General features: G+C 44.4%; 2 protein-coding genes and 1 long non-coding RNA gene across 4 annotated transcripts; 2 read left to right on the forward strand and 1 right to left on the reverse strand.

Moving 5' to 3' along the window:
* Window positions 1-654: 654 nt before the first annotated feature.
* On the forward strand, window positions 655-17768 carry LOC120879260 (Golgi phosphoprotein 3-like). Its single transcript, XM_040262209.1, has 2 exons — window positions 655-769; window positions 17228-17768. The coding sequence occupies exons 1-2, from the start codon at window positions 655-657 to the stop codon at window positions 17650-17652; spliced, it is 540 nt and encodes a 179-aa protein (XP_040118143.1). The 3' UTR covers window positions 17653-17768.
* A 125192-nt stretch (window positions 17769-142960) lies between these two features.
* On the forward strand, window positions 142961-470338 carry PDZD2 (PDZ domain containing 2). Of its 2 annotated transcripts, XM_040262279.1 has the most exons (25): window positions 142961-143097; window positions 197668-198507; window positions 365937-366435; window positions 376845-376987; window positions 379849-379981; window positions 385256-385405; window positions 413423-413534; window positions 422223-422368; window positions 426052-426171; window positions 427146-427260; window positions 430186-430259; window positions 430414-430636; window positions 431426-431543; window positions 433176-433308; window positions 438202-438283; window positions 439725-439759; window positions 440941-441091; window positions 442352-443157; window positions 447683-447827; window positions 450972-454944; window positions 455739-455856; window positions 459094-459195; window positions 460220-460490; window positions 462232-462366; window positions 467493-470338. In XM_040262279.1, exons 2-25 carry the CDS (start codon window positions 198032-198034, stop codon window positions 467672-467674), a joined length of 8442 nt encoding a protein of 2813 aa, XP_040118213.1. In that variant the 5' UTR covers window positions 142961-143097; window positions 197668-198031; the 3' UTR covers window positions 467675-470338. The 2 variants fall into 2 exon arrangements, with proteins under 2 accessions (XP_040118213.1, XP_040118215.1); XM_040262281.1 differs by lacking the exons at window positions 142961-143097; window positions 197668-198507 and adding an exon at window positions 248761-248875.
* On the reverse strand, window positions 360186-378680 carry LOC120879312. Its single transcript, XR_005724755.1, has 3 exons — window positions 378603-378680; window positions 370840-370844; window positions 360186-360197 (listed from the first exon to the last, which is right to left on the reverse strand). It is a non-coding gene; the product is annotated as an uncharacterized LOC120879312 (long non-coding RNA).
* Window positions 470339-482121: the final 11783 nt, after the last annotated feature.

The raw sequence follows: 482121 nt of genomic DNA on the forward strand, positions 1-482121 counted from the left end.
AGGGCATGGCTGGAAGGAACCCTGGTGATTAACTGGAATCAGAGGTATCAGCATTGAAATCATTGTTTTTAATACATATCTAATATGCACGTCATGTTCGACTCTTTGCGACCCCATGGACTGTAGCCTACCAGGCTCCATCCATGGGATTTTCCAGGCAAAAATGCTGGAGTGGTTGTCATTTCCTTCTCCAGAGGATCTTCCCAACCCTGGGATCGAAGCCGGGTCTCCCACATTGCAGGCAGATGCTTTACCATCTGAGCCACCAGGGAAGCCCTTACACAAACAACACACACCCATCCATACATTTAGATGAGTGTGTATCATGTGTGGGTTCGATCCTTGGGTCAGGAATATGCCCTGGAGAAGGAAATGGAAACCCACTCCAATGTTCTTTACTGCAGAATTTCATGGACAGAGGAGCCTGGAGGGCTACAGTCCATGGGTTCTCAAAGACTTGGACACGACTTAGCAACTAAAACACAACAATGTGTGGGTTAGTACACATACATATATCTCCTAGCTCCATCTGCTAAGAAGGCCAAGAAGCAATGGTACTCTCATGACAATAAGCATACCTACTACCTAGATCTTGGATTCAAAACACCATTCCTCAATGAAAGGAACAAGACCTTTGGAAAATACAAGATAAGCATGGAATGGCCTGTTGTACCAGAAAATAAGGAGGTACTTAAGGTACTTGAAAAAAAGATGGGAACATGTCAAAAAGACACAGGAACCAATGTGAAGAAGTTCCCAATGGACAAAGGTGGAGCAGTTTGAGCAACAAAATTTAAAATAATAGTGTTGGATTTGAGCTCAGAATAAAACAAATTTTTATGAATCCATACCAATATAAAAAAAGGAATTGAACAAATACATGAATGGGGGAAACTATATCTCTTCTTACAAAAATGTTCTAATAAACATAGAAGAAATGAGAGAAATTAAAAAATTACCACCAGGCAGATACCATCATAATAAGTATTGCAGGCCTGGTCAACCTGATGGATGTTAAAATCAGCTATGAGTGTTTGGGAAGAAATAAGATATTTCATAGTCTCAAATTATTTCTCTAAGATATTTGTCAATTACATAGGGAAAACACTAATGTTACTGTGGAGAAGCTCTGTAGACACCTTAGCTAAGTGATCACCAGCAATAAATCACATAGAAATGAATGTCTTATTATGAATGAGAGGGACACAATATCACTTCTGGAAGTTCAGTTCAGTTCAGTCACTCAGTCATGTCCGACTATTTGTGACCCCATGGACTGCACCACACCAGGCCTCCCTGTCCATCACCAACTCCCGGAGCTTACTCAAATTCATGTCCATTGAGTTGGTGATGCCATCCAAACATCTCGTCCTCTGTCATCCCCTTCTCCCCCTGCCCTCAATCTTTCCCAGCATCCCAATGAGTCAGTTCTTCGCATCAAGTGGCCAAAGTACTGGAGTTTCAGCTTCAGCATCAGTCCTTCCAGTGAATATTCAGGACTGATTTCCTTTAGGATGGACTAGTTGGATCTCCTTGCAGTCCAAGGGACTCTCAAGAGTCTTCTCCAATGCCACAGTTCAAAAGCATCAATTCTTCAGCACTCAGCTTTCTTTATAGTCCAACTCTCACATCCATACATGACTACTGGAAAAACCATAGCTTTGGCTAGACAGACCTTTGTTGGCAAAGTAATGTCTCTGCTTTTTAATATGCTGTCTAGGTTGGTCATAGCTTTTCTTCGAAGGAGCAAGCGTCTTTTGATTTCATAGCTGCAGTCACCATCTGCAGTGATTTTGGAGCCCCCCAAAATAAAGTTTCTCACTGTTTCCATTGTTTCCCCATCTATTTCCCATGAAGTGATGGGACCAGATGCCATGATGTTAGTTTCCTGAATGTTGAGTTTTAAGCCAGCTTTTTCACTCTCCTCTTTCACTTTCATCAAGGGGCTCTTTAGTTCTTCTTCGCTTTCTGCCATAAGTGGAGTGTCATCTGCGTTATTGATATTTCTCCCAGCAATCTTGAAAATACAACACCTAATCTAATCACAAGAAAACATCAGACAAACCCAAGTTAAAAGACATTCTGCAAATTATCAAGGTCATGAAAGACAAGGAAAGGCTGAGAAACCATCACAGATTGCAGGAAACCAAAGGGAGTGCAATTTAGATCCTGGAATGGATCCTGAAGCAGAAAAAGAACATTAGTGGGAAAATGAGTGAAACTTAAATAAAATCTGTGTTTGGTTAGCAGTATTTACCAGCGCTATTTTTCTGGTTTGGTATTAATAATTGTGTAATGGTTATGGAATTGTAAAAATTATGGGAAGCTGGGAGAAAGCATATGTAAACTATTTGTGCTATTTTTACAACTTTCCTCCAAGTGGAAAATTATTTCAAAAGAATAAGAGGATATAAAGAGCACTGTGCTCAATACTCTACTCCTTTGTAGTTGCTGTATTCAGCCCTGCCAATGCTCTTGCATCTTCCTGCTCTACTTGATGGCATAAAATATTACATGCTGGAAAGTTTTGCAGATTAACCAGTATAGTTTCCACGGCATACTGCCCTCATTTCCCTACTCTCCAATCTCATATGAGTGAATTCACTTTAAAGAATTATAGCAGAATAGACTGTATTGACTCTGCTATTCCTTGAACTGTGTAGCTCACCAGACTCCTCAGTCCATGGAATTCTCCAGGCAAGAATACTGGAGTGGGTTGCCATCTCCTTCTCCAGGGGATCTTCCTGACCCAGCGAACGAACCCAGGTCTCCTGCATTGCAGACAGATTCTTTACCATCTGAGCTACTAGGGAAGTCCAAGACTATACTGAAGTTGCATGTGAAATCTTTGATTACAGTGGAATCATGAAGTATCAGAGGGGGTGAAAATCAGTATTTAAAAATCAATACAAGCTTACAATAGCCAAAAAAATGTTTCTGATTTCAAAACTTATTATACACCTTCAGTTATCTAAACAGTGTGATACTGGCATAAGGAAGGCATATAGATCAAAGGAATAGATTAGAGAATCCCCAAATAAACGCAGTCAGACACGACTGAGCGACTTCACTTTCATTTTCAAATAAACCCAAGCATATCTAGTCAACTGATTTTCAATAGGAGTGCCAAGACCATGGGAAAAGAACAAACTTTTAACAAGTGATACTGAGAAAACTGAATGCTGCTGCTGCTGCTGCTGCTGCTGCTGCTGCTGCTGCGTCGCTTCAGCCGTGTTTGACTCTGCGACCCTATAGACACCAGCCCCATCCCTGGGATTCTCCAGGCAAGAACACCGGAGTGGGTCATTTCCTTCTCCAATGCATGAAAGTGAAAAGTGAAAGTGAAGTCACTCAGTTGTATCCAACTCCTAGCGACCCCATGGACTGTAGCCCACCAGGCTTCTCTGTCCATGGGATTTTCCAGGCAAGAGTCCTGGAGTGGGGTGCCATTGCCTTCTCCAGAGAAAACTGAATATTCATATGCAAAAGAGTGAAGCAGGATCTTTACCTTATACCATACACAAAAACTAGCCCAAAATAGGTCAAAGGCATAAGCTTAAGAGCTGAAACCATAGCACTCTGAAATGAAAACATAGAGGAAAATCTCTTTTGGCTATGACACCAAAAGCATAGGCAACAAAGGGAAAGCAGAAGAACTGGACTTCATTAAAATCAGAGACATTTGGGACTTCCCTGGTGGTCTAGTGGTTAAGACTTCAGGCTTCCAGTGCAGGGGCATGGGTTCAATCCCTGGTCAGGGAACTAAGATCCCACAAGCTGTGAGGCACAGGGAAAAAACAAACCAAAAACCCCAAATCAAAGGCATCTGTACACTAAAGAATATTAGCAAGAAAGTACAAAGACAGTTACAGAATAGGAGAAAATATTTGCAAACCATCTATCTTATAAAAGATGTTAATCCAGAATATATAAATAACTCCAACAATGCAACAGAAAAAAAAAATAGCCAACACTCAATTCGAAAATAGGAAAAGGTCTTGATAAACATTTCTCCAAAGAAGGTATATAACTAGAAAATAAGCACATGAAAAGATGCTCAACATCATTAATCATTAGGAAAATGCAAATGAAAACCACAACGAGATACCACTCGATGCCCATTAGGATGGCTATGATTCAAAAGATAAACAAACAAAAAAGGAAAATAACAAGTGTTGGCAAGGCTTTGGAGAAACTGGAATTTCCATGTATTGCTGTAAAAATGTAAAATGGTTCAGCTGCTGTAGAAAATAGTTTAGTAGTTCCTCAGAAAGTTAAATATAGACTTACCATATGACCCACAATTTCACTCCTATCTATATACCCGAAAAAACAGAAAGCAGGGACTCAGACACTTGTACACGAATATTCATGCCAGCATTATTTACAGTAGTCAAAATGTGGATACAACCCAAATGTCCATCAACAGGCGAATGCATAAACAAGATGTGGTATATACATACAGTGGGATATTAGTCAACCATAAAAAGGAATGAAATTCTGCTGCATGCTATGACACGGATGAACCTTGAAAACACTCTGCTAAGAGAAGTAAGCCAAACACAAAAGGACAACTATTGTGTGATTCTACTTACATGAGATACTTAGGACTGAACCTGGGTCTCCTGCACTGCAGGCAGATTCTTTACTATCTCAGCCACCAGGGAAGCCCTTGGGGTACCTAGAAAAGTCAAATTCAGAGACAGCAAGTGGAATAGAGATTACCAGGGCCTGGGAGGAGGGGGCAATGTGGAGCTGTGGTTTGATGGGCATAGAGTTACTGTTTAGGATGATTTTAAAAGTTCTGGAAATGGATAGTAGTGTTGGTCGTACAACAGTGTGAATGCACTTAATGCATTCACAAAATGGTTAAAATGGAAAATTTTATGATACATATGTATTTTTTCTTTAAGTTTTATTGAGATATAATGCACATATAATAAATGGCACATATTTAAATTTTCAGTTTTTATATGATACATATATTTTAACACAAAAGCTCAATACTGTACATGAAATTCATATGCTATTGTATGGCAAATATACTCAATTAAAAAAAAAATTAAATTACATCCCAAAAAACTCAATAAAGCATTCGAATTGAAATACGGACATATAATCATAGTAATTAACCATCAGAGACATTTAAAAATTTTGTTTACATCCCCTAGAGTTTATATATTCTAGTTAACCAAAGAACATTTTGAGGAACTTATTAGGATAAAGAGGATCTCATAGATATAGTCTGCCTTATCAATAAGTATATATGTTCGTGTATGTATGTTGTGTTGTATGATGAGTAATAGAAAAAGAAGAGGGTGCTACCTCTTCATTTTGAGGAAGGATCATCCCTTTTGCTTGTCCTGGGGAAAAAGGAAATTGATATGACATACTTTTGGGGATGCTGCAGATGATCAAGAAGAAAAGAAGGGAAATCACGTGTTACCAACATTAAAAATGAAGGAAGGGATATCACCACAGAGTCTATATACATTGAAAGGCAAATAAAGGAATGAAGTGAATAACTTTATGCCAATAAACTTGACAAAGTTGGTTAAAAGAAAGAGTTCTTTGAAAAAGACAACTTACCAAAGTAATACAAAAAGAAACAGAAATTTTGTATAACTATTTTTAAAGTTGAATTGATGATCTTTGCCTTCCTGCAAAGAAAACTACAGGTCCAGATGGTTTTCTTCGGGAATTCTATCAAACATTTAAGGAAGAAATTATACTAATCTTACACAAACTCCTTTAGAAAATAGAAAGTGTTCCCAACTCATTTTATGAAGCCAAGATAACACTGCCAAAAACTTGACAGAAATGCTATAAGAAAATTGGAGACCAATCTCTTAAGTTGCAAAAATCTTTCAGGAAGATATTAGCAAGTCAAAGCAGCAACGATTAAGTAGGTGTATTCTAGGAATGCAAGGTGGCCTTAATATTTGAAAATCAATTGGTGTTATCTGACAACTTAATAGAAATAAGGAGAAAAACTGTAAGATCATACCAATAAATGCAAAGCTGCCTCATAAAATTCAGTAGTCATCATGATTTTAAGATAAAAACCTCTTTGCAAGTAGGACATAAAAGAGAAATTTTTGTTGAATTTAAAAGGCATCTAGGAAAAGTCTAAAGATGAAATCATACTTAAAGGTGACACATTAAATATTCTTCCCTCAAGATTATGACCAAAGTTAAGATGTTTACTCTCACCACTTTTTTATCAGTATTATACTGGAGGCCCTAGTCAACGTAAAAAGGTAAGAAAAAGATATAAAAGTCATACATATTACAAAGGAAGAAATAAAATCATTACCATTGAAACAAGCATTATAATTCACAAAATACTTAGAAACAAATTGAACAAAAGATACGTAAAACCTCTGCAGTGAAAACTATAACACATTACTGCCAAGACTTGAGCTGCAATTTAATGACTGCTATCTATTAAAATGCTTTGTAAGGAGATTCTGTTCCAGGCATTTTAATGTGTTGAGGAAGTCTTCCTCAAGCTGGACAAAAAGCAATATCCCTGGAAAGATCTGCGTTACTATTACTCAGTCCAACTAATTGTTGGTTAAAATTTTTATAATAGAATAAAAAAGTCTGCAATTAATAACGTTTTTTCCTCTTCCCGCCTGAATAATATTTATGTGCCCTTCTCACAGCACACTATACAAGGCATTCCAGGTGAAGCACTACTGGAAACCCAAACATTGTATCTTGTTGCTTTTCCTTCAGTGTTTCATTAGTATACCCTGCCTACATCATCCTCAACTCTCCATCAACCAGCAACTCTGAAAGCCACTCCAGGAGCAGCTCATTGAAATCTGGTGGATGCAGAGCAGTCTCTCTAGCCCTTGCTGGAAAGTGACCCATAAAAAGTAGGGTGCTCACCTGATCCTGTAACAGAGGTGAGTACATGCAAAGAACCACAATCTACCTCTGGTTTCCATTTTTGAGTTTCCGTGAGCTTAATTCTGACCAGTCTTCAAACAAAACCATTTACCCTGTTAACAAACAAAAGAAACTGTACTTGAATACTTTGTGTAGTATTAAGCAATATTTGGACTTGTCTTTGTCAACTCAAAATTATTTAAAGTTAATTTAAGAACTTTTCATATTTAGTTTGGGTTTTCCTAGCTTTAGATTAGTAAAGCTAATTAGTAAAAAATTCACTGGGGGTGGGGCAGGGTGGTTTCTAAACGCTTGGTTTATATTATAGAAGTTAGCAAAAAGTTTTTTTCTATTCATCAATTCCAAGTTATAAATAAGGGGAAAAGAACAGTTTAATTTAATGTCTTTACCATTCAATTGAAACATAAAAAGAAGCATATTTGCCCACAGAAACAAACAGACTCTGTGGTAGGTGGAATAATACCCCCCTCCCAAAGAGGTGCTCATCATAATCCCCAAAACTTGTGAATATATGTGGCAAGGGAGAAGTAAGTTAGCAGATGGAATTAAGTTTGCTAATTAACTGGTTTTGAGATGGGGCGATTAGCCTGGATTATTCAAAGAGGCCTGTGTAGTAACAAAGGTTCCTATAAGTGAAAGAGGAGAGGCAGTGTCAGAGTGATTTACCAAGAGAAGGCTCAGCTAGACATTACTGACTGTGAGGACATCAGCAGCTAAGGAATTCAGACAGCCTCTGGGAGGTGAAAAGGTAAGAAAACAGATTCTTCTCTAGGATGTTAAAGAAATGCAGCACTGCTGACCCCCTGATGTTAGCCATTGAGATCCATACACTTATGACCTATAGGATTATAAAATGATAAATTTGTGTTGCTTTAAAGCCCCTAAATTTGTGGCAATTTGTTAGAGCTGCAATAGGAAGAAATAGGAAATGAATACACTCTTCACTATTAAATCACATTGTAATTGAGTAGTTTGAACACAAGGTGGCACTAGAGTACCAGATTTATCAAAGAGGTCCTCTCATTTTTGTGGTACTAAGGGCAATGATGCGAAGAGTTGACTCATTGGAAGACTCTGATTCTGGGAGGGATTGGGGGCAGGAGAAGAAGGGGACGACAGAGGATGAGGTGGCTGGATGGCATCACCGACTCGACAGACGTGTTTGAGTGAACTCTGGGAGATGGTAATGGACAGGGAGGCCTGGCATGCTGCAATTCATGGGGTCGCAGAGAGTCGGACACGACTGAGCAACTGAAGTGAACTGAACTGAAGTGCAATGATGACTTTCCTGGTGGCTTGAACAATAAAGAATCTGCCTGAAATACAGGAGACCCGGGTTTGATCCCTGAGTCAGGAAGATCTCCTGGAGAAGGACATGGCAACCCACTCCAGTATTCTCGCCTGAAGAATTCCAAGTCCATGGGGTCGCAATGAGTTGGACATAACTGAGAAATTAACACCCACAAAGGCAGTGACACAATTTTATTCTGATACAGGTTTTTAAATCATCTCGTCATATTTGCACCTAAGTCTTCTTCAGTATTGTTGGCAAGTCCCTTAAATTGGCCTTCATGATTTTTTTTTTTTACTTAATGTGCAGGTGATTTACAACATTGTATTAGTTTCAGGTGTACTGCAAAGTGATTTGGTCATATGTATGTATATATGTCGGAGAAGGCAATGGCATCTCACTCCAGGACTCTTGCCTGGAAAATCCCATGGACGGAGGAGCCTGGTAGGCTGCAGTCCATGGGGTCGCAAAGAGTCGGACACGACTGAGCAACTTCACTTTCACTTTTCACTTTCATGCATTGGAGGAGGAAATGGCAACCCACTCCAGTGTTCTTGCCTGGAGAATCCCAGGGATGGGGGAGCCTGGTGGGCTTCCGTCTATGGGGTCGCACAGAGTCAGATACGACTGAAGCGACTTAGCAGCAGCAGCAGCAGCATGTATGTATGTGGACTTCCCAGATGGCTCAGTGGTAAAGAATCCACCTGCCAAGCAAGAGACATGGGTTTGATCCCTGGATTGGAAAGATCCCCTGGAGAAAGGCATGGCAACCCACTCCAGTGTTCTTGCCTGGAAATCCCATGGACAGAGGAGCCTGGTGGGCTACAGTCCATGGGGTCAAAAAGTTGCTAACTTGTGTTAGCAACTAAACAGCAGCTGCTACTAAGTCACATCAGTCGTGTCCGACTCTGTGTGACCCCATAGACGGCGGCCCACCAGGCTCCAGTCCCTGGGATTCTCCAGGCAAGCATACTGGAGTGGGTTGCCATTTCCTTCTCCAGTGCAGGAAAGTGAAAAGTGAAAGTAAAGTTGCTCAGTCGTGTCCAACTCTTCGCGACACCATGGACTTCAGCCTACCAGGCTCCTCCATCCATGGGATTTCCCAGGCAAGAGTACTGGAGTGGGGTACCATTGCCTTCTCCGTAAACAGCAGCATATATATATATACATATACACATACATATATATATTCTTTTTTATTCTTTTCCATTATAGGTTTTTACAAGATACTGAATATAGTTCCCTGTGCTATAAAATTAATCCCTGCTGTTTTTGATTAATTTTTAATTTGATTTCTGGTAATGATTTTTTTTAATCCAGAAGTATAAACTATAAATGAATTTAAGTGACTATAGTGTGTCACAAGTATGAGGACTTTTTTGTTCTTGGTGCCTTGAACACTGACAGCAGCCCATAGCAGGCGCCCAATAGATATTTGTTAAAAGAAAGAATATCTCATGTCCAATTTGCATATATAAACTGTTTGTCAAGTCTTTTCTCACATTAACCTGAATCATCTGGAACTTGAAGAAAAGCGTTTTGTCCAAGGATTTTAAATTTAGCACCATTCATAGAGTCCCCATTTATTCAAATACACTGACCAGGCATCTTCGTGTGAGAAATGGAACAGCCACGGCTTGTTCTATGGAGCCTGCCCTGCCCTCCACCCAGGTGGATCCAGTTCTAATGAAACACTCCAGGTGCCTCGCCTCCTTCCAGGGTGTGTGGGTGACTTTAGGGGAGTGCATGGTCTGGGTACAGGCTTCCCGGATGGCTCAGCAGCACAGAATCTGCCTGCAATGCAGGAGATGCAAGAGATGTGGGTTCAAGCCCTGGGTAGAAAAGATCCCCTGGAGAAGGAAATGCAAGCCACTCCAGTATTCTTGCCTGGAGAATCCCATGGACAGAAGAGCCTGGCGGGTTACAGTCCAAGGATAGCAAAGAGTCAGACACGACTGAAGCGCCTGAGTATGCACGTGGGTAACTGCGGACCACAGGCAGACCGCTTTGGGAGGCAGGGTTTCCAGGGAGTCTGTTTCTCTGCACTTGGTGGCCCTGAATGCTTTGTGTTGGCTGCTCCTTCTGCCTCAGGGCATTGGGTCTCTCCCTTGGCTTGTCCAGTTCTCCAAGTCAAAGAGAGAAAGTGTCCTTTTTTGGAGAGTTTCTTTCAGTACACTCTGTCCCCAGACACCCTGTAAATTCTGATTCCTCTCTATGCTTGTAGAACTTTGTTCCTCTCGCCCTTTTCATCTTGTTTTATGGTCAGTTGTATAAAAAGGCACTGGCTTGTAACTTCCCTGTGGAAAGAGCATATTTTATTCTTTTTTTGTATCCTTAACCCCCAGCCAATACTAGGAACAAAGTAAATGTTTCCAAAAGGTGGGGAGGCGGAAGACTGTCTCATCACTGGACTCACACTGCAGATGAGCAAAATAACTGCTGCTGATTTCTTAATATTTTTATTAATTAATATGTTAAAATTAATTTTATTGGCCTCTAGTTGATTTACAATGTTGTGTTAGCTTCTGCTTCATAGCAAAGTGAACCAGTTATATATATACATATATCCACTATGTTTTAGATTCTTTTCCCATATAGTCCATTACAGAGTACTGAGTAGAGTTTCCTGTGCTATACAATAGGTCCTTATTAGTTACCTATTTTAGGATTCCTTAATATTTAAGTATGGGTATGTGAACTTATGTTTAACCCAGAAGAAAGAAACAGTCAGGATTACATTCATCATTTGAGTATAATTTCCATTTACAAAATCTTAAGATAATAAATATCGTGAGGCCCAAAATAAATGCTGGTTTTCCTCTTTTAAAAAGATAAGGAATTTGAATGCAGATTGTAATGTTTTTCTTCAAAGAGGAATGATTTGCCATTCTTTAATCTGATAAAGCTCTTTATACTTCAAATACAGGCTCAGGCTTTAAATATTAATAACTTCAGAAAGCAGGAATCAAATCCTCAACTTTTCATGAATTAATTATCACAATTTTAAAACTCTAATTTTATAAAGCAAATCAGAAAGTGCAAAATGGCTTTTCCAAGTAGGGTATTCTTTTTGGTATAATTCATATGATCAAATAAAATTTTATGTATATTAAATTGAGTATTAACACCATAACTGAAAGTTTCCTGTTTCTTGTTATTGAATAATTTTAACTATACATAGTCAGTAAAATGACTATAACTATCATTTTTAATCAACTTTCATTTTTATCAAAGTGCTGTTTGCATAGTATAAAAGCTCAAATATTGCTAAAAGTAACTTTTATAAAACAGCAGTCTCTTTTCTTTACCTTTCTATCCCAATCATCTGCCAAGTAATCAATTTCAACTTTTTAAGCTATTTTCTCTAATTTTACTTTCTTATTTCATTTTTTAAAATTATTTATTTATTTTTGGCTGCGCGGGGGGTTCATGGTTCACGGCTTCTCACTGCGGTGGCTTCTCTTGTTGCAGAGCACAGGCTGCAGGCATGCGGGCTTCAGCGGCTGCAGCTAACGGGCTCAGTAGTTGTGACTCCTGGGTTTAAGAATGTGGGCTCAGTAGTTGCGGTGCATGCACTTAGTTGCTCCTTGGCATGTGGAATATTCTCAGAGCAGAGATTGAACCCGTGTCCCCTACTTTAGCAGGCAGATTCTTATCTACTGCGCCACCAGGGAAGTTCTCTTATTTCTAAATAATATGTATATACTATTACATATATACATATAATATATATGTATACATATAATATACATATATACATGTAATAATATGTAAATCCTTGATTCACCTGAATAGACTCACCTATTGATCTTCCCTGATGGCTCAGACGGTAAAGCATCTGCCTACAAAGCGGGAGACCTGGGTTCAGTCCCTGGGTTGGGAAGATCTCCTGGAGAAGGAAATGGCAACCCACTCCAGTACCCTTGCCTGGAAAATCCAATGGACAGAGAAGCCTGGTAGGCTACAATCCATGGGGTCGCAAAGAGTCAGACACGACTGAGCGACTTCACTCACTCACTCATTGCTTTCCTATTACAGATGACAAGGCTTTCAGCTTATTTATAGCCCCTCTTTCTTATCAACCATCTTCTCAATAAAATTATGTCTTAAATATCTGTTAAGTTGATGTTCAGTGTTTTCATAATTTTGACTACATATATATAGCATGTAGTGTATTTTTGCATCAAGTAGCATGATAATATATCCTTTCTTATATTACTTGTTTTTTTCCTGTAATTAGTAATTGCCTCATTTAAAGACATTTTCTTAATTTTCTTTGAATACCTGACTAAATATTCCCACATCCTCAATAGCCCTGTAAAATGTCTGTCATTGGATTTTAAATAACTATTAAACATTTTAAATAACTATTTAAACATGTTAAATAACTGAAGAACTACATCCCAGGCCCTCAGCCCCTTTCAGTCCAAGATAGTCCTTGTGTCTCCGCCCTCCTGTTACAATCCGGATGCCTCCACCATGGGCCTGTTGCTCTTCCATTTTGTTGGAATTTCCATTCACCATCACCCTGCGGATTCCGTCTGCCTCTCTTAGATCTTGTTTCCTCAATCTCTTGTGTGCCGGTGTCCTCCTTCTAAAGTGAGTCCGTTCATGTGTGTTGTGTGTATAATGTATGAGCTTAGTCGCTCAGTCATGTCTGAAGCTTTACAACCTTATAGACATAGCCTGCCAGCCTCCTCTGTCCATGGGGATTCTCTAGGCAAAAATACAGGAATGGGTTGCCATGCCCTCCTCCAGGTGATTTTCCCAACCCAGGGATCAAACCCAGGTCTCTGGCATTGCAGGCAGATTCTTTATGGTCTGAAACATCCACAAACAGCTTCCTAAGAAAGCTGGTTGGAAAGGACATGTCTGGAGGTCCTCCCTGTCTAAACTGTCTCTTTGCTACCCTCTCACTTGATGGAGAGTCAAATTTTCCCTTGGAAATGTGAAGGTCTAGCTTCATTATCTTCTTCCTTCCATTTGAGAAATATGATGCCATTCTTGGTTTTTGTTTGTTTAAGTTTTGGCTGCAACACAGAACATGGAGGACCTTAGTTCTCTGACCACAGATGAAACCCTCACCCCCTGCAGTGGAAGCACAGAGTCTTAACTGCTGGACCACCAGGGAAGTCCCAGTTTGATGGCATTCTTACTCACACTTTTCTGCTCATTACCACCTCCCCCAACGTCCACCTCCACCCCCAACAGGACTTTTAGAATCTTCTGGTTTTCACTAGTGTTTGAAATTTTTATGATGATGAGTCTTTTGGGTTTTTCTAAAATTGTTCAATGGTTTTTAATTTGTTTTTTGTTCTTTATTCAGTGGGCTCAAATATTCAAAGGACCTTTTATGGAAAAAAAAGGGCTCATATTCTTCAGCTTTGGAAAATTCTCTTATTTTATTAACACTTTTCTTCATCATTCTTTTCTGTTCTCTCTTTCCGGAGCTCCTATTATCTAGTTGTGGTGCCTCCTGGATTGGTCAACTAATTTCTTAAGTTTTTCTCTCTTACTGTCCAATTATTTGCCACTTTGCCCTAAGTTTTGGATTCCCTAGCTACATCCTCTGCTTTTCTAATAGATTTTACATTTCTGCCATCTAATTTTTATTTTCCTAGTATTTTTGTTGTTGTCATTCTCTAAATATTATTCTTGTCAAAACTACCATTTTGTTCCTGTCTTATGAATACAATATTTTCCCTTATTTCTCTGAGAACTGTTAATGCCTCCCCGCCCGCCCCCCCGCCATTTTTGTTCTTCCTCCATAGTTTCAGTGTCCTTTTTCTTTTTTTACTATGCAGGTTTATCAGAGGTGTAATTTGTATGCCATAAAATTCACCCACTGTGTCTAATTCACTGATGTTTAGCATATTTCTTGAGTCAGTCAACCATCACTTCAATCTAATTTCAGAACATTTCCATCACCCTGCAAAGGTCTCTGGTGCCTGCTTGCATCTCCATTCCTAACCCTAACTCAGTCAACCAGTACTCTGGCTTCTGTCTCCATACATTTCCCTTTTCTAGGCCTTCCATACAAATAGAACCACAGTGTATGCCCTTCTGTGTCTGCTTTTTCATGTTACGTGCTGTTTTTGAAGGCCATCTTGTCGCAGCAACAGGAGTTCATTCCTCTTTCTTGTTGCAGACGGATCACATTTTGTTTGGACAATCAGCAGTTGACTAGACATTTGGGTTGTTTCCACTTTGGAGGAATTAGAAACATCTTTTTGTCATTTTAATATTTGATTTTGAACTCTGCATTTCACATTAGAGGATTTTTTTCCCCCAAATGTATGACATTCTCTAGCAGGCTGCTCATACTTAGAAAGGAAGGCCAAAAAAGTTACTTGGAAGCTGTATGTGTACATGGTGTGAGGTGGTAAAGGGCTTTGTTGTAATTCTTTGGGGAAATCCTCATATCAGTGGTTTTCATCCTTTTCTCTTGGGCTGGTGGAATTTTCCAGAAAAGGCTCTGCCAATGTCTTGGCTGGAGGGTATAATTCTAGCTTCCAGTATTCTGAGAGTTGAAAGGAGGGAGAAGGCTGAGATGTCCCAAATTCTAGGACATAACTCTTACTTGATCCCTCTATTATCAGTGGGAGATTCCTGCCTCTTTCCAATTGTGCCTTGTGTCCCTGAGTCCAGAGACCCTCTGTTTTAGTATCTTTTACTGGGGTAACTCCCAGAGTAAAGGAGGAGATCTGGAGATGCTTTTTAAATAGACTTTCAAATAGTTTCTCTATTTTTAGCCTACCATTATCTGCGCCCCCCCCCCCCATTCCCACAGCTATCTGGTGCCAATTTCTGAGCCTCCAGGGTTCTGCTGTATAAAGCAGGCTACCTCCCAGCTTCACCCACTGCAAGTTTAGGATTAACTTTCTTGGACCCGCTAATCCATCTACCACTTTTCCATCTTCTTTGCAGTATCCAGCATTTTACTGCTATTGTGTTCTTTCCTGCTTTCATTATGGGTTTGTGCTTCTATAAAAATCCTTTTACTCTCATTTTCATAGCATTTTCATTGGGAAGAGAGTATTTATTCAACCAGCCATCTTTAATGAGAATCACAATTTAATTCTTTAATGAAAAATGCAACTTCCAATTCCAAATAATTTATGAAAATACCTCACCCTCTAGGAAGTGCTGCACAAGCTTCCACTCCTTAACTGTGCACTGCACATAGCAACTTCTGTCCAAGAGCACAGAGCAGGAAGCAGTGGTGAGGGAGGAAGGGCTTTATAGTGGAGACACCTGATGAACCCTCCCACAGCAAGGTGATCAGGTCTACATCCACAGTGATGAGCCATGCAGATAGTATGTACCCTTCGTGGTCCCACTCCCCTAAACCTGTAACCTCAGTCTAATCATGAGAACACCAGATAAATCCCAACTAAGGGACAATCTGCAAAGTATCTGACCACTGCTTCTCAAGGGGCCTCCCCAGTGGCTCAGCGGTAAAGAATCAGCCTGCAATGCAGGAGCCGCAGGAGCCGAAGGTGTGATCCCTGGATCGAGAAGATCCCCTGGGGGAGGGCATGGCAGCCCACTCCAGTGCTCTTGCCTGGAGAATCGCATGGACAGAGAAGCCTGGTGGGCTATGGTCTGTGGGGTCGTAAAGAGTTGGACTGACACGACTGAGCATGCACGCACTACTTTTCAAAACTGTCAAAGTCATCAAAAGCAAGGGAAGACTGGAGGACTGTCAGTACTAGGTGGAACCTAAGAAACTATGACAAATAAAGGTGATATAGTAACTTGGGTAGGATCCTGGAACACCACCACCACAAAAAGAGCATCAGGCAAAATCCAAGGAAATCTGAATAGTGTATGGACTTTGTGTGTGTTAGTCAATCCGTCGTGTCTGACTCTTTGAGACTCCACTCAAAGGAATCATATTTTATTAATCACCCAAAATATGATTTGGGACTGTAGCCCACCAGGCTCTTCTGTCCATAGAATTCTCCAAGCAGAAATACTGGAGTGGGTTGCCATTTCTTTCTCCAGAGGATCTTCCTGAACCAGGGATCAAAGCTGGGGGTCCTGCATTGCAGGTGGATTCTTTACCATCTGAGCCACCAGAGAACCCACTTTAGGTAATATAGAAAAAAGTAGAAAGTGTTAGCTGCTCAATATTTATGTAGCAATGTTCATTAATTGTGACAAATGTACTAACTATATCAATGGGGACATGTGGAAATTCTTTACTATCTTTGCAACTTTTCTATAGATGTTAAAAGTATTCCTTTAAAAAATTTATTAAATTTATTAGGGGACTTCCCTGGTGGTCCATTGGTTAAGAATCTGCCTTCCAATGCAGGGGACATGGGTTTGATCCCTGGTTGGGGAACTAAGATCCCACACACTATGAGGCAACTAAGCCTTCATGCTACAACTACTGAGCCTGCATGGCACAACTATAGAGAAGCCGGAGCACTGCACTGGAGAAGCCCATGGGCCACAGTGAAGACGCACAACAGCCAAAATTCTTTTAAATTAAAAATTAATGAATCTCTCATTTATACTTTGGGTATTTGTTGACGCCTTTATGCTGACAGAACGGTACCAGAAATTATCATTTTACAATTTGACTCATATCGACCAAAAGTACTAGCAATCTGTTCCAATTCATGTATTCGAATACTTCATTCTCTTTTTCAAATATTTCTTGAGCAAGTACTGTGTTCCAGGAAATAAACCTGGTGCCAAGCCACAGAGATTAATAAAATATGATTCCCATCTCACAAGAAATTTGCTTTCTGGAAACACAGACTGTCCTAGAACACTTCTTATCTTCTTCTCTGCAAGAAACCAGCTACAATGAACACATTTTGCTATCCCTATGGCAACCCACTCTAGCATTCTTGCTGGGATAATCCCATAGACAGAGGAGCCTGGTGGGCTACAGTCCATGGGCACGCGAAGAGTCGGACAAGACTGAGCACACGCACGCCTTACAAGTACAAAGAGAGAATAATAGCTGAAATTCTCCTCTAGCTTTCGAACTCTTTTGTTTAGGCGAGACATGGAATCCATTAAAATTGCATTATCAGTTAAGAAACGTGCGGGAACGATTAGCTAAAAACCTGGTGGAAAAGGGCGTACTGACAACGGAGAAACAGAACTTCCTTCTCTTTGACATGACGACGCACCCCCTCACCAACAACAGCATCAAGCAGCGCCTCATCAAGAAGGTGCAGGAAGCTGTTCTCGACAAGTGGGTGAACGACCCTCACCGCATGGACAAGCGCCTGCTGGCCCTCCTCTACCTGGCCCACGCCTCGGACGTCCTGGAGAACGCGTTCGCGCCCCTGCTGGACGAGCAGTATGACGTAGCCACCAAGCGAGTGCGGCAGCTCCTGGACGTGGACCGGGAGGTGGAGTGTCTGAAGGCCGGGACCAACGAGGTGCTGTGGGCGGTGGTGGCCGCCTTCACCAAGTGACCCTGCCCCAAACCACGCGTCCCCCTGCTCTCACGGGAACCAGTCATTTTTCTTCTATGGACTTCTGGGTTTCTGCAGTTTGTACTTCCCACACTGTAACTGGCTTTTGTTTCCTGAAATGGGGAGGTGGCTTTTCCTGTTGTGGGTGTGTGCATGCAAGAAGCTGCCGGTATGAGAGACCTTTGCGTTAGGTTTAGAAAACAGAAAGTTTGACTGCCTTTTGGCATTTCATTCCTTCTTGAGTTCAAGAGAGTTGCCGTTCTTACTGTTAACAAGTTTTGGATTTTTGTTGTGTTTACTTTCAAACTACCTCCAATTTTTTGTTGTTGCTTTTTGGATTTTGGCTCTTTTTTTCTTTTGCAAATTTTAAAAAATTAAAGTATAGTTGATTTACAGTGTTGTGTTAGTTTCAGGTGTATAGCAAAGTGATTCAGTTGTACATATACATCTATTATTTTCAGATTCTTTTTCCTTATACATTATTACAAAATGTTAAGTATAGTTCCCAGTGCTATACAGTAGGTCCTGGTTGATTGTTGTGTATATAGTAACATTGGAAATAGATGGGGAAACAGTGTCAGACTTTATTTTGGGGGGCTCCAAAATCACTGCAGATGGTGACTGCAGCCATGAAATTAAAAGACGCTTACTCCTTGGAAGAAAAGTTATGAGCGACCTAGATAGCATATTCAAAAGCAGAGACATTGCTTTGTGACTAAGGTCTGTCTAGTCAAGGCTATGGTTTTTCCAGTAGTCATGTATGGATGTGAGAGTTGGTCTGTGAAGAAGGCTGAGCGCTGAAGAATTGATGCTTTTGAACTGTGGTGTTCAAGAAGACTCTTGAGAGTCCCTTGGACTGCAAGGAGATCCAACCAGTCCATTCTGAAGGAGATCAACCCTGGGATTTCTTTGGAAGGAATGATGCTAAAGCTGAAACTCCAGTACTTTGGCCACCTCATGCGAAGAGTTGACTCACTGGAAAAGACTTTGATGCTGGGAGGGATTGGGGGCAGGAGAAGAAGGGGACGACAGAGGATGAGATGGCTGGATGGCATCACTGACTCGATGGCCGTGAGTCTGAGTGAACTCCGGGAGTTGGTGATGGACAGGGAGGCCTGGTGTGCTGCAATTCATGGGGTCGCAGAGTCGGACACGACTGAGCAACTGAACTGATATGTTAATAAAGTGAAACTGAAAGTGAAAGTCGCTCAGTAGTGTCCAACTTTTTGTGACCTCCATGGACTGTACAGTCCATGGAATTCTCCAGGCCAGAATACTGGAGTGGGTAGCCTATCTCTTCCCAGGGATTGAACCCCAGTCTCCTACATTGGAGGCAGATTATTTACCAGCTGAGCCACCAGGGAAGCCCAAGAATACAGGAGTGGCTAGCCTATCCTTTCTCCAGCGGATCTTCCCGACCCAGGAACCAAACCAGGGTCTCTTGCATTGCAGGTGGATTCTTCACCAACTGAGCTACCAGAGAAGTCCCCATATGTTAATAGCAACCTCCTAATTTACCTCTCACTACCCCTTTGGTAACCATAAGTTTGTCTTCTGTGGTTGTGGGTCTGTTTTGTAAAGTAAGTTCATTTGGATGATTTTTTTTCAGATTCCACAAATAAGCAATATGATATTTGTCTTTGTCTGACTTAATCCACTTAGTATGATAATCTCTAGGTCCACCCACGTTGTTGCAATGGTTTTTTTCATTCTTTTTTATGACTGAGTAATATTCCATTGTGTATATGTACCACATCTTCTTTACCCACTCCTCTGTCAGTGGACCTTTAAGGTTGCTTCCATGTCTTGGCTATTGTAAACAGCACTGATATGAACACTGGGGTGCATATATCTTTTCTTTAAACTACCTCCAGCTTCAAAAGCACATCATTAGCATCTCTTGAGTTTGTTTGTCCACAACTACAAGTTCTTCTATATTCTCAACTCACCAAACGTAAAAAGCTGTATGTATGGGGGTATATTTTGGTAAAGTTCAGTCAAGATACATACCTTAACAATTTTTTTGTTGGTATTAAGCTGAGTGAAATGAGTCAGAGGAAGACACATATTGTATGATATCACTTATATATAGAATCTAAAAAAGCCAAACTCATGGGAACAGTGAATAGGTTACCAGGGGCTGAGAGTAGGGGAGATGGGGAGATGTTGGTCAAAGATTGCAAACTACCAGCTATAAGATGAATGAGTTCTGGAGATCTAGTGTACAGCTTGGTGATTATAGTTAATAATATTGTATTATTTACTTGAAAGTTTCTAAGAGAGGAGATCTTAAATGTTCTCACCACGAAACAGAAATGGGGTAACCATGTGATGGAGGTATTATCTATGGCTGTGGTGGTTATCAGGGCTTCCCAGGTGGTGCTAGTGGTAAAGAACCTGCCAATGCAGGAGATGTTAGAGACCCAGGTTCGATCCCTGGCTCAGGAAGATCCCCTGGAGAAGGGGATGGCAACACACTCCAGTATTCTTGCCTGGAGAAACCCCATGGATAGAGGAGCCTGGTGGGCTACAGTCCACAGGGTCACAAAGAGTCAGACAAGACTGAGGCAACGTAGCACACATGCATGGTGGTCATCACTTTGCAGTACTTAAGTGTATCAGATCAATAGGTTGCACACCTTAAACCTCCATACTGTTGTATGTCGATCATGTTTCAAAGAAGTGAGAAAATTTTTGCTTTCTATAATCTTATCTTATATTTGTATATTTTCACTATTAAATCATAAAATTGAATTGCTCCATAAAGTTAACTGGATTATGTACATCTATTGATGCTGTATATAGCGTGGACTTCACCTGAATCACTCCTAGAATTGCTGTATCAATACACAGCTGTTACCATAGCTTTATAATAAATCCCAATATCTGGGAGGACCTGTCCTTCCACAAAATTGCATTGGTGATTCTGAGTCCTTTGCTCTTCCATATAATTTTAGGAACATCTTATCAAGTTTCTCGAGCCATCCTATTGGGATTTTGATTGGTATGACATTGACTGTACAGATTTATTAGAAGGAACTGACATCTTTATGACATTGAGTCTGTCTAGGGACATAGCATAACTTTCTGTGGTAAATTAAATATGACTCCACATTATTTGCAGCTCCTTCTATTAAGAGGTAGAGTCTATTCTGCCACCTCTTGAAACTGGGCTGAATTTGCTCTCTACTCTTATCCAATAGAATGTAGAAGTGACATCTTGCAAGTTTCAGAGCTGGGGACAAATAAAGTGATATGGTGTCTGCCTTCATCTTCTTGGAATGCTGCCTTGAGACCACCATACCATAAAGAAGCCTGGGACAAAAGGGCCTATGGAAGAGAACCTCAGTGTCCCAGCTAAGTTCAGCAGCCCACCAGCTGACCTGCCAGCTGAAAGCAACTGTGCATATGAGCCTCAATGAATGCAGCAGAGAACTGCTCAGCCAACCGAGAGAACTACGTGAGATGGCATTGATTTAAGCTGTTAAGTTTTGGGGTGTTTTATTCAACAACAAAGACAAGTCAGGGCTTCCCAGGTGGCACTAGTGGTAAACAACCCACCTGCCAATCCAGGAGACATAAGAGACGCAGGTTCAATCCCTGAGTCGTGAAGATCCCCTAGAGGAGGGCGTGGCAACTCACTCCAGTATTCTTATCTGGAGAATCCCATGGACAGAGGAGCCTTACAGTCTACGGTCCATAGGGTTGCAAAGAGTTGGACACGACTGAAGCAACTTGGCACACACACATGCAAAGGCTAGTTGAAAGAGAAACTGGTACCTAAAAATGAGGTGCAGTTATAATAAAAACCTAACACGTGTCATGGTCTTAACACTGTGTAGTAGATAAAAACTGGAAAGGTAGTAAGGAGACTATTAGTAGAAGCTGGAAAATCAGTGAGGAAGCTAGTATTTTTTCTTTTATGTTATTTTATTTATGTACTGGCTGTGCTGAATCTTGGTGGCTGCACTCAGGCTTTCTCAAGTTGCGGCGAGTGGGGTCTGCCCTCTAGTCGCAGTGCAGGGGCTTCTTGCTGCCCCGGCTTCTCTTGCTGTGGAGCACGGGCTCTAGCTGCACGCAGGCTTCAGTAGTTGCGGCACTTGGGCTTAGCTGCCCTGTGGTCTGTGGGATCTTCCTGGACCAGGGATCGAACTCGTATCCCCTGTGTTGCCAGGCGGATTCTTAACCACTGGGCCACCAGGGAAGTCCAGGAAACTACTATTGAAGTCTGGAAGGATGGTAAACCATGTCTTGTGCTAGTGGAAAATTGGCAAGACTATTATCAACAAACACCACATAAAGCAGAAGAACCACCTGGTCAACCTGTAGAATCATGAGAAATATTGAATTATTGTTTCGTTAAGACAATAAATTTGGGGGTAGTTTATGCAATAAATAGTTGAATGATAAACTCATGAATCTGGTTGTCTTGAACTGAATTGTGTCCCCTCAGAAATTATATATTTTTGAATGGGACACAGAAAGGCTTCATTTGTGAACAAGTTTGTCAACTTGGCTGTAGAGTGATCAGGTGGGAATAATAAGATCACATCAGGGAAGCCACGAAGGCCAAAATGTGATCTTTTCTCTAGGACTGTTCAATTTCTCCGGGAGAGACTTCTAGTTTCTTGGCCAGGTGGTAGCTATCTTGCTGCAGGTATTCTCAGAGAGGATGACTGGTGGTGGAGACAGAAGGAATAATGATCATCCTTCTTCTGGCTCATCCTGCACAAAGAAGACAAAATGATAAATCCTGATAACAGACTCCGATTTCCCAATTATCTTTTCAGTGCTTTACTGGAAAATATAAACACAGCAAGGATCCCCAGACATCTGTTTTTCCATCAATTCTGTTTTTCAATCCTACATCTCATTTTTGCCTACCAACATACGTCTGATCTTTGGTCTCAAAGTTCTCAAGGGTTCTAGCAGTCAAATCTTCCTTCTTGCCCCAGTCTTTCCTTTCAGTCAGTTCAGTCACTCAGCCATGTCTGACTCTTTGCAACCCCATGGACTGCAGCACACCAGGCTTCCTTGCCCAACACCAACTCCTAGAGCTTGCTCAAACTCATGTCCATCAAGTCGGTGATGCCATCCAACCATCTCATCCTCTGTCATCCCCTTCTCCTCCCACCTTCAATCTTTCCCAGCATCAGGGCCTTTTCCAATGAGTCAGTTCTTCACATCAAGTGGGCAAAGTATTGGAGTTTCAGCTTCAGCATTAGTCCTTTCAATGAATATTCAGTACTGATTTCCTTCAGGATTGACTGGTTGGATCTCCTTGCAGTCCAAGGGAGTCTCAAGAGTCTTCTCCAACACCACAGTTAAAAAGCATCAATTCTTAGGCGCTCAGCTTTCTTTATAGTCCAATTCTCACATCCATACATAACTACCGGAAAAACCATCTTCCTTTGGAGCCCTTTAAAGATATGCCTTTCTGTGCCTTTTGAAATTGCATCTATCTTGTTTTCATCAACTGATGGACTATTTACTTTTTATTTCATTATTTGGGTTTATATATTTTTTCATTCATTAATTGTAACTGTAGATATGTCACAAGAGATTAAAAATAAACAAGTGTGATCAACTCTTTAATGAAAATATGTAAGCACAATTAGATCTTTTTGCAGAGAGTCAAAAGCATCTTAAGATTATGATCAAATTAAAGAGAAATACTTTGCAATAATATAAGAAAGCAAGATTCTCTATCAAATCATATATGCTCAGTTATTAATGCTGGCTTTACCACCTGCTAGTCATATTATCTGGGGCAAATTATTGGATCTCTCAGAATCTCAATTTCCTCTTCTCTAAATGGGATTAATAATACCTTAATTATTTTTAAGCATTATAAGCACACACAATGTGCTTAATAAATCTGTTTCATTTTTGCTTTGAAATGAATAAATAAAATCGGAAATTAGTGAAATGCACATCAAGACTGGTCAAGCAAATTTGAAGAGTAAGTTAGTGATCCTTTTGCTATTTACTATTGTAAACAAAAGAACATTTTCATTTTGAGGGGTTTTAGTCTATTATCCAGTTAAGTCTTATCTTTAAAAACCATACTGCTTGATCTCTTCCTCAAGAATTTTCCCCATCTCTTCTTTCTGTCTCGTAAGTCTTACCTGTTTGAAAAGAAGATGGATGAAATGTGTCACCCATGATCCCAGCAGGAAGCTGACCACCTCAAATAGTTCCAAAGAAGGGACTTTAACAAGGGGACCCTTTCAGGACACAAGCACAGGATATTGAGGCACCCAGAGGCTGGCTTCACACTGGAAAGCCATTACCACATCAAGGACAAGAGGGCCAAAGGGGAGGAATAGAAGGACTGGACCCCCAGGGGAGTCCCAGCAAATGGAGGAACGCAGCAAATGTCTGAGGCTTAGCAAAACAGGAAGGAAGAGACGAAGGAATAACCTGGCACGCCTTTCTTTTCCCATCTTCAGTCCCCCTTGGCTGCTGGAAGCCAGTTGTCAAGGGAGCCGGAGCCATGCCATCTACACGGTTCGGCTTCCTGGGCCCCAGAGCAAGGTGGAGAGTGCAGCTCCAGAGAGCTAAAGGAGAATGATCAGCATGTGAAGATTTTAAGAAATACTTGTTGTATTTATTGTTGTTCAGTCACTGTCATGCCCAATGCTTTGCAACCCATTGCCAGGCCTCCCTGTCCCTCATTATTTCCCAGAGTTTGCCCAAGTTCATGTCCATTGAGTTGGTGATGCTATCCAACCGACTCATCCTCTGCCGCCCTCTTCTCCTTTTGCCTTCAGTCTTTCCCAGGGTCTTTTCCAATGAGTTGGCTTGTTGTATTACTTTGGTGAAAATCAATATGTGTGAAAAGTCTAAACATTCTCAATGATAAGTGGCTAAAACAGGAAACTGCAAGCCATCTTGTAAAAAAATTTTTTTCTTTACATTTGATGCCTGTCATATGTAGAAATAGATGAGGATAGAAATGCAGGCCTTCCCAGTTAGAAAGCAGGATTGTTTCATATTGCATGTTTTGTGCCTTATTAAGGTGTCTCCTAGTTTATCACTTTGATGATGGAACCAACTGCCACTCAGAGGAAAGAGGTGGCAAAATAGCTCTGAACTAGTGGAACCCACCAGGCTAAAGTAACAAGGACAGTTTTCAATGTGTGCAAGAGTGCAATTTCAGAAAATGTCTCAGTCTTGTCACGGATGTCTCTAAGGATTTGTTTAAAAAATTCAAATGCTTCAGGTTTATTTATTTTATGCTGGAAAATCCACTGTGCCTTCAGTTATAAGCTCTAGATGACACTTAGTTTAATATGATCCTCAGAGTGAGAGTATATATTCCTTGCCTTTTACTTAAACCTAATGGTATGCCAGGCAGCTTTCCCTTTTATTAATAATAAAGACTGATCTTAGTATATGATTCAAAATTATGTCCCACTCAGCAAAGCTGTGCCTGACATTTTGGTGCTCTGTGTCCATATAAATACTTATCGAGTCATGTGTATTATTTCAGGTTGATGACTTTTTCTACTAGGAATCAGTGGATAGGATTCAGGGGCCTGTGAAACCCTTCAAATTGATTGCAAAGTGTTTGGCACACATACATTTTTCCAGGAAGAAAAATCTATGGTTTCACAGATTCTCCAAAGCTATGCCTCCCTTTGCCTTCTTAAATTAATTAGCATTCCTCGTCTAGTTTTCATTAACTAATGGCCCATCTACCGCTTATCTCCTCGTTTGGGTTTACAAATGTTCATTTATTAACTATCATGATAGAGGATTCTCAAGAGAGAGAAAAGATACACATGTGTGATCAGCTGCTTTTAAGAACCATGGCTGAACACAAATCTACTAAAAGAGAGACTGAGTGAAAGATGAGACAGCTCTAAAAAAATTTTTTTTCAAAAAGATAGGATTTACAACAAAGACACCCTCTCTGACAGTATTGTTGGCTGGTTTTACGGTGCTTTAGGTGAAGAGTTTGGGATGTAAAAAATAAAAAGTAAGATAGTCTTTCCCTGATTCTAATGATGGGTCCCTGAACAGAATTGGTCTAATGATCCTGGATCCCTTCTCTTTTTGAGACTTTCATCCTATTTATTTCCAAATAAATACAAGATGGTAGGACAATGTTTGTGAGCCTGCCAAAATGACTACAGGCATGGATAAAATAACAGGTAGTCCATGCTAGGAATGGTACGTTGGTATAAAGGAATTATTGTCTGTTTGGGCAAGTGTTACACAGATACGGGGTAAGGAAAGGGTCTCAAACTCAAATGCCTGTTGGGACCTGGGCTTTTATGAGATGGGCAAATAATGCTGAACCAAAGAAGTTATGCTCTCTATCCAAAGGGGGCAGTCTTTAGTCAACTCCACTTTTTTTGGATGAAAAAAAAAAATAGGATTTGTAGAAGTTGGCAACTAATTCAAAACATTTTAAAACACTGTGTGGGATGAACATATGTTTCGAGGGTGTATTTGGCCCAAGGGGTACCGGTTTGGGATCTCTGGTGTAAAATCGTCGTTCCCAAGCCTGGCTGCAGATCAGAATCATCTGTGGAGCTTAAAAAACACAGATGCCCGGTCCCCTCCCCAAACTGGCTGAATCACATCTCTAGGGGTGACGCTGATGTCCAGCCAAGTTTAAGAACCACCAGAGCAAAGAATGGTTTACCATGTTTAAAACTACGAAATTAAAAATCGATCACAATAAAGGGAGTCAGAAGAGAAATGAACAAACTGTCCCCATGGAGAGCAAACATAGTGAAGACTTACAGGAATATAAACGAGTCTCCCATGTTTCAAATATTTTGTCTTCCTGATCTTTTTAGAGAGCTCTGCATTCTAATATAGTAACCACTAGCCATGTGCAGCTGCTTAAATTCAAAGTAAAATCTTGAAAAATGTAAAACTCAGGTCATCCTTAGATGCACTAACCACATTTCAAGTGCTAAGTAGCCACATGTGGCTTGTGACTCCTCGGACAGTACAGATAGAGGAAATTCTCAACGTTGCAGGAACTTCTATTGGACAGCCCAAGTAGAGAGAGTATATATGCAAATTAAGAGAGCTTTGTAGACTTTTTAAGCCATTCATGTGGAATTCTGATATTTCTGCTGCTGCTAAGTCACTTCAGTCGTATCCGACTCTGTGCGACCCCATAGACAGCAGCCCACCAGGCTCCCCCGTCCCTGGGATTCTCCAGGCAAGAATACTGGAGTGGGTTGCCATTTCCTCCTCCAATGCATGAAAGTGAAAAGTGAAAGTGAAGCTGCTCAGTCGTGTCCGACTCTTAGCAACCCCATGGACTGCAGCCTACCAGTCTCCTCTGTCCATGGGATTTTCCAGGCAAGAGTACTGGAGTGGGGTGCCATTGCCTTCTCCTAGGGGGTAGTAATTGTTAGCACAGAAAAAATTTTCTAAATTGTCCACATAGATCTATGCCCTGAAAAAGAGTGATGCGTAACCTAATGCAAATTAATTAGTAGATATTGGAGATATTTTTAAGTGCAGAAGTATTCAATGCAATCATTGGACAAATATTTATTCAGTGCCTTCTATCTGCCAAGCACTCTTTGTGTTTTTAAATTATTCACGGAATGGAGTAAGGTTAAAAAATTGGCTTGGGCAGCTTCCAAGAGCTCGATTCTCAGGTATAAATATCACCTTTAGTTTTCAGTCTATTTTCCCCTTTTAATTCTTGGGTGCTCCCCGTTTGAATGCAATATCTTTCATTAGGTTGAGACATGGTTTTTGGAATATGTAATGGAGCTTAATGATTTAAAAAGAAGAAGATAAAGACAGCGATGGCTAACAGCAGAGCAGTTCCTCTTTGCTGGAAATTGTAGATGTCTGGTGATGGATTTTGATCTGACTGTACTAGGTGGAGATGTGACACTCTGCCCAGTGGTGTGACATCAGAACAACATTCTACACAGTCACTCCACCACAGTCAGTGCATGCTTCTCACTCCTCTTCAAATGGCATACAGTAGGATAAAAATCCAGAGGGACAGACAAGAGAGAAAGAACCCTAAAGTCAAGGGCTTTCAGGCCTTGGAGTTAAATACAAACTTTTAAATTTGTACAGAAACTGGAACTCTTGAGAAACAGAACATCCTAAATAAAGAAGCATATGTTTATGTACAAAAATCATAAAATAACCTAGAGAAAGCATTGTTGGATAATGTTAAGGTAAGACCAGCCTTGAAAGTGAAAAGTAAAAGTGTTGGTTGCTCAGTCATGTCTAACTCTTTGCGACTCCATGGACTGTAGCTTGCCAGGATCCTCTGTCTGCAGAATTCTCCAGGTAAGAATACTGGAATGGATTGCCATTCCCTTCTCCAGGGGATCTTCCTGACCCAGGGATCGAGCCCAGGTCCCCTGTATTGCAGGCAGACTCTTTACCATCTAAGCCACCAGGGAAGCCTTAGCTTAGTGATAAATAATTACTGGATGCAAGATGGGAGTAAATGCGGTCATTCAGAGGGTGGAATGGCTTGGTGCCTAGAAGTCTCTAATCATGAACAGTTAATGAATTCCTCAGGGACATATGTTGGCTTTTAAAATGGTCCAACATGTTAACTTATTTTTTGTCTGTAGCATAAATCTGATTGGGTATTTTATAGTCTCCGTGTGGCTCTTAGGATAATGATAATAAAGGCTGGAGCTGCTTCTGGAATGCAGTAAATACTTGAGTCCTTATCTTGGTAATGGTTACATATCTCTGATAGTGTTAAGGAGTCATGACTAAGGGACTTAATTCTGGGAATTTTGCTGCTGGTCCTCCTTTCAGGACTGCAAACCCTGGTTATCTAATCTTACCTCATAGCATGAACCATCTCCTTTATGAAAATGGCAGCCAGGCCTATTGGTTCAGCATCAGTGAGTGGCTTGAGTCACGTACTCCCCCTCTCTCACACACACGTCTATATTTATAATCCATATGAAAGACAGGCCAGGCTGGGCTAGGTGGTAGGGACAAAATATCGATAAAACACAGAACTTACCCTTGAGGAACTCATATTCTAGAAGGGAAATTCTATGAGTAAACAAATAATCATGGGATGTTGTTGTGTTCAGTCACTCACTGTTGTCCAACTCTTTGCGACCCCATGGACTGCAGCACGCCAGGCTTCCGTATCCTTTACCATCTCCCAGAGATTGCTCAAATTCACATCCATTGAGTCAGTGATGCCATCCAACCATCTTGTCCCCTTCTCCCCCCGCCTTCAATCTTTCCCAGCATCAGGATCTTTTCTATTGAGTCAGCTCTTCTCATCAGGTGGCCCAAGTATTGGAGCTTCAGCTTCAACATCAGTCCTTCCAGTGAAAATTCAGGATTGATTTCCTTTAGGATTGACTGGTTTGATCTCCTTGCAGTCCAGAGTCTTCTCCAACACCATAGTTTAAAAGCATGAATTCTTGGGCACTAAGCCTTCTTTGTGGTCCAACTCTCACATCTATACATAATTACTGGAAAAACCATAGCTTTGACTATACAGACCTTTGTTGGCAAATTAAAGTCTCTGCTTTTTAATACACTGTCTAGGTATGCCATAACTTTTCTTCCAAGGAGCAAGCATTGTTTAATTTCATGGCTGCAGTTACCATCTGAAGTGATTTTGGAGCCCAAGAAAATAAAGTCTGTCACAGTTTCCATTGTTTCCCCATCTATTTGCAATGAAGCAATGGGATCAGATGCCATGATCTTAGTTTTTTGAATGTTGATTTTTAAGCCAGCTTTTTCACTCTCCTTTTTCAATTTCATCAAGTGGCTTTTTAGTTCCTCTTCACTTTCTGCCATAAGGATGGTATCATCTGTATATCTGAGGTGATTGACATTTCTCCTGACAATCTTGATTCCAGCTTGTGCTTCATCCAGCCTGGAATTTTGCATGATATACTCTGCATATAAGTTAAATAAACAAGGTGACAGTATACATCCTTGATGTACTCCTTTCCCAATTTGGAATCAGTCTGTTGTTCCATGTCAAGTTCTAATGGTTGCTTCTTAACCTGCATACCGGTTTCTCAGGAGGCAGGTAAGGTGGTATGGTATTCTCATCTCTTGAAGAATTTTTCACAGTTTGTTGTGATCCACACAGTCAAAGGCTTTAACATAGTCAATGAAGCAGAAGTAGATGTTTTTCTGGAATTCTCTTCATCTTTCTATGATCCAATGGATGTTGGAAATTTGATCTCTGGTTCCTCTGCCTTTTCTAAACCCAGCTTGAACATCTGGAGGTTCTCGGTTCACGTATGTTGAAGCCTAGCTTGGAGAATTCTGAGCATTACTTTGCTAGCATGTGAAATGAATGCAATTATGTGGTAGTTTGAACATTCTCTGGCATTGCCCTCCTTTAGAGTTGGAATGAAAACTCACCTTTTCCAGTCCTGTGGCTACTGCTGACTTTTCCAAATTTGTTGGCATATTGAGTGCAGCACTTTAACAGCATCATCTTTTAGGATTTGAAATAGCTCAACTGGAATTCCATCACCTCCACTAGCTTTGTTCGTAGTGATGCTTCCTAAGGCCCACTTGACTTTGCACTCCAGGATATCTGGCTCTAGGTAAGCGATCACACCAGCATGGTTATCTGGGTCACGAAGATCTTTTTTGTATCTTTCTTCTGTGTATTCTTGCCACCTCTTCTTAATGTCTTCTGCTTCTGTTAGGTCCATACCATTTCTTTCCTTTATTGTGCCCATCTTTGCATGAAATTTTGCCTTGGTATCTCTAATTTTCTTGAAGAGATCTCTAGTCTTTTCCATTCTATTATTTTCCTCTATTTCTTTCCAATGATCACTGAGGAAGGCTTTCTTATCTCTTCTTACTATTCTTTGGAACTCTGCATTCAAATGGGTATATCTTTCCTTTTCTCCTTTGCCTTTAGTTTCTCTTCTTTTCTCAGCTATTTGTAAGGCCTCCTCAGACAACCATTTTGCCTTTTTGCATTTCATTTTCTTGGGGATGGTCTTGATCACTGAGTCCTGTACAATGTCACAAACCTCCATCCATAGTTCTTCAGACACTCTATGTATCAGATCTAATCCCTTGAATCTGTTTGTCACTTTCACTATATAATCATAAGGGATTTGATGTAGGTCGTACCATTCAGGTATGAATGAAAACCACTAGGCTTTCCTACTTTCCCTACTTTCTTCAACTTAGCAGTTTTGCCTACTTTCTTCAAGTTAAGTCTAAATTTGGCAATAAGGAGTTCATGATCTGAGCCACAGCCAGCTCCCGGTCTTGTTTTTGCTGACTATAGAGCTTCTCCATCTTTGGCTGCAAAGAATATAATAGATCTGATTTCAGTGTTGATCATCTGGTGATGTCCATGTGTAGAGTCTTCTCTTGTGTTGTTAGAAGAGGGTGTTTGCTAACCAGTGCATTCTCTTGGCAAAACTCTATTAGTCTTTGCCCTATTTCATTCTGTACTCCAAGGCCAAATTTGCCTTTTATTCCAGGTGTTTCTTGACTTCCTACTTTTGCATTCCAGTCCCCTATAATGAAAAGGACATCTTTGGGGGTTTTAGTTCTGAAAGGTCTTGTATGTCTTCATAGAACTGTTCAGCTTCAGCTTCTTTGGCATTAGTGGTTAGGACATAGATTTAGATTACTGTGATATTGAATGGTTGACCTTGAAAATGAACAGAGATCATTCTGTCATTTTGAGATTGCACCCAAGTGCTGCATTATTGACTATGAGGGCTACTGCATTTCTTCTAAGGAATTCTGGCCCACAGTAGAAGATATAATGGTCATCTGAATTAAATTTGCCCATTCTGTTCCATTTTAGTTCACTGATTCCTAGAATGCAATAACAGAAATATAAAATTGGGGGAATGACATATATACATATAAGAGGAGGTTGTTTAGGGACTGTGGATAATAAGTCCTTTCTTACTTGGTGTTGACTTTATAAAAAAGATGAAGAACAATAAGGATAAAGAAAATGTTGGCGTGTTGCTAGATCCAAGGCTGTGATATTATTGTTTTAATCTTGGTCATCATCCTGTGTTGAAATAGGCCCCTAAACTTCCTACTCCCAGACTGAAACCACCTGAGGAAAAGACCTGAAATGAGGCTGAGAAAGAACTAAGTAGTGGATGGGAAATGAATCTTAATACCTAGATATGTCTGAATATGAAACACTAAGGAGGTGGGTCTATTATTTAGACTGGTTGCAGTAGGCTGCGTGGAGTAGCACATGGCAAAGAAGCACCTCAGCTCAGTGTTGGGAATAGTTCATAGACTAGCCTTTCAACATAGCAAAAGTGGAGCTGACTGGTTAATCATGAGAAGCTGTGATCTAGAAGAGCACAAAGTGCAATAGATCCATCAAATGAAGTTTACACAAATACGTCAAGAAATAGAAGCAAAACCTCGGCTTTGGCTACGTTGCTTTGTGACCTTTTGTATGTTAGGTAGACCTGGTCATAAATGAACAGACATCTCTGTATTGACATTACGAAAAGTGGGGCCATCAGCCCTAACCGCAAAGTATAACTATCAGTTCAGTTCAGTTCAGTCACTCAGTCATGTCCGACTCTTTGCGACCCCATAAATGACAGCACGCCAGGCCTCCCTGTCCATCATCAACTCCCAGAGTTCACTCAGACTCACGTCCATCGAGTCCATGATGCTATCCAGCCATCTCATCCTCAGTCATCCCCTTCTCCTCCTGCCCCCAATCCCTCCCAGCATCAGAGTCTTTTCCAATGAGTCAACTCTTCGCATGAGGTGGCCAAAGTACTGGAGCGTCAGCTTTAGCATCATTCCTTCCAAAGAAATCCCAGGGCTGATCTCCTTCAGAATGGACTGGTTGGATCTCCTTGCAGTCCAAGGGACTCTCAAGAGTCTTCTCCAACACCACAGTTCAAAAGCATCAATTCTTCGGTGCTCAGCCCTCTTCACAGTCCAACTCTCACATCCATACATGACTGCTGGAAAAACCATAGCCTTGACTAGACGGACCTTAGTTGGCAAAGTAATGTCTCTGCTTTTGAATATACTATCTAGGTTGGTCATAACTTTTCTTCCAAAGAGTAAGCATCTTTTAATTTCATGGCTGGAATCACCATCTGCAGTGATTTTGGAGCCCCCAAAAATAAAGTCTGACACTGTTTCCACTGTTTCCGCATCTATTTCCCATGAAGTGATGGGACCAGATGCCATGATCTTCCTTTTTGAATGTTGAGCTTTAAGCCAACTTTTTCACTATCCTCTTTCACTTTCATCAAGAGGCTTTTTAGCTCCTCTTCACTTTCTGCCATAAGGGTGGTGTCATCTGCATATCTGAGGTTATTGATATTTCTCCTGGCAATCTTGATTCCAGCTTGTGTTTCTTCCAGTCCAGCATTTCTCATGATGTACTCTGCACTATAGGGGGGGTAATAAGCTTACACAAATCTTTAATATTTGAAAAGACCGTAAGTCGTTGGATTAATTTTTCTCTGGATGGAAGGCAAGAAGTCTTGCTGGAACTGTTTGTGATCTTGTCCCTGCTCCCATTTCATCTGAATTTACACCCTGCCTAAGATCAAGAGTTCTCAGGTAGAACTGTCCTCCACCTGTAGTACTAGGGTATTAATATCCCAAACTACTCAAGGTGTATGAGTCTTTTGATCTATTTCACTGCTTAGTAGTCAGCCAGCATGCTCTGGCACTGCCTTTAGGCTCGGTTTGTTCTGATTGGCTGGTGCAGTAACTATACCAATTGGAATATTTGGGGTATTTACCTTGCTGCATTACCAAAAGATAGAGCTGTGCCTGAGGTAGAAGTATAAAATAAGGCAGTGGATTTGAATATGCACACTCAAATTTATACTTTCAAACTGGCCAACTCAAACTTGAAAATAGTCTTCTTGGATGATTCCTTTTCAGAACATAATAAAAACAGCATTAAATTTTTCCCTTCAGATATTTGTAGAATATTCATTCAATATGCATACACTCGTTTGGGTGTATAAATGATGGCCTGATTGCTGAGAAATCACTCATGGTGTCTGCAGTTGTGCTTGCATGTTAGATCTCATAGAAGATAGTGGTAAGTTTGTTTTATTAAATAATAAATTACCTTTCTTTTGAGCTATGCCCCTCCCCGCCTTGTCCCATTATGTAACACTGTTGAGTTGCACCTAAATACAAGCAGTAAAACCAAACGAGATGAAATACTGGAAGAGCTGAAAACATGTGATATGGCTTTGGGCTGGGACCCCCATATTTGTGGCTAATAAAAAGAAATGTAAGAAGCTATACTAATTCATTCCATAATGTCAGATCTCTGCTAGTCAGGCAAAAGTGAACACGAAGATCTGCACTCACCTTGCTATCTGTGACAGACAGGGTGACCCCATTTAGGTTAATAGAGGGGCAAGTAAAAGAATATTCAAAATCTTTGTAACTACCCTGAGAAAACCATACTTCAAAAAGACACATGCACCCCAATATTCATTGCAGCACTATTTACAAATAGCCAGGACATGAAGCAATCTGGATGTCTATCAACAGATGAATAGAGAAAGAAGATGTGGTATATATATATATATATATACAAAGGATGATTACGCCACCATAGGAAAGAACAAAATTGGGCCATTTTTATAGATGTGGATGGACTTAGAGATTGTCATACTGAGTAAAGTAAGTCAGAAAGAGTAAAACAAATACTGTATATTAACACATATATATGGAATCAAGAAAAATGGTACCTATTTGCAGGACAGAAATAGAGACGCAGATGCAGAGAACAGGCTTGGGGAAGGAGCAGGTGGGATGAACCGACAGAATAGCATTGACATAAATACACCACCATGTGTAAACCAGACAGCTAGTGGGAAGCTGCTGTATAGCATAAAGAGCTCAGCTCAGGGCTCTGTGATGACCTAGAGGGGCGGGAGGGAGTGGGTGGGAGGGAGACTGAAGGGGAGGGGATGTATGTATATCTATAGCTGATTCACATTGTTGTACAGCAGAAACCAATAACACATTGGAAAGCCATTATCCTCCAATTTAAAAACAGAAACAAGCAAATAAATTAAAAAACCCTTTATAACGAGGCTCCCTCTCTCCGTGGTATTTCTCTTTTTGGAAATATAATGAAAAGCCCTTGTCAGGGACCAGATATGTATTAAAGGACAGGATCTATTCAAGTGATGAATCCAGATTTATTTTATCTGTATAGTCGTACGTGCTTGCTCAGTTGCTTCAGTCATGTCCAACTATTTGTGACCCCATGAACTGTAGCCTGCTGGGCTCCTCTGTCCATGGGATTCTCCAGGCTGAGTACTGGGGTGGGTTGCCATTTCTTCCTCAGGGGATCTTCCTGACCCACAGAGCTTACAATTTTAAAAATATTTTTCCACACACTATCCCAGTATGGGACTCAGAATAGCTTTTACCCTCTTTTTATAGTGAAGAACCCATGACTTAGGGAGGTTGAGGGGTTTGCTCATGACCACACAGTCAGTGAGGGGCTGAGGAAACACCCAGATCCCTCAGCTCTCAGGAGTTCTACCTTGTTCTACAGTTGTGAGCAAAGACTTTGTGGTGGGCACGTCAGGTGGCATAACTGGCTCTGGCTTGGTCTGTGGCCACCTTGGCAACCAACAGGGCCACCCTTTGGTAAGGAAGAGTCCCACTTGTGCAGATGAGGCTATTCCTTATCCTGCTGCAGAATCAGAACTGAGGGTCTTCTTAGTATGCCCCCTAGTTAGAGCCTGGCACATATGAGGCACCCCACAGATATTTGGCTGAAGACCCTGAAATGTCACCAGGGGAAAAAAGAGAGAATTGGCCCAGGTACTCGGCTCATCTACTGGCGCAGGTGACAACTTCCATCTTCAGCTGGTAACACTCTGTTGATTGGCCTGCTTTTGCCAGCTCAGGAGGCTCATTTCTCGAAAAAATGGGCAGGAAAGAGAGTTGTTTTCCGATTTTACTGGAGAGTAATTTCAACTTCTCTAATCACAGCCCAAGCACTGCCAGCCGTGTGGAAAATGAAGGCCATCCACTGAGTAAGTTTTTATTCATTCAGAAGTTTGGCTTTGTTTAGTCAGTCCCAAGGGTCTCATTGCAAATATGAGATGTGAGAGCTCAGCCTCGCCAAGAAGTTACTTGATTTACAGTGACTGTATGTGTGTGTGTGTGAGAGAGAGAGAGAGAGAGAGGGCCTGGGAGAGACAGAGTCAGGGCCTGGGAGTTAGACCTCACTCTGTCTTATGGGAGAACTCGCCCCTGGGGCTGGGACAGTGTCTATAGGACCTACTTAAGCCAGTCTGGCCCATCAGGGAATGTCTCCTTCAGAAAAAGAACCATGGCAGCAGAAAGACTCTCATCCTCCATCACACCAGATTTCTATTTCATTTTCGGCTGTGCCACATGACATGCAGAATCTTAGTTCCCTGACCAGGGTTCGAACCAGTGCCCCCTGCAGTGAAGTGCAGAGTCTTAACCACTGGACCCCCCAAGGAAGTCCCCGGACTTCACTCGTTGACTCGCTGCTCTGCATGTTACCTAGTCTTAGATCAGTAACTGTCATGTCAACTTGATACAACATGCCTGTACCGATGCCCAGCTTCCCCCTGTGTAAGTAGGAAATTACCGTGGAAGAAAAGTTGAAACACAGACCACATTCCAAGTTGCCGGGAGAGCACTGACAAGTCTTTCTCTAGCTTCAAGACAATATTCCCTCCCCACTATTATGCAGCATAGAGGCTCCTTTTTAAATATTATTTTAGGGGACTTTCCTGCAATCCAGTGGTTAGAACTTTACTTTCCAGTGAAGGGGTTTGATCCCTGGTCAGGGAGCTAAGATCTCACACACACAGAATATAAAACAGAAGCTATACTGTGATTAATTCAATAAAGATTTTAAAAATTATTTTAGTTATTGAGGCATCCCAACTTGTATCTTCAGGTTGCAACAAGTCTTAGCAGTTACTACTGGCATAATTGACTTGGGCATTTCCACACTGGTTCCCTTCCTTTTTAAAATGTTTTTTTTGTTTTTACTCCTCAACAGAACTCTTGCATGGAAAGCTCTTGGAAGGACTGCAAGGAAATGGACAAGTGGAGAGAGAAATTATGCTTTTTAAAAAAATTTTCTCACTGTGCTCATTGTAATTTCTGTGTCAGCAGTTTTCCTGTAGGGAGCCTTGATTTTTAATTACTAGAAAAAGCGTAAGCCTCAGCCCACACCTTTGGCCCATGTATGATGCACCGTGGGAATAGCTCATGAAAAGCAGTGTCACTGCACATTGCAAAGCCCACAGCTCCAAGAACAGACAGACCGCCCAGGGCGTCGTGACGTCGCCAAGTGAGACACGGCTTTAGCACGTGGCCACTACAACGTTAGCCCCAGCAGTTGTTCTTGCCTACTTGTGTAACTGCTCTAGGAGGCCACGAGCCTAGGGATGACCAACATCTCTCTCTTTCTCTAGGAAGCTCTCCCAAAACTCGGGCGCATGGAAGCTCAAAGGTTATCTCTTGAGGAGACGGAGAGTAAACTGCCATAGTGCTGCACACCTGAGTCTTGACAGGAGTTGCTGTGGGGAAGGTTCCCATGGCATAGTCGGCCATGCTCTGTGGAGGCATGCGGACACCCCAGGTGCTAGAATCGTCCTTGGAAATCTTTTTTTTTAAATTTAATTATTTACTTATTTAGCTGAACCAGGTTCTAGTTGCAGCATGTGGGATCTTTAGCCATGGTATGAGAACTCTCAGCTTCAGCGTGAAGGACCCAGCTCCCTGACCTGGGATCGAACCCGGGCCCCTTGCATTGGGAGTGCAGAGTCCTAGCTACTGGCCTGCCAGTTAAGTCCCTCGTCCTTGTGTGTCTACCTCACAGGAAAGATACACTGCTCCCCAGTGCCCTGAGCAGTCTGAGAGGCCCCTGTTTCCAGCAGTGAGACTCAAGTGTCAGCGCAAGGGCCTCATGTTTGGGACGGTCAAAACCTCCCACAGTCGGGTGCCACGCTGGCTGGCACCTTGGCCAAGCGTGTTCATAACAAGCCCTTGTTCTGAGCTTGGAAGGTCTGTGGAGTTCTTTGTTTTGAGGGGGCCTCTGAGGAGTTGCCCACACCTAGCAGAATTCCTCAGAGGCTCCGACAAAGAAGAAGAAACTCTGTTGTGTGCCCAGGGTTTGTGGTTTTGGTTTGCTGAACCACCTGGCCTGGCCCAGGTCTTATCTTGCTCCCACCTTCTAGTGCCTGCTCCTCTGGGCCATTCACCTCAGGCACTCTCTTCCCTGCTTCTCTGCCCTTGCCTGCCCTCTCTGCCCAGAGGCGGTCCAGCCTCTCCTGGTTTTGAACTCAGCTCTCCTCCCACCAAGCTCCCTCTGACCCTCTGACTGCAAAGCTTTCACACCTGAAGAGTCTCTGAACACACCTCCCTCCCTGGGCCCGCTTGCTCTAGTATTCCCATCAGAGTCGATCCTCACGAAGGCAGCCCCTCAATTCTACTCTGATGCCTCCCCAGGTGCTGGCAGCTGCCACTTGCTGGCCAGAAAAGGGGACTCAGGGCTCTTGGTTTGCTGTGCCCACCTGTCACTGCCGCCCAGGTAGGCAGGAAAGCATCTTGGCCCAAGATGGACAATGGAAGCTTCCTAAGAATGCCTGTCACCTTTGGCCCAGGGAAGACTGACGTCAGGAAGGCCTGCCTTCCAGTAGCTGGGAGTCCCGGGCTGGGCTGAACCACTAGAGGGATGGAGGCTCACACTGGCGCTACCCCTTCCCACCCCCACCTGGTTCTGGCAGTCCCCGGGTTGGGTGGAGGAGGGATGGATATGTGTGGTGACAGCAGGCCAGATCTTCCTTCCTTTTGGCAGAAGGAGGTGGCTAATTGTGCACAGAGGCATGGGGGACTGCTCCCTGGAAATTGGGGACCGAGGTGACCAAGGACCCAGGCTCAGCAAGGCTGGGAAGTCAATGTCAAGAACAGATTCCAAGAGGGACGGGGATCGGCTGACGAGGGATGACAGCTGAGTGCTGTCGTGGGAGGGGGCGGCTATAGCAAGCAGGGCATGCGAGTGTCCCCTGCACTGGGCAGTCTGAGGAATCACAAGTAGGACACGCAGGAAAAGGAAGCCTCTGAAAGGTCAGTAAACTAGCAGGAGCTACAAGGATGGAGGGGCTAGCCCAAGAAAAGTCCATCGTCACCCCTCCCCCATCCGTCCCACCTTCCCTTCTTGTTCTCGTGGCAGGATCCCTGTGGTTGGGAGGAGAGTGGCCCAACCTGGATTTTAGCCCACTTGAGGCCAACAGGAAGTGACACAACTCTTCTTGCAGAAAAAAAGAAGAGATTGGACCACAAAGAAGTGTTTGACTCCCCTCTGCCCAGTTTTCTGACTTTGGCTTGGCCCCATTGTGCCATCTTTCCCACTGCTGGCACAATAGGTTTCTAGAAGACTGTCCAATTTTCAATTGTTTTAAAGATTATTTCAGGATAAAGATGAATCCGGGGAGTTTCAGGGTGTCCAGTAGCAAAGGCTCCACACTGCCAATGCAGGGAGCCCGAGTTCAATCCCTGGTCAGGGAACTAGATCTCACCTGCAGCAACTAAGAGTTCACATGCCTCAGCTGAAGACCCCTCATGCTGCAACTAAGACCCCTGAGCAGCCAAATAAGAAAACTGAAATTAAAAAGATGAATCTGAATGAACCTGTGTACCCACAGGTGCACCTAGAGAAAGCAAGCATGCCCTGTTTAATGCCCCTGTTTTAAGCTTCTCTCTTAAGCAAACCTTCCAACCTCAGCTGTCATCAGGGCCAGGGTTGGACTGGTAACTTAGCATATTGCATTTTAATAATGACTCCATCAATATCATCAGAGTTTCAGTCGTGTGTGTGTGTCTGTGTGTATCACTCTAAAGCAATACTGTGCTCCAGGATATGAGGAGCCCTTCCGAGAATGTTTTCTTACTCAATCTCTTCCACCCACTCTGCTCTTGCATCTGCTCACTGTAATGTATTAGTCTTAGGTCCATATCTTTTGTTACTGACAGTTTCGAATGTTGGAAGCTCCTTTCTGATGGTCATATCTCCTTTCTTCAGTTTTCATTTTTAAACATCACAGTTCATCATTTTGAACACTAAGCATTTTGAATGACCTTATTACCTATAGGTTTGATTTCTGAGTTAGGGTGCAGTAAACATATTTAAAAGTGAGTGTCATCTTTAACAGGTTTGATGAGTCTTGGAGATTAAGGGTGGCCTGATGCCACACAGACGACACAACCTTTATGGCAGAAAGTGAAGAGGAATTAAAAAGCCTCTTGATGACAGTGAAAGTGGAGAGTGAAAAAGTTGGCTTAAAGCTCAACATTCAAAAAATGAAGATCATGGCATCTGGCCCCATCAATTCATGGGAAATAGATGGGGAAACAGTGGAAACAGTGTCAGACTTTATTTGGGGGGGCTCCAAAATCACTGCAGATGGTGACTGCAGCCATGAAATTAAAAGATGCTTACTCCTTGGAAGAAAAGTTATGACCAACTTAGATAGCATGTTGAAAAGCAGAGACATTACTTGGCCAGCAAAGGTCCAACTAGTCAAGGCTATAGTTTTTCCAGCAGTCATGTATGGATGTGACAGTTGGACTGTGAAGAAAACTGAGCACCAAAGAATTGATGCTTTTGAACTGTGGTGTTGGAGAAGACTCTTGAGAGTCCCTTGGACTGCAAGGAGATCCAACCAGTCCATTCTGAAGGAGATCAACCCTGGGATTTCTTTGGAAGGAATGATGCTGAAGTTGAAACTCCAGTACTTTGGCCACCTCATGCGAAGAGTTGATTCATTGGAAAAGACTCTGATGCTGGGAGGGATTGGTGGCAGGAGGAGAAGAGGATGACAGAGGATAAGATGGCTGGATGGCATCACTGACTCGATGGACGTGAGTCTGAGTGAACTCCGGGAGTTGGTGATGGACAGGGAGGCCTGGAGTGCTGAGATTCATGGGGTCGCAGAGTCGGACACGATTGAGCGACTGAACTGAACTGATGCCACACAGACATGGCTGATGAAGTTCATGTGTTCATTCATGTCCATTTCTTCCTCATCTCCTATTGATTTACAGAGTTGTTCATCCTCAACAAATTCATAGAGAGTGGTAGAAAACATTCTAGAGTGACTTATCCTCACAAAGAGCATGGAACTGGTTTTGAATGACTTAGAGGAAATTTGATCAGGTCATGGGGTGGCTTAGATGGTAAAGAATCTACCTGCAGTGCAGAAGACCTGGGTTTGATCCCTGGGTCAGGAAGATATCCTGGAGAAGGGAAAGGTAACCCACTCCAGTACTCTTTCTTGCCTGGAGAATTCCATGGACAGTGGAGCCTGGCAGGCTCTAGTCCATGGGATTACAAAGAGTCGGACACCACTGAGCAACTAACCCTTTAAACACTTTCAGTGGAAACAAAGATAAGCCCTTCTCCTTGGGATTTGGGCACAGTGCAGCGTGCATGTGCTCCCTGCATGAGACTGGAGCACGGACCATGGAGCATGGCCACAGGGCCAATGACTTGGGTTCAAGGCCTGGATCTCTCACCAATAGGAAGTGTGCATGATCCAAGGATAATTGAGACTGGAATAGACCAAAGTCAAGCCATTTAAAATTAATTAAAGTTTTAAGCAAGGCTTCTTTTTAATATAAAATATGACGATACAAGTTATAAAAGTTTTATCATATCCAATAGAACATAGATTATCGTTGCAGCTATATGTTCATTCTTAGGATGAATGCAAATAAATCTCATGTGGACATTTTGGCATAATTTTAAACTAAAATGATATGTGGCATGATACAACAGCCTTCATTTCATGTGTAATTTAATAGCATTTTTTTTTTGGCAAACATGTTAAGAAAGTTTCACTCATTTTTCCAAGGCTCTCTCATAATTTCTTGACATTTAAATTATTGTTTTTTGAACCCCGCATCCTGTTACAATCCCTGCTGATTTTTCTTCTCCAAATGTTAACTGGTTTACCTAGTTCATCAGTGATTCTTCATGCATTTTCAGCAATACTTCAGTTCTTCCAACAACTTTATAGACTCTTGTATCTTTTGAAATATTTGCAATTGTTTTCAATTGGCATTCTTACTTGCATTGCACTGCATCCTTTCTTTTTTTTTTTATTTTGAATTTTAGGCTTACAGAAAAATTGCAGACACAGTACAGAGTTCCTGGGTACCCATTACGCAGTTTCCCCCTAATGTTAGCAACTTACAAAGCTAGGGTGAATAATCAAAGGCAGAACATCACATTGGCACATGATTGTTAACTAAACTGTAACCCTTATTCAAACTACACCAGTTTTTCCACGCATATTCTGTTTTCTGTGTCAGCATCCAGTTCAGGAGCTCCCACTGCATTTAATGGTTATGCCTACTCAGTACCCCCAGTCTGTGAGCTTCCTCAGCCTTGCCTTGTCATTCATGACCTTGATGTTTTAGAATAGTACTAGCCCGTTATTTTGTATACAGTCTCTCCATTTGGTGTGTTTCTGATGTTTTCTCAGGATTCAGTTGAGGTTATAGATTTTTGGTGAGATCTCAGGAGTCTATGAATCCTGCCTGGGGCTACGTGATATTGATGTGTTCTCTTACTGACGATGTTAACTCTGTTTATTCGTTAAGATGGTGCTACAGGGTTTCTCCACTGTAGAGTCACTGTTACTCCTTAATTAACCAAAATCTTGAGAGACAGAGAGATGTGCAGAACCTGGACTTTTCCTATTTTTCTTCAAATGTTCATTCTCTAATTTTAACATCCATAGATGTATCTTGGATTATTACTTGGCAAGTGGTAATTTTCCTATTTCCCTCATTCCTTCTCCATTTATTAATTGGAATTTGGATTTTGAAGACTTAGTACAAAAAAGGAATATAAAATATCTCATTAACTTTTATATGATTACATGTTGAAATGTCAATTTTAAGATATATTGAGTTAAACAAAACATATTATTAAAATTAGCTTCCCTTGTTTCTTTTTATCTTTTTTTTTTTTTTTGACCACATGATGCAGCTTGCAGGGTCTTAGTTCTAACCAGGGATTGAAGTTGAACCCCCAGAAATGGAAGCTCAGAGTCCTAATTACCTCTTTTTACTTTTTATGATGTGACTACTATTAATAGAAAAACTCAAAATGATATATGTGGATACACCTGTGGCTCATATTACTTTTTTTTATAGGACAGCTCTGCCCTCAGGACTCAGATGGCAAACGCTATGCCTATCTCCTAGGATGACTGCGAGAATTAAATGTGAACGTTAGTTATACAAACTGTTTGGCATAGTGCCGAGCATAAAGTAAGAACTCAATAAAAATTGGCTATTATTACTGAGTTAGGAAAGAACGGTCACTCTTGTGAACTCTTGACTTCTCAGGGGAACACAGACATTTTCCTTAAGAACTTCATTCACTCAGGACTTCCCTAAGAGGAGGATAGCCTGCTGTAGGCATTGAGCTCTCCTCAGACCTGGAGGGTATGTGTTTTAGTTGAGAGCCAGTAGAGAAAACCAAGGCTTGCTTTTAGAAAACTGGGCTGGTCTCTGATTTCTAATAGGAAATCAAAGAAGGTAAGAGAGAGGGAAGAAACCATACTAAGTCAGCCTCTGATATGTATCTGCCTCGTGGGACTGATGCCTAAATGAAAAGACTTTGGTGAATGACGGACTCATATTAGGACTTTAGTCATCAGTGATTGATAATCTGTTTACAAGGCATCTCTTCATTCTCCACTCTCCATCAGTCCTGCAGGTAAGGCCACTTGGTGCTCCCCCTTATTCTTGGGGCATAACTGACAAAGGTGCCAGGCTGACTCTGTGCACCAAAATATGCTTTTCCATTTATTAGCCTCCCAGGTATAGTCTCTTCCTGATGGCAGTTAGGACACAAGCCAAATTCCCTTAATCTAATGACTGGCAGTGCTGGCAAAGATTCTCTGGATCTGTTATTTCAGCCTAGAAGTTATTTGGCCTACAGGCAAAAAAAAATATGAAAAATCATGAGATGATGAGTATTCCACATATGTCTCTGTAAAGATACGTGGATAATTATTGAAACCACTTTATTCAACCACCTTATGTAAGTAGTCTTTACCACATCTTAGGGATGATTCAAAGTCTTTCCTTATAATAAGTTAATCTTCAACCCTGTGAGGTAGATACTGTCATTATCCCTACTTTACAGATAAGGAAATAGAGGCTCAGAGAGGTTAAGTTACTTTCCCAAGATCACACAGCTGGTTAGTGGCTAGAACTGGGATTTTAACCTAGGTAGTCTGGCTCCAGAGTCTGTGCTTTCAACTATGACTCATATTGCCTCCTGCCCCAAAAAGGAAAAAAATCAATAGTAGCTTTGTATTTGAGGTTTTAAAATTAAGGCCTATGGAGATGTTTGCTCACCTTAATGGGTAATTGCTCCCCTTTTCACAAACTGGCAGGACTCCATTTTCCAGAGGAGGAAATTGAGAGGATAGGATGAAGGGTTGTCTGTGCTTTTCCCAAGGCCGGGGCAGTTGTTTTAAAGGACAATTATACACAAAGATGAGAGAAAGCCTTCTAACTGGTTGTCCCTTAAAGAGTGAATTAGTTCAGCTGGGTGGATATGTCTGTGTCTAGTCCTCTGGCTTTCTATATTTTGTGTGCTATCATTTGCTAAAGATATGACAGCGTGCTCTTTGCTTGGGTTTGCAGCTAGGAGATCTATATGTGTTTTCCCACCTCCCCCAGGAATGCAGCCAGAAAAAGTCATGGCATCCAGGAGCCATCTGGGAACGCTTCCCAGCCCTGCTCCACACTGGGGCCCCGAGCCAGCTGCACACACCCACCAGCTCCAGCCTTCACCTGGATTAGACTCACCCCAAAGAGCTCTGTCGCCAAGGATGATTCATCTGGGATCCCGGCTATCCAGATCCCGGCAGGTGGTCCTCTGGGAGGGGAGAGACAGAGATAAAGCTCCGCATTCAGTGTGTAGGGTTCAGAGTTGACCTGCAGCTTTGATTCAGCCACCACCAGGCTCTGGAAGTGTGAATGCATTCCTAACCTTGATTGCTTTCAAACTCCTTTGTCTTACCTGAGAAATGAGGGTAATGGCACCTTAGCTCATATCAGCCAAGCTGGCAGACCTGCTTAGAGGTAGGTGAGAGATCTAGAGAGGCACAGAAGAGCCTTTTGACGTGTTTTCATTACATTTACTTAGATGGTGGAATCATAGGAGTTGAGGTCTTATCAGAAAACAGGCAGCACACTCAAACAAGAATAACCGGGATTTTAATGGATAAAGGCACGGACAAGTTAAGGGAATCCAGAAGGCATAATGAAACATGCCAAGGCCATCAACAGCAGGGAGCTGTAACTATCCCAGGGCAGAGTAAGCATAAGGAAGCTATATCTACAGAGAGAGGGCATGGGATTATATGATAGACTAGAGAAATCCTCTGGTAGGAAGTAAGACTTTAGATAGAGCAGCAGAGTCCTTGTCAGCCTAGAGCCCAAAGGAGAAGCTAGAGGGATTAAAGGTTCCTCGACGTTGTCCTGCCTCCGGTCTCTGGCTGGTAGTACCCACTGTCAAACCCAACCGGAAGGCAGGAGGCAAGGAGCACAATAGGAGGTCAGCCTCCTGAGGCAAGAAGGAAGGGAATGAAAGCGGATCTGGAAAGCAGGCAGGGCTACCCGGTCTGGACAACACACATTAGTATCGCTTTTGGCTTCCAGGATTGGATGTGTTTGTTTTTTAGAGGTCTTGCACTATGAAAAGTCAGATATGCTTGTTATAGACAGCCAAACAGAAGAATGATTGAAGAATGGTTCATGCTACATGTTACAAAAACAATATGCTTTTTAGGTACCTTTCTTGGCCAAATCAAGAAATCCAGCAGCGATTCAAAGTTAGAACGTAATAATACTAAAATATGATCTAACGTTGCCCAGTATCAGGCAATTCTCTAAATGGTCTGTGTATATTACCTCCCAATATTATCAGTGCCACCTTTCTGTGTTATTGCTACCTGTTCATTTATTCAACAAATATTTTCTGAGTACCTGTCTTGTGCCAGGCACTGTGTCAGTAACTGAAGATTACATTTCCAAACAAGATAGATGGATTTTCCACCATGACGCTTGCAGTCTATCTTAAAAAGTAGACATTAAACAATTTCAGAAAGAATTAAAAGCAGCTGAGATAAGTACTTTTAAAAGTATATAGTACCATGACAGATGAAAGTATTTGCAGGGCAGGAATAGACACGCAGATGCAGGGAATGGTTGTGTGGACACGGAGGGTGGCAGAGGGTGGGTGGGGCAAACGTGGAGACTGGGATGGATGGATGTGCACTGCCGTGTATAAAACAGATACCTGGTGGGAAGCTGCTTTAGAGCACAGGAAGCTCAGCTTGGTACTCTATTGTCACCTAGATGAGTGGGAAGTGGGGGAGGTGGTGGGAGGGACGTCCAAGAAGGAGGGGATATATGTATACACCTAGCTGATTCCCTCTGTTGTACAGCAGAAACTAACACATTGCAAAGCAGCTATACCCCAATTTTAAACAAGGTAAGTATTATTGTGAAATGATACCTAACCCAATCTGAGAGAAAGGAAAGGCTTCCTGGAGGAGGCGAGGTCTAAGCAGAGTTATGAAGAATAAGTAGGAATTGGATGAGGGACAAATTGAGGTAGAAAAAGAGCCTCCAAAGCAAAGAAAGCAAAATTTTCTGAATTCCATGGAATGAAAGAGCACGGGTGGAAAGGCACAAGGTGAGGGGAAGGAGCAGACAGGGGCCAAGTAGGCAGGCCAAGGATGCGGCTTGTTATCCCAAGCATGGTCTTCATGCTCTGAAGGGTGGTGGTATAAGCATGGTGGTATAAGCTTTCAGAAAAATGATCAGCTTTCCTGTGGAGCACGATCCTGAGAATAGAGAGCCAGTCTTGGTGCTGGGTTCATTTAGGCGGTTTTCCAATAGAGAGCCTTCTAAACCGAGGGTTGAATTGACAAACTTTCTCTGTAAAGGACCAGAAAGTAAATATTTTCTGCTTTGTGGGCCATATGATTTTTGTGGCAACTACTCAACTCTACTCTTACAATACAATACAAATATGGATAGGTAATCCATAAAAGCTGAGTGTGGTTGTGTTCCAGTAAAACTTAACTGCCAACCCCTGGTAGCTGGGGTTGATGATGAAGATGAAGGTAGATCCTACAGGTACTTGAAAAAGATTGGTAGGATGTACTTTTTGGAGATGAGGGATGAGACTTTTGGTTTGGGCAAGTGGACAGGCTCTGATACTAGAGCCTTGTTTACTGGGATAGCTAAAGAACACATGAGAAATCTGGAGGAAAAGAACTTATATTCACTTGTGCTTACATTGTTTGAGGTATCTCATTGTATGAGACACACAAGTGGAGAGATGCTAATGCCGAGAAGGAAGAAGGGGGTGTTGATTTTAGGAAAGATCTATTAATCTGGAGGTAGGAAGTTAAAGGAGCTCCTGTCTCATAACTTTTATGTTATCTGAGAATTAGAAAGCAAGATCACCTCGAATAAAAAGAGAGTAGGACAAGGATAAGACAAGAGGAATCCGAAATTTGAACATAGTGGAGAAGGTTTGAAATACTGTGTAGGTGAGAGAGTCAGTTGACTAGTGAAATGGTTAAGGAACACTGTTTATAACCAGTTGAGATGGGCCACCAGGAACTTACCATCTACTTGGGTACATTTTTTTCCCATCAGTGATTTAACTGGGTATATTAAGGTATAGGCTCAGGGAGTCCCTTGGACAGCAAGATCAAACCAGTCAATCCTAAAGGAAACCAGTCCTGAATATTCATGCAAAGGACTGATGCTAAAGCCGAAGCTCCAATACTTTGGCCACCTGATGAAAAGAGCCAACTCATTGGAAAAGACCCTGATGCTGGGAAAGATTGAAGGCAGGAGGAGAAGGGGTCAGCTGAGGATGAGATGGTTGGATAGCATCGCCAACTCCATGGACATAAGCAAGCTCCTGGAGATGGTGAAGGACAGGCAAGTCTGGTGTATGTAGTCCATGGCGTCGCCAAGAGTCAGACACGACTGAGTGACTAAACATATAGGCTTAGGAAAGGGCCAGTTTCATCCTGGATTGGGGCTTTCCAGATAGGTGCAACCAAGGCATAAGACAGTTTGGTTAGAAAGTAATGGAAATGGGGACTTCCTTGGTGGTCCAATGGCTAAGACTCCAAGCTCCCAATCCAGGGGGCCGGTGTTCCATCCCTGGTCAGGGAACTAGATCCCACATGCCACAGAGAAGGTTAAAGATCCTGCGGGCTGCTACTAAGATCCAGCACAACCAAATAAATAAATATTAAAAAAAAGGGGATGATGGAAATGATAGGCTGTAAAATAAAAGCATGGGGGTCCCTCACCTTGTTCCTGATCTTGGGTTATAGGTGATGCTTGTTATGACCAAATCAACAGACTTTTCTAGAGAGAGTTGTGAGGGGAAGTTGCATCTTCAGCAAAAGTGAGAGTCTAGGGTTGGGAAAAGCATCTAAGAAGAAATGGGGTAGTGTTGAGGAAATGGGGATACTTGTTGACGAGGGAGTGGGGGTGCTGATTGGCAGTGCAGGGGACAGGCTGGGAAAGGAAACTGCATTGAGCCTGCAGCAGAATATCATGGGGATGAGAGCGTGGCAAACCGCAGAAAACCAAAGACAGCTTCGTGCAGAAGGCACGGCGCTTGCCAGGTCTCCAGCGTCTCTTACAGGCTGTGGAGCACTCAAGCCGCCCAGGACTCAGCTGAGATGTAGAAAATAGAAAGGGGCCGTGGTAGTGCCAAGCTTGCTTCCACTAATCGCCTGTGAAGTGCTGACAGTTGTGCTTGGCAGCATGTGTGTGGTCATCTAGGGGGCGGAGGGCAAGCAGCATTGCATCACAGGGCACGGCGTCTGGGCCAGCTTGCCCAAGGTCACCCTGCGGGCATTGGCAAAGACTAACTGGTCATCAGCACTTGGGCTATTAATTAGGATTGCTCTACTTCTTCTGGCTGAATCAGGGTCCAGATTTTTCTGGTGTTCTCTGCATTGTGTGTGCTGTCAGAGAACCAGGGCCAGGGCTAGGATGAGGCAAGAGAGGTGCTTCGGGCACAGATTAGGAAACCTTTCTTCACTCTCAGTGTCAGGCACCACGCTGCGTGTGCACACCTTCTACAATTCTGAACCTCACCCTGGTTCCTAGCCCAGTAGAAAACTCATATAAAATGCGATCTATGGAAACATTCATTTTGATTTTAGATAAAGGTTTGCCATTGGCGATTCTAAGGAGAAAACTTCGTTTTGGAATGAACTCTGAGTCCTTGTTAGAAAAAAAAAAGCTTGTGCAAAGAAGCAGACTTTGGACAACTTGGCTATGTGACGCTCTGCATTACTATACTTTCTGTGAACTTTTTGATCTCAAGAAAAGCCCTTTCTTGCAGATTCATGCTGCAGATACAATATTGATAAGCCCCCTGACATTCTGACTGATGGTAGATGCCTCAAAAGACTTTAATAAGAAAAACATCATTCTTTAAGGAGCATTTGGAATTTATCATAAGGAATTAATTTATAAGTCTGCTGCCTTCATTGGAGTATATTTCCTCTTCTCTGGCCTGAGACAAAGATATGTTTGCTCTCTTCAATGACAAAGAAACATGGATACTCAAGTCCTAAAGTCAGTTTTCCTATCCTCAGAGCCCATAGTCCTGTGACACAGTGTCTTGATTGCGAAAAACATGTGTTCTATATTATGCAATAGATAGAATTAGCATTTCTGAAATAATGGGCAGAAAAACAGCCACGCCACCAAACCTACAGGATCTTTTTCCACTGCCTTTCCAAAGCACACTGTGCATCCCCATCGGAAGCACTTCTAGGAGAGTCAAGTGGGCAAGTTGATGCCTACGAGTCTCCTTTGGGCTCTAGAATTCTGAGATCTTGTCATCTTGTGTTTGGCCTTCATTCATTCGTGGATTTCTTTTTTCTTTTCCTCTCTTTATTTCCAGATGGTCTGATTGTCTATGTTACCAAAGCAAATTATTTAACCGAAATTTAGGTTGTTTGCTTTGTTGATAAGTATACAGTGAAGTGGAAAAGATGATTCACTTCTCCCTGGATTCATGAGAAATTTTAACAAATTGAGAAAATCGGCATTTAATGTTATTTTAAACAATGTTCTATTAATCAGACATGAGAAGGCACCATGACTTAAATAGAAGCTAACCAAGACTGTGATCCCTGGGGCTCTTTTCAAGCAACAGCCCTCTGAGGAACCTGCTCAGATGGGCCATTCGAAGGAAAGAGTCGCTCAACATTTGCTAAAACCAAGCAAAATGAAGATATTTTTCATATTTTCCAATATGGCGCTAGTGGTAAAGGACCCCCCTGCCGATGCAAGAGACTTAAGAGACACGGGTTCAATCCCTGGGTCGGGAAGATTCCCTAGAGAAGGGCGTGGCATCCCCCTCTAGTATTCTTGCCTGGGGAATTCCATGGACAGAGGAACCTGGTGGGTGATGGTCCATGGCGTTGCAAAGAGTGGATCATGACTCAAGTGACTTAGCACAAGGTCATGTTTGGAATATGTGGTTTTTTCACTGGATCTGGCTTTCTCAAGTTCATTATATCCTATCTTCAAAGGCTCTGCTATTGGGGAACTTCACTGACTGGTTCATTGCTCTTGAACACAGCAGACACACCAAGTGTATTTCTTAGGTCTGGCCCACTAATTCGTACATCAAGAAAATAAGTCATTAATGACGATTTATTGACAGCCTTATCAACCACCCTTGGTGATCCTTGCTGTACAATGAGATGAAATGTAAAGCATCTTATTCATGGACATTCAACTACAGACTGAAATCACCATCCAAAGAGCTGTTGCTCTCACCTTCTCCTATTTGAAAAGATCTTTAAATTTTTTGAAAGTACTTTTGCATCTATGATCTCACTGGGAACTCAAAATCCTAATGAGACCTTCAAAGGCAAGTGTTATTATTCCCATCTTAGAGAAGCTTGTGGGAGGTTACTCCACCCCTCATTGTTAACGTTACTGTGATTGGTCACAGAACATGGGGCTGGCTCTGTTGCTTTCTTAGGCTGGGTATCATTGTGTGTGTGTGCTTAGTCACTCAGTTGTGTCCAACTCTTTGCGACCTCATGAACCGGAGCCCGCCAGGCTCCTCAGTCCATGGGGATTTGCCAGGCAAGGATACTGGAGTGAGTCGCCATGCCACCTGCCTTTTATTTCCGTGTCCATTTTAGCTGTTCCAGTCAAGACAGGTGCTAAGATTAGCAAAAGAGACAGTGAGGCCTAAAGACGTAAAATCAGAAAAATAAAACAAGAAAACAGAAGAGATAGACCAGCAATATATTTATTTTTATAATTGCTTTTTTTTGGCGATTATTAAGTGAAGATATCTGGAAGCAGAAGTATCTGAGGAAGGAGTAAAAATAGCATTTGATTGACTTAGAACGATGCCTTTTCATAAGTAAGCAGAGCAGAACAGAACAAGGAAGGCAATCAGCAGGGGAGTTAGGAGTTCGGAATGAGAATGTGTTGTGTACAAAATGAGAAGCAGGGAAGTATCTTACCTAAATAGTCTACAAATTTAGATACAGAGTGACTTGACTGAATTGCAACAAGGTGGGAACAGGGAAGGGGGAACACAAGCTCCCAACTTCTGGGGGAAAAGTATCTTTTACATCTGTGCCAAGGTGGTAGACACCCTATGCCCAAGAAGAACTTCACATCTTGTCTCTTGTGTTAATCAAAATAAAGTCATTATAAAACAAAACCTATGTATATATGAAACTAAAATAGCTTCTCCTTAGATATGCTGATTGCAAAATACTGGTAACGTTCATCCAAACTTTACCTCTCTCCCTTCCTCTCTTTCTTTTAGTAGCCTTGTTTCCCTGGTGCCCTAAACACGTGATAGAATTCAGCACTGGACAGAATTATTGAATCATCTGTATAAATTGTGAAAGTAACAAGGATATCTGGTCTATACTTGCTAGTGTATAAATTATTTTTTTCCTGCCAAAAACTGTAAAAAATTACCTTGGTAACCAACAGTTACTTAGTATAAATGGAAGCCTGAATCAAAGATATAAAATAACAGATCATTTAACCACCTAAATAAATAGAAGGAGAGATATAACATATTCTGTATTTTCTCCTCCAGGAGAAAATAATAAATTCACCCATGTGGTATGATTATTACAACACTGAAACAACAAAACACAATTGCACAAGTTCTAATGCCGTGTTCATGGGTGCAGGTAAACACCTGATTTTTAATATGCATGGCCTGGGATGAGAGATACTTAAACCTTTCCCCCAAACAAGTATTTTAAAATAGGACGCATCAAACGACAGGCCCATGCTGTGTATTGACTAACCAAAGACTTGGCCTGAGACAGAATAAACATTGCAAATTTTTTCATCTAGGTTTAAAATAAAATCTATCACCACTATGACCAAATACTAGAATGTGATCTAACTTGGCCTCCTTTCCATTTTTAAAGTCTCTCTATATCAGTGTTTCTACAAGTGTCTTCTGGAAGCCACCCGAGTCACAGACACTGGCGAACTGGTTAAAATGCAGTACCCAGCGTACACGGTCTTGGGGGGCGGGGCGGTATCCGGGGTGGGGGGTCGAGGACGAGTCCAGATGCAAATTTTCAAATCTCTTGAGGTGCCTTAAACACATTCCAGATTAAGATCTGCTGAATTAATGTTTTACTATCATGGTTCTTTAAATTTAAGCCCTTCCTTGGCCTTGAGATGGCTCATTCCAAGGTAAGTTCAGAAATGAAAGATTTAGTAGCCAGGAATTTGCAGAAGAAAGGTAAACAGGAAGCTAGACTCTGTTCTGGAGATCAAATGAACCCACAGAGGCTGGGAGGAAACAGGGAATTAAGCTAGTTGTTAACTAAGCCTCCTCCTCCTTCCCCCTGGAAACGTACTACGAAGAACAACGGAAGAGGAGAGATGGAAAGCAATCTTCAAGATTTCATATGAGTTGGTGATGAAACATCCAATTTTATTCTAGCTGCCTGGTGAGGGTAGATTCTTCTTCATAGAGGGGAAAGCTCAGAGGTAAACCAAAGCCGTGATAGCCCATAGGAATCCACTCAGACTCACCCAGAGAATGCTGTATTCTTTTACCTGATCACTGACACGACTGTAGCCCAGGATCATACATTTCCCCCCTTAGGTTATTATTTTAATCTTCGTTTGTCCCTAAACCTTAGCTTTTCTAGATCCAACCTCCTCCTGCCCATCACGTATATTATGAGCAATAAATTAAAATGGCAACTTGGTTAGACGTGCTAATCTGTGACTAAATATTTAACAAGGGCACAGAAAAATTTACATTTTGATCTTCAAACACTGGAAAATAAATGCCCTCAATTGTGAGCTTTCCAAATTGGCAAGACTGCAAGGGCAAAACAAAATTTCCATCCATTTGACTGACCCCTTGAGAGGTGAGCTATTATTAGCAAGCAAGAACTTGCCAGAATCTATCTGGAAAATATCGGACGAAAAGTGATTGAAACGAAAAGCATGTACTTTCAGCTGGTCAGTGGAGCCATGTCTGAATGAGACAGATGATAAAATATTACATATGTATATATAATGTTTATGCCTACACATCATGCATATAATATATCATATAGGTCTATATATCGAATAATTCATTTTAATTCAGCAATATTTGTTGAATGGCTGTTGAGTTGGACACTAAGCAGTGCTAGGTTTGGGGAACACAAACAATGAGATCTACATTCTCTTACCTCCAGGGACTCACAAGTTGGAGAATGTGTGAGAAGGATCACTGATTTCTACAACTTCATGCAACCTGACAAAGGTGATATTAGCCACTTGCAGAAAAGAAGCCTTCCTTGAGAAGATGTTTACCTCTTCAGGAGTTCAGCAGACATAGGAGGTGGGGAGTGTCCTGGCAGAAGAAACAGAATTTACAGGTGAGGAGTACATGGCTGGGATACAGGGGTTGGGAATGAGTTGGGTAAGGGACAGTAGTGCTTATGGTTTGAATGATAAGTTCATGTACATATTGACTTATTCAGCAAACTCTCAATGGTGTTGAAGGAGATAGGCGCTGGGTTCAGAGGCAGAGGAGACATGGCTTGCCCCGTCATGGCTCATGAGATAGGAAGAGAGTGGTGGAATACAGGATGGTGACTTCGAACCAAACAGAAACCTGTTTAATTCTGGATGGATTTTTTTTTTTTTTTGATACCTTTCTAGGTAATAGCTGCCATTTCATCGAGCACATCCCAAATGCTATGCTGAGTTGCTAGCTATCAATATGTTACTGCTGATCCTTTCTAGGTAATAGCTGCCATTTCATCGAGCACCTCCCAAATGCTATGCTGAGTTGCTAGCTATCAATATGTTACTGCTGATCCTTTCAAAACCCCTGCATGAAGGGTAGTTTTTTAATGTACAGACAGAGAAACTCTGGATGCCTAAGACTGCATTGCTTGTAATCCATGAAGCTTGGATTTGTACAGACATTGATCTCACTGACCTGGTAATTATAAATGCTGAAGAACAGCTGAATTCAAGTACTTCCGCCACCCTACACCCTGCCAAATATACCATCTCAAAATGACTTGGGACCACTCTGGCCTCTGAGGCTGCGGGACAGCTCTGCAGAATCCTTGCAGGTGATTTATGTCTGTCTGCTCTTCCAAGAGACCAGAGCTTATTGCCTTGCTGGGCAAAGCGGCAGCGACTCCCTGCCCCACCCATCTGTATCCCCCCAAAGCAAAGATTTCCAATTACTGCTCTGCAGAAAATGTCAAAAGCATTACTCAACTATTCATTATCCCAGGTTTTGTAATTTTTCATATGTTTTTACTCTTATCTGCTAGCACTTGAAAAAGACCAGCGTTTTCCTCTTAAGGGAGCTTAATTTGCAGAGCTATGCAGTCTCCCTATTATGTTCTTATCACCCTCTCCCTGTGGTAGGCAGAATGACAAGGATGACAAAAAAAGAACCAAAAAATATTTGAAGGCCTTCCTGAAAATCCACGAGAATGAGGAATCCAAAAAGGCAGAGGCTTCTGTTCCTGGAGTGACCTGGAACAAGGCCGAGGGCGGCGGGCATTAACCGGCACAATTCACTCAGCAGGGGCTCTTGGCCCTCAACAAGACTACCACCCCGGGGCCACGGGGCTTTGAGGATTTCTTTGAGTGGTTTAACTGGGGGATTAAGCAGCTCTGAGGTGCCAAGAGGTTCCTCTGAAATTCTTGAAATTCTTATTACGAGTGTTAAATTAACTTTGGTATCCCAAAGACCAGAGGCCAAGGGTGGCTTAGTCCTCTCCGCCCCGCCCCCCCCCCCCCCCGTCTCCTTTGGCCTCTCTGCCCCATTTTTATATTATACAGCACTTGGCATTTTTCTCAGTGCCGTGTAAAGTGCTGTGCAAAGGCCACTTCCAGTCCCCTAGCTCCCGCTCTTCCACCTAGATGGCGCCCCAAGCCCCGCCATCTGGAAATTCTGAGCTGCCATCTCGCTCCATCCTTTCCTCCCCAGGATACCCAGATTTCCGAAGCCAGCGCCCGGGGGGGGCTCCGAATTCACCCGCAAGGACTCTGCCCGCGGGAGTGCAGGGCTCGGGGGAATCCCCGCCCACCTGGTCATTCCTGCAGGGGAATCCCCGCCCCCCGTCCCTGTCACTCCAGGAAGGGAGTTCCCGCCCCTCGCATCTACCAGAGGGAGGGAATCCCCGCCCACATCCAGGAGGCTCGGCAGAGCCCCAGCGCCGCGCAGCTGGGAGAGCCGGGCTAGGAGCGGGCTCTCGGCGCCGGTGCGTGCGGCCCGGGGCAGCGGCGCGCGGGAGGTGGCTGCGGCTGGGACTCGCCGGGCCGAGGACTCCCGGGATTGCGCCTCCCGTGGTTGCGGGCGAGCCGCGGCGCGGCGGCTCTCGGCAGGCGCGGCGGTAGCACCGGCGGTGGCAGCGGCGGCGGCAGCGGCGTGGGGACCCATCGGGCGGCGCCTGGGTCCGGACGCGCGAGGAGCAGCCTCCGCCGAGCCGCGTGCAGGTGAGGCGACCGTCCCTCTGCGGCCGGGACGTGAGGCTTCGGGTGGGTGGGGCCGGGGGGGTGAGGCTTGGCACCCCCGAAACCTCGTGCGCCCAGGAAAGTTTAGTGACAATTCCAGGTGCCGGAATCCCAGCCCCAGGGAGGCGGTGAGTAGGGGCGCGGAACCCCGGTCCCACGCTGGGCGGTGCAAACTCCGGGTTCATCCGGCCAGGGGCAGGGAGGACGCGGCTGCGGGAAGAGGGCCCGACGGAACGGTCGGACAGCGGGGACAACCCGAGACGCACTGCCGGCCACATTCAGGACAGGGCCTGAAGCCCCTGCCCCGGCGCGCGCCCAGGATTCCCATCCCCCGGCCATCGCCAGGTTCCCTCCTCTCGGGCGGAGGTATTCAGGTGCTCTGGCCTCAGGTGCTGCCTTGGGGATCAAGGCAGCACCTGAGCACCTCCCGCACCTGAGTACCTCCCGCGCCTACTCATCTCTTGCCCCGTTCCTGCCTGGAGAAGAGACACGCGGCGCCAGGGCAGGGCGCGCGAAGAGCAAGGGCATCTTTGGGAGGTACTGGCGTCTGCCAGAGAGATGGGGAACTGCTGTTGGGAAAATCCTGCTGGGCCTTCTCTCCCCCTGAAGTCCAGGTCTTCCGCAAACCTGGCCTTCTTTCTCTTTTCTCTCTCCCTCCGTCTCTGATGTGCTTTTAGATCTTTGGGCTGGTTGTCTTCCTGCAGTGCTGAATTGGGTGCGGGAGGGTCTAGTGTCCCTGGCTAGAGTTTCCAGAAGCTTGTCCTCAGCAGCCCTGATCTGTGCCAAGACCTTGATAAGGGGACACTGGAGTGTGAAGAGGCCAAGGTCTGGCCCAGGCTGGAATGGCAGGCACGAGGGCATTCCCCAGCTGCAGACGTGCCCTGGGACTGCAGGTGGAGGAGTGCTGGGGAAAGGAGTAGCCTCTTGCAGCTTGCGCAGCCTCTTGCCTATTACCATCTGAGCCACCATGGGATTCCCTGGTGGCTCAGATGGTTAAAAAAAAAAAAAAAATCTGCCTGCAATGCGGAAGACCTGGGTTTGATCCCTGGGTCTGGAAGATCCCCTGGAGAAGGGAATGGCATCCCACTCCAGTATTCTTGCCTGGAGAATTCCATGGACAGAGGAGCCAGGCAGGCTACAGTCCGTGGGGTCGCAAAGAGTCGACTGAGCCTCTCACAGAGGCCAAGTGCTTTGGATGGATGTGTTTTCCTTGACAAGTCATGATGGAGGTGGTTGCAGAAACTCATACTCTGGGTCAGCACCTTCTGTGCCAGTGAGGCCTCCCCAACTCAGTCTGCTCTGAACTTGGGCTCTAGGGACCTGGTTTTCTACCCACACTAGGGTTAGCTTTTCTGGTCTGTGACTTCTGAGTGGGGGTCGAGTAGGAACAGGCTGGCCGATGTGGTGTAAGACGTCTGCTTGTGGGGGCAGAATAGAGTGTCCCAGAACATACCGTTGCCTGGAAGTGGTAGTTTTAGCTTCCTCAATTCCTTCTTCCACTAGAATGGGCCCCAAACCTGCCGCTCCACTAATAACCACAGTGGGGGGCAGGGGCGGAGTGCAGAGCTAGATGTAGGAGTAAGGGAGTGGCAGGTGCTGAGAAAGGAAGAATCTGAATCATGAAAAGTACATAAAATGAAAGTGAAGTCGCTCAGTCGTGTTGGACTCTTTGCAACCCCATGGACTATATAGCCTACCAGGTTCCTCCGTACATGGGATTTTCCAGGCAAGAATACTGGAGTGGGTTGCCATTTCCTTCTCCAGGGGATCTTCCCGAACCAGGGATCGAACCCAGGTCTCCTGCATTGTGGGCAGATGCTTTACCTTCTGAGCCACCAGGGAAGCCCCATGTAAAGTGCATAAATGTACTTTAACATAGTTAGGGCTGCCCTGGCTTAGAGGTAAAAAATCCGCCTGCAGGGCAGGAGACACAGGAGATGTGGCTTCGATCGCTGGTCAAGAAGATCCCCTGGAGGAGGGCATGCCAACCCACTCTAGTGTTCTTGGCTGGAGAATCCCCCATGGACAGAGGAGCCTGGTGGGCTGTGGTCCACGGGGTCACAAAGAGGTGGACATGACTGAAGCGACTGACACTAATATACATAGTTATGAAGTGACTGAATTAACTAACATAGTTAATATGATCCTGGAAAAATACTGAATTCTGCTTTAAATCTCTATCACTGAAATTGATTTTGCATGCACTTAAGTCAGTTTACTATTTAAGGAAACATAATAATTTCTCCATTCAGTTCAGCCATTTTCGGATTACCTGTGGTTTGCTGTGCACAGGGGCTTAGAGGTTCCTGGGGACGTGCGTAGGTGACAGAGGTACCCTCCTTACTGTCAGAGCTTCAATCTGTCAGGAGATGTGAGATGTACACTGAGACCTCTATGCAAACCGGTGTCCATGTGTCATGTATAGACAGCCTATGTTTATTGGGTGAAGGGATGAAGGGATGATCTAATGAACAAAGTGCCTGAAGAATGATCCTGATGGAACATTTTGGGAAGATGGTGGAGAAATAAACCATCTTTGACTGAGGGGATCTGACCACCTTAATGGAGGAGCTATGTGCTCTAGGATGATTAGTCTGCTCTCTTGCAGGAAGAATTGGGACTGGGGAGAAGTGAGAGGTGAGGAGCTGGGTGAGCTTCTGGTAATAAGATGGGGGGCAGAATGTATTGGAGGTCTGAGCTGGTGGGTGGCAGTGGGCTTGGAAGAAAGGAAAAGCTCATCAGAGATGGGCTTGGAGTATGGGCACCACTTAGCCTGGGAGTGAAGAAGAAACAAATGTCACCTGCAGGTGAGGGGCAGAATACACAGTTGGCTGAAGTGGAGGGGTTTAGAGTTTTAACAGTCAGCAAACCGGAAACCTGGAGAAATCCTTTCAGACTTTTCCTTCTTGACTTCTCCCACATTTAATCAGTCTCAAAGGTCTACTGATGGCCTCTACTTGTAATACCCATCCATGGCTCCCAGGACCCGTGGGATGAAGTCCCAGTCCTCTGCCCATCTTCAGATTTCTCTCCTGCCATGTCCCCCGCACGCACACACGCTATAGTGCTCCTGACCTGTCCTCCTCTCAGCCTCTATGCTCCTGTCCTTCTGAGGGGTAGCGGGAAACTGAGGTCCTGGAATATCCTTTCTCCCCTGGTCCTCCTGATGAACAGTTTTTATTTTTCAAGATCCAGCTCCAAGTGTGAATTCTCTGCCTCCCCCCCACCCCCCTAGGAGACGTAAAGCAGTCCCGCCTTTGGTCCATCGCTCTACAGAGCCCCCTTTGCGCATTCATCATGCTGCCTGGGCCTGTTTCTTTGTTTCCTTTTGGCCACACTGCATGGCATGGGGGGTCTTAGTTCCCCAACCAGGGATCGAAACTGCTTTGGAAGCATGGAGTCCTAACCACCAGACCATTAGGGAAGTCCTGGACCTGTTTCTTTAGAACCTTATCTTATTCATGCCCAGAAAAGGCCTCGACCAGTCAGTCACCCACCCAACTTGCTCAGGTTGGACAAGGAGAAAGACAGTCTACACTCCAGATACTGCCCCCCCCCAAATCCATTGTGCCAGCTGATTGTACTCTGGGGTGTTGTCCCAAGCCTGACTTGAAAGTTCCAGAACTAGTGGGCTGCACAAGGTAACAGAGACTGTGCATACTCACTGGCCTAGATCATGTGGGCTCAAGTGACTCAGACTATGGTGGGAGGAGGGGAGGTGTTCCTGTTGGAAGGTGGCCCCAGGTTCCTCTTTCTGCATCTTCCACAAGGAGAAACATCCTAAAGAAGACAGACCCACAAAAGGTCAGGAGCAAGCCCAAGGAGAGGCTGAATCCCATTAACAGGACAGACTTGGAGACTTGACAGGTTTTAACCTCTTTCCTCTGCCCTCAGAAATGTGTCCAAACTACCAAGTAGGATGCTCGGCAGGCAGTCTCCCGAGGAGAGTGGGCGGACAGGTGCAGGCAGGAATGTGTGAGAAGGCCAGCGTCTCAGGAGGGTGATGGAAATCAGCCATCGACAGAGACTGAGAACAGCATATGTGAGGGGTGCCCATGGTAGCCAGCTTGCAAGGGACGAAGGAGGGAGTGGTTGCCAAGACAGTGGAAGTGGGGAGCGTAGACGCTGAATCCAGAAGCATGCCAGTTGAAAATAACAGGAGACTAGTTGGAGGAGGTGCTAAGGTTTAAGGTTTAAGGGAAGATTTATTCAGGAGAGTCCCCAGGCATGTTTAGTAAACAAAAGAGAAGTGGGAGAGAATGGAGTCAAGAAATGGAGTCTTTGGGAAGGAAGAGGCCAGAAGCATCAGGAGCAGGTGCAGAGAAAGAATAGAACTGGCATCTGCCCTCCCTGGAAGGTAGGAGGGGAGCAGAGGTGGGGTGAGATTCTGGAGGCGCCTGCACTGCAGCAAAGGGGAGTGTCAGCCTTGGTAAAAGAGCAGGGATGCCTGCGGAGAGCCAGGAGGGCACTGTGTCAGGCTGCGAGCTTGGGGGACAGGCCACTTTGGCCAGGGGATGAGCCTGGCTCCTGGCGCTGGCAAAGACAGCCCAGAGGGAAAGGTGGGATTGTGGAACTGGGGTCAGAGACCTGGCTGGAACCTCTTGGAGCTGCCATTTCTTCATGTGCAATGTTGGTAGAAGAGCTGTTTTTCAGGGTTATTCTTAGGAGGAGTAAAAAGAGATACTGAGATATGCATGTGTCTCAATGATAACACCTGGGATGTCTTGGGTCCTGATGAGGGTGTGTTGAGAAACGGATAAGCCTCTCGCCAGAGTCAATGACAGCCCAGTTGAATGCAGAGACAGGACTGTTTAGTAGACCCAGCAGGAGCTTTCTTTCTTTCTGAGTGAGAGATGTTATCACGCCCTCTCTGATGCGATGGTGAAGTTGGCAGGGCCCAAAGCAGGGGATTCCTGGAGGGTCTCCCCTCTCCTCAGTGGTTTCTGGAAGGGGCAGTACTTTCAGATTTGCTAATTCCTGCATTCTGGGAAGCTGAGGCCCAGAAAAGCAGAGAACTCGCTCATTTCAGTACAACCAGAGCTAGAATCACATGGGGGCTTCCCTGGTGGCTCAGACGTTAAAGAATCTGCCTGCAATGCAGTAGACCAGGGTTTGATGCATGGGTGGGGAAGATCCCCTGGAGAAGGGAATGGCAACCCACTCCAGTATTCTTGCCTGGAGAATTCCATGGACAGGAGCCTGGTGGGCTGCAGTCTGTAGGGTCGAAAAGATTTACACATGATATAGCAACTAGCAGACTACACAGGGCTAGAATCACAGTCTAAGTTGCTCAGTCTGGGAACCGTCAAATGGCAAGATGCAGGTGAGTGAGGAGGAAGTCACAGTCTCTGTACCCCCTTGGTTTTATTAATGGCTCTGCTGTTATACTTAGAAAGATTAGATAAATATTCTCACTCCTTCAGAAGGAGGGGAGGCTAAGGAGCACTTAACTTGATTTAGGAATTACTCAATAGATGTGTGCCAAATTAAATGATATTTGGGGAAAATGTGCAGAATGCTTTTTAAGGAAAGAGAAGTATAAAAATATGTACTCAGATTATCCTTGATATATTTTTCCAACTGGATAGTCTTGTGTCTAGATTATGTTGTCAATTAGACTTATGCATAGGTTCCACATAAAATGATAGATCCTTTTATGGTATTTAAAACTTCTCCATCCTTGATCTTTATAATAACCATCTTCTAGAAATGGAAAAAAAGGCTGGTCTTGGGAAAGAATACATTTCCCCCTGGGGTTCTGCAGCTCTGGGCAGAGACAGGATTTGAACCAGGTAGGGCATCTGATTTAGACTTGAATGGCCCCTGATTTAAAGAGCTCAGCATTCTATTTACAAATGTGTTCAGGAAAACACTGGGAGCATTTACGGTTTGAGAACTCAATAGTTGAAGAGGCCCTTTGTGGTCTGATAAGGCGGCCGAGTCGAGAGCTGGCTTGTTGAGGCACTAAGTGTGCAGAGAAGACACATTTGTCTTTTAAGTCTTTCCAGCTCCGGGAAGAGGCCTGCCCCTGGCTGGGCCCTCACTCCAATGCCAATAATGTCTTCGCCACCCCACATTCTCACTGGGGCTGGGAAACGGTCCCCATTTTGAGAGCCGCTGGCTCTGGGGTGCACGTACTACCTACACAAATACACTGAGTGAATGGTGACTGGTCTGTTAACTCGCAGAGAATCAGAAACTTCAGAATTAACTCTCTTTATGAAGCAGTCTGATGAAACCAGCAAGCATGGAACATCTGGCTGATTGAGTTATTCTTAGATTATTTGCTTGTAGGTTTTAAAGTGTTTCTGTGGCTCATCGAATACTCTAACATGCAAAGGGGTTTGGGAGAAGCAGGGTTTGGGGAAAAAAAGAGAACTCATTTTGCCCACATCCACGTCGCAGCTTTAGATGAAATAATAGCAGAGAGGGAAAGTTTTGTTGCCTTAAGCAGCCTGAAATGCTTAGCTATCCACATGAGGATTTAAAAAAAAACACATACCCTGAAGGATTTGCAAATCCCTGAAGGAACCTAATCTAATCCCTTGCCATCAGGTGGAAGTAAATTTAACACGTTGCAGAATGGACCCGTGGCGTTTGAGCAGCCTCCTGAAGAGGGGCTTTCGTGGTGTGTGTGTGTGGCCCTTAATAGAATGACGCTCCAGACTGGGGCCCTGGAGGACTTTGGCAGGAGTGGAAGTAGATTTGGATGAGTTACTCATGGTCTCCCTTTTTATTAGCATCTGATACCACTAGCAGTTGGCCTTGCCTGCACTCGACCTTAGCTAACACTGCCACCTTAACTCAATCGTTTGAGTTAAAACACATACGCTCTGGCTTCCAAGGGTTCATCATCCTGCTTTGCTAAACATCAAGATGCACAGATGCAGTGCAGAGAAGATTCCTCCCATACCTAAGAGCCGTGAAATCCAAAGCCCTATCCCAGGCTGAGACCTGCCCACTGCAGGAGTACAAGCTCTGTCGGGAGGAGGCTGGGAGGGAGGCTAATTTTGGATCAGGATGTTCTCAGTAGAGGGTGGGGGCACTAGGCTGCCTGACAGGGCAGGCCTCTGGGCATCTAGAGGAAGGTAGTGGGAAGAGGGACAGTGCCTGGGAGGCTGGCCCCCTGGGGACCCTGTCTGGCTGCTGTCACCCCTGATGAGCTGCTGGGATACCTAGGGAGGGAGATGGAATAAACACCGGCTCTTTTGTCCCTTTCAGCAAAGGTTAGTGCTCTGCATGTGTGCGTGCGTGCATACTAAGTCACTCAGTCATGTCTGACTCTCTGCGACCCTATGGACCCTGCCAGGCTCCTCTATGCTTGGGATTCTCCAGGCAAGAATACTGGAGTGGGTTGCCATGCCCTTCTACAGGAGATCTGTCCAACCCAGAGATCAAACCCCTGTCTCTTTACGTCTCCTGCATTGGCAAGTGGGTTCTTTACCACTAGCGCCCCCTGGGAAACCCCCAGTGCTCTGTGAAAGTGAAAGTCACTCAGTCGTGTCCGACTCTTTGCAACCCCATAGACTATACAGTCCATGGAATTCTCCAGGCCAGAATACTGGAGTGGGTGGATAGCCTTTCCCTTCCCCAGGGGATCTTCCCAACCCAGGGATCGAACCCAAGTCTCCCTCATTGCAGGTGGATTCTTCATCAGCTGAGCCACAAACGAAACCCAAGAATACTAGAGTGGGTAGCATATCGCTTCTCCAGCGGATCTTCCCAACCCAGGAATAGAACAGGGGTCTCCTGCATTGCAGGCAGATTCTTTACCAACTGAGCTATCAAGGAAGCCCTCCAGCGCTCTGTAGATGCCTTCTAATGCGAACTTGCTTGTCCTGTTTATGAATCTTGGGGTGTTGTTGGAATTTCGGTATTCCACAAGACCCTTTCTCTGTGAGCCATGCTGTCTGGGGTTGGTGTAAACAAGTTTGAACACCCTGTAATGCTCTTACCTCTAAAGAATATCAAGTGGTTCCTGACCCTGCTTATATTTGCAATGCAGGTGATCACATATAATTATAAAATCTCTTCTGGTGTTTGAGCATTTCTTTTTTTACACCCACAAAGATGACGATGGAGCCAATTTTAATAAAGCCAGATGTCAACAAACTCTTTATGTCTTGGCATGTTGGCCAGTGGACACATAGAAGGTCTGATTTCAGCTGTCTTTCACTTGGATTCCCCAACCCCTCTTTTTGACACAGTGTATTTTGTAGAGATTGGGGTAAAACTAGGGTGTGCTATATGGGTCTCTTGGTGAAGAAAATTAACTTCTAAGGCTCACACACCGTGCAAAGATTATCACAAAATCACTCAGCATGCAATTTTGGCATCGCTTTCCTCAACTTGTCTGCTGCCCACTCTCCACTCCAGCCCCGCCCTGGTCACCGTTACTCCCAGTATCATTAGGCTGACAGAAGAGACAGCTGTCCCCAGAAAACACGCTCCAAGTGTCCCCATCAGCACGGATTCTCATGACAGAGTAGACAGTGAGATGGCTCGGGGAGTGGAAGGTGCCGGAAAGGATTGCATTAACTCCTCTCTGGATCTGCTACTCGTCTTTCAAAACCTGAGCACATGTGAGGCTGACTGATTTCATTATGGTGATGGCTGGGGAGCAGCATTCAGGCACTGGCACCCAGGAGTCACCCACGGCACCTGAGCACCCTTCTCACCTTCTGGCCCCTCACCTGCTCAGCATCCTGGACACAGTCTATCTCTTGAGGGTCTCGGAAGATGATCGGCCCTTTTCTTCATACTCTTCTCAATCCACACTCCTCAGCGTGTGTGTGTTAGTCGCTCAGTCATGTGTCTGACTCTTTGCGACCCCATAGACTGTGGCCCTCCAGGCTCCTCTGTCCATCGATTTCCCCAGGCAAGAATACGAGTAGGTTGCCATGCCCTCCTCCAGGGGACCTTCCCAACCCAGGGATGGAACCCAGGTCTCCTGCACTGCAGGCGGATCCTTTACCGTCTGAGTCAGCAGGGAAGCCCTCAGGATCCGACATGATATTCAATACATGGGGCTAAATGAACGTTGTTTGAACATTCCCTAGTTGGCAGGCACAGTTCTAGACACTTTTAAACGTATTAATTCATTTCGTTCTCATAACCATCTGATGAGGTTCACGCTGTTATCATCCCCATGTTTGTTTCCTAAGGCTGCTGTGAGAAATGACCACAAACTTGGTGGCTTAGAACAACGGAAGTTGATTCTCTCATAGTTCGGGAGTCAGAAGTCTGGAGTCAGGTGTCAGCAGGGCCATGCTCCCCCTGGAGGCTCTCGGGGCGGAGCCTTCCTGGTCTCTTCAGGCTTCTGGGAGCTGTCAGCACCCCTGTGGCTGGCCCACTCCCGTCTCTATCTCTGTCCACGTCACCTTCTGGGCGGAGCCTTCCTGGTCTCTTCAGGCTTCTGGGAGCTTGCCGGCACCCCTGGGGCTGGCCCACTCCCGTCTCCATCTCTGTCCACGTCACCTTCTGCTCTGTGCGCTTGTGTCTTCTCTTACGTCTGCATGTCTTTGTCTCACATGTCTCCTGTAAAGACACTTGTCACTGGGTTTCGGGCCACCCGGATAATTCAGGATGATCTCAAGATCCTTAATTTAATTATATCTGCAAATAAGGTCATATTCCCAGGCACCAGGACATGAACATGTTCTTTTCAAAGTCACCATTTAACCAACTATGTGCCCTTTTGCAGATGGTGTCTTGTGGTTAGCCCATTCTCCAAGGTTACAGGAGTTTGTGGAACCAGGATTTAAGTAGAGCAGTCTGGCTCTAGAGCCTGTGTTCTTGAGCTGCAAATCTTCCTTGGCTTACAGTATCGTAGCGGTGGTTCAGTCGTGTCCGACTCTTGCGACCCTAGGGACTGTAGCCCACCAGGCTCCTCTGTCCGTGGGATTTCCCAGGCAAGAATACTGGAGTGGCATGCCATTTCCTTCTCCAGGGATTTTCCCGACCCAGGAATTGAACCTGGGTCTCCTGCCTTGCAGGTGGATTCTTTACTCACTGAGCTACAAGGGAAGCCCCTGTAATACAATATGGTTACATACTGTAATAAACTCATCAGAGTAATATTGCAAATTGTAAATATCATAAGTCAAAAATGTATTCAGTGCACCCAACTTACCAAACATCACAGCTTAGCCTAGCATACCTTAAATGTGCTCAGAACACTTGCATTAGCCTAAAGCTGGGCAAAATCATCTAACGCAAAACCTATTTTATTTGAAGTGTTGAACACCTCATGTAATTTATTGAATAGTGTATTGAAAGTAGAATGGTTACAAGGGTACAGAATGGTTGTAAGTATATCGGTTGTTTACCTTGGTGATGGCGTGGCTGACTGGGAGCTGCAGCTCACTGCCAACTGCCCAGCATCTCCAGCGAGTGTCATAGCAAATTATTGTTAGCCCAGGAAAAGATTAAAATTCGAAGTGTGGTTTCCACTGACTGGGTATCACTTTTGTACCATCATAAAGTTGAAAACTAAGATCTGAGATCATGGCATCTGGTCCCATCACTTCATGGCAAATAGATGGGGAAACAGTGGAAACAGTGGCAGACTTTATTTTGGGGGGCTCCAAAATCACTGCAGATTTCATAGCTGGTGATTGCAGCCATGAAATTAAAAGACGCTTACTCCTTGGAAGGAAAGTTATGATCAACCTAGACAGTATATTAAAAAGCAGAGATATTACTTTGCCGACTTTGTCAACAAAGGTCCATCTAGTCAAGGCTATGGTTTTTCCAGTAGTCATGTATGGATGTGAGAGTTGGACTATAAAGAAAGCTGAGCACAGAAGAATCGATGCTTTTGAACAGTGGTGTTGGAGAAGACTCTTAAGAGTCCTTTGGACTGCAAGGGGATCCAACCAGTCCATTCTAAAGGAGATCAAGCCTGAGTGTTCATTGGAAGGACTGATGTTGAAGCTGAAACCCCAATATTTTGGCCACCTGATGCGAAGAGCTGACTCATTTGAAAAGACCCTGATGCTGGGAAAGATTGAAGGCAGGAGGACAAGGGGACGACAGAGGATGAGATGGTTCGATGGCGTCACTGACTCAGTGGACATGAGTTTGAGTAAATTCAGGGAGTTGGTGATGGACAGGGAGGCCTGGTGTGCTGCGGTTCATGGGGTCACAAAGAGTCGGACGTGACTGAGTGACTGAACTGAACTGAAAGTTGAAAAATTGTGAGTTGAACCATCATAAGTTGGGGGACCATCTATCATCTCTGCCTCTCAGTAAATGTGCTCCTCTGATTGTTTATGGTATGAACGGATGGCAGGATGGGTGGATGGGTAAAAAGATGCTGATAATAGTAACTGATCAACACTCTACTTCCCAGTACTTAATGAGAAGTATACCAACATCAACAAATAATCATTTTTTATGCTGTTGCCTCAGGACTCGACCTTGGGTCCTTTTCTCTAGTTATTCTCCCTTCTGGGGAGAGCTCATCTACCATCTGTATGATGTTGCCTCCCAAATGTATGTCTCTAGCTCACTGACTTCCAGACCCACATGCCTACTGCCAGCTTGACATCCCCACATGGGTAGAGAATGGGTGCTTCAGACCTAACAGGACTAAAATGGAAGCCTTGAGATTTTCCCTTCAGGCTAGTTCTTCCCTTCTCCCCTCCTCTCAGTAAACAGCACCACCATCCCCTTGCAGGCTCATTCCCTCAACTACAAACCACCCCTTTTTCTTCTCTCTGCCGTACAGTCAACAGGTCAGTGTGTGAGTCCTGCGGGGCCTTCCTCCAAAATCCACCTCCTGCTCCCACCTTCCATGGCAGGCTCCAACTTGAAGCCAGTGCGCCTTGTTGCTGGAGCCTTGCTGCTGTGGTCCTCTAACTGGGCCTCCCCAGAAGAGGACTCTTGAGCCCCAGTCCTTTCTCCTCAGAGCAGCCAGAAGGGCCTCTCGACACACAAATCAAGTCAAGTCACTCTGTAGCTTCAGTCAGGGGGTTTCTCATTGCCGTTCAAATATAATTCAGGTCCTTTTCTCCTACCTGCCTCTCAGGTGACTTCCTGTCTTCCCACCCAGTGCTCTCACTGTCTGTGCCCAGGCACACTGTCCTTTGTGGAACATAGCAGGCTCTGTCCCAGAGGAGGGCCTTACCCCTTTCTGGAAGCTTCTTCCTCTGAACCTTCAGGGGCCTTCTTCTCTGCAATCATATGATCTAAAATGGCCCCATCCCCCAGGTGCTCTATCATGTTACTCTTATTTCATTAGAGCTGAAGCTTTTCTATTTGCTTATTACTTATCTCACCTGTTGGGATGTAAATTCCATCAAAGCAGGGACATTGCGCTTTTCACTGTGTCTCCAGTGCTGACAACATTGCCTGGTATACAGTAGGCCCTCAGTAAGTAGCTGGTTGTACAAATGGAGCACTTATTATGTTCCAGACACTGATCCCAGTTATCCTTATGTTCCAGATGATGAAAAGTAGGCTTCAGTTCAGTTCAGTTCAGTCGCTCAGTCGTGTCCGACTCTTTGCGACCCCATGAATCGCAGCACGCCAGGCCTCCCTGTTCATCACCATCTCTCGGAGTTCACTCAGACTCACGTCCATCGAGTCCGTGATGCCATCCAGCCATCTCATGCTCTGTCGTCCCCTTCTCCTCCTGCCCCCAATCCCTCCCAGCATCAGAGTCTTTTCCAATGAGTCAACTCTTCGCATGAGGTGGCCAAAGTACTGGCGTTTCAGCTTTAGCATCATTCCTTCCAAAGAAATCTTCTTCAGAATGGACTGGTTGGATCTCCTTGCAGTCCAAGGGACTCTCAAGAGTCTTCTCCAACACCACAGTTCAAAAGCATCAATTCTTCGGTGCTCAGCTTTCTTCACAGTCCAACTCTCACATCCATACATGACCACTGGAAAAACCATAGCCTTGACTAGACGGATCTTAGTCGGCAAAGTAATATCTCTGCTTTTGAATATGCTATCTAGTTGGTCATAACTTTTCTTCCAAGGAATAAGCGTCTTTTAATTTCATGGCTGCAATCACCATCTGCAGTGATTTTGAAGCCCAGAAAAATAAAGTCTGCCACTGTTTCCACTGTTTCCCCATCTATTTCCCATGAAGTGATGGGACCAGATGCCATGATCTTCGTTTTCTGAATGTTGAGCTTTAAGCCAACTTTTTCACTATCCTCTTTTACTTTCATCAAGAGGCTTTTTAGTTTCTCTTTACTTTCTGCCATAAGGGTGGTGTCATCTGCATATCTGAGGTGATTGATATTTCTCCCGGCAATCTTGATTCCAGCTTGTGTTTCTTCCAGCCTGGAGTTGCATATCTGTTAAGAGCTGGAACAAGAATTTGAACCCAAATCTCTCTGTCTCCTAAGCCTGTGTTCTTACCCATTATTCCACCAAGTTTCTGAGAAGCAGGGTCTGCCCAGGATCTCTACAGAACCCTTGAGTTTTCTAATTCATTTTTCTGCTCAGAAACCCAGGACACAGATTGTTAAAACACAGGGAGGAAATATACTTACTTAGATTCTCAATATACTATTTCCCTGAAAAGTTGGCCCTGGGGCTTAAGCTTGAGCAGTTAAGAAGTTCATTTCTTTTTTTTCTCCACTTACGAATTTAGGCTCAAGACATTTTCAGATCCATCTGGAGAATTAATGGTTTAAACCCTCTTCCTTGAATGCTTACAGGAAAGGCAGAGATGACCAGGTTACATCCTGATCGTATTTGTAGGAAAATGCAAAGGTGGAATTTGTTTGCCTTCACAAGAAGCCCTGAGATCATCCTCCTGCTGGTCTTCCTTTCATATACCTATCTGTAGTTTGTTTTTTTTCTGCCTCCCTGTCTCCTCCAGTAGATAAAACCTTAGGATGAGAACATGGACCCTCGTTTTAGATTGCTTGATAGCAAGACCCTCTGCATTGGGTCTTGCTAAAATACTGGTCTATTTCTCTGTCACCAGTTTGGGGCCAGTCATGGAAGAGGCCAAAGGATATATTCTTGCCAGGATGTGGGGCTCAGAGGAACTTCTGCCAATCGTGCAGACTGGGAGAAATGAGAAAGCAGCTATTTATTTCCTTCCCTGCTCTTGGACCTCCTTTTAAAAGTAAGTTCCATCTTGAGAATTACATCAGCATCCTGATAAGTAAACATCAGACAAAAAGCTACTCTTTCAGGCAAATAGTAATTGTGAGAATGGCCAAGACCCACAGATGTAGGTTGGGCTTTTATTTGTAGAGAGGACTATAGTGGCTGATGAGTGCATTTGGCAAATATAGCTGCCTTCCTGCAGGGAAGCAGAACTCTAGCCATTTGATACGGCATGTGCTTTGCCACTGCTGTCATGAGTGGGATTTGTTATGGTAACCAGAACTTCGCCCGGAGGGTTGTGCATGTCAACTGTCACTCATTAGCAGTCTCCTTTATTTTAATCATAAACTGAAGAGGAGCTGCTCACTGTGCTAACAGGCAGATGGGTAGTCACGATGGAGCCCAGGTACAACTGTGTGTGCTCTCTGGAGGTGGAATAGCGCCGCCCACCACAGCTCTCATTTGCTGGATCAAGAAGTGTTCCTGGATTTCCATTGGTTGAAATCCATGCTGGAACCTGCACTCTAGGATAGTTGGTCTTATTATTTTTCCTCTTTCTTAACTGCTACTCCCCATCTTCCTCTTGACCCAGCACATAAACTTTGCTAACTGTGGTCATGCAGAGATAATGTAGGTAGCTTCCCATAAAACCACTGAAAACTATGAAAGCTCAGCGGACATTTGAAGGAGGTAATATGATCAGCGAAGCTCTGTTCTCTCCTAGAGTTTGTACTTCGTCCTCACCACTGCAAATCAACTTTTCCCCCTCTTTTTCATACAACTAGTATTTATTTAGTAATACACATACAGAAAAGATATAAACACTTCATATTCAATGCATGGGGGATAAAAATAAATAAAATTCAGGTTGCTAGAATTACCAATCCCATCAAATTATTTAACTAACTTTTGGGGTGGAGGAGAAGCAATGGAGACAGCATTGCTTCAGGAACATGGTGAGCTTCCTGAACCCTGCTTTTGATGGAGACTTGGAACTGGCTAAGAACCCCTTAGGCATATTTACTCCTGGATATATTTCTAGGCCTATGTAAATCTGGGTGATGTTACGTTATGCCCTATCATCTGTGGCTGGGAATATGAACCACAGTCCAAAGTGTAGCCAGAACCACTTCTTGAGTTGATGTCAGCAGTGGGTCAGAAACTAGACTGGAAAGTTCTTCCAGGCAGAAGCCACGCCCTGTTGGATGCTGTGACTCAGGCCTGTTGTAGATCCTTCATGAAGATTTTTTTTTTAATGAATGAAACTGGTGTCAGATCAGCATGTCTGAGTCGGGAGAAGAATCTGTAATACATATTTCAGGTCATACCCACAGCTAATCCGTGAAGATCCCTGAAGCCTGAAACAGCCCTGCCCTTCAGAAATTTATCACCTAATCGCAGAGCTAGGAAGTCTGAGGCATGCTAGTTATGATTTAAGATGTATGGGAAGATGAATCTTCTGATGTAAGTGCTTGAGAGTTATCTTTCCTTCACAACATTTTTCCAAATAAAGAGATTTCCGCTTTACACACTGATCATTTTAGGTGATTTCGTGAACATTGCACTTGTACAGCCCTGAGACACTTCTTCAGTAAATCACATACAGACCTACTATGTGCTAAACTCTTACATTCTATTAGAGAAGGCAGGCATTCAGTGTGTTTTAAGCTGTGTTCAAGAACAAGTGATTCACCTCCTTGCTGTGCATCCCAAGGTGCTCTTATCAAGGTCGCTAGTGACATCTCCATTGCTAAATCTAAGGGCTAATTCTCAGCCTTCCCCTTCCTCCTTCAAAGCATTTGATGATACATACAGTTCATCCCTGCTTTATCCTTGAAAGGCATCCTTCCCTTGGCTCTCCGCATATCATACTGTACAGACTTTCCTCCTCACTCACCAGCCAGCATTCCTTCCCCATCTTCTTGACTGCCTTCTCTCTTCTCCCTGATCTCTCACTGCTGAAGGGCCTAGCACTCATTACTTGCACTTGTCTTTTCTTTCTGTGATTACTATCTGTGGTGTCAATCATTCTCATGGCATTAAATACCATCCATCAGCCAAGAATCCACACTACTGTATCTCCATCTTATGCCACCTGCATATAGAATTACCTACTTGACACCTCCGATAATAGTCATCTCAGACTTTAACGTCTAAAAGTAAGTTTCTGATTCTCATCCCTTCCCCTTCCAGATACTTTGTCTTCAGTTAGTTCTTCAACGTATACTCAGAATCTGACCATCCCTCATCACCTTTCTTCATCCCTGGTTCCTCATCTCTCAAATGGGCTCTTTTAGGTGCTGCTCAATTTTTACCTCTTCCATTTCACCATATGGCGTATTCTCAACAGAACAGCCAAGTGATTCCAGATTCAAAATACAAATCAGATCAAATTAGTGCTCTGTTCAAACTTCTCAGAGTAAAAGCCAAACTCATTACTTAACCTACCAGGCCCTTCCCTTCCTCCCTGATTCCCTCTCTGCTCAAGCCCCATACCACCCTGGCACACCTCTGCCTCAGGGCCATTGCACCTGCTGTTCCCTCTTTCTGACATGTTTTTCTTTCTCGTCGCTGACTTGCTGCTTCCTTCAGGTCTCGATTCAAATGTCGCCTTCATTGAAGTCTTCGTGCCACCCTGCCCCAGCCTGAGATTTCATATCCCCCTTCTAAGCTTTATTTTCTCCTTCGCACCTTGTCAGTTTTTAAACATATATTTTACTGACTCAATTTGCTTTTCTGCCTGCTCTGCACCGCTGCAATGAAAAATTTATGAGGCTATTTTTCTGAAGGGGGGAGCCTGTGTGATTCACTCATATCTTCAACACTGAGAACAAGGCTTGGCATACAGCAGGCACTCAGGAAGCAATCTGTTGAGAGAATGAGGTAGAACCATGGGTATTTTTCATTTAAATATTGATGCCCGTGAGGACTGTGATATAATTGGTGGGATGAGCACCAGCATTGATATTTTCTGAACCCTCCCCGGGTCATTCCGATGTGGAGCTGGGCATAAGTTGTTCATTCTTAGAAAGTCCATTAGTCTCCAGACTTAAATTTCAAGGGATGATTTTAATGAAGTTTGTGTTATGTGTAAAAATTTCATCAGAGCATCTTCTTAGAGGGAATGTAATGGACATTCATCCCTGTGTGACCTTGCTGACTTTTGCCTGGAGGCACAAACCCCACTCTTGCCGAATTAAGTGTTTTCTGTGTTAATTTCTCCACTGGGCTTTTCTCTTTATACTGTCAGCTATTGCCATCCATGTATCTGTGGGTTCTGTGTCTGCAGATTCAGTCCATAGCTGATGGAAAATTCCAGAAAGCTCCAAAAAGCAAAACTTGAATTTGCCAGTATATACATTGTACTTATAACCATTTATACAGTGTTAGGTATTATAAGTAGTCTAGAGATGATTTGGGCTTCCCTGGTGGCTCAGACAGTAAAGAATCTGCCTGCAATGTGGGAGACCTGGGTTCGATTCCTGGGTTGGGAGGATCCCCTGGAGGAGGGCATGGCTACCCACTCCAGTATTCTTGCTTGGAAAATCCCCATGGACTGAGGAGCCTGGTGGGCTACAGTCCATGGGGTCACAAAGAGTTGGACATGACTGAGCAACTAAGTACACAGCACACAGAGACGAGTTAAAGTATTAAGAAGAATGTGCATGGGCTATATGCAAATCCTATGCCAGTTTATAGAAGGAACTTGAGTATATGCTGATACTGGTATCCTCAGCAATCCTGGAACCACTGCCTCATGAATATATTTGAAAAGTGAGAGGGAATTTGGATCCAGCTTAATTCCTCTTGTCTGCATGGACTATGCATTTATTTCACACTGCCGCACCCATAAAGCCCCACAAACCCTTACCTAAATTCTGTCCATGACGTAAAACACAGGCTAAGTCTCCTTCCCTCTGAAGAGTGTTTCTCCTCACCCCTCAGCTGGCAGTCTCTCCCAGAACATCTGGCGCACAGGCTGCCTGGCATGTTCTCTTGGCATCTAGCACATGCTGCCCTGGTTGGTGAGTCTTTAGGTGAAAGTGTCTTTCTTTGGTTTTAGCCCTCCCAGGCCAGGCTGTAAACTCTCTCAGGCTCTTGGCCATACCTCTCATCTCTTTGTATCCCCAGCACTATCCTTTTTAAAAGTATTGGCAGCTTCTAAGGAGCATTGCCAAGGGGATAGTGTGTCACTCTTGGTGTAACTGGGGACTGTACCCTTCATAAGCACTCTGGCATTTTTTAACTCTGGGTTATGTTGATCTGTGGGCTTCCCAGGTGGTACTAGTGGTAAAGAACCCCCCTGCCAATGCAAGAGACAGAAGAGATGTGAGTTCGATCCCTGGATCAGGAAGATCCTGTGGAGGAGTGTTAGTTGCTAAATCGTGTCCGCCTCTTGGAACCCCATGGACTGTAGCCCACCAGGCTCCTCTGTCCATGGGATTTTCCAGACAAGAATACTGGAGTGAGTTGCCATTTCCTTCTCCAGGGGATCTTCCTGACCCAGGGATTGAACCTGGGTCTCCTGCATTGCAGACAAATTCTTTACCATCTGAGTCACAGGTGCAGTGACCCACTCCAGTATTCTTACTTGGGAAATCCCATGGGCAGAAGAGCCTGGTGGGCTATGGTCCATAGGATTGCAAAGAATTGGACATGACTGAAGTGACTTAGCACAGCACAGCACAGCATACATTATTGGTCTTTATCTTTCTCATCTCATAAACAACTAAATACGAAGCTTGTAAGATTTAGAATCTAGGATTGCAGTACCCTGGTTGAAAATGACATACCCAAGAAAGCTCAGATATAATCACATTTGCCTTTATTTTCAAAATCAGATTCAAGGAAATAAATTTAAGCTAGCTTTTGGGAACTGCTGGCTGGCGGCTCTGAGACAAGGCAGAGGAGGGCATTGTGTAGAGCCCTTCTCCCTCTATTTGAAATGGTGGCTTTTCTATTAGAGTCTCATTCTCAGGCTAACATTCTTCATTTCAGCAGGCTGGGAGATCAGGTAACCCGATCTATGGGAGTAGGAGGAAGGTTTAGAAACTAAGGTCTTAACACTTTTGTGGCCTTTTGAAACCCTAGGATTGGGGAAAAGTGATGTCATGGTGAGACAGGAAATGTTATAAAGCTGTAAAATGTCATAAAGCAATTTCCATCTGGTATTAGGTGTATAAGACACAGCAAAGAAAAGGGCATTGTGTTTTTATCCAGTAGGGATAAGGTTACTAGATTGGCACATCATGGGAAAAGTGTTGACATAATGAATCTGTACTTTTCAACAAGGTGTTTGGAGGGTCCCTGGTGATATCTTTGTGGGCAAGATGGAGGAACATGGACTGGACAGTTGCGCAATGTGGTGATTTGTAGCTGACTGGCTAAATGCCCGTGCAAAGAGGTTGATGGATTGATGTCCATCCAGAGGGAGGGCTCTAGCAGTGAGAGTCTGACACAGTTCTGCCATTGGATTTATCCTGCTGCTGTTCAGTGTTTTTATTGATGACTTGAATAAAGGTGCAGATGACACATTTATCCCATTTGCTCATGACCCAGATCCGGGAAGCACAGTGACCTCGTTTCACACCGGAATCAGAATCTAAAGTGACATATAGGATAGGCCACATTTTGCAAGATCAGCCAAGGGCTCAAGTGAAGGTCCTTCACTGTTGTCTGAAAAGCCAACTGCATTTATTACAGGACAGTCAGGAATCTGCTGTAATAATGATTTTTTTGTAAAAGACTTAGGCAGTTCGTTTGACCGGATGGTCAGTGTGCATCAACACTCTGATGTGACTATATGTAAATCCCAGATGTGAGGGGGCCAGAAACAGTGTGGACCCTCTGCTCTGGTCCCACACATCTAGACTATTGTGTGCTGTTCTGGGCAGCACGTGGTGTAAAGTGACATATTCAGAAGCAAGGGTCCAAGATTCGAAAGTTGGTGAGAGAGATTTTCAGGAAGGATGACGGTGCCTTCCAAGTGCTTTCCCTTTCATCCCATACCCCTGTGGACCATTGCTTCACACACTCCTTTCCCAATACTCTAAACTCTCTATCTCCTTTCCTTTTGCTGTCCTCACCGTCCAAAATCCTCGCACCAAATAAGTTCAGTTAAGTTCAGTCGCTCAGTTGTGTCCGACTCTTTGCCACCCCATGAATCGCAGCACGCCAGGCCTCTCCCTGTCCATCACCAACTCCCGGCGTTCACTCAGACTCACATCCATCGAGTCCGTGATGCCATCCAGCCATCTCATCCTCTGTCATCCCCTTCTCCTCCTGCCCCCAATCCCTCCCAGCATCAGAGTCTTTTCCAGTGAGAAAACTCTTTGCATGAGGTGGCCAAAGTACTGGAGTTTCAGGTTCAGCATCATTCCCTCCAAAGAAATCCCAGGGCTGATCTCCTTCAGAATGGATTGGTTGGATCTCCTTGCAGTCCAAGGGACTCTCAAGAGTCTTCAATCACTGTCAATTTCTGCCCCTGTGTCCTGATTGCTGAGGATTTCTGTGAAAGAAAAAAAACTCCCTATCTGTTTTGATTGGCACAGCTGCAGGATAAGGGCCCCTGAACTCATCGTCCTCCTAGGCCAGCAGGCAGGTGGACAGTCTCACAGGACCCCCATCAGCTTTCCCTCTCATTCCCCCCCACTGCCTGGACTACCCCTCCCCCTCGCACTCCTACCTAGAGACCTTCTCCCTCCCTTCAAGCTGGGGCCCTGAATGTTTTCTTCACAGAGAGAATCCATGAAAATTCCCTCAGTCTTGCTCCCTCGGTTACAATCTGTCCACCTCCGACCTGTGCGCTTTCCTTCTTGCCTGAGAGAATTTCCCTCCTTCTATGGAACCTTTCCCTCAGATTCAGCTTAACGACCATGCTTAATCAGCCTACTCTTTCCCCTCTGTCTTTACCCTCCCCCTGCCTAGAAGCCTTTCCTCTCTGCCATGCCCAAATCTCTCCCCTCTTTAATTAAGTCCTCTCTGCCTTTATATCCTTAACGGCCAAATTACCTGAAGATTTGGTCTGTGTTGGCTGTTTTCACTTCTTTCAGCTCTCATTGATCCCTCAATGGACCATGCAATCTGGTTTCCATTCCCGATGCTCCGTTGAAAGTCCCTGGTGACAACTGATGGGCCTCTGCATCCAGATCCAGTGGAGAGGTTTCAGTGCTTCAGCTGCTTGTCCAGTGTCTCCTTTATGAAGCACTGTTCTCCAACGTCTCTGCTCCCACTCCTTTCGTGGATTCTTCCTGCCTCCTTAACAGATGCCTGGTCTTACTCTTCTTGCTGAGCTGCTCTCCACTGAGTGCTTTCACTTATTCTTGTACCAACTTTGATTCCTCCTTCCTTTTTGGTTGGTTTGTACTTCACCTCTTAGGCAGTGATGTTCTCATTCCTCCTCTGGGCAGTTTCAGCCACATTTTCCACTTCTACCCATCCACTTTCAACCCCTATCTACACATCCCTCCAAAATCTGTACCTTCAGCCTCCAGCCTCCTCCTGAGCTCCATGTCCAGTGCCTACTACTGATCTCAGGTGGCCTCGGCCTGCAACAGTGTGGAGCAGGGCTTGGGTTCCCAACAAGAGATTGAGGCTGAGTCGTGGGAGTGAGCACCAGACCCTAGCCACTAGACCAGTGGTCAGTGACAAGGGCCCTGGCCCTTCAGCTTTGCAGAAAAGAATTCCCACAAAGATGGAAAGTATTTATTCAGAGGAAAAAGAGTACAGCCTGTGTGGATAAACACATGGGCAGACTGGGTGGGGAGAGAGTGGTGAGTCCCTCAGTCACCCCCTCATGGCAGTTTAAATCACGTGTAAGGGACATTTTTTCTGGGTTTCCTTTGGCCAATCATTTTGATTTGGTTCAACCATCCATATTTGGTATATCTCAGGATCCTTCTATGTGTGTGCAGGCATCTCTTAGCCAAGATGAATCATATCACAAAGGCCTGTGGGTAGCTTAGCATCCCCTTTGACCTCCAAGAAGCCTTTCTGCGCATGGAACATGTGTGGTCAGGGAGGTCTCCTGACTTTGAAAATGAGAAATATATGGACTGGACAGGGCCTAGCTGTATCCCTTAACTGGCCTGCTCTTCTCGTCTTGAAGTCTCAGTCCATAGGGAATGAATCTCCAATTGCTTTACCCTGGGGGGAGGGTGGGGGCATCTACCTCCTGCCTCACTTCCACCTCCATCTGGGGACTCTGAGGCACTCCAGAGCATTGCATCCCAGACTGAGCTTGTCACCTCTCCCAAATGAGCCTGCCTCCCCAGCCCATGCCTGTTCCCTGTCTTGGCCAATGGCACCCCCTCAGCCAGCCCTCAGACAAGAAATCCAGACTCACCCTCACCTCTCTGTGTTTCTGTATACTTACACATGAGAGGTTTGCAACTATAATCCATAAGGTGGCCAAACGAATAATGCTAATGGCTTTCCTGGGCAGGACTGCTAAGACTTATTCTCATTTCAGGTCCAGAAGCCAGAACAAAGGCCAAAACATTTGAATTAAGGGACAGAGATCCATGGCAGACATGGATCTTAAGGGAGACAGCTCCATGTTGGGAAAATCTTTTTTAAACTATCATAGCCTCAAAGTGGCATGGGCTGCCTTGAGAGGTGGTAAATTTCTTTCACTGTAGGCACTGTGCGCGAAGGCTGGAGGACTGTTGCAGGGCTGGGCTGGGGGACTTCTAATGCCTCTACCAGCTCTGAGGTTTAATTCAGCAGCTGATATGTTCTTCCTGTCTGCTTTGTCCACATCTTCTCATTTCTGCTTCCTAGTAGATTATTAGCTCCATTTTATGGATGAGGAATCAGAAGCTTGAGGGTCAGGTTATTTCCCAAGGTGATCCAGCTGAGTGATCAGTATCAGGGGCGGGCCTCCAGGGCTGACTCGTGTCCCCACCGCCCACTGTTTGTGTGAAGCTGCCTCCTCCTATTCGGTATTGGAAACAGACGTCAGTAGAGTGTAGTCAGCTCACAGAGCAGTTAGAACTTTGAAGCTAATAGAAAGGAGCTGTTCTTGGATTCAGAACTTAAATACATTTGAAACTTAAATTTTTCTTAAATATGTCCCCATGTTTATATTGGCCTATTAACCTTCCCCTCTGTTTCTCCACATGCTTTATCATTATAATGAGCAATCCTAATAAACAAATTCAATTTTCTTCCTAGGCCACCACTTCCATTTCTTAGAGGCTTTGTTGTTGTTTAGTTGCTAAGTTGTGTCCGGCTCTTTTGTGACCCCCATGGACTGTAGTCCATCAGGTTCCTCTGTCCATGGGATTTTACAGCCCAGAATCCTGGAGTGGGTTGCTATTTCCATCTCCAGGAGATCTTCCTGACTCAGGGATCACACTTTTGAGTCTCTTGCATTGGCAGGCAGATTCTTTACTGCTGAGCCACCAGAGAAGCCCTTTTCCCAGAGTCTTGGGAAGGAGCAAATGAGAAAGGGTAGAATGGCTTGTAATGACATGCAGGTCCCAGATGCAGAGGGTCTGTGTGGCTGCTATAGTCCTGACCTGCTGGGTGACCAGTGCTGAAGAGAAATCCTGCGTTTTCTTTTAGGAACTTGAAAGAAAAGGAGGAGATGCCACATATATGGGGTGGGGAGGGACTGGCTTGAAGTGGAGAAAGATTATAAGCTAATATTTACATTTTCATTTTTGCCTCTAATACCATGTCCTGGAGGGAGACAGAAGTCTGATAAAAAACAGCAGATAAACATCAAAGTGAGAGGCAGTCAGTCTAGGTCAGTACGTGGGCAGGACCTGGGATCAGAGGTGACGGTTGAGTTGAGGATCTAAAATCCAGGCTATAGAGACTCGCTTTGCAGATAACCAGTGAATGGATATTTTTGTGGGCCTCGCTAGCTGCCCTCCGCAGAGCTCTAAGGACCACTCATCCTCTTACACGCTCTAAGGTAGATGATTACTTCTTCATCTTTCACCTGATCCCAATCTTATTGTTTCAGTACTCAGAGTTCTTCATCTATAGGCTGGAGGGTTAGGCAAGGATTGAGGAAATAAAATCCAGCAACAATTCCCAAGCCTAAAGATGGATATAATAACCAATGTCTCTCTCAATGCTTTTTTTTTTTTTTTCAGAGAGATTTTTCAAGTGACAAAATCATAGCTGCTGTCATTGTGAAAGGTGTAAAGCAGGATGGGGAAGGTTGAGTGAAAAGAGTAATTGACCAGCAGCCAACACTCCGCTCTAGTTTAGATACTGCCACTGTCTAGTTCCAGATCCTAGATTCTTCACACTTGGAATGAAGCAATTGCATCTAATGATTCTTAAAGTCCCTTTTATCTCTTAAAGAAGAAAATGTCCTGACATGCAGTCGTAGCTCAGTACTCCACATGTTGCCTGTTACTTGAGAACAATCATCCATTCCTGTCTCTCATCGCTAAAGACCCACTCATGTCTGTAATGCCTTGGAGCTCACGTTCTGTCCTAAACGAATAAACTCCTCTAAAACAAGCTACCCATCAAAAATACCCTTTTCTGTCAGGAATAATTTCGGTGAATATTAAAAAGCTTCCAAGGCATGAAAACTTCAGTTTCCCTTCTACGGACAATTATTTCTTCCATGAACTGTTACAGATCATCTATTTTAATCTCAGATTTTATAAATGGACAAATCCAGGCCCAGAGAGGTGAGGCAGCTTTCTGAGTGTCACACAGCAAAGACCCTCCTGTAGGACATTTCTCTGTACTGCTCAAAATGGAAAGATGCAGGTACTTGGCAATCAGCAGTTAAAAGAAAATTATAGTTTGATTTCCAAGAGAGTTATTTTTAAACAGGAGGCTGTTTCACCTTGGAGCATTGAAAGAAAAATAATAATAAACAAGTGCCCTAGATTTGTCCTTTTAAGCCAACTGAAGGAGTGTGCCCTCTCTGCTCTGTTGAAATTGGCAGGCTGACATCGTGCAGACAGACTGTTCTGGTCTACTTGGTTAGTTGTTATCCCAAACGCAAATCTGACTCACGGGTGAGATCATGAGAAATCTGGACTATTTTTCATGATGACTTTTTCTTTCCTAAGTCTAATTTTCTTTTGCGGTATTTGGCTGTGTAAGATATCCATGGTGGGGAACAGAATCTCAGGAGGGTTGTTCCTAGGATGGTCCTTGCTGTCGTATGAATCACAAGACAGCTGGGGCAGGTTCGGCCATGAACTGTCTGTGGCTTTGGTGTGGACGTTTAGGGGTATGCGCGTGCAGGTATGTGTATGTGTGAGTATGTACACGAGTGTGTGCTGGCCCTATGGCAAAGTAAGATGTTTTCTGTCTTCAGGGATTTGAGGGATTCTGGGAAGGCCCTTCTTGTAATCAAGTGAACGATTAAATAAACATTTTTCACTGAAAGGACGTTTGTTTAATATCCACCTTTTGCTGGGTGCTTATAACAGGGGCCCCTATCACCAAGAGGTGATTGATGCTTTTGAATTGTGGTATTGGAGGAGACTCTTGAGAGTCCCTTGGACTGCAAGGAGATCCAACCAGTCCATCCTAAAGGAAATCAGTCCTGAATATTCATTGGAAGGACTGATGCTGAAGCTGAAGCTCCAATACTTTGGCCACCTTTGCACCAGATGATGCAAAGAACTGACTCATTGGAAAAGACCCTGATGCTGGGAAAGATTAAAAGCAGGAGGAAAAGGGGAAGACAGAGGATGAGATGGTTGGATAGCATCACCAACTTGATGGACATGAGTTTGAGCACGATACGGGAGTTGGTGATGGACAGGGAAGCCTAGTGTGCTGCAGTCCATGGGGTCGCAGAGAGTTGGACACGACTGAGCGACCGAACTGACTGATCACCAAGAGGAGATTACATACAATTAAACAAGTAAATGCTACCTAATCTGTGTATTAGGGTAATGTTGACTGCTGTGACAGTTGAACCCCCAAGTTTTAGTGCTTAAAACATAACACAAAATTATTTCTCTATCACTTAACAGTCTCATGCAAGACTTCTTGGTCAGCAGGCAGCTCTCCTTTACATGGTGAGTCAGGCCTCCGCGCTCTTTCCATCTGGTGTCCTGCAGTTTCCTGGAGCTGAAGTGTACACTCTGCCCCTCACTGGGGGGAGGGGAAAGAGGCAGAAGGTCCATTCCTCTGAAATGTCTTGGTTTGAACGTGGTACACCCCATGGGTGAGAACTAACCACAGGGCCTGTGTGGATGCAGAGGGGGTTGGGATAGGTGGCCGTGATAAGTCTACACCGTGGAAGGGAGCTCTGTGGGATTTCAGCGTTTGGGTGGTATCTCTGCTATTGTCTGATAAGTACTCTATTGGAGGGCGGTGTTTAGGACTACTGCTCCAGCATGGAAGAGGAGCCCCTGACCTGGGATCAGGGTATGGGAAGGAGCCACCACTTATTCCCTCTGTCTCTTCTCTTCCTCCTGAGCCTGGCTCCAGTTCTCAATGGGCCACTCTCTGTGTCTCTCACACCCCTGCACATGTGTATTAGAGTGATGTTAGCCGCTGTGACAATCTTTCCTCTCTCTAGAACTTTTCTCCCACCTCACCTTGCCCCTTCCCCTGACTAACTTAATATTCCATCAGCTTCGCAAGGCATTTCTCCCAAGAAGCCTTTCGTGGACCACCAAATCAAGCTCTGTGTGAAGGCAAAGCTGGGAGATTTTTATTTATTGGGATTTGAGAGCCCCCAGGAAGGCACTCTGGCTAATCGATTGGCTGTTTTATATGGTATAAACTTCAGGAGATCAAGGAGCATTGAGGGAGAAAAGGAGCTAAGAGGACCATGAAATGAGTGTGGAGGGAGTCAGGGACCTTCACAACCTTCCCATCACTTGGATCTGAGAGCTCCAGCTGTTTGCAGGTGCAGAGACAGCAGGGGGCTTCCAGGCCACCTCCATTCAGGAAATTACACTGCTGCTGGTAAGCTTCAGGAGTTGTTTCTCAGGCCTGATTTCTAGAGAATAGGTGAGAAAATTTCCCAAGTGCTGGTTAAGAAGTGGGACACCCAAGTCAGTGAAGCGACCCTCCCTGGGGGAGCATCCTTGTAGCAGCACAAAGAGATGGTTACACCGCCAGCCTGAGTCTCTGAGCAGAGGCCGGAGGGAGTGGAGAACCTTCCTGGGTCGAAGCAATGATGGAATGCATCTTCCTGTTCCAACAGGCCCCGGATCTTATAAAGGAACATGGGGTTTTAATTTTTGGATATAAGAAATGAACATATTTCTCCTGCAGCTGGACTTATCTCCTTGTTCAAAAAATATTTTCATCCTAATTATTTGCAATGATCTCAAGGAAAAGTGCCTCTTGTGATTAACTTGACAGGTTCATACATGCAAGGAGCCTCCTGATCCTACATTTGTGAGGCTAAGCTGGGTGCTTAGGAAACAATCTTGGCAGGATGGTCTAGGAAGGAGACTGTATTAACTCCATGGGCCTTTTCCAGAGCGTTATTTGTTTCTCTGGACTTCCCCACTCCAGCCAGAATCCTCGCTTTTGTGAAGCCCAGGGCTGGATCAATATATTATGGGAGAATAATCCTAGATACAGAAACCGAAGGCAAAGAATCCATGCTGCTGCTGCTGCTAAGTCGTTTCAGTCGTGTTCGACTCTGTGCGACCCCAGAGATGGCAGCCCACCAGGCTCCCTCGTCCCTGGGATTCTCCAGGTAAGAACACTGGAGTGGGTTGCCATTTCCTTCTCCAATGCATAAAAGTGAAAAGGGAAAGTGAAGTCACTCAGTAGTGTCCGACTCCTAGTGACCCCATGGACTGCAGCCCACCAGGCTCCTCCATCCATGGGATTTGCCAGGCAAGAGTACTGGAGTGGGGTACCATTGCCTTCTCCAAAAGAATCCATAGTCTGGAGTAAATCTTTGAGTTGGGGTGGAGCAGAGCATGACTATCAGCTGTTTAGCAACCCTGAGGCTCTCCGCCTCCTAGGTGGTCCATTCTATTTCTTGTGATTTGTCAACTGAGTACAGACCTGCGTTCATTCCCAGAATACTTAACAGAAGCACCTGCTTGGCCCTCTTCTTGGCACCAGGGATGCAGAGATGAGCAAGGCCTTCAAAACCTCTGCCCCACAGAGCACTCACATTTTAGGAGGGGGAGGCCAGGCGCAAAACCAGTAAATGAATGGATATGTAGTATAACTTCAAGGACTATACGCTTCTTGAAGACAAATAGAGCAGGTTAAGCGGCTGGAGAGTGATGGAGGGAGCTTGGTTAGATCATGTGGGTGGGGAAGGCTGCTCTGAGAGTGATGTTTGCACAGAGGCCTGAGAAATGAGTAGAGCCAGGTCCTGATCTGAGGGCAGGGACATCCATGGACCCTGAGGGAGAAAAACCAAGAGAGCTGGTGGCAGTGGGACCGCAGCCAGGACGGGCCACTGCAGATGACCAGCAGGCAGGAGGCAGTGGGGGTGATGCTACTAAAGGAGACTTTCACCTCTCTGCCCAGGAAGGGAAGGGAAGTGTGTTGGGAGAGCAGAGTTCTCCAATGAATTACCTTTTTTTGTTGTTGTTCAGTTGCTAAGTTGTATCCAACTCTTTGCAACCCCATGGGCTGCAGCACACCAGTCTTCCCTGTCCCTCACTGTCTCCCGGAGTTTGCTCCAACTCGTGTCCATGGAGTCGGTGATGCCATCCAGCCATCTCATCCTCTCTCTTCCCCTTCTCCTCCTGCCCTCAGTCTTTCCCAGCAGCAGGGTCCTTTTGATTGCTGAAATCTAAATACAGGCAGATGTCTAGGTGTGGCTTCTAGTCTTTACAGGAATTTGCTTTCTGGTGCAAGGGAAGGAACTGAACTCAGACAACCTTGTTTGGAGAAAGCCGTTTGGAAGCTGCTGGAAATAAAACTGCTCCTTTCTGTCCTCAGGACCCTGCTGCTGCCCACCGCCTGGCAGGCGCTTGCCCTGAGGTAACAGAGGACTTTGGGTCCAATTGGCCTATTGTACGGCCCCTCTGACCACCGCCTGGAAAACCCCTCGGCTCTGTCTAGTTAATGGTGGCCCCGGTGCTAATAAACCCTTTGAACTCTTCGGCAGCGGTTGGGTTTTCCTGACGCATTTGCATGTCAAGATCATTTGGGCTCCGGAGCCTCGGCCTCCTGCTGATCCTAATGTCATAAACGGATGGTAATAACCCGGGAGGGGATTGTGTTCCAGGGTTGCAAGTAGATGAGCTTTAAAAACATCCATCTTATTTGCGGGCAAATATGGCTAATGACAGGCTGGGGAAAACAAAATAATTCAAAATCTGCAGTGAGTGCTTGGTTATTTCCAAAGGGCCTGCTTTTTAATGAAGTGCAGTAAAGAATGAAGGACAAGTGGGGAGAAGTAGTCACAGCCTTTCAGCAGTTTCATGGGGGTTAAGGAGGCTTTTCAAAAATAAAAATAAACACAGGTTATCTGAAGCAAGGGAGTCATGTTCGAGGCCCACTTCCCCCTTGTGGGGCTGGGGCTGGATCTCAGGGCCTTGTAGCTCTGTGGTTCACAGAGGAAAGCAAACCTCTATGACAGGCGTTCTCCCTCAGTGGAGATTTTGCCCCAGCGGACACTTTCCAATATCTGGACACATTTCTGGTTGTCACTGGTGGTGCTGGAGGCATCCAGTAAGTAGCTGTCAGTATGTGTGTGTGCTAGTCGCTCAGTCGTGTCCGACTCTTTGCGACCCCATGGACTGTAGCCTGCCAGACTCCTCTGTCCATGGAATTCTCCAGGAAAGAATACTGGAGTGGGTAGCCATTCCCTTCTCCAGGGGATCTTACCAACCCAGGGACTCGAACCTGGGCCTCCCACATTGCAGGCAGATTCTTTACTGTCTGAGCCACCAGAGATGCTGCTAAATATCCAACGATGCTCAGGACAGCCCCGCAAAGAAGGATTATCCTGCTCACGTGTCCAGGTGCTGAGACTGAACACACGTCTTTCTGCCTGCAGCTCCCGATTCTGTCCTGTCCAACCCCCAGCTGTGAAGTAGCTCTGCCGCCCTTTCCTGGGAGTTACTTTGTCTCCCAGTGAAGGCCTGGAAGGGGCTTAGAAATGATCTAATATGAATCTAAGCTTCACAGGTAGTGCCTTGAGGACTTCAGACAGATTGAGTGACTTCCCTAAATTCACACAATTTGTAACAGAGGTGGGATTAATGAACAGGAAAAATTTCCATTCCTCCTCCAGGAGTTTTTGCAGAAGGAGTTTTTACAGGTTTTTAATATTCTCCTCTTGGATCAGCACTTTTCTCATTCTTAACAGTAACTGTTTGCTGAGTGTCTGCTATGTTCCTGGCACTCTGCAACCATCTGTCACCTGAGTGACAGGAAGCCTGCCTAAAATGGGCAATGCAACTCTGATGAGAGGATTATAGTCCTGAGAACCATGCTTGGAGGGTTTATGCTGGGCAAGGACTATACTAAATCTTTCAATAGACTTTTTATCTCATTAAATTCCATAAGACCACAAAGAGTCGGACATAATTGAAGCGACACAGCACACATGCATAGTCAGAAGACTGTTGTTTTAAACTACTGTTTTAAGAGTTTTAACCAAAACTTTAGGAGAAGAAATGTAGATACATTCTGCTGGATTATATCACCCAGGCCATCAGTGGCAGCCTTGATCATTCCTTGCTTGCTGTTGTCTTTGGACTTTCTAGGCATATGGGTACTTCCATCTAACTTCCATCAATACTTATTTTTGTGAGCATTTACTGTGTTAGGGAGGTGCTAAATAGTGGGGATTCAGTGATCAGAATACTTGTCTTAGTTTGGGTTCTCCCCAAAGCCAACCCTGAGACAAGGATTTGGGTTCAGGGAGTTTATTTGGGTAGGGAAAGGGGAGGTGCGAGAGGAAGGAAGGAAAGCCGATAATGGGTGTGCAGTGTGGTTACATCGGGGCCTCAGTGCCTCTGTGGGTCTCTAAGAGATTGAGCAGAACACCCTGCAGAATGACCAAGTAAATGCCGGGTTCTTTATCCACCGACCTCCATTCCACTCTTACACCTTCATAAACACCCTGGCGCTTCCCTCAGGCAGGGATACAGAAGAACTCCAGGGCAAGTTTGGGACTGTGTGGGTGGCTTCCCTGTTGGTTCAGATGGTAAAGAATTTGCCTGTGATGCAGGAGACCCAGGTTCGATCCCTGGGTCTGGAAGATCCCCTGGAGAAGGGAATGGCTACTCACCCCAGTATTTTTGCCTGGAAAATCCCATGGACAGAGGAGCCTGGCGGGCTGTAGTCCATAGGGTCTCAAAGAGTCAGACATGGCAGAGCAACTAACCCTTTCACTTTCAGATGATCCCCAGGGAGGGTGGGCCAGGGGCTGTGACCACAACATCTGCTCCAGTATAATTCCTGTCCTCAGGAACTCACCCTGCCCTTGGTAGGGGACTTAGAATTCACCGAACAACAGGACTACGGGAAGATGGACACAATGGATGGAGGACGACAAAAAAGAGATGATGACTCCATTGTGGGGAATCAGGGAAGGCTTCCCAGAGGAGGTGACATTGAAGGGCTGAGAGCATATTGGATACAGATCCCTATCCCCAGCATCTTCCTTATTCTCATAGCTCTGGCATAACACGGAAACGCCATTTGAGTGTTGCCTGGCCTTTATTGTTTGAATTCTCCTTTCTGCACCCTGTCATTCCAGGAGGCTCTTGTGCTCAGCATCAGGACCATGGGCCTGGCCCAGCAGTGGCTAGAGCCTATAAGCCATTGTCTTGTGTAGCAAAGAAGCTGGGGCCAGCCCCACTGCCCTCCGCATCCACTAGGGCTGGCCCTTCTTTGCAGTTGTTAATGGCGGGAAATCGTGGACGAGTTGCCACCCTGGCTGAATCTACCTTTCCTGATGGCCGTCCAGAAGGCATGAATCCGTGGCCTTCACTAATACTTCTCAATGCAGAATTTGAGTAGGAAAAAGCTTGCATACAGTTCACGTGAACAGTTTGTTAAAACATGGATACCTGGGCTCCACCCCTGGAGGCTCTGACTCCACAGTTACGGGGTCAGGTCAGAGATTTTACATTTGACAGCCTCCTCCTTTGCTGATGCTTCTAGTCTGCAGTCCATACTTGGAGTAGCCAAGTTCTAAGACCTCCCATCCAACTTTCTCTTGGCCTATTTCACCTAGATCCGGGCTTCTCGGTGCCGGCACTCTTATTTGACGTTTAGGACCAGATAATTCTTTGTTGTGGGGGGTCTGCCTTTTGCATTGTAGAATGTTTAGCAGCATCCCTGGCCTCTAGCCACTGGATACCAGCAGCATTTCTCAGTGAGTGAGTGTTAGTCTCTCAGTCATGTCTGACCCTTTGCGATCCCATGGCCTGTAGCCTACCAGGCTTCTTTGTCCATGGAATTCTCCAGGCAAGATTACTGGGGTGGGTTGTTACTTACTACTCCAGGGGATCTTCCCCACCAGGGATCAAACCCAGGTATCCTACATTGCAGGAGGATTCCTTACCATCTGAGCCACCAGGGAAGCCCAGCATTTCCCAGTAGTAACAACCAGAAATGTCTTCAAACATTACCAAATGACCCCTGGAGGCAAAAATCTCCCCAGCTGGAGAACCACTGATGAAAATGCTCTTAAATACTGCCTCTCACTTCAGTGTACATATAAATTACTGGATCTTATTAAAATGTAGATTCTAATTCAGTAGGTCTGGGGAGAAACCTGAGAGTCAGGATTTCTGTTGAGCTCCTGGGTAATGCTGAAACTTCTAGTTGGGGAACCGTACTTTGAGTAGCAGCAGTCCACACTCAAGTGAGGAAGAGCTTTGGTTGCACCCAAAGGCTCAAAGGTGTTGCTGCAATTGCTTGTGATTGGCCAGTCTCTCTCAGCCCCTTTTACTTCCCCAGGTTGATGAAAGCTGTGGCTGCTGCCTTCCCCTCCCCCACCAATCCCTCCTCCAGCCCAGGGGTCTCTTGTCCTTGTCTGGGAGGAGTTAGCCTTCCTCTTGGCGTGATAGCAGATCTGAGTTTGCCTTTGTTGCATACAAGGGTCTCGCTAAGGCCCTCTCAGTCCTCAAAGGGCCCACTTTGCCCTTTTGAGGTTTTTTTTGGTGGTGTGGGGTCTTCATTGCAGTGCATAGGCTTAATTGACCCACAGAATATGGGATCTTAGTTCGCTGACCAGAGAACAAACCCATACCCCCTGCACTGGAAGGTGGATTCTTAACCGTTGGACCAATGGGGAAGTCCCCAGTCTTTTATTTATTTTTTTTAACTTGAGTTTCAGAGGGGGAAAATAGGAGGGAGCCTGCTTTATGGAAGGTAAGAAGCTCTGGTGTCCTTCAATTTTAGGAGGTTCAGAGGAGATAGTGTCTGGGGACTGGGGCTTAAAGCATGGTTCTCAAAGCCAAAGAAGAAGCTGCAATCATGGAGCAGGGAAGGCCTAAGGCAGATGGGGCTGGGAGAAGGGGGGAGCCGCCCCTTCACATAACGTTGAACCTAGGAATTACTCTGGTGATGAGCCCTTTGTAGACATCAAGAAATGCTGTCACCTTGCCCATTGTTATTTTTAGCCATTGTCTATTTCTTATTGTTGGTAGCAGTAAGAATTCTTAGGAGACCTTTTCTCCATGCTTTACTGAGAAAGTTTGAGATAGTGTAGGGAAAGAAAAGTGGCTGTTGCACTGGGAAAGTCACCCAAAGTCACCCAAAAAAGCCACCCAAGGGATGGAGAAGGAGAAGGGAAGCTGGGAACTGCCATGCTGGTCTCTACATAGGGATGACTGAGATCCCCACAGGGACATCTCAAGTGTCCAGAGCAGCTCCCTGACCTGTGACGGCTGGTTCTGTGAGGACAGGACTGTGCTCCCTTCAGTACAGACTGTTTTGTGGTTGGGAATGAGGGTTCTCCCCAACACATGTATCTATGGGAGAATGCATCCCGAGCTTTAAAAGTGTAAGTTGCTATGCTGAGGACTCCCTCCAGCTGAGCTTGGCATGTTGTATTAGATGGGTTGGTTGGTTGGTTTAGTCTCTCTGTTGTGTCTGACTCTTGCAGGCCCATAGACTATAGCCCGGCAGTCTCCTCTGTCCACCTGATTTCCCAGTCAAGAATACTGGAGTGGGCTGCCATTTCCTTCTCCAGGAGATCTTCCCGACACAGGGATCAAACATGGGGATCGAACCTGGATCTCCTGCATTACAGGCGGTCTCCCGTATTACAGCAGATTCTTTACCGGCTGAGCCACTGGAGAAGCCCTGTGTTAGATGATCCCTACCCAGACAGAAGGCTGTGACACTTGGGTTACCAGCAGGAAGGCTGTGTGCATCAGGCTTATTGTGGAAGGACTTGTGTGGGATAGAGAGAAGGGAGATTAGTTAGAGCTGTGGACTGAGGCTCTAGTCCCTATTGTGATGGTATTCAAGATGGGGCCTTGGAAAGGTAATTAGGTCATCAGGGTGCAGCCCTCAGGATGGGATTAGTGCCCTTAAAAGACCTGAGAGAGCTGGCTTGCTGTCTTCCCCCCACTACTACATGAAAACATAACCAGGAAAAGAATCCTCACCAGGACCCAAATGGGCTGGCCTCTTGACCTTGAAATTCCCAGCCTCCAGACTGTGAGAAATAAATTTCTGTTGTTGAAGCCACCCAGTCTGTGATATTCTGCTCCAGCAGCCCAAGCTGACTAAAACAGTCAAGAAGATGACTTAGACCAACATGCTTTCAGTATCTCTCTGTGAACAAGTGCTGCTCGGTGCTGGAGCCTCTATCAGTCTAGTGAGAAATGGGAAAAACAGATCCAAACAGTGAGTTTTTCTTAAAGCTAAATGTGTTCATTTTAAAAATAGAGCTGTCTGCTCTTCTGTTTACTTTGTGTGTGTGCTAAGTTGCATCAGTTGTGTCTGACTCTTTGTGACCCCATGGACTGTAGCCCACCAAGCTCCTCTGTCCATGGAATGGACAGACTCCAGGCAAGAATACTGGAGTTGGTTGCCATTCCCTTCTCCAGGGGATCTTCCCAACCCAAGGATTGAACCTGAGCCTTTTCCATCTCCTGCATTGGCAAGTGGGTTCTTTACCACTAGAGCCACCTGGATATAAGATTCTATTTTATATCCAGATTCTATTTACTTTAGAAGAGGTTAAATGGTCTTGCTATGAATTAAATTATGTTGTTTCTCAATGATATTTAGTTTCTTTGTTGGCCAAAAAAAGTTGGAAATACTTTAGTTCCAAAAATAATTTGTAAAATTTTTATTGGCCTGTGAAATCCAGATGTCTAGAAGCCACTGGATCAGGCAGTTATACAAGCAAAGGGAAGAGATGATAGCAGTCTGGATGAGGGTGGCGTCTATGGGTGGGGGAGGGAATGGAGGAAGAATGCAAAGAACTTTGTGACTGGCTGGATGCATTGAACGAGGGCAACTTAGAAGGTGATGATGAGACCTTTTAAAGAAATATGGAAGTTGGAGAGGGAATGAGTCTGGGGATGGATGAAACATTGAGCGGTCATCATCATAAAACATTAATGGCTACGATTCATTGAGGGTGCATACTGTGAGCTTTATTTCCATTATTTCATTTAATCAGTGCAGCAGTCCTTTGAGGTTGGTGCTGTTGTGGCCTCAGGATGACGAAGGAGGGTAGAGAGAGAGGTCAAGTGACACTCTCTTCCATCAGAGCTGAGAGGTGTGGAGGATTCAAAGTTGGGACTTCTGGAGTCTAAAGTCCAAGAAGACACCAAATCACCATTCTGTGCTGTACCACTGTCTGTGTGAGACCCTCCATCTGTGTGAGGCCCATCAGTGAGAGTCTCCTTACTTGTGATGATGATTTCATGGATATATGGTGGTTGGTTTTAGTCACTAAGTCGTGTCCAACTCTTGCGACCCCGTGGACTGTAGCCTGCCAGACTCCTCTCTCCATGAGATTCTCCAGGCAAGGGTACTGGAGTAAGTTAAAAGTAATCATTAAAAAATTATATGCTTTAAGTACATGTCGTTTGCTGTGTATCAGTTATACCTCAAAGCTCTTTATAAAAACACATGGGAAAGATGGTGAACAGGCATTCACCCCAAGCCCATTGTATTGGCCTGAGGGTTGGGTTCCCTGGGAGGGTAAAAGCACAGAGGAATTTCCTGCGGGGGATCTCGCGTGGTTGGATAATCTGATGGCAGGGTAGGAAGTGGGCCTGGCTGAGGGAGAAGCTGGGCTGCGACGCAGGTTCAGGCAAGGATATGGGCAGCTCCTGCAAGCTCTGGACAAGCAGGGCCCTTAGAAGTTAGTTGTCCTGAGCTGTGTTCAAGGAGCCAGGCCCGGATGCCCCACACTGGAAGCAGCTGCTGAGGGCAGTGCCTGAGAGCTGTGTGCTGGTGACACCCCCGCTCCGTTGGAGCTTCAACCCTGCATCACAGCGCTCCCTACAGTCTGGGTGCCTTAATCTTGGTTTTGCTTTTTAATTATGTCAAAGGGAGACTTAGCTAGAGGATCCTGCCTTATTAGGTAATTCTTTTTGTTTATTTTTTTTTTTTAAGGCATTGATGGTGTTCAAAAAAATTTAGTCCTGCCAGACTGTTTAAGGGCCAGAGAAATGGGTGAGATGGTGGTCTCTGGCGATAAAACTCCCTCTATCAAACTAACCAAGAGGGGCTCTCCTGTCTTGTGTGGGAGTCATAATGACCCAAGTTGTCTTCCTATGAAAAAGACTTTACAGGTGCTTCTTACTTCCCTTGCCCTTGACTGAAGTATCCATGCCGAACTGGCACAGATTCCCAAGTTTCCTTGTGGAAAGCAAAACATTATTTTTTGCAAAGCAGCTTATGCTTAAAGACATTTCCAGTAGGTTATGCTTTCAAAAGTGTCCCTCTCAAAAGCGGAGGATTTTCAAAAGTAGGTTTTAGGCAGCTGCTCTTTCATCTTGAGAGATGCTGTCTCTGAAAAGCACACTGAGATTCGTCACGTGTGCCTTGGGAGGTATTGTGATCTGATAAGATACTCGTCACTGTATCGTGTGGTAGAGCATTATGTTGGATTGGATAGTATTTTTTGTAGCTAGTGCTTAGGCAGTGCCTACTATGTGCCAGGCATTGTCCCCATGCTTTGTAAATATAAGCTTATTTAGTTTACTCTATGGCGTCCCTATAAAATAGGGCTTCCCCGGTGTTTCATTGGTAAAGAACCTGCCTGCCAATGCAGGAGACATGAGACTTGGGTTTGATCTCTGAGTCAGGAAGATCCCTTGGAGGAGGAAATGGCAACTCACTCCAGCATTCTTGCCTGGAAAATCCCATGGACAGAGGAACCTGGTGTGAATTACAGTCCATGGGGTTGCAACGAGTTGAACACAACTGAGCACACATCCATGAAAAAAAAATCCCTATGAAATAAAATCTTTTTCTAGTTGAGAAAGAGGCTTTGCAGATGGCTCAGAGGTAAAGAACCTACCTGCCAACGCAGAAGACGTAGGTTCAGTCCCTGGGTTGGGAAGATCCCCTGGAGAAGGAACTCGCAACCCACTCCAGTATTCCTGCCTAGGAAGTCCCATGGGCAGAGGAGCCTGGTAGGCTATAGCAAAAGCATCGGACATGACTTAGTGACTAAACAACAACAGCAAATGAGAAAGCAGTTATTTCTGGCCACCAACTAATAGGCTGAAACTTTGGAAATTTTGTGTATTTATGGCTGCTTAATCCATTTTTAGGGCTTCCCAGGTGGCACTAGTAGTAAAGAACTTGCCTGCCAATGCAGAAGACTTAAGAGATATGGGCTCGATCCCTGGGTCAGGAAGATCCCCTGGAGGAGAGCATGGCAACCAGTATTCTCACCTGGAGACTCCCTGGACAGAGGAGCCTGGCAGGCTATAGTTCATAGGGTCTCAGAGAGTCGGACATGACTGAAGCAACTTAGCACGCACCCAATCCATTTTTAATCTACTTCCTTTCAGGAACAAATATTAGATTTTTGAAGTTTCTTCTTTTTAAGTCTCTCAGATCTCATAGTACTGAGACTGTACCAACCATGGATTGTCAATCCACCTTCAAGAGCTCTGTGGAATACCTAAACTTATATAAAAGCACAGGATATGTAGAAATTGATCAAATCCTCAAATATTAGCATCCCCCAAATGTTCAGCTCTACAGGTTTTAAATGTGTCTTCCATCGCATTTTGCTTAGATGTCAGACAGGGAGTGCTTTACACTTATGACATGCTTTGTATTCACAAAATGATTGAGAAAACTTGCCAATCCCCATTCATTCATTCATTCTTTCATTCATCCATTGATGAAGTAGATGTCATGGAAAAGCCGAGCGGAGGGTGTTGAGGCAGTCCAAACTTGAGTTGGAAAAGAATTTCCAGACCCAAGGCATTTCAGAAGGGAATGAATTTATTAAGAACAAAGAGCAGAGATAATGTGGGCACTGTGAGTGCAACGGGCCAACAACTCCTGACAGGCTAGGGAAAGCTGACAGTCTTTTTGGATTAATAGCCAATTGTTACAGCCTCAAGATAAAATTCCTGCTGGAAGGTTAGCATTAGGTGATTGGTTAAGGTGCCTTACAGTGTTTACTGAAGTGGGCATCTTTGCCTAATTTGGAGTCAGGAAGCTTGTTAGTGATGATAAGGGGCATTTGTCAACAAAATCAGGGGCTTTTTGGTTACAAAGGAGCTCCATTAGCTTCAGAGGTCTCCTTGATTCTGGGCTCTGCTTGTGTGGTCTTGGTGGAAGGCTCGCACCTGTGGCATGGGGCAGAGCTCAACAGAGGATGTGTCTGGAGAGGAAAAGACCCTTTGCTGGTTGCCTGACATCAGCATTTGCCTGGACCCTGGGTACAAGTCTGATGGTAACTCTAGCTTCCCTTCACAGCAAAGGCTCTTGTCAGATGGAAGCAGTAGAGCAGGTGTTGAAAATGGGCAAACTTTGGCTTTGTAGACAATGCCGCAGAAAGGCTTCCACCCATCCATCTACTGGGGAAGTTAAACAGAAGAGTGCTGGGTCCAAATACAAACTCTGAGGCTGACTGCAAGTGGGTGGTAGAGTGGGCTGGCTGTGAACTCAGCCTCCTGAGGATCGGGAGGAACTGTGCACTTGAAAACCAATTTTTTTTTTTTTTAACTATTCCCCATTTGTGTCAGCCTCAGGAAGACACAATATTCCCATGCTGCCTGGAACTGACCTCCCTGCTGGTCCCATTTCTGGGACCAGACCCTGGTGTGAATACACATGGGTGGGCAGGAGTGACCCTGTCATTCTGCAGCCTGAGGCTGCCAGGCTTCTCTTCTGGACCTGCAAGCTTAATGTCTCGGCTGCTCTTTGGAAACGCCGTGGGCTCGTCCTTGAAGCCCCTGACTAGGCGCCAGGCCCGGCTGGTTTGTAAATACCTCCTGTTGTGGTGCAGCAGCCTGTTCTTGTCTGGCAGTCTGCTTCCTGCAGTTCACAGAGATTCGCCGTAGCGACTGGCCTGCGCTTCTGTAGCCAACCTCGGCTTCTCTGGCTATAGTTGATGTCAGTTGGGGGAACTGGCCACCTCTGAGCTCCTTCCCGGGATTTCCCCAGTCTTCTTGCCCTCAAGGTCAACACCTGCAAAATAATTACCACTCTACAAGTAAATGGTTTTGCTTTTTCCATGAATGGAGCTGATTGCCACATTATCACTAAATGCTTCTGAATATGGGGCACTTGCCTGGAAAATTGCTTGTTTCCTTCCTTTAACATGTGATAAACATTACAGGTTTAAGACTGTGAGTTTATTGATACCTATAACATCTGTTTATTTTTAATGAGCTTTTTATTCTGGAATAATTTTAGACAAACAGAAACATTGCCCAGATAGTAAGGGTTCCTGTATACCCTTCCTCCTGGTTCCCCATTTGTTAACGCCTTGCATGACTGTGGGCCATTAGTCAGAACCAAGAAGCCGGCGTGGCATGTTTCTGTTAACTAAAACTCACACTTGATTCACGTTTCACTAATGTCCTTTATCTGTTCCAGAAGCCTATCCAGTACGTTTAGTAACACCAATAACATCACAGTATGTCAGGGCATTAAAAAAGCAAAACAGTGAATTGCATTGATTATGGGGTTCTCTTACAGGAAATATAGTGTTCCTCTCTAATCACAACTAAAACTTGACTGTCATGTGTCTGTGAACAGCAGATGGTATCGACTTATTTCACATGTAGTGATCAGAGATTTCCCACAGGAATCATGGTTCTGCTTGGACCTGTATACAGGGATCTCACTTTATTAGGTTTATGACCTCAAGAAACTAAAACTGAACTTTATGTTCCTCATATCATATATATATTATGCATATATTCTATATGTATGTATAATATATGTTGTTGTTTTCAGTTGCTCAGTCATGGCCATCGAGGTGATGTCTGTGCCTTCGTTTGCCACCATAGTGTGGAATAGTAGGATTTGGCCAGCATTCTTCAGTCCCTAAGTCACATTCGCCTCTGCAACCCGATAGACTGCAGCATGCTGGGCTTCCATGTCCTTCACTATCTTTCAGAGTTTGCTCAGACTCATGTCCATTGAGTCAGTGATGCCATCCAACCATTTCATTCTCTGTCATCCCCTTCTCCTCCTATCTTCACTCTTTCCCAGCATCAGGGTCTTATCCAGTGAGTCAGCTCTTCGCATCAAGTGGCCAAAGTATTAGAGCTTCAGCTTCAGCATCAGTCCTTCCAATGAATATTCAGGACTGATTTCCTTTAGGATTGGCCGATTTGATCTCCTTGAAGTCCAAAAGACTCTCAAGAGTCTTCTCCATCACCATAGTTTGAAGGCATCAATTCTTCAGCATTCAATCTTCTATTGTAAAATATGTAAAACGTGCTATATAATGTATATGTAACATATATCTGTATCTATCTGCCTATCAAAACTTGCCTTTCCCACCATCAGTTCAGTTCAGTCGCTCAGTTTTGTCCGACTCTTTGCAACCCCATGAACCGCAGCACGCAAGGCCTCCCTGTCCATCACCAACTCCCAGAGTCTACCTAAACTCATGTCCATTGAGTTGGTGATGCCATCCAACCATCTCATTCTCTGTCATCCCCTTCTCCTTCTGCCCTCAATCTTTCCCAGCATCAGGGTCTTTTCAAATGAGTCAGCTCTTCACATCAGGTGGCCAAAGTATTGGAGTTTCAGCTTTAACATCAGTCCTTCCAATGAACACCCAGGACTGATCTCCTTTAGGATTGACTGGTTTCCCACCATATCATATTACAAAATACAATGTGGGAAGTTTTCAAAACTATAAAACTCTTTTCAAAAGTTAGTCCTTATAATAAAAAGTTTACCTTAAGAAATGTTTGATTAGAAATTATTTTGAAATATTTAGAAGCTAATTTTTAAACAACTGTTTGAATCAAAGAGTGTATTTTTTTTCAGTTCTCCTTTCTGGATGATTTTGACTTCATTAAACTTTGAATCCTTGTTTTCCTACCATGGAACAGTGTGGCCAATCTTGAGTAATTTGGTGTTTGGAAAACTCTCTCTTCCTATAACGTCAGCTTGTGGCTGTTCCCTGTTGCTCTCAAGGCATACAATGTTTTTGATGAATATAGAAACTCCATTTCACAAACCCGGCTCCCCTGAGCTGCAGTTCAGGTCCCGAGAAGGCAATGGTACATTTACAAGAAAGAATGCTGGAGAGGTGCTTACTCCAACTAAATCTATTGGAGTGACATAGTTTAGATTCTTTCACCAGGGGCAGAAAATGCAGAGTATAGGAGTAAAAGAAGGATGTAATCTTTTTGGAACACTGCATGTCTTCTTCTCCCTAAGACCCACAGAGATAATTATATGATTGGAAAATTAGACCCAAGAGGGAAGTTGAAAGGAACTGGGACTGGTTAAACCAGAGGAGGGAAGAATCAGAGGTAGGAGTGATGGGCTAAAGCAGCTGTTCCACATTTCCTGTATGATCGAGGAGGAGGAGGGCAGGGAGAGCTAGCCAGGCTTAGCCACAGGGTGTAGGTTAGCTTTGGCAATGAGAGGGGTCAGTGCTTGAATGGGATATTCTGATAACTGTGGTCACTTAAGTTTGAGTATTTAAGGCCAATGCAAATACATTTATTTCTGCCAAAGTACTAAATTCAGAGGCAGGGCCCTGGGAGGTCTCGGTGCCTTAGTGATAGCCTTGGCTTTCCTGCAGCTCCACTTCCTATCAGTACAATTCTGAAATTTCAGTTCGGTCGCTCAGTTGTGTCCAACTCTCTGTGACCCCATAGACTGCAGCACCCCAGGCTTCCCTGTCTGTCCATCACCAACTCCCGGAGCTTACTCAAACTCATGTCCATCGAGTCAGTGATGACATCCAACCATCTCTTCCTCTGACATCCCCTTCTCCTCCTGCCCCCAATCCCTCCCAGCATCAGGGTCTTTTCCAATGAGTCAGTTCTTCACATCAGGTGACCAAAGTATTGGAGTTTTGGCTTCAGCATCAGTCCTTCCAATGAACACTCAGGACTGATCTCCTCTAGAATGGACTGGTTGGATCTCCTTGCAGTCCAAGGGACTCTCAAGAGTCTTCTCCAACACCACAGTTCAAAGGCATCAATTCTTCCGTGCTCAGCTTTCTTCACAGTCCAACTCTCACATCCATACATGACCACTGGAAAAACCATAGCCTTGACTAGACGGACCTTTGTTGGCAAAGTAACGTCTCTGCTTTTGAATGTGCTATCTAGGTTGGTCATAGCTTTTCTTCCAAGGACCAAGCGTCTTTTAATTTCATGGCTGCAGTTACCATCTGCAGTGATTTTGGAGCCCCCAGATACAAAGTCTCTCACTGTTTCCATTTTTCCCCATCTATTTGACATGAACTGATGGGACTGGATGCCGTGATCTTAGTTTCCTATAAAGGTGTTCACTTGGGAGAGGTATAATGGTACACTCTCACTTTGTGTTGAAAGCAAGGCTTTGTTTCAACAAATAAGCCTAGTACTAACAACACTACTAACTTTGTATTTAAATAAGGTGTGTGATGGTGATGAAATGTAAAAATAAGGACTAATTTGGGTGCCTTCCTTTTCCCTTCAACATTTTCAATAACCATTTAATTGAATTCTGTTTTTTTTTTTTTTTTCTTCTCTATGGTTAAATAGAACTAGCGCAATCTTAATTTTACGGCCCTGTGTGTACACAGCTCAGATATTTGGGGATTTCAGAGCAGCTAAGCCTCAAAGGCACCACAGGTCAATTTCACACAGGCCAAGACACTCCATACCCACCACAAGCTGCCTGATTCCTTTGCCTCCTCTGCTCCTGCCTTTCCCCACCTGCCATCCCTCGTCCGTCAGCTGAAGGAGAGAGACCCCTTGTCCTGATTTTGCATGAGTGTGCGGCTTGCTGCGGGAGTCCCGTGATATTCTCCCATTCTCCAATCAGATGGGAGTCCTTTATCTTCCTCCGGACCTGACCTATGCTCTGACTGTATCTCTTGGAGGTGATCTCCCGCCTGACCCCTGCCATCTGGTGTTTGCCAGCAATTTGCATCAACCCTTAAGTTTTTGCTCATTAAACACCCTCTTTGGCAGCTCTGTAGCTCCCCTGCAACTTTTACAGCTTGGCTTTGGGTACAGGCTGCTTCCAACAGAGCCTGAAGGTACAAAACTTGTTAGATCAGAATGCTTAAAAAAAAAAGACTCGGAAAAGAAGGTCATAAGAGTTTCATGGAAATTTAAATAGATTTATCTACAGTTTTGGAGGGTAGGCTGTGGAACCATATTCTTTGAAGTTTTTTTTTTTTTTTCTAATTATACTTGTTAGGTTGCTTTTTAAAAAATATACACAGAAGTATAAAGAAAACAAAAAGATGACTGATAATTTCACTGTTCAGATCATCTCTTTTGGTGGTTTTTTAATGGAAAACTGTATTCAAACTGCAGGATGATAAAAAACTGAAACTGAAAGCGTTTCTACTTAAACATACACATATTTACACAGAAGGGTAATAAAACACAGAGGTTCTGTACTTGGTTGAATGTGTCTCAGAGATGGTTCGAGGTCAGCACACAAAGGTTTCCTTCACCTTTTGTATCATTTGCAAAATAGTCCATTATATAGACTTATGATCTTTTATTTAACCAGTCCTTTGTTGAGAGACACAGCTTGTTTTTAATTTTGTACTGCAGTGAAGAATCCTTATACACACAATCTCTTCCATGTGTATCTGTTGGATAGATTAATAAAGATAGGATTACTGGAACAAAGAAAACATGCATTTTTTTTTTTTAATGAAGAGAGGTTTTTGGATCCTCAACTTAAAAAAAAAAAATTATCTATGTATTTTCGGCTGCTCTGGGCCTTCCTTGCTGCACATGGGCTTTCTCTAGTTGCCCTGAGCCAAGGCTACTTTCTAGTTGTGGTGTGTGGGCTTCTCATTGTTGTGGCTTTTCTTGTTGCAGAGCCCAGGTTCCAGGGGTGCAGGCTTCAGTAGTTGTGACACACCAGCTCAGTTGACTTCTAGCATGTGGAATCTTCCTGGAACAGGAGCAGGGATTAAATCTGTGTCCCCTGTATTTGTAGGTGGATTCTTAACCTCTGGACCACCAGGGAAGTCTGAAAAGATGTATTTTGAATTTGGTAATCTAGTGCCAAATTGTCCCTAAGAAGGTTGCACAAATTTACCCTCCCAACAAGAGTACAGAGGGGCCACTTTCCATGTAGGCTCATCAATATTAAAAAAAATTTTTTTTCACCCATTTGGAAATTGTTTTGTCCTGAGCTTGAATTTGGAGTTCATTTGGGGTTTTTGTCCCCAAATGCAAGGTCAATAACACTGGTTATCAAACACTGTGTGTCCCCCATAGATCTGAAATGCCGTGCTCAGTGTGTCTTATGCTGATGATGTGCAAATATACATCTCCACCATTGAGCTCCTTCCTTGTGTATCAGCCACCTGCCTACTGCCAACTCTTGTTGGATGTCTGATAGGTGTGTCAAGGGAGAGAGATGATAATAGAGTCTGTGATTTACTGCCATCACTGCCAAACCTGCTCCTGCTCATCTGCTCTTTTTCAGCAGTGACAACATCTTCCACCTGGTGACTCAGACCAGAGAGCCAGCGTGCATAATCCTTGGTTCCTTTCCTTTTTCTCCTCCTTCACTTCTAACCCATCTGCAGACTGGCACTAGGTAAATATCTTGTCCCAAATCAGACCACCATGTCCAACATTTTGATTTAGTGTATGCCAACATCGCCTCTTGGGGAGATCATTGCTGGGGAAAACTGAAATTGCATTTCCATTTCCGTTCTTGTCTTTAGAGAGTCTTCTCTACACAGTGGCCAGAGTAATTTTTTTTAAATTGCTAATCAGATCTTATCTGCAGACTAAACCCTTCTAATGGCTTTGCATCTCAATTAGACTAAAATCCAGCCTCCTCACCAGCCCCTGCAAGATTTATGGAATCTGGCCCCTGGTAGTCTCTTCCTGGCCTCTTTTCCTGTCATCTGTGATCTTCTTTCTGTTTCTTGAACACTTGAAACTCATTTCCACCTGACAGTGTATGCTTTTGCTCTTCTCTTTGCCTGGAATGGGCTTTTCTCAAGCATCTTTGTCATGGTCGATTCCTTAGATCTTAACACAAGTGTATCTCCCTCACAGCCCTTCGTCTCATTGTCTTGCTTTATTTTTCTCTGCAGCACTATCACTATGTGAATTTTCTTATTTGTTGTCTCAAAGAATTTAGTTTAGAATTTTTGTCTGTTCTGTAATTATTCAACATCTTGAATAATTATTCAACATCTTGAATCAGCAGGCAGGCACCTGAGCCAATTTCTGGAGTCTTCTTTTGCACCATTGTTCTGCCTATATGTGCTGCATTGCTCAACTGCTCATTCATTATTGCGACTTCATAATAAGTTTGAGTGCTTCTAAGACCAGGCTTGGGCTTCCCAGGTGGCTCAGTGGGTAAAGAATCTGCCTGCAATGCAGGAGACACAGGTTTGATTTCTGGGTAAGGAAGATCCCCTGGAGGAGGGCATGGCAAACCACTCCAGTATTCTTCCCTGGAGAATCCCATGGACAGAGGAGCCTGGTGGGCTACAGTCCATGGGGTCGCATAGACTCAGACACACCCGAAGCGACTGAGCACACTCTCATGCAAGACCAGGCTTGCTCTGCCCTAACCCCTCAGCCACCCTTATCTTCCATAATTTGCCCAGCTATTATATATTTATTTTCTAAAAGTTCTCCTTATTGCTATTTTAATTGGATTCACATTCTATTTATAGATTAATACAGAGAAAAGCATCAAACCTTTTCATCTAAAAGTAAGCAAGCCTTTTTTTTATAAACTTAAAGATTGCTTCCAGTCCTTCAATAGATTTTTTTTTAACTTTTTCATATGCAGAATTTAAATCATACACAGAAGTAGTGAGAACAGTAAAATGACCCTTCCTGTACCCATCAAACAGCCTCTGTCCCACTCAGCCTGTGGCCCTGTCTCCTCTCCACTCCCACTCCTACCCTGTCTTGTTTTCAAACAAATCAGTGACATCATTATTATCTGTTTCAATGTGTATTTCTAAAAGATGAAGATGCTATTTTAAAATGTAGCCATAATACCATTATTATACTAAAAACTAACAGTTGTTTAAAAGTTGTCTTCTAATAGGTCAGGCGTGTTTCTTATTGAATACCTGTGCTAAGTCACTGCAGACGTGTCTGACTCTGCGACCCCAGGGACTGCAGCCCGCCAGGCTCCTCTGTGCTTGGGATTCTCTAGGCAAGAGTGCTGAAGTGGGTTGCCATGCCCTCCCCCAGGGGATCTCTCCAACCCAGAGATAGGACCCAAGTCTCTTGGGTCTCCTGCAATGGCAGGCAGGTTCTTTACCACTAGCACTACTTATGAAGCCCATTGAATACCTGTATATTTATCTATATCTGTACATGTTATCAAATATCAATATATCAAAAAAATTTTAATCTTTTAAAAATTTTATTTATTTATTTGACTGTATGAGGTCTTAGTCTCCAAATTCAGGATCTTTTGTTACAGCTTGCAGGCACTTCCTTGTGACCTGTGGGGTCTAGAGCATGCAGGCTCAGTAGTCGTTGCACACAGGCTTAGTTGCTCTGTGGCATCTGGGATCTTAATTCCCTGACAGGAGGTGGAATCCTCATCCCCCAGCTTGAAGGGCAGATTCTTAACCACTGGACCACTGGTAAAAGTGAAAATGAAAGTCACTCAATCGTGTCCGACTCTTTGCGACCCCATGGAATATACAATCCATGGAATTCTCCAGGCCAGAATACTGGAGTGGGTAGCCGTTCCCTTCTCCAGGGGATCTTCCCAACCCAGGGATCAAACCCAGGTCTCCCACATTGCAGGCAGATTCTTTACCAGCTGAGCCACAAGGAAAGCCCCTGCACCACCAGGGAAGACCCTAAAAAAAATCTTTTTTAGTTTCTATTAAAAGCGAAGATACTGGATACCTGAAACTAACACAATGTTGTTAAACAACTATGCTCCAATATAAAATAAAAAAATTTTTAATGGAGATATTGATTTCCACTGCATTTTCCAAACTGTTATTTTTGTATATGCTAACACCAACAATTTTCATATATTAACTTTGTAATCTGCTACTTTTTTGGATTTTTGTACTGTTTCTAGACTTTTCTAGTCTTCTCAGGCCTGCTGTTGCAGGGGTCTGGGATTGAGGAATCAAGGTGGTGAGGCACACACACTCAGGATCTTGGCCCATTTACTATGCACAGGGTTGAGGAGTTGGTGCAATGAGGCTGATGGGGACCCAAACCAGGTATTAAATCCCAGAGGGAATTTAATTCATTTGGGAATTCATTTGAGACATAAAAAATAGACAAAATGGTACACTCACACTCACAAATGCACAAGAAGTGCATCAGTAAGTCCAAACAAAGTCACCAAGTTTCAAGAAAGGCTCATGGGGACCTCCCTCGTGGTCCTGTGGCTAAGACTCCGTGCTCTCGTTGCAGGGGGCCCAAGTTTGATCCCTGGTCGGGGAACTAGATCCCACATGTTGCAACTAAGAGTTTGCATGCTGCAACTAAAAGGTCTCGCATTCCACAACTAAGATCTGATGCAGAAAGAAAGAAAGGCTTCTGAGTACAGGAGAGCTCCCAGCAGGATATGGTCCAGGAGATGTGGACCGGGTCTGGCAGGGAAGCACACAGACACATCCAACCTTGGAACTGCACATCCACAGTTCCTTAGGGAATCCTCAGGGCCAGGTGTGATTCAGAACTCAGCTTTTTTGTTTGTTTGTTTTGATCTTTAGAAAAGTCAACTGATGCACATGAAGTGTTACATACTTCTGGAGTAATTAGACCTCACTCGTAATAAAATGAATTGATATTTTGGCAGCAAAATATTGACTATTACAGGAGGAGGATGGAGAAAGACTCTAAATGACCTCAAGACAGTTCAGATCAGGCAACGTTCCTCTGCCAAGAGCCTTACAAAAACTCAAAGCTCTTTGGGGTTGGGAGCTGCAAACAGGAGCTGTGCGCCTGGAGAGCAAAGGCCTTGGAGAGACTAAACAAGTCCACTGGGGAGGCAATAAAGGGATGTGCAGGGCTGGCCTCTTTCCCACTGGATTGGCTGCCATTGAATTAGTTGACCTCCAAGGTCCCATGCTCTGAGAATCTCCAGTTACACATAGAACATGCCAGAACCCTGGACTTGCTGATGATCCATGCTTCTTACAACTCCATGACCTATGGAGTTTCCTATGACCTCCCCCTCCACCCCTTATCCTGCACCACATACACTGTGGCAAAACCCAAGGGATTGAATCTTGAGCCACAGGCGTGCTTTCCCTTCCAGGTGGCTTAGGTTGGGTGCTGGGTGTACAGAGCAGGCCACCAGTGCTGAAAGCTGGGGCACCAAAGTATAGACCAGAAGGTGGTCTTCTTGATCCTGGAAGCTGAGGAGAGGCACTCTAAGGTGGGAATTACCTCCACCCACCACCACTTTCTTTTCACCTCCGTGAAGGTTAAATGGATGTACTGTCAACCAGACTTAATATTTGCTCTTCTTGAGGAAGTGGGGTTTCCTCTGAGCAAGCCGGGAGTAGGGAGCCAGCTCTCCGCCAGTCAGAGCTCCCTGACAGCAGTTTCTTTGAGTTTCTGGGTCTGTGGTAATTAGCATTTCTGGTTACCTGGGCAGCGGCACTGAAAGCCTGGGGGGGTGCCGCTGCTCTGTACACGGCCTGGGAACCAGATGGCCCAGCATCTAGGCTGCAGGATGGGCTTGTCCGGACCCATTTCCAGGTGGAACCATATTCAGCCGAAAGGTATACTGCTGTTCAAGCAAAACCATGGGTCACGCCAGCCAGCCCTTCCCATATATGTGGTGAGTCTGTGGAGACAAGCTAAAGGTATTGGTATGCAATTGAGCCCTCCAACTCCTGCCCCTTTGGACTGGATTCTGAGAGCCTGTTGCGGCTGATTGCATCCTTAGCTTCCTGAAAGGGAGTTCACCCTGACCTCTGAGGTTCTCCTCTCTGTTCCAAGAGAAGGGACTCAGGAGTTTCCTCTGAGGCTCTGCTCTCTGGGGCAGGGAAACTGCTGGCAGGTTAGGACGTTCTCCTTGCCTGCCTTCATCTCTGTTCCCAAGGAGGGCAGGAGTCCTGAGCTGTTTCTCTGCTCTGACAGTCGAGGCTGAGGCGTCTCTTGGTGGGGTCTTGCCTTCCAACTCCTTCCTTAGGAGGGAGAACGGGGAATTCCCACAGGCCCCTTGGAGCTATGTTGGTGCTGGCAAACTCATTGGGATGACACTCAGGTCATTTGAAACGATGTCTCCCCGCCCCAAAGTTAGTCATCCCCCGACTCCTGGAACGGGCCAAGCCCCAGAGATAACTCTGGTAAAAATATCATCGGGGATTGAAACTGTGTTCAGCTCCTTTGTACGGCTTCTGAGGCAGCTGCAAGGAAGGCGCTGTCAGGGCGGTTGTGGTCTCCTAGCTGGAAAGAGCAGGCGGCAGGGGCTGTGTTTCAGCTGGGCCCCAGATGACCCTGGCACGATCCTTAGTATCATGATGCTTCAGTGTGCTCATCTGCTAAATGGAAATAACTCATGGAGCTGCAGCCAGCCCGTGCCCGGGATGTGCTCAGGAGGCGCTGAGGCGGTGGGGATGGCGTGGTGTTGGCATTCTCGTTTCCTGGAACTGTCGTTACAAAGGACCATCCGCTGGGAAACTTCAAACCACAAACACTTGTTTTCTCCCGGTTCTGGAGACCAGATGTCACAAATCAAAGTGTGGGTGGGGCCCTGCCACCTTGGAAGGCCCTGGGGGAGGGGCCTCCCTCGCTCCTTGGAGCTCTGGTGCCTGCCCCGTTCCCTGGCTGTGGCCCCATCGCTCCAGCCTCAGCCTCCACGGTCACCCGGCCCCCTCCGCCCCTCGGTGTCTTCTCTGTGCGTCTCTGGCTCACCTCCCTCTGCCTCTCAGTTGTAAGGATACATGTGGCTTGCATTTAAATCCCACTCAGTTGGTCGGGGTTGAGAGCTTCCTCTTAAGATCCCTAAATAAATCAATCACCTGTGAAAACACACTTTTTTTTTTCCAAATAAGGTAACCATCACAGGTTCCCAGGACTGGGCTGTGGACATAGCGTTTTGGGCGCCACTGTGGAAGAGCCCACTATACTCCGTACTTGTGGTGCTGATGATGGAGACAATGACAAGACAGAGCAGTAGAGAAGAGCTGACTAGTCTAGGTGACCTGAGAGGGGTGACCTGAGGAGGGTGGCCGAGGGTGGCGCCCAAGGAGCCTGGGCTCTGGCTTGACCTGGTCACTGCATCCTAGACTATTCTGTGTCCGGAGCTCTGACACCCTTGTGTCCTTCTGCCCCAGCTTTGCTGGGCTCCTGGGCCAGCTCCCGTGAGCCGGGCGTGGAGGCCTTGTGCCTTTTGTTCCTCAGGCCAGTTGCCTGCCTCATCTTCTGCATCTTGACCTGGCCCGGGCCCTGATCTGCTGAGAGCAGCTGTACAGGATGGATGATGGCTACACCCACTGCCCAGGCCTCTGGGAGGACAAGTGGCGCAGGTCTCGGCTGGGGAAGGCAGTGTCTCTCCCCCTTCATCCCCATCCTCCGCATGGGATGGCACTTCTTCCAGCCGGGCTGCTGCTGTCCTCAGGGCCCTGCTTGGCTTAGGTTTGGTGGCGTGTTGTCTTTTAATTTCAGGATGGGAAGAGGCAGCTTTCGGATCTGGCAGGAACCTCGCTGTGCAGAGTGAAATCCCGGGTGGAGAGGATGCGCTTGACAGGGGCCTGCTGTGCAGTTAATGTGGTTGGACGTGAGGTTTCCAGGCCCTCTGGTGCTCCCAGGGGGCTGAATCTGTAGGTGGGTGCTGGCGGGGGTGGTGAAGAGTGAGGAAAACATTCTTTTCTGTCTCCTTCACTGATGAAGCTTTGGGGCTGGTCGATTTCACCCCCAGCAGGGAGCTCAGAATGAACTGGAGTGGCCCATGTATGGTCAGGGTGGCCGGGATGGAGCTTGAAACTCTCAGCAGAGTTTCTGTACAACTGAGGGAAAGCTGCTCTCCACTCTGCTCGCTCATTCCCCCTACACAGATGAGTGAAGGGACGGGAGTTAGGAGCCTGAGTTCTAGTCCCACTTCTGCTCTTAACGGTTGGAAAACTTGGAGGAAGCCACTTAAACGCTCCAAACGTCTGATTCTTGGAAGGTAAGAGATGAGAACGCTCCAGTTTATAGGTGACTGAAAGGAGCAAAGGAGATCTCACCTGTGAAAGCCCTTTTTGAAGTAGGTCATCACTCTGTCACTGCATCGAACTGAATATTTTTTTTTAATGTCATGTGAGCAATTCCTAAATAATGCCATTGTAACGATGGTAGCATTTTCAGATGTCAAGAGCAAAAACAACGCCTGTAGACTGTGAAGATCCAGAAGTGACATCGAGTGTCTTGGCTGGACATGAACTCTCAGGGGACAGGGTCACATCTTCTGCATTTTGTTTATTTTCAAATCTTGGCCACCCTGCCTGTAGGAGTTGCTCCGTACATGCTGACCGACAGACTCAGTGGTCACCTGGTTCAACCTGCAGCTTCACCTGTGAGGAGCACAAGGCCCAGAGGTGAAACGAGACAGGGCACTCCAGGTATATGCTGCTGGTGGTCCTTTCCTCAAGCACACACACTCTCCCATGGGCTGTGCCCTTAGGCTAGATTGCCTTTATTTTTTTGCATACGTTAGACTCCATTTATTCTTCAGAATCCACCTCAAATGCTGGGTCCTCAGAAAATCAAGCATTTTCTGGCCGCTCAGGCCATTGGTCCCTCCTCCCCAGAGTGAGAAATATAAGAGCACCAAAAAACACAGTCATCAAGATGAATGATATCTTAATCACTGTTTTTTAAAAAATAAATGTAATGCAAAAAAAAGTCTACCTTGAACTAAATGTTAGCATTTGGAAGAATCTGACCCTGCCTTGCATGACCCAGTCTCGTTGATTTCTCCTCACCCCTTTCCATGAATCTGTCTTTATTTAAAATTGTGACATTTTGCTCATCAGGCACTTTTGCACTAATTTTGATTTTGCAAACTACTGCATTGGTTGTGTCTTGATTACTGAGTTTTTTGAAGCCCCTTAAATTTTGTACCTGTTTGCCCTGGTCATTCTTAGCACCCGACAGCTAAGGGGCTCATGTCTTTGCAGGGTCCCTCCCACTGCAGGGCAGGGACAGCATTTTTTATTTGGGTATAAGAGAAAGACCTGATTGGGGCTTGGTTTGCTTCAGCTTCTTTGCTTTCAGCTGAGATCCTGCCCAGTGCCACTTTGAAAGCATTTGGTGAAGGGTATGAACTTCACTGAGGATTTCATGGGGAAGACAGAGGGGCATAATGTCTTCAAAATCCTACTTAGACATCTTTTGATTCTCTTCTTCAGAGTTCTTCTCTCCTGCCAGCTGTCTTGTCTCCACTTGTCCTTCTTTTCATTTCCATATTCCTGAGCAAAACTCCTGCCCAACCACTATTTTCCTTAAAATTTCCTCAAGTGCTGGTGATGATGAAAGATGGAAAGTTGGTCTTATTAATCATACTGCCCCACAGACACAATGCCTGGCGCCCAGAAGAACTCAACTAGTGACTGATGCATGAATGAGTGAGTGAATGAATGAATGCATGAGTTAAGGCATGAACAAAGCCCAGGTGCAGTGAAGGGTTTTTGTTTTTAAACCAGGGGAAGAGTTCTTCCACACCACTCCTTAATTAAGCCCCAAAGACCCGTTACGAGATTTGGCAAGTTGCAGTGGTTCCCAGGTGGCTCAGTGATAAAGAATCCACTTGCCAATACAGGAAATGAAAGTTCGATCCCAAGTTGGGAATGTTCCCTGGAGAAGGAAATGACAACCCACTCTGGTATTCTTGCCTGGGAAATCCCACGGACAGAGAAGCCTGGTGGGCTACAGTCCATGGGGTCACAAAATAGTCAGACACAACTTGACATCTCAACAACAACAATGGTTCTCTCACTGCTTTCTTTCAACAGAGGTGAATTTCCCTGGAAATCTGTTCTATGAAGTGCCTTAGCATCACTCTCTCTCTTCTTCATTACCTGTGTCCTCCCTGGGATCCTCTTAGTCAGGAGCACTGGCCATAGAGACAACTGTGGTTCCCTAAATGAGCCTCGACCTACACTGGGTGAGGTTTTATTCAGGTACCTCTCAAAGGCTACAGCGATTCTGCTTGATGGTCCCAAGGTTCCAAAGTCATTGTAGCATCCTTCGTCCCCAGGCCACAGAGTCATCCTGGATTCCTCTGTCAGAGATTCCAGAACAGGACTGGCTGTTACAGCTTAATTGTGCTCACAGGGGCATAACTCATCTAGGACTCAGGAAACTTAAGTATAACAAGGACATTGTTAATATTTTCAGACAGTAGAAGAAATTCACTATAGAAAAGATTATTAAGATGATTTAAAGTCACCTGGAATCTTGTCCCCAGTGGTTACCACTGTTGACATTTCCTTGTGTTCGTTCAGACTTTCTTTGGTTTCTCTTCTGGCAGGAGGAAGGCAAAGGGATGTTGACATGAAGACCTTGCCAGGTGCCTAGAGTGAGGGGAGGCCTCACTCCAGGTGATTTCTGAGACACATCTGGGAGCTGCAGGACCTTGGACTGCAGCTGGGTTCTGTCTAGCACCTCCCAAGTTCTCAGTCCAGGAATCAAGTCTTTGCCTCCTTCCCTGTTTTTTCAGACGGAGTCTCACCAGCAGGAGCTGCCTGTATGTGTTAGGAACACAGATATTGTTAGGCTCTGACTCCGCTTGGGTAATGTTGATGGGAAGGGGGCTGGGTAAGACCAGATCTAAGTGTCTACCAAGTGCCAACAGTTGTGCGTACATAATTTCATTTACTCCTCACAACAACAGAGCCAACGTGTGTTTGTGCTAAGTTGCTTCAGTCATGTCCGACTCCTTGTGACCCCATGGACTGTAGCCCGCCAGGCTCCTCTGTCCATGGGATTCTCCAGGCAAAAATACTGGAGTGGGTTGCCATGCCCTCCTCCAGGGGATCTTCCCGACCCAGGGATCAAACCCAGATCTCTTACATCTCCTGCATTGGCAGACAGGTTCTTTACCACCAGTGCCACCTGGGAAACCACAGGGGTTATCACTATCCCTGTATGAAAAGAGAAACCCAAGCCTCAGGAGGTCAGGCAAGTGCCCAGGGCTCCACAGGAAATCCACAGGACTCCCTGAAGAGACATATGGCAGCCTGAGGTCACCTGCCTCCCAAGCCCAAGCTGCTTGCCACGTCAGCCTCTCTCCCCACTGTGCTTTTGTGCCAGGGCTGGGCTGGTGGAAAGAGGATCTGTCTCCACTTGGAATAATCTCTGTTCTCTCAGTGGAGAAGATGAGACTTCCAAACACCAGCCTGCTTTGGGCTTTGGTTTTGTGTTGCATGGATGAGGCTGCTGGTTTTCATTTACTCATTCAGCAGATATTTGTAAGTGCCCAGTGTGCCCCAAGCATTGAGCTGCCATCAAGGGTGGAAAGGAATAATAATAGGCTGTGCCTGCTTTCTGTGGATTTATATCTAATAGGGGAGAAAGGCAAGTGAATACCTTTCACTGTGGTAGGAACAGTGGGAGAGAGGGCTTGGGTCAGAAGCATCTCAGCCCCAAACGGCGTTATGAAGACGGGTTGGGGTGGCTGCCCACGGGAAGTCGTTCTTGAGCTGAATTCTGAAGGCATAGAGGTGTGAATCAGCATGAGATCCAGGAAACCACACTGGGTCCATTGTGGCCAAAATGGAGGGTGGAGAGTGGGGGTGAAGAACATAATCTGGGGGCTCAGAAGTGCTGGATCAGAAAGGAAGGTGGGTGATTCTGACTAGTCTGAGTGTAATCCCCACGGATTCTGAGGATCAGCTCTGTGCTTTAGAAGGCCCACACTGTGGCCTCGGGGTGGAGGCTGGCTGGTGGGGGACAGGCTGGACACAGCAGTCTGTGCAGCAGGGAAATGATTTGACCCAAATACTAGCAGGACAGGAGATTGGGGTGGGGGGACAAAATGTGAGAGAGACTGGGAGGAAGACTCCATGCAAGGAGGTCCGGAGACAGAAGGGCATGAAGAAAGCAAAGCTGATTGTCTGGGACCCAGGTGGATGGTGTGGCCTTTTGGGAGATAGAAGGGGGAGGATGCGTTTGGGAGGAGCAGGAGCCAAACAGACAGTCCCCAAAGCCTGGCAATGTAGGATCTGAGGGCCTTGCTTTGGTCGCCTCTTCTTGTTCCCTTCCTGTGTTCCTGCCTCCTTATACCCCTGACCCCAGCCTCCAGCTATCAATCCTAGTTTGTGACCGCCTCTGCCTCTGCATGCTTTATTCAAGCCAGGGTGGCTCCATTCCCTGTAAGACCCTGACAGTATCCCCAACATCCCCGTTTTACAGATGAGGATAGTGAGTCCTCTCCCCTCCAGTGTTTGTGAGTTGTTTCTGTACCAGCCTCCCAGTGAGGAAAGAGTGAAGTCATTGTCTGGCCAAAGGGGAGAAGGGCGAGACAGGGGACTTGACCGAGGTGACCAGCTCATCCTAGTTTGCCATGACTGTCCTACACCCCAGCACTTCCCTGCCACATCCCAGGAAGCCCTTCAGATGTGGGTACACCTGGAGGGTTGATCATCTGGAGTTGGGTGGAGGAAGGGAGGGAATCTTCCCGTCATGTTAGGAGCTAGGCATCCTCTCGGTGGGGGTTCCTGTCCCCTCCCCAGGGCTCTGGGACACAGGAGCCAGGCCACACTCAGGCTGCCTCTGAGACACGTGTGCTTCCTCTTCCTTCTGAGCCCTGAGTCCCCCAGCCTGATTGTACAGACCCAGAACTCAGCACACAGTAGTGTCAGTCTCGCAGTCATGTCTCACTCAGCAGTCCCATAAACTGTAGCCTGCCAAGCTCCTCGGTCCAGGGGATTCTCCCAAGTAAGAATACTGGAGTGGGTAGCCATTCCCTTCTCTGGGGGATCTTCCCGACCCAAGGATCAAACCCGGGTTTCCGACATTGCAGGCAGGTTATTTACTGTCTGAGCCACCAGGGAAGCGCTTAACACAGCACACAGTAGGTCCTCTATAAATAAGTACCCAGTGATTGAAGCCTGGGCTCTATGTGGAAAAGAGGCAGAATTTAGGGTAAGAGCTTTCTCTTGACCAGTCAAACAGCGGACCTCAGGACTACACACAGGTGTCCTTCTGCTCACAATCCCTCTGAAGCCTCCAAGATAAAAGTCTTCTTCCTGCTTTATTTAGAAAAACCGATACCTGTTCTAATCTCCCCAAAGCCCTCACTCTGCTCAGACCAACCGTGCCCAAGGCAGCTTTGATGTCACACATTTGCATCCAGAATGGTAATTCTCACCCTCTCTCCTGTTTGGAAACCGTGGGGATAATGAGCACATGTTTTTCTAATAATGAGAAGATGTGCAGGCATTGACACGTGAGAAGTTTCCAGTCCTAAGTTAATTAGCAAGCTGGGGAGCCCAGATAAATAAAGCTTCCTGTTTCCTTTCCTGGAGTCTAAAATATCTGATCTGGAGGTTCCCTCCCTTCTTCTCCCTCTGCCCCAAGCGCCAGGATTTGAGGGGAAGCATTTAAAAGCCTGGTAATTTGTGTGCATGGAACTGGCTGCTAAGCAGATATATGGCCTGTGTTCTTACAGAAACTCCAACTCATAGATATACAGTCAGTTCTCCGTTATTTGCTGGCCGATTACCTGTCTCTCTCCGTCCCAACCTTGGTTTACATGTTCTTATGAGTTTATATGTTCTTATTGACTTTCTAATGAGCTTTATTGCAGCCTTTCTGGAGCCGAGATTGGAGAGGGTTATGAAACATTACATGTCTGTGCCCTCTGTTGGTTTCATATTATTGTTCAAGCAGTCCCATGAAGGAGGTATCCTTGTTACCCCTGTGGTACAGTTGAGAAAACTAAGATAAGTTAAATTACTAGAGCTGTTAAGTGGACAAACGCATTTAAAGCCAAGTTTCTCTAATGGCAGGGCCCAAGTTCTTCCCCAGTGAGTTCAGCAAATTTGAATCTTCCTTTATTTTAAAATGTTATCTATCTTAGACAGCTTGGGCTGCCATAACAAAATAACATAGATTGGGTGGTTAAACAATGTTTATTTCTAACAGTTCTGGAGGCTGGGTGAAGAAGGGAATGGCAACCCGCTCCAGGATTCTTGCCTGGAGAGTTCCATAGACAGAGGAGCCTGGCAGGCTATAGTTCATGGAGTCGCAAAGAGTTGGACACGATGAGTGACTAACACTTCACTCTGGAGGTTGGAGAGATCAAGACCAAGGTGCCAGCAGCTTTGGTGCCTGGTGAGGGCTCTGTAGTTCACAGATGGCCGTCTTTTTCTTAGTGTCTTCATGTGACCTTTGGTGCATGAGGGGACAGAGAAACCTCATGTCTCTTCCTCCTTTTATGAGGGTATTAATTCTGTCATGAGTGCCCTACCATCATGACCTAATCTAACCCTCACTATCTCCCAAAGGCCCCACCTCCAAACTATTACCTAGGGGGCAAAGGCCTCAAGAAATGGATTTCAAGGGGACACAAACATCCAGTCTGTGAAATGTCTAAACAAAACCCTTACTTGAATGGGGACTTCTTGTTGCCAAGTGTGCATGTAGAGGCTGACTTAGCATCCCAATTTTTTGCCCACCCTGTGGTTTCATCAGCCTTTTCTTCCCTCCCTTTCTCTCAGTTTTCAAAATTCTGCCCTACTCATCTCTCCTCTCTGTGAGAAATAGTAAAACTGGGAATAGTTATTGTCTTTCAGCAGATTGAACAGTCTTCTCAAGAAGCCAAAGAGCAGGCCCAAGAGATGATCTCAAAATTTATTCCAGCCAGAAGATCCTGTGTTGCTTTGTAAAAGTATAATAATAAGAATCTGAGACTTGGAGTTCAATGAGTGTGTTCCCCTGGTTGATGGTGTGTTTACTGAATGTCGGTGGCTGTTGCTAACCATGCTTTGAAACAAGAGACATGTGTTTTTAATAGAATCACAAGTTTTATGCCTTGTTAAAAATACTGACATGGATGTTGGCTGGAGGAATGAGGCGGGATGTTGAAGGGCTGCTATGAATTCTCTTCTCCTGGGCCAGGGGAGGGGGTCTGCAGGAGGACAGCCTGTGCCCTTGCCTTTGCTCTGTTTCAGATGGATTGCCCTTCCCCCTCTCATTCTCTTTTGGAAATGACCACTGGCTACCAGCTGGCCTTCTCAGCTCCACCCATCTGTGAAACAGCAATGGGTTTCATCCTTTCTGAATGGAAGGACGGAGTTCTCGTGTTTACTTCCAGAGAAATTTTGGCTTTAATTGTCAAGAACATCCATTGGATTTTGTGGAAAGCCAAAATTACAGGGTGTTTCAAAAGAAATGTAGCCCTTATTACTTCAAGCATTGCTTTCTGAATGCCAGGAACAGGGGCAAGGGGCTGACCCACACACAGGACAACAGGCAAGCCTCAGGTTCCCCAGTACAACATGTTGCGAGTTGTGTAGTCGTCATGGCTCTTTTGTGATCCCCCAGGACTGCAGCCCGCCAGGCTCCTCTGTCCACGGGATTCTCCAGGCAAAAATACTGGAGTGGGTTGCCATGCCCTCCTCCAGGGAATCTTCCTGATCCAGGGATCGAACTTGTGTCTCCTTCATTGGCAGGTGTTTTTTTTTTTTTTACCACTGAACCACTTGGGAAGCCCTCAATACAACACTGGTCCCTAAAGTGATGCCTTCAAGTCCTTCCTTAACTTCAGTTTTCAACACAACATGGGTTCTTGTTTCCCTGATGGTAAAGAGATATCTGTAAAAAAAAAAAAAAAATGAAGTCAATTTTCAGCAATTATTTCACCATCCATAGATACTGCTCATTTTCTAAGACATTTCTTTTTATCTTTTGTCTTTGTAGATATGTAAATAGGATATTTATAAAACTGAGTCTATATGCTAACAGTTTTGAATACTACTCCTGTGTCCCCCTGCCCCCTACCCAATGGCACATGGTGTGTGTCTTCCCATTTCATTAAAGAGCCTCCTTTAGGTGCATTTTATAAAAGAACGCACAGAACTCCATCCCGTGGGTACATCACAACTGACTTAACCAGTGCTCTTTGTCTCAGCTCTTTTGACTGGCAGATTTTTCCTTCTATAGAAAACACAGTAATGTTCTTGTCCTTTATTCTTAATTACTTGAAATGTTTCTTTTGTTTGAAGTATCACTGCTTTTGTTCCACATTCTATGATGGATGTGTTGTAGCAATGTAAATCAAATTACTTTTTAAATTCATAAAAACTCCCCTTACCCCAATTAAGGAACTGGGTGTTGTTTTGTAAAGAGGGCCAGATTTTAAAAATAAAATAGAGAGTGAAAATGGGAGAGAGAATTCTTGCTCATTACTTCATCTCTTATGTAAACCTAGATTGAGTTGTGTGGATTAAGAACATACATTGAGTTTACAATCTACTCTTCAAGAAGCCCGATATATACATAGGATTGAATGAGAAAATAATCTATGAAAGAATATAACAAGGTGTCAAACTATGCAATGAATGACGATGTACTAAGGGAAATTAGTAAAAGAAGGGAAAATCCTCACATTTTCTGGTGTCATTAATGACTCCTGGAGAGAGAAGAGATTTGAGGTTGGTCTTAAGTATATCTGGGATTTTAAAAGATAGAAAGCTACCTTGTATTGAACCTCTACAAGTGCTTGAGACTTTTCCTATACCATCTAATTTATTCCTTACAATGGCCCTACCTATCTACTGTGAAAAGCAATTTGAGCAAAAAATACACTGTATAAAAAGATTATAGATTTATACAGTATGAGGTTGAGAATATTTGCAAATAGAATATGACTGACATAGACACAGAACAGTAAATATTTTAAAAACAGATGCAATCAGGGCAAAGGGTAAAAATGGACAGGAAGAATGTAAGTTCTACGAAGGAAGGATTCTTTGCCTGTTTTGTTTGCTGACAGGTCCCACAGGACTGGATGAATGACTGTGCGTAGTAGTTGTTTACTAAATATTTGCTGACCTAAGGAATGATTGAAAGGGTTGGCTAGGGTGTTTGCCCTGTGTATGTCTCCACTGATCAGATATAGTTTGGACTCTGAACTTCCTTGCTGACGAAACACTTAGGGTAGGTAACATGTTCAGAAATGACTTCAATTTATAAATAAAGAACAGGTTTAGCAGGTGGTGGGGACAGATTTTGATCAGGTTGTGTTTAGGGAAAGTGGGGGCTCTGTTCCAAGGAGCAGGACAGCCCTGGGCAGCGGTTTAGAGGGATGGCTGGTGAGTGGGAGAAGCATATTTGACATGTATGTAGGCGTGGGGTGAGTGAAGAGGAACCTCCTGACCTGGGCAGGGAGCATTGTGAAGAGCTATGAGACAGAGCCTGGGCAGAAGGCAGATTTACCTAAAAGCAAAATAATCCCACAACCTCTTTCCCACACCTAAATCCTCTTTTATGGACTGAATAATGTCCTTACAAAGTTTGTATGTTGAAGCCCTCACCCCTAATGTGACTATTTGGAGATCGGTTGTTTTTGTTTTGTTTATTATTGTGTTTTTATGCCTTTGGCTGCACTGGGCCTTAGTTGCGGTAGTCAGAATCTTGATTCCCCTGACCAGGGATGGAAACCGGGGCCCCCTGCATTGGGAGCGTGGAGCTAGGGGTCCCCTAAACACTTAGGTAATTAAGTTTAAAATAGGTTATGGGGTGAAGCCTTTACAAGAGAAAAGAGACATTAGGGAGCTCCCTCTCCCCTCTGAGAGTGCACGGAGAAAAGCCCACGTGAAGACCCAGTGAGAGGACAACCGTGTACAAGGCAGGTGTCTCCCTTGATCTCAGCCTTTTAACCTCCAAAACTGAGAAAAAACACATCTGTTGTTTAAGCCACGCAGTCTGGTACTTTGTTATGGTAGCTGGAGCAGACTGGTTAATACATCCACTATAGAAAGACCAACTCACACCAACCTGGAAAAGATGAACGCTGCACAACTGAAAAGGTGAACACTGGGTGTTTTAGTTCCGAGAAACCTAAAATATCCTGGAGGTTTTCATTTTCAGAGGAGAATTGAAATATTGTCAGTGTGTCCCCACATATCTGAGAGCTATCCCACCTCCACTGTGGAAGCAACAGTGGCCCACAGCGGCCCTCATCCTCAGGGGGATGTGACCATATGAGCTGGGTGGCAGGGAAGGGCGTGCTCCTATAGTCTGAACCAACCCAATTCAGTCTCTTCAATTTTGGTCTGGCATTTTTCACCATATCTTTTGCAAACTATTTATCTAAGTCCCTTCACCCACTCTCCCCACCCTCAACTATGGCCCCTTCCTGCTTCACTCTGAGCACAGATATAACTCACCCACAATTATAAATTAAAATTGCACATCGTGGGGTGGATGGTAGGGGACAGCAGGAGTCTCTGCATACCCCTCATTTACAGCATCTAGTCCCAACCATAAATGGCCGTGGGGGACTGGTGTCCCGGGGGAGGGGCCACGTGGCAGGAGCCTGGGTGTATGTTTTTCTCCAGCTCTTCTGGGCCTGGATTATGTTTACTCAACTAACTTCTGTAGCCCCCGAATCTATTTTTACAGCCAAATTGATGGCTCTGTTTTGTCATGAGAGGAAAAGGTGTCTCCAAAAATCGTCATTTATTTGTGAATCTGTGCTGCCGTGTATAGGGTGTGCAGTGATCAACTCCGAAGAGCGAGAGTCCTTCCCCTAGAATTGTGCCCCATGATGGGCCTGAGTCTGGGCTTTCACTTGGGCATCAGGCCAAGGTCACATTAGGGTCACCTACAGCTGAGGCCTAACCTTGTGCTTCCTTGATGAGACATTAAGGAAAGCCCTCAGCATGGATCTTCTCCTTTCAACCTTCATTTTCTGATGTGGGTCCTGATGGCCTGGGCAGTTTTCACCAATTATTGTAAAATGATTATGACAATAAGATATTAGGGGTTCCATGGTATTTTTCCACAAAGCCATAGGAATAATTGAACTAATTTGATTCCATCTTCTAAAATCATGATGTTTTAGGCAGTAAAAGACCTAGGAAAATTTAACTCTTTTAACTACATCACATCATTTCCTTAAAAGCTGGTTAAATATGAGCCACTTTGGGAAGAGTGTGCACAAGGGAACGGCTGCTGTCTTTAGTTCTCTTTGTATCTGGGGAAGGAGATTTGGGGGGAAATCTTGGAGAAGTACAGGAACAGCATATGAAGAAAATGGCTTGGAGGTAAGAGGGAGATTCTAGGAAACATAGCGATGATCTAGGAAATTCCTCCATGATGTTTGAAAAAAATGCATGTAAAGATCATGAAGTACATTTCATAGTATATGCAAATACCAAATCATTGTGTTGTATACCCGAAGCTAATATAATGTTATATATCAGTGATATCTTAATTTTTTTTAAAAAAGGACGCAAACTATTTGGGCTTCGCCTTTGGTTGCAGGACTGTATTTCTGTGGTCCCAGTATCACTCTGAGACTGTCATGGGGTGATGATTTTATATGTTTGGAATGAATTACACTAATGACCCATATGGAGATACATTTATATACATATAAAGCAATGCAATATGGTGATTCAGAACATGAACTTTTGAGCTGGCTGAACTTCTGTCCAAATTCCAGCTCTGTCGCTGACTTTCCAGTTGAGCTTGTTTCTAAACATCTTTGACTGCCAGTTTCATCATCTATAAAGAATAGAGATAGCAGAACTTTCCTCAACAGATTGTTGTGGGGATTAAAGGAGATAACCCATTTGCAGAGCACCTAAGAGAGCATCTGGCACGCATCATCATCAGTCATCAAAGCAACCCCTTCCAATGATGCCTTGTGAAAATAGTTATTGCTTAAGGAGCCCTTCCAACCTGCTGAGTCTCTCAGGGAGGCCTCCAAGACTTAGTATTCAGTTGGGGTCAGAACAGCAAAGATCATTTTCAGGTTCAGGGTTCCTGCGGGATGTTCGCCAGTAGACGGATGTGGTTAGAGGGATCTAGATTTACCTTCCCTTTATGTTAGAACAGGAACTAGCAAGGGTCAACCCTTGTGGCTTTGTGAGAGTATGCAATTCAACCTAGTTGAAAGGCAGAGAGTCCATGCAACACTGCTAAACCAGAAAATGCGCTGTACCTGAGATCACCCATGTGTGTGTGTCAGGGGATGGGAAAAGAGTTAGATAGAGAAAAGAGGATCTTTGTGTTCGTACCTCTGGTGCAATTTTCCTAGCACCCTTAGAGACAGGCCTCAAAGTGGAAACAAGCCTGTCCTTGACTGTGCACACGTGCCTTAAACCAAGAGTGATTTAAGGATGGTGCAGAGGCCACCATAAACTAGAGGGCGTGCAAAGGAAGTGTTTTCCTGAGGCTGAAGTCCTCTTCCCCAAGGCTGTCTGTACAGAGAGGTCATGGGTCACTCCTGGACTGACTGACCAGGCCTGGTGTCTGGCTGCCTATGCTGACTTCATCTCTGACCCGGAAAAAGCCACATTTCCTCTTCAGGCCTCTGTGCCTTCTGCCCAGTGAGCTGGTTGGACCCTGTGAGCTTTCGGGCAGCACGGAGTTTCTTAGGCCGGGTGACTCCTCGCTGCATAATGACCCCGTGGCTCAAGCAGGTGAAGGTCACCTACAGCTGTTGTTAAGTCATTGTCCAATTGTTAGTGTTAAGTCATGTTAGTGTTAAGCTATTGTTAGTTGTTAAGTCATGTCCAATTCTTTGTGACCCCACGAACTGAAGCCAGCCAGGCTCCTCTGTCCATGGGATTCTCCAGGCAAGAATACTGGAGTGGGTTGACATTTCCTCCTCCAGGGGATCTTTCCAACTCAAGGATCGAACCCTTGTCTCCTGCACTGGCAGGCAGATTCGCTACCACAGAGGCACCAGGGGCAGTGTTGAGCTTCAGTAGGTCAGGTGCACCCTCGCTGCTCGATGACTCCGCCTGGTTGGGGCAGGTGAGAGTCATCTACAGTCGACCTGCAGGCTTTCCTTGGTGGATCTGAACTCACACACTCTCCAGTCCATAGCCGAAGCTGCAGCTCTCAAAGGCACCAGGCTCAGGAGGAGAGGTTTGTCCTTTGTATTTTTTTAGAAAGAACAATGATCAGGCAACAGTTGAACTTTGGAGACTTGAAGTCAGTGATTAACTTGAGTTCTTTAGAAGTCGTACGCGTTGACTTAAAGGGCAGAAGTGGGTGGGGAGCTGAGGACAGGGTTGTGGGTGATCCCAAGTGTGGCGTCTTGCTCCAGAGTGCAGGGCCCTGACTTGTCTTGGATGTGGTCAGGCCCAGGGGACATGCAGGGAACAGAACTGGAGCCCAGAGCCCTGAGTGCTTCAGCTGCCTGTGGAGTGGGGCCCAGGCGCAACATAATCCCGGTTATCTCTCGTTGTGGTACAATCCACTCCACATTTAGTGGCTTAAGGGAGCAATCACTTTATTGTTTATGATTCTTCAGGCCAGGAATTTGGGCAGAATTGAGCTGGGCAGTTTTCTGTTCCACGTGGCGTTGACTTGGACCCTTCTGTAAGACGTTCAGGTCATGGCTGGGCTGGTCTAGGAAGGGTTCCCTCTGGTGTCAAGACCTTGGCAGAGCAGAGCTGCAAGGTTGGGCTCAGCTGGGGCCCTGGAGTGCTGTCTTCTCTCCCTTCCTCCGTGATAGATAGTTCCAGGCTTCTCCCTCTCCATCTGGTCTCCCCAAGTGGTCTGTTTAGCAAGTTCACCAGGTTTCTGATGTGACAGCTCTGGGCTCCTGAGAGAAAGAGTTGGGATGGGGGGAAGAGAAAATTTCTAATCCTCTTAAAGATTGGGACCAAAACTGACCCAGTGGTGGTGACCTAAATGGGAAGGAAATCTCAAAAGATTGGATATAATTATACATGTAACTGATTCACTTTGCTGTATACAGCAGAAAATAACACAACATTGTAAAGCAACTATACTCCAATAAAAATTTTTAAATGTTAGTATCAATATATGATGATTATATTGGAACTGTATCATTGGAGAATGTTTTAACTGCTTACTGATATGTTAATATGTAGTTTCTTTTTATATTGATTTTATATCTAATGAATTTTGCAAATTTTTCTTATTTCTGAGAGTATGTTATATACGTATATGTCATTTTGGATTTTCCTATGAAAAAAATTAACATTTATATATACATTTATGTCTTCCTTTCAAAAAAAAGAAGAGCTGGCACAGTGCCATTTCTGCCATATTCCATTGAGCAGTCCCAGAGCAGCTCAGATTCAAAGGGATGGAGGGGTAGAATTTGCCTGTCAATAGAGAAATAGCATGTGTGTGCAGGAAGGGACATAATTGAAGGTGGTTGGTTGTCCTTGGGAAGAAGTTACTACAATATCTATTTGGCACATTTGGGAATAGTTGGATCCTGAGGTCACATCAGGGGTAATGATGCCCAGAGGGACTCTCTGGTTGTCAGCATAACTGCCCCTCAAGATCAAGCCTCCTTTTGGTTCCAGGAGTTGATGTAATGACTGCTATTTTCCTCTTATGTCCAGGCCATCTTGACTCAGTTATCTGGACATGTCCAGCCAGAGTTCACCCCATTCCCTCTCAGGAAAGGAGGAACGGTTCTTATCAGGAGTGCCAACTCTGATTGACTGCTGGTGCTTCTTGGAACACAAGGTCGACAGGGGCTCTGAGACCAGTGAAGGCTCAGTGCTGTGATGCACTGGTCACGTCTGCCTTGGGTGTGGACGGAGGAGGACATCTCCTGTGCCGTGGAGATTTACTCTCCCCATGGGTCTGGCAGCGCTGTGCTCTTACCACAAGGAGACAGGCGTCTGAACTGGCCTCTGAACTTGCCATGTGCTCTCCCACATGCCCCACACCTGCAGGGCTCCTCTCCTCAGCGCGTGCGTGCTCGGTTGCTTCAGTAGTGCCTGACTCTTTGCGACCCATTGGACTATAGCTGTCCAGGCTCCTCTGTGCATGGGATCCTCCATGCAAGAATACTGGAGTGGGTTGCCACGCCCTCCTCCAGGGGATCTTCTGACCCAGGGGTCATACCTGCATCTCTTATGTCTCCTGCATTGGCAGCTGTGTTCTTTACCACTAGCGGCATCTGGGAAGGCCCTCCTTCTCAGTGGTTGCCTGCAACTTTCTTGGCCTAAAAGGCCTGCCTCTTCCAAGCTTTGCTGGACCTCCTTAGTTCCTAGATTTCTATAAACTTAAGCTGACCTTGCAGTACCATTAGATACCACCGCGTGTTGTTAATTACTTTTTCATCTGCATACTAATGATTCCTAATTAGGCTATTAGATAACTGAAGTCGAGGTCTGGTTCTTCTATGCCTTGGTATCCTTTCTTATAGCTCCCAAGAAGTAAGCTGGCATTTCTCCTGATGGTAGTGACTGAAGATGAGCGTCAGGAGATTTTGAATATATTGCATCTATATTTCCTCGTGAACAGGCTTTCAACGGTGGAAAATGGGTTAATGCCCACAGGCTCAGCTCTGGGTTTTGCCAGGAGAGTCTGTCTGGCTTGGAAACAAGGGTGTTTAGCTGTGGCCAGAGCAGAGCTGTTGGTCATATGCCTCCAGGTGCTGGTTCAGGCTGAGATTGTTGGGCAGCTGTGCTTTTGCACAAGTAATTCCTGATGACATGTCCACAGCTTCCACGTGTATCTAAGCTCCCTTGGGCCTTATTGTTGCCTGTTGTTTGAATTATCAGTCTGAAAATGCTTAAGTCCTTATTCCGGTAGGTGAATGGGGAGTGGGGTGGGGTGTCAAGACTGCAGAGAAGGGAATAGGGCGATGGCAGTGGTGAGAGGAGCTTTTGGAAGTCTTGTGGAAATGGAAGGGGGTGGTTAAGCCTCCCCGTTTTTCAACCTCATGCCTCCCAAGAAAAGACTTTGTTCCTTCTTGTCTCTGGAGGGTTAGTGCTTATCAGATGCTTATGCTTCTGTATCTGGAGCTCAAAACTGAGACAGTGGATTTGGCAGAATTCCTTTGAATTGTATATTGCTGTCTGGATTCATCTGTGCACATAAAAATCCCTAATGAAGCAGACATCATAATTTATGTTACTTTATTTCTAATAAATTATCTAATTCTTTAGAACCTGGGTTGATCCATGGGTGGGTAGAGTGAGGAGGAAAAAGTCAATATCCAATTTTGAGCAGGGCTCTTAGACACCTGTTTCCTGTCTGTTCTTCTCAGGTCTCAAGTAGGGAGGACTTGTTAGCATTTCTCCGAAATGAGGTTGGTCCTTCCCTGGAGATACTCACCCCCCGCTGGCATCCCTGAGAAGGGTCATAGGTCTGCAGAGGTCCCCATGGGTAAATCACACTTCTGCCTGGTCCAGTGATTCTGTAGTCCCCAGCATCCCCGCTGAGTCACCTTGTTTACATCCAAGAACCACAAATAATCAGGATAGGCCTTATGATTATTAAGATACAGAGGCAGTTCATGTTATTCATAATATACTGAAAGGAGGGTGAGGTCTTCAAGTATATTCTGAATCATCAAAGGAATCATCAAAGGAAGACAAAATTATGTGCAGCCCAGCCATCATGTGGCATGAATTTCATTTTATTGTCTTTTTGATAACTGGTCATATAAATATTGTTTATTAGAAAAGCCACCCAGAGAATGCGATTTTCTAGTTGCTGGGAACATCAGCAGTGACGGCTGTAATTTGCCGAGGGTTTGCTTGATACCAGATGTTCTGCCACATGCTTCATGGACCCATGATCTCATGTCATCTCCCTGGATTAATGGGAGATCCTGCTAGCATCATTAAGAAATAAACATCATGAAAGGGATGCTTGCTTTGTCTCCTTGCTTTGTTGGTTTGCCATGGCTTGGATAAAGTCATTCCTGGAGAGCAAGGGTCTTGGATTTGATGCAGAAAGTGTTAACGGGATTTCTCTGTGTTCTCCCAGCTTGTGCAAGGCTCTGCAGAGGTTTTGGTTTGGTGAAAAAACATTCTTATTTCCTTGCTTTTCATTCTTGTCCCAGATCCCAACCTTACATTCAACTGGAGCCTGCCTGGATCTGGCCCATCTCTGTCCCAAAGCGAGTTTCCCCTCTCACTTCCCCACAATTTTAACATGATGATACATAGAACTAACACATCTTTTCTCTCTTTTGAAGAAGATGTACTTTGCCCTGCTTGGAAAGAATCAGTTGTTAATTTACAGTTACTGAATGCTTATTCACATTTAGCCATCTGTTTAAAAATGTACCCGAGATTTGCTTTACTCATGCATGGTAAGACATGCAGACACAGAAATGACTGTTGTGGTGGGAATTTAAATGCACAGATCCCTGGAAACAGAAGGCAGTCCACTCCTCAAGGAGCCACAACAGGAAGCACCAGGGTTTGTCAAGAGGCAGAAGGAGAGTGAAGGGGAAGTGTGGGTAAATCCTTTATTGTGCTGTTTGTGAAAAGGATTGTGTGAGGCAGTACAAGTAGCTTAGGACTGGCTAAGTTGAATCATTTCAGTGGGCACTATGCTTTCGGGAATGTTCAAAGTTGTTTGGTACAATTGGAGTGATTAGGTTCTTGGGTGATTTGAGCAGGGATTATGTGTGAGCTTGAAAAAGTAGGTAATTAGGAGATATGGGTTCTAGATTGGTTGGTTTGCATATGGAAAGTGTGCTCCAAGGCAGGTGATTTGCTATCTCTAGGCACTGGCCAATTTTGGGAGGGGAGGGGATGGTCTCTCCCAAGCCATCAAGCCCCTAGATGCCAGAGCTTCAAGAATACAGAAAATAAGAAAGTATGATCAATATGCCATTCTTCAAAATATTCACCCAAAGAGACAATGAACACGTATTGAGTGCCAGCTGCGTGTCTGGCCTTGGCAGTTCTAGAGCCAGCTCTGTGCTTGGTCCAGTCCTGGATGCATTTATGTTATTACATAAATGCTGAGTGGATGTGCCAGACTCCAGCCTGGAGGGTGGAGAAGTGCCTGAAATGCTGTCTCTACAGTGCCATAGACATTATAATTTCTTGTGCCTGAAATGCTGTCTCTAACCTCAAGAAGTATCCAGCTTGGTTGGAGCAGGGGACACATGCTTATTATAACATGATATTTGCCATAATAAAAGTTACCATCATCTCTAGAACTTCTCCTTAGAGTCTCTGATACCAGAGAATGACTTTGTGGTCCACCTGGCCATTTAAGGCCAAACCCGAGTGACCCAGCCTCCTCCCTGTCCCCACCTCCCCATCCCTTTACCTCCCAGCCATCAGGTTCTGTCCACTCTTCCCTCTAAAGCTATCGTCCAGCCCGGCCCTTCTCCTCTGTCTCTACAAAGAGACACTGTGTGGCTTCACTGAAAGAAAACCACTGCTCCCCACCCACCCCTCCCAGAGGCCTAGTCCGTGGAGGAGGGAGGTTTGGCTAGTAAGGTGGGGGCCTCTCCCCTACCAGGGCCCTATCTGCCCAGAGGCTCCCTTTTAAAATGCTCTGTTTGCCCCAGGAACCACTGTTTCTGGCAGAGGCCTGAAGCCAGCCCAACGCCAGAGACACGATCTTGGGGTAGATGGTTTGTCCCAGGCCCCTCTCACCTCCCCTTTGGGTGTCTCTCCTGGTACTGAGTCTGCATCCCCCCTGGGCCTCCCAGAGGGGCCTGATGCCACTGACCATGCAACTCAGTCACGATCGTGGAATTTAAAGGTCACTCCTCTCCAGGGTATTTGTGCCACCACGAAAGAGCACAGAAAGGAGGGCACAGTGCGTACAAGGAGAGGGTGGCTCTCTGATGGGGCTGTGAGTCAGGAGTCTGGTGAGTCACGGGGACAGCGTGTGCACGCCAAAGCATAGCAGTGATGGTTCCTCCACTTTCCCGGTTGGGGTGCAAAGAGCCTTTGAGGCAGGAGTAGGGCCTGGGCCGGGAGCCCAGGGCAGCTCCCACTGGGTGTCTGTGACTCCAGTTTGTATCTGTTCACTAGGGCTGTCATACCAAGATGTCACAGAGTGGGGGCTTCCACAACAGAAATGTATTTGCTCACACTTCGGGAGGCTGGTAGTTCAAGATCAACACTTTGGCAGGTTTGGCCTCTCCTGAGGCGACTCTTCTCTTTGAATCCTCAGATGGTCTTTTTTCTGCATGCCCCTGGTGGCTCCCTTTCTGGTGTGTCCAAATGTCTTATGAGGAAACGAAGCACTCTGATGGCCTTGTTTTAACTAAGTCATCTCTTTAAAGGCCTTGTCTCCGCATTCAGTGGCATTCTGAGGTACTGGGGGTTAGGGCTTCATCATACGAATCTGGGAAGGACACAATTCAGCCTGTAACAGGAGAGTGCCATGGCAAGTTCTTTAACCCACAGTTCTCAAAAACGTTCAGGTGGCCAAGACTTCGTGAGTCAGTGCAGTCCATTCAATACGACTCAGTGGGTCCCATTATGTGAACTCAGAATACCTTTATTAGCAGAAGAGAGGATGCTGTGTTAATTATGCCATCTAAAGTCCCAGTGAAAAAACTGGCCATGAGGAAGAGGAAAATTGTTGAACTAAGCAGACCAGCAGTGTTGAGTTCTTGCTGCATTATTTGCTTACTTACTCAATTATTTTTTTCATCCACTGTACTTGCTGACAAAACGGTAGCAGGTGCCAGAGTTTGAAAACATTCTGAGTGAAAAGTTGAAACTGACAAAATCCCCTGTCCTAAATAAATTTCCTATATGTAATTGGAAAAACTTGCTATTTTTTGGTGTTAGCAATGGAAACCACCAACATGCCAGAGGAGCCTAGTTTGAGAATCACTGTGGAAAGCAACATTCCTGTGTGTCTTCTCTAATTAACAGAAAACTTACAGGATGTGTAACACTCTTCAGTGATCACTGAAAGAATGGGAATTTGAGAAAATAATCATTTGCTGTCTGACTTCTCCATCCATTTCTTCATTTATTCAACACAATTGATCTGGCACCTTCAGTAATGTTTACATCAATATTCTGGTAGGTGGAAGGGGGATATAAATAACACATTACTAAACAGGAGTCATAGAGAAATGAATCTATTCCAGCCCTGTCTTGAGGACCTCAGTTATCAATTAACAAGCAGCAGAAGCCACTCTACCTGATTTAAGCAGAGAAGTCATTTATTAAAGAAGCTCCAGCAGAAGCAGACTTGGCTTGGAAGCAAAGCAGCCCGCCTGGGCAATGCAGTGCTGCAGTGGAGGCCCTTCTGCCCCTGTTGATGGATGGGCGCTGCTGGTTGACACTGAGCACAAGATACTGCTTTAGGACTTCCTGCCATTGCTGTCTCTGAACGTTGGATGTCTGCAGCCACATTTGCCAAAGTGGCTTCCGCAAGGCAGCCAATGCTTCTTGCCTCTTACATCCAATTGGCAGAGGCCCCCGGTCACGTGCCTGTATCATCGCTGGTAAGGGAAACTGGGAAAACACATTTCTTCCTTCTACCTTAAAGATTTATAAAATCATGTAATGGGAAATTCTGTACACACAGGAAAGATGGTCAAAAAGCTCCAGGTAGACAAAAAGCAGGCTTCCCTGTGGCTCAGATGGTAAATAATCTGCCTGCAATGCAAGAGACCTGAATTTGATCCCTGGGTTGAGAAGATCCCCTGGAGAAGGGAATGGCAACCCACTCCAGTATTCTTGCCTGGAGAATCCCACGGACAGAGGAGCCTGGTGGGCTACAGTCCATGGGGTCACAAACTGAACAACTTTCACTTTTTTCACTTTCAGACAGAAAGCATGACAGGTGTCCACTCTAAGATCCCCACTGAATGGAGGAAACAGATATATGTTCAAAAATTAGTGGGATAAGAGCTATAGTCAAGACATCCTTATGGTATGATGGAGATCGGGAAAAAAAGTTTTTAATAGCCTGGGATGGTCATGGAAGGTCTTCCTGGAGAAGCTGATTGATGACTGAGCTTATCTTGATGGGATGAAGCAAAAGGGGGGTCAGCTTGGAGCCAAGTAAGAAAAAGATGCTCCCTCTCTGACTTTAAACATACCTCCGCAGTGAGTGTGCCACATTTCAAAAATGAGAACTGATGAAGCAGAAGAAAAGGCAGATTGGAATCTGAATGCAGTAGTGGTGGTCTCTTGTGAGAGGTGGCTGGAAAGCGCTCAGGGCATCCTGCATAGGGCTGTCTGCCGAATTGACTTGGCTTGTGTCCTTTCCCTTCCCAGCTCCGCTCCCTTCATATGTCCTAATAGGTTATGGCTTCCAGGAGGAAATATGCTATGCATTTTCAGAGAGGCATTTTGGAAACGCAAAGCCTGACATCAAAGGAATAGCTTGTTCTTTCTAGAAAAAAAAAAAAAAAAGGAAAATGTTGCTATAAAAAGTAATAAAGAAAGTCTAAAGTAGAAAGTACAAGTCCCTTGATTAGTGTATTTATTTATTTATATATTACCTTTCAGAAAATCTCCAGTGCAATCAAATTACACCTGTTTTGTAATTTTTTCCCACTTCCCATTTCTTAGATTTCTTAAAAAGTGAGTCAGTAGCAATGCCTTAACGTTGTATTTGGTTGTAAGTATTTAATAATAATAAGGAGGCTAAGAATATTTTTAAGATCACGGTTTGGTTTAGAGAGTTGGAATACAGGCCCTCCTTCCCCTAAATCTGTTTCTCTTCTGCATTTTCCCATCTCGGTAAATGGCATCACTTACTAACGGCCTTGGTGCTGAAACCTAGCACCTGGCTTCCTTCCTGCTTCCCTCACCCCACGCCCTTCCATCAGCACATCCTGTCACCTCTGCCTCCATGTTCATCTCGGATTGTCCGCTTCTCCTGTGCCCTGTCGCCAGTCTTAAGCAAGGTACCTCCTTCTCCTGCTTGCCCATGGTGGACCCTGGCTGGCTGCATACCATGCCCCGCTCCTGCCATTGGCCATAGTGGTCACCCAACAGGTGCCCTCAGGTTCTGACTCCAGACCCTTGCCTCTGCCCTACACCCTCCTGCTCTCTCCTCTTTAGGGAGTTAGTTTCTTCTAATCTTTTAGGTCTCAACTTAAATGGCACTTCGTCCAAGGGCATTTCCCTGAGCTTTTGCCTAAATGGTTGCTCCCCCTAACTTGGTGCTTTCTTATTATAGATTCTTGTTATTATTATTATTATTTGGTTTGTATCCTCTCTCCCTCCTCCTAGAATCTATGTTCTCAGGACATGGGGCTCTTATCTGCCTTGTTCTCTCTGTATCCGTAGCACCTAGCCCCATGTGCTCAGTCAATGTTTCATGAAGGAATAAGCAATCCTGAGCTTTCACGCCCTCTGCCAGAATGCTTCCTGCCCTGTCTTCGAGGAGTGCGCTCCTCCTGGGAGTTTATCATCAGTCTCAGACCTCTGATAGGCTGCCTAGCCTCCCCCCCGACCCCCGACCTGTACCAGATGCTGGAGGCTTCACTGGCTTGTGCTCCGACCCTGTGCTCAGCTATGGCAGCCGAATAGGGTGACCCACATTCCATCCTCCCTCTGCTTAGAGAACAGCCCATCCCACAGGTCTCTGCTCCCTGCTGATGAGTGGTAGGTAGGCAATAAATCAAGCAGTCACAGGCTTCCCCTCAGTATGTACAGGGGGGAAAGAGCGTTGGACTTGGAGACAGAAGTTCAGCTTGGAGACCCCCCAGTCCACATAGAACTGTGAAACTCTCTCTCAAACTTCCCCTTCCTCGGCTACAGAATGAGAGCTGAGGTCCCTGCTCTAGGCTCTCTTTCAGGCCATAAAGGTGATGTCTATGCCTTCCTTTGCCACCACCAGTGTGGAAGAGTAGAGTCTGCCCAGCACTGTTCAGTCACTAAGTCACGTCTGACTCTTTGCCACCCCATGGACTGTAGCAAGTCAGTCTTCCCTGTCGTTCATTATCTCCTGGAAGTTGTTCAAACTCATGTCCATTGAGTTGGTGATGCCATCCAACCATCTCATCCTCAGTCGCCCCCTTCTCCTTCTGCCTTCAATCTTGCCCAGCATCTCAGTCTTTTCCAATGAGTTGGCTCTTCACATCAGGTGGCCAAAGTATTGGAGCTTTAGCATCAGTCCTTTCAATGAATAGCATGGTAGGTGTCATTAAGGACGAGAAGGGTTGACTTGGAGAAAGGAGAATCAGATCAAAAAAAGTTGACTGCACACAATTTCTGTGCCTTCAGTATATCAGGCAGACCCCTTAACTCACAGTGCGCAGGGCAGGCATGGGGCTGAACCTGGGGGTGACGATCCTGTACAAGGTTTTGCGCTGTGCCTTCTACTGTGGTCCAGAATGCAAAAATATCACCATTCAGATACTAAAGAACCAAGTGAGTACTTCCTTGCAAAGAATAGGCATTGACCTTGACAGTCAATAGATTTGACTGGGGCTATATTTCTTCATTTTGGTGAGATGTCATTTGGGCCCTTCTGAAGTGAGATTGATTAAAATCCTTCTTTCCTCCAATACTGTCTCCTGCTTTAGATATGCAAGGCTGCGCTCCATGAAATTCCTGCTCCAAGAGCAACCAGGAAACGGTTTCTGACTACCTCTGGGCAGGTGTCACAGCTGCAGGGAAATCTAAGATTCCCTCTTTGCCCCAAGGCAGGGTTTTCTCAACCTCAGGGGCTTACAGTGTGTGTGGCGGGGGGGTGGGGGGGGGGGGTGGGGGGGGGGGGGTTTGGGGGGGCAGGTAGTATTCTTTATAGGGGGAGGGGACTGTGCTGGGCCTTGTAGGACTCTGAGCAGCATCCTCTGGCCTCTATTCACTTGACACCAGTAGCAATACACACACAAACACACACCGTAACAACCCAGTATGTCTCCAGATGTTGCCAAAGGCCCCCAGGGCCCCAAATCCCACCCCTTCTTTAAGAACCACTGCTCTGAGGTAAGTAATTGTCCAATAAATGAGATAGACACAATGAATTTTGAGGAGGAGTGTACTTTTAAAAAAATATTTATTCGGTTGCGTTGGATCTTAGTTGCGTCACGTGGATCTCCAGTGTGTCGTGTGGGATTTCTCGCGGTGGCACATGGACTCTCTCGCGGTGGCGCAGGCTCAGTAGGTGCAGTGCGTGGGCTTAGTTGCTTCAAGGTGCATGGGATTCTAATTCCCCAAACAGGGATCAAACCCTCATCTCCTGCATTGGAAAGTGGATTCTTAACCACTGGACCACCAGGGAAATCCCGAGGAGGAATGTACTATAAGCTGAATACAGAACGCAAATGTGCTTATACGTGTCACCTGACTGGGCATTAAAGGGCCCTCGTTTGCGGGGGCTCCCTGGCAAGTGCTACCGGCGGTGGGGAGAGGATGCCGGTTGACCACACCTCGTATGCTACTGCTTGTATGATAGCTTCTATCTAGCTTAGGAAAATTCAGAGATTTTTTTTCATTCTTCTTCATTGCAAAGATTAGTTTGCCTTAACAAATGCAAGGTCTCTGAAATTAAATTTATAAAATAATTTATAAGATGGTTAGGGCTTCCCTGGTGGCTCAGATGGTAAAGAATCTGGCTGCAATGCAGGAATAGAGTCTCTGGGTTGGGAAGATCCCCTGAAGGAACGCATGGCAACCTGCTCCAGCATTCTTGCCTGGAGGATCCCCATCCACAGAGGCGCCTGGTGGGCACCAGTCCATGAGGTCACAAAGAGTCAGACATGGTTAATAAAAATGTTGGGAAGATTAAGTTACATAGCGCATGTTTCATACTCAGTCTCCAATTCATAGCTATTTTAATGTATTATTGGCTTATTTCTCTGTCATGTGCTATTTATATCATAGCTATCATATAATGCATATCTGTCATGTCCTATTCACTTTATTTCTTGTTGGATGCTTACAACCACCCTGCAAAATAGGCAGCAGGATACCCATATTACAGATGGAAAAAGTGAGGCTTGGAAAGGTTTAGTATCTTGTCAAGATCATACAGCATGTGCAGCATGGGGATGTTACTCAAATTCAGATTGTTTCTCTTTTAAGGCCTGTGTTTTCCACTGGAAGGACTGTCCCGTTAAGGTTTCAAGGTCTCTCCCAGTTGTTTTTATCCATGTGTCAATTTAAGAATAATGTCTTTTCACCTGAGAGTTATTTTTACAAAATGATTGTATCTGTTTTCAATATATGTGGCATCTCCCTTCAAAGTGATTATACATTCTAAGAGGACAGAGTGTATCTTGTGACTCTTTCTATCTCAAGTGTCATACACAGAGTTAATGATTAATAAATATTTGCTCTGCGATTCTTCTTTATTCCTAGGTACCTCTAGGAAGATCTCCTCGAGGAGGAGTAAAAACTCTTCATTCCTCTTAAGGAATGGAAATTCTCTCATACAAGTTAGCACTGGGGATGAATGATTTCTTGTTCGCCCTCTAATTTTAGACACCATGAGGAGCAGCTGTTTTGACAAGACACTTGAATTGTATTGCCACTCACGTCAGTTGCTCTTTCTGCAGGACCTAACTGTGCTACCTGTTGGAGGTGGGGGTGGACATGTGATTCCAATGCAAGTGCATCTCTGTTCAGCTGGACCACAGGCAAGGGTTGCTCCCACTATGACAAGGAGGACAGTCCAGCCAAGAAAGAAATTCCTCCAGGAAGTCAAGCCACTAATAAGGGGTGTGTGTGTGTGTGTGTGTGTGTGTGTACGTACGTATGTACGTACAGGAGTTGGGGTCAGGCTCGGGGAGAAATCTCTACCTCATAAATGGCTGAGTGGTCATCCTATACAACAGACCTCAGGGACCAATGTTTTCAGGAGTATCTTGGAATGAGTTTCAAGATGAGAAAGTCACCAACTCTATCATGGGAAGGACCATGAAATTCTTTACGGATCCATTGGTTATCTGGGTTATGTTGATGCATTCTTGGTTCTAGAAGACTAAAGACGGTTTGATTAAAGGGACAGTGGGGTGGGTGTTTGGGTGATGAGTCTTTTCACCCAGCCGTTTCTTGGCTGAATGAGGTAGTTGGTTTTGAGGCCTCCAGCACTGTTGTGTCTTGTTGAGGCTGTGTGACCCATGATCAGACTAGAAGGGATTCCTTTGCTTTATTTGGCATTTAGGGGAGATCCTTCCTCTAACGTCTGTACTCCCTCCCAGGGTGATTTCAAGCTGAAAATGCTTGCCATTTTGATCCACAAGTGGTTGATTTACATCTGCTTCTTCTGTTTCTACCTGGGTTGGGTGTTAGAGGCTACAGAGCCTTCTCAGGGTGGCTGGTGTTTTTGTTCACAATGTTGGTCTTTTACTTTAAAATTTCCAAATTCAGGAAATGACTGGGGGAGGGGGCATGGCCAGTTAGGAGGCCTAGAATGATAGGGCCCCCCCCCACTTGCCAGACAACCTGGGGATGCAGGGCAGCATGGAGCCTTCTCACTCAGCATTGGCTTTATTTTTTTATTAAGGTAAAAGTCATGTAAGATTACAATTCAGTGGCGTTCGGTAAATTCATAATGTTGCGCCTCTGTCACCTCCTCCTAGTTCAGAAACATCTTCATCATCTCCCCAAAGGGGATTCTGTACCTATCAGTCACTTCCCATTCACCCTACCCTCCCCCACATGCAGCCCCTGGAAAGCACCAATCTGCTCCCTGTCTATAGATTCATCTCTTCTGGGTGTTTCATGTAAATGGAATCATACAATTTGTAGCTTTTTGTATCTGGCTTCTTCCATGTAGCATAATGTTTTTGAGGTTCATCCGTGTTGCAGCGTGTATTGGAGCGTCAGTCCTATTTGAAGCTGAGTAATATGCCACTGCATGGATATACCACATTTTGTTGACCTGTTCATCTGTCGTGGGACATCTGGGTTGTCTCTGCCTTTTGGCATTGGTGAATAGTGCTGCTCTGAACATTCATGTACAAGTATTTGTTTGAATATCTAGGTCCAATTCTTTGGGGGTATATACCAATACTTAGGAGTGGAATTATGCAGCTACATGGTCATTCCATGTTTAATTTTTTGAGAAATCAGCATTGGTTTTGACAGTCTAGCCCCACGTCTGCTCTTAGGACCATTAAAGGGCATTTGGGCTTTCCAGATGGCTCAGACAGTTAAGTGTCTGCCTGCAAAGCAGGAGACACTGGGTTTAATCCCTGGGTCAGGAAGATCCCTTGGAGAAGGAAACGGCAACCCATTCCAATATTCTTGCCTGGGAAATCCCATGGACAGAGGAGCCTGGTGAGCTGCAGTCCATGGGGTCGCAAAGAGTTGGACACAGCTGAGAGACTACCACACACACAAAGGGCCTTTATTAGAATCATGAAATCAGAGCCTTAGAAAGAGCTTTAAAGATTGTTTAATCCCTCTTCTCACCATTCCAGGAAGTCTGTGTGTAGCAAACTTTATAGAAGCTCGTCCATCCCCTGCTGGCATAATTCTAGGGCCGAGGGGCACTCTGCCTCTCCAGGGTGGCCTGTTGGCTTGCTGTAGTTCTGCCTGTAGAGAGGTTTTCACCTGGAATCCATAAACTCTTGGGGCTTATCCACAGATGAGCTTCAGTATTGAGAGGTGGGGGGAGAGTTTGGAACTGTCGTCCTTCTTTAAGGGCTTCCTGCGTCACTGCTCTGGAGTCACCCAGCAATGCCAGGCCTCTCTTCTGCCCAGGTTTACTGGCAGGCCGCTGCTTGGTTGACAGCTGCCCTCTGCTTACCTCCGCCAGCCAGATGCAAAGTTAAGCAAAGGGTCTTCCCAAATGCCTAGCTATGAGAGGACAGAGCCCAGGCTGGAAGACTGCAGGAGTGGGAGGCCGAAGCGCATGGTGAGCCCCTCGCATGGGCCCCACTGCTGGTGGCCTTGGCCACCTGTGGTTTACTGCAGATGCTGAAAGAATTTGCTATCAAAGAGATTGTTTCATTTGGAGACAAGGCCATTTCTGAAAAAGCTGAGAAAGTCCTTGAAAGTTGCACAGTTTCTGATGTTGGTAGAGTGGGGAAAATGTCATAATCAGCTCTTTTTAAAAAAACAAACTTTACTACAGTATAATACACGGATGGGGAAGTGTACAGTCACAAAAGCACATTCCATACTATGCTGTTTCCATGAAGTGTAACAGCAGGCAAACTGTACCTGCGGTGTTAGAAGCAGGAGAGTGGTTACCTTTTGGAAGGCAGTGCCTGGAAGGGAGCCTGGGGGCTGTCCTGGGGAAGTGAGTGTGTTCTGACTCTTGACTAGAAGCAACTCTTTGTGATTTAACAGAATCTCAAGTAGTATCGTGTATGCACCACATCGAGAACAGACAAAGCCCGGGGTGAATATGGCTCCGACCGAGGAGGTCCTGTTTGGGGCCAGTTTGGTTTCTGTCTTTCTGGCATCCTTCCCCACCCCCCAGCCCTCCCGTTGGAGGATGCCCCTCCTCACTCAGTCCATGTGCTGCGGGTGGCCTGTCCCAGCTTCTGGCTTCAGGAGCCAGTGCGTAACTGAGAGGCTGGTTAAGTGACGAGCACATGATCGAAGTCAGACAACGCGAGTCCATCCCAGGACCTTTGCCAGAACCACTGGGCAAGAGGCATGAGCTCTCAGCTGGAGGTTCTGAGCTGGTAGCCCATGAACTTCGGCTGCTGGTGACCGTCTTTGCTGCCACGTGCAGAGTGCCAGCTGGAAGTGAAGGCAGCCCAGAAGATAGAAAAGTCAAGACTCCTAGTGAGTGTGTGTATGGATGCCGTCTTGTTGAGAGCTATCTCCATTCCCCTTGGACTTTTCATTTGTATGTGTTCATAAATTCCCTTTTCCTTCTATTCTTCAGGTTGAGTTTTTGTCCCTTGCCTCCAAGGATTCTATTGATGGAAACAGATTTGTTTCATGAGCACTCAGAACTATTAGATATACTTGTCTACTGTAGCACTGGGTCTCTCCATAAGCTCCTGTGAGGGTAATGGCAGCTCCAAATTGTGAGGGTTGGGGATGGAGACACGTGGGGGGACTTCAGAAATAGCTGGTGGGATGGAGGGATGAGCTGAAGGGGATTCGTTCCAAAGCTGTGTTGGTGCAGCTCACACAGTGTCCGACGGTGTGGGGGGCGCTTAGTGCTCTCACTGCTTCCTTCCATTCTCCTGGCTCTTGGTGACCTTCTCTATGAAAAGAAGACAGAAGTAGAAGAGATGAGTACACATAGCCAGACGGGGGCTTACCAGCCTGCTGGAGACGACCAAGAAAGGCCCAACAACGACCTCCCATTACCCATTTTATGTAAACTCTGTATTTTCAAATATCCCAAATTGTAGCGTACACAAGGAATTCTAAGGTGGCAGTTTCAGAAATAAAATTTTTAAGGTGGTCTTGTCTGGGGGGCAGAGGAATGCATTAAATCAGAATCATCTAAAATGGAAGTGATTCTAACAGTTTTGCTATATCTCATGTTTTGCTCGGCATTTTCAGCTGTATTTTCTTTTTTTCTATAGATTTTCAGCTAGCTATCCACTGGATGGAAAATATTCTTCAATAAAGCATTTGATGATTTATAATAGCATCATAAGTAGAGTTGACCCCTGAACAATGTGTGATTGAACTACTACATGGGTCCACTTACTGGATTTTTTTCAGGAAATATATTGGAAAATTGTTTGGAGGCTTGCAAAACAAAAGAAAACAATCTTATGAACCACATAGCCTAGAAAAAGTTAGATATGTTATGAATGCATAAAATATATGTAGATACTAGTCTTCCCTTACAAAGGCATAAAGTGAGTGATAGTTAATATAGATTAACAATGTATTAGTTTTCCTACTGTTTTATAACTTTGCTTTCAAAGAATTACATTACCATACAATATGCCTCTCTCTCCTAATTGAAGAACTGTGTGTCAGCCTATTATCACAGATAAGCAGTTTAAAAAAAAAAAGAAACAGTGTTTCCAATATTGTATTATGAATATAATACTGTATGCCATAAAATTTTTATAACAATTTATTCATTAGTGTATAGGCTAGGCTACCGTGAAGCAATCACATAGATTACACTAGGCTACCTTGAAGCAATCACATTGCTATTTCTTGGCTGTCAATACATGAATCATTATCCCTGTAAATCAATAGCAATTTTCACATCATCTTTCCAGTTTTGATGTCTAATATTAGTAATACGTGGAACATCAACAGTGCTTTACATAAGACAATGTTAAGGTAGGTACTGACAAACAGATGACTTATCTTGCAAACAGATGACAGGAACTTATGATATTGAAAAATATGGTACAGTACTTACTGTAAATGTAATTTCTCCTCCTTAAGATCTTTTAATAACATTTTCTTTTTTCTAGCTGATAGATTACAGTATATAATACGTATCACACACAAAATGCATGTCAGTTGACTCTTTATCAGTAAGGCTTCCCGTCAAGTTTTTGGTGAGTCAAAAGCTACAGGCAGATTTTCAACTGCACAGGTGGCTGGCACCCACCTGTTGTTCAAGGGTCAACCATAAACAAAAGATTATCGTTGAAACAGTGAACAGGTTTCTTGCTTTGGGCTTATCTTCCTGTCACTGCTTGTGTCAGCCTGGCAGTCCATCCAGGGTTAGTGGGCTCCTGGGTATTTCATGGGGGCCTATTATAGAGCATGACCGTGGGGAAGCCTTCAGTGAAACCTGACTTGACCTAATTTGATGCAGATTTTTCTTGCCCTGAATCTCACAAGTCTACCAGCAGTCAGGTAACCTTGTTTCAACTTCACGTTCAACCCTCTGACTCATTTGCTTACCCTGATATGAGCAACTGCAATATAAGAGATTTTCACAAGGTCCACGGGGGGAAAAAAAATTCGATCCTAAAATTGCTTATGAGGAGACAGCCACATACTGTCTCATCACTAAGAAGTTTAGAGATTACCCCGTGTTCCATCACTTTACTTTATCTCAAGGGGAGTGACTTGTGTAGTCAGTGGTAGGGTGAGCCTGGACCCAGGTCTCTGATGCTGCCCTACCCTAAGATGGGCATTCACCCCTTGGAGCTGGGAGAAGCTTAGCCATTTCATGGAACTTCAGAACAGCCTGCAGTTGTTGTAAGAGGTGGGGAGAAAATCAGAGGAATGTCCTGATGCAAGGGCAGAGTTCATGCAAACGTGCATCCTTTGTGTGTCCTCATAGCCTCTGAAAGCTGCTAAATGGGGACAGAAATAGCCATAGGTCATTTAATAATTTCATTTTTAGCAGTTGTTGCAAATTTCTCTTCCTATGATGTGGCTTACAGGAGTGGTTCAAGTAATGCAAATGTGACTCTTCAGGCTTCATTTCTTTCCTTTCCCTTCCTCTGGTGGGGAGGCCAGTGCACTGTGGCTTCCAGAAGTAAAATATGCCAATAATTTATAGCTGGATAAAGCTGCTTTTGATCTATAGCATGACCTTCAGTATTAAAAGTAACACTCTCTGAGAGCATCTTAGTGACGTCGCTCAGTTGTGTCCGACTCTGTGACCCCGTGGACTGTAGCCCACCAGGCTCCTCCGTCCATCGGATTCTCCAGGCAAGAATATTGGAGTGAGTTGCCATTTCCTTCTCCAGGGGATCTTCCCTACCCAGGGATCGAACCCAGGTCTCCTGCATTGCAGGCAGATGCTTTAACCTCTGAGCCACCAGGGCATCTTACAGGACTGATATTCTGCTGAGTGCTTTATATGGTTTATTTTGTTTAATTTCACAAGACCCCCCATGAGGCAGACATTACTATTGGCCCACTCTTCTGATGATGAAACTGAGGCTCAGAGAGATTAAGTGACTTACTCTAGGTCACACAGTTCTGCTGTAAGTTTTATTCACTCTGGAAAACTGCAGACCTGAAGAAGACCAATGAAAAGGAATGTTAGAGAGATTGGTATCTGTGATATATTTAGATCATGGAACTTCCCCCGACTCCTGCCCCAGAATCATTTCAGAGAGCTGAGAAATAACAGTCCACATCACCATAGGTGGGGTTTTCAACTTTCATTTTTAAATGTATTTTTATTATTATTTTTAAATTTTTTATTTATTTAGTTTTTGGCTGTGCCCCACAGCATGTGGGGGTCTCAGTTCACTGCCTAAGGATCGAACCCATGCTCCTTGCAGGGCAGCTCAGAGTCTTAGCCATTAGGTTGCCAGGGAAATCCTGGGATCCTCAGCTTTCACCTCTGACTTTCTCACGTCCGTACAGACTGAGAACAGAAGGTCTTCACCTGCTCTAAGTGGAAATCTTGTTGGTTCCCGGGAGGGACTTTTGAGCAGATGTGTGTCCGGGCTCTGTCCACTGTGCCTTTAATGCTCACTGGGGTGTGTGTGCAGGTTTGTCAGCCCAGGGAGCACAGCTGATCCCAAGCCAGCTTCTGAAGGCTGCAGGCAGATTCCTGGGGAGACGAGGACACTGTGGCCCTGCTTCTCATCACAGTCTTGTTCTGCACTTTCTAAAAATATTCCTGACAAACAGCTAATGGGCATTTTGGCCACACGGCTCTAAACCACTGCTGCCATTTCAAATGGAATGCTTTTCCTTCAGGCCTGTTCATCTCGATTTATGTGATTGGGATAGATTCACAGAACTTCACTGGAGCCTCCTTACCAGAGAAAAACAATAAAGTGCATTTTTGCTTCCTTTAGCAAGTATTGCCTCTTCATTTACTAGTGAGAAATGAAGTGAAATGAAATAAGAATTTCATGGGAGGAACACAACTGTAGTTATTGCCTACATATTGTTCGGAGATACACAAGGGGAGGGCCCCCAACTCTTTGGAAGAACAGTTGTTTGTGAAATGCAGGAAGACCAAGGGACAAGGATCTTGTTTATTACATAATTTTAATGTAAATTGCTACAGATTTTTGGAAAGCAGGTTGACAATATGTATACAGAGATGCAAGGTGCATGCCCTGTCACCCCAGATTCCTTTCTTATAAATACATCTTGAAGGACTAATTGGAACTAGAGATAATTTTATATTCATCAGAGCACTTTTATGGTGCAAAATTTAAAAATCAGCCATAACCTAAATTCGCAGGAATATAAAGCTAGTAAAATAAATTATGGTGATCAATTTGTTTTAGTACTGCACAGTTATTAAAACGTCAGTCTTTGAAGAATTACAATGATATGGTAAAATGTTTAAGATATAACAAGTGAAAACACAAGCTTAAAAATGAAATAGAGTGTATGACCTCAAGCACAAAATACGGCACAGGTATGCACACATGGGCACGCACATACTTTGGAAAACAACTGAAGAAGAAATTCAAAATTGCACTTGTCTCTGATGGGTGAGATTGTGGGGACTTTATCTTCTTTATGTATTTCTTTATTTTCTCCACTTCTTTTGTAATGAAATTGATTCAGTTAAGAGGCAGAATTTATTTTTTAAGGAAAACTCTGAGAATTTTCTTGGGGTCTTATACGTAGGCATCCATAGCTCAATAGTGATTTCCAATGGAGACCTGCAAAATCAGGACAGCTCTGAGCTTAGTCTGTTGTGCTAAACAAGAGGGTGGCCGCAGGTAAAATAAAAGAGAAAGCTGAACCTGCAATCAGAATACTGGAGTCCTCCCCCAGATATCCCCCTCTTGCTAGCTGAGCGTCTGGGGAAAACCATCAGCTACTCCAGGTTTCTCTCATGGCCTAGTCTCCTGGAAGAGAAGAGGATGGCCCAGTGCCAGTTCTCGCTGGGACTGCGAAGCAGAGTGATGCCTGTACATGTGCTTTCATGGCGTTCGCTGTTGCTCAGGATGCCACCACCCAAGGCCTATTCTCCCACTGTCTTAAAGATCTGTTTATTTATTTATTTTTGCCTGCACTGGGTCTCCATTGCTTCACTAGGGCTTTCTCTAGTTGTGGTGAGCGGACTTCTCATTGCGGTGGCTTCTCAGGCGAGCGGGCTTTAGTAGTTGTGGTGCATGAGCTTAGTTGCTCTGTGGCACGTGAGAGCTCCCCGGACCAGGGATCAAACCCGTGTCCCCTCCATTGGCAGGCGAATTCTTAACCACTAGAGCACCAGGGAAGCCCTCAAATATGTATGTAGTAAATGCAAGGTTCATTGACCAGTAAATACTTCAACCCATGACCTTGCCTGTGGACAGTTACATTTTCATAGGGAAAAGGGAACAGCCTGTAAATCAAAAGACAGCTCCCCCAAGCAGGCTGCAGGGTGGCGGCTCTGACCAGCGTGGCAGAGCTCAGGGGGGCCCGGTTTCACTTGCCAAGGGTCTGGATGTTGAGTCTCCAGGCCTTCTGCTTGAGAACAGGTGCGTCTGCAGGAAAGCCACCCACCCTCCCTGAACCTTCGGGGATTTTCCATCAGAGATAATAATAATTCCTTCACAAGGTTAATGTGAAAAGTGACACCATGTATGTGAGATGAGCCTGGGCACGATGGAGAGCAGAGGTTGCCCACTGCAGGCATGTGGGCTGAAGCTCATGGCAGATGGTTTTGTTGGGTTTGTGGAGTGCTTATTTTTCATCCTTTAAGGATCAAATTTGTTGTCAATATTTTAAAATCAAGAGATTTCACATTTTTGTGTGAGGTTGTTTGTTTACTCCTCTGGGTCCCGGCTTTCTGGCAGGCACCCATCAGCTAGAGCTCAGTAGCGGCTGTTCACTGTCACAGGGGTCCAGGCCTCAGTATGCACCAGGCCCAGCATTTGCCACCACATCTCCATGGTGAGAGAGGGGAGTAGTGATGGAGGCTGGGGCCTTGAAGATAGAACTTTCTCCCTGAGTCTGCATTACCATATGCAGATTGTGTGACTAAATTTAGCCAAACTCATAAACTTGCAGAACCGTAACTTGCCAGACCCTCTCTCTGTTTCTTAATTGAAGTGGGATAATATTTGTCTCTTCCAAGAGGATTGCAGCAAGGCCTAAGGGAAAAGATGGGTGTGAAATACTCGGAACGCAGGTGTTTGATCAGATTTACCTGCTTGACCTCTGAAGGCATTTGACTTATCAGCTTCTGCTAGAAGCTGTGAATCAAATGATACTGTTTCTATTACTTTATTGTTATCTATCTGTCTGCCTACCTCTCTGTCTGGTAATTTCTTTGCTTTATGTTAATATACAAATTTAGTGGAGGTCACGGTTTAGTCACTAAGTTGTGTCCAACTCTTGTGACCCTGTGGACTATATAACCCACCAGGCTCCTCTGTCCATGGGATTCTCCAGGCAAGAATACTGGAGTGGGTTGCCATTCCCTCCTCCAGGGGACCTTCCCGACCCAGCGATCAACCCTGGGGCTCTTGTATCGCAGGAGAATTCTTTACTGCTGAGCTTGGAGGGAAGCCAATTTAGAAAGTCTTCCAAATATTCTTTTAGGCTAGCCAGTCAGTTTTCCCCTCCAGAGGATGTTATTTGAAAAACATGAGAATTCTTTTCCCCTTGGTGAGTTTGCCATCCGTCCATCGATCTTGACCTCTTGTGAGTCTGTATAACATGTTTTCATACTTGATTATATTCTTCTCATTGCTGCCTGTCTTTTCTTTTCAACTAGAGTATGAACTCTGTCATACTTTTCTGTTCCAATATCCTGCACAATACCTAACATTTTACAGATAGTAAATCACTCATGGAATGAACAGCTGAAGTAAGTGCTAGAAGGAGGTGTAAATGGCTCTTCTGAAGGCAGGCCCAGTGGCACCCGTACAGGTTTTTACAGCACAAGTCTTTCATTAGAGCGACATTACCTGTCCCTTCATCCATCCCCAGCAACCACTCCTAAAAGGCACATTCTCTATTGGACTCAGCCAGAGACTGGTGTCTCAGATACTGAAGCAATGGGGGAAGCTTCCTTTCTTTCTGATCCTTCCTTTCTTCCCAAGGAAGAAGCAGAACAACCGGGTGGACCTGACACGTAGTTTGCTGTCCCAGTGACTGCACGCTGAGAGACTGGAGGGTGAGACATGCAATCAGTATTTCCAGCTCAAGTAAGTGGCTCAGGTGACATCAAGTGTGTAGTTTTTCTGTCCTGGCCTTTTAATTTTTTTGCTTTAATTTTGCCTATTTTATAACCCCAAGCACAAGCAACTTCTTACTAACATGGTAGCAGCATTATACAGGTAAAATATAATACAGGGCTGGCCTCCGAAGCCCATAGGACTAGGTGTGTCTGGAGCTTTCTGAGGTGGTTCCTTCCTGAGGAATCCATAGGTGGAATTTTTCCTGCCACAACTGAACTGTAAAGCAGGGTCCTGTTGAGGGCTTGTTGGTTCACTTCACCTTGCTCTCAAAGTCGTTTCCTTTTCCAAATCACACGCATGTACTGAAGATTATATCCATTCCTTGAGATTTGGGCAGAGTTGTTAGTTCAGTTTCTTTCAAAACCAGGGCGGGACTTGCCTCATCCATGTTTACTGGCCACTAACAGAGAGGGATCAGGAGAAGGTCAGCCACTCCCTTATTAGGCCAAAAAAAAAAAAAAAGTCCTTTCTGTCACAGTTGGTGTCCAAGAGAGGTCTTCATTCACCTTAAAAATAAAAAAGGGAAGAGAATGACTTACTTCAAGAGTACCTTTGATATTGATATTATTTGAATGAGTCATAAAATCCTTTTTCTTTTGACATTTATTCTCTTTGCCAATGTTTGGTATCTTGATGCTAATTCTGAAGGAAAAATAAAAAGAAAAGAAAGATTTTTTTCCCCTTTGTAGTTTGGACAGGAAAGACTCTTATTGTAAAAACTGTGTTCTCTTTGTCCTCTTTTGGTGTATGTATAATTATTGAGGCTCGGGTTTTATTCAAATAATTTCTGGGGGCTTTAAGGAACTTTACTAAAAAGCTTCAGTTCAGTTCAGTCGCTCAATCGTGTCCGACTCTTTGCGACCCCATGAATCACAGCACACCAGGCCTCCCTGTCCATCACCAACTCTCGGAGTTCATTCAAACTCATGTCCATCGAGTCAGTGATGCCATCCAGCCATCTCATCCTCTGTCGGCCCCTTCTCCTCCTGCCCCCTATCCCTCCCAGCATCAAAGTCTTTTCCAATGAGTCAACTCTTCACATGAGGTGGCCAAAGTACTGGAATTTCAGCTTTAGCATCATTCCTTCCAAAGAAATCCCAGGGCTGATCTCCTTCAGAATGGACTGGTTGGATCTCCTTGCAGTCCAAGGGACTCTCAAGAGTCTTCTCCAACACCACAGTTCAAAAGCACCAATTCTTCAGCGCTCAGCTTTCTTCACAGTCCAACTCTCACATCCATACATGACCACTGGAAAAACCATAGCCTTAGTAGTGCTAAAAAATTCTGTTCTTAGTAGGATAAGAAACCCTGTGTTAGCGTGTGGCATTTCTGCTCCTGGCTCCATCCCCTGCTGGTGCAGCCCCAAGTCTGCAGGCCGAGGCTACGCGAGATCCCAGTTTGCCCTTGTCCCCACCTTCATCACTCAAGTGAACAGATCCCAAGTGTCTCTTGGATGCCCCTTGTCTTGCATCTTTCTGGGGCTCGTGCTCAGTGTTTTCTCGTTCCTATTTAATTTTCAAGTAGTATTTCTTATATTAGAATTTCTTATAAAGAAATTCATATTTGTCATAGAAAAATCAGAAAATATAGATGGACCAAAAATGGAAATATACACCAATTATCCCACCATCCAAATAAAAATGCTATTAATACTTTGGGGGCTGATATAGTAAGAGCTAGAGATCAACAGAGGGAGAAAGTGACTTTTATCTGCCTGTTTTATTTTTTGGTTTATTCTCAGTATCTAGAATAGTATCAGATACACTGTAGGTGCTCAGTAAATATTTGCTGAAAAAATGAAATAGATCTGGGCTTCCCTGCTGGTTCAGTGGTGAAGGAAATGCCTGCCGATGCAGGACACATGGGTTTGATCCTTGATCTGGGAAGATCCCACATGCCGTGGAACAACTAAGCCAGTGTACCGCAAGTGCTGAGCCTGTGCACCTAGAGCCCACGCTCTCCAACAAGAGAAACCACTGTAGCGAGAAGTCCACACACCACAACTAGAGGAAAGCCCGCCCAGCAGCAAAGCCCCTGCACAGCCATAACAAAATAAATACAGTTATACATATATATAAACTAAAGTGCATCTTAGAAGTCCCCCTTCTCCAGGAAACGCTCATACACCACCTGAGACACCTTTTTCCAGGCCTCTCTGGACCTACAGCCAAAACCACCTTCACTGGCCCTTTCACTGTGGCCAGTTACGGCCCACCCAGCCACACTTCCACACACATTAGAGTCTTGTCCGTTCTTAGAAGAGTGTGCTATTAGCTTCTCAGCCTTCCTGTGTTAGGAGGAAACAAGGTCTTTGTAAGGTCAGATTTGTAAGGTCTATACTTATGTCCTCATGTCCTTAGTAAAAGTTTGCACTTTCAGAGTAATGCTCATTGTATACTTTTGTAGTGAGGTGTTTCCTCAACCATGTAAGTGAATTTTTTTTTTCAAATACCAAGAACTAAAGGGTCTGTACTAGGAAACAGTATGGGACATTTTAGCAGAATTTGTCTGAATTGTGCCTTTTACCATAGCCCAACTCTAGGAGGATAAACAAAAAACAAAACAAAACTAGGGAAACTTAATCCATGAAGCCGCGGGAGGCTGCAGAGGCTGTGCTTCAGAGCAACATAAGCAACCACATATAGGGCTGTAAATAGAGCTGTGGGGCCCTAGCGGGTTTGATCTGCTTGGAAGTCAGACTTTGTTGGTTGGATTCCTGGCATCCTGGGCAGGAGTCACTGCCAGTCTACCTCCCCTCCCCACAAAATCAAAGAATAGCCTTGGCTTTGGCCAAGACAAATGCCTATGTACAGTCAGGGCAAGGCTTTTGCGGCTGTGTCTTCATGGCCTCAGGAAGTGGAAGCCCTCATGAGTGGCTTCCTGAACCGATGAGGTATGGATCAGCAAAGGCAAAGCAGGATCAACTCAGGAGTCAGTTCATTTCCTTGGCCATCAGGAGGATTGTTCTGAGAAGATTCTATGGCTATGTCTAGCATCAGAAGGAAGAAGAGCTGGGATCCATTAGCAATGTCTGTCGTGGGGAGGGATGTGGGAAGGGGTCTGGTGTGCTGGCTGTCTGTCATCCTTGGCATAGATTATGAGATGGTGCTCAAAAATGGAATTTTAAATAATCACCCTTGGAAAAAAGTATGTCATAAAGGGCTCTTTGACTAGAGTGCCCATATGCTTTTTTATCAAATTAGGATACTTCTAAAAGTGAAAAGGGGTGCTGTTATCCCAAGACAACAAGAGTAAACGTGAACCTGTGACATTTTGTTCATTGCCGTCTTCATGAAAGCTGTTCCTGTCTGTACATCCTCCCCCTGCATTTCAGGAGCTGCCTGGGCAGGGTCTCCCACTGTGCTGAGTCACTAAGTCATGTCCAATTCTTTGCTACCCCATGGACTGTAGGCCACTAGACTCCTCTGTCCATGGGATTCTCTAGGCAAGAATGCTGGAGTGGGTTGCCATGCCCTCCTCCGAGGGATCTTCCTGACCCAGGGACTGAACCCATGTCTCCTGCATTGGCAGGTGGATTCCTTACCACTAGTGCCACCTGGGAAGCACCTCCCCCTTCCCCTATGCTCTATGCCCTATTTCCAAGGAGACCTCTGATTGGGGCGTGTCTGTCTCAAGTCCCCAAGACTTGACAGAGAGTGACCCATGCACCCACCTCCTTTTGTCCTCAGCACACTACGCAGAGGGGCTCCCAGTGAGAGCTCTGTAGCTTGGGGACTTTTCTGCCAATACTGGCGGATCTCAGGTCATGGCATCCACTTCCCCCAAGGCAGAGACATCAAATCTATCTACTCGCTATGTTTCTCCAAATGCCAGGGTTGTGCCTTCCTACTCTCTGTGGTGTGAATAGCCCTACAGCCTGACCTCAGAGGCCTAGCTTTCCAGAAACCCCATCCCACAAGCCTGCACCTGAGCTGGGCTGGCTGCCATGCTCTCCCATGGAGCACCGTGCTTACCCTATAGCCTGCAAGCTGAGCAGCAATGACGGCGGAGCTCTGGGTACTGAGCGTGACAGAGCTGGAATTCCCTAGGGACGTTATATACATTTTTTCCTTTGTTAAAACTCTGGATATACATTTATTCCCAAGAAAGGTCCCCATTCTTTAGGTTACCATGAATAAACTCAGGCTATGTGGGACCGAAGTCACAAATTTAAAGTGATACAATGGGAAGCTGACTGCAGAGATTTCCTGCTGGAAATGTCTGGTTGGCCATTTTCCTGGTAAGTTATGGGTCTTGCTTAGGAGTGTTAGCTTCATGTCCCAGTTTGAGCATGAAGATATTTTGATTGGGCAAATAATGTGCTTAGCCAGTATGTTTGGTATTGAAGGTGGTGGTTAGTTTAGTTCCCAGTGTGAGATGACAGTGTTGGAGTCAGAAGACTTGGATTCTAGACCTGACTTGCTCACAAATGGTTGGGGTGACTGTGGGCATGTCCCTTTCCCTCTCTGCACTCGTCTCCTCTTCCTGTAGGCGGGCGGGTGGGCCAGATCAGTGACCATCACACTGGGGGTCTCTGCTGTTGTGCAGGCTCTGCGTGCAGGCACAAGGGCTTCTCATTGCCACGTGCGGGCTTCTGTGGTTGTGGTGCTCGGGTTGTAGAGCTCGGAGGCTTCTCTCATTTCCCCACAGCTTGTGGGATCTTAGTGCCCTGTGCTGTGCTGTGCTGTGCTCGGTCGAGTCCGACTCTTTGTGACCCCATGGACTGTAGCCCACCTCTCCTCGCACGTCTCCCGTATTGGCAGGTGAATTCTTACCACTAGACTGCCAGGGAAGTCCCCATCACACTGCTGTAGAAATGGTCCCCCCCTCCTTTCCAAAACATAACACATAATCATAAGATATAACAGCACACCTGCTCAGAAGCCAAATGAGGCCCAGATGGAGCAGGGCTCCTGGAGCTTTCCCTCGCTCCTGGTCTGCGGAGGCTGCGGGTCTCCCCGATTCCCCCCGGCAGTAGAATCTGTGATGTTTCTCTCCTGCCGCCTGCCTTCTGGCCATCTTTCCTTGTAGGCTGTTCTCTGCGTGTAGGCATTTTTGGCAAGGGGTGGGTGGGAGAATTAAAAGGAGATGAAATTTGAATCTCTCTGTTTTGCTGCTCATCAGCAGCTCTGAGCAGACACTTGGTTGGGGTGAAGCTTGAAACCAAAGACTCAGAGAAGGTGTTAGGTTATCTGTGCCTTGCAATCCCAGGGGGCTGGGCTCACTGCGCCTGGGAATGTCTGGTGTGGGTTGACTGTCCTGGTCTGTATCTCTCTCTAGCACTGCCTCTGGGACAGTGGTTCCCAGACCTGGAATAACAGGATAACCTTGGTCTTGGGCTTCCCTTGTGGCTCAGACAGTAAAGAATCTACCTGCAATGTAGGATACCTGGGTTCAATCCCTGGGTCGGGAAGATCCCCTGAAGGAGGGCATGGCAATCTACTCCAGTATTCTTGCCTGGAGAATCCCATGGACAGAGGAGCCTGGTGAGCTACAGTCTATGGGGTCGAAAAGAGTTGGACACGACCGAGTGACTAACACTTTCACTTTCAACCTTGGTCTTGGAATGCACCAGTCCCTTGTCAACCTATTAAAATTAGAGGCAGCTCTAAGCAAGCAAGTGGATCAAAGTGGTTTTGTTGACCCTTAATTTATACTTACCTCTTAAATACTTACAACAACTCTGTGAGGTAGGGTTTACTGTTTTGAAGTCACTTCCTTGCTTATCTGTCGCTTAATGGAACCAAGGGCAGGAATGACGCTTGATCTGTACATGTCTTGGCTTAGATCAGAAGCACATAGTAGGCTTGCAGGTTTTGGTTCAATTTAGTCGCTCAGTCGTGTCTGACTCTTTGCAACCCCATGGACTGCAGCACACCAGGCCTCCCTGTCCATCACCAGCTCCTGGAGCTTGCTCAAACTCATGTCCATTGAGTCAGTGATGCCATCCAACCATCTCATCCTCTGTCATCACTTTCTCCTCCTGCCTTTAGTGTTTCCCAGCTTCAGGGTCTTTTGCAACGAGTCAGTTTTCATGTCAGGTGGCCAAAGTATTGGAGTTTCAGCTTCAGCATCAGTCCTTCCAGTGAATATTCAGGACTGATTTCCTTTAGAATGGACTGGTTGGATCTCCTTGCAGTCCAAGGGACTCTCAAGAGTCTTCTCCAACACCGCTGCTCAAAAGCAACAATTCTTCAGCACTCAATTTTGGTTAGTTTTTTATTTTTTCCATGTGTCAGGTGAGTGAATGAGCAAACAAAGCTCAGAAAGGTTAAGTAATTAACTTGGCTGTAAATCTAGGGTAGACATCTGTCTCCATCGAGCCCAGCTGATTCAAGAGTAAATACGGAGAAAGTGTGGGTCCAGTGTCTTCATCTCCTCAGTGCTCGCCTGCGTTCCCCACCCTCCACTAAGTGTCCCTGGTTTCCCTGTAGTCTGTCCCCAGGCCCAAGACTCGTTTTTCCCCCACCGTGGTGCCCCTGGCTCCCCCTTCCAGGAGAGACTCATGGAAGGCATAAGGAGATAAGTGTTCTATAGAAAAATGGCGTCCTGCTCTGATGGTGTTTATCTTTGGGATCACAGTCTTCTCCATAGAGGTTTATCAAACCTGCTAGACTACTGATTCCTGGGCCATTCCCAGGCCTGCTGAATCAGGATTTCTGGAGATGAAGACCTGACCAAGCAGGTGCTTTTAAAAGCAACTGATCCTGCCCTTCCTATCCATCATCAGCTAAGAATCCCCCAGGAGCTGACTTTTAGGGTCACGTGGGCCAGCTTGCCATCTCCAGCCCCTTCCATGCCACATCCCACTTCCACACTCTGGGCCATGGTTTTCCCCACTTGAAAAAGTCTTTACTCCCGTTTGCCTTTATCTTCATAACAGGTGGCCTTTGGAGCCCAGCTCATCCTTCAAGCCTCGCCTTCACTTTGGGGCTCACCCTTGCTTCCTTCTTTTCTGACTACTACTGGCAACCCACTCCAGTACTTTTGCCTGGACAGTTCCATGGACAGAGGAGCGTGGTGGGCCCCAGTCCATTGGGTCACAAACAGTCGTCCACGACTGAGCGACTAATACTTTCACTGTCACTGGCTCCTGTGGGCCCTACAGATTAGCCCTTATTTCAGTCACTAAGTAGTTAATGAGCAGCTGTGATGTGACAAATATTTCTTTAGATCTGAGGGATACAACAGTGGGCAAAACAGATAAAGACCTTGCCCTCATTCTAGTTGAGCAGATACACACTAAACATGGTGCAAAGTATATTTACAAATAAAGTTAGTTCTGCTAATGACAGGTGCTGGAAAGCAACCAAAGAAGGGTGAGGGGCTAGATAATTAGGGGTGCCATTCTAGGTAGGGTATTTGTGAAGGGCCGAGTGAGCAATATGAGGTGGCGATCCGTGTGGATCTAAGGCAGATATTGTTTCCATCTGTGTTTCCATCCATCCCAAGCTGGCAAATGGCAGTCCACTCCGGTACTATTGCCTGGAAAATCCCATGGACAGAGGAGACTGGCAGGCTGCAGTCTATGGGGTCGCACAGAGTCGGATACGACTGAGCGACTTCACTTCACTTCACTTCAAGTTGGCAACAACCAAGCCTTGGCTCTAGACAGTCATCGCCACAGGGTTCCTGGATAGCCTGATTCAGAGGGAACAGCAAAGCTGAGGGCCTGGGGCAGGAGCATTTTTGCTGGACTCAAGAAAGAACAAGTGGGTCACTGTTCCTGGTGTGCTTCTAGCACCTAGAGGGCTGCTGGGTACTTGCTAGGGACTCAGTATCTCCCTGAATGATCGTGGCTGGAGTGAAGAGGCTGGGACGACTGATGAGAAGAGATAGTTAGGAATCAGGTTATACAGCTCTGTGAAAGCCACTGTGAGGACTTTGGATTTTATCCTGAGTATGATTGGATGTTGTTCAGTGTGTTGCATAGAACAGTAACAAGATCAAACTGCCTTTCCTCCAGCATAAAGGATGGAGTGTGTGGGGTTAGGGCAGAAGTAGGGAGACCAGTGGAACACTCTTGCAGAGGACTAGGGCTTGGGCCCTTGGACTGAAGTGACATCAGTACAGATAATGAGAAGACTTTGGACTCAGGGTATTTTAAAGGTAGAGATTTTGGGTTCTGAGCATAGCTGGGATAGGATGGGAAGTCAAGCCTCAGTTCCAAGAGTTTTTACATCAGCAGCTTGGTGGAAGGATGATGCTAAATTAATATGTTAACTTCCTGTTTGTCCATTTTCCTTTTGATGAGGACCACGCTACATATGGAGCAGCCCCTTGGCAGGACCGGTGTCCCAGGTGCATTCTATGAATCCAGGAGCAGTTGGAGCTGCTGATTGGTGACCTTGAGCCCTAACCCCATTCCATGGCTTCAGCACCCTGGGGTTGGTTTGGGTGTTCTCACTACAGAAGACTTCTGTGAGGGTTGCCCCTCTGCATCACTCAGTTGTCATCAGGGAGTTAAGATGCCGCCTCTGCAGGAGCTGGGCTGGGGGAGGAGGTGGGAACAGAACCCAGAAGTTCAACAGCCCAACCCCTCTCTTTCCAAGTTTATACATTGTTGGCGGAGTGTTCCTCCTTGTTCTGGGTATATGCGGGTGTTTCTCTGCCTTTGCAAATGCTCACCTTGTTCCCTCTTAAGCAGCTCTCTCTCTTGCTTTCCTTGTTCACTTGTCAAAATGCCATCCCTTCCTGAAAGCCCATTCCAAGTGCTCTTTCTTCCATGTAGCTTTTCCCAGCCAGATGTGGTTTCTGCTGCCTCTGAACCCCACGGTGGTTTATACCTTTCTTATGACATCATCTTCTCCAGGGTTTTTGAGCTGGAATGCCCACAGTGAAATGATGGGCCCTAATTCTCTTTGAATCCCTCCCCCAGGGCCCAGGGCAGTCTCCTGAACCCAGCAGGCACTTGGTAAATATTATTCAAATTGAAATTGACTTCCTTTATGATTCACTTTCAGCAACTGCAGGATATTTATTTCCTAAAGAAGATTTGGGTCAGGAATCAAGCAATCGAATGTCTAAGTTATGTCATATGGATAAATAAATGAAGTGAGACTAGTACAAGAATATTTTTGATAAAGATGTCATTGTAAGGAAGATTTCACTTTCTTTGTCACCCTTTAAAAGATGATAAGAGGCAATAGATACAGGGTCTCTCTTAGGAGGCAATAGGGATTGATGGAGACTGGGGTGAACAAGAGGGCGTGTGCTGATCCATCCATCCATCTCAAGTTGACAACAACCAAGCCTTGGCTCTAGACAGTCATTGCCACAGTGTTCCTGGATAACCTGATTCACAAGCAAAGCTTCAAATTCAAAATTTTTGCATGGAAAACCCTGATTCCTAGATGTCTAGCAAATGATTCCCCCACACCCTGCCTTGGGGTTTTCTTTCTTTCTTTTTTTTTAACCAGCCAACACCATTGGGAGGGCCTGGCTACCAGCTTAGGATCTCTGACTTTTATGTCAGACTTTTCCCCACTCAGGCAAATAGGTAAATTTATCTTGAAATTGCAAAGAGATCTAGCTGTTTTTCATTAAAAAAGAGGATGTTTGCATCTCATTTTTATTCCTTAGCATTTGCTTTCCATTGTCCTGCTTCCATCTGAGTGGGAACCCCAGGGTTACAATTATTAATTTGTGCCCAAGTCCCAGCTTCGTGTGACATAAGCGCTTCTATAGCTTGCCTTGAACTCTGTATAACGGGCTTTTTATTTTCCTCCAGGAGTGGTTTAAATGGAGGCTGCAGTCTTCTGCAAAGCATAATTGGTTTTAAATTGTAGGTTTAATAATAATGATGTCGGGCTTAATGTAGTGCCTTTCAGCTTCTGCTGGCAGCTCTTGGAAACCAGTCCCTCATCAATCGCTATGCTCTCTTTCCTCAGAAGGAGACAGCTGTTAGGGACCTAGGTCCTGCTATGTACCCCACCCCGTCCTGCTGTGGACCACAGGGGTGAGGAGGCCCAATGCCTGCTGTAGCCTTGGGTCACTGGAGGAGAGGCAAGTTGACGGGCATTTCTCTGTGCCCTGGGCATAGGGGTCCGAGGCTGGACTTTCAAGGCTCTTTGTTGCCTTTTTCCTCTCTTTCTTCACCTTTGGGTCACTCCACAGCACATTAGGAATTCTTTTGGAAGATGAGCAGAGGAATGCAAATTCCACAGTTTGGCTTCTGTGTAGAGGGTTTAATTGAGAAGGTATATTAACTTAATTGGTTATCATCTGGCTTCTAGCTTGTTTTAAGTAACTTTTTTCCATTTTCTTTTGCCATGGCCGATAAAGCATGCCTTTAAAAGATTAAATGTTATATTTTGGTCTCTCCAAGTGAAAAGACCTCTGGTTCAGAAATCAGAGAGCCAGGACTCTGATTATGACTCTTCTTAGAGTGATCTGCAAATACTCAGCTCTCCTAGCCTCATTTCTGAAGCATCGGACAGATGAGTAGATTAAATTACATGACCACAAAAGTCCTTTTCCAGTGCTTGTAATGGAGGACTTAAGTGTGTCTGTGAAGTGACACCAAACTCCTCCTTGAACAACATTTGGTGTATTTCAGAAGTCAATAAAAATACCAATCTACATATGTTATACAACAGACTAACTGAGGCTTGGATGAGTAAGGGCTGGTTCAGCGAAAACTCAGCATTTGTGTTATAAAAAGCACAGAGAAGGATGCTGGGGCTGTGTGATGTGGAGTGTCTTGCTTGTAAATTACAGGCAGCGCAGTCAATGACAGGGTAGCAGTCCCCGTGGCCGGCTGATGACCGCCCTTTGGAGGTTTCCCAGGATCCACCCTATGGACAAACCACAGACGTTCAGAACTTGTGGTCTAGTTCACCATCAATGACAAGCAGCTCCTCATTTGTTTGGGGGTCTGAACTGCCTTGGCTTCTACTACCATTTCTAGATGGTTTTTTGTTGTAGACAAGAGCAAATTATAACATGGGAAGAATGGATGGGGGTAAAAATGGAAACATGAGCCCTGAAGAAGTTTCTCTGGGCTTGGAACTCTGCGGTGGCTGTTTGCTCCAGCGTTTTGGAGGAAGTGGTCCTAGCAGAATTTGAAGGTAGTACATGTAGAATACCCTATTTTGTCCAAATATTACCTGCAAAAAGCTGATCAGACAGCTATATTCTGCCACCTTCTCCCCTCTTTTGAGCACATTATGCTCCAATACTTTGGCCCTTGATGTGAAAAGCCTACTCCTTGGAAAAGACCCTGATGCTGGGAAAGATTGAGGGCAGGAGGAGAAGGGGTGACAGAGGATGAGATGGTTGGATGGCATCACTGACTTGATGGACATGAGTTTGAGCAAACTCTGGAAGACGGTGAAAGACAGGGTAGCCTGGCATGCTGCAGTCCATGGGGTCGGAAACAACAGCAACTGAACAACAACAGCAAATGCTCCTGGAGGCTCCAAGTTCATGCATCAGTAGACTTTAGCCGTCTATATGGCTTTCTTTTATTTTCCTTAATCTTTAGGTGGTGTGTTGTATTTTTTTGTAGATGAAAATGGACAACCAAAGTTAACAGGCTTTGTTCTTTCAAGGTAAACATTCTTAAAAAGGACCAAACCTAATATGAATAATAGATTCAGTGGAAGGGAAACCACACCCCTGCCCCCTGTTTCCAGGAACAATTTGCCAGTCTCTCTGTGAGACGGAATAACAGCTTCTGAGTGGCAGATTTTAGCAGCTGGTGAAGATAGCCTGGCTGGCTGTGCAGTGAGGGGAGGGGACGGTTGGGCATAGCAGGCTGGACTACAAGGTCATTTGCTCACTGCTCTGAAAAGCTGGATGTGGTGTAAACAGCTGCCCACATTGATTCCAGTTCTGACAAACCGGGTCCAAATTTTGAGGTCTACAGATTAGGTACAGAAGACTCTTGACTTCAGATTTCTTAAAATGACTATTAAATTGCTGGCCACTAAGGTGTTAATGTCTGTAATTTAGACCTTCAGGTGGCCCCAGGGCTGTTTGGGAAGGGGACGGGAAAAGGTTAGTTCTGATGGGGAAAGGCAAGGCAGTAAAAGAAGATGAGTTCAGGTGAAGCACTGTAGGGAGAGGCGGCAGGGTGCCTCTGGGACCTGGCGTGTGTCTGCATGTGCCTGTGTGGAGCTCAAGGTCACATGCTTACCGTTGACATCAGAGACCTTTGGGAGTGAGGCTCAAAGTTAAGATGAGGGTTGAGAAACTCAGAGTTTTTCTAAAGGTCAGCTACAGAAAGGCTGTCATCTCCCTGAAAGCAACAGCCATTTCGTTTACCCATTATCATATCCCCTTATTATTTGGTGGGCAATTAGATAAAAGGGAGGGAGAGAGCTGGAGAAGACCTCATACCAGCGCTGACAGGCCATTGGCCCCCGTGGGGTCCTGGGCACGCCAAGGGGCTGTGCCAGGTCAGCGGTGGGACGTCCTAGTGCTTGGTGGAGGAACGGATTTCCTCCGGATGCTTGAAGCAGGAAAAGTATTTATTGAAAGGATGTTGGGCAGCCCACGGAGCCAACAAGGCCTAAAGATCAGAACGGGAGAGGAATCCAGGTGGACTTTGGGATGACAGCCAGGCGGCTCACAGGACTGGTCTGTGGACACCAGGCTGACTGGGCACCCATGGCTCTCTCTGCCTGGACACCATCCTGATGCTCCTGACCGCACAGTGCTGCCCCCTGCAGAGAGCTCCTTGTAAATGATTCCCAGACCCCAAGTCCACAGTGAGAGGGCCATGCTCCGCACCCACTCGTGGGCTTGGGTCCTGGCTGTCCCTGTGGTGACCTTACACACGACATGGATGGGAGTGGGGACTCTGTACAAGTCCATGGAGCTGGGTGGCCAAGAAAAAAAATACACAGTGTCCCTTGGGGGGAGGAGTTGGAAGAACCCTCAGTGTGATGAGTAACCCAGTTAATTAGGCAAATATGAAAAAACAAAATAAAAGCAACACTGTATGCCTTTTAGACTTTTATGTCAAATCAGGGGCGACAGGGGTCAGCAGGTTCCAGTGTATTAAGACTATGCTAATAGCAGTTCCCAGGGGCTAGGACGGCCTATTGGCTGACATGACACTCAGCACCTTCTTAGGAAAAAGTCTCAATATGAAACAGAATGGTCAGGGTGGTATTGCTGTCGGTTCAACCAAAGCATCAGAATTTCCGTGTCCTGAATGTGCACGAGATCAGTCCTGACTCTGTCTCTTTCCTCCTCACCCCCACCTGTGGACCCACCAGTCATGCGGGCCTGTGGTTTTTCTGGGAGCCCAACATCTGGAGAAGGGGTCAGCCAGGGCCCATCAGCCCAACCTCATGCCCTATGGAGTGTTTTGGCCTCTGAAGGTGAATTAACTCTTGTTTCTATTGCACTGCTCATTCCAGCTCCTGCCTGTCTCCCTAATTCATCCCACATGTCAGGTCCCTTCTGCTTGCGGCGGTCACTGCCCAGCCCAGGAGGCTCCTCTGTTTGGTGCGTCTTGTTGGCCTGTCTGGTGGCAGCTCTGTCCACAAGCCCCCCTGGGTTCACAGGCATCTCACCTGGGAGTTGCCTCTTCCTGTTCTCACCTGCTGCTGCTGCTAAGTCGCTTCAGTCGTGTCCGACTCTGTGCGACCCCACAGACAGCAGCCCACCAGGCTCCCCCGTCCCTGGGATTCTCCAGGCAAGAACACTGGAGTGGGTTGCCATTTCCTTCTCCAGTGCATGAAAGTGAAAAGTGAAAGTGAAGTCGCTCAGTCGTGTCTGACTCTTCGAGGCCCCATGGACTACATACAGCCCACCAAGCTCCTCCGTCCATGGGATTTTCCAGGCAAGAGTGCTGGAGTGGAGTTCTCACCTGCAGTGGAGTCTAAACTTTCTGAGGGCCTGGAACTTAAGGTACTTATATTTCATTATCTTCTCTGAGCCTGACACTTAGTGAGCTCAACAAATCTCGTTCAGTCAGTGCACAATTCAAAGCACTTTGGAAGGCAACCTGCCTTCAACTGCGTGGGCCACAATGGGGAGAGCAAGACCTGGGGTGCTTCCGGGGGAGGCGGGGGAGGGCCTCAGACAGTAGCGGGGGGGTTTGGGGGGGCGGGGGATCCGGCTCTGGACTGGAGGTGCAGCTTGCCTAAGGGTGGCCTGGGCTGGGGACAGGGGTCATGACGGGAAGGTGATGGCCACTGGGAGGCTATGCCTTCTCATACACAGGCCCTGGACAGGTCTGCCTGATACAATCCCATGGTCATGTGTCATCTTCAACTGGGAAATCGCTCATTTTGAGTCTTCCAAAAATGTGTTTTTTGGAAAAGTTTTCCTCCCTGCCCTCCTCCCTTCTCTCCTTCCCTCCCTCCCTCCTTCCCCCACCTCCATCCTCTTACCCATCTTCTCTCTCCTAAGGCAGAAGGGCAGAGAGGGTATTCCAGGGAGATAAGTGTGTCCATTTCAGCATTTACCCATTTCCTCCTAACATATGGAAAGTGTATGGTCTCTGCCTTAAAAACAAAATGCTCGATGGACTTCCCCTGTGGTCCAGTGGTTAAGACTTCACCTTCCAAGGGTGTGGATTTTGATCCCTGGTCAGGGAGCTAAGATCCATGTGCCTTAGGGCCAAAATCCCAAAAAGATAAAACAGAAGCAATATTGTAACAAATTCAGTAAAGACAAAAAATAAAATGACCCGTATTAAAAAAAAAAAAAAAAAGAAATCTTTACAAAACTGCTAGAGTAATAAAGTGTCAGAGCAAGAACTCTGCTCTTCCCAAGCAGCCTCCACCTCCCCTCGCTCCCCATGGGTTCTCTCATTACAGTCTGTTCCTGGTCCCGAGTGACTGTCTTCCCACTCCTCCTCCTCTGTTTCCAGCAGGTTCTCATCCTCTCTGAGCCATTTGCTTAGCCCCAGTTCTAACCCCATTAGCAAGGCATAAAACCCACCATCCTCGAGCCCCTACAGCTAGAACTTCTAGTCACCAGCTCCCACCTCCCTTTGTCTGTGCCCACCCACTCCCCCACCTTCTTACTCTGTCATCCCCATTGTTATTTCTGGGCGCCTGGGAGGGAACAGCGTGACTAGCTGCTAAGTGCGCTGGGACTACCCTACTAATAACCACACTGTGTTTTAACAAGGATGCATTTGAATAGCTGTTGGTGCACACTCACCAGACTCCTTGAGGAGGCTTCCAGGGGAGTGAGGCTTCCAGGGGAGCAAAGCTTCCTGATGTGAAATTTAAAAGTCTGTTCTTTGCTCTTTCACCCCAAACTTTGGTTTAGCCGGATTGGCTAGCCCTCTCACCTGAAGCTCCAGCGTGTGGTCCATAGGATGTTGTAGGTGCTTCCAGTGAATAAAGTTTGGGAAAACACAAGTGAACAAACCCCAAATCTCTTTACTGAAGGGCTTCTCAGAACTATTAATAGGTTAAGTTGGGTGACAGCAGAGGCCACATCTTTGTTATTCATTCCGATGCCTAAAAACAAAAAACATGATCAAAGATAAGTAAATGCATCCTGAATTTCTAAGAGGAGATACGGTTTACAGCCTCGTCCAGTCTCGTCGTTGTTTAGTTGCTCAGTTGTGTCTGACTCTTTTTGACTCCATGGACTGTAGCCCACCAGGCTTCTCTGTCCATGGAATTCCCTTGGCAAGAATACTGGAGTGGGTTGCCATTCCCTTCTCCAGGGGATCTTCCCAACCCAGGGATCAGACTCGGGTCTCCTGATTGGCAGGCTGATTCTTTACCCCGAGTCACCTGGGAAGCCCCCGCATTTTCAGGCTTCTGCCAGGAGAGATCTGAGGGCGTCTTGCTCTAGGTGAAATAGGAGGGAAGAGTCGAGAGGGTATTTCTTGGCCAATATTTCATCTCCTTAAGAAAGCAGAGCTGAAGTAGAGGAGGGTTGCCCTTAATGGATGAAGTGCCACTGAAGCGGTGGCTCTTATGTTGAACTCGGGCACAGTTGCATTAAAACGTATATTTACTGAGCATCCATCATGCACTGGGAGTGATTCTTAGGGAATGTGCAAGCAGCACACTAAGTGCTTGAACAGTAGTGAACCAAACACAGTTGAAGGTGTGAACCAACTTAAGCAGTTTCCATGAAACAAGCTTAGAGGAATAATCAGAGAGCAATATAAGACAATATATCCTGGTGAACTGAGTCATAGGATGCCAACAATAAGTAGTATGAACAGTAAAAATAGGGAAAAAAATGGGACATGCCCAGGTTTATCAAGAAGGCATTTGGGAGAAAGGGGAACTAGATGTCAAAGAATAGGGTGGGGAAGATATGGATAGAGCAACTGAATGTAAATGTCCCAAGGGATCCCAAGAGATCATTCTTTGTCCATCTAGGTGTCCTAAGCACTTAGTCTCTAGGGCACAGTGGTTGCAGTAACAGTTGTTGAATAAATGACCCAGCGGAGGAGGGAGGAAGGGCATTTCAGAAGCCAGTGGTGGAGGAGAAGCTATGGGCTGGGAATGTGTTGACTCTGTTGGTCGTGTGAGGGGTGGGGTGACAGGGTGGTGCTGTGTAGGAGCTGTCGGGTGATAAGATGGGGCCAACTTGTCAGGAGTCTTGAATGCCAGGATGGAAAATTTAAATGTGATGTTGTAGATTCTTAATTTACGAAGATAATATGGGGAAGCTACCACAAGGAAAAGCCACCAAAATGGAAAAATGACAACAGCAGCAATATGTTAGCAGTCTGGTTATTAGCCCAATGACAGACTGCAGGGTGGGGAGGAGGAAGTCAGAGTCTTCCAAATGGGCGGTAGCAGTGAGAGTCCAGAAAAAAGAGTCTGAGAAACGTTCTAAAGGAAAGAAATAGGTGTAGGGAAGTAAAAGAGAAGGCGAAAGTAAAGACAACACCCAGAATCTGAATAATTAGAACGTTGGTATGCTTGTGGGGAAAAGAGGGAGGCATGTCTAAGTCAGATTTGTCAGAGTATCCCATTAGAGATGTCCAGAAGATGGTTGGAAATGTGATGCTGAAGTTTGCACAAGAGGTCTCAGAGAGGAAAAGAAGAGAGCTTAGGGCTCAGGACTATGCCTGGTACCTTCTCCCATCTGACCTCTACCTAGGGAGGGTTTGGAGCTGCAGGGGGACACTGGGGTCTATAGCTTTGGGAAAGATGGAGGGTAAGTTTGTGGCCAAGTTGATATTTACTGTGGGAGAGTTTGAAGCAGACGTTAAAGGATCAGGTGTAAGAGCCAAAGAGACCTTATGGAGATTTCCCGAGCCAGAATCTCTGGGCATCTGGACATCTGGATTGTAAACAAGCATATAATGGGATTCCATAGACACAATGCCTTGAAGACTATGTGTTCGCTGCCTGCATCTCATGCCAATTGGTTAAATGTTACAGGAGAAAGTTCATTTGAATATTAACAGTCTACCAATTCATACACACTGGCTTAATAGGCAGTTTCTCACTTTCTGGAGATGGTCGAAAAAAGTCAACTCATTCAAAAATTTTCGTGACACCAAAAAAATAACAGAATTTGTGAGCCATTATATTGAGGCTCCATGGCCAATTAATATTCAGACAGAGCTTCTGGATATCTGTCATGGGGCTTGAGGATTATGTTTTGAGCAGAATAATAGAATAGACTCTACTTCTATTTTTGTGCAAATACCAGACTGATTGAGCAGCAGTACTATTTAGCAGACTGAAGTGGTAACCACATTCTCTTGGTTGTATACTGGGGTAAGACAGGCGCTGAAGGCCCCATGTGAGCAAGTGGAGGTTGGGGCCAGACCGAGGATCCGACACTAGGAAATCACTGGCACTATATCTAGACTAAGGTGTACAGGGAGTTCAAGAAGCATTGGCCAAGGGCAAAATCAGAGGTGAGCACCAGCAAGCACAGAACAAAAGCTGAGGGTAGGGCAGGCGCGTAATTGACCAAGAGTAGTTCTTTTATGTGTGCATGTGGTAAAATACACAAAGCATAAAAGTGACTGCTTAACCATTTTAAACTGACATTAAGTACATTCACAGTGTTGTGTAGTCATCACTGCTGTCTAGTGCCAGAGCTTTCTCATTATCCCAAAAGGAAACCTCATTCCCATTAAGCAGTCCCTCCCTAACTCCTGGCAACCACGAATCTGCTCTCTGTATCCATGGATTTGTCTCTTTGGATATTTCATATCAATGAAATCATATTATACAAGACATGGTCTCTTGTAACCACCTTCTTTCACTTAGCATAATGTATTCAAGGTTTATCCATGTTGTAACATGTATCATTCCTTTTAATTGTTGAATAATATTCCACTGTATGGACACAGCACATTTTGTGTATTCGTTCTTCAGTTGATGGACATCTAAGCTATTTCCACCTGCTGGCTATTATAAACAGTGCTGCCATCAACATCCATGTACAAGTTCTATTTAATGCCCATTTTCAGTTCTTTGGGGGTGTATACCTCAAAATACAAATGGTAATTCTATGTTTATATTCTCGAGAAACTGCCAAACTTTTCTACAGAAGCTGCACCAGCTTACCTGCCCCTCAGCAGTGTATGAGGGTTCTGGTTTCTCCACATTCTCACCCACATGTGTTTGACCAAGACTAATTCTTGTTGTAAGAGTTTCACAGCCAGGTGCTTCTTCAAGGGCTAGGGGCTGACCCGGTGAGGCAACCTCCAGTCGTCTTCAAGACCCAGCTCTCTGTGATGTTGGTCTGACTACAACCACAGTGGTGATCAATGGAGAGAACAAGCCTTGGCCAAATGCCACCTGTTCAGCTGCCCAAGCTTGAGTCACAACTTCAGCACCTTCATGGTATCCACCTTTCCGCTCAGCGACTCCCTCTAATGCCTGACTTACCTTCCAAATTTATCAGCATGTCTGTGCCAGCATTGGCCTTTCCCTCCCTTTAAGGTGACTACTCCACGTTTGAACCAGTTCACAGTCACACAACAGCTTTGATAGAAGCCATGTGTCATGGTTGTTTTCAGGACAGCTGGCTGAGTACAATGGTTGGCCACAAATCAGAGCTCATTAGATGGAAGCATTAAATAAATCAGGTTTGGGGAGGGCAGTGACTGTAAATGGAGGTGAATGTGAGAGATAATCCAGTTGGCTATCTCTAGTGTCTTTCCCATTTGGAGTGTTTAAACTTGGCCTGACATTTATAGGCATTTTTCAGCCTCCTCTCCTGCCCCCACCCCTGTGCCACACACTTCCCCACAGCACTGAGCAAACTGGGAATAATTTGACGTGAAATCAAGGTGGAGCTCAGTAGAGCGGGTAATTAAGAATGTGATTTTTTTTTAAGCACTTAGGGAGTTATGAGAAATCAGAAACGTCTTTTTTGTTTGAATAAGAGTTACTGGTTTGTGAAGGCAGTGACTGAGATGTCATTATCTGTGTTCTGGGAAGCTGAGAGGCTCTGAGAACAGGCCTCAGTACCTCTTAGTACCAGGGGGAAACTTAACAGCATCAGCTCCTGCCCACAGAGCACCTCATGGCAAGGGTTACAGCCCCCACTGACCCTCTGGTACTGGACTGTCAACCTGAACTGCTTCCTAAAGAAAGAAGTTCCTAGTCTTCCTGGCCAGTCCCCAGGATGCAGTCCATCATTCACAGCAGGTATGGAGCTGTGCCCTTATCAGCTATTTAGGGCAGACAAAAAAAAAAAAGAACCTCATGATTCTTAACAATAACCACCTCTACAAAGAGAGAGAGAGGTTCACAAGCCACACTGGAGGGAAATAACTTAGAGGGGAAGAACTACTTTGGAAAATAAGTCATATGAATTTTAATGACATGTGTGCTCTTAGGTATAATGTGAAATTAGGAACATGGAAACTGAGCGATGGAGAGGAAGTGATGTCAGCAAGATGGCAGAACAGGAAGTCTCAGACTCTCCTTGCCCTAGGGAGATATCCACTCACCAACTGTACGTGAACCAATTCCCTTTGTAAAAAATCTACAAAACAGTTCAAGAGGTGCCTGCAAGCCAGGTAGGCACAAAACCAGCTGCATTGAGGCCGGTCATGTGAGTCCAGGTTGAAAGTGGCCACCTAGACGTAATAAATCTTCAAAGCATTTGAAAATAAAGGAAAAGAGGCATCCCTCTGATAATAAAATAAAAGATCAATGCATAATGGGTCATAGTAGAGGCCTCACATGAAATTGAAAGACGCTTGTTCCTTGGAAGAAAAGCTATGACAAACCTAGACAGCATATTAAAAAAGCAGAGACATTGCTTTGCCAACAAAGGTCCATCTAGTCAAAGCTATGGTTTTTCCAGTAGTCATGTATGAATGTGAGAGTTGGACCATAAAGAAGGCTGAACGCCGAAGAAGTGATGCTTTTGAATTATGGTGTTGGAGAAGACTCTTGAGAGTCCCTTGGACAGCAAGGAGATCAAACCATCCTCAAGGAAATCCTAAAGTCCATCCTAAAGGAAATCAACCTTGAATATTCATTGGAAGGACTGATGCTGAAGCTGAAGCTCTATTTCTTTGGCCACCTGATGCGAAAAACCAACTCGTTAGAAAAAGATCTTGATGCTGGGAAAGATTGAAGCAGGAGGAGAAGGAGGTGACAGAGGATGAGATGCTTGGATGGCATTACCAACTCAATGGTCATGAGTCTGAGCAAATTCCGCAAGATAGTGAAGAGCAGGGAAGCTTGGCGTGCTGCAGTCTATGGGATTGCAAAGAGTTGGACATAATTTAGCAACTGAAAAGCAAAATGTGAAAGGGAGACGGTATGACTCTGGAGTACGGAAGACAGAAGCATTAAGGAGATGAGTCCCAGAGTTCCAGGTGGCCCATCTGCTGTCCACCCCTTAACACTTCTGTCCACCGTCATATCAGCGCCCGGAGAGGAAGCTCCTCCTACCCTCCATGGAAGATGCTTGTTCTCCTGCCTAGAGAATTAGTGGCCATACTTCCCTCTTGTTTGCAGCTTAAAACTTCAACCTTACACCCAAAAGCTAAAATTGAGAAAAGAGGTGGGTTTTTTTATTATTGTTTCAAGTGAAGGATTTGGAAGATGGTAATTTAAGTCACAATGAAGATAAAAAGCAGTTTCCTGCCCACCACTGCTCACCCTCACTCCTTTTTCTTCTTCCTACTGCCCTATTCTCTGAAAAATGCAGCCTGAGAAAATATGACCCTGGGGAATACTAGATGTGAGAAAGCTGTGTAGCCTGAGCTGAAAAGCAATTAACTGTCCCTGAGCAGTCTCTGAGCAGGCAGAGGCGCGTCCCCGAGGCAGGAAGACATCACCATGATTTAGTTCTGTGTTGGTTGGTTTGCTGACAGCATCCTGTGTGTCCTGAGGCCCCATAAGAAATGGCTGGTGAAGACTGAGGTCACCGCTTCGCCCAGCTGGACTGTATCTTTTCAGTGACCCAAGGGTCAGTGAGTGAGGAAGAGAAGGCTGAGGCCAGCTATGACCTTGAATGTGTATCCAGCAGTGAGCTGTTGCTCAGGCTTCCAAATGGTAAATTAAGATTATGCCTGGTTGGTTTTTGCTTCTTTATGTTTAGAGGGGGGGAAAAAACAAAAAACGAAAACACCTTTATAGTACTATATTCCACAACCTGAAACTTGGATGTCCACTTCTGAATGATGCCTGTGTGCTAAGTCATTTCAGTTGTATCCGACTCTTTGTGACTCTATGGACTGTAGCCCACCAGGCTCCTCTGTCCATGGGATTCTCCAGGAAAGAATACTGGAGTGGGTTGCCATTCCCATCTCCAAGGGATCGTCCCAACCCAGGGATCAAACCTGAGTCTCCTGCATTATAGGCAGATTCTTTACCATCTGAGCCACCAGGGAAGCCAAAAAAATCACTTGATGGTGGTAGGATGCCCTCTGAATGATGCCAATAAATAAATATAAAAAAGAATCCCACGGTCAACTAAGCTTTAACAGCTCTGGTTTAAGCCTTAAACTGGAGTCCGTAGTACCGGATTGCTCAGAGCTTTCAGTAAGAACAATGCCTCTAAGAAGAGCGTGCAGCAGACAACAGTTCTCAAATATATCTGATAATGGAACCCTCTTGAATCTGTAGGCTCTTGTAACTGTTATTAAGTAGAACATGTCTGGCTGCTCTGTACCTGTTCCTCAGTTCAAACCTTTCTTTGTCTCAGCTGATTTTTCAAAACTAGGTGACTCGCTGTCTTGTATTTGTTTCTCTCCCATGTGACTTTTTTTCAAGATATTGACCCATTTTGACTATGTTTTAATAAAAGGTCCATCCACCAGCTTGAAGTCAGAGGATGACTACTTTAAGGTTTCAAATGGCCTTATCATCTTCAGTTTTAATGATGAGGACAGAGGCCCAAAGAGATGAAATAAATGCCTGTGGCCACACCGCCAGCCAGTCAGTGCAGAGCCGGGCAGTGTGGCCGTGTAGAGCCTGCCTGCGGGTTCGGGGTTCTCCTGTGGGCACTTGCTTTTCCATGCATAATCTCCTTTGAGCCTGAAGTCATGGCTCCTATCTTGTTCCCTGGTTTGTTCTTAACCCATACTTTTTGAGAGGATTTATCCAGGTCCCTTATGCCAGCTGTTATTCAGCCATTTTTCCCTTTGTCCCATTTTGGGTAGAGAAATCCCCTGCCAAATATTTTTTGGTGACATATTTGAAGGCAGAGTAATACGCTGGGAGCAACCAGATCCACTCCTTTGGAACAGTGATTTCCTTACCAGCCTTGGCTTTTTTTTACCTGTGTGATCAGCACTTCCCTCTGAGTTCTCACTGCTCCTAGAGGCTTGGCTCAGCCAACGGCAAGAGAGTAGCTGGTAGTCGCTACATGGAACCAGGTCCTGGAGTTAGTCTCTGTTTACTAGGTGAGGTGAGCAGGGTTTCATATCACAGGTATCTAGTAATGGCTGGCTGTGGTTCAGGCAAACAGCTGCACCAGGGTCTCCAAAGGCTGGTGGAATGCAGTGAAAGACAGGCTGGCAAGCAGCTTGTAACACACTCCAGCTGTCATGGCAAGAGGCAGGGAGGCCTTTCAGATGCTACAATGAGAACTAGCAATAGACAGATAAGGCTTAGTGGTTAGAACTGAAAGCATGGTCAGAACTGAAGCAATGATGGGGGTCAATGGATGCCGAGTCTACAGGTACGCTGCTGAGCTGCTCTCCAGTCTTTCTTGCCAAATGTAACAGGTGCATGGAGAATTACTGATGGTGCTGAGCAGGGACAGATAGTAGGCTGGACAGTTCACAGGGGCCCACAGGTAGGGAGGGCTTCCTTGGTGGCTCAGACAGTAAAGAATCTACCTGCAATTCAGGAGTCCCAGGTTCAGTCCCTGGGTCCGGAAGATCCTCTGGAGAAAGGAATGGTTCCCCATTCTAGTATTCTTGCCTGGAGAATTCCATGGACAGAAGAGCCTGGTGGGCTACAGTCCATGGGACCGCAAAAAGTCAGACACCACTGAACAACTAACAGCACCACCGGTAGGGAGAGCTAGAGGCTGAGAACCAATAGCACTCTCTTCTTTCCCTCATGTAACACTTGCAGTCCTGATCTTCACTGTCACAAATTCTCTAAAGAGGGGGACAGTGCCTGTTTTGTTCATCTTTGTATTGGCTGAGCACAGCACTGCCCCAGAGGTGCTCAGTAAATGCTTTCAGAATGAATGAATGTGAACTGTTTCACAGCAGTGGAGATGGAATTAAATGTACACGGGATGCAATGTTCAATGAGTTTGAAATCTGGGTCCTCACATTGCTGAGGGCAGATGTGGCTGGTGAGTCCCTCCCTGACACGGTGATTTTCCAGACCCCTCAGACATGAGTGGCTTGTGTTTGAGTCAGTGCTGACCAGGCAGCCTGGATATGGCATGAAGCTGAACTAACCTGGATGGAAGCAAATACAGTTGACTCCCGAGTCTGCGAATCTGTTTCTATTTCAAGCAATTTGTCCAGTAAACATTTATCAGGCTCTGTTTCACCTCACTGAGGATAAAAGGGAAGCTTTGGATCAGAATCCTAGGGGCAGATTTTGGGCCAGTGGTGACATTTCTAAAATCACCAGGCAAATATTTTCCAACTAGCCATTGTAATCAGAATTTCAAGATCAGAAAAGGATAGCTGATCAGACATTAAGAAGTGCACAGCCCCGGAGTTTAAAAATAGGGCAAAAAAATCAGTGTCAACTTAATTTTGACTAATAGAGCCAGGTTTCTACCCAAGCTAGGTGCTTGGCTTTTATTTTTTAATTGTTCCTCCTGATATCTTAAAACCCTGTTGCGTTCTGATTCCCTGAGAAGTTGGGAGAGGTCCATTTTTAATGTAAAATGCAGAGCTTGGGATGTGCCTAAGTGGTCTGGGGAGTGTGGCAAGGCTCCAGTGGGGCCAGAGTCCACAGTCACAGGACGCGGGCTGTGGTGAGGAACTTTGGAGTCACTTAGCTCATCAATATCGTCCTGATTCCTGCTGATGAAAACTTGCAGACAAAATACTAATGCCTTTCAGGAAACTGGATCTGGATTTTGTTGTGTTCCCCCCCCCTCTTGTGCTCTGTGAAGTCTCTTACGGGTCCCCCAGTGAAGTCCTTGTAACACATCTGACCTCTTCAGTCATTTCACCAAGACTTATGTGCTCTGGCAGGCTGACATGGACTCCTCTTTTCCAAAAGATGAAAAGCATGTCACTGAAAATATTAGTCAGGCTCAAGGAAAAGCTTTGTGAGTTTTGCATAATCACAAAGAAAGAAAAAGTAGGTCACATTTGGAGTTTGTTCTGTTTGTGGAAGAAAAAAAGAGGATGAGGAAGAAGTATCAGACCATTTAGTTTTATCGCAGCTTCTTAAGACCAAGCGATGGTGTCAGAGGCCCCGCGGTCTGACACCACGCCCACATGCTTGAGTCTCTCCCCAAGGATGGAAGAAAGCATGTCCAAACTGGGCTCCGTGAGATGTGTGAGCCACGGGGAATGGATGGAGCCAACTGGTGTATCCCTTGTGTGTGCCTCACAGAGATTCATTGGCAGCTGCCATTTGAATGGGAAGGCAGTGTTTGGGGGACTTGTCTGGGGCTGGGGGATTCATCCTGAGTGATTTCAGTCTCAGGCAACTCAGGAGGCATTCACCATTTCTAGTTCACTGACTGCAGTTGTCCGTCAATGGGGTTAGAAATTGTAAATGGGACTTGGCTACTCCAAAGGCACAGAGACTGCCCTGATCTTTAGGGCTCTGGAATTCCTTGGACAGGGTCAGATTCCTTGAGAGAGTCACTCAGAGCAATGGCCACCCCAGAATCATCTGATGTGAGCCAAACTCAGTGGGTCAGAGAGCTCTACACACTTCCGTTCGGAGGATTGTTTTATGTCCAAAGTATCAAACCCAGCCAGTTTCTCTGCTGCGGCTGCAGCTTTCTTAGATTCTCAGGATTAGAAAACAAAGGCAAATATGCTGTCAGTGGCCTCGGTTCTGGGTCTTGTCTTCTGTATTTTCACTTTCTTTCGCCTACTGTTTTCATTTTTGGTACCTCATTTTTTGCAGGAGTTGTGGCCTCGAAAATTTGGCATGGTTTCTTTTTGTGTGTGTAAAGAAGAGTGCATGGTTGAATCATTAGAGAAGCTTGTTAAAGGAGACACTGCAGTGATACAGTTTGCAAAGGGAAGAATTCTTTGGTTGTGACAAATAGGCATGATTTAATGAGACTGCTTGGGAATAACCTTTGAGTTTAAAGTATTTGTTGTTCATAAATTGAGACTCTCTGTGACAGTAGATGAAGTTCTGCTACTGTGTATTTGACAAAGAGGAAACAGAGAGTGATATAGGGATTATCTGTGACTTTTTTATTATTCATGTAACTATTTCAGAACTCTTGGGGGGGGGGTCTCTGTCTGTGGGTGGATGCTGCAGTATGTTTTGATGTTTATCATGTGTGTATAGCTATCTTGTCATCCCTAAGCTTATTGAGTCAGGGCAGATAGGTATAGGGCCCTGACTTGATTACAGTCTGTTCCCTTCCAGGTCAATCGAGGTGTTTTGGCAATTCCCAGGACCACCAAAGTTGATGTAGATTTGCATTGTGTGGAGAGGCAGAGGATGTGGAGGTAAGAGTCTGGCAGGTCTGCTGCTGGATTGGCCAGGGTCCACCAACAGGAAATCGAAGTCAACAAGGAGGCGGGTGCAGATAGTAGAGCAGGTCCAAAATTGAAAACGATTAGATCATTTCCTCACCGGCAAGAGCGAGGGCTGTGGTAACCAGAAAGACATGAGTGCTTCGTGAAGCCAAGGTCAACAGCCTGCCAAATCAAAGGATGGTTGAAGCAAGAGTGGCTATGGGTAGAATGGAAAGACCTGACTCTTCCACTCACTTCTGCCTGAACTTTGTCTCACTGGGCCTTAGTTTCTTCAACCTCGTTAACAATGTGGTTGTATTAGAGGAGTTAACTTTCAAACTTACTGTGTTTAACGCACTGTAACCCTTTCTATAAAGAAAATTTTGATAAGAAAACCCTGTGTGTGTGTATTAGTTGCTCAGTCATGTCTGACTCTTTGCAACCGCAAGGCCTGTAGCCCACCAGGCTCTCTGTCCATGGGACTCTCTAGACAAGAACACTTGGAGTGGGTTGCCATTCCCTTCTCCAGAGGATCTTCCCAACCCAGGGATTGAACCCTGGTCTCCTACATTGCAGGCAGATTCTTTACCATTTGAGCTATAGGGAAGTCCTTAAGAAAACCCTGCTGCTGCTACTGCTAAGTCACTTCAGTCGTGTCTGACTCTGTGCAACCCCAGAGATGGCAGCCCACCAGGCTCCTCCATCCCTGGGATTCTCCAAGCAAGAACACTGGAGTGGGTTGCCATTTCCTTCTCCAATGCATGAAAGTGAAAACCCTATATACATCAAAAAAAGTGGGTATGCTCCAGTTGGCACTGAGGGGAGCAGGACTGGGTATCAGAGCCCTAACTACATGGCCCCTGTCTTAAATATCATGGTGATTCCTTCACCTCCCAGAGACCACATTAAAAGGTATTGGATAAATTTTTTAAATCCTTTCTAGACCTGGAAGGCACTGTGGACATATGCATTGTCCTCTGTCTGCTTGAAGAGACCCCACGGAGTGTTAGGGAGCCCTCTGTGCACCAAACCCTCTAACCTTGTTGGAGGTGGGGGGTTTGGAGGCAGCAGGTGGATGTTGAGATTCCCAGTCTGTGGGATTAGAAAGTGAAAGTGGTGGAGAAGCAACACCAGCAATAATACCAGCATTTACCCCACACTCAAAAGTCTCTCAAACAAGGAATATTAGAAAGTAGGAGGAAACATGGTAGCATCTTACCTTCCTACAGAGACCAAGTTCAAGTTCCAAAACCAAGTCCTGCTGGGGTCAGGGGTCAGTAACCCCTTTCCTTTACCCAAAAAGTCTGTCTTAGACTTCTTTACTCATGCTGAAACAGGAGCTCAAGTTTCATTCAAACTACACAGTTGGTAAAAAAATAAAATCCCTTAGACTATATATTCACAAAATTCTTTTTACTTAAAAAAACAAAAATCTATACAGCCAGAAATTCAGAGTCTTCTGACATACTTGATATAATCAAGGGAGAAAACCCGAACTTCAATATTAATACCTGGACTGTTGTCCCAGCTCTGTTCCGGGCTGAGTGACTTTGGGCAAATCACTTGGGCTTTCTGTGCCTGGGTTGATGTCTGATAAACTGAAAGAACACCCAACCATAGCAAGGAGATACGAATATCTGGAGTGGTGGTGTGGTCCCATCTACAGAGCATGGGGTCACCTGGGCCGAGACTGCTGATCTCCCCAGCTGGTCACTGCTCTTTTGTTGAATCACCAGTACCAGCTTTGTGCCCAGGGCAGAAGCCAGTACCTCCGCCCCCTCAACCATGGCTGAGTTTGGGCTCCAGCACCTAGAGCCTGACGCCCATTCGCCTGGCCTCCTTACTTGGCATTCTGCCTGCCTGGGAGTAGGGGAGTAGTTTGGGATTTCAGCAGCACCCTACGCAGGCAATAAAAACCTAGGAGGTCAGAGAAGGAGGAAATTTAAAGAGAAGGAAGGAGAGGAAAGGGATGAGTCAGTGAGCTCTGAAGGGAAAGGAACTGCTCCGTTTGCCAGAAGGTTGGTTATTATATGAAGAATACATGTTCACTGTAGGAAAAATATAAAGTAAAGGAAGATAAAAGAACTTGTTAGTCACATCACCTGGAATTAATACAGTTAATATTTTAGCTATTTTACTTTGTGGCTTTTTACATACACGCACACACCCCAATGTGTATATAAATAGACCTTTAAATGAAAAGAGGATCATAGTTCTGTACTGGTAAATGTTTTATGAGTGCCTAGAGGAGAGGTCATCACAACTGGAGCATTTGCCAATTTCCGTAGTGTAAATGCTTCCACCATAGCTGATTTCCAACTACCAATGTGATGTCAACCAGCTTGCAAAATTCCTGATAATTTACCATTCAGCTTTTGGGGACCAGCAAGAGCACACCACTGACCAAGTTTTGTTTTCTAATTAGTCTTGCCTCGCTCACAATATAGGGCAAAAGTCCTATGCTTAAACGATTGAAAGTTGTCTTTATCAAATCACCTATTTTTTGAAACAGTACTGTTTCCTTTTTGGAATTTAGAGCTGGATCACTTTCTATGCCACTAGTTGTAAATGGTGCCTGTAGGTAGAATTTGCCTATTTCTTGTGTTCTGGTGATCCTTATGTGAGTGGGGAGTGGACCCCAACTTTATTAGGTGGCAGGAATAGAAATGTAGCTGGAAAAAAAAAAAAAGGATTAATGTGATCATGCAAATGGTGACCTGGAACTGATTCTGCAGCCCATTCTCCCAGAATGGATTTGACTTAATGGAGGCAATTTTCTCCTTTGCAATCCTTCTCGGCCCAGCAGCTCAGCTCTAGACTTGTCAGTCTTTTTTTTTTTTTTTCTTTCTTTTTTGGGTGGAAATTGGTGCTCCTCCTGTCTGTCAGATGAAAATGGGCTGCAACTGTTTGGCCCACGTCAAACCCACTAATCGGGTCCATGTTTTTCTTGTTGAATGGGAGCTTTGGGAAATTGCAAGGGGCAGAGGGAGTGGAGGGCTGCACTCACACAGCAGCAGAGTGTGAGTGTGTTTCCATCTCCCACTTGGCTGCACATTGAGCTGGTGGACTATTACATCTATGGTAAGAGTCAGCTAAGTGGAAAAAGTAGTTGGTGCCAAAGCTCTCCCACGCTGGAGTTTTAATTGCCTTCGAAGAGGCTGAGCTTTGTGAGCTTCTGACAATAAACCTGGCTCTCCTAGGCAGGCCTGGTGAGTTCAGACAGGGAGTTTACAGGTAAGACTGGATAGGTGTGGGCAGTAGGGTGTTGTAAGTGGGCCCTGGGCCAGGAGGAGTCCATTGCTGCAGTTCTATGAAGGGAAGGCTTAGCCTTGGCCTCCACCTCTGGAGTGTGAATATTTGTTGTTGTTCAGTTGTTAAGTCGTGTCCCACAGTTTATGACCCCATAGACTGCAGCACGCCAGGCTTCCCTGTCCTTCACTGTCTCCTGGAGTTTGCTCAAACTCATGTCCATTGAGTCAATGAGGGAAGAAGTCGAACCCTGACTTCTTCTAGCCCCAAGTCTGTCCAATTCCTTGGGTCATCTCTGACTCCTCTATCCCTTTCCCCACCAACCTGATACCAAGTGGTCACCTAGACTGGGCAACTCTGCCTCTGGCCCAAGAAGCTACTCCCACCTGATCCCCACTGCTTTCATCCAGATGTTCATATTATCACACCTGAACCATGAGGACAGTCTTGTAATAGGCCTTCCTGATGTCTAGTCTCAGTCTATAAAAATGCCATCCATATCTCTAAACACACACACACACATTTTTAAAATCATCAACGTAATATATGTTCACAAGAATTTTAAAAAATGCAGATGGTCAAAGGTGAAAAACCACTTATGGACTTAACTTCCTTGAGGTAAAAACAGTTATCATTTTTGTGAATATCCCTCAAAGAGATTGTTTAGGAATGAAAATATTCAAAACTACTTTGTAACTTCTTCTTCACATATTTTAGTGAACATTTTTGCATATTGATACTTCTCTAGAATGAAATCACAAATTTGGTGATCTCTTTCCCTTGCTTAAATAATTACATAAATAGCCCCCTACTCACCCCCCAAACAACCAAAATCCATTGGCTACGTGGGGAAGGTCAAATTCCTTGGAACAGGAGGGCAGGTCAAACATAATCAGCCTCACCCACCAGCCCCCACTCTCCCTATGCCACCATTTTTTTGCCTGAATACAAAGCCTGCATGTTTACTCTGAGAATTCCATATGAATTGGCTTGTGTATATGACTTCTACCTCCCCCATTTCCCACTTTGTGAATTCTTTCATTCTTTAAGATTTATCTTAAATTATTTATGTGTCTGTCCCTAGGAAAACTGGGAATCTCTTGAGGGCAGAAACAGAACTTAGTTTGTATTTTTAGCAACTCGTGGTCATGCCTGGCACAGGGTAGTAGGCACTCAGTAAATATTTATGGAATGAATTGGCCTCGCTTTGGTATGTCTGTTTTTATCCCCTTGCCAGTTTCATGTGTTGGTTTTTATTAGTGTCCATGATTAATCCAATATTGTATTTTCTTTTCCTCCTTTACTGTGTCTGTGTCTTAACCATATTCAAATAAGAGCCCCTGGCTTGGAGCCAGTCACTTCTTTAGCTGGGTCATTGCTGGTGGATTTAAGATATCATTAGTTTCTAGTGGCTTTACTGTACTATTTTGGAATCCCTGAGACGCAAACTCACATTTTCAGAGTCAACAGCCCAGAGTCAGCCCCCTTCTGAAAACCTGATGGTTTATGGAAATGCTTGAAACAGGAGAAGGCAGCATGGGTAGAGTTTACGAAGTGGGAGCCCCAAGCCAGGGGGCTAACTCAATGCTCAGAGGAGGTGGAGGGGGCAGGAAACGTCAAGGGCATTAAGGGTAGAGTGTGATATAATTGGCCCGGAGCTCTGGCCATGAGCTGTGGGATTCAGTACCTTAAAGATGCCTGAGGGACTCTGGCCTCTGCCTGTGCTCCACAGAAAAATGTATGTTAGTTCAGACATCACGTGCTGTTTCTTGTGTATCTGAAGATGCTTAAATATGGAGGTTTCACCTGAGGGAGAAGTAAACTTATTTTCAACAGTTCATCAACAAACATTAAACTAGAGCTATTTTTATTCAAACTCATAGAAAAGGAGAAACTAATCAATTCCACTCCTACTGTGGGCAATATCCATAGAGAAAGAAGGATGAGCAAGTGTCTGCCCTTTGGATGGAAGTCGGGACAGGTGGGTCCACGTTTATTGCTGTAAATCTCAGAATTTTAAATGTCTGCCTTTGACATGCCCTTTTAATAGAAGCTGCAAGTGCATACCCAAGTAGTAAAGATCCTATCCAAACCAGCTTCAAGAGGAAGGATATTCAGTGGTTCTCTAGTGTCCACAGTGTCTTCAAGGTCCCAACTCTGTTGTCCCTCTCACTCTGCCTTCCTCAGCATCAAGCTTCATTTCAGGCTAATATCAAGATGGCAGCGTCAATCTAGCCATCCAACCCAGTCCTGATGGTATCCAGAGGAAGAAGAAGGACCAGCACTTCTTGGCACTTTGTCTTAGGAGCTACATGAGGTTTTCTAGAAGACCCCTGGAAAGTTTCACCTCATGACTCAATGACAGTATTGGGTCACTTGCCCAGTCCTGAAACCATTGCTGGCCAGAAGATGGTGTTACCAATGATCAGTTACATCCGTCTTTAGAGCTGAGGTACCTACTTTATGGATGAATCCCGGAGCAAAATCAGAATTCTGTTAGGGAGTGAAAAAGAAGGAATGGATGCAGGGTAGACAGTCAACTCCAACTCAAAACAAGCCACAGAGTTGGTTGCCAACTGTATAGTCTAGTGACTTTCAGTTTTTTAGTTAATGCATTCAAATAAAGTCTAACTTAGGAAAATAAATGAACTGATAAAATCAGAGCAGTCATGGTTGTAAATTTACCCAAGATTGTGGTCATAAGACCATAGTTTGACAATCACAAGTGGAGTATTTCTTGTGTTTACATCAAAATTTTCTTTTTTCCTGTCTCCTTTCATCCTTACAACACAGTTGTACTATATGGGAAAAGAGGTCAGCTGGCCAGAGAGGACCAGCATTTACAGGGTCCAGGCAAGCAGGGGCTTTCAAGGAAGACATCTGGGCTGGGAGTAACAGGCGACTCTTTGAGACCCCATAGGCTGCAGCACATCAGGTTTCCCTGTCCTTCACTATCTCCCAGAGTTTGCTGAAATTCATGCCCGTTGAGTCAGTGATGCTATCTAACCATATATTAAGATGTACTACATACTTGGCCAATACCAAAGAAAGGCAATGCCAAAGAATGTTCACACTACCACACAACTGCACTCATCTCACATCTAGTAAAGTAATGCTCAAAATTCTCCAAGCCAGGCTTCAACAGTACATGACCCGAGAACTTACAGATGTTCAAGCTGGATTTAGAAAAGGCAGAGGAATCAGAGATCAAATTTCCAACATCTGTTGGATCATAGAAAAAAGCAAGAGAATTCCAGAAAACACCTACTTCTGCTTTATTGACTACGCCAAAGCTTTGACTGTGTGGATCACCACAAACTGTGGAAAATTCTTCAAGAGATCGAGTACCAGAGCACCTTACCTGCCTCCTGAGAAATCTGTGTGCAGGTTAAGAAGCAACACTAGAACCAGACATGAAACAATGAACTGGTCCCAAATTGGGAAAGGAGTGCGTCAAGGCTGTATCTTGTCACCCTGCTTATTTAACTTCTATGCAGAGTACATCATGAGAAACGCTGGGCTGGATGAAGCACAAGCTGGAATCAAGATTGCCTGGAGAAATACCAATAACCTCAGATGTGCAGATGACACCACCCTTATGGCAGAAAGTGAAGAGGAACTAAAGAGCCTCTTGATGAAAGTGAAAGAAGAGAGTGAAAAAGCTGGCTTCAAACTCAACATTCAAAAAACTAAGACCTGGTCCCATCACTTCATGGCAAATACATGGAGTAACAATGGAAACAGTGACAGACTTTATTTTCTTGGGCTCCAAAATCACTGCAGATGGTGACTGCAGCCATGACATTAAAAGACACTCACTCCTTGGAAGAAAAGCTATGACAAACCTAGACAGCATATGAAAAAGCAGAGATATTACTTTGCCAACAAAGGTCCATATGGTCAAAGCTATGTTTTTTTCCAATAGTCATGTATGGATGTGAGAGCTGGACTATGAAGAAAGCAGAGTACCGAAGAATTGATGCTTTTGAATTGTGGTGTTAGAGAAGACTCTTTGAGAGTCCCTTGGACTGCAAGAAGATCCCAGAAGTGGGATTGTTGGATCATATGGTAACTAGACTTTTCATTTTTTAAGAAACTTCCATACTGTTCTCTGTAGTAGCTGCACTAATTTACATTCCCACCAACAATGTAGGAGGATTCCTTTTTCTCCACACCATCTCCAGTGTTTGTTATTTGTAGACTTTTTAATAATGGCCATTCTGACTGGTGTGAGGTGATACCTCACTGTAGTTTTGATTTGCATTTCTCTAATAACTAGTAATGCTAGCATCCTTTCCTGGCATACTATATATTCTTATTTGCTAAATCTAGCAGCCCTACATAGATAAGAAATGAGGGGGCTCCTGAAACATCTAGATGGGGTTGACTTTCTTCCCATGGTCTCCATTCTGAGTCACAGTGTACTGGCACCTCTTGTTCTACTCAGCAAATAGTTTCAAAGCCCTGTAACCTCAGAATTACCTGAAACACTTGTTAAAAATGAAATGAGGGGGCTTTCATGAAAGGCTTGTTAAAGGCCTCCCTGATAGCTCAATTGGTAAAGAATCCACCTGCAATGCGGGAGACCCTGGTTCGATTTCTGGGTCGGGAAGATCTCCTGGAGAAGGGATAGGCTACCCACTCCAGTATTCTTGGGCTTCTCTCATGGCTCAGCTGGTGAAGAATCTGCCTACAATGTGGGAAACCTTGGTTCAATCCCTGGACAGGGAAGATCCCCTGGAGAAGGAAACAGTTACCCATTCCAGTATTCTGACCTGGAGAATTCCATGGGGTTGCAAAGAGTCGGCCATGACTGAGTGACTTTCACTTGTTAAAAATGCAGAAATCTGAAAAATACCATGGCCTCCAGTGATTCTGACCCTGGACCCAGCTATGGAAGACTACTTCAGATTTGAAGATTCTACGGGTGAGGAGTCCCTTTGTTTATTACAGTCAATAAATATTTGTTAAAAGTACAAGTTAATGAATGAATGATTCATCCCCGAGGAATCCTCATTGGCTTAATCTTGTTTGTTTTGTAGATCCCGAGACCCTCAGGAGCACAGGCATCTTTCTTTCCATTTCTTTTCTGGTCGTGAGAGTTACGGGAAAGAACTTGGGTGTGAGGCGAATTGGAGCGAGACTTGGAGAGCAGAGAACAGGAATGAGACAAGACAGAGCAGGAGAGAGCAGAGCCCACAGCAGGGGGCTGGCCAGACACGGGGGCAAGAGTGTGTACATGGGGAGGTGGGCCGAGTTTTTAATCACCTCCTCAGGCAAAGAGACTTGCAATTTCAAGTTGAGAACAGGTCCTCAGTTATTTTCATAGGATTCCTTTAGAGTCTGACTTGGCACGTACTCAGCTTCGCAGAGGGAAGGACCAGGATGCTTAAGGCGTGTTGGAAGTGCTTCACTGGAACGTGGTGGGTGGCAGGTAATGGCCGTTTTGCTAATCTTGATAATTCCCCACTTCAGCAGGGTGCCTCAGAGCATCTTTCCCACAGCACGTATCTCTGCAGGCTTAGCTGTGGGGAGACTAGATTACTGTCCTGAAACATTAAACCCGTAATGGACCCAGCCATCTACAGGTCTCCCAAATGGATGTGCCCCAGTGCCCACATTTCCTCCAATGCAGAGAATCACAAAGGAGTTTTTGGTTCCAATTTTTCTGGTGAGAGGCTCGGCCTGATGGCTGAAAACCTGCTTCCAATCCCAAGTGAAAATCTGCCGGGTGACGTCATGGACACCTAGCTCTCTGCCTGCTGACTGAATCGCAGGTCCCCTCTCAATCTGCTCCCCCATCTGTGTAGCAGGGATGCTGCCACTGGGCCTCAGGCTCTGGGAAATGCTCAAGCTGTCTGGAATCTCAGCAGCATAAGACTCCTCGGCAGGGCTCTGGGTCAAGGCAATGAGGAAAACATTGACTCCCCTGGTTTTTTCCTTGTGATTTTGGTTCCATCCCTCCTGCCCTCGCTTCGCCCAAGCTTTCCCATGCACCAGTCTGGGCAGATCAAAGCTGTGCTGTGGAGGGCCTGCTGAGTGACGGCTTCATGACCCCTCTGTAGTTTGGTTAAATCTGGAAGGTTTCCTTAGTTCCTGGGGGCAACAGTGAGACCCCTGTCCTGCAACCCTTACCTTAGAAATAAGGAAGACATGTTTCTATGTTGAGAATTAAACTAGTAAATTGCATCATACATGGTTGAATAGCTAGCCTCAGGAATACCCAAGTTAGGAAATTGTCCCTTAAAACATACAGAATCACAGGAATCTTGGGGAGGATGGACTAAAATATTATTTCCCTCATAATTAAAAAAACAGAAATCATACCATACTGATGTTGTGGTGGGTGGTTAGGAGTTTAGTTGCTAAGCCGTATCTGACTCTTTTGCAACCCCATGGACTGTAGCCTGCCATGCTCCTGTGTCCACGGGATTTCCCAGGCAAGAATACTGGAGTTGTTTGCCATTTTCTTCTCCAGGGCATCTTCCTAACACAGGAATGAAATGCATGTCTCCTGCTTGGCAGGCTGATTTTTTACCACTGAGCCACCTGGGAAGCCACTCTGTGGTTGGGAGAAAAGAGTGTAAATCGAAGGGCTGTGGTTAGTGTAGAGAGTAGGGGAAACACCCTCCAGGAGCCAGATGTGGGTGATACCTTTTTAGATGTTGGGGAGGACAGTCTTGGCTCTGTTTCCTTGTCTAAGCTCAGGTGAGGGCAGGAAAGAGTGCCTTGGCAGGAGAGCCCTCTTATGCTCACCTGGTTCCCCTTGTTCTGAAGTTTGCCTTCCTCTCTGCCTCCTGTCTTCAGGAAAAACAGGCATTGATCAGGTTGTTGCAAACATCCTGCCTACTTAATAACTATATTTCCAACTGAAAGTTAATAGATGAGTATCCTTGCTGGGAACTATATGTCCGTATCTTTGAATGTGCTAACAGAATTCATGTTTCCGAGCCTTGGAGCCTAAAGAAATGGATGGTGGGAGGTTAACCAAGATCAGGCTCACCTTGTGGTGTCTCCTTGGCCTACAGGGGGCTTTCCCCAGCCACACCTTTCCACTGTGCACATATCCCTGGACATTAGCACAGACACAGCATCAGCAGGATCTTAGACAGTGGGTCCCACCTCTTCATTTCCCCAGGCTTCTCTCCAAGGCCATCATGCCCAGAGTAGAGTTTGATGATTTGTTCATTTCCAGCTTGTTTCCTTTCCATTTCTACAACCTTTGGTGTTACTTTCTCTCTACTTCACTTTTCTCCTGTTATGGAATTAAGTCCTCTGGACCCTGCTCAGGCCCTAGCCTGGCTGAGGCTCTCTTCCCTGCCCGGTAGAGGGCTCTTTTCCCATCCTGGTTCAAGCAGCTGAATAACAAAACTGAAGCTGAGATCCACACAGCACAAGTGTTATTCAGTGGCTCAGGAATGGAGAAGGGGGACTAAGTTCACAGATCAACTTTTCATCCATGTGGTGAGAGAGATTTAATTTTGAAGAATGAAGACAAAAGGCAGAGGAGTGAGGCTGATGGTGGTGAGGCATAAACACTAGTCTAACCAGGGAAGGGGTAGGGCTTTCTCAAAGTAATGGAGTGCCACCCTCTTACTATTTTTTTCTGATCCTTAATGTCCATTTAATATGCCTGTTGACTTAAAAGATAGTCACAACATAGAAACTGAAAGTTATCTTTTATTTGGTGGAAACTTTTAAGACTTCAAGCCCCAAAGACAGCTTCTCAAGTGACCCTGAGAGAACTGTTGGAGGAGGGTGGGGAGGGGGGTGTTCCATGGTGAGGGGTGGGTTCTGGGGCTGGGGAAGGATCAGGTTAGACAAAAGTTTGCAACAAAGGAGGCAAGTAGTCTTCAGATGATGTTCACATCAAAGGTTATTGTTAATTAAGGAAAGCCAGATATCTCAAATTAAGGAATTTAGCACTGTTCTATATATGGGAAGATGCAAGTGTCTGGGCTTACTGAAATCATTCCTTTCATATGCATCTCAGCTATCTGGGGCCAGCATCCTGCTTCTTGGCTTTTCACATCCTTAGAGTGGCTGCAAAGGACAGCTGCTGGATCGCAGGCATTGTTCTCCTTTTTGGGCACTCTCAGGGCTCAGAAATTCACATTTGGAGGCCCGAAATCACTGATGGCTCTGACATCCTTGTTTACTGACAGGAAACACTCAGTTTCACTTGCTAGTATAGTAAGGTTAACATATGATGAGACTCAAGGTCTGTTGGAGGTCAGATTGGTCACCATCTTTGTCCCAGCTGGTGCCATCTGGTTTTTTGGTTGGTAACTTCCTTTCTTATCCCTGGACCTTTTAACTTAAAGATTTATGTTGTGTGTACTAGGCATTCAGTCATGTCCGACTCTTTGCGACCCCATGAACTGTAGCTTGCCAGGCTCCTCTTTCCGTGGAATTCTCTAGGCAAGGATACTAGAATGGGTTGCCATTCCCTTCTCCAGGGGATCTTCCCAACCCAGGGATCGAACCTGGATTTCCCGCATTGCAGGCAGATTCTTTACCATCTGAGCCAGCAGGAAAGCCCTTGCTGCTACTGCTAAGTCACTCCAGTCGTGTCCAACTCTGTGCGACCCCATAGATGGCAGCCCACCAGGCTCCGCTGTCCCTGGGATTCTCCAGGCAAGAAGATTATAAAGATTTATGTTAACTCCTGCTAAAGATGGGGATTCACTGGTTTTGAGCAAAGACCTGGGGCAATTCTGAAAACACACCCACTGTTGTTGAACTCAAGTTTGTGTGCCTAACACACAGAAACAGAGTTTGGAGCAGGAAAGGTTTATTGTAGGGCCAAGCAAGGAGAATGGGTGACTCATGCTCAAAAGAGTTTAAAGGCATATGACCTTCCTCTGATTGGTTGGTGGGGAGGTAACTGGGTGGTGCTCTAGAAATCTAAATCATCAGCCTTCTGGTTCCAACCAGTCTGGGGTCCAGACTTGTGCTCAGCCTGAAGTTCCCATCCTCCCTCTGGGTGGGACCCTAGTTCCTGTAGAAGAACTCAGAGATTTATATCAGATTGTTATGGATATTCCTTCAGGAGGAACTCTGAGTCCTGTGACTCTATTGTTCAAATTATTAACTGTTTGAATCTGCCCTCTAAAACTCTGGGAATGCTAGGAGGCTGATGCCTTTTTCCTACAAATAAGAATTGGGGACACAGAAAAGCTTTTGTATGCTGGAGGGTCCCACAGGGTCCTGCTTGGTTTCACTGCCCTTTAAAGGCCAGGATGGTGCACGAGCAGCCTTGGGGTTCATTGCGAGCCCAGGGACTGGTGTATCACACGCCTTCACAATCTTCCCTTAATTCTAGTATTCTGCCTTCAAGAGGTCAAATGAGGATTCCTTTCCTGTCACTCCATGGATGTTGACTTGCCTTCTCATGACCATTGTCTGAACCTTTCCCACAGTGAAGCCTGGGAAAAGGGGCTGCTTCTCAGAGAGGCACAGGGGATGAACCTTTGTGCTCTGTGATCTCTTGGTTTCCTCTGAGGATACTGTCCTTGCACCAGGACCTCCAGCCTGGACTCCTGCAAGCAGTCTGGGAGGGGAGGGATTGGAGGCCAGTCTGTGCACAACTTAAGCTTTTGCCAAATTGGAAAGTCTGTGGGTCCTCAATGGAAACACCGGATTTCCTCTTGTTCTATGGCCCTCATGCCCCACACCCACCCATCTCAGGCAAATTCCTTCCTCTTCCTGATTGTTGGTTCTTTCTGCTGCTCCTGGGAGCTTTTATTCAGTAGGCTATATTTCTTCTTATCTTCCATAAGAACTGAACTGTGGTTACAAGCACGTGAATGTAAACCACCCAGGGGCCCCCTCCCCCCCCCTTTGTCTTGGCAAACACTCAAAATCTGATAAAGCAATTTGGCCTATCTTTTCTGCAGTTTAAAACTTCCATGTGTTGTATACATGCTTCTTAATGAGACTAGCAACTCCATCCAACTTGCTAACTCAGCTCCAATGTCCGACAAGGTGCTGGAACTGGAAGGAAACTTAACAGAACTGCCTAATTTAACAGATAAGGAAACTGAGCCCAAAAGATGCTAAAAGACTTGCCTGGGGATCTACAATTAGCCAACGGGAAAGACTGAGGGCAGAAGGAGAAGAGGGCATCAGAGGATGAGATGGCTGAATGGCATCACCAGTGCAATGGACATGAACTTGGGCAAACTTCAGGAGATGGTGAAGGACAGGAGGCCCGGTGTGTGGGCAGTCCACAGGGTTGCAAAGAGTCAGACACAACTGGGCAATTGAACAACAACAACAGGAGAGTGTATCACTGGCTGTTAGAAAATACTTGAGTCGTTTTTAATTAACAACGAGGTCAGATTCTATGCAATTGGTTGCTAAACATTTAAATATAGTAAGATTATTTACCCAAAAGTCTAAACACTAGAAACATCTAAAAAGTACAGTTGTTCTGAATAAAACAACTGTAAAGTAACTACTCATTAAAAAAGAATAAGTCCAGTGAACTTGAGGAACTTACTATATGCATGCTATATGTTCATGGTGTTGACTAAAAAAGATGTACAACTTGAGAGTTGCTACTTAAGTTTTATTTGGGGCAAAATAAGGACTGCAGCCCAGGAGGCAGCACCTCAGATAGCTCTGAGAGACTGCTCCCCAGCTGCAGTGGGGGGAGGTCAATATATACGGTTTTCAATACCATGAAGCACTCACTTTACAAAAGGTCTCTTGTTAGTCATGAGGATCTGATGTCACCATGAAGGGATTTGGTGCTTCTCTAGATATATGCAGAGTACATCATGGGAAAGCTGGACTGGATGAAGCACAAGCTGGAATCAAGATTGCCAGGAGAAATATCAGTAACCTCAGATATGCAGATGACACCACCCTTATGGCAGAAAATGAAGAACTAAAGAGCCTCTTGAGGAAAGCGAAAGAGGAGAGTGAAAAAGTTGGCTTAAAGCTCAACATTCAGAAAACAAAGATCATGGCATCCGGTCCTATAACTTCATGGCAAACAGATGGGGAAACAGTAGAAACAGTGGGAGACTTTATTTTGGGAGCCTCCAAAATCACTACAGATGGTGATTGCAGCCATGAAATTAAAAGACGCTTGCTCCTTGGAAGAAAAGTTATGCCCAACCTAGACAGCATATTAAAAAGCACAGGCATTACTTTGCCAACAAAGGTCTGTCTAGTCAAGGCTATGGTTTTTCCAGTAGTCATGTATGGATGTGAGAATTGGACTATAAAGAAAGCTGAGCACCGAAGAATTGATCCTTTTGAAGTGTTGAAGACTCTTGAGAGTCCTTGGACTGCAAGGAAATCCAACCAGTCCATCCTAAAGGAAATCAATCCTGAGTGTTCATTGGAAGGACTGATGTTGAAGCTGAAACTCCAATACTTTGGCCACCTGATGCAAAGAACTGACTCATTTGAAAAGACCCTGATGCTGGGAAAGATTGAAGGCAGGAGGAGAAGGGGACAACAGAGGATGAGATGGGTAGATGGTATCACTGACTCAATGGACATGAGTAAACTCTGGGAGTTGGTGATGGACAGGGAGGCCTGGTGTGCTGCAGTCCATGGGGTCGAAAAGAGTTGGACATGACTGAGCGATTGAACTGAACTAGATATGAGGAGATGCAAGGATTGAGATCATAACATCTGTTCCTAAAAACATCCAACTATTTAAAGCCCTGTCTCACCAAATTCCTTGGAGCACAGAGTGCCTCACTGCACCCTGAACTCGCTCAAGGTTGTTGAAAGTCAACAGCTATAGCAGCAGGGGATTCAGTTTCCTAGAGGCAGATGGCACATGCCTTTGTTGTTCAGTCTTTGGCAATGCCCTTGGTAAGTGCCAACTTGTAGGTGACAGTGACATGATCTAAAGGCCTGTCATCTGCATATTGGTGGCATCATGGCTGCCCAATCCATGCAAAGAGGACAGGACAGGCATATTAAAATGAGCAATCACAGTAACCACAGGATAGTCTTGCTCCCAACACAAAGGTCTCAGTTCGTTCATTACATTTGATAGATAGCCACTGTTTCAAAGTATTGAATTGCCATTTTGATGCCAAGCAGGGGCCTGTAGGACTCCCGGGCATGAAGACCATTTTGTCTGCCATTTCTTGTAGTAAGACTCCAGCCTCCATGACCTTCTCTGAGTTCCAAAGAGCAGAACAGTTACTAATCAAGAGAGGAGCAGCCATGAAACCACCTGAGGCAAGACTGAAGGGACCAGAGAGGCTTATCAAGATCAGGAGACCAGATCCCCTGAGGTCCTGTTTTTGTTGTTGTTTAATCATTAAGTCGTGTTCATCTCTTTTTCCACCCCATGGACTGTAGCCCTCCAGACTCCTCTGTCCATGGGATTTCCCAGGCAAGAATACTGGAGAGGGTCGCCATGTCCTTCTCCAGGAGATCTCAACCCAAGAATCAAACCCACATCTCCTGCCTGGCAGGCAGATTCTTTACCACTGAACCACTAGGGAAGCCCATTGAGACCCTGAAGACACCCTGATCTTGTCAGCAACCCTACCTTTTTGAAACTTTGCAGAAGAAAGAATGCAGGACTTTCACTGCCTTGATCCTTATCACGTTCCCCTCTCTGACTCAGTGGTTCAGTCCTGTCTGACTTTTTGCAGCCACATGGACTGTAGCCTGGCAGGTTCCTCTGCCCATGGAATTATCCAGGCAAGAATACTGGAGTGGGGTGCCATTTCATACTCCAGGGGATCCTCCTGACCCAGGAATCGAACCTGTGTCTATTGCGTCTCCTGCACTGGCAGGCTGATTCTTTACTCTTCTGCCACCTGGGAAGCCTGACTATATAACCTCTCCCTATTTACTAGGGGGTTGGTGGGCACAGGTCTTGAGGTTCTCACCTACTGTGTTCCCCTTTTGTCTGGCAAAGAAAGAAAGCCACTCTTTCCTTCTCCATAATTCTGTTCCTGTATTTCTGTTTGGCAGTGGTGCACAGAGAACCAAGATTTTGGCATTCAGTTTCAAAAATATGTACCTTGCCGAATAAACGCCCTCTTCCCCCATCATTGTGCTCTTTCAGAATTTAGATGCCTACATTCCAAATATATAATTAATCCAGAACTGCCCAAATTCTGACATTCTGAGTAAACAATCTTAAACCGAAAATGTACTAACTTGTTTCAGTATTCGAAGCCACAAGAGATACATTTTAGAAGTACGTAGAAAGCAGAAATAATTTATAATATTCATTTTGATCTGTTGTTTTCTACACTCATCTTAAGAGACAAGATTCATTAAATTTCATGAATTTTTAAAATGTTTGGACAAATAGTCCATGAGTTAGGACATACGATATCTTCAAGTACTAGATTCTCAAACTAGCTGCCAGGTCATTCTTTTTCATTTCATTCTTTTTTTTTTTCTTTTATCCTACTCTTTGGGGGTCATTAGACCCGGAAACTGAAGGATTGTGGTCCTGTCTTGATGTTCATTCCTCTCACGTCTAATTGAGGGCTGGACATGAGAGCCCTTCTATATGATTCTATAATCATATGAGAATGTTACCCAGTTCAAGCTTGGTCTGCTCACCACATAACAGGCCAGTTAACCAAGAGACAAGTTGTTGAGCTTGGGCTTCCCTAGTGGCTCAGCTGGTAAAGAATGTGCCTGCAGTGTGAGAGACCTGGGTTTGATCCCTGGTTTGGGAAGATCCCTTGGAGAAGGGAATGGCCACTCCAGTATTCTGGCCTGGAGAATTCCATGGACTGTATAGTCCTGTGGTCACAAAGAGTCAGACACATGACTGAGCAACTTTTGCAAAGTGCTGAGGCATGGAATACAATGACAGAGAAAATGGCAGACTGATGTCTCAAAATAACCATCTTGTCAGGGGTCTGGAAGCCAGGTTCTTTTATAGGGCAGAGAGAGGGAAGAGTTGAGCAATTAAAGATATTATCTTGCAAATATCTCCTGGAATGGCCAACCTCAGGAAGAGTTGCCTTAACTTCTTAAAACTTCTTTAGGCAGAGGGATAGGATTCCCTGGGGCAGGTCATTATGTGTGATTATAATGACAAAAGCAATGAAAAGCAAAGGTTAAAGTCAAAGAAACAGATCTCTCATGGAGTCAGAATTGGCTCTCACCTACAACAACAACATCTCTCTCATCCCCTAAAACTGTAGCACAAACCTTGGAAAGCTTCACTTTCCACAGAATCCATTATGTGTCCCCAAATGTGCCACTTCATGGCCCTTCACACACTGTATTCAGTGATCTCTTTCTTCAGCAGATCACAGCTGCCACAGGGCTGGTCATCATCTCTTCCCTGGCATGACATAATCAACCCTTGTTGCATGAAAACAAAGACTGGCTCAGATTCTTGTTCTGTCTCATACACAGCCATTCAGTTAGTCTACAGTCTAAAGCCCCCAAAAGATGTCCTTTTCATTATAAGGAACTGGAATGCAAAAGTAGGAAGTCCAGAAACACCTGGAGTAACCGGCAGATTTGGCCTTGGAGTACAGAATGAAACAGAGCAAAGGCTAATAGAGTTTTGCCAAGAGAACACACTGGTCATAGCAAATACCCTCTTCCAACAACACAAGAGAAGACCCTACACATGGACATCACCAAATGGCCAACACTGAAATCAGATTGTTTATATTCTTTGCAGCCAAAGATGGAGAAGCTCTATACAGTCAGCAAAAACAAGACAGGGAGCTGACTGTGGCTCAGATCATGAACTCCTTATTGCCAAATTCAGACTTAAATTGAAGAAATTAGGGAAAACCACTAGACTATAGATGGGGAAACAGTGGAAACAGTGTCAGACTATTTTTTTGGGCTCCAAAATCACTGCAGATGGTGACTGCAGCCATGAAATTAAAAGACACTTACTCCTTGGAAGAAAAGTTATGACCAACCTAGATAGTATATTGAAAAGCAGAGACATTACTTTGCCGACTAAGGTCCATCTAGTAAAGGCTATGGTTTTTCCTGTGGTCATGTATGGATGTGAGAGTTGGACTGTAAAGGAAGCTGAGCCCCAAAGAATTGATGCTTTTGAACTGTGGTGTTGGAGAAGACTCTTGAGAGTCCCTTGGACTACAAGGAGATCCAACCAGTCCATTCTGAAGGAGATCAACCCTGGGATTTCTTTGGAAGGAATGATGCTAAAGCTGAAACTCCAGTACTTTGGCCACCTCATGTGAAGAGTTGACTCATTGGAAAAGACTCTGATGCTGAGAGGGATTGGGGGCAGGAGGAGAAGGGGATGACCGAGGATGAGATGGCTGGACGGCATCACGGACTCGATGGACTTGAGTCTGAGTGAACTCCGGGAGTTGGTGATGAACAGGGAGGCCTGGTGTGCTGCGATTCATGGAGTCATAAAGAGTCGGACACGACTGAGCGACTGAACTGAACTGATTCAGGTATGACCTAAATCAAATCCCTAACGATTATACAGTGGAAGTGAGAAATAGATTTAAGGGCCTAGATCTGATAGACAGAGTGCCTGATGAACTATGGACGGAGGTTCATGACATTGTTCAGGAGACAGGATCAAGACCATCCTCAAGAAAAAGAAATGCAAAAAAGCAAAATGGCTGTCTGAGGAGGCCTTACAAATAGCTGTGAAAAGAAGAGAAGTGAAAAGCAAAGCAGAAAAGGAAAGATATAAGCATCTGAATGCAGAGTTCCAAAGAATAGCAAGGAGAGATAAGAAAGCCTTCCTCAGTGATCAGTGCAAAGAAATAGAGGAAAACAATAGAATGGGAAAGACTAGAGATCTCTTCAAGAAAATTAGACATACCAAGAGAACATTTCATGCAAAGATGGGCTCAATAAAGGACAGAAATGGTATTAACCTAACAGAAGCAGAAGATATTAAGAAGAGGTGGCAAGAATACACAGAAGAACTATGCAAAAAATCTTCACAACCCAGAAAATCACAATGGTGTGATCACTCACCTAGAGCCAGATATCCTGGAATGTGAAGTCAAGTGGGCCTTAGGAAACATCACTATGAACAAAGCTATTGGAGGTGATGGAATTCCAGTTGAGCTATTTCAAATCCTAAAAGATGATGCTGTGAAAGTGCTGCACTCAATATGCCAGCAAATTTGGAAAACTCAGCAGTGGCCACAGGACTGGAAAAGGTAAGTTTTAATTCCAATCCCTAAGAGAGGAAATGCCAAAGAATGCTCAAACTACCGCACAATTGCACTCATCTTGCACACTAGTAAAGTAATGCTCAAAATTCCCCAAGCCAGGCTTCAACAATACATGAACAATGAACTTGCAGATGTTCAAGCTGGTTTTAGAACTGGCAGAGATACCAAAGATCGAATTGCCAACATCCACTGGATCATCGAAAAAGCAAGAGAGTTCCAGAAAAACATCTATTTCTGCTTTATTGGCTATGCCAAAGCCTTTGACTGTATGGATCACAATAAACTGTGGAAAATTCTGAGAGAGATGGGACTATCAGACCACCTGACCTGCCTCTTGAGACTCTGTATGCAGGTCAGGAAGCAACAGTTAGAACTGGACATGGAACAACAGACTGGTTCCAAATAGGAAAAGGAGTACGTCAAGGCTATATATTGCCACCCTGCTTATTTAACTTATATGCAGAGTAAATCATGAGAAATGCTGGACTGGATAAAGCACAAGCTGGAACCAAGATTGCTGGGAAAATTATCAATAACCTCAGATATGCAGATGATACCACCCTTATGGCAGAAAATGAAGAACTAAAGAGCCTCTTGATGAAAGCAAAAGAGGAGAGTGAAAAAGTTGGCTTAAAGCTCAACATTCAGAAAATGATCATGGTATCTGGTCCCATCACTTCATGGCAAATAGATGGGAAACAGTGTCAGACTTTATTTTGGGGGGCTCCAAAATCAATGCAGATGGTGACTGCAGCCATGAAATTAAAAGATGCTTACTCCTTGGAAGGAAAGTTGTGACCAACCTAGATAGCATATTAAAAAGCAGAGACATTAATTTGCTAACAAAGGTCCATCTAGTCAAGGCTATGGTTTTTCCAGTAGTCATGTATGGATGTGAGAGTTGGAGTATAAAGAAAGCTGAGTGCTGAAGAATTGATGCTTTTGAACTATGGTGTTGGAGAAGACTCTTGAGAGTCCCTTGGACTGCAAGGAGATCCAACCAGTCCATCCTAAAGGAGGTCAATCCTGAGTGTTCACTGGAAGGACTAATGTTGAAGCTGAAACTCCAACACTTTGGCCATCTGATGTGAAGAACTGACTCATTTGAAAAGACCCTGATGCTGGGAAAGATTGAGGGCAGGAGGAGAAGGGGACGACAGAGGATGAGATGGTTGGATGGCATCATCGACTCAATGGATGTGAGTTTGAGAAACTCCAGAAGTTGGTGATGGACAGGAAGCCTGGTGTGCTGCAGTCCGTGGGGTCGTAAAGAGTCAGACACAACTGAGCAACTGAACTGAACTGAAGAGTCAGTCATGTAGATAAAAATTAGCCAGTATCCTGGTCTCCCAAAACATAAGCCGACTTAAAGGTGTCACAGTTGTTTGTGTTTATAATATTTCTCATCAGCTATAGGCTTGTGTGTAACACCTGGGGCTGCAGAGTGGTAATCATGTGTGCTTTTAGCTCTTTAACAGACAGAAACACACCCTGTTTGTTGTTGTTGATGGTGGTGACAGGTGCCCCAAATCAAGGTAGGAACTTAATCACAGCTGCTGTTGACAAAGTAGCAGGGCTGATGTTTAAACACTCAGGATTATATCTGGTCATTGAATCTGAGAGTTAAGAGTGAATTAAAACCATTCATTAGGGATTTTGTTTACCTATAATGGAATGTCTAATTAATAGGGCTTAAACAAGATAGCAGCCCATTTTTCTTTCAATCTAGGATTGGTACCAGCTGCTCAAGGAAGTGTTATAGTTGGTCATAGGATGGTTGCTAAAGCGCCAGTCATCAAATGTGCATTTTAAGTGTGAAAAAGGGAAAAAAAAACTCTCATAAAAAAATAAACCTCTTTGATAGACCCACTCAACAACTTCGTGGGCCAAGACTATATAGTTATGGCTACGTCTCTCTGAAGGAACACTAAAAACTACAGTTTTTTGGTTGGGTACTTGTCTTACAAACACAGATGGATTTCTGTTAGAGGGAAGGAGAAGAGAAAGAATATTGCATAGGCAACTAGCCTCACTCCTCTCCTTTGGCTCCTCAGACATACCCTTCTTTCTGTATGTGGAATAGAGTCTCTATTATCAAGCGAGAAGGCTCTGAAGCCTCATATAGTTGGCAAGGTTAGAACCCTGGGTTTCTGGGGGGTGTAGGGTCCTCTCCATCAGTTCTGGATACAACTCCTTGCAACTGAGTGGTGAAACATCTAACCTACGGTACTGGAAAGATATAAAATAGCTACAATAAAAAATTTGCTTTCTAAAAAGAGGTATGGAAAACAGAGCAGTCACTGTTGTTAGCAGTGACAATGCCTTGTTCCAGTGGGAAGAACTCCTGTTCCTTGCCCTCCATGACCCTTACCTCTCTCTAGGAGTTATTCATCAGTCATTGTCTTCCAAGAACACTTCTGGGGTGGGCATGGGGAGGACACCTTCTCCAGGGCTATACACATCATCAAGTCTACTTCTTATGGATGAGAATGGCTGCAAATCAGATTGGGGTCTTTTGACAATAGAGTTCCCTCCAAGCTTAGTAGGCTTTTCTGGCCAATTCCTGATGACTTGTTTCCTTTAATTTCTCGTTTATGAGTTCTGCCCATGTCCCTACACTTAATGTCTGCTACATAATGTATGCTGCTGGTCATCGCTGAAACAGTGACCTCCAGTGGGTGATCACACCCTTGGCAGCAGCCTTACAACCTCTGTCTGATGGGGTACCACCCACCCCTTTCTAATCAAGCAGACTGTCTGCCCCCTGCCAGGGTCCAAGTGCGGGCCTCTCAGGCAGCAGATTGCAGGCTGAATGTTGAGCATGCCTTCTTAAAAGAGTGGTATTTCTTCCCATCTCACTTGCCAGCTGAGTTGAAGAACTCAGGACTTTGCTAGGACGGAAAAAGCACCACCAATATTTTAAATTTTTCCTACCAGCTTCTTAACACCACAGCTTTAGTCAACAAATCTGTGACTTTCCACTGCATAGCAGCTGCCAGATGGACTAAATACTTCATAGAACAGTGAGGGGCACCTTTTCAGCCCACAGTATCTAAGTCCTAGGCTTCTGCCTCCCTCCCTCGCTTGCTTATTTAGTTCCACATTTTAGGTTCTGTTACTTTAATTTTACTTATGTATCTATCTCTCTATCTTTTGGCCACACCACCCAGCATGCAGGATCTTAGTTCCCTGACCAAGGATTGAACCCACGCTTCTTGCAGTGGAAGCCAGAGTCTTAACCACTGGCCCACCAGGGAAGTCCCAGCTTCTGTTACTTTCAGTTTCTCCACTTTTAGGTACCACACTGTACATTCATTTGGCGTTTTGTTCAGCTAATTTGTTGGATTTTGAAAAATCCAAATAATAGTGATTAAACAACATGTAGTTGTTGTTAAGTATCTCAGTCATATACAACTCTTTGTGAGTCCATGGACTATAGCTTGCCAGGCTCCTCTGTCTGTGGGATTTCCCAGGCAAAAATACTGGGGTGGGTTACCATTTCCTTCTCCAACCAGTCTTTCCAACCCAGGGATTGAACCCATGTCTCCTGCATTGGCAGGCAGATTCTTTACCACTTGGCCACCAGGGAAGCCCTGATTAAACAGCATAGGGGGTTATTTTTTCCTTCCACTTCTGCTCTTAAGGAATGCCACTGTGAACCCCACCCAGGATTTCCACTTTCATCTCATTGGCCAGAACACTGTTGTGGAGCTCTTTGTATCTCCTCCAAGAGAGGCTGGGTAGATGGATATATCACCACACCCAAGAACATACATGAAGAAAGAGAGAAGGGTCATCAGGTAGACAGCCACAGCTTCTGACTTTACCTGCTTGTTGATCTTAGGAGGTCCGATGGTGGTGGGGCAGAGATCCCCAGGCAGGGTGCCTGGGTAAGTCCGGTGCAAGTGCAAAAGGGCAAGGTTGTCAGGAGCAGGCAGGGAGGTGCTGATGTAGAGTGGAGCAAGGCCCTGGCCCACAAGGCGGGGTTCTAGTCCTGGCTTTGTTACTTATTGTGAGAGCTCAGGCATTTAATTAGCCTCTCTGTTTCTGTTCTTTTTTCTGAGCCTTTAAAAACTGCAAACTAACAATACCCCCCTGCAGTAATGTTGGGGAAATTAAATAACTGAATCAGTGGAAAGGGCTCATTTAGAACAGTGTCTGATACATGGTTATGCTCAGAAAATGTTAGTCAGTAGCCCCTGTTGGTAAAATGGGTGCCCTTATTTTGTAAGGTGGTTGTGGGAGAATGAACAAGACAGAGAGGAAGCAGCCAGCACCGAGGACCCTTTCCCCCCCACTCCTTGTAGCCAACAGTCCTTTCTCTCCCGGCTTTAACCTCAGCATCTTTGCACTTGGGGTTCCCTCAGCAGAAACAGCCTTCCCACAGATATCCTCGCGCCTCCACCTCTCACTTCATTCAGGTCTCTTCCCCAGGGTCCTTTCCTAATCCCCTCCCATACCCGTTCCTCCAGGGCCTCTGACACTGCTGTAATTCTCTTCACAGTGCTAATCACCATGTGACCTTACCCTATTCCATGGTTACCAATGCGCCTTCCTCAGAACACAAGCTTCTTGAGGCTCAGTGGGAATGTCATCTGTTTTGCTCTGGGCTCAGCACATGATGGGCACTCACTGAACCTCTGTTGAATAAGCCAGTAGTCAATTTTTAATCCACATTGGTTTTCTTTTAAAATGTGAGTATTTTCTAAAAGTCAAAAGAGGAACCCAGTCTGGTAGGAAGGAAGACTAGATTGAGGTGGAGGAATTTGAACTTAACAGAGGTCAGAACAGGAAAATGTTTAGAAGCCAGGACAGTTGGAAGAGAGTGTTGGTACAGGACAGCCCAGTGTGAATCAGATTTTGAGGCAAGATCTGGATAAGCCAGGAGACCTCTTCACATCCCCGCCTAGGTTCAGGATTTAGCCTTGACTTTGGGCAGATGATTGGTTTCACTCAATTCAGGGTGTTTTTTTTTTTTTTCATTGTTAACCCCCTCCTCTCGCCCTGGAGAAAATTTTAATTTAATTTCAGTTCTAATACACACAATTAAATGCTATGAAATAAGTGTCAGGTGGGATTGAGGATCGCAGCAGAAAGAGGCATTAACCATTATAATCTCTAAATTTTGTGGATGATGTCACCCTGCTGAGAATACATGGCTCAGCTCAACAGAGATCCAAGAACGGTGGTCGGTTCTAACACCATATCAATAAATTAACTCAGGGATAGAAGCATTTATTTGGAATGTTAAGGCTGTCAGCTTCAAGTTACTCAGAATTAATTTAAATTATCACAGCTATTTGCTTGAGATGGGAAACTAATTGGAGAATTAAGCATGGTAGATAACAGTGAATTGCACTGTTGCAATGGCTCTCCAAGTCCACAAATTCTACTCCCTCTTAAAATGGGTTCATCTTCCAGATGAGCTTTTAGACCTTGACACATATCAGTTATGGAGGGATATTGGTATTTGTAATGATTGGCAGACTTCTGTGTCTTCTCTGTGTCAGCATTCTGTTCGCTGAGATATTTGGTACTGGATTGTTTCATGGGCTATTGTGAACATACCACATTTCTCCCAGTAGCGTTGTAAGAGCGGGTGTCTTTGCATATGCCCTGAGGCATCTCAGACCATTGCATTGGATGGGAATGCCTCTATGCCCTTTATTTGTAGAAAAACCACAAAAGGAGTCGATCAAATGGGGAGCTAGAAAGATTACTGGTAAATTCCAAGTTTTAGGTACAGAATTGAAAGGTTATATAGTTCGTGAATAACTTCAATAAGATTAACTAAGTCTCTTGATGGTGTCTGTACATTTGAAATCATTTTTCCTTTTCTGAAAACTCCACTGTCCAGAGAGTGGACTCCCAGCAGCCATGTTGATACCTTGTGACCACACCTCCTTGGCCATAACTGATGGATGGACTCCTGATGGACAAATGATCCAATCCAAGCCAATCAACTGTATTCACCGCCAATGTACTAATTAACAACTTTGGAGTTACAAAGAGCAGGAAAAAAAAGGTTTTTTTCTCTTAAGTTGTTAAAATGGTCAAATATAACATATTACAAAGATCAATGTTGTTGTTCAGTTGCTAAGTTATGTCCAACTTTTGGTGACCCCATGGACTGCAGCACTTCCGGTTTCCTTGTCCTTCACTATCTCCCAGAGTTTGCTTAAACTCATATCCATTGAATGGTTGATGCAATCCAACCATCTCATCCTCTGTCGCCCCTTCTCCTCCCGCCTTCAGTCTTTCCCAGCGTCAGGGTCCTTTCCGACGAGTCAGCTCTTCACATCAAGTGGCCAAAGTATTGGAGTTTCAGCTTCAACATCAGTCCTTCCAATGAACACCCAGGACTGATCTTCTTTAGGATGAACTGGTTTGATGTCCTTGCAGTCCAAGGGACTCTCAAGAGTCTTCTCCAGCAAAAAAGTTCGAAGGCATCAATTCTTCAGCACTCAGCCTTTTTTATGGTCCAACTCTCACATCCATACATGACTACTGGAAAAACCATAGCTTTGACTATACAGACCTTTGTCAACAAAGTGATGTCTCTGCTTTCTAATATGCTGTATAGATTTTGCTTTTATTCCAAGAAGCAAGCGTCTTTTAATTTCATGGCAAGTTTTCATTTATTTATACATCTCCCACTAGACTATGAATGCCTATAGGACAGGGAATTTACCTTTTGACAATATATTCCCAGTGCCAAGTTCAAGGTCTGTTTCTCAGTATATGTTCATATGTTAGATACATGTTGAAAAAAGTGGAAAAGAAGTGAAAGTATTAATTGCTCAGTCACATCCAACGCTTTGCGACCACATAGACTGTAGCCTGCCAGGCTCCTCTGTCAATGGGATTTCCCAGGCAAGAATCCTGGAGAGGGTAGCCATTCTCTTCTCAAGGCTATCTTCCTGAGAAGGTAGATTCTTTACTAACTGAGCCACAAAGGAAGCTGTAAACACATGTTGCATAAATACAGTCCGACATTGAGGGGAAAATTCTCTATTGCTCTTAAGTTTGGGTCTCTTCAGTCACTTATTTTCCAAATGAACATCTAACCCAATATGTTTAACTCTTGTTTTCACATGTATGGAACCATCTGAACTGTGACTAACACCTTGAATCTTTAAAATTTTAATTTTAAAGAATCTTTTAAAAAATATTTTAAATTATTGAGAGTCTACAAGGTGACAGACACTATGCTGGGGTATTGATGAACCAGACATCGTCACTGTACTTGAGAACCTCTCTGTGGAGTATGAGAAGCCTTAGAAACTATTTAACTCAACTTTCTCATTTTACAGATGGGGAAACAGAGACTCCTAAGAGTTGTTCAGCCTGATGGAAAATGTTTTGATTTATTCATAAGACTTTAATACGTCTGTGTGGAGTTACTGTTCAGTGAGAGGTGTTACTTATTTGGGCCAAAGAAATTGGTTTTTGCCTGTGTATGGATTATCTTTTCTTTGATCTTGCCTTTCTTTTTAATAGGTGCATGATTATGTAGATGATATTTACTAAGCCTTTGATTTATAAGGAACCAGTTAATAGCTGGCACTCCAGTTCTCTGGAAACTCACAGCCTACTCTACTAGAAATTTCTTTACGGTTCCTGAGGAATAAGGTCATTTATTCTTGTCGTGGCTTCTGACACCTCTCCCACTTGTTATTATTCCTTGTTAAATCACTTCCTGAGAAGGCTTGAGAATGTTTTCCATCTTAGATGGCACAGTTTATATTGACTTTCTCCAGCTGAAAGTGAAGTTCTAAGAAGAGCCTGAAAGGGGTCATTTTTCTGTGTTTACAGAGGATGGAGGTGAAAATCTCTTTGGAGGAGAAGGAGAATTGGCCAGGGAGTTCAATTAGCCTTCCACTGGGAGGGATGGATTGTGTGCTGGGCGCTTTGCATGTTTGGGCAGGGGGAGGGGAGCGGAGAGGGGATATCGCTGCCCACCCTCGCACAGGAGCCTGCGGTAGCCACGTGCAGCCTGGGGAGTCTGTCACTGAGTGAGCCACGTACCCAGGACAAACCAAGGAGTGGTCAGGGCTGCTCACCCAGAAACCTGGAGAAACATCTCTCTGCAGGAGACAGCTTTGGGTTTGGCCTCACATAGGTTGCTTTCAACAGTTTGCCAAAGAAAAAGAAGACAGGAGACTAAAAGCTGGAGGCTGTAAAGAGACATGATTCTGTCTGAATGTACATGACGAAGCCAGGACGCCAGCTAAGCTTAGGACTCACAGTGGTTTGGGGGAGAGCCACGTCTCCCTGTGGTGTTGACCGGCTCTTCCTTTTGGTCGTACTGTCGAGCAGAGTTCTGGAACGGAGAGACCTCCTGTGCATGCACTTGGGCCCATCAAGGCAAATGGACATAGATCTGAACTCCCTAGGAATGAGAGCTCTTCAGTATGTCCAGCACCCCTCTGCAGTCTTCCAGGGAGTCTTGTCACACAGACTTCAGGGTGGATGTGAGTTTGATGGGACTTGTCCTGGCAAAAGTTATCTCATTTCCTTACTGATCAGGGACATGTCCTGGGGAAGGTCAGCGTTTCAGAGTGTTCTTGTCTAGGAGAAGGGTGTGTGTGTGCATCCACGCATCTGCATGTCTGTGTGTGTGTGCGTGTGTGCATCTGTGTGTACATCTGTCTGTCTGTGTGCATCTGTTTCTGTGTGTCCCTCTGTGTGCACTCATGTATCTCTATGTGTCTGTGTCTGAATGACAGTGTATGTACACACCTATGTGTGCATCTGTGTGTACATCTGTCTGTGTGTACCTGTGTTTCTGTGTGTGCCTCTGTGTATTTGTGTGTGTCTGTGCACCTCTGTATGAATGTGTCTCTGTGTGTGCATCTCTACATGAGTGCATTTGTGCATGTGCACAACCATGCATCTGTGTATCCGTGTGCATCTGCGCATCTCTGTATGACAGTGTGTGCGTGTATTTCTGTATCAGTGTATGTGTGCATGTTCACACAGGGTGGAGGGAACACAGCAATGGGATGGGGAGGGGCACTAGGTCCCTGACTCAAAAAGCAAGCACCCTTCTTCTGCAATGCTCTCCTGCCATATGTTCGATCTGAGAAGGCTCACTGTTATAACAGGAATTTTTGTTTTTTCCCCTCCCAGGTGTGAACGAATCCAGGGGAGGTCACCCTGTCACCGCTGGAAGAACACCTCATTTCCAGGTCCTCTGCACGAGCCCGACTGTGAGATGAACCAAGCAGGGACTGGTCGGACACTTCCTTCCTTTCCTCATTGACGCTCCGGGCCCAGTGATTGTTTCCCTGTTGCTCTGATTGTGAACTGTCCTCTTCTTGCCAAAGCAAACAGCCTGGACTGGAGGAGGAGTTCCTCAGGCTTGTCTGCCAGCCTGAACATGAACGCAGGCCGAGCAGACAACAGCCCGCTTTCCCGAGGGACGTGGGGCCCCGTGGGGCCTGGCCCTCAGGAGCAGGTCCTCTCGTGATGCTGGCGCCCGGGAGTGAGCACCATGCCCATCACCCAGGACAATGCCGGGCTGCACCTGCCCCTCCTCTACCAGTGGCTGCAGAACAGCCTGCGGGAGGGCGGGGACGGCCCGGAGCAGCGCCTCTGCCAGGCGGCCATCCAGAAACTGCAGGAGTACATCAGGCTGAACTTCGCTGTGGATGAGAGCTCCATCCAGCCCGACCGCAGCCCCCCTGGGATGGAGATCTGCACGGTGTACCTCACCAAGGAGCTGGAGGACGCGGAGACTGTGGGCCTCAGTTTTGGGAACATCCCTGTGTTTGGGGACTATGGGGAAAAGCGCAGAGGGGGCAAGAAGAGGAAAACACACCAGGGCCCTGTGCTGGATGTGGGCTGCATCTGGGTGACGGAGCTGAGGAAGAACAGCCCGGCCGGGAAGAGTGGGAAGGTGCGCCTGCGGGACGAGATCCTCTCGCTGAACGGGCAGCTGATGGTCGGAGTTGATGTCAGTGGGGCCAGGTGAGTGGGGGTGCACCACCGGCAGTTGGGGACGGATGTGGGACCCTGTGGCTCACTTATGCCTGATGCTGAGGGCTGCGAGTCCTCCCGTGGTGAGAAGCCAACAGCATTTATCCTATGAATGGAAACTGCATACTCTTGAGATTTTGTGGTATTTATATGTTTGTTTTGCTTCATTCTCTCTTAGAAGACTCAAGCTCAGAGTTTTTCCTTTTTTCTCGAAACTTGGGGTAAGAAAGAAAAGAAATAGTACATGATAAGAGGATGAGAAATATTACATTGAGTTAGACCCTCTTTTATACTCAACCCAGCATCTTACTTCCAACCGGAAGGCCATAGATTGGATCCTGGGTATGTTTCCATCTGCCTGTCCCTATGACCTTTGCCACCAACTCACAATTCAGAAGGCTCTTGAGATGCTTAGAAATGTCTTTAGACCACCACCCTGCCGTTTTCTCGTCCTGGGAAGATCCCCTTGGATCTTATCTTAATGAACTTATTTCTGTTTTCTACCCATGTGGCCACTTACCATGGCAGTAAGTTACGGTTGGACTGTTTTGTTGTTTCTTGAGTGAATTATGGTCCCCAAGACCACCTTCAGCTTCTATGATTCACTAGGAGAACTCACAGAACTCAGAAAAGCTATTATACTCATGGTTATAGTTTTATTACAATGAAAGCAATCAGATTAAAATCAACAAAGGCACATAGAATCCAGGAGAGACCAGGAGTAAGCTTCCAGTTGCCCTCTCCTGGTAGAGTTATACAGAAGTACTCAATTCTCCCAGCAACAATGTGTGACAACATATATGGGGGCTAGTTAGTCACCTAGACACCCCAAGCCTGTGTAGCTGACCTTTGTTACTAAGTATCCAGTCCTTCCAGAAGTCAAACTATAGTACATGGTCCGAGGCCCCCACCAGAGATCACATTATTAGCATAAACTATCTGGTGTGGCCGGAGGCCTCAGGTATTCAATGACGCTCTTTGTTGCTGTTCAGTCGCCCAGTCATGTCCGACTCTTTGCAACCCCATGGACTGCAGCTCACCAGGCTTCCCTGACCTCCACTGTCTCCCAGAGTTTGCTCAGACTCGTGAAATAGGAAACAGGCCTGTGGGTGCTCTAAGATGCACCCAGGATTTTTTTAGTCAAGTATGGTAAGACATGCAGACAGAGGAACAACTGTCACGAAGGAAGGAGTTTATAGCCCAGGTGCCTAGAGGCAGGAGGCACACGCAGAGCCACAGGGGGAGGCACCAGCCCTGGTAGGAGGCTGAGGGTGGGAGGGGAGAACAGGGCCCAAAGCCTTTATTAGGGGTTTCCAGGGAGAGGCTGGGTGAGACGCGGTAGGCACACTGAGGAACCTTAGGAGAGGATAGCTGTAGTAATTTCGGCCAGCCCTGAGCTATAGGGGTGGTCTCCAGTTGTCCAGTACCTGACCCCGGCTAATTTAGACAGGGGAATAGAGACTTGATATGTGGTGGTGCTGGTGGTGGTTTAGTTGCTAAGTTGCGTCTGACTCTTGTGACCACGCGGACTGTAGCCTGCCTGGCTCTTCCGTCCATGGGATTCTCTAGGAAAGAATACTGGAGTGGGTTGCCACTTTTCCAGGCATGATATGTGAGAGTTGGTTATAAGAGACAGTTGGGATCTGGGCTCTGGACTGGTTGGTTAGTATTATTGATATCAAAGGCACACTCCTCAAGAGAGTTGTTTGCTAGCTCTAGGAGTTAGCTGCCCCTGATGGATAGGAAGGGCAGTCTCTCCAGGATCAAGTCTCCAAATGCCAGAGCACCAAGAATAAAGGAGCTAAGGGAACAGCCAGTATACTACTGGGCTCTGAATATTTTCCATGGCTAAGGGAGTAAATCCTCCAAACAAAACTTTCTCACTAGGCAACAGTCACGGCTCTGAAATTCCCTTCTCTAAGGGGCTGTTTTGTGTAGGCCAGGTGATGAAGGGCTAGGTGAAAGATGGTCCTCAGGTATAGGCGTGGAAGAAGGAGAAGGCCAAAACCCTCTGCTTAGTCTTCAAGGCATTATAAAAGGGAATCAGGCAATGAGACAAGGGCTCCTGGAGTCCTGGTCTCCCAGTGCCCAGAACAACCAGGACATTTACAAGACAGGAGAGAAAAAGACTGGGTTGATTTTTCAGGATTGCCTCCTTAGTTCTCTGGCATCAGTTCAGTTCAGTTCAGTCGCTCAGTCGTGTCCGACTCTTTGCGACCCCATGAATTGCAGCATGCCAGGCCTCCCTGTCCATCACCAACTCCAAGAGTTCACCTTCTCCTCCTGCGCCCTATCCCTCCCAGCATCAAAGTCTTTTCCAATGAGTCAACTCTTCGCATGAGGTGGCCAAAGTACTGGAGTTTCAGCTTTAGCATCATTCCTTCCAAAGAACACCCAGGGCTGATCTCTTTTAGAATGGACTGGTTGGATCTCCTTGCAGTCCAAGGGACTCTCAGGAGTCTTCTCCAACACCACAGTTCAAAAGCATCAATTCTTCGGCGCTCAGCTTTCTTCACAGTCCAACTCTCACATCCATACATGACCACTGGAAAAACCATAGCCTTGACTAGATGGACCTTTGTTGGCAAAGTAATGTCTCTGCTTTTCAATATACTATCTAGGTTGGTCATAACTTTTCTTCTAAGGAGTAAACGCCTTTTAATTTCATGGCTGCAGTCACCATCTGCAGTGATTTTGGACCCCAAAAAAATAAAGTCTGACACTGTTTCCCCATCTATTTCCCATGAATTGATGGGACCAGATACCATGATCTTCGTTTTCTGAATGTTGAGCTTTTAGCCAACTTTTTCACTCTCCTCTTTCACTTTCATCAAGAGGCTTTTGAGTTCCTCTTCACTTTCTGCCATAAAGGTGGTGTCATCTGCATATCTGAGGTTATTGATATTTCTCCCAGCAATCTTGATTCCAGCTTGTGCTTCTTCCAGCCCAGCATTTCTCATGATGTACTCTGCATATAAGTTAAATAAGCAGGGTGGCAAAATACAGCCTTGAGGTGCTCCTTTTCCTATTTGGAACTAGTCTGTTGTTCCATGTCCAATTCTAACTGTTGCTTCCTGACCTGCATATATATAGGTTTCTCAAGAGGCAAGTCAGGTGGTCTGGTATTCCCATCTCTTTCAGAATTTTCCACAGTTTATTGTGATCCAAACAGTCAAAGGCTTTGGCATATTCAATAAAGCAGAAATAGATGTTTTTCTGGAACTCTCTTGCTTTTTTTATGATCCAGCAGATGTTGGCAATTTGATCTCTGGTTCCTCTGCCTTTTCTAAAACCAGCTTGAACATCTGGAAGTTCACGGTTCATGTATTGCTGAAGCCTGGCTTGGAGAATTTTGAGCATTACTTTACTAGCATGAATTATAACGAAAACCATTTATTGAAGAGTTATGGCTCTAGACACTCTCTACCACCACTGTCATTTAATATCTACTACAACTCTATATAAGGGCTTACCCGGTGGCTCAGATGGTAAAGAATCTGCCTGCAATGCGGGAGACCAGGGTTTGATCCCTGGGTTGGGAAGATCACTTGGAGAAGGAAATGGCAACCCACTCCAATATTCTTGCCTGGAGAATTCCCTGGACAGTTCATAGGCTTGCAAAGGATCTGAAGTGGCTGAGCATGAACAGGAGCCCAACTCTGTAAGGGACAGCTTTAGATGAAAACCTTTACCACAGAGAGGGCATTCGGCTTATACAAGGTCACCTGAGAAAGAGGCAGAACCAACTGTGAACTTGAGCCTAGCCGCCGCCACAGTCTGTGCTCTTGAGCCCTGTCCTATACCACCCCAAATCTCAGGTCCTTGTCATGCCGTCTGGTGCTCAATTTCATGGATGGTTTACAGCTTCACAAAGTACCTCCTCGACATAATCATAGACAAAAGGGCAGTAAGTGACAAGAACAAACTCTAAGGCTTTCACTTCCCCAAATGGACAAGGAAAACAGAAGCCACTCCATGTTTTCCCCTACCACCTCTTATGTAAGGAACTCAATTTTCATATAAACTTCCTTTGGCAAACTTACATCCAGCCTGAACTTGAGGACTAGAAGCACTTTGAGATTAAGTGTCAAGGAGCTGAAAGTGTTTTGAATATTCTCAGGATATCCTTTTTCACTCTTTGTAACTTAACTGTTTGCTTCAACACCAGATTTCCCCACATACCTATGTAGGTTTTGTCCTAAAAAAGTGGTGAGTGGGAATTTGGTTCTGCAGAAACCCCAGTGTACCTTCTCTCCCCATCTGCAGACAGCCCCTCAGTGACTGTACATTCACCATTACTTGTAAGCAACAGATTTCAGGTGTCAACACACTAATTTCCCTATTCCCCCCCCCCAACAGGACAAGTTAGAATATCACTTGGAATAATAATAAGAGGCATGCTTTGGGGGCAAGCCATTCTGCCCCTTCTCTTGAATTTGATGTTGAATTCAAAAATCCCTTAGATGATGTTATGGGCTGAATTATGTGCCATGCCCCTCCAGATTCACCTGTTGAAGTCCTATCCTCCTCCCCACCCAGTACCTGAGAACGTGGCTTTATTTGGAAGTAGGGTTGCTGCAGATGTATTTAGTGAAGATGAGGCCCTATGGGAATAGTGTCGGCGCCTGGGCCAGTACGACTAGCATCCTTATATAAAAGGCAGATCTGGGGACACAGACATGCACACAAGGAGAATGTCATGTGAAGGTTGGGGTCAGGCTGCCACAAGACAAGGATCTACCAGAAGTTAAGAAGTTCTATAGGGTCTATGGGGTCACAAAGAGTTGGACAGTACTTAGTGATTGAACAACAACAACAAGAGAGGGACCTGGAACAGATATTTCTCCCGTACTCAGAGGGAGTGTAGCTCTGCCAACACCTTGATCTTGGACTTTTAGTGCCAGAACTAAAAGACAAATTTCTGTTGCTTTGGCTACTTGGTTTGTGGTACTTTACTGTGACAGCTCTAGCAAACTAACACACGTGATATTTCAACCCTGTCACCTACGGCTGGTCAGTTATTCAAACAATTTCCTCCCTGACAAGGTCACTCTGGAAACGTTAGAGCATTGTGGTTGTTTTTGGAAGAGGACACTCTGAAAATTGTGTGTGGGTTAAGTGTGGGAGGAGCAGGTGCAAAATGTAGAAGATGAGCTCATGGGTGGCTTATTTTAAAAATTAGCTTAGGGTCAGTTTGGAAAGATCATCCCTGCAGGAAGAGCAGAGGATTCACGGCCATGGGTCTGACACCCATCTGCACCCCTAGAACCATTTTCAGAGCTTAACCTGAGAGCATCCCAAACTTATCCCCAAACCTCAGATGTATTTAGTGAAGACTGACACTCCCAAGGTCTGCAGTTTGCTTCCAGGCTCCCCGAGTAGCTCTGGGAACCCCTCATTCTTTTGAGTCACGGTGGAGTGAACTTCTTGAGAATTTTCTGAGGTGGGGAGGGGTACTAGTAGTGGGTGCTGTCACATGCCGCATCTTGCAGGCATGGCTGGTAAACACATGGAGGAAAGCTTTTGTTTGCAAGTCTATCATACCTACTCTGGGGAAAATGAGGTTTTCTGGAATGTTCTATTTATATCTTTTTGGTGAAGGGAGAACTGGGAAGATTTTTTTACATTATTTCCTACAAGGAATACTTTGTAACCCCAGTCCCTCCCCCCCATCCCTCCCTCCCCTAGCTTTCTATAAGTAAACCAGATCTGTTCCCTGAGGACAGATTGTTCCAAATTGGTAACAAGATGTGGAATTAATTAAAATACAACCCACACACCAAAACAAAAACAAGTAGCCTTTTCTGAAAAGTAAAAGGGCCCATGTTCCACTGAAAATGTACTTTTTCAGGGTATCAAACTCAACTGGACTGTTTGGTACATGAGTGAATATGAGCAGGGCAGCACAGTGCAGAGAACACATGGGCCTGGGCGAGGCGGATCTGGCTTCTAGACCCGTGTGCTGGCCGTGTGGGCGAATGACCTCAGCCATGCGAGGCTGATGCTGTCCCCAGCGGGGTCGTTTCGTGGGTGAGATAAGATTTACTTGATGTCCTGAATAGGCCTCTGGCACGTGTCGATGTTCAGTCAAAGGTAGCTTTTCACATTCTTCCTGGTCAGCCTCAGGCGATCTGAACCCAGGGCACAGCCTGAACAAGGAAAAGGCCTTTGAGTTTGAAGGGCAGCATCCGTGGGCGTGCTTAGTTGCTCGGTCGTGTCTGACTCTGTGCAACGCCCCCATGGACTGTAGCCCCCCAGGCTCCTCTGTCCATGGGGATTCTCCAGGCAAGAATACTGGAGTGGGTTGCCATGCCCTCCTCCAGGGGATCTTCCCGACCCAGGGATCGAACCCAGGTCTCTGGCATTGCAGATGGATTCTCTACCCTCTGAGTCACCAGGGAAGCTCTTAAAGGGCAGAGAAGAGCCTAAAACTCTAGGAGTTTGCTCAGCAGGAATAAAGAGTAATCTTCAACCCAGAAATCAGGGTAATATTCAAACTCTGAGTGACCGGTAATGGTGTGGGTATCAGCCTGTAGGAAACGATGCTGGTGCCTGCAGGAGAGGGTCCTGGAGCCCCTCAGGGCCAGACCGCACCTTTGAGTTACTGGGGTGTGAGATACATACATGATCCACGGAGAGGGGCCAGGGTACTGGGCTGGCAGGAGGACCCGGGGAGCTTAGGGCCATTGGCCAACTGAGACAGGAGAATTACTCCTGGGCTGACTAGCTGGATGTCAGCCCTGGCCAGAGGTAACCTTCAGCTCAGTACCACTGCCTTTAAATTGTGTGTAAAATTAAATTTAGGGTTGTTACAAGCTCAGACTCTGGTTACCCATGGCAACCCCGAGTTCTCTCTAGGTTATAGCAGATTTTAAACAGAGTGTCAGGAGGCTGCTAGAAGGTGTTACTTGGAGAAATGACTGTAGGTAGTGATGTAGGAGACTGCAGGAAGGAAGAATTGCCAATTATAGCTTTATAATGTAGTCTCTGGGGCCATTACACACAAGGGTCCTGCTGCCTACCTGAATATGCCCATAGGCACCCAGTACTCTATTGGAGACTGTATATATAGTAAGAGGTAGTCATCCTGATGACCTAGAACATTCAGGAAAGGTTAAATTATATTCAGTTTGCCATTTAAGGAGCCAGAGAAGCGTGTAATACACTTCTGAGAGATTTCCATTACAGAAGGTTAAAAGAAAAACAAGTTTCAGCATTTAAAATTCAATTATCTGGAAACTTCATCAAGTGGAACAGCCCATTCCCCAAGGATGCGGTGTCAATGGAGCGTTGCAAGGGCCTTACATTCGTGCCCACTTCATTCTTCTCTGCCTGCTTCCCCCACGTGCTGTTTCAATTCATGTCATGCTTTCTGGAAGGCAGCCCAGATTTCATCCAAGTCCTATTTTCTCATTGTACCGAGCAGGAAACTAAGGTTCTGGGAGGAGGTTTCCCGGGGTCAAGAGCAAGGACCAGAATTCAGGGCCTCTGACTCAAATTCTAGAACTTTTTATTCAACACTATAGTAACCAATGAAATTAGATTTCTTTTCTTTTTTTTTTTTGCACTTTACTGTTGGTTGTAAGATACAAATTGAAAATCACATTTTCCTGCATATTTCTACATCCATTCTCTAAACGGATGGTAGTTACATCTAGAACCTTCCTTCTCAACAAGAGTTTAACTCTTAGCAGCTTCATCAGTGTGTAAGTGATGGCCATCGGACTGAGCTTTCCCTCAGGTCTTCCACACGCTTTCTGGGCAAGGCTGTGGACCATCCTCTGCCATTGCCTGCCACCTTGTGGTTGAAATCAAGCACGCCACTAAGGAGCTTTAGTCAAGCTTATTATTAGGCTGTGCGGGTTTCTCAGCTGCGCTGTTAGGATGTTTCCAGCCTTCAGAGCTCTCTTCTAGAATGGGAACATCTGAGCCATCCCTAAGCATAAGGTGACTCAAGCACCATTCCCCTCCTCTGGGTGCCTGGTCTCCTCATGCTGCCCCCAAGAGGTGCCCCATCCTGGCTCCCCCCCAGGGCAACCCCTCCCCACTACACTCAGAGCCCTTGTCCCCTACAAGTAGACAAGTAGCTGATCTGATAAACCTACTCGTGCTTAGCTCTTGGTGACAGATGGTGGGGGGAAGTTGTCCATCCCCAGCCCAACTCAAGTCTGGAATCAGAAAGCCTCAGGGGAGGGTGAGTAGCAGGCAAAGCCAATGGGGTGGATTCCTTCAGAAGCCTAGCGTCTTTGTGCACCCTCAATCACAGCCTGTAGGTAACTCCAGGGCCACTTACAGAGCATATTTTCAAGGTTTGTTTGTTCTTTTTTTTTTTTTTTAATTGAAGGGTAATTGCTTTACAGTGTTGTAGTGGTCTCTGCCACACTACAATGTGAATAAATATATATATAATATACATATAAATATATTATTTATATTTATGTATAATTTTATATTTTATATGTATGTATATATAGTATTTATATGGTTATATAAATATATATATTAAAATAATATGTATTTATATAATTATACTGATTAATATCTATCAGTCATAATTATATATATACCTATATATATATATATATATATATATACCTATATATATATATCTCCCCTCCCTGGGTCTGTTCTTGTGAGGGGAGAGATTACATTAAAAGAGCCACTTTCTATGATTTAAAGAGGTTGCAGAGCTCCATTCAGAGAAGCTCTTTAACTTCAGCCCAGTAACCTGCTTCTCTTGGTAGCCCTATCAGAGTTGCTACTGGAGGACTGATTTCAACCGTGGGAGATGAAAAACCCAAGTATTCTACTTGAGACACTCGCTTTGAAACTCTTAGCTGTACTTTTGAGAATCGTTGTAACTGTAAACCAGAAAGAGAAAGAAATGCTGGGAGCATCTCAGTGTGATCATAGTGCTACCAGCCTGACTTCATATCCTTCTCTCTCTGGACACTCTGGGGCCATTTTCCAGAATTTTGACTCCTACTTCATTGTAGGTCCAGATATTAAATGAGTGATAAATATTTTTATTCTCTCATTTTAAGCACCAGATGCCCTGAAGAGGTTTTTTTTCTTTTTCCTAAAGGTGATTGTCCAAGCTTCAGCACCTGTTTCAGCCCTTGTCCCTCTTTGGTCTTCTGGAATGGAGACAGATGACCACATGGCCTGGCTTAGATGTCCCTAATTAACCTGTTTGCCAAGCCCAGAGGTTCAAAGACTTGAATCCCTGTGTTTTGGGGTCCACCTAGTGGTTGCTGCCTGCTTGTAGGGGACAATATAATCTGATATTATCAGGACACATATGCATGTGTATGTGCAGTGTATGTTTTTTGCAATTTATGATAAAACATGGGGCTCCCCTGGTAGCTTGGCTGGTAAAGAATCTGCCTGCAATGCAGGAGACCCTGGCTCAGTTCCTGGGTTGGAAAGATGCCCTGGAGAAGGGATAGGACTCCAGTATTCTTGGGCTTCCCTGCTGGCTCAGATAGTAAAGAACCGGCCTGCAATGCAGGAGACCTGGGTTTGATCCCTGCATCGGGAAGATCCCCTGGAGGAGGGCATGGCAACTCACTCCAGTATCGTTGCCTGGAGAAGCCCCGACAACAGAGGAGCCTGGTGAGCTACTGTCCATGAGGTCGCAAAGAGTCAGACACGACCAAGTGACTAAGCCTACAGCACAAAACATGGGTTTTCAAAAGCTACATAGATGTCTTCGTGAGATTATTCTTTGTCTTTCTCCAAAGATTTTGAGAGTGTGAGTTGTTATGCTATTTAAAATAAATGATGTGGAGATGTCACTGTTAGTGGCATTTTGGATGATGGGGCTTTCTAATGTTGAAATGGACAGAGCAACACCCAAAGGTGTGAGTATCTGGGTCTTTTGTACCTCTGGGTCACAGACAGCTAGAGGCAGGGGTGTCAGCGATAGTCTAATTAGCTGGCTTATCCCACCAGAAAAAAGAATGATTCTATCATTTATAACATCTCTTGGGCTTAAATTTAGCCTTTCCAGGTCTGGGGGATGGCAGAGGGAGATGGTGGGCTAGGCTTTTTCCCAAGCTGAAGTGTGTGTTTGCTGTGCCCTTAAGCTGGACTTGAAGGCTAGTCCTTTTAAATGGGGCTGGGATTTATTATGAAACTTTTGACCTTTGGGGACACAGATATACTTTCACAAATGTCCCTGAAGGAGGTCTGAACTATTATCAGGGGAAGAGGAAGTAGGTGTCTTTAAAGACTCAAGCTCCATTAAGTACAGGTCTCTATTAAACTGCACGGCAAGTCTGGAGGGTTTCCCCTGACTCAAAGGTTTTATTTAGTCTGCATGTGCATTGCTGGGAGGTCCCTGTCTGACCCAGCAGAATGGGCAGAGAGGGCATCAATGGTAGTCACTGGAAATGGTTCTTGCTCTAGAAAGTTCGTCATCCAGGTGGGATGAGAAGATCCATGGGGGAAGGGAAAAAGATATTAACCTCTCAGGACATATTTTTGTCTTAAAAAAATAAGAAATTGAGCTTGGCTAATATTTTAGATATGAGTTGACATTGGCGTCCTTAATCTGTATGTCAGACCCTAGGAGGGTCCCATGTCCTGTGTGTTATATGACATATCCTGAGGGAAGAGATTGTGACCCACAAAGCCCTGCTCATTGATTAATTCACTTTTAACTCATTTCAAGGATCTGTAGCTTATGTAGGCTCACTCAGAGAAGTAGGCTTATGAATTAAAGTACGTATTTTGTTGGATTTAAGTTAACTTTACCAAATGAACAGATAAACTAAAATTCTTGAGGGGCTAAAAAAGAAGATTAAAGATAATCAATGCAGGTGCAAGCAAACCATAAGAAAATGGTTGGGTTGACCCTTGCTTTACTGCTGATATGTGCTCAACCACATTTTAAGTTAAACCAATGACAGTCTATTCAGATTGACAACAAATCAGACAAAAAAATTAAAGGTCAAAGCTTTTGAAAGACTATGTGAAATACAAATTTCCAGGCTCTGTTATTAAAGAAAAACCTCAGCATAAGCATAGATTGTGCCTTGAGATAATTCCTAATGATGGTATAAGGCCATGATAATTAGCAAGATATTTAAAATCTAAATATTAACCACATGAACACAAATAATGTTAAATGTTTTAGCAATGTTAAAAACTATGCAGTGCTAAATCTAGTCCAGAATATTACTAAACTGAATATTTTAAGAGCCTCTTTGAAATTTCTTTTTACTTAATTGCTTATGGCAAAAAGTCACACGCCATGAGGAAAACATTCATTCTTACTGATGCAATTTTTTAAAGAGCTAAAATAATATATGGAAAACAATATAGCTATACTATAAAATACCCAACTTTGTCAGCAAATTCTGCTGGAAGGTGCACAGAAACCTTGCTGAAGTTTTAAAGAAACAGTTTGCCTTGTGGCAGTTTGCTGTGCGGCTGGAAATAAAGCATGGCTGATTCTCACATGTTCCAAATAAGGGTATTTGCTGGGTTCTGCTTCCGTAATGTGATAGGACACCTACTTATTCGTGAGTCACTAAAGAAAAGAGGTACCAGAAAAGATATATTTTCAAAAGGCAATGACTTCTTTAGTTAAAATAATGCTTTGTGGAGAACTTATATAAGGTAACAGCTGCTTTGATTCAAATTTTAAATTCAGGGTAAGGTTATAAAAATAGGCCAGAACATGAAAGTGATTCACTGCATTGGTCCTAGGAAAGTTGAGACAGCAAAGAAGCTAAAGTCAGAAGTGCCAAAAATGCTAAAGAATGTCATCAGTTTGGTTAATTTTGTAAAAAGAAGACTTTTAAAAGTAGTGGAATTTTTATTCTTCTCTGTACTAAGATGGGGAATGACCGTGGAAGTGTTTTACTCCGTAGAGGTCTGATGTTTATCTTGAGGCAAAGCATTTAGAGTAATCCAACTTTCAAGATGGCTGTGCAGTATTTTCCTTCTACAAAAAAGACAGTTGTTTCAAATTTGCCCACTTTATCTATGAACAAGTAGTTTTCAATGGCCTGCTTCCTGGAGGCTATTTCTGCAAGCACACACACACATAATCTGTCTTTCCAAGGTAAAGATGATATTGAAAGAATGAATAAGGAAGTATTTGGAAGCAACCTAAATGTCCATTGACAGATGAATGGATAGAGAAGGTGTGGTACATATAGACAATGGAATATTACTCAGCCATAAAGAGGAATGAAATTGGGTCATTTGTAGTGATATGGATGGACCTAGAGCCTGTCATAGTGAGTGCAGTAAGAGAAAAGCAAATATGGTATATTAACACATATGTATGGTACCTAGAAAGATGGTACAAATGAACCTGTTTGCAGGGCAGGAGTAGAGACACAAACGTAGAGAACTGGCATGGGGACATGCAGGGAAGGGGAATAGGAGATGAATTGGGAGAGTAGGATTGATATATATACGCTGCTGCTGCTGCTAAGTCGCTGCAGTCGTGTCCGACACTGTGCGACCCCAAAGACAGCAGCCCACCAGGCTCCCCCGTCCCTGGGATTCTCCAGGCAAGAACCCTGGAGGGGGTCACTACCATGTGTGAAATAGATAGCTAGTGGGAAGCTGCTGTATAGCAGAGGGAGCTCAGCTCAGTTCTGTCTTGACCTGGGCAGGGGGGCGGGATGGGGAGTGGGGTAGGAGGGAGGTTCAAGAAGGAGGGTATATATGTATACTTACAGCTGATTCACTTCTTTGTACAGCAGAAACTAATACAACATTGTAAAGCAATTATACTCCAATTAAAAATAAAACAAAGCACTAACTACTACTTGAAAGAAATTCATGCTATAGAAAGAGCATTTTCAAAATGGATTTTTGGAAATGTTTCCATGCTTATTACTTTTTTTGCCAAAATGTTATATATGCCAACAAAAAGTTTCATAGGCACATATTTGAAATCTTGAGAACAAAATTTTCTATTTTTTAAATCTTCCATAGAGTTTTACAAAACTTATGTTAAAAATTATTTTAAAAAAACAGTACCTCCCAATAACTTGGCAAAGAAAATTCCAAGTTGAAAATTAACACAAAATTTTAATTAAAACCTTTGCAAAAGTGGTGGATAGGGTTGCAAAATGAAAAATACTTTTTATTACGTGCTACTGCTAATGTGCTGTTTCCATTTGGGTCTCCCTGTCCTTGAGAGGTAGCTTCAGCTATGGCAGACTTTAAAACCAACATCCATTTATTTTGAACTTCAAGTCCTACTTGTGAATTATCACATTCCAAAATGTTAAGCCAAGTTTTTGAAGCCCTTGGAGTATATTTAACTATATAGCTTTAACTAAAAGTAATATTCACTGTGTATAATTTATTTTAGTAAAGGTGAAAAAGATTTTAAAGTATTAAGCGCTTCATATTAAGTGTATATTTAAAAATTTTTGCTTTTAATATATGTTTTATAATGTGTATATGTACTAGTATGTGTACATGTTTAATAAATAAACATATGTATATGTATATATTGGGTTGGCCGAAAAGTGTGTTTGGGTTTTCCATACTTTTTGGCCAACCCTTTGTATGTATAGGCTTCTCAAAGTGGCTCAGAGATAAAGAATCTGCCTGCCAACTCGGGAAACATGGATTTGATCCCTGGGGTTAGGAAGACTCCTTGGAAAAGGAAATGGCAACCCACTCGAGTATGGACAGAGGATACTGGCAGGCTATAGTCCATACAGTTCATGGGGTTGCAAAGAGTCAGACATGACACAGTGATTGAGCACGCACACATGCTTGCACGCACACACACACGGGGTGCATGCTTGTATCTTTTTAAAATTTTTCTGATCATAAAAGTCAGCAATTCTAGAGCTGTCATCTCACAACATAAAGGTTAGCCCTAGCTGCTACAGAAACGTCTCATTTGAGATTTGTGGGATCTAAATGTTTCCCATCAGTCCAGTGCCCAGCAGTCCTCCTTGACTGGCTCTCCAGAGGGCTGGCTTCCTTGGGCTCTGCAGGCATGAACCTAAACCTTTCCGGTCCCTCCACACTTGCTGTCCTGGTGGCCCCTGAGTTCCGACCATGGGGTGTCCTGCTCAGCCACCCCAGCAAGCACAGATACCCTGGCCCTGCTGCTCTCCCTCCTCTTGCTAACTGCTTGCTCCCTGGACCATTTTGCAAGCTCTCTTTGTCTGATTATTTTTCCTTTTATTCATTCCAGAGCAGCATATTTATAAAGCTATTAGTTAATGTTTCAGGCTCCCAGTCTCTCTCCCCACACTAGTCATTGTTTATTTCAGTGGCAACACTAAAATAACATTGAAGTGGCATTTCAAAGAAAAGAATGACTTGCAATTCTACTACTATAATTCTCAACTGATTTAATTTTTCTATGTTAATATTTAATCTGTGACCATGCGAATGTAGCCCTACCACCCTAACTCAACAGATTTGTCTATTTCTATCTCATCTATGTTCATCAGCAATATATATTTTTCAGACTACCTTATTTTTACCATTGGTGAGTCATGTTTGTACATGGCAAAACATTCAAGTAGAATAGAAGGACAGTGACTGAGATTTCTCCCCAGTTCAGACCCCTCTGTCTAATTTCTAGCTATACCCCAGGGCCCCACTCTGTTACCAGTTTAGGAGTATCTTTCCAAGACTTCTCTAAACATATCCAAGTTCTCTGTGTTATTTCTGTTTTACACAAACAGGGGCACACTATCCCTGCTGTTCTGCATCTTAATTTTTTTTTTTAATTTGAAAACCTATCTTAGAGATAGGAAGAACATAGTTTCTTTCTCCTTCTTAACAGCTGTATAATGTTCTACCAAAGGATTCTAATATGATTTCTTTAATTGGTCACCAATTAATGGGCATTTTCATTGTGCAGTCTTTGCTGTGTCAACAATTCTGCAGTAAATCTTATGTTCACAAGTCTCTGTGTACTGTAATGTACAGTTAAGTGAAGGATGAATTCCTAGATGTGGAATCCTCAAAGAAATCCCATTAACAAATTGTTTTGCCCAAGATGTTACTCTAAATTGTATCCCCACTGACAGTATGTCCAAGTGTAGTTTTTCACAGTGTCACCAATGCCATAGGAATACTTATAAAATATTGAATTATACTATGTATAGAAGTCTGTATTATCTTTCTTCACATAATATTTTCAGACTCAACCCACCTAAATTAATAGTCTTAATAAGCACAGTCATTAGCGATAATTTAGGTAAGCATGCTCTTTCTGTCATTCCCATTTTTTCAATATTTATGTGTAACACTATATTTAAAATGCTTGTGAAGGAGCGCCAGCAGTACACCCAGAAAACTGAGCAGTAGAGACAGAGAAGGGGACAAGTCGCGGCGACCACGCTCGCCAAGCTCCTGAGCTGCTCGGACCTGGGAGGGGCGCAGAGCGCAGTCCCAAACAAGTCTGTGCCTCTGAGGGCTACCTGGGCGCCAAACCTGAGCGGCTTGGACCGGGGAGGCGCGCGCAGCCTGGGGCCAGCCTCGGATGGTTCCCGGCTGAGCACCGTGGAGCCGGAGCGGTTTGTGCGCCGTGGCGGGGGACAGGTCCAGTGGGGCTGAGACACTGTGTGCCCACAACAGTGCTATTTGTTTGCAGCATCCCCCCCTCCCCACAGCGCAACTGAACTAGTGAGCCTTAAAAAAAAAGTGTCCACCACCACCCCCCTGTGTCAGGACGGAATTCAGACACTGAAGAGACCAGCAAACAGAAGTTAAACAGAGGGAACCGCCTTGGAAGTGACTCCACACGGCCCATAACATCAGAGAAGGGCCAGATATATCTTCACTATTTTTACAATCATTCCTCATTTTTTTTTCTTTTTTTTGCTTTCTGTTTTTTTTTCTAACTTTTTTTTTAATTGTTAAGTCTTCTATTTCTCTACTTTTTATTTCTATAACTTACTATTACTTTTCAAAAAAAAAAAAGACTCTACTTTTTTAAGGCAAACACCATATATAGTCTTCGAGTGGTTGTTGTTGGTATTTCTTTTATAATCTTGTGGGTTTTTTCTTTTTTTTTTCTTATTATTTTTTTCTTTTCTTTTTTTTTTTTCTTTCTTCCTTCTGCTTCTTCTCTTTAATATTGTATTTTTGAAAGTCTAACCTCTACTCTAGGTTTTTAATCTTTGCTTTTCAGTTTTTGTTGTCAATCTTGTACATTTCATAACCCAATTTTACCTGACAGCGATTACTGGCTTGACCACTCTCTCCTCCTTTTGGACTCTCCTTTTTCTCCACCAGGTGGCCTCTGTCTCTTCCCCACCCCCATCTCTTCTATATCCATCTCTGTGATTCTCTGTGTGTTCTAGATGGTGGAGAACACCTAAGGAACTGATTACTGGCTCGACTTGTCTCTCTCCTTTTCATTCCTCTCTCTTACCCTCCTGGCCACCTCTGTCTACTTCCTCTCTCTCCTCTTCCCTGTATAACTCCGTGAATACCTCTGAGCGGTCCAGACTATGGAGCGCACATAAGGAAGTGACTATTGACTAGCTTGCTCTCTCCTCTTTTGATCTCACCGCATCTCATTCCAGTCACCTCTAACTACCCCCTCCCTCTTCTCTTCTCCATGTAACCCAGTGAACCTCTCTGGGTGTCCCTCAATGTGGAGAAACCTTTCATCTTTAACCTAGATGTTTTATCATCGGTGCTGTATAGATGGAGAAGTCTAGAGACCACTGTAAAAATAAAACCGAAAACCAGAAGCAGGAGGCTTAAGTCCAAAGCTTGAGAACATCAGAGAACTCCTGAATTCAGGGAACATTAAGCAATAGGAGCTCATCAAATGCCTCCATACCTACACTGAAACAAAGCTCCACCCAAGGGCCAACAAGTTCCAGAGCAAGACATATCACACAGATTCTCCAGCAACACAGGAACACACCCCTGAGCTTCAATATACAGGCAGCTCAAAGTTACTCCAAAACTTTAGACGTCTCATAACCCATTACTGGTCACTCCACTGTACTCCAGAGAGAAGAAACCCAGCTCCACCCACCAGACCTCCAACACAAGCCTCCCTAACCAGGAAACCGTGACAAGCCACTGATACAACCCCACCCACAGTGAGGAAGCTCCACAATAAAGAGAACTCCACAAATTACCAGAATATAAAAAGGCCATCCCAAACGCAGCAATATAACCAAGATGAAGAGACAGAGGAATACTCAACAGGTAAAGGAACAGGAGAAATGCCCACCAAACCAAACAAAAGAGGAAGAGATAGGGAATCTACCTGAGAAAGAATTCCGAATATTGATAGTGAAAATGATCCAAAATCTTGAAATCAAAAATGGAATCACAGATAAATACCCTAGAGACAAGGATTGAGAAGATGCAAGAAAGGTTCAACAAGGACCTAGAAGAAATAAAAAAGAGTCAATATACAATGAATAACGCAATAAATGAGATCAGAAACACTCTGGAGGCAACAAATAATAGAATAACGGAGGCAGAAGATAGAATAGTGAAATAGAAGATAGAATGGTAGAAATAAATGAATCAGAGAGGAAAAAAGAAAAACGAATTAAAAGAAATGAGGACAATCTCAGAGACCTCCAGGATAATATGAAATGCTCCAACATTCGAATTATAGGAGTCCCAGAAGAAGAAGACAAAAAGAAAAACCATGAGAAAATCCTTGAGGAGATAATAGTTGAAAACTTCCCTTAAATGGGGAAGGAAATAATCACCCAAGTCCAAGAAACCCAGAGAGTTCCAAATAGGATAAACCCAAGGTGAAACACCCCAAGACACATATTAATCAAATTAACAAAGATCAAACACAAAGAACAACTATTAAAAGCAACAAGGGAAAAACAACAAATAACACACAAGGGGATTCCCATAAGGATAACAGCTGATCTCTCAATAGAAACTCTTCAGGCCAGGAGGGAATGGCAAGACATACTTAAAGTGATGAAAGAAAATAACCTACAGCCCAGATTACTATACCCAGCAAGGATCTCATTCAAATACGAAGGAGAAATCAAAAGCTTTACAGACAAGCAAAAGCTGAGAGAATTCAGCACCAACAAACCAGCTCTCCAACAAATTCTAAAGGATATTCTCTAGACAGGAAACACAAAAAGGGAGTATAAACCCGAACCCAAAATAATCAAGTAAATGGCAATGGGATCATACTTATCAATAACTACCTTAAACGTAAATGGATTGAATGCCCCAACCAAAAGGCAAAGACTGGCCGATTGGATACAAAAACAAGAACCCTCTATATGCTGCTTACAAGAGACCCACCTCAAAACAAGGGACACATACAGACTGAAAGTGAAGGGTTGGAAAAAGATATTCCATGCAAATAGAGACCAAAAGAAAGCAGGAGTGGCAATACTCATATCCGATAAAATAGACTTTAAAACAAAGGCTGTGAAAAGAGACAAAGAAGGCCACTACATAACGATCAAAGGATCAATCCAAGAAGAAGATATAACAATTATAAATATATATGCACCCAATATAGGAGCACCGGAATATGTAGGACAAATGCTAACAAGTATGAAAGGGGAAATTAACAACAACACAATAATAGTGGGAGACTTTAATACCCCACTCACACCTATGGACAGATCAACTAAACAGAAAATTAACAAAGAAACGCAAACTTTAAATGATACATTAGACCAGTTAGACCTAATTGATATCTATAGGACATTTCACCCCAAAACAATGAATTTCACCTTTTTCTCAAGTGCTCATGGAAACTTCTCCAGGATAGATCACATCCTGGGCCATAAATATAACCTTGATAAATTCAAAAAAATCGAAATCATTCCAAGCATATTTTCTGACCATAATGCACAAAGATTAGATCTCAATTACAGGAGGAAAACTATTAAAAATTCCAACATATGGAGGCTGAACAACACACTTCTGAATAACCAACAAATCACAGAAGAAATAAAAAAAGAAATCAAAATATGCATAGAAACTAATGAAAATGAAAACACAACAACCCAAAACCTGTGGGACACTATAAAAGCAGTGCTAAGAGGAAAGTTCATAGCAATACAGGCATACCTCAAGAAACAAGAAAAAAGTCAAATAAATAACCTAACTCTACACCTAAAGCAACTAGAAAAGGAAGAATTGGAGAACCCCAGAGTAAGCAGAAGGAAAGAAATCTTAAAAATTAGGGCAGAAATAAATGCAAAAGAAACAAAAGAGACCATAGCAAAAATCAACAAAGCCAAAAGCTGGTTCTTTGAAAGGATAAATAAAATTGACAGACCATTAGCCAGACTCATCAAGAAGCAAAGAGAGAAAAATCAAATCAATAAAATTAGAAATGAAAATGGAGAGATCACAACAGACAACACAGAAATACAAAGGATCATAAGAGACTACTATCAGCAATTATATGCCAATAAAATGGACAACCTGGAAGAAATGGACAAATTCTTAGAAAAGTACAATTTTCCAAAACTGAACCAGGAAGAAATAGATAATCTTAACAGACCCATCACAAGCACGGAAATTGAAACTGTAATCAGAAATCTTCCAGCAAACAAAAGCCCAGGTCCAGACGGCTTCACAGCTGAATTCTACCAAAAATTTCGAGAAGAGTTAACACCTATCCTACTCAAACTCTTCCAGAAAATTGCAGAGGAAGGGAAACTTCCAAACTCATTCTATGAGGCCACCATCACCCTAATACCAAAACCTGACAAAGATACTACAAAAAAAGAAAACTACAGGCCAATATCACTGATGAACATAGATGCAAAAATCCTCAACAAAATTCTAGCAATCAGAATCCAACAACACATTAAAAAGATTGTACACCATGACCAAGTGGGCTTTATCCCAGTGATGCAAGGATTCTTCAATATCTGCAAATCAATCAATGTAGTTCACCACATTAACAAATTGAAAAATAAAAACCATATGATTATCTCAATAGATGCAGAAAAGGCCTTTGACAAAATTCAACATCCATTTATGATAAAAACTCTCCAGAAAGCAGGAATAGAAGGAACATACCTCAACATAATAAAAGCTATATATGACAAACCCACAGCAAACATTATCCTCAATGGTGAAAAATTGAAAGCATTTCCCCTAAAGTCAGGAACAAGACAAGGGTGCCCACTTTCACCACTACTATTCAACATAGTTCTGGAAGTTTTAGCCACAGCAATCAGAGCAGAAAAAGAAATAAAAGGAATCCAAATTGGAAAAGAAGAAGTAAAACTCTCACTGTTTGCAGATGACATGATCCTCTACATAGAAAACCCTAAAGACTCTACCAGAAAATTACTAGAGCTAATTAATGAATATAGTAAAGTTGCAGGATATAAAATCAACACACAGAAATCCCTTGCATTCCTATACACTAATAATGAGAAAGTAGAAAAAGAAATTAAGGAAACAATTCCATTCACCATTGCAACAAAAAGAATAAAATACTTAGGAATATATCTACCTAAAGAAACTAAAGACCTATATACAGAAAACTATAAAACACTGATGAAAGAAATCAAAGAGGACACTAATAGATGGAGAAATATACCATGCTCATGGATCGGAAGAATCAATATAGTGAAAATGAGTATATTACCCAAAGCAATTTACAAATTCAGTGCAATCCCTATCAAGATACCAGCGATATTTTTCACAGAACTAGAACAAATAATTTCAAGATTTGTATGGAAATACAAAAAAACACGAATAGCCAAAGCAATCTTGAGAAAGAAGAATGGAACTGGAGGAATCAACTTGCCTGACTTCAGGCTCTACTACAAAGCCACAGTCATCAAGACAGTATGGTATTGGCACAAAGACAGAAATATAGATCAATGGAACAAAATAGAAAGCCCAGAGATAAATCCACACACATATGGACACCTTATCTTTGACAAAGGAGGCAAGAATATACAATGGAGTAAAGACAATCTCTTTAACAAGTGGTGCTGGGAAAACTGGTCAACCACTTGTAAAAGAATGAAACTAGATCACTTTCTAACACCGCACACAAAGATAAACTCAAAATGGATTAAAGATCTAAATGTAAGACCAGAAACTATAAAACTCCTAGAGGAGAACATAGGCAAAACACTCTCCGACATAAACCACAGCAGGACCCTCTATGATCCACCTCCAAGAATTCTGGAAATAAAAGCAAAAATAAACAAATGGGACCTAATTAAAATTAAAAGCTTCTGCACAACAAAGGAAAATATAAGCAAAGTGAAAAGACAGCCTTCCGAATGGGAGAAAATAATAGCAAATGAAGCAACTGACAAACAACTAATCTCAAAAATATACAAGCAACTCCTGCAGCTCAATTCCAGAAAAATAAACGACCCAATCAAAAAATGGGCCAAAGAACTAAATAGACATTTCTCCAAAGAAGACATACGGATGGCTAACAAACACATGAAAAGATGCTCAACATCACTCATTATTAGAGAAATGCAAATCAAAACCACAATGAGGTACCACTTCACACCAGTCAGAATGTCTGCGATCCAAAAATCTGCAAGCAATAAATGCTGGAGAGGGTGTGGAGAGAAGGGAACCCTCCTACACTGTTGGTGGGAATGCAAACTAGTACAGCCACTATGGAGAACAGTGTGGAGATTCCTTAAAAAATTGCAAATAGAACTGCCTTATGACCCAGCAATCCCACTGCTGGGCATACACACTGAGGAAACCAGAATTGAAAGAGATACATGTACCCCAATGTTCATCGCAGCACTGTTTATAATAGCCAGGACATGGAGGCAACCTAGATGTCCATCAGCATATGAATGGATAAGAAAGCTGTGGTACATATACACAATGGAGTATTACTCAGCCATTAAAAAGAATACATTTGAATCAGTTCTGATGAGATGGATGAAACTGGAGCCGATTATACAGAGTGAAGTAAGCCAGAAAGAAAAACACCAATACAGTATACTAACACATATATATGGAATTTAGAAAGATGGCAATGATGACCCTGTATGCAGGACAGCAAAAAAGACACAGATGTGTATAGCGGACTTTTGGACTCAGTGGGAGAGGGAGAGGGTGAGATGATTTGGGAGAACGGCATTGAAACATGTATAATATCATGTAAGAATCGAATTGCCAGTCTATGTCCGATGCAGGATATGGCACGCTTGGGGCTGGTACGCGGGGATGACCCAGAGAGATGTTGTGGGGAGGGGGGTGGGAGGGGGGTTCATGTTTGGGAACGCATGTACACCCATGGTGGATTCATGTCAATGTATGCCAAAACCAATACAGAATTGTAAAGTAAAAATAAATAAATTAATTAATTAATTAAAAAAAAAAAAAAAAAAGCTTGTGACCAGGACTTTTCCTTTTGAATCCTCCTCCCAGGACAGATTCCCTGAAGTGAAGGTACTAGGTCAAAGGACACTCTGGCAAATTGCTTTTCACAAATAGCTTTTCCAAATTATACTCTCACCAAAAATGTATGAGTGCAGTGTACCAGGATCATTCAGGATTGGGTATTATGATTTAAATTATATTTAATAGAAATTAATGAAGCTAATTAAGTCATTTTTATTGTTTTATTTTATTATTTATTATATTATTTTATTTTAATTTGCATTTATTTATTTGACCAGAGAATTTGGCTGTTTCCCCGTAGTTTTTTTTTTTTTTTTTTTCCTATTTTATTTTACCTGTTTTGTAAATCATTTAGTCATGTCTTTTGTCTACTATCTGTTGGAGTCCTATTCTTCAGCACTGGAACAGGTATTTGGATATAAAGATCTTAATCTTCTTAATCCCTTTGCAGTTAAAATTCCCCTTAATCTTTTAATAAATCTTTTAGTTGTTATTACTATATAGAAATTTTAACTGTTTCTATGGATGAGTTTGAGTTTTTTCTCCTGTAATTGTCTTTTCACTTCTTTAATCTTAGGATGTTGCTGCCTTCTCAAAGACCTGAAATTCTCTTCTATCAGTTTTCACAACTGTATTTTAAATTTATCTTGATAATTTAAAATTTAATTTAGCTGACATTTGTTTTGATGTATAGTGGAAATTTTATGTCTCTCTTCTAAATTGCTGTGTAATTATCCAAACATCATTTAGTAGGAATTAATTTTCTTAAATTGTGAGGCTTGATTTATTGTGATAGACACACATACACACATACATACATTTCTATTTCTGGATATTCTATTTTTGTTCTCACCCGTACATCTATTTTTATGCTTATCACATAGTATTTTGATCATGTTGCAATGTAGTAGTAGTGGCTTCCTCCTCCATCTCAGTGCTGAAGCTTTTCCTAATATTGTTTGAAATTGTTACCCATTAATTTTCCCAAATTTTCTTGAGTCATGGTTTTGAGTTTCTAAGGCCATCTCAGGAGAATACTGTCTTTTGTAGTATGGCCCATCCTTTAAGGCCCAGGCCAATCCCCCTCCCACTTCCTTCTCCCCCTCCTGGGAACAGTTCTGACCTGCACACACAAAATCTATTTTCCTGGTGGTAATAGGCAGGATTCTAAGATGGCTCCCAGGATTCCACACACTCCCACCTTGTACACATCCTCACATCCCCCAGGAGTGTGAACTGGATGAATTTTACTCCCATGATAAGGTATGTCATAAAGAGTCGACCTTAAGAGGGGGAGATTATTTGGGTGGGCCTGACCCAATCATACAAGCCCTTGAAAAGCAGAGTGTTCTCTGGCTGGTAGCAGAAGGGGCAGCCAGGGAGACATGCTCCAGCTGACCTGAAGGAAAGCAGATATCCATGGTGTGAACTGGCCGTGGAAGGGTGCAACCTCTAGGACCTGAGAGCAGTCGTGATTGACGACTAGGAGGACAACGGGGACCTCTGTCCTAAAAGTGCAAAGAACTAGACTCTGCCAACAACCGATGAGCTCAGAAGAGGTCCCTGAGCCCCAGGTGACTGTCGGCAGCGCCAGCTAGAACCTAGGTCAGTCTCATGAAACAGCAAGAAAAGAGCACCGTCATGCGGTACTGTACCTTTGACCTGCAGGACTGCAAGCTTAGCCATGGGGATAGCTCCAAAGCCTCTACATCTGTGGGGCATTTGTTACACAGCAATGAAAACTAATACAGTGGCCACACACAATTTAGTACTTAATCATTCCTAGGTCATTTACTAATTTCACATGTATAAAATGCTGACACTCTTAATCAGATAATATACTCTCTCTCTCTCTAAGCCTCTATTCCCTCGTGTTTAAAATGGGAATAAAATGCATCAAATAAGTTACTGAAAAATATACAACCATTGTTACCAGCAGTTACTTCTGAAGATGGGAGATGATAACACGATCACATTTCACAAGAAGGTCGTGCGATTAAATGTTACTGTTGTTAAGTCACTAAGTCGTGTCTAACCCTTTGTGACCACATGGACTGCAGCACACCAGGCTTCCATGTCCTTCACCATCTCCCAGAGTTTGCTCAAACTCATGTCCATTGAGTCAGTGATGCCATCCAACCATCTCATCCTGTCACCCCCTTCTCCTGCCCTCAATCTTTCCCAGCATCAGGGTCTTTTCCAATGAGTTGGCTCTTCACATCAGGTAGCCAAAGTATTGTAGCTCAAATGAGATTTAATTATTTAATTGGAGATTAAATGAGATGATGCTTATAAAGTTCCTTCTGGGTACATGGTGCATGGTAAACTATAAATATTAGGTCATTTTTACGAGAAAAGTAGCCTCTTTAAAGTGCCTCTCAGAATTGTGTATATTCAGTATGTGCTAATTCTATTTTCTACCAAGTGACCCTGGTTCTGTCTACACACACACACAGACCCCTACTTCCAGTAGCAACTGACAATCCACCTCTAGACTGGGCATTAGTTTGGTCTCCTGGGAATTTGGAGTCAAGCCAATGAGAAACCAAGCTGCTTCACTCTTTGAGATGAGCTGAAGGGTCAAAAGGAGTCAGGACCAGAATCCTGTCCAAGGAAAGCCAGAGCCACATGCCTGAAGTCACAGAAGGGCAGACATCAAGAGGAAGTGGGTCCCTTTAGAGCCACACGGAGTGGACATGCAGAAATGAGCAGGGCTGACAGTGTCCCTAGGGAGAGAAGGATGCAACAGGAGCTTCTCGGGTCTTGGGGACTTGTGGTTCCCAGGCACCAGTTCCCACGGCGCCTAACCGGACTTGTTTGCACTCGATTTCCTTGTCCTCACAAAACTGAGCTGCTCCTTGGTCTTTCCTGGAGAAGGCAATGGCACCCCACTCCAGTACTCTTGCCTGGGAAATCCCATGGATGGAGGAGCCTGGTAGGCTGCAGTCCATGGGGTCGCAAAGAGTCGGACGTGACTGAGTCTTTCCAGACTTTCAGCTGTCAGCAGAGTTGAATCCCAGTGGCCTCTGGAGGGCACTATTCCATTGTTTATTTCATAGCACATCCTACACCGAGAGTGTCTGGGAGAGGGCATTGGAAATAATAGTGACCATTTCCTGAGGACCTCCCATGTGCCAGCCATTGTGCTGGTGGCTTTACATAATGTAAACCTTAAGCAGTCACAAGTCTTCCCAGCATTATAGAATATTCTCTAGTATTTCTACAGGTATGTTATTATCCTGTATCAAGCAAAATGAAAGCTTTTTTATTTTAATGAGGTAACAGCTTCTGATAGGAACCAATTCAGATTCAGTTGGCTCTCCTCTATGTACCTGGATACAGTTTGCATTTTTATGGCCATGTATTAAATATTTCTTTTTAATATAAACAATTAAACATGATACCATCATAAAATGGGGGGAGGGAGGGGTAACTGGTTGATATGTGTGTAAATTGCCTGTGTACCTTTTCTCTCCTAAGGGTAAGATAGTCCCTATTTCATATCTTTGACTACGCACCCCTTGCCAACCCAGATAACTCAAGATAACTGTGTTGGTTTCAAGCCAGGTTGATGGCTGCTGGGGAGCAAGAGCCGTGGTGAAGAGGAGTTCATTTTTCTTCTCCACCTTGTTCAGGCCCTTCTGAGAGAGATGAAAACAAGTACTGTCCATCTCCATTTTTTAATAAGATATTTGAAAAAACCTGCTTGGTCATTAGATGTTAACAGTGTCAATGAAAATATTTATTAAATGTTACATATGAGCCATATGCATTACACATACTCTTCTCACTTAATTCTTACAACAACGCAACAGTGTGTTATCATCTGCATTTACAGATGAGGAAATTTAGGCTGAGAAAGATTGAGCAAACATCCCTGCTAAGGAACAAAGCCTGGAACCAAGCCCAGGTTTACCTGACTCCAATACCTGAGATTTTTTTGGCTGGGATGCTCTTCCAGTCACTGCCCCTCCCCCAGATAGTATCTCTATCTCGAAAGAGAACACCTCCATCTTATATAAACAGCATATCCATTTCCCAATAAGAAGTGTACCCGACATCCTGGCCAGGTCACCTCAAATTCCTTATTCATTATATCACTGTCTATCACACCTCTATACTGTGGAAGGAAGAATTAAAAGTTGGGAAATCTGGTTCTAAACAGTTTCTTAATCTCTCCACTGTTTTATTCATATAAGGAGATTTATTGACCACCTACTATATTTTAGCCCTGGTTATATGTATTGAGGAAATATTGGTGTACAAGACATCCGTGCGTGCGTGCTAAGTTGCTTTAGTTGTGTTGACTCTTTGCAACCCTGTGGACTACAGCCTGCCAGGCTCCTCTGTCCAGGATCCTCCAGACAAGGATACCGGAGTGGGTTGCCACGCCCTCTTCCAGAGGATCTTCCCAACCCAGGGTTCGAACCCACATTTCTTACATTCCCTGCATTGGCAGGCAGGTTGTTTACCATTAGTGGCACCTGGGAAGCCCCATACAATCCATGTCCCTGATTTTATGGGAACTCGCATCCATGCTTTAGAAAACTGCTTTACCCCTGGTGTAGGGATAATATGATTATAATGATATTAAGGAATTATTAAAGTAAACTTTGTTGCTTTATAACAGTTTTATTAAAGTACAATTTACATATAAAATTTATCCTTTTCAAGTGTATAATTGAGTGGTTTTATATGTTCACAGAGTTGAATATCACCAATATCTACTTTTAAGACATTTTTATCCTTCCAAAAAGAAGCTCCATACCCATTACCAGTCATTCCCCATTTCTCCCTTCTCCTAGCCCCTGGTGACACTAATCTACGTTTTGTCTCTATGGATTTGCCTTTTCTGGATATTTCAGTATGTGGTCTTTTGTGCCTGGCTTCTCTCACTTGGCATAATGCTTTTAATGTTCATCTATGTAGTAGCATGTATCAGCACTTCATTCCTTTACATTGCCAAATAGTGTTCCATAGTACAGATGTACCACATCTGTTTGACCATCAGTTGACGGACACTTGGATCATTTCCACTTTAGACTATTACAAATAATGCTACCGCAAACACTGGTGTACAAGTTTTTGTCTGGACATTTGTTTTCAGTACTTTTGGGTGTGTGCCTAGAAATTGAACTGATGGGCAGATGGAAGCTGTATGTGTAACTTTTGGAAGAACTGCCATGCTGTGTTTCAAAAGGGTATACCATTTTACCTTCCCACCAGCAGTGCATGAAGGTTCTAATTGCTCCACATTCTCATCAACACTTGCTATTGTCTACCTTTATTATTACAGCCATTCTAATGGGTGTGAAGTGGTATTTCACTGTGATTTTGATTTGCGTTCCCTGATGACTTAATGATGTTGAGCACCTTTTCATGTGCTTTTGGCCATTTGTGTATCTTTGGGGAAATGTCTGTTGAAATCCTTTGCTCATTTTTCAAATTGGATCAGTTACCTTTACTGTTGTTAAAGTGTAAGAGTTCTAGATATAAATCTTTTATCATCAAATATATGATTTGCAAATATTTTCTCAGGAAGCTACAGATGTTAAATAATTGTCACTGATTCTTTTCAACAAATGACCTAGGGGTAGGGCTAAGTTGACTTCTTGGGGAGTCAGCTCTGAATCAAATCAAGTTAAGTTCTGGAAATGGAGCTTTTCAGAGAGCTATCAGACTGTTCAATACTGACAGTTCTCTGGGGACAGAGCTTTGGCAAACCTCCAAACTTGCCCTGACCCAGGGCTGTTTGTTTGCACAGCTACCATAATTGTGAGGCTGTTGGTTTTCAAGGTTTGGGGGGCTGGGGAGAAAGAGGGAAAAGTGTAAGTTAAAATGTCACAGAGCTCACTGTGTTTTCCAAGATCCAGCCATTTTTCTTGAATAAGTGCTTCTTAGACTGCTTCAGTGGTTAGATAGCATTGCCAACTCAATGGACATGAATTTGAGCAAACTCCAGGAGACAGTGAAGGACAGAGAAGCCAGGCGTGCTGCAGTCCATGGGGTCACAAAGAGTCAGCCATGACTTGGTAGCTGAACAACAGACTGCTTCAACCCTTTAATTTCCAGAGTTCTGAAAAAGTTGCTTTTCATAATTTTTTCCGGTGGTCTTATTTTTACGGAAAAATGTATTTCTGGAGGTCCTTATTCTATCATTCCAGAAATGCTTTCTCCAAAAAATTTTAAGTATAATATACATAAAGAGAAAAGCCCAAATCCTAAGTGTTCAGCTGGTGAGTTTTTATATTAGTCATCACCCAAATCAAGCACCAGAACTTTACCAGTACTATAGAGCCCTCTCACACCCTTAACCAGTTACTAACACCTCCCCACTTCCTTAACCAAAGTAAAATGGTATTAATCGCCATAGGATAACTTTCCTCTCCAGCACCATAATGGTTTTTTCCAACTGTTTGACTGTAATTGTTCATTCTTCAACCACTCCCTTAACACATTTCATCTAATGGCATCCTTATTTTACTTGTTAAACTTGATTTTTCAATGTTTAAAAATTAGTCTACTTAGAACACCCACTTATCTCTGTCAAGATCCTTCTGCCTCCCAAAATTCTTCTATCATCACAACCATCCTCCTCTTGGAGTGTTGGTTGTAATTCTCCTCTATCCCTTTTCCCAAAACTTTATAGACACACTTGATCACCCACATAAATATAGAAAGCTGGAATCACTTCAGATAAAGTTAGATGGGTTTTCCTGGGAATTTTGCACAATGTTTAAACTTTCTGATTTGTAAAGTAGAGGAGCAGTTTCTCAGAGGCTTTTAGGAAATTTATCCTTCCATGCAGATTTTTTTTCTCTTTTCCTGACCAATTTATGAGGTGGTGGGGACCCAGCTCCCTTTAGGTGTTTTTCCTGATCATGGATCATTAGCCAGCAGAAAATGAGAGTTTCTGATGAAGGATAAAACAAGATGCAGTAAATCACAGTGATTTGATGTTTAAGAGTAATTGCTTGGGAAGCAAAAAGGGGTCAAGGTGGTTGAACTTGATACAAAGAATAACCAAGGCTGGGAAAACTTGTAAACTGAGTGAAAAAGTTGGACAAAGATAAAGGACTTGCGATAACTAATAAAAATGATTAAAATACAATTCTGTCTTTGTAAGGAATTTTTCACCATAGCGGAAGACAAGAGTGCTTTAGAGAACAAAAGCCAAAATTTCCAGAGTCCAAACTAATATATACTTATATATTGTTTCGTATCTTCTCTTTAACTCTTTACTGTGAGTTGTGAGTAGAACAAAAAATGCAAAGCAGTATGATGGTTCGTTAAAAGTGTAAATGTAATTAGCACATAAACTGGCAAACTCCATTTCTAGGTATATACCCAAAAAATTGAAAGGAGGATTTGACAGATATTTGCACATCAGTGTTTGACACAGCATTATTTATAACAGCCAAAAGGTGGAAACAACTCACGTACTGACAGATGAATGGATAAACAAAGTGTGGTGAGTACAGTTGACCCTTAAACAGTGCAGAAGTTAGGGGTGTCAACCCTCTGAGCAGTAGGAAGCCTGAACGCTGTTCTCCTGTATCCACAGTTCTTCACCCCATGGATTCAGCCAACCAGGAATCACTCCACTAGTACCGGAGTGCATGTGGACCAAGTGGCATCAGTCATGTCTGACTTTGTGACCCTATGGACTGTAGCCTGTCCATTGGATTTTCCAGGCAAGAATAGTGGAATGGGTTGCCATTTCCTTCTCTAGGGGATCTTCCCGACCCAGGGATCGAACCTGTGCTTCTTACATCTCCCGCACCGGCATTGGCAGGCAGGTTCTTTACCACTAGCGCTACCTGGGAAGCCCCAGTACCGGAGTACTTACTATAGAAAAACACCCATGTGTACACAGACCCTCGCAGTTCAAACCTGTGTCATTCAAGGGTCAACTGACTTGGTTTCCTCCCAGAACTCATTGAAAGGTTAAGACCCTTGTTGACAATAACTTGCAAGTAACCCCTAGAAACAAAGGTAGACAGAGAAATGTGGATTTGTTCCAATTTCCTGGGCCCTCTAGAGTCTCCAGTGAAGACTGTAGCGACAGGGCTTGCTTTCTTTTCTCCTGAAGGGTGTCATTGCGGTGTGTGCTAAGACAATCTGATGAACACCTCAATTTAGACCTTGAGGGTAGCACCAAACTAGAATGTTGTTGTTGCTTCACCAAACCTCCAAATGGATGGCAGCCAGGAAGAGCTGATGTGGAAGCAGGCAGAAGGGCCATGAGGCTGGACTGCACACAGCCTCACCTGGTGGGGGCTGTGGCCACAGCAGGGATGCATGAGGCATCCCCTGAGCCCATCAGTGGGTGTCTGATGCCAGCTGAGCACCATGGGGCAGGGGAAGCCAGGTTAGCTGGCTGGCTGCAACCTTGCCCAGAGAGGAGGGCTGCCCCAAGGAGGAGAGGTTTTTGGAGTGTCTACCCCTCTGCCTCTGATGCAGAATTTGATGCCATGTTGGACATTTATAGGACATTTTCCTGGATGATAAATTCCTTTTAATATGAAGTAACTTCAGGAACAAAAAGCACCAGAAGCTAAGCCAGATTTTGATGCTAGGAGGAAACACCTGAAAAAAACTCCTTCTGTTGACTCCTCTTCTGGGGTCTCCAGGTCTGGAGAAGAATGTGACCAGTTAGAGCAGGGGTCCCCAACCTCTGAAATCTAATGCCTGATGATCTGAGGGGGAGCTCATGGTATTAATAATAATAGAAATAAAGTACAGAATAAATGTAATCCATTTGAATCATCCCGAAACCATCACTCCCCACGACCCTGCCCCATCTGTGGAAAAACTGTCTTCCATGAAATTGGTCCCTGGTGCCAAAAAGGCTGGGGACCACTGAGTTCGAGCAACTGTATCCCCTCCTCTGTTGCTAGTCACTGGTTGCCAAGTCTGAAGATGTGGAATAGGACATGCTTATATTCTCTGTTTTTAAATAATATACCTCTTGAGTCAAAGCTTGAGCTTAAAAGGGGTTCCTGGAGTCTAACAAGGCTGATTTCATTACAACAAGGCATCAAAGATGAAATGACAGAACAATTTCTTGAATTTATGGACATCCTTTAAAAATTTTTCGACTCTGCAATAGAAGGCAGAGAAATGACTGTAAGCTGTGACTTGGTGACATCTGCATGGCTGCTCCTCAGAACATTTTGCTCATTTCTGATTTTTTTTTTTCTTTCTGACATTTCAAGCCTAAAAACTGATGGGTGACCTCAGCTTGTGGAGAAAAATAATAGTTCAGTGACTGGGAAATAGATCTTTATGAGATTTATTTCGTTCTGTTACTAGTTGTCTTAAGTAAGCAGTGATTTAAAAAAAAAAACAAAACACCTCAACTCTCCAGGAATCTTTGCTCTTCAGAGCTATCTGTTGGTATTTCATAACTCTGATAGCTCAGTCAGGTCTCAGTTGCTTTTGAGACAAAGAAAGTACACTCTCTGTGTTATGATTTAGAGCAAGACAATTCAAATCATTTCTAGGCTGGAATCTGTCCAGTGTACACAGGCCAGAGGAAGCACAGTAGGAAGGTGGGCACTGCTGTGTGGGCATCACCGATGCAGTTGTTATAGCAAGAGACCACTGCAAGTTCTTTTTTCTTCTCTGTGCTGCTCTATTTAATGTTTTTAAAAGTTTATCTTTTAGCCCAAGGATCTTGCCTTACTGAGGAAGGGGTGAAGTTCATCTATGGAACTTACAGATAGCTTATCTTCTCTTTCAGTGATTTTTAAATCTGATATTTAGTGTTTTATCAACAGCACTGAAAAAAACCCAGAGCTTCATGGTTTGGGTTGGGTAGGCATCTCTGATTAGCTCAACACCTAAGACGTAATGAAAGCTCAGTATATGTTTGTTGAATAAGATAAATATCGCTTCTTAAAATGAAAGTCTCAGGTTTGTGTAACCTGAATCAGTCCCGTTATTTGTGGCAGTAGCATCAGTAATTGAGAATGTAGTCTTAAACCCCAGGGGACCCAGATTTGGAATTTCCATAATTGTCCACCTGAAAATAGATAGAAGCATTATATATTATGTGCTTTTTTAATTTGCTGTGCATGCAAAAAGGCGTTCTATATTGGTATTCCCAATTTACCAATCTGACTTACATGTTTTAGAATAGATTGAAATGTATCTATTTCAAAAAATAGCATCCTGGTGGTGTTTGTGGAAGCTTGTTTCAGTCTTTTCTCCATAAACAAATAGTAATGTTTTTATAAAAACAAAACAAACATGATTTTTTGCAAATTTGCACAACTCAATCTAAAATCCTCCTTTCTCTCTCCCACCATGATAGAGCTCTAATGACAAAAGTAGAAGGATGGGCAAAGGATTTTCTGACCACCTCTAGGAATTCCATTTAGAAAAAGATGTCCAGTCTATCCACTATTATTAAAATAAATTATGTCAATTCATTCACTTTTGAAAGAAGAGAAAAGGTATATTTTAATTAATTCCCCCAAATAAAAATCTATATAGTAAATATTGTAATAACGATCTCTAATGAGTTTTCAAACAGAATTCACATCCCTGGACCCTCCCCTCAAAATCCATTCTCACCATGGCTTTGTTGTGCATTCTCGATGCTGCATTGGTCTGAAACACTCATTTTGAAGATGGGAAAGCATAAGCCCACTAGATGAAATAGCTCCCTCCAGGTCACATGATCACATGACCTGGGGGACCCCCTCGCTCCCCCGGATCTCTCACCCAGGCCTGGGGCCCCAGCTCTAGAGGATTGGCGGACCAGCTCTCACATCTCCTGCGCTATTGCCAACAGCAGGAAAACAGGAAAAGGTCATGATGTTTGAGTTCCTTCAATTTGCTTTTAATTCCCTTCCTCCCCCACTGAGGTCACCCTTGAGGACTAGCTCTGTTTTCAGGGGGTACAGAGTCTTAACTTATCATTGCAGTTCTCTGGAAGAAGACTTCAGAGTTCAGAGCAAACAGAAAGACGGATGTTTGCTTTGGGAATCTTTCATCATTTTATCCTTAGTAATGACCGTAGAAGAAAAGGGGTTTGCTCATAAGTTATAAATTGTCATGCAAAGAGAAAATGTAGTAAAACAGATTCAAGAACTCGTTGATGGTGTTCTAGAGTAAATAATTGAAAAACATTTGGATTATTGTTGATGCTCAGGTCATTAAGAGATTTAAGATTTAGAACTCAGATCTTCTGCCCAAAAGCCAGAACTTATGGAATCTGAGCTTTTAGGTGGCAAAGAGGAACGTAATTTTTATTTTCAAGAAGTTTGTTTTATTCTGAAGGCTTCTTTGACTGATAGCTCAGTTAGTAAAGAATCTGCCTGCAATGCAGGAAACCCCAGTTTGATTCCTGGGTTGGGAATATCTGCTGGAGAAGGGATAGGCTACTTACTCCAATATTCTTGGGCTTCCCTGGTGGCTTAGCTGGTAAAGAATCCATCTACAAATGTGGGAGACCTGGGTTTGATCCCTGGATTGCGAAAATCCCCTGGAGAAAGGAAAGGCTACCCACTCTAGTATTCTGGCCTGGAAAATTCATGGACTGTATAGTCCATGGGGTCACAGAGTCAGACACGACTGAACAACTTTCATTTTCTTTACACTTTTCTTTGACTGAAAAGGAAAACCTTGTAAGTTTAATTACAATGGTCCCTGAAAATGCCGTGACTATTTAGAGCTTTCCTCCCCCAATATGTGTGCAAGGTGTAGTCATTTTCATTATATATTTTTTGAAGCCTTGTTTTGATTTGCAAAGTTTGCATTTGTTGTCAAAATGAAAAATATTTATTTTTAAAATTAATTATTATTGGAGTACAGTTGCTTTATAACGTTAGTTATAGTTAGTTTCTCCTGTACAGCAAAATGAATCAGCCACACATACGCTTGCATCCCCTCCCTTTTGGACTTCCTTCCCATTCAGCTCACCACAGTGCATTAAGTAGAGTTCCCTGTGCACCTGTTTGATACAAAATGAAATATTTTAAACGATAAGAACAGTGCATACACAGTTCATCACGGCAAAAAGAAGAAAGTGACCACCTGTAATCCTGCTACCTGGAGGTATATACTGCTAATACTTGAGGTGTTTTCTTCTGAAAGCATGAGCACCAGTGCACACATGCGTGCACGCACACACACACCCCTACAAAGAATGGTTTAGTTGGTTTGCTTGTGTCTATTTAAGAGCGTAAACTTAATGAATCCTGATCCTATCACTTATGAAATGCATAACAATGGGCAATTTCTTAACTCCACCAAACCAAGGTTTCCCTGACTACAAACGGAGGTAAAGAACAATTCCTGATTTCTAGGGTGCTAGGAGAGTAAATGAGCATGTGCATGTAAAAGGCTTATGACAGTGTCTGACACCATGAGCAGTCAACGGATGGGAGCCATCGTTAGCTTGTAACTTTCTCTTGTCACTTCAGAAAACATGCAACACCACCAGCCTTTTGGTAGCTCTGAAAAGCTACCAGTTCTCATCAATTACCTCTTTACCTTAGTGAAGATTTGCATAGATGTGAACACGGGTTAGATTCCTGAACCCGCAGGTAGAGTCACTGTTAATACGAATGTCTGTGCTTACTGCAGCTCTGTGCCAGCACTCCACACATGTCAGCTCAGTGATTGCTCACAGCTCCTCTTCTCCATGACTATCATCATACCCAAACATAGACGAGAGAGTCCAGGCTGGCAAAGAAGAGACAGGATCCAAACCCAGGTCCGTTTTTCTTCCTGGGCTGCTCACTATGACACAGCCTCTGAAATCCCAGCCCATGGGATTTTCCAGGCAAGAGTACTGGGGTGGGGTGCCATTGCCTTCTCCTGCATATCCTTCCAGAAGTACTGAAATAAGTCTGAAAGCAACTTCCTGGCCAGGGCCGAGCTGGTTCTAACACAGTAACAACTATCTGCTCATCGTGGAAGGCACCCTGGACCAGAAGTCAGGAAACCTGTGTCCCTTGAAGTTCCTAAATCCTTCTCGTCACTTTCTTTTCCTTTGGAGTTGCAGAGGGTATAATAATTATCTATCTTGCCTTTCTCATGAGGATGAAGTGATAGAGGAAACTGATCAGAATCCTAGTAATATGATGGAAATTGTAAATAGCAATGACATCATCTACCTCTCTACCACCATGGCTCTCTTTGGTGATGATCTTCTGGTAATTCAAAATGTTTTTTCCCTTTGATATATTAATAAATCTTTCTTGATCTCACTAATATCCTTCCTTCCTAAACAGCCCACCTGGGGACCATCCAGGTCTCATCTTATTCTTTTAAGATCTATTTTTATTTTTTAATTGGCGTATAATTCCTATACAACATTGTGTTAATTTCTGCTGTACAACGAAGTGAATCAGCTGTATGCATATATATATCCCCTCCCTCTTGAACCTCCCTCCCATCCCTCTAGGTCAGCACAGAGCACAGAGCTGAGCTCCCTGTGCTATACAGCAGCTTCCCACTATCTATCTATTTTACACATACTAGTGTATCACAAAAAAAATCTACAAGTGATAAATGCTGGAGAGGGTGTGGAGAAAAGGGAATCCTCTTGCACTGTTGATGGGAATGTATATTGGTACTGCCACTATGGAGAACAGTATGGAGAGCCCTTTAAAAAAATAAAAAATAGAACTATAACATGACCCAGCAATCCCACCCCTGGACATCTACCCAGGGAAAAACCACAATTCAGAAAAAAACATGTACCCCAATGTTCTCATCAGATCTTGAATACTACTGTGGTTCCCACTCTGAGTTTTATCCAGTCTTTTGCAATCCCAGTTACTCTCTGTGCAAACTGGAAACTAATTGCAAAGTTATAGCTCCTCTTCATGTCCTTTCCCCTAGACATACATTTATGAATGGGTTAAACTCTCCACTCCTGGAGTAATGCTAAATGGGCCCTTTTTGTGGCACCATTTAATAAACATCATGGCTTTGTAAACAACATGATTAAGATGTCCCCCGGGATTCTGGGAGGAATCTAGTTTATTCATGTGTGAGAAAATTGTTCAGGGTTTTATCTGATACCTTGCTTTTCCCAACTAGGAATGTCTCTGGCTAATGGAGAGCAATGGTTGACCAGACCAGAACGAGGATGGGGGTCCTGGAGTTGCTTTGCTGGATGGATTTCCCAGAGTTAGAGAGCATGGGACAGTTAGGAAGAGGAATCTGATCCTTGAGGTCAATTTGTAAGACTTAGGGAACTACTTGCTAGCCCTTCAGTGTTTCCTTAATGTGGTTCACTGACTTGTAAAGAGGAGATGTTTTGATTTGTCATCATAAGACAGAGCAAGTCAAGGTGAAGCCCTCGATTGAATGGTAATTGCTTGGGAACGGAAGAAGGGTCAAAATGGCTGAACTTAATGATGCAAAGAGTGATCACGGGAAGAGAATTATAAATTGAGTGAGGAAGGTTGGGCAGAGACAAGGGACTTCAAGTGAGCTATAAAGAGGTTTGCAAACCTGTCCTTATAAGAGATATCCATGAGAGTGAGAAACAGAGAACATAAAGGATATTTTCAAGAGTTCCAAGTTTTAATAATGTATATGTGTTTTGTTTTCTGCATAATTATTTGCCTGTTAAGAGCAGATTTTTCTAAAAACTGAGTAGCAAGTACAAACTAAGTTGTCAAATTAAAATTAAAATTTTATTTATGGAATTAAAAATTCCATACAAAATTGGGAATAATTACTAAAGAAGTACCCATTTTTCACCTAAAATTCTAATTTTACTGGGTCTCCTGTGTTGTGTCTGGTGACATTAGCACAAACCTGTAGAAGGAAGGGCACCAGCCCCAAGTAGATGAAGGCATCCAGGGAGAGGGAATATCTCTAGGATACTACCCATTTTGATTCCACTAGAGTGTCTGTGGGCTTCCCAGGTGGCGCAGTGGTAAAGAACCCACCTGTCAATGCAGGAGACAGAGGAGACTCAGGTTCAATGCCTGGGGCGGGAACATCTCCCAGAGCAGGTAATGGCAACCCACTCTAGGATTCTTGCCTGGAAAATCCCATGGCCAAAGTAACCTGGTGGGCTATAGTCCATGGGGTTGTAAAGAGCGGAACACACCTGAGGGACTGAGCACGCACACAGAGGGTCTAAAGGAGCCCTTCTGGGTAACACAGTGCTCACTGCTGGGAAGCCAATGGGCCAGGGTGAGGTATGGTTCAGGCCTGGAGGTGGGCAGTGGCTACAGTGGGTGTTCCGCTTCTGACTCTGTCCTGGTCAAGCCCGAGTTCTTGCAAACAGGTCAAAATAGAAGACCCCTCTGGCCTGGAACAAGTCCAGAGAACTTTGGCTGGTCCAGGGATCAGGGCAAGGGGAACACGGAGAAGGAGCTTGACGATACAGGCAAGGGAGGTAGACACAAGGATTTGCTGTTATGTCCTTGAAGGGAAAACATCAAATCATATGCAGTTGACAGGAATACACATTAATGGGATTAAAGTGAAGTGAAGTTTCTCAGTCGTGTCCGACTCTTCGCCACCCCATGGACTGCAGCCTACCAGGCTCCTCCGCCCATGGGATTTTCCAGGCAAGAGTACTGGAGTGGGGTGCCACTGCCTTCTCCAATGGGATTAAGGCTGGGTGGAATTCTCTACCAGGTTAGCCGAAGTTCATGAATGCTTCTTGAAGAGGGTGGGACTGTTTTATTTTTATACTTAAATAATGAGATGGATTTAGGAAATCATATGGAAGGGAGTAGCTGCTCCACATAAGTGGAGCTTACTCCTGGGAAACTTTCAAGATGGTGGGGGGAGGGCTCTTTAAGCCCAACTTGTGTGAAGTCTTGACTGGATGGAGTGGCGGGATGAGCTAGGCTGTAGTGAGAAAAGAGGGCAGCGTAAGATGTTCTGAAGGCTGTGAAGATGAAAAAAATCAAAGTCTATGCTTGAAGAAGTAAAGTGAGTGTCAGCCTACACCTTGGAGTGACCAAATGTAAAAGAAGTACAGTAGCTGCTGAGGGAATTTGTGCAGGCAGCCATGGAAGAGAGGGGGTGGTGGGAGGGGTCTGGTGATGAGGAATCCAGGGAAATCATTTTTGTAATTAAGGAATTCTGTCCTTCAACAAGCACCACCAACCCTTTACTGAGAGCTTTATCACCTGGGAGCACTAAGGCTCCAGAGATGAGTAAATTCCAGTTTCTGCACTCAAGGGACTGACGGTCTAGCAGCAGCAGAGAGCTGGAAACAGAGCCAGGCTGGAGTTTTATCTGAGATACAGGGGAAGTGTGGGCCTACAGAGACTCCAGAGGCCAGGCGCCATCTTGCCTTGCCTGGACTCCTCACCCGTCTCCATGCCTCCATTCCGCTGGCCTCCCTGGAGCCAGTGTGCTCATTCTGACATGGAAATCCGTTCATGCATTCCTCCACTAAGCCTTTTAAGAATGAAGCCCAAGCTACTGCCTCACAAAGCCCAGTTTCTCCTCACTCTGCCTGCCCTGGACTTCTCTAGTGGTTCAGTGGCAAAGAATGGAGACCTAGGTTCAATCACTGGGTTGGGAAGATCCCTTGGTGAACAGAATGGCTACTCAGTCCAGTATTCTTGCCTGGAAAATTCCATGGACAGAGGAGCCTGATAGGCTACAGTCCATGGGGTTGCAAAGAGTCCCACAGGACTGAGCTACTAACACTTTCACTTTCACTCTGCCTCCACCCAACCCTTGTTGCAGCCATGTTGAACTCTCCTCAGAGCACAAGAGCCCTCTGTCTGTGCTCTGGACTTTTGCACTTGGCACTTTCTCTTCCTGGAGTCTTTTCTTCATTGTGCTAATGCCTGCTCATCCTCAGGGCTCAGCCTCCAGTCACGTCTTCTAGAAGCCTCCCCTGAACTTCCAGGTCTAATTAGGTGTCCCTGATGGACTTAGCAGTTACTCCACACTTCACTGTAACTAATGCCTGTTGCTTCTCTTTTTTTAAAAATTTTGGCTGCGCTGCATCTTTATTGCAGTGTGCAGGCTTAGTTCCTCAATCAGGATTGAACCCGCGTGCCCTGCATTGGAAGGCAGATTCTCAACCACTGGACCACCAGGAAGTTCCCACCTTTTGCTTTACTTGTCCTATGGCCATCTCTAAGCTCACTGAGCCCGTGGCCCCTGCTGCTCATGCTCTCTCAGCACCTAGCGTGGCCCTTTGCTCAATAAGTCACATCCTAAAGTAACATAGTTTGCTGAATTGGACTTTTTCAGGGTTTAGGAAGAGACTTGTCCAATTATCTTAGGTGATTGGGGGTCTATCAAAAGGATCTCTGCCACATGCAGGCAACTTGGGGATTCCTCAGCATTCCTAAGGGGAGATGAGTTATCAAGAGAGCCAGTTATCAAGACAGCAGTAGTTGTTTTTTTTTTTGTTTGTTTTTTTAATTATTTATTTATTGGCCCGACCAGGTCTTTGTTGCTGCACTCAGGCTTTCTCTAGTTGCGGTGAGTGGGGTCTACTCTTCACTGCAGTGCGCAGGCTTCTGATTGCAGTGGCTTCTCTTGTGAGCACAGGCCCTAGGGCGCACGGGCTCAGTGGTTGTGGCACCTGGGCTTATTGTTCCTTGGCATGTGGGATCTTCCCAGACCAGGGATCAAATCTGTGTCCCCTGCTTTGGAAGAATAGTGTTGGAAGATGAACTGGTTTTCTCCAAGAGACCAAGGTAGGGAAGTGTGTGTTGCCTGAGGCAACTGGCTGCTCAACATCTTCAGATTCTCTTGTTAAACATCAGTAGCCTCTGATGATCAGGAAAGGCTGATCATCAGGGCCAGGTGGCAGGTTACCATGGGAGCAAGTCCTTGCCTCCTGCCGCAGGTAGAGCGGGTGTTAGCAAGGAAGTGTGGAAGTAGTCCCATTGCCTGCTTGTATTAAGCCTGGCAGCATCTGTCCTGCTGTCTCTGTAGGTGTTCCAATGGGCCCCTTGTAGCAGGCTCACTCTGAAGGGCCTGCAGTAGTCCTCTGACTTTAGAACCACCTGACTTTATCATCAGACCCAGTGACAGAATCCTCCCTTAACTGGGGGGACCCCACACGCATGGAGTCTCACCGATGAAACAGTACCCCCTGCATTCTTCCAGCTCAGCAGGCAAGGACAGAGATGTCTGTGCAAACCTTTCTAACTAACTTATCTCATTCCACAGATGGAAAACAGTATTTCTAACCTCCATTTCAGAAACTGCAGAACCTTCCGCTGCAAATTTAGGTAGTGATATTTCAGATGTGTGCTGCTGGGTGAGCTCTGATAAGTACCCTTCAAACGTCAGCTCATGGCCTCTGGAGTGTAGATTACTATTGTCATCACTTGATAACCTATATCAAAATATTTTAAAATAAATCTCAGATGATATAAAGAATGGCACTTTCCAGGCAAGGGACAGACATCAGCAAAACTCCAGAGTGAATTCACAGGTTAGCTTTTCTTAGTTGATGTGAATTAAGCCCATGCAAATAAATCAGGAGGAACTTAAATGTCAAAGATTTTTTTCACATTAAGGTCCATAGGAGTGGCTTGGCATCTTTTTTCATTTGTACAGTGGGAATAATAATAATATCTGCCATGTGGGTATGCTGCTGCTAAGTTGCTTCAGTCGTGTCCAACTCTGTGCAACCCCATAGATGGCAGCCCACCAGGCTCCCCTGTCCCTGAGATTCTCCAGGCAAGAACACTGGAGTGGGTTGCCATTTCCTTCTCCAATGCATGAAAGTGAAAAGTGAAAGTGAAGTCACTCAGTCATGCCCGACTCTTAGCAGCCCCATGCATGTGGGTATGAGGGGGAGGATTAAAAGAGAATACAGAGAAAATCTTGGCATGACCCCTGGTACATAATAAATGCCCAATAAACATTAGCTACAATAGTTTTTACTGTTGTTGTTGTTAGTACTAAGATAGTAATAGTGGTTTTCCCAGTGCCTAAACCAATATCTGATTCATAGTAGGCACTCAACAAATAATTTTAGGAAAAAATGTTTTCTACTCATTCATTCAACAACTATTTTTTGGGCACCTGTATGTGCCAGACACAGTGCTAGGCTCTGGGAATAAGATAGTAAATAAGCCCACAGTCTATAAGGGTAATGAGACAAGTGAATGGGCAGTGGAGATGCTATTGAAGCTGCAAAGATGGCCTCCAGTGGTTTTCCAGGGGAGGGGGGGGGGGGCAACCCAGCAGGTGATGTCCGGAGAGGTGAATAGGAACTGGTTAAAGGTGAATCCAGAAGGTGGTTAGAGTGCAAAGGACAATCCCAGCTTATATATGTTTAGGCACCCAAGGCAAGAAAGAACCTATCTTGCTCTTATAGTTCCCGGCAGGTAATTTAGTTCAGGTACTTAAGCTTAAATATGACTAGAAATTCAAGTTAAGTTTTAGATTGTCTCATATACAGCCACACAAAAAATCATTCATGGATTCTGACTGTAAAAGATGAAGAATTCTTAAATTTTTAAAAACTTAAGAAGTAGATGTTGCCACTCAGTCTGCAGAATGGGAGACAGAAGAATCTTTTGGATTTCCGGTTTGTGTTAATGTGATTTATGCTGTATCCCAGAATGTAGGCTTTTATTCTTGGGTTTCCAGTTCTTGCAACCAATCTCACTGAACCTGTTGAAAGTTTCAAGTAATGACCACATGTCCTTTTTGCTTCCACTGTCTTTTTTAATCCATGTTCTGGATGAAAGTTCACTTGATTGGGTTCTAGGTAGTGTATGATTGTTGCAGGGGTGGGTGATTGACTAGGCTAGAGATCTGAATAAATTCTTCCATGGTCTTCTGGCTGTTATACTGTATCTTTAGGGTGGAGAATAGAATTAGATGAAGGAGCATTTGTAGACTAATAGCTAAGTCACTAGGGAAACCACGGGTGAGAAGGAACTGGCCTTTGTCTTACTTCTCCAGCTCTCTTAGGATGAAATTTAACATCACTTTCACTGGGCTCAGACCCCAGGATTATATTGAGTCTATTTCAGAATTCCTTTCATTGGGCATGGATATTTGAAGGTTCTGGTTCCAGGTTAATTGTGGTGGTTTAGTTGCTAAGTTGTGTCCAACTCTTATGACTCCATGAGCTGTAGCCCGCCAGGCTCTTCTGTCCATGGGGATTCTCCAGGCAAGAATACAGGAGTGGGTTGCCATTTCCTTCTCCAACCAGAACCTCTGCCATGAAAAGACCACACTCTCGAGTGTTTTCAGTGAAGTATCTTAGAACTCCTATATTCACTTACCCATTTATCCAAAGGTTTACTCAACAAAGATTTACTGAATATCTCCAATAAGCACAGTACGAAAAATAAGGACAGGGAAGATAATGGAAACCTTTATTTTTGATACATTTTTAATAGCTTGCAGCAGAGTGTCTCAACCTTGGCACTCTTGCTACTGATATTTTGGATGGATAATCCTTTATTGTGGGGGACTGCCCCGTGCTTTTAGGATGTTTAGCAGTATTGCTGGTCTCTATCCACTACATGCCCATAGTCCCCCCCCCACCCCCCGCACCACACACACAGAGTTGTGACTATCAAAAATATCTCCATACATTGCCAAATGTCCCTTGGGGGTCAAAATAGCTGGTGATTGAAAATCACTATCTTACAATATCAGGCATCATCCCATATTGTATCCTTCATATACATTGTCTCATTTAATCTCCCCTTTTCAGCAAGACCTTAAGGATTATAGTTTGAATATGAGAATAGGAAGTGTTACATGATTACCTAGAGTCCCATGGGTAAGAATTATGAGATTTGGACTTTAGTTCTAGATCTCCCCTATTCTTCTATATCCCCAGACTGCCAAGCAAGACACAGTCCTGACTCCAAGAAACTTAAGATCTATTGGATTTGCTTGGGTATTTCCATAAGATGGTACAAAAAAATTTGAACGAACTTTTTGGCCAACCCAATAGTTGGAGAGATGTGTTATGAGTCAAGTCACAGTTGTGTTCATCGCAGAATAAGTGATGTGAGCACGCAAGAGAGAGGTGCATTAGGAAAGTCAAGGATCGCATCCTGCAGAGATTAGAATGCTCTTTGAATATTTATGGGTAAATATTTCCATTTGGATAGTGATTTTTTTGTTGAGCAGTGACAAGAGTTAAGATTTGGACAGGTAGCATCAGACAGCAATTAAGAGCAGGTGCTGGTTCCAGCTGGAATCTGAGTTCCAGCTCTTCTGCTTACTAATTGTGTGAGCTAATTAGGTAATCTTTTGGCTCAATTTTGTTTTTGATGGGTTGATAATAATAGTACATATTCTTAAGCCCGTGGGGGGAGGGCATGGCACCCACTCCAGTATTCTTGCTTGGAAAATCCCATGGACAGAAGAACCTGGGGAGCTATATTTCATAGGGTCGCAGAGTCTGACACAACTGAAGTGACTTAGCACACATTCTTAAGATTATAACAAGAATTTAACGAGTTAATATGTAAAGGGATTAGAAACAAGACCCAGCATCCAGTAAGTGCTCAATAGATGCTGACTACTTAGTATTTGATTCTGTTGGACTTCAAATAATTTAGAATCTATATGGTAAATAATGGGAATTTTGAATTAAGGCCTGCAAAGATGTTCCACAGGTATTGCAATCCCCCTTCCAGTGTTCATGCAAAATCATAAATTGGTTATCTTTGGATCAGAAACCAGTGTCTGGCTCTAGAGCTGTTCCTGAAGGACCTGTTCAAATGACTCAACATCTTTGTGGGGACTTTGGGGTTGAAGCATCTAAGACATCTTTCCAACATCTTTCATTCACGAGGAGAAAGAGGCAGCTTGGGCATCTGTTCAGACATTCATTCACTCATCAATCCATTCAGTCATCATTTACTGAGTACCTTTTTTATTCTAGGCATCATGTTTCTATTAACTACATCTGGAACACCAGTAAGCCACCCCTCTGCCCATGTGTTGGCTGAAAGTTTATTGGATAGAATTGTCACTGTTTAGTTTTAAGACAATTCAAAGTTATTTCTGTGGCTTGTGTTAAAATCCTGAGGTTTCTTCTTGTGTTCCACTTGGTACCACTGCTGGGCTTTGTATTTTATGGAGATCTGATGGCCCTGGATGTGGTTGGGGATCTTCTCCTGGGAATTTCCTCTTTCTTCCCCTCTCCAGCTTTTTATAGCTACATAAGGTTTAGATCTGTTCACAAACACTTGGGTCATTATGCCTCTCTCTGTTTATAAACTCAGGATAAATTGTCCTAATGGGAAAATATCTGTCCTTTGCTGTAGTTTAGATCAAGGCTTTTAATTTTTTGTTTGTGTGTGGTTCATTTGCCTTTCTAAAAATCATTTTGATGTCTGTTTCACTTATGAATCATCTATTGCTGATGTATAACAGCACTCAGTAAACCCCACTAAAAATCTATTCTTGATCTAAAAGTAGTTGATGCTGGGAAAATGTAACCCATACATATGCCTTTCTGATGGATATTGAATTAAAGGAAACAGTTGGATTTTAAGACTCTTAGGGAACATCTGATAAGAGGCCCATAGAAATGACCCACCAGAGCTTTGATCACCAGCATGCTGGAGAAACACAATTCAGCTCAATTTGCTTTAAAGCATCAGAGTCATAATGCATTTGTATTCGTTCATTTAACAGTCATGAAACACCTACTATGAGCAAAATTAACTATAGATGAATAGCTAGGTGTTTCTTATTAATAAAATATAGATAGATTTTTATTAGATTTTTAGCTTTGTGGGAGACAGCAAAGCATACTTCTGATCAGAAGGCAAAGTCAGTCCTTCCTCTATGCTGGAAAAAAAACAGCTATGTTTCCCAGGCTATGTAAATGTGTGGAAGACTTGGTTTTTAATCAGTTTGCACCAACAAGAATAAACGCTTCCTTTTGCAATGTTTCCTCCCTCCCAAGAGCTAAAACTAATCAACGAGAGGCAGTAGTGTAGTGGTTAAGCTTACCCTTTTGAGTCAGATTAAATAGGTTTGAATTGGGACTCCAACGATTACCAGCTGTGTTACTTAACCTCATTGTGTTACTTAACTGTGTTACTTAACTCAGTTTCCTTGTGTTAGAATAAAGCTAATAATTATATCTACTTCATGGGGATACTGAAAAAAATTAAGGAAATAGGCAACCTACATAAAGTAGCTAGCACAATGCCCAACATAATTGTAGGATGAGTTTAATTCATAGCTATTATTATGATTATCATCATCAACTAATATTTATGTGCTCTTTAAACCAAAAGGAATGCTGTCCTGGGGCTTCCCTGGTGAATCAGTGGTAAAGAATGCACCTGTTAATGCAGGAGACTCGGGTTTGATCCCTCCAGTCGGGAAGATCCTCTGGAGAAGGAAATGGCGACCGCTCCCGTATTCTTGCCTGGAGAATCGCATGGACAGAGGAACCTGGTGGGACTCTGCAACCCCCAGTCCATGGGGGTTGCAAAGAGTCAGACATGGCTTAGTGACTAAACAAAAACAACAATGATGTCCTATATATAGAAACAATATAGAGGACTGCATCTATAAAATATGCTTACCAGTGTCAGAAGTTGAGCGTATCTTTAGAGATGCTGCTGCTACTGCTGCTGCTAAGTCACTTCAGTCGTGTCCGACTCTGTGTGACCCCACAGATGGCAGCCCACCAGGCTCCCCCGTCCCTGGGATTCTCCAGGCAAGAACACTGGAGAGGATAACCTGGGCTCATCTGGGATTTCAGTCCAGGACCTCTGGCACCCAAAGTGAGAATCATACCCCTAGACCAACGAGCCACCCCTCAACATTCAGGAAACTAAGGTTATGGCTTCTGGTCCCATCACTTCATGGCAAATAGATAGGGAAAAAATGGACAGACTTTTTTGGGGCTCCAAAATCACTGCAGATGGTGACTGCCACCGTGAAATTAAAAAAGACACTTGCTCCTTGGAAGAAAAGTTATGACCAACCTATATGACAGCATATAAAAAGCAGAGACATTACTTTGTCAACAAAGGTCTGTCTAGTCAAGGCTATGGTTTTTCCAGTAGTCATGTACGGATGTGAGAGTTGGACTATAAAGAAAGCTGAGTGCCAAAGAATTGATGCTTCTGAACTGTGATGTTGGAGAACACTCTTTGAGAGTCCCTTGAACAGCAAGGAGATACAACCAGTCCATCCTAAAGGAAATCAGTCCTGAATATTCATTAGAAGGACTGATGGTGAAGCTGAAACTCCAATACTTTGGCCACCTGATGTGAAGAACTAACTCATTGGAAAAGACCCTGATGCTGGGAAAGATTGAAAACGTGAGGAGAAGGGGACGACAGGGGATGAGATGGTTGGATGGCATCATCAACTCAATGGACATGAGTTTGAGTAGGCTCTGGGAGTTGGTGATGGACAGGGAAGCCTGGCATGCTGCAGTCCTTGGGGTTGCAAAGAGTCGGACACGGTTGAGTAACTGAACTGACCCAATAAACAAAGGTCTGATGAGATGTGCAGATATGTTTGAATAGAGAATTGTATTCTCACAGCACCCTGTTTCTGACTTAGGGAACATGGATCTTAGGACCACTGCCCCCCGACATTAATGGGGTGATGAGTACTGCAGCCCTAGAAGGAAAGGAAAGGAGTTCTCCAGCCTGGCTTCTGCCGAAACATGGAGGCCTATCTCTAGGATGGAGTCTGAGAGGTGAAGACTGCACAGTGAGGTCAATGTCAAGTCAGTTACCATTAGCATCAAGCATGTCCTCTGTGCCTCTGACCCACATTTGAATGTTGCACTTTGAGTCTTACCTCTTCTGTCTTCTGTAGAGATGAACAACAGCTGGTCGGTGTCCTCTCTATAATAACCTTTCAAATGGGAGGGGAAGACTGTTAAGTTTGCCTTTAGGCACTTTTTCACTCTAGACTAAACAACTCCAAATCCTTTAACCTTCCCTCATAGGTTCTATTTTCTCTCTCTTTAATCATTTTGGTTTTCCTCTGGACCCTTTCCAGTGTCTCCACTTTGCCCTTAAAATAAGGGGCCTCAGACTGGACCTACCATCCTATTAAGGGTCTGTCTGCTGCCAAATTCTTTATCATGGGGGAGGGAGACATGGGGATATACTTTCCTTTCATGTCAGACTCCCACCAAGCGAATTCACCCTGCCGTTGTATTGCTTATTTCTTATCAGTACGACACACAGATTCCTTTTAAATAACACGATCTGCTGTGATCCTCACATCTTTGTCAGTGTTTTTCCAATATAGATATTAAGCCCCTTTTATGCCTGTCATTTGATCATCACCCCTCAGGATACTACTTTTGTAATCAGCCGTCACGCTAAACTTGAAACTTTTTCATGAAACATTTCCTTCATGTGTTGAAGCCAATTTGGATTCTCCTAGCATATCAGTAATTCCCACTGCAATTAATATTATTTGTAGACTCTGGGTGTGCTCAAAGCAATTTTAAGTATTATTTAAACCAGAGCTAGGGTAAAATTGGAGGCCATGTTTTAAGCACCCTTTTGTTTACTGAGCCATTGATCTCTTTTCCAGTCTGCAGTGAAATCCAGTGAGGAAAAGACACACCAGATCGTGTCTTTCTGGCTTGCTGATGAGAATGTCATATGCATTCAAAAGCTTTCCTGACATTAAGATATTGTACAGATGTGGTCAAATTTTAATTCTCAGCACATACATACCCTAAACTGAGCTTAGGCACAGAGTTGGTGGGGGAAGAGGGAATATTTATTTGCATTATGCTTAAAATCATGGATTTCCTTTAAACAGCATTGATTTGCACATCATAAATTACATACCAGATGGAAGGAGTCGAGAGAGTTAGAAGAAAACTGGAAGTGGAGAAAGCAATCAGAAGGAAGAAAGGGAGCCCTTCTGAAATTATTATTAGAAGATTATTCAATTTGAACCTAATTCCCATAAAATTTATCAGATATGGAGATGCCACATACAAGTATGCTAATGAATCCACCAGGACTACCAACTCCTGGCAGAAGAAAGGGAAAGGGAAGTGGGGAGGAGCTAACATTCACTGGAACCCTTAGAATATATTGTAAGGCAGTCACTTTCTGTTAGAGACTTTTGATACACTTGGCTTTACCTAAAATCATCAGCCTAACTTGCTTTGACCCAGGAATTGCAATATTTTGAGGACTGCCTTGGGAAAGCCTGTTCTTACTGGGCACATGTACTGTTCTCTTAATGTCCATTATCATTGTTGGTTGCAATGCCCATCCCTCCTTGAGATATCCTTTATCCTGGGGTCTTGTTTCTTTCCAGTATTTCCAAAGGAGGCATGTCTCTGGGTTTGCTGTTGTGCCAACCTGAAGGAAGCAACTGGGGGTGATTTCAGGGCTGCTGATTATGATCAGTACTTACCATGTGCTCTGTGGGCTGCTTCCAAGAGTGGGCAGATGTCCAGGAGAGCCTGGACATGGGTTGGCCGCTCCCAGGCTCTCATTACCCTTTCCAGTGGCAATAATGATACTGAGAACTGAAGCTTTCTTTTGCCTGCTCCTTTTTAATTAATAGCTTTGAATTCTACCAGATTTGTCCATTGAAGAGCTGCAGGACACCCAGGAAGTAAACCACAGCTTAGAGACACAGGGGTGGATAGCCGGACTGGGGGCAAGATTCTGGCATGAACCCCATGGGGTGGGGTCGAGTGTGTGTGCCCGTGTGGCACGCAGCTTTAGGCTGTAGGGAGATTTGTGCCTTTCGACCACAGGAGGTCCCCAGATCTGTCGTTCCTCCTGGGAGCTCCAGCCTGGATCCCTTCCGAAGCCAGGTGAAAACGTATTTTGAGCAGAAGTTCCTTGATGGTTTGAGGTTTGGCACAGCGATGCTTTTCGTTTTCAACAAGTGTTCCAAGTGGAGAAAAGGAAAAGAACACAATTGAAGTTTTGAACAGCAACCTCTTCACGCAATGAAATGTGGGGCGACCCCACCCCCCTCCGCAAGCCCTCACCCTTGCTCTAAGAAAAGCAAACACTGTTTTCCTGTCTTATTTGTATTCCTATTAATTTAAGACAGGAAGCCCTCAGTGGGTGTGAGGTAAACAATTCAGCCTCGTGGGTCGGGCTTCCTCATCAGTTTGCAGCTGGAGAGATGTCTGCACGGCCCGAGCCCATTCATGCCTCTCCCGGGGATGTCTCGTTGACTGAACCCCGCAGAAGGCGGGAGGGGCGCGGGAGCCCGAGAAGGTATAAAGGAAATGCTTCAGTCGTGCAGTCACCGGCGATTGTAATTCAGCGGTGGTAAATTTGGTTTCTCCAGCAGAAAGAATCTTACTGCAGCTTTCTGGAAAGTTGCCTGCTAGCTTGCCCAGTGCGACGGTTGTTGATTCTGGTGTGGGGCTCCCCCTCACCCCACACCCCCAGTAAGGACCCATGCTGCCGCCGATTATGAAACGGAGCGGTTATGAAATGAATTGATGTCGGGGAGCTGGAGCTCCTCGCGGCGGCTGGAGGGAGAACTTTTGACCGGGCGAGGGTTATCTGGGTGGGGCGTTTTTCTTCTCAGACCTGCTCCCAGTTACCGCTGGAAGCTCCGGAGCAAGTTGACATAAACAAAAGGTGTCTGCATCAGAAACCCCAAACTCCCCGAAATCTCCCCGGTGCGGTTTCCTTTTCCGACTGCGAAGGGGGTGGGGGTGAGGGGAGTGACCGGGGAAGGGATTCTGGAATGCCGTGGAGTTTTGACAAGTGAGCCAGGGGAGTGACGAGGCGAGCCGGGATTCCATTACAGTCTTTTTCAAAACCTCCCAAGCCGGGCTTGCGGAGGGGGCGTCCTCCCGCAGACCTGCCGCGCTCGGAGCGGGGCGCTCAGGGCTCCCCGCGGCAACCGTGCTCCGGAAGAGCCGTCGGGGGGCGCGCAGGGGGCCGGCTTCCCGGGCGGGGCGCGCGCGCTGAGCGGCCCCGCCCCGCCCCGCCCGCGCCCAGCAGGTGATTAGGCTCCGGCTCGGCCCCGGGGCGTGCGAGCCCCGCCCGGGAGCGAGGATTACCCGGGGCCGGCTGCTCCCGACCGAGCCTCCGCTGAAGACGTCGAGAGGAGACCCCCCCGCCCCCCGAAGGTGACTTCAGAACTGGAGGTAGGAATCTGCTTTAGCAGACAAAAACCTCAGGCGTCCCCCATCCGATCCGGCTTTGGGGTGCCGACTGAGGCTGCCTGCGGGGGTGTGGAAATAGAGCCCCAGCCTCCTCCGAGAAACACCCGCTGCCGACGAACGCCCGCGGCGCTCATCTCGCAGACCCCTGGGGTGTCTTGTTTTTGATTTGTGGGATTTGCGTGTTTACGGATGGTTTGTGCTCCTTGGGAGGAGTACCGGACGAGGAACTGGTTTGTCAATTACTAGACGGAAGGAGGCGCCCTGAGTGTGTGTATGTGTGTGTGTGTGTGAGCGGCGGGGTGGGGAGGAACGAGGGACAAGTCCGGGGGTCTCCAGAGCCAAGGTCCTGACAGTCACCGCGGAAAAGCAATGCTGTTGAAGTCCAGGAAGGGAGAGAGGGTGTCCAGCAACCAGGCATCTGTTAACGCTGCCCTCATCCCCCTGCTTCTCGCTATGGCCAGCAGGGAATGAGTCTGGGTACAGCATAGCTGCCGCTCCTGCCAGCAGGAACTGTTTATGATCCCTCAACTGCTTATAATCGCCTCTGGGGACAGATCTTCGCCCTGAACTACTAAACAGCCTGCTTGGACAACTCCCTCACCCCTAATTCACAAAATGTTTTGATTGTCGCATCCACAAATCAAAGGTTTTAAAGATGAGGGCTTTTGGGAAAGAGAATGACATTTTCTGTCGTGTTGCAACTCTCTTGTAAGCAGTTTGTAAACACTAGGAGTGAAATTAAGTCAAATTTTGTCTGATGAGATGGGGTTGGTAAAGAGGAGGGAACTACAGCTGTCAGTCTGGGAACCGCTTCTGGGAAGAATAGATTTCTGTGAATGTAAATAGTAAATGCTTCTCATAAAAATAGGTCAGGCTAAGTTTTATATCATAAGGGGGATGGCATAAACTCTAATGGAGAAGTATCTTTAAATACACATAAAATATAGTACTTTCAGCCTTTAGCCTTTGCATTCCTATACTGTTTTGCAACTGTACATTGACTTTGCAGATGAATCGGAAAGGTACAAGGGTATCTGCCTTTGTACTTATCCACTCATTTGTGTCCACTCTTTTGACCCCATGGACTGTAGCCCACCAGGCTCCTCTGTCCATAGAATTTTCCAGGCAGGAATACTGGAGCAGGTTGCCATTTCCTACTCCAGGGGATCTTCCTGGCCCAGGGATCGAACCCGTGTCTCCTACATTGGCAGGTGGATTCTTTTACCACTGAGCCACATGGAAAGCCCCACAAGGGATTTTCCCTACCACCATATGCTAATCTAGCGGTTAATCTCACTAACCTGTAGAAGGCCACAGCACTCTTCTTTTACTGAGGTGTTAACAAAGTTAACAAGGCCCAGCTACAGTTAATTGCTTTCAGGGCTGCTGGTCAAACCCATGGTCCCTCCTGTACTGCCTCAGGGATCTGTAAGTAGGTGGGCTTTAGGAAACCAGGCCTGTGCCGGACTCTAAAAAAAAGAGTCCTCAGAGACTGCTACACAGAGAAGAAACAGAAATAGGATGTACCAGGTAAACTGACGGGGAAACCAGTGTGGACTCAGGGTTTCAGGCTTGCCCACGCCCTTTCAGCCTTGAGCTGTGAGCTGGTGCAGCTGAGCGTAATTGTCTGAGGAGATAACCCATGGGGGAAGGAAGACAGCCTGCCTGAAGAGCAGCAGGGTGTCCCCAACTGCCTTTCTGCTTGCCTTCTTTATTCTGTAAATTGCCCAACCACACACTTGGCCCGTACAGCTCCCTTTAATCCCGTATTCCTACTAATCTCAATAACTCAGGCAGGGCACACTCAGGAATTGTTCCTTGAAGGGGAAGAGGGACCCCTTTCCTGCCTGTTTCCTGGGCCCTCAAGTTCTTGTCACACCTGCTTGCCAGGTGCTCAGCCTTTGCTGCCTTTAGCATCAACTCCTCTCTCTCTCTCTCTCTCTCTCTCTCTCTCTCTCTCTCTCTCTCTCGGTTCACCAAATAACCTTTGCTGCTTAGAGCGTTCTGCAATCTAATTCATTGCCTGAGCTTCCTTTCTTTCCTTATCAAAGCTATTCATAGACATAATTGTAAAGCCATATATTTCTAGAAGGCTTATACATTGAAACAGCAGTTATTTGACCCACCCCTCACCAACCTCAGCTTCTGTGCCCCGACACAAGAGCTTCAACTTTGCCAATGTTTCTGAATAGTAGTCGTGTCCCGTTCCACCTGGTTCATCCCTCTGGCTGAGCCTTCTGGTCTCCTTCACTGTGGAGTTGCGCCGAGGGCCAGAGGCACAGCAGTCATCTTGGAACTCCTTATCACAGCAGGGATTCATTCTAACTCCTGTCATTCTAACTCCTGATGCTTTGAATATAATCATTTCCCCTTCTCTGAAAGATTTTCTGGTCTTTGTAATGTCCTTTCGCTCTGTAATGAAATCTCATTCAGTACACCTTGTGGTGTCTTTTTTTTTTTCCCCCATCAATTTACTTGGCTTTCAGTGGACCTTCTCAATCTGAAAATCATGTCCTTCAGTTCTGAACTGTTTTATGGAATATTAAAAAAACTGATTTCTGTCCTCTTCTGGAACACACATTAAGTTGAAATGGGGCCCTCATACATTGAATCTCTAATTTTCTTACTTTTTCCCTATGTTTTCTCCTTTTTTTAAAAAAAGTTCTACTTCCTGGGATATGTCCTCATTTTATCTTCCAACCCATGTATTGAATTCCCATGTCTGTCATCAAATTTCTTATTTCCAAGAGCTCTTTAAAAATCTCCAAAATTTTCTTTTTGTAACCTCCTGTTCTCGTTTCATAGATGAAAAGCTTTTCACCCCTCAACTCTTATCAAGGATCACAGTGGCAGTTTCTTTGAAGTGTCCCTCTCCTCCCTGTGCTGTTTGTTTTCCTCTGATTTCCTCTTAGTTTTTGTTTTGGAATCTGTTGCATGTTAAAGGCTTTGCTCAGATGTCTGAGGATCCTGGAACTGACTGCTGAGAAGTTAACTGGAAGGTCTGCACGCCTGGATGGAGCTGACACCCAGAATCAGTTCCACCTTACCAAGAAGGAACACCTAGAAGAGTGTTTTAGAACCTGGAACAATTCCTGGCACATAAACTTTCCATTTAAGTTACCCAAGTATTTGAATGATGTTGGGTCTTGCTTAGGGCTCAGGTAGTAGTGATTACAAAGAGCGCCGCAGGTGAGTCACATGTGCAGCCAGCTGTAGGATTATCCTGCCAAGGGATTTTATTGGAGGATTCCCACCTGTGGGCGGAAGGTCTTTCCCTCAAAGGAAACTGAAGAGAAATCCCGATGCTGAGGGGAATTGGTGGCTGCTGCAATCTATGAGCCACTCAGATGGAGACCAGGAAACCAGCATTTGGTATGGAACCTTCTCCCATTTCCCTGTTTCTAAGCGCACCCCTTCTCTCAGCTACATTGAAGTGTCTCTGAGTCCACAGTTGCTCTGATTCAGCAGAGCAAATAGGTTGCAGAATGCAGGCAGTCACTTTGGAGCCAGGGCTGAGAGGGGAGACCCAGGGTCTGACAGCTTCTGGCACAGACTCTCAGCCAGCTCTCCTGCTTTGGGGCCCCTGACCCCCTCAGTACCTGGTACCCCAAATTCCAGAGATGCTGGAGCTCTGCTTCCAGGCTTCCCATCCTGGTGCGCTAGGTATCTGCTGTCAGTTACCATGGGTGAGACCACTTTACAGCTTCCAAAATTTTGTTGCATTGTTTCTTCTTTTTATCTTGAAGAGTTTAGCAAACCTGTCCTGCCCTGCCCAGTTTAAAAAACTTTTCTCTCATTTCAGTCCATCACAGTTTACTGGCAAGTAACTCTCCCTTCTCCTCTCAGTTCTGTTTTTACACCCCTCTGCTGCGGGTGCCCCCTTGGGACAAAATACTAACAGGCCATGATGTACTGTCTGTCAGCTCAGCAGTGATCATTAAAGATGTCCAGACCCTGGATAGAGTGGTTCTTGGGCATTTATACCAGGTATGTTAGCATCTTCTCCATCAGGTCAGTGATTCTTCTTATGTGTGGAGCATAAGGCCAAAGCATTTCTGAATCGGATGCTGTGGCTTACCAGAATTCTGTGAGAATACCCGTAGAGCATGCTAACTCCTGAGATACATTCATGTTCATTTCTTCCTTTGGTCCTGGCCAGAAGCTTCTTGCAGGCTCAGTGGTCACATGGACCTGGTAGCATCCGTTATGTGAGATGATCCATTCACTTCATTTGTGGGATGGTACCTCCATCCCACACCCCAGGGATGCGTAAAGGAAAGAGTCTGTGATCCAGGTCTGGGCAGTGAAGTGCGAAGGAATGTCTCTTGTGGAGCTTCATGCAGGATGTGTGCTCATTACCAAAAAAAAAGACACACAAAACAATCGAACCCTTTGCTTTCTTGGTGCATTGCTGTCTAGAACTACTGTAGGCATCTTGCCACCAGCCTTAGGAGAGAGCAGATCCCTGAGTGTCCTCAAGAAGCACCGTATTTCTCCACACTTCCCATCCTGTGAGATGAGTTTCCTCCTTGTTCAGGCCATTTGGAATCGGGGTTTGGTATCATTTGCTGCCAAGCTAACACAGGTGGATGTTGATCTACATGCCATCTCATTTCCAAAAGGAGTTAAGCACACCCTGGGCTCATCTTACGGAAGATCTGAGCTGCCTGATTCCTCATTCTGATTCCAGGGAGGATTCTTCTCTACTCTGGTGATTTCCAGGCAGATGAAAGTAATTTTATTCTCTCTTCCAACTTCAAAGGAAAGAATAACCAATGAGACAGTTGGAGGGGAAAAGAGGATTCCTTTGCTTTGGAGATTGCTACTCAGTCCCAGCCAGAGAACTTTTTGGGGCTGTCACAGAGATGAAGACTGTTCTTAAAATCGCAAGGTCACGAGGACACCCCATGTACTGGAGCCTGTGAGAAGCCAAGCGCCTGTTACCACTCACCCCTGCAGTGGTTGGGACTGGCAGGCCTGTTTGCACACTTGGTATCATTTCCTCTGTCTTCCACCCTTTGTCTTTTCTGCATCCCAGTCTTGGGGAAGCTTGTAAGATGAAATAAACTCCGGAAGTGCTCAGTGGAATGCAGGAAAAAGCAGACGGACTGTTCCAGTTTTCTCCAGTCTGACTCAAGTGCAGTGACTCTTCTGTCTTTTTATGAAGGGGGTGGGGGGGCCCTCCTGATCTCTTCCATATCCAGTTCAATGTTAGCCTGAAGGGAAGGCTTTGATTGCCCTTAGCATTATACCATTATGTTCCTGTTTGCATCCCTCACCAAACCAAGACTGTAAGGATGGGCACTTCATGTTATGCCAGGCACTATTACAAGCTTTACGCTATGAACTTAACCTCACAATGATCCTATGGAGAGGGTAACATTATTATTCCTGTTTTACAGTGGAGATGACGTGAGGCACACAGTATTTTAGGGAAATTGCTCAAGGTTGTCCAGCTTTTCAGGAGTGAAGCAGAAATTCAGACGTTGGCAGTCTAGTTCTGTGCTATATAACATGTATGCTTCATGCTATATAATTCATCATTACAGCCGGAACACCCTTACACCATCTGTAGTGTACAATAGGGATTCAGCTGTTACTGTGAGTGAATAAATGCAAGGATTTTTCATGTCATTACTGACTCATTAATTTTAATAGCAGCATATTTCCTCATCAAGCTAAAGCACCATGATTTGTGTAACTTATTTCCTCAGGATTGGACCTATAAGTAGTATGGTCTAGGATATCTGAGACTGAGTTTGTCCTGAGAAATCTCAGACATGTGGTCCCTAATTGGGGAGTGACCATGAGACATCTTTTAACCCTTCTCTTCCTCTGCCATCCCTGCGCACATCACTCTCCCCTCCCTCTGCCACCCTGAGGAGCAATCCTGATCCTCATCCCAGCGCCAGGTTCCCGGCACCATCACTGGAACTCTGTACAAAAGCAGATGGCGTTACAGAGACTTCAGTACTCCACACTTCCAGAACTTTCTCCGAGGGTCTCTGGTAAAGGTTAAGTATTAGTTGGCAGGGAGTTGACGTTTGAACTGCGGATCTCTGAAATGGCGCCTGCCAAGTGCCGTTTTCCAGGTGGTTTCTCATAACATGTCGTTTTGCGCTTTTGAATCCAGAGATAATGTATCTGACTCTTTCATTTGTTTTTTAAGACTTTTGGCTGACCTCTGGGATTCTTGTTTTAATTGCCAACTGATAGAAAATATAAATGGAAAAATGTGTTCGTGTGCAAACTTGGGACTTTATCTTTGGAAATTGGGGGTGGGTGAGGGTAGAGGGTTAAGGAAAATTTAAACAATTTTGTCTGGCCAGTGGATGCCTTAACTTCCTTGTAAACAAAAGTAAACAAACATATCACGTGTCAATATGAGCATTTTGTAGAAACTATTTGAAGTTCAAAAAGTTTCTGTTTGTACACATTTACTTGAGGTTTGTTGGAAGACTTTGTTTAAATTTAGATTAGGGGACTGCCCTGGGGGTCTAGTGGTTGAGACTTGGCACTGCCAATGCAGGGGTGCAGGTTCGATCCCTGGTCAGGAAACTAAGGTCCCACATGCCATGTGGCAGGGCTGCCGCCGCTGCTGCTGCTAAATCGCTTCAGTCGTGTCCGACTCTGTGCGACCCCATAGATGGCAGCCCACCAGGCTCCGCCATCCCTGGGATTCTCCAGGCTAGAACACTGGAGTGGGTTGCCATTTCCCTCTCCAGGGCAGGAAAGTGAAAAGTGAAAGTGAAGTCACTCAGTTGTGTCTGACTCTTCGCGACCCCATGGACTGCAGCCTACCAGGCTCCTCCATCCATGGGATTTTCCAGGCAAGAGTACTGGAGTGGGTTGCCATTGCCTTCTCCGGTGGCATGGCTAAAAATGATTTTATAAATTAGATTAATCCTATGTGAGATCTTTTGGTAGGATAAATCTTTTTTTTTCTGGACTTTTTTCTTTTTTTATGTTAGAGATGTATTTGGGACAAGTGGTGGCTCAGATGGTAAAGAATCCGACTGCAATGCAGGAGACTCAGGTTTAATCCCTGGGTCAGGAAGATCCTCTGCAGAAGGGCATGGCCACCCACTCCAGTATTCTTGCCTGGAGACTCCCTGTAGACAGAGGAGCCTGCGGGCTACAGTCCATGGGGTCGCAGAGAGTCGGACGCAACTGAGCGACTAACGTTCACTTTCACTTTGAATACATCTCCAGCGTCTGTGCATGTGGGCATATGTGTGTGTGCGCGCGTGTTTTGTCTCCTCCCTCAGGTCATTTTCTCCCTTCCTTTGGACCAATTGTCCAGAATGACATCGAGGCTCCATTATCCTGTTTCTGGTTGGGTTCAGGCAACAGGTACAGGCAGGGGATCAAAAGGCAGGAGGAGAGAGTGTTGGGGTATTTATCCTCCTCACTGCTCTCCCCTCAGCCTTGCCAAAGTCCTAACAATGGCTTATTTCTTCTGAACTCTTATGGACAGCTTGGGCTCATGACCCCAGCTCACACTATTTCCTCCCCTTGCCCTTCAGATCTGTAGGTGCTAATAGTTTCCCAGCTATTGCCAGCTTCTAGGTGCTTCATCCTCCTGCAAATATCCCCTGTATATAACTTTCTCGAGTTCAACCCTTTTGAGTGTCTCTCCGGTTTTCTGCTGGGAACCCTGACTGACATCATCCATATGGCCACATCTTTCTCATAGAAAATCATGATTGTCATTTCTGGCTCTGAAATACCAGTTGCATTTACTTGAGCACATCTGAATTTGAATCACATCCTGTCCTGTCCAAGAGCTATCATCTTATTCTTGTGCCTCTTCTGTCTTTTCTATTAGATGGTGAGGGACAGGGGACTGTGTTATCCTGCCTTCTCCCTATAATGTCTAGTACATATAGTGTTAACAACAGTTGGCAACTCTTGAAGTAAGATAATATACAGGTGTGCGTGTAGGTATGTAGTATATTTGTGTGCATCTGTTTGCTCACTTGTGTTCGACTCTGCGGTCCTATAGACTGTCTAGCCTCCTAGGCTCTTCTGTCCATGAGATTTTCCAGGCAAGAATACTGGAGTGGGTTGCCATTTCCCAGTCCAGAGGATCTTCCTGACCCAGGGATCAAACCTTCATCTCTTACTCCTGCACTGGCAGTCAGGTTCTTTACCACTAGCGCCACCTGGGAAGCCCCATGTGGTATGTACGTGGGTATAATATATCTGTGACTGTTGTTGTTGTTTTTAAATACCCTTTAGGTTTATCTTGATCAGCACTGGCTCATTTTTTTATAAAGTGAACAATGACCAGGGACCAATAGGCAACTCATTATGCTAGGCATTCGCATTAATGCATTCTCAGAGTTCATAATGTTTCTCAAAGGGGAGTTCATCAAGAGCTGAAATTACAGAATTTTCAAACTAAAAGTAATCTCGGAGTATATCTTACTCAGTTTCATCCTTTTTAGGTGATGCTCAGGCTGAGTGGTTCAGTGCCCCTTGTTCTGGGGCACAGATGGTATGGACGATGCCAGAACTTGGTGCTCTTGACTCTCTTCTCAGGGTTTCATTCAACCAGCCCTCTCCAGGTCAGTCTGCCTGGCCACTCATAGGTGCTGTTTGGTAAAACTTCCACGAGGTGCCCCTTAGAAAGCCTCTCTGCTGTCCCTTATTGCTTCCCTCTGTGTTGCAAATGCAAACCAGATAGTCACGCTCTGAGCTCATAAAAGGACCTAATAGGATGCAGACGGTGGACTCTAACCCAGGCTCCAACCTTGGCCCCACGTGTAGACAGCTGGGGGAATACTTGGGCCAACCCACAGCCACTCTTGGCCATCTCCCTTCACCAACTTTAAGCTTTGGAGCAGCATTTTATGCGGGTGTGCGAGGTGCTGGGGTTGGGTTGGGCGAGTGAGTTATAAGTTTTGTGGTTATTGGAGCCGGAGTCCCAGGCCTCATCCGTGGGAGATGAGATCTCCAAGTCAGGCTCAACTGCTTGCAGAGGGCGCTTGCTGACGGGCGCTGCTCCTGTGATGATGGCTAGCATAAGGACCAGAGGATAAGGTGTTCCCTATAAAATAAGAAATCTTTGGCTCCACTAAATCACACTTAAAGTTGGTTTAAAACGGGTAAGAAGAACCCTTTCTTTCATGAACAGAAACAAAGTAGATTGGTCTAGGTCTGCATGTGATAAGATGAATGTCAGTAGTTAGTGTTTCTTTCTCTGTGTGTTACATTTTCTCCCATATGCAAATCAGCTGGAGGCTGATAAATTGCTATACCTCACCTGTAAGACTTAGGTTCAGGGAGATGAGGAAAGGAGATGCAGGGGATCGTGCCTGCTGCTTGTCAGGCTCTATCCTGGCAGCTTTAACACAAAAGATTTCACTTCCAGAAAGCTGTGTCATCGTCATGCCCATTTTGTAGATGTGAAAACTGAGGCTCACAGCTCCGTGACATCCCCAGAAGTACATAAGCAGGATGAAGTGCTATATCACCTCCTCAGTTCTGACTCTACAGATACACCTTGTCAGAGGAGGAATGCCATTCTAAACCCAGCTGGCCCGCATTCTTGCCAAATGACTCTGGGGAGCGTTAGTTTCTCTGCCTTGGTTTTCTCAGAGAAACTAAAGTGGGGATAGTGTATGTTGATCCCGCCTAGGTTGGTGATAAGGATCGAGGTAATGCGCAGGAAGAGTTCATCTCCGAGCCGGGCATGTGAAAGCCCTTCATGCAGTTAGCTCCCAGGCCCCTGGAGCTGGGTTTGCTGCTTCTCCTTTCAGGATGTGCTTTGTCAACTGTTATCTCTCAACTTCCCTGAGTTGTTTCCTCAGTTATAAAACTAGGCTTGGGTTAAAGGTCAGTTTTCTGAATTGAGAAAAACCAAGGAGAAGGAGACAAATCCCTATCGTTCTTGTTACAAACTTCTGAAAGTGCTGGGTCAATGTATTGCTGTTGTGGTTGACTCGTTTTCAGCTCTTTGCAACCCCAGGGACTGCAGCACGCCAGGCTTCTCTGTCTTTCATCATCTCCCAGAGTTTGCTCAAACTCATGTCCATTGAGTCAGTTATACCATCCAGCCATCTCGTCCTCTGTCACCCTCTTCTCCAGCGTTTCCCAGCATCAGTGTCTTTTCCAGTGAGCTGGCTCTTCACATCAGGTGGCCAGAGTATTGGAGCCTCAGTCCTTCCAATGTATTACTTTGGGATAAACCTGTCCAAGTCTACTGGGGAGAATCTAGGCTTGGTCAGCTGCCCTGGAGGTAGCTTTTCTGAATCAGCCAAATTCCAGCAACACTCTCTCCAGCTAACCCCGAGTTCCTACCTCCAGGGTTTCCTCTTTGTTACTCTGTCCTCCTTGTGAAGAAAAGTTCTGCTGCTTTCAGCTACATTATACAGAGTAGTCTCTGAACACTTCTTCCCTCTGGGTCACCAGCTGTGTGTGTGTGGTGGGGGACCACCAGCTGGGTGTCCTCCAGTTCAGTGCCCTTCTGATGCTGTCTCCCTGGGGGTGGCACCAGATCTCAAAAGCTAAGGGCTCAGTCCACTAAGACTGTCCCCTACTCCCCACTACCCATGCTCCAGCTGGCAGTCAGAAGTCCCAAGTTTCACCTGCGTTTCTCACTGACTGACTGTAAATAGGTTTCCACAACCACTCCTATTAATTAATAGGGTTAATTAATCAGATTTGATTAATTTGCTAGAGCATCTCATGGAGCTCAAGAAACAGTTTACTTGCTGGATTACTGGTTTGTTATAAAAAGGACACAACGTGGGGAGATGCATAGCGCGCATTCAAGATTTGGGAAAAGGGCATGGCATCTCCAGGTGTTCACCAACCCGGAAGCTCTGTGAACCCATCCATTTGGGTTTTTTGGAGGAGGCTTCATTACATAGGCACAATTGATGAACTCATTGGCCATTGATGATTGAACTCAGTTTCCAATGCCTCTGCCTTCCCCAGAGGTCAAGGGGGGGTGGGGTGGGATGAACAGTTCCTACCTTCTAATCATGCCTGCCACACGCCCCAACCCCTGCAACCAGCATCCATCCTTAAGGACTTTGCAGAAGTCACCACATTATCATCAGCTCAGATATGATTGAAAGGGACTTGCAGGGAGCTTCCCTGCTGGCTCAGTGGTTAAGAATCCTCCTGTCAATAAAGGAGACGTGGGTTTGATCACTGATCCGGGAAGATCCCATAAGCTACGGGGACACTAAGCCTGTAGGTCACAACTGCTGAGCCCGGGCTTGACAACAAGAGAAGCCACTGCAATGAGGAGCCCGTGCACCACAACCAGAGAGTAGCCTCTGCTTGCTGCAACTAGACAAAATCCCACAGCAGCAAAGATGCAGCCGAATAAATAACCAGTTTTTAAAAAAGGAAGAGACTCATTAAAAAGATACTCATTTTACTTTGATTGCTCTGGAACTATTTCCAGGACTGAATAGAATATTTAAGATTCCCCTATGACTCTCATGTATTGAATTTCAAGGGTTTTAGGAGTGCTGTGCCAGGAACGGTGAGCAAAGACTAAATACTTTTTACTCTGAGTCACAGTATCACACTGTCGGTATAGATTTATCGTTGTTATCCTCTTTTTTTCCTCTTCCTCACCCATCCCCTTTGAACTGGAATTTGAGGGCTGCACCAACACCTTGTACAGCTTGCAGCATTGCCTCTTGTCCCTTCCACTCCACTCACTGAAATAGGTAACCTGTGGGAGCCCACTTACGCTCCCAAGGTATTTAGGCCTTTCTTCAGAATGTTCCAGAGAATTCTCTTACATGCAGGCGTCCCTGGCTCCCTTTGCCTTTGGCAGTGCTGCTGCTGCTGCGTCGCTTCAGTCGTGTCCGACTCTGTGTGACCCCATAGACGGCAGCCCAGCAGGCTCCCCCGTCCCTGGGATTCTCCAGGCAAGAACACTGCAGTGGGTTGCCATTTCCTTCTCCAATGCGTGAAAGTGAAAAGTGAAAGAGAAGTCGTTCAGTTGTGTCCGACTCTTCGCGACCCCATGGACTGCAGCGCACCAGGCTCCTCCGTCCATGGGATTTTCCAGGCAAGAGTTCTGGAGTGGGGTGCCATTGCCTTCTCCATTGGCAGTGCTAGAGCTGAGCTTAGTGTCTTGCTGCTGGGGCCTCTAAGGGTCTCACCTGCTTCAGAAGCTTCAAGGGGTGTCTGGGAGGAGTCGGGACCACAGAGCTGCCCAGGCATCTCCCGGTTGCAGATTACTCTCCTGCCACGCTTTTTTTTTTTTTAATGTTTATTTATTTGTTAAGCCGGATCTTAGTTGTGGTATGAGGGATCTTTAGTGGTGACATGCGTGCTTAGTCTGTCAGTCGTGTCCAACTCTTTGCAACCCCATGGACTTAGCCTGCCAGGCTCCTCTATCCATGGGATTTCCCAGATGGAATACTAGAGTGGGTTGCCGTTTCCTCCTCCAGGAGATCTTCCCGACCCAGGGGTTGAACCTGTGTCTCCTGCACTGCAGGTGTATTCTTTACTCGCTAAGCCATCAGGGGAGCCCACAGAGGCATGCGAACTCTTATTTGCAGCATGTGGAATCTAATTCCCTGCCCAAGGATTGAACCCGGGCATGGAGCATGGAGTCTTAGCCACTGGACCACCAGGGAAGTCCCCTCTCTTGCCACTCTTAAAGGCTTCACACTGCAACTGCAAAAATTATTTTTTAAAAGAAGACAGAACAGAAAACCAGTGGCCTCGCAGCCTGGCTCGGCAGAACCCATCTGTCCTGTGGAAGAGATACATGTTTCTGGGTCTTCTAGACTCAACCTTTTGGATTCCCCTGGAGTCCGCAGCTCTACCTGAAAAAGTCCAGGTGTAACTCTGTACATTGCTACCATGGCTGCTCTGCTGAGGAAGAAAGGCAGATGGGGGCAGTGAGGGAAATGAAGCTATAGGATGTACCTCATTGAGCCCAAGCCAAACATAAAGCATGGTCCCTGGATCCCCCCCCCCAAAAAAAAGCTTATCATCAGAAATGAGGAAATTTATATTTAAGTCTTTACAGCTTCTCTCATGCTCATGGAAAGATCTCACAATTACTTTATTTTGAACATCAAAGTGTTATTTAGGGAATACACATTAACCTCAAATAACCTTCATCAGTGCTGATTTTGGATGCTTTATAGAGGTCAACCAAGGAAATCATAAAGAAAGGTTAAAAAAAAAAAACTCTAGTAATATTCCTGGGCATCTGACCTCACAGTAACAAGTGTTGGATTTCTTTGTAAACAAGACTTTTAAAGATCATTTAAAAATAGAACAAATCAAGAACATTATCCAAATAATTGACATGAAAATGAAGGGGATATGGTTTGGAAAACTCAAAAAAGTAGCTGTAATCACAGGCTTGGGTGTAAAAAGATCACTGAAGATTGAATAAATGTTTTTATGATGTGTGAGAGTCAGAAGTGGGAAGAAGCCAGAAATATTTCTAAATTAGTATTAGCTTATTCTGTTTACATAGTATTTGTACATGTGGTATTTTTGCACATATAAGTATGTGTGTTGCTATATTAATATCTTACATTGTTTATACAAATGTTTTAAACATTACTTTTTAGTATCTTAGATAGACTATGTCATTAGATGCAAAATTATATCATTTACATTCATGGGGTCGCAAAGAGTTGGACACGACTGAGCAACTGAACTGAACCAAAAATCTAACATTATCTATCCCTTGAATTTTTTTAGCTATCTCCTGATTGGGACAGTGGTGTGTGCATGCTAAGTCACTTCAGTCGTGTCCAACTCTTTGCGACCCTATGGACTGTAGCCCGCCAGGCATTTCTGTCCATGGAATTCAACAGGGAAGAATACTGGAGTGGATTGCCATACCCTCCTCCAGGGGATCTTCCCAACTTAGGGATGGAACCCATGTCTTACGTCTACTGCACTGGCAGGCGAGCTCTTTACCACCAGCGCCACCTGGGACAGTGGACAGTAAGGCATTGCTTATATTTGGGTTCGCCTCATGATTCCACTGAGATGGCTCTGTTCTCCTCTAACTCTATAGGATATGCTAATTGATGTCAAGAAATTTTTTTAATAACATATATTGTTGTCACCTTGAATTATTGCTTCAGTAAGTCCATTCTTATTTCTTACTTGAACTTTCTTGGTTTGCAGGTGCCAAACCAAAATAAATAAAATGATCAGAAACCCAGAACACTAAATGGCTCAAATGTATTTTATCCAAAATCAATAAGAGATCTAAACTGAGCGAAGGGGTATATTTAGGCGTTCTTATAGTCTTATATCTGGACTTTGCTGGTGGGTCAGCAGTAGAGAATCTGCCTGCCAATGCAGGAGATGTGAGTTCGATCCCTAAGCTGGGAAGATGCCTTGGAGAAGGAAATGGCAACCCACTCCAGTGTTCTTGCATGGGAAATCCCATGGACCGAGGAGCCTGGTGGACTATAGCCTATGGGGTCTCAAAAGAGTCGGACAAAACTTAGCAACTAAACAATAACAACGTGCCCTTACACCCAGGCATACATGGTACCTGAGTAGATTATGAGGAGTGTGGACTGTATATGAAGCTAGAGCCCTTGACCCTGTTGATCATGGTGTGAGCAGAGGTCCGTCCATGTGAAGCAGTCTGCAGAGAGTGGTCAGTCTTGCAGTCTGTCAACTTGTTTTTGGTGAAACAAACAAGGAGAATTCTCAGGAAATATCACAGGTACAGGAAGGCCAAACCTCAATCCTCCCAGGAGTGCCTGGCCAAAACGTAATCACAGGCCAATGGGAATGTTTCAACTCTGGAGAACCACAGCTCCAGCACGAAGCCGAGTTACTGAAGACCTTTATCTTCTTGTGAGATCTATTTTCCTAGAAAACATACCCAAGATGTATTTAATCCCAAGATGTCCATCTGAACTGGCCTGTCATTATTCCCTGTCATCCCTAAAGCTACTTTCTGCCCTTTTGAATATTATAGAAACTGTGGACTATATCAGTTCAGAAACCATTTTGTTGTTATTAGTCGCTCAGTCATGTCCGACTCTTTGTGACCCCATGGACTGCAGCACGCCCAGCTTCCACGTCCATCATCAACTCCTGGAGTTTGCTCAAACTCATGTCCATTGAGTCGGTGATGCCATCCAACCATCTCATCCTCTGTCATCCCCTTCTCCTGCCTTCAATTGTTCCCAGCATCAGGGTCTTTTCCAGTGAGCCAGCTCTTCGCATTAGGTGGCCACAATATTGGAGCTTCAGCTTTAGCACCTGTCCTTTCAATGAATATTTAGGGTTGATTTCCTTTAGGACTGACTGGTTTGATCTCCTTGCAGTCCAAGGGACTCTCAAGAGTCTTCTCCAACACCACAGTTCAAAAGCATCAATTCTTTGGAACTCAGCCTTCTTTCTGGTCCAACTCTCATTCTGTATAAGACATGTCATGAGAAACCATGGCTGCCCCCAAAACTTGCAGTGTTGGTATTAGTCAGCATTCTCCAGAATAACAGAGTACAGAGGAAATACACATGTTCAGAGAGAGGAAGAGAAGGATTTGGTGCATGCACATGTGGGGGTTGGCAAGTCAAAACCCTGGAAGATGAGCCAGCAGGGTGCAAGTTTAGGCAGAGTTTGTGTCTCAGTCTTGAGGACAGTCCTCTTCTGGGAAACCTCAGCCTCTCTTACTGCCTTCAACTGACTGGATGGCCAGTCTCCACCCCAATATGAGTAATCTTCATGAGAAGTCCTCTGATTTAAATATTTAAATGTAATTCAAATTTTAGGTGTGATTTAGTATTTAATCACACCTAAAAAATACCCTCGCAGCAACATCTAGTGTTTGACCAAACATCTGGGAAACATAGCCCAGCCAAGTCGACACATAAAATTAAGCATCACAGTTGGGATTGATAAGTGGATTTATTTGTCTGCCCTATTTTTATTCTGTGTTTTGAAGAATAAGACCATAGATAATCAAGAAACTACTTCGTGTTGATATGTTAACAAAGAAGATCTAGATTTAACATTTGAGAATTCTTCCTTAAAGAATTTATCTTGTCATTTTCTGTATCTTTAATCTGGCAAAAACATCCATATTCCCACTGCTCAGATTTAATTGCCATAGTGTTTTGCCATATTTGCTTTTTTTTTTTAATGCTTATTTATTTATTGGCTGTGCTGGGTCTTTGCCGCTGCACTCGGGCTTTCTCTAGTTGGAGAGAGAGGGGTCACTCTCTAGGTGTGGGGCGTGGGCTTCCCATGTAAGTGGTTTCTCTTGCTGTGGAGCTCAGGCTGTGGGGCATCCGGGCTTCAGTGGTTGTGGTACATGGGCCCAGCCACTTCATGACATGGGATCCTCCCAGACCAAGGATTGGACCAGTGTCCCCTACACTGCAAGGCAGATTCTTAACCACTGGACCACCAGGGAAGCACTGGGAAGCCCCTGACATATTCACTTTTAGCCATGCCTGCGGGGCAACCCAAGATGGGTGGGTCATGGTGGAGAGGTCTGACAGAATGTGGTCCACTGGAGAAGGGAATGACAAGCCACTTCAGTATTCTTGCCTTGAGAATCCCACGAACAGTATGAAAAGGCAAAATGATAGGATACCAAAAGAGGAACTCCCCAGGTCACTAGGTGCCCAATATGCTACTGGAGATCAGTGGAAAAACAACTCCAGAAAGAATGAAGAGATGGAGCCAAAGCAAAAACAATACCCAGTTGTGCATGTGACTGGTGATAGAAGCAAGATCCGAGGCTGTAAAGAGCAATATTGCATAGGAACCTGGAATGTCAGGTCCATGAATCAAGGCAAATTGGAAGTGGTCAAACAAGAGATGGCAAGGGTGAATGTCGACATTCTAGGAATCAGTGAACTAAAATGGACTGGAATGGGTGAATTTAACTCAGATGACCATTATATCTACTACTGCGGGCAGGACTCCCTCAGAAGAAATGGAGTAGCCATCATGGTCAACAAAAGAGTCCCAAATGCAGTACTTGGATGCAATCTCAAAAATGACAGAATGATCTCTGTTCGTCTCCAAGGCAAACCATTCAATATCACAGTTATCCAAGTCTATGCCCCAACCAGTAAAGCTGAAGAAGCTGAAGTTGAACGGTTTTATGAAGACCTACAAGACCTTTTAGAACTAATACCCAAAAAAGATGTCCTTTTCATTATAGGGGACTGGAATGCAAAAGTAGGAAGTCAAGAAACACCTGGAGTAACAGACAAATTTGGCCTTGGAATGCAGAATGAAGCAGGGCAAAGACTAATAGAGTTTTGCCAAGAAAATGCGCTGGTCATAGCAAACACCCGCTTCCAACAACACAGGAGAAGACTCTACACATGGACATCACCAGATAGTCAACACTGAAATCAGATTGATTATATTCTTAGCAGCCAAAGATGGAGAAGCTCTATACAGTCAACAAAAACAAGACCAGGAGCTGACTGTGGCTCAGATCATGAACTCCTTATTACCAAATTGAGACTCAAATTGAAGAAAGTAGGGAAAACCAGTAGACCATTCAAGTATGACCTAAATCAAATCCCTTATGATTATACAGTGGAAGTGAGAAATAGATTTAAGGGCCTAGATCTGATAGAGTGCCTGATGAACTATGGAATGAGGTTCGTGACATTGTACAGGAGACAGGGATCAAGTCCATCCCCATGGAAAAGAAATGCAAAAAAGCAAAATGGCTGTCTGGGGAGGCCTTACAAATAGCTGTGAAAAGAAGAGAGGTGAAAAGCAAAGGAGAAAATGAAAGACATAAGCATCTGAATGCAGAGTTCCAAAGAATAACAAGAAGAGATAAGAAAGCCTTCTTCAGCGATCAATGCAAAGAAATAGAGGAAAAGAACAGAATGGGAAAGACAGAGATCTCTTCAAGAAAATTAGAGATACCAAGGGAACATTTCATGCAAAGATGGGCTCGATAAAGGACAGAAATGGTATGGACCTAACAGAAGCAGAAGATATTAAGAGGTGGCAAGAATACACGGAAGAACTGTACAAAACAGATCTTCACGACCCAGATAATCATGATGATGTGATCACTCATCTAGAGCCAGACATCTTGGAATGTGAAGTCAAGTGGGCCTTAGAAAGCATCACTACGAACAAAACTAGTGGAGGTGATGGAATTCCAGTGGAGTTGTTTCAAATCCTGAAAGATGATGCTGTGAAAGTGCTGCACTCAATATGCCAGCAAATTTGGAGAACTCAGCAGTGGCCACAGGACTGGAAAAGGTCAGTTTTCATTCCAATTCCAAAGAAAGGCAATGCCAAAGAATGCTCAACTACCGCACAGTTGCACTCATCTCACGTGCTAGTAAAGTAATGCTCAAAATTCTCCAAGCCAGGCTTCAGCAATATGTGAACCGTGAACTCCCTGACGTTTAAGCTGGTTTTAGAAAAGGCAGAGGAACCAGAGATCAAATTGCCAACATCTGCTGGATCATGGAAAAAGCAAGAGAGTTCCAGAAACACATCTATTTCTGCTTTATTGACTATGCCAAAGCCTTGACTCTGTGGATCACAATAAACTGTGGAAAATTCTGAAAAAGAGATGGGAATACCAGACCACCTAACCTGCCTCTTGAGAAATCTGTATGCAAGTCAGGAAGCAACAGTTAGAACTGGACATGGAACAACAGACTGGTTCCAAATAGGAAAAGGAGTACGTCAAGGCTGTATATTGTCACCCTGCTTATTTAACTTCTATGCAGAGTACATCATGAGAAACGCTGGACTGGAAGAAGCACAAGCTGGAATCAAGATTGCCAGGAGAAATATCAGTAACCTCAGATATGCAGATGACACCACCCTTATGGCAGAAAGTGAAGAGGAGCTAAAAAGCCTCTTGATGAAAGTGAAAGAGGAGAGTGAAAAAGTTGGCTTAAAGCTCAACATTCAGAAAACGAAGATCATGGCATCTGGTCCCATCACTTCATGGGAAATAGATGGGGAAACAGTGGAAACAGTGTCAGACTTTATTTTTTTAGGCTCCAAAATGACTGCAGATGGTGATTGCAGCCATGAAATTAAAAGACACTTACTCCTTAGAAGAAAAGTTATGACCAACCTAGATAGCATATTCAAAAGCAGAGACATTACTTTGCCGACTAAGGTCCGTCTAGTCAAGGCTATGGTTTTTCCCGTGGTCATGTATAGATGTAAGATTGGACTGTGAAGAAGGCTGAGCACCGAAGAATTGATGCTTTTGAACTGTGGTGTTGGAGAAGACTCTTGAAAGTCCCTTGGACTGCAAGGAGATCCACCCAGTCCATTCTGAAAGAGATCAGCCCTGGGATTTCTTTGGAAGGAGTGATGGTAAAGCTGAAGCTCCAGTACTTTGGCCACCTGATGTGAAGAGTTGACTCATTGGAAAAGACTATGATGCTGGGAGGGATCGGGGGCAGGAGGAAAAGGGGACGACAGGAGATGAGATGGCTGGATGGCATCACGGACTCGATGGACATGAGTCTGAGTGAACTCCGGGAGATGGTGATGGACAGGGAGGCCTGGTGTGCTGCGATTCATGGGGTTGCAAAGAGTCGGACACAATTGAGCGACTGAACTGAACTGATTTACTTTTAAGGATTTTTCTTAGACAAAAAATTAGTTGTAACTTAAATCCCACCCCCCCGCCCCAACCTTGTGTTTCAGTGCATCTCCTTCCAGGCTAGCTTTTAGATTTTTAAATAACTATAGATACACCCATGCATCCTTATCTGTGTTTTAATTTACGTAAGTGGTATCATATTGCGTCTTGCTTTCTGTACTCTTTTTTTTCTTTTTTGAGATCTGGCTGTGTTAATGCTTCCCTGATAGCTGAGTTGGTAAAGAATCCGCCTGCAGTGCAGGAGACCCCATTTCAATTCCTGGGTCAGGAAGATCCACTGGAGAAGGGATAGGCTACCCACTCCAGTATTCTTGGGCTTCTTTGTGGCTCAGCTGGTAAAGAATCCACCTGCAGTGTGGGAGTTCAGTCTGTGTTGATGGAGTCATATCTTTCAACTGACTTTCCTGTTTTGAGTCAATTCTCTGCCTCCCCTATATTTCTTTCCAGTAATTTCCATATCTACGTGTTTTTATTTTTTTGACTTTCATGTGGAAAATATATACTTGGATCTTTACCTCACTCTAAAGAGAAAAGCAAATTGAAGATGGGTTAAAAATAAATTTCAACTGGATTGCAGATGGAGTACAGTGATTAGCCTCCTCTTACCCCATGTATATCATACAGTCCTTAAAAATATGTACAGTGATCTCAGGACTCTTTATTCCATTCTGATCATTTGTCTATTCCTGCATCAATACCACACTGTCTTAATTACTGTAGTTTTCTAATGTGTTTTAATATCTGATAATATAGTTTACCCCCTTTGTATTTTTCAAAATTCTTATTCTTATGTATGCATGCTAAGTCCCTTGAGTCGTTATCTGACTCTGCGACGTTATGGACTGTAGTGTGCCAGGCTCTTCTGTCCATAGGGATTCTCCAGGCAAGAATACTGGAGTGGGTAGCCATGCTCTCCTCCAGGGCATCTTCCCCACCCAGGGATCAAACCCACGTCTCTTATGTCTCCTGCATTGGCAGATGGGTTCTTCACCATTAGCACCACCTGAGAAGCCCTTACTCCTATACTTTCCCATATAATTATTAAACTGTTTTTCACATTTCTTAAAATTCTTGTTGAGATAATTTTGGAATTTCAGTGAAATTAATTGGGTAATATTGACCTCCTGAAAATGTTGTCTTTCTCTCAAGTAAAAGAAGTTTAGTTCCTCCGTTAATCTAAATCTTCCTTTGTATCTTTTAATGAAGTTTTAAAAATTCTTACTAAAGTTGCTTTTTAGATTTATGCCTATCTGCTTTATAGCTTGGCTTGCCATGGAAGCCAATTTTTTCCTCTTTTTATATCCTGGTTACTGCTGGTATAAAAGAATACTATTGATCTTTGAATGTGGATTTTTGTTTCCAGCAATCTTGCAGCATCCTCCTATCAATTTTGATTGTTTGAAGGTTGGTCTTGATAACTCTTTAAACTGACTGCAAGTCCTTACTACCATTATAATTACAATGACACAAAGCTCCCTGAGTATAATATAGTGCAGAGAGCCTTGACTCTGGGTTTGGGCTATGAGCCAGGGGACATAAAGGTGAAAAACAGATAGTTTTTCAGGTATGGCTTCAAATTCAGTTCTTACAAAACTTCAATATACAGTGTGCAGCTTTTCAGACCATTGAATTCTGATACCAGACTTCCAACAGTTATTTAAAGCTGTTTTTATCACATGTGAACATCCTTGGATGTTATCTGTGCCTCAGATTTCTTTAAAATGGATGTAACAGCAATAAGTAAGTAAATAATTAATGGAGGTAGTAGTAATATATAGTCATGGAGGTTATGAGGTTTCAGTGAATTATGACGTGTTGCTGACCCAGTTTAAGCTTTGGTAACTGTTAACTATTACTATGAGATAGCCTTACTGTAGTTTTTAACAAATATTTATTTTTATTTATTTGGCTGTGCCGGGTCTTAGTCGCGGCACACAGGATCTTTGATCTTTGTTGAGGCATGCCGGTTCTTTTAGTTACAGCATTTGAACACTTAGTTGCGGCATGTGGGCTCAAGTTCCCTGACCAGGGCTCGAACCTGGGCCCCCTCAACTGGGAGCATGGAGTCCCTCCCAGTCACTGGGCCACGGGGGGATGTCCCCTTACTGGTTTTCTGACTTTAGGTGTTTTGGAATCTGATATGTAGCATATCACCAGGCTCCTCCATCCATGGAATTTTCTAGGCAAGAGTACTGGAGTGGGTTGCCATTTCCTTCTCCAGGGGATCTTCTCAACCCAGGAATCGAACCCGGGTCTCCAACATTGTGGGCAGACGCTTTACTGTCTGAGCCACCAGGGAATCCCGATATGTAGCATAGGATTGTTACTAGTTCAGACTTACTAAGTGCTTTATCATAAAGTTGACCTTTTTTCTTTCATCGTTTGTTTTGAAGTGCTATGTGCTTTATAATCATATTGCTTCTGGTAAGATGATGCTTAGGATGATAATGCAGATCAAAAGGCACGTGGCTTCATGAAATTTGCTTTACACACTATGCTGAAAGGTCTGTTTTTGTTAATGAGGATGTCATCTAGGGCTCTAGCGCTCCTGTCCTGATAGCAGGCTAGACTGGAATCCAGAGATTGGAAGTGGTTTTAATTTTCGAGATACAGGAGAAAATACCATGACTGTGATTCATAAGGTCTACAAGACCCCAGAACCTCACGTGTTCAGACTGCTCAGGTGGTAATGAGTCCGGATGCCTGGGCAAGCTTCCCTGGACACCTTCTCCAGTCGCTGGAGGTGCTCTCTGGCTCATGCCTTGGTCCTGAACAAAGAGCTCCATACTTTCTCAGGGTCTCCGTCAACCATCCTGAAAGTGAAAGTGTTAATCATGCAGTCATGTCCGACTCTTTGCAACCCCATGGGGTAGGTATTAGAGCCCACCAGGCTCCTTTGTCCATGGAATTCTCTAGGCAAGAATACTGAAGTGGGTTGCCATTCCCTTCTCCAGGGAATCTTCCCAAGGGATCAAACCCGGGTCTCCTGCATTACAGGTGGATTCTTTACTGTCTGAGCCACCAGAGAAGCCTGTCCTGGCCTGCTAGAATGTTGCTTTAAAGCCTTGTTCTTTTTTCTGGCCCTCAGAAGAACACAAGATAATTTCAAGACTTTGAATGGCACATCTTGCTCTGGGGTTTCTGGACCTCTTAAGTAACTTGGCTTCTGCTGGAATTTGGTAGAAAATGACTGGATCCTGTGTTCAAGTATCTACTCTGGCACACCCCACCCTTGGCTGCCTGTGACTGCATAGATGGGGCACGGTGCATTGAGGAAGGCAGGTGGTAGTTGGACCACGAGGTCCATGCAGTCATGCACTGAGGGTGACCACCCATTTGTACTCTAAGCTCTGTTGTAAAGTGCTCAGGTTGATGTTAAAAATTGAAGTTTCTCCTCATGTGTGACCTAGCACATTGTTCTTAACGCTGTGTGTCTTTAGAGAATGAGGCTGAAATTGAGAGCAACTCCAGTTGTTCTGAAAGCTTTTTTCTGGGTCTCTTCTTAGCAGGAGAGGAAGACCTTCCAGTGTTCTTAAGAAAAGTCAGATTGATTTCTGTGAGAGGCAGGCTTGTTTTGTTGACCTGTGAGTGTTTCATACCCCATTTCAATTGTCATCTCTTCCCCTTTTCTTCTAGCCTAGGCAAATACTAAGAGAGCTCTAAGGATTGGGGATTCTTTTCTTTTCAAAGCAGATTTTTAAATGCTTTTCTGCTTAACATTTCTCTTTATCTTCAGTATCTTTGTTAAATAAAGAAGAAAAAAAAATTTTTTTTTTTTCTGAGATGAAGAGAAAGGTGCCTTTAGTGGCCAGACTGCTCTGTGTGTGATTCAAGCCCTGGATCTGATTTCAGTTCTGCTAAAAATGGGCTTCTGAGACTGCTCACACTTCCTCCAGCAGTGCCTGATTTTAAAAGACCAGAGTAATGCTGGGCATTTTGTATTAAATCTGTGAGGGTTTGTCGTGCTTTGGGCAATTTGAAGATGCAGATTTGTTTGTTACTGTTGTTGTTCAATCGCTCCATTGCATCCAACTCTTCACGACCGCATGGACTGCAGCACGCCAGGCCTCCCTGTCCTTCACTGTCTCCCAGAGTTTGTGCAAATTCATGTCCATTGAGTCAATGATGCCATCTGACCAGCTCATTATGATTTCTGTTATTATTTACATATTTTCAAATGTGTCAGAATTCTGGGACACACAAATTGCCTGTGTGTCCACATTCTGTTCTACGATACCCACCATCACTGCTTCAGGAACCATCTGTAATAGTGGATGGGAAGCAAGCATTTTCAAAATTCCATGAACAGGACGTTAGCTCTTTTTAGCTTTTCCAGAGTGGCTTTAGCCCATATCCTCATTTGCAAAGATCAAAGTCTGATCTGTTAGGACCCTGTTTTGATTGGCTATAGGGCATTCATAGCTCTGTAACTAAATACCAATGTATGAAATGGTTATTGTTCCCTGAGGGGTGGGCCTGGGCCAGAACACATTCTTGGTGATTGCAGGGGAGCAAATGGAAGCTGTGAATGCCCCTGCAGCCAATCCGAGTAAACACGAGCTCCTACAACCACAGACACAGAGGTGGGAGGTGGCCTGCTGGCTGTGGTTTGGGACTGGGATCTCTAACCAGCAGGCTGGCATTTAACTGAAGACTCTCCATCATCCTTTCCCTCTGCAGTTGGTCTCGGAGTTCTACAACCTCCATCTGATATTCACCATGATGACTGGATTCGACTTGCTCTGTAAATGTGCTGTTCTCTTAGTAATGAATTTTTAATAACGCTGGCTCATCTCATCTCATGTCTTCGTATTTAAGTGTTTAGTCCAAATTCTGGGAAAGATGGAAGGCAAAAGGAGAAGAGGGCGGCACAGGACAAGATGGTTAGAGAGCATCACCTACTCAAGGGACATGAATTTGAGCGAACTCTGGGAGATACTGGAGGACAGAGGAGCCTGGCATGCTGAACTCAGTGGGGTTGCAAACAGTTGGACAGGACTTAGCAACTGAACAGCTAGTCAAACTCTGTCTACTCATCTGGGCATACAAACACCCATCCTAAAAGCTGACTCCTCTGCAGAACACCTTAACTGATAAACTCCAATGACTGCATGTGTGTGGCATTAAGCTAAGCAACAGAGGTGCATTGACACCAAGCCTCTGAAAACCTGAGACAGGCAGGGCCTATAGTTGTGTCCACTTTACAGAGCAGAGACCTGTCTTGGGTCCCACAGATGCTTAATCTCCCTGAGTTCCCACAGTTGGTAGTTAGCACTTAGCAGGTGAGAAAAAAGACCAGAGTGGAACTCAGGTGATTCAAAATGCCTTCATCTCTGGGGAAATTTTTACAAAGGGACCTTCAAGTGCCTGACGTTTTACAAAACACAAACATAACAACCAGAAGTCCAAAGAATTAAGGGGAAGGAGGAAAAGGGTGGGCGTGTGTTTCCAATGGTACTGCTCTCAATTATTCCATTTGATTATTGAGACCTTGAGGTTCCTTCCTGCATCCCACTCTGTAGGGCACCTGCTAATGGGTAACTATTTTCTTAGAGGTTTACATTGATAAATGCAATTGAAATTTTAAAAAAAATCGATCATTTTCTGCTTGTTTTTAGCTTAGAGAATAGTTTGGGAGGTAAATGTTTGTTGAGGCTTATAATTTGACAGGCCCAGTTCTGGATCTTTGAGACAAACAGACAAGGATTCCCTGTTTTCATTTAGCTTTTGTTCTTGTGGGGAGAGACAGGAAGTGAACATAGAAATATGTAACTAGAAAGCAGTGGTAAGTTTTTTTTTAATCTGTTTTTGAGTGGAAATATCTGTTTATTTTATTGGCATTTGACACTGGTTTTCTGGGCTGGGAGAAAAGTACATGAATCAGATACCAAAGAGCTAGTTTTGTTGTCAGATCACATTGGAATTAATTTACCTTCTAGAATTTAAAGACTGTGCTGGGTTCAGAGAAACAGAATGAAGACCTCAGTTCTGGTCCTGTTTTGGTTAGGAAGCCTTGCGCTTGTCCCTCCAGTGCCTCTTATCCTGGATTTCTTCATCTGTTGCATGAGGGAATTGGACTGAACCTGTAGTTTCCAGCTCTGTTCTTCGAAGCATCCCTCAGAACCTCAGAATCAGGATGGAGGAGCTGGTGGGACCTTAGGAGTCCAGTTCAGCCGCAGCCAGAGCAGTTCTGTTGCCTGTCTGCTTTCGGGGATTCCCCTGGACTGGAGAAAGGATTCTATTGCCGTGTAAACAGTTTAGAAGCCATTGTTTCTTTTAAAAATATGACTTTCGTGTGCATTTTTAATTAAGCTTTTTATTTTGTGTTGGCGTATAGCCGATTAACAATGTTCTGATAGTTTCAGGTGGACGACAAAGGGACTCAGCCACTCATATGCATGTATCTATTCTCCCCCAAACTCCCTCTCATCCAGGTGGAAGCCATTGTTTTGTTTATGGAAAACCACCTTGTTTGTAGGAAAATGCCATGAGCAAAGTTTTTAAAAGACTGAGAGAGTTGTACAAAACAGAATAGTCAGTGGATTAATAGAATATTTAAAAATCTATAAATTCATGAAGAAAAAGAAGCAAATGACCCCCAAGAAAAATGGGCGGAGTTTATGAAATGGTAACTCACAAAAAAGAAAATGGAAAGGGCCAATAAACATAAGACAAAATGTTTGATCTCTCAGAGAAATGCAAATTAAAGCAGTGGGATTTCCACCCCCCCCCAATACTGCCCACCATCCAGTCTGGACAAAACGAGGGTTAAGGTTAAGTTCAGTAAGTTCTTGCTCAGTCATGTCCAACTCTTTGCAACCCTGTGGACTGTGTCTGTGGGATTTTCCAGGCAAGAGTACTGGAGTGGGTTGCCGTTTCCTTCTCAGGCAAAAGTGAAAATGATGATAGAATCAAATGAGGGTGGAGTTAGGGAAAGGAGTATCCACATCCTGTGAGTGAAGGCGGAGACCGGGAGACCTGTGGCGGGATCTTGTCAGCGTCCATTAAAAGTCACACAAGTCCTTTGACCCAGTGACATTATTTCTAGAATTGTGTTCCAGTGACACACTTGCATCTGATTGTATATCCACTCCAGAACTGTTGGAAAAATGAAACATCGGTGGAAGAATGAATGAATAAAATATGGTAAGTCCACTTTGTAGAATACTGTGTGGCAATTTCAGAGAATGAAGTAGGTCTGTTCCTGTGGATGGAATGATCTCTAAGATGTATTGCTCAGTAGAGAGAAAAGGACAGTATAAAGTGATATTTTTCCCTCTATATGAATATAGCAGTATGTGAATGCAGCATCTAGAAAGTCAAGATGAAAAACGGAAAACAATTGTTTATTTTGCAGGGGAACAGTGGAATTAAGGAGGCGATTAAGGCTTATCTCTACAGTCAGAGTAACATACAGAAGGAATGCACACTTCAAGCAGCTAACAACAGGAGTGTTGAGGGCGTGTCATTGTGCTCAGGGGACTCTTAAGAGGGCAGCGGGGTCTTGGAGTTGGGCTTGGTTTGATCTGCCATCGCAGATGGAGCTGTGGATATGCCTCTCGAGGGCCTCTTCCTTCCCTGCCACTCCTTCTTCCTCTCCTTGCCCCCACTCCCTTCCTCTCTCCTCCCGCCTTGAGAATCTGCCAGCTGGAGGAATTCCTCCCTCTGCCCTTCCACCCTTCTGGGAACTGTGGGTTGGCCAGGGACCAGCACACTCACTGCGAGAAGCCGCTTCTGTGAACGACGCTGTGAAGTGTCGGCCCTGGGCCATGTTCCGGGACCTCTGCTGCATCCCTGGCCCTTCGAGCCGAGGGTGTGATTCAGTTCTTGTGTTGGGACCGAGGGGCGCCCACGCGCCAAGCCCAGAGGGACTAAAGCATCAAGTAGAGTCTGTCAAGGCCTCGTGCGTGCCTGCTGGTATAAGACAGACTTCAGACCTGGCTGTCACCCTGTGACTGCTTTGACGGGCACGTCTCTTCTGTGTCTAGTCCGTTTGATTTGTGCTGGACTCATTCTTAGGGCTTCCCTGGTGTCTCAGACAGTAAAGAATCTGCCTGCAATGCAAAAGATTCTGATTCAATCCCTAGCTTGAGAAGATCCCCTGGAGAAGGGAATGGCTACCCACTCCAGGATTCTTGCCTGGAGAATGCCATGGACAGAGAGCCTGGTGGGCTACAGTCCATGGAGTTGCAAAGAGTCAGACACGACTGAGTGACTAACATACGTGGGCGCGCACACGTGGGACCCGTTCTTACTTTGAATTTCTGTATACGGACCACTCTGATACATTCTGGAAATCCTATGTGTTCACTGAAGGGTGAATTTTTTGTTTCAATTTTTTGTTTGTTTTTTATTATTATTTGGCTGTGCCAAGTCTTAGTTGCGCTATGCAAACTCCTAGTTACAGTACGCAGGATCTAGTTCGTTCACCAGGGATTGAACCTGGAACTGCCAGGGCAAGTCCAGAATGGCAGATGTTTTGAGGATGGACTTGCTAGATTCTAAGTAGTCCGAAGCAGATCACATGCACAGTGATGTATGCGCTGGGCACAAAACAATGACAGAATAGGAATTGTATTAGGAGAATGAATGACTCTCAGAAATGCTTGGGACAGATTTGAATCTGGAAACATTTCTCCCCAGCAGAGGGACCTGGGGTGTTGGTAGAAGGACCACGTTGGGAATCTTCCAACATTTATTGCTAATCTGCACACTTGATTTTGCTTCATGTTGCTTTTTGAGATGGAGGATTAGTCTTGAGGTTGTAGGAAAGCCACTGATATGGCAGCTTTTCCAATCGGAGCCACATTAATAGCTGAAAAGAACCATTCCTGAGTTCTGCAGAGTTGGCTTCCCTTGTCTCACTGCGCCTATTACCAGTTGTCCATTGTTCTCGTGTGGCTGATTTTCCATAGGAATCTGACAGTGTTGAGTACAATTATACAGAGAACTGCCAGTTAGGAGGACACAGTCAAGATTGCCACATGTGATCGGTTTCAGGGCTTTCTCTTCTTTGGGTTTCAGCCATCAGTTTTATTTTTTTTTTTAAAGGGCTTTATGTAAAGGAAAAATATAATGCACTGGCCTTCTCAGGCCATAGCGTTGAAGGGCCACTTAGCTGGAAGGCAGAGGGAGTGGGTGAACCTTGCACACACACTGGGGCACCTCCCAGGGTAACAAACCTGTTTTCCAAGCCTGGGTTCAGGGGTGAAGCTGCTCCAGTCCATTTAGAGCAGTAGGACTTGGATGAACAGACGATGCCCATGCAACTTTTCTCAAGAAGAGAGTTGGGTTTTCAAGGTTGCAGTCTCCTTGTGGGTTAAACTTAATTTGCTGGTTTACACTCTATAAAACATGTTAAATTATTTTAGGGGCAAAAGGTCAGTATTTTTTTCCAAGCACTACCATGGTAGCTCGCACACAGGGTTGTCAATTGTCAATTGTTGATGATATAACTTTTCTTAACACTATGTCATTTGTTGAGTGAAATCAATTAGCTTGGCTGATTTTAATTGCCAGCAACTTGAAAATCTTGATGGTAAATACTATGAAGAATAGGAAGGTGAACAAAGACATGGTAAGTATGGAACACACAGACGCTGGCACATGGGCCTAGGAGCTTACCGTTTGAGAGAGGGGTCCCCTTTGACGATGGCTGAACAAATGTTGGGCAGAGCAGAAACGTTCAGAGTCAAGGTGCCCTCATGCTCCAAGACGGAAAAACGCTCAGCCAACCTCTGTTTCTCTGTTTGTTCTTCCTCAGTCCGCTGGACCCTCCTCCTTGTGTCTCCCAATCACACACATTTTGTGAATTGTTCTATTGTTTGTCTTTGAAGAGATTGATTTATACATTTGTAAGGAAAATCCCAGAGCTTTTTCCTCTTAATGCTATAAAGTTGCCATTTAATGAGGCATTTGGAAGGCCACCCAGCCACTTGAAATCCAAAGTGTCATGTTGAAGGATTGTTACCAACAAGTATTTACATTGGAGCCACGGTTTTACTTTCTCTTGGCAATTGATTAATTTACTGCAAGAGCCAATAAATCCTTGGCTGATGAGGAACAGATTGGAGGGGAGGAGCTTCTGTTTGGGGCCATTTTCCTTTGGAATGCTTTTAACACTTGGCCCCAGGGAGTATTGTATCCTCTGTTTTGTTATGCAGTTGAGTTGGCCGTCTTCTGGTGCCAGTAGAAGGGCCTGTCCAGCAGGTGGGAATGAAGGGGCTGGGTCCTCACGGTCCCTGGATTTGCACAGAGCTAACGGTCCTGTCAAGAGGATGTTTGAAAAAAATGTGTTTTCTGAAAAAGTAGGATTGTAAATAATAGATGAGGTCTGAAAGGGTGATCTGACTGGAACCGGCAGGGAAACTGTGGGAGAAAGCCCCTCCTTTTGCCAGCGCCTGTTTTATGTGTTGGGAAGAAAACTCCACAGCTTTCTTTGAAGAACTTGGAAAAGAGCCCACTTGTGGCCCTACTGTGTCGGAATAAAGGGCTTCTCTCTTTGTAGGCATTCAAATACACATGGACTTGTGCCTTTCTGAGCGTTCGACAGGGCTGCAGTGATCTTAACGTTTTTATGGTGAGAATTCCAAGAGGCTTGAGAGCAGGGCTGTCCCGACCCGTAGGGTAGCCACCAGCCACGTGTGGCTCTTGAGCCCTTGGAATGTGGGTAGTGTGACCCGTGAATGGAATTCTGCATTTTAACTAGCTAGCATTTGTTGATTTGTTTCTAATTGTTTTGGCTCCACTGGGTCTTCGCTGCGGCTCCTGGGCTTCCTTTTTTCAGCTTGTGGGCTTAGCTGTCCCGCAGCATGTGGGATCTTAGTTCTCTGACCAGGGATTGAACCCACATCCCCCTGCAAACGTGAGGCTGATTCTTAACCGCTGGCTCACCAGGGAAGCCCCTAACTGAAGTTTACATACGTATCACACTAAACAGGGCAGTTCTGAGGGGGCTTTCCTGCTTTTTTTCTGAAGAACTCTTAAGGCGATCACCTTTGACCTTCACAGCTTGCTTGCACAGGGCGGACGTTTGGTACATAGTCTACTCCCATAGGAAAGAAATGAAGAAATCGAGACTCAGGCGAGCCAAATGAGGGGGCTCAGATCTTGGACTAATAAAAACAACTAAGCTGGGACTAGAGCCAGGGCCCTTGTGCCTGGACTCCCACCTCTGACAGCCCCTGGGAGCCCAGCGTTAGATGTTAATTAGAAGCACTTCTTAGCAGGGGACCCCAACCACAAAAGGAAGGCTTGCTTAACATCTGGAATCTTGGCTGTGGGATGTGTACTTAATCTTCTCCTTTAAAATCAAACCGGCTTAATGAGCAGGGAGAGTTGGGAAACCCCTCTGGGCCCTTAAACCCGAGGAAGGGTTTCTCTGGAACCAGAGGAAATGGGCCAGACAGGTCGGGTGGCTCCGCTCTCTTCTGACCTCCTTTGCATGGACCTGTCCATAGTGATTACAAATGGGGAGGGACCCATGGAGACTTGTGGTTCTAGTTTCCTACTCCTAATGCGCTGTAAAGAGGACAGACCCCAGGACAAACGGCACACACTTGGATAATCCTGATTTTATCAGGGCTTCTGGCAGCCTGATTAACTAACATACCCCATGCTGCTGTGTAAACCAGGATCCTCACCTTGGAGTCCGTTAATTGGCTCCAGCCCCATCTTCGCCTTCTCTGGTTCTTGCTACTTCACCTCATCCTTGAGGACTGAAAGAAAAGCTCGGGGATTCTCCTGTTTCTAAGAAGGCACCTGTCGACAGGGGTTGTCTTCGCAGGCGGGAAGCTGGGCCACAGAGCAGTGACGTCTGGGTTGGAACAGTGAACGCTTGCCAATACCACGGACTCTGAGTAATCGTGGTGTGGATTCAGTGACAGTGTGACTTTCCCCACCGCCACCAGCCCATTTGAGCCATAACCAGCCTCACCCCGGCTCACACTGTGTCAGTGTGCTCAGATAAACAAAACCCTTTAAGTATTGCCAAGTGTCTGTCTAGATATTTAGAAAGGAAATTGCTGTGACAAAGCTGCACATCATGCTTTCATATCCTTAATAAAGTGAATTTCTGGATCACCTGCTTCTCAGAGTCAGTCTACTCATTTCCTCCCCCTTGACGCACCGACCCACCTGCCTGCCCAGCTACTTGTAATAACTGCATAGATGGTGGGGAGATGACTCTGAAAACAGACACACACATTGCATGAAACCAACAGCTAGCATTCATCTACTGTTTATTGACAGGGTCGTCATAGGATTTATCATATACACCAGTGCACTTCTGTGATGGGGCACTGATAATCATGCTGGAATCGTGTAAACCAGGGTGTGTAAACAAGGAGAACAGGGCAGATGGAGCATCCGCTGTGTTCCAGGTGTGGGCTTGAGTTGGGTCTCACAGTAAAGACCTAGTTACTCCTTGCAAGGAACTCACAGTCTGGCAGGGAGAAAAACGTATAAGCAAATGTAATACTACGCCATGAGTACTGAAATGGGTGTGAGCAAGGCATGGGAGTGGGAGAAAGCAATGGAGAGGCTAGGGAATTTTCTAGAACGGAGCAGAGGCAAATGAGCCTTGGGACTATGGAATCTGCATCTATTGAGCAGGAGGACCCTTGTGACTTGTCCTTTTTGGGGTTCTTTGTGTAGGCTTTGGCTGAGTCACATATGGGTAAAGACAGTAGATTCCAAGAGTCATCTCTGAGATCATCTTATACCCAGATTACCATCTGGTCCAACATTGACTGTGCTTTGTGTTAAAAAAAAAAACACAAAAAACTCAAGTGAAATATGTGGGTAATGAGTTTTTGTAATTACTTTCTTTTTGGCTGTGCTGAGTCTTCGTTGTGCACAGGCTTTCTCGAGTTGCAGTGCATGGGTTGCTCATTGTGGTGGCTTCTCTTGTAGAGCACGGGCTCTAGGCATGTGGACTTCGATAGTTGTGGCTCTCGGGCTCTAGAGTGCAGGCTCAGTAGCTGTGGTGCGCAGGCTCCGTTGCTTCTCAGCATATGGAATCTTCCCGGACCAGGGATCAAATGCATGTCCCCTGCATTGGCAAGTGAATTTCCAACCACTGGACCACTAGGGAAGTCCTGGGTAATGAATTTTAATGGATGCAGGTGATTTTCCAGTGGAGTAAATGTAAAGTGATCAGTTATGTCTGAAGGTGTAAGTCAGGTTGTGTGCAGGTTCTCATCCTATTAGCCCTATACTGGGGACTGCTAAGTTCTTCAGTAGGGATATGGGTGTTTCTGTGTGCCACAGAGCTACTAAAAATTCCAGACTTGTTTAGGTGTTTGTTAGCACAAAGTTACATAGACCCCAAAAGTCCTAGGTCTAGTTTGAAATCAGCATGGAGCATTATAAGGGTGCTGCATGTGGGTGAAGTTTGCAGGAAAGTTTTGACCAAAAGAAATTGAGTCTTGTGCCTTTCAGTCCCCAGAGGTCAGGACTTGGCAGGCTGCAGCCGCATCTGGCCTGCTTTTGAATGAGTGGAAAGCCAGGCATCATGGGGTGTGTGATGAGGTACGTGACCTCAACGGTGATGTCAGTCAAACCTGCTGCCATAGGCTAAGTGGCATGGATGAGGTTAGGTTGTTCCTGACTTAATGTTTTTTCCTTCTCAGCTTTTACATATTGCATTAATAAGACCATAATAATTTAAAAATAATTGTTGAAAAGGAAGGTCCTCCTTAATTGTACCACTCAATACATGTCGAGTCTTGCTTTTCTCAGCTTTTCCAGACCCCTGTCTACATGCATCCTTATAAATAGCATAGTTATAATTGTAGTGTATCCTGATTTCATTTTATTCTGGTTTTATCCTAGCATGAAATTAAGTTTGGGATGAGCTGATATGACCTGAAGGATTGAGATACAATGTTCTGAGTATGGCTCTATTCTCGGTTCAATGAATCCTTGATGACAGATGAGGAAAATATTCCAGAAGGCAAACCAAAGGGTAACTCAAAAGCTGGAGAGGCTTTCGGGAGCTTCTTACATCATCACCTCCTCGTTCTTGGTCCACTTCACTGGTAGCACAGATGCTTGTACCTCGCATTCTCCTCTCATCTGTTGCCAGGTCACTTTTGGCTCAGCAATGTATGTGTCTTCTGCAGGGATGTTGGGATTTGTCGGAGAGAGAATCTTCTCAACTTGAGCCAGTGGAATGACTTTAAATGCTGCCTGGAAACTGACGTGAACGTGTGATAAATCCCCTTCCTCTTTTTTTTTCAATCAACCACAAAACAAACACAGCTCCCTTGAGAAGGCAGCGCTGCCTTTCCTCACCTCACTTCCTGGCTGCTGCAGCCCCTCCCAAGGGACCTGTGTTCCTGCCTTAGGCCTCTTTCCCATTCTCAGATTTTCCTTCTTCATCACCATGGATAACAGACTGTGGCCTCCTGCCCCTGTCAGGCAACTAGCTTTATTATCCACCAGCCCTGTGCCAGGGCCTTTACAGACATGCTCCCGTGTAATCCATCGTGCAATGCTGTGATGTAGCTATTTGCTCCGTTTTACTAACAGGAGACTCTAAGTTGGAATTTAAGAAATTTGCCCAAGGACACAGACCAAGTAAATGACAGCATCCAGAACTGCCAAGCTTCAAATCCTGCTATTTTTCCATGGGACAAGGTTTGCCTCTAGCTCTCTCTCTGTGCGGTGACTGGATGGTAAAAAAGCACCTGCTCTGCTGGGCAGTGTATATGTGCACGCTGTGGCATCCATGGGCCAAGGCAGGGTTTGTTGTCCACATCAGCCAGTTGCCTGGTGGTAACCATGAGCAGGTAGCCCATCCGAGGTGACTTAATTGCCTCATCGGATTCCTGTTTGATGTTCTCTTGTGGTTCTTTCTTAAACCCAGCTGCCCACAGTCCCAGCTTGATGCTTACCTAGACTTGCCCACTCTAGCAGTAGACTTTGTTCAACTCCTGTCTCTACTGATATAAAACCCAGAAAGTTTATCGAACACCTGCTACATGTCAAGACCTTTTCTGAGGGCCGGATATAATGGATTCAAGCCATGATTTTCAAACAGAGGTTTTTGAATCTTTAGAGATGCATGAGAATTTTCCAAATTGTTCATTTCAATAACCTTTTAAAAAGTATTTTGCCAATGACTAAGAAAAAAGCTCTTTTGCGACAATGTTTACGACCGGAGAGATTTAGCAATTAAGAGTTTATGTTCGTAAGTTAGTAATACTCAAAAGAATGTCATATGGATGTACAGTGGGACGTCTAGTAAGATTTTTTTCCCTTAGGCTGAATTTCTTTAAAATCAACCTATACATTACCATGTGTGAAGACAGAAGAATTAAGTATTTTCTCTCCTGCAGAAACATATGTATATTTTTAAATGTGCTAAGTCTCTTTAGTCATGTCTGACTCTGGGCGACCCTATGGACTGTAGTTTGCCAGGCTTCTTTGTCCATGGAATTCTTCAGGCAAGAATACTGGAATGGGTTGCCATCCCCCTTCTCCAGGGGATCCTCCCGACCTGGGGATTGAACCCAGATCTCTAAGTCTCCTGCATTGGCAGGTGGGTTCTTTACCACTAATGCCACCTGGGAAGCACCCCTTCCCCCACCCCGACCCTTATTTTTTTTTTTTCAAATAACACCTAAACCAGTGGAATAGCTCCCACCTGAAATTTTAAATTAATTAATTTATTTTAATTGGAGGATTATTCCTTTACAATATTGTGATGTTTTTTGGCATACATGAGGGCCCCAGAAGATACTTCTGGGAAAGTGAGTCACAGGGTTGCTTATCACAACTTGAAAACCAGGTTCCTGCCTTTAAAGAATCTGTGGGCGGCTCCATGGTATGTGCCCAGCCTCTCAGTATGGTCACTTTTACTTCTCAGCCTTCGGAGTGTGGTTCGCACCACTGTTGGCTCCTCTGCGCTGTCTGATGTTCAGATGTCAGCAAGACTGGTGTGTGTTCAGAAGAAGCACCGACTGAAATTGCTGGGAGATCCCAATTACCACTGACCTCAGGACTCATCTCCCCCCAGCATTATGGAGCAGCCTTCTGTTGGTGTGAAAGTGGTTTCTTTTTTGTGGGGTTAGGGCAGATGAGGAAGGAATATGCATGAAGCCCCCAACTACGGACAGATCACAGCCTAGTTAAGTATCAAGAGAAGCATATAAAACATTCTAATGCTGTCATCTTTCATTTTGCATGATGATAATTTCACATGTCTGTTTTTTTTCTTAACTCTCAGAGGATGGAGACTTTTGTTCCCTCCCTGGAGTTGATTGTGTTACAGGCATTTTATTTAGTGAAGAACTAAAATAAATTGTACCCTCCCCGTCCCCGCCAAGTATAGGCTGATAGAACTTGAAATTGGTTAACTTCAGATCCTGTTTTTTTTCCTTTGGCTGCTTGCATAGACTACCTGTTTCTATCAGTTCAGTAGGTAATTGCACGTAGTACATGATCCAAGATAAAAGTGTGGAGATACAGGTATAAAGTAAGGGTTTATGACTGCAAATCCTTGGCAGTGAAGCCTTAGGATAAGAGGAGCAGAAAAGGCTCTTCCAGCCAGTTTCTAAGAACAAAGTTCAACTGATGGAGCCAATAAAATGCTGACACCTCCAGGCCACTCCTGGCAAAGCTGTTCGGTGAAGGCGGGGGGCTTCACTGCTTTGATGCAAAAAGTCTTCCAGAGGGCTGCTCTACCCCAGGGTCCCTTCGAGCTGAGGCCTCATCTTCCATGCTACGTGGACACTGAGACTTGCTGAGCCAGCTCTCTCCCAGCCAAGCCCTTCCTCGCTCCATGTTAAAGTTCCCTTCCAGTGTGTGGGAACTCTCTAACCAGCTCATGTGGGATGGCTTTTTGGGGTCAGTCCTAGAGACAGGCGGGCTTCCCAGGTGGTGCTAGTGGTCAAAAACCCACGTGCCAGTGCAGGAGACGCAAGAGACGCGGGTTCGATCCGTGGGTTGGGAAGATCCCCTGGAGGAGGGCATGGCAGCCCATGTCCATAGGGTCACAAAGGGTCGGACACGACTGGAGCAACTTAGCATGTATGCACACATGCACTAGGGATAGATGGAGCTTTTCTACAGACTTCTAGAATTGTCCTGGTAAGCCAGTTTCTACTGACCGCCCATTGTCAAGATCAGCACCTCGCATCTTCTGTGATTAACACTGGCTTCAAGGTCCTGAATCTCATCATGTTCTACCACATCCTGGCCGGGTAGCCTTGGGTGAGTTATTTAGCTCCACCAAGTGGGTTAATATACAAACTGAGAGTAATAACTTAAGCCTCCCACTCAGATTTGTTGCTGGGTTTAAATGAAAGGATGCAGGTATAGCCACTGGCAAGAAGCACACAGTAAGTGATGTAATGAACCGTGGTTTGCCAGTAGTTCCAGAATGGCGGAGAGTGAGTGAGTGGGAGGGATGGCTGTGTGTCCTCCCATTTTCCCCTCTGGTGGCCCCGCTCAGCTAAGATTCTGGGGTGGGGTGGGGTGGGAACAAGGATAGACTCCACTGGTGTACCAGCCTTCTGAGATCCTTGTTGACACTGAGCAGTCAGGAAATACTCCTGCTCACATGCGATGCTGACTGATTTATGAATTCGCTTCATATTATAGAAAGCCACCTACAGGTAAGCAGAACTGTAAAGAGCTCACCGGTTGTTGCTGATGAAAGTCAAGTTTCCTCCCTTACCTGGAGGCGACTGGCAAAGGGCTTGGGGCCTGGAAGGAGGGTCAGTTCCAGGCTGGCTGAGGTCGGGTCTGTTCTCTCAGGAAGGGGAGATGAGGTAGTGGTTATGAACGCTGCAAGCCCAGGCAGCCTTTAACACTCTCCACTTTGTTCCCGTGTGGGGCATCTGTCTGCCTTGGCCTGAGGAAGCAAGAGGAAGAAACAGGGAGACTGGAGACCATAATTCTAATAGGTGTTTCACCTTCAAAATGCTGTTCAGTTATTGCTTAAGTAGGGGAACATGTGAGCTTTCAGGAGCCCTGAAGCCATCTCTCTGCCTTATGACATTGAGCAACAGCTAGTTTTACAGCCCTGAAGTTTTCTTTCTTTATCTACACAATAAACATACTTATGTGGACCCCCTATCTCTGAGAATAAACTGAATGGTCTTGTTTTTGCTGGGCCCCAAGGTTTGTGTGGGGATGTGGGGTTGAGGAGGAGGAAAAAAAAACAGCAAGCATGCATAGAAAAATTACTAATTAATTTTCTACTGATACGTGTCTTCATAAATTTTCCTGGACAAATGCCCACCATTCTTGTTTTTAAAATAGTTTGATAATGTTCTTTTTTTTTTTTTTTTTTTGCCCAAGCCACAAGCCAGTTTAGAAGAGGGGTTGGGGAGTTGGAGGCAAGAGCTGACCTTGCTAAGAACTTTCCATTGCCGAGTAATTAAATGTGGATTTAGGTTAACTGCTGTAAGAACAGGTGACTTTCAGACAAAGAGAGATATCTTATGATATCACTTACATGGGGAATCTAAAAAAATGATTCAGATGCACTTATTTACAAAACAGAAATAGACTCTCAGAGTAAACAAACTTATGGTTACCAAAGGGGATAATGGAGGGGGGAGGGAGAGAGGTAAATTAGGAGTGTGGCATTAACAGATACACACTGCTGCTGCTGCTGCTAAGTCACTTCAGTCATGTCCAACTCTGTGATACACACTACTGTATATAAAATAGGACCTACTGTATAGCACAGGGAACTATACCCAATATCTTATAGCAACCTATAGTGAAAAAAGGATCTGAAAAAGAATACATATGTATATGTGTGTGTAACAATCATTTTGCTGTCCACTGAAACTAACACAACATTGTATCGATAAATTAACTCTTTCAATCTCTTGAAAGTTTATAAAAACATAGAGAAGAAAAAGAATGGGTGACTTTGTTAACTAGAGTAGTTTTAGGTGCTATTAATTTGGCCTGTTAAAAATTTGAGAAGTTAACACTTCTCTCAGTCTATCTAAAGTGCCTTAGTGAGGGACAGAGTGTTAAGGAATCTGCATGCCCACATCTGTCCTCCCAGGGGGGTTTGTTTTTTAAATACACATACTATTCACCCATTTAAAGTGTACAATTAAATGGTCTTCAGTGTACTCAGAGTTGTGTGAACATCACCACTATCTAACTTGAGAACATTCTTGCCCCCCAGAGAAACCCTGTACCCATTAGCACTCACTCCCCATTTGCCCCCAGTCTCCCTGGCCACTGGCAACCACTAATTTCCTTTCTATTCTTACAAATCTTCTATTCTGGCTATTTCGTGTAAATGGAATCATACAGTATGTGGCCTTTTAGGACTGGCTTCTTGCACTTAGGATCGTGTTTTCAAGATTGCTCTGTGCTGTGGCATCCATCAGTGCCTCATCTCTTTTTATAACTAATAGTCCAGCTTGTGGATACACACCACCTTTTATCTATTTATCTGTTGATGGGTATTTGGGTGGTTTCCACTCTGGGGCTATTTGAATAATGCTGCTATGAACATTCATAAGTCATTGTGTGGACATATGTTTTCATTTCTCTTGGGTATATACTTAGGAGTAGATTTGCTGGGTCATATGGTCATATAATTCCATGTTTAACATTTCAAATGACTGCTAAACTTTTCCAAAGTGGCTATACTATTTTACTTTCCCACCAGCAATACAGAAGGGTTCCAGTTTCTTTACATCCTCACCAACATTTGTTATTTTCTGTCTTTTTTTTTTTAACTACCGCCATCCTAGTGGGTATGAAGTTGTATCTCATTCTGGTTTGGGATCGCTTTTCCCTCATGACTAATGATGAGCATCTTTTCAGGTCCATTTGTATATTTTCTCAAATCCTTAGCCTATTTTTCATTTGGGTTATCTGTTTATTATTGAGTTGTTAGGGGGGTTTATAATGTATTTTTAGCTCTTATATTTAGGTCTGTGATCCATCTTATGTTAATTTTTGTGTATGGTGTAAGGAGGGGGTCCAGCTTCATTCCCTTGTGTGTGAATTTCCAGTTACTCTAGCATCATTTCTTCAAAAGGATAGGAGGAAATATTTGCAAATCGTGTATCTGATAGGGGGACTTGTATTCAGAAAAACACTCTTACAATTCAAAAATAAAGAGTATTATTATGTAAATTAGGGATGAAAAGAGAATAACTCAGAAAGGCAAAATCTTCCAAATTAGTGAAGAATATGTTTTTGAGTATTTCAAAGCAATGTATTTATTTCATTGTGTCTGTTTAATGAATGTCTGTTTTAATGAGTGAAAATACAAATAAACAAGTTGGAAAAATGCAACAAAATAATAACTGATAAGTCTTTATCATAAGATTTTTAAAAATTGGATATTGTTGAGGTACAGTATATGTTACAGGTTAACATTATAGTGATTCATAGTTTTAAAGGTTATATCCATTTATAGTTGCTATAAAATACTGACTGTATTCCCTATGTTGTACAATGTATCTTTGTAGCTTATTTGATACATAATAGTTTGTACCTCAGTCCTCTACTCTGTATTGCCCCTTCCCCCCCCCCTTCCCCACCGGTAACCACTAATTTGTTCTGTATATCTATGAGTCTGTTTCTTTTGTTGTTTTCAGTAATTTGTTGTATTTTACATTCCACATATAAGTGAGATAGTATTTGTCTATGTCTGACTTACTCCATTTAGCATAATACCCTCCCTCCAGGTTCATCCATGTTGTTGCAAATGGCAAATTTTCCTTCTTTTTATGACTGAGTAGTGTTCTTGCCTGGAGAATCCCAGGGATGGAGGAGCCTTGTGGGCTGCCGTCTATGGGGTTGCACAGAGTTGGACACGACTGAGGCAACTTAGCAGCAGCAGCAGCACACACCATATCTTCTTTATCCACTCATCTGTTGATGGACGCTTAAGTTGTTTCTGTGTCTTGGCAGTTATAATGTGGCTGTGAACATTAGGGTTCGTGTATCCTTTTGAATTGACGTGGAATCCCAGTAGTGGAATTGAGGGATCATATGGTAGTTGATCAAATGCCAACATCTACTGGATCATCAAAAAAGCAAGAGAGTTCCAGAAAAACATCTATTTCTGCTTTATTGACTATGCCAAAGCCTTTGACTGTTTGGATCACAATAAACTGTGGAAAATTCTGAAAGAGATGGGAATACCAGACCACCTGACCTGCCTCTTGAGAAATCTGTATGCAGGTCAGGAAGCAACAGTTAGAACTGGACATGGAACAACAGACTGGTTCCAAATAGGAAAGGAGTGTGTCAAGGCTGTATATTGTTACCCTGCTTATTTAACTTCTATGTAGAGTACATCATGAGAAACGCTGGACTAGAAGAAACACAAGCTGGAATCAAGATTGCGAGGAGAAATATCAATAACCTCAGATATGCAGATGATACCACCCTTATGGCAGAAAGTGAAGAGGAGCTAAAAAGCCTCTTGATGAAAGTGAAAGAGGAGAGTGAAAAAGTTGGCTTAAAGCTCAACATTCAGAAAACAAAGATCATGGCATCTGGTCCCATCACTTCATGGGAAATAGATGGGGAAACAGTGGAAACAGTGTCAGACTTTATTTTTGGGGAGTCCAAAATGACTGCAGATGGTGACTGCAGCCATGAAATTAAAAGGCGCTTACTCCTTGGAAGAAAAGTTATGACCAACCTAGATCATATATTCAAAAGCAGAGACATTATTTTGCCGACTAAGGTCCATCTAGTCAAGGCTATGGTTTTTCCAGTGGTCATGAACGGATGTGAGAGTTGGACTGTGAAGAAGGCTGAGCACTGAAGAATTGATGCTTTTGAACTGTGGTGTTGGAGAAGACTCTTGAGAGTCCCTTGGACTGCAAGGAGATCCAACCAGTCCATTCTGAAAGAGATCAGCCCTGGGATTTCTTTGGAAGGAATGATGCTAAAGCTGAAACTCCAGTACTTTGGTCACCTCATGAGAAGAGTTGACTCATTGGAAAAAACTCTGATGCTGGGAGGGATTGGGGGCAGGAGGAGAAGGGGCCGACAGAGGATGAGATGGCTGGATGGCATCACTGACTTGATGGACATGAGTCTGAGTGAACTCCGGGAGATGGTGATGGACAGGGAGGCCTGGCGTGCTGGGATTCATGGGGTTGCAAAGAGTTGGACACGACTGAGTGACTGAACTGAACTGAACTGAATGGTAGTTGTCCAACTCTGTGTGACCCCATAGACGACAGCCCACCAGGCTCCCCCATTCCTGGGATTCTCCAGGCAAGAACACTGCAGTGGGTTGCCATTTCCTTCTCCAATGTGTGAAAGTGAAGTCGCTCAGTCATGTCTAACTCTTAGCAACCCCATGGACAGCAGCCTACCAGGCTCCTCTGCCCATGGGATTTTCCAGGTTGTATTTTTAGTTTTTTGAAAATCCTCCATCCTGTTTTCCACAGTGACTGCACCAATTTACATACTCACCAACAGTGTACAAGGGTTCTTTTTTATCTACATCCTTGCTGACATTTGTTGTTCGTGTTCTTTTTGATAATAGCCATTCTGATAGGTGTGCTGTGCTCTTACTGTGGTTTTGATTTGCATTTCCCTGATGACTAGCAATACTGAGCATTTTTTCATGGACCTGTTGGCCACCTGAATGTCCTCTGCAGAAAAATATCTGTTCAGATCTTCTACCCATTTTTATTTATTTTTTTATTGGAGGATAATTACTTTACAGTGTTGTGGTTGTCTGTCATACGTCGGTGGAATCAGTCGTAATGATATTTATGAATCCCCTCCTTCTTGAGGCCTCCTTCCCACCCCCCACTCCACCCTTCTAGGTCATCACAGAGTGCCCGGATGGGCTCCCTGTGTTAGCAGCTTCCTGCTACTTACCTGTTTTACACATGGCAGTTTCTCAATGTGTCCTGGCCTCTCCATCCCCTGCTGTGTTCACAAATCTGTTCTCTATGTCTGTGTCTCTATTTCTTCTCTGTAAATAGGTTCATCAGCACTATTTTTCTAGATTCCATACATTTGCGTTAATACATGATATTTGTTTATCTCTTTCTGACTTCACTCTGTTTAACAGGCTCTAGGTGTATCCACCTCACTGCAACTAACTCATTCATTTTTATGGCTGATATTATATGGGCTTCCCTGATGGCTCCCACGGTAAAGCGTCTGCCTGCAATGCGGGAGACCCAGGTTCGATTCCTGGGTCGGGAAAGTCCCCTGGAGAAGGAAATGGCAATCCACTCCAGCACTCTTGCCTGGAAAATCCCATGGACGGAGGAGCCTTATAGGCTACAGTCCACGGGGTCGCAAAGAGTTGGACATGACTGAGCGACCTCACTTCACTTCATTACATTATATATATGTACTGTATCTTCTTTACCCATTCATCTGTCGATGGACATCTAAGTTGCTTCCAGGTCCTGGGTATTGTAAATTGTGTTGCAGTGAACATTGGGTTACATGTGTCTTTTTAAATTGTTTCTGTCCATTTCAAAATCGGGTTTTCTGTCTTTTTGATGTTGAGTTGTATGAGCTGTTTATATATTTTGGATGTTAACCCCTTATTAGTCACATCATTTGCAAATATTTTCTCCCGTTCTGTAGGTTATCTTTTCATTTTGTTGGTCTCCTTTGCTGTGCCGATGCTTTTAAGTTTTGTTAAGTTCCATTTGTTAATTTTTGCTTTAGAAGATAGATCCAAAAACCATGTTGCTACAATTTATATCAAAGAGTTTTCTGCCTGTTTTCCTCCAGGAGTTTTGTGGTTTCCAGTCTTACATTTAGGTCTTTAATCCATTTTGAGTTTATTTTTGTATATGAGATACTTATTCAACATTGTTATCCTATTTCTTAGGTATTAATAAGAGCTTACTACATCTTAACTTTCTACATGTCGCAAGTTGGTGAAGGTTAACTTAATGACATCAGCTATTCGTGCTAATGTTAAAAATCAAGGAAAAGTTGATTTAGTCACCAGTCATTCAGTTGACAGACATTTATTGAGTGCTTACTGTGAGCATAACTAGTCAACATCAAGGAAATGTAGTATCAATAGATCCTTGTACCTCGGGCCTTTGAAATGAATCAGTATTTGTAAATGTGCCAATATATTGTTTGAAGAAAGCAATAAATACTGCTGTTTTCATTACCTAGTAGCCGAGACATGGAACTTGAGCCTAAAGGGTTTTAACTCCAGGTACTAGATGATGAGTGTTATCAAAAAGATACAGATAAAGGATTCTGGTTGTAATTACACTGAATTACCCTAGGTAAAGCTGAGGTTAGAATAAATATCAGAAAAGAAGCAGCACATACTAAATGTTGCTGCTTGTCTTTTAAATTGGCCTATGAAATTATACAGGTGATCTGCTTTTACCTGAGGGACTATGTCCCATCACCGTCTCTTCTTTCTTAATGGATGAAGGAATGCAAAACAGACCTCGCTACTGCCTTGCAGGTGTTCTACTTAAGATTAAGTGGTTTGATAGTATCTTGCCTTCTCTACCTAAACCCCAAAGATGCTGAGATTGTTTTCCTTCCTCTTCTAACTAAGACGGATAATGGAATCTTCCTCTATGCTTGTGGCTTGTATTTTTCTCCTTTGGGATTGAGTTTGATTAATCCTACAACTGAAGATGTTTGTGTTTTCCAACCAAATGGTTCTCCCTGTTAAGTACCATTTAAATATAACCCCATGCTGGTGCCCTGCATATTATTCTCAGATGCATGTCTTTGTAAGACAGACTTATACCCCCTTGTGAGAACTTCCCAGAGGAAGAACAGCTTTATTCAACTATTGAGTGCCTTCTGGTGATGCTGGTTTGGGGCAGCTCTGTTTCAGAACATTTCAGATGACTTGAAAGGCTTGGAACAGCCCATTCAGAGTCTGGAGGGTGTGGCCCATCTGCGAGAAGTTAGCTTTTGTTAGTGGGAGAAGGCAATGGCAACCCACTCCAGCACTCTTGCCTGGAAGATCCCATGGATGGAGGAGCCTGGTGGGCCGCAGTCCATGGGGTCGCTAAGAGTCGGGCTCAACTGAGCAACTTCACTTTCACTTTTCACTTTCATGCATTGGAGAAGGAAATGGCACTCCACTCCAGTGTTCTTGCCTGGAGAATCCCAGGGATGGGGGAGCCTGGTGGGCTGCTGGCTATGGGGCCACACAGAGTTGGACACAACTGAAGCGACTTAGCAGCAGCATTGGCGTTTGGGAGTGGAGGGGAGGTTTTGCTCTCGTTATCTGCTGTCATCCTCTTTTCTCTGTATGGCACTGTGATAGACCACTGCACTGTATCAGCTTCCCCCCTTCCTCAATTCTTGAGCTAACTTCAGTGACTGTTCTTGGATTTTAAGTGTGTATCTTGCTAAGAGTGAAATTGAGGTAATTTTAACTTAAATTCCACACAAGAAAAATATCCTATGTGTTCAGTCGCTCAGTCGTGTCCAACTCTTTGTGACCCCATGAATTGCAGCACGCCAGGCCTCCCTGTTCATCACCAACTCCCAGAGTTCACGCAGACTCATGTCCATCGAGTCAGTGATGCCATCCAGCCATCTCATCCTCTGTCTTCCCCTTCTCCTCCTGCCCCCAATCCCTCCCAGCATCAGAGTTTTTTCCAGTGAGTCAACTCTTCTCAGGAGGTGGCCAAAGTACTGGAGTTTCAGCTTTAGCATCATTCCTTCCAAAGAAATCCCAGGGCTGATCTCCTTCAGAATGGACTGGGTGGATCTCCTTGCAGTCCAAGGGACTCTCAAGAGTCTTCTCCAACACCACAGTTCAAAAGCATCAATTCTTCAGTGCTCAGCCTTCTTCACAGTCCAACTCTCACATCCATACATGACCACAGGAAAAACCATAGCCTTGACTAGATGGACCTTAGTCGGCAAAGTAATGTCTCTGCTTTTGAATATGCTATCTAGGTTGGTCATAACTTTCCTTCCAAGGAGTAAGCGTCTTTTAATTTCATGGCTGCAGTCACCATCTGCAGTGATTCTGGAGCCCAAAAAAATAAAGTCTGACACTGTTTCCACTGTTTCCCCATCTATTTCCCATGAAGTGATAGGACCAGATGCTATGATCTTCGTTTTCTGAATGTTGAGCTTTAAGCCAACTTTTTCGCTCTCCTCTTTCACTTTCATCAAGAGGCTTTTTAGTTCCTCTTCACTTTCTGCCATAAGGGTGGTGTCATCTGCATATCTGAGGTTATTAATATTTCTCCCGGCAATCTTGATTCCAGCTTGTGTTTCTTCTAGTCCAGCGTTTCTCATGATGTACTCTACATAGAAGTTAAATAAGCAGGGTGACAATATACAGCCTTGATGCACTCCTTTTCCTATTTGGAACCAGTCTGTTGTTCCATGTCCAGTCCTAACTGTTGCTTCCTGACCTGCATACAGATTTCTCAAGAGGCAGGTCAGGTGGTCTGGTATTCCCATCTCTTTCAGAATTTTCCACAGTTTATTGTGATCCACACAGTCAAAGGCTTTGGCATAGTCAATAAAGCAGAAATAGATGTGTTTCTGGAACTCTCTTGCTTTTTCCATGATCCAGCGGATGTTGGCAAGTTGATCTCTGGTTCCTCTGCCTTTTCTAAAACCAGCTTGAATGTCAGGGAGTTCACGGTTCACATATTGCTGAAGCCTGGCTTGGAGAATTTTGAGCATTACTTTACTAGCATGTGAGATGAGTGCAATTGTGCAGTAGTTTGAACATTCTTTGGCATTGCCTTTCTTTGGGATTGGAATGAAAACTGACATTTTCCAGTCCTGTGGCCACTGCTGAGATCTCCAAATTTGCTGGCATATTGAGTGCAGCACTTTCACAGCATCATCTTTCAGGATTTGAAACAGCTCAATTGGAATTCCATCACCTCCATTAGCTTTGTTTGTAGTGATGCTTTCTAAGGCCCACTTGACTTCACATTCTAAGATGTCTGGTTCTAGATTAGTGATCACATCATCATGATTATCCGGGTCGTGAAGATCTTTTTTGTATAGTTCTTCCGTGTCTTCTTGCCACCTCTTCTTAATACCTTCGGCTTCTGTTAGGTCCATACCATTTCTGTCCTTTATCGAGCCCATCTTTGCATGAAATGTTCCCTTGGTATCTCTAATTTTCTTGAAGAGATCTCTAGTCTTTCATAGTCTATTGTTTTCCTCTATTTCTTTGCATTGGTTGCTGAAGAAGGCTTTCTTATCTCTTCTTGCTATTCTTTGGAACTCTGCATTTAGATGCCTATATCTTTCCTTTTCTCCTTTGCTTTTTGCCTCTCTTCTCTTCACAGCTATTTGTTATTCCTATGTGTTACTCATGTCTAAATAGTTTGGTTTTTATCAGCAACTTGAGAAATCTATTCATTAAGAAGCTGCTTCCAATATCTTAAACAGAATGGTTAGACTTTTCAATATTTGGATAGTCAGATATCCAATAAGAATCGTATTTAAATGATGTCCGAACTTGGACCACTGTACAAATTACCCAATTATGGGTAGAATACTTGGTTAGCACGATTTTATAATCAGATACAAAGAGAAGTGGGATAAGGATCAGCAGAAAGGGTTTATTTTGTTGAAATAGACGGCAGTCTTTGTTGACTGTTCAGTGATGGTCACGTCTTAGCGTTTCGAGCCTTGCTTCTTGGTGCTGGGTTCTGCGTTGTATGCTATAGACGTGACACAGCTCCAGCTGACAGGCCTGCCAAGGTTAGTGTGCATTTCCTTCAGGCGGACCACTGAAGCTTCATGGTATGAAATATCAAGCTGGATTCATCCTCCAGGTCCCCTAAAGTAGAGGTGAGAGAAGACCTTGTGAAATACTATATGTTCTGTGTTTCACGCTCCATGTTTTATGAATGTAGATCTTATTTTTGTTGGGTTCTATTAGACCCACCCCACACCCAAGAAAATAAGGCAGAGTGAAGATATCAGGTAAAATAAACAATTGTATAACATCCTTATTTGTCTTGAAGATTGTATACATTTAAGAAGCCTGAAAATATTCTACATCTTCCTCCAGCTTTAATGATGGTTTGATGCTGCTTATTGCTGTTTGAAACTAAGCAAAAAGCAAGAATGGGATCATAAGGACACTAACTTAAGGGAGCAGGGACATATAGTTAAGATACTCTTAATATCTGTTCATATTTTCTGTGCTGATTGGAAGGGAAATGAGCACATTTTCTTTTACTGTATATGCTATGCTGTGCTTAGTCACTCAGTTATGACTGTAGCCCACCAGGCTCCTCTGTCATGGGGATTCTCCAGCCAAGAATACTGGAGTGGGTTGCCATGCCCTCCTCCAGGGGATCTTCCCAATCTAGGGATTGAACCCAGGTCTCCTGCATTGCTGGCCGATTCTTTACCATCTGAGCCAGCAAGGAAGCCCATGAGTACTGGAGGGGTAGCCTAACCCTTCTCCAGGGGATCTTCCCGACTCAGGGATCAAACCAGGGTCTCGGGCATTGCAGGCAAATTCTTTGCCAGCTGAGCTACCAGGGAAGCCCTTACTTGCTTTATAAACTCATATAGTTTATAAAGCAGAGCCACGTTTTATGTTATCTAACTCAGTTTTTCAGAGTTCATCACCTTCATTTCCATCTTCATTATTTGAGAGAGAGGGATTTTTTTTTTACTATTTATTTTTTATTGTGATATAGTTGATTTATAGTGTGTCAATTTCTGCTGTACAGCAAAATGACTTGGTTATACACATATATATCACACATTTTAAAAAAATATTCTTTTCCATTATGGTTTATCACAGTAAGCTGAATAGACTTCCTTGAGCTGTGTAGTAGGACCTTGCTGTGTATCCATTCTGTGTATAATAGTTTGCATTTACCAACCCCAAACTCCCAGTCCATCCCTCTCCCGCCCCCGTTCCCCTTTGTCAGCCGCAAGTCTGTTCTCCATATCTATGAATCTGTTTCTGTTTTGTAGGTAGGTTCGTTTGTGCCATATTTTAGATTCCACATATAAGTGATATAATACAGTATTTGTCTTTCTCTTTTTGACTGACTTCACTTAGTATGCTTATCTCTAGTTACATCTATATTGCCGCAAATGGCATTATTTCATTTTTATGGCTGAATAGTATTCCATTGTATATATGTGAACAAAATGTTCAGCCACTTGGTCATGTCTGACTCTTTGCAACCCTATGGACTGCAGGATGCCAGGCTTCCCTGTCCTTTACCATTTTCTGGAGTATGCTCAAACTCATTGAGTCCGTGATGCCATCCAATATCTTGACCTCTGTTGTCCCCTTCTCCTCCTGCCTTCAATCTTTCCCAGCCAGCATCAGGGCCTTTTCTAATGAGTTGGCTCTTTGCATCAATGTGGCCAAAGTATTGGAGCTTCAACATCAGTCCTACTGATGAATATTCAGGATTGATTTCCTTTAGGATTGACTGGGTTGATCTCCTTGCAGTCCAAGGGATTCTCAAGAGTCTTCTGCAACACTACAGTTCAAAAGCATCAATTCTTTGGCACTCAGCCTTCTTTATGGTCACCTCTGACATCCATACATGACAACTGGAAAAACCATAGCTTTGACTAGACAGACCTTTGTCGGCAAAGTAATGTCTCTGCTTTTTAATATGCTGTCTTGGTTGATCGTAGCTTTTCTTTCAAGGAGCAAGCATCTTTTGATTTCATGGCTGCAGTCACCATCTGCAGTGATTTTGGAGCCTGCCAAAATAAAGTCTGTCACAGTTTCCATTGCTTCCCCATCTATTTACCACGAAGTGATGGGACCTGATGCTATGATCTTAGTTTTTTGGATGCTGAGCTTTAAACCAGCTTTTTCACTCTTCTGTTTCACCTTCATCAAGAGGCTCTTTAGTTCTTCTTCACTTTCTGCCATAAGGGTGGTACATCTGCATATCTGAGGATATTGATTTTTCTCCGGGCAGTCTTGATTCCAGGTTGTGCTTTATCTAGCCCAGCATTTTGCATGATGTACTCTGCATATAACTTAAACAAGCAGGGTGACAATATATAGCCTTGATGTATTCCTTTCCCTATGGGGGTGCATGTATCTTTTTGAATTATAGTTACATCCAGGTATTCGCAGAGGTGGGGTGCTGGACCATGTATTGGCAACTCTATTTTTGGTTTTCTGAGGAACCACCATACTGTTTCCTCCATATTGACTTTGTGAGTTTACATTCTCACAACAGTGTAGGAGGGCTTCCTTTTCTCCACACCCTCTCCAATGTTTTGTTATTTGTTGACCTTTTGATGATGGCCATTCTGACCAGTGGACTGGATATTTCACCCGGCATCCAGCCAGCTATGTGGCCCACATGCTGTGGATGGCCCCCATGGTGTCACTGGGTGCATAGCACTGGGCTTTGAGGCCTGAGACTTGGCACAGGTGGGCACCACGGGCCCGTGCCAGCCAGCTTCCACCATCCTTGCAGCTTCCTCTGGGTTCTCCACTTTCTCCCTTTCTGAGCCTGGCAGGGCTTTTGGCTGCAAACAACAAAAATTCCTGTAGCTAGTTTAAGCAGAAGGGGATGAATTAAAGGATGTTAGTTAGGTAGAATCCCAGGGACAGGGGAGCCTGGTGGGCTGCCGTCTGTGGGGTCGCACAGAGTCGGACATGACTGAAGCGACTTAGCAGCAGCAGCAGTTAGGTGGTTCACAGAATTTCTGGGAGGGACCAAGTGTCAAGCTTGGGTGTTGTGGAACCAGGAAGAGAGCCAGACCACATGGCAGGACTGTTCTAGCAGGAAAAGCACGGCTCCCTGCTTGGGCCCAGGGCTTCAGGAGAGACCTCAAGCACCATGCTGTCTTCCCCAGCTCTCACTACCAGGCTGGTTTGCGATAGGTGAGCCCTGCCCACTTCTGCCTCCAGGTCCAGTTGGTGAGAATGAATTCCCGTACCTGCACTCTGGCTGCAGGGGATTCTGAGAAATATGGTTTTTCCAATTTTCTGCTCCGTGGAGGTTGGTGAGCCAGTTTCCATGTCTACCACACATGACCCCTCCTTTTCCTAAGCTCCAGTCTGGACTGCACTCTACCAGGACCAGATCGGGAGCATTTGTCCTTAGTACCTGGTGCCTCCGTGGGTACAGAGCAACACTTCTTTGCTCCCTGAGTGCTGGGTCCTGCTTGCCTTGCTCTCCTTCTCCAGCTGTAGCTGGTACAGCCAACAGTGAGTTGGGTAAACTATTCAACTCCACCATCCAGCACAGCTGTATTTTCCCAAGTTATATTTTAATAGCAGAAGCCTTTCCTTGGGTGTTGGGTGTGCTAGGTGGAGACGGCATGGAGGGAGGGCTAGCGAAGGGGTGCTTCCGCGCCCAGAGGCCCTCTCTTCAGCCAGGGCTCTCGTCTTTGGGTCCCACTGTGATGACAGAAGGAACAAGTGAGAAAAGTGTCAGCATCTTTCTTGGGTCAAGAACCCTGTTCCTTCGAGCCACATCTCTTTTATTTAGTGTCTTGGCAAGCAGAAGGTATCTGTTGTGCTACGGTGAAGTCAGCCTCCTGTGTCCCTAGTCACGTCTCCCATTTTATTGATTACTTTAAACTATCTTTGTTATTTTTTTTTGTACAAGGGCTATCACCTAGCTGGAGGTCATAGACCCACATATGCCTTTGGAAAACATCTTAGTGTGTGCACAAGCAGTATTCTAAACTTGCACTGATCCGGCGTTCCGAAGTCCACACTATGTGTTTCCTTAGCTTAGCAGGGCATGACAACCCCAGCTGATCAACCCGATGTACTTTTACTTATTTGGGTTATGCTGTATTGCTAAATTTTGCTTTTATTCTTTTCCCATGGTGACTTTCTCATGGTGAAGCCAGAGCAACAGGTGGCTGGCTGACTATTAACCCCTGCAGTCCAGTGATTAAGACTTCACCTTCCAGTGCAGGGAGTACGGGTTCGATCCCTGGTCAGGGAGTGAAGATCCCACCCCATGCCTTGCAGCCAAACAACCAAAACACAAAAAACAGAAGCAGTATTGTAATAAATTCAATGAAGAGTTTAAAAAGGGGCCACATCAAAAAAAAAATTTTTTTTTTAACCAAATTAGAATCACTAAAGAAGAACTGTACAAAAAAGATCTTCATGACCCGGATAATCACGATGGTGTGATCACTCATCGAGAGCCAGACATCTTGGAATGTGAAGTCAAGTGGGCCTTAGAAAGCATCACTACGAGCAAAGCTAGTGGAGGTGATGGAATTCCAGTTGAGCTGTTTCAAATCCTGAAAGATGATGCTGTCAAAATGCTGCACTCAATATGCCAGCAAATTTGGAAAACTCAGCAGTGGCCACAGGACTGGAAAAGGGCAGTTTTCATTCCAATCCCAAAGAAAGGCAATGCCAAAGACTGTTCAAACTACCGCACAATTGCACTTATCTCACATGCTAGTAAAGTAATGCTCAAAATTCTCCAAGCCAGGCTTCAGCAATACATGAACCATGAACTTCCTGATGTTCAAGCTGGTTTTAGAAGAGGCAGAGGAACCAGAGATCAAATTGCCAACATCCACTGGATCATGAAAAAAGCAAGAGAGTTCCAGAAACACATCTATTTCTGCTTTATTGACTATGCCAAAGCCTTTGACTGTGTGGATCACAATAAACTGTGGAAAATTCTGAAAGAGATGGGAATACCAGACCACCTGACCTGCCTCTTGAGAAATCTGTATGCAAGTCAGGAAGCAACAGTTAGAACTGGACATGGAACAACAGACTGGTTCCAAATAGGAAAAGGAGTGCATCAAGGCTGTATATTGTCACCCTGCTTATTTAACTTCTATGCAGAGTACATCATGAGAAACACTGGACTGGAAGAAGCACAAACTGGAATCACGATTGCCGGGAGAAATATCAATAACCTCAGATATGCAGATGACACCACCCTTATGGCAGAAAGTGAAGAGGAACTAAAAAGCCTCTTGATGAAAGTGAAAGAGGAGAGCGAAAAAGTTGGCCTAAAGCTCAACATTCAGAAAACGAAGATCATGGCATCTGGTCCCATCACTTCATGGGAAATAGATGGGGAAACAGTGGAAACAGTGTCAGACTTTATTTTTTTGGGCTCCAAAATGACTGCAGATGGTGATTGCAGCCATGAAATTAAAAGACACTTACTCCTTGGAAGAAAAGTTATGACCAACCTAGATAGCATATTCAAAAGCAGAGACATTATTTTGCCGACTAAGGTCCATCTAGTCAAGGCTATGGTTTTTCCAGTGGTCATGTATGGATGTGAGATTGGACTGTGAAGAAGGCTGAGTGCCGAAGAATTGATGCTTTTGAACTGTGGTGTTGGAGAAGACTCTTGAGAGTCCCTTGGACTGCAAGGAGATCCACCCAGTCCATTCTGAAGGAGATCAGCCCTGGGATTTCTTTGGAAGGAATGATGCTAAAGCTGAAACTCCAGTACTTTGGCCACCTCATGAGAAGAGTTGACTCATTGGAAAAGACTCTGATGCTGGGAGGGATTGGGGGCAGGAGGAGAAGGGGACGACAGAGGATGAGATGGCTGGATGGCATCATGGACTTGATGGATGTGAGTCTGAGTGAACTCCGGGAGTTGGTGATGGACAAGGAAGCCTGGCATGCTGCGATTCATAGGGTCGCAAAGAGTCGGACACGACTGAGCAACTGAACTGAACTGAATGACAAAAATTCACTGATTCCCAGTGATTGACACTAAAAATTCTGTTCCTAACACAGGAATCCTGTTTGGGGTGTGTGTGTGTGTTTCTTTGAATTTTATTTTTTTCTAACCAAGAATTCTTTTCCCTGTGATTTATTCACTTAACAACTTTCATTTTTAACATACAGCAGTGTTGATTATATTAGTCATCTTGTACATTACACCCCTGCTGCTAAGTTGCTTCAGTCATGTCCCACTCTGTGTGACCCCATAGATGGCAGCCCACCAGGCTCCCCCATCCCTGGGATTCTCCAGGCAAGAACACTGGAGTGGGTTGCCATTTCCTTCTCCAATGCAGGAAAGTGAAAAGTGAAAATGAAGTCGCTCAGTTGTGCCCAACTCTGTGCGACCCCATGGACTGCAGCCTACCAGGCTCCTCCGCCCGTGGGATTTTCCAGGCAAGAGTACTGGAGTGGGGTGCCATTGCCTTCTCCAACATTACACCCCTAGGACTTACTTATCTTATAGATAGAAGTTTGTACCTTTTTATCACCTTGATCCAGTTCGCCTTCTACCTACTCCCCACTTCTGATAACCACAAATCTCTTCTCTTTCTCCATGAGTTTGTTTGTTTGAAGTATAATTAACCCACAACACTGTGTTAGTTCCTGGTACACCGCATAGTGATTTGATTTTTTCAAAATGATCACCATTGTTGTGTTGTTGTTCAGTCGCTTTGCAACTGCATGGACTACACACAGCAGGTTTTCCTATTCTTCACTATATCCCAGAGTTTGCTCAGACTCACGTCCATTGAGTCAATGATGCCATCCAACCATCTCATCCTCTGTTGTCCCCTTCTCCTCCTGCCCTCAGTCTTCCCCAGCATCAGGGTCTTTTCCAGAGAGTTGGCTCTTCGCATCAGGTGGCCGGAGTATTGGAGCTTCAGCTTCATCAGTCCTTCCAATGAATTATTTAGGGTCGATCTCCTTTAGGATTGGCTGGTTTGATCTCATTTTGAAAAGGAAGACTTTATAAGTGGATGCTATGTGTCTCAGGGGAAACTGAAGCTTTTGGAGGATGGAAGTCAACATGAGTGTAACTTGATGGCATTTGGTGCCATGGCTAACCCCATTTCCTTAGAGGAAGAAACTGAGGCAGTAAATCAGAGGTTGGTTTTGTTCCAGCTGGAAGCTCAGTTGACATCAAGCCCTGCACTGTGTACAGTGCCCCTTCTTGACATAGAAAGCTGGTGAAGCAAACCTGAATCCAGTCTAGCAGCCTCAGTAATTCTGACAAGTGCTTGTAAGGGAGGTGGGGGCAGCATGAAATATTTACAGGGAGCCTGGTGGGGATTAGCATATACAGAGGTTGAGTTGAGCAAAATGTAGGGCACACAGAAAGCCTCAAGTGGTGAAAATGTGCTTGGTTGTTGGGAGAGAGGCAAAGTTTTTTGAAAAGCGCTAGGGGGCCCTTTGCTGGATACCTTTACTTTCTCGACGAAGTAAGTTGGATGTTTCCAGAACTGTGCAGAGATGCAAAGGAATATTGGGAAGAGATGGCACCTACCCGCCTATTGCTTACGCTCTAGTTGGAAGATTTTCTCTTGATAATTTGATTTACTTTTATTTGGGGCTGTGTGGGTCTTTGCTGCTGCTCAGGTTTTTCTCTAGTTGCAGCAAATGGGGGCTGCTCTGTAGTTGCAGTGCACGGGCTTCTCATTGCTGTGCTTCTCTTGTTGCAGGGCACGTGGGCTCAGTAGTTCTGGTGCACGGGCTTTGTTGTTCCACAGCATGTGGCATCTTCTCAGACCAGGGATCGAACCCACGTCCCCTGCATTGGCAGGCAGATCCTCTTCCATGGAGCTACCAGGGAAGCCCCTGGAAAAATTTCTTTCCCTTTGAAATTGCCAGATTTTCTTAGATTGCAGCTGTCGAGTTCACGCCATGAGAAAGGATAACCATGAGCCTACTCTATTGGGCCCTTTCTAGACCAGCTTCAGCCTCGTGTCTCCTTAGATTTTGCTTGTTGCTTGCCCCCCACCTAGTTAGCCAGGTCACCAGCCACAGAGCTGTGTCAGCTGGTGTTCCCTGCAGAGGCAGGGAACCCTGAGGCTGAGGGTCTCCTCTGTTCCTTGCTGCTCATGCTCTGGGCTCTCAGCCAAGTGAACCATCATCCTCTGAGTCTTGTATTCAGACATTTCAGCCTAAAGGCAGGCGAACTTACCCAACTCTTTCCCCGAGAGACGGCATTGCTGGGTTTGACAGAAACACCCTGAAGGCTTATGAGCACATCATTTGATCCCTGTACAGGCCAGAGTGTCACAGACTGGCAGCTGAGGATGTGAGAGTTCTGATCTCTCTGTGTACTGGGGTATCTATGTGTGTGTGTGTGCATGTGCGTGTGCTGGGGTGTGTGTGTGTTAACTGATTTTTCATTTTTCTTTGTTTCAACACTCATCTTCAGTAGAAACAAATATTATTCTCAGACATGGTTTTGAAAAAACAGATCAAAGGACCAGCAGTGTGCAGACAGGTTCAGGAACACTTGGCCTTCTCTGAGCACGGTCCTGTTTTCCACTCAGTCAGCAGAGAAATTTTCCTTTTTATAGCGCACCTTTGAACCAGGGATTTGTTCAGTAATCTTTTATTCAGAGCCTCTTGTTTTGAGGAAGAGTTGATTGGAGGTTGGTCCCTGGTGGCTCAGACAGTAAAGAATCTGCCTGCAATGCAGGAGACCTGGGGATCCCTGGGTCAGGAAGATCCCCTGGAGGGAGGGCATGGCAACCCACTCCAGTATTCTTGCCTGGAGAATCTCATGGACAGAGGAGCCTGGCGGGCTACAGTCCATGGGGTCGCAAGAGTCGGACACGACTTAGCGGCTAAACCACCACGTGGCAGGGGCTGGAGACATCTCCACGTGCACGTGTTGAGGGGCTTGTAGGGAGAAGGTATGGACCACCATATGCTCCTGTTGTTCACAAAAGTGCTTATGACATCTAAAGAGTTATCCTTGGAAGGAAAACAACTGTTTGGGTTTTGGGAGGCTGGCTTTTTTTCCCCATGTGTTTTCCCGGACATTTTCTGCGTGTATGTACAAAGTAAAAAACCTTCATAATCAGTCCATTCTGGGATCTTGGTGTCTGTGTTGGCAGCTGTGGTTGCCCTGCCTGAAGTGGGCACATCTCCCTGGCGTCATTCAGAGACTGTTGGCTGGACCCAGGGGTTGACCTCTCCACCCCATTGCAGTTGTGTGGGATGGGAGGGCGCCTCTCTGTGCCCTCAGTCAGGTACAGAGGCCTGATTTCAACTCCCACCGGTTCCTGATTGCCTTTGAGCAAGAGGTGAACAAACACACCTGGGCCACCTTTGTGCTGCTTCACACCCCGGGCACTGGCTGTCCCAGGCCAGCAAGTGAGCCCTGTGAGCTAAGTGTGGGTTCCTGTGCCTTCTGACACCTTCCCCCATTCTCATTCAGGTGCATCTATTTTTAGAAAGAGCTTGTCCTGATTTGAGTGTCACTTTTGCAAGGCTGTGACCGGCACGTGGTCAGCTGTTTTCTTCAAGGATCCCCAGGTGTTCGTTGATGCCAGTTCTTTGGAGGCTTTGTCGTCTGCAGAGTGCTGCAGGTGCAGAAACCACCCACCCAGCTGTCCTTGGGTGAGAAGATTTTGTTTGGCTGGAGATACAACTCAGTGTCTGGATGCCTGGAGAAGGGCAGGAGCCCCAGGAGGGAAGGGGCGGTTTAGCTGAGTGTGAAACAGGACAGAGGTATGTGCCTCCGATCAACATCAGTCAGTGTTTATGGAGGGTCCTTGTGCTGATGGTCACAATGGGAGGTCCACTTTGTGCAGAACTCTTTATAAACTCAATAGCAATGTTCGCCACCATGGGAAACATCGAAGTAAAACCTTGGCAAAGACAGGCACTACCCCTTGGCTGAGGGTGGGCACACAGCCCCCTGCTGGGAAGGATAAAAGAAACCAGGGATTCTGGATGAAAGATGGGGTCAGCCAGCAGAAGGGCTCAGTGGCCGTTAGTCAGGAGTTTGCACTGGACCCAGAGAAACGGGGAGTCATAGGATTAGAATGTTTATGTCATTTGACACCTGCCAGGTACAGACTATTGTAAACCAAAGGCCAAAGAGAACCAGGAAGGAAATCAAGAATAGGATCACTCTGGGCCTTCCCTGGACTCCAGTGGTTGGGACTCCATGCTTCCGCTGCAGGGGCACGGGTTCAGTGGCTGGCTGATTGGGGAATTAGGAACTAATGCGTGCTGAGTGGTGCAGCCAAAAAAAATATTGGGGTCCCTTTCTACTGGAGGATTCATGGAGAGAAAAGAGAAGTTCTGAAAGGAATTTCTAGGAGCTCAGAGTGGAGGTGCCCATGAGGCTGAAGGGAGAGGTTTGGAGCTGGGTAACTGGTTACTGGCATATTCAGCGGCCAGAGTCACCTCTCTAGGTGGAAGCAGCTAGGGTGGAGGACACAGAGCTTCTGGAACTGAAAAGTTCAGTCATAGAGTCATCTGGAAACCATTCAGGGGCATCATTCTGGATGTTTCAGAAGTCTCCCCAAGGACTGTGATAGTAAGCCCTGGAAAGGACAAAGATGCATCATGGCTCCCCGCGGGTTCTTGAGTCTCTTAGACATAGCCTGTCATTTTGAACAGCATACCTAACAGCGCCGCTTCAGGCTTCTCCTTTGATTTCTAGGGTCGCCTTGGTCTTTACGTTTGTTTTTTCTTCCATTTCTTCATCAGTAAAAAACGGATTAAGACCTGGCTCATCCTTAACCTGACAGGAAATAATTTGGAAAATAAAATAGATGAAGCCCTTGGTGCTCCTGAGAAGGAAAGTATAATTCCCTTCTGAGGGGGAGCCCTGATCTCACTGGTGACATGAGGAGTTACCCAGAGAATGCCCAGGATGGTTTTCAATAGAATTCCGTGTCGGTGTTTCTGTGTGGCTTTTTAGGGAAACCCTTGGGCAGCATGTGGTTCCCTCTTTCCTCCTCTTATCATGTCAGCAGTGGCCTGATTGGAGCTGGCAGCCCCTCTGGGGGAGGCACAGCTCTGACTTCTGGGTCTTTAAACACCACCCTTCCCTGAGCACTCTGCTTTCCTTCCCGGAGTCCCCTTTGTCACTTTCAATTAAGCCAGGAACTTGTGGAATGAGGACAAGCCATGTATAATTTGGTTAGTGATCTAAATAAGCCAGAACAGCAGAGAGGAAACGTAAATATGAAGAAATAGGAGTGGAGTGAATAGGTTTTATACAAGCATTACTATAACCACGGTTTTCTGGGTGATCTAAAACGTTACCATCTCTCTCTTTAAGCATGAGTTTGAGCAAATTCCAGGAGATGGTGAAGGACAGCGAAGCCTGGCATGCTGCAGTTCATGGGGTCACAAAGAGTTGGACACCCCTTAGCAGCTGAATAACAACAAGGAGCCTGGTGCCTGAGAGGAAAGAACAATGCATTTGTAAATAGACAGACCTGATTTAGGTGGAAATTTGAATCCTCACTCTCCCCCAATCAGTGATTTAGGGAGGTTCCTTAAACTCTTGCATATTCCATTCTGTACTCTGGGCTATCAACCTGCTCCGTTAAGCATCTAGCTCTCTGTCGTTGTTCAGTCGCTCAGTCATGTCTGACTCTTGAGACCCCATGGACTGCAGCACACCAGGCTTCCCTGTCCTCCTCCCAGAGTTTGCTCAAACTCATCTCCGAGTCAGTGATGCCATCCAACCATCTTGTCCTCTGTCGTCCCTTTCTCCTCCTTCCTTCAGTCTTTCCCAGCTTCAGGGTCTTTTCTAATGAGTTGGCTTTTGCATCAGGTGGCCAAAGTATTATGCTTCAGTATCAGTCCATCCAGTGAATATTCAGGGTTGGTTTCCTTTAGGATTGACTGGTTTGATCTCTTTTCAATACAAGGGATTCTCAAGAGTCTTTTGCAACACCACAGTTCAAAAGCATCAATTCTCCGGTGTTCAGTCTTCTTTATGGTCAACTCTCATATCCATCCATGACTACTGGAAAAACCATAGCTTTGACTAGACAGACTTTTGTCAGAAAAGTAGTGTCTCTGCTTTTTAATATGTCGTCTAGGTTTGTTATAGCTTTTCTTCCAAGGAGCAAGTGTCTTTTAACTTCATGGCTGCAGTCACCATCCACAGTGATTTTGGAGCCCAAGAAAATAAAGTCTGTCACTGTTGCCAAAGTTTCCCCATCTATTTGCCATGAAGTGATGGGACCAGATGCCATGATCTTCGTTTTCTGAATGTTGAGCTTTAAGCCAACTTTTTCACTCTCCTCTTTCACTCTCCTCTTTGCTCTTTAGTTCCTCTTAGCTTTCTTCTATAAGGGTGGTGTCATCTGCATATCTGAGGTTATTGATTTCTTCTGGCATTCTTGATTCCAGGTTGTGCTTCATCCAGCCCAGGATTTCACATGATGTATTCTGCATATAAGTTAAATAAGCAGGGTGACAATATACAGCCTTGATGTACTCCTTTCCCAATTTGGAGCAAGTCCATTCCATGTCTGGTTCTAAATGTTATTTCTCTACCTGCATACAGGTTTCTCAGGAGTCAGGTAAGGTGGTCTGGTATTCCCATCTCTTGAAGAGTTTTTCACAGTTTGTTGTGATCCATACAGTCAAAGGTGTCAGCATAGTCAATGAAGCAGAAGTAGATGTTTTTCTAGAATTCTGTAGCTTTTTCTATGCTCCAATGGATGTTGGCAATTTGATCTCTGGTTCCTCTGCCTTTTCTAAATCCAGCTTGAACATCTGGAAGTTCTCAGTTCACGTACTGTTGAAGCCTAGCTTGAAGGATTTTAAGCATTACTTTGCTAGCATGTGAAATGAGTGCAATTGTGTTGTAGTTTGAACATTCTTTGGTATTACGCTTCTTTAGCATTGGAATGAAAACTGACATTTTCCAGTCCTGTGGTCACTGCTGAGTTTCAAATTTGCTGGCATATTGAGTGCAGCACTTTCACAGCATCATCTCTTAGGATTTGAAATAGCTCAACTGGAATTCCATCATCTCCACTAGCTTTGTTCGTAGTGATGCTTCCTAAGGCCCTAACTGTCGACTCTAGGTGAGTGATCACACCATCATGGTTATCCGAGTCATTAAGATCTTTTTTCTATAGTTCTTCTGTGTATTCTTGCCACCTCTTCTTAATATCTTCTGCTTCTGTTAGGTCCATACCATTTCTGTCCTTTATCGAGCCCATCTTTGCATGAAATGTTCCCTTGGTATCTCTAATTTTCTTGAAGAGATCTCTAGTCTTTCCCATTCAATTGTTTTCCTCTATTTCTTTGCATGGTTCTCTGTCGATCTGTTGGAGTCTGGTATTATCTTTGTGATTTAGATTATGAAAGTGTGAGTCACTCATTTGTGTCTGACTCTTTGCGACCCTCTGGACTGTAGCATGCCAGGCTCCTCTGTCCATGGGATTTTTCCAAGCAAGAATACTGGCATGGGTAGCCATTCCCTTCTCCAGGGGATCTTTCTGACCCAGGGATCAAACCTGGGGCTCCCATATTGCAGGCAGACTCTTTACCATCTGAGCCAGCAGAGAAACCCTCGATTATGAAGGCCCTATGCAAACTTTTTTCATAGGTCTTACAATTAAATTTCAGTTGGTCAATACTAGCAGGCCCACACATTCCTAGTGGAGCAAATACAAATTAAAGAGACTTTACCCCATGGCCACCCTCCACAGAGGTATTAGAAGTTACATGCTTTGGCTGCTGTTCTGATTGCCAGAATTTGCATTGTTATAGGCTTGCAAGGCACATTCTTGTGTCTTTTGTTTTTAAACTCTTTTAGATAAGTTTGAGACCTGGAAGTCACCATTGCTTGATTCCCATGGGAAATCTCCAATTATTTAGAGAAATTCTTCTTGTGGGGGGAAACAAATAAGTGATTGTTTGCAGGCTCATAGAAAGAAATTTCCATACGTGACCCAGCTTCCTCACTAGCGCTCTGAAAGCTGAGGTTGGGGAAGTCAAGCTCCTACTGCCACAGAACCAGACGTGATTCTAAGAGAAAGAGTCTTCCTGGTAAAGATGAGAAATACTTTCAAAATACAGCTGAGCCCAAACATGTCGTTGAGCATTTAGTGGGTTTTGATAGATTTCTTCCTCCAAGGCTTTCACTCCACCCTTCCCCACTTGAGTAGGAAAGTTAATAATTTTTCATCCTAACGTAGACTTGGTAAGCTTAGGGGACTGTGTATTTTTGTGAAGAGGAATTATTTTGAGATCTGGAAATAACAGAAGGGTGCAGTAAACCTTTAGAACTCTGAGCACTGTGGGGAATTTGGGGAATTCCATTGCCACTGTTAAGCTTACAAGCTTACAGAAGAAAAGACAGACATGGAGGGAAGGAATTGGCTGTTACAGAAACTACTTTAAAAAAAAAAAAACAGATTTCCAGCTCACACAGGTTACACCAGCCCTTCCGAAATGCACTTGCAGCCTGGTCGCAGGTGTGGGGCGTGCATTGGGTGTACACTCTGAAGAAGCATAGCTCAGCGGCTTCCCTTGACTGCTTAGCACCTTGGCAAGATGCTAAGCTTATTCTCCAGATGTTGGGAACCACCCAGAACTCAGCCTCCTGCTTCTGAGCCTTCTAGAATGTGTGTATACTCCTGCAGTCTGTGTGCATTTAGGATGTACCTCGCTCAGCAGAGTCACTATGGAGTATTTAACCATCGATGACACAGGCTTTCCTGGTGGCTCAGTGGTGAAGAATCCTCCTGCCAATGCAGGAGACATGGCTTTGATCCCTGGGTCAGGAAGATCCTCTGGAGAAGGAAATGACAACCCACTCCGGTATTCTTGCCTGGGAAATCCTGTAAACAGAGCAGTCTGGTGGGCTACAATGTATGGAGTCACGGAAGAGTCTGATACAACAATGCGACTAAACAACAATCCATCCACCCTGCCTTCAGTTTCTGAGAACCAAATGAGTGGCTACTTCGACTACTGGACAATAGCAGTGTAGTCAGAATAAAATATCAAGAGTGGGAGATTCCAAGCCCACCATATTTGTTTCCTTGTGTAGAGTCTTAATGGAGTTGTGACTGTTGACTTTGTCATGGGCTCCAAGCCGGTGTGGGCAGCAGTGTGATCCTGAACCCGGCTGGCAGCAGTCCATTCCAGCGGGTCTGTTTAACAAGCCTGGCATCTGGCATGCTGTGTTTCCTGTGATGGTGCCAGGTTAGGTGGGTTGGGCTGGAACACAATTGCCTCCAGGTGCGGCAAGCACAAGGAATAGCCCACTTTCTTCTCCTCTGCGAAAGGAGGAGTGTGAAATGGTGGGAAAAACATCAAAACCAAGAAGCAGCCTTTACTTAAGACCCACATCCTCGGGAAAGTTTGTCCTGCTTGTGCCAGTCCATGATGACCCCTCCCTTGGAATTCCTGATCCTCATTACCTTTATCCATCATTTCCCATTCAGCATGCTTGCTCACCCCAATGGGAACCTTTTCATGTAGACAGAGTCTCTTCTGCCCCAAATGCTTAGAGGAGGCCCTTTATTCATTTGTTTTATCTATTTACTTACATTTGACCATGCTGGGTCTTTGTTGCTGTGCTCGGGCTTTTGAGTGGGGGCTATAATGTAGTAGTGCACGGGCTTCTTACTGTGGTGGCTTCTCTTGTGAAGCTTGGTCTCTAGGGCCTCAGTAATTGTAGTACGTGGGCTTAGTTGACCCATGATTTGTGAGATCTTACTGGAGCAGGGATCAAACCCACGTCCCCTGCTTTGGCAAACGGATTCTTAACCACAGGACCACCAGGGAAGTTCCAGGAGGCTCTTCTTAATTACTCTTTGATTCTGGTTTTAAGAGTTAATCTCATAGACACTAATAAGACCATATACTGAAGCTTTGGGGAACTGTCTGCAGGGATGCTCCTGAAACTGATTTCTTAGAGATGCCAGGGCCTTGAGAAGAGTTAGAGATCTCCAGCTGCAGGTGGCCGTGACATTGGCTAAGAAGTGCGTTGTTCCCTCTGCCCCTCTGAGTGTGAGTAACCACAGACTTCCATGATCTGGTCCAGGGAGTCCTCAAGTTGGGGCAGGATTCACAGGAGTGAGTTCAAGTTGTGATGGGGCTGGATTCAACTGGTAACCAAGACCTCTGGCTGGTGGGTCACTAGAGTCCAGGAAGGTGTAAATGCCTTGATGTGAGGGCATATACTGTTCCAGATTTTTCTGGGCTGTTGCTGCTAAGTCGCTTCAGTCGTGTCCGACTCTGTGCAACCCCATAGACGGCAGCCCACCAGGCTCCTCCATCCCTGGGATTCTCCAGGCAAGAACACTGGAGTGGGTTGCCATTTCCTTCTCCAATGCATAAAAGTGAAAAGTGAAAGTGACGTCACTCAGTCGTGTCCAACTCTTAGCGAGCCCATGGACTGGAGCCTACCAGGCTCCTCCGTCCATGGGATTTTCCAGGCAAGAGTACTGGAGTGGGATGCCATCGCCTTCTCCGTTTCTCTGGGGCATTTGGTCATTTATGCAAGTTATAAAGGCTTTCTGCTCCTCTGAAGTTAGGTTTTCTTTGCCCTGAAGTGATTGGTCCTTTTCTCCATCTGTGTCCAGAAGAGACATGTGTATCTTTTTTCATGGACTGACCTAATCCTCATTAATGGGCCTTGATTCTGAAAAGTTGACCTGAAATGACCAGTAGCCCTAAGAGACCGCTGTCCTTGTCCAGGAACCAGGTCCTGGGACTTATCCGTGTACTTCCTGTTCCCCACCTGTGCACTTCCTGTTCCATTACAGTTTCTTATCCCAGTGTGAACTCTCTTGGCATTGATCCATCCTTACACAGGGCAGTTCACTCCTAAAGAACACTGGGCAATTTCAGTGTACCCATGTTCATTTAGATGTGGAGACCAGCTCTGAGAAAGAGAAAAGGGCCCCAGCCCCTGAAGGATGGGGACTGAGTTAGGGGGAGTTACCACTTTTCTGCACACAAAGGGAAGTTTAAACCAAAAAAATGTCCTATACCGAAGGCGTGCCAAGGAGAACACCTGAAAGTTTTTCAGAAAGTCCTTAAAGCACCTGTTATTGATGATAAGCTATGTTATAAAAAGATAAGAATGAGAACTGATTGATAACATAAGATTTGGACACACCAGTTAGAAGGAGAGCTGGTATACAAATTTCTATAACTTATTTGACAATGGAGTCCTCCTTCATAGGATATCTCCTCAAACTGATACTTTATAGAGTTTTTTTTTTTTTAAGCTAAAGTTATTAGAAAGATTATGAAGAAAGAATCCTTGAGGGGAAAATTCAAAAGGACAGTGAAATTGTGTTAAGGATATTAGTTGAGAGTTTTGTCGTTTTTCCGTTTGTTTACTGGAACCTGGGCGCATGCCAGGTTTTGAAGGGAAATATAAGAGGGAACTTTTCAATAAACATTGATCCAGTAGTTATAAGGAAACCAGTGCCAGCAAGGTGAACATCCCCCACCCCTGCTCAGAAGCTTCTGAGAAGCTGTGAACCCACCCCTTTGCTGCAGGATTCAGCTCAGAGCTTTTGGAATTTTGAATCTGGATGCTTTAGGAAGGACATGCCTTTTGCCTAACCTGCTTTTCTCTTTCAATTTCCTGCACCCTGACAGCTTTTGTGCTTGTAGTCCCTAGAATGGGAAGCCATCATCATAGCAATGAACAGTATAATATAAGGCTTTAAGAACCTGTATGATTTGTTGTTTGTTGAAGAGGGGTGTCTAATGCATCGTTGGGTGTTTGGCAGCAACTCTGGCCTCTACCCACTAGAAGCCAGTAACAACCCCTCCTCCTCCCTGTAGGGGAAAGGCACTGGTTTATGTGCAAACACAGATACACGAAAAAGAGCAGCAGCTAACATGTTTCCTGATGTAGTCATTGGAGGGAGATCAAGAATGGCTTTATTCTTTGGGCATGAGAATTTATCAGAACAATGAGGAACTATCAAGCCGCTCTTATGTGTTTACTATTGGATGTCTCAGTGGCATCCAATGGTAAATACATAAGATTACATTAGATTGAAGGGATCAACAACTGAAGAAGGGAGGGTAGTTGGAGTCAAAGCCAGGTAGCAGCCAGGCACAGGTAAAAGATTTAAGAGGTGGAGGATCTCGCCACCAAATGTGAGAGGAGTTGGCAGTGATTCATCTGTGCTTGAGTGACTTTTGCAGATGTTCAGCCACTAAGTCGTATCCGACTCTTTGCAACCCCATGGACTGCAGCACGCCAGACTTCTGTGTCCTTCACCATCTCCCAGAGTTTGCTAAGACTCATATCCACTCAGTCAGTGATGTTATCTAACCATCTCATCATCTGCCACCCCCTTTTCCTTTTGCCTGCAATCTTGCCCAGCATCAGAGTCTTTTCCAGTGAGTCAGCTCTTTGAATCAGGTGGCCAGAGTATTGGAGCTTCAGCATTACTCCTAATGAATATACAGGGTTGATTTCCTTGAGGATTTGTGGCAGGAAGGGGAACCCCTTCCAGAGCCCGAAACTGGGCTCTTGTCTAACGATCAGAAATGAGTCTGAGGAGACACATTTGCTGACAAAGCAAGAGATTTTATTGGGAAAGGGCACCCTGGGTGGAGAGCAGTAAGGGAACCCAGGAGAACAGCTCTGTCACATGGCTTGCAGTCTCGGGTTTTATAGTGATAGGATTAGTTTCTGGGTTGTCCTTAGCCAATCATTCTGACTCAGAGTCCTTCCTGGTGGTGCACGCCTTGTTCGGCCAAGATGGATGCCAGAGAGAAGGATTCTGGGAGGTGGTCGTACAGGTGGTGTCTCCCTTCCACCTTTCCCGAACTCTTCTGGTTGGTGGAGGGTTATTAGTTCCCTGTTCCTTACCAGGACCTCCTATCCTAAAACAATTCTTGCAAATAGTTACTATGGTGCCTGGCCAGGGTTGGTGGTTTCAATCAGGGTGGTTTCAATCAGAGTGCTTCCCCTAACAGATTGACTGGCTTGATCTCCTTGCTGTTCAAGACCCTCTAAAGAGTTCTTGAGTGAGTGGGGATTGACATTAATCAAAAGAGGAAGTATACAAGAAGGAACCAGGTGACAGAGAACATGATGGGTTTTATTTCAGGCCCTTCTGAGTTTGAGATGCCTGAAAGACGTCTCATTGGAGCTGGGCAGGAGGAAGGCAGAGATCTGGGTCTGAAACTCTAAACAGAGATGGAGGTTGAGGAGCAGGCACCTCTTCCTTGGTTGTTATTGTCATAGGTGTAGAAGGGATAAGCCAGGGAAGAGGAAAAGAGAGAAATGCGGGTGCTTCTTCAGCTACCCTGGCCCTCCAGGAGGGAGGAGAGAGGTCAAGGATGAAGGCTGAGAAATGATGGTCAGAGAGCTGGGAAGCTCTGTCCACCAGCAATGTAGGATCTTGTTAGACACATTTAACAGCTGAAAATCAGTTCTCTATATAATTAAGGACCAAAAAAAAAAGCATGATGGCATCTGTATATGCTGCTGAAGTGGAGTGAGGTGAAAGGTTATGTGAGCTCTTAAGAGGGCTTTGTGGAGGAGACGAAAGGGTTATGGCTGCATAGAGCTTGACTTTCTCAAGGGTGTTTGTGAAACCTCCGCGTTGATGATGGAAGTTGGAAGGGAACTGCTGCGCTCAGTTGCCAGGTCACAGCTGTCCCTGCTTGCACAAGTGGCAGGGTGTTCCCATCAGCATCACTTATCATCTCCCATCACAGGTCACGGAGACAAACTGAGTACCTGTTGGCTTTCATAATTCTCTGTGAACTATTTTTGACTGGGGGATGGGAAAAAGATAAGGAAACTTGAGGGCTTTTTAGTTTTTTGTGTTTGCAAGTCATTTATGAATTTTGGCAAGTGGTAGCCTTTTACTCTGTGGCTTCAATAATATGAGGCCTGATAGCCTTAGGACTGACCAACGAGAGATTGTAAAGAAAATTCAAATTCCGCCGGCTTTTTCAAAATACATTTGATGCTTGAACAATGTGGGTTTGAACCACGTGGGTCCACTTATGTGAGGTTCTTTTGATACATATACTACTTATGTTTATGATCAGAGGTTGGTTGAATCTGTGAATGCAAAATCCATGGATATGAGGGCCAACCTGGGTGAGTGTGGCCAACCTGAGTATATGTGGATTTTGGTATCTATGGTGAGTCCTGGAACTGGTCACCTGCAGATGCCAAGGGACATAAAATTTATGTGATATAAATCTGGGCTAAATTATAAAGTTTTAATGGAAAAGTGTTACCCATTTTTCAGTGTATAGTTCTGTGGTATAAGGTATATTCATATTGTTGTGTAAACCCCTGTCATCTCCAGAACATCTTTCATTTTGCAACTGAAACTGCCCATTAAACAGTAACTGCCCATTTTCCCCTCTCCGCCATCCCTGGGCCACCATTTTGCCTTCTGTCTGTGTGAATCTGACTTCTCTCGGTATCTCATATAATATCTGTCTTTTTGTGACTGGTCTGTTTTACTAAGCATAATGTCCTCCTGGTTCATCTCTGTTGTATATTGGAGTTTCTATCCTTTTTAAAGCTCAATAATATTCTGTTCTATGTATGTAACACTTTTTTTTTTTCCTGTTCATTCATCATTGAACCCTTGGGCTGCTTCCACCTTTTAGGCGTGGCTGCTATGAATGTGATAGTACAAATAGCCCTTTGTGTCTTGCTTCCGATTCTTTGGGGTATGTACCCAGAAGTGTCCATAGGCTTTTGTGGTATTGTGGATCCTTTTCTCTGTTGGGGAATCACTTCTGATACTTCATTTGTGACTCTTCTGCTTTGGCTCATGGGAGAGTGTGTCCCCTCCTGATGGACTTTGTTACCAGCTGGACAGCCATTGCTGAGCCCATGCCTGTCATTTTTGTCCAGCTAGCTCTGTCCTAGAGTTTGAATCCGAAAGATCTGTGTTCAGTCTTAGTATTTCCACTAATGTGCCCTGACCTTGGCAAGATCCCTTGTCTCCCAGGTCCTCTTTCTCCACATCCCCACCAATGAGAAAGTACAACTAAGTAATTGATGGGGCCCCTCCCAGGTCATAAATGGGGAGGGCATAGTGGTCTTCTAAGCCCAGGAACCATGGTGGGTGAGATGGAAGCAGAGCTCTGGATTCTTCTTTTTTTAATGCTTTTTTTTCTTTAACAGACATCCGTAGTTGATTGTTTTCTTTCATTTGGCCATGCTTTGAGGCTTGTGGGATCTTAGATTCCCAGTCAGAGACTGAACACAGGTTCTCAGCAGTGGACCTAACCACTGGCCCACCAGAGAATTCCTGAGCTCCAGACTCTTAACATGGACAGTTTGACCAAAAACTCATCTGCCCTGAAATCTTGGATGGTTGGATGTTTCTAATGGCTTGTGTACTTGCTGCATTCTAGTGCATGCTACATGGCTCATTTTATGAGTAAATGTAGTAGCATTTCCCTATAAAGCAAAATTGCCGTGGTATATTATCCATACTTGCTGAGAAAATAGGACACAAGAAAGGTGGCATGACTGGTTCCACCATAGATTTTTGGCACATGTCACAAACTAACACTGAAGAGAATACTCTATAAGCAAATTTTACCTTTTGTTAAGACTATAGCTTGGCCACAGGCCAAGAAAATTTTAACGTCCTTTCTTCCCCCCACTTCTTAAAAAAATTTTTTTTAAGAACAGATTTTATTCCCCTTAGCTCAACTCAGAGCACATCTACTTGCCTTGAACAAGGAAGGTAAGTCCCAAGTGGTCACCTGGATGGTCAACTCTCTGGCCCCTGGACTGCATGTGAAAATTCAGACTGGTCCTAGATTCCCTGTTTGGGTTTGCAGACACGGCACTAATCCTCCTGTCAGTTTTCTCTGCCCCACCAGTGAAACATCATGTATACGTCCATGACTTTTTATCTTACTTTTCTTTTTCTCACCTGTAAAAGGCAGATGGCTTATTTTTTTTTTCCCCATGGATGTGGTATTAAGGTGTTCGGATGACTGGAACCTGATTGGAGTGTGTGCAGAAATATATAGCATTTTCTTTCTAGGAGACATTTTTAACCATCTTATTATAAAAAAACAACAAAGCAACAAACAGAAAACCAGACTGTCTGGGACAGTCAGTCATCATTTTTTTAAATCTATGAAACACTTAAAAAACAATTTTGAAGAATGAAGAACTTCCTCCTATGGTATTTGGGACAAGCTCATGACAGTCAATGGCACCCCACCCCAGTACTCTTGCCTGGAAAATCCCATGGACGAAGGAGCCTGGTAGGCTGCAGTCCATGGGGTCGCTAAGAGTCGGGCACGGCTGAGCGACTTCACTTTCAATTTTCCCTTTCATGCATTAGAGAAGGAAATGGCAACCCACTCCAGTGTTCTTGCCTGGAGAATCCCAGGGACGGCGGAGCCTGGTGGGCTGCCATCTATGGGGTCGCACAGAGTCGGACACGACTGAAGTGACTTAGCAGCAGCAGAAGCAGCAGCATGACAGTCTGGGGTTCCTTGTGGGGAAAATCCATAGTGGATAAAACTCTAAAAAGAATGAATAGATTAAAATCAAATTATCCTAAAACTCAGCAGTCCTCCTGGGTTTTCTAGACACATGACCAGACAATGATTGCAACGAGCAGACAACATTTGCTCTTTAATTCCTGACAAGGCTGGCTTCTAAAGAATGGTCGGCATTTTGGTAACATTATTCACATTTAAACAGTTTGTGAATTTTCATACCTGCCATGATGACTGTAGGGTTTTAGAGAACTCTGTCTTTGGTTGATGGATCATGAAAGACTCTTTTTCTCTAGTTGCAGAATAAGGTGAATTTTACACATAGTGGAAGTCCTGATTTATGCATGGAAATCTGGTTTCTTTTAATTCTATTTCCTTAGTAAAATCCAATTGTTTCTATAAAATTCAGTCTCTAGGGCTGGTTGGTAATCTCTGGTTTTGCTGGTGGTGTCCTGGGGTAGAAGAAGGAAGTACTATTGGGTTAGGAAAATTGTAGTCTTGAGGTCATGGATTTGAAGGAATGATGCTAAAGCTGAAACTCCAGTACTTTGGCCACCTCATGAGAAGAGTTGACTCATTGGAAAAGACTCTGATGCTGGGAGGGATTGGGGGCAGGAGGAGAAGGGGACAACCGAGGATGAGGTGGCTGGATGGCATCACGGACTCGATGGACGTGAGTCTGAGTGAACTTCGGGAGATGGTGATGAACAGGGAGGCCTGGCGTGCTGCGATTCATGGGGTCGCAAGGAGTCAGTCACGACTGAGCGACTGAACTGAACTGAGGTCATGACGGGAAATTTATTTAAAGTTTCTATTTTTATTCCCATTTGAATACATAAGAACTGGCCCTTTGATAGAAAATGCAAAGTAGACTTGTAGACACAGGGAGGGAAGGAGAAAGTGAAAATGAAAGTCTCTCGGTCGCGTCCGACTCTTTGCGACCCTATGGACTATGGAGTCCATGGAATTCTCTAGACCAGTACTGGAATGGGTAGCCTTTCCCTTCTCCAGGGGATCTTCCCAACCCAGGGATCGAACCTAGGTCTCCTGCATTGCAGGCAGATTCTTTACCAGCTGAGCCATAAGGGAAGCCCATGCAAAGCAGACTCGTAGACACAGGAGGGAAAGAGAAGGTGGGAAGAATTGAGAGAGTAGCACTGAAAATTAGAGAGCTGGTGAAAATTTTCTGTATGATGCAGGGAGCTTACATCTGATGCTCCATGACAACCTAGAGGGGTGAGATAGGGTGGGAGGTGGGAGGGAGGTTCATGAGGGAGGGGCATGCATATACCTATAGCCAATTCGTGTTGATATATGGCAGAAACGAACACAATATTGTAAAACCCTTATTCTCCAATTAAAAATAAATAATTTTTAAAAAAGAAAACGCAAAGTAAAATACGTTGTTTGTTGTGAACCCTTAGGTGACTGAGTGGAAAGCTTCTTGACCCCTTATGCTGGCTTCACATTTGGGGAGCATATGAAATACACATCTTGGTGTATTTCTGGTTGTCTTAGGCCTGAAACTGTATACCCTCCTCAGTGAGTGGTGGTGGTATCTATTGAACAAAGCCATTTTAACTCCATCACCAAGGTGTGCGTCCTTTGCTGGTGGAAGAACTGATCCACAGACAACCTCCAAAAGGAAGGCGTGGGTAACCTCTACCAGGATTGGATGCCCTCGTAGTCCCAGAAAATTAAAGCCTGGTCCATGATGCTGGCAGGGCAAGGGTTGGTTTGTCTTCTTGCAAACGCAGTTTAGCAGGATGCACTCATAAATGAAAAATGATCTGAGTGCTGTGGGTGGGGCCATCACATTGAGGAGGTGAAGCTGAGAGGAGGAGGGAGGAGAGAGAGAGACAGAGAGAGAGAGCTCATACTCCTGAGCGCCAGAGAGTATGGGGACTTGGCAGGAAGTCGGAGCATGCACTGGCAGGGTTCTCATGTTCGTTGATAGTTAATAACCCAGGACTTTAAAGAACTGAATGGAAGAGGGAAATGAAGCGAACCACACTTTGGAGTCTGTCCTGTGTCAACGGCTGTGAAAGACAGTGGAGAACGCTCACCCGATCAGTTCCTAAAGCAGGTAGGAGGCGAGTGAGACCTGAGCGGCCAGGAGAGTCTCATTTACTCCCTGAACACAACTTACGCGTCTTCCAAGGTTTCTTTGTTGTTGTTTTTTTTAAGTGTATGAGAAATGAGAAGATAATATTGACATAAGAAACAGACTTGGAGCCTGAATGATGCCCAAGCCAGAGATTTCCTCAGTTACTAGTTTGATGACCAAGTGACAGCTGTGTTGTAGGGGCTGCCTAAAAAAAATCGCCCCCTAAATCATACAGCATTTAAGTTAAAAGTGATTTAAAAATTGACAGAATCAACGAGCCACGGACACTGTTTTAGAACAAATACTTTAAAGATAGCCAACCAGAAACTGATTTGCCGGCTTGATGGCTGCTGTGTTTTCATATTTCAGCGCTAACAAGGTGCTTGCTAGTTTTTACTAGCTTTTGTAAGAAAGGAGGTGGATGTATAACAGCTGTGAAATGTCCAGAAATTGACTGGGGTCCAGAGCGAAGCCTGAATGCACTAATGTTTTCTCCATTAAGGCGGGCTGCTTCTGCTTCTCAGTCAGGGAATTGGAAAGAATGGTGAGAGTAAAGTGTGGATCCTGAATATTTGTATGGGGGCAGCAGTGATGAGGGGGGGTGATGTGATCGGGGAGAGGGCTGGAAATTATCACTGTGCCGTGTTCATACTCGGGAGCAGAAAATAAACAGGGAGGGCCAAGGGTGGCAGCCACATGCAAGGATAATTTAAGCACTGATTTGTGGCTCCTGCGGTTGTAGCTGAATCTCAGAGCATCCTTTCCATCGTTGGGGCTTGTGATAAGGAAGCAGAACAGAAAAATAAGACCATCACAAGCCTGGGCTTCTGAACCGTTTCCAGGCTTTGCTTCTGGTTGGCGCCTGGATAATTGGACCTAGATTTCCCCCACAATAAAGTGGTCAGGGTGTCATGAAATTGAGCTGGGGTAGGTCGGAAGTGGCATGTGTGGTCAGCATGACAGGTGTGTCAGAATCAGGCAGAACTGTACACCAGCTGAATAAGTTCAACACCCTCAGTTTTCGAGAATGCCCTGCTAACCGCAGGGGCGTGTCTGGGAAGGCAGATGTGAGTGCTGCTTTGGTAACCACTCATTGGCTGACTGTCGTCTTCAAGCTGTGGTGGCCAAGCCTTGTGGCTTTGCATTTTAGGCCTGGAGGGCTGGGAGATGGCTGTGCTTAGTCAAGGCAAGCCCAAACCTTATCTCTGACTTTTTCAGCCTTCCATAGCTGGACCTATTTATGGGTGGGGGAGTGGCACTCCTGTGGTCTTTAGGACCAGAGGACCTCTCCACCTCCACCTACTCTTGCTACCATCTACCTTTGGATGAGTCCCATTGGTCCCCTGTCCTTCACACCAGTCTGTCCCAGGTGCTATTTGCCAGCAAATTTGGAAAACTCAGCAGTGGCCACAGGACTGGAAAAGGTCGGTTTTCATTCCAATCCCAAAGAAAGGCAATGCCAAAGAATGCTCAAACTACCGCACAGTTGCACTTATCTCACATGCTAGTAAAGTAATGCTCAAAATTCTCCAAGCCAGACTTCAGCAATATGTGAACCGTGAACTTCCTGATGTTCAAGCTGGTTTTAGAAAAGGGAGAGGAACCAGAGATCAAATTGCCAACATCTGCTGGATCATGGAAAAAGCAAGAGAGTTCCAGAAAAACATCTATTTTTGCTCTATTGACTATGCCAAAGCCTTTGACTATGAGGATCACAATAAACTGTGGAAAATTCTGAAAGAGATGGGAATACCAGACCACCTAACCTGCCTCTTGAGAAATCTGTATGCAAGTCAGGAAGCAACAGTTAGAACTGGACATGGAACAACAGACTGGTTCCAAATAGGAAAAGGAGTACGTTAAGACTGTATATCATCACCCTGCTTATTTAACTTCTATGCAGAGTACATCATGAGAAACGCTGGACTGGAAGAAGCACAAGCTGGAATCAAGATTGCCGGGAGAAATATCAATAACCTCAGATATGCAGATGACTCCACCCTTATGGCAGAAAGTGAAGAGGAACTGAAAAGCCTCTTGATGAAAGTGAAAGAGGAGAGTGAAAAAGTTGGCTTAAAGCTCAACATTCAGAAAACGAAGATCATGGCATCTGATCCCATCACTTCATGGGAAATAGATGGGGAAACAGTGGAAACAGTGTCAGACTTTATTTTGGGGGGCTCCAAAATGACTGCAGATGGTGATTGCAGCCATGAAATTAAAAGACACTTACTCCTTGGAAGAAAAGTTATGACCAACCTAGATAGCATATTCAAAAGCAGAGACATTACTTTGCCGACTAAGGTCCGTCTAGTCAAGGCTATGGTTTTTCCCGTGGTCATGTATGGATGTGAGAGTTGGACTGTGAAGAAGGCTGAGCACTGAAGAATTGATGCTTTTGAACTGTGGTGTTGGAGAAGACTCTTGAGAGTCCCTTGGACTGCAAGGAGATCCACCCAGTCCATTCTGAAGGAGATCAGCCCTGGGATTCCTTTGGAAGGAATGATGCTAAAGCTGAAACTCCAGTACTTTGGCCACCTCATGCGAAGAGTTGACTCATTGGAAAAGACTGATGCTGGGAGGGATTGGGGGCAGGAGGAGAAGGGGATGCCAGAGGATGAGATGGCTGGATGGCATCACTGACTTGATGGATGTGAGTCTGAGTGAACTCCGGGAGTTGGTAATGGACAGGGAGGCCTGGCGTGTTGCGATTCATGGGGTCGCAAAGAGTCGAACACGACTGAGCGACTGAACTGAGCTGAACTGAACACAAGTCAGGCAAGCAGGCAGACTCCTTCCCAGGGTCCATTCTGGAAGCAGTCAGAGCAGTACACTGGCCTGTGGGCCAAATCCAGCCTTCCCCAGCCTGCTTTTGAATGACTCCAGAGCTAAGAATGTGGTTTCTATTTTCAAGGAAAGAGAACATAAAAAATACAGGATGAAGTAAAAATACAAGAGATAAAAAATACAGGACTGAGACAGATGTGGCCTTCAAAGCCTAAAATATGGACTGTTGACTACTGTTGTTCAGTTACTGAGTCAACTGGCTCTTTGCAACCCCGTAGACTGCAGTACACCAGGCTTCCCTGTCCTTCACCATCTCCCACAGCTTGCTCAAACTCATGTCCATTGAGTCTGTGATGCCATCCATCCATTTCATCCTCTGTTGTCCCCTTCTCCTCCTGCCCACAATCTTTGCCAGCATCAGGGTCTTTTCCAACGAGGGAGATGTTTGCCAACCTCAATTGACATCACTCAGGATCAGTGTGACCAGTGGGTTAATCAGCTTATTACATCTTTGGCAGTTCAGATGAGCTGTTCATTTTGGAAACTGAGTTTACTGTCTCAGTCTGTGTTAGATGGTATGACTGCCTCCAAAAAGGGAGATTCAGGAGCCAGGAAGTTGAAGATTTTCTGTAGGATCCAAACATTAGGAAAGAAATGTCAGGCAAACTGTGTCTACAGTTGGATTTTCACCCTCTCCCCTCACTGGGGAACCCACTGGTGTAGGTACCCACAAGACCCACCACGTGGGCAGACATGCCACTGAAAGAACCTGAGGGGGGTACCAGAACTCTGCTATCTCACTCAAAAATAATTCATTTCCTTTCCCCCCCTTTTGCAGACTTGATTGCTGGGCCAGACAGGTACAGTCTGAGTTGTTTGGTGGTGTCACTTTGAGGGGAAGAAAAAGATGTTTTCTGTAAAATAAATAAGTGAATATCATGTTTTCTCATATTTAGAAGTGTTTCCTTATTGGCTATAAAAACACTTACTTTCAGCCAGCTAAGCTGACCCCTGAACATGCAATTCTCATTGACCCAGCATGGGATTTCATTATTAATGTCATTTCTAATACGAGGAAAATCTAGTGACCTTGCTCATGTTTTAACTTGTGTCAAAACTGCAGGCCTGGATGTGTAGCTGACTTTTGTAAGTAGCTTACTGTGGATTGCAGAAACAAAGGAAAGTTTTTCACGAGAAGATTGTAATTTAAGAAGAAAAACACAAAGGCTGGTATAATTTTTTTTTTTTTTCCTCCAGGACATTGCAGTCATCTAGCCTCCTGTATTTGGAAATTGGATGCTGTCAGTAGAGAAGAATGGGGGTAGGGCCAAGTTTTACAGAATGAAAACAAGTGGAGAAGGATGAAAATGTGTACATATGGTGCCCCATGGGAGCTGGAACCTAGAAACCAAGATGGCGGCAATACACTTGATAAGTCAGGTTGTCAGAGCGGCCGAGGGTGGGTCCTTTAAGCTACCACGGGAGCCAGGCTGTACCTTTGTCTGTATTTAGAAAGGGGGTTGGCTCTGAATTTAGAGATTAAGCAACCTGCTATTCCTGTATGCACCAGAATTTCAGACACGGTCAGAAATCTGATTTGCGTAACTGCTGAAACTCAACTGGAAGCCAACCAAACGGAGGCCTGGGCTCCCCAAGCGAAGGGCAGTTAATCAGGAATCACAACACATGAGGGAATTGATCACATTGGCCCTTGACAGCATGGTCTGTGTGGCCAGACTCAGTGAAGCAGTCTCTGAGGTGAAGGGTCAGCTTTGGTTTCTCAGAAGGCATCTGCATGAGTCAGTGGTATGCAGCTCAGAGACCAGAGGCAGTGAGAGGGACCTTTTCACTTCTGACCCCAGCAGCAAGCTGGCCCCTCAAGAGACAGACAAAGTCTGATCAGAAGCTGAAGTGTAGCACAAGCTATGAGCAGCCCTTAGTTAGCCCCTTCTTTTATAGCGTGTTGGGAGGACAGTGCTTTGGCTCAACCTTGGCCCATTCACTGCTCCCTTTGGCTCTCTGGACAGAGCCAGAATCTGACCTCAGCTCATAAGCTTTGTTCTGATGGTGAATGGAATGAAAGACCAAGCTAGATGTGTACTTATGTGTGCAAAAGTATGTAGAACCTAAAGGGGAGGAACAGCTGAACAAATAGAAGTTATGATTCTGAGTTAGAGAACTAATGATCATGTCAGTGGAAGGGAGTCAATTTCGCATCTCAGTGGCTGTCAGGGATCACTTTGTGTGGCTTTGTGTTCACGTACAAGTTAAAAGGGCTTCCCTGGTGGCTCAGTGGTAAAGAATCTACCTCCAGTGGAAGAGTTCCAGGTTCGATCCCTAAATCGGAAAGAGCCCCTGGAGTAGGAAAGGGCAACCCACTCCAATATTCTTGCCTGAGAAATCCCATGGACAGAGGAGCCTGGAGGGCTACAGTCCGTGGAGTCACAAAAAAAACAGACACAACTTAGTGACTAAACAACACGTTAAGAACTCCTTAAGAACTTCTGTAGGCCAGGCACCCTCTCAGTTCCAAACCTGATTTCTATACATTCCCTGCAGTGATGTCTAGGAAGTGTAGCATGAAATGTCTTCTACCCTGAAGGTCCCGACAGCCTCTCTGCCTTTTCTCCATGGCCAGAGAGCAACATAGCAGGGCTCCGCCTCCACTGCCATAGCGTGCGCCCCGTTCAGCAGAGGAGCAGGCTGAGTGTGCCTCTCCCTGTGGGCGTGTCTGACTCAGGGCCCTCGATCTGTTCCATCCAGGTGTGCATGGGTGTGCAGCCAGACCACGGCTCTACAGATGGCCTCAAGTGGGGCAGGGCCTGGGCTCAGTCTCACTCCAGATATGAGGTCCCTGTGCAGTGAGTCAGGCCCCATCAGTGACCCTGGACGCTAGATTCTCCCCGTTTTTTTAAATCTTTTTCTGAAGAAGCAGTGGTGGTGGTTTAGTTGCTTAGTTGCGTCTGACTCTTCTGACTCCATGGACTGTAGCCCACCCGGCTCTTCTGTCCATGGGATTTTACAGGCAAGAATTCTGGAGTGAGTTGCCATTTCCTTCTCCAGAAGAAGCAATACAGCTCTCTCTTACATGCACCAGAAGAACTCTGCACTTAGAAGGATCCAAAGTAACACCTTTGGTAAAAGAGCTCACCCGCTTGTTTAGATTTTTGGTAGTTTTGAGGTTTGGGACCTATCACGCAGTCTTAATACAAGACACTCTTGGACCGTCTTCTTTGCCTTTCTAGCTTCCACACTGTTTTTCTTCCCAAATTTAAAGATGGAAACCATGTTAAACATTGACAGAATAGAGCAAGTCTAAGGAAAGGTGATAGTGGCCCTTGGGAATAAGTTTGGTGAAAAGCACCCCCTGCCCCCCTGTTTCAGTGAGACTCCTCAATCCAGCAAGTGCAGGATTGAATGGTAAATAGATGGCCTCCTGTTTTATACAATTTGTTATGTCAAGCCTTCCCCTTTTAACAAAAACTTAAACATTCTTACCAGCTGTCTTCCCTCCCCCTACCAAAAAAAAAAAAAAAAATATATATATATATATATATATGTATATACACACATATATATAGTAGTCCTGCAAGGAACAATTTAGAATCCTACCCAAAGCAGAACATGAATGGAAGCACCCATGCCAGGGGGAAAAGGGAAGGAATTCACAGGCACCATACTTGACCTTATAAATGTCATGAATCTCAGGATTTATCATGGTGCTCTGGATGGCGCGGCAACCCTTTCGTCTTGTCTTCTGCTCCCGTTTCTGCCCGTTTGGCAAAAGAATCCTATTTTCTCCTGCTGGCCAGTTCTATCAGTAAGAGGAAGGTCTGTCTGCCAAGGAATCCCACCTTGGACTTGCCAAATTCTGTCACCTTCAGCTTGCAACACTTTGCCTGAAGTTCTCAGACGGCTGCCTGTGGGGTGGAGGGTTGACTGTTGGCAGGAAGCTGCTGGCTTTGAAAAGCATCACAGGTATTTTATTGTAGCAGATGCAAGACAGTTTTGGCAGGGGTGCAATAAAGACCTGGAGGGGGAAACAGAAAATTACTTCTGAGCACTGCAGGGAAGAAGGTGGCAGAAATGAAGGGTGCAGTTTAGGTTTGTGAAGCTGAGTCTTTTGCACAATCCTTTTTACAGGCTCGAACTTGCTTGACTTCAGTTTCTCCCTCAAGTGAGTCAAAGAATGTTAAAAAGAGAATGGAAACCTGAAACTGAGAAACGGACCCGGAGACGTCTCAGTGCGTGAGGATTTCGCTGGGGTCCTGGTGGCCCGGCCAAATTTTGCGTGGCAGAAATCTTGCCGTTTGCAAAATGCTGAGGCATTAGGTGTTCTGTGCCTGTGGCTAATTAGACATTCTTAGTGAGTTTCTTATGGTAACAACAATTTAACAACCTCATCTTAAAAGTGAGTGGAGTCATTTTAAACTCTCACTGGGAGAAACATGAGTCATTTCTATGGCTTAATTAATTACATTTGTTGTCATTGGGATTTCAGAATGGAGAGAGGATCTATTATCAGTTTTAATCTTTTTTAACTATGAGTTCATCTACTCCAGCAGCAGCCTCCAGGTTACTCCCAAACCTAAGCAGTCTCCAAGCTGAGATGTCGAACCTTTCTAAGCTACGTGACAGTGAATAATATAGTACTGATTTTTTAAAATCAATTTTATCCTGATATGATTTACAATGATAGACTCTTACTATCCACAGATTGATTCTCTAATCTGTGAGGTTTCCTCTGCTTCTGCACTACTTTCTTTTCTTCCATTACTTATTTTTGATTATGAGCTCCTGAATCAGGATGGGTGGGAAACTAGATAAGGATGACGCAACTAACTCATGTTGGGACATTCAAAATGCAAGGTTTAGCCATCTTTTTTCAGATGAGCAAACCTGTTGTTATGTAGTCACTCAGTTGTGCCCAACTCTTTGTGACCTCGTGGAGCCTAGCTCGCCAGGCTCCTCTGTCCATGGGATTTCCCAGGCAAGAATACTGGAGTAGCTTGCCATTTCCTTTTCCAGGAGATCTTCCTGACCTGGGGATCAAACGCACGTCTCCTGCTTGGCAGGCAGATTCTTTACCACCAGGGAAGCCCTGAGCAAACCTATTAAAGAAAGGCTAAGTATGAGTGAGTGTGTGTGTGTGAAGGGTTACAAGTCAGAGTTAAAAGTTAATTCATGGTGATCACAAGAACCTGGAAACACAGCTGTTTCTGAGCATAAATTTTATGTAAGACTGTGTCTCAAATGTGTAGGTCTGTCTGCTCTTTTGTAAGCATTGTGGTTCAGACATTGACACGAGCTATTTTTGTTAGAGAAATGCCTCGTTGTGTAGTGGCAGCTTTTCTGTGAGAGTTCAAACCAAGTGTCAAATGATCTCCCCAAGGCTGCTGCATGAGGTCCCGTTTTGCTTTCACGGCATTTTGGTTAGCGTGAGGGGAAAATAGCCCATGGAGCGGTGTGGCCGACTTAGATGCACAATTTCGAAATTCAGAGACAAATCGATGTTGGCTTTTTCTGAAAATGGATCTTATTTTGAGAACCACAGTTGACATGGCTGTGGGAAGTGTTGCTTATTCTTGGCAAGAAAACTCCCCTGAAAAGGTGCTCATGATCCAGAAGACAGGGAGCTGCCCCGGGCTCCCTGGCAGAGCAGGGAAGATGTTTCAGAACTCAGTATCCGTAACCTATATTAAATCCACATTTGTATGGAAGTATCTACGCAGATGAAGGCAGCTTCCTACAAAATGGGATTATTTTAGGGGCTCTGTGTAATGGTATTCACAGTGGAGCCCGGCATGTCTCTTTCAGAAATATTTAGATCCCAACTTAAGGGATTTGATCAGAAGTACTTATTACACATTGAAGTGTTTCGCTCTGCGGTGGGAACTTGTGGGGAAGACAGCTCGCAGAAGGCAGAAGGGCAAATGCAGTAGCTATGAGAGAAGGGAATGATTGACCTGCGTGCACTCCAGCTAAGATCAGACAAACAGAAACACAGACACGGGGCACATCTCTCCATACTGCTTTTGTGTAAGGTCCTTTCCTCAGTAACCTAGATTCTATGAATAGATTTCAGGGGGAGCAGGGGACAGTAAGCCTGGAAGGGAAGAAAGTTAAATGCTTGTTGTCATTAAACTCTAGTTCAGACGTCGTGTTTTCCCTCAATAAAGGATGCAGGCAGTAAAGCACAGTAGTATTTGCAGTCCTCACGTCTTTGTCACCAGTAGAAATGGTACACATTATTTGTGGGTGGGTATCTTTTGATATCAAACACTCACTACTACTTTGAAAATCAGTTGATTAATTTGTTAATAGATATCCCTAACCTCTTAATAAAAAAGCACATGAGTTTGATAGAATACATTTTAAAATATTTAGGCTATTGTATTTCAACATAATTGGTTTTCTTTGTAATCTTAGGTATTTTATGTATTTAAAAATATCATTTTGAGACTTCACCAGACAGAGGCCCATGGTTCAAAAATATTTTTTAAAAAGAAAGGAAGAAAGAAAAGGAAAAAAACCTGTCTTAAAGTAACCATTTGATCATTTAGATCTTCATTTACCAGGAAAAAAATATTAACCCAGGACTGTAGGGTATGTTCTAACCTATAAATCACCTGGGATCTTGATAAAATGCAGATTTGTATGCAGTAGGTCCTGAAATTCAGGAGATGCGGGTTCGATCCCTGGGTGTCAAAGATCCCATGGAGAAGAGCATGGCAACCCACTCATGTATTCTTGCCTTGAGAATCCCATGAACAAAGGCGCCTGGTGGGCTACAGTTCATAGTGTTGGAAAGAGTCAGGCACGACTGAAGCAACTGAACATGCATGGACACATGCAGTAGTCTGGGTTGGGGCCTGAGATGTCTGCATTTCTCAAATTCAGAGAGAGAGAGAGAGAGCGTGCACGCGTGCGCATGCGTGCTTGGTCATGTCTGACTCTGCGACCCAACAGACTGCAGCCTGCCAGGCTCCTCTGTCCATGGAATTTCCCAGGCATGCATACTGGAGTGGGTTGCCATTTCCTACTCCAGGGGATCTTCCCGACCCAGGAATCAAATCTGCCTCTGTTGAGTCTCCTGCATTGGCAGGGGGATTCTTCACCACTGTGCCACCTGGGTAGCAAGGCAGAGGCCCACAGTAATCCAAAGAAAAGCCTGCATTTTCCAAACTCACCTTTAATTATTTCACTCCATCTTAGTCGCAGGCAGTAGCTTAACTATTGTAACACTTGGTTGTGGGAGGAGGTGCCCCCAGAGAGGAAAAGGGGGAGAATCTCAAAGGACAAACTTCAGCTTCCAAGTGTCCTATGCTGGGTCTTCTGGGAGCCCAGAGTAGCTGCCAGGCTGTGAAGTGAAGGGGAGACAGCTCAGGGGAGGGGTATAGGGGAGATCTGTGTCTCCGGGAAGCGGGGCACTGCTGAAGCTGTGGCCCTATGAGGGGTCATCCGTGGGCCTCCTAGGTCCCACGCGCACCAGGTGATGCCTGCCTGTGGCCTGGGCCCCGCTTGGCATGGAGAGGGCAGGGGGCAGATTACCATCCATCCCCGTGCGTGCATGGTGGCTGTGTGCTGTGTTCCAAGGAACACTGTATGGCTTTCTTCTCTCCCCAAGGGTGATTTATTAAGTGTGTAATAAGATGATGCAAGTTGTATCTTTGTAAGATGCTTGTAAGACATTCGCGAATTGGAGAAAGGTCCTTTGGTGGAGAGTTTGAGGGGGGAGTGTCACTGAGCCTTTGCAGCCTGAGCGGCTGTCTTTAACCCCAGAACCCCACCCCCGCCCCAGGCCTGTTCTGACCCATCACCTCCTGAAGATGTGCTGCCAGCCTCCCTCAAGCCACTTATGTGTTGCATCCCGATGGTGGCTTCACAGGGCAGCTGCTGCGTTGTGCTTAGTTGCTCAGTCGTGTCTGACTCTTTGCAACTCCATGGACTGTATCCCACCAGGCTCCTCTGTCCATAGAAATTCTCCAGGCAAGAATGTTAAGAGTGCGTTGCCATGCCCTCCTCCAGGGAATCTTCCCAACCCAGGATCAAACCCTGGTCTCCTACAGTTCTGGAGGATTCTTTGCCATCTGAGCCACCAAGGTAGCCCAAGAATACTGGAGTGGGTAGCCTATCACTTCTCCAGGGGAACTTCCCAACCCAGGAATCGAACCAGGGTCCCCTGCATTGCAGGCAGATTCTTTACAAGCTCAGCTACCCAGGAAGCCCAGGGCGGCTGCAGAGGTACAGAAATCCAATTTTGTTCATATACCAGAGGCTATCTGATACCTGGGGACTGACTCCTGCTAATCAAACTCCCAGGGGACTGGCATCCAAAACCCAGGTTATTAATTCCTAGTGAGGGAAGGATCCTTCCAGTGACTGAATGTGTTGCCACTTGTTTGCTTATTTCTGCCCCTCTTAGTACTATCTTCCTCTGAGAGAGGTAGTTGAAAATGAGGACTTCATATGAAATATGTCTCGAGGGGTGTTCTAGGGACCTTGACTCCGTGGTGTCTCTCACGTATAAGACCAGATATTCACACCCTGATTCCCCCAGTCTTCGGGCTCCCCTTGACCAGATTCCCTGAAGACCTCCCCTCCCCGGCCCTGTCTCTGTTCCCAGCTTTTGCCCCCGCTCTGTGATGACCCAGCAGGCGCTCTGCTTCGGCAGTGACCCCTCTGCCCTCCTGGACCGGATCCAGATGTTTCCTGGGTGTCCTTCCCTTCCCACCCACCCATGTGCAGACCTCTGAGGTGGGGTGTGTGCATGGAGGGAGCAGGTAGGACTTCTGCAGGTGCATGGCCATCACAGGGGGACTCGTCATATTACTACTCTTCCTTACTTTTTGTTTTCTTTTAACTCTTTCTTGCTGTTTGTGCTCTCGGGGACAGAGAGAATGGATGCCCCTGGTTCCCAAACCAAGAGGTATTTTCATAAAATACAGATTGCCAGGCCCCAACCCCCAGTTCTGGGTGAGCATCTAGAGTTATCCTTGTAAAACATCCCATAGGAACAGAGAATCCCTCAGACGGGTGGCCACCTGTTTCAGGATGTTTTTGTGTCATTGTGGTCCTGTCACCAGTGGGTCATGGTGATTGAAAAGCTTTTTCCCTTCTTGTTTATACTTCTCTTTTTTGCTCAAATGATCCGTGTAGTAAACATTTGTCATCATAAAAAATGGTCTCTTTTTTTCCCCCCTCTCTTCTTCAGATAAAAGGCTTATTCTTATAGTCAGCCAAATTTGAAAACCCCTGATGTTGACCCATTATCTCAGACCCGGAGCCTTCATTTTCAAGGAGAGGAAACTGAGGCTTCATGGATGAACTGGCTGACTGCATCAGGAGTGTCATCTAGCTTAATGTCTGAAGACCATGCCTAGTACAAGCTCCGTGCTTCCTGACAAGACCCATTCTTCTCAGCCTTGGGGGCCTTGTTTCTGAGTTTGTCAGAGTAGAGCAACAATAAGCAAGTGCCCATGTACACAGGGTGAGGACCACATTGAACCCAAACCTTGTCCCCCAGTACCAGCACTAAAACGTGAGTGTCCTCAGCTGACAGGTTGAGGTCCCCGGAATGCCAGGAACCCCAGCTCTTTGTTGGGACACTTCATCCTTCAATGCCTCAACTTCCCCATCTATAAAATGAGTATCATATCATTCTGACTACCTCCCTTAAAAAGCTGTTGTGAAGTCAAACAAAACGATGTATTTGAAGGGCTTTGGGGAAGAAAGGTACGAAGCACTCTGTAACCATAACATGGTCTCATCATTACCGATATTATTATACTACCCCCAAAGACTTTGTTTCTGCTGAGTGGCCCAAATAGAATCACTATAGATGGAAGAAATACTTGATTCTACCATAACCCAATGGAAGGCTTGCTTGGAGGAGAGGGGAGGACAATCAAGACTCTCACAGAAATACATCACTTCTGAACTTCCTGATTAAAGCTGCTCTAATGGCCCATTAGCAAATCATTTCACACCCTCTGCCCTTTAATGGCCACTTTCCAGCTGTGCTTCAGAGCCAGGAACCGTTTGGGTGAGCGAGTGGGTGCATGTCACAGGATGTTTTTCCATCTGCTTGAAGGCAGGGACTGTCTTTCATGCCTCTCCTGCTGCTCTGAGTGGTGAAAATGCCTCAAGATTTTTCATCTTGAGAATGGCAGAGTTTTCAACCTTGCGTTCCAGACTAGATGAAGAACCAGACAGATTCTAATATCTGTGAAAAGTTTCTGCAACTGTTCCAACAGAGAGATAAGCCTAAAATGGATAAAGCTTCATTTTTCTCCCTAAGAAATAGCAAGCACTGCTTGAGAATGAGGCAATCAGTCTGTGGTAGTCAACCTTAATGATATTAAGCACCGAGTATGTCTCTATAGGAGTTGCTTAAAGGAAACTTATGGACCGTGGACAGGGTGGAAGTACAATGAAAATTGAAGTAAAGTGTAAGAAACGATTTCTGAGGCAAAGAGTATTGCTGTAATGGCATGACATAGCTGGCCTGTGCTCCCCGGGGGACACTTGTAGCTCTGAGATAGTAAGATTCTATGGAAAAGTCCTAGGTTGGAGTGTCTGGGAAAGAGCTCATGGGAGAGGACCTTAAATAAATAGGATCTCTGTAGGCAGGGAGAATGAGAAATGCATTCCCTGAGGCATGCATACACTGTAGATGCGCAGGAGGGTTTGTGTGAGGAAAGTGAAAGTGCAAGCCGCTCAGTTGTGTCCCACTCTTTGCGACCCCATGGACCATACAGTCCATGGAATCCTCCAGGCCAGAATAGTGGAGTGTGGGAGCTGTGTGCGAAAAAGAAGAGCCAGAGGTGCGATTCAGCCTGTACATACATATAAGCTGCTCAGATCTGGTCTGCAAAGAGGATTTTAGAAGTCTTTAGTAATACAGACAAATTGTGTTAAATGATTCAAGTCATTCTCATTTGCTTGGAAACCCAAATGCCAGCTTGCTAAGAGTCTGCATTAGAACTGTCTGGAAAACCTGAGGGGGGAAAAATGTGCTCCTGCCTTCTACCATCCCCTCCTCCTCCTACCCCTACCCCTTGGCCCTGATTTAGTATTTCAGAATCTTGGAAGCAGTTAGGGGTAGAGGGTCAAGGTAGAGTTAGGGAACCTGATTTTTTTCTCTTTTTTTTTTGAGTTCTCCAAATGCAAGCAATATTAGGAGCTGTGTAGTTTGGGGAGAGTTTCAACCTCATATATGGCATAAAGATAATGTAAATGAGCTCTTAGAACCCCCCTTCCCCACCCAGTCTATGTGATCCTATTGGTTAGGGTTTTGAAGTTGTAAGCGATAGAAACCAATTCTGTCTCATTTAAATGGAAGTGAAATTTAGTGAGAAAATTCTGGGTAACACAGGAACCGAGGGAAGTGTTAGTTAAGGTCTGGGCTCAAAAGAGGAGCAAGAACAGACAGATCCAAGGTCATGGCACAGGAATAGTATGTTTAGGGCATCACACTGCCACCACCACCATCACTAGACTCCTGTGACTAGCCTTTATCTATCCCTGTGTCTTCATCAGTCAGTTGGTCAGTTCAGTCGCTCGGTCGAGTCTGACTCTTTGCGACCCCATGGACTGCAGCACACCAGGCTTCCCTGTCCATCACCAACTCCTGGAGCTTACTCAGATTCATGTCCATCGAGTTGGTGATGCCATCCAACCATCTCATCTGTTCCAGAGTCAGGCAAGAGCCTCCAGTACGAAGACTGGTGAACTGGTGTCTGGGAGTGAAGACAGACAGTAAATGTCCCTTCTCCACCACCTCCCGTGTAGTAGGAAATTGTCCCAAATCCAAAGGATGATTGGATGCTGGATAGCCAGGCAAAGGTTCATCTTCCCCACCACCAGTGGGGAATGCATTTCAGCTGGCCTCCTCTTTTCCCACCGTCTTTTCACATGTCCACCTCTTCCCTTTTCCTGCCTTTGCTCTCCTTTGATATCTTTCCCAGATGCCCCATCCTCTCTTGGATGTGACATAGCTTGTTGACCACCAAGTTCAGTGTGATGGACTTAGTGTTGGTCACTTCTGTTTGTGTAAACCCTTTCACCCAGCCTCCCACCAAACCTGAAACCTCACCTGCCACATCCGTAGTGACCTTCCTCCTTCAGAAGGCACTGCCGCATCAAGGGTTAGCCCGGAGTGTTTGAAATTCTTTGTCTCATAAAGTCAAATATCTTCCGCTCCTTATCTTCTTCTCATGAGTACTTATCCTATAAGTGGGCCACCCTGAAGAGGTCTACCCCTTTGTATGACCATTTATGTATTTGTGTGTAAAGCCATTATTTCCCTCCTAACCACTGCCCACCCCCCCTTATCGTCTTCTCCAGGGTAATACCCTTAGTCTCTTTAGCTGCTTATCATATGACAGAATTGCCACTAAAATTTTTTTATGGCTGAACTGAATCAATCTTTCTACCTGCAGTCTTATCCAGAACAGGATTATCCCTTCCTTTGATGTGGGCGGTATACTACTCTTAATGCAGTCAGCTGCTGCAGTGCCCTTTAGTTGGTTGTGTCCTGAAATTCAGTTGACTGTTTCTGAAAACACGTTGGTTTGGGCTGAAACTATGTGAGACTTGTTTCAAATGTCTCATGGGATCAGATTGCAATCCAAGTGCCTAGGTCCAGCATTTAATATGGTTAACTTGATTCACTATAGAGACTGTCCAGATGACTGGAAAAATGAAGATCATAAACCAGTAAGGAAGATTGAGTTTTGTACCCTTCCGTTAAGTCAGTCCTTTCTTTATAAGCAAATAAATAGCTGATGTGCTTTGATAAATGGAAGATGATGTGGGAAGACAGGGTTTGGTTTGCAAAAATACTCTTGATAATAAGTTTACTGAAGTATAATTTGCTTGCACTCTTTAGAGTAAGAAAATTTCCCCAATCTCAAAAGAAAGGATTAAATGGACTCTATTTAAAGAATAAAATTGAGACATAATGCTAACAAGAAAGGAACTAAAGATATTTCTAGTTGTTCAACTCTATAAATTCTAACAAAAACAGGTCATATGAATTACCACCATACTTAAGATAGAGAACCACTCCATCATGCTAAAAAGCACCCCTTTGTAGTAAAATCCTCTCCTTACCCCAGCTTTTGGAAACCACTGATACATTCTGTTGTTGTGTCTTTTCCAGAATTTCATATAAATGGAATCATATAGTATGTAGTTACTTAAGTCTTGCTTCTTTCAGTTGGCATAATACCTTTGAGACTCACCCATGTTGTTACATGTATCCACAGTCCCTTCTTTTTCCTTGCTAAGTAGTATTCCATTATATAGATGAGCCGTGGTTCATTTACCCACTCATTCTTTGAATCTGCTGTTACATCAGATGGAGGTCTGTGCAACTTCTTATGAAAAAGATTTCTTCTCTCTTCTCAGCCAAACACCGTCTATCAGTTGGAGAAACGGTTACTCTCATGTGTGATCTCTACACTTCAGTCATGCTAGATTGTTATCTTTATAGTATTTCCTGAAATGTTGAAAAAATATGAAGAGTATTTAGACAGAGTATGTATGTTTTCTTTTTCTTTGCCCGCAAGCATCAGCACTAGATTTTTGTCTATTTTGAATACAGATCTTGTTTCTATCTCTTATTACACTTTAAAACAAGTTTAAACCCTTCTGTTTATTGTTTTTTCTTTTTAAGGGAAAAAATCTGGTCAGGCATCTCTAAAGGAAATCTGTCACTGTTTTAATATTATAGCTTTTTAATTGAATTGTAATTATTACATAAACAGGGATGCCAGAATTTTAAAATCTTTTAAAGTACTGTTTTCAGTTTAAAATTGGACTTGTTCCACTAAATATCTATGGTAATAATTCTGAGATATCTATGCCAAGAGATATATAGTTGTATCATAAACACTGCAGTCTGAAATTCAGGTTAGAAAGGAGAAGAGAGAGGGTGATTTGATGTAATTATGTGATGGGAATGTCTGAATTTGTAACCTCTGTCTACCTTTGAGTTATGATTTGGTAAAAATAACTTTAAAACCTTCTTGGATTTCATAACCTCAATTGAAAACTTGTGGGATGTTGATTACAGCCTGGAGATTTGCTCTAAAGATTCCAAGCTGACCACTAGGGCTGACTGGGTGAATTAGCCATTTGCTTTGTAATGGGGGTGACCTTAATTCGTCATATCTTCAACGAAAGAACAGTTGTTTGGGTTATGTATTTATAACCACAGTTCTTGTACCTGGTGAATGGGCTCTACAGACAGTCTTTTAAGGATACAGTCTTCCTATCTTATCTGTAAATACATGTAGTTTCCATCAAAATCTGAAAATGATGATTTTGGGGAACCTAAGCTGATGAACTAAAATTCATCTGAAAAGGGAGCAAGTTAGTGGAAAGGTAAGAAATTTTGGAGAAAATAAGAACAATAAGAAGAGGTGTGTTCTTTCTCATCAGACAGCGAGCTACACTTTGAAGCTCTGGTAATTCAAACAGAATGGCACAGGCTCTGACGGACGGACCAGTGGAGCAGAGCAGAGAATCCCAAATACGCCCATCTGTGTCAGGGAATTTGGTGCATGAAAAGGAGACATTTCGAAACTGGAGGATAAAAGGCAATCTGTTTGGTGAATTTCATTGAAAGCCAAAACTTTTTAGAGAAGAGTCCCACTTGAAATAAATTCCAAATGAGCTAGAGATAAACATAAAAATGCAATCTTTAAATGGTATTAGAAGAAAATAGAATATTAGCTAAGGTGTTGAAGCCCCCTAAGTAAGACTTAGAAACTCAAGAGTTCAAAGTCTTATGGGTTAGAATCCATAACACTTACAGATGAGAATGACTGTAAGATAAAAGTTGAAAGTTACAGGAATGGTGTTTGGGGAGATACGAAGGAGTGATTTTCACGTTTTATTCTGTATACTTCACCATATGAATTTTTTCTTTCACGAATGTATTCATGAGTTGTGTAATTTTCTCAGTGTACTCACCATAGTGTATGGACCACAGCAAATATGCATATAAATTATAGCAGCTATTACTATTTTGGGGCTTCCCTGGTGGCTCAGAGGTTAAAGCGTCTGCCTGCAATGCGGGAGACCCGGGTTCGATCCCTGGGTCGGGAAGATCCCCTGGAGAAGGAAATGGCAACCCACTCCAGTATTCTTGCCTGGAGAATCCGATGGACGGAAGAGCCTGGTGGGCTACCATCCACAGGGTCGCAAAGAGTCGGACACGACTGAGCGACTTCACTCACTCACTCATTACTATTTTTAAACCCCTTTCTTCACTTAACAGTGATTCACATTTAGAAAATGTAGCACCATGTCTAGATGTATTTTTGTAAAATTCTCAATATGTTGACAATTATTGCCTTGTTGTTGTTGATGATATTCTGAATGCATTTCTCTACCATGCCTCATTACTGCTTAATGCAAAGGATAAAGGATTCAGTTCTCTTAAATGCACTGTGACTGTTGACTTAGAGGGTGCCTAGAAATATTCTGGAGGAGGGCTTGGGGAGGCAGGGACAAGAGATTGCAAAAGGGCCATTCACCCACTTCAAGGTATACACAGTCTTTCTGATTGACAGGTTGTTCAGTCGCTCAGTCATGTCTGACTCTTTGCAATCCCATGGACTGTAGCACACCTGGCTTCCCTGTACTTGACCGTCTCCCAGAGCTTGCTCAGACTCACATCCATTGAGTCAGTGACGCCTTCCAATCATCTTGTCCTATGTTGTCCCCTTCTCCCCCCGCCTTCAATCTTTCCCAGCATCAGGGTCTTTTCCAGTGAACCAGCTCTTCACATCAGGTGGCTGAAGTATTGGAGCTTCAGCATCAGTTCTTCCAGTGAATACTCTGGGTTGATTTCCTTTAGAATAGACTGGGTTGATCTTGCAGTCCAAAGGATTCTCAAGAGTCTTCTCCAACACCACAGTTCAAAAGCATCAGTTCTTCAGTGCTCAGCCTTCTTCATGGTCCAACGCTCACATCCATACATGACCACTGGAAAAACCATAGCTTTGACTAGATGGACCTTTGTCAGCAAGGTAATGTCTCAGCTTTTTTAATATGCTGTCTAGGTTGATCATAGCTTTTCTTCCAAGGAGCAAGTGTCTTTTAATTTCATGGCTACAGTCACCATCTGCAGTGATTTTGGAGGCCAAGAAAATAAAGTCTGTCATTGTTTCCATTGTTTCCCCATCCATTTGCCATAAAGTGATGGGACCAGATGCCATGATCTTAGTTTTCTGAATGTTGAGGTTTAAGCCAGCTTTTTCACTCTCCTCTCGCACTTTCATCAAGAGGCTCTTTAGTTCCTCTTCGCTTCCTGCTCTAAGGGTGGTGTCGTCTGCATATCTGAAGTTACTGATGTTTCGGAGGTAATTGATATGATTGACAAGACACACAAGTAGAGACCACTGGAGCACTCGTGAAACATTTTAGCATCCAGTGCCAATTTGAGTGTAATCAGCCCAGGGCCGGACATTGGAGGATAGCCAGGATCTGTGCCCTATGGAACTTCCGGAGAGGACATGCCTCTCTAGGGGTTGGAAAGAGATGGAACAAGGAGCACAACAGTGTTAGATGTTTCTGAAAACGTCCCCTGCCCTCTTGCTCTGTTGAAACAGTCCTTTTTTGTTTTTTATCTTATACTTTTTATATCAGAGTCTAGTTGATTAACAGTGTTGTGATCCTCTCAGATGGACAGAAGAAGGACTCAGCCACATGTACATATGTATCCATTCTCCCTCAAACTTCTCTCCCACCCAGACTGGAAACAGACCTCCTCCTTGCTGGGGCCAGGCTCTGAGATTGGGGTGACTCACATGTGATGCTGTAGAATGCCAGGTTAGAAAGTTGATTTACTTGGGAGGTAGACAGCCTCTCCTGAGGCGACAGTAGAATCAACTTTCCCTGATCACATGGGCCAGGGCCCTGGGACTGGTGTCCAGTTGCCCAGCATTTTCATCTTTGCCATGTGGGTTTCTGGACTTCCCAGGTGGCACCTGTGGTAAAGAACCCACTTGCCAGTGCAGGAGACATAAGAGACGCAGGTTCAATCCCTGAGTCGGGAAGATCCCCTGGAGGAGGGCTTGGCAGCCCATTTCAGTATTCTTGCCTGGAGAATCCCATGGTCAGAGGAACGGGGCAGGCTACAGTCCATGGGGTCGTAAAGAATCGGACACAACTGAAAACACGTGTGTGTAGGTTTTTCATGCTTTCCCTTCACCAGTGGGGACTTACATGTGTCATTGATTGACGTCTCTCCATAGGTGGCCCAGTAGACTGAATGTCATCACTGTGAACATTTTTCAAGTACTGGGATTATGGGCTTATGCTTTGCCTCTAGATGTCACTTACTTATCATCGCAACCCATTTCAGATGAGGAAGCTGAGGCAAAAATGAAAACATAATTTGCTCTTAAGTCATACAACTATAAGTGACAGAACCTAGGTTTTCCAGGCTCCAAAACCTCCTTTCTGACCAATAGGCTGCTGGGGCTAACCCAGCCCACTCCCCTGAAAACATCACACCCTTTCTGCGGCTCGGGGAGAGTTCTGGCAGATCTTCTGGCCGGTGTCTAGCTAGCTCCTAAAACAGCATTACCCTCTCTGGTCGCTCTGCACAGGGCAGGGAAGGAGCTCTGTACCAGGAGACCAGATGGGCTCCGTGAAGCTCCCTCATCTCTGTCCCTGAGCTTATAGACTGGTGGCCACCTCCCTTTCTTTACCCACCTCATGAGTCTGGAATGGGCAGATAGAGAAGATGATACTACTGCTAATAGTGACTTTCCTAAGATGGAAAGACTTAGACCAAAATAAGGTGGTATTGATAGAAGCAGTGAGGGTGCTGAACTTTCCTGTCTAATGTGCAACCAAGCAGTTGGGAGGGGTCTTTTATCCTTCCCTTGATGCACTGCTTAACACTGTTCTCTGGATCTTTCCCCCTATTCTCCCCTAAATATATAGGTGTGAGCGGCAAATCCAAACTTTGTTTGTAAACGGAAGGGAAAACGGCCTTGTTAGATGAAGGCACCCGTTAGAAAGGTAGACATGTCTTAAAGCAGGTATGAACAGAGACTCCTCCCTTGACAAGAACGTTTGGGTGAGGCCTGAGCCACGCAAATGACTGCAGTCTCTGGTTCTGTGTGTAACACGTCTGTCCATGCTTCGCTGACAAGATGGCAGTCCATTCTGTGCTTCAGGAAAATGGAGGAGTGGCTAGCAACTTAAACATGTGCTCTGATCACCTGTCAGATTCCGTAGGAGAAAGGACAAAGAGGAAACAAGCCCATTCCAAAGTTTGGGGTCCTTTAGAAATCTGAGTGAGGCATGATAATACACATTGATATCTTTATTGGGTTTGTTTGTTTCTAAATACTCTCTGAATTGTGTCGAGTGAGGAGAGAGGCTGAAACGACAACACAGGTAATTCCTGTTGGCTCTGACCCAGAGGCAAATCAGCAACCTGTGGTTCAAGCTCTCTGATGCTCACTGTGCCACAAGATCCCACCCTTAGGCAAGGAGGTCGAACATCACAAACCTGTAACGGAATTTACCTGGAGTTTGCAGAGGCGTTCCTGAGGTTGATGCTATTAAAGGTGGTCCTGGAGTCAATTTGAAATGCATGATTGAAAATCAGAAAATTTTTATTTTTTTTATTTTTTTTAAATTTATTTATTTATTTTTAATTTTTACTTTACAATTCTGTATTGGTTTTGGCATAGATCATCAGAAAATTTTTAAAAAATCATTTAATCATTCCTCTCTCAAGATGGTTTCAGAATCTCAAAGCAGGTACTGAATAGGAGAATAATCAGTTGTTCTTATGACTGAGATAACCAGTTCATCTCATAAATGACTTGCTCTAGCCACCATAGTGGTTTTTTCCACTGTATGGTCCTAAATTATTTTGTCTTTGTGCCTTTAATGAATCATGAATGGCAAGGATAAGGGGACAATGGTGATTCAAATTCACAAGGAATGTGATAGTAATGATTCTCTTTAAGATGTTCACTGGATCTTTAGGTTACATTTCATATGATCAAAATTCCTCCATAACAGCTGTCTCTTATTCTATCCAAGGTAGCTGCTGTTTATTAGAGTAAAGACTATTCACCCCTGTGATGTGTTTGAAGAGATGTGATTACAGTTGGAGCTGGAAATTTCTTTCTTGCTGTCATCTAGATGCCAAACATCATAACTTGGAAAAAAAACCCAAAATATTTAATACAGTTCAAATGCAAAAACTCTAAACATCCAAGGACTTAAATGGCAGGACTTGGTTTTATTTAGCTTTCTCTTGTTTTCTATTCTTGATGTCATAGTTATCACAGAGGTAATTCTTCTCTATATTTAAATATTTAAAAATGATGTATATTATTTAAATTTGAATCAGTAAATCATCTTTGTTCTTATGAATTCAAAGAAATGACACATACTGAGTGAGTCGGTATGGCCTTGGCGCCTGGGAAAAGAGTCTTATCATTGAAGAGTACCAGCATTGGTGTCTCAGGAGGGGAGGCATTTAACCTTTATTTTTGCACAGACATTATTTACTTCTGGCCAGTGCTCCCTTTTCTTTAATAATTAAAGCCAATGTATAATGTATACTTGATAGGCCACAAACAGGAAGGCTGTTAGCATAAAATTCAGGTCAACTCACATGTGAGCCAGAATGAATGACTTCCCCGTACTTCAATATGTGAACATTTCTTAGAATGAATGACTTCCCCGTACTTCAATATGTGAACATTTCTTTTGTCATACCGTGCAAATCGTGATAAAATCTATCTTAAGCAGATTTTAGAGGTTTTACAAGATTGCCTCTCATTACAAAAGAAGTCCAAGAGTCAGAACCTCTTGGCAAAGCTAAAAGGAGGGGAGGAGGCTACACTTGTTCTCAGGACTACATAACAAAGCACCACAGATTCCAAGACTTCAAGCAGGCATCTGTTTTCTCACAGTTGTGAAGGCTTGCAGTTTGAAATCAAGTGGTCAGCATAGCTGGTTACTTCCGGGGGCTCGGAGGGGGAAAGTATCCCCTGCCTCTCCCTCAGCTACCAGTCTTCCGTAACCCCGGCATCTCTTGCCTTGCAGACCCCTCCCTCCAGGCTCCACCCTCACATCCCCTTCTTCTCTGGGTCTCTCCTGGTTCCTTTCTGACTGTTACAAGGACATTCTTATTGAATTTAGGATTCATTCTAAACCAGTATGTTCGTATCTGGTGGTTGTTCAGTCGCTCAGTCGTGTCCAACTCTTTGCAACCCCATGGACTGCATGCAGTGTGCCAGGTTTCCCTGTCCATCACCAGCTCCTGGAGTTTGCTGAAACTCATGTCCACTGAGTGGGCGATGCCGTCCAACCATCTCATCCTCTGTTGTCCCCTTCTCCTGCCCTCAGTCTTAGCCAGCATCAGGGTCTATTCCAATGAATCGGCTCTTTGCATCAGGTGGCCAAAGTATTGGAGCTTCAGGTTCAGCATCAGTCCTTCCAATGAATATTGAGACTTGAATTCCTTTAGGATGGACTGGTTTGATTTCCTTGAAGTCCAAGGGACTCTCAAGAGTCTTCTCTAGCACCACAATTCGAAAGCATCAGTTCCTCAGCGCTCAGCCTTCTTTATGGTCAACTCTCACATCCATACATGACTACTGGAAAAACCATAGCTTTGACTAGACGGACCTTTGTCAGCTAAGTGATGTCTCTGCTTTTTAATACACTGTCCAAGTTTGTCATAGCTTTTCTTATAAGGAACAAGTGTCTTTTAAATTTCATGGCTGCAGTCACCATCCACAGTGATTTTGGAACCCAAGAAAATAAAGTCTGTTCTTGTTTCCCCACCTGCTTGCCACGAAGTGATGGGATTGGATGCCGTGATCTTTGTTTTTTGAATGTTCTTTTAAGCCAGCCTTTTCACTGTCCTCCTTCACCTTCATCAAGAGGCTCTTCAGTTCCTCTTCACTTTCTGCCAGAAGGGTGATGTCATCTGCATATCTGAGGTTATTGATATTTCTTCTGGCATTCTTGATTCCAGCTTGAGCTTCATCCAGCCCAGCAATTCACATGATGTAGTCTGCATATAAATTAAGTAAGCAGAGTAACAATATTCAGCCTTGACGTACTCCTTTTCCAATTTGGAGCAAGTCTGTTGTTCAAGACCGGTTCTAACTGTTGCTTCTTGACCTGCATTCAGGAGGCAGGTAAGGTGGTCTGGTATTCTCATCTCTTGAAGAATTTTCCACAGTTTTCTGTGATCCACACATTCAAAGACTTCTGCATAGTCAATGAAGCAGAAGTAGATGTGTTTCTGGAATTCTCTTGCTCTTTCTATGATCCAACGGATATTGGCAATTTAATCTCTGGTTCCTCTGCCTTTTCTAAATCCAGCTTGTACATCTGAAAGTTTTTGATTCACATACTGTTGAAGCTGAGCTTGATGAATTCTGAACATTACCTTGTTAACATGTGAAATGACTGCAATTGTGCAGTAGTTTGAACATTCTTTGGCATTGCCCTTCTTTGAGATTGGAATAAAAACTGACCTTTTGCAGTCCTATGGCCACTGCTGAATTTTCAGCATTTGCTGGCATATTGAGTACAGCACTTGCACAGCATCATCTTTTAGGATTTGAAATAGCTGAGCTGGAATTCCATTACCTCCCACTAGCTTTGTTCGTAGTGATGCTTCCTAAGGCCTCCTTGACTTTGCACTCCAGGATGTCTGGCTCTAGGTAAGTGATCACACATCACATCATGGTTATCCACGTCATGAAGATCTTTTTTGTATAGTTCTGTGTATTCTTGCCACCTCTTCTGAATATCTTCTGCTTCTGATAGGTCCATACCATTTCTGTCCTTTATTGTGCCCTTTGTATGAAATGTTCCCTTGGTATCTCTAATTTTCTTGAAGAGATCTCTAGTCTTTCCCTTTCTATTGGTTTCCTCTACTTCTTTGCATTGTTCACGTAGGAAGGCTTTCTTATCTCTCCTTGCTATTCTTTGGAACTCTGCATTCAGATGTTTATATCTTTAGATTCTCTTCTTTTCTCAGCTGTTTGTAAAACCTCCTCAGATAGCCATTTTGCCTTTTTGCATCTCTCTTTCTTGGGGATGGTTTTGATCACTGCCTCCTGTACAGTGTTACAAACCTCTGTCCATAGTTCTTCAGGTACTCTGTCTATTAAATCTAATCCCTTGAATCTGTGTGTCGTTTCCACTGTGTAATTGCAAGGGATTTGATTTAGGTCGTACTGGAATGGCCTAATGGTTTTCCCTACTTTCAATTTCAGTCTGAATTTTGCAATAAGGAGTTCGTGATCTGAGCCACAGTCAGCTCCCAGTCTTGTTTTTGCTGGCTGTATAGATCTCCTCCACCTTCAGCTGCAAAGTTTCTTATCTGGAAACTTTACTGATTTCATCTGCAAAAACCTGTTACCAAATAAGGCCACACTCTGAAACTCTACAAAGACTTGAATTTGGGGCGGGGGTTGGGGGGGACTCTGTTCAACCCAAAGCCTTGCTGTGATTTCATGTCCAGCTTGAGGCACTAGAGTTCACAGTCAGATTCCTGGCCCAGGACCCTAAACACGGTCTTAACCTCTCTGCCTGTCTTGCCCTCTCCCATCCCTCCAAGCCTCATGCTTTGGCCAACTCCCAGCCTAGCTAACTTGTGCTGGACTTTAGACCCTTGGTACTTCCTGAGGAAACTTGACTGTGGACACCCACCCCCAGAGCAGGTCAGTCTCTCTTGCAGAAGCTTCTGAAGTAACCTGTGCTTCTGGTGGAAGAGTCTTCATATACTTAAGATTATTTTTAAATGTGTAGAATATAAATATAACTTTTATGATTTTATTTATTAATATTGTTTTTATTAAACATTTACTTTCACATTGAATAAATTCAATATTTTATATATTACTATTTCATGTTCTATAAAATGGTTTCAATAATATAATTTGTCATTAACTATATAATACATTAATTTTTAAAATTAATTACCAAAATAATTAATGATGAAAAATATTAGTTACAGATTGACTGTGAAAGCTTTCGGGCAGAAATCAACTGCTTATTCACTGCTTTGTCAGACCTGAGCCTGATGCCTGTCCTCAGTTCTTGAACCAGATTCTCATCTATCATTTCCTTAATTTTCATAGAAGATCTGTTCTTGGCACCAGACTGACTCCCTTCTGGTTCTGCTGTGGAGTGCCTCCCAGGGACCTCCCCTTTGGGGTAGGGGCTGGGGAGGAGTTGTGTGTTTTCTCTCTTTAGCCCCCACAGCCTCCCAAGAAGATGGATTGGGATTTGTCTGAGAGAGTCTTTGTGTTGTGAAATCTGGGGCAGGGCCTTTAAAATACAGCTCCATTCATCGATCCTATTGGGATTTAAGAAAATAATGAAAACTGAAAACTCACTTTTCTTATTTGTTCCTCCTCTCAGTTGCTCTTTTTCTCTTTTTCCTTCTATCTCTTGCCTCCGCCTGAGGAAGAGTGAGAATTAGGACATCTAAACTTTAGGGGAAAAAAAAAAAATCTTTTCTTCTTTGTAGACTCTTTGATCTGGAACTCCAGCCGTTTAAAAGAGCCCGAGAAGAGGTCCTTTTGGATTTAGTCACACATTTATATATTTTGAAGATGTTTCAAATGAAACTGGACCCTGTAAACTTCGTGCATGGTAATTTAGAGAACCTTCCTTCTTAGTTCTGTGCGTCTGTGCTCAGTTGTGTCTGACTCTTTGTGACCCCGTGGACTGTAGCCTGCCAGGCTCCTCTGTCCATGGAATTCTCCAGGTATGAATACTGGAGTGGGTTGCCACTTCCTACTCCAGAGGATCTTTCTGACCCAGGGACCAAACCTAGGTCTCCTACATTGGCAGGAGTAGTCTTTACCACTGAGCACGTGGGAAGCCCTCAATTGTTTAAGAAACAACAATATTCCTATTTTCCACAGATCTCCTTTGTCAAAGTTAACTTTTCTAAGTCCTACCTGGAATCACCTCCTTTTGCTTGAAGGGTGGCTCTTATGAGAACAGGTGGTGCCAATATGTAAGCCCTTGGAGGAAGTTGAGTAGGGAAGGTAATTAAATAAATCTCATCTTGATGCTCTTGAGGCCGTAACAACTAATTTTAAAAGACTGAAGTAAGTCTTTTAAGAGGAAATTTTTGACGAGAACTCAGGATGCAAAGTGTTAACTGGAGCAGAAAAACCCCCTAGTTAAGGAGTGATCCATTCTCCTCGTTGGCCCCGTGTCCTCCTGGGTCTTTCCCAGAACCTGCATGAAGCCCTCTAAGTGTCTGGTGAATTGGGTGCCCTGCCCTCTCACCTGGGGCTGCTGCCGCCCTCATCAAACTCCTGTCTATTTGCTCCCCAACATGGGGGGAGCTAGGGGGCCTCCCTGGTAGACCATCTGGTAAAGAATCCTCCTGCCATGCAGAAGACCCCAGTTCGATTCCTCAGTTAGGAAGATCCCCTGGAGAAGGGATAGGCTACCCACTCCAGTGGGCTTCCCAGCTAAAGAATCCACCTGCAATTTGGGAGACCTGGGTTCAGTCCCTGGGTCAGGAACATCCCCTGGAGGAGGACATGGCAACCCACTCCAGTATTCTTGCCTGGAGAATCCCCGTGGACAGAGGAGCCTGGCAGGCTACAGTCCACGGGGCTGCAAATAGTCGGACGCTACTAAGCGACTAAGCACAGCACGTGGGGAACTAGGACACTTAGGATGCCTCTTTGTCTTTGAGAAATGTTTGGGAGTCTAAAGGGAACAGTGCCGCAGTGGAAAACTCTCATTTGTTTCCCCACCCCCCGCAAAAGTTCAAGAAGGTGCTCTGGTCAATGCTTTGTTTCTCCTCCCCTCCAAATTCTTCCGAATCATACTTTTCCTGGTGTGCAAGTCGAGAAATAACTTTGGGGGGTGTTTATTTTTCCAGGCAAGTCCATGGCTCTGATTTTGTTTTTGGATGTTTTCCGTTTGTTCTAAGTAGGCGGGCTCCAAGTCTGGTGCCTGCGGTCTGCCAGCTCTTTCCTGTTGAGAACACTTGGTAACGAAGTAAGTTCCTAAGATTCTAAAACATGCGTGTGACTCAAATACCCACACCTGCTTCACCTCATACTAAGGCAGAGCTGGCTGTTCATGCTGGGCTGTTTTCCCCCTAGAGTTGAAATCGTGTGTCTGCAGAGAGTCCCTCTCTTGACATTTTAAAAAAAACATAATGTTGACTGTCTCATGGCATTGGCGTGTGTTGAACTATTTAATATTAAAATAGCTGGGCTTTTGAAACTCCTGACTCAGAAGAATGAAGGAGGCCCTTTTATAGGAGGCCTCTGAACCAGAGGGAAGGGTGTTGTCTAGATACCTGTGACAGATGTTGGAAAGATGGGTTAGGGGGATGAGGTGCTGGAAGAGGAGGTCACTCCTCGCACTTGGATCTGAGTATTTGTGGCAGTTGTTGGTATCACTGAGAGCCGCCCGCATAGTTTACAAAATATTCAGGGGTCAGTTCACAGCTTGGTTGGGATGGGCAGCCTCCCAGACTCCACCCTGAATCCTGAGGCAATTCCAGGACCTTTAGAAACACCCTCAGGGTTCAGGTCAGGCCAGAAGGCTTGCAACTGCTCTGGGAGTTGGGAGCCAGACCCTGGCCAGATGGACATGGAAGCAAAACAAGAGGCCACCACTGTCCGTGTTTTGAAAGGCATCTGTCTCCTCTCCTGGCAGACAATATGGCCTGCTGTGCTGATGGTCTACAGAGCCTGATTTCTCCCACAGCCACACATGCACGCACCTACATACACATACGCATCCTTCTCACTGGGATGACTTAGATCCCCGAGACCCTCAAACAGCCTCTGTGTCAGGGGTCAGCGAGGCTTGGCATCTAAAGCATATTTGCCCTACTCTCTCAGATCTGTCTTTTTTTTAATTAAGTAATTTTTTGGCTGCGTTGGTTCTCTGTTGCGACATACGGGCTCTTTCACTGTGGTGCAAGGGCTTCTCTCTAGTTGTGTCTCAGGGCTCCAGAGTGTGTGGGCTCTGTAGGTCTGGCGTATGGGTTTAGTTGCCCCACAGCATGTGGGATCTTAGTTCCCTGACCGGATATCACACCCATGTCCCCTGCATTGGAAAGTGGATTCTTAACCACTACACCACCAGGGAAGTGCTCTCTTTCAGATCTTTAGTTTGGAGTCCCTTTCTCTCTGTCTGTCTTTGTGAATTTGATTTTTCCAAGGACTCCTTTTCACCCCAAGTTGACTGTGGTTCTCTTTGCCCCATTCTGACCCCAGAATCGGCTCTGACAGCTCCCCTCTGTGAGTTCACCTTCTGGGGATTCTCTCCAGGACATTGGCCGCTGACAGGCTGAACTGGTTGACCTGTGATTACCTAGCGAATTTCTGAGAGCATGATGAACTGACATTTATTGATGTGTACTTTGTGCCAGGCCAGAAACCGGCCGGCTCCCATTTAATCCTCCCAACCACCCCATAGCTCAGTGAGTTCGAGGGATTCACCTGTGAGGCCGTGTCCTGCCCAAGGGCCCACATGGCAGGGCTGACACCTGAACCAAGTGTGATCTGACTCCGATATTGGGGTGAATTCTGGTGATGCTGTTTAGAGATGAGTAAAGAGAGCCTCACCCCAAACGAGCTCTTTGCTGTTGGCTTTTCCTTTTACCAGCCAACAGATTTAAAGGGAATCTTTGTGAATGCCATTCATCCAACTTGACTTCTCAAGAATGCTCTGCTGGCTGTTCCTCTGCTCAGATGAGCCGAGTTCTCCCCATTCGTGACAGGCCTTTTTTGGCTACTCTCATTTCCCATCATCTCCTTTTGGGGAAATATTTTGTTCTTCTCATCATATCGTATTGTTCTTCTCATCATATCACCCTCCCTCACATGGGTTCTCTAGGAAGCAGATGCTGAGTTAGAGCTAAGAGTGTAAGATGTCTGTTGGGGAAACATCTGTGGAAGGAATAGGGAGGGAGCAGGTGTAGGCAGGGGGAGCTGGCATGGACCAACCATGCTGCTGTCCTGACAGAGGCGGGCAGCCCCACAGGGAGCTCTGGAGTCAAGCTTGCTCATCAGATGAGTCACAAGAGGTGGAAACAGCCAGGCCGTGTCTCCCCATCTGGCTTGCTGTTGGCCACAAATCACCCCCAGAAGAGCATGATCTTGACCTGAGAGTTGAGCATGACCTTGATGAAGCTCACAGCTGGACGTCATGAGCTAATAAGACACTCCTAACCCTCTGGACAGCGAGTCCTTCCTTGAAGAGACATCTGAGCAGCCCTTCAGCTCGGGGATTTGCCTGCCCTTCGCCTTCCCTCCCAGCCTCACCTTACAGCACATTATCTTCCACAAAAATCCACAGGAACAATGCCTGTGGTATTAAAGCCCCTCTTGTTTACAGCCCGAAGGTGGGTGCAGACTGCCTGCCATCGGAGGGGCGGCTCATCGTTAAGAGAGAGGTGTCCAGGGTACCGTCTGCTTGAGAGGCACTGGTCTGGAGTGGAGGCGCCATAGTGGGTGCCGGGAGCCAGGCGAGGTGGCTGTGGTCCAGGATGCCCGAGCCAGGGGCCAACCTTGGAGGCATAGCCTGTGCTAGCCATTATTTTGGACCTTGGCTATGCTGGACACCCAGGCCTCTGATTCTGGGCAAGCTGAGGAAATGTGGCCTCTGCTTCTCCAGAACTTTCTCGGGGACTGTCTCAAGGTCATGGTGGAGAGATAGGTGAGGGCAGTTGGCCTCTTCCACTCACCTGGAGAAAGCACCTCACCCCTCCCAAGCACTCACTTGCCTTCTGGGCCTGTCTGAAAATACCTCTTGTTTTCCCCAAGGCCCTTTTCTTCTGGGTGTGGGACTTATTTTGGGTGTGAACAGACCACTGAAGTGGAATCCCTTATGATATTTACATGGGGAGAAGCCTCTTTGGCAGATAGAGGTTGCTGCCCTTTTTTCTTTTTCTAAACCTGGTTGTGATGGTAAAAGAGGACAGTGAAAAATCTGGCTTAAAGCCTAACATTCAAAAAACAAAGATCATGGCATCTGGTCCCATTACTTTGCGGCAAATAGATGGAGAAAAAATGGAAATAGTCATAGATTATTTCCTGGGCTCCAGAATCACTGTGGACAGTGACTGCAGCCATGAAATTAAAAGATGCTTGCTCCTTGAAAGAAAAGTTATGACCAACCTGGAAACCCTATTAAAAAAAGCAGAAACATTACTTTGCCAACAAAGGTCCATCTAGTCAAAGCTGTGTATTTTCCAGTAGTCATGTATGGATGTGAGAGTTGGACCATAAAGAAGGTTGAGCACCGAAGAATTGACACTTTTGAACTATGGTGTTGGAGAAGACTCTTGAGAGTCCCTTGGACTGCAGGGAGATCAAACCAATTCATCCTAAAGGAAATCAGTCCTGAATATTCATTGCAAGGACTTATGCTGAAGCTGAAACTCCAATACTTTGGCCACCTGATGGGAAGAGCCGACTCATGGAAAAGACCCTGATGCTGGGAAAGATTGAAAGCAGGAAGAGAAGGTGGTGACAGAGGATGAGATGGTTGGATAGCATCATCGACTCAATGGACATGAGTTTGAGCAAACTCTGGGAGATAGTGAAGGACATGGAAGCCTGGAATGCTGCAGTTCATGTGGTTGTGAAGAGTCTAACATGACTGAACAACAACAACAAAGCTGGTCATAATGAACAACATTAGGATGGGGCACATGGTAAATCTCAAGGTCATGGCCTGGATTTGTTTGCAATCAAATTGAAATTTAAATCCTCCAGTTCAGTTCAGTCGCTCAGTTGTGTCTGACTCTTTGCAACCCCATGAATCACAGAACACCAGGCCTCCCTGTCCATCACCAACTCCCGGAGTTCACTAAGATTCACGTCCATCGAGTCAGTGATGCCATCCAGCCATCTCATCCTCTGTCGGCCCCTCTTCCTCCTGCCCCCAATCCCTCCCAGCACCAAAGCCTTTTCCAATGAGTCAACTCTTCGCATGAGGTGGCCAAAGTACTGGAGTTTCAACTTTAGCATCATTCCTTCCAAAGAAATCCCAGGGCTGATGATCTCCTTCAGAATGGACTGGGTGGATCTCCTTGCAGTCCAAGGGACTCTCAAGAGTCTTCTCCAACACCACAGTTCAAAAGCATCAATTCTTCAGTGCTCAGCCTTCTTCACAGTCCAACTCTCATATCCATACATGACTACTGGAAAAACCATAGCCTTGACTAGACGGACCTTAGTCGGCAAAGTAATGTCTCTGCTTTTGAATATGCTATCTAGTTGGTCATAACTTTCCTTCCAAGGAGTAAGCATCTTTTAATTTCATGGCTGCAGTCACCATCTGCAGTGATTTTGGAGCCTAAAAAAATAAAGCCTGATGCTGTTTCCACTCTTTCCCCATCTATTTCCCATGAAGTGATGGGACCGGATGCTATGATCTTCGTTTTCTGAATGTTGAGCTTTAGACCAACTTTTTCACTCTCCTCTTTCACTTTCATCAAGAGGCTTTTTAGTTCCTCTTCACTTTCTGTCATAAGGGTGGTGTCATCTGCATGTCTGAGGTTATTGATATTTCTCCCGGCAATCTTGATTCCAGCTTGTGTTTCTTCCAGTCCAACGTTTCTCATGATGTACTCTGCATATAAGTTAAATAAGCAGGGTGACAATATATAGCCTTGACGTACTCCTTTTCCTATTTGGAACCAGTCTGTCCAGTTCTAACTGTTGCTTCCTGACCTGCCTATAGGTTTCTCAAGAGGCAGGTCAGGGGGTCTGGTATTCCCATCTCTTTCAGAATTTTCCACATTTTATTGTGATCCACACAATCAAAGGCTTTGGCATAGTCAATAAAGCAGAAATAGATGTGTTTCTGGAACTCTTGCTTTTTCGATGGTCCAGCGGATGTTGCCAATTTGATCTCTGGTTCCTCTGCCTTTTCTAAAACCAGCTTGAACATCAGGAAGTTCACGGTTCACGTATTGCTGAAGTCTGGCTTGGAGAATTTTGAGCATTACTTTACTAGCATGTGAGATGAGTGCAATTGTGCAGTAGTTTGAGCATTCTTTGGCATTGCCGTTCGTTGGGATTGGAATGAAAACTGACCTTTTCCAGTCCTGTGGCCACTGCTGAGTTCTCCAAATTTGCTGACATATTGAGTGCAGCACTTTGACAGCATCATCTTCCAGGATTTGAAACAGCTCAACTGGAATTCCATCACCTCCACTAGCTTTGTTCGTAGTGATGCTTCCTAAGGCCCTCTTGACTTCACATTCCAGGATGTCTGGCTCTAGATTTAAATCCTAGTTCCACCTATATCAGTTTGGTGACCTTGGACAAGTTAATCTCTCTGAGCCTATTTTCTCATCTCTAAAAGACAGATCAAGGTGACGTGTGTGTGCGATTAACTCAATACACAGCATATAGTTACACTTAATCAATACTGGTACTCATCCTCCTTGTCTATTATAATTTCTATTAGTTTCTGGCACTTTTAATATAAACATACCATTAAAAGCAAGCTTTGCATTTTCATATCAATGTTTATGCTCGTGTATCCAATAATATATGGTTTCTTTAATGCTTAGTTTGCAGTTATTTTAAAAATCTCCGTAGATAATACAGAATGCCTACGCATTTTCTTTGAGCATAATTAGCAAGGAGGCCACAAATGTCAGTGATGCCACCGTCAGAACAGGTCAGCAGACACATGAAGAGTTATACTGATTGGAAGCGCAGATGTTAAAATTGTTCTGTCCACATCTCTAAGGACTTGGCTTATCTCTTTTTCTAGGACAGAACTTTATTGATTTGGCTTTCTTGTAATTGAAATCCTCCAGACTAAGAAGAGGCCTAGAGGATCATGCAGATGGATGAATTACAGGGAAAATATCCAACAAATCCAGCTTTTAAGGAGCACCCTTTGCTTGGAAAAGAATGTTGCCAAACTTAGAAAGTCAGTCTATGCAAACCTTTGTAAATTATGAAACCTGTTCAGCCCTACCATGCCTGCCAGAGATCCTTAGAAAAGAAAGAAAACCCAAAAATCCAATTTTCAAAAACCCTCAGCAAACTATGCAGGAGAGATTCGAGAAAAGAACAGCGCCTAGCATTAGCCAGAACACATTAATCGAGGTAGTTATTTTGCAATTTAAGTATCTTTTCTCTGCTGACTTCAAAACAGTGAAAGAAATTTGAAAAAAGAAGCCCACGATTTTGATGGAAGTTGTTTTGACATAAGTGAAACCAGGCTTGGCATGAGGTGGGGGCAGGCTCTGGCCAAGCCAATGGAACGGACCCTGGAAGGATTGAGACAAACTGGGAAATTGTTTCAAGATGCAGCTGGATCCGCCTGAAAGGGGAGGGAAGTGGAGGGCACAGACATTTCATCAGTGTTTGAATTGGTGTGTGAGCAGTGGCGGGTGCTTTCAGGAAATGCAGGGACCCACAAGAGTCTCCCTTTTTTTTTACTGCCACCTCTGGGGAAGAGGGTGGTGTCTTTTGAATGGTGCACTATGAGGGTTTGAGGATTACTGGCTGCTTGTGAACTCAGTCGTGGTTGGTTCGCGGGAAGAGGGACAGAAAGGGAGAGTGTGTGTCACTAATTCTCTTAGCCTTCAGCACCTTTCACTCTGGAGGGACACGGAGATGTGGCAGAGTCAGTACAGAACTCAATCCCTAGGTCATTGTCGGCGCATTTTTTCAGGCCTTGGTGGTTCTGAGTCTAGAAAATAAATGAGCATCATCTTTGGGATGTGAGTCTGGCTTCAGTTAGCCTTGAGCATTAATAGCAACCTCTTCAAATGCAAGACCAAGGGCAACTCCGTTATGTGAGGAAGTGCAGGAATTGCCATAGGCAGGGCTGGGCAGTTGGATCTCTGGTAAGACCTGAGTCACAGGGAGTGAGCCACTTTGGATTTTCTGTTTCTCAGAGCTGATCTATCTTCAGCTCTCAGGGGCAAGTCGTAGCAGAGAGCTCTTTGATGTAAAGTAAGTGTCTCTGACTGGACCGGGAGCAGGGCAGAAGAAAGACCTTAGCATCAATACAGGCAAAAGAAGTACCAAAGAGACTTTGGGTTCATTAGTCCCTGGTAATCTGTCCTGGAAAAACAATAACATGGAGAAAATTAAAAATGCAATGAAGTTTTGAAATAAAACTGAAATGCAGAGTAACATGACTATATTAGCATATGATACATATTACATTAGCATGGTGTTTGGACTCTATGCTAGTTAGTGTTAATGAGAAATTATTTCCTTTCAAAACATAGTTTATGATGTTGGAAAAGTAAGGAAAATCTAGGAGACCAAATGGGAAAGAATGCCGCCTTCACTTCAGTGCAGTTGTGGGAGGAACTCTGAAGGGAGGAGAGGCTACTAGCTGCGTTATAGCCCAAACTGGAAGGAAAGGTGGTTATTCCCCAGAATAATGTGAAGGGAAAGGATGGGTGAGATGCTGAAATAATTGGATAATTGGGCATGATCTGAAGGAAAGTGAGAAAGATGTTCTCAAAAGAGCATGTTTGCGTGAGTCGAGACTTTGTTAGGGTGTAAATGCAGAAGACGCAGAAGGCGATGCATTCTGATGACTGAGGATCGATTGAAAAGGAGTTGCTTTTAAGAAGCAAGACACAAGAGACCATGTATTGTATGATTCCATTTATATGAAACATGCAGAAGGGGCAGATCTACAGATAGAAAAAGTGGTGGCTGGGCTGGGAATGGCATTAACTGTGAAAGGGCATAAGGAATCTTACTAGGGTGATGAAAATGTTCTGAAATTGATTTATGTTGGTGGTTGCATAGCTTGATAAATTTCCTAAAAATCATTGAATTGTACATTTGAAATGGATGAATTGTAGGAGATATAAAATATGCCTCAATGAAGTTATTTATCCAAAAGAAGTCTTTTTTTTAATAGAAGGGGTTTTTTCATTGACCAGTCATTTGTGTGTGTTGCTGCTGCTGCTGCTAAGTCGCTTCAGTCGTGTCTGACTCTTTGCGACGCCATGAATTGCAGCACGCCAGGCCTGCCTGTCCATCACCAACTCCTGGAGTTCACCCAAACTCATGTCCATCGAGTCAGTGATGTCATCCAGCCAATAGACAATTTTCAAAGAAATCAGAGGACTGCTAAGGATTTTGACCTCACTAGTCATTTTTGTTATTGTTGTTCAGTCCCTAAGTCGTGTCCGACTCTTTGCAACCCCGTGGACTGCAGCACACCAGGCTTCCCTGTCCTTCACAGTCTCCTGGAGTTTGCTCAAACTCATGTCTATTGAGTCAGTGATGCTGTCTAACCATCTCATCCTCTGCTGCCCTCTTCTCCTTTTGCCTTCAATCTTGCCCAGCATCAGGGTCTTATTTCCAATAAGAGTCAACTCTTTGCATCAGGTGGCCAAAATACTGGAGCTTCAGCATCAGTCCTTCCAATGAATTCCCTTGCCATTACTGATTTGCAAATTAGGACAAGAGGTAGCTCTTGACTGGCAGACTGGTAGAGAATACAAAGAGTGACAAATGGTTCTCTGAGACGCTTCTAGTGTCTTAAATTAAGGGATTAACTTGTTATACCCTTTGCCAGAGGCAAGATTGGAAGTACATACAAAACATTTCAGTGTGCTTTTGATTCAGCAAGAACTCTGGCCTCGGAAAGTCCACCTAAAGGAGTTTATCTTCAGGAGACTTTAAATATCATTGGTACTTTGTGCCTCCCAATTTTTTGTTTCCAATTCAGTCCTCTGCTCCAGTATCAAATTCAGATGTCCAGCCACCCACCCAGCAGCCACACAGCCTCTCAAACAACATATTCAGAATGTAACTCCAGAATAGACCTGGGCATCAGAATAGGTCAGATGGCCCCAACCCACAGAAAGCTACTCTACCAGCCTCAGGTGGTGACAGCTCCATGCCTCTGGTTGCTCAAGCCAAACACTTAGACACCTCCTTGACTTCTGTCTTCCTCTCACACCCTGTATCAGATCCAAAAGCAAAGTCTGCTGACTCTACCTTCAAAACTGATCTTGATTTTGACCACTTCGAACCACCCCTACTGTTACTCTGCACTGAGCCAGCTTCTCTGAATATCTGGTCTCACTCCTACCCGTGGTCTGCCAGTAGTCTACTCTCAACACAGGAACAAAGCCTTCGTTTCAAAACAGAGTACATATCACATGATTCCTCTGCTCAGAGCTGAACTGCTTCTCATTTTTTTAAGAACTAGCTCTTTCTTTTTTGTTGTTTTTACATGTAATTTATTTTTTTGTTTTTGGCTTTGCTGGGTCTTTGTTGCTGTGCGGTGCTTTCCTCCAGTTGCAGTGCACAGGCTTCCTATTGCTGTGGCTTCTCTTGTTGTAGAGCACGGGCTCTAGGGCCCTTAGCTTCAGTCCTTGTGGTTCCTGGGCTCTATGGCACAGGCTCAGTAGTTGTGGCACACAGGCTTAGTTGCTCCAGATCTTCCCAGATATGGGATCGAACCCATGTCTACTGAATTGGCAGGCGGATTCTTTACCCCCAAGCCACTTGGGAAGCCCTCCCTCCCCATTCTGTACAAAAGTCTTTACAACAGTCTTGCAGAAACTGGTTATCTCCCCTACCTAGTCCCCCATTATTCTCCTTGCCCACTGCTCACTGTTCTCACATGCACCAGGCACATTTCCAGTTTACCCCTTTTACACTGGCTCTTCCCTCTGTCTGGAACGTTCTTCTCCCAGGCAGCTGCTCGGCCAACTCTTTCATCTTCTTTAAGTGTTTGCTCAGTGCATTTAAAATTTCAATCCACCTCGTTCAGCTCCTGGCATGCTCAGGCCTCTTTATCCTGTCCAATATGTTCTATTTTCCATAGCATGTCTTACCTTCTAACATACTACTCAATATTTATTTGGATAATTATTTAAATAGGTCTGTTGTTTGTTTTTGCCTCTGCTAAACTGTGAGCTCCACAAAGATGGACATCATTTTTTTCACTGCTATACCCCCCACCAAATGCCTAAACCAGTGCCTGGCATACAGTAGGTGTTCAATAACTGTTGGTTAAATGAGTGAATGAATGAATAGATTTGTAATGCGCAAGTAGTAATGCGCAAAAGTAGTGTGTGTCATGAGGGAAAAAGAAGTGAAAGGAGTTCCCATGTGTGCTGTCTGAGCTCATCAGTTCCCTCATGAGGTGAAATTGACTCATTCGCGTACAGCAAAGTCTGACTTCACCTGCATGCTCTCCCCGCCCCGCCCCCGCCAGGGAAAATGTGACCAACATCATCAGGATGAGTTAGCAAAGCTGTGTGGCTGGAGTTCTAATTTGATTTTGTATAGACTGCACGTTGATCTCATATAGTCATAAGAAACTCTGACTCACTCATAGTAATTGAATAAAGAAATGCAGTCATTTGCAAATAGAAGCCTGGAGGGTCTGTTTTGTGGGGCAGTTTCTCTGCAGTATGTTTTATAAGGTCAGTTCTTATTGTTGATCACATGTTTTCTACTTAGCTTCTGAATTCCTGGTTCCCAAAAGTGTATGAATGCTTTTAAAATTGCTTTTATTGATTCCTGCAGAAAATGAGGTATAAGAAAACCTTGGAGGAAAGCTGAAACTTCATGTAAACTTACTACAACATGAATGCAAGACCATGCTTCTAGGTCTTTCCTGTGAAAGCTGTATTGGAGTAGAAAGTATGGAGTGTGTCCTGGTGTAGAGACACTCTGCTGTAACACTGGTGAATTTAAATCAATCTTGTTAGTTTGAGATGTGAATTTTCAAAATAAATATGAGAAATCAATGATACCTTCTTGCATGGGAATTGAAAAAAAATTTTTTTCAGGGATCATATGATTTAGCTGCTTTTTAATTGAGTATTCAAGGTTTTTTTTTTTATGTGGACCATTTTTAAAGTCCTTATTGAATTTGTTACAATATTGCTTCTGTTTTATGTTTTGGCATTTTGGTTGCGAGGCATATGGAATCTTAGTTCCCTAACCAGGGATCGAACCCGTACCCCTCCTCGTTGCAAAGCAAAGTCTTAACCACTAGACCGAGGAGGAAATCCCTGATACACTGACTTTAATCAGTATTTGTGAACTCGGAGGCTCAAACACCCACTTTCTTTATAACTCCGCTTAGTATAATACCACCTCTGTTTGATTCTATCTGAAAGATTTATTTTCAACATTGTTTTTATGTAAGATGCGTATTGATTTTTATTTCTTAGTCACTGGTGTGACAACTCATATCACTGAGCTCCTTGGATAAGATTGGGGAACAAGATCAATTATGAACTGAGTTGACATATTCTTCTGCTACATGTCAAGAATTATGATTTTATCTGACCAGTAAGCTAAACCAGTTAGCCTGCCACAGTTTCCTGGGTGCTGCCAGCAGAAGATAGAAGAGTCCTGGATCAGGAATGAAAGACAGTTTATCGTTCATAGAAAGAGCGGTAGCCAGAGGATCAGCATACTTGCCCCTCTTCCTCACATCCCGGTTCCCCTAGAGCACCGTGGACCTCTGTCCTCATAGGTAGATGCTATGGCTTAAATTTCACTCCCCTGCTGTGGTGGTTACAGGTTTGGCAGCTGATAATTTGGTTTGGGTTTGAATGACTAATATTGTATCATAGGTCAGAGAAAAAGATTATTGTCAAGTATCTGTTCTGCTTCTTTCACGTTCAACCTGTGTTTGCCAATCCAAATTTTATGATTAAAAAAAACTTACAAACAAGGACTTCTCTGGTGGTCCAGTGGTTAAGACACTGCAATTCCAAATCAGGGGGCACAGGTTTGATCCCTGGTCGGGGAACCAGGATCCCACATGCTGTGCAGAGAGGCATAAATAAATTAAAATGTAATTAATAATTTAAATTAATAATAGTAAACACACATTTTATCATGAAGAAAACGTGTTCATTTATGCATATTCTTCAGATAAGAGAGAGAAGGGGAGAGTCACTGAAGCCAGGCATTTGTGCTGAAGAGAGAAGGTGAGAATGAGTAAAACTTGGCTTCCCCAGTTAGCTCCGCCACCCAGCAGTTGGAATACAGTGTTCTGGTTACTTTTACGCTAAGCCCAGACCCTGTTCTATTTTCAACTCTGTTTTGGTGCCCAATTCCATCTTCCTCCATCTGCTCAGAGCTCCCTTTCCCCTCCGTGAACTAGCAAGGAAGCACGTTGAGTTCTTTCCAGAAAGGGCCTTGGGAGTGCATCAGAGGGATCCATATCTTTTCTCAGCATGATATTCAGACCCCAAATTCTGCCTTCAGGGTCCCCCAAAGAAAGTTCAGCTCTTTCTAGGAAGGGCTGTGGAATCTGGGGAAAGCGTGCCCCAAATTCAAGGTAGCTGGAGGGCTACATCCGAGAAAGAATGCCCATGGGGACCCTGGTTCCTAACTGACTCCAGGAAGTGATGTTTCTCATCTTCCCTTCCCCTCTTGGAGAGCTGTCCAAACTTGCCTCCCTCTGCTTCCTAGCCAAGACTTCACTGGGAAATCAATCTCTGTATTTAACACTTCCTCTTAGCCCATTGTTCTCTGGGAACCTGCAGATTTATAACCTCAGACAGCCCTTTGGAATAATTAGGCTTAGCAGGTTTTCAAAGGACCACAGCCAGCTTTCCAGCCTCCTGTTACTCCTTAGGTGAGAGGTTAAGAGGTTGGTCCTGTGTGTTAGACAGGGTGGATCTTTGCAGCTATTTTCACTGTAGAAATCTCAGACCCTAATAACTTGTCTATAAACATCTCCTTGTAGTCAGTGTTTAGTCTCCTGCTTTCTGTACTGGAGACCCGACATACTCAGATGAAGCAAGAATATGTGGTTTGGTGAAAAGTTCCAGAATCCTTTTATGTGTTCTTTGAGTTATACAGACCATTGTAGTATAGGCCAGGGCCCTGCGATGAAGATCCAAGTTCCTCTGAGTTCCACGCACATGTGCACCCTCAGTTCAGCCTGGCGTCAGACTTCTATAGTCTTACACTATGTACCAGACATCAGTGATCAGTGGCTGGAGGCCCAAGATGATTTCCAGGGGCACCTGGAGATCGTAGATTCCAAGAGCTTTGGCAAAACAGTCTCAAATATCAAAACTGTACAGCTTCCTCTGGCCTTCTTTTGATAGAATCAGGGCATGAGTTAATGATGGGTGTCTTTGGCCTTCCAACGTTTCACCTGTCTTTGCCCCTCTTATCTCCTGCCCCGTATCCATCTTGATCTTCAAACTCCAGGAAGCTTTATCCCTTTAGCTCCTCCAAGCATCTAGTCTCACCTGCCAACCGCTTCTCAGGCTCCCACTCCCGCAGAGCCCAGACTTTAAAATTAAGACAGCATTAAGAAACAAAGGAGGTACTCAAAGTTTCATTTGGATAAAGCACTTTTTGAGAGGAAGGGATCTAGTCAGACAAGTTCTAGGCTAGAACTCAGTCCCTCATTTCTGGCCTTTTCTCTTTGTCTTAAGGCCAGCCTGGGATGGTCAAAAGAAAATAAATTTAAAGTGAACTGAATGAATAATTTTACATACCAGAGGACAGATTTTTGGAATAAGTCAAAAAATAATCATATGGTATAGAGAAGCTACCATATGGTAGAAGACTAATTTTACCTGTTGTTAATGACGAGGAGACCTTCTATTTTTCTAAGTCATGTGATTGTATTTTGTGTCTGGTTTCTCTAAGGTTGACTTTGAAGTTTACAGATTCTAATGGTGGGTAAAAATTCTGCGGAACAGAAAGGGGATTTGGAAGTATGAATTAGCCAGGCAGGTGCGGGAAATGTTAGGCAAGTCATTTGAATATTTGGTGGAGAGGGGATGAGGTGGCATTACCTTTAAGGTGATTCAGAGAATTGTAAGAAAATTGCCCACTGCCTAAGAGTCTCTTTTTCACTAACTTGCTACAGTGTCCATAATTCATGCATTACAGTTTGCCTTCAGGATGACCTTAGAAAATGCAGTGTTCAGGAAGGAATAAAGTAACCTGTCATATAGTTCCCTGAAGGTGTCAGGGTCTTATTTATTGTTAGGAAGCCAGGAAAGGACTGGGAGATGGTGCCAAACTAAGGATAAACTCCTCTTGGCTTTGAAATTCTGCTGAATGTGGATCCTGCACAAGGAATAAAGTAGTATCAGCCTTGGAAAAGTCTAAGGTTCCTGGAGTGCCTGTGAGAGCAGGGACAGGAAAGATATTCAAAATCTTATACTCTGAATCAGTGGACCAGCCTTCTTGGTACTGAGTAGAAGGTCTCTGTGGATAATCCATCAAGTTGTTCAGAGTTGTCATACAAAAAGTAGAGTCTCAAAAGCAATTTGATAGAAATTGCCTCTCCCAGTGAAATCTTTTTCACGTTGATGGTAAGTGTCCTGGAGGCCTAGGACTTGGATATAAAGGGACTGTTTTCTGTTTTTCTAGGTTTTTGTTTTATACTTGACACTGGGCTAGCTTCCTCTCCTACTCCTGGAACTCTTCCCAGGAAACCAGCAATCACAGTTAGAGCATGAAAGCAACTTAGTGATGATCCATTTTTCACTTTGCAGATGAGGAAGCTGAAGCCCAGGGATGGTACTGATTTAAGAAGCAGAACTGCACAGAGGCTGTGCATGGTTGGGAAGCAGACAGACCTGGGTCTACCAGTTGGCAGTTGTGCGAACTTGGGCAAGTTAGTTAATACTTTTGAGCCTTGATTTCTTCTTCTGAGAGTTCTTAAGGAGTGTTCACTCAAAGCAAAAATTCAAAACTTGGCCGATATTATATTTGCTATTAGTTTTTTAAAAAAATTGAGATGTAATTCACACGACATAAAATTCACCATTTTAAAATATACAATTTAGTGGTTATATTCACCATATTGTGCAGTTATCACCACTGTCTAATTCTAGAACATTTTCATCACCTCCCTACAAAAAACCTGTACCTATTAGTGGTCAGTCTCAATTCTCCTTTCTTTCCTAATCCTCAGCTCCTGGGAACCACCGATCTGCTTTCTATCTCAATGGATCTCCCTATTCTGGACATGTCCAATAATGGAATGATACATATCCCTTTGTGACCTGGCATCTTTCAGTTAGCATAATGCTTCAAGCTTCCCCTATGTTGTAGCATGAACTTCATTCCTTTTTATTTCTGAATAGTATTCCACTGTACAGAGGTATCATGTTTTGTCTCTCCATTCATCTGTCAATGAAAATTTGGTGTAATTAGCATTGTTTTACATGGTTGGGCCAAAGCTATAATGAAAACTTGGTTGTCTAACTCTCAACCTGGTCCTGTTTTTACTACCCCATCGGGTTTTTCATAATATCTGAACATATATATTGGATTAATAGTAGTAGTTTGCTCAAAGGAAACCCTTATAGCCTGCTAATTACTCTTATGATTTTATACCTTTCAGAGATTTTATCCAGTATGAAAAAAAGTACACAATTCAAAAAATGAAATCTAAATATTGTAGAAAAATGGTGCTGGAACCAGGGTTCATTTTCTAGACCCTAGAAAGGTCTAGAAATGTGTTTCATCTAGAAATGCCTAGAAATACCTTTCATCTCACTGTTTCATGGAACAACTTGGGGTCTGTATAGGATCTTATATCTACCTGATTTTTAGGTGTAAGTTCATTGCCATGGTTTACAGCCCAGAATCAAAGAAAGTGTTTTACTAGCTTTGGCTGATATTTGAGGACTCTTCTCTCTTGTTCATTTTACTTCAAGGCAAAAATTCAGAATTGTTCTCGTCTTTGGTTAGACAGTCACTGTCATTGCAATACCCTGACCTTTATGTACGGGCAATATATGCCTTTGGCTCAGAACTTAACTACATTTCAAACATGGCTGGTCATCTCTCCTTATGACCTGGTCCTTTTCTCACACACTGACTGCCCCAGCTTTCAGGTCTGGTATTTAGACACGGAGGGGGAGAGGCTGGTTTGGTATACTGGAAAATTTCTCTGTTTTCTACTAATTGAAAATGTAGGCACCATAGCCCCAGGCATTCTCTTTGTGGGGCATGAAGAAGGGAAGCGGGTCTGACTCGTTAAGGATTTAGTTGTTGACATTCTTTGCTTGGGAGCCAGTGATGTGTAGAATGTGGCAAGATTCCAGTGGTTGAAGGCATTTCCCTGGGTTCATCTAGGGTTTGTGCTGCCTTATCTTTGGTGGCATGAGAGGGGGATCCAGCCCAACCTGGCTTCCTGACTTTGAGCAAGTGTTTTCTTTAGTGAAACTTTAATGATCTGGTCCTGGATGCTGCTAAGTACTCATCTCACTTGATGTTTTACTGTTATTCTCTAACATCTGGAAGAGTCATCGTATATCAGGCTTCACATGCATTAGCTCATATGATTTCCTGCTCCTAAATGTTTGACGGTCCTCAGATACATGTGAAAACCATTGAGCCTGGCCCTTGTCTTCCTCAAGCTTAACACCCCTCCTTCCTCCCACCATTCCTGGTTGCCATGGTTTCCAGCAGCCATGTCCATCCTGGTTGCCCTGTGTCTGCATGTTTTCCACTTTGTTAGTATCCCTCTTCATGTGATGCCCAGACTGGAAGTGAGACTTCACATGTTCTATGAACAGCCAAACTGGAACCACTACCAAGAAATGAACCTGGTCCTCATTTCATGCCACACACATTGGCTGGTGCTTCTCTGCTGGCTGCATCTTAATACAGCCCCTCCACCCTGCCCAACTCAGGATCTTTTTTTCACCTTAACTCATGTGAGGCAGAGTTCCTCTTGTGCTGGGTTTGGTGTTTTTTTTTTTGGCCTCAGTTTGACTCTCCAATCTGTGGCTTTTTTTATTTTATTGGAATACAGTTGATTTACAATATTGTGTTGATTTCTGCTATACATCAAAGTGACTCAGTTATTATATATATATTCTTTTTCATACTCTTTTCCATTATGGCTTATCATAGGATATTCACTATCATTCCCTATTCTATACGGTAGGACCTTGTTGCTTTTATGTTCTGTATATAATGGTTTGTATCATGCAGTTGATTTTTTGATCCCAAGGGCAGAACTATACATTCCCCCCAGTCTGATTTTTACATTTCCCTTGACACTGGCAGTGTTGTCCCATCAGAACAATATGAATGGGAGGTGGACATCATTCTGATTCAACAAGTTGTTGAGCAAAATGAAGAATAATTTTATAAAAAAAAAACACAGTACATTAGGATTGGCCCTGTTAATAGAAAAATCCTTCTCTGAGTATCTTCATAGGGGACTTTCATGAATCATATTCAGTTCATGATGGTTTTTTGGTTTCTTTGGGGGTTATTTCTAGCATCAGCAATTCAATAGATTGAATGGAGTGTAGAGCCTGTTTAAGAAGCTTAGTGTCTCGATCACTCTGCCAGGCTTTTAGTCACATGGGTTCCGTGTGGGCCATGGATGCGTGGATCCACGGCATTCTTCGCGGAGGATGTTTGGAGGGTTTTAACCGGCCCCTCTCTTTCCCTTGCAGTTACCTGGCTGAGCAGTGCTGGAATGGCGGCTTCATCTACCTGATCATGCTACGCCGCTTCAAGCACCAAGTCCATTCTTATAACGGCAACAGTAGTAACAGCTCCGAACCAGGAGAGACACCTACCTTGGAGCTGGGGGACCGAACAGTGAAAAAGGGGAAAAGAGCAAGAAAGTTTGGGGTCATTGCCAGGCCTTCTACCCACAAAGCCGCTGAAGAATCCAAGAGCAGTACTGGCTGTGAGTTGGACCACGACCCTGTGTCTGAGCTGGACAATGGCCTAGACCCTGAACTGGGAAACGGTCATGCTTTTGAGCTAGAAAATGGCCCGGATTTGCTCAAGGAGGTGGCTGGATCCCATCTAGATAGGTCGGAATTGGACAGAGGAACCGAGCCTAGAATTCCAAAGACAGATGCCCCTCTGCCCACAAGCAATGACAAACGCCGCTTCTCAAAATCTGGGAAGACGGACTTCCAATCCAGCGACTGCCTGGCACGGGTAAGGTTTACTTTGATGGTGGAAGCTGAATTTTCCATGAAATATTGTTTGCAGTTGTGTTTACGCTTTAGAAAATACACCTGAGATGACCTTGCATTTGGATACCAAAAGATATATTAAGATAAATGATCAGAGGACATGATAATAACAACAAAAAAATCCAAGTTATTTTATCCCACTTAAATAAAGAGCTAGTCAAGTGATCCTAAGTGGAAAATTCAAGCCTTCTGTGGTATAATTTGAGTCATATGAGGCCCAGATAAAGTACTTGAACTTCATCATTATTTATCACTGTTGTCACCGGTGGAATTGCCACTGCAGGGCCAAGAATTCCTGGTGGCTGCTGATAGCATAAATATCCAAGCCTCAGTATTACACAGGAAGGGTGTCCAACCTGCAGGGAAGCGTCTGCTTTTATTTTTAACACATCAAAACAAGTGACATTTTCAGGGGATTGTGTTACTATATTGCTAAATTCCAGTGAAGTCTGGAAACTTCATAGAAATCTCTGAAACTGTGGTATCCAGCTGTGATGGTCGGAGCTGGTCTTACCTAAAAGCAAAGCAGGTGTGGTCTATTCTGAATGGTAGTAGACACACTTCTAGCCTCAAATGGTCTCCCCCGTTATAACCAATACCCTCTTGCTAAGTTACCTTCTGTAGGGTCAGCGTGCTCATTCCAAGAACCCTCTCGGCCAGGTGTGCCTCTTGGTTCCTAAACAAAGCAGTAACTAGTGAGATGGTTCCTGATTGGTTTCTTTTCTGACTCAGGAGATGCCCTCTAAGGATGAAAGAGGAAGTTAGAAAGATGGAGAATGGGCACAGAGGAAGTTATCAAGTTCAGCTTTGCAGTCTGGAAAATGGTGCCGTAGGAGGGAATGTAATTTCTAGTAAGGCTAGCTCATGAATATTTCTGCAGCTGTAGCCTGCCTGCATAATGAGTTGAGAAGAATCAAAATAACACCTGTCTTAAGGGACTAACCGTGTTCCTTCATTTGGAGATCTGGGTGACCTTCATAAAACCTTACACAGAGAAGGTGTATTTGTAGATGAAATGTACAAACCAGAAGAAAAAAAATGTTTCTAATAATGATTTTCTACCAATTTTATGCCCCTCTTCCCCAGAAGGATTAAAAACAATAAAAAGATTATAATATACACCTCTCTCCCAAATTAAGGGCAATAGAAATGTTATAGTATGTTCCTTATCAATGAATACTATATCTTGATATGATTTTTTTCTTCTGATGATCAGATTGTGAATATGCAGAAAGCCTAAAGTGAAAAAAACAAGTTGGGCAATATTGGTTCAGTTTGAAGGTTTAAGGTACCAAAAGTTTAGGGTGGAATCTCATATACAGTCCAAAGAAGTCCTTTGGCCTAGGACAAAATGGGGATAATGGAATGATTTTCAAAGAAAAAAGTACCACACCAAACTTTTAAGAGAGTACCATCCTTTGCTCATCCTAATTAAAAGCGGTAACCTAGAATTGGATTTCTGGATTAGACTCTCTTAAGACTGCACATACCAGAATTCCTTTGCCTGGTTTTTGCACTCAGCATCAAATGTTCCAGAAAATACAAATGAAAGGTGAAAAAAAGCAAATCTTCATCTATTGTCTTGGAACTTTTTTTTTTTTAAGCCCCATCTCTATATTAAAAGAAGAAACTTGCCATCTGGAATTCTCCATAACTGTTCTAAATCTGCAGACTGATTATTGACCTTGGGTTGTATGTTTGGTCTTGATTTCAAGTCAGAATTGGCCCCACACCTTCTCAGGCATGAATATTTCAGTACCTTTTGCAACCCCAGAAGTATCTTCATAAGATGCCTTTGCCTGGGATTGATCGTGTTGACAAGAAGTGGATCTTCACAGCTTCCCTCCTCATTTTGGTGGCACCCAAACTGGGACCAGTAGACCTTAACAGAAGACCACTTAGGTTCCTGGGATGGCTAGATGTGTATTTTTATTTCAGGATGAGCCCAAGGTCATGCTAAAATGGAATTTCCAGAAAAACAAAAATTAGCTATTTACCTCACCTTTGGGGGAAAATTCCACTCTATTTGAATAATGGGAGATTAGACATGTCGGCGTTGTTCCGTTTCTGCTTTATTAATGATTTAATATATCTACAGAGACTTAATAAATTATAGACAAGGCTCATGATCATTTAGACCATTTTTATTTGTCAGCTACTTCTTTTTCATAGACTGTTATTTCTTACAGGAAAATAAATCCTCAGACTTTGTTTTTACATTTCTATTCTCCCTTAATGGACCTATAGGAAATATTTCAACAAATATCTCCTTTTAAAGTATGGCTTGTTTCTATAAAATATTAACACAGAATGATATACATGAAAACAGATGAATTTTTAAAAATACAAAGGTTGGGCCCATCTTCGAAAGCCCAGGAATCTCTTAGGATATAGATAAGCAATTTTAGAAATGAATCCAGACTTCCTTACTCTCTTGTCTAGTAAAGCTCATTACTCACCCAAGGTGACATGTACACAGTATGTATTTTTGTAATGCTGCATGGTAAAAATGAATGCAACCAAACTTAGTCACATAACAATGAAAAAAGTTCTACCATTTGTCAGTCAGGAGAGCTTATTCACAGCTGGCATGTGTGTCTATGCATCCGTTTGCAGTCTTAGCCTGGTACCCAAAAATCCACCCTGTGCCGTGCCAGACCTCTTTCCTGTAAGTGGTTCAGCAGAGACCTCAAAAAGGCTGCCAGAGCTCCAAATCTGCAGGAAAGTGTGTGAAACTCAGGAGGAGAGTCAACACGGAGGACATCTCCTGGGTGGTCCCTGATGTTTGCATCTGGCAGAGGCAGCGGGAAAATGGTCCTCTTCTAGAAAGACCCCACCGTCATGGGGTGAACATACATACTCCACATGGTAATGTCTCCAAGTTCACATCTGCCTCACCTCTCTTTGGAGCCCTCAGCTTTTTAACAGCCATCCTCAGGATGTCTCCATCTCTGATATTTCACATCATGCCAGAAGCTGGATGAATGGCTTTCCCGCACCACCAAGCCCATTCTGACATTTCAGGTCTTACCATCCACAGAGCTGCCTGAGCCAGAAACCTGAGATTCAGCTAGTGACCACTTGCCCTGGATTGTGCAGAACTTTCCTGGTTTTTCAGTGGCAATTCCATATTCTGGGAAACACTGTCACTCAGCCAGATTGGGACAGTTGGCATTGTGGAGTTAGCTGGAATGCTGCCTTCTCTTGAAGAAGAAAATGGAAACCCACTCCAGTTTCTTGCCTGGGAAATCCCATAGACAGAGGAGCCTGGTGGGCCATCGTCCATAGGGTCACAAAGAGTTGGACACGACTTAGCAACAACTGCCCTCTGCCTTACAGCAAGTCCAGTCAGTCCCTGAATCCGGGCTGCTCCTGCTCCCTTGGGGATGTCCGAGCTCTCCACTGCTGTGTGCCCCATCCTGCAGCTTTGCTTCAGGGCCAGGCTGCTGTCATTCCTCACCTGTGGTCACAGTAGTCTACACTGCTCCCGCTTTCATCCCATCGGCAACTGTCCCGTTGCAGTCAGAGGGACTTTTCTAAAGAGCACATCTTACCATGCACACTGCAGCTGAAACCATTTGGTGGTCCACTTGCCTTTGGGGTAATCCCCAAACACCTCAGCTTGACATAGCACATAAGGAAGGCCCTTCATCACCTGATTCTCACTTCTCTCTTTCTCCCTGATTTGGGCTGAATTCGTGTTTTCGGAATGCCATGCTCGCTCTTGCCTCTGAGCCTTTGCCATCTCTGCCCCAGGTCAGCGCGTTGCACCTGTAGGTGCTTCGTAGACACTTACAATGAAGGCACAGGAGAGCCCCAGGCCTTGATGGGGACACCAAGTTCCAGCCCTGGTTCTTCCATCCCCAGCTCTGTGGCCTTCAGGCTGCCATGTCCTTTCTCTGAGCTTGTTTTCTTACCTCCAAGCTGAGCTTTTTGGTCTGTTGACGGCAGAATTTCAACTCTGACATTATGATCACATGTTTCTTCATTTCTTACTGATCATTCTAAGTAAGAAGGGATAAGCAAACAATCTCAAAAATAAGTTTTCAGTTGAAGCCAGAGCATTTACTGCAGTGAAATTCTGGATGGATGATGTGTCTTCTCACATTTGGGGCAAAGATGCTGTTGTAACATTTTATTTGGGGTTCCAGCAGATGAGGTCATTTAAATGCTGCTGTGGCAACTCCCTTTAATATACTACCCCTGTTTTTGGTAAATAAATCCCTCTGTTTGTCTTCGTGGAGAGACGCATGTGTGAGCTCACACAGTAATTGGTGGTTTATAGGAAAGGGTAGCACTCCAACATTAATATAGACGTCCATAGCATCCAATTTTGCGTGGTTTGGCTTTTTCTCAACAGACTGACAAAGTCTCACTGCCCTTTCAGCCAACGTAGAAGGAAGCAAAAGCCCAAGCCATCTGTCTAGACAGGGTCTGCTTCAGAACTCCGTCATCTCTACAACTGGGTCTGTGTTCACACTCTGAACATTGGCAAATGTGCAGCTCTCCCATCTTGGCGAACTTCTTAATGTCAGTCTCGATAACTTTGAAGACCCCTAAGATTATGGTAAACATTCTCTGTTTGTTCATTCAGTGACATTTATGCAGTATTGTGATGTGCTAGGCACTTTTCTAGCTGCTGGAAAATCCATTGGTAAATGAGAGGCAAGGTTCCTATCTTGTGGCATTTATCACATATAAGGGGCCACCAGCAATAAATAGATAAACAAAACCAGAGTGTTAGATGCTGACCACAAGTACAATAAATGAAATAAAACAGAGTCAAGTAAAAGATGTCCCAGCAGTGACATGGGCGGAGAGCCAATTGATATTGGGTGTCAGCGAAGACTTTATTAAAGAGGCCATGTTTCAGCTGAAGACTGAGTGTCAGGAGGAGAGCAGCCCTGCAGAATCTGGGGGCAGAATGTTTCTGGTGAGAAACTAACATCCGAAGGTGCCATAAGACAGGAATGATAGAATATTCTGGTAGCAGAGACCGCAGCATAGTGAGTGACAGAGCACTAGGAGGTGATGTGAAAGAGACGAGATTACAAAAGTTCATGTTTACCATTGCAAAGAGTGTGGGCCTTATTCTGTATCTAGTGGGGAGCTGTCAGAGGGTTTAAGTTAAATGCATCATGATGTTTTTCTTTAAAGTTTATCCTAAATGTGTAATGGAGAATAGTGGCTTGTGAGAGGTAAAACTTAAAAATGGAGACCAGATCAGAGACTATGATAACCCAAGCTAAAAACGCTGGTGACTGATGAGGGTGGTGGCAGAGAAGAGGAACAGAGGTGAGATGGATGTGGATCTGTTTTGCAAATAGAGCCTTCGGATCTCACTTATGGTTTAAGTATAGGGAATAGAAGGATGAATCAAAGACAGTCCTTGGGTTTTTGGTTTGCATATCCTCTGAAGCTTGAATCGATGATATTGCTGTTCCCGTTGAGATGACAAAGCCAGGAAGAGGAGAGACTCTATTGCTGTGTGTAGAAGATACCTAAGTGGAATTGTCAGAAGACAGTTGGAAATACACTTGATATTATTGTATTTAAGCTGGCCTGTTGGGTTTTGGCTAGTTCCAGCTTTAGACTAATAAACTTTAGACACTGATTTTATTTTTAACTGAACACTGCTTTCATCTGTAGGCAGCTAGATTTAATGCGACAGTTGCACAATTAAGACTGATAGCATCTGCCGCTTCCTGCTTCTGACTTCCTTCGTGTTCCTCGGAACCCCTTCATTAGATGATCAAGAAATTCCATGGTGAGGAAACGTGCATCATTTTCTTTGAATTCTCCCCTTTTAGTTCCTACTGTCTGTTATGGCAGGGGAATCCTCTTATTGGATAAAAGTGAGAAAGGAGATCTGTTTCTCTCTGCCCTCTGAGGCTTCTTCAGATTTTTTTGATGTGGACCATTCTTTTTAAGTTTTTAATTAATTTATTGTAATCGCTTTACAATATTGTGTTGGCCTCCACCATAGAACAATGCAAATGAGCCACAAGTACACATATGTCCCCTCCCTCCTGAACCTCCTTCCCACGCCCCCGCCTTCCCAGCCCTCTTGGTTGCCACAGAGCACTAGGTTGAGCTCTCTGTGCCCATGCAGTAGCTTCCCACTGGCTAGCTAGTTTACACATGATAGTACGTATGTGTCTACTCTCTCTACTCGTCCTACCCACCCCCTCCTCCATATGGCCAAAGTCTGTTTTTATGTCTGCATCTCTATTCCTGCCCTGCAAATAGGTTCATCAGTACCATTTTTCTAGATTCCCTATATATGCATTAATATATGAAATTTGTTTTTCTCTTTCTGACTTTCTTCACTCTATAACAGGCTCTAGGTTCATTCACCTCTCTAGAGCTGACGCAAATGTGTTCCTTTTTATGACTGAGTAATACTCCATTGTATATATATACCACAACTTCTTTTTCCATTTGTCTGCCAGTGGACATGTGAGTTGCTTCTATGTCCTAGCTGTTGTAAATAGTGCTGCTGTTAACATTGGGGTACATGTGTCTTTTTCATTTATGGTTTTCTCAGAGTATATGCCCAGTAGCAGGATTACTGGCTCATATGGTAGTTTTATTAATCCTAGTTTTTTTAAGGAATCTCCATACTGTTCTCCACAGTGGCTGTATCAATTTGCATTCCCACCAACAGTGCAAGAAGATTCCCTTTTTCTCCACACCCTCTCCAACACTTACTGTTTATAGATTTTTTGATGATGGCCGTTCTAACTGGTGTGAATTGCTAACTCATAGTTTTGATTTGCATTTCTCTAATAATGAGTGATGTTGAGTATCTTTTCTCGTTTTTGTTGGCCATCTGTATGTCTCTTTGGAGAAAAGTCCGTTTAGGTCTTCCTCCCACTTTTTGATTGGGTTGTTTGTTTTTCTAGTATTGAGCTACCTGAGCTGCTTATGTGTTTTGGAGATTAAGCCTTTGTCGATTGTTTCATTTGCAATTATTTTCCCCCATTCAAGGGACTGTCTTTTCATCTTGTTTATAGTTTCCTTTGCTGTGCAAAAGCTTTTCAGTTTAATTAGGTCCCACTTGTTTATTTTTGCTTTTATTTCCATTGCTTCAAGAGGTGGGTCATAGAGAATCTTGCTGTGATTTATGTCAAGGAGTGTACTGCCTATGTTTTCCTCTAAGAGTTTTCTGGCCTTACATTTATGTCTTTAATCCATCTGAGTTCATTTGTGTGTATGGTGTTAGGAGGTGTTCTATTTTCATTCTTTTATATGTAGCTGTTCAGTTTTCCCAGCACCACTTATTGAAGCAGCTATCTTTTCTCCACTGTATATTCCTGCCTCCTGTGGCCGTGGACCATTCTTAAAATCTTTATTGAATCTGTTACAATATTGCTTCAGTTTTATGCTTTGGTTTTTTGGCCAAGAGGCTTCTTGGATCTTAGCTCCCTGACCAGGAATCAAACCCACGTCTCCCTCATTGGAAGATGAAACCATAACCACTGGACATCCAGGGAAGTCCCCCTCTGAAGCCATTTACATTAGATATGTGGGTTTGTTTTTAACTAGTTGTGTGCATCTTGGGCCAGGGGTGTGGAGCGGGTTTGTGGGTGTTCTCCATGAATACTGTCTTTAACTCCTCTGTCAGGGTAAACATTTAGGCCATCCTTGCCCCCTGGTCATAGTTCTGCATGTTTCTTGTCACAAGTCCTATTTCTAAAAGCATTTAAGAATTAGAACTGTATCTAGTTTTGCCATGTCCTCTGTGAACCATACCTAACATTTCTGTTTAGCCAAAGGAGGGTAGGATGGGAGAAAATGATGGTGTAATTAGTCATAGGGATGGATAGGTTTCTACTAATTTGGGCTAAAACTAAAGGGATTTTCTTGCATCTGGGCTCTAATAATGGTCCCTGTTGTTCTTGAGAAAGAGTTCTACAGCTTTTCTGTACTGGGGGAGAGAGGAACACTGCCCCCCCATCTTCAGGACACCAGGAGCCATGGGATATCTTCCAAGGGGAAAACAAAGTCAGGCCACCATCTGTGCTTATTTCCTACCTGCTCTGGGAGGCCCAGGGAGGCAGCCACAGCACTGGCCTGTGCGTAAATGCAGGATGCTCAGCTCGCCAAGACAACAGCTAATCAGCACACCCCTGCCTGTGTTCTCTTTGGTTCTCCACCTGGCATACAGTCTCATGTACTGGAGGTATTGAAAGTTGCTGTCTCGTGGTAATTCTCAAGGATGGCTTCTTGGAAGGAGTGAAGCTATAAGAGACTCTGAAGGCAGGAAGGCTGTTCCTGAATGGGAAGGAAAGGTGTTCCAGAGGTCAGAGGCAACAAACCAAAACCCAGGGAGTCCAGAGTGAGACGATGGGATGATGTAGGGCTTGTTGACAAGTTCATGAACTACTGTGGTAAGCCAGTGACTTCTGAAGTTACATTTGGCCAGACAGGCTTCATGGGCCTGTGGTCAGTGGATGGAGGAGATAGCTGGCATCACCGCATGTTGCTGGAATTGTGGGGACCCCATGAGCAGCCCTGGGCTTGGAAAAGAATAGGACCCAACAAGTCTCTGTTTGCTAATAATTTTCCCTAGACATTCCTGTTGCTGCACATCAGTGACCATTCCACATCTGGGTTTTTTTTTTTTTTTTTTTACTGTTGCATAAAGCTTCATTTTAGTTTCTGACAGTATGCACTTCAGATTTTCTAAATGCCTCACATTTTTTCTCTTTTGCAAACAGCTTGAGTGGGCAGGTTGCCTATTTTGAGGGAGATGATGGGTTTGTATTGGGCCTTGGCAGTTCCATTGGACTTTCATGGTGAATGGAGAAAGCAGATGGTTTTTACTTTATAAATTGAGGAATGCATTGGGACCCCTACCTATATACCTAGAGCTAAAAAGGACTTTGGGATGAGCCTAAAGTCAGACTCCCAGATAAACCACTTTGGAAGCTTTTGCTTTCGTTTCTCTGAATAGCCGAGTGTCTGAGGGAACTCCAATGTTTTGCAGTGGATGTACGTTTGTGTCCGTGGAATGGAATACAGAGTCAAAAAGAGAATGAACCAAAGCAGTTCAGAGGACTTAGAGACCTTTTTTTGTTGTCTACTCATTCAGTCACGTCCAACACTTTTGTGACCCCATAGACTGTAGCCCGCCAGGCTCTTCTGTCCGTGGGATTCTCCAGGCAAGAATACTGGAGTGGGTTGCCATTTCCTTCTCCAGGGGATCTTCCTGACCCAGGGATCGAACCCGCATCTCCTGCAAGTCTCCTGCATGGCAGGCAGATTCTTTACCACTGAGCTACCAGGGAAGCCCTGTAGGACCTCTATTAGTTTTTTAAAATGATTGATTTTGGGAAATTCCTGGCAGTCCAGTGGTTAAGACTCCATGCATCCAATGCTGGGGGTGTGGGTTCAGTCCCTGGTTGGGGAACTAAGACCCCACACAGCCAAAAAATAAGTAAAATAAAAAGGATAGATTTTTATCATTGTAGCATTTTTTTTATGTTTTTAAAGAGCGTATTGACTAATGTGTGTAGAAGTTGATAACAAATTCACCAAGGAATTTCCTATTTTGATTTCTCTAAGATCTCATTCACATGTTGTCAGGAAGTTTAAGATTCAATTCAATATGATGTTTTTAACATTTATGCGTGTGTGAGTCACATATGGTTACCGATTAACATTTATTATGTATCTACTAGATGTCAGGAGCATTGCTGCCTGCTTCCTGTCTCATTTAATCCTAACACCAGACTTGGAAGTTTTAATAATCATCCCCACTTTAAAGGCAGGGAAACTGAGGTTTTGAGGCCTCAATTGATTTTCATAAATACTGTGATAGAGCGTGGCTCAAACTAGTTGATGTCTCCTGGCTCTGTCTTCCTTTCATCTCCCTTTATTAATTAGTAGGTGTCGTAAATAAACGGAACCCAGATACAGCCAGTGTTAACTCACATAGTGGTATCTGGGTTTCAGGCGGAAGAGCTTTACTTAACAGGATCCTGGTCAGGGAGTTCACACATCACCTTGGCCGTGCTGTCCAAAGTCATCTCCACTGGCCCCAGGTGACTCATTCAATTTAATTGAAATGAAACATTCAATGTCTCTGTTGCCAGCAGCCTCATTTCAGGCATTCAACAGCCACCTGTGGCTGGCGGCTCTCCTGTTAGATGATGCAGACACAGAACACTCCTGCCATCATAGAGCACTGGATCGGGCAGCGCTGACTGCTCGAGACTTTGGTCCAACCCGTAGTTTTCTCTCCGGTGGTCCTCTGCAGTGTCTGTCAACAACGATGGGACTCGGCCAGACCTCCAGCTGCCCCTCCTGTGACAATGGTGTGTGTCTGTCCAGATGCTTCACAGTGTACTCACTTTTTCTTCCAAGGAGGAAGTTGGCCGGATATGGAAGATGGAGCTGCTTAAAGAATCGGATGGGCTGGGAATTCAGGTTAGTGGAGGCCGAGGATCAAAGCGCTCACCTCACGCTATCGTTGTCACCCAAGTGAAGGAAGGCGGTGCCGCTCACAGGTGACTGGATAACTCTCCCCTTTCTCTGCTTCCTGGTCCTCCCCTCCCCTGCCCCTGGGTGCTGGGGTGGGGGGCGTAGTCAAAGGCCTGGTGATTACAGCTTACAAGGAAGGTGCTGGAGCACGGCAGGGAATCAGGCCCCAGCGGTTCTAATTAAATACCCCTCTGAGCACAGGAAGTGGCTAATGGGTGGGGCCGCTGCTCGAAGGAGGGCTTAGATTCCTTTCTAGTCCAGTTTGAGTGTCAAGTGGATGTTATCCTGAGTCTGGGGATGCTGGTGACACGTGGTTCCTTATCCAGAGCGCACCACGTGGTGGAACACCGCACCCTTCGCATCGTCACTGTGGCTGACGACTCGGAAAAGTGATGGGGTTCACACGTGACCACAGTTCACCTGCCACGTCATGGCTGTCAAGATCTGATACACGTGTAAACACGTGTGTCTTGGTCGTGCAGATGTGGAGGGAGAAAAATAAATGTGAGTTTTCTCCTTGTGACCTGAAAACCATTCACACTCCACAGCTACTTTTTTAACCTAAACAGTCATCTGAAGTAGGGATATGGGTGGTGCTTAGGCAGAGCACGTCAAAGAAGAAGTCCATATTGAGTCAGAGTCAGCTGTCCCCAGATGGAAGGTATGCTCCTGTATACATAGGGCATCTACTATTTGCAAGCACCATAGGGTGTTGGATGCCCATCTGTATAGAATAAGTGGGTAAAGGTGGAATTTCACTAATAAGGGAGGTGATTCCAGTCTGGAATTAGTATTCAGCCCAGGTACCCTGATGCTAAGAGGGAAATGGCAAACCAGAGCAGTAATGCCCTGCCCAAGACCTTGGGGGCTCTCAAAAACATATCTTATTAGGCAAAGTTGAAGGAGCTTGAAGTATTTGGTCTGAAGAATAGAATACCAAGGAGAGGACCAGTGCACAGATTATCAAGGTGTTCAATGCTCATTGGTCCCATAACCAGAAAGTATGATCCTGTTAGCCTGAGTAGAGAAGAGTTTAACTGCAGGTGTCACTTATCTGGGTGGCGGTAATTACTGAAGGTTTAAGACCTTAGGTAGTTCATATCCATACGAGCATCATCACACTTCCCAAAGGATAGATGCTTTAAAGAATTCTCATCAGATAGCCATAATCCCCACTACTCCTAAGTCTTTGGAAAGTTGGCAATTAGGAAATTCCTGTGCCCAGAGCTGAGCTTAAATAGAACTGTTCTTATATATTTTTCAAGTGAGGCATTTTTTAATGGGTCTCACCATTTTCTTACACCCCTAGCCTGTATGTGTGTATGTCTGGGTGTTTAGTTCACATGTGGGGCATTCTAGTTAATAACTGGAGCTGAGAAAGATGGGATCAAAGAGGAAAATAAGAGGAACAGAGACGTGGATGGCTTGATGGTGGTGTGGATAAGTAAACCCCAGGACACTGGCTCAGCCACTGTGTTCCGCCGTGTTCCTGAATGCCTCTCCTTCAAAGAGCTTGCCCTCATGCCTCCTTGAGGTTCTGGTGTGCTTATTCACCATGGTTTCCCTCTTTCTCTTCTCTTTCCATCCCAAGCATCTACTGGGATTCTTGGCATTTCTCTGCTTTAGGGATTTTTGAAGGACAGAAAGCAGAGATTGTCAGCAATCTCTCATGCCTTTCTTCTGTTAAAGCCTAAATTCATAGAAAAGATAACGATACATGCCCTAGAGGACAGAGAGAGAAAATGGTGAGGGAGAGGAGGAGAGGGAAGTTGGTTAATTCAATGAAAGAAAGCAAGGAGGAGAGAGTCTACAGACTGGAGAGAAAAATACTGGGGTGAATCTGTGTGAGAGACAAGTGTGAGTGCCACCCTTGAATCCTGGGTGTTGATGTGAAGCCTCCAGAGGAGATGGTGGGACCTGGGCTCTGGGACTCTCAACTTCACCCAATTTCCCACCTCATATTTAGCAGTGGGGATGAAGCCTCTGGCTGCTTTGGGATCATGGGAGACCAGGCCATTGGAGGCTCAGTTGGCACCCACAGAACTGTTGACCCCCTATGGCAGGCAGACCCCGTGGTGACTGGACCTCCTTCTAGCCCGGTAGGAAGGAAGCTCCAAGTCCTTCCCTTAATTTAAAGGAAACAAAGAGAACACTCTTGCATGCCTGTGATGTACACCAGGTCTGTTCCCTGCAACAGCAGTAACTTAGGCAGTTTCTTTGTTCATTTCTCTGTTCATCCGTCTGCTTATGGAGCTTGGCGGCAGAGACACAAGGAGGAAGGAGGCAGTTTGAGACTTGACCCTCAAGGCCCCGGGACTCTTGGGCGGGGGGGTTACAGACACATGAGGTGCAGGGTCTCAGGTGCCACAGAGGAAATCCGGGCAACAGTGTGTCACCTGGGGAGAGAGAGGGGCGTGTGTTAGGGAAGGATTCCTGGTGAGCTTCAGATACCTTCTTTCTTCTGGGGCTTAGCTCAGAGACTCAGCTGATGACTCAGTCACAAGGGCAGGATGGCAGGTAGGACTGAGAAAAGAAAGACTTAAGTATCCTAAAGCTTTGGGGTCTCAGTTCCTCTCCATCATGTCTCCACCTGGATGGGAGGTTCACTGACACTGATGTAGGATATGGTGGTAACTTATGATCATGCCTGTAACTAAGGGACCATCTGAAATCATGAAGCTCCTAGCTCTGCTAACTGCACATCTGGACCCTGACAGAAGGATAAACAGTCCCACCCCAGCCATCCCCATCTTCCTTACTCCTCTGTAGCCCCTTTTGGACTGTCCCCTTCTGACAACCCTCCCCAACTCCAGGAAGATGGCCCTTCTCAAGCCTAGAACATCTTGACGAGGGATTTTTTTTTTTTTTCCCATCTCCATTTCCTCAGGGATGGCAGACTGTCCTTAGGAGATGAGCTGCTGGTAATCAATGGTCACTTACTAGTCGGGCTGTCCCACGAGGAAGCTGTGGCCATTCTTCGCTCAGCCACTGGTGTGGTTCAGCTGGTGGTGGCCAGCAAGGTAGGTGGATTTGTTTGTTTTGTAAAATATTTTGAATGGCAGTGGTAGATTTGGTTGTGAGCCCTCCCCATGAACCCCCTCACCCCCGCCCCCTAACACATGCGTACTCGCCTTTGCTTGGGCCAGGCAAATAGCCATGATTCTGCAGTGCAAGCCCAAAAGGGGCCCTGAGCTTAAGGGCATTTAATCATCTTGCCATCCTTTAAGAGTCTTTATAGGTATATCTGGGCTTCTCTGGTAGTTCAGCTGGTAAAGAATCAGCCTGCAATGCGGGAGACCTGGGTTCGATCCCTGGGTTGGGAAGATCGCCTGGGGAAGGGAACAGCTACCCACTCCAGCACTCTGGCCTGGAGAATTCCATGGACTAGGATGCAAAGAGTTGGACACGACTGAGCGACTTTCACGATAGGTTTACCTAGGGGATTAAAAAGCAACAAAAGGACTAAGGAAAAGGGATGAGTGGGAGAAAAGACAGGATAGAGAGAGTAGCAGCTGGCCCAAGGGGAAACCAAGGAAGAGATGCCTCTGGAGATGTGCATCTTCCAGCACCTGCAGGAAGGAGGTGGGGGCAGCATGGGCAGGCTGCAGGCCCGGGCTCTGACCCCCGGCAGCACAGAACATCCGGGCTGGAGGAAGCCTTGTGAACCTTGCTTCCAGCTACGTCTCCTCCCATCCGCCTCAGTTTTACAAATGACCCGGCGAGACAGAGCTTCCGAGGGGCCCTTGATGCAGCTGAGAGTGCCGGGACCCGGACTCTTGCTATGGTGCCAAGTCTGGCCATGCCCTCTGTCTGGATGCCACCTCTTCTTCATGAGGCCTCAGGCTGGGGCTCCTTTCACCCCCACCCATCAGAGCATGTAAAACTAATGCTGAGGTCTGGGACCCCCATCTGTTCTGTCCCCAGGTCTCACCAGCCTTAAAGCACCGCAGAGAGGCAGTGGGATACCGTGGCTGCGGGACAAAGGGAGGAACAGGGCTGTCTGGGTTCTGCTCCATTGTCTGATGAGATAGTGACATCCATGAGCCCAGGGGAGAGCCCTCAGGACTTGGGGGCTAGTGCAGTGGAGCCACAGGGCTTCGTTCCAGTTCATCCTGGATCCAATTCAGGGGAGCACTGGTGTGAGCCACCCCATCCTTAACGCTTCCCAGCAATAGCTCTCACCAGGATGGCTGATTTCCCCCAATTATCCTTGATGTTACTTTTGAACCCTGCATCCACAGGTTTTTATTTATTTTCCTTCTTAGATTTTGTGTGCTTAATCATGTCTGACTCTGCGACCCCATGGACTGTAGCCTGCCAGGCTCCCCTGTCCATGAGATTTCTCAGGCAAGAATATTGAAGTGGGTTGCCGTTTGCTCCTCCAGGGGATCTTTCCAATTGTGTCTCTTGTGTCTCCTGCGTTGGCAGGCAGATTCTTTACCACTAGCACCTCCTGGGTTTAATAAATAGGTGATTATTTTGAGTCATCTGAAAAATCTACTTTCCCCCTTTATGCTTCACTGGTGGCTCAACTGGTAAAGAATCCACCTGCAATGCAGGAGACCTGGGTTTGATTCCTGGGTTAGGAAGATCCCCTGGAGAAGGGAACAGCTACCCCCTCCAGTATTCTAGCCTGGAGAATTCCATGAACTGTATAGTCCATGGAGTCACAAAGAGTCAGACATGACTGAGCAACTTTCACTTTCTCCTTTATACCATGTACCCCCAATCCTGCTTCCAACTAGAATTGAGCTTGGCAAAGACTTGGCAGGAAGAGCTGATGCTGAAGCCCTGGAGGCAGGAATTGAGACCTTCTCCATTCATACACCCCATCTTTGCCTCCCAGAGATGCCGTGGGCATCCTCTCCCTAGGGATGGGGCAGGAGCGGTCAGCCTGGGGGATCCCACAAGGAGGGAAAGGCTGAAACAAATTCCTCATTTGACTAGATGTGGTGGGAATTTGAAAAGCGTTATTGGTTCTTACACACACACACACCCCACCTCCCCAAGCTTGCAGCTTAACCATGCAGAGGTCTCTGCATAGGCATTAAAGCATGTGCACGAAACTTTTATTTCTGGACTGACTTCTTTCTCCTGCTAGTTTGGAAAGTGGGAAAGAAATCTCTTCTATGCCAGTCATTATACATAAACGAATGTAAATACAAAAACAAAAAACGACCCCTCATGGGTAAAACTAGTAATTAAGGGGCACGTGAGATTTTTGAAAACAGACGTCACTCATCAACTTAAAGGAAGAAAGACACTAACATGTACTGGGTACCACTGGGTGCCAGGTGCTTTATACCTACTATCTTATTTAATTCTTAAGGTGAATCCCATGAGAGAGCTATTAGTTCTTTTTATTCAGAAGATGAGATTAGAATCTAAACGATAAATTAATCTGTCCAGAGGTCATACAGGCGGTGGGTGGCAGAAGCAGCTTTCATCCTGGGTCCGCTGGCCGTCAGAGTTTCATGCTGCCCCTTAGTCGCATAAGATATAAAGGAATCCGGAGCCCGTGGTGTTAGAACAAGGTCATGTGTTCCTGCCAGAGGCTGTGACACTTTGGGATGCTTGCTGAGGCCTTTGTAGAGCTGAGCAGCGTCCAGAGCTGAGGAACAGGAGTCCATTCTGGTTTTCAGTCTGTTGGTTCTTGGCCATCTATCCAGAGCTACGGCCCTAAGGCTGACCAGTCCTCAGAGCTTTCTCCTCCTCCCGATTTGCTTCACCTACAACTAAGCAATATACGCTGCTGCACAGCTGCCAGCTGTTTGCTCCTGAACTTACTCTGCTCCGTCCAAAGTGCTCATCCATGGAGAAAAAGCACCTGATCGTTAGGCACTGCTTGACTTCTGTTCCTCTTCTTTATCCCAAAGAACAAGTCATCTATAGACTTCAGTTCTGCCTTTATATTCAAAGAGAAAAGAATAAAAAACTTTTGACTTGTCACATATAAGGAATAATTTAAAAATTAAATTATATGCTTATGCCGATAAGCATCACCTTGTCACAAAACTTAACAGGCATTGTTTTAGAAATATAACAGTTACTGTCTTCTGGAAAGGATGTCTCGTGTTTATGCGCAGTATGTAATTTGTGTATAAGAGAGGAGCTTAGAAAGTTTTTGTTGAATGAATAAACTCAGAATGTTCTAGTTCATCTTGATATTTCTGGAAGTACATGCGTAGCAACACGAATTTCTCTTGTGCACTCTTTTTTGTTTCCCTCTTGGGTTTTATTAACAAGAAATATGTATTCATTGTATCTAATGTAGAAAATCCAGAAAAAAAGTATAGAGAAGAAAAACATGATAAAAAATCTAATATCACCAATGGTACCATCCACTAACTGGCGTTTCCTTCCAGACAGAACATGTTTCCTTTCAAATGGAATCAAACACAAGGAGACAGGGTGTACCTGGAGGCAGTCCCACCAGGATTCAGGGGCCAGCACAGCCCTTTAAAAACTGTGTATCTTGAGCAAGTTGGTGTTTCTTTCAAAATCTCACTTGTGCAGTGAGAATCAATAACTGCTTCATGGGATGTTAGGAAGATTAAATGAATGATAAAGATCTCTAAACAATGTAGTTGGTCACAGTGAACAGTTGCAGAAATGAGTCTTTATGGTTTTCATATTGTATCCAGATTATTGTTATATCTGTTTTTAATACAGTCCTTACATATTATTTTTAACCTGCTTTTTCACTAACCCACTAAAAGAGCGCTTTCCACATCAGGAAATGTGTTTCTAGATCAGCATTTTTAATGACAGTGCGCATTCTATCTTGTGGCTGTTGTGAAATTTACTCAATAGTTGGAACATTAACTCTTTTAAGCTTCCTGCTATTAAAAGTTGAGCAGAATTGACATCACAGAAGAGGATTCAGCTCACTTTCTCACAAATAACTCTTTTTCCTTTCCTTGGGCAAGGTCTGAAAGTATGTTTAGTCACAAATTACTGATCTAAGATGAATGAGGTTCAGGTACCCTGAAGGAGTGAAATCTGCATCAAACTAGGGACAAACGTCACTGTCACCAGGGGCAAACTCACTGGTAGTTTGTAGTGTCCCTTATATAAGCTGGATATTCTTTGTTGTTCTATCTTCTGTCATCCCCCAAGGTATATGATGATCAAAACTTTCCACATGTTTCCTTCCTGGTAGAAATTGCTGGTGTGGCAGCAAGAGGAGAGGGCACGTTGCTGTTTCATTCTGGCCTCAGATCAGCCCTGTAGCCCTGGTCCCTGGCCTCGCGTGCCATGTCCTTCCCCAGGAGAGCTCTCAGCTCCCGTGCATGCCTCATTTGTCCTTGGGATTGTCACATGGCCTCATGGATCTCGCCTGCACACCCATTCTGACTTTATCTGTGTCTAGGAAGGAAGGGCTATGTTGATGAAGCCCCCTTTGGAGTCTAATCTTAATAGAATGTGATTCCGTGTATTTCTGTTGTCCTTTAAAAGTTGTTCAAGGACTGCTTTCATGGCAGACATTATCAGTCTCCACACTCATTGCTATTCAGTAAATGATCTAATCTTTCTAACCAACAGGGGCTTGTGAGATGAGCAGTGAGCGAGAGGAGAATATAGTGGATGTTCGAGCTCTGAGCTCGACCTGGGGACACAGCGCTGAGTAGACATGGTTTGGGGAACTCTCAGACAAAAAGGGAGATAGATGAATAAGTTACATACCCAAAGTGAGGCAGTAAATGGTAGAGGACATGAGAGGAGAAATATGGGACTCCAGGAAGGCTTGCAAGGGAGGATGCTCAAGCTTTGCCCAAAGAGGTCTTAGCCTTGGGAAGAAGAGTGGTCTAGGCAGGGGAGCTGCTGGTGAAAGAGGAAGCATGGCTGGAGAGAGCCTGACATGTTTGAAAGTCAGGGTGCCTTGAATGGAAAGGAGGCTTAGAGGGGAGAATGGAGGCAGATGAGTTGGGAGAGCTGGGCAGAGGCCAAATCTCTGACGTTGGCCTGCCAATGAGGGAGTTTAAACTACATCCTGAAAGTAAGACGGCGGTGAGGGGTGAGGTGGGGGGGAATCAAAGGATCTTAAGTTCAGGGAGCTTAGATTACTCATAGAAACATTCACCTAAGAAACACTGATTCATCAAGGGAAAAAAAAACCTCAAGGTTTAAATTGGCTCTGTACCCCTGACATGTACATTCACCTCGAGAGGCGAACATATACTCCATGTAGTCGTTGGAATGGGAACACGTGGCCACCCACCGTTGACTTTGCTCTGTTTCCTTGACCTTGATATCACCGGGTAATTCACGGGCCTCTCATTGTTTCCCCGCAGGAGAACTCTGCCGAGGACCTCCTGAGGCTGACGTCTAAGAGTCTGCCTGACCTGACCAGCTCCACAGAGGACGTGTCCTCTTGGACCGACAACGAAGACCAGGAGCCAGACGAGGACGAAGGCACTGGCTCATCTTCCGTCCAGAGAGCAGTAAGTGCGCCTGCGCTCTGCCGGGATGCTCTGCTGGGACGATGTTCTGCCAAAGACATAGGTACCAGGGCCAGAGATAAAAGCTTGAGATAGACATTATGGTCCAGACCAGGATGGGAGAGAACCACAGTGCATCTTTTTATGTTTTTCTTGTTAGAATCATCCAGAAAAATCTATGAAGGTGATACTTTTCGTTTAAGAAAAAGCAATTGGCGCCATACCCCTGGAAATAAGAGAGCAATTGGTACTGAGTTCAGGGCATATATCAACTTCTAGGGTGTCTAATAATATACCAAGGATTTTATTGTTATTTCTTGATACAGTGTTTGAAAATTATTGCTTGTGAAGTTGAACTTAGACGGAGAGATGTCTGGCTGCAAGTGGAATGTTAAAGTAACACAGAACCCATTCAGGCGAACTTGCATGGATGTATCTCCCAGTTTTAATGAAATGAGGGCTTTGCGCTTGGCTCGTGGCTCTTCCTCACACAGCCTGTGGCCCTTCATGCCCTCGTGTGCTGCCCCTGCCCCCACCATGTGGTCTGGCAGAGGCAGGAGAGCTGTGGTTAACTGTGGTTGCAGCGCAGCTCTGTGGTCTCCTCTTTGTTCCCCACATCTTACAGATAGCTCATATTTAATATGAAACCTTCTTAGTTGTTCCCCATCCATCCAGGCCCAGGGAGGGTCCCTCCTTTCTGCCATTTGGATCTCTTACTCCTTCCCAGTAGCACTGAGCCTAGGCAGCATGGTAAGCGTTGGGAAGTTAGTCTTGTCTGTAATTAAGCCTTAGAAGACAGCAACACAAAATGTATCTCTTCTCTCATTTATATAATTGTTGTTGTTGCTTAGTAACTCAGTTGTATCTGACTCTCTGTGACCCCATAGACTACAGAACACCAGGTTTCCCTGTCCTTCGCCATCTCCCGGAGTTTTTTCAGCCTCATGTCCATTGGGCTTCCCTGGAAGCTCAGCTGATAAAGAGTCTGCTTGCAATGCAGGAGACCTGGGTTCGATCCCTGGGTTGGGAAAATCCCCTGGAGAAGGGAATGGCCACCCACTCCAGTATTCTAGTATTCTGACCTAGGGAATTCCATGGACTATACAGTTGCCAAGGGTTGGACACAACTGAGCAACTTTCACTTCACTTCATGTCCATTGAGTCAGTGATGCCATTCAACCATCTCATCCTCGGTTGTCCCCTTCTTCTCCTGACTCTTGTCTTTCCCAGCATCAGAGTCTTTTCCAGTGAGTTGGCTCTTCACATCAGGTGGCCAAAGTATTGGAGCTTCAATTTATTATCAGTCTTTCCAATCAATATTCAGAATTGATTTCCTTTAGGATTGACTGGTTGGATCTCCTTGCAGTCTAAGGGACTGTCAAGAGTCTTCCCCAGCACCACAGTTTGAAAGCATCAGTTCTTCAGCACTCAGCCTTTTTTATGGTTCAACTCTCACATCTATACAACTATTTATAATATGATAATTTAAGAAAGAAAAAGTTACTTTTTCCTTTTCTTTTTTATCACTAGAGTTCCAGGGCCACTAAACTCTGGTTGTGCAGATTGTGGACTGCACAAAGGTACCACATCTAAAGGAACGCCACCTACATCATAAATATCACAGGCTTTTGTGTTTATGAGGACAGTTTTCCAGAAGATGGCAGTAAATTTTGTTCTAACAAAATCAGTACTTTAAGACAACTTTCCAGTAAACAGAGGAAAACATCTTGAAGAAGGGTGTGGGTGTGTGCATGTGTGTGTGGGTGTGTGTGTGTGGGTGGGTGTGAGTGAGTGAGTGAGTGAGAGTGAGTTGCTCAATCATGTCCAACTCTTTGTGACCCCGTGGACTGTAGCATGCCAGGCTCCTCTGTCCCTGGGATTCTCCAGGAAGAATACTGGAGTGGGCTGCCATTTCCTTCTCTTCTCCCTGACCCAGGGATCAAACCCATATCTCTTACGTCTCATGCATTGGCAGGTAGATTTCTTTACCACTGCACCACCTGGGAAGCCCTCCAGAATATATCCTGTCTATATTAAATCTCTTAGCTCTCACACCAGGACCATGTGGCTTTCCCGTGAACTGCTTGTCACATTTAGATTAGTGCTTATTTGATTAAAATCTGTTTCTCCCATCTAACTGTGAACTCCATGCAATGTGGGAACATGATGTCTGGTTTGGGTTCCCAGTGAATCCCTAGAATTTAGCCAGTACATCTGGTGCTGGGTTATAAATAACTTAATACATTTAAAAACAAACAACAGGACAAGCATTCATTTAAAACTAATGAAAAAATGACAAAATCTAACTAGGTTTATCCACCACAGAAATTATGGTTATGCCCCTGGTTCATAGCTGACCATATCCTAGCAGCCTCAAAGGGCTGATATCAACATTTCAGCCCCTACAGGGGTGACTTACAGAGACAGATGGCTCTCTGGATAAGCCTGGAACTGTCTGAATATCTTGTGTCTCTTCTCCCGCTATTGTCTGCCCACCCTTCAAGGCCAAGATCTTTCTGAGCCTGCCCATCCTCCTCGTGACCTCCTCCCCACGCCCCCAAGCACTGTCCATTCCCTGTTGGCACAGCAGTCACCCTACACACAGAAGGGGTACGGAGTGTGTGGCAGTCCAGCCAGTAAACTGTTCAACTCCAGCCTGACTCTGCCAGTCCCACCCTGCTAACCAGACATGGCTCTCCAGCCCACAGTTTCTCCCCTCATGTGCCCACAGTTTGGAGGGCTCGATCCTACCGCCCTGCCCAACTCAGCCAGCTCTCAGTGGAGAGTCGAGTAAGCTCAGGATGTAGAGAGGAAAAGTCTGCAACACACCTGCACCTCCTCTGATAAGGGCCAGGGCGAGTATGTGGCCCAACAGTCTGTGGAGAGGTTATAATCACATGTTTTAAAATTTCATAATTCATAATCTCTTGCCGAAAAATCCAAGGAATTATTTGTCTAAAAATTTTTTTACACTAAATACTGCTCTAAACATTAGCCATGACATATATTAAATGTATTACATGTTATATACGTTTATTTAAATTATAACTTAGACTTATTGTAGTTTTGTAAATTATAATGCTTTTTATAAATGTATTTATGTAATACAGACTTCCCTGGTGGCTCAATAGTAAAGAATCTGCCTGCCAAGCGAGAGATGCAGGTTCGATCTCTGGGTCAGGAAGATCCCCTGGAGATGGAAATGGCAACCCACTCCAGTATTCTTGCTGAAATAATCCTATGGACAGAGGAGCCTGGTGGGCTACAGTCCACGGGGTTACAAAAGAGTCACGACTTAGCAACTAAATAACAATTTATGTAATATATATGTATAAATATAACTCATAATTTAAATTATGAGTTAAATGAGTTCTAATTTCAATGTTTCTGCTATATAAGTGGTTTTTGGTCCCCCCATCCTCAAGAAAACCTCACAAATAAAATACAAATCACCCACAATCGTACTATTGAAAGATAGTAGGATTTAACGTTTTTCTATGCTTTTCAAGTTGATTTTTTTCTTAAGCACATATATATTTTTTTAATTGACATTATATTAACAACTTATGAAGCTTGCTATGGTCTTAATGATATAATCATAAACATCTCCCCTAAAACATGATTTATAATGGCTAATATTTTATAACATGGATATGCCATAATTTATTTTACTAATTTTCTACCAAAAATTCCATTTACATCTATCACATGTGTATTTTATTTTTAAAATCATAAAGAACTCTTCCTGGAGTATGATTGTCCATGTAGCCCTCTGCACATTTCTCATTTTCTTACTTGCTTCAGTGGCTTGTAGCAGTAGAATTGCGTAGTTAAAAGTTTTCTCCAGAGAGGTTATGCTAGTTTACATTTCTAGCAGTGCCTGGGGCCTGCCATTGCCAATAACATTATCTTAAAAGTTTACAAATTAATCACATCTTGTTGTATATATTTGTTGTGTATGCTTGTTACTGCAGTTTTGCCAAAGGACTTTCAATGTGTTCTCTCTTCACACACTTTATTTGGGAAACTTTAGGTTGCTTTTAAGAAGAAACAGATGACTGAGCAGTAATCCCCCACAAGCACATGTATTTCAGAGCTGTACTTCTGGGTGCAGCTTTCTCCATCATGTCACCTCCAACTCGCACATGCAAATCCCGAACCCCTTATCGTCGGTGGAGAAACCCGCACTGACCTTCCTTGACTGTTAGTTCCGCCTTCTCTGTGCTCCAGACAACCCTCACCTCACCTCACCTTCCGTCCACACCCCTCACAAAACATCACAGAGAAGCGACACCAGCCTTCTTCCCTGGCTTGTCATCCTTGCCTGAACGCCCACCATCTGTCAGCCACTCCCTTGAGCTCTGGTTTCAAGCCAGATGACCTGGGTATGAGACAGCGTCCTGCAGGGCCAGGAAGCAAGCACATGACATTTTCCCAACTTCACAGTCTGCCCAGAATCTCCTGCTGGGCCTTCTCAAGGTGCTGAGCTCCTGAGGGGCGGGGAAGGGGGAGGAAATAATTATTTTTTAGTTTTATGTTTATAATCCAAGATTCTTTGTTTTATGATCCTTAAACACCGGTGAACCACTTAGATGAAAGAAACTTGGTACTGTTTTAATCAACTAAGTCACAAAGCCTTTTACTTGCCTGGTGATGATGATGAAACCTGCTGCCAAGTTCGACTCTGACTTTGAATCTTCTGCACCTCTAAGTCGTGGATGCCCCAAGCACTTAAACGGAGCAAATGTAATACAAACGGTCAGGGTCTGCCCTGAGCACCCCTGTGATCTATTTTTCATGGCTGCAATAAACAGCCATGAGATTTTCCCTTCAAAAAGCTCTAGCCATGCTTAGAATAGAGCCATATGCGTGCTTAGAATAGAACCATATGGTGAGTATCAAGTGTGAGGAGTAAAGGCAGCAAAAAGAGAACTGGGATGGGACAGTGAAATCCCACAGTCATTTGCATAATTGTCACCATCTCAGTGAGGTCTGACTTCATTGAGGGGGTTCTCCCTCCCCTCCCTCCACCACATCTGATCTTAAAAACCTCCAGGTTGATCTCAGAAACAGCCAAGTCTTGTCCCCTCCCCTGTACTAACTGTGGTCCTGATCCACCCAATCGGTCATTCTTCCTCAAGGCTGTCTTCTCCACTTCGTCTTCTGCCTGACAATGGCAATTTTTAAATGAGAGGCTGACCATGTCACTCGCTTTAAAGTCCTTCAAGGTGTCTCAGTCACGCTGACTTTAAAATCACCACTGCTTAACGTGAAGCCATCAGATCCAGCCCGCCTGTGCTTCCTTTCCTTCTGTCTGTGCTTCTGGCAGACCTAAACACACACTCACACACCACAGCACAACATATCTGCACACATACAATCCTCCCTGGCACACTCCCAAACCTGCTACTCTCTGTTCCCCTGCCATTTAGCATCTGCTGTTTTCTAATTATTTGTTGCTATGTATCTCTTTGGGGGTCTTCCCATCCCAGGGGATCTTCCCTTCCCAGGGGTCGAACCCAGGTCTCCCACATTGCGGGCAGATTCTTTACTGTCTGAGCCACCAGGGAAGCGCAGTCTCTTTGAGAGGAGAAAGAAAATATTTAAATTTATAAACTTTTGAAGTCAGGTATACCTCATTCCTAGAGGAGGGCATGGCAACCCGCTCCAGTATTCTTGCCTGGGGAATCCCATGCACAGAGGAACCTGGAGCAAAGAGTCGGACATGACTGAGTGACTAACACTTGCACATAGTTGATTTACAATGTTGTATTAATTTCTGCTTTACAGCAAAAGTCAGTTATACATATATTTTTCATATTCTTTTCCATTATGGTTCATCACAGGATATTGAATATAGTTTCTTGTGCTTTACAGTAGAAATTTGTTTTTTGTCCATCCTATATATAACAGTTTGCATCCAGTTCATCTTTTTTAAAATAAGATTTTTAAGGAAAAATATGTTTCTGGCCTTCTGAGAGAGTGGCTATTTTTAAAATGAAGAGTAGAAAAAGGGTTTTAACATAACAGTGTGTGGAATGAGTGATACCTCCTTTTAAGTGATTAGGAACCTGTCATACCCTTTTTATATTTTTAACAAAAACAAACAAAAATGAAAATGGAAGTAATGATTGTTGCTGCCAAATCTGCAATTGTCAGAGCTCTGCTAGGAAGATTTGTTTAGCACATCAATCAGCAGACCTGTATCCGGCTTCCTTTGCCATGAAGGGAATCAGTTCTAACATTTTTGGAATCCCCGGTTTGGAAAATCTTGGAGAACCTTTGGGTTTATTAAGGTTAAAGAGGGAACAAAGGAGTTCGTCTCTCAAAAGGAAAGACCAGCCAAAGTGGATCTTACGGTTCTGTAAGTCTCATGTGGGTGTTTAATTCTTTGTTTGTTGATGGCTTAGCCCTGAGGTGTGAGAAACTAAATCACAGTCTTTTGGAAAAAGCAGCATCCTTGGGGAGGAGGGGGGGCTGTATATATAAATATAATAATTAATATATTAATCTATTTATGGAGAAAAAGGAGAGGCGCTGTTGGGTTTTACTTGCAGTGAATGATTGATAAATTGGCTCTTGAATGTTTCCCTGGGCGCTGAGGGCTCTCACTGAAGTGTGTGAGAGTGCTATTCCTGTTGGAGTCAGAGAGTCGGACTGCCTGATGTTTGGGGCCTGAGCTAGACCATTCTGGGGAATCAAACTTAGAGGCTAATGCAAGGGACAGTGAGCAGGGTGTGTAAGCTTGCGATTAGTATTAAAGCAGGGAGGAACCAGGGTCTGCCTGAAAAATCCGGTCTTCACAGAGTGAAACTATTAATGCCAAGAGACACTGGCTCAGAGCTCCTTGAGCTTTTTTCGGGAGAGGGTACCTTTTTCTAAAATTTATTTATTTTTAATTGAAAGATAATTGCTATACTGTGTTGACTTCTGCCATATACCAACAGGAATCAGCCATGTCCCTGAGCTTTTTGTAAGGGGAGCAACTGTTTTTTGCTAAAGCCTTGAGGTGAAGGGTTTTTAGACAGGCTGCTCAGATGGTCAGCGGTGGGCTCTGGTGCTGAGTCTTGTGTCCCTTGAGCACAGGGCAGTAGCAGCCACTGCTCAGAGAAGTCCTCTATCTGCCCCTAGGTCAGGAACGTCTCCTTCTTTCTCCTTAGGCTTCCACTGTCTACTTAATCTAACTTCAGGACTCTCCTCCTCCAGGAAGTTTCCCTGGATGCACATGTCCTTCATGCCTGTAATACATGCTGTATTTTCCTTCATGACCCTTTTTGCAGATTGGAAAGACGTATGTATGCATGAGACTGCTCGTTTAATACCATTCTCTCCCATGAGTGGAAGATCCACGGGATAGGGCTCATGTCAGGTTTATTCACAGTTGACTCAGTTCGTATTATGGATGGGTGTTTGGACAGGTGGGCAGACTGGTGGATGGTTGTTCCCCTCTCTCCTTCTGTAATGCTGCTACGTACTCCTCAACATAAGACTTGGTTACCTTCTGTTGACTTGCCTGTCCTGCCCAGCACACCATGAATTTTAAATAGACTTGGTACCTAGCAGGCATTTACTGTTTGTGTCTGCCTCTCTCCCTTATGGGAGTTTCCATCTGGGATACAAATATCAGTGATACAGAAATTGTTTTTTTCCAAGTATAGCACTGGGAGAACAATGTCCCTTTCCTTAAAGTAGGATATCTCTGGAACCACCTCATCAACAACTGAGTGTGTATGTGAAAGTCACTCAGTCATGTCCGACTCTTTGCAAGCCCATGGACTATATAGAGTCCACCGAATTCTCCAGGCCAGAATGCTGGAGTGGGTAGTCATTCCCTTCTCCAGGCAGTCTTCCCAACTCAGGGATCGAACTCATGTCTCCCGCTTTGCAGGCAGATTCTTTACCAGCTGAGCCACCAGGAAAGCCCTAACAACTGAGTAGATTTCTCCTTTTCTGTTCGGTTAAGCTTGGAAGCAAGCTTGCTAGCAGCTAGGAAGAGAATTTAGAAAAGGGAACTTTAAACAAACCAACCACCATAAAAGATCGCCTGTCCTCAGGGAGTGGGTGAAGTGGTGGAATGTCAGTGGAAAGACTAGCCAGAAAGGCCCCAGGGAAGAAAGCACGGAACAAAGATGCAGCTTCTGGTACACAGTCATGTAAAGTGTCAGAGCCGCCAGGATCCTTGGGGTGGCTACTCTGTACTTGGTGTTTTATAGGCTAGAAATTCATAGTGAGAGAGAAGATCGCTGAGCTCCTCTGGGAGCAAAGCTGTCCCACTGGACACGTCATGTTACAGCCAAGGCAGCAACGAGGGAAAAGCAGAAAGGCCCGAAAAGGTGAACGCACTTCACAAACACAGGAAGGGAAGAGCTGTGTGTAGCATAAATGTACTCAGGGATCTCCGTGCTTGAGTGGATGTTAAAATGCACAGGGAGGGTGCGGTTTAGGCTGATCTGTCCCCAGGTCCCACCGTGGAAAGCCTGTTTGGCAGATCTGAGTGGGGTCGGTTTTCAGAAGCTTCCCAGGTGATCCTGATGCTTACTCAGATTTTGAAAAGCAAACCTTTGAAAGATGGTAGCAGCTGTAGAAAGCAGCCAGTGTGGCCACACAGCTTTGTTGTTATTACTGTTCGGTTGCTCAGTCGTGTCTGCTCTTTATGACCTCATAGACTGCAGCACACCAGGCTTCCCTGTCCTTCACTATTTCCCGGAGTGTGCTCAAACTCATGTCCATTGAGTCAGTGATGCCATCCATTCATCTTATCTTCTGTTGCCCTCTTCTCCTCCTGCCCTCAGTCTTTCCCAGAATCAGGGTCCTTTCCAATGAGTTGGCTCTTCATATCAGGTGGCCAAAGTATTGGAACTTCGGCACCTTTGTTGGGCGTATAGCAATGTCCAGGCGTGCCACAACGTGGCAGGGCTCCTAAGAATCTCCTGACTGGGGGCTGGATGAGGCCCAGGTACCGATCTGTGCCTGGCCTTGAGATAAGAGGAGCTTTTAGGCTCCCTGCTGCCTCCGTCCTTCCTGCAGTTTGAGATGCAGAGAAAGAAGCTGTGGTGGTTGTGCTGCTTGTGGGAAACTTGGAAACACAGATCCCTGAGCGCACACTGGATCCTTTGTGAACACAGCCTTGGCCTGTGCATCTTGGCTCTCGGTGCCTTTGCAGACCAGTTCCTGGGATGTAGACTGGTGTGGTTATTGCAGGAGCTGGATTGTTCCCATGACCAGCCCCAAGCAGGCAGGAACTCCTTCTGATGCATAATTCCCCCGAGTTGTATATTTTTCTCTCCACTGTCCTAAGCTGTAAACAGACCCTCTCCTTCCCCTCAGAGCCCTAGACTTCCTCAAGGAGCAGATCTCAGTGCACCTAGATCTTCCTTAAGCAACACTTTAGGTGGCTTAGGCCACGCCATGTTCAAAAGGCTGTGTGACGCTCATTGTGGTCTTTGGAATCTCCAGAGCAACATGAGACAGACAAGGCTGCAAGGATCGCTGGTCTAAGAAAATAAGATTTTAATTCAGGGGTGGTTTTTGTTTGGTTTGGTTTCCTACTTAAGGAGATGAAGTGATTATCTGAATAGGTGGGGGGAGTGGAAATAAGAATAATTGCTTGGCCTGGATGCATTACCCAGAAAACTGCTTAAGTTTGAGTTAGGCTTATTCCCATGGCACATTTTCTGGGGCCTGTTCCAGCTTGTTACCTGGCTTTGTGCTGCATTTTCATCTAAGCAATTTGCAGTTCTCAAGGAAGTAAACAGCCCAAGTGATTTGTATAGAAAAGCAAATATTGGACTTCCCCAGTAGTCTAGTGGTTAAGACTCCATGCTTCCAATGCAGGGGGCGTGGGTTTGATCCCTGATCAGGGAAATTCCGCATATCTCAAGATGCAGCCAAAAAAAAAAAGGCAAGCAAATATTGTAGTCCACAGCCTCAACCTGGCTTCCCTTACGGCTCAGCAGGTAAATCCACCTGCAATGCAGGAGACATGGGTTCAATCCCTGGGTTGGGAAGATCCCCTGGAAAAGGGAAAGTCTACCCACTCTAGTATTCTGGCCTAGAGAATTCCATGGACTGTATAGTCCATGGTGTCACAAAGAGTCGGACACAACTGAGCGACTTTCACTAGCTTTGGGGCTTCCCACATAGCTCAGTCGGTTAAGCATCTACCTGCAATGCGGGAGACCTGGGTTCAGTTCCTGGGTTGGGAAGTTCCCCTAGAAAAGGAAATGGCAACCCACTCCAGTATTCTTGCCTAGAGAATCCCATGGACAGAGGAGCCTGGCAGGCTACAGTTCATAGGATCGCAAGAGTCGGACACAATTTCACTCTACCTCTCTATCTCTCTACAGCCTCATAGCGAAGGGGTCCCCAGAGTAGTTGAAGGGCAGGGTTGGCAGGAGCTGGAGGGAGGAGCCAGATGGTCCCTTTGGAGTGTGGGAAGAAGTTGTATAGGTTTTTATCTCTTTTTAGATTGTGTTGTGTTTTAAAGTGTATGTATACATTAGTATAGTAGCATAGAGTTATAATTTATGAATCTATGTTGGGAATGCCTGATGGCTACACAATCTGTATATAAAGGTTGACATCACAACGTGGAGCCGTATGAAATACACATTAAAGAAATCCCCTTAGTATGCAGTCCACTTTATTATTGTCTTTGGATTTGAAAAATTCCTTCAAATTTCAGTGGAAATAAAATATGGATTACTAGAGCATGTAATAAAGTTTCTTTGCCCTAAAATTAATTTCTTTTATGAAAATAACACTGTAGGGGTCAGGAAGTGACTTTATCATTTTGGGTAAGTTGGTTCCAGTTTTGGGGTATTTAGGTATTCCAAGATGGTATTTTAACCCTGTCCCTCATTATGAATTTTCCTCTTAGAAATATCATCCTTAGTAATTTAGTTTTGTATGTCCACTGGGAGTTTAAGTCTGTGGTCTGCACATTAAAATGTAAAGTAGAACATATTAAGATTGAAGGAAAGTGGCAGTTGAGAAATGAAACTGAAATAGACAAAATGATAGCGATTACACAGGGGGAAAAACAGGATGATGTGACCTATTTGTGTACCATATATCTTAGGTAATACATCTTACTTTTTTATGAGCTTTGCTGAGCCTTTAAGGTAACAGAAATCTGTGAGATGTATGTGCCTTTTGAAATTTTACATGGAGATGCTGCTGATACACAGATTCTCACTCTCTTAAGAGAAGTAGAATATCTCCACTTAGTTTCAATTCCAGTTACCGTGCTGAGTCTCTTGCAGGAAAATCGCTTTGACATAGATAAATTAGACAAATATGCATTGTATGCTAGAAAGAAAACACATCTGACTTGAAGACTTTATGAGAAGTGGAAGATTTAGAACTGTTTTTTTTTTTTTCCATTTTTTCATCACATTGTATGAAACATGATAGTACAAAGCCTGGAAATAAATACAAAGCAAAATATGAGAGATCAGAAGTTCCTCTCTGGAATCCAGGGCAGAAATTTCTCAAAGAAGCAGAGCTATTTAAAATGAATAGAATTCTCCCCACCCGCCCCCTATTGTTACCATGTTTGCTTGCCTGGCTTTTTGTTTGCTGTTTGCTTGCTTTTGCTTGCCTAGCTTTTTACGTAAGTACTGATTTAGCTCCATGAATGGTGTTTGTAGGGAAAAAAAAAAAAAATGCCCCTCCTTTCTGCTTCTTCCTCTACTCCTTCCCTTGAGATATGCTTCCTTCTACTCTTGACCATTGAGATTCTGCAGCCCTCCTTCCTCAGAGACTTTTCTAAGCCCTCTAGCGTCCTATCATCTGTGCTTTCTCTGATTGCCAATTCCATTTGTCTGTTTCTCACATTCTGGAACTTAAAAATCAGAAGACACCTCCTGCTTTATAAAGGGGGAGATGTTTTCTAAAATGTGTTGGTAAAGCTGATATTCAAATTTATTTCCCCCAGAAACACAAATAATAAATATTGGTGAAATTATCTTTTAAACTAGCTGTGGCAGATAAGTAGCCTGCCTGGTACCACAAACCCCCTCTTCAGCTCCTAGAGCAGACATCTCCAATTCTTCCTAAGAGTCTTCCCACTGACACCACACACAACCTCAGAAGTTGATAATGTGGGCTCACAGGCATCCCCGTCATAGTACCAGCCAGTACTGGACTGTAGCCAGCTTGACGTTACCACCTACATGCTGAGTGCTGTGCTGGGTGTTTTGGGGAATACCAAGAGGAAGCAGTCAGTCTTCCTCTCTCACAGTATTTGTTACATATATCCCGTATGTATTTTAGTTATTTCTATACTTTTATATTCACCTTCTCTGTGTAATAAATCTTTAGGAGCCCTATGCAATACTGACCTAGAAGAAGAATGTCCCATTCCATCCAGAGGTTGGGGAGGGCTCAGTGGATGGGGTGATATTTGGCAAACTCCATAGGATTTTCACAGGAACACCCACAGGCATGGGTGACATCCTGGAGTGGAAAAATGACATGTACAGTGGTCCACAAATAGGAGATTTTAAAGCTTGTTCAGGGATCAACAGTTCATCAGTTAAGTGCAAATGTTCAGCCCATGCTTTTAGTTCCACACTAAAAAGCTATGACTCATTTTACAAGTTTTATTCTCATTGATGGTTTTAAAGTTGAGTGCTAGGGTTAGAGTTTTTGTTTTGGGGTTCTTCAGGCAGTGAGATAGAGGAGGAGCTGGGCTGAAGAAAGGCAGATGGAGGTAGAGGTCTTTGCTATAGCTCCACAGAGACATCAGCAGAGCCTGGACTGAAGGGGTCATGGCCACGATGATGGAAAGGCAGGAAGCAGTGACTGGTCAGTGGAGGAAGGTAGCAAGGCCAGCCAGCAGACAGCGCTGGGCTCTGCAGGCAAAGCTCCTTGGTTACCAACAAGAAGGGAGTTTCCTTCCCCCTCTCCATTTTTTCTTTCCTTTCCCTGAAAGCAGGGGTGGTCCTAAACAGTATTTCTAGTGAGATTTTGTTTACCTTTCAGATTGTTGTTGTTGTTATAGTTGTGCTGGGTTTTCACTGCAGTGTCGCTGCGGTGCACAGGCTCCTTATTGCAGCATGTGGCCTCTCTTGTCGCGGAGTACAGACTCTAGAGCACCTGATCTCAGTAGTTAAGGCGTGCAGGCTTTCTCCAATTGTAGCACACAAGGGCTTCTCTAGTTGAGGTGTGTGGGCTTAGTTTCCCCTTGGCATGTGGGATCTTAGTTCCCCGACCAGGGATTGAACCCACATCCCCTGCATTGGAAGGCAGATTCTTAACCACTGGACCACCAGGGAAGTCCTGATTTTGTCTGCCTTTGAACTTCCCAGCCTCCTGTCATCTGCTCGTCTTCCCTGGCCAGACCCTGTCTTGCCAGGTTACCTGGAGCCCAGTGTCCCCATTTCTATTCTAAACCCCCCACTGAGGTACCCACTGTTTCCTCTGTCCCCTAACAGGTTGCACCCTTCCAAGAAGCCTCTCCTCTTTTCTTCTCCAGGCCATTTTCACCCCTTTTCCCACCGCCGTCACCAACAACAGAGACCAAAACAAGAACAAAACCCTTCCCGTTTCTTGTAAATCAGTAAGTAAGCAATACGTGCTCTTCAGTTCAGTTCAGTTCAGTCGCTCAGTCGTGTCCAACTCTTTGCGACCCCATGAATCGCAGCACGCCAGGCCTCCCTGTCCATCACCAACTCCCGGAGTTCACTCAGACTCACGTCCATCGAGTCAGTGATGCCATCCAGCCATCTCATCCTTGGTCGTCCCCTTCTCCTCCTGCCCCCAATCCCTCCCAGCATCAAAGTCTTTTCCAATGAGTCAACTCTTCGCATGAGGTGGCCAAAGTACTGGAGTTTCAGCTTTAGCATCATTCCTTCCAAAGAAATCCCAGGGCTGATCTCCTTCAGAATGGACTGGTTGGATCTCCTTGCAGTCCAAGGACTCTCAAGAGTCTTCTCCAGCACCACAGTTCAAAAGCATCAATTCTTCGGCGCTCAGCCTTCTTCACAGACCAACTCTCACATCCATACATGACCACTGGAAAAACCATAGCCTTGACTAGATGGACCTTTGTTGGCAAAGTAATGTCTCTGCTTTTGAATATGTTATCTAGGTCGGTCATAACTTTTCTTCCAAGGAGTAAGCGTCTTTTCATTTCATGGCTGCAGTCACCATCCGCAGTGATTTTGGAGCCCAAAACAATAAAGTCTGACACTGTTTCCACTGTTTCTCCATCTAGTTCCCAAGGAGTGATACGTGCTCTTACCCAAAATGATATCAAAAATGTTAACAACGTAATATGATCAAACCAGTTCGATTTGTGGCCCAGTGACACTTGCAAAGTATGTGCATTTTGAAAAGAGAATTTTTGTTACTTCAGATAAAGTTTCTTATCAGAATAATTTTAAAGTGAAATTCGTTGAAAATGTATTTTGTTCATTTATCTTTGGCTGTGCTGGGCCCGCATTGCTGTGTGCAGGCTTTCTCTGGTTGCGGCAAGCAGGGGCGACTCTCCAGCTGCAGTACAGGGGCTTCTCATTGTGGTGGCCTCTCTTGCTGCGGATCACAGGCTCTAGGGCACACAGGCCTCAGTAGCTGCAGGTCACAAGCTTAGCTGCTCTGCTCTATGTGAAATCATCCCAGACCAGGGATCAAACATACGTCCCCTGCATTGGCAGGCGGATTCTTAACCACTGAACTACCAGGGAAGTCCTAAAATGAAATTTAAAGATAAAACCATAAAAGCCTGGATGACAAAGATGTTTTAGAAAATACCATAGTAGACCAGTAAGCCTAGACTCCAGTAGCAGCTTCTTTAAAATGCCTCTGCTTGTCAGTACTCTCTCTTCAGCTCATAAAGTTGCTTCCAAAAAATTCTCCAGTTTGTTCCCAATGACTTCAGATAGGGATGAAAGTGGGGCAGTGGATAGGGCTAGGGTATGAGTTATTCCTATAGATGAGCGGTCAGCAGTTGTAAAAACCACATCATAAATATCTGAGGCTTTGCTGGCCAAACCATTCCCATTGCAGCCATTCACCTCTGCCTTTGTGGTGCAAAAGCCACAGTAGGCAATAAGCGAACTAATGGGTATGACTGTGTTCCAATAAAACTTTACAAAAACAGGTGTGGGGTCAGATCTGGCCCCCGAGCAGCAGCTCGCCGACCCCAGCTATGGGAGATGGTGTGTGAGCTCAGGATCGCCTCTCCTGTTACTGCTCCCCATGTGGGCTCCATAGAATCTGTCTCAGCTTGCCAGTCCCATTCTTCAAGAAATACATGCCCTTAGAAACATACCTCATCGAATCAGCATAAACTCAGTGCCACTTCTGGAGGATAAGAACCTCGGAGTACAGCTCGCATTCAACTGGAAGACGCAGCAGAAGACCTTAGGATGCTGCCTGGACCTTGACAGCAGACCAAAACCTCACCGCAGTGTCCCCAGCACGACCAGTTACTGTTTATCTCAAACTTGCCTAAAAGCCATGTCCAGTTAAAACAGGCTTTTTCTATGACAGTAAGCCATAGGATCATGTAAGACTTCCTCTAAAATGTGCGCTTAGAAAAAAGGCGTTGGAGAACTCTGTCGTGTTTACAATTACTGCTGAATTGGATTGGACTCAGCAGTCGCATTAGGGCACTTCAGATAGTTCATCTCTGATTTTCTTTCCTGCCAATCTTCCTGTTTACTTCTTAGGCCTTTCTTTTTTGATAGCTCTTCCCCATCTACTTTTTGTGTATCTTGAGGTTTTCCTACATACACACACACAACTTCAATTTTAGCACTGCGGAACTGAGGATAAGGTATTCTGCGGCTCCCAGAGATGTGTCCAAGGGCAGCTCCTGGTGAGAAATGATCCAGGGGTCTGCCCTCATTTGCCAGCCCACAAACCCGAAGAAGAGCTGCAGACCCCAGTATTCTCAGTAGGTCACGGGGACACGGAGAGAGGGCTCCCTGCTTTGTAGAGAATGTCTGGATCCGCCTTGCCCAGTTTGAAACCGATACCAAGGAGGGACATGTGCAGATTCTCCTTGCGTCCGTGTCTCCTGTTATTTCTGATGAACTGAGAGTCCCTGGAAGACACTGTCCTCTCCTTGGGAAAGTGACACAGACAAACCCACCATGGGAGGGGCCGATGACTGATGACATTTCTGTGCCCTTAAGGGTGATTTCTTTTATGTGCATAAGAATCACCCAAGTAATCACCAATGAAGCATGTTAAGCCCGTTCACATTGTTTGGGGATGATAAATGGGAGGAAACGGGAAATGGACTCAGATAGAACAAGGACAATATTATTTCATTTGCGGAGCCGCAGCCTGAGCGCCTCGGTTTACATCAGCTGCTGTTTCTCCCCCAGCTGCATCTGACACTCCTCCACATAGACCAGAGCATGGGGGTGGGAGTGGGGGGGGGGGTGCAGCTCTGTATTCCAATTTTACTGTTTTCCTCTTCAGTCCTGAGTTAGTCTCTTTGTTGGAAAGCAGCGAGCCTAGTGAAACGGGAGATTTGTGTTTTAATTTCGGCAGTCAGCTCGCAGGCTCCTTGCTCCTTTTGGCTGATTTATTGTTCTTCCGATTCCTTTTTTTTCTGAATGGTTATTCATTCCCAGCGCTGGCCTCTCTGATGGCCATCTGGTTCTCCTTTGGTCACTCGAACATCTGCCCCAGAGATTTGGAAAATGAGCTTCCTCTGGCAGCCTGAAAATAAGCTTAGTGTGACTGAGGCATGAAAGAGAAATCACCACAATCTCCTGTCTGTAGATACTGACCCAAGGGATGAGCCCACACGGCCTCCCAGGGATTTGGAGCTTGGGTGTCTTCTATCACATCTGCAGATTATTATTTTTTTTGCAAGTGTTGGTGACAGTAAAAACTTGGCATGAACTGGGTGCAACCAGTTCCTCCTGCAGTTTTCCCTGGAATCACATGTACTTGCTCAATGTAAATAGTTGGAGATGAAAGCTGTACTTTGCATGCTTTGTTTGTAAGGCTTCAGGAGTTAGCTGAGAAAGACAAATGACACTTAGAAGTTAAGCATTGTATTAGTCACGGTGTGTTCAGGAGACCTTGTAAATGCTTTGGACAGCAGTTATAGGACATTTCTGAAGTCCTAGACTTTTAGTTTGGACCCAGGGGGCCTGTCTCATGGGTAGTGATGGTTCGCCCCCCACCTCCAGAAGACTTAAATTTGCCAGAAGATAAAACTCATTCCTGATGCTCTTTCTCATCCAAAATTATTTCTAGCCACGTCATCCAGTGCCACTTTTCAGAGGTTCTACAGTGAGATAAAATGTCAACATAATAATGATATTCAAATAATTAAAATACCAATAAATTAAGACCCCTTGCAAGTCATAATCCAAAGTTGTTAAAATCTAAAATAATTAACATCCAAACTTAAACTTACTTGACCTTTTGAGTTAAAAAAACAAAGTACTTAATGACCCCCTTTGATCACTCCAGTTTCTTATTTTGTTCCACCTTAGAAAAATGAGTCTTTTTTTTTTTTTTTTGGCCATACGGAGCAGCATATGGGATCTTTGTTCCCCATCCAGGGATTGAACCTGTGCCTCCTGCATAGCAGCATGGAGTCTTAACTACTGGACCACCTGGAAAGTCCCCAAAAATGAGATTCTTGATGCTGTGGGGTGAGGACAGAGATGGTTCTGTTCAGCATGTGCAGACTGGGCTGTTTTCCACTGGAACAAATATGGCTCTGTCAGCTCCAAGAAAGTTGAATTTGTTCAACAGCATGTCTCTTGTGTACTCTATTTTTTAGTGAAATGTAAATGAACAAAGAATAAATGGACCAATTGTTGTTGCTGTTCATTGGCTAAGTCGTGTCCGACTCTTTGTGACCCCATGGACTGCAGCACACCAGGCTTCCCAGTGCACCACCAACCCCCAGAGCTTGCTTAAACTCATGTCCATTGCGTTGGTGATGCCATCCTACTGTCTCATCCTCTATCGTCCCCTTCTCCTCCTGCCTTCAGTCTTACCCAGCATCAGGGTCTTTTCCAATGAGTCAGTTCTTTGCATCAGGTGGCCAAAGTATTGGAGCTTTAGCATCAGTCCTTCCAATGAATATTCAGGGTTGATTTCCTTGAGGATTGACTGGTTTGATCTCCTTGCAGTTCAAGGGACTCTCAAGAGTCTTCTCCAACACCACAGTTCAAAAGCATCAATTCTTTGGCACTCAGCTTTCTTTATGGTCTAACTCTCACATCCATACATGATCACTGGAAAAACCATAGCTTTGACTGGACAGACCTTTCTTGGCAAAGTAATGCCTCTGCTCTTTAATATGCTGTCTAGGTTGATCATAGCTTTTTTTCCAAGGAGCAAGCGTCTTTTAATTTCATGGTAGCAGTCACCATCTGCAGGGATTTTGGAGCCCAAGAAAATAAAGTCTGTCATGGTTTTCGTTGTTTCCCCATCTGTTTGCCATGAAGTGGTGGGACCGCATGCCATGATCTTCATTTTTTGAATGTTGAGTTTGAAGCCAACTTTTTCACTGTCCTTCTCTTTCACTTTCATCAAGAGGCTCTTTAGTTCCTCTTTGCTTTCTGCCATAAGGATGGCGTCATTGCATATCTGAGGTTATTGATATTTCTCCCAGCAATCTTGATTCCAGTTTGTGCTTCATTCAGCCTGGCATTTCACATGATGTACTCTGTATATAAGTTAAATTAGCAGGGTGACAACATACAGCTTTGTTGTACTCCTTTCCAATTTGGAACCAGTCTGTACTTCCATGACCGGTTCTGACTGTTGCTTCTTGACTAGCATACAGATTTCTCAAGAGGCAGGTAATCTGTTCATGAGCCACAGAGAAATGGGAGAGACCATGGAGAACTGTCTCCCAGGGCTATAGCACAGACTCAGTAATAGCAAGTAAAATATTCTTGGCTTTTCTTAAAAAGATGCCAATCAGTCTATAGCAGCTGTTTGGAGTCTTTGACCATGAACTTAAACCCACAGGCAGGAATCTACCTCTCAATCTGAGTGGGGAAAAATCAACCTGGTCCTATTTAAAGTGCCCTTCTTTTAAATTCCAAAGCTTCTTGATCTGCATTTACACCTTGAGATGAACGCGTAGGTCTCCCTAATATAGTGCACTGGGTATGTGAACTGTGACTCTGGCAGAGCTCCCAGTTCTCAGGAGCCAGTATTTTCAGTCCTGGCTTCCCTTTTCCATCTCCACTGCCTCTTGGCATCAAAGTGCTTAGCCTGCAGGAAGTGTGGCTCTTCTCCCTAACTTACTCAGCTGGAAAAACTCTGTGGATGCATGAACCAGAACTGCTATCAGCGATCCTGAGGCTTCTGTCCTTGTGAGCTGATAAAGGCTAATACCTCTTCTACCTGCTTCTTGAGATTTCTGTTTCCTCAAGTTTTGAATATTCCAGGGGTCGAGCAACACTGCCTCCTACTCTGTTTGGGGGCCAGGCAGTAATTAGATATGCCTCCAGTGGGTCACATCCCCCTCCTTTGGGAAAGACTCACTTAAGTTTCTGTTTAACCTTTCTTCTTTCTATCAAAGATGCCTTTCTTCTTTCATGGCCCTGCTTGCTGATCTGTGTGCCTTTTTAACCTCTCCTTTGTCTTCTGACTTGGATTTTTTCTAAAATAGTATCGTAGGTTCTGTCGTACGGCCCATCATTGTGAAAGCGATGGAATCAGTGAGGCTTCCGTTGACTAAAGTACGCATTGTTCTAGTGCATCCTGACCACCACCACCTCTGAGGTGGCTAATTCCACCCAGGAAATGACCAACGTCAAGTTCTGGCTTACTACCATCCTGCCTGCCTCCCCTCTGGCATGCCTGTTTGCTTGTTTATTGTCCTGATTTCATTTATTTTCCAGGCCACTATTGTCAGGGTCCAAAAAAAAAAAAATCTTTGTCCCTTTAAAATTTACCCAGGGTTTTTTTTTTTTTTTAACTCTTCCTGGTCTTCTTCACCCCTCACCTTTGAATCTGTCCAGACATACTTCTGATCTCTCTTGGAATAGCTGTTCCAAGTCGTATTGCTCAAGCGCTTCATCTGCAGGTCATAAATCACATCTCTCATTGTTTTCCGGGCCTGGGATCCCCAAAGGGAGTCGTTGCATCCTGTTCTCTGTGGTTTTGCCTCCCTCCCTTGGTTGGGTTTCCTTAGATCCCAGGCATCCCCTCTACACTAGGAAGTACCAGTGTCTCTCACTCTTATGATGCCCACTTGCAGCCTAGTGGTCAGGAGCTGGCATGTCTCTCTTCCTTATTTATCTGCTGCCCTTGACTTCACAGTCTCCTCTCTGCTTCCCTCTGTCCAGTCTGTCACTAAGATCTCTCTTTTTCTTTGAGTTAGCTCTCTTCGTTTTGTTAATCGTTTTGTACCCTTTATTCTCTCTGCCGCTGCTCCTATTCTGATTGTAAGACCAGAGTGTGTTTTCAAATCCTCCATGGTGTCCTTTGCAAACCTGATTTTTTAAAAACTAAGTGCTCCAGGTACATGCCTTAAAAACTACCTCCTCAACTGTTAGGTTTGCAGTCACTTTATGGAAATTTTCTTTCATCTTGAGATGAGTAAGGTGGCATGTTCCCTTTCGGTGCTCATTTGTTTTGTTTTATTCACTAATTAAATCTGCTACCTTTCTTTTCTTTTTTCACTTTTTGGTCATACCACATGGCCTGTGGCGTCTTAGTTCCCTGACCAGGGATCAAACCCATACCCCCTACATTGGCAGCTCACAGTCTTAACCACTGGACCACCAGGGAAGTCCCTACCTTCCTGTAGACATGAAGTTGAAATGTGTATCTCCGCACTCTAGTGGTATAATCTTGCTGTGTGCGTGCTCAGTCACTTCAGTCGTGTCCAACTCTTTCAACGCTGTGGACCATAGCCCACCAGGCTCCTCTGTCCATGGGATTCTCCAAGCAAGAATACTGCAGTGGGTGGCCATTTCCTTCTTGAGGGGATCTTCCCAACCCAGGGATCAAATCCTCATCTCTTATGTCTCCTGCATTGGTAGGTGGTTACCACTAACAGGTTCAGTTCAGTTCAGTCACTCAGTCGTGTCTGACTCTTTGCAACGCCATGAATCGCAGCACGCCAGGCCTCCCTGTCCATCACCAACTCCCGGAGTTCACTCAAACTCAGGTCCATCGAGTCAGTGATGCCATCCAGCCATCTCATCCTCTGTCGTCCCCTTCTCCCCTGCCCCCAATCCCTCCCAGCATCAGGGTCTTTTCCAATGAGTCAGTTCTTCGCATCAGGTGGCCAAAGTATTGGAGTTTCAGCTTCAACATCAGTCCTTCCAATGAACACCGAGGACTGATCTCCTTTAGAATGGACTGGTTGGATCTCCTTGCAGTCCAAGGGACTCTCAAGAGTCTTCTCCAACACCATAGTTCAAAAGCATCAATTCTTCGGGGCTCAGCCTTCTTCACAGTCCAACTCTCACCATACATGACCACAGGAAAAACCATAGCCTTGACTAAGCGGACCTTTGGTGGCAAAGTAATGTCTTTGCTTTTGAATATGCTATCTAGATTGGTCATAACTTTCCTTCCAAGGAGTAAGTGTCTTTTAATTTCATGGCTGCAATCACCATCTGCAGAGATTTTGGAGCCCCCAAAAATAAAGTCTGACACTGGTTCCACTGTTTCCCCATCTATTTCCCATGAAGTGCTGGGACCAGACGCCATGATCTTCGTTTTCTGAATGTTGAGCTTTAAGCCAACTTTTTCACTCTCCTCTCATTCATCAAGAGGCTTTTTAGTTCCTCTTCACTTTCTGCCATAAGGGTAGTGTCATCTGCATATCTGAAGTTATTGATATTTCTCCCAGCAATCTTGATTCCAGCTTGTGCTACTTCCAGCCCAGCGTTTCTCATGATGTACTCTGCATAGAAGTTAAATAAGCAGGGTGACAATATACAGCCTTGACGTACTCCTTTTCCTATTTGGAACCAGTCTGTTGTTCCATGTCCACTTCTAACTGTTGCTTCCTGACCTGGATATAGGTTTCTCAAGAGGCAGGTCAGGTAGTCTGGTATTCCCATCTCTTTCAGAATTTTCCACAGTTTATTGTGATCCACACAGTAGAAGGCTTTGGCATAGTCAATAAAGCAGAAATAGATGTTTTTCTGGAACTCTCTTGCTTTTTCCATGATCCAGTGGATGTTGGCAGTTTGATCTCTGGTTACCACCTGTCAATGTAATCATCAAAGCCAGGAGCATCCTGAGATCTGGTGGGGAGAAAGCTTGAGGGTTGGTTTTTGTTTGTTTGTTTATTTCAACTAAACTTTCACTATACCCCTATGATAGACAATTAGGTACTCTACTAGTATCCTCAAGCACATTCTTATTTAATCCTGGTAGTAACTTTGTAAGATAATTAACGAGGTAATTTTAACCCCTTAGAAATAAATAATATTGCTGCTACTTTACAGAAGCAGAGAACTGTCTCCAACATCAGTGCTTGCTTAATACAGGCATGATATGTGCCACTACCTATGGTACATGTAAACTTCCTTATACTTTATAAACATTTCCTGTGCCTGTAGTTCATATGGAGAGTAGAACAGAGGTTTATACAATTGCTAATTAAAATACCTATATTCTGAATGCTGAAGCTCCAGTACTTTGGCCATCTGATGTAAAGAGGTGACTCACTGGAAAAGACCCTGATGCTGGGAGAGATTGAGGTCAGGAGAAGGGGAGACAGAGGATGAGATGGTTAGATATCATCACCAACTCAACAGACATGACTTTGAGCAAACTCCAGGAGGTAGTGAAGGACAGGGAAGCCTGGTGAGCTGCAGTCCATGGGGTCACAAAGAGTCGGACAGGACTGAGCGACTGAACAATAACAAATATCCTGAACAGAGAGCAACCTGATGATAACAGCTCTCCCACATTCTTTGAGTGATGGGCGACTTGGATGTAGCTGGGAGCCTCCCTTCTTCGTCTCTGAAGTAAGCCTGGGAGCTGGGAGGAACGGGGAGATTCTAGCTTAGTCCTGTGCCTCCTTTGGAAGTTGGTTCTGTTTGGACCAGGGCAGTGGTGAATTAGAGAGGCCCATATTCTATTCCACTTCCATAACCTGGGCTTTTATAAATTCTCTAAAATTTGTCTAGACCCCTGGGACTCACCCTCAAAGTCAGAGCCACTCCTTACCTATGTGATCACTTCCAACTCTTTGGGATGTTTCTTACACCAGAACTTCAGCCTTGCTTTCATTTCCACTTCCAGAGCTCGTCTGTCTCCCGAACCTTCGTGAATGGTCTGTGTACAAACTGAGCTGTTCTGGGGCTTTCTCTAGCTCCAGTTTCTCTGATTGGTTCTATGACCATACATTAGCTTACTGGTTTCTAGAACTGTGTTATGATTGTCTTCTATTCTCTTTGTCTTTGTGGGATTTCATTTTAAAAAAGTCTTCATCACCATTTTAGTGTGGCTGTATGAGGGAAATCTACCGTCTTTAATCAGAAGCCTGCATGCGTGCATGCTCAGTTGTTTCAATCGTGTCTGACTCTTTGGGACCCCATGGACTGAAGCCCGCCAGGATCCTATGTCCATGGGATTCTCCAGGCAAGAATACTACAGTGGTGGCCATTTCCTTCTCCAATCAGAAGGCTAGTATCATTTAAGTCTTACATCAAGTCCTATTTTTCAAATGACAGCATCAGAGCTCAAAGAGGTTGACTGATGTACCTAGATTGCTGCTAAGTGGTGCAACCAAGACATAAGCCCAGGCAACTGGATTCTTAAACGTGCTACCCTATCACTTTGCTTTTAAAACCAGGCGCTAGAGAGTCTTTGTCATTGAGACAGAATCTCATAGATTATAGGTGTGGGAAATTGCCAGCAGAGAGGCTGTAACCTGGAAATTGGCAAATTATACTACATTCCATTAATATAATGGCATTGTTATATGACACATGAATTAGAAATGGCTGATGAATAATAGATTATTTCAACTGTTTCTCTGAATCACAGGCCTTCCAGGAGAACTTTTTGCACATTTCATTTTAGAACAACTAAGATGACATCATTTCCAGAACAGTTTGATTTGTTCTGCATGTCTGAGGGGAAAAAAAAAAAGAGTACAGCAAACCTTAGAGTGTGGACATTTTCAGACAATAGTCATAAGACTGGAGAGAAGCTCACTGTAGCCCAACTGCATTTTGTATGTTGCTACTTCCTGAAATAACCTGGAACTAATGTATCTAAGCAACCTACTTCCTGTTCATTGAGTTACAAGCCTCCTAAAACCATGGCAGACCAGTTTTTTGTTACAAGAGAAAATGGTTCCATTTAAATTCAGAATATTTTTCTTACACAGTCCGGGGGTTCTGAAATAAGATTTCACTTCTGCCTTGAGCTCATCACTGTGCCCTTTGCCACCTTTTGCGATATCTCTGGGTCCATCCTAATTGATTTTCACTTTTAGCTCTAGGCTTTCGGTAATTATGTAACATATACCATCTTAAGTGTAAGATTTCTCTGGTACAGTCTTTTGATATTTTATAGATCATAGAAACCAAACCTTATTTCATTCTTTGGTGCATTTCAGGATTGAAAAAAAGAAAGACTGTTTCTTAAGGCTGTGGTTCTTTCTGCTAAACCACCTTCGTCAGGTTCTAGAAATCAGGAAGAGTTTACAGCGTGCGTGTGTGCATCATAAAGACTTCAGACTCGGCATAGTGAAAGTGAAAGTCGCTCAGTCGTGTCCGACTCTTTGTGACCCCGTGGACTGTAGCCCTCCAGGCTCCTCGGTCCATGGGATTCTCCAGGCAAGAATACTGGAGTGGGTTGCCATTTCCTTCTCCAGGGGATCTTCCCAACCCAAGGATAGAACCCAGGTCTCCCCCATTGCAGGCAGACGCTTTAACCTCTGAGCCACCAGACTTGGCATGGTACGTTAAAAAAAGCTCTTACAAAACTCCACACCATTCATTTTGTACACTCTTCCCATGTAATCTGTCCTAGAGTCCAAGTTTTGTTGTTGTTTAGTCACTAAGTTGCATCTGACTCTTTTTTGACACCATGAACTCTTTTTGACACCAGGCTTCTCTGTCCATGGGATTTCCCAGGCAAGAATACCAGAGTGGGTTGCCCTTTCCTTCTCCAGGGGATCTTCCCGATCCAGGGATAGAACCCATGTCTCCTGCATTGGCAGGCAGATTCTTTACCATGGAGCCACCAGGGAAAAGCCCAGATCCCAAGTATATGTTGTAAACTAAAGGGTGTTCCTTTGGTGATTGGGGGGGGGTCTCAGTTTATTTTCTCATCTGTCAAATGGAGATAATATTATCTACCTTGAGACACATTCGCTGTGAACATTAAATGGAAAAAAAAAATTAGGTGAATGAACTATATGATATGATATTGATCATTCAAAGTCCTAACTTAGTGGAAAAGCATCTCCGGTTGGAGGCGGGAAGTACCCTGGTAGTACGCGAAGCTGGAAATCCGGAGAGTGAGTGACTGTGCAGCCCTGTCTGTAAGGAGCTGGGGCGCCTCGAGCAGGCTGCTTTCCTTCTGGGAGTGCATCTGTCATCTCCAGAATGTCTCTGACTGTGTGCACACCTGGGGCTGTGCCAGAAAACTGGAGGGGAGGATGGAAGGAGGAAAGCCCGTAGGTCTAGGAACTGTAGGCTGGGACTGTGTTCCTCCCTTGGCGTGAGCCTCTCTGTCAGCCTTTCTGATGGTCTGAGACTTGGCCACTGTGTCATAAGCCACCCATGTAATGGGCACCAGAGGAGGTAATACCCAGCAAATTGAGGAGTTCCTATAGCTGGGAGCCTAGGTCACGTGGTATAACCAGAATGAACCGGGAATTTTACTCTCTCTCCAGTAACTGCTGTTAACAGTCTGCGGACAGATTGTTTACATAAAGTTCTTAGGCCAGGCAAAGGAGAGGCCCTGAGGCTTCTCTCTGGATTATTCCTGTTTGCATGTCTCCTCTCTCCCACCGCAGCCCCACCACCACCCCTCCCAGACCCTGGCATGTCTCCACAAGGCTTCTTCTGCACTGTGTGGGAATTAATATCCCAATTTGGTGTTAGGAAAGGTGTCCCTGTAGAGAATCTCTAAACTCACCCTCAGGACTCTATTCCTGCCTTGACTTCATAATTTAAACCTGGAGACCTGCCAGTCTCTGACACTGTAATAGGAATTCACCAAATTTATCTTTGTTTTATGTATCAAGATTAATTTGTTTTCCCAACGCCTCTTCCTCAATTTGCCTACATCTCCTCATTTCTCAGAATCTTTCTTTTCTTCTTTCTAATCCCAAAAGATACTTGAATTTGTGGGGAAGGGGAGAGTCGTCCAAATTTTTAATATAACAGGTTAGATTTAGATATAAACAGTTGCCTTATAAAAGGGGGATTACCTGGGAGATTACTCTTACTGCTTACTTTATATATTTTCGTAAGCGGAATTTTATATACTCTGTATGTTTTTTATTACCTGTTAAAATTTTGGGTTTTTTTTTTAACCTTATAATTACATGGCTTTCCAATGACTGCTGAGTGGTAAAGGGTATCATCTATTTTTTTTCAAGTACATATATGTTCCTTAGTGTAAATCTTATCTCTTTTAATTAATTTGACTTTTTCTCTCCAGAACCTTAAAGGAAAATACAATTTCAAATGACAAGCCTCATTTGTTTGGTGTGTCTCCTACGTTGTGTACATGTAAATTTACCCTCCAGATGTTTTTATAAATACTCTCAACTCTCCTTTTCCTCTCTAATAAGTATAGCTTTTCATAGCATGTTGGGCTTTTCTCAGATGGATGGCTAAGGGGTCTTAGTGTCATCCTTTCTTCTTCACCTCTGGGTGTCTGGTAATGTAGATTTACAATTTACAGACATGTGGGCTGATTATGAAGAGATTTCTATGTATCCTAAGTGCTGCTTGATTCTGGAAGGTATTTAATCAGTACTAAGGAGTATTTTAAAAAAAAATTCAACTGAGTAAATTTGAAGATCTAATTGGCTTTATTCAGCAATTCTTTTATCAGGCAGCATCCTGTCTAGAAAGTAGAAAGACCGTCTTTATGAAATGGAAGGTTTCATAGGCAGAAAAGAAGGTCCTTTAGGTATGAAGTCTTGGTGGGGCTTAGCAGAAGCCACAGCCCTTTGGGCTTGTCGTTTGTTTCTAACAGGAATATAGCACATGGAATATCCTGTTGACCTGTTGTTGTCGTCACTAAGTCACGTTTGACTCTTTGTGACCCCATAGACTGCAGTGCCCCAGGCTTCCCTGTCCTTCACTATCTCCCTGAGTCCATTCAAACTCATGTTCTTCTCAAGAAACAAAATGACCCCAGGGGCCCTTTCCAGTTTGAAACCTTGTCAACAAAGGTGCGTCTAGCCAAAACTATGGTTTTTCCAGTAGTCATGTACGGATGTAAGAGTTGGACCATAAAGAAGGCTGAGCGCCAGAGAACTGATGCTTTTGAATTGTGGTCTTGGAGAAGACTCTTGAGAGTCCCTTGGGCTACAAGGAGATCCAGCCAGTCCATCCTAAAGGAAATCAGTCCTGAATAGTCATTGGAAGGACTGATGTTGAAGCTGAAACTCCAATACTTTGGCCACCTGATGAGAAGAACTGACTCTTTAGAAAAGACCCTGATGCTGGGAGGGATTGGGGGCAGGAGGAGAAAGGGACAACAGAGGATGAGATGGTTGGATGGCATCACTGACTCAATGGACTTGAGTTTGAGCAAGCTCTGGGAGTTGGTGATGGACAAGGAAGCCTGGTGTGCTGCAGTCCATGGGGTCACAAAGAATCAGACATGGCTGAGTGACTGAACTGAACTGGTTCTATCCTGTGTGTTGAGATTCGTGCTGAGGAGGAACTTGTCAGCATGAGGCTTTGTGGTTCCAGATTATCTGAAGGGCTGTGCTTTGATCCCATGAAATTTTTTTCTCATGTGACACCTGTACTGCTGCTCTTTGAGCCTTGAGGTAAGGATCTTGACGGAAATGGCATACGTGACCACGAGCTGGCCTCTCCCATCAACTCCGTGCTCTCTGCATTTCAGATGCCTGGAACAGAGGAGCCCCACGATGCATGCGGCCCCGAGGAATCCAAGGGGAACTTGGAAAGTCCCAAACAAGGCAGCAGTAAGATGAAGCTCAAGAGTCGCCTGTCAGGTAAGTGGATTCTTTGCCTGCCTGATCGGGAGCTTCTGGCCTCAGGAGTGGGAAGATAAGGTTATTAGCACGTTGAGCCCTTTTTTCCCTTTGTTGTTCAGTCACTAAACGTGTCTGACTCTTTGCAACCGCATGGACTGCAGCCCACCAGGCTCCTCTGTCCTCCACCATCTCCTGGAGTTTGCTCAAATTCATGTCCATTGAGGCGGTGATGCTATCTAACCATCTTTTTTCCATAAAACTTCCAGATTGTTTTGTGTTTGATGGTGCATGCCCCAGGCATAACTGCCTTCAGCCTGGCTGCCCACATGAGTATTTTCATTTGAGTCATAATGGAGGGAATGTCAACATCTCTGTTTGTCCCTGCTTAAATGTAAATTTCCTGTTGTGTTTGGTTCATTTACTTCAGGTGACCCTTTCTCTGTGGAATATTCCTGATGGCCTATCTTTCCGGCAAACATACCTATTCCCCAAACCGCTGGTCCACCAGAACCTGGGCAAAGAACTGGGTTGTTGTTTTTTTTTTAAGTATCAAATGTGCATCTCAACTAAATGGAAGGGCCAGTGGGACAAAGTTGTAGCTTTTGTAATAAAGAGATCTGATGTTTCCTGGGCACATCTTCCTAGCAGCTGGCCTAGGCCCTGAAAGAGAAAGTCAGAGGCTGTATGTGGGGATACATTGTGACTTTTGAGACAATGTCTGAGCCACTTTCACCTTGACAAGCTTTTTCTACAAAACAAGAGGGAAAAAAATTATATTTTATGGATACATTGATATAAAGGTACAAGCTCGATTCGTGATCATCTATTAGTTACTCTTATGGTTATTCTTTTTTCCTCCTGAATTTAAAAGAAATTAAAACATTTTTGTGGGCCCCTACGATTAGCCTGGGCCCTCAGCACTGTGTCTGCTGGTCTGATGGAGAAATCACCCCTTGGCTACCCACCTGTGAAGCACATCCGGTCTAACAGGAAAAGCAAGAGTTTGGAAGCTTGGCGGAATCAAGTTTACCATCAGCTCTTGAGTTACCTTGTGACCTTGCTGGTTATTGAACCTCCGTAAACTTCCTCCCTCACCTAAGACAGGAGAAGATAGTCCCGACTTTAAAAGGTTGAACAGATCAAAACAAAAGCACACATAAAAGCACCTCGCACAAAGCCTGGTGTGTTACCATCCCCCCAGTAAGTCCGTGTCATCTTTCTGCTGCCCACATCAGTGGAGGGGTAGGGTGGTGTCTGTGACTGCCAACCAAGAGCACCTCCAGCCCACATTCATCGCCTCCGCCTCTGTTATTCTCAGGTAAGGTGGCAGATTTAGGATAATATACATCCATTTAAAAACAAGAAAACCTGAGTAACAAAATGAGTAGCTTTGTATTTATAACTCAGAATAATCAGGTAGTATCATATATGACTGTTAGGGTATTGGTCTGCAACAAAAAGTGTAATGACCAGAGGCTAATAAGACCAAAGAGAAAGGTCAGGCTGATGGGCCTCAGCCCCCTTTCAGCTCCCCTTCAGCCCCGAGGATCACCTGAGAGGAATACATTTAAATCCTGTGTGTTTGGGCAGGGGAGGAGGTCTTTAGGTCAGCTCTCTGATCAGCACCTTATAAACAGCTCCCAGGGAAGGCTCACAGAGTTCTAGGGAAATACAATGACCTTTGAAACCAGTGTAGTCACATTTCTCGTTTTATGGATGTGACCAGAGAAATTAAGGGGATCCCAAAGGTCGCTCATTCAATCTGCCCTCCAGAGTTCTTCCTACCACCTCTCAGCTTCCTGAGGATCATGGAGAGAATCCTGTTCCCCAGATTGGGGGTTTATGATGTGGGGAGGGGATCCTAGCTGATGACCTTTCAGATCCATGACTTTCCATGTTCATACTATTGATTTAAACCATGCGTGACATTGAACTGAGTACTAAATCCAGAACTGGCTATTGTTGCCACAAATGCATGCCGCCTTCTCTTCCTGTATTTTCCCCAGACTCACAAGGCCATAACAAGGAAATATAGTAGAAGGAGCACATGTATGGAGTCAGGAAGAGGTGTGTTCAGTTCCCAGCTCTGCCATTGCTGGCTGTGTGACCTGGAACAGGTGATTTCTCTGGGTCTCAACTTTTTCACCAGTAAGATGAGGGTTATAATCTACATGTATTGTGCACATCGATGTGAGTGCCTTCTAAGTCAGCCTTGTTGAGAGATCCAGTAGAGAGAAGGCATATGGCACTGCCATTCCAAAATGTGGCTGCGATAGGCCCTCACCACGTGGTAGCTGCCTCTGTCCTCACTGTCATGGTTAATTTCACATTCATCCTTGTCATTTTCACATCATTGTTCTCATTCCACTCTCAAGGGGGGAAGATGCTTGAATGGGTTCCGACAGGAAGATTCTCAAGTTGCAGGTCATGATGAGGTATGCACGAACATTGTGAAGACTGAGGTCTCTCTGAGTTGTGGTGCCCGGGGGAGGCATCCAGAGTGGGCAGGATGAAGGAAAGCCAGTACACTGGCAGGACTGAGCAGAACACAAGAGGAGGAAAACCAGGGTCTAGACTTGGGACAAAATGCATGAGAAGTATTTTGGGACAATGGGGGAATAAAATGGGTTAGAGAAGTTTTTGGCAACTGTTTTTCTTCCTCAGCTGTCTGAAAGATACAGTAATCCAGCCACAACCATGATTCAGTCCAGCAGAAAGATTAGGAGGAGGAGATTCTTGGCATGGGAGGTGATGGTGCAGGCAAACTTGGGGGAAACTTCAGTGATATTTATATGCTCCCCAGTTTGGGGACGGATGTGGGCGGAGGACAAATGCTCTCCTCTGAGAATTCGCAGGCTGGAGCAGTGAATTCACCAAGCAGAGTAGTGGGAGATAAGACTGGAAAAGTAATTTGGAAGCACGTTAAAGAGGCTTAAGGAATTGGTTCTTCATTCAGTGCTTTGAAATATGTTCAGTCTAAAGACATTTGAATACAGGAGATTTTAATGTGATCACTTCCTAATTTCTGGGTCCTGTAAACTTGGATATTTATTTCATATTTTCGTAAGCTAGTCACTCTGGTATTCACATATCGGTATATTATCTACAGACACTACCGTATGTGGTTTCTCTTCTGTTGATGGCAAGTGCTTCCCTGTCAGCTCAAAAGGAATTTTCTTCTAATAAATCTTGTTCATATGAGTAAGCATGCCAAGATAGATTAATCTGGCCATGAGTTATTAAGTCATGAATTATTAAGGAGGTTCTCTAAAGAGGTTCCAACCATTTCCACTAAGATTTTGGCCCGTCTGGCTCCAAAATGACTGAAGTGATTTCATGGAACATTTTTCCTGATATTCTAACCAGAGTTTTCTTTACTTCATACCTCCTTTTTTTGCCAGTAGGGTTCCCTTTTAACTTTGGTATTTTTTGATTTATCCATGTTAATGCCTTAGGTCTGTGATCTTTTTAAATGAAAATTTTTCTTTTGATTGCAAAGGAATTTCAGATGTTTGAAAACCTGAAATTTGTATCACAAAGTTAATATGTAGCTTTTGAAAAACCAGGCCTTTAGTGATGTCCATTATAATATAACTGTATCCGCACCATTCTAACTTTTCATCATTGTTAAAAACTCATCAATATATTATTTTTAAAAGAGTACAGAATCATCTTACTTTATTTCATGAAAAACTTCCTGAGAAATTTTTAGATAAATTAAAATTTTAAGTCATCAACTAAAATATTAAATAGAAGAATTTGATATTTCAAAGAATCTATATGTGTATAAAGTTATATACATACATACACATGGATATATACAAATATTGGTGCATAATGTAAACACTGTAATGTGATTGTGACTATATTCAATATAATTGATCCATCATTTAAGATTAAAGTCTTTAAACTCTGAAACACTGTTGGTAGGAATGTCAACTGACATAGCCACAATGGAAAACAGTATGGCTGTTTCTCAAAAAACTAAAAATAGAACTATCATATGACCCACCAGTTCCATTTCTGGAAAAGAAGTATCAAAAAAAACACTGAACACACTAATTCAAAAAGATACATGAACCCCAGTATTCATAACAGCATTACTTATAATTGCAAGATATGGGACCAACTTGCATGTTTATCAACAGCTGAATGGATAAGGAAGATGTGGTGTGTTTGTATGTGTATATATGGAATATTACTCCACCACAAAAAAGGTGTGAAATGATGCCGTTTGCAGCAGCATGGAGGGACTTGGAGGGTAGTAAGCTAAGTAAAGGCAGTCAGACAGACAAAGAAAGTACTATATGATACCACTTATATGTAGAAGCTAAATACAACAAACTAATGAATATAGCAAAAAAAGAAGCAGACTCACAGAGAACAAACTAGTGATTACCATTGGGGAGAAGGATGAGGGAAGGAGAGAGGGGGAGTAGGGGATTAAGAGGTACAAGCTATGTACAAAAAACTGCATAGTTTTATACGTAGGATATATTGTATAATACAGGGGATGTAGTCTATATTTTATAATAACTATGAATGGAATATAATCTTTAATGATTGTTAAACACTGTATTACACATGTATAATGTATATCATACATAAAAATATACTTCAATTTAAAATAAATAAAAATTTTTATCTAAAGGCCCTTGCTGCTAAGTCACTTCAGTCGTGTCCGACTCTGTGCGACCCCATAGATGGCAGCCCACCAGGCTCCCCCGTCCCTGGGATTCGCCAGGCAACAACACCGGAATAGGTTGCCATTTCCTTCTCCAATGCATGAAAGTGAAGTCGCTTAGTCATGTCCGACCCTCAGCGACCCCATGAACTGAGCCTACCAGGCTCCTCCGTGCATGGGATTTTCCAGGCAAGAGTACTGGAGTGGGGTGCCATTGCCTTTTCCTAAAGTCCCTTAAACTATCCTGTTTTAAAATAATATACAATATAAGCTTCTGCTCCACTGTCTATGCTAAAACCTTTGACTGTATGGATCACAACAAATTGTGGAGAATTCTCAAAGAGATGGGAATACCAGATCAACTTACCTGCCTCCTGAGACACCTGTGTACAGGATCAAGAAGCAGCAGTTAGAACCAGACATGGAACAACTGACTGATTCCAAATTGGGAAAGGAGTACAACAAGCCTGTATATTGTCACCCTGCTTATTAAACTAATATGCAGAGTACATCATGTGAAATGCCGGGCTGGGTGAATCACAAGCTGGAGTCAAGATTGCCAGGAGAAATATCAACAACCTCAAATATGCAGATGATACCACTCTAATCGTAGAAAGTGAAGAGGAGCTAAAGAGTCCTTTGTGAGGGTGAAAAGAGGAGACTAGAAAAGCTGGCTTGAAACTCAACATTCAGACAACAAAGATCATGGCATCCCATCCCATCACTTCATGGCAAATAGATGGGGAAAAAGTAGAAGCAGTTAACAGATTTTATTTATTCTCTTGGGTTCCAAAATCACTGCTGATGGTGGCTACAGCCATGAAATTGAAAGATACTTGCTCCCTGGAAGGAAAGCTATGACAAATCTGCTGCTGCTAAGTCGCTTCAGTCGTGTCCGACTCTGTGTGACCCCATAGACGGCAGCCCACCAGGCTCCCCTATCCTTGGGATTCTCCAGGCAAGAACACTGGAGTGGGTTGCCATTTCCTTCTCCAATGCATAAAAGTGAAAAGTGAAAGTGAAGTCGCTCAGTTGTCTCTGACTCTTCGTGACCTCATGGACTGCAGCCCTGGACCAGGCTCCTCCGTCCATGGGGCTTTCCAGGCAAGAGTACTGGAGTGGGGTGCCATTGCCTTCTGACAGCATATTAAAAAGCAAAGACATCACTTTGCTGACAAAGGTCCGTCTAGTCAAAGCTATGGTTTTTCCAGTGGTCATGTATGGATGTGAGAGTTCGACCATGAAGAAGGCTTGAGTGCTGAAGAATTGATGCTTTTGAACTGTTGTGTTGGAGAAGACTCCTGAGAGTCCTTTGGACTGCAAGGAGATCAATCCTAAAGGAAATCAACCCAAAGTATTCATTGGAACGACTGATGCTGAAGCTCCAACACTTTGGCCACCTGATGTGAAGAGCCAACTCACTGAAAAAGACCCTGGTGTTAGGAAAGATTGAAAGCAAAAGGAAAAGAGAGCAGCAGAGGATGAGATGGTTAGTCAGTCATGACTCAGCCAGTGACTCAGTGGACATAAATTTGAGCAAACTCCAAGAGATAGTGAAGGACAGGGAAGCCTGGTGTGTTGCAGTCCACGGGGTCACAAAGAGATGGACACGACTTAGTGACTACCTATTATAAAGATGTCTTTAAAAATCATTAATGATTTCTTAAACAGGATGTGACAGTTGTTCAGTCATGTTTGACTCTTTGTGACCGCATGGACTATACAGTCCCTGGAATTCTCCAGGCCAGAATACTGAAGTGGGTAGCTGTTCCCTTCTCCAGGGAGTGTTCCCAATTCATTGATTGACCTGGGGTCTCCTGCATTGCAGGAGCTACCAAGGAAGCCCCTTAAAAAAGATACAGGAGTGCCAACCATAAAGGGAAAATATGATATGTTGTTCTACATTAAAATTATGAACTTTTGTTTATCAAAAAATACCATCAAAAGAATGAAAGTCAGAAAAGATATTTGCAATACATAGATTCCACAGAGGACTCATATCCAAAATATATTACTAATAAAAAATAAAAGTCCTGTAAATGAACAGAGAAAACCCAATAAAAGAATAAGCAAAGAAAAAAAACATAAAATTTTCTAGTAGTCCAGTTGAAAAAGGAAAAGGGGATAAAAGAGCAAAAGGCTTGAACAGCCTGTTTACAACCTTAAAAAAGAAAAACTGTCAATGAATATTTGAAAAGAAGCTCAGTCTCATTAGTCCTTTGTTTTTCCATCACTCAGTCATGTCCAACTCTTTGTGATCCCAAAGACTGCAGCACACCAGGCTTCCCTGGCCATCACCATCTCGCAGAGCTTGCTCAAACTTAGATCCATTGAGTCAGTGATGCCATCCAACCATCTAATCTTCTGTTGTCCCCTTCTCCTCCTGCCTTCAATCTTTCCCAGCATCAGGGTCTTTTCTAATGAGTTGGCTCTTCACATCAGGTGGCCAAAGTATTGGAGCTTCAGCTTCAACATCAGTCCTTCTGACGAATATTTAGGACTGATTTCTTTTAGGATTGACTGGTTTCATCTCCTTTAGTTTGATCTCCATTAGTCCTTAGTGAAACGTGAATTAAAAGCCACAGTGAAATACCATTATTATCCACTCCAGCAGAGTGGCTAAAATTAGAAAGACTGGCACTAATAAGTGTAACAAGTATGTGGAGGAACAAGCCGTAATGCACCCTAGTGATCCCACTTGGTGAAAGGGAATGCATGCCTGTAACCCAGCCACACACATTCTAGATAGATCCAACAGATACAACATGCACATAGTGTCCAACAGAATATTCTAGATCAGGGTCACCAGACTACCACCCACAGCTGTATTAGTATGGCCCACAGATAGAAATGCTTTCTACATTTTTAGTGCATCTAAAAAAAGTGAAAGAATGTGTGCTGCGACCATTTGTGTCTCATAAACCCTAAAACATTTACTATCTGGCCTTTACAGAAAAATGTTTTCTGACCCTTATTCTAGGTCTGAAACTGGAAACAAATCAAATGTCCATTAGCAATAGAATGGATGAATAAATCATGGTATGTTTATATGATGAAATAGTGTGCAAAAATGGGGTGAACAGTCTATTGGCATGCAACAACACGATGGAATTTCACAAATACTGAGAATAAGGAGCCAGATTCAAAACGAACATGTTGTGTGTGTTCATTTATATCAAATAGGCAAAAATAATCTGTGATGTTGGACCTCTCAGGTGGCTCAGTGGTGAAGAATCTACCTGCCAAATAGGAGCTCGCAGGTTTGATCCCTGGGTCAGAAAGACCCCCTGGAGAAGGAAATGGCAACCCACTCCAGTATTGCTTGGGAAATCCCATAGACAGAGGAGCCTGGTGGGCTATAGTTCATGGGGTAGCCAAGAGTAGGACATTACTTAGCAGCTAAACAACAACAATCTATGATGTTTGAAGTGAGCAGTGTTTAGTGGCACAAAAGGGGATTTGGAGACCTGGTGATAGTCTATGTCTTAGTCTGGATGTTGGTTATTGACAGGTTTATTTTGTGAAATTTCATGGAATGGTGTGTACACTTAATGATTTGTGCACTTTTCTGTAAGTTATACTTTAACTAAAAGTTTGTTTAAATGTCCATTGCTATACATGAAAAAAAGCATCTACCCCAAGCGTCTACTACCAATCACAAAGTGATATTCCTCCATCACTAAAAAGCCATCCTCTGATAGCATTCTCACCATTGTTTATTGCCGTATCAACCACAGCTACATCTTAGCTGGATTAAATATATACAAACTGACCATATATCCAAACTGGTCACTTCAAAAACTAGCACTTTCTTTAGAGTCTGGCATTATGGCCTCAACACACGCCAAGCTCGTGCGGGTCTTGCCAAGAGAACACGGTGAGCCAGGTGGTTTGCAAGTATTGGCCCCCAGGCCGTCTGAGCAACCGTGGATGTGGGTGTAAGTGCAACCAGTTTATACCTATACATGCTCGTAAGATTCTCTTCATTGTCTATCTCGTCATGTTTTCCCTGTCTTTTCAAGGTGGTGTACACCGTCTAGAGTCTGTTGAAGAATATAATGAACTGATGGTGCGACATGGTGACCCCCGGGCCAGGATGTTAGAGGTCTCCCGAGATGGCCGGAAGCACTCCCTTCCCCAGCTCCTGGACTCGACGGGCACGTCACAGGTAGTACAGCACTGTGGAGCCCCTGACTTTCTTATCCAGTCACAGCTACTTGGCTAGGGGCAGAAGAGCATGTTTTGAACCCTGTGTCTCCAGGTTTTCTGTAATTCTCTCAGAGGCCAGCAGGAGCTTCATGTTCTGAAGACCTGTTTGTGTATGAGGGCCAGAAGTATTTAGGACAAGAGATATAGTATAGTCAGTAAGGTCTATCTAGGGAGGCTAGAGAGAAGTCAGCTTAATATTTGGAAATAGAAGAGAAGGGGGAAAAAAAATCCCTTGTTGGATCTCAAAATCTCAATTCTCTTCCACTGTGTGTTTTGGAACCGAGAGCCACTTCTGTTGCCAGGAGACAATGGCGCCTCACGGTCTGTGGTGAGCCACCGTCTCTTGTTCAGTGGGTGTGTCGGCAGAGCCTGGTGGGTAGGTGGGTGTGGACACGTGGCGGGGGGTGGCTGTGGTGTGTGCCTGGATCCTACCTCTCATACAGTAACGCTCCAACAGCCAAGGTCAGGAGAGACTGCAGAGGGGGCTGAGGCTGGTGGGGATGTTCATATTCCATCCCCACCAGAGCTCGGGACTCTGCAACCCTGCCCAGGGGCTCCCCTCAACTTCGTCGTCCTCAACCCAGCCAACACCTTGTAGGCATCTCATAACCAAGTCAGAAGCAGGCTCAGTCTCTGGAAACTTGTGCAGTATTCTTCCAGTCCTGGCACCATCAGCCAGAGCACAGAGGAGTCACTGGTATCCAGTCCCCAGGCCTCAGTGAAGCAAAGATGGGAGGAGGGAGTGACAGCTGTGATACCCTTAAGTGCATGGAGACTCAGGTGTTAGAGTTCTAGAAGACCTAGCTCAGGTCATCTGGGTTGGGCTCTTGCTTTGGGTGTCTCACATTTTTACGGATAGAGTAGCTAAATCCCAAAGAGGTTGAGTAGTTCCAAGCGATACACCAGAATCATTGTGCAGGGAGTTTGGCCTGACCTGAATACAATTAGAAAGTGCCCATGTTTCAGAGGCCTCTGCTGATTAGGCTGTCTTGTGCTGAATCCACCAAGGGCAACTGGAGTTGGGGCAATGAGAAAAAGCAGAGCAGAAAACTTGCATGTGAAGTGAAGTCGCTCAGTCGTGTCCGACTCTTTGCGACCCCATGGATTGTAGCCCACCAGGCTCCTCCGTCCATCGGATTCTCCAGGCAAGAATACTGGAGTGGGTTGCCAGAGGCCTGGTTAAAACCCATGTCTGGACACAAGTGTGTGTCCTGGGCGGCATGATCCAGTTGGATCAACGGGTAGATCAAGAAGCCATGGGAGAGCCACGCTGTCAGACTGTTTTGGTTAGTGTGGAAAATGAGAGCAGGTCTACCATTGTCCTGGCCAAGGATGTCTAGCACTAAGGTGCTGATTTCTTAACTGACTCTTGAGGAAACCTGACTGTACTCATAGCCGGAAACTATCTATTTCCAAACCCCAGGAGATGGGGAGGGACAGGGAAGCTTGGTGTGCTGTAGCCCACTGGGTCGTGAAGAGTTGAACACGACCTGGCAACTGAACAACAAAAGAACAGGCTTCTAGGAACCAAGAAACACAAGCTAATGCAAGATTTTAAAGAAGAAGCTGTTTTTTCCTCTTCAAGTTGTTCTTTCTCTTCTGTCCTCTCTCTCCCTTTTTCTCCCAGGATTTGCCTTTCTTTCTTTCCTTCCTGCCTTCCACTTGTGTTGATCAGTTTTTAAGGTTTGTTGTTGTTTAGTCGTTAAGTCACATCCTACTCTCTTCTGACCTCACGGACTCTAGCCCACCAGGTTCCGCTGTCCATGGGATTTCCCAGGCAAGAATATTGAAGTGGTTGCCATTCCCTACTCCAGGGGATCTTCCTGACCTAGGGATCAAACCCACATCTCCTGCATGGGCAGTGGATTCTTTACTGCTGAGCCATAGGGAAGCCCCTTCCTCTCTCCTCCTCTGTTTCTCTCTCTCTCTCCTACCGTCCCTCCACTAAAAAGTATTGTCTAGATTAGAGCTATCCAGTAAAGCTTTCTGCAGTGATGGAAATGTTTTATGTCTATACTACCCAATATGGTAGCCACATGTGCCTTTTAAGCACATGAACAGTGGCTAGAGAGACTGAGGAATACACTTTTAATTTTCATATATCTTAATTTAAATATAGATGGCCACAGGTGGCTCATGGCTGCCAAATGGGATGACAGAAGTCTAAAAGTGCAGTGAGACCCCTAAACCCCTTCAGGAGAAGAGTGAAGCCTGCTGGCCTCTGATTCCTGAAGGGCAGATGGAATAAGGCCCTGCTGGAGGTTGTTGATCAGAGAAAGAGTTCCCTTGTGAGTCTGCACATGAACCTCTATATTCGAGGGCTATGCCTGGCTATTTCCATAATTGTTGTAGTTCAGTTGCTCGATCATATCCAACTTTTTGTGGCCCCACAGACTGCAGTACTCCAGGCTTCCCTGTCCATCACCAACTCCCAGAGTTTGCTCAGACTCATGTCCATCAAGTCAGCAATGCTATCCACCCATCTCATCCTCTGTCGTCCCCTTCTCCTCCTGCCCTCAGTCTTTCCCAGCAACAGGGTCTTTACAGTGAGTCGCCTCTTCACATCAGGTGGCCAAAGTATATCCATAATAGTTTCAGTAAAAGGGTGGTAACCTTGCCAAGGCGACATCATTTTTTTTTTTTAATGAATCAGAGGCTGGGAGGCCAATATAGCTGACAGATATTATGTAAAACTGCAAGATATAGTTGTTCTAAGCTGCCAGGAATACAAAAATATCATTAGCAGATCTCATTTCTACCTTCAACTGTAGAATATGCTGATTAAGGATAAAAACTATTTTCTAGTGTCTTTTTTCTCATATTAAACATGAAATGATTTTGTTGTTTGTGCTAGAATATCTATGTCATTTAAGAAATGTATTATTCTAAAAAGAATAGCAGGGAGCTAGATTGTCACAGTGCTTTAGCAATAGGTTCATTTACTCTCTTGTTTTTATTATGAATGGTCCACACTGCTTACACACATGGACTCGGTGGGTGATGGAAAGGGAAACGAGATCAAGATTTTGAGCTGCTGCGTGCCAGAAAGGGAAAGTGTGGCTTGTGGAAAAGTATTTTATTTTCCAAATGTGAGGGATCAGAGCTGAAGCTGCTGCAGTCTCTCAGAGGGATTTTTTTATACGGAATAACAGTTGTCTGGGTTTGCGGTTTGGGTTTTATAAGAAACAAAAGCTTGCTGAGTTCTGAGTGAGTGAATTGAGCTTGAAATGATGAGCTACTTGCTAACCATGATTGTGAACTTGGAGTGGGGGCAGGGGTGACTTCCAGCGGAGAGCCTGACCAGAGGACACTCATTCTACATCTTCAGGGCCACTTGCTTTCCAGTCCCTAACTCCACTCCAGGAAGCAAACAGTAGGATATGTGGAGTAGGCTCGAGGAAGGTGCAGCCTAGGCTGTTTATGTGGGGAAAGAAGATGTGGCAGTCCATCACAGTTGGGGCTGTTCCTCCAATGCACTTTATAATTAGCTTTATTTAACCCCCTGGGCCAGGTATGGACCACAGGCCAATGGCCATCTAACGTAAAAGACACCTGAGGTTTCCCAAATCTGAGTATATTTTTATACCAGGGACCACAGCAGGATAAGTGAGATGATCTCTGACCTCATGTGCTGACTTTTAGGAATACCACATTGTGAAGAAGTCCACTCGCTCACTAAGCACAACTCAGGTGGAATCTCCCTGGAGACTCATCCGGCCATCAGTCATCTCCATCATTGGGCTGTACAAAGAGAAGGGCAAGGTGAGCTCCTTCGTGTGCATTGTTTTGCTCTCTAGGTAAATGCTAGTATATATATTTTAAATAATTCCTTTTTAGTGTTGTTTTTACATAAAATAAGGGTAAAGGTATAAAGAAGAATCAAGTGAGTGGCCTTTGGGTAGATTTGAGTGGATACCCTGGCATCCTTTCCCGTGGTCCTGCAGGTGACATCATCAAGCCCATTTTGCCCTTATGATTTCAGGAGTCATCACCTGGCAGCTAGGGCACCATCAAGGGTGGGGTAAATGCCCCAGCTTGTACCACTATGGAAAGAAAATCAGACCCTGCCGCTTCAAGGAATACCCCTTTGTTATCCTTTTGAATGAATTTCATGGCATTTCCATTATCATAAGAGGAATAATGACAAATAATTTGTTACACAAATATCAAAATAGCCATTTTGATATCCATTTGACATTATACAAAACAGAATAAAACAGATATGGCATCTGCACTGCTATGAACTATTAATTGATCTATGTGAAATTGACATCTTTGGAGATCAAAAGATTGTCAAATGTCAGCAATTTCATATGTTTACCTAAAACTTTTCACCCTTTAATGTAATGCATAGCTAGCATAATGCAAGTGGGTCTGAGGAGGGTCATGGTGAGGGGAGCATATAAATTTGCAGCTACTAACTCAACTCTATGGGCTTTCCTCATGGCTCAGATGGTAGAGAATCCAACTGCAATGCAGGAGACCCAGGTTTGATCTTTGAGTCAGAAAGACCCTCTGGAGAAGAGCGTGGCAACCCACTCCAGTATTCTTGCCTGGAGAATTCCATGGACAGAGGAGCCTGATGGGCTATGGTCCATGGGGTTGCAAAGAGTCAGACACAACTGAGCGACTAACACTTTCACTTTAGCTCAACTCTGAGTTAAATACTACATTGAGGAGTGCCCTCAGTGAAGAAGTGCACTGACAACCTGGACCCCCATATTCTCTGCGTCCAGGGCCTTGGCTTTAGCATTGCTGGAGGTCGAGACTGCATTCGAGGACAGATGGGGATTTTTGTCAAGACCATTTTCCCAAATGGATCGGCTGCAGAGGACGGAAGACTTAAAGAAGGTAGGAGAGAACCTTCTGGTGGTCCTCAGTGAGCTCTGATTCTAGGAGAATCTGCCCCCTGGCAAGATGTGAAGCAAATGCCTGAGTGGCTATGGCTCTGGGCTTGGTAGTTGGATAGACTTGGGCTGAATCCAGTACTTACTCAGAACCTTGGACAATTCGAATAACCTGAGCTTCACTTTCTTCTGTTGTAAACTTGGGATATGAATACCTACCTTGAAGAACTGTTGTGAAGATTACATGAGACATTATGTGAGAAGTAGCTTGATATCTTTGTTTGGATTTTTAAATGTCTGTCTTATCCCCTTGATCTTTGAAATTGCCTTGAAAATTCATGAGCGTTTACAGAGCATTCTTGCTTGGGGCTGGAGTACATAAACATCTTCCACCAACCCCATAGCACCTACCATTTTTGACACACCTAAACATGCTAGACAAGCACTTTTTGCTCCTAGGTTTATTGAGATATAATTGATAACTGTGTGCATTGAAGGTGTACAACATGATAATTTTATACACTTATGTATTGCAAAATGATTGCCAAACAGTGTTAATGAATACCTCCATCACCTCACATATTGACCTAGTGTGTGTGCATCTGCTGAAAACATTTAACATCTTCTTAACTATTTTCAAGTATATAACACAGTCTCATTAACTATAGGCACCATGCTGTTATACCATAGATCCCCAGAACTTGTTGGTGAATCCTGATATTTTATACCTCCATCACCTCACGTATTGACCTAGTATGTGTGCATGTGATGAGAACATTTAGCGTCTTTCTTAGCAATTTTCAAGTATATAACCCAGTCTCATTAACTATATGCACCAATCTGTCCCTTAGATCCCCAGAACTTGTTTGTGAATCCTGATTTTTTCTCCTCCTTATTAATATACTTCCTGCATGGAATGATTGAATCATACTATTACTAGCTACCTTCAAAAATGCTGTGACCGTTCAGTTTAGTTGGTCCAATTATATTGTGTTTAACCAGCTTATTTCTTTTAAACTGATAAGAATAAATTGGAATCTCCTTTTTTGTAGGTAGAGCGATCCCAGAAGTCTGTGTCCTAATGATAAGCCATGACCAGGCGTCATATTTTAATGGCAGAATATTTCTTTCTTTCTCAGAGGGAGGGTTAACTCCCAGGTGGTGTTTGTGTCTCATTTCCCAACAATGTAAAATTCTAGCGGAGCATTTTTATAATGGATATGCCATGTGTTCACTTGATTGAAATTCATCCTGCAGTGCTAGTAGAATGGGGCAAAATGGCAGGAAAAAAATCGATAGGAGAGGTTAATAGCACTTGCTTCTCCTAAATACTGTATTTTCATATGTATTCACTTACAATAAATAGAGGTCATCAGAATGGATTTTCAACCTGTTGAATTGATCTATCTTTTAAGTAATCTTTAAATATTTTCAAGAGTATGAGCAATCATTTTAATGTTTCTACCTTTTTCCCAGGTGAAAACAAACCAAAAACCTCACCTAGTTGAGTCTTGGTTATGCAGGTGATTTTTAAACAGATTATCTCACTTGTTTTGCAACATCTGTAATTGTATTTACAGAAAAGGCACATAACACATGGGTTCAGTACTGCTTGCCTTTTTAAACCTGTGTACGGGGTGCCTTTAATGGAATACCCCGTGCGCTCCTGGGATCGGCTGTCCATGAGAGGTGAAAATGTGTGTTCATAGGCTGCTTTGCACTTTGTTATAAGGGAGGTCCTCTCCTGCACCATACTGCTTTGCAAGGTTCAGCTCATGCACCTTTGTGGTGTTTCTGATGAACTGCTACTCCAAAAAATAGACCATGACACAGGAGTCCAAAGCCGGAAACTAGCTTTAAGTCAAGAGAATGTCCAAGCTCTATTATGTTGCCAGCAGACACTATCAACAACTTGAAAAATTACCTGACTGTGCCTTCTTGGAGTTGAAGATGAGTTCAGGATAGTTTGAGAGAGAAAGAGAACGAGAGCAAGAGAGAGAGAAAGAATTTTGATATTAGTTTACAACAATCTCTTAGATAGAAGTGTATAATAACTTGCCAGCTTACTGACTGAGAACCTTGAACACCATTAAAACCAAGCATCTAGACTGTGGGGCTGCACTTAGATGTGAGGCTGCCATTCCTAAAGAATATCTCATGTGTTTCCTTGTCTCAGTCATTGAAGCCACTTTTCACACACCATGTCTTTCTGAAAATATAGGCTTGGCTTTGCACATATTATGGGTGTTTGTGCTTCACCACCAGTGGGTTTAAGTTGTAAACCAAAGACTGTAAGAAAAGGGTAGGAATTCAGTCTTTGTAGTTTGATTTCTAAATGTAGAACATGTATTATCAGACTTGGTAGTGGCAGGAGAGTAAGATCTTGATGCTTCCCACAGTTGTTTTAATTAAAGGTGAAAATAGAGAATTACTACAGAACAACATGCAATGCCATTTTTTGACCCATTTTGTGACATTCCTTGGAGCTAAGCTAATGAGAGTAGATTGGAACAATAAAATTCATCTTAAAGAGTTGTAAATCAGGGACTTTATGGTATTTTATTTAATACTGACCAAGCAGTTAGATCGGAGAAGGCGATGGCACCCCACTCCAGTACTCTTGCCTGGAAAATCCCATGGATGGAGGAGCCCGGTGGGCTGCAGTCCATGGGGTCAAGAAGAATCAGACACGACTGAGCGACTTCACTTTCACTTTTCCCTTTAATGCATTGGAGAAGGAAATGGCAACCCACTCCAGTGTTCTTGCCTGGAGAATCCCAGGCACGGGGGAGCCTGGTGGGCTGCCGTCTCTGGGGTCGCACAGAGTCGGACACGACTGAAGTGACTTAGCAGCAGCAGCAGCAGCAAGCAGTTAGATTCCAGTAAACTAAAGCTTGATGTTAATGTAATTCTCAAATTTGGTCACTAGGGGATGAAATCCTAGATGTAAATGGAATACCAATCAAGGGCTTGACATTTCAAGAAGCCATTCATACCTTTAAGGTAAGGACATTCTTATTGACCTCCTTTATCGTAATCTTTGTTTTTCTTTATTTCATTCTGGTTTGGGTTTGGTGATTTTTGGTGATTTTTTTTTTTTCCATCATTTGATAAAAGGACAACCTGAATGTTTTAGCCCTTCTTCCTGTTTTCTCAGCAAATCCGGAGTGGATTGTTTGTCTTAACGGTACGCACCAAGTTACTGAGCCCGAGTCTCACGCCCTGCTCCACACCCACACACATGAGCAGATCAAGCTCCCCAAACTTCAATGCCAGCGGGGGAACCTCAGCGGTGGGCAGTGATGAAGGCAGTTCATCCCTGGGTCGGAAGGCCCCCGGACCCAAGGACAGAATCGTCATGGAAGTAACCCTCAACAAAGGTGATACCAGCTTGTACTCATTTCGTTACATTCTCTCAAATCATAATTTGTAATCTGTTCTTAGGTTCATTTTTTTTAATATGTCTTTTTCCATGAATTGCTTCTTTGGAACATTCTGCTACCAACAACATATGGCATTCTCTAAATGGGCAGTAGGATCAAAAGGAGAGATCTTAGTCACTTCACTAAAGTGAAGAAAAGTTCCCCGAAGCACAGTTTTTTAAAGCTCTCTCTGGATGAATCACTATGTGTCAGAGACTCATGTTAAAAACATCACTGACTAGCTGAATTCTAGGGCTAATATAACATTTTCAAGAAGAAACAATATAGTTAAGAATATAGCTAACATCAGTAACTAAAAATCCTGGGTAACACCAAATCCACCTTCTTTTAATCTTTGCCTCCAGTGGTAGAAATATGATGAACAACTGAACAACCTAGAAATTAATGGAAGGCAAAAGAAAGCCTTAAGTTGTATATCCAGAATAGAAAATGTTATTGGGACTCTGCCTATTTCCAAAAACAGATTCAAGGAGATCCTTCAGACCAAAAAGAGAATGGAGCATCAAATAATTCACAGTCCATAGTTAGCCCCTGGTTCTGCTATAGACTCATTTCATTAAAAGAATGTGGCTCACATTAACAAAGAAAAGTAAAATTTATATCCTAAGTCTGGTCTAAAAATAAGTGGTTATTGGTCAAAGTATGCATTAATGCAGTTTCATATTATTGATACTCCTTTTCTTTCTTTCTTTTGATTTTGTTTTCTTTCGATGATGCCTCCCACAGAGCCCAGAGTTGGCTTAGGCATCGGTGCCTGCTGCTTGGCCTTAGAAAACAGCCCTCCAGGCATCTACATTCACAGCCTTGCCCCAGGATCAGTGGCCAAGATGGAGAGCAATCTGAGGTTGGTTGTAAACCTGAGAGTTTATAGAGTTCTGGTGGGTTTGTGAATATATGAATACATACATAAGATACCTGCCCTGTACATTCCCTTGTGAAATTCTAAATGTTTATATTATTTTGTGGTCATGTAGCTAGAATTACAATCAAAAACATCTCCAAAGATGAAAAGATAAATGAAATTTGGTTCAAGAATTCCAGATCTTGGCTTTCCCTACCAGTTCTGTTCTATTTGGACTCAGAAGTTCAGTTTCAGAAACTTGACACAATACAAGTCTATGTAGATACCTATTATTATCCAAATATTTTCTTTCACTTTCATATACATGTATATAGAATTCATATAAGCTGCTGGGAACTACTCAAAATGGTTCAGAATCACTGGATACAAGAGAGTCCTAAGATCATGCCCTTCCAGGAGGCCTTTATTATTAAGTGCAATCTCCTGAACCTTTCCTGTTGTTCCATTCCTTTTTGAGACGTGATGTCTAGATGCTTACTGTCTGAAATCACTGCGTGTCTGATTTCTCAATTCAGCTAGTTGAGTTGTAGCTTGGGTATTCTGTTTATACAAGAGAGGTTTTGGTGTCCTATTATATAGTAATTGCAGTGGGTCTGTGCCCACCTAAACTTCACAAGAATGTACACGTATTTTATGAAGCACTCTGTGCAAACAGTATCATCTTTCTCCCCTCTTAAGTTTTTAAGTCCTTGAGCAGTTGAGGAATTATCAAAACGACATGCCTTGAGGTTGCCATTTTGAGGCCCTGTTAATAGATTATATTATGTTTTTAGTTAATCATCAGAGTGAATTTCCATATCAAAAAAAATTGAGCAAATCATCCAAAGTACATTAAAGAAAATATACTTTTAGAACCCAAGGAAAAAAATCCTTTAATGACATCCCAAGATGATGTTTCCTTCTTGAATGGTTCCATATGTCTGGAGCCTGCCAAATGACCATTCTTCAAACCCCACATAAAGACTCTTTGTTTTCTCATACTGAGCTCTCTCTCTATAATTTCAAGTCAAAATGGGCATCTTGTCCCCAATTTCTCATTTGTTCAAATCTGAAACGTTTTTACAAATTATTGGGTAACCTTTGAGCTTCAGATATTTCCTTCTTAAATTATATTACAATAATCATTTCAATATGGTAGGGAAAAAGAAACTGGTGGTGGTCGAGGGACTATGACTTGATGAGCAAAAGGTAGGCAAACCTGAGTTCAGCAGTGTGTGACATCTGGGTGACCTCTCTGAGCCCGTGGCCTTATCTACATAACAGGAATAATAATACCTAGTCAAAGCATTGTTACATAAATTTCTTTTTATAGTCCTTGGCCTACAATACATGTGGGAGTAATAGTAACCTTCATTGTTGTCTTTATTATCAATTTACTTATTATCAACTTTACTACTTCTGAAAATGCAGGTAGATACCCATAATGGTCTTTGTCAGTTTAAAACCTAATGTGTTTATGAGGGCTTTGCTTTTTTATATGTATGCAAAGATGCAAGGATATCATTTGCTTCTTAAAAGTATTCAGAAAAGATTTCGTATTATATAAACCACTCCCAGAAGGAAGTCTTGTGAAAAACTGTTACCACAGAGAGTTGATCATGTTGTCCTCCCTAGCCGCGGAGATCAAATCCTGGAAGTGAACTCCGTCAACGTCCGCCATGCTGCTTTAAGCAAAGTCCACTCCATCTTGAGCAAATGCCCCCCAGGACCCGTTCGCCTGGTCATCGGCCGGCACCCTAATCCAAAGGTGAAGTATCTCACACTGTCCTAAGTATGGGAAGACAGCTGTTTGTCCAGTAGCAATGGCACACGTGTTCCTATGACCATGCAGATGCTTTGATAAGACCGTTCACCCAGCTGGGAATGGGAATCAGCCTGTGGCCACCCAGTGACCAAGGTAACTGATAACACTTGGGAAATGAATTATTGATCTGGACTTCATCTTCACACCCAGAACATTTTGTTAGAAAATGTTGATGGTATTATTGGTGAATTTAAAGTTAGTGGAAGGTGGGAGTGCTAAGTATGGAAGGTAGAGTTCTGAGTAACCCCCGCTGGCTGTTTGATCTCTGGTGAGATACTTAGCCTTTTCAGGTTTCTGCATCCAGAAAATCAGAAACTATTGAAGCTGATGCTCTGTCTAGGCCATCCTTGACCTGAGCCAAATGCCTGAGTGACTAATGCTTAAGAGCCCACTAATTTTCTTCCAGCATCAGTGTCACGCTGTTCCGCCACACTAACTTGCAGATAATCATAGCCCCTGTATTGGGGACCTCTTCTGTTTACTTTGGAGAAGGTAATGGCAACCCACTCCAGTATCCTTGCCTGGGAAATCTCAAGGACAGAGGAGCCTGGTGGGCTACAGTCTGTGGAGTTGCAGAGTTGGACACGACTAAAGTGACTTAGCATACATACACGCTGTTTACTTGGTTGTATCTCTTCTACTTAGACGACTGCTTTTAATTTTTTAAGCTAGCCACAGGACACTTTAGCAAGTTCAACTCAACCCATTTTGAAAGCTGTTTTTCGTTGTTTTTGAGTACTCCAGGTAAAATTCTTAAAATCAGCTTGTCTCCAACATGGTAATCTTTTTTTTCTCCCCCCCTATAAAATCTGACTTTTCAACAACTCAGAATGCCCATTTAGACCATCAACTCTTCCCATGCCTGACATGTGGCTACTGTCCACTTTGTATTATCTGTAGAGTTATTTGATTATGTCCTGAATGGTCCCGGGCTGCTATACTGGATGGACTCTTATGCTAGTTTACAAGTAAGAAGTTTGTACCAGGAGACCTAGCAGGTTCTCTCACGTGGCACTTGTGAGATTTCTTCAGTGGGTCATGTTCACTGTCTCAGCAGTGTTCATTTGTTATTCGTCCAGTTGCATGCCGTTCATGGTGAGTCACTTCAGTCATGTCTGACTCTTTGCAACCCCATGGATTGTAGCCCACCAGGCTCCTCTGCCCATGAGATTCTCCAGGCAAGAACATTAGAGTGGGTTGCTGTGCACTCCTTCAGGGCATCTTCCCAACCCAAGGATCAAACCCATGTCTCTTTCATCTCTTGCATTGGCGGCAGGTCCTTTACCACTAGCGCCACCTGGGAAGCCCTGACCGTCCGGTTTCCCCTATACAAATAACCACTGCAAAGGTGTGACTCTGTGCCTTGATTTGGGACAGAGCTGTCAGTCAAGCTCCTTGGACCTTGATTGCTGATTCAAACTCAGCCCCGCTACTTCCCCCAACCCCACTCCCCAGGTTGTTTTCTCTTGTCTTCAAGCATTTTTTCTTTTTAAGTCTTACTGAAGTAGTTACAATATTGCTTCTGTTTTCTCAGCCCAGAGGCATGTGGAATCTTAGCACCCCGACCAGGGATTGAACCTACACACACACCCCCTCCCCAGCACCAGAAGGTGAGGTCCCAACTACTGGACCACCCAGGAAACTCCTACAAGCATTCTTAAAATTGTCTTACATAAAAACTACTTGAATAAATATCATTTATAGAAAATCAAGTCCCGCTTCCACCTTTTCCTTTTTTTTCTCCTTGTCATTGCCTGTGTTTCTCCCTTCTGTTCTGTAGTCCTGCCTTTGCCTCAGAATCTGCTCTACTGTGTCCCCCTGCCATCCCCTGAGCTCTCTCTGGGACACTTTTAACCCTGCTTTCACTCACAGTCTCAACTCCTCCCTCCAGGGTTCTCCCTTGGATTCCACCACCCACGTGGCCACACTCCTCTCACCTTAGGAAGCAGTCCAGCAAGCCATGGCTGCTGACCCAGCCCATCCCTCCGCAACATTAGAGAAAATTAAGTTCTCCATGGTTTGCAGTCTATTGGCTTCAAGGTACCTCTGACTTCAAAATCCATTCCAACCTCACACAGGTCATGATTTGTTGGTCAGCCTAATCTTACCCCAAAGCATCTGCCTAATTTGCCAATACAATCAAACATCGAAATGGCATTCCAGTGCAAAGCAAAACAGTCCTGGTCTACTGGTGGTCTATGATTCCGTGGAATATATGGGTTGACTCATGTTTCTAGCCATGGTAAAATGGTTGTCAGGATGGTGCTGGAGATACAGAAGAAACCAAATTTCGGTATTTGTTTGACTGGATTTCATGTTTCCTCCTAGGTAAACATCGTGTTCTTAGTTGTAACATCATACTATATTTTCCTTTTGGTCAAGATTCCATTTTACGTTTAATGTATTTTTGCACCACTTATCCCAACATCTCATGCCAATGGTACATTTTGATACTAAATGTATGTGCTTCTTAGTTTTCATGCTGTTCCAAGAGAAATACCACGAGGATTTTCTTCTCTTCTGTTTCTCATAATGACTAAAGCAGTGGCCGCCCAATTGGAATATTCAAACCCTCCAGGTTTAGACAAGCTAAGATTTGGACCTGCCCGTGGGGCAGATTCTAGCTGACGTTAAGTAGAAGAACGTAATAGAGGTCCATTATTAATTGATACTGGGGCTTTTCAGCATGATTAGAGTTATCCAGGAAATCTTGCACTTGTTTTAAACCCCAACCATTTTTCTCCCACTCAAAAATAATTGCAGATATTCAAAGTCTAAGGTCAAGAAAAGTCTGCAGCCATTTTTAATGGCTCATTTATACAGAATTACTTTTTGGTTTATGAAGATATGTTTGGGAGTATACATGTTTATCTGCATGAAAGTGTGTACATGTTCTATTTCCTGTGAAGACTATTAGAAATTATTACACAAAGTCCCTGACGTGATGATGGTTGATGTGTTAGGTTAAAGTATAATGCTGAATCTTGTATAGAAATGTTCATTTACTTAAGGCAGATTGCTGTGCTTATCCAAATATTATTTATTATAAATGTTATTTTAATACACAGAATTACTGTCCTACATTTAAAATATTCTTACCTTAAAAAAAAACTATACAAGTCCTGTAGTTGCTTTTTAAATATCTCATAGTTTATCACATATCAGGCTTTTAAAAAAATCTTCCCATGAAGGACTTCCCTGGTGGTCCATTGGTTAAGACTCCGTGCTTCCACTGCAGAAGGTATAGGTTCAATCCCTGGTTGGGTAACTAAGATCCCTCATGCCATGTGGCACAGTCAAAAAAAAAAATTAAGAAAAATCTTCCATGAATAATTAGTTATGGATAACAACTGCTGGTGGAGTGGGAGGGGGGCATGGAGGAATCCATGAGTTTACCATGCCACCAAAAAATATGGAAGGAAAAGAGAATTATAAATTCACTGTTTTTGAAAACTTCATTATAATAACTGATTCAGCAATAATATGAATGATGCTAAAACCATTGAGTGGAAATATATTGGGAAGCAGGATAAAACAGTCTCAAACTGTCTCCTGCAATATTACTCATTAATGGCAACAACACAACAAATCCTGTGGAGAACTCTGGTGAAACTCTAAACAAGTGGTCAGAGTTATCATCAGTTACGAAATACACTGATCCTGTGATATACCGAAAAAGAAACAGTTTTTATAATTCTATAGTTTTTCTGCCCCCAAAGGCATCACCTAAATCTAAGCATGAAGGAACTGTTGGACAACTTGTAACTGAGGGCCTAGTGTCTTTCAAATTATCAATATCATGAAAGACAAAGGCTCAGAATTATTTTGGATTATAAATAGACATATAAAGGAGAATAAATAGACATGAGTACAGGATTTTGAATTCTAGGTTGCCTGATACACACCCCTCCCCCCAAAAAACCTTTTCTCTAAAGCATGACTTGCAGAGAAGTTGGTGACGGGCCGCTAAGGCCCATCGCAGATAAGGAGCTTGCTCCGGAATATAAATTGGTCACATCACTGTGCACACTATTTACTTCATTTGACATTTAAACCTTGTGAGACGTTGATGAAAGCAGCTGAGTATTGATTTGCATTCTCAGGGAAAACCCTTATCTCATCCCAGGCTGGCATCAAACTTTTTGTGAATTATTTCCAGCCTCAAGACACACTTTGAGTAGCATTTCTGAAGAACAGTCCTAGGGATGTGAAATTCGACCATCATTTTTATCAATGTTAAATTTGCTGAACTTGATAATAGTACCAAGATTATTTAAGAGAATGTCCTTGTTTTCAGGAGATACTTACTAAATTATTTACAGGTGAAGGGTCATGATGTCTGGAACTAACTCCCAAATGATTTAGTAAAAAGTTGTGTGTGTATGAGAAGATAAAGTACAAGTGTGAATGTGGAATGTTGGGGAAAAAAAGTGACTATAGTTGAAGAGTATTATCCTGGTGCTATTCTTGCAAATTTTATGTAAGTTTGAAATTGTTTAAGCTTAGGAAAAAGAATGAGAAGTGAGTGTTCTAGAGAGAGGCACAAGTCACCCATGTTGGTAACCAGCAATGAATGCTTTGCTTCATGAGCTTGGGTATCAGCTGAAGGTCTGGTTTTGAATCCAGTGTTTGAAGCAGTCCATTAACCCAGCTGTTAATGGATATAATAACTACGCATATGCCCTGGTTTATTGCTTCAGAGGGTGGTCATAGTCTTTGGTCTTGCAATTTTCCTCTTTATCTGAGCTCCAGCCTCTGACTCTGGTCCTAGCTACTTTTATTGGGGAAAAATAAATAAATAAAACCGTCTAATTTGTGCTTTCTGCTGACAATCAGGTTTCCGAGCAGGAAATGGATGAAGTGATAGCACGCAGCACTTATCAGGAGAGCAAAGAGGCCAGTTCCTCTCCTGGCTTAGGTACTGTAACTGCACATCTTCATTCAACATTCAGAAGAGTCTCTCATTACGTTCCCCCCAGGGGCACTCCCCTGCGCAGTATTATTGGAGTCTTGGTAATTACCGGGTTTGGCAGAAGTAGCTGTCAAAGAGATTCCATGCTTTCCCATAGCGGCTGCTTTTGATTTCTACAGTTATTTAACGTGCTATATTAAAGTTCCCGCCATGCACGCTTTTTCTACTGCTTTAAGATAATTTGCAAAAATGAGTTAGCATTTCAGGTGTTTATGTACAATTCATGTTAAGTAGAACATGAATTCTACTTCATTCCAAGTAGAAATGAAACGCTACTAAATTACCAGTTGTTTTGGTAGGCACCAGGTACAATCCAGCCAAAAACCTGGAGTTTCTTTATATGAATTAAAAGTTTCAACTGAAAGGTAATAGGCTGCAAAAATCATGATTTTCCTCCTTCTTAAGTGGAAAGTTCAGTCATAGGAGGATAAAACATGAAACTTTGTACCAAGTTGGAAAAGTAATGTTTTCTGTAGAGTGGGAACCTCAAGGGACTCTGCTGATGTATCTGAACTCGAGATATTACTGATATTAAGACTGATGTCAGGAGGAAACTGAGACATGAGTTACTGGTTGTCAAAGGAAAAGGAAGGCATACGGTTTTTTGGCAACCAAGAAGTACCCTAATTATTTGCATCCATAATTAATATATTGAAAGTGGGCACAGCCATAATGGACTCTTTATTCAACTCACTCATTCTCCTGAACTGCCTGAAGGCTGTCCTCTCATAATCCCAATATATTCACTCAGTCATTTATAAAAGATTTTACTAAGCTATGATCCTTAAACTCAAAATCTTTTTGCTCATGGAATATAATTTAAAATCTCCATGCTGAGTCTTTTTGTCCTTCAACTAAAAACTAAGATAGATATTCAGCCCTCTCCCTCTTTCTTTCATGAGTTTTTTGAGTGCTGTTCCTTTCTTCATTCATCCTTCAATCCATTTATCAAATGTCACTGAACACTTCCTAGATCCTAGTGCTAAGCCCTGCAGGGCCTGATCAGTGATAGGTAAATAGTCGAAGAAGAAGAGAACAGGCATCCACTTGTAATTAAATTATATTATGCATATGGAAATTGGTATATGGGCAGTATAAAGTACTTCTGAAATGCAGAGGAAGTTACTTCCAACTATTAATAGGATCACCATGGAGTCAGTAGCATATGAGGGCTTGAAGCTTGAGAAGAATCTTGGGAGGTGGGATGGGTACCCGATAGACTGCATGCACGTCCATTCCCACACAGGTGGTCCCTCCGTGCCTCTTGAGCAGAGAGAGTTTTGTTTAATATGTCTGGCTCCCTTCTTTTCCTGTTAAGAAGGTGAGCCTATTTGTAAGGATTTGAGCTTCATTGTTTTTACAGTATGGTAAACTTTTCCCCCAACAGGTACCCCCTTGAAGAGTCCTTCTTTTGCAAAAAAGGTGAGTCAAGAAAAGGCACTTTGCTGCCTTGCTGTACTAGTTCAGTTCAGTTCAGTCGCTCAGTTGTGTCCAACTCTTTGCAGCCCCATAGACTGCAGCATGCCAGGCTTCCCTGTCTATCACCAACTCCTGGAGCCTACTCAAACTCATGTCCATTGAGTCAATGATGCCACCCAACCATCTCATCCTCTGTCATCCCCTTCTCCTTCCTCCTCCAATCTTTCCCAGCATCAGGGTCTTTTCAAATGAGTCAGTTCTTCACATCAGATGGCCAGAGTATTGGAGTTTAAGCTTCAGCATCAGTCCTTCCAATGAACACCCAGGACTGATCTCCTTTAGAAATGGACTGGTTGGATCTCCTGCTGTCCAGAGGACTCTCAAGAGTCTTCTCCAACACTACAATTCAAAAGCCAATTCTTTGGCACTCAGTTTTCTTTATAGTCCAGCTCTCACATCCGTACATGACTACTGGAAAAACCAGAGCTTTGACTAGACAGACCTTTGTTCTGGAGCCCATAAATCAAACCATAGCATCCAACCTGTATTTCTGCCCATGAGTCATCTTGGCCATTTTATACAGCAAACAGCAAAGAAATGTCCATTTGAGAACAAATGTATAAATGTCAGTTTCTTTTATTAAATATTCATCCAGGAAAAGAACAAAACAACAAAATAAAAGAACTGAGCTACAGTTTGAAAAATAACTGCCCCCCCTTTTTTTAAATAAAAGGGGTCTGGACCAGTTTGGGGAGGGCGTCTGCAACTTTAAAGACTCTTTCTTAGCTGGCTGTTTCAAAACCCCAGAGGATCAGAGAACAAGAGTCAAACTAGCCTGTTTTGTTGTTTCATCAGTAGGCTGAACCAGTGGCTTGGAATTCCATTCCTCCTATCTCCTCCCCCAGTCTTCTTCCTGGGATAGTTGATGCATTGCTGCTGTGGTTTTTCTGATCGCAGCCAAAAACGTATTTCTTAAAAACATCGTCTGGCAGCAGTTGCCTTTTCATTCATTCATTGTTTAATTTAGTGATCCTAAAGTAAATGGAGGTGGGCGTTTACTATCACAGCTGTTTTGAGTGACCGCAGATGAGAACAAAGTGCTTTCGGGAAGATGGGACACAATTACTATTTAGAACAATCCACACTGCCACATCTTCCTCACCTAGCACTGCCTTCTTCAACAGGACTCCCTGATTTCTGAATCTGAACTCTCCCAGTACTTCGCTCACGACGCCCCAGGCCCGCTGTCTGACTTCATGGTGGCCGGCTCCGAAGACGAGGACCCTCCAGGGAGCGGTGGCAGCAGCAGCTCCGCAGAGCCCCCTGGCACATCCCGTAAGCCCTGACTCTTCTGACTCCATGATGCGTTGGTTTACACATCACGGTGCTGGGGTACGGAAAGAGAACTGGAGCCCACACCCATGGTTGAGTAGGAGCCGCCTTTCTACCCTGACTAAAGGCAGAGTTTGATCTTGGGAAATGCAGTGCACTCCTAGTGACCGGCCTCCCCACTCCTGCAGTCAACAGGCTGGGTGCACGGTCTGTACCCCAAGTGTGGAAAAGCTAAACTGCCCCCACCTTGGGATGCTGTTTACACAGTGTAGTCTTGGAATTTGTGGCATCAAATTGTGGCTGATAACCTGATAGCCTTACGTTTCAGGGGAATCCTAACCAAATTCTTCACTAGACCCTAAACTTAATTCTTTTTAGAAGGCAGTGAGTGAATGATTTAGAATGTATGAGACAGATGTTATCATATGGGTTTTACTTTTTTTTTTAAAAAAAAAGACCTCATTGATTATTTTCTCAGTATAGTCTGAAATAATGACCTGATGTGAACTGCATTGACTCCTCACTCCCACCAGTGTGGTTTCCTTTTGCTCATTTCTAATGTCTGAATAAGAAAATCCCCTGTCTCAGACGAGGCAGACAAGAACCTGTCTAGCTGGTTTGGAGCAGCCCACGTGCTTCCTCCAGGCTCTGATAGAAACGCTCTAAGGCGGAAGCACGTGTAATTTTTCACTGTGTTTAATGAGATGCGAAGAGTTTGCAGAGCTCCCACGCCTTCCTTCCCTTCCCAGGTTGGAGTTTATAAATTATGTGTAGTCTCAGGCTTCAGCTCACCACGCTCTCGGAGCTCACACGCCCATTAATCAAGCCCACCTCCCTCCTGCCTGTGAAGGAAGGACCTCAGGTGCTAAGAAGGCCCAGGTGTGCGGGACTCGTTGATCCCGGTGCATCCTCCCCCGGGGAGTATTTGGAGCAGCATTTAGGTTGAACCCAGTAACGTGTTAGATATCATGGATGTTGACAAGTTACACACTTCTGTCTCTAGGCAGCACACATGTGTAAGTTGAACAATCCAGAGGTTAAGTTTAAAAAAAAAAAAAAAAGAAAAAACAGTAGGCAGAGGAGAGAAGAAAGTTGGCTCTCACTGTAAGCAGATCCCAAGAAACTGTGTCGTTTATGCCTAGTGACCAGTGGCCGGAAGTTGTACCTGGCATCTGTGAATATGGAAATGCTCTGGGGGGTTAGATTAAAAGACCACACCAGATGGAAAGCTGTTTCACTTGACTTTTCTTCTTCCAACTCCAGCAGCTCACAAGGAGCCAGGAAAAGCCAGGGCCAACAGCCTTGTGTCTCTCGGAAGCCAACGGGCCTCTGGGCTCTTCCACAAGCAGGTGACAATCGCCAGGCAAGCCAGTCTTCCTGGGAGCCCAGAGGTCCTCCGGAACCCCCTCCTCCGCCAGAGGAGGGTGGGCTGCTCTGATGACGACGCCAGCGATGAGGAAGAGTTTGATGGCGAAGGCGACTGCATTTCCCTCCCAGGGACCCTCTCGGGTCCCAGCAGGCCGCTGACAGAGGACGACTCGACACGTGTTTCAACAGCCTCTTCCAAGGTCACAGGTATCAACCGAGAGGAACACCCCAAGAAAACACTGGTCAGCAAGGCCTCCTCGGTGCCTCTCCTCGGCAGCTCACTGGACTTCCAGGAGAGCCTCCCAGGAGGCGTGCGGGACCCCCTTTCCCATGCAGCCAGCCTGCCGGTCCCATCAGAGGCCCCCAAGGGTAGCCCTGGCTGCTCAGGGAGGAAGGAACTGTCAGGATCGAGGAGCTCACCCAAACTGGAGTGCAGAGCTGGAACAGGCACCCAGGGTCCAGCAAGCACAGACAGCTCCAGTTCCCTCCAGCAGAATGACAGCCTGGGGTCCAGGCACAAGCCCGTGGCCAGGGTCAGCCCACACCACAAGAGGCCTGAGGCTGAGGCCAGGCCTAGCAACACAGAGGCAGCACAGCTGACCGATGGAGCCAGTGACCCATGCGGTGCGCACTTGAAAGTCCAGGATAGTTCCAACCAAGTGACCGTGACTGGTTATCGGCCAGGAGGAACTGTGGAGAAGGTAACTGATTTCTTAGTTACTTGGGATCCAGTGAGTCTTGTATGAATGAGTATGGAGCATGCTATAAAGCAGGGGTCCCCAACCTCCAGGATCTAATGCCTGATGTGCCCGATGATCTGATGTAATAATAATAGCAATAAAGTGCACAATAAATGTCATCCTTTTGAATCATCCTGAAACCACACCCACCCCACCATACCAGTCTGTGGAAAAATTATCTTCCACAAAACTGGTCCCCAGTGCCAAAAAAGTTGGGGACCACTGCTCCAAAGCATAAGGTAATCTGCCTGAAATAAAGGATAATGATTGGAGAATCATCTTTCAATAGAGTCATTCATTTCAACACACTGACTGCTTGGGAGCCTAGTAATATATCACCAGATTGGTGGGGGGAGGTGCCTCAGTGTTGACTCATGAGATCATGCGGCTGAAAGATACAATCCCTCTCTTCCCATACACGGGGCCTGTGGTTGATGATGGAAAGGCAGTGCCAGGCAGACGCAGGAAACCCCTGAGTCTGGGACCAGCTTCTCCAGTGACTAGTTGGTGGTCACTTAGGCAGTAACTCGCCAAGTTACTGATCTTTCTGAACAACAGTTGTCTGGACTGTAAAATAGGGATGTTGCTGTCTTCCCTGATCATCTCACAGTCAGGGTGACCGTCAAATACAGGTTAACAGTGCTTATGTGTGGCGGTCAAGGTTCTGCTTGATCCTTATTTTTTCAGACTTTCCACAGTGATGATGTATAGCTACTCCTACCCTTGTTGTATCACATGAAGTAATGGGCATGCATTCCCTGAGAAATGTATAATGTACCACAGTAAATGCAAGTTAATATTGTTGATGTTTCTACTTGTTTACCAGTATGTTAGAATGGATCAGAATATCAAATTGCACATTAAAAAAAAAATTTAATATACCTCCACTTTAGCAAGGAGAGGGTAAGAGAAACAAACATTATTTAGTCTCTTCAGCATAAATACTTTCACTCAGAGCGGAGAATCTGAGATGCCTTATAAGGCTGTCCAGGCATGCCTCTGAGATAATGCAGGTTCGGTTCCAGAGCACTGCAATCAAGCGGATGTTCCAATTACGTCAGTCAAGTGTTTGGCTTCCCAGTGCATATAAAAGTTACGTTTACACGATACTGGAGTCTATTAATTGTGCAATAGCATTATGTCTCTAAAAATAATGTATATACCTTAATTCAAAAATATTTTATTATTAAAAATTAACTATCTGAGCCTTCAGTTGAAATATAAATCTTTTAGCAACAGTAACATCAAAGATCACAGATCACCATAACAAATGTAAAGTGAAAAAATGTAAGATATTGTGAGAAATACCAAAATATGAGAGACACAAAATATGACAGACGTGAACAAATGCTGTTGGAAAAATGGCACCAACATACCCATTCAGTGCAGGGTTGTCACAGACCGTCAACCTGTAAAACGTGCAGTATCTGTGAAGTGCAATTTTTATGCCTGTATTTATAAAGATGTGTTTTCAAGTGATTTGTATATAATGATATAATACATGTAAAGAGAAGCAGAACATACAAAGTCATAAAAACTAATCTCAGCAGAAGGGTTTGTTTTTAACCTTACAGAAGAAGTAGAAACATACACCTTTTTCTTCCTTCTAAAAATTATTATTACCTCCAACTAGTAAATGTATTTTAAAATGTCATGTTCAGCTAATGGGTAAACCTCTTCCTTTTAAGGGTATTACAAATTTTGAATAACTCAGTTCAGTTCAGTCACTCAGTAGTGTCCGACTCTTTGCGACCCCATGAATCACAGCACGCCAGGCCTCCCTGTCCATCACCAACTCCCAGAGTTCACTCAAACTCATGTCCATCGAGTCAGTGATGCCATCCAGCCATCTCATCCTCTGCCGTCCCCTTCTCCTCCTGCCCTCAATCCCTCCCAGCATCAGAGTCTTTCCAATGAGTCAGCTCTTCACATCAGGTGGCGAAAGTATTGGAGTTTCAGCCTTAGCATCAGTCCTTCCAATGAACACCCAGGACTGGTCTCCTTTAGGATGGACTGGTTGGACCTCCTTGCAGTCCAAGGGACTCTCAAGAGTCTTCTCCAACACCACAGTTCAAAAGCATCAATTCTTCGGCACTCAGCTTTCTTCACAGTCCAACTCTCACATCCATACATGACCACTGGAAAAACCATAGCCTTGACTAGATGGACCTTTGTTGGCAAGGTAATGTCTCTGCTTTTGAATATGCTGTCTCGGTTGGTCATAACTTTTCTTCCAAGGAGTAAGCGTCTTTTAATTTCATGGCTGCAATCACTGTCTGCAGTGATTTTGCAGGCCAAAAAAATAAAGTCTGACACTGTTTCCACTGTTTCCCCATCTATTTCCCATGGAGTGATGGGACCAGATGCCATGATCTTCGTTTTCTGAATGTTGAGCTTTAAGCCAACTTTTTCACTCTCCTCTTTCACTTTCATCAAGAGGCTTTTTAGCTCCTCTTCACTTTCTGCCATAAGGGTGGGTCATCTGCATATCTGAGGTTATTGATATTTCTCCCAGCAATCTTGATTCCAGCTTGTGCTTCTTCCAACCCAGTATTTCTCATGATGCACTCTGCATATAAGTTAAATAAGTATATCAAGCCAAATCATGGATTTTACTCAAATATATTTTTTATAATAATTTATATCTATTAAAATGTCTTGTGAGTTAGTATTCTCAGTAAGAACTTTGAGCACCTTTTAAAAGTTTTGTAAGGAAGTTCAGTTTTCCTTGTAAAATGTCTCATTCCCAAATTTTATTTATACTATATGGGAAAAAAAATTGAATGCACTGCCCATAAAGTATTTACCCTTTAAATTGGAAACTTTAAAGAATGAGACTTTTTATTTTGGAAAATAGATTGTCTTTTAATTTTTTATTAGTACTTTTTCAAATTGAGATGAAATTCACTTCACATAAAGTTAGTATAGCTTTCCTATACTAACATGTCCAGTGACGGACATCAACAGGCTCCTGGTGGAAGTCTGGCATGCTGCAGTCCATGGGGTCGCAAAGAGTTGGACATGACTTAGCGACTGAACAACAAAGCATTTTAAAGTGTACAGTCGAGTGGCACTTGCTGCATTCACAGTGCTGGACAGTCACTACCTCTATTGAGTTTCAGATTCTTCTACTGTTTTCATATCACGCTTATGCCTTATTAGTAAATTAACTGAGTTGAACACTGTTGAGTTCGCTCAGCAGATAACTGACATTTTACTAAATGATTTTTTTGTTGTTGATAATCTGTTTCACCTCTTTCCTCTGCTGCCACCTTTCGGCCACTTTATGACTCCTTCACTCAGAGGGTAAATATCAAATAAATCTGATTTAACGTTTTAGCAAGGCTATTTTAGAGAAAACTTTCATAGTAGGTATTAGAAGAAAGGAAGTAATTGACGCTTGGCTAAAGTACAGTTTTAAAATGTTAAATGCTAACTTTATTTATTCAGAGTCATCCTCTCCATGACTGCCAAAAAGAGCTGATTTTGTTCTGGAACATCACAATGCATAGTGTAACAATAATGCCTTACCTCTGTATAGCCTTTTCTATGCTGCATGCTGGGTTTAAGATTTGTTCATTTATTTCATTTTTTGGCTATGGTGGGTCTTTTGCTGCACCTGGCTTTCTCTGGTTGCAGTGTGCAGGCTTCTCATTGTGGTGTCTCCTCTTCTTGAGGAGTGTGGGCTCCAGGGCAGGCAGGCAGGCTCAGTAGCTGCAGTGTGTGGGCTCAGTAGTTAGCGCTCACGGGCTCTGGAGCGCAGGCTCAGTAGTTGTGGCGCGTGGGCTCAGTTGCTGTGTGGCCTGTGGGATCTTCCCGGACCAGGGGTCATGCCCATGTCTTCTGTGTTGGCAAGTGGATTCTTTACCACTGAGCCACCAGGCAAGCCCCGCAACACTCGTTATTTCTGTTATTTCAGTCTTCTTGATTGAAGCCATCCTGAGGGGGTTGAGATGCTCTCTCATTGTGGTTTTCATTTGCCTTTTCCTAATCACCCCAGGAGAGAAGGCAATGGCACCCCACTCGAGTACTCTTGCCTGGAAAATCCCATGGATGGAGGAGCCTGGTAGGCTGCAGTCCATGGGGTTGCAAAGAGTCGGACACGACTGAGCGACTTCACTTTCACTTTTCACTTTCATGCATTGGAGAAGGAAATGGCAACCCACTCCAGTGTTCTTGCCTGGAGAATCCCATGGACGGAGGAGCCTGGTGAGCTGCAGTCCATGGGGTCGCGAAGAGTCAGACACAGCTGAGCGACTAACAGCACCACTACTACTAATCACCCACATCTTAAATTTAAAGCTTAGGAAGAGTGACAAGGCCATGAAATTTCTAGTTGGACCTTAAACCCAGAATCTGGGTCTTGTGGCTTCTGGTCCAGGGCTCCTTGAATTTTCCCAAACCAGCTCTCCTCTGTATGTGATGTATTAGGATGCAGAAAACCCTGAAAGCCTTTAACAGTGACTCACAGTTGTCCTTGTGCCAGGAATCTCTGGACAAGCTGTCCGTTGGGGATGGACGAGTCCCCACTGACTGTGGACCAGGTGGTGCCCTGCCCCACCCGGATGCCAGCCACCCTACAGAGAACCCACCTGAAGCGACATCCAAGCAGGGGCAGCAACCCGGGACAGGTAAGATTATTCTATTACTTACTAAGCTTTAGATGGGAGAGTGGAAGTTAACTAATAAAAATGTTATATGGGGAAAATTTTGAGGGAGAGAGATCTTCATAGGCTAGTGATAAAAGCTACCTGCATTTAACAACTTCACTAGATCACTGGGGCTGAGTTCATGGGTTTCTGTCTTCAGCTAGTCTCCAGCCTTTGCTCATTGTGTGACACGTACCTTAGTGAATGAGGAACAATATGAAACAAGAATATCCTGCCCTTCAGAAACTCAACACTCTGTTTATGTGAAACCAAATGTACTGAAAAATGGCAGGAAAAACCTCCACTGAGAAGTAAAGAATTAATAATTCTTATGGATTGCATCTATAGAATAGCTGAGGAGCCTGGAGAGGTCAGCAAAATGCCCCCAGGCCTGTGTGACTGGTGCTGGCCCCAGTAGGCCATCCTCAGCACTAACCCTAACCCTAAGTCAGGTTATCAGCACACCTGTAACCTACCCTGGTTAGGAAACTGCACAGGCCCTCCACGTTCTTCTACACCCATGACATCAGTTGTAAAGGCTGCTGGGCCTTCCCTCCCATAAGGCACCATAATTGAGCTAGTATGCTCTCCACTGTTGGGCGTTTGGGGGCTTTCCAAGTGAAGAAATATTTTGAAAGGTGACATCATGGACTGCTTCCATGTAATTTAATCTCCATCAGTAAAACCTTTTTGCGTTACACACTTTGCACAAAAGCCAAATTGCTAACAAAATTTTAGGGTTTGCTCAGCGAATGAATCAATCTGAAAAACAGGCACACATCCCTTCCTTTTGTGTCATTGTTGCTTTTCCCTGTAGCTGGCACCAGCATCTGTGCGTGCTTAGTCACTCAGTCGTGTCCAGCTCTGCGAACCCATGGACCGTAGCCCGCCACGCTCCTCTCCATGGGATTTCCCAAGCGAAAATACTGGAGTGGGTTGCCATTCCCTTCTCTAGGGGATCTTCCTGACCTAGGAATCAAAGTTGGGTCTCCTGTACTGCAGACAGATTCTTTATCATCTGAGCCACCAGGGAAGCCTCCTAGTTGGCACCAGCAGAAACGGGAAAGTCATACTGAAGGAAGTTCAAAAGATTCAGCAGACTACGGTTGCTGGAGGGAAGGACAGGGAGAAGAGATAGTTAGGGAGTATGGGATGGACAAGTACACACTGACTGCTATATTTAAAATGGATAAGCAACACAGTCCTACTGTATAGCACAGGGAACTCTGCTCAATGTCATGTGGCAGCCTGGATGGGAGGGGAGTTTGGGGGAGAATGGATCCATATATGTGTATGGCTGAGTCCCTTTGCTGTCCACCTGAAACCATTACAACATTATTAATTGGCTGTACTCCAATTCAAAATAAAAAGTTTAAAAAAAGAAAATCGAGCAGAGGAAAGGAGGCTGTGGATGTGAATCTGTGGTGCCCCTGGCCTTCCACAGGGACCTGGGGAGGTTGTGTCGGGTCTCCGTGGGTATCCTGATGAACCGGTCTTGTTGTCGAGTGGTCTCTGCAGAGGCCATGTGGTCAGGGTTTAGGTAACTGCGTGAGCTGTGGAGTCCACATCCTGGGGGGGACCCCTGGCCATGAATTCTCTGACCCTGCATATGCTGCTTAGCACTCTATGCCTCACTTCCCCACCATTCCAGTGCAGACGGTCACAGTGTTAGGAAGGAGATGAAGTGCACAAGAGACTCTCAACACAGCGCCAAGTGCTGCTGCTAAGTCACTTCAGTCGTGTCCGACTCGGTGCAATCCCAGAGACGGCAGCCCACCAGGCTCCTCTGTCCCTGGGATTCTCCAGGCAAGAACACTGGAGTGGGTTGCCATTTCCTTCTCCAGTGCATGAAAGTGAAAAGTCGAAGTCGCTCAGTCGTGTCCGACTCTTAGCGACCCCAGGGACTGCAGCCCACCAGTCTCCTCCGTCCATGGGATTCTCCAGGCAGGAGTACTGGAGTGGGGTGCCATTGCCTTCTCTGGTGCCAAGTGCTACTAGTTCTTAATTACTGATCTAGGAACTTCAGGGGGAAAGGCGTATGCAGTTAAGGTGACTTGCGTGGGCGATGCAGAGTGACTATAACATCTCTCAAGGCAAAAACTTTCATTGTGACTGAGGTTTTTGCTCTACCCTCACTCAGACCCAGCGTTCATAAGGAAATGCAAATCCAATGTTCTTTTTTCTGCCTGTTCCCCCACCTACGGTAAGATGCCATGTGCCAGAAGTGGACAGACTAACCCACACACGTGCAGGCTTTTTGAGGAGCCGCCTCCAGGACAGAGTGGCTCTCCAGACCCAGCACGCGGAGGGACTTCACTTCCAGGCAGGCGGCATCTGTCCCTGTGCCTCAGAGAGTTCACGCTCTCTCTGGCTTCTCTGCTTTGATTCCCTTTCCTTTCTTGCCTTTCTCCTCTTCCTTGGCTTCTGTTCCAGATGTGCCCCCAGAATCCCACTCAAGTCCAGCAGCCCTCTGTCTCCGATTCCTGGGATAATCTGACCTCCTCAGTCTCCCACACCCCTGACCCTGGTCAGGACACGCTGGAGGACAGGGCAGGCTTCCATATGTCTGGAGCATTCCATGTGTCTGCCTGAATCAGCCTCCTCTCCTGCGCTGAGCAGTCAGTCCCTCAAGTTCCCTGCTGGGACTCTTTCACTTTGCTCTGTGACTCCTAATCCAAGGCACGAGGCTAAACCCCCATGTAATCTGCAGGGGACTGAGTTGACTGCAGAATCAACCCAAGCTAAAGAATCAAATAGAACAGCCCGCTGACTCCTGTGGCTTTTGCCATCAGAGGGCAGATGGTGTACAGAAAGCCAAATGCACGATTTCTGGTGTCCCCTTGTCCTTATAATCAGAAAGGGCAGAGGCAGAGGTCCTCCTGCCGTCCAAGCTGAGTTATTTTAGAGCCTCTAAAGCACGGTGGTATTTATTCGATGTGAGCACTCTGTAATTTTAGAGACAAAAACAGGCCTACATTTAAGCTGTGGGATGTCTTTCTAAAACAGACCAAAAAATTGAGACTGTTTACAGTTTTTCTCTTGTTTTCATTGAAGTTTTCTGTTTTCTTACCTTTCACCCTGTGTCTCCCCCACCACTCCAACTTTTTTTTTTTTTTCTCCACCCAGGACCAGATGGCTCCCCAGACCCTCTCCCATCCCCAGGGCAGAAGGGGGCGGCTCACCCTGACCCCAGCCAGACCTCAGTGGACACAGGGCCAGCGAGGCGACCTGAGGACCCTGGAGGGCCAGAGTCTTCCAGGATCCCCAAGTCTGAGGACAGCACATCCCCAGGAACAATGGCAACAGCTCGTCCTGACCTCCATGAGATGAGAGCAGCTCCCAACGCCAGCTCGCCCTGCGCTGCCCGGAAGGCAACGACCCCCAGGGGAGCAGGACCCACGGCTGAGGGGGCACCTCTGACTGGTGCTGGGCTGCCACAAGACCTCACGTCTGGGGAGGAGAGCCAAGAGGGGGTTCCGGGTCACCATGCCAAGGCTCTGCAAACCTCAGCGGTCCTTGTCTCTGGAAACTGCCAGGGGTCGGCTCTGCCCCAGGGAACAGACTCGGGGTCTGCCAGTCCCCTGCAGGCTGGCCCGGCCCTGCCATTGCCAGTGACAAGTGACAAGGCCCAGGAGGCATGTGGGGGTCCCTCGGGGCCCGGCTGCCTCGGAGGGAACGGGCGCTGCCCAGTGATGGACATCGACAGGCTCCTGGTGGAACCAGATGCCTCCGGAGCAAGACTTCCCTCCCTCGGGAAAGGGGACCAGCTGAGCAGAGAGCAGGCTGCCCAGGGGCCACAGCCAGCCTCAGGGAGTCCGAGCCCTGCCCCAAGGAGGCCCGGGGCGGCTGGTCCAGCCCCTCCCCCTCAGTGGGCCGGCCAACCTTCGGTTTTGGATTCCATCAATCCCGACAGACATTTTACTGTGAACAAAAGCTTTCTGAGCAACTACTCTAGGAATCTCAGCAGTCTCCACGAAGACAGCACCTCACTGTCGGGCCTGGGCGACAGCACCGAGCCATCCGTGTCCCTCTCGTCCATGTACGGGGATGTGGAGGACTCGTCCTCGGACCCCGAATCGCTCACTGAAGCCCCGCGAGCTCCCGCCCGGGACAGCTGGTCCCCTCCTCGTCCTCGTCCTCCTGAGCCTTCTCACAAGGGAGACACGACGGAGTCCGAGGAGGAGCAAGTGGAAATCTGTTCCACGGATGGCTCCCCCGATCGACCTTTAGCCACTGCCCTTGCTCCTGCCTGGGTGGCTGCCTGCCCTGCCCTCGCCACAGCCCTGCCGCCAAAGGACGGAGCCCTGAGCCAGGTGGGGGCAGAAGCGGGCCACACAGCCCGCTTCGTGCCAGGCACCTCCACCCCTCCGCAGCCACCTCCTCCTCTGTCAGACGTGAGCTCTCAGGAGGCGGAACCACCTGAGGATGCAAGGGTCTCCCAAGACCACAGGTCCCTGAGTGAAGAGGACTCTGGGGAAGCCACCCAGCCTCCTCCGGGTACCAGGCCTGTCCCCAGCTCCCCAGGCACCCTTGGTTCTCCTAACGTGGTAAATGGTTTGGAGTATGACCGTTTGGATGACAAGACCCCAGCTGAGAAACAAGAAACAGATGTTCACACTGCTGAAAAACAAGCCTCCTTCAGGGCGTGTGTCCCCAAGAACGGAGACTCAGCTCTGGGAAACCTGCACGTCTCCAGAGGTCAAGGCCCAGAGGACTTGCTGCCAAAGCCAAAAGCCATCTCCCGGCGGCCCCTCATGGCCTGGTTTAAAGAGATAAATAAGAACAACCATGGGACACATCCACAGAGCAAAACTGAAACGGAACAGTCCACGCTGCTGGCCGGAAGTCCCGACCCCAAGGCCCAGGTGCCGAGCTCCAGCCACAAGAAGGGGGTGCCTGTGCCAGATAGCCCCCCTCCTCGGCTGGACCTTGAGAATAAAGACTTGCCTGGGAAGAATTCTGTGGAAACCCTTTTGAGTAACTGTCAGAAACCCAAAGCTGGTCCTAAGCTGAAGAGACTGAGCATCAGAAGCAAAGGCAAAGTCAGCTCCGAGGCCCCGGCTGCTCACGCGGGGAAGTTAGGCAGCATAGAGCACAGGAAAGCCCTCATCTCGCCCCAGGCCTCCCACAAAACACTTTCCAAGGTGGCGTTGCACCGGTGCCACACAGCCGACCACGAGGACACGACTGCCGCAGCCACCCCCGCCCCCCAGCCTCCCCAGTGTGTGGAGGGCAAGGTGCCCCCTGGGACCCCGGGCTCCCTTAAGCCCTCGGCATCCGACTCGAGCATCAGGATGTTTGTTTCACCCGTGACCACCCCCAAGACCTTTCCTGAGCAAGGTGGGTGCAGTAGGCTCCACCCGGCGGTACATGCGGAACCCAACCGAGGCTGCCCGGCTGCCCCCAGCCTTCCCAAGTGTGGTCCAGAGAGCAGGGCTCCCCTGGCATCCCCGGGGCCAGCAAGTCCCGCGGCACCGAGGAGTAGCACATCCACGACAGCCAGCAAGCGTGAGGTCTCCACTCCCGGGCAGGGTGAGCGGTCCCCGTTCAGCCAAATGGACTCCGCAGCAGAAGCAGCCCTGCCCGGGGTGACTGGTGACAAAAGAAGCAAAATAATTGCCGGTGGGCCTCCCGAAAGAACCAAGCAGCTGAAAATCATTGAGATCCCTTCTGAAAGGATGCCAAAGAGCACATGTGGCGACATGCCGGCTGAAAGGGACACACGGGGGGGGCTCCTGTCCCAGAGCAGCCGTCAGGAGGAGAGTGAGGTTGGGCTCTGTCACCAGCCAGGGGAGTCCTCCCCAAACCACCCGTCCTCACTCCCAACCCGGGTCTCCCAGGTGGAGCTGGAAGCGCAGCAGCGATCTGTCAGCCTGGCAAGACTCTCCTCCCCTTCCTCCCCACAGCTGCTGGCTAGAAAGGCCGATCCCGGCCAGATGGCCGACGCCCTGGGGGTGCCCAGGAACGGCCCACCAGTGGGCCCAGTGCTGGACGATCATCCCTACTTCACGCCAAGGCCAGCGACCAGGACCTACTCCATGCCGGCCCAGTTCTCCAGTCATTTCGGCCGGGAGGGCCATGCCCCACAGAGCCCAGGGCGCGCCCCTCGGGACGGCCAGATGCCTGGCACCAGCGGGGGCCTCCTCGAGGCCAAGGCTTCCAGAGGCGCCATTCTCAGCCTGGCTAATGGGCAGGGTGTATACAGCGTAAAGCCCCTGCTGGAGACTTCGGGGAACCTTCCAACGACAGATGAAGCGGATGTCCTGTCTGCCCAGGAAACCAGCTGCCAGCTCACAGACAGAGTCACAGTCACCAGGAGACATCACTACTCCCCACAGAACTGGCCCCATGAATCCACCTCCTTTTTCTCTGTGAAGCAGAGGATCAAGTCTTTCGAGAACCTGGCCCACTCTGACCGGCCCGCAGCCAAGGCCGGGGCCGCCTCCTTCTTGTCAGTGAGCTCCAAGCCTCCCATTGGGAGACGGTCGTCCGGCAGCGTGGTTTCTGGGACCCTTGGCCACTCCAGTGACCCAACGGCGAGGTCACTGAGACGCAGCCTGAGTTCCTGCAGTGAAAGCCAAGGTGAAGCCACCACTGTCGTCCCCCCGATGACCAAGTCCCCGTCCAGCATGGCGCTGACCATCTCCCGGCAGACCCCAGCAGATGCCCGTAACAAGGGTGCTGACTCAGACCCCAAGAGACCACCTGGTCCTTCCGGCATCCCTGCCCCAACCGCAACCCCCGCCTCTCCCGCCAAGAGGAACAAGTCCTCGGTGCGTCACACGCAGGCCTCACCTCTGTCCCGCTCGAAGCTCCAGGAGCTGAGAGCCCTGAGCATGCCCGACTTGGACAAGCTCTGCAGCGAGGACTTCTCGGCGGGGCCACCCGCTGTGCTCTTCAAAACCGAGCTGGAAATCGTCCCCCGGAGGTCACTTGGCTCCCCTGCTGGGGGCCTCACTGGGTCCACTGCTCTTTCATGCCCCAAAGATGGGGCAGAAAGGGCCTATCCCAAAGCCACTGACCCCAGAGCATCCAGTTCAACCCATAATGTGGGTGAGACCACCCAGGATCTGCCTTCCGGAAGAAGCTGGTCAGTTAAGTAAGTGTCCACTCTTCCCCTTGTATGTAATTTTTTTTTAAATGGACTAGTTCTAGACTTTTGGAAAAGTTGCAAAAATAGTGCAAACTTCCCATCTACATCTCACCTAGCTGCTCAAGTTAACATCTTACATAACCACAGTCCGTTTGTCAGAAGTTAACATTGAAACAACACACAATTAGCTCAATGACAGACTTTATTCACATTACACTGAATAAATCCCACTAACATCCTTTTTCTTTTCCAGCCTCCATTTTTTTTTTTTAATACTGGAAAAATAAAGTGCCTGCAGGGAAGTGTTTCCCAAAATGTTGCTCTAAAGAGAGGCTTTTGTAGGACAGGGCACTTTGCAAAAACACAGAGCGAGCGAGCGAGCGAGCGAGCGAGCGAGAGAGAGAGAGATGGTAGGATAAGGAAACGGGACCATCGGGGGAGGATTAGAACATTTGAAAGTGACTGAAGTCAAATAGGAAACTTCTAGTATGTTTTAAAATATTTCACTGGCGCCTACAGAATATTTAATATGTCTGAAATTTTCTGTTCAAGTTCAGCACTGGTCCCCTAACATCTTGGAGGGATCCTAGAATCCATAGGAATTCCCACTGCTGTTGGCAGTGAATAAAATTCCTGTTGAGCTTTTGAGCTTCTTCAGTTTCAAATGGAGTTCTGACCAAAAGAGAGCATGAAAATCAGAAAATACCTGCAATGCGGTAGAAAGATCATTCTTAATGCATCCCAGTACAGTGGCGAGGTTTTTTCCTTTAACATTCTTCCAATATGTTTGTATTCTTTAGTCTGCAACAACTCCTGGTCTCAGCAGGGGATCAGCAAAGACTGCAGTCCATTCTGTCGTCAGTGGGGTCCAGGTCTACGGTCCTCTCTCTCATTCAGGAAGCGAAAGCACAATCAGAGGTGAGTGAAAGAGAGAAAATGGGGAGGTGCATCCCTGTGTGCGCAGGACTGAGTCCCTTTGCTGTTCACCTGAAACCACAACATTACTAATCGACGATACCTCAGTACAAAATAAAAAGTTTAGTGTCGGGGGGTAAAAAAAAAAAAAAAAAACTACAGAAAACAGGAAGATGGGACTGCTGCCACCTCGGTGCTCAGGCGTGTGCCACAGGCTTTAGAGGACCCGGGAGAGCCCTTCTCCCAAGTCCCGTGTGGCAAGTTCAGCAGCTCAGTCTGATCTGTCTCGATAGCTTGCAGCTTGTTTCAGAAGCTCACTTGTGTTGAATTTTTCAGTGCCAGATTGGTGTTTTAATCCCCCAGGAGCGACTAGTTACTATCTTCCCCACCTACCCCCACACCTGGAGTTTGTCAGCAGCAAGCACTTCCAACAGGACTAGGCACGTTGGAACGGTGGGGGAATGGCCATGAGTACCTCTGTCCACCTAAGTGGACATAACTGCCTGTCAAGGGAGCCACCTGCTGGGGAAACGAGAGTTAACAGCTGTGTAGCCCTACCCTGCTTCCCTGGTGGCTCAGATGGTAAAGAATCTGCCTGCAGTGCAGGAGACCTGGGTTTGATCCCTGGGTCTGGAAGATCCTCTGGAGAAGGGAATGGCAACCTACTCCAGTATTCTTGCCCAGAGAATTCCATGGACACAGAAGCCTGGTGGGCTACAGTCCATAGCGTCACAAAGAGTTGGACCCAACTTAGTGACTAACACAGTCCCACCCTGGCCCCAATTACAAGACCTTCAAAGAAGAGGATTAGTCATTACAAGTCAAGTCCTTCAATAAATTGGATGTGACAGTAAACAATAACAAAAGAAACCATGGGTTCATATTTAGAATACTTCTCTGAAGCATGTTAATTTCTCAGAAGGATTCATTAAGATTTGAACCCAAATAAATGAATATTTTTTTATCCAGAGGAAAAGCAAATCTGAACAATTTTTCTTGAGTGGTAATATACCTGGTCACTGATACCACCTGAGAGCACCATTCCAGAAATTCTAACATTACCCAAAAGGGTACCCAGATGTGACGCTGGCATCTAACATGGAATGGAATGAACCAGAATGGAGAGGAGATGGGGAGGAATAGAGATCAGTCCCTTTCAGCTTCTACTCCCTTTGGCTTCTCTGTCCCTGGTTTGGTCTGTGCAGTTAGGAAACATCTTGAGACACAGGGCATTTTTTACTTTCAGGAAGAGGGACTGTTCCATCTGCTCCCTTCTTTTGTCGACTTGTTACAAATGATGAAAGCCTTACTCTTGGATTTTGCATCAAGTTGGCTCAGTGGGTTCATAATTTGCCAGGCTTTTTGCCCCAGACATGTGTTAGATACAAGGGGAAAACCAAAAAGCCTCAACCAAGCTCACACACTTGAGAGGCACATTGTCAGGGACCACAAACACAGCAGCGACTCTGGTGTGGACAGTGTGCTGAACGCCACCCTGGGGACATCTCCCGGCCTCCCTCACCTCCTCACCCTGGTTCCATATTCACCAGCAGCTGTTGAAGATTATTCCGACTTTGATCAGAATACAGCTTTCTTTTGCCTTTTTTCTTATTGTCTTCAGTTAATTTTGGAGAGGAGCTTTGAGTAGAAACGTGCTTTCTCTGCCATCTTCAGAAGTTTACTACCTTGCTTTTTTTCCAATGAGTATGATCTGCAGGTGGTGTGCTGACTTTCTGTGGCCTCTGGAGGGCGCTATGAGAGACTGAGTCAGGAAACAGCTCTGGTCTTGCCACTTCAACACATGCAGATCTTGGAGAGCTCTTGAGGACCATCTAGCTTCGCTGATGCTGTGCTAACCTTTTTGGAGAGGCAACACTTAGCCTAGCAGTCGGTCTCTAGAACACTTGTACCCACAAACACAACTAGAGCAAGAAAAAATTTTGAATAAATTAAAATTTTGGTGATATATCCCAGAATGCAGGAGAGTCTCATTCTTAAATCTTTGCTCCAATAAGGTATTTAAATATCTGAACAGTATTTCTAGTTCACCATCCCATTTCCCAGAAGCAGCACAGAGATCATCTCCCAGACCACATGTTCCTGTTTTTCTGAGAAACCCTGATCATCACTCCTCTCCAGTGACCAGCATCTGAGTGTATATATGCTTGAAACTTGCCCATGAAGTAAACATCCCACCCCCGCAAAGTTCTGCTGGATATTCTAGTGTCAGCTTAGGTTTGAATGAACCTCTTTAGAGTGGTGTAAAAATGCTTGGGATTACTCTTTAGAACTCATACTAAACCCTGTTTTTTTAAACATTGGTTTCTTTGCCCAGCAAAACAAAGAGGTGGTTTTCTCTTTCAACATTTTCACTTTCTCTGTTGCAGCCAGCCTGGATAGATTCTTTTTCTGTTGCTGAGCTTGAGAACACCTTGAATTGATGGATTATAAATCAATTACTTCAAGGGAACCCTAGCAACCCAGCTCTTTAAAATGATGCTGAATCATATCTAGCATGTGGGCAAAGGAAGTCGAAGGAAGTCAAAATTCAGAATAATTAGCCCAGATAATTTGAAAATCTTTTTTGCAAGGTACCTTTCAATTGATGCTTAAAACACAGGAATGTCTTCTGCTATTTAACCCGAGGACTCAGTTACTAAGAATGTTCTAGTCCCAGTGAGTTGACAGTTTTATATGTACTTTCTATTTTTTCAAAATACTTTGTGTTTTTTAACTACCAGTTCATTCATTGTTCCTAAAATCGAATGAGCTGAACATGGTGGGGTTGAGGGGGTGTAAAACTTATGCCTTCAATGTGCTCTTATCCTGTCTTGGCACCTATACTTCTGCTACTGACAACATGGGCTTTGCTCAATTGTAGACTGAGAAAACTGTAAAGAAATCCTTTCATGATTGAATTATGTGCTATGATCAGATTTGGGAACACACCATCTGGTGCTGAGAATGGCTTTAAGTGTCCCGTGTCCCTGCCCCCATCCTGGTTCATATGACCTTCCCAGTGGTCCTAGAGCTATAAGATGGACCCTTGAAACTCTGCATAAGCACCACCCAGGAGGAATGCAGGGTATCTGAGACAGGCCCTCCACTCCCAATACTGTGCGGAAGCACCTAACCACCAGGGTTAGCAGCGACAAGCTCCACAGTACTGTGGGGAGGATGTGTTCAAAACTTCCTTACTCCAGCACAGGAAATATATTGGTTTCTGTTTCTTTTCACCAGAACAAAGAAGATATTTGCTTCATAGTCTTGAATAAAAAAGAAGGCTCAGGTCTGGGATTCAGTGTGGCAGGAGGGACAGATGTGCAGCCAAAATCAATTGTGGTAAGTGACAGTGTCGAGATGCTGTCGGGTCAGTCCTGCAGCAGCCTGAGAACTTAATCAGCACAGAATTCATGGCAGTCGGTTCAAAGAATGGTGACGGGACACCGCCCCCCCCCCGCCCCCCTGCAAAACAAAGTGGGGAAAGTGGTACGTAATGTTCTCGTTGACAAACACAGGCACTTTTAACACATAGGGAGTGACCTAAGATGCTGCTGCATATAAACAGTTGTCTACATCCTCATATTCACCTAAACCTTTTATTGGTTTAAGATGGACCTTAGAACTAATGGACCAAAACTTGCATTTGCTTTTAAATCTGTTTTCTCAAGATTAAAATTTTACATCACTCAAGAAGCCTCTGAAACCATTAGGGAGGTCAGCTTCCTTGGGCGAGACCCGGTTCTGTTCATCTTTTTGCTTATTGCCCCATGGAGCACCAGTATTCTTGCCTTGAGAATCCTATGGACAGAGGAGCCAGTCCATGGGGTTGCAAAGAGTTGGACACGACGAAAGTGATTGGGCACGCACATGGAGCGCCAAGGCCCATTTTAGACGCTACTGCTAAGTTGCTTCAGTCTGTGTGACCCCATAGACGGCAGCCCACCAGGCTCCGCCGTCCCTGGGATTCTCCAGGCAAGAACACTGGAGTGGGCTGCCATTTCCTTCTCCAGTGCATTATAAGGGAAAAGTGAAAGTGAAGTCGCTCAGTCGTGCCCGACTCTTAGTGACCCCATGGACATGGACTGCAGCCCACCAGGCTCCTCTGTCCATGGGATTCTCCAGGCAAGAGTCCTGGGGTGGCTGCCATCGCCTTCTCCGATTTTAGACGCTAGCAAGAGTGAAACTGCTGGGGCGCTCCTGCTGCTCTTACTAATCCTGTTTCTCACATGGAATGTTTTTGGTAAACTGAGTGTTGGTATCGCATGGAAAACTTGCCATCAGAAACTTATTTTACTACAGCTTGGCGCTTTTGCTTTTTCTGGACATCATAAGTGAATTTGGCTCTGTCCTCCCCTCGTCACAGGTGCACAGGGTGTTTTCTCAGGGGGCGGCTTCTCAGGAAGGGACTGTGAGCCGAGGGGATTTCCTGCTGTCCCTCAACGGTGCCTCACTGGCTGGCTTAGCCCACGGGGACGTGCTGAAGGCTCTGCACCAGGCACAGCTGCACAAAGAGGTCCTCCTGGTCATCAAGAAAGGGAGTGATCAGCCCAGGCCCTCCAGCCGGCAGGAGCCTCCCACAGCCAACGGGAAGGGCTTGGTGTCCAGAAAGACCAGCCCCCTGGAGCCTGGAACAGGTAAGAAACCAGTTCAGCAACTGCAGTGGCCTGAGCTATTTGTGATGGTTTTGGCGAGAATGGCACTGATTCCTCTGAACAAGTAAGAAACTCTTCCTGTCCAGATGCCTCCACAGTGTCGGGCGCATTCGTAGTCTTCCCTCTGCTCCATTGTCTTGCTCTTATTCTTCTAGAAAACCGAAGCCCTTCCCAGTACAAGCAAATACCTTACTTAGCAGATCTTGTCATGCTTAACCTTTGCCCTTGCACTGTCTCAGCTGTTTGGTGTACTTTTTCTCTTTTTGGCCACATGGCTTGTGAAATCTTAGTTCTCTGACCAGGGATTGAACCCTGGCTCTGGCAGTGAAAGCACTCACTTAACTACTGGACCACCAGGGAACTCCTTATTTGGTGTATTTTCAGTGGAATCCTGGAAACAAGCTGTCAAAGGAAACCACTGGGCACTCAGTCCTAACAGCTTTCAGAGTTTGTAAGACTCAGGAACTCAGATACAGAAGGCTGTCCTGAAATTTGTAATCATTAAGTATTCCTATAGCAGCTTCAGGGCATCTGGCCTTGAACCAGCTTTAACAGAGTTACCAAACTACACGCACGTTCAGGGCATAAATTTATTTCTTTGTATTCCTGTTCTTCAAGACCCTCCTGCCCAGGGCTCTACCAGATCTGATATGCTTTACCCATGATAAGGTGGTTATGCCTTGGCAAGCACTGACTGCAGCCCACGTGGACTTGATGTTAGAGGTGCCAAGGAAGCTTTTAAAAATCCTGATGCCCAGGAAATCCCCAGGCCAATTAAGTCAAACTCTGAGGGGGAGGGTGGGGTGAGGGATGGGGGCCCAGTATCTTTTCAAGGTTCCCAGGTGATTCCAGTATGGGCTCGTTTTCCTGTTTAACTGAAAGTAAAATGACCTATTGAAAAATGATGCCCCTCCCACTGTGAGGAAGTTTCTTTCAGACCATGTGGAGTGGCCTTCTTTAAACCACAGGAATGGCCGTTATATTCAAAGGTGGTGATGCTACTGGTCTCAACCCCAAGTGGACGGTTTAATCTGTTTGTGGTCCTTCCCCTGCCTCCCAAGCAATTAAGTGCCCTTTCCACTCAACTCAAGACATCCTTCACTGGTATAGAAGGGAAGTATAGAAGGGAAATAAAAGGCAAATTTACAATCTGTATTCAGACCCCCGATATAGACCTCAGCCAGGCCTCTCCAAACTAGCACACAAAGTAGGCACAGGCTTGTTGCTATGGAGCAGGCATCACCATGGAAACGCTCTCCCCATAGTGGAGCCAGGAGATGGCAATGAAGACAGCTAGTGTGTGACACAGACAGACAACCAGAAGCAGGGGTACCCCTCACAGAAGGAGGACGGAAGCGCCACGTCTCACATGAGGCCTGGCATTTGGGTATCACAGGTTGTCAGAACCAGACTGTGATGTTCAGCCGCCAAGGCTGGCAGGAAATCAAATCTGATTCCCGAAGCGTGACTTCAGTCTACCCTGAGATGTGCACTGACTGTAGGGATTTCTGCCTGGGCAGCAGTGCCTTGTCTGTGCTTGCAGAAGGTGCTTAGGCGAGCAGAGGGGTGGGGTCGGCAGGAACACAGCTCCAGGTGTGGGGAGACCTACCTTAACGTTGGTGGACAGGACTTGAGAGTGCTCGGGGAACACGCTGGGGGCCCCTGGGCAGGCAGGGCCTCAGATCACTGTCGTCAGCTTTGCAAACACATGCTGTCGCTGCAGGGAGAAGCACGGCTGTGCACGAGGCTCTGTGTGTTGAAGTGCTGAAGACCTCGGCCGGGCTGGGCCTGAGTCTGGACGGAGGGAAGTCATCCATGTCTGGAGATGGGCCCCTGCTCGTTAAAAGAGTGTACAAAGGTAATCACCCAGAAACCCCAGTCCTCGGCCCAGTGCCTATTTTCTCTATGTGCATGTCAGTGCTTTCCATCTGGAAATCAAATTTGTTTTAAAAATTTTACCATGTTTTTAATGCTGACATCCAGGGTTTACTGCATCAGCTCTGTCGCAAGCATTTCACATGTGTTGCTCATCCACATGACAGTTATATAGCATGGGTACTGTTATCATCCCTGTTTTACAAAAGAAGAAACTGAGCCACCAGGGAGTTACACAGACACCTAAGGTCACACCGATATAAGTGGCCAAACCCAGCTTGAACCCAGGCTGTCTGCTCCAGTGCCTGTGCCTCCAGCCTCAAGGCTGTATCCCTGACTCCATGTTCTTACTTACCATTAGCTGTATGGACATGAATACAGCAAGCTAAGTGATGCCATCAGAATTGCCGGTCAGGGGTACTTAACATTCGTCAAGGTCATATTCATTTAAAATTGCAAATGCTGGATTTCAAGAAAGCCAGTAGATATCACTGAAATAGTTGGGAGACAGGAGGCCTCTTCATGAACTCAGTGTATTTTATGATCTTGGACAGTTCTCAAAATTCTCTCTCTAGGTCCCAGAGCTGAGCAGTTATATTAATAATATAATTATACTGATGATTTGTTTATATACACCCACATATGCTATTTATATGTGAAATATTTTATATTACAATACTGATTTCATATATATAATATATATTGATATTGATATTGTTAATATACTTATTCAGCTCAGGAATCTGAAGAGATTCTTGGGACTGCCCATGATCACAAAATGAATTATTCAAGTGCATGAAGAAATTTCATCTTTACCAGTGATTCTAACAATATCTACTACTCCCATCTTACTTTCTTGAAGTCTGAAGTGAAATCGCTCAGTCGTGTCCGACTCTTTGCTACCCCATGGACTGTAACCTATCAGGCTCCTCTGTCCATGGGGATTTTCCAGGCAATAGCACTGGAGTGGATGGCCATTTCCTTCTCCAGCGGATCTTCCTGACCCAGGGATCGAACCCAGGTCTCCTGCATTGTAGACAGACGCTTTACCGTCTGAGCCACCAGGGAAGTCCAGCTGTAAACAGTGGTGGCCAGAAACAGGCTGTTTGCTCACGGTCCCTGGGGCAAGCAGAGGACAGGCACAGACCAGGAGCCGAGCCTCTGCCGTGTGGTGTCTAGACGCTCGGCACCAGGAAAAGGGGAGAGACTGCACCTGTTAACTTGGCAGCAGTGGGTCGCATAGAGCCAAGTTCAGGAAAACGTGAGTTTGACTCTCAAGAGCGCTCCTAAGCAAGAGCTCTAAACAAAAGGATACAGAGTACATGAGGAAATCGTCAACAGACACGACGAACAGCAAAGTCCATCAAAAAACTGAGGCAGAAAAATATTATCCATGAAAAGACAGGGTATTCAAAAGAAGCAGGCAGATACATTAAAACAGCCACAAAAACCCATTAGCAGAAACAAAGTCTGAAAGTGTTTAAGTATTCAAAGAAAGTATTTAAATTAATGAACAGAATTAAAAATATACTAAATCCTTAAGGAGAGAATTTATAAAAATCAAGGAAGAAACCTTAAAAACTGCAGCACAACGGAATAAAGATATAAAAATTACAAAAGGGTACTGAGCGATAAGGGAGAATGAGGAATGCCAGATAAAGCAAAAGAAATATTCGGAGAAGTCATGACTGTTGAAAAACAATAGGAGTATTCAGGCATAAGAAAACCTAAAAAAGCACACAGCAAATCTGCAGCTGGCTGACTACAATCAGACAGGCAGCACCAATGAAGACGATGGAATAATGAACGGACTGAGCCTAAAACAGCAAGATGGGGATGTTTAGGACACGCACAGTGAAGGGTAACTGTGATCAGTCACAGGATATGAAGCTTCTGCCGGCCAAGAAGCTCACCCCTCAATAAGGTGTTTTTGGCCTGTGAGCCAAAAGACCAGGGGCCAGATAAAGCAGCACCCAGGTGGAGACCGGGAGGCCAGGCCCAGGAATTCCACAGCATCTGCAGCACCAGAGTGGAAAAGCAGCCCCAGGAAAGATGAGTGCCCCTGAGATCTCCTAGTAGAGCAAAGACGATGTCCTGGTATTTCCTGGCCTCTGTCTAGCATCAGGCTAGAAATCCATGAACACTGTGTAAGTGGATAGAGAGAAAGGGAAAGATGTACCTGTTCCACAGACAAGCCTTGCCAGTGCTCTGTGTACAAGCCTGAAGATTTATTCCTGGGAAAAGGCATTCAAGGATTTCTGAATATTATATTGCTCCCTCCTTTTGAATCTTTCTGGAGACCGGTAAAGCTAGTTTCTTTGTTCAGGCTTAGCACTCTACCCAAAGATTTTTTCTTACCTTTATTTTACTTAAAAATTTAATGGATACAGATTTTCTGTTTATCTTGGTTTCCTATGCCTTTCAGCCCAGACACTAAAAGCAATACAGCAATATTCAATTTCTTAATCTAATACAAAAAAATTCTTTGAATAATAAATGAATTAAATATTATATTTCCCAAAAGCTCTCTTGAAGGTCAGGGATTATTATTGATGAAAAAAATCAGTAAATAATTACTTGTAACCTCTTATGTGAAGCAGCAGCCATCAAGGTAGAACATCATCACTATTACTGTCTGGGCTGCTTTACAAAAAAATTTTTTAGCACTTAGCAAAAAAATTTTTTGCTATATTTGGGCTGCTTTTAAAATGTTTCTCTTTTCATCATTTTACCAAGAATATCAGTAACACAATAAGACAGGATTAGAGGTATGAAGACTGGAAATACAGGAATGTAGTTTGTCATTAATGGCAAATTATATGTTCTTCCTTCCTCACTGGAAAAAAGCTAAGAGAATCAAATGTCAAGCCAATATAAACAGTTCACCAAGATTGCAGAATTCACAATCAACATACCAAAAAAGCAACAGAATTTCCTGTATATCAACAATAACCATTGTTTTAAAATTCTAATAGGATTACATAAATATCATCAAAAACACACCATAAAAGTGTATAATTTATATTACACATATATATATTATACACATATATAAAATGTTTAACTTCTAAATGGCAAAAAGTTTCATAAAAATCTAAGCAACTAGAAGATATTTGCAATGTATTTACATCAACAAAAGGCTAATTCCAGAATATATTAATAACTATAATTCAATGAGAAATACAAAATAAAGGGAAAATCTGGGTAAATGAAATGAACAGAAAATAGACAAAAGTTAAAATCTAAATGGTCAACAAATAGAGGGAAGGATACTCAAACTAATGAGTTATTGGGTGAAAATTATAACTACTAGGAATCATCTTTTTAAAATCAGTTTGGCCATAAATAAGAAATCTCTTAATATGATGTGTTGGCAAGATGTAGGGAAAGGAGAACACTCATACTTTCTTGCAAAAGTATATATAATGGTACCTCTCTCTGGGGAAGAATTTGGCAGTGCTTGCTAAATTGGAAGCTATGAAACAGTTTAAATTTCTATCTGTAGCAAAATGATGAGTAAAATACATTACATCCATTAAAAAGGAAAACTATGCAGCGATTCAAGAAGCAAGTAGGATCTACATCCATTAATGGGGACGAGCTCAAGAGCCGCGCTGAACGAGAGAAACAGCTAGCTGTGCGTTCAGTACTGCAAGCCACCATGCGCAGGAACAACTGAAAGGAACCTCAAAGTGTGCTACACAAAAACTAAGACGTTTTTGGGAAAAAAGCATGAAACCCAAAACAACGGTGGTTTAAACAAGGTTTACTTCTCTCTTGTGTGTTAAGAAGTCCAGAAGCTGGCACAACCTCTGGTGTGCACAGCACTGAGTGGTTCAAGGACTTCATCTGCTTCGTCTCATTAGATCCGTGTAAAAACCTAGTGAGGGAACAAGATAGGTTAACACCATTTTGCAGGTGAGAAAAATGAAATTTTAAGAAACCTTAACCTGCTTGAAGTCACAGACTTGAGACCAACCCACTGTGACTGCCTACAGCCCCTAACTCACAGCCTCCTGTTTTGATTGATTGGAATCCCCATATCCTTAGACTCAGATGAACACCCAGAACCTGCTTGGGGCCTTTAGTTAATATTCCTAGAACAGGAACTATGCTAACACCGTGTTAATTGGGTCTGTTAGACATCAGTGCTTTAAGACTTCCAAAAATGTGTGTCTTGAGAAAGCAATGATTAGGACTAACTCAGTCTCCTTGTTCTTTGTAGGCCTGGCATCGGTGAGGACTCATCTCTTTTCTGATAAAAGTATCTGTCATTAACAACATAAAGTGTTTTGTTCTCGAATGGGTTGTGTTTGAACTTCCTTTCTTCCAGCTATATTTTTATTATTTTGTCAGTCTTTATAATCAACTATAATTTCAAATAATAATGATGATTTTAAAAAATTTAGGACAAAAAGATCTGCTCAGTATTTTGAGATCCAATTAAACATTTGAGAAAATTCTTTTCAAACTTAGGTATTTTTCTCTTTCAGTATCCTTTATTCCGTGCATTTCTCCTTTAATATGATTGTTGCAAATGTTAATGTGCAAGAATATATAGAAGGGGGTGCAAGCCCTGTCTTTCCCAAAGTTCATCAACTTGCCATAACATACACAGAGCTTCATGTAGAAATGTTAAGCTTTGTTAAGTAAAATGTATCTCTGTGGGTCACTGATGAGTATATAATTCTCATTAATTCTCAGCATGTTAGATATATCAGCCAATATCTATTAACAAGTAAAAGCTGAACTTGTTTTTCATTGGTCATTTGGATTTTTGATGGGTTGATTATTGATGTGGAGATCTTTAGCCCAGCTGAAGAGTAACCCCCATTCTATTTGTTGACTTGTATTTAGTGAAATATGAAAATATCTTCCCCTGGTCAGTTGATTATGTTTAGGGGAAGAGGGGTTACAGATTTGAATTTATGTGGTCACATTTCTTTTTCTGAGTATATGCTTTGTGCGTCTTAAGAAAAATTTCCTTCTCCTAAGATTAAAGGCAGCACATGGTTTAGAGATTTTTCTTGCTAAAGGTTTTAGTTTACTTGTAAATTATTCTAGATATTATGAAAGTTCCCAGCTATCATTCTGTATTTATTCTCACAGGTGGTGCAGCTGAGCAAGCAGGAACAATAGAAGCTGGAGATGAAATTCTTGCCATTAACGGGAAATCTCTAGTGGGGCTGATGCATTTTGATGCCTGGAATATCATGAAGGCTGTCCCAGAGGGACCTGTGCAGTTAGTAATTAGAAAGCACAGGAATTCTTCATGCAGCAAGCACTGGTAGTGACACTAACAGTGCTTGTTACTTTTTTTTTTTTTAACCTGGAATCTCCTTTTCTCAATTTCTTTCTTCGGCAAATCAGAATGACTTCTCTAAACAGTGGGTTCGTGAAACAACAGAGAAGCACTGGTGCGGGCAAGACTATCAAACTCCCCAGCGTTTTTGCTCACACGTGAAGCAGCAGCCTTGGAGCTGAACTCCTAAGCCTTCTGCCTGGATCACTTAGGCTGGGAGGGTCCACTTCGTTCCAGTGCCTGTCCCTTCCTGTCTGTCATGTTTCCTAATGGGGACACAAGATGTGGCATGCCCTTCTTTACTTGAAACATTTAGTGAGACCTCCAAATCCTTTCTCCCACCTCTCCCAACATAATCAATCCTGGCAATTAGTGATCTAACTAACAAAGTCTGAGGGCAACACACATGTCACAACTAAAAGGACTAGTTTTATATAATTTTGTAAGTAAATGACAGAATGTTTTTAGGCACATTCAGTGGAAGGAGCTAAGGGTCTGTTATCCTGAAAAGAAAAACATGACCCTTGAACAAACAGAATCAGTTATGACCTAATGGTTAGGTTGGCTCAGGAATTATCCAAAAATTAAAAAGCAAAATACAGAAAGTGGTATTTTTAGTGAGTATAATGTGCAACGTATGGCTGCATAGTTTAATCGGTGGTTACTGATCACCATGAAGTATTGATCATGATCTAAAGTGTACGTCGTAAGGCAATTTTACAGGAATGCAGTTTGGATAAACTGTACTAAATAGCCATGAACTTCACTGCTTAGAATGAGCAGAAAGTTCCAGCTCTGGAAGCACCTTACATCCAGTTTGCAACTTGTCTTGATTAAATGCTGAAATTCAAGACTGGTCAATGAAAGAGCAGGCAAAAATACCATTGTCACTGAGTTTCCATTTTTATATTTTATGTACTCTCCAACCACTAATTTAAGCTAAATTTTTAGAAACCAATTATCTTTTTAGTATCTTTGGATTGTAATCCAAGTAGAGGAGCTTAAAATACTCCTTTTAGAGGACTTTTTTTTTTTTTTTTTTTTACTTTTTTTCCCCTTTCTCAATAAGCTTAAGAAATGTAACATTTCTAACCATTGGATCAATTTTCCTGACCTTGACCTGAGTGTAATGACATAGCTCTGCAGTGACTGAAGTTTTTGCTCTTTTTGTTTTCCTGTTTTGCAAATTCTCTTTTGCCAAAAATGTTTCTCAGCAAAACACAGTTGTGACTCACGCTTGCTTGTGACACTCATTCCAGCTGCTCTTCCTTCTGAAGCACCAGCTTCTTTGTAGTAACTGTTTCCATTCGATGTTGCTGTTCCTGGCCACCAAAAGGGCCGGCCTCTCCTCGTACTGTACATTTTCTTAACGATCCAGACCCTCATCAGCTCGTTTACTAAAATGTAATCAGAAGATGGAGAACGAGGGTGAGTCAGTCTTTCAAGGTAAAGGAGCAGAATTGAGTGGTCACAGACCACATGCTCAGGTGGCACAAAGCAGCTCACTGAGTGCTGAGAATACGGGTGAAGCTGCATACCTGCATCCACGGTGACGCAAAGGTTTTCTGTGGGCGATTTCTTTAATTAACCTATTTCTGAGTGACTGATCCCAGTAAACCTCTGTGGCGCTGGCCCAGGGAGGTTCTCAGATGGGATTGAGTTATCTGGCTGGTGTGAGCCCGATTCCTCATTTTTAAACAGGTTATACAAAAGGGAATGTAGTTCACGAGTTTGCTAGAAAGACCTGATTAATTTAGCTTCTACTTTTCACTACTGCAGTTCCAGGTAGGATACTATAGGAAGTCCGTGCAAGGTGCATGCTAGATTGTTTTTAAGTCTCTGGGGTCAGTTTTGTGGCTTCTGCTTTCTTGCCTAAATGAGAGATGATTTGAAGTACACGCTGAAAATTTTTTGTCTCTCCTCTTCTAGCTGTGCCTACATAGAAATGCACAGTCCATGTGACAGGAGCTTCTGAGGCAACAAAACAGTCTCTCCTTCTAAGAGTTCCTAACCCTTATAACTAAAAAGTGTGAGGGTAGCCCTCTGGTTCACTGAACCATATTCAAGTCATCAGCTATTTCTAGTGGACCTTGCCAGAAGGCTTCCCTTGGAATTCGACAGTTAGAATTTAAGGAAGCAAAAGCTAAACTTTGACCCTAAGATAGAAAGATATTTACTTGTTGTCAGTGTCCAAGGCATGACTTGTATTTCTAATTAGTCTAATAAATTCCCACACTTCCTGACGTGAACACTAATGGTATTGTCCTACTAAAACTTCCATTGTTTTGGTTTTTTTAGCTGGTCAGTCAGTCATCCAATAAGCTATGATGGTAACTTTGTTATAATGTGTATATCGTAGTTGCAAGGATATACCGTGAAGGTTGAAGTAAGTTGGGTTTCATTTCTATCCTCCCATACACAGTTCATTTAATTTTAGGGTTGACTTAATTGGCACCACACCTGTTGTATGATATTATACATTATCCTTTATTTATGTAAAATAAAATGCCTTATATATTATGAAAGAGTAAGTGCAATAATACAAAATAGCCTGTACATTTTTAAAATGTTGTCGCCAAGTTATGTAAATCCACATCTCTATAAACAACCTTTTTAAAGTAATTTTAAGAAAATAAACACTGTTTACTACTTGTTTGTGTTTTTAGTTCTGCATCTATAGAATAACATTTTACAACATGAAGATAAATACTGATGACCTGAATGGGTAAGAGGAACAGGCAAAAGAAGTCAAATCCCTCCTCTTCCATGGCCACACCTAGGATGTGACACAAACTCAAATCCATTCCGCCTCTGAAATCCATAAATCACACAGCTCACACCTTTACAACCTCCTGGAGCTTATTGCCCCCTTTCTCGTGGTAGTGCTTCTTCAATTTCAACAGGTCTCTATTCCCTAGCGTGCATGCTAAGTCACTTCAGTTGTGACCAACTCTTTGTGACCCTATGGACTGTAGCCCGCCAGGCTCCTCTGTCCATGCGATTCTCCAGGTAAGAGTACTGGAATGCATTGCCACGCCCTCCTCCAGGGGATCTTCCTAACCCAGGGATCAAACCCAGAGCTCCTGCATTGCAGACAGATTCTTTACCAGTGAGCCACCAGGCAGGGAAGTGCCACCTGGGAGGCCCCTAAACAACTGTCAATTTTTTCACCTTCAGAAACCACTCCGCCCTGCATTCCTTCTTCTCTGTTTGGACTAGACCCTATGGTAGAACACAACAGTCTCCATCCAGCTCATTAGGCACACAGCGCCTTCACTCAGGTTGATCCAGGATCCTTTCAACCAGCCAGCTTCTTGGTGCCTACATGCCAATTCCTAGAGAAAAATCTCACAACTGAACAGTATGATGATGCTGCAAATTCAGGGTTTCCAGCCTCAACTGGATGCTATTTGCAGTTGTTTTTCCTTGTCAGTTTTTTCTCTCCTTCATGACGACTACACTATTCATTTTTCCTAAAAACCCAACCCATTTTCTACCCGCTCCCCAGAAATACTTGGGTGATCTAGGATCTTACTTCAGAGTGAAATTAAAAGCATCTACTTTATTTTAGGCTCTTTTGGTTTTCAGATGCAGACACCAAATTATAGTAGTCCAAGGAAGCAGGCAAGATGGCATCTCACGGAAATCCCAGAATAGGACTCAGCATATGACCTGGCCTCAGTGACGGGAGGAACTCGGGGGTCGTGGGTCCTCACTCAGTGCCCCCACTGGTAGGGCTCCACTGCTGGTTGCATACCCGCCTCTCCTTCCTCCACCAGCTGGCAGCTGTATCCTCAAGTCTTCACACCATTTATTTAGAAACTGACGAATGCTATTTTGTAATAATTTGGGCCCCACTCTATATCCCTGCTGCCTGTCCAATTTTCCATATATCCTCCAAAAGAAAGGTTCTGATTGGCTCAGTCCACTGCTACGCTTGGTTAGAGCTTTTTCCTGGAGGAGAGTTTTAATAAAATATAGAAATAGCCACAAACCCATTCTATGAAAGTCGAAGGCTACATACCATGCACAATAAAGGGAGACCAAAATGACAAATGGGATACAATTCTCTGAAGAAGAGAGATATGGTATGAAATGAGAGTTCTGAAGAATGTAAAGAATGTCAACAAAGCCTTTAACTTGAAGAAAGGGGATAGATGGTGAACCCCAGAAAGGTCAGAAAGCACCCTGAATTGAAGCTATTTCCACTCCGCAGAATGGCAGGGAAGGAGAGGTTGAAGACGAGTCTCATTTTGATTTTCCCAGGCACCCCGTGAGCCTCAGCAGGTCACAGGAGTAATGGGGGAGAAGTGGTCTGCTCTCAGGGGAGCCCCTACCACACAGGTTCCTGCAAGGAAAGGGCTCAACTGATCCACTCAGCCTCTGCTCACCCAAGCCCATAAAGGCCACACCTTTCCTCTTGATCCCCTCCAAGCGAGGTAGATCTGAATAAAGATTAAAATCAGCTGGTGTCCAACTTTCTCATCCTAAGGGAGGAACTGAAGGATGCTTGAAGACAGCGCTGAATACCCAACTACTGACCAAATGTCAGGCTTCAGTAGAACCCTGCCTCCTCCATTCAACAGCCTCTTATGAAAGAACCAGGAAAGTTGGAGGGAGTATGCAATAGGCAGATTAAAGAATACCTTGGGAGTCAGAAGAAAATTATAAACACTAACTGTTTTATATTCTCAATTCACTCAAAGAGAATGAGTCTACCAAGAAGCACAAGACCAAAAAAGAGAAGATCAAATGGGATCCAGGAGAACTAAGCACATAAACTCAGAGCACCTTCACAAACCCAGAGTCATACAAGAAGCATCAAATCAACTTAGAGAAATACAAGTCAGTGACACTGAAGGTGAATCTAACTTGAAAAATGCTTAGAATACAATGAAAATGGACCAAAAAATTTATAAATGTTAGCCTAATAGAATCTAGTTATATAGTAATATAATACCAAATTGTAGTGATGTTAATTCAGGAATGCATGAATGATTTAAAATTAAGAAATTTAATAAACAGTTCTTATATCGTAGGACACACATAGATCTTTTGAAAGACTTTTTTTTTTAAAAGACCTAAACAGTCTGCTCCAAACTCTTAATGGGAAACTCCAGAATCATTCCCATTAGAGTCAGGAATACACACAAAAAGATGTTCACTGTTGTTGTTATTATTGAATAACAACATTCTAGGGCTCCCCAAGTAGCTCAAATGGTAAAGAATCTGCCTGCAATGTGGGAGACCTGGGTTCAGTCCCTGGGTTGGGAAGATCCCCTGGAGAAGGGCATACCAACCCACTTCAGTATTCTTGCCTGGAAAATTCCAGGGACAGAGGAACCTGGTGGGCTACAGTCCATGGAGTCACAAAGAGTTGAACACAACTGAGCAACTAACAATATACTACTAACAACATTCTAGAGATAGAAGCCAATACAATTAGACAGTTTTTCAAGAGGTATACATAGTAGGAACAAAAATACACAGTTGCATAGCTATATCTCAGTACATGTAAGCACAAACACAACAATTTAAAAACTATTAGAATTCAGCAAAATTGGCTACAAAAATCATCCAACAAAACATGACAAATAGCAAATGAAACAACTAACAAAGGATTAACTTCCAAAATATACAAGCAGCTCATACAACTCAATACCAGAAAAACAACCCAATCAAAAAGTGGGGAAAAGACCTAAACAGACATTTCTCCAAAGAAAACATACAGATGGCTAACAAACATGAAAAGATGCTCAGTATCGCTCATTATTAGAAAAATGCAAATCAAAACTACAATGAGATATCACCTCACACCAGTCAGAATGGCCATCATCAAAAAGTCTACAAACAATAAATGCTGGAGAGGGTGTGGATAAAAGGGAACCCTCTTGCACTTTTGGTGGAAATTTAAATTGATACAGCCACTATGGAAGATGGAGATTCCTTAAAAAAACTAGGAATAAAACCACCATATGACCTAGCAACCCCACTCCGAGGACATGGATGCAACCTAGATGTCCATCAACAGATGAATGGATAAAGCAGCAGCGGTACATACACACAATGGAATATTACTCAGTTGTAAAAAGGAACACATTTGAGTCAGCTCTAATGAGGTGGATGAACCTAGAGCCTATTACACAGAGTGAAGTCAGTCAGAAAGAGAAAGATAAATATTGTTAACTAATGCATATATATGAAATCTAGAAAGATGATACCAAAGAACTTATTTGCAGGGCAGCAATGGAGAAACAGACATAGAGAACAGACTTATGGACATGGGGGTGGGAGGGAGGAGGAGAGGGCGAGATGTATGGAGAGAGCAATATGGAAACTTAAATTACCATATGTAAAATAGATAGCCAATGGGAATTTGCTGTATGTTTCAGGGAACTCAAACAGGGGCTCTGTACCAGCCTAGGGAGTGGGACAGGGAGAGAGATGAGAGGGAGGTTCAAGAGGGAGGAGACAAACATATACCTATGGCTGATTCATGCTGGGGTTTGACAGAAAACAACAAAATTGTGTAAAGCAATTATCTTTTAATTTAAAAATAAAAAAGCATAATAACTCAGGCACTAGCCCTATTACATCACCATCAGAAAGCTACTATAATTAAAATAGTCTCCTCTTCCAAAGACAGCCAAACCACTGGAATAAAGACCATGTGCAAGGAAAGAACAGGACATGTGATAGCCCCAAGCTACACACCCCAGCCCTGCACCTTTACCCTCATGATCAACAGGGAAGCTCAGAGGACCAGTTGGATAATGGCCCCTGAAACCTGACTAGTTTTTTCACTTTCAAAACTGATCAGCCTGGGATGTCCCTGGTGGTCCAGTGGCTAAGACTTCACGTTCCCAATGCAGGGAGCCTGTGTTCAAACCCTGGCAAGGAAACTAGACCCCATATATGGCAACTAACAGTTTGTATGATGCAACTTAAGATCCCATGTGCTGTGCAAATAAATAAATTAAACTACAATTTAAAAAAAATGATTAGCCAATGCCCCACACTGAGGAGAAACTACTGGGAACAGAATCAAAATTGAATAGAAAAAGAATATAGAGGGGGAAAAAAAAGAAGGTCCAGACAAAGGCGGGTAGAATAGCAGAACCAGATCTCAGAAAGCAAGCTGCTGTGTTTCTTTAAGTTGAAAACAGAAGGAAGTCTAGACAAAACACAGAAAACCTGTGCTGTCTTGCATCTCCCTTTTAAAATAGGGAAAGTAAAATCATATAAAAATGGGTAATAGAAAATAATCTAGGTCAAATCCCATACAAAGTTATCATAAGAAAAGAAAAAGCATTAGGAGCAAATATAATCCCTACAGCTAAACAAAGGCACACCAGAAAGACACACCTAGGGAGCCAATGAAAAAAATCTCAAAATGAGTTAATACATCACAGAAATGACATGAAACATAAATGAAAGATATCAACAGAAATTAGAAAAATTCAGAAACTGGTTATTAAACTTGGGAAAAAATTAATTTCAGAAAAGATCAGAACAATCATTCACAGTGAATAAGAGAAACAGAAGATTAAAAGGGTGAAACATTTAAAGGTTAAGTAATAAAGAACCCAAGCAGGGATTTCCCTGGTGGTCTGGTGGTTAAGACTCCGTGCTTCCAACACAGGGGGCACAGGTTTGATCCCTCATCAGGGAACTAAGATCCCACATGTTACTCAGCCAAAAAATAAAAATAGACATTAAAAAAAAAAAAAAAAACAAGCAAAATGACCCAGAAAAAAGTAGCAATCTCCAAAGAAGAAAGCCTAAACAAGGGAATAAAACAATTACTAAAACTTTAATTTTCCTGAAATTGAGAATAAAAAAAGATTTGATGCTATGTATTGAAAGAACACACTATGTACTTGGAAATACTGATCCAGAATAACCAACACTAAAACATACTGTAGTAATATTACCACAAAATATCAAGGGGAAAAAATCCTGTGGGCTCTAGGCAAAAAGAACAAGGCATTCATGAGAGAAAAAGAAAATCGTGTTATAACCAGACAGTGACAATGATGCTTTATGCCAAAAAGAACATACTTAAGATACTAAACAAAAAAAAAAAAATGTGATTCAACCATTTTATCCAAACAAAGTGACTTTCAAATAAAAGGCTACAGATAAACTGTCATCAACATACAAAAACCCAGAGTATCCTATTCTCACAAGCCCTTCCAGAAGAATCTACTAACAAACGGGCAAGACAAGCAAGATGACTGGATAGACAACATAAGAAAGCATGTATTTACTTGAAGACTTAAGAGTTAAAAGGGAGAGATTAGTGTATATAATGACAACGTTCTTACAAAACAGATACAGCATAACTACAAAACGTGGAGGCGCTGAACTGTACACTTAAGTTTGACTGAAATGGTACCTTTTATGCTATGGGTATTTTACCACAATAAAAAAGGAAAACATAAAGTTGCCGGCAAGTTTACATTGATGTTTGTGATTGAAAATTCAGTTCAGTTCAGTCGCTCGGTCTGTCTGACTCTTTGCGACCCCATGAACCGCAGCATGCCAGGCCTCCCTGTCCATCACCAACTCCCAGAGTACACCCAAACCCATGTCCATTGAATCGGTGATGCCATCCAACCATCTCATCCTCTGTCGTCCCCTTCTCCTCTTGCCCTCAATCTTTCCCAGCATCAGGGTCTTTTCAGATGAGTCAGCTCTTCGCATTAGGTGGCAAAAGTACTGGAGTATCAGCTTCAACATCAGTCCTTCCAATGAACACCCAAGGACTGATCTCCTTTAGGATGGACTGGTTGGATCTCCTTGCAGTCCAAGGGACTCTCAAGAGTCTTCTCCAATACCACAGTTCAAAAGCATCATTTGATGAATTCAGAGCTACAAGGGTTTTCTATCTTCCATCCTAAAGCTACAGCTCTACTTTTCCATATCAAGAATCCTACAATACTTTTCATCAAGGAAAATGATGATGATAAAAGCTTGTTTATCTCCATATTTGGGATACTTTAATTCTTCAAGAAAACCTTTTGGAGATTGCTTTGGAACAAATTATTCTGAAAATTAAATGTAGAAATTCTCTTTCCTTTATGAACTGTACTAAAAACTACTCTAGGAAAGATGAAGTTTCTCTTTATAGAAATATTATTCTAGCTAATAAACAAATGATAGCAATTAAAGTACTTCCATATGTAACCCCATGGTTGCATAAATCACAGGGTCTAAGAACTGAACAGCAAGGTTGCTTTCCACAAAGAGGGGTATCATGTGCTTCCTATTGAAAAGGATACACCACCACCTATGAAACAGGTGCCTACACAAAGCAGCTGGAATCTGATGGAGCCTCAGATGTAAAGCCTAATTCTCGGGAAGTACCGAAGTCAATATAACACATCAAATTATACACTGTGGATACAATCAGCAAAATCCAAACAAAAGAACAAGGGATCCAATTTCATCAACAAATACTCCACAAAGAAAGATTGAGAGAAACTAAAAAGGACACATAAATGAAAAATGAAACAGGATAAAATTATTAAAAGATGCATGCTGGGTTGGGGTAGAGAATACTCTTAGGAGTTAGTTTAGTTGCTCAGTCGTATCCAACTCTTTGCGACACCATGAACCACAGCACGCCAGGCCTCCCTGTCCATCACCAACTCCCAGAGTACACCCAAACCCATGTCCATTGTGTCGGTGATGCCATCCAACCATCTCATCCTCTGCCATCCCCTTCTCCTCCTGCCCTCAATCTTTCCCAACATCAGGGTCTTTTCAAATGAGTCAGCTCTTTGCATCAGGTGGCAAAAGTATTGGAGTTTCAGCTTCAACATCAGTCCTTCCAATGAACACCCAGGACTGATCTCCTTTAGAATGGACTGGTTGGATCTCCTTGCAGTCCAAGGGACTCTCAAGAGTCTTCTCCAAAACCACAGTTCAAAAGCATCAATTCTTCTGCGCTCAGCTTGCTTTATATAGTCCGACTCTCACATTTACACATGACCACTGAAAAAACCATAGCCTTGACTAGATGGACCTCTGTTGGCAAAGTAATGTCTCTGCTTTTTAATATGCTGTCTAGGTTGGTCATAACTTTCCTTCCAAGGAGTAAGCATCTTGTAATTTCATGGCCGCAATCACCCTCTGCAGTGATTTTGGAGCCCAAGAAAATCAAGTCTCACTGTTTCCATTGTTTCCCCATCTATTTGCCATGAAGTGATGGGACCAGATGCCATGATCTTTGTTTTTTTAATGTTGAGTTTCAAGCCAGCTTTTTCACCCTCTTTCATCAAGAAGCTCTTTAGTTACTCTTCACTTTCTGCTCTAAGTGTGGTGTCATCTGCATATCTGTTATTGATATTTCTCCCGCAATCTTGAATCCAGCCTGTACTTCATCCAGCCTGGCATTTCTCATGTTGTACTCTGCATTTAAGTTAAATAAACAGGGTGACAATATACATCCTTGACGGACTCCTTTCCCGATTCAAAACCAGTCTGTTGTTCCATGTCTAGATCTGTTGCTTCTTGACCTGCATACAGATTTCTAAGGTGGTCTGGTATTCCCATCTCTTGAAGAATTTTCCACAGTTTTTTGTTATCTACACAGTCCAAGGTTTTGGCATAATTAATAAAGCAGAAGTAGATGTTTTTCTGGAACTCTCTTGCGTTTTCAATGATCCAACGGATGTTGGCAATTTGATCTCTGGTTCCTCTGCCTTTTCTAAAACCAGCTTGAACATATGGAAGTTCACGGGTCACATACTGTGAAGCTTCAGTTGGAGAATTTTGAGCATTACTTTGCTAGTGTGTGAGATGAGTGCAATTGTGTGGTAGTTTGAACATTCTTTGGCATTGCCCTTCTTTGAGATTGGAATGAAAACTGACCTTTTCCAAATTTGCTATCAAAATGTGGTCCACTGGAAAAGGGAATGGCCAACCCCTTCAGTATTCTTGCCTTGAGAACCCCATGAATAGTCTGAAAAGGCAAAAAGAAAGGACACTGAAAGGTGAACTCCCCAGGTCGGGAGGTGCTCAATATGCTACTGGAGAAGACTGGAAAAATAACTCCAGAAAGAATGAAGAGGCGGAGCCAAAACGAAAACGCCCAGTTGTGGATGTGACTGGTGATGGAAGTAAAGTCCAATGCTATAAAGAACAACACTGGATAGGAACCTGGAATGTTAGGTCCATGAATCAAGGTAAATTCAGTTCAGTTCAGTTGCTCGGTCGTGTCCAATTCTTTGCGGGAGTAAAAGGGTAAATCAGAAATGGTCAAATAGGAGATGGAAAGAGTGAACATTGACATTTTAGGAATCAGTGAACTAAAATGGACTGGAATGGGTGAATTTAATTCAGATGACCATTATATCTAGTGGCTCAGACGGTAAAGCATCTGTCTACAACGCGGGAGACCCGGGTTCAGTCCCTGGGTTGGGAAGATCCCCTGGAGAAGGAAATGGCAATCCACTCCAGGATTATTGCCTGGAAAATCCCATGGACAGAGGAGCCTGGTAGGCTACAGTCCATGGGGTCACAAAGAGTCGGACACAACTGAGCAACTTCACTATATTACTATTGTGGGCAAGAATTCCTTAGAAGAAATGGAGTAGCCCTCATAGTCAACAAGAGAGTCCAAAATGCAGTACTTGGGTGCAATCTCAAAAATGACAGAATGACCTATATTCATTTTCAAGGCAAACCATTCAGTATCACAGTAATCCAAGTCTATGCCCCAACCAGTAACGCTGAAGAAGCTGAAGGTGAATGGTTCTATGAAGTGCTAGGGGTCAGGGAGGCTATAATTGGGAGGAAGGCTTGAACAGCTTCTGGAGAGCTGGCAAGGTTCTATTTCCTGGCTGCAGGGATGGTTGCAAACACACTGCCTTAAAATAATCCATTAGCCTATACATTTGTTTATGACATTTTTCATATATAATTTAATCATGAAATTAAATGTTTACCTATACATATACTCATACATTACGTATTTCTCTGATTTTTATATTGGTTTCATTTACTACCTCCCAAGTGGCACTAGTGGTAAAGAAGCCGCCTGCCAATGCAGGAGACACAAGAGACACAGGTTCAACCCCTGCATCAGGAAGGTCCCCTGGAGGAGGGCATGGCAGCCCACTCCAGTATTCTTGCCTGGAGGATCCCATGCACAGAGGAGCCTAACGGGCTGCAGTCTATGGGGTCACAAAAAGCTGGACACAACTGAAGCAACTTAGCACACAGTCCAAATTTTCCCAAAATATATATAATATATGAAGTGAAATGAAGTCACTCAGTCACGTCTGACTCTTTGTGACCCCATGGACTGTAGCCTACCAGTCTTCTCAGTCCATGGAATCTTCCAGGCAAGCATACTGGAGTGGGTTGCCATTTCCTTCTCCAGGGGATCTCAGAATTGAACCCAGGTCTCCTGCACTGCAGGCAGATGCTTTACCATCTGAGCCACAAGGGAAGCCATATATGTATATATATCCCCAAACCTAATACCAGGCTGATCTCTTTAGAATGATAATTAAAGTCTCCACAGATTCCATGCTTGAGCACTGCACCTTACACTTTACTAAATGGTTAAGAAAAAAAAAAAACTTACCATATATAGCAACTCCAAACACTGGGGAAAATAATACATCACAGACACAGGGGGTTAATATCCGTAATACATGGAAAATCCTGTGAACCTGCTGAACCAATATGTAAAAAGATCAATATCCTAAATTATAAAAACAAATAAACAACATGAACAGGTAACTCACAGGAAAAGAACACAAATTACTAATAAAGGTTGTAAATAATAATCAACCCTTCAACAATTAAAATAATTTGATCATTCTCCTCTACTATTACCTTTGCAAAGACCAGGATTGATGATACCCTCTACAGCATTAGCTAGGGTGTAGGGAAACCACCATTCACATTATTTGAAGTGGGAATTAACACAGATCTTAGAAAGTTTAACTTTATCTTTTACATTTTCGAGCAAACTCACGTCTGTCAATTCCTCCCATGGAAATAAAATATAAAAATATGTACAAAAATATATGTTTACAATACTGCTTATAACAGTAAATATGAGAATAATCCAAATATCTATTAATGGGAGAAGTTATATATGAAGCCAAAAATGACTAAAAAGAAAGATGTGTGCTTATTCTTAAAAGTTCTCTATAATGTAAGCGCAAAAAGTAAATTGCACACCAGTATATGATGCTAGTGGGAATCAGCACACAACTGCTCTGCAGGAGTGAATGCCTACATAATTCTAACACTGGGCTGAGGAAGTGTGGGCATCAATTTAACTTTACCATCTGTACCTCTCTCAAGAGCAGCCTGCAAGGTGATAAACATTAACACCCCTACTTGATGCTATTAAAGACTATGCAACATTTGCACACAACTTACAAGAGCCAGGGATATCACTCTGGGACCCAGTGGGCTGCGATGAATTGGAAATTACCTGCAGCTTTCAGTCATCTTGTTCTAGATGAAAGCGAAATGGAACAATGTTATCTGACAGCCTATGTGTTCATATTTAAGATGGAGGCCATTGAGTTGGGATTAAACTTCGTAAAAGTAAATCTCTCACACAGACTTATGAATGGTGGCTTCCACGTTCCTGGGCCAAGAGTAGCCGTGCATGGCAGTCATGGGTCCTTGTCATCATCAGGCTGGACGTCCTCACTCACTGGTCCTATATTGCCACTGAATCACTGGTCCTATATTGCCACTGAATTGCACACCAGCCGCTCTCGCTTTCCTTCAGGTGGTGGCCAAATTCAAAGGTTTGTCCTACTGTTCACAAATAATGGGAAGAACTGAGTAGCAGAATGCATCAGAGGTCACAAGCCAACCCTGGCTCATTCAGCAGGCCAGGGCTTTCTTGGCCAACTGACATTCGATGACGATGCTTTCTTCTGAGAACATACAGTCAACTTTCTCATCCCCGGAAGATTAACCTAGGTAAGTTATACCAGGATATCAGAATAAAGTAGGGATATCCATTTATCACTGTCTTTTGTGCCACCATGAGATCTTCCTACATGCCCACTATTCTCGTTTTGTTTCTGTTACAGAAAGAAGCCCCCTCCCAGTCCCAAAACAAGAAAGGAAAAATTATAGTTGAATGCAGTTATGTTTTCAATTATTTCAGGATTAAAAAGCTCAAACACTTACCAGATAATGTGAGACTGGGCAACCCCTCCTCTCCAAGCCTGCTCTTCATTAAATGAAGACAGTTACTGCAATTTGGGGAGGTCAAAACAAGATATAAAATCCCTCACTAGGCATAGAGCATGCATTAAGTTTCCTTTCTCCTTTTTGTTACAGCGCTGTTCTAGACCAGGTTACTATAAGGAATACTCAGTAATTAAATAACGTGAAGAAGTCAAAATGCAGCATTCTTTGCACAATAGGTCTCTATTTAAGTTTTAT

Source organism: Oryx dammah, unplaced genomic scaffold (assembly GCF_014754425.2).
Source record: "Oryx dammah isolate SB20612 unplaced genomic scaffold, SCBI_Odam_1.1 HiC_scaffold_20, whole genome shotgun sequence".
Classification (NCBI taxonomy): domain Eukaryota; kingdom Metazoa; phylum Chordata; class Mammalia; order Artiodactyla; family Bovidae; genus Oryx; species Oryx dammah.

Coding starts and splice junctions, on each gene's coding strand:
- LOC120879260 (XM_040262209.1), top strand. CDS start 655: ATGGAATGGCCTGTTGTACCAGAAAATAAGGAGGTACTTAAGGTACTT. Junction 770..17,227: donor GAAGTTCCCAATGGACAAAG/GTGGAGCAGTTT, acceptor TCTTTTGTTTAG/GCGAGACATGGAATCCATTA.
- PDZD2 (XM_040262279.1), top strand. CDS start 198,032: ATGCCCATCACCCAGGACAATGCCGGGCTGCACCTGCCCCTCCTCTAC. Junction 198,508..365,936: donor GTTGATGTCAGTGGGGCCAG/GTGAGTGGGGGT, acceptor TTTCCCTTGCAG/TTACCTGGCTGAGCAGTGCT. Junction 385,406..413,422: donor CATCTTCCGTCCAGAGAGCA/GTAAGTGCGCCT, acceptor TCTGCATTTCAG/ATGCCTGGAACAGAGGAGCC.